This window comes from Tripterygium wilfordii, chromosome 15, assembly GCF_013401445.1.
Source record: "Tripterygium wilfordii isolate XIE 37 chromosome 15, ASM1340144v1, whole genome shotgun sequence".
Classification (NCBI taxonomy): domain Eukaryota; kingdom Viridiplantae; phylum Streptophyta; class Magnoliopsida; order Celastrales; family Celastraceae; genus Tripterygium; species Tripterygium wilfordii.
Window position 1 is genome coordinate 20,806 of NC_052246.1, and position 500,954 is coordinate 521,759.

The 500,954-nt window shown below is 37.9% G+C and overlaps 70 protein-coding genes, 4 long non-coding RNA genes, 6 other non-coding genes and 9 pseudogenes across 155 annotated transcripts; 40 read left to right on the forward strand and 49 right to left on the reverse strand.

Moving 5' to 3' along the window:
* Nucleotides 1–3,012: 3,012 nt before the first annotated feature.
* LOC120016226 (kinase-interacting family protein-like) lies at nucleotides 3,013–5,519 on the forward strand. Of its 2 annotated transcripts, none has more exons than XM_038868890.1 (2): nucleotides 3,013–3,139; nucleotides 4,432–5,519. In XM_038868890.1, exons 1-2 carry the CDS (start codon nucleotides 3,073–3,075, stop codon nucleotides 5,388–5,390), a joined length of 1,026 nt encoding a protein of 341 aa, XP_038724818.1. In that variant the 5' UTR covers nucleotides 3,013–3,072; the 3' UTR covers nucleotides 5,391–5,519. The 2 variants fall into 2 exon arrangements, with proteins under 2 accessions (XP_038724818.1, XP_038724819.1); XM_038868891.1 differs by lacking the exon at nucleotides 3,013–3,139 and adding an exon at nucleotides 4,040–4,254.
* A 135-nt stretch (nucleotides 5,520–5,654) lies between these two features.
* LOC120016227 (small glutamine-rich tetratricopeptide repeat-containing protein alpha) lies at nucleotides 5,655–9,042 on the reverse strand. 2 transcript variants are annotated; one of them, XM_038868892.1, is made up of 6 exons: nucleotides 8,492–9,041; nucleotides 8,328–8,377; nucleotides 8,046–8,133; nucleotides 7,585–7,701; nucleotides 7,197–7,322; nucleotides 5,655–5,976 (listed from the first exon to the last, which is right to left on the reverse strand). In XM_038868892.1, the coding sequence occupies exons 1-5, from the start codon at nucleotides 8,906–8,908 to the stop codon at nucleotides 7,257–7,259; spliced, it is 738 nt and encodes a 245-aa protein (XP_038724820.1). In that variant the 5' UTR covers nucleotides 8,909–9,041; the 3' UTR covers nucleotides 5,655–5,976; nucleotides 7,197–7,256. The 2 variants fall into 2 exon arrangements, with proteins under 2 accessions (XP_038724820.1, XP_038724822.1); XM_038868894.1 differs by lacking the exon at nucleotides 5,655–5,976 and adding an exon at nucleotides 6,377–6,492 and having other exon boundaries at nucleotides 8,492–9,042.
* A 2,882-nt stretch (nucleotides 9,043–11,924) lies between these two features.
* Nucleotides 11,925–14,668, reverse strand: LOC120016130 (nascent polypeptide-associated complex subunit beta-like). The gene is made up of 6 exons (XM_038868752.1): nucleotides 14,529–14,668; nucleotides 13,615–13,682; nucleotides 12,846–12,994; nucleotides 12,709–12,765; nucleotides 12,463–12,501; nucleotides 11,925–12,353 (listed from the first exon to the last, which is right to left on the reverse strand). Exons 2-6 carry the CDS (start codon nucleotides 13,680–13,682, stop codon nucleotides 12,178–12,180), a joined length of 489 nt encoding a protein of 162 aa, XP_038724680.1. The 5' UTR covers nucleotides 14,529–14,668; the 3' UTR covers nucleotides 11,925–12,177.
* A 3,444-nt stretch (nucleotides 14,669–18,112) lies between these two features.
* On the forward strand, nucleotides 18,113–25,827 carry LOC120016698. 23 transcript variants are annotated; one of them, XR_005472032.1, is made up of 14 exons: nucleotides 18,115–18,638; nucleotides 18,961–19,022; nucleotides 19,100–19,181; nucleotides 19,276–19,322; nucleotides 19,679–19,956; nucleotides 21,452–21,504; nucleotides 21,598–21,646; nucleotides 22,095–22,774; nucleotides 22,867–22,973; nucleotides 23,076–23,094; nucleotides 23,255–23,499; nucleotides 23,597–23,689; nucleotides 24,695–24,856; nucleotides 24,970–25,827. XR_005472032.1 is itself a non-coding variant. In XM_038869599.1 (8 exons), the coding sequence occupies exons 4-8, from the start codon at nucleotides 19,838–19,840 to the stop codon at nucleotides 21,604–21,606; spliced, it is 408 nt and encodes a 135-aa protein (XP_038725527.1). In that variant the 5' UTR covers nucleotides 18,113–18,638; nucleotides 18,961–19,022; nucleotides 19,276–19,322; nucleotides 19,679–19,837; the 3' UTR covers nucleotides 21,607–21,805. The 23 variants fall into 23 exon arrangements, 2 of the variants coding, with proteins under 2 accessions (XP_038725527.1, XP_038725528.1); XR_005472033.1 differs by having other exon boundaries at nucleotides 19,100–19,176; XR_005472036.1 differs by lacking the exon at nucleotides 19,100–19,181 and having other exon boundaries at nucleotides 18,116–18,638; nucleotides 19,679–19,743; nucleotides 19,853–19,956.
* A 279-nt stretch (nucleotides 25,828–26,106) lies between these two features.
* On the forward strand, nucleotides 26,107–29,739 carry LOC120016090. The gene is made up of 5 exons (XM_038868684.1): nucleotides 26,107–26,538; nucleotides 26,639–26,850; nucleotides 27,419–27,517; nucleotides 28,801–28,874; nucleotides 29,301–29,739. Exons 1-5 carry the CDS (start codon nucleotides 26,163–26,165, stop codon nucleotides 29,524–29,526), a joined length of 987 nt encoding a protein of 328 aa, XP_038724612.1. The 5' UTR covers nucleotides 26,107–26,162; the 3' UTR covers nucleotides 29,527–29,739.
* Nucleotides 29,740–31,081: 1,342 nt separating this feature from the next.
* On the forward strand, nucleotides 31,082–38,942 carry LOC120016104 (annotated as a pseudogene).
* Nucleotides 32,148–32,253, reverse strand: LOC119980168. The gene has a single exon (XR_005463806.1). It is a non-coding gene; the product is annotated as a small nucleolar RNA R71 (small nucleolar RNA).
* A 968-nt stretch (nucleotides 38,943–39,910) lies between the features above and the next one.
* LOC120016348 lies at nucleotides 39,911–40,444 on the reverse strand. The gene has a single exon (XM_038869085.1). It carries the CDS (start codon nucleotides 40,190–40,192, stop codon nucleotides 40,049–40,051), a length of 144 nt encoding a protein of 47 aa, XP_038725013.1. The 5' UTR covers nucleotides 40,193–40,444; the 3' UTR covers nucleotides 39,911–40,048.
* Nucleotides 40,445–52,231: 11,787 nt separating this feature from the next.
* LOC120016685 (cytochrome P450 CYP736A12-like) lies at nucleotides 52,232–52,837 on the reverse strand. Its single transcript, XM_038869589.1, has one exon. It carries the CDS (start codon nucleotides 52,835–52,837, stop codon nucleotides 52,232–52,234), a length of 606 nt encoding a protein of 201 aa, XP_038725517.1.
* A 4,280-nt stretch (nucleotides 52,838–57,117) lies between these two features.
* LOC119980061 (transcription factor BEE 3-like) lies at nucleotides 57,118–58,707 on the forward strand. The gene is given in 7 exon segments (XM_038822717.1): nucleotides 57,118–57,153; nucleotides 57,156–57,497; nucleotides 57,608–57,730; nucleotides 57,895–57,960; nucleotides 58,072–58,140; nucleotides 58,232–58,309; nucleotides 58,428–58,707. Coding segments are annotated over 7 exon segments (813 nt in total). The 3' UTR covers nucleotides 58,527–58,707.
* Nucleotides 58,708–69,965: 11,258 nt separating this feature from the next.
* Nucleotides 69,966–75,785, forward strand: LOC120016945 (CRM-domain containing factor CFM3, chloroplastic/mitochondrial-like). Its single transcript, XM_038869956.1, has 9 exons — nucleotides 69,966–70,916; nucleotides 71,148–71,622; nucleotides 71,702–71,832; nucleotides 72,564–72,986; nucleotides 73,261–73,417; nucleotides 73,495–73,787; nucleotides 73,879–73,938; nucleotides 75,037–75,126; nucleotides 75,305–75,785. Exons 1-9 carry the CDS (start codon nucleotides 70,116–70,118, stop codon nucleotides 75,440–75,442), a joined length of 2,568 nt encoding a protein of 855 aa, XP_038725884.1. The 5' UTR covers nucleotides 69,966–70,115; the 3' UTR covers nucleotides 75,443–75,785.
* Nucleotides 75,786–78,530: 2,745 nt separating this feature from the next.
* LOC120015941 (kinesin-like protein KIN-14P) lies at nucleotides 78,531–86,781 on the reverse strand. Of its 8 annotated transcripts, none has more exons than XM_038868459.1 (23): nucleotides 86,484–86,781; nucleotides 85,830–85,986; nucleotides 85,433–85,616; nucleotides 85,170–85,327; nucleotides 84,963–85,073; nucleotides 84,497–84,716; nucleotides 84,086–84,213; nucleotides 83,863–83,994; nucleotides 83,683–83,760; nucleotides 83,492–83,584; nucleotides 83,388–83,402; nucleotides 82,397–82,948; nucleotides 82,234–82,315; nucleotides 82,056–82,151; nucleotides 81,791–81,970; nucleotides 81,467–81,573; nucleotides 81,204–81,382; nucleotides 80,819–80,983; nucleotides 80,480–80,733; nucleotides 80,180–80,343; nucleotides 79,363–79,883; nucleotides 79,018–79,100; nucleotides 78,531–78,930 (listed from the first exon to the last, which is right to left on the reverse strand). In XM_038868459.1, the coding sequence occupies exons 3-23, from the start codon at nucleotides 85,476–85,478 to the stop codon at nucleotides 78,872–78,874; spliced, it is 3,423 nt and encodes a 1,140-aa protein (XP_038724387.1). In that variant the 5' UTR covers nucleotides 85,479–85,616; nucleotides 85,830–85,986; nucleotides 86,484–86,781; the 3' UTR covers nucleotides 78,531–78,871. The 8 variants fall into 8 exon arrangements, with proteins under 8 accessions (XP_038724387.1, XP_038724385.1, XP_038724388.1 ...); XM_038868457.1 differs by having other exon boundaries at nucleotides 85,823–85,986; XM_038868460.1 differs by lacking the exon at nucleotides 85,830–85,986 and having other exon boundaries at nucleotides 86,540–86,781.
* A 3,229-nt stretch (nucleotides 86,782–90,010) lies between these two features.
* Nucleotides 90,011–91,044, forward strand: LOC120016869 (LOB domain-containing protein 41-like). The gene is made up of 2 exons (XM_038869825.1): nucleotides 90,011–90,268; nucleotides 90,383–91,044. The coding sequence occupies exons 1-2, from the start codon at nucleotides 90,079–90,081 to the stop codon at nucleotides 90,883–90,885; spliced, it is 693 nt and encodes a 230-aa protein (XP_038725753.1). The 5' UTR covers nucleotides 90,011–90,078; the 3' UTR covers nucleotides 90,886–91,044.
* Nucleotides 91,045–91,175: 131 nt separating this feature from the next.
* On the forward strand, nucleotides 91,176–93,093 carry LOC120016870 (NADH dehydrogenase [ubiquinone] 1 beta subcomplex subunit 10-B-like). 2 transcript variants are annotated; one of them, XM_038869826.1, is made up of 3 exons: nucleotides 91,176–91,485; nucleotides 91,710–91,754; nucleotides 92,815–93,093. In XM_038869826.1, the coding sequence occupies exons 1-2, from the start codon at nucleotides 91,212–91,214 to the stop codon at nucleotides 91,730–91,732; spliced, it is 297 nt and encodes a 98-aa protein (XP_038725754.1). In that variant the 5' UTR covers nucleotides 91,176–91,211; the 3' UTR covers nucleotides 91,733–91,754; nucleotides 92,815–93,093. The 2 variants fall into 2 exon arrangements, with proteins under 2 accessions (XP_038725754.1, XP_038725755.1); XM_038869827.1 differs by lacking the exon at nucleotides 91,710–91,754.
* A 3,744-nt stretch (nucleotides 93,094–96,837) lies between these two features.
* Nucleotides 96,838–98,606, reverse strand: LOC119979976 (zinc finger protein CONSTANS-LIKE 6-like). The gene is made up of 2 exons (XM_038822607.1): nucleotides 97,547–98,606; nucleotides 96,838–97,220 (listed from the first exon to the last, which is right to left on the reverse strand). Exons 1-2 carry the CDS (start codon nucleotides 98,525–98,527, stop codon nucleotides 96,966–96,968), a joined length of 1,236 nt encoding a protein of 411 aa, XP_038678535.1. The 5' UTR covers nucleotides 98,528–98,606; the 3' UTR covers nucleotides 96,838–96,965.
* Nucleotides 98,607–101,812: 3,206 nt separating this feature from the next.
* Nucleotides 101,813–102,511, forward strand: LOC120016692. The gene has a single exon (XM_038869595.1). The coding sequence runs from the start codon at nucleotides 101,813–101,815 to the stop codon at nucleotides 102,509–102,511; it is 699 nt and encodes a 232-aa protein (XP_038725523.1).
* Nucleotides 102,512–107,377: 4,866 nt separating this feature from the next.
* Nucleotides 107,378–108,933, forward strand: LOC119979981 (F-box/kelch-repeat protein At3g06240-like). Of its 2 annotated transcripts, XM_038822613.1 has the most exons (2): nucleotides 107,378–107,568; nucleotides 107,854–108,933. In XM_038822613.1, exons 1-2 carry the CDS (start codon nucleotides 107,477–107,479, stop codon nucleotides 108,644–108,646), a joined length of 885 nt encoding a protein of 294 aa, XP_038678541.1. In that variant the 5' UTR covers nucleotides 107,378–107,476; the 3' UTR covers nucleotides 108,647–108,933. The 2 variants fall into 2 exon arrangements, with proteins under 2 accessions (XP_038678541.1, XP_038678540.1); XM_038822612.1 differs by having other exon boundaries at nucleotides 107,378–108,933.
* Nucleotides 108,934–117,919: 8,986 nt separating this feature from the next.
* Nucleotides 117,920–120,333, forward strand: LOC120016206 (40S ribosomal protein S7-like). Its single transcript, XM_038868866.1, has 6 exons — nucleotides 117,920–118,070; nucleotides 118,663–118,747; nucleotides 118,858–118,931; nucleotides 119,027–119,150; nucleotides 119,614–119,796; nucleotides 120,013–120,333. The coding sequence occupies exons 2-6, from the start codon at nucleotides 118,673–118,675 to the stop codon at nucleotides 120,133–120,135; spliced, it is 579 nt and encodes a 192-aa protein (XP_038724794.1). The 5' UTR covers nucleotides 117,920–118,070; nucleotides 118,663–118,672; the 3' UTR covers nucleotides 120,136–120,333.
* Nucleotides 120,334–123,905: 3,572 nt separating this feature from the next.
* Nucleotides 123,906–126,584, reverse strand: LOC120016271 (putative receptor-like protein kinase At4g00960). The gene is made up of 5 exons (XM_038868959.1): nucleotides 126,378–126,584; nucleotides 125,426–125,636; nucleotides 125,107–125,344; nucleotides 124,781–124,931; nucleotides 123,906–124,411 (listed from the first exon to the last, which is right to left on the reverse strand). The coding sequence occupies exons 1-5, from the start codon at nucleotides 126,582–126,584 to the stop codon at nucleotides 124,022–124,024; spliced, it is 1,197 nt and encodes a 398-aa protein (XP_038724887.1). The 3' UTR covers nucleotides 123,906–124,021.
* Nucleotides 126,585–127,314: 730 nt separating this feature from the next.
* On the reverse strand, nucleotides 127,315–136,755 carry LOC120016272 (zinc finger protein BRUTUS-like). Of its 2 annotated transcripts, XM_038868960.1 has the most exons (14): nucleotides 136,349–136,755; nucleotides 134,968–135,177; nucleotides 134,504–134,698; nucleotides 134,049–134,416; nucleotides 133,156–133,384; nucleotides 132,694–132,862; nucleotides 131,368–132,609; nucleotides 131,096–131,267; nucleotides 130,390–130,611; nucleotides 130,177–130,314; nucleotides 128,934–129,168; nucleotides 128,753–128,812; nucleotides 127,992–128,063; nucleotides 127,315–127,776 (listed from the first exon to the last, which is right to left on the reverse strand). In XM_038868960.1, exons 1-14 carry the CDS (start codon nucleotides 136,631–136,633, stop codon nucleotides 127,636–127,638), a joined length of 3,738 nt encoding a protein of 1,245 aa, XP_038724888.1. In that variant the 5' UTR covers nucleotides 136,634–136,755; the 3' UTR covers nucleotides 127,315–127,635. The 2 variants fall into 2 exon arrangements, with proteins under 2 accessions (XP_038724888.1, XP_038724889.1); XM_038868961.1 differs by lacking the exons at nucleotides 134,968–135,177; nucleotides 136,349–136,755 and having other exon boundaries at nucleotides 134,049–134,393; nucleotides 134,504–134,656.
* A 2,659-nt stretch (nucleotides 136,756–139,414) lies between these two features.
* LOC120016030 (glycosyltransferase BC10-like) lies at nucleotides 139,415–141,191 on the reverse strand. Its single transcript, XM_038868600.1, has 2 exons — nucleotides 140,709–141,191; nucleotides 139,415–140,056 (listed from the first exon to the last, which is right to left on the reverse strand). Exons 1-2 carry the CDS (start codon nucleotides 141,189–141,191, stop codon nucleotides 139,415–139,417), a joined length of 1,125 nt encoding a protein of 374 aa, XP_038724528.1.
* Nucleotides 141,192–142,832: 1,641 nt separating this feature from the next.
* On the forward strand, nucleotides 142,833–150,155 carry LOC120016504 (annotated as a pseudogene).
* Nucleotides 150,156–150,744: 589 nt separating this feature from the next.
* LOC120016102 (LEAF RUST 10 DISEASE-RESISTANCE LOCUS RECEPTOR-LIKE PROTEIN KINASE-like 2.1) lies at nucleotides 150,745–159,978 on the reverse strand. 2 transcript variants are annotated; one of them, XM_038868707.1, is made up of 4 exons: nucleotides 158,998–159,978; nucleotides 153,083–153,205; nucleotides 152,155–152,187; nucleotides 150,745–152,050 (listed from the first exon to the last, which is right to left on the reverse strand). In XM_038868707.1, exons 1-4 carry the CDS (start codon nucleotides 159,776–159,778, stop codon nucleotides 150,957–150,959), a joined length of 2,031 nt encoding a protein of 676 aa, XP_038724635.1. In that variant the 5' UTR covers nucleotides 159,779–159,978; the 3' UTR covers nucleotides 150,745–150,956. The 2 variants fall into 2 exon arrangements, with proteins under 2 accessions (XP_038724635.1, XP_038724636.1); XM_038868708.1 differs by lacking the exon at nucleotides 153,083–153,205.
* A 1,999-nt stretch (nucleotides 159,979–161,977) lies between these two features.
* Nucleotides 161,978–165,126, reverse strand: LOC120016096 (annotated as a pseudogene).
* Nucleotides 165,127–165,872: 746 nt separating this feature from the next.
* On the reverse strand, nucleotides 165,873–172,030 carry LOC120016095 (LEAF RUST 10 DISEASE-RESISTANCE LOCUS RECEPTOR-LIKE PROTEIN KINASE-like 1.2). The gene is made up of 4 exons (XM_038868692.1): nucleotides 171,031–172,030; nucleotides 167,474–167,506; nucleotides 167,110–167,373; nucleotides 165,873–167,023 (listed from the first exon to the last, which is right to left on the reverse strand). The coding sequence occupies exons 1-4, from the start codon at nucleotides 171,821–171,823 to the stop codon at nucleotides 166,134–166,136; spliced, it is 1,980 nt and encodes a 659-aa protein (XP_038724620.1). The 5' UTR covers nucleotides 171,824–172,030; the 3' UTR covers nucleotides 165,873–166,133.
* LOC120016097 (LEAF RUST 10 DISEASE-RESISTANCE LOCUS RECEPTOR-LIKE PROTEIN KINASE-like 2.7) lies at nucleotides 168,478–170,153 on the reverse strand. Its single transcript, XM_038868694.1, has one exon. It carries the CDS (start codon nucleotides 169,554–169,556, stop codon nucleotides 168,627–168,629), a length of 930 nt encoding a protein of 309 aa, XP_038724622.1. The 5' UTR covers nucleotides 169,557–170,153; the 3' UTR covers nucleotides 168,478–168,626.
* Nucleotides 172,031–174,459: 2,429 nt separating the features above from the next.
* Nucleotides 174,460–178,510, forward strand: LOC120017275. The gene is made up of 6 exons (XM_038870448.1): nucleotides 174,460–175,151; nucleotides 175,664–175,878; nucleotides 176,685–176,976; nucleotides 177,078–177,163; nucleotides 177,240–177,331; nucleotides 177,650–178,510. The coding sequence occupies exons 1-6, from the start codon at nucleotides 174,876–174,878 to the stop codon at nucleotides 177,892–177,894; spliced, it is 1,206 nt and encodes a 401-aa protein (XP_038726376.1). The 5' UTR covers nucleotides 174,460–174,875; the 3' UTR covers nucleotides 177,895–178,510.
* Nucleotides 178,511–179,004: 494 nt separating this feature from the next.
* Nucleotides 179,005–184,891, forward strand: LOC120015970 (kinesin-like protein NACK1). Of its 3 annotated transcripts, none has more exons than XM_038868503.1 (15): nucleotides 179,005–179,175; nucleotides 179,925–180,293; nucleotides 180,425–180,514; nucleotides 180,607–180,707; nucleotides 180,865–180,981; nucleotides 181,094–181,175; nucleotides 181,271–181,338; nucleotides 181,441–181,500; nucleotides 181,594–181,718; nucleotides 182,216–182,414; nucleotides 182,509–182,619; nucleotides 182,707–182,799; nucleotides 182,878–183,819; nucleotides 183,963–184,285; nucleotides 184,378–184,891. In XM_038868503.1, the coding sequence occupies exons 2-15, from the start codon at nucleotides 180,056–180,058 to the stop codon at nucleotides 184,703–184,705; spliced, it is 2,877 nt and encodes a 958-aa protein (XP_038724431.1). In that variant the 5' UTR covers nucleotides 179,005–179,175; nucleotides 179,925–180,055; the 3' UTR covers nucleotides 184,706–184,891. The 3 variants fall into 3 exon arrangements, with proteins under 3 accessions (XP_038724431.1, XP_038724432.1, XP_038724433.1); XM_038868504.1 differs by having other exon boundaries at nucleotides 179,990–180,293; XM_038868505.1 differs by having other exon boundaries at nucleotides 180,034–180,293.
* Nucleotides 184,892–185,995: 1,104 nt separating this feature from the next.
* On the forward strand, nucleotides 185,996–186,520 carry LOC120017231. The gene is made up of 2 exons (XR_005472110.1): nucleotides 185,996–186,055; nucleotides 186,185–186,520. It is a non-coding gene; the product is annotated as an uncharacterized LOC120017231 (long non-coding RNA).
* Nucleotides 186,521–186,861: 341 nt separating this feature from the next.
* Nucleotides 186,862–186,942, forward strand: TRNAL-CAG. Its single transcript has one exon. It is a non-coding gene; the product is annotated as a tRNA-Leu (tRNA).
* Nucleotides 186,943–187,210: 268 nt separating this feature from the next.
* Nucleotides 187,211–190,701, reverse strand: LOC119980118. 3 transcript variants are annotated; one of them, XR_005463792.1, is made up of 6 exons: nucleotides 190,347–190,701; nucleotides 189,707–190,105; nucleotides 188,847–189,261; nucleotides 188,118–188,358; nucleotides 187,537–188,033; nucleotides 187,211–187,429 (listed from the first exon to the last, which is right to left on the reverse strand). XR_005463792.1 is itself a non-coding variant. In XM_038822779.1 (5 exons), the coding sequence occupies exons 1-4, from the start codon at nucleotides 190,591–190,593 to the stop codon at nucleotides 188,157–188,159; spliced, it is 1,263 nt and encodes a 420-aa protein (XP_038678707.1). In that variant the 5' UTR covers nucleotides 190,594–190,701; the 3' UTR covers nucleotides 187,211–187,957; nucleotides 188,118–188,156. The 3 variants fall into 3 exon arrangements, 2 of the variants coding, with proteins under 2 accessions (XP_038678707.1, XP_038678706.1); XM_038822779.1 differs by having other exon boundaries at nucleotides 187,211–187,957; XM_038822778.1 differs by having other exon boundaries at nucleotides 187,211–188,033.
* Nucleotides 190,702–192,139: 1,438 nt separating this feature from the next.
* LOC120016858 (general transcriptional corepressor trfA-like) lies at nucleotides 192,140–196,720 on the forward strand. The gene is made up of 5 exons (XM_038869804.1): nucleotides 192,140–193,151; nucleotides 194,187–194,342; nucleotides 195,925–196,023; nucleotides 196,098–196,253; nucleotides 196,354–196,720. Exons 1-5 carry the CDS (start codon nucleotides 192,531–192,533, stop codon nucleotides 196,486–196,488), a joined length of 1,167 nt encoding a protein of 388 aa, XP_038725732.1. The 5' UTR covers nucleotides 192,140–192,530; the 3' UTR covers nucleotides 196,489–196,720.
* A 554-nt stretch (nucleotides 196,721–197,274) lies between these two features.
* On the reverse strand, nucleotides 197,275–200,123 carry LOC120016857 (UDP-N-acetylglucosamine--N-acetylmuramyl-(pentapeptide) pyrophosphoryl-undecaprenol N-acetylglucosamine transferase). The gene is made up of 5 exons (XM_038869803.1): nucleotides 199,927–200,123; nucleotides 198,961–199,821; nucleotides 198,652–198,760; nucleotides 197,977–198,112; nucleotides 197,275–197,698 (listed from the first exon to the last, which is right to left on the reverse strand). Exons 1-5 carry the CDS (start codon nucleotides 200,106–200,108, stop codon nucleotides 197,580–197,582), a joined length of 1,407 nt encoding a protein of 468 aa, XP_038725731.1. The 5' UTR covers nucleotides 200,109–200,123; the 3' UTR covers nucleotides 197,275–197,579.
* A 1,054-nt stretch (nucleotides 200,124–201,177) lies between these two features.
* On the forward strand, nucleotides 201,178–202,184 carry LOC120016693 (phospholipase A1-Igamma3, chloroplastic-like). The gene is made up of 4 exons (XM_038869596.1): nucleotides 201,178–201,193; nucleotides 201,348–201,460; nucleotides 201,710–201,802; nucleotides 201,852–202,184. The coding sequence occupies exons 1-4, from the start codon at nucleotides 201,178–201,180 to the stop codon at nucleotides 202,182–202,184; spliced, it is 555 nt and encodes a 184-aa protein (XP_038725524.1).
* A 5,639-nt stretch (nucleotides 202,185–207,823) lies between these two features.
* Nucleotides 207,824–210,024, reverse strand: LOC119979982 (flocculation protein FLO11). Its single transcript, XM_038822614.1, has 2 exons — nucleotides 208,930–210,024; nucleotides 207,824–208,840 (listed from the first exon to the last, which is right to left on the reverse strand). Exons 1-2 carry the CDS (start codon nucleotides 209,979–209,981, stop codon nucleotides 207,985–207,987), a joined length of 1,908 nt encoding a protein of 635 aa, XP_038678542.1. The 5' UTR covers nucleotides 209,982–210,024; the 3' UTR covers nucleotides 207,824–207,984.
* A 1,139-nt stretch (nucleotides 210,025–211,163) lies between these two features.
* LOC120015960 (lipid phosphate phosphatase 2-like) lies at nucleotides 211,164–214,112 on the forward strand. The gene is made up of 9 exons (XM_038868489.1): nucleotides 211,164–211,252; nucleotides 211,917–212,142; nucleotides 212,226–212,313; nucleotides 212,407–212,516; nucleotides 212,603–212,696; nucleotides 212,829–213,017; nucleotides 213,123–213,182; nucleotides 213,269–213,461; nucleotides 213,742–214,112. Exons 2-8 carry the CDS (start codon nucleotides 211,927–211,929, stop codon nucleotides 213,445–213,447), a joined length of 936 nt encoding a protein of 311 aa, XP_038724417.1. The 5' UTR covers nucleotides 211,164–211,252; nucleotides 211,917–211,926; the 3' UTR covers nucleotides 213,448–213,461; nucleotides 213,742–214,112.
* Nucleotides 214,113–214,283: 171 nt separating this feature from the next.
* Nucleotides 214,284–217,148, reverse strand: LOC120015961. The gene is made up of 2 exons (XM_038868490.1): nucleotides 216,816–217,148; nucleotides 214,284–215,088 (listed from the first exon to the last, which is right to left on the reverse strand). The coding sequence occupies exons 1-2, from the start codon at nucleotides 216,975–216,977 to the stop codon at nucleotides 214,525–214,527; spliced, it is 726 nt and encodes a 241-aa protein (XP_038724418.1). The 5' UTR covers nucleotides 216,978–217,148; the 3' UTR covers nucleotides 214,284–214,524.
* A 527-nt stretch (nucleotides 217,149–217,675) lies between these two features.
* On the reverse strand, nucleotides 217,676–224,690 carry LOC120016593 (nuclear poly(A) polymerase 1-like). 2 transcript variants are annotated; one of them, XM_038869432.1, is made up of 13 exons: nucleotides 224,566–224,690; nucleotides 223,834–224,410; nucleotides 223,641–223,718; nucleotides 223,320–223,427; nucleotides 222,452–222,514; nucleotides 222,192–222,353; nucleotides 221,009–221,122; nucleotides 220,761–220,823; nucleotides 220,350–220,679; nucleotides 219,674–219,838; nucleotides 218,742–219,587; nucleotides 218,126–218,199; nucleotides 217,676–217,916 (listed from the first exon to the last, which is right to left on the reverse strand). In XM_038869432.1, exons 2-13 carry the CDS (start codon nucleotides 223,936–223,938, stop codon nucleotides 217,868–217,870), a joined length of 2,157 nt encoding a protein of 718 aa, XP_038725360.1. In that variant the 5' UTR covers nucleotides 223,939–224,410; nucleotides 224,566–224,690; the 3' UTR covers nucleotides 217,676–217,867. The 2 variants fall into 2 exon arrangements, with proteins under 2 accessions (XP_038725360.1, XP_038725361.1); XM_038869433.1 differs by having other exon boundaries at nucleotides 223,834–224,664.
* Nucleotides 224,691–225,258: 568 nt separating this feature from the next.
* Nucleotides 225,259–230,660, reverse strand: LOC120016595 (2-oxoglutarate and iron-dependent oxygenase domain-containing protein CP2). Its single transcript, XM_038869435.1, has 9 exons — nucleotides 230,135–230,660; nucleotides 229,493–229,540; nucleotides 229,055–229,231; nucleotides 228,807–228,957; nucleotides 228,479–228,565; nucleotides 227,525–227,649; nucleotides 226,877–226,995; nucleotides 225,779–225,890; nucleotides 225,259–225,634 (listed from the first exon to the last, which is right to left on the reverse strand). Exons 1-9 carry the CDS (start codon nucleotides 230,441–230,443, stop codon nucleotides 225,599–225,601), a joined length of 1,164 nt encoding a protein of 387 aa, XP_038725363.1. The 5' UTR covers nucleotides 230,444–230,660; the 3' UTR covers nucleotides 225,259–225,598.
* A 1,304-nt stretch (nucleotides 230,661–231,964) lies between these two features.
* LOC120016594 (T-complex protein 1 subunit delta) lies at nucleotides 231,965–234,023 on the reverse strand. The gene has a single exon (XM_038869434.1). It carries the CDS (start codon nucleotides 233,861–233,863, stop codon nucleotides 232,253–232,255), a length of 1,611 nt encoding a protein of 536 aa, XP_038725362.1. The 5' UTR covers nucleotides 233,864–234,023; the 3' UTR covers nucleotides 231,965–232,252.
* A 269-nt stretch (nucleotides 234,024–234,292) lies between these two features.
* Nucleotides 234,293–245,221, reverse strand: LOC120016591 (DExH-box ATP-dependent RNA helicase DExH3-like). Of its 2 annotated transcripts, XM_038869431.1 has the most exons (20): nucleotides 244,639–245,221; nucleotides 244,455–244,486; nucleotides 244,021–244,175; nucleotides 243,859–243,946; nucleotides 243,320–243,565; nucleotides 242,719–242,814; nucleotides 242,003–242,191; nucleotides 241,694–241,853; nucleotides 241,493–241,623; nucleotides 240,544–240,717; nucleotides 240,204–240,476; nucleotides 239,756–239,950; nucleotides 238,898–239,101; nucleotides 238,684–238,753; nucleotides 238,416–238,564; nucleotides 237,145–237,450; nucleotides 236,719–236,778; nucleotides 235,860–236,012; nucleotides 235,657–235,767; nucleotides 234,293–235,477 (listed from the first exon to the last, which is right to left on the reverse strand). In XM_038869431.1, the coding sequence occupies exons 3-20, from the start codon at nucleotides 244,125–244,127 to the stop codon at nucleotides 234,971–234,973; spliced, it is 3,219 nt and encodes a 1,072-aa protein (XP_038725359.1). In that variant the 5' UTR covers nucleotides 244,128–244,175; nucleotides 244,455–244,486; nucleotides 244,639–245,221; the 3' UTR covers nucleotides 234,293–234,970. The 2 variants fall into 2 exon arrangements, with proteins under 2 accessions (XP_038725359.1, XP_038725358.1); XM_038869430.1 differs by lacking the exon at nucleotides 244,455–244,486.
* A 1,291-nt stretch (nucleotides 245,222–246,512) lies between these two features.
* On the forward strand, nucleotides 246,513–249,850 carry LOC120016596 (protein DETOXIFICATION 16-like). 3 transcript variants are annotated; one of them, XR_005472005.1, is made up of 10 exons: nucleotides 246,513–246,971; nucleotides 247,224–247,768; nucleotides 247,902–247,988; nucleotides 248,096–248,152; nucleotides 248,235–248,473; nucleotides 248,611–248,729; nucleotides 248,850–248,878; nucleotides 248,997–249,452; nucleotides 249,569–249,710; nucleotides 249,793–249,850. XR_005472005.1 is itself a non-coding variant. In XM_038869437.1 (8 exons), the coding sequence occupies exons 1-8, from the start codon at nucleotides 246,609–246,611 to the stop codon at nucleotides 249,051–249,053; spliced, it is 1,554 nt and encodes a 517-aa protein (XP_038725365.1). In that variant the 5' UTR covers nucleotides 246,515–246,608; the 3' UTR covers nucleotides 249,054–249,204. The 3 variants fall into 3 exon arrangements, 1 of the variants encoding a protein (XP_038725365.1); XR_005472004.1 differs by having other exon boundaries at nucleotides 248,997–249,710; XM_038869437.1 differs by lacking the exons at nucleotides 249,569–249,710; nucleotides 249,793–249,850 and having other exon boundaries at nucleotides 246,515–246,971; nucleotides 248,792–248,878; nucleotides 248,997–249,204.
* A 306-nt stretch (nucleotides 249,851–250,156) lies between these two features.
* LOC120016597 (protein DETOXIFICATION 16-like) lies at nucleotides 250,157–252,817 on the reverse strand. The gene is made up of 8 exons (XM_038869438.1): nucleotides 252,492–252,817; nucleotides 251,621–252,165; nucleotides 251,453–251,539; nucleotides 251,307–251,363; nucleotides 250,976–251,214; nucleotides 250,770–250,888; nucleotides 250,596–250,682; nucleotides 250,157–250,500 (listed from the first exon to the last, which is right to left on the reverse strand). Exons 1-8 carry the CDS (start codon nucleotides 252,789–252,791, stop codon nucleotides 250,444–250,446), a joined length of 1,491 nt encoding a protein of 496 aa, XP_038725366.1. The 5' UTR covers nucleotides 252,792–252,817; the 3' UTR covers nucleotides 250,157–250,443.
* An 864-nt stretch (nucleotides 252,818–253,681) lies between these two features.
* LOC120016598 (cyclin-dependent kinase D-3-like) lies at nucleotides 253,682–258,328 on the reverse strand. The gene is made up of 8 exons (XM_038869439.1): nucleotides 258,056–258,328; nucleotides 257,062–257,360; nucleotides 256,872–256,980; nucleotides 256,549–256,674; nucleotides 255,088–255,323; nucleotides 254,688–255,011; nucleotides 254,214–254,349; nucleotides 253,682–254,090 (listed from the first exon to the last, which is right to left on the reverse strand). Exons 1-7 carry the CDS (start codon nucleotides 258,158–258,160, stop codon nucleotides 254,292–254,294), a joined length of 1,257 nt encoding a protein of 418 aa, XP_038725367.1. The 5' UTR covers nucleotides 258,161–258,328; the 3' UTR covers nucleotides 253,682–254,090; nucleotides 254,214–254,291.
* Nucleotides 258,329–258,911: 583 nt separating this feature from the next.
* On the reverse strand, nucleotides 258,912–266,650 carry LOC120016599 (eukaryotic peptide chain release factor GTP-binding subunit ERF3A). 7 transcript variants are annotated; one of them, XM_038869442.1, is made up of 19 exons: nucleotides 266,502–266,650; nucleotides 265,965–266,006; nucleotides 265,753–265,827; nucleotides 264,935–264,997; nucleotides 264,741–264,845; nucleotides 263,667–263,778; nucleotides 263,237–263,282; nucleotides 263,025–263,096; nucleotides 262,199–262,261; nucleotides 261,943–262,097; nucleotides 261,785–261,849; nucleotides 261,100–261,250; nucleotides 260,913–261,018; nucleotides 260,694–260,829; nucleotides 260,299–260,363; nucleotides 260,023–260,187; nucleotides 259,740–259,812; nucleotides 259,581–259,650; nucleotides 258,912–259,240 (listed from the first exon to the last, which is right to left on the reverse strand). In XM_038869442.1, exons 1-18 carry the CDS (start codon nucleotides 266,503–266,505, stop codon nucleotides 259,598–259,600), a joined length of 1,551 nt encoding a protein of 516 aa, XP_038725370.1. In that variant the 5' UTR covers nucleotides 266,506–266,650; the 3' UTR covers nucleotides 258,912–259,240; nucleotides 259,581–259,597. The 7 variants fall into 7 exon arrangements, with proteins under 7 accessions (XP_038725370.1, XP_038725371.1, XP_038725368.1 ...); XM_038869443.1 differs by having other exon boundaries at nucleotides 264,935–264,994; nucleotides 265,753–265,830; XM_038869440.1 differs by having other exon boundaries at nucleotides 265,753–265,830.
* Nucleotides 266,651–267,832: 1,182 nt separating this feature from the next.
* Nucleotides 267,833–271,285, forward strand: LOC120016601. Of its 2 annotated transcripts, XR_005472007.1 has the most exons (3): nucleotides 267,841–268,035; nucleotides 269,085–269,480; nucleotides 271,043–271,285. It is a non-coding gene; the product is annotated as an uncharacterized LOC120016601 (long non-coding RNA). The 2 variants fall into 2 exon arrangements; XR_005472006.1 differs by having other exon boundaries at nucleotides 267,833–269,480.
* Nucleotides 271,286–274,178: 2,893 nt separating this feature from the next.
* LOC120016602 (pre-mRNA-splicing factor SPF27 homolog) lies at nucleotides 274,179–278,380 on the reverse strand. Of its 3 annotated transcripts, XR_005472008.1 has the most exons (8): nucleotides 278,068–278,380; nucleotides 276,824–276,999; nucleotides 276,426–276,509; nucleotides 275,553–275,622; nucleotides 275,326–275,459; nucleotides 275,179–275,237; nucleotides 274,439–274,537; nucleotides 274,179–274,345 (listed from the first exon to the last, which is right to left on the reverse strand). XR_005472008.1 is itself a non-coding variant. In XM_038869449.1 (7 exons), exons 1-6 carry the CDS (start codon nucleotides 278,308–278,310, stop codon nucleotides 275,186–275,188), a joined length of 759 nt encoding a protein of 252 aa, XP_038725377.1. In that variant the 5' UTR covers nucleotides 278,311–278,379; the 3' UTR covers nucleotides 274,179–274,345; nucleotides 275,179–275,185. The 3 variants fall into 3 exon arrangements, 2 of the variants coding, with proteins under 2 accessions (XP_038725377.1, XP_038725378.1); XM_038869449.1 differs by lacking the exon at nucleotides 274,439–274,537 and having other exon boundaries at nucleotides 278,068–278,379; XM_038869450.1 differs by lacking the exons at nucleotides 274,179–274,345; nucleotides 274,439–274,537 and adding an exon at nucleotides 274,561–274,791.
* A 251-nt stretch (nucleotides 278,381–278,631) lies between these two features.
* Nucleotides 278,632–280,888, forward strand: LOC120017073 (guanine nucleotide-binding protein subunit beta-like protein). The gene is made up of 2 exons (XM_038870134.1): nucleotides 278,632–279,593; nucleotides 280,437–280,888. The coding sequence occupies exons 1-2, from the start codon at nucleotides 278,712–278,714 to the stop codon at nucleotides 280,536–280,538; spliced, it is 984 nt and encodes a 327-aa protein (XP_038726062.1). The 5' UTR covers nucleotides 278,632–278,711; the 3' UTR covers nucleotides 280,539–280,888.
* A 673-nt stretch (nucleotides 280,889–281,561) lies between these two features.
* On the reverse strand, nucleotides 281,562–292,699 carry LOC120017044 (myb-like protein L). 3 transcript variants are annotated; one of them, XM_038870094.1, is made up of 9 exons: nucleotides 292,236–292,699; nucleotides 291,356–291,849; nucleotides 290,345–290,544; nucleotides 289,568–289,738; nucleotides 288,491–288,805; nucleotides 287,459–287,617; nucleotides 287,227–287,376; nucleotides 286,799–287,005; nucleotides 281,562–283,470 (listed from the first exon to the last, which is right to left on the reverse strand). In XM_038870094.1, the coding sequence occupies exons 1-9, from the start codon at nucleotides 292,645–292,647 to the stop codon at nucleotides 282,189–282,191; spliced, it is 3,390 nt and encodes a 1,129-aa protein (XP_038726022.1). In that variant the 5' UTR covers nucleotides 292,648–292,699; the 3' UTR covers nucleotides 281,562–282,188. The 3 variants fall into 3 exon arrangements, with proteins under 3 accessions (XP_038726022.1, XP_038726021.1, XP_038726023.1); XM_038870093.1 differs by having other exon boundaries at nucleotides 281,562–283,473; XM_038870095.1 differs by lacking the exon at nucleotides 292,236–292,699 and having other exon boundaries at nucleotides 281,562–283,473; nucleotides 291,356–291,542; nucleotides 291,625–291,766.
* A 4,738-nt stretch (nucleotides 292,700–297,437) lies between these two features.
* On the forward strand, nucleotides 297,438–300,459 carry LOC120016501 (alpha-dioxygenase 2-like). The gene is made up of 10 exons (XM_038869311.1): nucleotides 297,438–297,552; nucleotides 297,654–297,914; nucleotides 298,101–298,250; nucleotides 298,413–298,546; nucleotides 298,635–298,848; nucleotides 298,975–299,120; nucleotides 299,220–299,450; nucleotides 299,541–299,743; nucleotides 299,819–300,062; nucleotides 300,162–300,459. Exons 1-10 carry the CDS (start codon nucleotides 297,454–297,456, stop codon nucleotides 300,385–300,387), a joined length of 1,908 nt encoding a protein of 635 aa, XP_038725239.1. The 5' UTR covers nucleotides 297,438–297,453; the 3' UTR covers nucleotides 300,388–300,459.
* Nucleotides 300,460–301,514: 1,055 nt separating this feature from the next.
* On the reverse strand, nucleotides 301,515–303,521 carry LOC120016255 (uncharacterized GPI-anchored protein At4g28100-like). Its single transcript, XM_038868937.1, has 2 exons — nucleotides 302,785–303,521; nucleotides 301,515–302,147 (listed from the first exon to the last, which is right to left on the reverse strand). Exons 1-2 carry the CDS (start codon nucleotides 303,451–303,453, stop codon nucleotides 301,815–301,817), a joined length of 1,002 nt encoding a protein of 333 aa, XP_038724865.1. The 5' UTR covers nucleotides 303,454–303,521; the 3' UTR covers nucleotides 301,515–301,814.
* A 1,804-nt stretch (nucleotides 303,522–305,325) lies between these two features.
* Nucleotides 305,326–307,713, reverse strand: LOC120016103 (60S ribosomal protein L2, mitochondrial). The gene is made up of 2 exons (XM_038868709.1): nucleotides 307,565–307,713; nucleotides 305,326–306,020 (listed from the first exon to the last, which is right to left on the reverse strand). The coding sequence occupies exons 1-2, from the start codon at nucleotides 307,662–307,664 to the stop codon at nucleotides 305,494–305,496; spliced, it is 627 nt and encodes a 208-aa protein (XP_038724637.1). The 5' UTR covers nucleotides 307,665–307,713; the 3' UTR covers nucleotides 305,326–305,493.
* A 4,041-nt stretch (nucleotides 307,714–311,754) lies between these two features.
* LOC120016697 (double-stranded RNA-binding protein 4-like) lies at nucleotides 311,755–314,968 on the reverse strand. The gene is made up of 7 exons (XM_038869598.1): nucleotides 314,947–314,968; nucleotides 314,725–314,856; nucleotides 313,149–313,411; nucleotides 312,766–312,976; nucleotides 312,448–312,570; nucleotides 312,273–312,340; nucleotides 311,755–312,101 (listed from the first exon to the last, which is right to left on the reverse strand). The coding sequence occupies exons 1-7, from the start codon at nucleotides 314,966–314,968 to the stop codon at nucleotides 311,988–311,990; spliced, it is 933 nt and encodes a 310-aa protein (XP_038725526.1). The 3' UTR covers nucleotides 311,755–311,987.
* A 1,029-nt stretch (nucleotides 314,969–315,997) lies between these two features.
* Nucleotides 315,998–321,107, reverse strand: LOC119980017 (mitogen-activated protein kinase 9-like). 2 transcript variants are annotated; one of them, XM_038822658.1, is made up of 12 exons: nucleotides 320,971–321,106; nucleotides 320,525–320,891; nucleotides 319,327–319,735; nucleotides 319,125–319,252; nucleotides 318,904–318,963; nucleotides 318,430–318,579; nucleotides 318,045–318,200; nucleotides 317,788–317,925; nucleotides 317,622–317,695; nucleotides 317,402–317,503; nucleotides 317,048–317,294; nucleotides 315,998–316,449 (listed from the first exon to the last, which is right to left on the reverse strand). In XM_038822658.1, the coding sequence occupies exons 2-12, from the start codon at nucleotides 320,792–320,794 to the stop codon at nucleotides 316,375–316,377; spliced, it is 1,809 nt and encodes a 602-aa protein (XP_038678586.1). In that variant the 5' UTR covers nucleotides 320,795–320,891; nucleotides 320,971–321,106; the 3' UTR covers nucleotides 315,998–316,374. The 2 variants fall into 2 exon arrangements, with proteins under 2 accessions (XP_038678586.1, XP_038678587.1); XM_038822659.1 differs by lacking the exon at nucleotides 318,430–318,579 and having other exon boundaries at nucleotides 320,971–321,107.
* A 3,491-nt stretch (nucleotides 321,108–324,598) lies between these two features.
* On the forward strand, nucleotides 324,599–332,106 carry LOC120016618 (probable serine/threonine-protein kinase SIS8). Of its 5 annotated transcripts, XR_005472010.1 has the most exons (14): nucleotides 324,603–325,801; nucleotides 326,670–327,107; nucleotides 327,247–327,350; nucleotides 327,681–328,921; nucleotides 329,040–329,080; nucleotides 329,245–329,313; nucleotides 329,569–329,669; nucleotides 330,098–330,176; nucleotides 330,283–330,381; nucleotides 330,482–330,550; nucleotides 330,837–330,886; nucleotides 330,987–331,163; nucleotides 331,282–331,536; nucleotides 331,848–332,106. XR_005472010.1 is itself a non-coding variant. In XM_038869469.1 (13 exons), exons 1-13 carry the CDS (start codon nucleotides 325,313–325,315, stop codon nucleotides 331,436–331,438), a joined length of 3,096 nt encoding a protein of 1,031 aa, XP_038725397.1. In that variant the 5' UTR covers nucleotides 324,601–325,312; the 3' UTR covers nucleotides 331,439–331,790. The 5 variants fall into 5 exon arrangements, 4 of the variants coding, with proteins under 4 accessions (XP_038725399.1, XP_038725397.1, XP_038725396.1 ...); XM_038869469.1 differs by lacking the exon at nucleotides 331,848–332,106 and having other exon boundaries at nucleotides 324,601–325,801; nucleotides 327,681–328,903; nucleotides 331,282–331,790; XM_038869468.1 differs by lacking the exon at nucleotides 331,848–332,106 and having other exon boundaries at nucleotides 331,282–331,777.
* Nucleotides 332,107–332,138: 32 nt separating this feature from the next.
* LOC120016621 (peptidyl-prolyl cis-trans isomerase FKBP17-2, chloroplastic) lies at nucleotides 332,139–333,347 on the forward strand. The gene is made up of 3 exons (XM_038869478.1): nucleotides 332,139–332,608; nucleotides 332,731–332,775; nucleotides 332,872–333,347. Exons 1-3 carry the CDS (start codon nucleotides 332,220–332,222, stop codon nucleotides 333,227–333,229), a joined length of 792 nt encoding a protein of 263 aa, XP_038725406.1. The 5' UTR covers nucleotides 332,139–332,219; the 3' UTR covers nucleotides 333,230–333,347.
* Nucleotides 333,348–333,727: 380 nt separating this feature from the next.
* On the forward strand, nucleotides 333,728–337,794 carry LOC120016620. 2 transcript variants are annotated; one of them, XM_038869476.1, is made up of 10 exons: nucleotides 333,728–333,923; nucleotides 334,043–334,112; nucleotides 334,601–334,668; nucleotides 335,464–335,525; nucleotides 336,213–336,294; nucleotides 336,381–336,614; nucleotides 337,042–337,170; nucleotides 337,253–337,314; nucleotides 337,403–337,516; nucleotides 337,619–337,794. In XM_038869476.1, the coding sequence occupies exons 1-10, from the start codon at nucleotides 333,873–333,875 to the stop codon at nucleotides 337,662–337,664; spliced, it is 918 nt and encodes a 305-aa protein (XP_038725404.1). In that variant the 5' UTR covers nucleotides 333,728–333,872; the 3' UTR covers nucleotides 337,665–337,794. The 2 variants fall into 2 exon arrangements, with proteins under 2 accessions (XP_038725404.1, XP_038725405.1); XM_038869477.1 differs by having other exon boundaries at nucleotides 333,730–333,923; nucleotides 337,625–337,794.
* LOC120016619 (golgin candidate 2-like) lies at nucleotides 337,786–343,677 on the reverse strand. 3 transcript variants are annotated; one of them, XM_038869474.1, is made up of 10 exons: nucleotides 343,072–343,677; nucleotides 341,785–342,939; nucleotides 340,630–340,740; nucleotides 340,397–340,456; nucleotides 340,221–340,278; nucleotides 339,710–339,762; nucleotides 339,448–339,540; nucleotides 338,656–338,781; nucleotides 338,387–338,434; nucleotides 337,786–338,293 (listed from the first exon to the last, which is right to left on the reverse strand). In XM_038869474.1, the coding sequence occupies exons 1-10, from the start codon at nucleotides 343,123–343,125 to the stop codon at nucleotides 337,934–337,936; spliced, it is 2,118 nt and encodes a 705-aa protein (XP_038725402.1). In that variant the 5' UTR covers nucleotides 343,126–343,677; the 3' UTR covers nucleotides 337,786–337,933. The 3 variants fall into 3 exon arrangements, with proteins under 3 accessions (XP_038725402.1, XP_038725401.1, XP_038725403.1); XM_038869475.1 differs by having other exon boundaries at nucleotides 338,054–338,238; XM_038869473.1 differs by having other exon boundaries at nucleotides 337,786–338,434.
* A 120-nt stretch (nucleotides 343,678–343,797) lies between these two features.
* On the reverse strand, nucleotides 343,798–345,341 carry LOC120016622 (annotated as a pseudogene).
* A 1,520-nt stretch (nucleotides 345,342–346,861) lies between these two features.
* Nucleotides 346,862–348,226, reverse strand: LOC120016208 (thaumatin-like protein). Its single transcript, XM_038868867.1, has 2 exons — nucleotides 347,951–348,226; nucleotides 346,862–347,699 (listed from the first exon to the last, which is right to left on the reverse strand). The coding sequence occupies exons 1-2, from the start codon at nucleotides 348,015–348,017 to the stop codon at nucleotides 347,029–347,031; spliced, it is 738 nt and encodes a 245-aa protein (XP_038724795.1). The 5' UTR covers nucleotides 348,018–348,226; the 3' UTR covers nucleotides 346,862–347,028.
* Nucleotides 348,227–349,946: 1,720 nt separating this feature from the next.
* On the reverse strand, nucleotides 349,947–350,785 carry LOC120016209. Its single transcript, XR_005471918.1, has 3 exons — nucleotides 350,702–350,785; nucleotides 350,436–350,617; nucleotides 349,947–350,341 (listed from the first exon to the last, which is right to left on the reverse strand). It is a non-coding gene; the product is annotated as an uncharacterized LOC120016209 (long non-coding RNA).
* An 11-nt stretch (nucleotides 350,786–350,796) lies between these two features.
* On the reverse strand, nucleotides 350,797–355,366 carry LOC120016699. Its single transcript, XM_038869603.1, has 4 exons — nucleotides 355,338–355,366; nucleotides 352,039–352,217; nucleotides 351,055–351,923; nucleotides 350,797–350,886 (listed from the first exon to the last, which is right to left on the reverse strand). The coding sequence occupies exons 1-4, from the start codon at nucleotides 355,364–355,366 to the stop codon at nucleotides 350,797–350,799; spliced, it is 1,167 nt and encodes a 388-aa protein (XP_038725531.1).
* A 631-nt stretch (nucleotides 355,367–355,997) lies between these two features.
* LOC120016700 (WUSCHEL-related homeobox 1-like) lies at nucleotides 355,998–358,922 on the reverse strand. Its single transcript, XM_038869604.1, has 4 exons — nucleotides 358,351–358,922; nucleotides 357,933–358,250; nucleotides 357,667–357,743; nucleotides 355,998–356,558 (listed from the first exon to the last, which is right to left on the reverse strand). Exons 1-4 carry the CDS (start codon nucleotides 358,517–358,519, stop codon nucleotides 355,998–356,000), a joined length of 1,125 nt encoding a protein of 374 aa, XP_038725532.1. The 5' UTR covers nucleotides 358,520–358,922.
* Nucleotides 358,839–361,083, forward strand: LOC120016701 (annotated as a pseudogene).
* Nucleotides 361,084–361,760: 677 nt separating this feature from the next.
* Nucleotides 361,761–364,031, forward strand: LOC120016702 (subtilisin-like protease SBT1.5). Its single transcript, XM_038869605.1, has one exon. The coding sequence runs from the start codon at nucleotides 361,761–361,763 to the stop codon at nucleotides 364,029–364,031; it is 2,271 nt and encodes a 756-aa protein (XP_038725533.1).
* A 337-nt stretch (nucleotides 364,032–364,368) lies between these two features.
* LOC120016797 (protein C2-DOMAIN ABA-RELATED 4-like) lies at nucleotides 364,369–367,076 on the reverse strand. Its single transcript, XM_038869717.1, has 3 exons — nucleotides 366,836–367,076; nucleotides 365,809–365,904; nucleotides 364,369–364,975 (listed from the first exon to the last, which is right to left on the reverse strand). Exons 1-3 carry the CDS (start codon nucleotides 367,007–367,009, stop codon nucleotides 364,685–364,687), a joined length of 561 nt encoding a protein of 186 aa, XP_038725645.1. The 5' UTR covers nucleotides 367,010–367,076; the 3' UTR covers nucleotides 364,369–364,684.
* A 1,069-nt stretch (nucleotides 367,077–368,145) lies between these two features.
* Nucleotides 368,146–371,483, forward strand: LOC120016214 (homologous recombination OB-fold protein). Of its 5 annotated transcripts, XR_005471929.1 has the most exons (10): nucleotides 368,146–368,610; nucleotides 368,695–368,777; nucleotides 368,912–368,974; nucleotides 369,054–369,155; nucleotides 369,372–369,437; nucleotides 370,000–370,078; nucleotides 370,242–370,564; nucleotides 370,661–370,742; nucleotides 370,969–371,061; nucleotides 371,388–371,483. XR_005471929.1 is itself a non-coding variant. In XM_038868873.1 (9 exons), the coding sequence occupies exons 1-8, from the start codon at nucleotides 368,178–368,180 to the stop codon at nucleotides 370,736–370,738; spliced, it is 1,227 nt and encodes a 408-aa protein (XP_038724801.1). In that variant the 5' UTR covers nucleotides 368,146–368,177; the 3' UTR covers nucleotides 370,739–370,742; nucleotides 370,844–370,966. The 5 variants fall into 5 exon arrangements, 2 of the variants coding, with proteins under 2 accessions (XP_038724801.1, XP_038724800.1); XR_005471927.1 differs by having other exon boundaries at nucleotides 370,242–370,742; XR_005471928.1 differs by having other exon boundaries at nucleotides 370,245–370,742.
* A 5,148-nt stretch (nucleotides 371,484–376,631) lies between these two features.
* Nucleotides 376,632–384,024, reverse strand: LOC119979953 (outer envelope protein 64, chloroplastic-like). 2 transcript variants are annotated; one of them, XM_038822573.1, is made up of 13 exons: nucleotides 383,552–384,024; nucleotides 382,478–382,630; nucleotides 382,118–382,242; nucleotides 381,328–381,453; nucleotides 380,962–381,144; nucleotides 380,723–380,867; nucleotides 379,920–380,076; nucleotides 379,419–379,553; nucleotides 379,034–379,234; nucleotides 378,485–378,612; nucleotides 378,355–378,406; nucleotides 377,786–377,855; nucleotides 376,632–377,249 (listed from the first exon to the last, which is right to left on the reverse strand). In XM_038822573.1, the coding sequence occupies exons 1-13, from the start codon at nucleotides 383,752–383,754 to the stop codon at nucleotides 377,167–377,169; spliced, it is 1,761 nt and encodes a 586-aa protein (XP_038678501.1). In that variant the 5' UTR covers nucleotides 383,755–384,024; the 3' UTR covers nucleotides 376,632–377,166. The 2 variants fall into 2 exon arrangements, with proteins under 2 accessions (XP_038678501.1, XP_038678502.1); XM_038822574.1 differs by lacking the exons at nucleotides 378,355–378,406; nucleotides 378,485–378,612.
* A 516-nt stretch (nucleotides 384,025–384,540) lies between these two features.
* LOC120017204 (prostaglandin E synthase 2-like) lies at nucleotides 384,541–389,138 on the reverse strand. The gene is made up of 6 exons (XM_038870346.1): nucleotides 388,712–389,138; nucleotides 387,696–387,830; nucleotides 387,459–387,549; nucleotides 386,819–386,913; nucleotides 386,064–386,231; nucleotides 384,541–385,004 (listed from the first exon to the last, which is right to left on the reverse strand). Exons 1-6 carry the CDS (start codon nucleotides 389,055–389,057, stop codon nucleotides 384,844–384,846), a joined length of 996 nt encoding a protein of 331 aa, XP_038726274.1. The 5' UTR covers nucleotides 389,058–389,138; the 3' UTR covers nucleotides 384,541–384,843.
* A 61-nt stretch (nucleotides 389,139–389,199) lies between these two features.
* On the forward strand, nucleotides 389,200–393,570 carry LOC120017203 (zinc finger protein VAR3, chloroplastic). The gene is made up of 7 exons (XM_038870345.1): nucleotides 389,200–389,732; nucleotides 390,032–390,149; nucleotides 390,342–390,688; nucleotides 391,486–391,605; nucleotides 392,290–392,406; nucleotides 393,007–393,105; nucleotides 393,196–393,570. The coding sequence occupies exons 1-7, from the start codon at nucleotides 389,344–389,346 to the stop codon at nucleotides 393,320–393,322; spliced, it is 1,317 nt and encodes a 438-aa protein (XP_038726273.1). The 5' UTR covers nucleotides 389,200–389,343; the 3' UTR covers nucleotides 393,323–393,570.
* An 802-nt stretch (nucleotides 393,571–394,372) lies between these two features.
* Nucleotides 394,373–397,653, forward strand: LOC120016084. 2 transcript variants are annotated; one of them, XR_005471895.1, is made up of 4 exons: nucleotides 394,373–394,581; nucleotides 395,148–395,890; nucleotides 396,361–396,522; nucleotides 397,370–397,653. It is a non-coding gene; the product is annotated as an uncharacterized LOC120016084 (long non-coding RNA). The 2 variants fall into 2 exon arrangements; XR_005471894.1 differs by lacking the exon at nucleotides 396,361–396,522.
* Nucleotides 394,831–394,941, forward strand: LOC119980184. Its single transcript, XR_005463820.1, has one exon. It is a non-coding gene; the product is annotated as a small nucleolar RNA snoR113 (small nucleolar RNA).
* On the forward strand, nucleotides 395,460–395,569 carry LOC119980183. Its single transcript, XR_005463819.1, has one exon. It is a non-coding gene; the product is annotated as a small nucleolar RNA snoR113 (small nucleolar RNA).
* Nucleotides 396,046–396,156, forward strand: LOC119980182. The gene has a single exon (XR_005463818.1). It is a non-coding gene; the product is annotated as a small nucleolar RNA snoR113 (small nucleolar RNA).
* LOC119980181 lies at nucleotides 396,679–396,788 on the forward strand. Its single transcript, XR_005463817.1, has one exon. It is a non-coding gene; the product is annotated as a small nucleolar RNA snoR113 (small nucleolar RNA).
* Nucleotides 397,654–397,912: 259 nt separating the features above from the next.
* Nucleotides 397,913–404,004, reverse strand: LOC120016085 (ERAD-associated E3 ubiquitin-protein ligase component HRD3A-like). The gene is made up of 6 exons (XM_038868677.1): nucleotides 403,365–404,004; nucleotides 402,279–402,770; nucleotides 401,183–401,398; nucleotides 399,646–399,969; nucleotides 399,262–399,504; nucleotides 397,913–398,569 (listed from the first exon to the last, which is right to left on the reverse strand). Exons 1-6 carry the CDS (start codon nucleotides 403,935–403,937, stop codon nucleotides 398,354–398,356), a joined length of 2,064 nt encoding a protein of 687 aa, XP_038724605.1. The 5' UTR covers nucleotides 403,938–404,004; the 3' UTR covers nucleotides 397,913–398,353.
* Nucleotides 404,005–410,226: 6,222 nt separating this feature from the next.
* LOC120016695 lies at nucleotides 410,227–412,791 on the forward strand (annotated as a pseudogene).
* A 96-nt stretch (nucleotides 412,792–412,887) lies between these two features.
* LOC120016694 (galactose mutarotase) lies at nucleotides 412,888–415,211 on the reverse strand. The gene is made up of 5 exons (XM_038869597.1): nucleotides 415,026–415,211; nucleotides 414,849–414,898; nucleotides 414,383–414,509; nucleotides 413,744–413,848; nucleotides 412,888–413,654 (listed from the first exon to the last, which is right to left on the reverse strand). Exons 1-5 carry the CDS (start codon nucleotides 415,138–415,140, stop codon nucleotides 413,032–413,034), a joined length of 1,020 nt encoding a protein of 339 aa, XP_038725525.1. The 5' UTR covers nucleotides 415,141–415,211; the 3' UTR covers nucleotides 412,888–413,031.
* A 187-nt stretch (nucleotides 415,212–415,398) lies between these two features.
* Nucleotides 415,399–418,756, forward strand: LOC120016176 (putative nuclease HARBI1). Its single transcript, XM_038868818.1, has 5 exons — nucleotides 415,399–415,503; nucleotides 416,799–417,247; nucleotides 417,325–417,550; nucleotides 417,775–418,409; nucleotides 418,489–418,756. Exons 2-4 carry the CDS (start codon nucleotides 416,810–416,812, stop codon nucleotides 418,278–418,280), a joined length of 1,170 nt encoding a protein of 389 aa, XP_038724746.1. The 5' UTR covers nucleotides 415,399–415,503; nucleotides 416,799–416,809; the 3' UTR covers nucleotides 418,281–418,409; nucleotides 418,489–418,756.
* Nucleotides 418,757–419,646: 890 nt separating this feature from the next.
* Nucleotides 419,647–427,318, forward strand: LOC120016242. Of its 3 annotated transcripts, XM_038868923.1 has the most exons (12): nucleotides 419,647–419,851; nucleotides 420,094–420,570; nucleotides 421,088–421,345; nucleotides 421,942–422,184; nucleotides 422,355–422,504; nucleotides 422,708–424,155; nucleotides 424,412–424,485; nucleotides 424,579–424,660; nucleotides 424,737–424,862; nucleotides 425,008–425,114; nucleotides 425,814–425,971; nucleotides 426,831–427,318. In XM_038868923.1, the coding sequence occupies exons 2-12, from the start codon at nucleotides 420,124–420,126 to the stop codon at nucleotides 427,071–427,073; spliced, it is 3,336 nt and encodes a 1,111-aa protein (XP_038724851.1). In that variant the 5' UTR covers nucleotides 419,647–419,851; nucleotides 420,094–420,123; the 3' UTR covers nucleotides 427,074–427,318. The 3 variants fall into 3 exon arrangements, with proteins under 3 accessions (XP_038724851.1, XP_038724852.1, XP_038724853.1); XM_038868924.1 differs by lacking the exon at nucleotides 426,831–427,318 and having other exon boundaries at nucleotides 419,647–420,570; nucleotides 425,018–425,114; XM_038868925.1 differs by lacking the exons at nucleotides 419,647–419,851; nucleotides 420,094–420,570 and having other exon boundaries at nucleotides 421,299–421,430.
* Nucleotides 427,319–427,491: 173 nt separating this feature from the next.
* LOC120016243 (surfeit locus protein 1) lies at nucleotides 427,492–430,412 on the reverse strand. Its single transcript, XM_038868926.1, has 7 exons — nucleotides 430,320–430,412; nucleotides 430,161–430,289; nucleotides 429,958–430,058; nucleotides 429,340–429,578; nucleotides 428,629–428,794; nucleotides 428,261–428,544; nucleotides 427,492–428,005 (listed from the first exon to the last, which is right to left on the reverse strand). The coding sequence occupies exons 1-7, from the start codon at nucleotides 430,366–430,368 to the stop codon at nucleotides 427,936–427,938; spliced, it is 1,038 nt and encodes a 345-aa protein (XP_038724854.1). The 5' UTR covers nucleotides 430,369–430,412; the 3' UTR covers nucleotides 427,492–427,935.
* Nucleotides 430,413–431,632: 1,220 nt separating this feature from the next.
* On the reverse strand, nucleotides 431,633–434,916 carry LOC120016100 (50S ribosomal protein L20-like). Of its 3 annotated transcripts, none has more exons than XM_038868701.1 (3): nucleotides 434,787–434,916; nucleotides 434,360–434,592; nucleotides 431,633–432,077 (listed from the first exon to the last, which is right to left on the reverse strand). In XM_038868701.1, exons 2-3 carry the CDS (start codon nucleotides 434,543–434,545, stop codon nucleotides 431,880–431,882), a joined length of 384 nt encoding a protein of 127 aa, XP_038724629.1. In that variant the 5' UTR covers nucleotides 434,546–434,592; nucleotides 434,787–434,916; the 3' UTR covers nucleotides 431,633–431,879. The 3 variants fall into 3 exon arrangements, with proteins under 3 accessions (XP_038724629.1, XP_038724627.1, XP_038724630.1); XM_038868699.1 differs by having other exon boundaries at nucleotides 434,757–434,916; XM_038868702.1 differs by having other exon boundaries at nucleotides 431,661–432,071; nucleotides 434,757–434,916.
* Nucleotides 434,917–435,795: 879 nt separating this feature from the next.
* LOC120015925 (non-specific lipid transfer protein GPI-anchored 19-like) lies at nucleotides 435,796–436,934 on the reverse strand. Its single transcript, XM_038868429.1, has 3 exons — nucleotides 436,582–436,934; nucleotides 436,192–436,305; nucleotides 435,796–436,112 (listed from the first exon to the last, which is right to left on the reverse strand). Exons 1-3 carry the CDS (start codon nucleotides 436,928–436,930, stop codon nucleotides 435,988–435,990), a joined length of 588 nt encoding a protein of 195 aa, XP_038724357.1. The 5' UTR covers nucleotides 436,931–436,934; the 3' UTR covers nucleotides 435,796–435,987.
* A 1,370-nt stretch (nucleotides 436,935–438,304) lies between these two features.
* LOC120016509 lies at nucleotides 438,305–459,394 on the forward strand (annotated as a pseudogene).
* A 1,879-nt stretch (nucleotides 459,395–461,273) lies between these two features.
* On the forward strand, nucleotides 461,274–472,528 carry LOC120016568 (annotated as a pseudogene).
* Nucleotides 472,529–473,835: 1,307 nt separating this feature from the next.
* LOC120016076 (probable inactive receptor kinase At1g48480) lies at nucleotides 473,836–476,682 on the reverse strand. Its single transcript, XM_038868660.1, has 2 exons — nucleotides 475,146–476,682; nucleotides 473,836–474,793 (listed from the first exon to the last, which is right to left on the reverse strand). The coding sequence occupies exons 1-2, from the start codon at nucleotides 476,482–476,484 to the stop codon at nucleotides 474,177–474,179; spliced, it is 1,956 nt and encodes a 651-aa protein (XP_038724588.1). The 5' UTR covers nucleotides 476,485–476,682; the 3' UTR covers nucleotides 473,836–474,176.
* A 1,864-nt stretch (nucleotides 476,683–478,546) lies between these two features.
* On the reverse strand, nucleotides 478,547–484,417 carry LOC120016873 (chaperone protein DnaJ). 4 transcript variants are annotated; one of them, XM_038869834.1, is made up of 11 exons: nucleotides 483,815–484,417; nucleotides 483,192–483,260; nucleotides 482,894–482,989; nucleotides 482,566–482,690; nucleotides 482,110–482,302; nucleotides 481,081–481,256; nucleotides 480,787–480,916; nucleotides 480,485–480,645; nucleotides 479,718–479,803; nucleotides 479,497–479,614; nucleotides 478,547–479,356 (listed from the first exon to the last, which is right to left on the reverse strand). In XM_038869834.1, exons 1-11 carry the CDS (start codon nucleotides 484,133–484,135, stop codon nucleotides 479,137–479,139), a joined length of 1,695 nt encoding a protein of 564 aa, XP_038725762.1. In that variant the 5' UTR covers nucleotides 484,136–484,417; the 3' UTR covers nucleotides 478,547–479,136. The 4 variants fall into 4 exon arrangements, with proteins under 4 accessions (XP_038725762.1, XP_038725763.1, XP_038725765.1 ...); XM_038869835.1 differs by having other exon boundaries at nucleotides 479,497–479,611; nucleotides 483,815–484,415; XM_038869837.1 differs by lacking the exon at nucleotides 478,547–479,356 and having other exon boundaries at nucleotides 479,718–479,795.
* A 708-nt stretch (nucleotides 484,418–485,125) lies between these two features.
* LOC120016874 (nudix hydrolase 4-like) lies at nucleotides 485,126–486,887 on the reverse strand. The gene is made up of 5 exons (XM_038869838.1): nucleotides 486,571–486,887; nucleotides 486,180–486,300; nucleotides 486,015–486,098; nucleotides 485,776–485,904; nucleotides 485,126–485,663 (listed from the first exon to the last, which is right to left on the reverse strand). The coding sequence occupies exons 1-5, from the start codon at nucleotides 486,660–486,662 to the stop codon at nucleotides 485,553–485,555; spliced, it is 537 nt and encodes a 178-aa protein (XP_038725766.1). The 5' UTR covers nucleotides 486,663–486,887; the 3' UTR covers nucleotides 485,126–485,552.
* Nucleotides 486,888–496,516: 9,629 nt separating this feature from the next.
* On the reverse strand, nucleotides 496,517–499,929 carry LOC120016782 (annotated as a pseudogene).
* Between the last annotated feature and the right edge of the window lie 1,025 nt (nucleotides 499,930–500,954).

Here is a 500,954-nt window from a genome sequence, read left to right on the forward strand (position 1 = left end):
GAAGGTTCCACATCTCGAAACAACGATGAACCAGACGATTCTGTGGTTGAAATATCTGTAGTGTCTGAAGAATTGTATGAGGAAAACCCTTAAAACTCCATTGAAGGCTTAAAAGGACTTTTGGAGGAGGCCCAAAAAAATCTTCAAAATGAATACGAACGAAACCAATCTTATACAGACGTGCTTCGAGCAGTCAGAGATGCATTGAACAGAGTTCGTGATAACGCTTGGGGTCATTCACGAAATCAGAACGTTTATCGATTAGAATCCCTTTTAGACCTTGCAACCTATGTTGGGAATGCAATGAATATCATAAATGATGTTATTCATAGCTAGGCTCGTTAAAAGCTATATCATTGCATATCTATTTTCATGAATGAAGTATTTATGTTTTATCATGAAAGAGATATCTTTACTATTACTCTCATTGTTCTGAAATTGTAATTACAGAAGAACTTCAACAGTCGAAGATACAAAAATCGCAAACAGAAATGAAGAGACGAGGAACTCTAAAGAAGACGCAACCCCATACAAAATATTTTTAAGTTTAAATCAAACTTAAAAATAGGGGGAAAATGTAGGGGTCCAGTTCAACCTCAACAAATTACATGGGTCATGTTCAACCCAACCAATTATATTGGTCCTGTTCAACCCAATCTATTTACAATACAAACAGACCAAACATAAAAGCCCAACAGAGGCTAGGTCCACGAAGCCCAACAACAATTAGACCAAAACATAAAGTCTGAAAAGGACTTGGTCTTAAAAAGGCAATACAAAGCCGATACAAGTAAGGTCGAACCTAGAACAAAGGGACGAAGCCGAAGATAAGGCAGTTCCTAGTTAAATGGTAACAGTCAAAACTACTGCAAACTCCTCCAAACTGCTGTAAACTCCTCTAAACTGCTATGAACTTCTCCAACTGTCACAATTGCTGGTAACTGCTCAAGAAAAGCATAAAAGGAGTTCATTAAGCTTCTGGAAAAGAGGGGGCATCTGGTCGGAGACTTTGATTTCTTACTCACTCTGTAATCTCAAGTGATAATAAAAATTATCATATATGTAGGTGCCAAAAATGGTATGGCCCCACACGGTCATATAATGACAAATCCAGTTGAACTATTCCGATCCATGAACCTGGCCATCTCAGTTAGGCCCATCTCGAAGCCCATATTGAGGCTCATATACAATCCATGCATCATTACTAAAGTAACATAACAGCTGTCTGGTACCAAAACTGTCATGTTCTCTGACATCTGTCTGCGGGGATTATACAGTTTGTTCATACTATTATGTCTACAATGACTTTCCCTTAGTAAAGTGAAACCAAGTTTCAAGACATTTATGTGTTGACGACCATATGTTGACACCGATACTGTTATGGCGTTGGCTCGTACGAGCGCCACTTCATGAGCCGACGTGCTGTAAAGCAGTTCCTATCATATCTAATCTACCGCTGATATTTACGGTGTGACAGGCTAACATCCCTAGGTATAGCTTCTTTCATATAAATATCTATTCATTAAATACCACCTACAATTCTACACACACTATCATCGACACCTGTTTTGATCATTTCATGTTGCTACTTTATCCTTTTATCTATCTGTCAACCCTGACACATCCGGAATAATAGACCTTTCATGTATTTCCTTTTGTACATGTTGGTCCAATGAAACCAATGAAATGTAAACACAATTCTCGAGATTGATCTTCGTTTTTCTATAAAGACCCCCCTTCGTTCATTGGTGGGGGGATCGAGCATTTTTACCTAGAAGAAAGAACAAGAACATTTTGACGAACCCTTCACAAAAAACATACTTAGACAAAACACTAAAACCATAGTTGGTCTTCCATCTCCGGCAAGTACTAACTTGATCGTCGGAGCCTCCAAGACCAACACCCCCCAAACCAGTTGAGGAGCTTTCACGGCTTGCCTTGTTGTGAAATTTGTAGGATTTGAAGCTGTAAACGGACCCCACAAGAAGAGAAGTTGACCATTCAACGATTGTAGAAATTTACCTCTACAATATCATTCTGTATCGTGAACCTAGGCTCAACGCCGAACCACGTAAAATCTCTCTATTTTATCTTATATCTACCCAATCACCATCAAACAATTCAATTGTCAATAATTTATATCAACACCAGGCTAGAGCTTTCTTTCTACTCCGTGGTTTTTCTACCGCCGATGGGGGCCGTACACTTTCTGGTAATGAGATTCCCTCGGGCGCTCAGGTGAGTTTAACACGTGAAACTCGTTAATTCAAACAATCATTTCTCGATGTCTTAACGAGTACCCTTAATTAGCTTGCCGAAACTGGTTAGACTTGCGAGTTCTTCTTGATTTTTAATTGATTCTTTTAGTTCTCTCTAATTTTTTAGTTTTTAAGCAGAGATAAGTTCTAATACTGAAAAAATAAATAGAGTTATATCATCATGCCGTCCTTAAGCAGAGCGAGAGGAACGAGGATGGGATAGAAGGAACAAAATGGAAACGAAACGCAGTTGGGGATTTGAGTCCATTTTTCCTTCCTTCACACTTCACAGTGTTGCTCAGATCTTGCTTTTAATGCTCTCTCTGCCTCCTCAGAGTTCCGTCATTACTCCTCGAGATCTACGCTTATATATATATATATATATCAACTTATATACGCTTGTTGTGTTTCAATGCGCTGCAGCAGACTTGGACATTGGAATAGTTTAGGGGTATATATCAACCATAAATGCAATGAAATTGTACTCTGTTTCTTTTACTTAATCACGTTAAAGTAATGTGTGCATTATTTTCAAATTACACTATTCACTTGGCTTCAATTGGGTTTGATGAATTTTAAGCTCTAAATTCTTGCAGTTTAGTTTGAGGTTTTTGTACTACATGAAGAGTACGATTTGTAGTATGACATTGATACGTTGATGTATGAATTTCGTCCACAAATACAATGACAATGGAATGAATCAGTAACAATTGAATTTAATTAACAAACATCAATCACTAAATACTAACGGTTGTGACAATTTAATAGGGGGTGAGCCTTTTGCGTGGTCCGATAGTGAGCATCAGATCATCAGATGATGGAAAAGGCTGCATCTAATCAATCTCTTCCTTCGTCTTCCAAGCGTTCAGCTGCTCTTGCTGGTACCAGCTTTTACTTCCTTTGTTCTTTTTTTATTTTTTTTTATTTTTTTTTGGTTGTTCCTTTTTCAAAGACAACAAATACTGTTCGCTTGTTAGTTCAATAACTCCAATAAATAATTGCCTGCTCTGCTCTGCCGGTGTAATTAATTATATGAACCGAAATGTATGTGCTTTTTTCTTCTTCTTTCATCCTGTGCCATTAACGACACATCAGTTCAGATGTGAAGAGCAAAAGTTGTTTTTCTCTTCTACTTTTGTGGTTACACCTACACCTTCATTGATGAGGAAAAGATACCCATGCCACCCAATATTACACGTAGACCTCGACGACCACCATTTTATCAAATATCTCCTTTACCAAAAAGATGAACAGACAACTTGTTTTTTTCCTGATTCTGTGACACAAGGAAATAAATAATTGCAGATTAGGCTGTTGTTTTAATTTGGACCATTGGCTACTCCATTAAATATTTTGATTCCATTTTCGGTGTTTGTTTGTGTTTAAATTTTATAACTTTGCGAGAATTCCCTCCACCTCCTCATGAGTCGTCCCTTTCACACAACCAAGCCAACTAGCCAATGCCTTGTGGCAGTGCATAAATGATTCCCTTACACTTACAGCGACCTTTCTATAATTCTATTCCTCTCTATGCACGCAAACTTCTGTCCTCTTCCTCTCAATGATCGTCCTTTTTACCCTCCAGTGGACTTCAAATTTACCTTGCACTGTTTTTCGGAATTAAAGCACAATATATGAAGTATTTATTTTAATCTATCTATTTGCACCCGCCTATTAAAAGTTAAAACACTGAAATAAATCCATTTTGCGGTTTCAAAATTTGAAAACATATTTCGTTTGTTTCTTTTGTGACTATTAAAGCCATTTTTGTCACTTTACGTCTTTACTTGCTACCACAAATTCAAATTCATTGTCAATCATTTGGCCCGTACTAGTATTGGTCTATATCTATCTTCTTAAAAAAAAAAAGTATTGGTCTATATCTAGAACCATCGTCTATCTTGTGAACTCCCTTCCTATACACAACGAGTTTGAGGAGTTTCTTTCACTCTATTACTGGTTTTGATGGCTAGCTTCCCAACCTCAATGGGTGAAGGTCTTTTTCTTTCATTTGCACTCCTTTTGGCGTTTAATTTGATATATAAATTTAATCTATGAACCATCATGTAGTGAATGAAGCCATCACCTGAGTAAATAGTAATACTACCTTCTCCCGTCCTGTTTGTTTTCAATCTCTTCACGCTGTAAGTCACATTTAGGTGGTTCATGACAGATTTGGATGAGAGAATGAAAGCAATGCTTATCACTGCATTCGGAAAAGAGGACAATGCTGGTGATACCTTTGCTGAACGAGCGGAATGGTACTACAAGAAGCGTCCTCAGCTTCTTGCGCTCCTCAAGGACTTGTACAATGGATACATCACCTTGTTGAACAGTTGCAGCCGAACACAAAGCAAACACAGCAGGCATCCATCTCAAGTCCTGACGATTGATCACATATGCCGCTATCAACAAGAATATGATGATGCTGAGACCAGCCAAATTGACTCGGACGCTGAGAGCGCTCTCTCTTATCAACAGCCAATTTCTGCGCAAAATCACAGCATAGTCAACATTGAAGACATTGTTGCAGATCTTGTGATCAAGAACATGGAGAATGATTTGTTAAAAGACCAAGTAAGTGACATGGAGCAAGTAAGCCATGAGGCATCGAGGAAGATCGACCTGTTAAAGAAATTACTTGAGCTGTTAGAATCTGAGAGGATGGTATTACTGAATGAGAATGCAGGGTTAAGGTACAGGGTGACGGCTCTTTTGGAGGAGAATGAAGGGTTGTCGTCCGAGTCCATGTTTATGAAGAGAAAAACTGCAGAAATGGCTAGGTGTGTGCTAAAGATGAGGGAGGATCACAGAGTGTGTATGCTCAGTCAGAAGATTGAGAATCTGCAAGAGCAAATTTACGGGTTGGAAAAGAAGAACAAGGAGTATTATCAGCAACTGGTGAAAAAGGACGATACTGAGAAAGAAAGGAAAGACAGCAACTCGAAGGTGAATAGGAAGAGTATTGGAGTTACCGGGGCAGCTTCAGGGTCTGAGGGTTGTTTCCGTTTTGAGAAGCTTAAGGTCGAGAAGAGGACTGAAGATAATGGACAGAAAGCGGACAGTTGGTGGAAAAGGGTTAAGAACATGGATTTCTTAGTCTGTGGCCTGCACCAAAGGTGTACTTGTTAATGCCACTGATCTCCTAAACCTCCATCAAACAGGGTGCCATATATAGTATTAGTTTAACAGGTGCAAATTTTTGCCAGAGTCTTCTACGGAAATGAAGTTATCAACTCCAATGTGATATGTAGCCCTCTTGGTTTAATAGAATCTTTTGGGAAATATAAGACTTTGATAAAATAGAAAGATATATTTTATTTTTAAATACGTCGATGCAGCACTTAATTTGAAGTGATAATGCAGTGAGAGGTTGATGTAAAAGGTCCAACAATGTGTTTAAGCTTTTGAATGGAATTGTGAAATGAAAACAACACAAAAATGTTGTGGAAATGTAAATCAATTCTTCACAGACCCCCAAAGTAACATAACTTGAATGCACGTCCGTTGTCATCGACAACAAGCTCTTGACTCATCTTTGAATTTGCAGCAGGAATTTAAGAATAGAAGGAATTCCTTTTCAAGCTTACCAGCAACAAGTAACAAGTAACAAGCACTCTCTTCTTTCTCCTTGTTGCCTCCATCAATATGCTCAATGCAAGAGGAGTGACCCGCATTGTTGGATATGCAGTTGGGATCTCTTCACAGATTTCTCCAACTGGGCACATGGGAAAAAATTCCACGTTGGTGAGATACTAGGTAAGTACAAAAAATTCATACAAGAGTGCAAAAGATATGTAAGCAAAAATATGCAAATTTACGCCAAAAATGAAGAAAATAGTTTTTCCTTCTATTTTAAAAATATTTGAACATGGAATAACTATTATGCTCTGACTGTGTTTAACTATGAAAGAAGTTTGCATAATGTAATGCAAGTGAACTCAACTGCGTATGAAGATTGCTTAAAGGAGACACAAATTGGGCTACAAGTGGCAAAGATTCGCTGGTTTTATCAGAGGTTGGCCAAAACTGGTACATATGTGGAGAGTGAATTGGTCACTGTGAAAATGGGCAGAAATTGACAGTAAACGTGGTTTGTTAAATAACTAAAAATTTATGTGCCTTTGTTAATGAGTGAAATTCCCTGAATAAAACAAAGTCCTCTCTTCCAGATCATCAGTGTAATATGTAAAAAAGCACAATGGAAGATTGCTTTTCACTAAAGCATAAATTCCTGAAAGATGCAAAGTGCAAACCACATAAGACTAAACAAACTGACAAATATTTACATATGCAGCAAAACATATCTATACACTCTCTTATACATCATGTCATGCCTCTATCATCTAATCAATACCTAAATGTCTTCCATAAATTTATTAGTAACCAGCACTTTCGAATAGTTTCACAAATCAAAGATAATGGTGAAGTGTATAACTGATATTTTCAAGTGCGAGACCTTGGACTTAACTAAATCAACTTTTCAATTAGATGTGGTTCTTGTTAGATGTTTAGTCCTGCAAAATTTTGTAAACCAAAAAGAGTTATTGATTTTGCAAATGATCCCACCCATTTGGGTGGCAATTTGTAATATAAACATGCCTTGCTACACGACTAATCTTAATCCAAACAACATTTTTCATAGAACCATACAATTTGCTTTGAATGTACATTTGGTTCATCATCATCATCCGAGCCTTTATCCCAAAAGTTTGGAGTTGGCTACATGAGTTTATGAGAACATCACCGGGAATCCATCACATGTATTTATTTTCTCCGTTCATTTTTATCATGAATGTACATTTCACTATGGGATCAAAATATTCACCTCAACCTCAAAATGTGGAACAAAACAAAATTTTGGGTCGCTATTCAACCAAAAAAAAAAACAACAGGTAGGAATTTAAACTAGAAGGTGGAGGTAAAGGGGGTCAAAACCTGAAAGCAGCAGCAACATCTTGATTTAGTCCCCAGAATCCACAAAAACATCCATATTTGTTACATAGGATAATTTCCAGGTGAATTTACAGCAGTCAACTTTTCCTGAAGCTTTGCCATCCGTGCCTGAATAACAAGGATGAGTGATATAGTTAAACGATGGGAGGATAAGAGAGCGGTGCTTGAGAAACTGGGAATTGAAATTTGTTTCTGGAGCGGCATGGGGCGAAATGATGGAACAAAAAATTTGCAAATTAGCTCCACATACTAGCTAGCCAATGGAATACAAGGAACAATCCATATAGATTTGGCCTCAATGCTTTCAATATCCAAGGATGTTGAAAATACCAGTAATCGTTAAGAAGCTTGGAATTCAAATGCTACATACCTTGAAAGGTTTGGATCGACCAATAGAAGGATCTATCTGCAAACATGTTGAATATGACTTTTCTGCTGCATCAAATTGGTACATGGCCAAAAGGGCATCACCTTCGCATATGTAAGCCTGCAAAAGAGAGATTTACAAATATATCTCAGTGATAATTCAGTGTTCATTCTGGTATAGTTTATATACCTAAAGATTTTTTTTGTGTGTGTGTGTGTGTATAGATACACACCACAGTTTGGTTGAAACTGCTCAATATGCACTGCAGTTTAGTATTACATAGATAAACATATTGTTGACAAATTGCAATCATCAAACCACACTTGGTAACCTTGCTTATGGGAGTTGCTTAACCATTTAACACTTGGGATTTAGGATCAGCGGATCCATACTAACCATAAGCAAACATATATATGATTGTGTTGTTACCGATTTATAAAACTAAATACAAGAATTAGTCCCACCTCAGTATATTGATGAGCTAACGCCAAAGCCTGTCTTGCATCATCAAGTGCACCCGAATGATTTCCCATAGCTAGTCTTACAATGGACCTGTATGCAGAAGATACTCGCATAAATTCATTAATGACAACAGACCCAATAAGCAAACTATTGATTACATGCTTCCTACATGCGAGCTCCTTTTTGGGATGCATGAATTATTCAAGCAAATGCCTACTGAATCTTTAGCAAGCTCAAATACCCCTCACCACTCTACAATAAAAGGACAAGAAGGCTGAACAAACCTGTCCTTATAAATAATATGGAGGCCCCCCACTGGATTTAATTCTGTAGCCTGCAGCATTAACGAATTCACAAAAATTAAAAAAAAAATCTATTTTATGAAATAATGAATCTAATGAATATTCAATTAATTTACAATTTGACGAAGATGGAGAGCAAGTAGTACTTGACAGAGCAAGAGCTCGGCATCTGAGAAATCGCCATTCAAAATTTTACCCTCGGCTCTCTTTCTCAGTGAGAGCGCATCCAGGCTCTTCATCGCAGCATCTGCACCACCATCTCCATAGCAAAAACCTGCCATTATCTCAGCGGCCCGAGCAGCAGTTCCACAGTGCCCAATGGTAACTCCGTCGGGTAGAAGAGCGAGGTTCGGTCCGGCGCCGCAGCGGCCTAGGCATCCGGAGCGATTGACGGAAACATTTGGTGGTGCCAGGCCCGTTAGGGTTTCTAGGATCTGCATCGAGCCTTGCCTGCGGCAGGTGCGATTCGTACAGACTCGGATTTCGTCAATTTGGGAACATTGTGTGGAGGATAAATGATGAGAAGCGGCGACGATGATCGGGACAAAGGTTAAGGAAGCCATTTCTGAGTGTGTAGATAGACCAACTGTCTTTGTTACTAGTGTAATTCTTCGACGGTTATTACCGCCAACTATACGAACGAACGTTCCCGACTCCCGCCTCGTATTATCTTAACGGTACCACTAAACATCCCAAATTCCCAAGTATTCTCAGCCAAACACTTTTAAGTCCATTTGGCATGCTTACACAATAGTCTACATGGCAAAAATCAACATGTGACATGTAAAAAATGAATGACATCACACATGTTTATTTTTTCATAAATAAAATTCAAATTATTTTATCTCTTAAAATACATGTTAGATTTCGAGAAAAATTACATATTTGAAATTAGTGCGTAAAGCTCCTTTTAACAATTTCCATTATCGATAGTTTTTATCCGGTCTTTTTTAATTACATTGTTTTTGAATAATAATGTAATCTCAAAAAACAAAAAAATTTCATTGTGAATAAAGAAAACAATAAATTTCAAATCTATTGCTCAATTCCATTATTTTTATCAGGGATATATATTGACAAAATTGACCAGATTCGTTGTTTTGTGTACTTGGTACGTGAGATTATGTGGGTTTTAGTGTTTTACGCATTAATTATAAAATTGTGTTATTTTTGAAAACAACGTAATTACTATATATGCTATGTAAATTGTCTGTTTGAGTTCATTGTTTCAAACAATGAAATATATATTATAGGTTGTTTATTGTATTTTTTATTGAAATTACTTTGTTTCGAAAAACAATGTAATTCTTGTATAGACTGTATATAATTTGTTTGATGTGAAATTCCATTATAACATGATAGTAGAACAATATAATTATAATGTTTTAATAAATTAGGCCTGTGTTACACAAGAGCTAGGATTTTGTTAGGCGTCTCATTCAGAATCTTCTCGCACAAGTGCGACCCAATGAACCCCCCTAACCGATCATGCACTCTAGTCTAAATCGAACATCCCAGTCACTGCTCTCGTTGTTACTTTCTATTGTGGAATTGAAACAAAAAAAAAATGCGTAGTAAAAGCTCGTTTTATTTGTGCCACGTAGACTTAGGATAACGTTGGGATATTTATCATTTTTGCTTAATCAAGAATCCATTCCAAAATTAACGGATAGGAGGTTTTTCCTTTCGGAAAGTTATGGGTTCATGTGCTTGCCTAAGACAAGTTGTTTGTAAACTATTGTGTGAATCTATGGATTCATCTTGTGTACACTGTACACCCACAAAATAGTGACTAAACGTTTCAGGTAAAAAAAGAAGGGATTTTTATCCATAAGGTCAACTTATCAAAATACCCTCCCTCCTTCTTCTTCCTCCTTTCTTCTTATTTTTCTTTCTTATTCTTTGCGCCACCATATCGGAAATTGGTCGTCCGACCATCATTTTCGATGAACGAACTATCGAAATGAAACTTTTGGTCTGCCCAATCAAAGCCCAGTCATCACCAATAGTAGAAAATCACTTGAGTCGCCGAAAAAGTTTCGTGAAATCACGGTCACAATTTGAAAAAGAACTAGATTCGACCAATACGGCAAGCGTCGACGACCATCAACACCTCCAATCAACTCCACAGCCTAAGGCGCATCACCTTTGAGGTTTTATTGCTTTTTCGTACTTTTTTTTTTCCATCTGAAATCGGATATGAATATGTAGATATTATATATGTTTCGTATCTATCAATATTATATATATTTTGTATTTGTCAATATTCTTCTAAATTGAATATGAATATGCAGATATTATATCTGCTTTGGATCTGTTATGATATGATATCGATTTTGGTCCTTTCGAAACTTCAAACAAATAACATTTCATTAAGGACAAATAACATTTTAACAAAACAGATAACATTATGACAGATATCAAATTAATCGAAACAGATAACATATCATCTGCAATTTGTATATTTCACATCAGAACAAAAAATCATGAAAATCACCACAGAAACTGCCGAAAATAATGATGTGATGACAGATCGAAGGAAAACAACAAGATCTACAAGTCTCGTGGTGAGTATGAGTAGATCTAGTTCGAACACAACAAAAATCCGGTTGAAAAATCACTAAAAAAATGTCATAGAACTCTCAAATAAGCCACAAGGGGCATAAACAAATATTCTGGCAGCGTAGACAAAGCTTCTGACGGAGATCCAAGATGAATCATGTGTAGGATGCATGTGCCATGTTTGAGGATGCAGATAAGGGTATTTTAGATAATAAAACCATATATTTTGACTTTTTGTCTTTCTTGGAATATTAGTTCAAACTATACGAATTTTATGGAATAAGACTTTTAAGAGTGTTCTTATTGAAACAAAATTTTCCAATGAATGACTTATCCTTGATTTTCCAAAAAAAGAAAGGTAAATATAACACGACAGCCTTACTGAAACTACTTAACATCTAGCGCGGGAGGTACTTTCGAAAAGCAGTTTGTTTTACAACTCGAGTCTTGGCATACTTAACTACTAGTCTACTGGCAACAACCCCAACATTCCAATGGATTTTAGCACAGGGGCCCATGAGACCAAGCGGTTAAAGCAAAAGCAAAATGTCCAGAACCAGCCGCCAAGTGAGGAGTGACCAACAGTGAAAGTAAGGAAAAAAATCTCCCAACTTCACTCCCGATTTGGTTGTAATTTCTCAACTACTACAAAATACTCCCTATTTGCGGTGATTTCAGAAGTGAGTGACCAGGGTGGAATAAAATGTATTCGAGTAATTGAATGAAACTGCAAGGGAATGAGACTTTCAGTGTGAATTAGAATTTTGATCGGCAATCATTTGTTTGTGTTTATTAGTTTGAAACCATAGTACAGTTGTAATTAGTCCCACCTCAGTAAGAATGACAAGCGAACACATCGAAGTCTCCCCCTATCCGTTCTCACTTCATCAAATGCACAAAGACGTATAAAGGTCACGAATTTGAGCACAAAAAAACTTTAAAACCCAGTTACATCCTGTGGGGGGGGGGGGGGGGGGGGGTGTTGGGCGGGTTGGGGTTGCAAAAATGCCCAACTACTTTGCCATCCGCTACATCAGCCTGATTAAGTCGAAACAAGAAAATAATTCCTCACAGTTCAGAGGAAACCAACCAACAAATTGGAAGACTCAGTTGGAATTCCACCAAAACATCTATGGTAACAAAACCATCCAGGGTCACTAACAAGAAGATCAGAAGATAGGACATTGAATCTTGATCAAAAAAAGAAAAAGAAAGCAAAACATAATATGCCCAAAAAAACATAGAAGAGCACAAACCCCTCTAAAATTCTCTAAGATGCAGCAGCCTTCTGACCCTCCTCTGCTGCAGCTTCAAAAGTCTCCCCAGAAACAAGCTCAGGAATCACGTCGTCGTCTTCCTGTGCCATGTTTGCACCAGCACCTGCAGCAGGTGCCTGCTTCTGGAATTGCTCAGCCAGCTTCCTCAGATTGTCCAGGTTATCAGGACCTGCAACATTTCATACAGTAAAATAATACGAGAAATAAAAGGATTGAGCTTAAATCCATGAGTCCCATGTAATCATGAGCTCGTGATTCAGAGATGAGAATTTACATACCCAATTGGTTTATGATATTGGGAAGAATGTCCTGCAATTCTGGAAAGAGAGGTTAACATCATTAGAATGTCGGACAACATAAATATAAAAATTAAGAACACCTTATCGAGGAACCCAAATCATAAACTCTAAACATTTGACGTGCAGATACTGGACATGAAAGAAATAAGTGCAACTTTTGTGACATGTGACGGGTAATATATAAAATTAAAGGTTATGGAAGAAAAAGATTGAGAGACATCATACTCTTCATTTGAGGAGAACCACTAACAACCCATGTGTTTGCAGCAATGGAAGCTTGAACTGAAATGCAAAGCAAATATCTGGTCAGCAGACAAGGATCATGTAAAACATGAAAGATGTTACGGGATCCAAGGTTATACCTTTGGGGTTAACAAATTGGATGACTACATCATCCATGAATATGTTGACTTCCTCAATTGCTGGTATAGCATTCACGCCTATTCTCTTCAGGGTGCTCTGAAGCCTTTTGTCATCCGTGGTAGTTGTCTTGTGGACAGCCTTCTTCTTTCTATGGTGAAGATTACAGAATCAGATTAGAATTCACAGACTACTGCAAATAAAACTCAAATATGGGTAAGACAGAATATAAAGAAAAAGAGATGTTAGAGCAGTAGACACAAACTTCTCCATAACAACACAATCAAAGGCTGCTACTACTTTTCTGTGTTCTCACAATAATCCAAAAGGGAATGGGGTGCATCAACTACTAAAGGCAAAACTATATTTCTCTATTTTCTCTTGCAAGAATCATTATGATTCCAATAAAGGAAAACATCAGAATAGAGAAAACGCCATGGTTACAGAAGTACAGGGACATCCATGTTACACTAGGCACTCTGGGCCTTGAATCCACTAAAGCGTGCCAGATTACAACGAATGACAAAATGCTGACTAAAAAGTTTGTTCCAGTAAATTATGTAACAAAAATACCTGACCACAACAGCATAACCTCATTTAAATAATTCCCAGAAACAACTAATCATATCAATCCACTGAACAGTGGAACAATTTCCTTTCCAATAGAATACTATGATAAACCACATCTGAAATTTTCAGTCATCTTTACACACTAAGCATATAAAAAAACTTCAGTATCAAGTATAAATTTTTTATCAAATAATCCTTTACCTCCTCATGGTACCCTTCCCACCAGTGCGAACAGCACCAGCCATTCTCATAAGTTTTTCAGTATTCATCTGCTTAAAAGTTAGAAGATGGTCAATGACGAGAACTTCCTATAGCCATGACAGAGAATACTGAGGAAAATATTAACAAACAAGAAGAATCACTAAGCAATTTCACCAGAATTGAATGAGTACATATAGCTGACAAACCAAACGGTATATGCATCACACTGGATAACTAAAATCCCATGGAAGAAATGGAAGACAACATCTAAACTATGCAATTCATAACACCACCGACATACAAAAACCAAACTATATATGCATTACACACTGGATAACTAAAACCCCATGGAAGAAATGGAAGACAACATCTAAACCATGCCATTCATAACACCACTGAATACATATAAAAAGACAAATACGTTTAAACGGGATAAATATACTTAGGCAAGAGTGCTTCCTTTTTCTTTTTTTTTGGCGAAGCAACATAAATAGCTCAATATCAAAAAGAGTGCTTCTTATTGACCTTCAAGAGTTATCTTTATAGAGTCCCGTGATACAAACTGTCAAGTAAACATGCATCTGCCCTCCCAACTGCAAGATAGACTCTATAAAGATGCAAGTGCAACGACAGCTGCTAAGAACTAAGGATTAACTAGACATTTTGCTGAACAGTTGAATCCAACAGAAACATAAAAGTAGGCAGATAAAGGTTTTCAAATTATGGAAGACATTACGACAAAACGTACACGGATAGGCTTACAAAGAGCTAGATACAAAAAATGTCCCTAGATCGCCAAATATTAGCTAAACAAACAGCTCAAAACCGAGATCAGAAAAACATTCAAACCCTAAGATCAAGCTGTAAAACAAGTTCATACGTATAAACAAAACCGATGAGAATCTAAGAGATACCTTGTCTTAGGGTTTTGGGTGGCTATAGAGAAACGATTTGGCGTAGAAGATAAGAAAAAGAGAGAGGAGGGAGGGGATTGCTTCAGGCGGCGCCTTAGCACTGACAGAGAAGCCCTTAGCTCGCTAATAAGGTGTCAAGTGAACGATGGTGATATGTAGTAAGGGTCTAGATCTGACGGTCAAGAAACGGCATTTATTTTCCACGTGTCATGTTATGATTGTGTATGAAATTGACTGTGTTTATTTTTGTTGAAAGGCTACATTGATGGATGGGGTCCACTCATTGTGGGTAGGAGATCCAATGGAATTAACTAATTAAGCACCAGTGACCTTATTTCGAAATAAGATGAATTGGTATTTGCACACCAGTTTAGACTCACTTCACACATATTTTTTTAAAAAAATTTTAAGTTTATCAAATTATCTTAAAACATATTAATTTTTGCACATTATTTTTAATGCAATTAAGTTAAACTTTGGATGAAATTGCAACTGTCCCAACTCACGAATGCTTTTATTATATGTTTTAGCAAAGTTGGAGGCCATGATGGTGCTTGATGCCTTCCCCTCCTTGTCAAAGGTCGATCCCTATAATGGTTCTGCAAGAACATGAGCACATTAATTTGATATTCTCCCTTAAAATATCAAGCAAAAAATAAAAGTGTTTGATCAAATTTATAGGGTTCATGAGATTGCTGCTATTGTAAATAAAGGGAAATTTTATTTACACCACATAAACTACTAAGTTTACACAACTTTTTGATTTTTTTATTTACATATTATACTATAAACTTATAAGTTTACACACAAATTCTCTCAAGAAAGAGATATAATTCTATAGGCCAAAAACTTTTCAACGCAAGATTTATTGAAGAAGTGTTGAAGATGGAAGATAACGATTCACATAAAGATTATACGAATGACTATCAACTTCAACAACTTGAAAAGAACATTGTCGACTATACAAAGAATGGTGATGGCGTAAAGGTAAGTTTTTTAGGGTTTGTCTCATATACGAAACGATCAACATATACCCTCTGATTATTTGTCTAATCCAATTTTATGAATCTAAATCGATACAAGCTACCGATATATTTGAGAAAAAGATTTTGAGTTGGGTTTGAGTTTGAGTTATTGTGGTTTTTTGTTCATCTAGAACTCTGTTTGGGTTGTAGTTTCCTTGTTGATTAGGTTTCTTACTGGTTGTTTTCATCATTGGCAACAGCAGGGTTACGTGTTAGTGATAAATTTTTTTTAACATGGCTGCCTAGAACCTATCATACCCAATTGTCGAAATCCCTTTTTCTTCTTTCTTTGTCGTCAACCTCCAAAAAATCTCCCCTTATTGACCTGTAATGAGGTATTTATATATGTTTTAAACTCTTCCCAACCTCCTAGAGTTTCCTTCAATAATAATAAACATGTAAACCTCAAAGGAAACTTCTAAAACGATTCGAACTTCTAATTCTCGGATTTTATTCTGTCGAGCAGCTGTTGAGCGCTAGCTGCTGGTCAATATCCTGACATCTATGCTCGAGCATGGGTTGAGCAGCTGTGGAGCGTAAGAAGCTGAAAAAACAAAAAAAATATAATTTATGCAAAATCCGATCTTATTTCGATAAACAACACGTCGATTCAACCTAAAAACGATCATTGCCAAATACTTGACTGAAATACAGAATATAATTTTAATTCAATTGATGAGGTGTGTAAACTTAACACTTTGTTAATCATAATTTTATAAATTAAGGGTAGTTTAGGATATCCATTAAATATTTGGTGTAAACTTATCAAATATGGATGTAAACTTATAAGGTAAAAAAAATATGTAAACTTAGTAGTTTATGTGGTATAAATAAAATTTTCCGTAAATAAAATGGTTGCGTGAGAATGGGAGATAGTTTTGTTGGTCAGGTTGTCTGTCCAGGATTTTGAGATGACCCTCGGGCATGGCTTAGCATGTGTGTAGCTTGTGGGCCTTTCAAAAAAAAAAAATGGTTGCGATAAAGTATAACTTGGTGTATCGCATGTGTATAAATTATAACACTAACATTGACTTTACCTATGACAATTACAACTATACATTGAAAAATGAGAGATGAATGGCTAAATGATTGTCTAGTTACATACATTGGGAAAGAAATGTTTGATACTTCTAAAAGAGGATTTTTGCCGACTCTACCTTGATGTCGTTTCATAGACCTTTGTTTTTGAGGACTATATACTGAAGGATGCTAGAGGCAGCCCATATGACAACATCTTAATGAGTCTAATGCACTTGTGAAGCACCGCTGCAAATATTGATCCTCTAGTACGTCTTTTTGGTTGAGATGATACTCTGGTACTTATCAAACTAAAATAAAAAGAATAAGAGGAGTACATTTGCTTGTTCCCTTAATTTCTTTGCTTCTTTTGTAATTCCATACAAAATGATCTATAAAAAAAATGCCTGCTGTGTGCAGCCTTATTCACATTGGGGTTGTGTGTATACTATTGTTTGACTTGAGCATGCTCAAATCCCAACTAGGTATAAATCACAACATGCCAACATGGTGCTTACTTCAAAGATAACTGGCTAGTGTGGAGAGGAAAATAAAAATTAATAAATTATGACTATGATGGTAGAACCTAGTCAAGTATAATTAATCAATCAGCTGTGTTTCCTGCTCAAATCTGACATTCAATTTTCCCCATATATTGTTAGGGTCGAGTACATCTAATTGAACAATGGGTCAATGTTCAGGTATTGTCTTCTTTCGTATATGTTCAATCTCTATTTTAGTGCTGAGTGGTCATATGTTCAGCAACCATTAGTTGATAATTCCTTCTGATCCTGCTAGCACCCTGATTTTGTTGGCCATTACTTTCTCTTGTGCACTCACATTTCTCACTCAAAGTTCTTCTATATATCTATCTATCTATTAAGAATACTAAGAGCACTTGTAATGGTGTTATTTTGTCTGGGCCAACAAATATGTATGAGGTTTTGTGTTTTGCTGATGTGGTTGTATTGAGTTGTGTGTTTTGCTGATGTGGCTATATTGGGAGATGTGTTTTATATTGAAAGATTGTGTTTTGGTGTAGTTTTATTGGGGACAACATGGAGGGCATGGGAATTTGTTGGTCACCATGTTGGGTGGGAAGGAAAATGTATAGGAATTTATGTTTTGTTGATGTGGTTATATTGGAAGATGTGTTTTGTTGATGTGGTTGTATTGAGAGACGTGTTTACCTTGACTTTTTATGTAATAGAAGTGAGACCCAATATAGATTTTTGTTGGGCTAGCAAATTAAGACCACTGCAGTTGCTCTAATAGGAGAGGTAAGTCAGTACAATTGCGGGCGAGTTCCTTGGTTTTTCTATACTGTCGGGTGTGACTTTGGTTTTGTTTGTTTTTTGTGGGACCCGCGTCAGTTTTTGATTTGGTTTCGGTTTTGCATGTTTTCTATGGGTCCCATTTAATCACTCACCTGTATTTTGAGAAATATGAGTACGACACCTGCAGAGAAGATTTTGACACGTGTCTTTGAGAACTTCTTTCACGAAGCTTTTACGTTGGTCTCTGCAATCTTCGATGGAACCAAAAAATTTCCTCTATCTTCTCTACCTCGACCCTACTCTGGCCGGCTCTGCTTTCCCTGCCAGAAACGATATTCACTTTTGCTTCTGTCGAGCTCCTCTCCTCTCCGCCTCTGGCTGAGGGTAAACTTTAATCGAAAGAGAGTGAAGTATCGTCATGGGTGTTGTTTGTTTCTGTTTGCATGTTGAGGATCGTGGGGGAATACATGAATCTAAGTCGTTCAGTCAGTCTACGAGAACAGTATGTGTCTCAGATGTTTCCCTGCGATTTCTCTCCTCCACCTTTTCCTTTGTTTGTGTGTCTCATGCTGAGGAACAATTCAGTGCATTATCTTGGGTTCACGAGGTGATTATCTGTGGTGTTGTTGTTGTTCGCTGAAGGAGATGGGTGTTGATTTTGGGTGGAGTGACACGTGTTGGTCGATTTCTTCTGGGCTTCTTCGTTGCGAGACACATGGTTAGATGTGTTTCTTCATGCAGAGAGGGATTGTTGTTCGGGTAGTTTCCTTGCGTTCCCATGCACGATTTTGGTGAGGTTCCTCATGTTTTGCTTAGATGGTTTGGATGAGGATGATTATTGAGTTTCAAAGTCTCTGGCAACCATTTCATACGTTTCTCCGCTCAATTGTTATGCATGTTTGTTGTTGGGTTTTTTTTTTTAATAATAATTTTCTGCTTTGGAGCTTTGGAGATCTGTGGTGAGTTTGTTCCGTCTCTCTTTCCTGACTCTCTTTCATGCTCTTTCTCTATCATCCGCTCCTATTAACAGCGAGAGAATTTATGTTTCTTCTCTTTTTGTCATTTTGATTGACTTTGTTCTCATTGCTTCTATGTTCCTTGATGAAATTTCAGGGTGACTCTTGACTCATGACAGTGTTTGCGTGTCTTGCTACTGCTGCTGATCTATTTTTTAGGTATGATGCTTTTTATGTGCTTTTTTATTTGCTATTTTGATTAGTTTTTCTTCTTATTACTTCTACGTTTCTCACAGTAATTTGAGGGGTGACTCATGGTGTTTGTTTTAGCATCGAAATTCAACTTTTTACCCAGTACATGCAAATTCAGAGGGTCCAGTACATACAAATTCTTAACTATGCTTTACTTTAGTTGTTCTTTGCCTAAACCTTTAATGAGGAGTGAAATCTAATTTATTCTTTAATTTTGTAGGTAGCTTATGATGTTTTGGGTGCAACAGCTCCATGGATAATGCAGAGGTTGATTCCTATATTTCTTTGGCAGTTGCGATGTTGTTCACTTGATGGTTAACGTTTTTTTACACTTGAAATTTTCTATTTTCTGTTTTTTTTCCAAGATTTCAATATGCATGATATATTATCTACAATATTTATGTTTTATAACATTATAGTTATTATTTTTAGTTGAGAATAGCAGCTAATAAATTTAGATGGGGAGTTCAGAATAAAACTGATTTCTGTTGGACTAAATTGATTTCTTAGGCATCGTACTGTTTGAACAATTTTATGCATACCATTATTATTGCAGGAGAGGAAACTGATTTCTTAGGCATCGTACTGTTTGAACAATTTTATGCATACCATTATTATTGCAGGAGAGGAAGTGAAGCCGTGGCTTTACAAGTGGTGTTGCGGAAACTAAACTTCAGCTTCAATGAAGGTCTTCTCTCGGATTTAATATTATCTTTGCTTTTAAAATTTTGAACACATCTCTTCTCAGTCTGATAAAGTTTTCTTTCATCTTTTTATTTTTTATGCTTTTCCATGAGATTCACTTATGTCCTAGTGCGCGTGAGATGGATCTATTTGATCATAACAAAGACCATCATGTAAAGAGTTTAGTTGCAGAGTCAGCGAATGGTTTGAGCTCAGGGTGAGTCTCCTTTTGCGACAAATTAAATGATCCTAAATTACAGAATATTTAATTTTGATCCATCTGTTGCATCTTCATTCAATTTGTTTGTTCTATCGTGCTCTTTATTTGTTCAACTTTCAATACGTCCATGTCCAAACTCCTTTGTATTTATTTGTTATGCTATTTGATTTTGAGTCTTGATTTTGGTATATGCTCTATTTTCAAACATTCGTGGGTGGAAGGTGTATTGTCAAGGAACGGTTCTCGAAGAAATATACGCATCATAAGTCATGATGTAAAGATCATAATTTGCAGCAGCTTGATTTCCAAAATTGCGTCATAATTCATGATGTAACTCTTCCTTTGAGCCAAGGAGTACTGCTCTCTCTTTTGCAGCACCTGGCTTTTGACATGGAGACAAAAATACCCCAGAAACTGTGGTGGATGACATCCATGGAATACATATTTTTGCTGTGGGTTGTTGCTCTCTTAGTTGGTCAACAGAGGTTAGTTGGGTTACAAGCTAACAAAAACAATTCACAGTGCACATTTTTTCCATCTCACTTACTCTTAGTGCACAAAAATAGGGCATGTATTTATCTGAATACTAGCCACAAATTTTAGTACGAAATTAGTTTGTCAGTCTTCTTAAATAGCACCTTATACAAGTGGCGTGTTATTTAAGGAACGTCTGCTAGGTTTCTTTAATTAATAGCTTTTTTTAATATGAAAGAATATTCAAATAAGGCTTATGTTATTGCTATTCGCCTGTATTGTTATGGTGTGTATTTGTTACATTAGAGGTCTAATTATTACTGATTATCGTCGTGTCTCCAGCTGCGTCTTCTTTGATGGTTAAAAATGAAATTAGTTGGTCAAGCTTCTTAAATAACACCCTATATAAGTGAGGTCTTACCTAGGGCGAATAGCAATAACATAAAGAACCCATTATCTATAGATCCTTTTCTCTTCAGAATCTTGCTTCTTTTTTCGATGGCGTTAGACTACAAAAACTGTGGTGCAAAGCTGAGTTGGTAGTTGATGAATTTGGAGTGAAACTTTTATCAATGGGTAAGTTTAAAGGCTTCTCATAATGACCTTTTCCAAATGATGGAAACATAGTATCACAATGAGATGGGGCATTTTCTATGTGGTCTACTGTGTATTTGTGGCAGTCATTGTATTTAAATGAATTTTCTAGCAAAAGTATTGAATTGGGTTTTGTTGTTGTCATAAATTGATTCATTTGCTCTGAAACTTTGCGCTGCACGGTATCCCTTTCAATGGCGCCAAACCTGCTAGGATCCAAAGCCATCCCACAAAATCTAGAAAGGAGTAGCATGATAGTAGCTTAAATAAAATATTTTGGTTCTCTTCTAACTCAATTCATGTTTGTTATGAACTGTATGTCTTTCCCCTCTGCAACTACAACACCTTTTAATTGCTTAGTGCTTTGATCCTTGAAGTCCAACTGAGTTATCTGTTTCACTAAGTCAATATCCTAATTCTCCAGCCAGAAAGCGCGGGCATCTACCTAGATTAAGTGAGACGTCTCTCTCTTTCCAGGTGAGATATTTATGTTAGTAGCTTTAGTTTGTGTTTGTTTTAAGATTTGAAGTGAATTTAATTTATTTTTACTGGCTGCGGTGTACTCCCCAGGTTTCATAGGGGTCTCAAGAAGCAGCCCATGGCCTGCAAAAGTCTTTTGGTACTTACATCGACCCTTTTTTTTAAAAATAATTGCCATACTTGAGGAGAGTACTGATAATTGTTGTATATCATTAATGGAAACAACAGAAAAAAAAATTGATTGCATGGTTTTGATGATTGATGAGCATAGTAGTAATGAAGAATGAATATTCTTTTCTTTTTTTTTGGAAACCATTGAAAGAAATCAACACATGTTTGATGCTTGGTTAGTGTAGTAGTGAAAATTAATGTTTTTCTGGGAGACCATTACGGATGATGCTTTGTTTTAGATGATTTTATGGGATAGTTGTATCATTTTATGTTCTCTGCGATGCTGCTGTATTTTTGGTTCTCTCTTCTGTCTGTGGCATGAATTTATTGTAATTGCTCTCTATATACTGTGGGACTATATGAGTTGTTGAGATAATTATACGACCTCTTTTGTTGGATAGGTTGGTGACTGAAAGCGGTGGCGTCAAGACTAAACCAGCAATCCCACCACCGCCTCTTTGAAAATTCTTCGTTGGTAAGACCATCGCAGAGAGTTAAATTCAAAAAATAAATCAACAAAGCCTTAACGTTCCTAAGGTATGCGAAGTACCATTTGTCTCAAAAATGAATGAATCTTTTTTTCTTATATGTTTGTCTCTATTTCTTTAAGTACGTAAAGTGACATTTGTCTCTCAAAAAATGTGAAAAATGGATGTAAACCAATCTTATTGTGTTATGAGCTATATTGCTACTTTGGATGTTGCCATGGAATCTAATCAGATGTGAGGAGAGTGCTCTGAAGGTATGATTTAAATTTTCAACTTGAGCTATTATTTAGTGCTGTAATTCTCATTTTTGTTTACATGTTCTGCGGCATCGATCCAATGGTGAGGGGAGACTGTGAGGCTGACATTGTAGCGGAAAGGAATCTTGCTTGGTGATCTGGATACTAACTCTGATGGAGATTGTCGATTTTTTGAAAATCGATGCTATAACAAACACCATCAATGAAAAAAAAAAATATAATTATTACATGTTATTTTTGTGCAGGGATGTTTCTATAGCAAGATCTTTTATTTACCTTTTGTTTCTTGAACTGATGATGCAAAAGTCATTTCCTGATCTTTGTTAATGAACGTTTTGGAAATATATTTGTGTAAGTGGTGAACTCATTTAAACTAAACAAATGTATCCTATTTTGTGGGTATTTCTGAATCGGTTGTTTATTCTTGATGTTCATGTGTGTAGTTTCTTGGATCTCTGTTCGGCAGCTTTCGCTGGGTGATATGTAAATATGTCCTCAATGCAGTGATGCTATGAGGACACTGGATAGATACAAGAGGGCTGGACAGCAGGTAATTCCATTTTGGCCTAATTGTTTCGTGATTGGCTAAGTTCCTTTTAATGCAGAGAATTTACGTATAATGGGAAATTCATACGATATTTTCCACTTTCAGGTTGAATTATATTAAAAATGTAAGAGTCTTGATGTTGGAGTGCGGAAAGATTTATTAAGATTGAGCAGCTCCAATTTACTGCATATGTTGTCATTTGGACCAATTTTACATTCTTTCAAGTTTTTATGATCATTCTCTTTAATGTTCTCCTTGGCTAATATTTTTTTCCAATAATGTAGCCCCGTGCGTCATTCTTAAAAGCGATGGAAAAGAGTATTTGAGAGAAGCAACTCCATGGACGTGGTGATTGTGGTATGATCCTATGTTGAGTGAATTGTGGAGTACTCACGCTACTTGCCTTCCTGTGTCGACCAAGCACAATCATAACTTACTCTATGTAAACAAATGGATTAGCAAAACTTGGACGGCCTATGGATTATCATGTGGAATGATCTATTTCGGAAGGGACATGGTTCACTCGGAGGTGGCTTCATCCTCTTTATTTTCTTTTCTTTTATCTTCATATTGTTGTTCTGTTTTTTTCTTCATATTGACTTCTTTTCATTGTATGTATTTGGAAGATATTATGCTATAACATCAGTCATCCAGTGAGAGCAACTGAGAAAACTGAGGCTGCTCAGAGATATAGAATGCAAGTTGAGATGGCTGCTAAGGTATCTCAGGTTTTTTCTTCTCTTTTTTTCACCCTTTTTGCAATTTATATTGAGTTTATTTGAATATTTGATATATCATAGGTTGAAATATGCATCCTGATTTAAATTTTTTATGCTGAAACTATTGGAAAAATACTTGGGTAAGCTTCTTTATGGCTGCATCTTGACCCATTTCTGAGCTTAGAAACCAGTAATTGCTGTGTCATGTGTATAGTTGTTATTCCTTTCTAATTTTGTCATACCATTGCATGTGCAGCTCTGTTCTGACATTATTTTTTGTTTTCTTAGCTGATAAACACTGAATTAATTTCTTGCTGATATTTTTCTGGATTGGGCCTGCTCGTTGTGGTTATTTTCGACAAACATTCAAATGAACTACTGATTTGCTGGTGTTGAACCAACAATTATAATGTGTAAAGGAAAAAAGTTTATCATCCTTGGTGTGATAAAAGACCATGTATTGATTAAGCTCTTTTGATATCAAAAAGTTTTCCTTTCAATGAAATTTTGGAAGTATGTTTTACTTAGCGCCCTTAATTTTACCAACTTATCATGCTTTTCAACATCCATAGTCTAAAACAAATGTTTATGCCTTTTGTTGCTGCGGATCATGAGATTCAAAACCCTCTGAACCAAATAATTATCTTACCATAAATTGCTCTTGGATTACATCAATGAGCAATAGCCCCCAGCGCGAGGCGCGGGCACATCGCTAGTACTTTGTATTCTGAAAGATTTCATCTGGAATGGACTTGTTTCCTCATTATTTCTTAAGTGCAACTATTCATCTGGTATTTTCCAACACCATAGTACTAGAAGCTATAATTTACTCCATTTCATATCTTGCAATAAAAAGAAAACAAGTTTCTGTGTTTAGATCATGTTTCAGTTGCAATTTTCTTATGGAACTGAAGTCTGAAGCTTTTACTTATATGTCTACTGTTTTGAAGCTTTCTGAGGTTTGTGCGTGTTAACTAATGACCTAATTTTATTGTTCCCCTCCAGTTGGAAGGAGGCATTTCACATCTTCCATTGATTGATCCATCAAAAGAACACCACCTCTAGCTACATATGAATGGAGAAAAAAATTGGAAGAAGTTCATGAACTTGATGATACATCAAATTCCACATTTGACAAAAACTACGTTTCATTGGATGTGAGAAATGGTATGTGCTTTCTTAGTCTATGTTGCTGCTCCCTTGTATTTTCTCGTATGAAATTACATGTATTATCAGCTTTTTTTATTTATGCATTATTTTATTTAACATGGACCATATAGGAAATGAAGACTGAAAGGTTCTTGGATGATGCCATCAATGTTTTTGCTTATGTACTGAAGTGATCCCCATTGGGAAATTTCTGTGTAACATCAGGCACCAAAATCAAACCAAAGTCAATCATTTCGATCAATGTGAGCAACACCTCTAGGCAAGAGTAATTGGTCTGGTCGACAACACTGCAATCGCTAATGCTTGAGATGCTGCTTACAAGTTTTAACTTTTTATGGCTATGAAATCTAAGATTTTCCAATTTATATGGCGAGTAATCTTGTTTGACAGACAGCAGCAGGGTTTTCAAAATTTGTACACTTTGAAGGGAGGGGTTTCTCACCATCTTGAGAAAGAAGATCTTCGGAAGTGGACTGGGAATTGGTTTGTTTTTGACTCCTCCCGTCTTTCTCTTCCTCCTTCTGCCTATAAGAAAGAAGCAGTGAAGGAAGCAAGCAAGACTCGACCAACTTCTAAGAGCAATTTATTTGCCAACTGTTATAAAAAAATATGTGGCTCCCCAGTCTCAGAATTAAGGCTCGACCCATCTCCTTCCTGGATGGTTGTATCCACCTAAAAGCTTCAAGAAAGGAAAAAAGATTGTGGTAAATGGCTCATGAAGTTGCATTTTAGATGAGCTTGCGGTCATTTGAACTTTGGAGGGTTCCTTTTTTGTTTTTTTTGGGAGCTTTGGAGGGTTCAGAGTTTAGGTATATTTGTAACTGGGAATTGATGAATTCTCTGTACGCATTACGTGTCATGTTTATTGAGAAGAAGTTCTTGGGTTTATTGGTTTTGATACGGACAGAAGCAGAAAATCTCTAATTGAGTTTAACGTTGCCGATTTTAAGGTCATAATTTTTTTTTCATGAGTAATTAGGGTCATAGTTTAATTTGATGAAGCTTTAAAGGTCAATTTTTTGGGAAGAGGGCTGGAATTATTCTAGTAATTTTATCAGATTTACGTCATCTAATGTAACAATGTATTATTTGATAACACTACATTCAATACATTTAATGGTGTAATTCTGGTGAAATTGTTGGAATGATTCCAGCAAATCCTTTTCCCAATTTTTGGTGCTCAAATAATCAAATGTCAACTGTTAAGTTAAATTATTTTTTTTTAATCTATGCAAAAATAAGGTCCATCCATGAATAACAGAAAAGTCGTGATGAAAGAAAAAGACTTCCAATTACTCTTTTTATGCAACTCTCCGGTTCCATAGGTAGCTGCCATCGATCGAAAGAGATGCATCTGAAGAAGGCGTTGTGGAGCGAGGGGCTGTTGAATGAGGGCAGCGGCGGCGACGATGTGTCGATAAACACGGAGAAAGCATCAGAATCGTCAACATCATCGTCGTCGACGGCGGTGGAGGAGCTGGTGAAGTCGCTGAGCAAGGAGAGGGTATATAGTGAGGTGACTCTCGCACTCAGAAGCGGCCTCCGAGACGCCCGTGCCGAGTTCTCCTTCCTCCGCGTCCGTGGCCTTCGGTCCCTCCTAAAGTCCCTCCGATCCCTCGCCCACTGCGATTCCTCCATCCGCCTCTTCTCCCACTCCCAGTCCATCCCTGACCTTCAAGGTTACACAACTTCACATTCTCCATCTCCATGTCATACGAATCCAATTCGATCTTGAAATTTTCGAATGTGCCAAAGCTAACGTTGTCGTTCTATGGACAGTGGTTCCGGTTCTGTTTCAGCATTCACTGAAAGAGTCGTCCGAGAACGAAAGCCTTGTTGAGAGCTTGGATCACATATTCAGCGTCGACCCTATGAGGATAACCAGTCCTTCTACGGATGCCGAGGTCGCCCTGGCGCTTCGTGTTCTGGAAGGTTGCTGTCTTCTCCACCGTGAGAGCACGGTTTTAGCCCATCGGCACAAGGCAGTTCCGGTATTCATAGTTTTTGATAACAATTGAATGCTTCATTTTAAAGAAAAACCGAAACAATGTTTTCATTGACTTACATATGTATGATAGTTACAGATAAGAGTTCTTGTACATGTGAACTTCTATTCAAAAATTCTGACAAGAACGAGTAACAACTAAATTTGAACTTCAATATCCTTGGATGATTTTTTTTCCAAAAGGGCTCGAAGAAGAGTGAATGAGTGATACTTAATCTGCTGTGGATAATTCAATTGCACATCCAGGCCTAAACCTGTCGTTGGAGAGGGCTTAATAGGCTGACAAGCGTCAGAAGAAAGCTTTTATCCAATGAACATGTTTAGTGCTTAGCCAATTAATGACTTAATTTACTAACTCCTAATGTCTTAGACTCTTAGTAATAAAGTTTGTTTTTATTGTTGTGGACATTATGCAATAGATGCATGCATGTTATAAGATTATAACATATGCAACATAAGGTTGCTTATGATGTTGAGTAGACTAAACTTGCAGAGATTTAGCCACTTAGTGTATCAGCATTTTGATTCTAAATGGAAGATGTGACCATTTTCAGGTTTTGATGAATATATTATCAACCAGAGGAGTCCTTGAGCAAGGTGCTTGTTTAGATGCTCTGATCTCAATAATGCTGGACTCATCAGCCAATCAGATGGTATGTTTTTGCTTGTCTGAATGTTCGTTATTGGTCATTTGATGCTATTCTTACTCTATGTTACCATTCAATCAAAAATTTCTTCCTCTGTTTCAATCCCTCTGACCATTAACAGAGTTTCGTAGTGTAGGTACATTATTTCAACGTGCATCTTCTTGTTTTCTGATTAATAATCTGCTTGAATTGAGTATATTAAAATTTTAGATTATCTTTGGTCGAAAGTTTCAATTAGGTCTTTCATAAAGCACAGTTCTTTTGTCAGGCGTGAAAAAAATTGTCTAATGGTCTAATTTTGGCTATAGTGGATTTCTTGTCAAGAAAATGTTCACTTGTTAACTGCTTTAGGCTTGGGTGTTAGGATTGGGGGTTTTCCTTCAAGCCACTGATCATGCACTTTTATGACATCCTTATTGAAAAAGGATCAAAATGGTTTTTGTGGTTCGCTTTTGTTGCAAACTGGCTATATCATTCATGGATCACTTTTCTGATTGCAAGTGTTGCAGTTTAACACCTCATTGGAGCCTGGAGTTCAAGATGATTTTTGTTGGAATATGTACTTTTATCCGTGGAAATATTGTTCTGGATAGACAATAGAACGAGTTTCTCCTTTGTCTCTCTCTCTCTCTCTGTGAGATATAGGAATAGTTAACTTTTAAGTTTTAACTTCATTAAACATCTTGCATATACATATCTTCGAGAAGTTAGTGTTCATCTTATGCGATTCGACAATTTCGCACCCACTTCAATTGTGCCACTAAAGACCTCTCGCAAGGAAGTTCAGGTAGGAAGATTACTTCCCACACCTTGCAGCTGTGGAATCGGCTATATAGGACATACTTAGAGATATGATAAGTGTTCTTCCACCATATTTATGTCATTCTCTTCTTGTACTATACCCAAAAAAACTCTGCAAGCTATGCTTTATTCATAATTTTGATTCCTCATATCTCCCAGCAACCTCCTGACATAGGTCAGCAGTGACACAACACTCCCACCATTTTCGTATTAGATATCTCCATTTATCTAAACTATCGGAACCCTACTCTCACAAAATTCATCGTGTATGTCTTTGTAAAAGAGCTATACTTGATTTTTCTTGATGCTTGACCTTATGGTTATCACACTGCCAGTTGCAGACTGCAGATGGTTTCCTCCTGTGCTTGGCTGAAATTGTCCTTAATCCTGTAGCTTTAAAGTGTTTCATTTCATCCTTATAAATTTATTTTTTTTGGGTTATAAAAGTACCATATACCATCCATTTAACGTGGCTTTATATTTTCCAGGAATTTGAGCATTGTAATGGCATTGAGGAAGTTGCAGAGCTCATTACAGATAAGCAAGTGGATGAAAATCTTCGGTGCTGTAACTCTTTCTCTAATCGATGTTGTTCTTTTCTTTGACTTTATCATCCATGTTGTTATGGTTTATCGTAGATGTTGAGTTTCTGTTCATTTTCACATGCAATTTTTTAGTGTCATTGAAAGTATTCGTAGTGATAGCTTTTTATCTTACCTTTTCCAATTGACAGTGGCATGAATCATATCTTCTTCTCTTTTTTTTTTCCTGGAAAACTTCCATCTTTGTCACATCTAAGGACAAAGGTGGATTGAATAGACATTTAACACTTTCAGTTAAACCTGGGAGATAAAAGCAAGTAAGTTTATATGTTTTTATCCTCTCTTGTAATTGTAGCGCTTGATTCTCAAATGGGGTTTACTATTTTGCTTTCCTGCCCATTACCAGTATGGTCGACTGATAAAAAAAACACTATTCTGAACTGTAGATTGAAGTGTGGAGAGTTCTTGTTGTTACTCATTGGGCATATAAATGGGAGAGAACGGTCTACTATGGCATCAATAAACGAAGATATAAGGCGCCTTCTGGGTGAGAAGTCTGCCTCATTGATATGGGCCGCCAGTCAATTTGGATCAACCCTTGATCCTGAGCAAAGATTGACTGCTTTACACATCCAAGCTCGAAGGGTTCTCGAATCATTGGATCTGTACTGAGCCTTTAAGTTTGAATTGTTCTTGCTGGTGTTTGCTGAAAATTGTCACTTGTTCATGAATGGCAGGAGCTTTGTTTATGTTGGGGAGGAATGTTCCAAACATTGGGGCTGCAGATACAAATTAGTGGTCTCCTGCATTTTGCACTTCTGCGGTGCGGTTCTTTTCACATTGTCGGTTTTGTTTTTTCTTTTAACGAAGCAAAATTTTATTAAATTGAGCAAAGCCTGGGGCGGAACACCCCTACAACATCATCCCAAAGAGAAGGAATACAGAAGGGTAAGAGAAGAAATGCACATCCTGAGACATATCAAAGTTAGAGTTGACTAAGCTATTAGCGTAGAAATTAGTCTCACGATAAATATGATTAATTTAAAATATCCCATTGTCGTTTTTTGTGTGAAGGAGTGGGACTAAATAATGAGATACACTCTGGGACTAAATAATGAGATACTAAAACCAAAAATTGAGCTTGCGTAACTTGCTAACAATGATCTTTACAACTCTTTTGTAATTGAACAAATTGAAATATTTTGATTAATATGAAATGAGATTGGTGAATTTTTTCAGAAATCAAATACTCACCCTATGAAGTTTAATTTTGAGGTACAGAATTCCATTTTGACACTCCACCTAGCTCTAATTCCAATTACATTAATAGTGTATCTGTGAGAACATATGATACGAGTATACGACTGACGTGGCATTGACCAGGCGGTGCCGTCTACTTTGTGTAAAGTCTTACCGGAGCCGGAGGGTATGTTCCATTAATAAGTTAAGGTGCCGGTTTGGCAGGGCGACTCTGCAAGCAGAGCCAAGAGTGGCTCCGCTGTGTCAAACAGGACAAAAAGGCTAGAGGATCCGTTGTCTACTTATTTTTTTGGGCGACTCTGCAAGCGGAGCCAAGAGTGGCTCCGCTGTGTCAAACAGGACAAAAAGGCTAGAGGATCCGTTGTCTACTTATTTTTTTCCCTCTTTTTTGTGTGGGACCCACGTTCATCATGATGTGTTTGACTTTTTTACATAAATTAATGTGGATCCCACAACTTTAATAATATATATTTAATATATTATTTAGTTTTATAAATATTTTTGTCAATACATTTAATATTTATAATTAATATTATAAAAATTAATTTAATATTTATAAAATAAATAAAATACACATTAATAATCTTCATATAAAAAATTATTATTTTATTTATTTGACTAATTAAAATTTTCAGTTTGATATAAAAAAATTCTAATATACTTAAATTAATTTTAATAATAAATTATATTTATTAAATTAACTTTAATAACAAAATGTAAAAAAATGATTAAAAAATGATTATTAAATTCAAAATAATACTTTTAGTCTACAGTTTTTCCGGTAGCATCAGTTTTTAATTCACCAAACACCTCACAGCATATTACACAGCTTTAAGCTCATTTTTTTTTCAACAGCATTTCGATTAGCATTGAAAATCAAATTTTACACCCTATCAAAAGGAAGCAAAAAAATTTTTTAAAAAAAATATAGCAGATATAGGAGACTACGAGTGCGACATAAACCAATTTTGCTCCTTATATTAAAAAGAAACGGAAAAAAAAATAAGAAAGAGTTCGGGCAATCAAAAAGCAAGAAAATTCATATTTGATTCATACGCTAAATTTCCAATAACTTCAAGATGTTAAACCCACGGAAAGCTCTCAATTGGAACGTTTGCGGAGGATGTCAAAGGCTTGAACTTTAGCCGGATACTCCATTTTCTTTTCGACTGCTCTGATTTTCGGCAGTGACCCTTGTGCAATTGGGTATCCCTTTTTTTTGCTAGATCCGGATTGGTTCTTTGGATGCCGTTCTTGGGTTCTTGTTTTCAGGTAAACATCTTACGTAACCATATATAGATCTCTTCCTTTTCTGGAGAACGCTTTTTGTTTGGTTGCTGAGAAAACGGGGAAAAGCGAAAGAAAAATATGTTACTGATTGGTGTTTTCTCGTGTGCTGGTTTCTTTGTTAAGATATTCAAATGAAGTAAGAAAATAGCAACATAGCGCTCCAAAATTTTAGAATAATTCAGTTATTTGCTTATTTTCTTGCACATTTTCTCAGTAATCAATAAAAACTTTCTTTTTTGAACAGAAATCTCTAAAATGAATGTCTCTGGGCCTTCTTTGCTAGGTCTTGGACAGCTCACCGCAATTCCCGAGGAGTTGAGTGGAATAGTAGCTGAATATGCTATTGAATTTCCCTACAATGAAAGGACATGCCCATAGTTGGTTACAGTTTATGAGAAATGAGAATATCGTATTTTAATGGATGACTGAAGTTGTGGACTGTTCAAGAAATGAGTCGCTCCCCTTCATTCTCTGTCAAGCCAGAGCATATTTTAAAGCCTGACCCTGATTCGTTGCAGCGATGGGTTGTTGCATTTTGTGTCATTAGATTTGATCTTGAACAGGGTCAGCTCATTGAGGAGTGTTACCCACCTGGGTGTCTTACACATGGTGAGGAACTTACGGTTGCTTTTAGTTCGTTCCCAGATTAAGTTTCGCAACACCAAAATCGCTCAAGCATTCATGATTGTATCTTCTTTTTCCGGTTCCAAAGGCAGAATTCTTTCCTCTGAGCAAGGCGGTGCAAATTAGGGCGGATATCATATCCTTTGCCCAAAAGGATATTGAATCATTTTATGAGGCTTGGAAGCGCTTTAAAGGAATTATTCGAAGTTGCCCAAATCATGGTCTTCCGGAATGGGTGGTGTACCAAGCTTTCTATAAATGGGTTGTGCATGCATAATAAGGAGGCTATTGATGCGGCTGCGGGAGGTTCTTTTATGACCAAAAATCAAGAGGAGGCTCGGGAATTACTTGATAAAGTGACCAAGACCACTAACTCTTGGTCCTCAGTGAGGGGGAATCCAAAGCAAGGGAGAAGTTGTAGTGATGATGAAGTTATGTCTACCTTGGCTATTATGACAAAGAAGATTGAGGTATTGACGCTAAATCAAGCTCTAGGGGTACGTGCTATGCAAAACACACATTATCATATGTCTTGTGCTTATTGTTGTGGACATCATCCTACGGGGGAGTGTCTTATTGCTTCTTCCTCTAACTCTAGTGAACAAGTGAATGCCATTGGTGGAGACAACTTCAATCAACCCCGCAATGATCCTTATTCCAACTTCTACAATCCGGGATTTAGGAATCACCCCAACTTCTGTTGGAGCAATACTCAAAATGTGTAAAATCCTCAATATCTAGTGCAGCCCAAAGAGAAGAAGAGAGATATTGATGAGATGTTCTCAAAGCTAGCCGCGATACACTTACAACTCATACCTCTCAATTTATGACAAGGATGGAGCAATACATGAGCAAACCGATGCCACTCTACAAGCTCAAGCAACTTTGATGCAAAACTATGGAACTTCCATCCGGAATCTTGAGGTATAAATGGGGCAAATAGCTAACATTTTGTCATATAGAGAAAAAGGTACATTGCCAAGCCAATCGGACGTGAATCCAAAAGGGAAGGAGAAAGAGCAATGCATGGCAATCACTCTTCGGACTGGTAAGGTAGTTCGAAATACTACTGATCTTGATGCCGAAAAGGTGAAAATTTTGCAGGAAAAGGGGGAGTGCAGCAAAACAAGGGAAAAAGATGCTGAAAAGTGTCCAAGGGGCATTTCCGATCGATCGGACTCCATCCCGAGCGATCGGCCAATCCCAAAAAAAGCTGAAAAGTCAGAAGATGATCCAAATGTACAAACACGATATGCAGTTGAGTTGGATTGGCCTGATAGTTCTCTCCCCGCACCTCCAATCAAACCTTATGTGCCTCCAATTCCATTTCCTCAAAGATTGAAGAGCACTAAGAAGAATGATGATCAATTCTTTAAATTTTTGGAGGTATTCAAGAAGCTTCAAGTAAACATCCCCTTTGCCGAAACTTTAGAGCAAATTCCTTGCTATGCCAAATTTATGAAGGAGATCTTATCCAAAAAGCGGAGATTGAAGGAGCATGAAAAGATACAATTAACTGAAGAGTGTAATGCTATTGTGCAAAGGAAGCTCCCAATTAAGCAAGATGATCTGGGAAGTTTCACAATCCCGTGCACTATAGGTAACACCTTGATTGAGAGATCCTTGTGTGATCTTGGAGCTAGTATCAATTTGATGCCATTGTCGGTTGCAAAGCAAATTGGAGTAAAAGAGATTAGTCCAACCACGGTGTCTTTACAAATGACGGATAGATCAATCAAATACCCGCTTGGCACAGTGGATGATGTCTTAGTGAAGGTGGGTGATCTTATGTTCCCGGTGGATTTTCTTATCTTGGATATGGAGGCCAATCCTACTACTCCCATAATCTTGGGAATGTCATTCTTGAGCACCGGGAGAGCTTTGATAGATGTTGAAAAAGGGAAACTTACTTTGAGAGGTGCGGGAGGTGACCAAATCACTTTTAAGGCGCTTGGAAATAGAAGGCAAGAGGAGGTTTCTCAACAATGCCTCCAAGTGGAGCATATTGACATGGTCATTCCCGACGCTATTGAGAAGGAAGCTCATTATATTCCGATTGAAGTTCTCCTAGGCCTAGATTCAAAAGGTGAACATGAAGTTCTCAAGGCATCCTCCCAAGTTAAAATCGAAGTTCAAAAGCCTCAAGTTGAAGATCCCAATGAGAAGAAAAAGAAGAAGAGGAAGACCAAGAAAATAAAGAAAAATGTCTATCCTAAGGAAACGGTGGTAATGAAAGCTTATGCTCCTTACATGACACCTAATCAATCAAATGTCAATATCAAGAATTCATCAAGGGGGTCTACACCACAACCCTCAAGGATCACGGTTGAATTCACGAAGGGAAGTCGGGCTGAAGACTTTAAACCAAACGCTTTTGGGAGGCAACCCAGGTTTTATTGTTCTATCTCTATCTTTTTATTTCTATTTCACCTATTCCATGCATTGAGGACATTACATATTTTAAGTGTGGGGGTGAGAATTTAGGTTTCTAGTTTTTGTAAAAAAATAAAATTTTTGACTTCAAATGCCTTATGCCATGTCATTTTTGAGTGTATTTGGATGAATTTTGTGATATTTGAAGCATGGATGAATCTTTCTATGGACATTCTTTCCAATTGAGTCTTCCTATCTTGAAAATTGTTTTGTCCATTATGCTTTTGTGAATATGGAACACTTGATTGTAGGGTATGAAATATGACTTGACTTTGGTATTTGTGGTTGTTTGAGATCAATTTGATTCTAAGTAGCATTACTTGAGCAATGAAAAAAAAAATTAAAAAAAAAAAATATATATATATATAGAAAAAAAATATAGAAAAGAAAAAATTTGCCTAGTAAGCAATGAGTTTCGCGTAAAAAGGTAAGAAATGAATGTTAGAGAACCTTGATGACTAGTTTAACCTCGTAGACTTTTTGACTCGGGTAATTAGATCCGTTGGGGTGTCTTAACACTTAGTGCTCTAAGCCAACTGGATTGAGAGTCATTGGTCGAAAGCTCGTTACATGGGTCATTTAGAAAGCTTAAGGAGGTTGAACATTGCACAAGTCACATTTGAGAAGAAAAAGAAAGAAAAAAATGTGAATAAGAATGAAGTTTGAATAAATGCTCATTGTATTTGCTTTTTGATTCTTATTGTTCTTGGAAGATTTCATGGTCATTGTTTATGTCTCTTTGAAGCCAAATATCAAGTGAAATCTGTTATGTGCATCATTTCTTGAATTTATAAGCAAAGTAGATGAGATAGATTCTTGAAGGAATGTTTTTATTGGTTTGAATGCCCTAATGTTTGGTTTCGTAGTGTGGATAGGGTTGCAATTGTGAGTTCATTTTATACTCTTGTTGATGGCATGAATTTTGGCATTGAAGTTGTTTAATGTTCGTGGGTATCATTCTGGTAAACCCTCAGAAGACACAACTCCTTCTACTAGGGGTACCTAGGCTTGTGGCACATGCTAAGTGTCATCGTGAGCCCTACGAAAGTGGCATAGATTAGTTACTTATTTAGAGTAAATTTTAGTTGTTTTATTTTTCATTTGAGTATAACGGAAAATACTCTTTCCCTCCTTTATTCATTCTCAATTTACCACAAGAAAATGTGGCTCAATCTGAGATAACAGAAAGGGGTGATCGGGAACCATCTTTAAAGTCTACGGCACAGAAAGTTATTAAAAGGAGTGGATACAATGATGATGGTCGGGGTTATAAATATTTGTATGGCGATGTGTTTAATAGGCAGAGACATGACGAGAGGCTCAAGAGAGGAGGCGAACAAAAATCCTTAGTTATATTGTCTCATAGTCCTTACTCTAGTGTTTTTAGACCTTTGTTACAAATCATGGGTCCCTTATTTTTTGACATAGGAAAGAAAGCCCTAGATCATATTGCTGCCTGCGTTTCACTATGGCCTGCTCCAGTGCCAGGTAAACAAATGGAGCTTCCTATTGGGAATGCTACACTTAAAGCTAACTTGCCACCTGCTCATAGCTTGCCAGTGGAAGATGGAATTTCCTTCGAAGAGTCTGCTTCCTCTATGGCTCCTTTTCTTCCTAATAATCAGTCAATCCCGCAGGGTCTTTTTCATGATTCACATCTTTTTGGTACATTCCGAGGAATTTTGTTGCAGCTTTGGGTTTGTGGGAGCTATTGCTTATTGGTGAACCCATTCTTGTCATAGCTCCAACACCTCCACAGTGTTGTGAGGCTGTTGCTGGTTTAGTTAGCTTGGTAGCACCACTTCTTTGTAGCGTTGATTTTCGGCCATATTTCACTATCCATGATCCGGAGTTTGCACAATTAAACGCACTTCAAGAAAGGGACATTTTCCCCCCGATGGTATTGGGCGTGACAAACCTCTTTTTCCTTAAAGCCCTTCGTAATATTCCCCACATTGTATCGCTGGGAACTGCTGCTTCTAATTCAAACTGTGCCACCCTTTCAAGTAGGTCTTCAACTGGAAGAATTACTGGCAGACCAGAGGCATTTGGTTTTCAACAGCTTTCCTTGAAAAAATTTTCTCCATCAAATTTGTTGAATGCCGCGAAGTTAAGAAGAGATGGCCCTCTTTGCCTCATGACAGAACACAAGGAAGCAATTTGGAGCACTTACAATGCAACAACCAAACCAGATACTTCTATCCTTAATAGACTTATTGATGCTGGGATGTCCCCAAGGGTGGAGGAATCAATGTCAGTTGTTAACAATGAGATTTTGCGTAGGCACTTCTTGGAGCTCACAACAAACTTTTTGGCTCCTTTTGGCCCATATTTTAGGGTTACCACACCTTCTGAAGGATTTTCACCATTTGTTGATCCTCCTCCTCTTCCTCCGTTTAATGCTGATGAATTTCTTGCAAGCTTATTGTCAAGAGGTGTTGGGAAGTTCTTAGCAAAGCGGATGAGATCCAACTGGCTGGACTTGTACAGGTAATGAGCGTCTACTGTAATATGGACTGACCCAGATGTACACATACGTGCACTAACGCGTGCACACCCCCCATCTGCTAACACATACAGTACACACATGCTTCTATTTGCCTATGTTGCGTGAGTTTGCATGTGCTTGCTGATTCTCATCTTTTCTTCTAGTTGATTATATCTTGAACTGTTCTTAATTTTATTTTGTCATCTGTCACATTTCTGTTCAGGCGGTTTATAAAAGGACCTAATTTTTTGCCATGGTTTAGAAGAAGGAGGGCTGTTGCTGAACTAGAACAATATAGACTATGGAAGAAGGCAAGAATTAAGACTGACATACAACCATTTGTAGCTAAAATGTCTGAACTGGAAATAGTTGATTCCTTCAATGGTATTGAGAGACATCTGCTGGGAGAAATAGAGGTTTGTACCCTTTTCTTTTAATTTCCTCTGAAGATGATATGGTGCTTTCCATCTGTGTATCTCTTTCCCTTGCTGTATGTCTACCAAATCAAATTGAAGGTATTTTGACTTGCCGAATAGTAATTATAATTATATGATGCTTTACTGTATCCCATACTTGCCAAATAGAGGTACTTCCCATACCCTGCCACCACTAAAAGAGCTCTGAGTTCTCTCATCAAAGAGATGGAAATGATGATTATGATGGCAAAGGCAAACACATGCTGCCCTGCCCTCGTATTGCGTAGAGGAGGAAGTACTATTTGGTTTGCTATTGTGCTATAAGTACATGAGACTGACTTTAAGTTAGTTTAGGGTCTATCAGCCTTGAAGTTCTGAGCAAGTTAGTGTTCTGGATGTCCAGCTTTTGTAGTAAACATTTTAGAATCGATCAGCCTGGTAGCTACTTAGTATTTCACTATTTTGTTGTTTAAGGTTCTTTTTGTTTGCTTTTATTGCTGTTTTTGTTGCGTTTCGGCCTTGTACTGTCTTTCTCTTGCTAGGTTTGGTCCTTCTTGGTGAACCTTTAACACATAAATTTCTTTTGCATTAAAAAAAGGCAGTGCATATAGAGGCAGGTTATGTTTATTTTTCCATAGGCATTGTTCCATGACTGCTCTACCATTTATAAAGTTTTTACCTTGAATTCATGGTTTATTCATATGCCATGCCAAAAAATGCCATCTTCAGCTACAGCAATCTGGAAGGGCTGGGGAAGACAGTGTAGCAACTTGTGAGAAACTGAAGAGTGATTTGCAGGCAGTGTTCAATGTGCTTCCCATGGACATGCAGCTCTTCTGCAAGAAGTCAAGAAATGACACAACTTCCTGGGCTCTTTCTTGTACAAGGCTGCATTTGTGCATGATTGTTCCTTTTGGTGAGATTGTCCTTTGTAGCTCTACACCTCATGGTATATTACGAAAAACAAGAGAAATAACACTCATTTTTAACTCTGTTTCCAGATGTGTGAGAATAGAAGGACATTCCATTCTCTTGCCAAGAGCATTTCTTTTCTTTTGCAGATGTCAGTAGTCCAGACAAATTGGATCATTCACGAATATGGTCTTCAACTAAAATATGGGCAAGCTCTTGCTGAAAATCTTCATTATTGGGCTTTAGCTTCCGGGCCTGCTGGGCTTTATATCATTCGTAACCTAATCCCATATTAAACATTTTTGTGAACACATTTTAGTGAGCAGTAAGACTCTAGACTGTCTAGTAACCCATAAACCATTTTGTGAGTTGCAAGTTGGGATATATATATCAATCTTGACAAACCATGCATGCATGTCATTACTCATTAGGTTTGAAGATTCCACTTTGATTTTAATAAAGGTGAGTCTGTCTGTCAATTATTTCTGGGAAAGGGTAGGGTAGGTAGGACCCGCTGTTTGATTTTGGATAGATAGATGAGACAGGTATGGTAGGGTTGTGGATTAGATTGCCACGTGAGGACGGTGATGGTCAATCACATTCTGTTTCTTGTTTTGTCACCTTGACAGAAAAATACCACGCTGAACGCACAAGTCACCGAAGCAGGACCCTGTAAAGCAAAGCATTGCCACCATAAAATTTCAATGTACCAAAACTGCTCTCTCTGTTTTTGCCCTTTCAAGATCAGAATCAATGGACATCACCAGCATAAAATTAAAATGTACGTATCAAAACTGTTCTCTTTGTTTTTACCCTTTCAGGATCAGGATCAGGATCAGTGGACATATATCACCAGCACAAAATTAAAATGTACCAAAAATATTGTTGTCTTTGTTTTTGCCCTTTCAGGCTTTCAGTATCAAACTATCAATGGACATATCACCAGCATAAAATCTATTCCCTCACTTGTGTAGCTAGGTGGGTGGGTGGGTGTGTTTGAAGAATCATGACCTAACACAGCTAATCTTTTGGCCCATCGCATTATTGAGTCTATAATATAATCATACAACCAATACTGTTTGATTTTTGGTTGTATATCTCGCAACAGAAATACAAATTTATACAGCTTTTGTTTACTAGTACTAAATCTCAAGTTATCAAAGTGTTTGCTAAAAGAAGAACATTTACACGGAATCAAAGACACTGATTGTTTCAAGTAATCTAGCTCACAACTGACATGCAATGGGATCTCCTCTCCTCGATCTCCTAAGGGCTAAGACTGCCTTGCTTTAACAATCAATCAATAAATCAAAGAAATCTACAACTGTTTACTTTTCGAGGAATTCCCACTTCCAACCTTATCATCTCGTCTTCAATGAATATGGAATTTTCGATTGACCACAACTTACTTACACAATTAAACAATTAACCAACTGAAGCTTCTAGGAGTACCATTTTCCATTTAAAATGCAATTATTAGGAATCAGGATAACTCTAATCCTCAACCAACCATTTCAAATTTCATGTCTGTAGACATTCTGATTAATTTGCTGTCCAAAAAGAAGGGCTGGATCATCTGAAAGTATTTCTGATTCCAGATTTAGCAGATACACAAACAAAAATTGAACAACACTGAAGTAATTTCCTCATCTAATCTTTAATTCTTTATGATATAAGTTAAAGCCAAAAGACATATTAACATGCGTCAAAAATAGGAAAGAAAAATGGAAAAATCTAACTCAAACTTTTGCTATACATGGTAGCTAGGATCTTAATCATGCCAGCGGAGAAGCATAACAACACATCTCCTTATTATGTAGAGCCTACCTCTTCCTTCTCTGAGGAATTCACCAAGCCTGGCTTTACATGAAAACCTTCTTTTAGACCCTCCAATTGAACTACTTTTCGCCTTCATCGCTCTTTAATTTGGCTGCCTGACTTAACTGTTTCTTTTTCTTTTTGAGTATCTATCTCCAGATATATAGTTCTGGCTCTCACTGGGTACTGTGAGGTTCACCTTGCAGTGAGTTGCATGAAAAAAAAGGGCAACAAGGCAGGCTATTCTTATAGGGGAATCAAGGGTCTGGTCCAGTCAGTCATGGGGTCACCTGGGCCCAATAAAGAACAAAACCTGGCTCACCAGGCGCTGCACTATGGACCCCTACTAGTGGCAAGCAACACAAACAGTCATGAAAGATGGAAAGTGTTGGGAACTTCTCTATCTGTTTTTCTCTGAAGGGAAATTTCTTTCCTAGACCCTCTACGCACTGAAAGAAAACAAAATAAGTATTATTGAGTTGTCCTTAATTCACATATTATCTTGGGATGCTAATTGGTATGAATCAATCAATCAATCAGGGGAATTGGTTTCATATGTAAACTAGCTTGTTTCATATGACCAAAAATGCATCGAAAATGAAATTCAGGGACTGAGCTTATAGTGAACCTGCTGCTCTCTTGGCCTCTTCCCCGGCCATAGTGTCAAAATCAAATGCTCGGCTTTGTCATCAACTGAGGTCGGGGATACCTAGCTAGCTACTCGTAGGGGTAATATCCATCCTCTTCAATTTATCATGCAACATATATACGTACCAAATTAACCACTCGATTTTCCTAGCTTGTTTCTACAGTGAATGAATTAATGATAATATTAGGGAAGATGCATAGCTGTATGGCACGGCTAGCAACACTGGTCACGTGATTTCCACGAGACATACATGGTCCCTGTCTGTGACATGGAAGACAAACCTAGCTTGTTTATATACGGTGTGTTTATGTATGAGCAATGCACATTATTTTAGTCTGTCATGCCATCGCCTTCGCCTGATCTAGTTCTATCTTGTCTGTTCTGTTGGGGCTTTCTTTCTTTTTTCACGAATGATTATGAACTCCTTGCTTTTCCTAGCTATCTCTGGCAGTAGAAACTAATTCTACGAATATATATACATATATATATGATATGGCCCATGACCATGTTTGAATTTTCAAATTTGGCCAAGATGACCACGTACACTCTGACTCAAAAATGAATCATATATCACCAACTCATCATCATATAATTAAGATACTCTATATTTTCAGTCCACGGAGAAGATCCGGCTATGGACTGTAAGTAATCGACAATATATATATATAGATGAATTATCTTATAAATACACAAAATAAGGACCTAAAATAAGTACACATATTTTCACCATTGATTTAAAACATGTGAAACCCAAAACAGTGGATCCCACTAATCATTTCACTTAAATCAATGGTCAAAAAGTTATACTTATTTTAGGTCCTTATTTTGTGTATTTATAAGAGAATTCCTCTCTATATATATATATATATATTCTTAGATATTGATCAAAAATTAAATGTGAAAAGAAATGTGGGCCAAATGATGCTTAATTGCATGTGATGGAATGGTGGCTATTGGCTTTTGTCAAGAGTGGCAAAAGCCATGATTTTTGGAGTTTCTCTGGTTATCTCTAACGACACCCATGATTTTTGGAGTTTCCACGTAAATGTTTGTGTTGTGATTGTGTCTTTATTCTCCATTTCAAATTCTCTTTGGTTCGTTGATATTGCTACAAAGGAGGATCTTGGGGAATTTTCCCAATATATATATAACCTAATCAGCATGCAGCAGAAATCACCAAGTCCATGTTCATGTTCCTGCTCAGCTCTATAAAGGAGACCATGTGTTCAATGCTGAATAATTAATTAAGCAAGATTCGCCAAGCCGGACCCCTACGCACCCTACCTGAAAGTGACAAAACCACAATCTAAGATAAATAACATTAATCCAACAAAAGTACTCTCATTGTCATTGAGGACCAGGTCCGGCCCCTACTCAAAACACACATTAATACTTAAAAGGAAAATCTATCCACTGAGTTTTCAGCTCCAGAAATAAGTATTGCTCAATAAAACCCATGTATACTGCAACTGCACGTAGTGAACAGAAAAGGATTGGCCCATATGATGTCTAGCTTGCTGCTTGTGGAACCGACTGCTAAATCAGATCTCAGAAGTCAGTGAAGTCGTAAAAAAAAAGAGGACAGTTGAAAACTTTTAATGGATGAGAGGATACGTACACATGCATCATGGACTTTCCATATGTCCCCATCAACCTTGTATCCTTTGTTTCGATTCCGTAGGTTGAAGTAGAATGCTAGGTTGGAGGATGTGAAAATGTGTGTTGTTTGTAACCAACTCTGCACGCTTCAGAGGATGTTTTTGATAGTGTTTGTAGGTTAAAAAAAACAAATAACCCATCAAAGACACGGTCAATATGAATTACGCCTTACCTAATAAATTTCGTCCCACGCGTATCAGAAAATTGCAATGTCATCAGCTCGTGGGATGGGTAAAGAAATTTGTTGGATATGAGAATCCCTTGCGTTTGGTAAGAGTTGATCTTGATAACTTATCACCCATCTAACAACTTCTTTGATTTGAGTTTGATAGTGTTTGTAGTTGATTATGAGAAGCATATCTCGATCATAAATTTTCTTGCTCTGTCCATATGAAATGTTGTCCATAAAGAGCAAGAACAGCCCAGGCCATTACTACCAAGGCCCAACACAAATGAGTATCTCAGTAAATAAGCCCATTTAGTTTGAACTCTACTAGCTACCGTTGCCTCAACGGTCCATTATTGTCAGTGTCCTTCTCTGTACAAAACTACAGCTCTAGTCACTTTCACTTTAACACTACAGCTGTAGTCACTTTCACTTTAACGTCTCTTTATCTTTATAGATATATATTTAGGTTGTAATTCTATTGGCAGGTCAATAAAAATCATTTCCTCTAACATTATTATGGTATCGGAGCCTTTTCAAACTCCAACGAGTTAGTGTTTTTTTTTTTTTTTTTTTTTCTTCTCTTCTTCTATGGCCACTTCTCCTCCTCACACCGCCATTACCGTACCTGTTTTGGGACAGTCAACCACTGTCTCTGTTCATGCACTTTCAGTCCTTCCTCTCAAACTTACATCCACTAACTTTCCGTCATGGCGTTTTCAATTTATGTCTCTTCTCAAAGCATATGGGCTAATGGGTTATGTGGATGGTAAAACTCCCTCTCCTCCTCTACCAACTGATGATGAAATCGATAAAGATAAAATCACAAAATACCATCACTGGCAGAGTCAAGATCAGTTTATTCTGCTTGCTATTGCTGGTTCTATTGACGGTGCTGTACTTCCCCTTGTGGGTGAAGTCTCTTCAAGTGCGGCTGCCTGGAACAGAGTACACCATCTCTTTGCAAATACTTCTCGTTCCAGATTAATCCAACTCAAGTCGCAACTTTCTCGATGCCACAAAGGATCAAAAACCATGGCTGATTTCCTGCAGGAAGTTAAAGCCCTTGCAGATGAACTTGCCATTGCTGGGCAACCTGTACCTTCTGATGACCTTACACTCTACATTCTTGATGGACTTAGTGAAGAATATCTCGGTATTGTGGGCTCTATACGCACACGTGAGACACCTTTTTCGTTTGAAGAACTAAAAGACATTCTACTGGCTCAAGAGGCATTCATTACTCGTCTCACTACACCTCCTGTGATCCAACCTGTTACTGCTCAGTATCACCAGAAGCAATCAGTCCCACACACTCAAGGAAGAGGATATCAGAATCAATGGCAGAATTCCAGAAATTCAAATTGGACTAGTGATCGTTCATCTTATCAGTTTGGCGGTCGCGGGCGTGGCCGAGGCAGAGGACCACCACGAGTGGTGTGTCAGTTATGCGAGAAACCTGGTCATCCGGCCAACAAGTGCAGAAAACTCAAATATTTTGCACACAATGCACCACCACAAGTGAATTATGCCTCTTCCTCTGCTCCCAGCACAAATCCTCCTCATCTACAAAACTGGCTTTTGGACTCTGGGGCAAGTCATACAATGACTTCAGATCTAAATAATTTCACTCACCATTCTGAGTACTCTGGAACAGATGAAGTTACCATCGGAGATGGGACAGGTTTGCCAATCACACGTCAAGGCACTATTCAACTTCACACACAAACACGTCCACTTACACTTAATAATGTTTTATGTGTGCCGTTACTTCATAAAAATTTATTATCAGTACATGACTTTACAAAACAGAATAACACATATATTGAATTTTTTCCGTTTCACTGTGTTGTCAAGGATCAGGCTTCCGGCAAAACAATAACCATGGGTCGCTGCATTGATGGTCTCTATCACCTTGATCAAAAGCCTATCACATGTCTCACAGCCTCTTTACCTCATCCTGGAATCAAAACAAGTCTCACTGGGTGGCATCTCCGCTTGGGTCATCCATCTTCTAAATTGTTGTCCACTGTACTTCATTCAAATCACCTTCCATGTAACTCCAGTGGCACTACTTCTATTGCTCCATGTATCTCCTGCACTCTTAACAAAATGCATCAGTTACCTTTTGGATCTTCCTCTGTCACAAGCAACTCTCCTCTTGACATAATCTATAGTGATGTTTGGGGACCCTCCCCCACACCCTCCATCGATGGTTATCACTACTATGTAATTTTTGTCGATCATTACACTCGTTATACTTGGCTTTATCCACTAAAATTGAAATCTGATGTATACAATATTTTCATTCAGTTTCGAACCTTGATTGAAAAACAATTTCAGCTGCCTATTCGAAACCTTTACACTGATAACGGTGGTGAATTTCTCAAACTCAAACCTTATCTTCTCCATGAAGGCATTAGCTGGCTTACCTCTCCACCTCACACTCCACAACATGTTGCCTTAGCTGAACGAAAACACCGGCATCTCACTGAAACTGCGCGCTCTCTTCTTCATACTGCAAAACTTCCGTTTTCCTTCTGGTCTTTCGCTTTTCAAACTGCCGCATATCTAGTAAATCGTCTTCCCCTGACTTCAACATCCTCAAGTTCACCTTATCAACTTTTGTTTGCAACATCTCCAAATTATCATAAACTCCGTGTGTTTGGCTGCGCGTGTTTTCCATGGACACGGCCATACTCATCCCACAAACTTCAACCTCGCTCTACACTGTGTATCTTTGTCGGATACTCTACCTCTCAAAGTGCCTACAAATGTTTCAATCCCGTCACGAACAAACTTATTATTTCTAGACATGTTATTTTTCACGAATCGTCTTTTCCCTCTTATTCGCTAGAGTCCCAAAATCCCACTCCTACTCCTCCGCTACCCTCCCACCTACCAGCTTCTCTTGTAGTCCTTCATTCCCAGAATATCAATCCTACCTCTTCTTCCCTATCTTCACCAGCCCCCATTGTTAATTCCCCTATCTCTGACTTACCTCCTACCAACTCTTCTCCTACACCCATTTTACCTGCTCCTTCGACTATTCCTATCCCGGTCACTAACTCTCACTCGATGACAACACGCTCCAAGAATCATATTTTTAAACCTAAAAAATTGAACCTCACTACTCTTCATCCTACAACCCCATCCGCTGAACCGCGTTCTGTGTGCACTGCTCTTGCTGATCCTAAATGGCGTGCTGCCATGGAAGCCGAATTTAAGGCTCTTCAACAACATAAAACCTGGACCCTCGTGCCTGCCCATCCCACCATCAAGCCTATTGGGTCTAAGTGGATCTTCCGACTCAAACTTAACCCAGACGGGTCCATATGTCGCTACAAAGCCCGACTTGTAGCCCAAGGTTTTGCCCAACGGCCCGGTATTGATTACAAAAACACTTTCAGTCCTGTTATCAAACCTGAAACTATTCGCACAGTCCTCACAATTGCAGTGTCTCAAAATTGGCCCCTACACCATCTAGATGTCAACAATGCTTTTCTCAATGGCCATCTTACTGAAACTGTCTACATGAGGCAACCTAAGGGTTTTGAAGATTCTAAGCACCCAACTCATTTTTGCAAACTACACAAGTCCATATATGGCCTCAAACAAGCTCCAAGAGCTTGGTATACTGCTTTAAGTAAATGTCTTTTACGTATTGGTTTTAAAAATTCCATTGCAGATGCTTCCCTTTTTATTCTTCAAGAGCAAGAGCATATTATGTATGTTTTAATATATGTTGATGATTTAATCCTCACCAGTTCTAATGTCTCCTTGCTCTCCAGGGTTACGAAGGCTCTGTCAACAACCTTCTCTCTAAAAGATCTTGGTCCTTTATCTTATTTCTTAGGTATTGAAGTAATACCTGTTTCTAATGGTCTATTTTTATCTCAGCAGAAATACATACGCGACTTGCTTGACAAAACAGAAATGGATGGTGCTAAGGCAGTTAACACTCCACTACCGGCTAATTTCAATACTAAAAGTACAGATGGCGTTCATCTTCCTGACCCTACTCCTTTTAGACAAATTGTTGGAAGTCTTCAGTATCTTAATCTCACTCGTCCGGATATCACATTTGCCGTCAACCGTCTTGCCCAGTTCATGAATCAACCTTCTGATGTTCACTGGTCCCTGCTCAAAAGAACTCTTCGCTATCTTAAAGGCACGGTCACTACTGGCATCACCATAGTAAAATCTCCACATCTTCGTCTTACTGCGTACTCTGACTCTGATTGGGGTGGCCATCCCGATGATCGTTCTTCAACTACAGCCTACCTTGTCTTCCTTGGTAGAACTCCTATATCCTGGAAATCTCGGAAGCAAAGAGCTATTGCGACGTCGTCTACCGAAGCTGAGTATCGTGCCTTAGCTGCCACAACTTCAGAGGTTATCTGGATTCAACATCTTCTCTGTGAACTTCGCTGCAAAATTCCACTTCCTCCTACATTATATTGTGATAACCAAGGTGCTGCTAATCTTAGCCTCAATCCTGTCCAACACTCTCGGATGAAGCACATTCAACTTGATCTACATTTCGTGAGACGTTTTGTCAATCAAGGCCTTATTACTGTTCAAAAAATTCACACCTCAGTTCAACTGGCGGACATTCTTACCAAGTCTCTTCTTAAAACTCGTTTTTCATGGCTCTGTAACAAGATTGGAGTCACAAAAGCGCCTCCACTCTTGCGGGAGGGTAAAGAGCAAGAACAGCCCAGGCCATTACTACCAAGGCCCAACACAAATGAGTATCTCAGTAAATAAGCCCATTTAGTTTGAACTCTACTAGCTACCGTTGCCTCAACGGTCCATTATTGTCAGTGTCCTTCTCTGTACAAAACTACAGCTCTAGTCACTTTCACTTTAACACTACAGCTGTAGTCACTTTCACTTTAACGTCTCTTTATCTTTATAGATATATATTTAGGTTGTAATTCTATTGGCAGGTCAATAAAAATCATTTCCTCTAACATTATTAGTCCAATCGTCCTTTTTATGATTCAGGAAGTCAGTTCAACCATGGCGTCTTCAGCAATCACCATTGTGAATTACTAAATAAAATGCTAATATCAATTGAACCCTCCTTTCCTTTTTCGATTATTTTCCTTCTGCTGCGTAAAAATTTTAGAAGGATCCATAGATTTTATTTTTATTTTTATTTTTTAAAAATAAGTCTAGCACTAATATATTCCTGTTCTAGGTTTATATGGGAGTAGTCGAAACGGTGCGCTCGGGTCATATCGATATATATAATGAAAGATGAAAACGGGGGACAGGGCACATGATATTCGGATTCCGTGAGGGAGGTACAGAGAGGAGGCAAAATGGCGGTCTGGGACAACGTTCGCATCATCGCGGGAACCATTCTTGGGGGCGTTTTCGGCTTCTACGTCATGCACCGCGCCGAAATCAGCTACAAGGTTTTCTAACTTTTGTCTTATTCTCCCTCATCAGTTTCTGTTTGCTTCATGAGCTTGAAATTTTGTGCGGTGATTGATCTTTCCTTTTTGTTGAACAGGAAAAGATGAATGAGAGACTGAGACAGTACCAGATTGAATTGGAAAAGAAAGAGAAGTTGACTCAACACGAGGAATCCCTCTAGCTCCCAAGGTTTAACAAACCGATTTTGATTCCCGTTTTCTTTCCAATACGTCTAAATTTTGAGTCTTGTATTGCATGTTCTGATTCACCAAGGAAAAGAAAAATTCGACCTTCGTGGAGAAATCAAGTATGTGAATCATTTTGCAGGAAATTTCGTGATTCAGTTGCTTGACTTCTTTTCATTTTTTGGGCAGCCAAATGGGAGAGTGAAAATACTTATCTTAGCAATCCCATGAGAGTGGAAATGAGAAAGTAAAATGAATGATCTGCTTGTGATATGTTATACAGGGTCATTATATATTTATTAGACTAAATGTTATAGTGGGTTTCTTGAATTGAGCTTTCTGTTTGGTTTCTGGAAAAACTGGGAGATTAAGAGAACATATAACTTGGAGTTGTGCTTTGATTCGGAGTAAAGGAAACCTTCAAATTATTGGATATTAAGTGTGTGAATGAGAGAAATTGAAGGAAAAAAAAAATCAACGAGTCATCAATTTGACTACTTAATGCATTTTCTAGGCAGCTTGAGCCTTGAAGGGATCGACTGGGTTGCATTCAAGCAATGAATCTTTTGCTAAGTGCTGCTATGAGTGAGTATTGATTTTGCCTGAGATAGGTTTCGAATGGTCATTTGTATAATTTATTAGCTTCAAAGTTGCACTGGGCTTAATTTCTGTGCAGAGCCCTCTCCACCTTGCCATTGTTTTGACAACTAGTTGGTCTTCTATTTTTTTTTTCTTTTGCATTATATTGTTGGCAAGTGATGGTGAAATTTAGTAATAGGTTGATGCATGTCTCACAGAAGGATTTTGGAAAGTCAGTGATATCCTAATTTATACTTTCAAAATGTCTGTGACTCAGACTGCTTTTTGGTGGACAGCATACTTACTACTCCACCGGGTATTGTCTCTTGCTGTGTACATTTTGAGATAGGTAGACGAAGTTAAATTTGTTCTACGTATCCGGGCACCCAATATAAGAATTTTCTATTGTTAAAACTTGCGGATAAACATTCTTTCTATGGTTGGTAGAAAACCTGCAGTTTGAACGGCTTCCATATATTGTATCTCAGACTTCATTGGTAGTATCCCCACCTTTGATCCGAAGTAGAATTCACTAGAATTATGTAGGGGGTTTATGTGTTGTGTGTTGAGACTGTTGTAGATATTCTTCATGGCTTTGGCTTGGAACTCAGTATGCAAATAGGATTTTGATGTCATTTTTATCCATGTAGGATAAAGTCGTAAACATACTACATTTGAGGGTGATCTCCATGGTGTCATAAAGTTTTCTTGCTTGTGGTGAGTTTTTGAAGATTGAACAGTAGGCAGCTGGAATAACATTGATTTGCAATAGTGTGCTGAAATAAAAAAACAAACTGACTGGTTTATCCCATTTCCATGGAGTACAATAAACAATTCAAGTTTGTTGCTAAATGGAGTAGAGTTAAGAACCAACTAACATATATAGGCTGCAGGTAAGTATTAGATGCCTGATTACTCTAAACGGAGAGTGTGCTGATTTTTCTGAGGATCATATATGCAGGTGAATTCTTCCGATATAGTTGGTGAGTTCCACTATAATTCATTTGGTACTGGATTGCAAAACAGAGCAAGAAGCTACATAGAAATATGGATTGTGCACCTTTTTTAACCTCCTAAATTAAGATAAATGTTTTGAGATGACAGGAGTTATATGATCCTCAGAAAATGAAAAGGAGGTTAAGAGCTTGGATAAAATCACTGATGCGCTCTGGACCAGATGTGTTTGAGAAGTTGAAAAAATGCCTGTTCAAATGTGCAAAAAAGCAGCACTTCCAATCTTGGAAGAATTTGGACTTTGGCTAATGAATTATGAGATGCGGCTCAAAATATTTGGATGCGTTAGTTTTATATGTGGAGACAGACAACACAAGGAATTTTCCCTTCTGCTTGGCTAAGGCTGATTTAAATGGTTATCCTTTCGAAGGTCCAGTTTTAAATGGATCGTAAGAGAGAGTTGATTTCACTGCCAAAGACTTGCATTAAGGTCACGAGCCAATGATGAGAGGTTGAGTACTTATCTTAGTACTGGGTAGAGCTTCTGCTACTAAGCATTAACGTCTATTCAGACTTTTCTAAAGTGTCTGCCTGAGATAAATTTTGTATAGTCACTGTCAAAGATATCAACAAAATCTTTGATATCTTTGACAAATGAACAAAATCTTTGAATTTGTCAAAGATATCTACAAAATATCAATGATATCTTTGACAAATCAACAAAATCTTTGAATTTGTCAAAGATATCAACAACATCTTTGATTTACTTTATTGACATTATTTTTCTTACTTTTCCTTTCTAACGCCTATATAAAAGGCATGTTGTACACAATCAACAGATAGTGAAAAATATAGATCCTTTCACTTCTCTAACATGGTATCGGAGCCACTCCTGTTGAGGCACTCCAGAGTAGTGTACGTACTACCATTGATACAGCACATATTATTACAGCCTTGGTCCAACACTCCTTAGGTGGGATCTTGGTTTTGGGTCCGTCCCAAGTCGGTTGCGGTCTCCTTTGAGATGTTCTTCTCTTTTCTTGAGTTTTGGTGTCCTCCGTGGCGGTGCTCCTTCCGCCGTTAGTCGTGCTCTTCCAGGGGTACTCCTTTGCTCGGACCCCTAGCTAGACCCGATTGCTTCTTCTGCCTTTTCATCAGTTTGAGCATGGTTCCTCGCAGTTCGTTCCTTTGGCCTCCTGCTGCCGTATGGTGGTGTCCATGTTTCTGGCTGCTTTTCCCTGCTGTTTCTACCATCGCTCTTGGTGCTAAGATCTCGGTCCTCTCTTGGAGTCCTTTTACTGCGTTTTTAAGGCTTCTCTAGAGATGGGTCCCTTCTCGGAGTTTTGCTGCTGTTAATCTTACTATTTGCCCTCTTTGGTCCCATTCCGGATTTCTGCGTGCAGTCTTGGTGTTCCTTTGTCTGCTCTCTTGGGTTCCCATGTGGATTTTTTCTTGCTTTTTGGTAGCCTCGATTCTCAGAGCTGGATCCCCATCCTTTTGTGTTTGGGTTTTGGTGCGTGTCACCGGACTACTCCTTTTTTTGGCTTCTCGGTTTGTTGGTTTCTTTCTATTCAATTCTGTCAAAGATATCAACAAAATCTTTGATATCTTTGAAATTTATCTTTGACAATATCCACTCTTGACCAACCTGCTGATCTCTTCACCAAGCCACTCCTACCAGGTCGTTTCAGAAACTTAGTTTCCAAACTCAAGCTTACTTATACTGCACCAACTTGAGTTTGAGGGGGGATGTCAAAGATATCAACAAAATCTTTGATATCTTTGACAAATGAACAAAATCTTTGAATTTGTCAAAGATATCTACAAAATATCAATGATATCTTTGACAAATCAACAAAATCTTTGAATTTGTCAAAGATATCAACAACATCTTTGATTTACTTTATTGACATTATTTTTCTTACTTTTCCTTTCTAACGCCTATATAAAAGGCATGTTGTACACAATCAACAGATAGTGAAAAATATAGATCCTTTCACTTCTCTAACAGTCACAATGTCTGCATCACAGGCGGACACTCAGTAGTATAGTTGTAAGAGTGTAACTTAAAGGTAACAACTTAATTTTTAATCTTTTCACATATTATGTGGGGTATTTTACATCTCGTCATCTCCCGATCCTGTCCACTATGGGAGCTTTGTACAAAGCCTTTGTTTACCTTTACAATGTTGTGCTTCACAATTCTGATATTAGGTGTATAGAAAAGGCGTCATTGTAAGATGTCGACTAGAGTTCGAGAAAACTCATGATAACCGACAACTATTTAAACCAAATTTTTAAAAAAAATATTAATTTGACAACTTCATATTGAAAGGAAGCCACGCTAGAAAACAGCAAAGATAAGAACTCATCATCACTTATTGTATATGGATATCAATGTGACTATTTGTCTGAAAAGATGTTAATTAGTCACACATAATGCGAGAGGAGGTAGGCACAGCATCGACGCGAGCCACTCTAGGAAAAGAGAGGCGACATTCTTCACTCAAGTCCAAGTCAGTTGGTGACATCCCTTTTGGTCGCTCCTACTCGAAGCAATGCACAAGTTGTCCCACAACAAGTCAGTCTGGTGATGGTTAACCCTAGATTTATTGCAGGGCAGCCTCTTCGTCCTGAACCAACTGCGAGAAGCCGAAAATCACGTCCTCTGGCATCCACATTGTCATCCATGAACCTTTCTGGCAAGAACTCCGCATTATTCGACCATACACTTACATCTCTTCCAATTGCCCAAATATTCAGTACGATCCGCGATTTCTTGGGTATGTAGTACTTGTTGATCTTGATGTCTTCCATTGCTTCGCGTGGAGATAACATGGGCGCAGATGGATGGAGTCTAAAGCTTTCATTTAGCACCATATCAAGATAACTCAATTTTGATAAATCCGTCTCCTCCACCATTCTTTTTGTTCCAACCACATTTTGGAGTTGTTGTTGAAGACGGTTCTTCGCATTTGGCTGCATGAACAGTTCTGCGATTGCCCATACAATTGAAGTTGTTGTACTGTCATATCCTCCAATAAACATGTCTATAATGATAGCCTTAATACTATTTCGATCAACAATATATCCGTCTTGCTTATGATCATTTGGTTTGTTCATTGAGGAGGAAATTAGCAAAACATCAATAAAGCTCCCATCTTGATTTTGGTGTATATGATTCATGGTCGTTTATAATCGTCTCGAGGAATTCGTCCATCGCTTTTCTAAATGCCCCCATACGTTTTCTCATCCCCTAAACACAAATGCTAATTTCGGGGTTAATTAGAATTTAGTTTTAGTACAAAATCGAAATAACCAAATTTAGTAGAATTGGGAATTTAGGTACGTAGAAACTACAAACAAGTAGAGGGAGAGGGAGAGGGAGAGGGAGAGGTTAACATTAATTATATATGTATAAATAAATATACCTGCAGGTCAAGTGCACCTAAGTAAGGCATGAAATCTGATATGTCGAAAGCTCCTGCGAAGAATGAGGCCTCCTCGATGAGCATCTTGACATCAAACTTGTGGTAATTAATTTTGTACCCAAATAGCATCCTAAAAATCACCTTCTCTGTCATTTCCCTCACCTTCTCAGTCAAGTCCACCACCTCTTGTGCCATTACGGATTTTCTAACATAACCCACTAACATTTCAAGCTCTTCTCTCCTTATTTGTGTAAAGGATTCGACTTTCGATGCGCAAAGAAGGTATGTGTGACACAATTTCCTAACGTTACGCCAATTTGAGCCATATGGGGTCAAGGCCATGCCCATGCCACCATAGGGTTAGTAGATAGCAGATTCGGCTTCCGGGATGGATGCGAAAACGGTGTCGTGGGTTTTAAGAAATAACTCAGCATATTGAGGTGGTGATGTAACAAGGGCTGTGACAGAGCCTAGCTTTATGGACATCAAGGGTCCGTATTATTGTGCTAATTTTGCTAGGGTCAAGTGTGGTAGGTTCCCCGGCCAACATGTGGAGGCTGCCTAGGAACGGCAGAGCTGGAGGACCGGGCGGCAGTTTGCGGTGATCATCATGTTTGGAGTTGTAATATATATATGAGCATAGACATCCTAGGACGACCAACATGAGAATGGCTGCTAACAATATTGAGAGACATATCGGCAGATGCATATGCAAGAGGGAGAGGACAATGCAAGGCTTGTATATATGCGTGAATAAATAATTATAGAGTAACCTGGCTACCTTAATTATATTCATGAGTAGAATACAAGATTCACGTACAGCTATACATATCCAAATATTAATTGGGTTTGTTAATCTTCATATATAGTTAATCGGTGTCACATGTTTCGGCTGTTGTGTTGGTATTCTGCATGCATTAGCTGTTCTGTAAAATCAGACGATGACAAGACGCTTTAAAAAAGGAAATGAAATCTTGAGGATGTGATTTTAATTAAATTAATTACCATATATGCTAATAACCTCATTGATGAGTATCAATAACCACTACTTTAATTTGTCCTTAATTAGTTCCACGCCAACAAACTGTACGTTCGGTTTAATATATACTACTTATGTGTTTGGTGAGGTGTGTATGCAAGCTTAAAAGTTAACGGTATCGTCAACGGTACAAACTTTACCAAGCATGATAAATAAGCTGATGGTATCGTTATACTACCGTTAACATTACCGTCCCATGAAAAAAGCTCCAAGAAGGAGCTTCTTGGTGAGCGGTTCAAGGCTTATCTGATTTCTTTATTATTTTTTTTTAAAAAAAGTGACGGGTCCCACGTTTTAGTCATTGCAAATTTTATGAATTATTTATTTTATTTTTTTATAAAAATAAGGTGGGATCCACTTTTGTAGCTTATAATATATGGTATTTTAAAAAAAAAAAAAAAAGGGATGGTCCGACCTTTGAATTTTTATTTTATTTTTTATTAATTTTATTTTACTTTAAGTCATTTTTGTATTAATTATAATATTAGTTCTAGTATTATAATTTATAAACTAATTAAATAAAATAATTAATAATAAATTGTCCCAAAATTATATTTAAGTCATTTTTGTGTTAATTATAATATTAGTTCTACTATTATAATTTATAAACTAATGACATAAAATAATTAATAATAAATTATTCCAAAAATATATTTATAATCATAAATATTTATAATTAAATAAATTTAATATTCATATTAATAATTATAATAGTTTATATTATATTGAAATAAAATAATTAAAATTTTAAAAATACAAACAAAATATATTTTAGACAATTTAACAGCTAACAATAGTTAATAACTCTATCAAACACCTCACAACTTATTTCACAACTTTAAACTCAGTTTTTTTTCACAGTTTAAAAGTTAGCGTTGAAAATCAAGTCAATCGCTCTACCAACGGAGCCATAATCTTACATGGTTTGGTTTGCAATTATTAACACAAGGGGAGTGTGGACATAAGCTTCAAAGTGGATTTCTTCCTCTCTTTTTCTCCTTGGTTTCAACTCAAGTTTGAAGGACCCTTCTTTTTCTTTCTTAACAGAAGCTTGTCTTTATTTGATTTGTTTTCGATGGTGAGATGGGTTGGCGTGGAATTTTGACTTCCCAATCATATACTACATCGACGGCACGGCACCCTTTTAACCTTGGGCTCCATAACCCTTCTTTATATCTTTATTAATGGACACATTTCATGTTTGGGCTTTGAATGGGCCTGGACCATTTTTTTTTGTTTGTCTGCTTTTAATTAAGCAATTATTAATCAAGCATATCCTTCGCCAATATATACTTCATGAAGAAAGAGAAAGGATTAGTTTGACCCTTTTTGATGTTCTCACCAAGTATTAACTTTTAAAGCATATATAGGCTTGGCTTCTTCACCATAAAACAACAAGATATATCATGCACCATGAGTTAGGTCTCGTGCTGATTGTCAAACCCTACTTAGGGTTAGTTAATTACTTGCTTATTTGTAGATAGAAGATATCAATTTGAACAAGAGTTTTCCTGGTTATGGTGAAGGATTAACGATCAAATGAGGACTCCAAATCTTCCCAAATTTGTAAAAATGTCAAACCAAATCTAAGAGATCGAGTTAGGGCTTCAATTCAATGTATGAAGGAAATCTTTTAGTTATTTTACACAAATCCATCTTCCTTATACTCTCGTGACCCTTCATACATAAACTATATAAACGCTCATGCTAAATTAAATGCATTTACATATGCCAAACACACATTGCACATGCACAGTAATGAAATACTTAGCAACACCACTCTCTTCTCTTCCTATCAACAACTGAATTTCTACTTTATTTGGTACAAACTTTTTAGAGATATTATTTATGCACACAAACCCTATTCACTCTCCTATGTCTAGCTATCTCAAACTGGAATTTTGAACCCAAGACCTTGGTATTTTCCTAATTATCTAACAACATGTGAAAAATAGGGAAGAGAATTGATCAAAAGTCGTCGTGTGAGTTTAACGTTAAAATTGATCGGTGTTCAATAGTTAAACCACCCAACTCAAGCACCCCAAATCCCTAGCTAGTTAGCTCATGAATTTTGTGTCTACATATGGTTGAATTGAAATGTGACTTCCCTAGCTACTTTGAGTTTTCAAATTGTAACTGTAGCAAGTGTAGGTGATTAATCCACAATAGAAGAGAGATAAATAATTAGTGCGGCGACTTATAAAGCTAGGATGGAGTTTGTGAGATACAGATCGATTGATAAATTTGGTCCAATTCAGCTTAAACTAAGTACTAGCTCCTATACTAAATGAAAATGATTCAGATGGTGGACAGGCACATTTTATGTCCAAATGCATACATTGCAGCAATATTATCTTTAACATGTTTTTGTTGTATGGTATCTATCTGACAAGATTTTGTGGTGCTAGCTCATGATGATGAATATCAATTTATTGCCTTTATATAAGTATATATGGACCCCAAAGTTCCTTAATCCACAATAGATCATTAATTGCTTAATTGCATGATCATGAATCATATATGAACCCAATAATTAAACCCACATCACTACTTCATTGATTCTTGTATTATAAGAAGAATATAAGGTTTCAGTCGAACCTTATGATCAGAAAAAAAAAAAAGAAAAAAAAAAGAAGAACATCCAGACAAATCAGACAAGGTTTTAGTTTTACACAGATGAAATCACCCGTGTGGGTTGCCACCATTACCTTATTATGGGCCCAATTTTATTATTGGCTGCATCCCCTGAAGTTGGGTCCCACTAGGGAACATGGTCAAGGAATCTCAAGCTGCCACGTGTCCTCCAAACTCACTTTTCATTCTACACTATATATAAATGATCACATACAGAAGAAGACAGACCAGAACGACCCCCTCTCTCAATATCCACAAAGCCAATTCCATAATTGTGTCTGATCATCAACAACTCTCCCATGGCTGATTTCAATGCAGATATCAGAGCTTCAAACCCTCTTTTCCTTTCTTGGATCAAATTGATCCAAACATTGAACCAATAAACCAATTTCAGAGTTTCATTGACAATTCCCACTTTGGTTACATGCCTAATTTCACAAACGACAACTTCTTAGGCCACCAACAACAACCTGATTTTCCAGGAAACTTGGAGAAAAATTTCCCCTGTATTTTCCGTCAAAACAATCAGAATTCCGTGATCCCCATGTCGCAGACCGGTCCAAATGATCAGTATTGCTTATTACATGAAGGCAAGAAGAGAAAAGCAATTGATGTATCAAAAAGCAGCACTTGCAACTCTTCTCCTCCAGTTTCTCATAGTGGGATTATCAGGAAAAATGTAGGCATATATAATCCCTCAATATATATACGCGTCTTGTTTTATATCTATAGTTTTGATTTTATTGAAATATATATATATATGTGTGTGTGTGTGTGTGTGAAATACAGAGTTCAAGAAGAGGAAAGAGAGTGAAAAGCAACGATGATGAAGAGGAAGAGAAAGCAAAAGAAGTGGTTCATGTTAGAGCCAGAAGAGGCCAAGCCACTGATAGCCACAGTTTAGCAGAAAGGGTAATATATAAAATCATGTGTTATTATCGTCATTATTATTGAAGTACTTTTGTGCTATTGGTTCATTCAATTATGTTCATTTGATTGGACATTAAAAAGAAACATATTAGTGATCTTAATTCAATAGGGGTTGTTGATGAATAGCAGAATTGATGTATTATCAGGTTAGAAGAGGAAAAATCAATGAAAGATTAAGATGCTTGCAGAACATAGTCCCAGGATGCTATAAGGTAAAAGTTCTTCCTTTTCTTTTTCAATCAAATTATTTAAAAAATATATAAAATTATAGCATGGAAATATTTTTGGTGATAAAAATTAATATGTCTTTTGATTGTATGCAGACCATGGGAATGGCAGTAATGTTGGATGAGATAATCAATTATGTTCAGTCCTTGCAAAATCAAGTTGAGGTAATTAATTAGTTGAAACCACTAGAAATTCAAATTCATCAAATTTGTAGTCTAACATGATTTTTTGGGGGGATTTTGTTGATGGATCCAGTTTCTTTCAATGAAGCTTACAGCAGCAAGCACATTCTATGACTTCAATTCAGAAACAGATGCAATCGAGACAATGCAGGTGCTTTATATATATATATATAAGTCCTCTATTTCTTTGGTTATTAATTTGTTTATTTTATTATTATTAGTAGATGGTTAGTTATTGATGTTGGAGTACTTGTTATACATTGTGGCAGAGAGCAAAAGCATATGAAGCAAAACAAATGCAAAGATTGATGAGAGAAGGAAATTCAGGAGTTGGGAGCTTCCACACAACAACAACAAAGCCCCATTGACTTCAATTTTGGATTCTACTACTAATTAATGCCACACAACACATGAATATGTTCTGTTTAATTTTCCTTTTTTAAAATTTTTAATATATCAAACATGTTATATATATATATACAGCACAAGTGGAAATGTATAACTTGCATAACCAGAAGAAAAACCAATTCAAATATGGACAAAAATGATATGAATTTAGAGACATGAATAATGAATTCAAGTAGTTTATTATATATTGTGATGGTCAAGTTTTGTTTGTGGGTGTTGATTAAATTGAGATTGATTTCCATGGTGATTTATGAGCAGCAAGACTAATTGGATACATTAAACAGAATATCCCATTATGATCAAATATACATAAAGCTAATTTACCATTAATAGATATTTCATAAACAAACCTTTAATTATTAACAGTAGTTCTGATGTAGATAGCATATCATGAGACATAAAACTGCAGCTGTAATGGATAAGAACTTAAGAATACCAATCTACTTTTATTATTGATCATCAACTGGTAGTTCCATGTCTTGTCGGCCCAATAACAAATAAATAATTTGAAGCAACTTGTAGAGAAATCTTATTTGTCTATGAAATCCAAGATGTGTCCCATGAAACCAAAGTGTCTTCATATTACTGTAGATTCAAGGAGCAACAAAAAATTAATTTTCAATGACAAAGTCACTTCTCAATTCCACAGGCACAAAACTCTATATGATGTGTAGGGAATTGTTATATATAGAGGAGTCATATTTGGGTTTCTTTTTTATCTTTAAAGATTAATTTTTCGTACAATATGATTGTGAATTTTAGAAGCAACAAAATTTTCAATGACAAGTCACTTTGTGAAATCCACATGGACAAAAGTGTATGGATCCCACATAATAGGTTTATACAAGAAATCTAATGGATGCTGCCAATTCATGACTTGAATGATTGGAGTAGAAAGGTTTTTGGATTTTAATTTTTTTTATTTGGTTTTTGGGATTGCATTAAAGGGATGAAGGCAGATGTATTGCATCCAACAAAATGTGAGAAGAGAAGAAGACAGCTTAAATGGGCCATGACATGCCCAAAAGAGGGATGGGCAGTGTGCTTGTCTCCTACATCACAAAATGATAACAACTTTTGAACCTCTTAAAACTCTTCTTCTTTTTTTTTTTCCCTTCTTCCCTTTGACTCCCTTTAGACCAAAGCCCTTTGATTGTCTCTTGAATCATGCATGAACAAAGGAGATGAAGCAAAACCAAATTGGGTCCCATTTTTAATCAAATGGGTTTTGTCATATCTTCCCAATTTAGATTGAGGGTCACATATTAGGTGAAAGTTGGGGAGACAAAAAAGTGACTAACATGGGCAAGGTCAAGGATCCCAAGTGAAAGAGTGGATTCACCATCAAGCTTTGCAAAGTGGAGGAAGGTGGTCAATAATCATTTTTTTGGTTGCACCATTATGTCTCTAGCTCCTATGCATGCATGTATACACGTCATATTATTAAGGTCTTGCTACATTAATGAACTCTAAAAGGCAATCATGTAGCATGTAGAATCATCCACTCTCACTTGATTAGGTGGCAAAAAAATGGTTTTAATAAAACTATCTTAATTAAGTTATAGGTTGAGCCAAAAGGCATCTTCAATGGTATCCATGAGCCAAGGCAGCTCACGTAGGGTCCCGTACTTGGAATTTAACCAGGGAATGGGAGCTGCCAAATCTTCGGGGGATAGCTTTCTTTTCCTTTTTTGGGTTGGGCCCACTGGTGTCCATTACTTAACAAGTTTCCTACTTACTGGGCCATTTCATTACAACCTCAACCCATATTATCTTCTTCCTTGTTTGACTCGTCCAAATTATTTTCTCAAATGACCAACGCTAAGCTCTTTAGAGAGAATGGAAATCTGAAATGAAATGTTTGTAATGGGTTCAGGGCCGTATCCAGCAACAGGTAATCTGTAGCCAGCCCATGAGGCTTTCGCAGGCCCATTAAAAGGGTTAAAATTACTGTAAAGTAAGGAAAGATATCATTAGGCCCACGAAAAAAGGAAGCATTACACATCCATAAAATAAATATCCATAAATTTACATAAACATGTGGCATGTCTATGTGACTTTTTTAATAAAGTTTGTTTTTTTTTTTAATCTATGTGGCATGTTTTTTTTATTTGTCACCTAGATTATGTAAGTTTATGAATGGAAAAATTATGGACATATATCATTTTGAAAATCAATACTATGTGATGTGGAATGAATTTGTTATTGTAATTTTGCAATGAAAAAGAACACACTCAAAAAAGAGCGTCGCAAAAGAAAAAAGAGTACTGCTTTTCTTTTGGGCCTCAACAAATCCAACCTGGCTGCATATGTTGCTAATGGCTCTGTCTTGGGTCTTTATCAGTGGAAAACCCATAACTTGATGTTTAGTCGAAGGTAAACTTTAGTCACACCCCTAAATTTATTAAAGACACCCCGACTTAATGACCATGGGTTGTTTTAGGAACCCGCTCATAACACCACATACCCAAAAGCTTTTGTCACGCCCCATCATAGGAACGTGACTTACTAGCAATACGTGTGTGCACCCACGTGTCACCACCTAAAACAGGGACTCAAATCCACTAACTCACAATTTTTATCCAGCAAATATATATATATATATATATATATATATATATATATATATATATATATATATATATACCAAAAATCCGACAGCACCTCCCTGTATATCGAAGAATGCCCCCTGTAATAAATATATCAATAAAACCAACTAATCCCCATACAACAAAGCCAATCAATCAGGGCCTCAGGCCATATCCATCATCAAACCAATACGCAAGTATATACTAAGGCCTCCGGCCAAACCATCCAAAATCATCGTTCATCCATAACAATAAGTGCTCGTATGTATCCCAATACACAACTAAGCCAAAGACTAATCAAACACCACAACATAAACCCTACACAAAAATAATAAAAACAAACCAACACTAGTCCAGGCCATCCACATCACGCGCCTCCCTGTTGATCAATAGTCGGAGCACTAGCGCTAGTACCTATATCACCTGAGGAGGGGAAAAATAAAACAATGAGTAGGAGGCCCAGTGGGGATATCGAATAGGAGTCTAAAATAAGGAATAAGGCCGGAATATTATAAAGAACTAATGCAATGCAACAATATGTCATGTCGTCAAACAAATGCAATCCATACATCTAACCGAGCCATGTCGCTAGAGCCAATTAACCGGAATCATTAGTGCATGTTCATACAAGTACCATAAACCGTGTCACTAGAGCCAAAGAATCGGAACCACTAATACACGTTGACATACATACCAAAATCCAATCCACTACTTCCACCATGCAACAAATGCAAATTCACACATTAATGTTATGCAACTAAATTTATTGCACGCAAATTCATTAAAACATATGATCAAGAGCATCGACTACTCGATAGATGATCGAGTGTCCAAGGGTAATGCATCCAACATCAAACACACCATATATTAAATTGAGTTCACAATAGCACACAAACCAAGGTTTGTTTCCCCTTGAACAAAGAGGCGGAAACGTATGAATTTAACACGATTCGGTAGCCAGTAGTGTTTTGAGATTGAAGGTTAAGAAAATCCCTACATCGTTTGAGCAAAACCTCACCACAACTCTAGAACCAATCCTCCAAGTTCAAATAACCTAATTCATAACATTTACAACTCATTTCCCTTCCAACAATATCAATTTCAACACACGAATTCACAATAAGGCACTAACCTTAGCCAATTCGTCAAACCCTTGCTTAATCACTTCTTAGCCAACATCCAATCTCAAACCAAACTCAAATCTAACAACAATATGTATAAACTTTGGTTAATCAACAAGCTTTTACCCCAAAAACCTCCAATTTCACGAAATCAAACCAAACCCATAAACCCTAGTTTCAAAACCCATGAAAATCTTACCTCAATCTTGTGTAGACCTTGCAATCCAAGCTTTAGAAAGTCCTAAGGCTTCAATTCAAGCTCCTTTCTCCTTGATTCACACCAAAATCCTTCTTCTCTCTCTGGTTCTCTCTCTCTCGGCTATCTCTCTGTCAAATGAGGGAGAAATGAACCTAGAAATTGTTAAACGTGTTTTTAAAACCCAATTTTCCGATAAGTGTTCGGACGGCTCTAAAGGGTGTTCGGACACTTTGTGAAGAAAATGAGACAAAGTGTAAAACTGCTCAAAAATTGCTCGAGGTGTCCGGACAACTCAAGGAGTGTTCGGACACTTTGTGAACAAACTGAGACAGATTGCACATAGCTGCTCTAGGTGTGTAAATCTGTTCGAAGTGTCTGGACACTTCAACCATTTTTCCAATTTTTTTCAGTTTTTTTGAAGTATTCTCTTTATACAATTGGTTGGGTTTTCACAGCTTTGGTTTGTCGATCTATAGCTCCTACCTGTGCGTCCGAGTTGAGTAGTCCCTCTCCGTGACGTTTGGAGCACCAAGAGGTACCGTGAGGCCTTGGATTACTACTCATCCATCTTTCATGATTTGATCTTCGAGTTATGTCATCCTCACACTCCTCGTTTATCTAATCATCGGAATCTTCTACCAGTACATGAAGGACCGCCGCGTGTGAGTCAAACTCCTCGCGATTGCCTCCAATAAGTTGTCCTCGGTGGATGCGTACCAGATCAAAGTTCCGTTGCTTAGATCCAGTGTTCTCGGTGGGTGATGCAGATTGAGATTGTGATAGTTCTCTTAAATATTTTATTTTGGTATTTTAGGAAATCAATTGTTTGTAAATCAATTAGTATTATTTTTCTAGGAGTTTAATATCTTTTTAAGTATTTGTTTCCTATTAGAAGTGTCTAGAGTTTGGTTTAGTTTACTATTTAAGGTTGTAACCCTATTGAGGAATTTCAGTTTTGAGTTTTTGATTGAATAAAATTAAGAGACGGCTAGTCTTTTCCAATTCTTTGGTATTCACTAGAATAAACAAAGTTTTGAAGCCTTAAATCTGGTATTCATGTGTTGAATCAACAGATTTAAGTAGACTTGTTCCTGGCATTCGTGTGTCGAATCAACAGGTCCAAGTACGTGTTCTTTTCACCACACCGCGCTGCATCAGTTGGTATCGGAGCTTTGCACGTTCCTAGTCATGCCGCCAAGGAGAAAAGTTGCCGCAAATCAAGCAACTTTGGAGAAGGTGTATGCAAGGGATGATGCATATTTAGTTCAACGAGTCGAACAGTTGGAAGGTCGATTTATGAGAAAGTTGGAGTTATTTGCGCAACGGTTAGAGGCTGCGTTGCATCTACACCAACAAACTCATCACCGAATCTGCAGAAGGCAGACGAGGCCGAATCTGACGAAGTCTTCTCTAACCCTTTTTGGGGACGATGGTGCAAGAGAAAGGAGACAAATCAAAAATCATGATCCAAGACGGTGGGATATAGGATTACCAGTCTATGATAATTATTTGGAGCTTGAGGAAGGATTGGATGCACCATCAACGCCAATCTTTAATGAAGAGGAACAAGAAGTGATAAGTTTATCCAAGCCCTTTTTGGAGTTCGTGGATGAACAAGGTGAGCCAATTTTTGACGTTTATCCAGATGAATCAGATTTTTTGGTACAAGAAGATATTAAAGAAGAATTAATAGAGGATAAATTGGACATCATTCAAGTATTAAATCCCGATAATCTTTTGGTGCCTGTTGAATTCGTTGATTTTGTTATTCCAGAAATAATTGTAAAACCACATGGAGAGAACTTGTTGTTGATGTTGTTTCCAAACTTATTCCAGAGTTCAAAGTGGTTTCGTATATTGGGTACAAGGATGGTGATCAAGAAATCAAACGATTTTCTATTACGAGTCTTCAAAACTCGAGGTCGAGTTTTCTCCAACAAAGGGAGAATGATGCAGATGGAAATATTTCTGATAAATATTTTATTTTGGTATTTTAGGAAATCAATTGTTTGTAAATCAATTAGTATTATTTTTTAGGAGTCTAGTATCTTTTTAAGTATTTGTTTCCTGTTAGAATTGTTTAGGGTTTGATTAGGATTTCGTTTAGTTTACTATTTAAGGTTGTAACACTTATTGAGGAAGGGGGTTTTTTGAGATGAATAAAAATTAAGAGACAATGGTCTTTTTCCAATTCTTTGGTATTCATTCGAATCAACAAAGTATTGAAGCCTTAAATCTGGTATTCGTGTGTCGAATCAACAGATTTAAGTAGACTTGTTCCTGGTATTCGTGTGTCGAATCAACAGGTCCAAGTAAGCGTTCTTTCCACCACGCCGCGCTGCATCAGTGGGTGCGTTACAGATCAATGTTCCGTGGCTTGTGCTTGTGCTTAGAAGGTATTTATTAGGCTTAATTATCTTTGTTTGGATGTTTGGTTTTGTTGTTGTTCTTGTTGTAGAATTCACAGGTGTTGTTGCTCAATGAGGTGTCAAATATTGATAACATGTTGAATACTTGTATATTCACTTATTCTTGGATGATTTTGATGTATAGAGTTGTTAATTGTAAATCCCTTATGTGTTTTGACAAGTTCAATTTGAATTGAGATGTTTGATTTTCCCTTTACCCCGTGTTTTCTTTTGCGGTGTATTTTGAAAATGTTATAGATTTGCTGTACTTTCGATGTGTTTATAATAATTTAGAATTTTATGAAATTCACTTAATAAGGGGTGCCTTTAATAAATGTAGGGGTGTGACTAAAGTTTACCTTAACCGAATTGGATGATTTGGATGGGCTGGGCCTGAAAAGCCTGTCAACTATCATAACTTTTGTCAAGTGCACCATAATGCCGCAGAACCTAACCCAAATCCAAATCCAAATCCAAATCCAAATCCAAATCAACTGGCGATGCTGAAGAGATCCAAAGCTTGTTCAGGTCAGGACTCGAGTGATGTCTCTCTCTCGTATCCAATCCAAGGAAGGAGGAGCCGCCGATGCTGTCTCTTGCCTTAACTTTTCGTTAAACCACAAATCACGACAGAATCTTGGGCTTCTGCTGCTTCTTAAGACAATTATCTTCTCTGCCTTTGCAGTTCACGAAAGCTCCTGAATTTCGCAATATAGTGAAATGGGTTTTGTCATGGAATCTTAATCTGACGATTTTATATGGTGGGTTTCTTAAAATGTTGGAGAAAGATAAGATTTTGGTGGCCATGCGTACAATTTAAGCACATCAGGTCAGTTTTTCTTCCCCCACATTGAAGGTTACAGATTGAAGGATTTGATACTTGGGCGTTGGTAGCAAGATTTCCTTGAACCAAAGGGCAAGCTTGTATGGTGTAAATTTCAATAATTTTTTGTCAAAAGTGAAGGTTGATACCTGATATGATCTGATCCATCTGGTATTTTAACAAACCGGATGTCTTCAAGCCTTAATTTCGACAATGTCTCTCTTTATGAACATACAACATAGTATGTGAATATGAGAATATGAATGTTCAGTAACATTGGAGTAATTGAAAATGACAATGGCTTGGCCCCGTTGAGAGTCGGCCAATAGAGGAAATCAAGGAAAAACAGAGAAGCTTTTATTGCTGATAAGGGGATACTGAAATTCTGAAATCAAATCATCTTTGAAGCCAAAAAACGTTGACTAATTTGTAAGGAACAAACTGATGACGTTTTGTGAAATCATCAAAAGAAGCAGCTGGATTTTCAGTGTTTAGTTATCAATTAACTACTCTTAAAATTTGTGTGAATCATTTCATCAGATTCGAAATGAGATCGAGATGATAATCATTAATTATCAACTTCTATCCTTAATATCACAACTCCCGATCCTTATGTATCTCTTTCAGTTACACCAACATTAGCTTTCCAGGAAAATAACAAGAAAAGGGATCTCTAATTGGGCTAAAATAATTTTATTGGCATCAAGACTAGACCAAACAGAAACAAGAAAAGCTTTGGAATATTATTTATATATGGAATAAACATACACAAGAATTAAATCCCTCAAAAGAGGAATAAAAATGATTCCTTTTATTGGCATCAAAACTTGATCAAAAAACGAATCTAATGAACAAAACAAAAAAGAGTAATCAGAAATAGTGAATGAAAAAAAGAAGACGAAGATATATGTCTAATATTCGTTGAACTCATCAATACCTTCCAAGCTTGCATTGGAGGTCCTGGTCCTCATATTAGAATTGGGACTACCAAAAAACAATGAATCCGTGAAGCTATAAAATGATCCACCCTGCTGATTATTCCCACACAAGAAATCCGTTGAAGAAGAATTGGATGCAAACAATGGAATATTCATGTAATTAGAATTCGAACCATCAAAAATCATTGGCGGAGGCCGAGGCGGAGGAACGAAACAAGAAGAGGAGTTTCCATGATCTGATGATCCACCGCATATATTATTCTCATCATCTTATAACCGAAGACGACTCATTATCATTATTATTATTGTTATTATTTGTGGAGCAAATTACTACACTCCGTATATATGTCAGTACGGTTACATGATATTGGCAGCTCCCAGACAAAAGAGCTTTATCCTGAAGCAGTTCCAAAACAGATCAGTTATCCGACGGTTACAATTAGACAAGAGCAGTTACAACAAGAGAATAACCAAAGGAGGTTTAAATTGTCTTAGGAACTGACATAACTGCATCAATTGACAAACCCTCAAGGCCTATAAATACATATCGTTCCCACATTTGTAAGCGGTTATTGGACACTCTACTCTAATAAAAGATCAGACTCCGTGGACATATGCAAGTTGTCGAACCACGTAAATTTTGTGTCTTCATTTTCTTAAAGCTTTCTACTTTATACGTATTTTATACTTCGGTGCAAATCTAGAATCGACATTATTATTCTTGGGCTGCTCCGCCTTTGGAGGAGGTGTGGCAGCATTGTCGTCTTCGTGGAGAGAGAGGCCGGTTAGTTTTTGGACTAGCGCCATGAAGTCTTTAGGGTGAGTGTGGATCACTTTCGGAGAATGTGTGTAGATGATCACCGGGTGGAGCTGCGGCGGCTTTGAGGCGGAGCCAGAAGGAGACGAGGCGGCGGAGGAGGAGGATAAAGAGGTCGGATGGAGATGTTTTCTTCACCATGTGGGAGTCTTTGTGGATTTTCAACGGCGGACACAAACCACCACCATTTGTATGTCTCTGATCTTTGCACGCAACTCCTGTAAATGTGAAGGTCTCATTTTATATATTTATGTATGTATGTATTTCAATTTTGGTTTTTATGATAAAAATAATTATAATAACCTAAAAAAAATAATTATTGTTGGGTGGGGATTGTAGGGGCAAATTGTTACTATCGTTGAAAAGTCAACTTTTACTTCTGTGGGGTCCGTCTGCAACTTTGAATCCTGCAGATGTCACAACAAGAACAATCGTGCAAGCTCCTTAACCGAACAAGAACAATCGTGCAAGCTCCTTAACCGGTTTGGGTGGTGCCGATCGTGGAGGCTCCGACGATCAAGTTAGTGTTTATCGAAGATGGAAGACCAACTATGGTTTAAGTGTTTTGTCTGAGTGTATCTTATGAAGGGTTGGTAGATACTGTTTTTGTATTCTCTGAGTTGAAAAATGCTCGATCCCCCGCATATGGAAGGAAGGGGGTATTTATAGAAGAATGAATATCAACCTCGGGAATTGTGCGTACATTCCACTTGTCTTATTGGACCAATTTGTATGAAGGAGATGTATGAAAAGTTTATTATCTTGGTTGTGTCAGGGTTGATAAGTAGAATAATAAAGTAACAATATGAAATGATGAAAACAGGTGTTGATAGTAGTATGAGTAGAATTGTAGGTGCTAATTAATGAATATATATTTATATGAAAGAATGTCATACCTAAGGATATGAGCCTGTCACATCCATAAATATCGACCGTAAACTAGATTGACAAAAACTGCTCTACGGGAAAAGTAGTTCATGAAGCGGCGCTCGTACGAGCCAGCACCATTACTATGTTGGCGCCTCAACACGGTCGCCAATACAGTAGAGATGTCTTGAAACATAGTTCTATTTTGTTAAGGGAAAGTTACTGTAAACATAGTAAAGTAAACAGACCATAAGACTCCTGCAACAAGTGTCAGATGTTATCTCACATAATGTCAGAGGACTGCTACAGTACTTAACAGTGATGTAAAAGTTATATATGGGCCTCGAGGTGGGCTTTAGGTCGGGCTTAACTGTGATGGTTAAATTCATGGTGCCAGATAGCCCAACCAAATTTGTCGTTATATGACCCTGTAGGGCCACACCATTTTTGGCACCTACAGGGATGATCGGGTTTTAAATTGAAATGAAAGAAAGAGCTAGGGATTATTTGTGTCTTATATATATGGAGGAAGGTGGATAAATTCAGGACCAAACAGAACCATGCAAGTTTACACACCACCAATGATCAAGCGCCACGTAGCCAATGTTGGTCATTTGACTGAGGAGGAAAAGTGTGATTTGTGGTGACGTGTCAAGTGTGGAGTAGGAATCAGAACGCCTGGTTCTACGTGGGAATTTTCGACTAGGCAGCGGCGGCGCGTTAAGGGGTAAATAAGGGGTCTGTTTGGGAGTGCTTTGCATTTTAGTGCTGTGAGGTGAGGTGCTGTGAGATAAAAAATTGTGGTGCTGTGAGGTGAGTTATATTGACAAAAAGCGTTTGGCTTGTCACAAAAAAAAACTGTGGTGAGGTGAGTTGATGTGCAGTTTAACGTTTGGATGAATAAAACTAAACTGTGGTGAGGTGAGTTGATGTGCAGTTTAACGTTTGGATGAATAAAACTACGGTGAGGTGAAGTGAGATAATAAATTATGAAATTTGTTTAATTTTAATTATATATTATAATAAATGATTTTGTGAACCTAATTTATGAAAATTAATATTTGTTATATGATGATTTATTTTCTTAAAAATAAATTATTAATTTAGTTTATAACACTAATATATATTTTATATTAATATTGTTCAACTATTATTTAATTAAATATTGTTAAACTTTTAAAAAATTAATGCCACGGTTACAATTAAAAAAATTAAAATTTTAATTATTGTAATACTACCACCGAAGATCGAGACTCCATGTAAAAAGGGATAAGGTTAGTACTGAAAGGGGTAAAAAAATGTAATTATGAAAACTTTATTAGGACAAACTAGTAAAAAACCAAAGAAATTTGACGCCGAACTCCGTGTTTCTTTAAATGAAATCGCGTTCCGTGGTTCGCGTTTTTGGAGAAAGCAGCTCCGTGCTGCTTCGCCCAAAAAAGCCTTTTTGTGTGGTGCCGTCCCAACGTACCACATGACCAAATGATAATTTACAATTGAAACTGTGGTTCATCTCATCGGATTGCGTTTTTTTTGTTCTAAACGCAGTGCCAAACGGGCACAAGGTGAGGATTGAGGATAGGCCCACGATCCAGATAAATGAAAGAAAGCCCAACTCCAAATATCCAAACATCTTTTTAGTTTCAGAGGAGAGGAGAGGAAAGAGGATCATCTTTCTTATCCCCCTCGACCTTGTTCACCAACTGAAAACTCCCCGCTCCAAAACCTCTCAAAAGATGAGGGAGAGACTACTCTAACTTGTTGAAGCTGGAGCAGGAGAACAAGAAAATGTCCTTCGCCTCCGCCAGATTATCAGAATATCCACTACGTCACTACTCACTCTCACTCTTTTCCTCCTCCACCACCACCACCCCCCCAAATCCGTCTTTTCACCACTTCCTCCGGAAACCCGAATTCATTTGCACTTGCTTTCTCATTACCAACGCTAATTCTCACCCCAAATCTCGCTCCCCCTCTGCTCCATGGCTCGCAACGGCTTCCCGTCCTGAATTCAAATGCCACGACCGAAAGCCCCCCACCGCCGCTGCCCCCACTACTGCGCACAAGAACGGTAAGAGCCAAAATGCAATCGAGAGAATTGTGCTCCGGTTAAGAAATCTAGGGTTAGGATCGGACGACGAAGAAGGAGATGAAGGAGAAGGGGGATTGGAGGGTGCCGGCGGAGATTTTACTGGAGAAGAGCGATTAGGAGATTTGTTAAGGCGCGACTGGGTCCGACCGGATTTTATTCTTGAAGAGAAGAAGAGGGATGAGGAGTTGGGCTCGTTGCCGTGGGAGAGGAAAGAGAGTGGCAGGGAAACTGTAAGGGAGGAGGAAGGAGGGAGCGGTGTGAGGCGGAGGGCAGTAAAGGCCCCGACTTTGGCGGAACTTACTCTCGAGGATGAGGAGCTGAGACGGCTGAGGCGGGTGGGGATGTTCATCAGGGAAAGGATCAATATCCCCAAAGCTGGGCTAACGCTCCCCATTTTGCAGAAGATTCACGATAAGTGGAGGAAGGAGGAGGTCGTGGGGCTCAAATTTCATGAGGTTCTTGCTGTCAACATGAGACTCGCCCATGAACTCGTCGAGGTAGATTCTGAATTTGATTATTCTATTTCAATATTGCAATGCTTAATGGTGAATCCTATTGTTGCTCTATTGTTTTAATTTTTAAATTTTGATATCCTAGTAATGTCAGTTATTTCAACTATTGAATCAAGTTTCTTAGACTTGGTTGTAAAACATGATTTGAGAAAAGGAATGAACGAATGCCTTATTTAGAATTTGGAGGGTTAATTAACCACTTATAGTGATGGTCAGCGTCGAACAGGAGGCTTGGTTATATGGAAGTCTGGAAGTGTGATGATGGTTTATCGTGGCAGTAATTATGAAGGGCCATACTCAAAATCTAAGCCCCGAGAAGCTAATAAAGAAGGAGATAAGCTCTTTGTGCCAGATGTTTCTTCAATTGGTAGCGGAAAAAACGCATGTGAGGATGGGGAAACTTCGACTCCTGAAAAGATGGAACTGGTTGTGGATAATGCAGATAAGGTTAAGATCGTGACTGAAGAGGAAGCTGAGTATAACAGCTTACTTGATAGTTTAGGTCCTCGTTTCAATGACTGGTGGGGTACTGGAGCAATTCCGATTGATGCTGATTTACTTCCACAAAAGGTTCCTGGTTACAAGACACCTTTGAGGCTTGTGCCTACCGGAATGAGATCACGGCTGACAAATGCGGAGATGACTAATTTTCGGAAACTTGCTAAATCACTTCCTTGTCACTTTGCCCTTGGTATTGTTCCTCTTCCATTTGCTTCCTTTACGTTCCATTGTATGTTTATGACATTAATTTTTGCCATTGTCCTCTGTAGGGAGAAATAGAAACCATCAGGGTTTGGCAGCTGCAATACTTAAGCTCTGGGAGAAGAGTTCAATTGTAAAGATAGCTGTGAAACGTGGTATTCAGAATACAAATAACAAATTAATGGCTGATGAACTGAAGGTTGGTGCTCTGTTTTTCACATGGAGGCATGAGTTCATTGTTCTGTGGTGGGTTATCAGTTGCTTGATTAGCTAGGAATAAAATGCAAGAGGTAAGATGTCAGCCAGAAGTCATCAGTCACTAACAAAGCCTAAGAGAGCACCTTATTTCATAGATAAGAAAAATTCATGTTCAAGAGAAAGTAATCACTGACATTTAACTGCCGACTGATAAATAGAATTATAGTTTGTTTGTCGTCATCCAGTAGATTTCCTGCCTTATTTGCCATTTTTAAATTTTTTCTTAAGATTACAAAAAGTAAAATCATACATTTATTCTGCAACAGTACAGTATATGAAGCACAGTATGAGTGTGAAACAAGCTGAAACTCATCTTGTTACTAGGAACTTGAAAATGAGAGTTTGGAGGCTTAAATGAATATCAAATGCAGTTTGCATTGGAATATGACTCTTGTTTCTTTCTTGTTCTTATTTGAATTTATTCCCCAAGTTCCCTCTTTCAGAAAAACACAAGGAAAAAGGAGAAAGAGTGTTTGAACCATGTGTGCTAATGAAATGTTGCTTTCATTCAGTTTGTGTGAGGATGTCAACCTTTTTTTTTTCCTTTCAAATTGCTTTTCAAAATACTTTTTTTTTTTCTAGATTCCTTGTAACCAAGGGAAACCAGAAGAATGCATTATTCATGGAAACTAACAAACAATGCAGTGGTAACAAGTTTCATCTATTTTACAGAATTTAACTGGAGGTGTTTTACTACTTAGAAACAAGTATTTCATTGTTATGCACCGTGGAAAGGATTTCCTCCCAACGAGTGTCGCAGCTGTTTTGTCAGAAAGAGAGCAATTGACCAAACAGATTCAGAATGTTGAGGAGAAAGTGCGGAGCAGAGTGGAGGCAGCTGCTTCAGCTGAAAGAGAGGAGTCGACAAAGCAGATTTGTGATTTTGAGGAAGAAGTGCAGAATAGAGGAGTCGAAGCTGCTTCTACTCATGAAAATGTAGGAAACGCTTCTGCAGGTACTTTGGCTGAGTTTTATGAGGCTCAGGCCCGATGGGGAAGAGATGTATCTGTTGAAGAACGTGAGAAGATGATTGAAGAAGCTTCTAAAGCTAAGAACGCCAGAATTATCAAACGAATTGAACATAAATTGGCTGTCGTAAGTATTATTGTTGCCATGCTGATAATTGGATGGCTGGAAGTTTTTACTGATACTGCGACCAAAACATATTATGCAGAAAGAACTGTGTTTTTGAAAAAGCTGGATGGATTTGTTGTAGTTTCTGTGTAATGAAAACCATCCAGGTTATCATTGTTGCAAAAATTTGTGACTATTCTTGTTTTTCTTTATCTTTTATAGTGGATGGTTATGAATTTATTTTTATTTTTTTTACGAAACTAAAGTTGAATTGAATGACTCAATGCTTGAACAGGCACAAGCCAAAAAGCTTAGAGCAGAGAGGCTATTAGCTAAAATAGAAGCTGCTATGATTCCTGCTGGTCCTGACTATGACCAAGAAACAGTCACGGATGAGGAACGGGTTATGTTTCGCAAGGTTGGTTTAAGAATGAAGCCGTACTTGCCTCTTGGTGAGTAGATTTCCATTATTGAGAAATTATATGAATCTAGTACTGAAAAGCTGACGATTCTTCTCATGATGTAACAGGTATTCGTGGTGTTTTTGATGGTGTCATTGAGAATATGCATTTGCACTGGAAGCACAGAGAGGTTGTGAAGCTAATAACAGGACAGAAGAACCTCGCCTTTGTTGAGGATACGGCAAGGTTGTTGGAATACGAGAGTGGAGGGATACTGGTGACAATAGAAAGAGTTCCCAAAGGATATGCTATTATTTATTATCGTGGGAAGAATTATAGGCGGCCTATTAGTATAAGGCCAAGAAACCTTCTAACGAAGGCAAAGGCATTAAAACGTTCAGTGGCTATGCAACGACATGAGGTTGTACATTATTTCCTGATTTTGCTTTTATATTGAAGTTACTTCAGCGTGCTCCTTTTTTGAAATGCCTTTGCTTTCATGTATGTTGCAGGCTTTGAGTCACCATATATTGGAGTTGGAGAAAACAATAGAGCAGACGAAAAAAGAGATAGTAAGTAGTAGTTTTTCCTGTTTTCTTCCGTTATTTAAAGAATCAAACCATTATACTTTAAAGCATATGCCTTTTCCCAGTCTGAAGGTTGTGAGATAGTTCTTTGTATGGTCCTATCCACCTGCACTTGCCTTTTATTTCTCTCTCTTTTTTCCCTCTCTGCTGTCTTAGACCTGAGAATTGAAATTTTGTCCAACACAATTTACCTTTTTTTTACAATTTTCCTATTGTAAATGCTAAAAAAGGTCAACAGCACCAATGCACAAGGCTCTTGCAAGAGTGGGGTCATGACAAAAAAGACGTATGTAGATCTTACTCTCACCTAATATATGGAGAGGCTGTTTCTAGGCATTGAACTTGTAACCTCTAGGTTGCATTCCTGCAACTTTACCATTGAGCTACATGTTCGCCTGTTCTTGTTGTAATTGCTATTAGTTTTTATTCCCTCATCCCCCTCTATTGTAGCTACAAGCCATGAGCTTATGAGATGAAATGGGATGGGTTATGAGAAAGGAGATGTGAGATGCATTGAGAGACGGGTATGAGATGAGTTTCAATGAGATATTAGATGTATAAGAGATGATTTGCCGTAAGATATATGAGATAAATGATATGATATATGAGACATGAGATGTCTATGAGGTATGGGATAACATGAGATATGATTAGGTGATTTGAGATTTATGTGATATGTAAATATCAAATGAGGGATAAAAGATGCGAACGATGAGACGAGATGAAAGAAATGGATTGCATGTGAGAACTGGTAGTTTCTCTTGGTAACATCTTACATCGAATGAGGGATAAAAGATGTGAACGATGAGATGAGATGAAAGAAATGGATTGCATTTGATGAATATGACTGTTAAGAAATGGTTTGGTTAAAACTTCTGTCTTCCCCCCCCCCCCCCCCCCTTCTTTCTTTCCCCCTTCTGCTATTACCCACAATCGTTGATTTCCTGTGATTTTTTACACTAACTGATTTAGTGGTTGATTTATAATTTTAATTCTTCATAACGGATAATAGTTAGTGTCATCATATTGCCCTAATAAAAAAAATTATGAGTAGTTTCGCTTTGGGCTTGTTGATCATTTCAGGGCACTTCTCATGATTCGGATGATGAAAATAACTTGAACTCAGAGGATAACCATCGGTTGGCTGATCTATCTCTATCTGATACAGCCCATGTAAGTTTATCCACTGCATGCTATTTACCAAAGTAATCAGTTCCATTTTTATTGTAGTGAATACATCCCACTATGAAGGCTAACGTGGGATTTTGCGGATCAATTAAATCATTGGCAATAGAAAAATTCACTTTGTCTTGGCAATTAATATGATCAATTACTGTGGCTTTGTATGCAGAGCAAAGTTGAAGCTCCATGTCCGTGGATGGGATTTGATGAAGATGATGATGATGAAGTCTTTCACTGGGACACTGATGAAGATATTGAATTTTCAAATTTGGAGAACCGTAATTTTGATTCCAGCAGAAACAGATAATGATTTTTGATTGCAGTTTTTACTTGACTGGAAGACAATACTCTTGTTCATATCCAACAAAGGTAATGACCTTATTTCAAGCCTAAAACATTTTTCTTTGTTTTCTCTTGTTTTTGAATCTTTGTCAATCCAAGAAATTGTTTCTAAGATATGTTTGTTTTCGTAGTAAATTTCTGTATTGGATTTTCACGATTGGCCTATATGGCAATTAGGGCGAAATGCAGATTTCACATTGTTGATACTGGGCCTGTGTCCTGTCCAAAAGGGGATGTGCTTTACGTGTATAAAACACATGTTAAATCTAGTTGATGGTTTATTGATGCAAAGTTGGCCATCTTGTGTTGCCTGTTTATGTAAACCGCAATTATTATTTTTTTCGTCCTTGGTATTAAGTAAACCTGGTCTGAAGACTACTCTGTGCATGTAAGTTCATAGCACATTAGCACACAACAAATATCCTTCATGGGAGAATGGGAGATAGCCTGGTTGGTCATGTTGTCTATTCAAGATCTTGAGGTCCAGGGTTTTATTCTCATCAGGGGGTGTTTGGGATTTGGGTAGTTTTCCATCTGTTGTGGTGGCTTTCATGCGCCTTAGGCGCATGGCTTAACGTGTGTGTGACCTATGGGCCTTTCAAAAAAAAAAAACCCTTCATGGAGATTTATTTTCCTTTAATCAATAATATTGATTTTAATTATAATTCCGGGCTAGCTGGACTGAGAAAGATTCATCTTTCCCAAGCCTGGCCCAAATATGGGATCGGGCTTGAATTCATGTCCAGACCCATAGGTCCCTTGGGCCGGGTTGAATGCTCTCTAAAGCCCTTTATCAGCTATGACTATATCTGTAACATAATTGGCTAAATGATTTTGATTGGTCTGCAGCCTGTATTGACGTGATTTAGGTCACCTCTCAACCGCCCAAAGCTCCACTACAAATATTGGGACAATGTTAGAGACCCTTAAAATATTACCCTTAAAAGTCCTCAAATCTATGTGGTATTAAAATACCCATTGATTAAAAACACATATGTAGGTCTCACTTCACATCCAACACTCCACATTAAATGGGGGTCTTTTGGGGGTCATTTTTTGAGGGTCTCAAGCATTATTCCTGCAAATATTCCCTCCTTTCGTCGTAGAAAGGCATGATCAATTTCACTCACCAAACGCCCTACACACTCTCAACCCTCTTGCCTCACCTTAGACCAAGCTCTCTACATTTTATCTTGCAGCTTGCATCTTACATGCACATTTATCTTGCTTGATTTAATTAATTGACTTGATAGTCAGAGTTTCTTTGGTAGGCATCTTATCGGTGTCTAAAACTTCTCTACCTTCAATCCTTGTTTGTTCTCGAGATTGTAGGTGGCCCACGACAAATTCTATTGACTTTTGCAACGATTATAGATTCGGGCATCTACAATTTTGATGTGGAATCGTTGCTTTGTGTCCAACAATAATCTCTGGATGCATTTGGCAGATGTTGTTGAACAAGAGATCCCAAAAAGATATGCAAATATGTTCACAAGACTAATAAGACAAAGATCTATGACTCATGCCAAGTGCAAATACAACTAAACAAAATGAAGAGAAACAAAACTAAGAAACCCCAGACATACCAGATGATTCCCTTTCAATATTATAGGATTAGTTTCACTCCTACTTTTGGACAAAATTAGTATATTCTATCACAAAATTTAAAATCATACATATATTTACTTTCTTTGCTTTTTATGAAGGAAGGGTCTTCATTCCGACACTTTTTTATGTTAGACTACTAATTTTTTTTAAAATATCATTGAGAAATTTATTTTTCATTAGAATCGAAATTTGGGTTTCAAAAATAATGTTTTGAGAATACAAATCCAATAAAGCTCATTCTTTTCGTGCTAAGGTCGATAACTTTCCTTTCTGCTATCTGTTTGAGTGGCTGAAATTACTGTCTTTGATGAATCCATTAACCATGTGGCGTTATTGCCTCCGGCCTTCATTTGCGGATCGCCACCGAGTAGAGCATCAAACCCTGTGATCCAAGATGCTCAATTTGGCAGTGAAAAGGTAACTCCATCGTCTATATCATCAGCACCATCATCGCCTTCCTCTCTATGCACCCGAATGAAATATGGGCATAAACCGGCTGCAGTGAGTGTTGAAGGGTTCGATTGTCTCAGCAGAGATCAGAGAAATTGCAGTAGCATCTCTGCTGTTGCTTAGGCAATCAAATCAAAAGAACCAGAAAACAATCAACTTCAAATTTTGACCAGGAGAGAAGACATTGACAGCTATGGTTTTCAAGTTTTCGTGTTATTCAACTGTTGTTGTATTGTATATACATGGGCGTTTTTCATGTTGAGTCCTCTAATGTTTTGTGTAAATTTAACGAAGAAGTTGATTGATGGAAGGAGAAACAGAGAGAGAGAGAGACGGTCTGGTCAAGAGTTGTTGAGACTTTGTGGGAGGGTTTCATGGAGGAAGTTTCTTTTTTAGTGTCGTCAATCTAATCCTCCTCTTTGTAATTGTAAATTGGAGCAAGAAATGAGGATTACTGTCTGATTCTGCAAGATATGTAACAAGATTTGATTAAAGTCAATACTTGGAAAAATATTTCTGCCTACTTAAGCTCAATTACAGTCTTGATTGATGGTGTTGAAATTTTTGTGGATGGCAAGACAACTCTACAAGGTGGGCATGATTTGTGTTGATGAAGGACAGAAATGGCTGAAAAGGCTTTTAAAGGGATCTGGTTATTGATTGCACAAGCAAATAAGCAATGTGATGTGGTTGGTTTTGAGTTAGTGGTTGAAAAGTCAATATGCAGTTTCTTTTAGGAATGCAGTTGTGTGGTCAAGGTCACACCAGCATCTGCATAAGTGCATATGCTTATGCTTAAGTTGGGTGTTTTTGCTGATAAAAAAAAAAAGAAAAGAAAAAAAAAAAGGTTGGGTGTTTTTGGGTTTGGTATCCTTCATCATTTCATCTCATGTATTTTAATCTGTCAACTGTCAACTGTCAACTGTCAAGGACTTTTGTGGTAAGATTGGTTCAATGAGGATGATGATATCAGAAAATCATAACAGGTTCTCACATAAAAAAACGAAATTCTGTATAACACTATCCAAAAATGCATGTAAAGTATTTACATTCTGAATTCAGGAGAAATGTGATTCCTCCATGAAATTCTATTGTTTTACTTCAATTTACAGAGCTGAAGGAAAAACAATGACTTATCGAGGCAACAAAACTTAGTGGATTTACACATAATTACTTACAGATTCACTTGGTCGTGTAAATAAAAAATATGCAAAACTTAAATGTCATATATAAATATATATATATATATATATATATATATATATATATATATATATATATATATGTATATATGTGGGTGAAAAATTATACCCAGAAAAAGTAAGAACTGGCAGATTTACGTCCATCTTCTGGGTGGTTTAAGTAAGGTAGAGCTACTACCACTTCTTCTAATACCTGAAGAGATCAATTACTAACGATATTACCGAGTTATGTAGAATAATTAATAGTAGCAACAATCTAGAAAACTCTGGGTTTTCTCACTTGTTGACGCCTTCAAATGGTCTTTTGAAGCAGTCTGCCCTGCTCTTTGTAGGGGTCTTTGTACCTTAGATGCTGGCCTTGGCCTGCGCCAAACATTTTGAATCAGAAATGATAAATGGTGTCCGTATCAAAATTCTTCTCTTAATGTGACATATAAAACTAGATACTGCAACATAGTAATTCGACCAAATCGAATATAAACATTTGGTCATAATGATGCTTTTGATACATAAATTTTATTAATAGGAATAACTAGAATGGTATGAACTATGAAGTGAAAAAAAAAATCTAATTTGGTCATAAAGAAAGTTAGCCATGTATGTAAAAATAGCACACAACACTCACCTTTGTACTTGATTTGATGATTTTCTGCCATCGGTGGAATTAGTATCCTCAACTGAGCCGTCAGGGTCTGTTCCCACAGAAAGACAGCCATCAGACTTGTCACTTAATCTCTCATCATCGTCTGCATCCCCAAATCCTAAAATCGCACCATCTGCTTGAAAATGAAAATTACGGTTTCCAGCAACTTTTGATTGCTGTGACAATTCATTTTGGTGTTTAAAGTCATCCATGGACTTCTGGGAATCAGCTTCGGAATACTTATCACTGTACTCTGAACAGTTGTCATGATCAGAAGTTGCTTTCTCGCCACGTCCAAAGCCCTTTCCAGCCGATGACTTTTGGTTACACTCAGGAGAATCACCTACAGAATCTCTGCCTGGAGAAGAAGACTCATACCTCATTGAACTTGGCCCATTCTTTTCCCCATTGATCCCTGAATACACGTTTTTTAGATCTTTTAGTAATTGCAGCCGCTCTATCTCATCATCCTTCTTGGCAATTGTGTTTTTCAGAGATGCCACCTACACAATGGATGGAAAAAAGGAATTAGAAAGCAATAATATGCATTTGCCTTTTACATATACGACATAGTTACGACCATCATTAAGGTGGCAACGGGCAAGAAACTCTACGGATGATGTGTCTATGAGACCAAAATCTGCCAGTCATAATTGTGATATAATTTTGGTAAAATCTCATATATACAATAGTTGCTACTGTCTCTATATGAACCAATGCAGTTTAATTTCATTTCATTCAAAAACTCGCATCATTTCCATGAATGAACATAATATGAGAAAGGCAAAAGTAAGGGAACCTGCTCCATTAATTCCCTAACATCCCTGCCCTCTTTGCTACTTCGTGCAGCACCTAACTCAACCCCAGAAACTCTCTCCGCAAATTTCAAAGTGCTCATACTTTCCAAAAATGAAGATGCATCAGGATTGAGCTGCACAAACATAAGAATCTTTGCTTCACCTCCTGTAAAATGTATCAGAGAAAACATTAGGTAGGATCTTTTACTAGTAATTATAAGCTACCAAGACAGTTGACATTACATCAAAAACCAGAAAGCAAGTAATAGGGGGGAAGTTTGCAGCTAAAAATAACAAAATACCGAGAGAACTCTGAAGGACTTGAGTGAGTTTGCTGTTCCTGTAAGGTACATGAGAACTCTTTTGTGAAAGTGCAAAAATGACGTCTCCAAGAGCAGACAAGGACTTGTTAATATGTTGCGCTTCCTTGAGCCTATCTCCAGTTACCTCAGAGCGGTCAACTCTTTCACTTCCTGCAAGGTCTACCAAATGAAGATTTCCATGCAGTGGAACACCAGTCTTCGAATCCTTCCCGTGAACATGGATGGTCAGAACACTGTGTGTAAAGATTGCGTTTAAAAATCAAGATGTCTATGAAAATACATACCTCAGTATAAAAGAACTAAAATAAATTCGAGAACCTGTGAGAGCGACTGCTTCTCTCATTCAATGCAGTGGCACCAGAAGCTCTATTTTTCATTCCAACATTCATTAGGTCTAGAACATCTGAAGTTGAGTTGACAGGATGCATACTAGCATCAGGTACAGCTAGTCCAGTGGTTTGAGTGGTAGACATTATCCCGAGTGTGTGCAAATTAAGGGAAACAAAGGGAAAATACAAAGTCCTAACAAATTTTTTTTGAAAATCATGCAGTTAAAGCAAGGTGCATTAGATGAAAGATAGTTTGAATAGGAAAACTGTCATTTGATTGGAAAAGTAATTTTACAGTCAGATGACAAGAGAAAGGGAGAAATAGTTCACATTATATATTGACTAGGTATATTAATCTAAAACAGAAAGGATATTTCTTTTGGGAACCGTCACTTGATAGTAAATCCCGCACTTGTTCATTATATATTTCAACCATTTGGACCCCAACTTGATATTTGATGGAATTGTTTCTATGTTGGGAGATATTGAAAAGATCATTCAGAGATCGGTAGTTAACTCCCATTTGCTCGTTAGACGCTCCATTAGGACCAGTCTGGAAAGAAAATTGTAAGTAAATGAGAATTCCATAAAAGTTTTCCAAATATCTCAAAATTTTAAACGTGAAAATTTTCAATACCATTGTGTAGGTTTTTCCGGAACCAGTTTGTCCATAAGCAAATATACACACGTTATATCCATCAAGTACAGATTGTATCAAAGGCTGGATGTCTGAAAATACATCCACTGCAAATAACAAACGAATTGTAAGTTAGATATTGCACAGACGTCAAAATATGATGAAGAAGTCCACGTTAAGAAAACTTAAGTAACTTCTATCAAAAAACAGAAAGCAAACTCTACTAACAATCATATAGTATATAAACATTATCTGACTATCATGTCATTCAATCAAGCAACAATACTCATTCAACAAATAAACTTAAAAGAAATAGATAAGAACCTTGGGTAGCATCAGGACCAAAGATCTTATTAAACTTGAACAATCGATTGCCATCTTTCCCTGGTTTAGAGGGATTTGCAATGACTAACTCCCCATTTTCACCAATATATTCTATAGTTGAACGTTTTGCAGGCTGCCCAGGCATAAATGGCCTTATCCGACAACATACTCTAATGTTTCCTGTTGAAAAAGAAAATAATGAGCTTTGAGCTGAATAAGAAGCCCCACATGCAACCTAAAAGAGTGAAAGAAGTGTGAACTGCACCTTTCAAATCCTGAATCTCATTAAAGAGCCTCCGGTTTTCAGCAAGTACTTCATGATAGTTCTCTGCTGCATCTGCTAATGCTTTAAGCTTCTCTCCTGAAGGGAATCAATTTTCAACTCGTGAGAGGTAATCATCCGCAACGTATAATAATTGTGAAACTTCTAAAGAGCAACCCACCAAGGTGATTGAATTCATCCGAATAGATCTTTTGCGTCTTCAAAATTTCTTGCTTGATGAACCCAGAAGATAATCTCAATTCCTGGATATAGTTTTCCTATTTTTAGTAAATTACTGATGTTAAACGAGTTATATAAGGAAGAGAAATGTATAGTAAGCATACCCGCAAAGAACAAAATTGAAAATCCATAAAGCTCTTGTAGCTATTCTGTTTCTTGCTCCCCTTTTGATATTTTGACTCTGAATATAACTCAAGCTCTTTCACTTTATTCCTTGACGCTGCCAGGAGGTTCTCAAGCTCTTTTATCCTCTTATCTAGGTCTGATTTAGCTGATTTAGATTCTTTTTCTACTCGAGAGCAATGCAGTTCATATGCCTCAAGCTCTTTCAGCCTATTCCTCGACTCTGCCAGGAGGTTCTCAAGCTCGTTAACCCTATTCCTTGACTCTTCCAGGAGGTTCTCAAGCTCTTTCACCCTATTACTTGGCTCTGCCAAAAGGCATTCAAGCTCTTTTATCCTCTTCTCTAGGTTCGATTTAGAAGAATTAGATTCTGTTTCTACTTGCAAGCAACAAAGTTCGTAAGTCTTTTTCGCCACTTCTAATTCTTGCTTCAATGTTGAAATTTCAAGATTGCTTTTATCCTTCTCTTTCATCAATTTAACCACGTACTCCTCCTCAAGTTTCTTTCTTTCTTCCATTTTGAACTTCTCAATCTGCACCAAGAGGCAAATAAAACAAAGTGTTGTGATAGGCACCCATGCAATAAAAGACTGTCTTTGTTTCCATCGAGCATCCACAACTAGCTAAGACGTCTAGAATAAAACAATGAAACCAAGGGAACTAATTCTTTGTGATATTATGAAGTTAAGGCAGCTGGTTATGTTGTGAACAAGAAAAAGCAGCAGATAACTGATTGTTAGTAATATTTCCATAGCCTTCATATGAGAGTGTTACGATAATTGATAGTCATTCAAACTTGCTGGACATTATTTTGCAATAGTATATGGAACACTGTTCAAGCAACCAAGAAAATGAAATACCAATGAGGAAACAGTACATGATAATACCTCTAATATCAAAAATTTTAAGCAAACCTAGGTTAAGAATAACTAATGGGGGAAGACAAGCTTTCTTGCCTCTGAATATATATACCTTCATTTGCTGAAGCTGGTAACAAGGAAATTCAATTAGTAATGAAGGAATAGGAACTAAAGTATATAATTAGATATATTTCTCTTCATTTCTATTTTCCATACCCCAGTCTCTTCACCAGGCCCAGATGCAAGGGCTTCGAGTACTTTGATTCTTGACTGGTATTTCTTGTCACGGGCCTTAAACAGATTGTTTTGCTGGAGACACAAAAACAAAGCAAAAATTATTAATATTAGGATACAGAGGAAAGACAAAATAACTACTTCTGTATATTCAAAGTTCAAACATGTTATACTGTTCTTAAGTGATCTGCTTGAGTCGATATACGCCGTTCAATCTCCTGCACGACTTTTCTCAACAAGCAGGCCACTCGCTGAGCAACAGAGAGATAATGTTAGAGCATATTTTCAAGGCCACACATGCAAAAATATGTATGTATGAATGCAATGACTTGCATGCTTGCATACACACATACGTATTTCTTAGTCAAAATCTCCCCACCCTTATGTCCCAGAGTGCATACATGAGGTATTTCGCCATTCTTTCTTTCGACACTTTCATCCAGAATTCCATTCACGACACTCAAAAGTGACTGAGTTGGTGCATTCTGCATGAAAGAAACGCTGGAAAGGCATCAAAGGAGGCACCACATTGAAAAAAAATTCAACTTCGGATACAAAGAGAAGACCAGCAGTTACATCTAAACTGTTTGATTTCATCATCTCTGTGATCGTCGCGGGTGGAAGGTCTGCGTAGCTCCCGTTCTTGTTCTCAAACACCTCGTGGATATTGTGTCGAACTTGATGTGCTAGGGAAGCTGATGGCGCTGAATAGAAGTAAAATGAATAAAACATGAACGACTAAAATGACAAAAGCTGAAAATAAAACTTAGTCCAGTGAACAAAACGAGAACTTCATCTGATTTCTAGTTTTATAGAACATTAAGTTACCACAATGCTGTTAAACCTTTCATCATATGAAATTCTGATGACATACAAAATGTTAATCAAAATCATTTTCAGTGAGATGCTGACTTGAAATGGTTTAGCTGTCACATTTGAAAACTCTATTATCATCGAGTACTTATGATATGGCATTTTTCACCATACCTGACATAATAGGGCTACGCAAAGCACGTTGAAATCTTGATTCTGACATAACCTTCTGCCTTTCATCTCCAGATAATGGAGAGAGGACACCCCGGGCAGATGCATCTCCATTCGGATTACTGGATTTTGTAATGGTGCTTGAGACAGAAAAATTATCTCCCACAAGCGAAAATTGTGCTCTAAGTTTTAGAAGACAGTCAATAACAGTTTTCATAGATCCCTAAAAGATATAATACACAAGTACAGTGAGGAAACATGAGTAGAGGAGGCATAAAAAATATACTTATATAAAAATTCTGAGTTGCATAAGCCCACAAGTGACAGAAGCACCAATTCTAAAAGATATATACAAACGCAAGCTTGAGTTTGTAGATCAAAAATCATGACTGAAGCACCAATTCTAAAAGTATTCAAAAATACTTATATGAGTAATTCAGATTGACTAGTTCATGTAAACAATACATACCTTTTCCAAGTCTAATATTTCAAACTTGGGCACACCCAATACATCCATTGTTGCCAGAAACCTTTTAATGTTTTCCAAGCGTGAAGCAGGTGAATAATCAGAATCACTTCCCTAGATTTAAAAATGCATGAAGTATCAAGAAACAAAAGTTTAGCCAATGCATGCTGTAATTAGGTGAGGAATGCTAAAAAAAACATGTATCAACACCTCATTGAAAGAACCAGGTCTAAGCCTTCTCAAAATCCGACATAGAACAGTGCCGTCGATTAAGCAAGCTCTCAGTTCCTCTACAGAAGCCCTAACTGGCAAGCTTAAATTAGGAAGAATGCTATGCAACCACTCAACCAATATTTCTTGCTGCTTGGCTGGAGATTAAAGAACAATCAGATGATTAAAATATAAAAGAGAACTCTGATCATTTAACAAATTGTGCAAATAAGCTTAATACAAAGAAAAGCACCGACCCCTACCTTCAGATTCATCAGTGTGATTTGCCATTGGTTTGTAAACATCCATATTATTGATTTGATTTCAGGTATTGGGTCATCTGTATACGTTCACAAGCTGATTTGGACTCTGACGAAGTGTTCTTACTTTGGAGAGTAGTTATGAAACAAGGTAAGAATTAACTAGCCATGGCTTATTCAAAAAGCCCTGCAAAGTGATCGAGTACAATTAGCCATTTTGTAGTACACTGTATCAGACAAAACCCATGGCAATGAGATGACAACAGGGAGCCATAACAAATTCCAGGTGTCATGCATAAGGATGAGACGAAGCAGAAACATGGAATCAATATGTAAAAAGTCCCACATCTAAAGATGTGGGCACTCATGCCTTGTTTATAAGGCTAAGCCCACCTCTTACCACCAACAAGGTCTTTTCCTAGGCTTGAGTTGGGCCTAGCTCACCTCCTTGAGCCTAAGGAGAAACAAAGCCGTGCGGGCCCGATGTATCCGGACAACCCAAAGCGGACAATATTGTTGGTGTGTATCATTGATCTCTTGTCTTGACCTCTAAAGAGCTAAAGCAAATAAAACCCAAATTCAGGCATCTAGGCGACTTATGATACAATGAATCAATCAGAATTTCAATGCTAATCTAAAATAGTCAAGTGTTGACACAGATGATGAGCATCAAATGCCATAATTTCACAGGTAGCAGAAAGATTCTACTTTCTAGCCTAAATAAGACCCAAAATGTGATCCTCGTTTCACACCAATTTACACAAACATTGGCAATTATGCAGATTGTTTCAGATTTTCACGGAATTGCACAAATAGCAGGAGCAATGCATTAATGCAGATTGTTGTCAGGAACCCATTTGATCATTATGCACAAAAAACAAAAGAAGGAAGGAAAAAAAAACCATATCAAAAGAACAAGTGAAAAACTTCGATAATCAGCATTGATATCCCCAAGAAAATGAAAACGCGCCTCAATTAAAGCAAAGATTGGTATAAGACAACAAATTAAAAAGACGATGAATTATGGGAACGAAAAGGTTGAAAGCTTTCAAACCTGGAAGAGAGACAAGAGTTGGAGAGACATTAAGCAATGCACGTCTTTTTTGTTACCTTGTTTGGATTTGGTCATTGGTGTTTCTTAGGAGACAGATTGATAAAGAGATGGCTCGTGGAAATAGGAGCGAAACTCTCAGGTTAAAGTGGGTCGTTGTCGCGTGTTCAATAACCGACACTCTGACGGTTCTTCTTCTGTGCTACCTATGGCTAATGGCTATGGTGGTCAGTGAAATTTGGAAACCAGAAAAAAAAAAAAAAAATTTGTTATAAAAAGAGAGGATTAGATACAGAACATATGATAAGGCCCCAAAATGATTGGGAGTTGGTGGCCTACTATCGAATACTTATGGTAAAAAATGTCTCACAATATTATCATATGTATTAGGGAAGCTTCTAAGTAGTTACATGGTTAGGAAATTATGTATAAAAAAGTATAGACGCCTTCATTGTTAAGTAAACATTAGCTCATGATGGAATTTTGTGCATATTATACAGAAGCAAATAATACACTTACTAACTCTGTAGCTCAAACACCAACGAGAGATGACTCGCTTGGTAATGGATTGGGTTAGGTATTTGTGTGTTCAATGTTCGATTATAATGACAAGCATATTTTTATCATATTTCAAAAAAAAAATGCCTTGGCTCAAACGCAAGTCAATATGTAGTTAGTTACATTGTGATTTGTTGATAATTATTGACTTAATCAACTTATTAACCATTCTCCTTACCTTTCTCATTCTATGTTTGTGGCATAGTTTTTAAACTCAGACCGGCCCGTCGATCGGATCATGAAACCCGCGAATCAATGGCTTCCTTGGTTTCTTATTGGAAAAAGACCGTTTTATGCATTAACTCCTATCAAATCGTGGGTTAACCCAGAAAATCCGACAACCCGTGACCCGACGGGTTAGAATAAAATCCGCATATGCGGTAAAATGACTTAAAAACAAAGAATATTTTATTTTTGTTAATGAATTGTGAGGCTAAATATGTAATTTACCTTCAATGGACACAAAAAATTTTATTTTTGTTAATGAATTTGGATTTTGTGTTTGGTTTATGAATTGTTTATTTGATTTGATTATTGCTATAGAATTTAGTAAATTTTTACAAAAAAATTAAGGTTGAATTATACAGATATGCTCCTCTAATTTGCTATTTAATATATAGTTATATAGTATATAACTATTAAATTATAAATATTTATTATTTATTAAAAACCACGATTCAACCTTTAATCTTAACGATTGAATCTCAAAATCCTTGACGCTTCAGTTTTGATGGTTCGATTCGTGGGTCAAGTTTAAAGACTATGTTACGTGGCACCCGTTAATTACATGACAATTTTATGCGCAAATGTAGATATAGGCCCAAGTAGTCCACGTTCATTGCAAAAACGCTAGCCATAATGATTTTTCAGCTTTCACGGAAGGTTACCCACCATCAATATCTTGGTTCTAATAATCGCGTGTTTTATCTAATCTTATATTAAAAAAAAAAAAAAAAACTCACGTGGTTTAAATCGCTAAGAGTTCACTGAAACAAGAAAGAAGCTTTGTTATTCCATGTTTGTTGGATCAGCCCTTAGTTAGTCCAAAACCAGAGGCAGTACTCTCCGACTCTCCAGGGGCGCCCACAGCTACCAATTCCACAAAACCAGGAACACGGGTACCAAACAAAACAGTGAAAACTGGCGGCTGTTTGGTCTTTGGTTACAAAGTCAACGAGGCTTTACACTTGGCCCACGTGATTGGGTAACAGCGCGTACGTGGAGAGGAAATGCCGTATGTGACAAAGCGTCAGCGCCGACGAAGGGATGATGCGCAGTTTCCTCCACGTGCCTTCTGCATCGAAGTTTAAATGACTATTTTGCCACAATATTTTAAAATGTTTATTTAAGAAAACACTTGCAAATTGTCTATTTGGCAAATAATTTTAACAATAACATATTATGGCCTAATTTGGTAAAGCTTTTTGAAAATAGCAGATATACTAATAGAAATGGTGATAGCAGAAATACTGGACAATTTTAATAGCAGATATGCTGCCTGAATGCTGGATAGGTGTTTGGTTGAACTTTTGCTGTTAGCATTTGGGTTATGTAGCATATTGCGACAAATTACGTGCATGGGTATTTTGTATATTAGTTGTATATGTTGTATCCAAACATACAAATTAATATAATGAATTTAATTAAATTCAAGATAATATTAAATTATTAATAAATAAATAAATTATTAATTTAAATAAATTGAATTTATTTATTTAATGGAGTAGATGTCCCGGCGCAGCTTCCCCTTTCAATACGAGCAAGACGGTGATAGAGGTGAGAAACTCGAGTCTCGGAACTTTAGGGCAAGTCAGGATATATTTGGCATATCAGTAATTGATTGGGGATAAAATAAGAAAAAACGGGTTAAAATTTGTGAAATTGTACAAAGGCCTAGCATTTTATAACTAGTAGAAATGCTCCCAAAAAACCTATTGGAAATCTGAGCCATGAAATTGTTGTTTGGATGACATGCAACATTTATACTAGCAAGAAGTATAAATGCTGCCAAAAATTGTCATCCAAACTGGGCCTATATATATGCTGGTAAAAAAATATAATAAATACGGTGATTGAAATGTTGATAGTGTTTGATTCAATTTTTGCTAGTAGCATATATGATATTAAAATTATTGTGAAAAATTACCTGTAAAGGTATTATACATTAAATGGTAACAAATTAAAATAAATAGAAAAAATTTATAATGATAATAAAATTTAATTCAATTTAATAAAATCAAAATAAAAGTTATGCATTTCGATGGGTTGCAGTGGACTTATGCTTAGGTTCAGATGGATGTATCCCTTGTTTTACTAGATATGAGTTTGAATTGTATCCCTCGTTATCATCATGAGTTTGAAAAGTCCATTTAAAATCAATGACATGATTGACAAATGGTGCTCAAATGATTTAAGAATTGTCCAAATTGGGACCATTTCATAATTGTTGTATATATTATTGTGAATAAATTATCTTGGAATTTGGGTCCCGAAATAATCATTTAGTTGAGCTTAATAATATATGATTCAGGAACAATAAATTATTGTGTGAAATTGTCAACCACATGAGAAGGGAGAACAAACCCTAAACCTAATGTATAGGAGTGCGAATGCATTACCAGCTAAGTTGGAGTTACTCCAAGTGGATAACAACATCGTTATCTCCAGTTCTACACGTTGAATCAAAATTCAAAATAGTTTAATCCTTTTCTTTTTCTTTTTCTGATTTGAACTCGATGAGTTCTCAATAGAGTCACTTTAGGAAGCAAATTTAGACTAACCATAACTAAGCTAAAATTATCCACGACAAGAGGGGCAAAACAGTACATATATATATGTTAGTACATCCAAACCAGATAAACCTTGGCGGCACCAGTTTCCTTGGAAACCACTGCGCCCCCCACTTTGTAGCAAAAACCCACGTTCTTCCTTCTCACCTACTCTTTCACATATATATTTACTCCTACACCTCTTCACACAGTTACTCATAAATCACAACTTTGTAGTTTGTCGCATTTTTTTCTTGCGTCCCAAACAAGCCATGCGGATTAGCTGCAATGGATGTCGGGTCCTTCGAAAGGGCTGCACCAACAACTGCTCCATTCGACCTTGCCTCGATTGGATTACCTCCCCTGAATCCCAATCCAACGCCATCCTCTTCCTCACCAAGTTCTACGGCCGCGCCGGCCTCATCAACCTCATCAATGCCGGCCCCGACCACCTACGTCCAGGTAAAGTCACTGCCTTTTTGGCGGGAGAATAGAAAATACTTGATATTTTTTTTTCCAATTGTAATTATTGGTTTGGGTTGTTATTGAATTTGGTTTTTATTTGGAATTTTTCAGGGATATTCAAATCTTTGCTCTACGAAGCATGCGGTCGGGTGATGAACCCGGTATACGGAGCTGCCGGGTTGATGTGTACTGGTAGGTGGATTGAATGTGAGGCAGCTGTTAAGGCCGTGATGGAAGGGAAGCCAATCAAGCCAGTCTCGTCGGACGCGGCTCTGACAGGGTGCGATATTCGACATGTGTCGAAAGAAGTGAGCTCTGCTACTTCTGATCGGCTTCGCGAAGTTAGCAAGTGTAAGGGCAGGTTCAAGAAATTAGCTCCTAAAGCAAAGAGGATACCAGAAGGATGTGCGTTACTTGGATTCGTCACCGATTCGTCGGGTTTCAATGGCTCAGTGAGTGGGGGACCGAGTTCGGGGGTAGAAAGCGGAGAAGGCGATAGCAGCGTTTCTGTAGAGACTCTGGAGGTTTTTCTGGGGATGGGCAAGACAATTGAACGGGCCGGACGTGGAGAGTTGGATTTAGAACTGACTTTGGGCTTTGGCCCTCCTGTTTAAACTTGTTTCATTGGCCATTTGGCCTAGCTTAGTGAGATTAGGTGGTGTAAATTGTAGAGAGAGGGAGGGATTATAGGAAGAGTAGCGAATGCTAACTCTGTAATTTTACTTGCCAATCCGCATTCTAGAAATAATTAAAGCTTCAATCAATTAACACTATTGATAAACTTGAGTTGTATTAAGGTTCCTCGCATCTTGTTTGGGACAATAATTAGGTTAAACAAATCTATTTAATTTCAAGCGGTTGAGTTGTCAAGATAAACCATTGTCAAAAACAACGAGTTATGAGTTTAACTCTCCTTTAAGCTTCAAGTACTGTCGAGAGAATGAGGAAGAAGGGAGTGCCGGAGTTCGAGGAATCGCCGCCGGATGACTTCGATCCCCAGGACCCGTACGCGGTGTGGGAGATGAGGGAGCACCTCATGAGGGAGAAGTGGATCGATATTGAGAAAGCTAAGATCATAAGGGAGAAGCTCAAGTGGTGCTATCGCGTCGAGGGCATCAACCACCTCCAGAAGTGCCGTCACCTCGTCCACAAGTATCTGGACGCCACCCGCGGAATCGGATGGGGGAAGGACCAGCGCCCTCACTGGATCCACGGTCTCTTCTTTTCTCTTTCTCTTTCCTTACTTTATTTATTTCTCTTGGAATTTCTGATTTTCTCAATAGAACAAGGATCAGTGATTGCTAGAGAATTTCGGCTCCGATTTTTCTAGGAAACATTGGATTGTCTACTGTATGAAATTTTCTTCATTTTTCTCGGAGATTGAATAGATGAATTTTTTTTATTTTTTATTTTTTTTTGTTTTGACTGTGTGGATTAGGTCCCAAGGTCGAGGCAGAGTAATGCATGATCTGTTTTGTTCAAGGTAATTTTTCTTCCCATTTTTTGGTTGAAGAGAATTTGGAAGAGGCTCAAAATTATGAGTACCTTCCCTGAAGTGAATGTTTTTATTCAATAAAGTGATCTTCTTTAGCCTTAATGAAGTGTAAAAGAAAAGAGGATTGCAAGATGGTTTGTATACTAGGAAAGAACAAGTAGTATAGTGTTTCTTTTGTTGTCTCTGTTTGTTGTCATAGCATCAAGACTCAGGCTAATCCAATTAATGTTAGAATTCTAGTGTTTGTAAATTGGATCGAACTTGGGTTATTAATAGTGATAGAAAAATAAAGAGACATGCTTTTCCCGGCCTTTTGTGGCTGCAGAAGTCGGTAATACGTGGTACTGGTGTCATCTTATTTTTAAGGTTTGGGTTCATAACTGTTTTATCTAGAAGAGGGTTGCCTTGCCGTTGCTGTTATTTAATTGGGAACTGGTTTACTGGCTCATCTAGTTTCTTTATGCAATCTGATTTCTCTATTGGTCATAGTTTTATGTTTTGTAGCATAGACGAGGAAGGTTCCTAAATGTATATTTTGGAAGTTCAAGTGGTTTGAATCATGATATTTATCCAAATTTATGTGCCCATGCATTATGAGTTAGTGTACGTGTGTGATAACAAATTAAAAATTGGTTGGGGTTGGCGTTGGGGGTGGGTGGAAGGTGGGGAAGCTATTGAATGGCTTTAGGGAGAGCTAAATGGAAATGGGATGTTTTTGGATGCCTAAAAAGAGAATATTTGGACCTGTGTGATATTTCTGACACTTGAACTCTCTCTGTGTGTGCGCACATGGTTGCCTTTGTATCTATAGATATAGGATGCTGCTGTGGCCACTCGGTTTGGTTTTGCAAGCCGCTAGAAGTGTTAATTTTCTGAGTGCAAGGGCCAAATAAAACATTTAATTCTTTCTTATTGCCCATGAATGTGGATTATAAAGACCGAACCTATTGATCTAGTTAGATTGGTGCGTATGAAGAAATATATATATGTATATTATATTGTTCCGGGTATAGAGGGAAGGATATAAACTTCTGATTTCCTCTTGTAGATAAAGGGAACTGGTGAACTGATTAATTCTGAACGTGGAGGAGAGCTGTGGCGTTCCTAAATAAAGGCCTTGTTGCTTTCTTGTTAGTCCCTTTTGCTTTAGTTGAAGCCTGTGACTTCACAACTTTTCTCTTTTGTTTCATATTTCATGTGTAGATGCCAGACATCGTTGGCATTGCTTGCATATTACCTAATTTTCCTTATTGGCATCCAAATACTGTGAGTGGAACATAAGTGCATCAGATGCAATCAGGAAATAAGAAATAAGCTTCTTGTCGTTGCTCGCTTGCGTTGAATGCCATAGATAATGAATTGCGTTGTCAAGCGCCTAATTTGAACGTTCTTCAACATTCCCTGTCATATCTTTAATTGGATCTTAAGTTTATTACATTTCTGTGTCATTTCTGGATATGAAGTTCATGGGTGACTGTGAGGTGGAGCCATGGCTATCTGGCTGTAAATATTTTGTACTTTTTGGTGTTTGTTAAAATAACCTTACGTCGTGGTATGTTCTAAAGTGATGGACTGATATCTTTGGTGGATGTATTTTGTCCTTTGGTGCTGTTTCCCTGCTACAAGAAGTGAGGGTTTGGGTTACAATTGTGGATAGAGTTTAGCTATGTATTGGTGCATTGAAAGCTTAACTCTCTTCGAGGTTAAGTTCTAAATAGTTTGGGTAGTTACTGCGTTGATATGAGTTCATGTAACCTTTTGTTATTATATGGAGTACCAACTTTAGACTCATGGGAGGATGTGATATAGCAGAGACAGTGATAAGTAAATTGGGTGCTATGCAGTCTAGGTTTTCATTGGTGGCATAGCATGGACTTATTTGATTTTGGGGTTAGGATTTGTAATGCTCACGTAAAATCATATTCATCACTAGTTATGTTTGGCAGAAATTGATTCTCTCTCTTACTCTGTTCGTGCTCTCAAATTTGTTTGGTAACTATAAGCTTTCGAAGCTTGTTGAATAACAACATTATGAATATGACTTGAGATATTTACTTATGAACTATTTTCACATGAAGATAGATGCTCTTTCAAAGCCATAAAATTGTAAGAGAATCCAGTTACTATGATTCCATTGAAGATTCTGAAAGCAGTAATGAAGACCTGTTGCTTCTGCAGCATCCCTCCACCTGCAGCTCTTTGTATCCTCACTTCTATCCAGAATGAGGAAATGCTAGGTGAAAAAGCTTTCCTGCAAAACAAACAAAATCTTGTGTTGGGGGGGAGGGGGGGGGGGGGGGGGGGGGTGGCAGTTGCATGGTTGAGAACACAATTAGACATACCAAAACAAAGATAAGTAAATATTAGTAGGTTAGCTGCTTCTAGAGAGAGTGTCTGGCATGGAGAAATGCTTGCACACACGCACACACATATATATGCAGGTGTGTGTGTGTGATGAGAAAAAGAGGAGCTCCCTTCAGTCCAATGGGTGGGCAAAGCTTGCGGAAGGAGTTGCTCCCGCACCATGCACCTGGCCATACTTAACATTTCTTTACCAAACCAATCTCTGATGGCCTTCATCTTCAACAATCTCCCATTGCCATCATCTTCAGAAAAAACATTTAGGTATAGCCCTGGTGCATGAGATGACAGCTCTAGCCGCGTCTAAGCCCTCCGTATTGGACTAAAAGGAGCTCCTTCTCCTTCTCTCTCAAGATAAAAGAGAGTGAGAACACAAAGGATCTCTCTCCCTTGCTTGCCTTAAATACTAGTCTCTTTCTCACTGTTAAGATGATATATATGTTTTTAAGATATCCATGTCAAGCCTTCAACATGATTGAAGATTCTCTTCAATCCTCTCCTTTCCCCTGTTATGGTATTTAAGGGAGCTTTTTGTCCTCATTCAATTAGCTTTGACATCATTCCTGATGCAAACACACTCTTTTTTTTTCTTTCTTTTCTATATTTTTAAATAATCTGGTCCTGTTTCTTATTTATCAGGGACATGGTTAAATCATATTCCCTACTCATTTTTCATGCCAGCCATCTGATGTACTGAACATTAGAACTACAACACTAAGAAAATGGTAATTTTCAAAGATTACCCAAGGGCAGAGCATCACCCATAACAGGACCTTTGAAACTCTTTTTTTTTTTTTTTTTTTTGTGAGTCCTTTGAAACTTTCATTGCTAGGTGACTTTGAAGTAACTTTTTGATTCTTAAAATTTTGATTTTATACCACATTTGGCACAGGAAATATTTCTAGAGATTCATCCGTACCAATATTATTCCTATTTAGATGAGAGACCAAAGAAAGAAAAGAAAAAAGCCTTCTGCTTTACTCTTTACAATCTGTCAACAACCAAAGAGACATCTTAGCCCTTAGACTTGCCCCTCCAGGCCTCCATCATCAAAACAATATGGACGGTCATGATTGGTCTCTCTCCCAGACTGCTAGTATGTCTGATGATCAGATTTGGGAAAGAAAAATCTATGATTTCTCTCCATAAAGTGGATAACATGCATATATATAGTCGATGAATTCTACAAGAGGCCTAGCTAGCTATGTACAGCAGCAACAAGTAGGGGTGTGTTATAGTATTTGTCCTGCTCCAAACACTGCTGATTCTCCCATATGCCCAAGGCTGCTGATTTCATGTCTCATGTCTGTCTTTCTTCTCTTTCTTTTGGAAAAAATTAAAAATTTTAAAAAATGAAAGTTTGTTGAATGTTGGCTGTTTTACTTCTTCTTCTGAACTTTGAGCAAAACATGCTATGATTCTTTCGGGCGTAATTGGTTAGCTTCTTGATGGGGTGAGTGCCTAACAAATATAGTGAAATAGTTATATAACACCAACACAACACAACACAACACAAACGCAGACGAAAATAAATAAAATAAATCATTTTATTGACACCGCCCTGGAATTCCAAGCCTTACAATGGGAATAAAGTAATGAAGATAAACCTTTTAAAGATAAGATTTTAGTGAAAGAATGTTTAGGCCTTGGCCCAAAATTTGGGTTTTTATATAAGTGGTCTGTTTTGGGTGATGTCCTCCTCCCTTATCAATTGTCTAATGTCATTTTCTAGTAATTAATTATACTTGGAATGTTAAAACAATCCATCTGACCGTTGGTTGAAACTACAGTGTGGGTTGCCGTAAAAATTTTATAGTAGACCCCGGACACTCACCTTCTTTTGGGTGATTGTCTAATAGAAGTAATTAATTTATGAACTATGATGAATAAAATTATGATCAAAGTTAGTTTTATCTATATATGTTATAGACTCTAAATGCAATTACCATATAAATTACATAGATTTTATTTTTTTATATTTTACTAAAAATGTCTTATTGGCTAAGGCCACATGACGATACATGTAAGCTCTCAACGGTTCAATTATTTAAGTATCGTGTATATATATATTGCAAGAAAACATCAATAATAATTTACAAAAGAAAATAAAGCAACATGACATGGCCTGATAATGACCTATTAATTTAGTGCATAATTAGTGGGAGGACCTCATCAGATAGATAGTTTGTTCCATTATTAATGGAAAGCTAGCCTAATGTATGAAATGTCAATTATTTCATTATAATGTTTAAAAGATATAATCATTGTCTATACCTTCTTTTTAGTCTCGATCAAATCTGGAGAATGTCAGAAAGGACACCTTGCAAGTTAAAATTAAGAATATCCAAACACATAAGGGTTTAAAGTAAGAGTATAAAATAAGGTTTTATGTTTACACAATTGATATGAAATACGTGGGATCCACTGTCATCTCACTCATCCACACCTTTAAACATAAACCCTTATTTTAGACCCTTATGTGAGAATTACTTACATATATATATATATATATCAAGATCATTAATTCGTACCATCATTCTATATATAACATCGATCACAGTACGTCCAACATTTACCATACCTGGTTTGATCTTTAAAAAATAGCATTGAAAAGTCAAACTCAAGCATACATATTACAGTTTTAGTTAGATTACATATACATATCATTTTACATATATATATATATCATGAGATGTTGAAAGAGTGAAGATAGATAATAAGCAATCTTCCTTCCATTTATTTACTAAGGTGGCCATATCTTAAGCTAGCAGCCAAACTCAGATTTGCCAATTAAAAACAGAGGCAATCTTAATTGGCAGTTTATTGACCGTTAATTAGTTACTTGTTGGTGAGGAAATTAGTACCAGCAAAGGATAAGCATGTTGTTGTTGTTCTCTTGACAAAACGACCTTTCAATCTAGGCCTCTTCTCTGCATTAAGTTTCCTCACCTCGTACCTTATCTTTTTCGAAAACAATCTTGTCCTTCTCTTCTCTCTGTACCTTGACACCCTTGCTTCTCTACCCCTATCATCAGTACTGCAACCCATTTGGCCCCTCACTCCTCCATATTGCTCACAATGCATATTTGTTCCCTAAAAAACACATCAAGAAATTAAGACACAACTATATATATATATATATTTCCCCACTCATAAATTGTGTGCTAAATGTCTAATTTATGCGAGTACTAAAGAGCAGGCCGCCATCACAAGACTACAGCAAGAACATTTCAGATATATTGTATCCATTAATCTAGCTAATTATATATATGCTTTGAAGTCTTGACACACAAAATTAGTCTCTCATATTGCTATATAGATGAATGTAAAAGAAATAACTTTTAAAATTATTAATTTTAATTGAGTAAATTATCAGCTAGGGCTAGGGCTAGGGCAAGCGAGAGAGAGAGAGAGTATACCATGCAATGCAACCAATAGTCCTTAGGGTTGAGCAGTACTGATGGTCTGCTTCCTGTTGTCCATGGAGATCCTTGGGTAGCCCAAGCAGCCATTACTGCTTCATGATTTAGCCTCAAAGACATGTTCCTCCTCTCTTGTTGAGTTTCATTACTGATCATCATCAAATTCCCTGAAGTATTAATCACGGAATCATGAGACGCCTCCACCACTGGTTTCTTCTCCTCTTCCTCCTTGTCCTCCTCGATCACTGGTAAGTCGTAATCAAAATCCCAACCCATCAACGATTCTTCAAAATCAGGACTGAAATAACAATTTGCAATACCTAATTCCTCTTCTTCTGCTTCTTCATCCTTAATTTTCACAGGATTTTGATGATCAGCATGACCTTCTTCAGCAGCTAGTAAGCTCTCAACATCAGCAGCAAACTCTACAAAGTCGTAATTTGCATCTGGATCATGAAGAAACCCAGTAATTATATTCCCATCAGTGTTGATGTCACATAGGTCGAAAACGGGGACACTACACTGCAACTCATGCTCCTCTTCTTCTTCTTCTTCTTCATTGTTATTATTATTATTTCCTTCTTCTTCCATCAGAGGAACAAGAAGCTGTCGAGGAAGAGGAGGATTCATCATCAACACTTTCTTGTCTTCTTTAACAAACTTGCTGCTGTTGTTGTTGTTGGTGGCTCTCGGCGTCCTCGCTTTCCGAGTGAACCCTTGGTGCCATGCTGGTGTTGCTAAACATTGGGCATCAGCAATAGTACTGGTTGTGGAAACTATTGATGATGAGTCATAATTATTTATTCGAACCCTTAAGTGTCTGCTCGCTAACTGATTCGCTGAGTGGACGGATGAATCGCAACCTCGACATAGAAAAGCATCATCAGCTGCGCAAAACCACTGCGCTCTCCTCTTCAAACAACTATCGCAGGCTCTTGCTGTCTTACCTCTCATGGCAGCAGAGTTTGCTGGATTCATTTTTTATTCTTTTTTTGGGAACTGGAAATGAAGCTACAATTAATGGCACGTTATTTAATATTGGAGGAGGAGGAGGAGGAGGAGAATTATTGCCTTGTGTGTCTGTCTCCATAAATATACATATACATATACATATACATATATATGCACTATATTGGGATTTTTTTTTTGATTGACCTTTTGGGACCCACTTTTTAAGCTATCTCAGTGTTGATTGGCTAAGATATTGAAGTCAATCCTAATTGAGGACTTGTGATTGGGTATGTATCCAGTGGAAGGGATTTCTTGCGAGTCTTGTTTCTTCCCCACATCACATGCAGTAGTGTACTCTCTCGATCTCTTTCTTTATTTTTTTTTGTCAGGGAGAATTTTGAGGAAGACATTTTTGTTGTTGCATTGCTTTGGGTGGGTCCTATTTTGTTGCTTTCAACTCTCATGTGTGGTTCGCCTTTTCATTTTCACTTGACTCTCTAGAGCATTCTTTGGCTAGCTAGTTGTTATATGGCAGATGGCAGATGGCAGTGCTGAAATATGAGAGACTGTGGACTTCAAATGCATTTCAGCCAAGAATATTGCCTTGAGAGGGTCCCAACAACAAAATGAACAAATTGGACCACCCATACAAATACAATTACATTGCCTCTTCATTAGCAGAAGATGTAAACATTTAAGATTCCTTTAAGAAACATCACAATCAAATTAATAATATAAAATTAAAATTACTTTTTCTTTTTCTCGCAGTACTTGTTCCTAAATATATATCACTTAATTGGGTACATAAAAATTGATGTACCTAGTCCTGATCATTATATATATCTTACTATTGATATTGCAATATCGATCCCTAGCTTCAGGGCTCTGGCCCATCAACAGTCTTTCGATTCGAACTAACCAAGCCACGACCAATGGGCTCTGGCCCTTTACACCTTTTATACCCCAAGGCCCAAGCCTCCTGCTTCGAATCGATTCGCCTCTCCATTGGCTCTTCGTCTCGATCGCCTAACAACCTAATTAAGCAGAAGAAATTCAGACGGTTATCGCAAGTGGACCTTCGCTTCTCACGATTTCTCTGTCTTTAAAAGGTATAGAATTTGGTTATCATACTCTAATGCCTACCGTAAAAGTGCAAGGGTTTTGCAGATAAAGTTATGGTCGTTTCATATAACATACTTGGTGCTGAGATTTGAGAATGCATCAAACCATCTAGATTTGTATTTTAAAGCGCCACGAAAATTCTTGGGGTGGGACTGGCGGAAAGAGCTGATATGCTTCTATACTGAATTGTCCTGTATTTATTTCAATTGCCTTTTGCAGCAAATACTTTTTATCACTGAAGACAGGAAAGACTAGACTCTTTCTGGAGAGCCAAATGTTGAGATTGTTTTCTTCTAACCAAAAAAAAACCCAAAGATTTTGAAATGCTGTATGATATCAATAATGGGATCATGTAGTACGTTGTTTGTTCATGCAGTTGAGTTGCCTCTTAAATAATCATGCATGGAACAATATCAACTCCTGTACATGCACGTCACTTCTTTTAACTGTCTGGCGTGTTTCGTTTACAGTACTTGGATGTCTATCTCAAGACCATTGACGTCTACTTGGAGTGATGAAGAAATAAAGCTTGCTGCGGGCAGCAGAGGAGTCGCTCATCTTAGGCACCAACCAATTGTATCTCTGCAGTGCATATCTCATGTAGATCTTCTTTTATCATGTTAGCACTTAGCAGCTAATTAGTGTCATGAATTTGATGGAAATTATTTTTGTCAGGAATCAGAGATAATAACCTCTGATCCTATAATTTCTTTGGAAATGTAACTTCAATTCCATGATGCGATGGACGTGCATCTCATCTGATTTTAGACCACAGGCAATATTACTATCATTTTTCTTGTCGGACTTGTTTCTCTCGGGCTATCTAGCTACTTAGATTAGTATCATGCTCATGTAATATATCAAGGTTATTTAGGTGAGCGTGGGATGAAACTATTGTGAGAATATTGCTTTCACTACTCGGCATCTATTTTTTAGTGCGATACATTAGACTAGCTAAGATCAGTGTCAGGCTTTTCATTCAATATGCTTATGTTAATTCTTCAGGGGACCTGTATGACAGGAGATAATTAAGGAGAGCCCTTGGCAACATCATACCATTCCAAGTTCATGGGAACTATTGATTATTCCAAGTGAGGTAGGCTCTAGTTCTTGTAATCGCATGCTTGATCATCATATTGTACGTGTAAACTCATTTGAAGATCTTTCTAGTATGCTTTACTTTGCATGATATGTACATTTGTTATTTGACTCCGAACTTTGAGGCCGTTCCAGAGAAATTCCTCAATTGTTGTAATTTCCACGTGAATGCTAGAAAAGTAGCTTCTACAAATTCGCAGTGTTATAATCAGCACTTGGATGCATTTCTGCATGATATGGGAACTTTACTTAATGTATTAATATATGTGGTAGGCGCTCATGATGCTCTCTACCTACCTCCATTTAAAATTGTCGTTTCATCTTTATGAAGCCTTTTTTTAATGTATGTTGTTTCTTGCAGAGATGGGGATGGAAGTGATCATCTGGCGCTTGTATGTGAATTGGCGTTTGCAGATGATGGTAAATTAATTGGAACTGGCTGCAAGAATTATACTTCCTTGGTGCACTGCCTAATACAAGGTCAGCTTTTCTTGAAGGTCTGTTACTGTGACGACGAGTATTTATCGTCACCATCCATTTGATGGGTGAAAATCTCATTCTGCTGGACTGTTGGCACAAGTGTTGGTTTGTGATTTGCTCTTGTTTCCTGGATTTGCTGGTGAAAGCCACTTCTGAGGTCGACTTGTTAAAATTAAAGCTGCATTTTCTTATGATGGAGTGGGTGATCAGCTAACAACACTAATTAAATCTAGTTTTAGTGTACTAGTCAACCTTGTCTTGCAGAATTAAAGCCCTTTGGGAGGCAAGAATATTCATCAGGTTATTTTTCAGTGGGTGAAAAGTGTTGATTGATTGCCTTCGTCAGTGTCTTATTTCATATTGTCCTTTTTAGTCATTTTGTCCTAAGGTTAGTCTTTTACCTTTTGGCCTATTTAGGTCTAAGTAGTTGGTTTGGTTTAGTATTGAAAACTGTCTGAAATTGAAAAACGAAAAACCTAGCCGCCTTCTCTGTATTGGTGGCTGTTGAATGAAGAACTGATATCGTCTGAATCAATGTGCTTTATCAATCTCAGAGTTAACAGTGGTATCAGAGCAGGTCGTTTAGGAACCTGAAGAAAATTTGTCGCAATTATGCCTTTGTCCTCCAACGATAGACTGTCGTCGTTTATTACTGTTTTCAACGGACAAGATTATCCTGCATGGAAGGTGAAAATGAAAACTTATCTTATGTCTGAGGGATTATGGAGCATAGTTGCCAACGGGTACAAAGAAACTGAAGATGAAACAGGTTTGGATGCAACAACCAAGAGAGATCTGGAAATCACTCGTATGAGTAATGCGAAGGCTCTGTCCAAGTTACAAAATGGAGATGGACCAACGATTTTCCCACTCATCATTCGTTCTTCATATGCGAAGGAAGCTTGGGATATTATAGCCAAAGAGTTCGAAGGAGATGGCAAGACAGTGGTCATCAAACTACAAAACCTAAGACGCGAATTTGAGAACCTGAGAATGTTGGAAACAGAGTGTGCGCAAGACTTTTACACCAGGGCAATAGATATGGTGAATCAAATGAGAACTCTTGGAGAAGATGTTGGAGATCAGAAGGTGGTACAGAAGTTACTCATCAGTCTGCCTGAGAGATACAATGTAGTTGTAGCAGCAATTGAAGAATCAAAAGATCTGTCAATCCTGAAACCTGAAGAATTAATGGGGTCACTTGAAGCTCATGAACATAGGCGTCTGAGGAGAGGAGATCAGAATCAGTCCTTGGAGTCAACATTCCAAGCAAAAATGACACTCACAAATGACACAAGGAAAGGGAAATAGACAGGCTGGAGAAGTCCCGATAAAGGTATGAATTCAGAATCTAGCTCTAGAGCCCCATGTAGTATCTGCAAAAGACTTAGCCATAATGCCTTTGATTGTTGGTTCAAAGGAAAACCACAGTGTCATCACTGTAAACGATTTGGACATATAGCCAAAAATTGCAAACTTAAAACTGATAATGTTGCCAATTTTGTTTAACATAGTGAAGAGCCTGAAGAAACCATGTTTTATACCAGCCATATTGACATGAAAAATAGGTCATCTGTGTGGTACCTAGAAAGTGGCTGCAGTAACCACATGTCTGGGAACCGTGACTTATTCGAATTTATCGATCATAAAGTGACCTCCAGAATTAAATTGGGTGATGGGTCAGTGGTGGAAGCCAATGGAAAAGGAAGGGTTAAGGCGTATACCAATGAAGGTGTGAAATCTATATGTGATGTGCTATATGTACCAGCATTGAGGCATAATCTCCTAAGTGTAGGGCAGATGATGGAGAAGGGGTATAGACTTGTATTTGAGGATGAAGGGTGTAGGATATTTGACAAGGAAAAGGAGTTGATGTTTGTAAAAATGAAAAACTACAGAAACTTCCAAGTAGATTTTCAATATGAAGAAAAGGCTTTATTTGCTACTAGCAATAAAAACACAAATGCTCACATATGGCATTTGAGACTGGGTCATTTGAATCTCAATAGCCTTAAACTCACGCAGCAAAAGGAAATGGTAGTAGGGTTGCCTCAGATCAGTGACGATGTTGAAGTATGTGAAAGTTGTATGCTTGGGAAACAACATAGATCACCTTTTCCCAAACAAAGCTCCTGGAGAGCAAGAGAGATACTTGAATTGATTCACACTGACCTGTGTGGACCAATGAGAGTTCCATCATTCAGTCAATGCAGATTTTTTATGACCTTCATTGATGACCTTTCTAGGATGACATGGGTTTACTTCTTAAAGGAGAAATCTCAGGCTCTAGACATTTTCAAACAGTTTAAGGCCCTTGTTGAGAAACAAAGTGGGCATCAGATCAAGCAGTTAAGGAGTGACAGAGGAGGTGAGTACACATCCCTCAAGTTTGAGAAATTCTGTGAAGAGACAAGCATTCATAAGCAACTTACTGCTGGTTTCAGTCCCCAGCAAAATGGAGTGGTGGAGAGAAAGAACAGGACTATAATGGAAATGGCTAGATCAATGATGGCTGAGAAGAAGGTTCCTACAAAGTTCTAGGCAGAAGCAGTTCACACTGCAGTACAAGTATTAAATTTGTGTCCTACCAAAGCTCTCAGCAACTTGAATCCAGTGGAGGCATGGAGTGGTTCCAAACACTCTGTCGAACACTTAAGAGTGTTTGGAAGTGTGTGTTATGTTCATGTTCCCACTGAAAAGAGGACAAAGCTAGATGACAAGAGCAAGAAGTGCTTATTTGTAGGCTATAGTACACAGTCCAAGGCGTATAGAGTTTTTGACATGGAGAATAACAAACTATTAGTGAGCAGGGATGTTCTAGTTGATGAAAATACTACATGGAAGTGGGATAATGAAGAAGAAAAGGAGAATAATGTTATGAGATTGCTTGAAGAAGATGGTATCCTTCCTGTACAAGCTGAAGATGACATCATAGTTGAAGCTGGTACTGAAACTGCTACTGCAGCTGCAGAAAATTATGTTCCTGCCATTCAACACGAAGAGACAGAGGTAGGAGAAACCAGTGACACAGAGTATTTTGGTTCTGACTCTCCTCCCAGGAGGTTAAAAGGTGTAGCTGAGGTATATGCATCCTGTAATCTTGCCACAAAGGAACCTGAAAATTTTGAAGAAGCTCGAAGCGATCCTGTATAGATGAAAGCTATGACAGAAGAGATTGCTATGATAGAAAAGAACAACACTTGGGAGCTTGTAGACAAACCACCTGGCAGGGATGTAATAGGAGTTAAGTGGATTTATAAAACGAAGCTAAAACCTGATGGGAATGTCCAAAAACACAAAGCAAGGCTTGTTGCAAAAGGGTTCACACAGAAACCAGGCATTGACTTTCATGAAACATTTGCCCCAGTGGCCAGGCTTGAAACAATCAGAATTATACTGTCTGTGGCAACTCAATTGAAGTGGAGAGTACACCAACTGGATGTGAAGTCAGCCTTTCTAAATGGGAAGTTAGAAGAGGAAGTGTTTGTAGCTCAGCCTGAGGGGTTTCTGATTCCAGGTGAGGAGAACAAGGTTTAAAGGCTTAGGAAAGCCTTATATGGTTTAAGACAATCACCAAGGGCTTGGTATTCTGAAGTGGATAACTTTTTCAAACAGAGAGGTCTACAAAAAAGCAAAAGTGAGGGTACTCTATACTATCTAAAGGAGGAGAATTCTGTTCTCATCATGTCAATTTATGTTGATGACATTGTGATAACTGGGAATAATGAACAATTGATCCAAGATTTCAAAAGGGGGATGGCTGAAACCGATGAGATGAGTGACCTAGGTCTGTTGAAGTATTTTTTGGGCATTGAAGTGGAGCAAACTGATCATGGGATTTTTATATCCCAAGCTGCCTACATCAAAACTATACTACTGAAGCATAATATGGAAGAGTGCAATCCTGTTGTTGTTGCTCTAATATCCACTGAGAAACTTCACAAAGAAGATGGAGCTCAGAAGGCAGACGGTGGTGTCTACAGGAGCTTAGTAGGAAGTCTCCTCTACTTGACCACAACTAGACCAGACATTGTGTTTGCTACCAATATTTTGTCAAGGTTCATGCAGGACCCTTCACAAAATCACAAGGGAGCTCCTAAAAGACTTCTAAGGTATCTACAAGGTACTCTTGAATATGGTTTAATGTTTGAATCTGGAAGTGCGGTGAAACTGGCAGGGTACTATGATAGTGATTGGGGTGGGAGTTTATATGATATGAGGAGCACTTCAGGCTTTGTTTTCAACTTGGGAACTGGTGCTTGTAGTTGGATATCTAAGAAACAGAAGAAGGTGGCTACCTCTACAGCTGAAGCAGAATATGCGGCAGCAGCCCAAGTGATCTTGATCAGAAGAATTTTACATGACATTGGGTTCACTCAATCAGGTGCTACAGAAGTTCTCCGTGACAGCAAGTCAGCCATTGCAATTGCCTACAATCCTGTTGAGCATAACCTGACTAAACACATTGTAATCAAGTACCAGTTCATCAGAGAAGTCATTGAGGACAAGACCATGAAGCTTGAAAACTGCAGAACAGGTGAACAACTTGCTGACATTTTCACCAAGGCCCTGCCCAAAGAGAAGTTTTGTTACTTGAGGAAGAAGCTAGGCGTGATACCAAGAACCAAGAATGCAATCAAGGGGGAGTGTTGATTGATTGCCTTCTTCAGTGTCTTATTTCATATTGTCCTTTTTAGTCATTTTGTCCTAAGGTTGTTTTAGTCTTTTATCTTTTGGCCTATTTAGGTCTAAGTGGTTGGTTTGGTTTAGTATTGAAAACTGTCTGAAATTGAAAAACGAAAAACCCTAGCCGCCTTCTTTGTATTGGTGGCTGTTGAATGAAGAACTGATATTGTCTGAATCAGTGTGCTTTATCAATCTCAGAGTTAACAAAAAGAAATGAAGAGGTGGGGGATGAACATGAAAAACAGCAGCTAATATTAGTTAGGTAAAAGAGTGTTGTAAAAATTTATGAGCTTGGAAAAGACCTTAAGCATTGTTGAAGCTTGAAATTACTACGTTGTCCAGTTGTTTAAATTTGGGATGTTGTCTTATGTTCTGTGGTTTAATTTTACACTATTCATGGAAGAAAGAAGAGGAGGGCAATTGTGTGATGATGAAAGCAAATATGATTTGACCGTCTTGAGAAGGTAAGCATAAAAAGTCGTTGAACAGTAATCACGTTTAGTTGACCCAGTACAGTTTCCATGTCTCAACCAGAATTCTACATTTGTGTAGTGATCAAGATTTCACCTTTCAAAACAAAAAATGAAAACCCAAGAGAGGGCTTCAAAGTTGACATCAAAAGAAGTAGTAAACTTTGATACCAAGGATTACCTGTCTTTGGGAAATTCAAGATTCCGCGAATCGTCCCACAATTGCAAAACATCTGGAACCCACAAGTTTATGTCATCACTATATAGTGTTGCTATTGGCTGATCTTTCCAGACATCCAAAATTGACTGCTCTTCTTCAAAAATTGTTCCGGATTACATTTGACTCTAGCTTTCTTTTTATTTTTTATTTTTTCTGTAATGTGATCTTCCTCAGAGTCTTCCTTCATTGCATCTTCTGCTCCATGATGATTGATGATGGGGACGCATGAGTATATGACACGTGTAGTTGGATCAACCTTGTAGAGGCATTGTTGACTTGTTGTCATTTACTAGACTTTCTTTACTGTCAGTCAAACTTGAGTAAATTTCTACCATTTGCATTTTCTTTTCTTTTCTTTTCTTTTTTTTGTCTGGATTTCTACCATTGACTTATTTAGTAAATATGGACACTGATTAACTCCTAATATTTTAACTTTTCAATATAGACAATGGTGAACTATACACACAGCACGCAAAGGTAGGTTAGTATCATTTTGTTTTCCTTTGTTTGATAATGTGATTTTGTGGTTGCAATTGCAAAACAATGAACCACGTACTAATATTATGAAATATCATATCTATTACTAATTTACTAGTGCTCAAATCTAAAACATTATGGATTATTAGGTGGGCTAGATAGATCATAATCATAGGATGAGGATGTATAGATTATGCATACACTATTGGGCTTTAAATCTACATTGTATTGGGCTTTGGCCTTTCTACAACTGTTGTTGCGTCGATTTGTTTGTTTGTCGACAAAAAAGTTATCTTTGAAGATAAAATCACCATTACCATTCCATTGTGATCTGTGAGCCCATGCTTTGACTTAAAAAAGCGAGACCTTAGCCAGAGAGTGGGGAAGAAAGAACTAAGAAGTAAGACGATAGATCATTCTTATATGGCGGAGGATGTGGAGATGTTGAATATGCCAGAAGATGTTCTGATCGATATTCTCTCATGGCTTCCAGTTAAGTCACTGGTGCGATTCAGGTGTGTATGTAAAGCTTGGTTTGATCTTATCAGAAACCCTGTTTTTGTAGTGAAGCACCATCTCAAGCAAACAACTCTTAATAATATCACTCTGCTTGTGAGGCATGGTGAAGGAGACAATATTTTCTCCTTGATTTCTTCTCTTGCCAAAGATGAAGATGACGCTGAACAAATGATTGCTGTCACAGAAACTATTAATATTCCATTTACCAATTCCTTCTCTGAGTATGCACAAGTATTGGGTCCTTGTAATGGCTTGATCTGTTTATCTGATCCAAATAGCAGTAAGATTGCGATCTGGAATCCAAGTAGCAGAGAATTCAAGCCTCTCCCTTTGTCCCCAATTAAGCGTGCAAAACACAGCGCATTTGGGAGTTGCGGGTTCGGCTTTGATCGCAAAACGAATGACTACAAGGTGTTGAGGATTGTGACTCAATATCTCAATCAGAGAAGGTGCTGGGTCAATCAAGCTGAGATATACTCTCTAGATGCAGATTCTTGGAGAGAGATTCCTACACTTGAACATCTTCCTCAAGATATTGGCGATATTCCATGTTTTAACACGTATCATGATGGACATTATTACTGGCGGGCGTTTCGGGGGCGTGGTGGATTGATCTTGTCCTTTGACTTTGCAGATGAAGTGTTTGAGGTATTGCCATTACCGGATCCGGGTGAGGGCATTTCGTGGAACAATTACTCTTGGCATCTTGCAATCTTCAATGGATGTATTGCGGCTGTACTTTATGCATGGCAGGATCCAGAGAAATGCTTTGATTTATGGGTGATGACTGAACGTGGAGTCAAGGATTCTTGGGTGAAACAAGCGAGGATAGGACCTATCTCCGGAGTTGATAGGCCCTTGGAATTTTGGAGGAATGGGGGATTGTTTTTAAAAAATTCTAGGGGACAATTGGTCTTGTATGACCCAAGCACTCAACAGCTGAAAAATCTTCAACTCCCTGGTCCTCAAGGTAGATTACAGGTTGTAACCTATGTGGAAAGTCTTGTTCCAATCAATGGTAGACGAGAGGACGAGGATGATCTGTTTGTTCGTACAACAATTCAAAACTCGTAGGGAACAAGGACTTTCACCGCTAGGGGAAGAATGGCTTTTGTCATATGATGGTATGCCATTATACTCAAATGGTGTTTAATTATTTTGTTTATGGCTTGCAAAATATTAATGTTAGCCCTGTGCTGTAATAGATGATGGATGGTTTTCCTTACACTAGAATGTAAGAATTTAGCGTAATTAGTCTGTGCTGGTTGTAGTCTTGATTTCTTGCTTCTGATTCTATAGTTTCTTGTGCATTGGTGATTGGGTTTTGCTAATTCCTTATAATGCTATAATCCATTATTCAATTATTGTATCACATAGTTGGTTCCTGCGCATTACTCCTGAACACAGCCTATATTCAGTACTCAGTTTTTTCATGTTTGATTTGAATATTTCCATGCTGAAATTTACAAAGCATTATTTAAACTCATCTTTTACACAGTAGGGACTTGATATCTTATCTTTTGTTTCTGGGTGGTATAGCTTCTTGATTTCCTTTTTCGTTTGTGTGCGCATGGTTGTGGACTCAATACTTCTTTTGTACCATAGTTGAGAGTGTGGGATGGTACTTTTTACTTGTTGCAAGTTGTAACTGCAACATAGCAGCGTCTTTCCCAAGATTCTACTTGAACACTCCCACCTGAAAAACTCTGTGTAGTGTAGTCTGTTGTTTCTTTGCACTCTTCATTTAACATCCTAGTTCACTCTCATACCTCCCAGTGCCATGGGTCTTCCCATATTTTGCAGCCCACAAACTCTTTTCCATGCAAATTAAGCATTAATAATATTGATTATGCGATAACGACATTCATTCAAAGGATTGTTTTTCTTAAATGTGCATTTTGTACTGATGTTTACTAGGAGAATGCTGGCGCGATGCTGCCAGTATCTGATTTAAATATAGGGTGGGTTTTTTTTTTTTTTTTCTTTTCTTTTCTTTTCTTTTCGTATTAGGATTGTTAGAATTGTACTGAAGTCGCAGCTGATATTCAGTTGTGTTCAAGATTTATTGATATTTTTTTGTTGATCTATGATAAATCTCTAGGACATAAGTGAATGGTTAATACTAGTAAAAATATATAGGATAGTAGCACTACAAAGATAGTGATTGCTGAGTCCATAACTTAAAATAATAACTAAGATCTCATATTGCATTGATCGAGTTTGTGTTGGGACGAGGATGATTGTCTTGCTGGGGTAGAAATTAGGGCAAAAGTGATGGTCAACCGAATGTCTAGACTGACAAATTGGCCTAGCAAAAGCAAACCACCTCGATCAACCCTCTAAAAGCATTATAATCAGGGAAGAAAAGCATTATAATCAGAGAAGGCTTCCAAATCAAGAGAATTAACTTCATTCCACCCTCTAAATACCAACCAAATGCCCCATCAGATACTTGGGAGTTGGGAGAAAGTTGCGAGCGATTGCGTGGAGAGAACCGAGCAGTGAGAGACGGATGTGCCGCTGTGGAGTGACAGTGGAGACTCGAGAGCATAGTTGGGGTGGGGGGTGTTAGGTTGAGAAGAAGACAAATAGAAGAGGAGAAAGTGTTTTTGGTTAGATAGTGGGAGGGCAGGCATGAGGACAATTGGAGAAGCATGATGGTAAATGAGAAAAACAAAACAGAAATAGAATTAATAGTAGTTGAATGGTCAATACTAGTTGGTATGAAGATTTGGAAGAAGAGGAATATATTCTTCTCCTAGAATCAGACTTTCGAAATCGACTCTGGATTGATTCTTGAGCTATCTGATTCAAATACACAAAATAAGGCATTGCATTTGCATTGACCCAATAATACCAGTGGGAAGGGTTGGAAGGCAAAGGTGGATGCATGTGATTGGCATATGAATATGCTTTGTTTGACATTGACATATATATATATATATATAAACAAGTATTCCGCTTATCACTGACTTTGGGATTAGGACACTTTAGGAAATAAATAGATCATTGAGAAAATCCAAGGATGCCCAGAAATCATGCTTCTCACCCGTCATGGCCATGGGGAGCTCTCATCTGTGCTGTTTCTTAACATTCAGAATTAGAGCTCTGGATTCAATCTCCACCCTTGCTCAACACTCAAAACTCAAAACTCAACTGAACTGAACTGAACTGAACTGATTGGAAAATACCAGCTCTCTCTCTCTCTCTCTCTCTAAATTTATTTATTAGATGATCAAAGCAATTCAAAACCACTGCTAGTCTACTAGTGTAGTGTGTGTCAATAATCAAATTTATTATGCATAATTAAAAAAAAGACCATTACGAAAACCAAATTTTCATCTCAATTCTCACACACATCAACACGTCAAATCTTTAATAAATTAAGAAAATTATTAATAACGAGAGAAAAAAACAGCTAACCTGCCTGCAATATTCTAGCTTTCTCCGCTGACATCACCTTCGGGGACGGCGTTCAGGTCGATCTCCTCCGCCGCGTCCGCGTCCTCTACCGGCACTTTCATCTCCTGTTCCTCCTTCTCGGCAACAGCTACCGTAGCCGCAACCTCAGCCTCCACCGCTCTCCATCCCTCCCCATTATTATTGTTATGATTCCCTTTCTCTTTGGCAAAATACTTAACAGCGGCCTTCATCCGTCTTAGAATTGCGTAGAACTCCTCGACCTCTTCCTCCGTCGCCACATCCTCGTCCTCTTTGAGTTTCTTTCCTCTTCTGGCCTCTTGATCACAATTTCTGTCGCGTCCTTTCCTCTTGTTCTCCTTCTCCATGTCGATCCCAAATTCCGGGAAACAAAAATTGAGAGAGGAATTTCACTTTTCTTCAGTGCAGGGAAGAATCGAAGAAAAGCATACTTAACCACAGAATCGGAATCGAATCAATGTGTCTGTTGAATGGAAATTTGACGATTTTTTTTTTGTCTTAATAAAATAATTTGTAGTACTAGAAATAATCGGAAGTGTGATCTCTATTATGATATATTCGATGATATGTCTTTTTCTGAGAGACTGGTATTTGGTGGGAGATGCTGTGAAAGCGAGGACTTCCGATGACAAAAACCAAAAGAGTCGTTTTCGACCGTTGGATGGCGATGGGGATGGTGATGTAATGTGTATTTGGTAAGCTGACGTCAAGGCCAGTGCGACAGCTTCACGTGGACTGACGCGCGTTTCCCATGGAGTTTCGTTCAAAAAAGGCATGGCCGCATGGGTGATGGGTGTGAAACGAGAACGAAGAAGAAGACTGAAGGTTGTGGCGCGTGAGAAAGGCATTGTTTGGTGATGACGAAAGCCACTTTAGACGTTTCTGCCTCCGCGATGATGCTAATACAAGACTTCAGGGCGACCTGTCATGGTGGTGGTGGGTGGGTGGCTCCCACATTTTCTATAGAGAGAGAGAGAAAGGCCAACTGGCCAAAGGTGTTAATGTTATAATATGGACATTTTTTTTTTAGGTATAAAATAAAATAAAGGGAATATTAAAAATTAGTCTATTATTGAAGAGTTTTGTTCCAAAAATGACACTCTTAAAAGTCTTATTCCATAAACTCCATGTAGTTTGAACTAATATTTCAAAAAAGACAAAATGCTAAAATATATGGTTTTATTGTCTAAAATACTCTCATCTTCATCCTCAAACATGACACATGCCTCTTGTACATGATCATCTCTGACCTCCGTCACAAGCTTCGTCTCTACCACCAAAAGCTTCTTCTCCGCCCCTCATGGCTTATTCGAGAGTTTTATGAAATTTTTTAGTGATTTTTCATCTCATTTTTATTGTATTCGAACTAGATCTACTCATACTCACCACAGGACCTATAGATCTTGTTGTTTTCCTTCGATTTATCATCACATCATTATTTTCGGCTTTTTTGTAATGATTTTCGTGGTTTTTTGGGATCTACAGACTGCAGGTGATATGTTATCTGTTTCGATTAATTTGATATCTGTCATAATGTTATATGTCTTGTTAAATGTTATCTGTCTTGTTAAAATGTTATATGTATGTAATGAAATGTTATCTGTTTGAAGTTTCGAAACAGATAACATATCAGAACCAATCTGAAACAGATATAATATCTACATATTAAGATTTGATTTCAGAAGAAGAAAAAAAGAGTTCGAAAAAGCAATAAAACCTCATAGGTGATGCGTCTTGGTACGTGGAGTTGATTGGGGGCGTTGATAGTCGCTGACATTGGTCATAGTGGACGAATCTAGCTCTTTTTCAAATGGCGGATGTGATTTCATGAAGCTTTTCCAAAGACTCAAGAGATAATTGATCGTCTGTGATGGCTGGGCTTTGATTGGGCTGACCTAGAGCTTCATTTCGGTAGTTGGTTCGTCGAAAACGGTGGTCGGACGGTGAACTCCTGATATGGTGGAGTAAGGAAGAAAGAGGAAGAAGAAGAAGAAGAAGAAAGAAGGAAGAAAAAGGAGGAAGAAGAAGGAGTGAGGGTATTTTGGTAAGTTGATAGGTTTTGTACTTTTTTCTAAAGTCTTTTTTAGGTTATCCTTGTTGGAATGCAATTTTTAATTTTTGTCCTTATGAGTAAAAACTACTAAAATAAAAGGGATCAAAAAATGTGTTTTGAGCGAGCCCATCATGTACTCATGTCCTTAAAATGAAGTGGGTGGGAAAGCCAAGATTTTTGGGCTCCCTAGCCCGTACTCGTAATAAATTAGGCTGCATAACATAAGAGCAATTCCAATGATAATAGAAATATCAAGTACTTCAAAACCATTCTCTCTCTTCTCTTGGGTAGCATAATTTAATTGGGTGAGTGGGTCCCATAATATACACTATTCATCAACACTCCATACTTATTTTCTCTATTTTCTCTCTCTTTCTTTTGATCATCTCTCTTACTTTTCTGCACATTTCTATTCCTTTTCATCTTCTCTTTTCTTTTTCATCACCTCTCTCTTCCTTTTTATGATCTCTCTTTATCTATTAATTAACTATATATATACTCCATTTTTCAAGTGTCATTTTTCACAACAACTTATAAAACAAGTGTCATTATCAAGAAAGTATTACATCATGTGTTTTCAAGTGTTCATTTTCATCCATTGTAGAGCTCTAGCACTCTAAATTTTTCATAAAGTTCACTTTCAAGTGTTGGAGGTGCTCTAACAATATAACACATGAGAGTGAGAAAATGAATGCCTGATCCCCTATTCAAGTATTTGGATTCTCACACTTCCAAATTTGTCATTCAAGCTCAATCATGAAGCACCATCATGTATTCATGTGAGTCATGTCCTTATTTTGGTTATGAAACAAATACAACTCTCGCATCATCTCCAATACTACAAAATTCTCAAGGAACAACTTTAATTTGTAAAGGTTACTCATTCATTTCTATTTCTATTTCTATTTTTGGTTCATCCATGTGATCATCATGTATAATAAGAGTCATATATCAAAGCTCAAACTAAATCATACAATAGATTAAATATTAGCACGTATATACATTCCTTTTTAAGCGCAGGCATTTCATGTTTGCTGAGATTGTTCAGTTGATTCAATCGTAACATTAATTAACTGATGTTGTCTTGTTGATGAAAGAAAACATATAGTTAAATAACAAAATTAAATGGGCTTTTCAACTAACATGCACCCCAAGCTACACATGGGTTTCATTAATTAAATTCCCAGTACATATACTAGAGACATCAATAATGCATGATTGGACCCATCCAATTTAGTCAATTTCTTTTAAGCACACCAACAACACACGCATCATTAATCCATCCAAATATCCTTTGTTCAACACTCTCCATACTTCAAAAATTAATCAAAAACTTCTACATTAAGCAACGTTAATTACCCATAAGCTAATTAAGCTTTATCAGATTAGGCACCACATATATGTTGATAAATTACCTCGCGATCCTCTTTCGACAATATCAAGAACAAAAGACAAATTGAAATTTAGAATATCAACAAAATCACAACACAAACAATTTACAAGGAAAACTCTATACCTGAGGAAAAAAATCACGGCTATTATCAAAAGACAACTTGAGAAACTTCACTATATAAAAAATTTATACAATCATATTCTCATTGACCTTTCTACCTAAGAAACCCAATAATACTCAAGAGCCTAAAAGATTATCATAAGCCCTACACTCTCTACATCTTGGAATCTCTCACAATCCCATACGTCCAGAACTCAATTACACCATGAGATAAACCACAAAACTCCCCCACCTCTATCTCTCACTAGGTCTTGCTGTCTCTCAAACACATGTTTAAAGAAAACAAAACAATAGGAACTACTTTTATAACCCTAGAAAACACTTCTATTTATAATAAAAAAACTGTTGTCTCAACATCTGTCTGGATAGCAAGTCCTTCAGATGTGTTTTTTAGCATACATGTCCAAACGAAACGAATCTTAATCCTTCATCGATCCAAACATATCCAATAAGGCCCCTCTACCACGTCACTCACCTAACCCCTCTCAACTGTTAAACCCCCATCCCGATGACACTTCCAGAATCAGTATTCTAGTAACAGAGTCACAGACCTTGCCTCCACACACAATCTGAACCGATTCCAAATTTCTTGATGAAACCTAACAATATACACATACATATGTCAATGGTAGCGACCTTCCTTGGCCTCACTCAATAGAAAATCGCGGCACGCCATGTTAGTGTAGTTTTATTGAATAATCTGATGATTCAATATTCACTCCTTATTATCTAGGAAATAAGAATATTGTCACAATCAATTAATGTCGTCCTATATATATATACACACACACCTAGTTAATGGGTATTTGTTATTGCTTGCATAAGATGCCAATAATTAAGTATATTGATAGACTTTGGGAGTATGGATATATATATGATTGATGAGAGAATTTTATATATATATATATATTTTATTGATTCTTTTAATCAAAAGGTAAGAGCCAATGCATATATTTGTTGCAAAATTTGTGGTAGCTTCTCAATCTAAAATTCTTCATGCTCTATGAATATAGAATATTATATATGTAAGTATCTGATGAAAAAAATAGTCAAATATTCCTTATTATATCTAGCTAGGATCGACTCTAAATATGATTTAATTTCAAGTAATAGTGGGGACTTTTTTCAGAGAAAAAGCTAAAATAATTGAGTATATTAGCTGGAAAAGGCATGATTTGAATCAATAGGCCATATTTTTAACATGATTGACTAGGTTCTATACTATTGATTATTGAATATTGATACCCACAAACTTTCGTGGAAAGTTTAAAGCTGTTTGATTCTAATTTTTATCTCTTTTTTTTTTTCTATAATATATATTATTTCTTATTCTTTATTTGATTTACTTTACTTTTACTTCTACTTTTTTTTTTTCCTTTCTTTTTTCGGTGGTACTCTATGCTCTCTCCAGTATTCTATTCTTTCCAGCCAGATTAATGCTTCGTTGCTTGGTAACTTGTTTTTTTTTTTGTTTGGATTTGGTATCTTTATTTGTTAATAATGAATCTTCTCTCTCTCTCTCTCTCTCTCTTTCTCTCTCACAAACAGTAGTGAACACATGAGGAGGTTATTTTTCTTCCCCAACGCATCATGCTTATTATAAGATTCAAACCCTACATTTGCAAGTTATAAATGGAAAGCAAGAGACCAAATCAACAACATATGGAAATCTTGGTATGTTAACTTGTGTGTCTTCGATATCTTTGAACTGAAAAATATAATGTTTTATAAAAATATATATATAAATAATGGACAAGATGAAAATTTAGACTAATTAATATCCATGTTGACGTTTCTATCATGCACTTTCACATCATTTTTCCTTCCACCTAATTATCTTAATTGTCAATAGAAGGTATGTTGATATTCGCATTCTAAATTTCTATCTACTTCACTTGACACTAATTGTAGTAGCTTCAATGATTAAGAGCCTTGTCGTGTGAAAGTTGATGTAATTAATTCATTATTTTTTTGGGAAAGAAATTAATTAAAAAACTTAGGGTGGGGCCCTACCCTAAAGCTTGACAAAATCCAATGGATACCATTAATGGAATGGAATCCATGTGACTTGCAAGATTGCTTCTTTTTTTGCTGTTCAACTGGCCTGGAGGGAGATAAAAAAGAGACTCGGCGTTGCCGTTGAATGATGGATGGGCATGGCTTATATTCACTACTTGGTGTTGGTGGGTAGTATTTAATTGTGACGTTTTAATTTTATTGACAAATTATACGATGATAATAATAATAAAACTAGCTACAAGGCATAAGCTGTTCTATCCTAACTAAAATAATAAATAAAATATACCAACTAATGGTCTATCTTAATATCTTTCTCTAGGGGACCAGAGACTAGAGACTAGAGACAAAGCAAGCAGCAGCATTTGCTATATTTTATTATTTTTATTAGATTTGGTTGGACAAAATAAAACCAAAATTAAGGTATATCACATCATTTGCAACCCATCTTTATCTCTCTAAAGAATTTAAATATAATACTAGTAATTCACACAACACAACACAACACAACAAATATTTTATATTTTTATCTACCCTATTACAACTACTTTTTTTCCCCCATCCAAACGACCCTCAACTTTCTCTCTCCTTAATTTCCCTCTATAAGAAAAGACGACACCTCACCTGTTTTCTCCCTATAGGAATAGGAGGAGCTAGCTTACTCTTTGTTTTACTAAATTAACCTCTCATTAACACCACCACACGCCCACCTCATTTCATTTCATTAACGCAAAACGGGAAACGTCGTAATAATTAATGGACGATACCAAGAAGCGAACCCATAACAGCCATGATATCCTCTTAGACAACCCCACCAAGCACTCCGGCGGCTTCTTCCCCTTCGGCGTCATAGGTGGGGATGTTGAGATTTGATTTGTGTGCGTGTATCCCTACCCTTTTTGGTATTTGCTGATTTAGGTCTCTACGCAGAGAAAGATTTTCATTTGGAATCCAATTACCAATTTACCATAACAGCCATAAAAGCAAGCCAATCACCAGTAGGTCGGTCTGTAGGTGCCAATTAGACTTAATACAATCTCAAAACAAATTCCTACTTTCCTAACATTAATATCTACTTTTCTTATTGGAGTATTATATTTCCAAAATTAGACTAATAGCGGGCCCTCATTGGGCTGGGCTTACAGTCAAATGTACAAGTGGGTCTCGACCCTCAATTGGAATTATTACATAAGCCCATGTTGTAGCCACGCACACGCACACGCACACGCACACGCAGAGATGGCACATGGCAGTACATTATTGGTTTCTTATTAATTTCATAGTAACACAACCGTAGAGAACCACTGGAATGCGCGATCATCATCGTGGCCGTTGATATCATATTTATATATAACGCATTCCATCTTCCGAACTTCCAAACCCTAGGCTTGCTCTCTGATACGCACAACTTCGGGAAGCTTATTGGCCACCTCTTCTCTGCTTTCTTGAGACCTTCACTTCTCGTCTCTTATCTGGTAAAATGCTTGAAACCCTAGAAAAAGTCACCTTCTTTTTCTGTTTTCCCTTTTCTTTCTCGTTTCTAGTAGTGTAAAGACTTTTGTTTTGTGTTGATGTTTTTCTTTTTCCTATTTCAATGTTTTAGTTATGTAGCTATTTGGTTGACATGGACTAGGTTTCTGTCATTCGGGATTTGATAAATCTTAAGACTTAGTTTAATTTTAATGGGCTAACAGTTTTACGGGGTATTGTGTTATCGTCTCGATAGCCCGTCTAAATTAGATTGTTTTATATCCAAGTCTTCAATCTGCATTAAACTTTGTATTTACATCATTAGACCCATCTTTAGGAAGTAATGCATCATGTTTGCTTGACACTGTTTCGGTTTGAAAGGTGAAGGGAGTTGTCCCAATTTACTAACCCGTGAATGATGATAAAATATATCACATTAATTGAAGCACGTAAAGTTCAATTTTCTTTGTGTTTTTAATTCTCTTTTTGTAGTTTTGTTATTGTATGACTCAGTTCTCAACAATACGAGAATTCAAGCTGCTTTATATGTTTCCTAGTCTAAAGGACCGACCTATCTGTTCTCTCTCTGTTATGTAGGTCTCTGAAGATGTTTTCGGCACAGAACAAGATCCGTAAGGATAAGGATGCTGAACCTACTGAATTTGAGGAGTCAGTGGCACAGGTTCTAAGTTCTTCCTGTTGACACTGCTTCTCTAATTCACACAAATTTTATCAACCGTGTTCTGTCACTGCTATGTGTATCTTTACTTATTTCTTTGTCCCTTCACATAGGCACTTTTTGATTTGGAGAATACTAATCAGGAGCTGAAAAGTGATCTCAAGGATCTTTTCATAAATTCAGCGACGTAAGAATGCCTTGTACTTTTTATGGGCTCCATTTGGTCTAATTAATTAGCTGATTATCACTCACAATGTTTGTGGTGTTCAATGTATGCTGTAGTCAAGTCGATATCCCCAAAAACAAGAAGGCAGTTATTATCCATGTCCCTTACAGATTGAGGAAAGCCTACCGCAAGATTCATTCTAGGCTTGTGAGAGAGCTTGAGAAAAAGTTCAGTGGGAAGGTGATTGAGAATCGTTCTTTGTTTATTCTTTCTATTTAATTTCGATTGTTTAAATGAATGAGATCAAAGTGCTAATGAATGAGAATAAGTTATTGTAATTTGTTTATTAGCAAGTGAACACCTCTGGCTCCTGTTCATTTTACTTAATTGGGTGGTTATCAATGTTTTGTTTTTCCGGGTTAGTTATCAGTGTTGGTGGTTGGCATGTTTATAACACAACGATGCCCATTTTATTTGAACATAAACTAAATTAAAATCTATCAAGGAGCTTGGTGTATAAGATAGAAAGAAATAGTTGTTGCTTGGCTGAGCTCTGTTTAAGGTTCCCGACACTTGTATTGAAATTTTTTTATGGAATCTTTCTATTGGTCAATGGCCATTGCTCTCTGCTTTCAAGTACATTATTGTTACTGATCAAAAGTTTTAGGTTGTTGATGATGAGTTGTTGCTTTCGTACTTTCAGCAAGTAGTCCTGATTGCCACCCGGAGGATAGTGAGGCCTCCAAAGAAAGGTTCAGCTGTTCAACGACCACGCAGTCGTACACTAACTGCTGTGCACGAGGCAATACTGGAGGATGTTGTAATGCCTGCTGAGATTGTTGGGAAGCGTGTTAGATATCGAATTGACGGGTCCAAGATAATGAAGGTAATTAATCTATTGTAGGCAACAAATAGGAGGCTAATATAAGCGGCAGTAATTGCTTTGCAAATACTAAATAGCATGCTGTAATTGCTTACAACCCAGTAAATGATCATCGTGGTTTCTTTCTGTCATTTTGTTACTTTGTAATTTTTGTTGTCTCGCATACAACTTGATGCATGCTCATTTATTTTTCGCTGCTAATGGCTGTTGGTTTGGCAGGTTTTTCTGGATGAGAAAGAGAAAAACAACACAGACAATAGGCTGGGTACTTTCTCTGCAGTTTACAGGAAACTTACAGGCAAAGATGTCATGTTTGAGTTCCCCAAAAAAGAGGCGGCCTAGATGTCCATTGGCAATACCATCCCTTAGACATGGGGTTTCTTTGAACTCTTGAATGTGCACTTCATAAAATTTTGGCATTGATGAGTTTGTTTCTGATAGTAGGAAACTCTTTAAAGATGGATTTCATATTTTTCGATGTGATCTAATTTATGTTGTATGCTATTTCTAGTCAATACCCCCCTTTTTCTGGTTCAACTATTATATGCATGGTTAATCTGATTTATACTTTGAGTATCCCATTTGGTCTGGTGGTGGCAAGGCTTCTCGTCACCATGAAGGGGGGGGGGGGGGGGGGGGGGGGGGGGGGGGGGTTCATGGTTCAACACTTCAAGTAACCCTCCCCCAAAACATCTGTAAAGAAAAATGAAAAATCTGATTTTACCATATGAATGTTGGTCTTTCTCAGTCAAATTGCAACCGGATTTGAAAATTATTTCTAGGGTACATGTCTTGTTTCCTTGTAAGTTCATTTCTTTACTAGGTTGGGATGCGCCTCTGCATACAATTTGTTGGTATGTGCCTTTGTTTCTGATTTGTCTAGGGGTTGTGATTGCTCTGATTTGCATATATTGTGATTGTGCGACTTTAAGTAGTTGTCCGTGATAAATGAATAGTAAGTGATTCATTCTCTGCATCATCTTTAAAGTTTAAACCCATAAAACAACAATAACATAGTTACCTTAAAAGAAGAAACAAAAATCTCAGAAAGTAAATAGGTCCAATGAACATTGTTGCCTTTTGAATTGTAATTTGCAAACATCTGCTAAAGTATGGGACTGACGACAGATTTCATTGGTTGTCTGAGAATGTGAACACTTGGGCAATGGTGTCAGATCATTTCATCGCTGAGAAGTAACACAAAAATATTAACTTGGAAAAAGTGATTAGTCATGGGAGCAGAATTTACCTCATGACAGTATCACAAGACCAAGATACATGGCACCACATAGAAACAAGAACGATATCAATCCCCTGCAAGCCAATTTCACAGCATGGACAGTTAGACACAAACCAAATCAAACACGTGAAAAGAAAATCATGTATATACATCTGCAAGTTAGGCAAGATCATGCCCCATCCAACACCATTACATGGACAGACTTGTGCAAATTTCTCTGCATCGCTAGAATGAACTCTACGTGATATATATCTGCATCATTTGAAAAGGGGCAGGACATTTCAATATGACTGAGACTGACCAATTAATAGCCTAATTCGACCCGATTGTTCTGGGGACATACCATAAACAGAAAACAAGCTGTTCATCACACCTACAGCAAGGGAGGGGGGTAGCAGCGTCCCCATCAGATTAGAATTATCAACAAGAATGGGATTTTGAAATCACAACAACATAACTAAAGAAAAAGGATGCAGAATTGGAGTTACCGATGAATAGAATGACATATCGAAGTATACGCGCTTTAGTCGTTTCTTGCAGAACCCAAATCACACCAATGAAAATAATAAACCCTAATGGCTCCAGATGTGAATATCATTAAAATCCACATCAAATGCTTGTATGTCACAGAAAGTCAAATTCAAATTCATTTGGGTTGCAGAAGAATATGACAACCAAATCTAAGAATCACTGAGTACTTCATAACTTTAACTGATCCCCCTTATGCAACTCTTGATAATTGAAAGAGGCAATATCTATGCAGAACCAGTGATGTCAACACTAAGGAATCAAGTTTGACCTTTGTATGATTGGATAATTATGTTCTATCATTTAACTCCTCAAGCAATTGGAACCAGCATAAGCTAAAAAAAGGAGTACAATAATGCACAACAAGAAAGTCTGGAAATTCAACTGACAATTAACCGCATCAAGTTCTCAGTAGGTATAAAAAAACCTTTGTTTCATCACCTAATATAAAAAGGAATTCCATCATTGATGATGATGACACCAGTGAATTTATGAGTATTAAATGCAGTAAAACTAGCAACAAGTCTTTTCTCCTTTAAGAAAGTTGAGATGAAAGTTTCTCAAGCAAAAGGAAAACACAAATTTGAACCATTTTTTTTCCAATGAGTTGGACTACTACCTAGAGGCAAAAATCCTTCACTTTAATTGATCTTACTGATTGGTCATCCTACTGTATTTCTATCTGCTTAAATATTTAAGACATTGTTAAGACAGAGTATACTACATTGTCCCACACAGCCACCACATAGATTTTTTACTGTAATCTACATGTAAGAACACAAGTTCTGAGATCATTAATAACCTGCTTGCCCCCAGACAATATATTTACTAGAATATACAATAAAAATGTCGAATGAAAGGCTTTTGTGCAATATATTAGCACAAGCATAATGGATCTTTTAGCCAAAGCACGGAAGGAAGGGCTTCTTACATGGCCACATCTGAGTTTACAGGCAATAGCATGGCTTGCCTCGTGGAGAAATACAGTCAAAAGCTTGAATGGTGTCAGCAGTACCGTCCTCCATAGCTACAATTTTTTTAAAAAAGGAATTCTCCATACATATCATTAAAAGCATTGAAATTGACATACCAAAAAATACCTTTTTCTTTGAATGCTCAAAGAAATTAATTAAGATGGGCATCTAGGGGTGCTTGCCGCCCATGACCCATGTACGAATAGGATGGGAAGCTGCAAAAGTACTAAATTAGGGACAGAAAGCTACTGTTTATCATTACAAGGTTTCCCCATATTCCATTAACTAAGTGCGCCCTACCATTTTTTAACAAGATGTGTAATGGAGGTCACTCCTATTTCGCTCCTTCCAAATAAGCCATCAATCAATAAGCAGCATTGCCTCTTCCATTCCTTTCCCCTCTTGATTTGTTAAATTTCAGATATTGGAGTTCAAGAAGCTATTTCGTACTCGCACACGTCCCATCCAACGACTTTTAGAGAACATTGAACAAGCATGTAAACTACAAGACTACTGAAAAATCAAAGGCATATATATTGAACAAATTCACATGTACTTGACAAATTCATTCGTCCCAGAGATTCACAAAAATGGGAGCATTCCATCTTAGAACAGACAACCGTACGTAGATCACGCCAATGCTAATGCCAATCACAACAATACTCAAAGTGATGATCTTTCATTGTATTGAAGGGAACCCAATAATAGAAACTAAAGACTAAAAGCATAGGAGATGCATTACCGCTAGTATGACGACAGTGCAGACAGAGACTGCGATCAGGAACACCATCTGCTCGTGGTTGCAGCATTTCCTCAGCTCCCAATTGGGACTGATCCCTCTCTCCGTCGTTTATGGGTTTAAGAGTTAGAGCTCAAGAATCTCAGTTGACCTTTCGGTGGGATCTCCTAGCTTTGGAAGAGAGAGAGAGAGAGAGAGAGAGAGAGATTGTAAGTGAGGTTGGCGACCAGAAAGACTGTCTTAGGTGTGTGTAGTTCAGCCTCAGTCTCGTAATTATAAAGGACTCAAATAAAGATCTTGTATGAGAGTTTGACTATCGTCAACTCCTCTTTGATTTTAAAAATGAAAACACTTTACTATCATTTTTCTTCTACAGAATATTGTCAAAGGTTTCTTCTACAGTCTACAGATTGCTTTCCCTCTTTTCATCTAATATCGGAGTTGATAATAGTGTTCTCTGTTGTATGTAAACATCAACGTGACTTGATTTTTAGCAGTGACAAAAATAAGCAATACAAATTCACATGAAAATTTATAAACATAATAATATTATCTGTCCTACGGCTTTTATGCTACTGCATCCACTACTAATCATGTCCAGTAGTAGAGACCTCCCTACCATCACAAAGAATAATAAAAATGAATCATACTACACCAATATCATACCAAAAAAGAACAATTTCGTTTACACAAGCATAGTAGAGTAACAACCTCTCCTCATAAAATAATAATGGAGGTCATGATCAACTATCTACCCTCATCATTTGAAGAAACAGATATAGAATTCCTAGAATATTCATCTATGAAACTACCCCCTCCAGAAATCTTTGAAAGATCATTACTTGTTGTAGTAGCATTCGTGTTTGTATTCGTATCAGTGAAAGCAGTAGCAGAAGTAGAGGTTGTCGTCCAACGTCCTCCACGACCTTGAATTGCAGGTCTGCCTGGGTTGGGCAATGTAAAAGAGTCACTTGAGAGCATGAGATGGACGGAGTTCATGTCCGGTCTCTCTGCTACGATTTGCTGACAACATAACAAACCCATCTGAATGCACATAGCTGCCTCATCGCTATTGAACTTGGCAAGGGTATGGTCAACTAATTCCAATGACTTCCCCCTTTGATGAAGCATCCATGCCTGGGCAACAGAATCAGAGAGCTTGAGAAGGATTGAATTACTCGAAAGATCAAAAGAACTGTTACTGAAGATAGCAATTTAACATAAGAGAATGGAAAGTTTGCTATGAGTGTATACATTGACAGAACTACTTGATGTCCAAAATTTCCGTGTAAAATATAGGATGACAAGCCCTAGCTATTTGGTCAGTCTTCCAAGAATACTGCGTCTTTCAGTTATGGTTTGTAAGATGACAGCACCACAAGTTTCTGGCCATGGCCACTTGATGAGACTACACTTGCCAATCATCGAAGATGGGTTCATCTAAATTTAACTATCAGGAAGAACAATTTAAAATATCAAAATTCAGAACTCATAAAATCAACTTACATAGCTTAACAGGTCTGCCTTTACTGTACTGAGGCGGCTGTCATGGTTCTTTCTTCCGCTTACAATTTCTAATACCAATATTCCATAGCTGAAAACGTCTGTCTTCACTGACAAATATCCACGCATTGCATACTCAGGGGCCATGTAACCACTGCGATGAACAGAATGATTAATCTAATATGACTTTCCTCGTCTCCTTAAGAAAGTGTGAACACCATTAGCCCATGACTAATTTGACAAAACATCAGAATATAAAAAGGTATTATAAATTTCATCAGCATTTACAAAAAGAGCGGAATACAAAGAGAGCTAAAGACATCACTTACTGAGTACCAGAGATCCTGAATGTGTTCATATGTGTATCATCACCCGGAAAGAGCCTTGCCAGGCCAAAATCCGAGATTTTTGGATTCAACACCTCATCCAATAAAATGTTGCTTGCTTTGATGTCTCTATGAATGATCCTTTCAGGGGCCTCTTCGTGCAGGTAGAGAAGACCTCTTGCCACGCCCATGACTATCCGAAATCGTGTCATCCAGTCCAGTGCTGCAGACTTGCTTTTATCTGAAACATCTCAGAACTTGAAATGCTATTTTTGAAATCATCAAAACCAAGCTTCAAATAGCGATATAAGGTCATACTTACCAAAGAGAAAGTAATCAAGGCTCTTGTTAGGCAAATACTCATAAACAAGCATCTTCTCAGTACCTTCGGCACAACAACCCAACAGTGTGACCAAGTTTTTGTGCTGAATTTTCAATAGAAGTTTGACCTCATTAACAAATTCTCTGAGTCCTTGTCTCGAATCTAGTGCGAGCTTCTTCACAGCTACTTCTTGACCATTTGGCATCAGTCCCTACAGGATATAAGCTAATACCAATAAATGAATTGAGGGAGAAGCGCTGCCCCACATCCTGTGTGCTTTTCTTTACAGTATCTAAATTGATAATGAACTTGCCTAGTGGCTATTGCTTTGTAATAAGACAGATAATAACTTATTGCTTTGTAATAAGATAGGAGAATTGATTGAAATAGTCAGACAGGTGTACAACGAGAGAGTTTTCCTAACGTCCTTTTACACTATCTTTAACTTCCCCCCATCAAATCCTTGATCCTTCCATCTTTTACACTATTTGCAGTCACTTGTTTTTATTGTTTAGATTTTGATTTACTTGCCCTAGTTGCCTTTCATCAAAAAACATACAAAAGCAAGTTTTAACCCACTTATTTTGCCATAAAACGAGAGAAGAAAACAATTAAGCGAAGCTAATTTAATTTGTAATTTTTGGTAAATTTGTACTTGAATGACAATCTCATTTCATAGCTATTATGGAACAACCAAACATGCATACCTGGTTACTATATGGCTAAAGATATTTAACATAATTAATTCATTTTTCATCTTGTGCCAGCAATCTTATCTTATCCCCCACAAGTTGTCATTTTTAGACACAAAATGAAACATGAAATTCTAATTAGGTGAATTCAGACTCTCAGACTGCAGAGCAGAGAAGTAATTTGTAATTTTTGGGTCCGGCCAACCAGTACCGTCCCTGAGTCTGAGAGACATGAAATTAAGTAATTAACGATGACTTACCTTGAAAACAGGGCCGAAGCCGCCGTGACCGAGGAGGTTCAAGTCGGAGAAGAAGTTGGTAGCAATTTGAAGGGACCGGAGATCGAAGAAGAGGTCGAAAGTGTCACCGGCGGCGTCGCCTCCTGCTTCAGAGGCGTCCCCGGAGGCCTTTGGGAATTTTGTGAGCCTCTCCCCGAGGCAGTTGCAGAAGAGGGATAACAACCCCATAGAAGCATCGATCGGTGGGCTTAAGCTTGGCGAAGTAGACAAAACAGAGAAGCAGGTAATTAATCACGCGGTATTGTTATGAGACGAAAGCGATGGAATTTGTTGGTTCAAGAGTTTTGACTCGGCTTTAAAAGGTCATCTTGACTTTTTGGGGATTTTTCTTCACACTTACAGTCACAGGTAGGTGTTGAACTTGAATGTTCTGTTCGTTTGTATCTCTCCATCTCCGTCTCCATCTCCATCTCCATCTCTAATAAAAGAACATTCATTTCATTGGTAACAGATTGCAGATTACTTTTTTCTGGGTATTATTCAATATTCAACTCAACTCACAAAAACTAAAACTAAAAACTAGTCAATCCAAGCCGCCGTTTTAGTAAAGTAGAAACGTGTATCTGGCGTGACTTGACCAAAAACAAAAACAATTTTAATTAGAGACGTGTATCTGGACGTAACGGGACGCTGTTTCGGCTGATGAGGAAGGAAGTAGAAAGAGGAGGAAAGGTCACGCTGTAAAGACTAAAGAGATGAATAAAACCAATATCGCCGCCGATAATATTTTCACTCTTCCCACACAGGTCGGTCTTTTATCTGGGATGCTCTGAAATTGCTTAAACGAAGATAAAAAAAAAAGATTCTTTCATTGCTTTTCCAAGCTGCAACTCAACTTTGATGATTAGTCAAAAGTTTCAATTTCCTATGTTAATTACTTGTATTAACGTTTATCAGTAGTAACTATTTACAGGCTGACATATTTACAAAGTGAGAAGAATATCATTATCTACATGTCAATGCTTTTAGGGGGAGGCTTGGACAAAAGAAAGCAACAAAATAGGACCAACCACCCAATCTCAAGTGCTCTCTGTCTCTCATATGTAATGTAATGAAATGAAAATAATTTGCAAAACCTTCAAAGAAAGCTATGCCTGAATTCAATCATTGTGTAACACGTTTACAGTAACCTAGTTCGAGGGAAATTTGATTGCCCGACTATACAGTTATGCACATACAAAAAAAACTTCCTATAATTGCCGGAGAAAGAAATCTCTGCTTAATGTGATGTAGGGCAGTTTGGATTTGCTGCCTCTCTCTTTATCAATCGGGTGTTGTATGATCCACAGAATCCACACTTATGATATAACCAGTGGAAGCGTGAGACGCCCTTTCGATCACAATCATTGCAGAGTATGTCCTAGATTGTCATGTCAATATGAGCCAACGTTAAAAAAAAAAAAAAAAAGTCGTCAATATGAGAAACTCCACTGTTCAAAATATGTCAGCAAGCATGCAATTTGTACAAGCGACATAAAAACTAGTTGTGGCAATCCTATAATTTATATATCAATGCAATACGACAGTAACATGAGTATTGCAAAGTATTCTTATACAACCACATATTGCATGTACCTGACAACGATCCCTATATTCCTCAGGAAGCTCCTCCGCAGCCAACAAAGCATCAAGCATACCAAAATAAACCTGGAAGGTTTTACAATACAGGCAACAACAAATCACAGCATGCCACATGCAGCAAATTAGAAAGATGAGCCAACAAAAGTTCGAAACATAAACATAAAAAACCATTCCGCACACAAAGGCATCTCATAACGGGAAGCATCATCCGGCTTTTTATCTTTCGGAGGAACGATGTTTCAGTATGACCGAGTAAACACTAGAACGATCTTGAGTCCCTGACTGGAGACTACTTGGCCTTTTATCTTTTGGAGGAATGATGTTTCAGTATGACCGAGTAAACAATAGAACGATCTTGAGTCCCTGACTGGAGACTACTTGTTTAGTAGGTCCTTTTTTCCCTAATGCCAAAAAAGTGATTCTTGAGAAAATGACTTCAGGGCTACAGGCTTCGTTCCTACCTTTCTTCTTTTTTTTGTCATAGGTCATGTTCTTTTTATTGCTGTTATTAGTGTGAGAGTCTGAGAGAGTACTCAAACCTGGGACCCTATCCTGGTTCAAGTCCTAAGGAGCACCACTAGGCCAAGAGCTCCTCCTTCTCCACTGGGCCAAGAGATCCCTCCCATTAGAAACATAAATACTTTTTCCTACTACTTAATACCCAATATCCAGTACATTCATGTATTATTCCATTACTAATCAATAGGCTGGTTATAAAAAGAATAAATAAACACAACAAAAATATGATTTCTTACCGCCATATCCCCCATGGATTTGCTGCAAATTGGGCAGGTGTAGTGACTGCAAGCATATGCCTAGCAGAAGATAAGGTGTAATATTGATGTTAAACCAGTTCTCTGAAACCTATTTGGAGACAAAAAACAATTTGAATAAAGCAATAATGTCAGGAGGGGATATTGCAGTGAACATAAAAACCTGAAAGCAAGCTGAATGCATGTAATGTCCACAAGGCAGAGCTCTGACTGTTGCACTTGATGTGAACAAGAAATCGCAGCAGATAGGGCAGTTTGTTTCTAACCCTTTCTCCAAGCACTTGTGGTTCACCAACTTAATCCCCAAACAACAATTGCAGGTCATGCAATGAAAGTAATCAATGCCGAGACCACTCCCAACACGGCATAAATTGCAAAATGGGCAATGATATATGGTCCTAAACAAAGAAGAAAATAAAACAGATGATAAGATGCGTACAAGGATTCATAAATGTTAGGAATCACACATCAAAAAGATGAGAGGATCTAATATAGTTTATAAGGACAAGCCCTCCCCACTCTACCAACAAAGCCTTTTCTCTTGGCTCAAGTACACCATTAAGTGAGACGGCCCATAGAGGAACAAAGCCGTGCGGGCACGATGTATCCGCAGTAAAACGATAATCCCAAAGCGGACAATATTGTCGGTGTAAGTGGGCTAGGGATTTATGACATGATATCGAAGCAATTCAATCCAATTGAACATAGCCTCTACCCCACTTGTTGGATATGACATAACCCAGCCTACAAGTACGGGGAGTGTTAGGAATCTCACATCGAAAATATGCAAGGACCCCATAGTTTATAAGGATAAGCCCTCCCCACTCTACCAACAAGGTCTTTTCTCTGGGCTCAAGTACCATTACGTGAGATGTCCCAGAGAGAAAAGGCCGCGCGGGCCCGATGTATCCATAGTGAACCCGTAAACTCAAAGCAGTCAATATTGTTGTGGGCTAGGGTTTTAGGGATTAGGACCAAACTAAGAGGCTAAGAGCCTTAATATAGCTGCTCTTGAAATACTACAGAGCCCACAGGAGTTGCTGGTGCTATGTGAACCAACATTGTCAACTTGAACTTTCCAAGGAAGATAGAAACAATATATTAGTCTTTGACTACAACCACGTCGATCACAAAAACGCATCCTTCATGGGAACATTAAGACAACAAGTTTTCTATAACAACAAAAACACTCAACAAGAAAGACTAAAGATCCGCAGGTACAAGTTTGAATAGTTGAAGATATGCTTAGTTTGAAGTATCCATTGTTCCTTTGCTTGTTTTGTAATAAAGAAATAGAAAATAGCTGTGAAAAAGAACTGTACTGCACTCCACAGTCCACAGTCCACATTCATCAAATTTATTGACTTAAACGATTAACAACTCTCAATTTGCCAAATCACATGTACCTTTCATCATCAAAAAATCTGCATATGCTGCAATAGTACTTTGCCATTGAAAGTCCATTACAAGTTGGGGTCGTGCAGTGTGGCCCCACAGCCTGAATCTTCAGGCAGCGCATGCACATCATTTCTGATGTTGCTTTTCTGCAGTGGTTAAAAAGAAGGGAGAATATCATATAAGGACCAACTTGACATGCAAGCGATAATTTCGAATATTACCTGTCCATCGAGTGGTCGCTCACTTTGTCATGACAGAACCTGCAACTAAACAACTTGCCACAGCAAGCAGCACGAAGCTTGCAGTTCCTTTTGTAGTGCTCACACCCAAGTATCTGTTTCTCCAGATCACGAAATGATGGTGAGCACCCAAGAACATCTTCCCCAATGGATGTCCCCCCTGCTGACACCTGAGGTAACTTTTGCTGAGCAGCTATCCAACGACTGGAATAAAGTATTACCGATAATTATTTACTCGCGAACAGGGAGGAAATATTTTCATTTAACCATTTTTTCATGCAAAAGAAGAGCTTCATTGAATATAAGGACACCAAGTTGGTATCAGTAAGTCAGTAACAGCACTGAGTAGATAGCAATTGCACTAAGGGTTTTTTTTTTTTTTTTTTGAATAGAAAAAATTTATTCAAGCACCAAAGGGGCGCAACCCACAACTACACCAAGGACAAGCAGTTAATAAGATCAAAAACATTTCTAGGGAAAGACAGACTCCAGAATTTTAGGCAATCAAACCAGTTTACAATAAAAAAAGTCTAGGGAGGAATCCTTGTTTTCGAAAATTCTGCTGTTCCTTTCTTTCCAAATCAGCCACATAACTTTAGGCAATTGCACTAAGTTTTATTCAACGTGAAAAACACAGCTGTCATTAAGCATTCAAGATTAGACATAAAAAAATAATATTGAAACTGACCTGGTCATGAGATTTTGAATAAGATATGCTTTTCTTCTTGGATCTAGAGTTGAATCCCTATAAACTTTTCGGATCTCAGACTCGAGTTCATTTTGATTCATACGAAAAATGTCTTTCCATCCAGGTTTAAACATCTGATCACTTGGGTCCAAGCTTTCATGAACATCAGGATCTAGAAATTTAATAAAACAAGCGATCAATATTGTTTAGAAAAAAACATTCTGGACAACTCAAACATGGGTTTCTAGCAGATACTAAAGAATAGCACAAACCTTTCTGAGAAATGATAGCTTCAGGTGTTTCATGCTGCAAAGGTGGTCCAGGAGATTCTTTCCAGCATTCGTTAAGCCATTCGTTGAACATTGTGTTTTTAGTTGCCTGTTTCCATGTGTCCATCATTTTATTTTGCTCCTCCTGTGACAGAGCAGCTGTTACCCAAGGTAACATAGATTGAAGGACTTCAGCACCTGTAGTCCCGATAATGCAACCAACTAATTTGTCTTGCTCCTCTACAGAAAAATATCTACCAAATAAAGGCCAGAGCTCAAGTTCTTCCCTGAAAATATGTTGATCTAGAGTCACTCTAATAGACTTGCACATCCATTGAAGCTTACTAGCTAGCTCACTGTACTTTCCCATAGAATCCTGCTCAAGGACAGCAGAAGACACAGTGCTACTTCCTATCGAATCCTCAATCACATGGGGCCCATCTTGCAACCTTTCATGAAGGTGTGAAAGCTCAGAAAGCACAAACGAAATATCCTCGAATAATTTTTCCTCCTGCTTATGGTCCAAAGTGTACGAATGACTGACATTATGAAGTGTCTCCTTAGATTCTAATGCTGGAAAGACTATATCATCCTCGGCATTACTATGAGCTCTATATAAGCCCCATAACAAACGGAATCTTCCAATGAACTGCCGAAGAAATGTCTCATCACGGTCGCTAAGTTTTCCAGACTCGATATCTAGATACTCCAAGTCTTTGAGTATGGCTTTGTGAAATTTAAATATTGTATCAATAGGCCGTGCTGCACAACCCTTATCAGAAGAACTGATGTCTGCTTCCCAATTAAAAAGACTAGAGTTAAAAGCAGGAGCAGAAGAGCTGAAGGACAAGGAGCGCAAATACTTGGCTGTAGAAAGAGAAGTCAGACCCAGATTACTGCTATTTACACCTAAACCAGGGACACAACAAGAGCGATCACTTGAAGATAGTTTATAGGCGATTATAAACTCAGAGGGGTCAGGGGCATCTATGTTTCCAGGGGACAATGAGAGGTTTCGTCTGACTGGTCTTTTGATTTCATCTTTGTGACCTGGCATCAAGTTATCTTCAGTACATATCGCAGAAGCACATGAACAGCAGGATCCAGCTAAATCCTCTTCAATGTCAGTGAACCTTTTAAGAGGACAGCAGCCAATGGAACTTGAAGACAAACATAACCCTTGGTTACGACCCTTACAAGCCCAACCAGTAAAAAGTGTCACCAGAGCATTATCGGTTGCAGGAGCTGAACCAAAGAATTAAAGAAATTAATAAAGGTACATATAATTGTTCTCTTTCAAAAAGAAAATCAATTGGAATGAGTTAAAACCTGCCGATTGCATGTTTTTTAGAAAATTCCTAGCTTCCTCCTCTGTAAATGACCCCACCAGCCATGGTAAGACACGCTCAATTAATTTCAAAGGCATCACGCACAAGCTCTGGTACAGAAGCTCCTGCTGTCTTTCAAAGCCAAAGTGCTTCTGGGCTAGTGGAAGAACCTGGAGATTCAAGAAGCTAAGGGTTTATTTTTCAAAAAAAGAAGATAGTTGGAGCCTGACTTTCCCAGTTACACATCCATATTAAAATATGAAATGGCATGAACAAGGTTTATGGACAATTGTTATCCCTTAATTGTAATTCCAGGAAATGTTACCAATGCAGCCTTCCAACCACATATTTTCACCCCAACACGGACAGACCTTTAGATATGTACAAACATATAAAAAACTGGCTACATACACAACCACCAAATCTCTATCCAAAAGCAGTTACAACATCAAGGAAAACTTACCTGTACTTCCTCATTGTAAAAGTGCCTCTGTATGGTTTCCATTATCTGATCAGCGTGAGAACATAGTTTTGCATAAAATTCAGCCGCTGAATTAGAGTTTGCTCCAGCACTTCGAATGCTTTCAATCAAGCACCTAAATTCATTGAATTGACTTTCTTCTTCAGCATGCTCTTCAGAAAAAGAGAGCTCTCCATCTACCGCAGGGAATATGACATTGTCTTCAGCAATACTGCAACCAGCAATGATAGATACTCCACATGAAGACAGGAAACAAATATTTTATAATGATTGTTAAACGTTTGTCTGCTACAAATAACTATAACGGGTCATCTAGCATCATGCAGTCATCAAAACCAAAAAACAACAGTTCATACCAGTGAAGAGTCAGATTCAGAGTTCTTGCTTGTCTTGCCTATCATTCCTAATGCCTTTTATCTCCTTTAATGAGTCTCTTTATTTAATCGTTAACTTTTTTTTTTTTCTATTCTGGGAGCAGGTGGCCTGTTATAATTTTTCCTTAATCTTCCAAGTTGCAACTTAGAGGACGAAGTCTTACTTTGTATTTTACATTATAGAACCACAGCCGAGCATGGAAGCTCAAAGTGAGAATAATAGGCAAAACAAATGAACTACAATGGCAATCCTATCAAAATAGGACCTAAACACAACCTAAGTAATAAATACTTAAATATTATGACATCCCTTATACATTTTATATGCTTAGGATGACGAAGACAGAACAAGACATTCTCATATGCAGTAAGACCGACTATATCAACCAAGAAAAGATCAAGAAGCCCAAACAGTCAAACACAAATGTAGGAATTAATTTTCTGTCGACTCCAACATAAAACAGTAACGAGGTATGTATTCATAAAAAAAATAGGAGATACCTGTGAAATATGCAGACTTCTGCAATGAACTGCAACCGCTCATCAAAAGCTGACAAATTAGTAAAATTTCCAGAAATTTGAATCCTCCTAGCTTCTTCAGCTATCTCAGTCAACTCCCTTTTAATGGCATTATGCCAGAGCAGTATCTCATTTATTGGATGTGTACCCGGGGTATCATAAACTTCATCAGTTGGCTCTAAATACTTTCTTTTACCAGTTCTGGAAAACTCACATGCACACTTTACTCCATTAGTTTCCGGTGTTAATGAGCCTGCAGCAGAATTTTTTTCATATTGAACCTCAGAACCATCCACACAACTTCTCACTGCATTAACGCTGTTCGTCCTGTTCATCCACGTGAAAATAACCTTCAAATAACAAGACTTTAGATAAGTTCAACGAACTCAACAAAACCCAAGAAAGTCAAACCCTTAAAGACAAAATAAAAAACTTACCTGCTGAAGAAGCTTTTCATCCGGGACTATCTTACTCAAGAAAATTTTCATATTCTGATTTTCACCAGGTGATAAAGAGGATGAAAGCCATGGAAGAAAATCAGCCATCATATTTACAGGAATGCTGCACAAAAACTGCCAGATCAGAGAAGCCTGCTCTTCAGGGGAGAACTTCTTAATAAGCAAGGGGAAGACCTGAGATAACCAAAGAGATATTAATTATAACATTTCAATACAAGCTATTGCAAAGAGTAAAACGACTTTAATAGGGATGTAACTTAATCACAAAAGCAACAACAGGTGTCGTGCCGTAAGTAGCCTTCTCTAGCTCTCTTTTAATTCTATTATCTCCCTCAATGCCAAAACTACAAACCCACGATATTAACAGAGTCAGATGAGTAAAGGGCCTGGATACTTGATACTGCAAATGACATCAATTGAAATTTGAAAGTTTGAAACCCTACCTGCTCCTCTTCCTTCGCCATATGCTGATTAATAGTTGTCTGAAGAGCTCCTGTACAAGATGCTAACTCCCTCGGGAAATTTTCATCGTCTTGCACGTAAGCATTCAACAGCTCAAATAGATGATCAAAGAGACTGCTTTCGCCCTTGTGTTCCAGAGAGTACGTATGTGCCACGTTCTTCACACGTATATCAAGCTCACGGAAGATAACCTGAGGAGCCAAATTGGCAAGTGGTTACGGCTAATGGATGTGGAAGAATAGAAAAAACAAAAGACTAAGGGTCAAAATCAAACACGTGCTTTATTGGCCGATAAATTCCATGTCAAAAAAAGCATTAGCTACAGATCATTTGTAAATGATTTACTTCCTCACAATATGTGCTATGATCTTGCCTAGAATAATTTTCCATTCATCCTGCCTGCTTACATTAGTTCATGTTTAGCAAAAGGCTCTTCTTAAAATCAAAACTGGATATAGCTACGTGGCAAGCATACCTAAACAAAAGAAAAATATCAAGACAACTACAGCAAGTGAGTTAAAGAGAATAAAAACAATGCCAAATCACATAAATACGACACTAGCGGAGCGAGAAAAGGAATTGGCAATTCAAGCAGACAAAAAAAATCAAATGAAATAAGTAACCGCCTCTGCTTTTATAGGAAAAAACAGTTATAAGAAAACAAGCATGGACCTTCATACCTCATTTGGAGCAAAAGAAATGGTAAGCATTATTTGCCTAATCCTCTGAATTATCTCAAAACAACTTCAGCATAACAATCACTTCTATGTGCAGCCATCTATGAACTAAATTTGTGCGGTATAGTAGTCCCGGTATTGTAACAACATAATCCATCAGCATTTATTGTTCAAAACTCATTTTGTTTCGATTCTTTTGAAAGACTTAAGATGCTCGCGAACTAAATAAATAAGAGAGTAAAAAAAATCAAAGCAAATCAAAACAACCACATGAAATGAAAGCAGAAAAGGAAGGCAAATAAGAAAGAAAGAGAGAACAAAATAACAATGGTAAAGAAAAATAAAGTGACGCTATGAAAGTTCACAACTTTCTTCTCTCTCTGGTTCTATTTCTTCTCCCTCTAAAAATCCTTAACTCAACACTAAATAGGTAAACAACTTGGCTTGTAGTGGGCGGAATCGTCACTACAACTCACCAGGCCACATGTTCACCTGTGAGAAATCTAGAAACCACAACACTAAATATAACTAAAATAAAGAATTAGGTTAAACATAGAAATCAGCTCAACAGAAACCTAAGACTGCTAAACGCATTCACTACTGCATTAATCGCGGAGAGCAAAAACAAGATACGCATTTACATCCACATATATGAAACCAATATAGTGATTAGAAAATCGGATACCTCATCTTCAGCATTGGAGTGATGCTTGTAAATGGATCGCAAAATACGGTAGCGGTCGAAGAGAGGGCGAATATCAATGTGGTGACCGGTGGCGAAGTCCATGGCCAAGCGATGAAGCGCGTCGAGTTCGTTCCGAATCGCCTTATGGAAGAAGAGGAACATCAGAATCGGAGATTTCGCCACTTCTCCGTTGATTTCGAAACGCGACGCCTTGGTCGGCGCCGCAGAGTTGGTCGGCAGCATGACCCCATCCCCTCTCTGCAATTCCGGTAGCGGTGTGGCCATCTGTATCTACAAAGCCTGTTCTGTTTGTTTCTTCAGAAAACTGTATGTCTACCATACATAGCCAATCTCTCTCTCTCTGGAGCCGTCTCTTTGGTCACAGTTTTTTCTCTCTAAATCTGTTATCTTCTTTGTGTTTTGTCTGTGTTAATATATATATATATATATTAGTTGGCTCGGTACGACGTGGCAAGAAGTGGCCATGTGAGCACTGTGTGTCGTGTCGGGTCACGTGACGCGTACACGAGAGTCGAGGCGTAGCAAAAATAGAATTAGTGTATTTTTTTTTGTAATCATATCGCATTATGCACGAGTTTTAATCTAAAAGGTTCGTGTTTAGTGTCTAGTAATAATCTCATCTGGATAAAAAAATAAAAAGACGATCCAATTATGGACTTGTAAATGAAATTTGGAAAATTAGTTATTAAAAATAATACTAAGTTAAATTATCAAACTGATTCTTTTTCTTTTTCTTTTCCGTTTCCATTTCCAAATATATTTGATGAGCACTACAGTGCAAGGAGGCACACATGGAACGTGTGTGGAGCGTGGACTCAATTGATTGGGCACCCGACAGACCAAGGCCTTCACAGGTCTTAGGCCCACTCCCTGTACAAATCACACCGGTCTTCTCGTGGGCCCATTTAACTCCCATAAATAAATTTGGAAAAATTATTTTCATTTCTCTTTTGGCTAATTTTGAGTGAAAGTTGGGGAAAAAGGAGAGATTGGATATAAAAGGATAAAGAGCGGACACACATATATAGGATAGGATACTTATATATATATATTGGAGGATGATTTTGGGATGAATGTGTAAGCAATACCATATGTTGCTACCACTTGTATATCCCTTATTTTCCATTTGAATGTTAAATTAATATTATCTTCCACACATAACAACACTATATATGCAAGATACCTAGCTATAGGCCTGCTAATTTTCTGATATATATATATATATATATATACAATGAGTTTGGTTATTATCTATCTTTAATTTCTATAAACCTAATTGTCATTGAGATATATGCTAAATTGTTGATATTTATTCCTTCAATATTATTTTCTTCACTTTTAGTCTCGATCTTTCATATACAGCAGAAACAGATAGATACCAACAAATTAACAAACGACAATAATATTGGATTCTATCGATCTCTGCATGCATTCCAAATAATAAATAAAATAATTAAGCACCTTAATTATCTTGATATCTATATATACTTGAGTGACTACCAGTACATTTTGCCCTAACCATACAAAACAATTAATAATTCGGAAAATCATGACCCAAGTAATTAATGTTGATCCAACATCAACTTTTGACTTCAACTAATATAAGTGGAGTTATGTGACAATTCCACACTCTGACACTACTCACGCACATAGATATGCATGTACCTAGCTACTCCATTCAGACCACAAACTCGATCATGCATGCATAATTATATTGGTTCCTGACTCAATACTTAATTTATTCACATGCCCTAGCTCCTCCTAGCTTGTCCCATCGTGAGGATAAATAAATAAATTATATGTGCTATATAAATTGTGCATGCATAGAGAATTTGATATAATGAATATATTGTTCATGCTGTGTGTACGTCTACTCTACATATATAAATCCACTAGTAGTCTAGTTCTGTGCTTTATGTTCTTTGTCACCTTTGCATGCCCGGCCTTTATAGGACATGCATTTCAAGAACAATCTCCATTATATGATCAAACTAGTTGCCCCTAACCATCTCATATCTTCAACTTAATTTCTTTGTTACGAACTTAACTATTAGTATTAGTGGAATAATGTTAATGTTTAATCAACTCTCTTATTTTTAACTAGATTGTTTTCCTCGATCAATCGGGAGCACTTTTGAAAGAAAAAACATAGTGGGAGCACTTTTGAAAGAAAAACACAGTGGTGTTTAAAAGATAAACATGGAAGGAGGTGCTTCTTTTATTTTATGATCAGTAAAAGATAGGGTTAATTTCAACATAGTGCATCTTAGTGGATCCAATAAACTACACAAAGAGATTATTAATTAAATTCACAATGTACGTGTGCCATCCACATGCTCAACACGCACCTTATTCATTATTAAAACACACAAATTCTTCTTCTTTTTCTTTTTTCTTTTCCTTTTGTTTATGCCCAATAATCCAATAGAATTTTGTAAGATCGATCATGGCATTATCTATGAAGTTAGGAAAAGCAACACCCAAACTAAAGTTCCCATTTTATATATAAATCCAGCCCTTCTGTTTTTTTAGCACATGTGTGTATGAACTACACATTTGAGTTGTGTGTATGATTTTAATTTTATTTTTTTGATTGTGGTCAAACAACTTTTCTTATTACCAGTGACCAATTAGAAAGCATAGAGCTCCATATAGTTCTTACAAATTATGCAGTCAGTCCCTGTACCGGTCTGTGAGGGGTAGCCTCTTGTTTGCATGAGTGCCATTTGTTTCTGGCTTTTAGTATTCAAGAAAATATTCTGCATGTATATATATATATATTTGTTGCATGGCATATTGATGAAGTGAAAGACTTTATCTTGATACAATATGCATTGATTTGCTTCAAATGGTTTGTTTTTTTTATTTTTTTATTTTTTATAAGCAGCAAAGTATTAATTTATTTTCTCATAAAATGGGTAAAAAAGGAGGAAAAAACCATTGCTTATGAGTATATCAGCACGTAAAGTAATTAATTAATGAATGGTAAAAAAAAAAAACCCATCTATTGAAAATCAACAAATTAAATGAGTTAAAATTGAAAAATTAAAAGTTCATGAGTCTTGGGGCAAACCTGAGCAATCTATCCAAAGCATTTGGGGTGAACTTCCTTGCAAACAAGAAGCAAACATTGGTAGTATTCCCATTATACTCACATTGCCTACCAGCTGATCTTAATCTCTCCAAAAACCCAATGTTAACATCTGTTCTCTGGAACCTATTTGGGTGGGGTCCACCCTTTGACCAGTCAACCCAAGTCAAGGTTCTCTCCGAGTTCATTCTCCACCGTTTGATGTGAAGAAACGTTGGTAAGTAATGTTCATCCCCATAACATGATCCCCTGCAAAATTTCTTAAATGCAGAGTAGTAAATCTGGTCCGATATCACCTCGATAGCTAGTTCACGGTCCATTTCGAACCATTGAGAGCCTTTTCGCCATTCAGAGAGCCGAATCAGGGGTAACATTCCTCGGTTGTATCGGCCTCGCCCCACTGAGCCTGGCAAATCATACGACTCAACATACGTCTCGGTCGAGTTTATTAGGTAATTGTAGATTGTGGGGAAGTTGAAGAGTGGAATACAAGACTCCGAGAGGAGGACGAAGCGCTGGTTCGAGAAGTCCAGCAAGGCGTTGGCCAATAACCGCCGCTCCGCCTCCACCATGGTGAAGCTTCCCCATCGCACATCCTGCATGAAGCCACCATGAAGGAAGGAATCAACATTCAGTTTTGGTAGAGAGGCCCAGTTGACTGAGTAGGCCCAACACGTGACTTTCTGGATCAAGGCCCTTCACATGTTATTGGGCTCGATGAAAGAAAGAAAGGAATGTGGAAAAGTACTAAGCATGTGGAGGATATTTCTGTCTGCGTCTGGTTTATAAAGAAGTAGAATCCAAGCAATGCAAGAAACTCCCATAACCAGACAAAAAAAAAATCCCATAAAATATAGTAATAAAAATCATTTTAATAATAATAATAATAAAAGACGAATATTATAAGTAGTGACAGATATGCATGTGAGCTCCAATGAAATTGGGCCATAACGAATCCAACTTACTTCAAGGCCACTGTAAGAATGACACCTATCTATGACTTGTCTCAATATTCTAATTATTTCCATGATATAATTACTATTATCATCTAAACCACAAAATGCATGTTATAATACAATGTTAATTAATTAATTAATACAAATCCCCATCAACAATATTATTTTCGAATTTCCAATAATACTTTCCCCCTTAGACATATACTATAATTTTCTCATTTTTCATTGGCATATGTCATGCATGACACAAAAATGAATTAATTAGCTACCAAAATAGAGTTGTTTTACTAACCTTACTAGGAATCCTCCTTCCATAAAAGACAGAATTCTGTGGCACCTCTGTTTCATTGAAGGAAGGATTTGAATGGACATATATGGAATACAATCCTTCATGTCCTTGAAAGAATTTCTCCCACAAAGGAGCCAATGGAAGAGACCATCTAGTCAAAAACATAAAAGCAACCTTTGGTACTATCTTGAATGGATAGATACTTCTTTTTGGCACCATTGATGCCCTCCACAATAACTCCTCGTCTCCCATATCATGCATAACCTTGGAGGGCTTCAAGAACTCATTCAACCCAATATCACGAACCGCTGGCCGGGAAGGAGGAGGAGGTGGTGGTGGAGGAGGGGATGAATCGATTGGTTTTATGTTTGTTGAGAAGGTGGAGAATTGTTGGTTGAGTAAGAAAGTGAAGGACATGTCTTTGACGTATAAACCAAAGGTGATTCCAAGGACTACTCCAACGCCAAAGATGAGAAAATATGACATGATGTAGTGGAGTTGCATTTTGGGTTGATATTTTTGTTGTTCTTGCTGATGGGTTTTCATGGTTTGTGAGAGTTTTGAAGGATTTTTGGTGGGGAAGGGCAGGAGTAACGTTTGTTTGGAGGTTTTAATGGCCTTGTTTATGAAGAGAAAATGAAACCTATGTTATGAGTTTTAATGGGTTTTTATTGAGAGGGAGGGAGAGAGAAGAATAGAAAGAGAGGGAGGGAAAGGGAGGTTCTTGTCAAATCCAAAAGAGTTTTAGGTTTCCTTATTAAGAGATTTTAGGGATCCGAACCCACAATTGATACACTCAACTCAATAATCAATATATATTTTATATATATACACACACACACAATCACATATTAACTTGGCTGTATACTATATAAAAAATAACTTCTGATAAAAAAAATATATAAAAAATAACTTGGTTGAGACACCAAGAGATGTATATTAGCGATGATAGTCGCTTAATTATTTGAAAGATTGATTTTTTTTTTTGAATCTTAATCTGAGAATCTTGTCCCAAATCTCCTCCTTAAACACAATTAAGTGACTTCCATCTTCAGAGACAATTGGCTAACTGTCATTCCAAAATTCAAGCAAATTGATTCATTTTTAGTTACTGCCATGAACAAAGGAGGAATTCAAGGGTCTTGCCATATATTTATCACCAAGCTTCCATCAGCCAGCAAGCTTAAGTTAAGAATATGCTTCGTCTTCAAAAGCCCCCCTTCCGCATTTTGCTTCTCATACTTGTCACATTTCCGAGATATTTATTGTAGCAGCAGCGACGAAGCGTTTTCTTTTCAAAGTGCGTCAAGTCATTTTGGTGCGGGGGATTGAACCTGGATATCCATTATTGTAGCAGCAGAAACGTAGAGTTTTCATCGTTTTGTGGCCACCAAGGCTTCCAACTCAAGTGCTCAGCCAATGATTACCCCATCATTAAAAGTTGACATAAAACAGAATACGAGCACAATCAGAGTCACACTGTTTGATCTCAAGATAGAGCCGGCATTTTGTCAAACACTTCATCTGCAATGTTGAATCAGTATAACAGCCGCAACAGAATCAACAGTAGGTATCTCTCTCCAAGAATCATTTTTTATGGACTCATACAGTCACAACAAATCGTAGCACCTCTCAAAATTGATGAGATGATCAGGTGGACAAGCTTGGATATGCGTGCATTCTCTTTGTAGTTGAGTTCCAGATAGATGACAATCTTCACATTTTGTTTACGCGTACAAATTAAGTAAACCATTGCAGTGTCCCCCACACAACTGCGTTGACAAGTAAAAAATTCTTGATGAATCCCATGAAGTCGATTATTTTTTCCCGATGTAGGCTGCAAGTATGTTGTGAATTGACATTCTATTAAGGGGTGAGGTTGAGATAGATGTGAAACCATGAACTAGAATTCAGTTTCACGCAGTAGGAAGTCAACTCCTCTCTCACTATCCGTTCTTTTTTAATCTCCCCCTTGTCATTGTTTATTGTCTTAATGATTTAGATACTAATATAATAATGAAACAATCAAGGAAATCATTCAATTCAATTCAAAACAAATACTTCTTCAAGTTTTAAGAGGACTACAGATGTGCCTTCATCAACAAGAAACAGGACTTGAAAAAAAAAAAAAAAAAAAAAACACTGAATTCTAAGGACTGTGACTAGGTAAAATTTGGCGCAACTTGATAATGAACAACCAAGAAAAAAAGGATTAGAGAGAGAGAGCAATGTTGAGTCGGAGAGACACTTTCCTCTTATTGATCATATTTGCAGCAGCAATCCATAGTTTCAAAATGGGGTATTGTTCTCATGTGGAACCTCTGTTCTTCCAGTCCCGCTACTACACCAGTGTTGCTATCTTGATGTTTATGGCTTTTTCTTGGTCGTGCTGTTCCAGCAATCATCTGTCTAAACCCTGCGATCAGTACAAGTGCGGAGACATGTATTTTCAGTATCCTATGTGCGGTGGAAATCAATCTTCGTCCTGTGGCCGTAAAGAATTGGAGCTCAAGTGCATAGACAATCAGTATCCTTATCCTGTGATAGATATCAATTCACAGAGGTTCCGTGTTCTAAACCTCGAAGAAAGAAGCAACGTCACTGGGACAATAAGAGTTGCGCGAATGGATTTCTGGGATAGTATTTGTCCTGAGAGATTCGTGAACACTACCATGAACAACTCTTTCTTTAGCTACAGAAGTCATGTTCGCGAACTTGCTATGTTCTATGGCTGCCCTCAAGTGTCGTCCACACAAGTCCAAAATAATTACACTTGCTTCATCAAAGGTACCACAAGTGCAGCTTACTATGCAGATGAAGAACTCTTCATGCCAATTCTCACAGCTTGCCAGACACGAGTAATTGTTCCAGTACTTTCAACATCTCTTGATCAACTGAAGAATGGAAGTATGACCCTGCAAGAAACTCTCAAACAGGGGTTTGATATATGGTGGACGGACGTCCAAGAACCGGGAAACAATGACTTAATTTTGCAATCAAATTACTTTTATTGAAGTGGGAAACACCTATATATAGCTATTACATTGGTTTACAATTAATGATCTACGTAATTACAATCTCTATCAAAGTCACTATCAAAGTCAACAATTGAGGCATCAATTAGTCAACAATTGAGGCATCAATTATGAACTTAGACAAATCAATATTGATTGCCGAATCTTCAATTAAGGAAAGTCTTCAATCAATATTGAGTTTGTCAATAAAGTCTTCAATCAATAAAGTAAATCTTGGGTAAATCTTTGACTCTATTCAACACTCCCCCTCAAGGTGGTGCATAGACATCGTACATGCCCAGCTTGACAAGTGAATCAGCAAACACTGAATTTGACACTCCCTTGGTTAACACATCAGCCAACTGATCTTCGGTCTTCATATACGGAACTTCAATTATTTTTTCTTCTAGCTTTTCATACACGAAATTCCTATCAATTTCCACATGTTTAGTCCGATCATGTTGCACTGGGTTCTCAGCAATTTTAATTGCTGACTGATTATCACAATACAATTTCATTGGTCTTTTAATGGACAAACTCAGCTCCCCCATAAGCCGTTTGAGCCATAACAACTCACAAATACCTTTCACCATTGCTCTGTATTCGGCTTCTGCACTAGACAATGAGACAACTTTTTGCTTTTTACTTCTCCAAGTAACCAGATTTCCTCCAACAAAAGTTAAATACCCAGTGGTTGATCTTCTTCGGTCTCCTTTACCTGCCCAATCTGAGTCGGTATAGCCCCATACGTCTGCATGCCCATTCTTAAAAAAAAGTAAGCCTTTTCCCGGTGCAGATTTTAAATATCTCAGAATTCTAATAACTGCATCCATATGTTGTTTACCAGGATTGTGCATAAATCTACTCACAACACTGACCGCATATGCAATATCTGGCCTCGTATGAGACAAATAGATTAAACGCCCAACTAACCTTTGATATCGTAATTTGTCTATTGAAGTTTGATTCGAAGACTCTTCCAATCCATGATTTTGTTCCATAGGAGATCCAATTGGCTGACATCCAAGCATACCAGTTTCTGTTAATAAGTCAAGCACATACTTTCGTTGGGATAAAAATATTCCTTGCTCAGAACGAACAACTTCAATGCCCAAAAAATATTTTAATCCTCCCAAATCCTTCATATCAAATTCAGTTGACAAATAGTCTCTCAGTTTACGCATTTCTTCAGAATCATTGCCTGTCACTACCATGTCGTCAACATAAATAATGAGAGCCGTTAATTTATGACCAACTCTTTTCAAAAATAAAGTGTGATCTGCATTACTTTGCTTATAGCCGAATCTTCTCATAGCAAGTCGGAATCGACCAAACCAAGCTCGAGGAGATTGTTTCAACCCGTATAAGGCTTTCTTCAGTTTACACACGACACTTTGATCACCTGGAGCTTCATATCCTGGGGGCAGAGACATATAAACTTCTTCTTGTAGCTCACCATGTAAAAAAGCATTTTTTACATCATATTGTTGTAGAGGCCAATCAAAATTTGCAGCTAGGGATATTAGGACTCGAACCGTATTAATTTTTGCAACAGGAGCAAACGTTTCCTGATAATCAACCCCATACGTCTGGGTGAATCCTTTAGCCACAAGTCTAGCTTTATACCTATCAACCGAACCATCAGGCTTGCACTTGACGGTGTACACCCACCTACAACCAACAGCTTTTTTTCCTTTCGGCAACTCCACCAATTCCCAAGTTTGATTTTTCTCAAGTGCTGTCATCTCCTCAGTCATTGCAGTTGCCCATTTTGGATCCAACAACGCCTCTTGCACTTTAGTAGGAATATCTATGACAGTCATATTACTGACAAAGCTTCGGCATTCCTTTGACAGTCGGTGAGTGGATGCATACTGAGCAATAGGATATTTCACTTTTCGCACAACCTCTGGTGAAAATCTATCTGGTGGAACACCACGAGTACTTCTTGGTGGGAGTACGTATCTGTCAGTTTCAATCGAGACACAAGTATTATCACAAATATTGTTAGTATTAACATCAGACTCAATGCTTACCTCAGGAGGATCTGTACGAGGAGTATCGGGAGTGGGTACTAGCGAAGATGAGAGAGAGGGAGCTTCAGCAACAGTATCGGCAACACACAGTGGATCAGGAAACAACTCCATCCAATTTGGAGCTTCAACAACAGTATCACCACTCGGGCCCGGAAGCGTGGAATTGGGTGAAGAAAAAAACATTTCATGTTCAGAAAAGGTGACATCCATAGTAACATAGAACTTACTTGTAGGAGGATGAAAACAACGATAACCCTTTTGTGAAGGATGATAACCGACAAATACACACTTGAGGGCACAAGGATCAAGTTTCGTGCGGAGATGTTTCTGTAAATGTACAAACACAACACAACCAAACACCCGGGGAGGAAGTGTGAGGTGCGATGGCAGTGTTACATAGGATGCCAATTTATCAAGTGGTGTCTGAAATTGTAGAACACGAGTGGGTACCCTATTCAAAAGATATACAGCTGTGGTAACAGCTTCTTCCCAAAAACGTGGTGCCATGTGGGCTCCAATAAGGGCAGCACGTGTAATCTCCAAAATTTGTCTGTTTCGACGCTCAGCAACACCATTCTGTTGTGGTGTATAAGGACAAGTGGTTTCATGCAAAATTCCATGAGTCTGAAAATAAGCTTGTAACTCCTGATTTACAAATTCACCACCATTATCAGATCGAAGAACTTGTAAATTAGTAGAGAATTGTGTTTTGATCATGGTATGAAACGTGCGGAAGCAAGCAGCCACATCACTCTTATGACGCATAAGGTAAAGCCAAGTCATACGAGTGCAATCATCAATAAATAATACAAACCATCTAAAGCCAGTAGAAGTAGTAACAGGGGCAGGTCCCCAAACATCCGAATGAACCAACGCAAAAGGCACAACTCTTTTATTAGTACTATCAGAATAAGTAGCACGATGACTCTTGGCCAAAACACATGTATCACACTGAAAATTGGAAGGTTCACATGTAGAAAATAAAGTAGGAAATAAATATTTCAAGTACCCAAAGGAGACATGACCCAAACGATGATGCCATAACCGAATCTGATCTTCTGATGCCCTAGATGACCCTTTTGCTGATAGAGATCGTCCCATACTAACATCTTCCACATAATATAATCCCTCTCTCTTAGTACCACGCCCAATTATCTCCCCGCTGCAGAGATCCTGAAGGAAACAAAAAGTAGGATATATTAATACTAAACAATTTAGTTGTGTAGTAACTTGTGGCACAGATAAAAGATTATTGGAAAGAGCAGGAATCAATAAAGTGTGCTCCAAGGATAATGAAGGAGTTAAGTTAACCCTTCCAGCGCCCGTAACCGGATATGAAACACCATTGGCATTGGTGACAGTAGAGCAATTTGGTAAACAAGCATCATGTAATAAGGACGCATCAAAGGTCATATGATTAGTCGCACCAGAGTCAAGAATCCAACCGGGATCTTTTTCAGAATTTGTTGCAAGAAGGGCTAGACCAACACTACCTGACTGTTGGAGAAGAGTAGGATCTACCACAGAGTGAGTGATATCAACTGGAGTAGTGGAAGCCATGGTATCCATTGAAGAAGGAGTCGGTGCCATTGGGACTGTAGGTGAGGTGCATAGCGCAACTTTACCACCTTTTCGAGCTTGTAATCGCTCTTTGTGAGCCTGCCACCACTCGGGATATCCATGCTTTTTGAAGCAAGTATCTACAATATGTTTGGTGCTGCCGCAATGAGTACATTTACCACCAGTAGGTACTGACAGTGACAAAGAACTTGTTGGAGTTCCATATTTTCGAATTGCCATAGCCATCTGAGGAACTTCTGAAGACATCATTGTATTCCGGCGAAGTTCTTCACGTCTCACAGTTGAGAAAGCATTATCAGGACCAGGTAGAGGATTAGTACGAAGAATATCTCCCCGAACAGAATCATATATATCATCAAGCCCAGCCAAAAAAGAATAGACTCGATCTTCATCAATTTCAGCCATTCGAGTCTTAATCACATCTGGCTGAGTAAAGGTAATTGGACGACGATGATCAAGCTCCTGCCAAATAACCTTAAGATCGGAATAGTATGCAGCCACAGGTCGCCCTGCCTGCTTAGTTGCCATAGCTTTTCGAGACAGATCATACAAAATAGATTTATCAGCACCCTCAAAATATGTTTGAGACACAGCATCCCAAACATCATTCGCAGTGGGTAAACGAATAAAAAGATTCATTATATCGGCCTCCATAGAGCCAATAAGCCAGTCTTTTACAGTAGCATCCTCCATCATCCACTTGTTATATGTAGAGTCACTAACAGTAGGTTTCGAGGTCGTACCTTTGAGATATTCCATCTTTCCTCGTCCAGCAACGAACATAGTAACCACCTGAGACCAAAGAGTGAAATTTGAGCCATTCAGTTTGATCCCATAAGGAATAGAGGTTGGTTCTTGAGTTGGCGTCACCACAGGTGGAACTATAAGAGCACCGGATTCAGCCATGAGTTGTTTGTAATTTCTGGATGAGATTCTGGTTCAATGGTGCAATCGGCACCTGTTATGGACGAAGCAATCGGCTTCTGTCGGATGGTTGGAGCAGTCGGCCCCTAGTAGCTACGGTGATGGAGAGGTAGTATGTTAAGAGAACTTTGCTCCGATACCAACTTAATTTTGCAATCAAATTACTTTTATTGAAGTGGGAAACACCTATATATAGCTATTACATTGGTTTACAATTAATGATCTACGTAATTACAATCTCTATCAAAGTCACTATCAAAGTCAACAATTGAGGCATCAATTAGTCAACAATTGAGGCATCAATTATGAACTTAGACAAATCAATATTGATTGCCGAATCTTCAATTAAGGAAAGTCTTCAATCAATATTGAGTTTGTCAATAAAGTCTTCAATCAATAAAGTAAATCTTGGGTAAATCTTTGACTCTATTCAACACAATGGTCCTGGTGAGTCATCAGAAACTCTTACTATAAACTTCTTTGTACAAGGAATTAATAACAGATGACTGGCATTTCTTGTAGGATCTATTCAGATAGTGCTGATGATTGGTAAGACTCCCATAGTTCTTTTGACCTATGCTTTCTACAAACAACTAAAAACAAGGCAGATATTTATGAAATTATGGTTATACTCCCACTGCATCAAATTCCAATCTGTCTTGTTTTTCCTTCTCTTATAATTCATCTCTCTGTTGACAGCTGCTCCAGTGATGGGAACAGGGTTAATCTTTTGTATCGTTTTCTTCTGCTTTAAAAGAAAGATCCTGTCAATTACATTGACATGTTTTTGGCGGAAGTTCACAAAGAATGATCGAGACATTGAGGCAATCATCGGAGGCTATGGTCCTTTACCTCTAACAAGATATACTTTTTCATATGTTAAGCTTCTCACCAGTTGTTTCAAAGACAAAGTAGGAGAGGGAGGTTATGGGTGTGTGTACAAAGGAAAGCAACTTGATGGTCGCCTTGTCGCAGTGAAGGTCTTGGACACCACAAAAGGGAATGGAGAAGAGTTTATCAATGAAGTTTTGAGCATTAGCCGAACTTCCCATGTCAATATAGTCACCCTTTTGGGATTTTGTTTGGAAAGAAACCATAGAGCTCTCATCTATGAATTCATGCCTAATGGGTCTCTTGAAAAATTTATATATGACAAAGTTAGTTCAACTACCGATCAACAGTACTTGGGATGGGAAAAACTGTACCAGGTTGCAATCGGTATAGCACAAGGGCTTGAGTACTTGCACCATGGCTGCAACACCAGAATTCTGCATTTTGACATAAAGCCTCATAACATTCTTCTGGATGAAGACTTCCATCCAAAAATATCGGATTTCGGGTTGGCAAAACTCTGCACCAGGAAAGAAAGTTTTGTGTTAGTACTTGAGACTAGAGGCACCATAGGGTACATCGCTCCGGAAATGTTTAGCAGAAACTTCGGAGAAATTTCACACAAGTCTGATGTGTATAGCTATTGTATGATGATTCTCAACATGGTAGGAGGCAGAAATAATGCAGACATCAAAGCGGAAAACAGCAGTGACGCATAGTTCCCGCATCGGATCTATAAGCAACTCGTGAGGCAAAATGATTTAGGAATGAATATTGTCATGACTGAACAGGAAAATGGAACTGCAAAGAAGATGATTTTAGTGGGTTTGTGGTGCATACAGACGGATCCCTCGCGGAGGCCTTCCATGAAGAAGGTGTTAGATATGCTGGAAGGAAGTATAGACAATTTGCAGATTCCCCCTAAGCCCTTTCTGTCTTCTCCTCCTTCAAGATCACCATCAGAGTCTCTCACCTCATCAATGTTATGAAAAAAATATTTAGTCTCAAGAAAATGTGCTATACAAATAAATTTTTTTCAATGTAACTGTGTCAAAGTCAAATCTTACTTTATCTCATTCAGGTTTGTTCCAAATCTTATAGATCTGCAAAATCTGTTTTCTTGAACAAACAAAAAGGTTCGTCAACACTAGATCAACACAAGAGTAGCTGCCCTCTCTAATCTTCCAAAAACACAAAGAAACAACCTTTAAAGATCATCTATTTCAACTTGATGGATGCGGGACTCATGTATTATTCATCAATATATACGTAACATCCATCAACAGATCTAGTCTTGCAATCAAAATACTACACAAAGGTTTCATGCCTGATGGGAACAACAAGAAAAGGAGAGGCTTGAATTTCCTCGTAGACAGAGTCCAAAGGGGCATTAGATCTTATTATCTCTTGCCCTTGGAATCCGGCTACCAGAGAATTCAAGTCTACTGACAAAGCAGCCAAAACCAGACCCCATTGTATTTTGGTTCTCTCCTTACGAGTATGACATAATTCACTCTCTTCTCTTCATTTATATCTGACATTGTATGTGTATATTCTCTTGAATCTTGATTCAAATATTTTTTAAGGCTCTAGAAAACTATATCACTGCCATCTGAGATCGAGCGACTTATGTGAGGATACTATTCTGAAAACGCACAAGAAAATGTATAGACTTGTCATTTAACTTGAATATTTTCGAGGAACTCACAATTGATTCTCCCTTCCTCAAAAAATCAATGACAACCTCATGATCGATTTATCCAAAACAAAAATAAAGAAATAAATCTTTTTTACATGGATGATCCACCTTTGTTGTTACAAAACTGCATCCCTCTCTGTTCAACCGATGGGGCATACATTTATTGTCACAAAACTGAAGAGCTGAAAGACTCTAACAGCAGTGATCTTGAAGGAGAAGCTACAAAAGGTCGTGGCGGGACTTGCAAATTTTCTACACTTCCTTTCAACATATCCAAGACCTTACTAATGTTAGGCCTCTGCGATGGATCGGTTTGTATGCACCACAGACCCACCAAGACCATCTTCCTTGCAGCTTCATTTTCCAATTCAGTCATATCACCACCATTCCATCCGAAATCATTTTCTTCTTCAAGTCGTTTATAGATCCAATGTGGAAAATACTTCTCACTGCTATTTTCTCCGTTGATGTTCGTGTTTTTTCTCGCTCCAACCATCTCAAGGATCATCATTCCATAGCTATACACATCAGACTTGTGTGAAACTCCTCCAAAGTTTCTGCTAAACAATTCTGGAGCAATGTATCCGATGGTGCCTCTAGCCTCAGGGACTGACACAATACTTTCTTTCTTAATGCAGAGTTTTGCTAACCCAAAATCAGAGATCTTTGGACAAAAATCTTCGTCTAAAAGGATGTTGTGAGGCTTTATGTCGAAATGTAGAATCCTGGTCTTGCAGCCTCGGTGCAAGTATTCAAGCCCTTGAGCAATCTCGACTGCAATTCGAAACATATTTTCCCATCCCAAGAAATGGTGATTGGCATTTGTGTTACTCTTGTCATATAGAAACTTTTCGAGAGACCCATTAGACATGAATTCATATATGAGGGCTCTTTTGTTTCCTTCTAAACAGAATCCCAAAAGAGTGACAATGTTGACATGGGAAGTTCTGCTAATGCTCAAAACCTCATTGACAAAATCTTGTCCATTCCCTTTTGTAGTGTTTAGGACCTTCACTGCAACAAGACAACCGTCAAGTAGTTTTCCCTTGTAGACACACCCATAACCCCCTTGTCCTAATTTTTCTTCGAAAGAGCATGTGATCTTCTTTATATCTGAGAAACTATATCTTTTCAGAGGTAAAGGACCGTAATCATGAATAATTGCCTCAAGTTCTTGATCATCCTTATATGATAGAATCTTTCGTTTGACGTAGAAAACAATTAGTATCATGGTGCACATAATGGCTACGCTCCCAAATCCTGTTTAAAGAAGATTAAGAATTTTAAGCAGTCCCTCCTGATTCATATTGAATTGGAGAAAGCAAAGAAAATCAAACTTTATGGAGCATGAGTGCATGGCTTACCTATACCAACCTTCAGCTTCCATCTCGATTGATCTACAACAAAATCGAAAATGAGCCGTTACTAGGGTATTTAAGACATCAAGAAAACGAGTGAGAGAAAAGAAATCACATCTATCCTTAACCTAATCATATCATCATAAATTACATTTGATGGTTAATACAAGAAAATGTCCATTATGGCTTGTTCGCCACATTGTTTCATCATTTAGCTTGACAAGAATGTTGTGACACGATCACAAAAAGTTGAGTCCTCAAAACGAAAGAATGAAAGCCCAAGTAAACTCCGACAGTTGAGAATATATATTTATTTTATCTTATGCAACAGATCGAAGACAAGACGTAGATAACTGATAGCTCCCAGAACTTGAGCTTCTAGCTAGCTAGGTCTGAGACAACTCCACAAAACAACACAGAGATGCTAAACCTGGAGAACACATAACACAGCTGCAAGATCGATCTTCACAGAGACTAATAGATCAACAACCAACTACACCAATTCTTGATACCAAAAAAGAAGAGTACACCACAGAACAAGTAACACTTAACTCCCAAGTAAAGACAAGGTCTAGATTTTATCTTCTAGAACTTGTTAGTGCAGCACCATACAAAAGGCAAGATAAAAATATATATAATAAAGCCAAATGACATGGCAGTCCACATAAGCAATCATAAACACTTGCTCAACAAGAGCTAAGTCAACACGGTTAAAATAAGAACCAAACTAAGCTCCAGGACTCATCTCTTCAACAATAACTATGACGTTTAATTAACATTAGTACGGAATTGATGAAGTTGTGGCTTGGTTCAGAAAATGCAGAGCAGCAAGTAAAACAAGCATGGAAATAGTGAGATTAGAATGATTGCGAGTTCAGACTAGTCTTAGGAACTATTAATTCAACCATACTGATCGAAAGAGTAATGCACTTGCCTCTTCCTTCATTTGCAATGCGACATTGAATTTCTCCTTTGCTGTTTGTCTGACATGCACCTCCTCTACGGTGACATGCAACGCAAGCAGGTGGATGAGTCTGGTTTCTACCACCATCGTCAGCTAGAAAGAGCATCAGACAAGAGAGTGCAAGGAAGATGAACAATACACACTTTGGCTTGATAAAGAAAGGTTAATAGAAAAGTGAAATGATATGTTTGATCTACCTTGGCAAGATCTTTAGTTTTCTCATTCAAATATGTTAGTTGTGTTGAATAGAGTCAAAGATTTACCCAAGATTTACTTTATTGATTGAAGACTTTATTGACAAACTCAATATTGATTGAAGACTTTCCTTAATTGAAGATTCGGCAATCAATATTGATTTGTCTAAGTTCATAATTGATGCCTCAATTGTTGACTAATTGATGCCTCAATTGTTGACTTTGATAAAGATTGTAATTACGTAGATCATTAATTGTAAACCAATGTAATAGCTATATATAGGTGTTTCCCACTTCAATAAAAGTAATTGATTGCAAAATTAAGTTGGTATCGGAGCAGGTTCTCTTAACATACTACCTCTCCATCACCGTAGCTACTAGGGGCCGACTGCTCCAACCATCCGACAGAAGCCGATTGCTTCGTCCATAACAGGTGCCGATTGCACCATTGAACCAGAATCTCATCCAGAAATTACAAACAACTCATGGCTGAATCCGGTGCTCTTATAGTTCCACCTGTGGTGACGCCAACTCAAGAACCAACCTCTATTCCTTATGGGATCAAACTGAATGGCTCAAATTTCACTCTTTGGTCTCAGGTGGTTACTATGTTCGTTGCTGGACGAGGAAAGATGGAATATCTCAAAGGTACGACCTCGAAACCTACTGTTAGTGACTCTACATATAACAAGTGGATGATGGAGGATGCTACTGTAAAAGGCTGGCTTATTGGCTCTATGGAGGCCGATATAATGAATCTTTTTATTCGTTTACCCACTGCGAATGATGTTTGGGATGCTGTGTCTCAAACATATTTTGAGGGTGCTGATAAATCTATTTTGTATGATCTGTCTCGAAAAGCTATGACAACTAAGCAGGCAGGGCGACCTGTGGCTGCATACTATTCCGATCTTAAGGTTATTTGGCAGGAGCTTGATCATCGTCGTCCAATTACCTTTACTCAGCCAGATGTGATTAAGACTCGAATGGCTGAAATTGATGAAGATCGAGTCTATTCTTTTTTGGCTGGGCTTGATGATATATATGATTCTGTTCGGGGAGATATTCTTCGTACTAATCCTCTACCTGGACCTGATAATGCTTTCTCAACTGTGAGACGTGAAGAACTTCGCCGGAATACAATGATGTCTTCAGAAGTTCCTCAGATGGCTATGGCAGTTCGAAAATATGGAACTCCAACAAGTTCTTTGTCACTGTCAGTACCTACTGGTGGTAAATGTACTCATTGCGGCAGCACCAAACATATTGTAGATACTTGCTTCAAAAAGCATGGATATCCCGAGTGGTGGCAGGCTCACAAAGAGCGATTACAAGCTCGAAAAGGTGGTAAAGTTGCGCTATGCACCTCACCTACAGTCCCAATGGCACCGACTCCTTCTTCAATGGATACCATGGCTTCCACTACTCCAGTTGATATCACTCACTCTGTGGTAGATCCTACTCTTCTCCAACAGTCAGGTAGTGTTGGTCTAGCCCTTCTTGCAACAAATTCTGAAAAAGATCCCGGTTGGATTCTTGACTCTGGTGCGACTAATCGTATGACCTTTGATGCGTCCTTATTACATGATGCTTGTTTACCAAATTGCTCTACTGTCACCAATGCCAATGGTGTTTCATATCCGGTTACGGGCGCTGGAAGGGTTAACTTAACTCCTTCATTATCCTTGGAGCACACTTTATTGATTCCTGCTCTTTCCAATAATCTTTTATCTGTGCCACAAGTTACTACACAACTAAATTGTTTAGTATTAATATATCCTACTTTTTGTTTCCTTCAGGATCTCTGCAGCGGGGAGATAATTGGGCGTGGTACTAAGAGAGAGGGATTATATTATGTGGAAGATGTTAGTATGGGACGATCTCTATCAGCAAAAGGGTCATCTAGGGCATCAGAAGATCAGATTCGGTTATGGCATCATCGTTTGGGTCATGTCTCCTTTGGGTACTTGAAATATTTATTTCCTACTTTATTTTCTACATGTGAACCTTCCAATTTTCAGTGTGATACATGTGTTTTGGCCAAGAGTCATCGTGCTACTTATTCTGATAGTACTAATAAAAGAGTTGTGCCTTTTGCGTTGGTTCATTCGGATGTTTGGGGACCTGCCCCTATTACTACTTCTACTGGCTTTAGATGGTTTGTATTATTTATTGATGATTGCACTCGTATGACTTGGCTTTACCTTATGCGTCATAAGAGTGATGTGGCTGCTTGCTTCCGCACGTTTCATACCATGATCAAAACACAATTCTATACTAATTTACAAGTTCTTCGATCTGATAATGGTGGTGAATTTGTAAATCAGGAGTTACAAGCTTATTTTCAGACTCATGGAATTTTGCATGAAACCACTTGTCCTTATACACCACAACAGAATGGTGTTGCTGAGCGCCGAAACAGACAAATTTTGGAGATTACACGTGCTGCCCTTATTGGAGCCCACATGGCACCACGTTTTTGGGAAGAAGCTGTTACCACAGCTGTATATCTTTTGAATAGGGTACCCACTCGTGTTCTACAATTTCAGACACCACTTGATAAATTGGCATCCTATGTAACACTGCCATCGCACCTCACACTTCCTCCCCGGGTGTTTGGTTGTGTTGTGTTTGTACATTTACAGAAACATCTCCGCACGAAACTTGATCCTTGTGCCCTCAAGTGTGTATTTGTCGGTTATCATCCTTCACAAAAGGGTTATCGTTGTTTTCATCCTCCTACAAGTAAGTTCTATGTTACTATGGATGTCACCTTTTCTGAACATGAAATGTTTTTTTCTTCACCCAATTCCACGCTTCCGGGCCCGAGTGGTGATACTGTTGTTGAAGCTCCAAATTGGATGGAGTTGTTTCCTGATCCACTGTGTGTTGCCGATACTGTTGCTGAAGCTCCCTCTCTCTCATCTTCGCTAGTACCCACTCCCGATACTCCTCGTACAGATCCTCCTGAGGTAAGCATTGAGTCTGATGTTAATACTAACAATATTTGTGATAATACTTGTGTCTCGATTGAAACTGACAGATACGTACTCCTACCAAGAAGTACTCGTGGTGTTCCACCAGATAGATTTTCACCAGAGGTTGTGCGAAAAGTGAAATATCCTATTGCTCAGTATGCATCCACTCACCGACTGTCAAAGGAATGCCGAAGCTTTGTCAGTAATATGACTGTCATAGATATTCCTACTAAAGTGCAAGAGGCGTTGTTGGATCCAAAATGGGCAACTGCAATGACTGAGGAGATGACAGCACTTGAGAAAAATCAAACTTGGGAATTGGTGGAGTTGCCGAAAGGAAAAAAAGCTGTTGGTTGTAGGTGGGTGTACACCGTCAAGTGCAAGCCTGATGGTTCGGTTGATAGGTATAAAGCTAGACTTGTGGCTAAAGGATTCACCCAGACGTATGGGGTTGATTATCAGGAAACGTTTGCTCCTGTTGCAAAAATTAATACGGTTCGAGTCCTAATATCCCTAGCTGCAAATTTTGATTGGCCTCTACAACAATATGATGTAAAAAATGCTTTTTTACATGGTGAGCTACAAGAAGAAGTTTATATGTCTCTGCCCCCAGGATATGAAGCTCCAGGTGATCAAAGTGTCGTGTGTAAACTGAAGAAAGCCTTATACGGGTTGAAACAATCTCCTCGAGCTTGGTTTGGTCGATTCCGACTTGCTATGAGAAGATTCGGCTATAAGCAAAGTAATGCAGATCACACTTTATTTTTGAAAAGAGTTGGTCATAAATTAACGGCTCTCATTATTTATGTTGACGACATGGTAGTGACAGGCAATGATTCTGAAGAAATGCGTAAACTGAGAGACTATTTGTCAACTGAATTTGATATGAAGGATTTGGGAGGATTAAAATATTTTTTGGGCATTGAAGTTGTTCGTTCTGAGCAAGAAATATTTTTATCCCAACGAAAGTATGTGCTTGACTTATTAACAGAAACTGGTATGCTTGGATGTCAGCCAATTGGATCTCCTATGGAACAAAATCATGGATTGGAAGAGTATTCGAATCAAACTTCAATAGACAAATTACGATATCAAAGGTTAGTTGGGCGTTTAATCTATTTGTCTCATACGAGGCCAGATATTGCATATGCGGTCAGTGTTGTGAGTAGATTTATGCACAATCCTGGTAAACAACATATGGATGCAGTTATTAGAATTCTAAGATATTTAAAATCTGCACCGGGAAAAGGCTTACTTTTTTCTAAGAATGGGCATGCAGAAGTATGGGGCTATACCGACTCAGATTGGGCAGGTAAAGGAGACCGAAGAAGATCAACCACTGGGTATTTAACTTTTGTTGGAGGAAATCTGGTTACTTGGAGAAGTAAAAAGCAAAAAGTTGTCTCATTGTCTAGTGCAGAAGCCGAATACAGAGCAATGGTGAAAGGTATTTGTGAGTTGTTATGGCTCAAACGGCTTATGGGGGAGCTGAGTTTGTCCATTAAAAGACCAATGAAATTGTATTGTGATAATCAGTCAGCAATTAAAATTGCTGAGAACCCAGTGCAACATGATCGGACTAAACATGTGGAAATTGATAGGAATTTCGTGTATGAAAAGCTAGAAGAAAAAATAATTGAAGTTCCGTATATGAAGACCGAAGATCAGTTGGCTGATGTGTTAACCAAGGGAGTGTCAAATTCAGTGTTTGCTGATTCACTTGTCAAGCTGGGCATGTACGATGTCTATGCACCACCTTGAGGGGGAGTGTTGAATAGAGTCAAAGATTTACCCAAGATTTACTTTATTGATTGAAGACTTTATTGACAAACTCAATATTGATTGAAGACTTTCCTTAATTGAAGATTCGGCAATCAATATTGATTTGTCTAAGTTCATAATTGATGCCTCAATTGTTGACTAATTGATGCCTCAATTGTTGACTTTGATAAAGATTGTAATTACGTAGATCATTAATTGTAAACCAATGTAATAGCTATATATAGGTGTTTCCCACTTCAATAAAAGTAATTGATTGCAAAATTAAGTAGTTGACTTGGAAATTCAGGTTTTAACTGAGGAAACCATATATAATAGACTCCACCTAAACAAAACATCACTTAAAAGACTCGACTTCCTAGACTTTTCAATAATTTGAAAAGTCAGAATGATAGTTTTGGTTGGAGTTATTTTCTGCTTCTTAAGAAGATGCATAATGGTAATGCAATTACCAGTCTTTCTCATAATGAAAGAAGAAACTCTGGCAAAAGCTCCAAAATTTTTGAAGAATTTGTTCATTATTATTTTGGTTGCTGGTTGATTTACCTCATATACAGCTTGTTGATGGAAACTCTCTATACTAACGAAATTTGAATCACTGACGAGATACCAGAAACGGTGAACCTCCTAATGAAAGAAACATAACATGAAAGCGCAAGGCATAGGGTTAACAATCGATCTAAAACTCAGATACTTGGATTGTCGCGCTCTTCCTAACTACTTGATAAGTCTCATGGGTATTGATATGAAGTTTTGAAATTTAGATCCCCGCTGAGAATATTCATCTCAGCCAACTACAACTCCTAACCTCGTGATTAGGAAGCTTAGAAATGATTAGGAAGCTTTGAAGGGGTTGTGGGTATCGGAAATTTAGGTGAACACAAACCAAGATTTTTCGAAAATAACAACAATGTGAAGAAAATTTCATGCGTACCTGTAATGTGATCATCACAAGTTAAAGGATGAGGTCTGTCTCGACAGAAGCAGATGAACTCCGGTGAATCCTGCGAAGCTGCAGTCAAATTGGTTCCACAATTCCCTCCGGATTTCTCACAAGCATCACAGAGAATACTATAGTTAGTGTAGTCGTAACTTACAAGAAAAGGCTTTCCCAAAGCCTCTCCTAGTCCAACTGATGTGTTCCCAGCAATAAGTTGAGTAAGAATATTTGTTTCGACAGGAACTTTAACTTGGATAGCACATGCGTACACACCAGAGCTCTCGTTGGGGTCTTTTGCGTAGAAACCAGAGGTCTGGATGGGGAAACATGTGAAACTACCGCTGAAAGGTGAGGAAGAAATTTTTGTTGTGGAAGAATTTGGGATTATGCAGTTGTAAAGCAGGGTTAAGTTTTGTAAAGGGGAAGGGTAATAAAATGGATGGACTAAAGATGCGTTATTTGAGGGTGAAGAACATATCTCATTGGAGGGTTCGGATCGTTTTACTTGTATATCAGTTGTATGAGAATAAGTATTTATGCCGACTACCTGATACTCATGTTGGTTGATGAGTATTGTGGATGCATTGTTTCCACATGTGAGCTCAAGCTGTTGGAGACCACACTTTCGAGGTCGGATATTGCCCCAGAAAGGATATGTAATGTTCACGAGTTCTCCACACGCGTAAGGAACACTGCAGTCGGAGAAGCTTTGATCATCAGCACGGGCAAGTACGAAGAAGACGAAGAAGAAGAAGAAATAATAAGTGTGATTCATTGTGGGTGATGAAACAGAGAAAGAAGAGAGATTGCAAAAATATTTGGTATCAGTTGTTGACCAAAAGAGTCATGTAAGGTGAATTCCGCAATCACTAAAAAAAATTCATGGAAGCTCTTGTTGTATCATTTTCGAGGAGACCGGAGGAGCTGGGTATGTTGTTTTTGGTCTAATTGTTGAAATTTTGATCAAAAAATTGGGTGGTGTTAGTTTGAAGAATGTCCGGACATGCTATGCTGCTCAAGTCTCCCATAAATTGGAAGGAAAATTATGTGGGGTCCACAAGAAAGCAAAAGACAAAAAGAAAAAGAGGAAGCATAATTTAATACGTGAATTGAATTTGTGAATGAAACAAATTCATGGGAGACCCGGTTGCTGTTGAAGTAAATAATGGAAATAAAAGGCGTGTTGAATTGTCTTTTGTTCTCTTGTTTCTTCGGTGTACACACGGCTTCTTTTTCTATATATTGAGGGAGCAGAGAGGAGTTGGTACAAATTTAATGTGTAATTGTACAAATTTTCAGGTTTTGTTGGGGTTTTTCAGTTAGAGAAAATTAAATGTATAAATTTTCTACATAATGAATTTTCTCTCTTTTTTGACAACACCCGTGATTTCCCTTCAGTTTTGAAGTTTTACACGTAAATTCTTGTGTTAAGATTGTTGCATTTTTCTATTTCGATTTCCCTTTTGTTTGTGTGATATTTCTGTCGAGGAGAATGTTGGAAAAATTTCCCGACACTAATTGACATCAAAAGACCAAATGCAGAACAGCTAACCAGAAGATGGAGGCCCACGCAACAGCTGTTCTGTTTATTCAATCCGAAATCATTTTCTTCGTCAAGTATTTTTATTTTATAGATCCAATGTGGAAAATATGTCTCACTGCTATTTTCCCCCTTTGATGTTTGTGTTGTTTCTTGCTCCAACCATCTCAAGGATCATCATTCCATGGCTATAAACATGAGACTTATGTGAAACTCCTCCAAAGTTTCTGTTAAAATCTCTAGTTTTCTCAGTCATTCAAATACGTTACTTGACTTGGAAATTCAGACTCCACCTAATTAAACAAAACAACACTTAAAAAAGGACTTGGACTTGTTAACCTGGCTGTACGTCAAAGACTTGAAAAAGTCACAATGGTATTTTTGGTTGGAATTATTTTCTGCTTCTTAAGATGTCCCCAATAGGACCCGACCAGTAGAAGACACATCAAAGCTAAAGCTCCTGCATTATATATATGTACACAACCTGTTATAAATTGAGTGAAATTATAAAGGACAATTTAAGCCCTCATATTAGGTGTCATTGATTCAACAACCCAATTCATACAGAATCCGGAGAAGACACCAATTGAACATCAGCGGTCTTCAACAAAACAACATCATCCATTCACATGACCTGCCAATTTGGAAGTTTGAAGGAAACATGTGTGATTTTTAGTCATTTGGAAAGACTCACCAGAGCCAGAGCCAGAGCCAGAGCCAGAGCCAGAGCCAGAGCGATGACAACCAAACAAGAGCTTCTGTCATTCACAAATGAAAGCTTATTGTTACGTTGGGTGAGAATGTTGCAGATATGAAGTACAAGATAGATTCTCGATTATGTTAAGGCATTGCATGTGAAGATTATAGCTCCCCAAATACTTCCATCTTTTTGTGATTTTTCATTTGTAATTTTGACTGATCACTCTGTAAAAGCATGGAGATGCCCGGGAAGGTGCCTGCAACTCGCATGCTAGTTTCTACTAAAAGCTCAAACTGATAAATAATATTTGCTTAGCAAAAAGCTTAGTTAATTTGAGCTGAGTGTTGACCATCATCAGCGCCAGCGGGTTGAGTTTGGATCTTAGAACGAAAACAAAGTAACATATTCATATATGGGTTTTATACTAAAAAGATTTTGATCACCCAACAGACACCAAAAATTACGAACCTCCTCGATCATTATAGAAACATAACATGAAAGCGCATGCATGCAATATAATTCATCTGAAAAAATTAAACCTGTTCAATCTTCCACACATATATAGCTATATATATATATATATATTATATGATGCAATGATCTATCTAGCTAGTAAGAATTCGTTTCTCTCGACGGCTTCTGTAGAACAAATATATAATGGATGCAGAATTTTTCCGCTATATATCTAAAACCTTATCAGCTCCGAGAAGAATGAAAACAATAAAGAAGATATCTGAAAACAATAAAGAAGATATCAACACTACAGAATACTATAAACTCAAGCTCATGACACTAAGGGTGAATCTTAATCTTTTATATGCAAACTGGGATGTTCCACATTAACAGTATCAGATCCCAACAATACTTATAAAACAATATTTCATGATGATAAGAGGAAAAGATTTCATGCATACCCTCCTAGTTATCGTCACACCTTAAATGATTAGGTCTATCATGACAGAAGCCGATGAACTGCGATGAAGGAGTGATGTTGTTTCGACAATTCCCGCCATCAGGTTGTCCAACTCCATTTTCAATAAGTTCAGCAAGAGTATCTTCTTCAACACAGGAACTTCAACTTGTATTCAACCGACGGGGCACACATTTGTTGTCACAAAACTGATGAGCTGAAAGACTCAAATAGCAGTGATCTTGCAGGAGAAGCTGCGAAAGGTCGTGGTGGGATTTGCAACTTGTCTATGCTTCCCTTTAACATATCTAAGACCTCACTAATGTTAGGCCTCTGCGAAGGATCGGTTTGTATGCACCACAGACCCACCAAGACCATCTTCCTTGCAGCTTCATTTTCCAATTCAGTCATGACATCATCATTCAATCCGAAATCATTTTCTTCCTCGAGTCTTTTATAGATCCAATGTGGAAAATATGTCTCACTGCTATTTTCCCCTTTGATGTTTGTGTTGTTTCTCGCTCCAACCATCTCAAGGATCATCATTCCATAGCTATAAACATCTGACTTGTGTGAAACTCCTCCAAAGTTTCTGCTAAACAATTCTGGAGGCAATGTATCCGATGGTGCCTCTAGCCTCGAGGACTGACACAATACTTTCTTTCTTAATGCAGAGTTTTGCTAACCCAAAATCAGAGATCTTCGGACAAAAGTCTTCGTCTAAAAGAATGTTGTGAGGCTTTATGTCGAAATGCAGAATCCTGGTCTTGCAGCCTCTGTGCAAGTACTCGAGCCCTTGAGCAATCTCGATTGCAATTCGGAACATATTTTCCCATCCCAAAAAATGGTGATTGGTATTTGTGTTACTCTTGTTATATATAAACTTTTCGAGAGACCCATTGGACACAAATTCGTATATGAGGGCTCTCTTGCTTCCTTCTAAACAGAATCCCAAAAGAGTGACAATGTTGACATGGGAAGTTCTGCCAATACTCAAAACCTCATTCACAAAGTCTTGTCCAGTCCCTTTTGTAGTGTTCAAAACCTTCACTGCAACAAGACAACCGTCGAGTAGTTTTCCTTTGTAGACGCAGCCATAACCCCCCTGTCCTAGTTTTTCTTTCAAAGAGCAGGTGATCTTCTTTATATCTGAGAAACTATATCTCTTCAGAGGTGAAGGACCACAATCGTTAATAATTGCCTCAAGTTCTTGATCATCTTTATTTGATAGGATCTTTCGTTTAATGTTGCGGCAAATAAGTATCATGCTGCAAATAATGGCTAGGCTTCCAAAAGTGGCACCAATTCCTGTTTAAAGAAGATTTAAGAATTTGAAGCAGTCCCTCCTGATTCATATTCTAATTGAATTGGAGGAAGGAAAGAAACTTAAAACTTTGTGAGGCATGAGTACATGACTCACCTATACCAAGCTGCAGCTTCCATCTCGATCGATCTATGTATGAAAAAATCGAATAAAAAAAATCAAGGAAAAAGAGTTGGAAAAGAAATCACATCCCTAACCTAATCATATTATAATCACATTTTAACCCTCAAACAAATATGAAATTCATCAATAAAAACGAATATTTATTTGGCACATATAATATATCAACTAAACTAATGACAGGATCTAGCTAGTAAAGACAATAACAATTTCTATCAAACTGTTTTTGCAACTAAACGCTCATCTGTCAAGAAGGAAATGAATTAATATACTGACTGAAGAAGAAGATCTGGGAACACTATAACGTCAGTACTATCGGTAGATTGTACTTTGAAAATTGGAATGAATGCTTATGGTGGAACAGATCCCGAAAATGATCTGAGAAATAAGATTTTTCATACGTACGTACCTGTGTCATCATCACACCTTAAACCATGATGTCCATCATGACAGAAGCATATGAACTGCGATGCAGGATATGAAGCACTCAAGTTGGTTCCACATTTCCCACCAGATCCCACGCAAGTATTACACAGTATCTCAGTAAAGTAGTTCACACCAAAAGGTTCTTTCAAAGCCTCATCAAGTTGTCCGACTCCATTTTGAATAACTTCATCAACAATCTCTTTTTCAACAGCAACTTTAACTTGAATATTACAAGCACTGCTATCATTGAATCCAGCTCCACCAAGCAATATATCGTGACCGTAGAACGCATCCCTCTCTCTTCCACCGACGGGGCATGAGAAATTATTGCTTGAAAGAGAGGAATAAGGGGTGGTGGTGCAGTTGTAAAACAGGGTTAAGTTCTGTACAGTGGAAGAGTAATTAAATGGATAAGCCAGAGGTTCGCCCCCGAATGTTGAAGGACATCTCTCTCTGGATCTGGATATTTTGATTGAATGAGAAAAATTATTTATATCGACCACCTGGTATTCATGTTGATTGACGAATATAGTGGTGGTTCCATTGCCAAGACATTTGAGCTCAAACAGTTGGTGACCACACTTTTGAGGTCGACCATTGCCCCAGAAAGGATAACTAATGTTCACCAATTCTCCACAATTGAAATCATGAACATTGCAGTCTAAGAAGTCTTCATCTCCCTCAGCACAAGCAAGGATGAAGATGAAGAAGAAGAAGAAGATGATGATGATGGTGAAAGAATAAGATTGGTTCATTGTTGGTGGGGAGAGAGAGAGAACAGAGATGGTAATAAGTGTTTGAGATTGTTGTATCATTCTCAAGGAAATGTAAGAGATAGGAAGGTCTGCTTTTGGTTCCTCAAAGTCAAATAATAATGTAAACAGAGAATAGTTCCATCTTTTGTCTTGGCTGAGAAAATTCGGCTACCAATGAGAGATGCAGAAAATTCTACACCAAGGCCAATGCACGTAGTCACCAAACAAGACTAATAAGAGTTCAGTTCTTTCACCCTCTATTTATCGCTTGAAAGGATTAGCTGAAGTTACAGCGAAGTGATAGTCTTGGTCCACGAAGTTTATTAGATCGTCATCAGCACAAGCAAGTCCGAAGATGAAGATGGAGAAGGGGAAAAAAAAAAAAAAAAAAAGACTGGTTCATTGCTGTTGATGAAACAGAGATACTCCAGATTTATGGGTCAGATTTTTCAAGGACATGAAGGAGATGAGGAGGTGAGTTTTGGTTTGACAGGAAAATTCGACTTCAAATAATTTTTAGATTTAGAAAATCCTTCAGAAGAGTGTTGAATTTAATGATCAAACATGAAGTTAGGTGTTGAATATTGGTGCCCAAAGGCCCAGCTTTGGTTGCTTTGGGCTAGGGCTGGCCCAAGGGCTACATATACACATTTGATTTGACACCCCACACAACCCAAAATGGAGGCACTAGGTAAAAAATGGAGGAACTATTTAGAATACCATATGCTAGAATATCTATCATCCGAAGAGAAAGTAGCAGAACCTAGTTGTAAATTAGAGAAACATCAAGAATTCTACCTCTCTCAATCTAATAATCGTGAGAAACTGTTAATCTAGATTACCTACCTAAAAAAAAAAAAAGAGTAGGGAAAATCTTGTTCTAAAACTGCTCAAGGATCAATCTGAAAATGGTTAATTCAAAAATGATGCAGTCATGGCTGGTCCTGAGATTAGGCCAAACCATGACACAACCAAATGACGCATCATTGTCAAATACTCATTGTGAGTGTAAAGATAAAGAATCTGTGGTTACTTCTGCTGCAGAATTAGAGAGATATCTACCAGTAAAGGAGAGGGATATTCTGAGAAAACTATACCAATAAAACAATCATTTTTTAATCTATTAATTGATAGAAAGATTAAAAAAAAAAATCAATTGAATGAACTTAGAATGCCCCCAATACCACCAGTAGAAGACACATCAAAGCTAAAGCTCCTAGGTTATATACACATCCTATTATAAAACAGGAACTCTCAAACACTCAATTCAGGTTTTAGCACTTGTTGCAATTGAGTGAAAAGAGAAAGGAAAATTCAAGCATTCATATCAGGTGTCGTTCATTCACTAACCCAATTCATACAGAATCTGGAGAAGATGTCAATTGAACACCAGCAGTCTTCAACAAAACAACATCATCTGCTGGAATATCCATTTCCTCTGCCTTCTTAGCACTGTAGACATCACTTTGTATATTTTGTAGACTCTCGGACACTTCTACCATGGAGGGTCTCATTTCCTTACAACTTTGAAGGCACTGATATGCCAACTCTGCCACTGCCGTTATCATTTTCCTTACTGACGGATCTGTTTCAAACCCCAGAGAAGAATCTACAAGTTCGTGCAATGCTCGGTTTTGAATCTTGTCAATAGCCATATTTGACAGATTAATCTCGTGACGGTGTCTGGTAATATCAACAGCGGGCATTGATGATATCAGCTCAATCAAGACCACTCCAAAGCTAAACACGTCACTCTTACTAGTCAGCTGATAGCACTGATGATACTCTGGATCCACATAACCAGGAGTCCCTTGAGGAGCAGTCGAAACATGGGTGACATCTGTTGGGAAAAGTCGTGAGAGTCCGAAATCTGCAACCTTGACATCGAAATTGTTGTCAAGAAGAATGTTGTTTGTTTTTACGTCGCGATGGATTACATCAGTGGCATGGAGATATCTCAATGCACTTGCAGTCTCAATAGCAATCTTCAATCGAATAGGCCAATGAAGTTCGGTGGGTTTAGCACGTTCTCCATGAAGATGATCAGCAACAGTGCCATTTGGAACATATTCATACACGAGGAGGAGTTCACGACAACGACGAGAGGTGCACCCATAAAGTGAAACAAGATGATGGTGGCGCAAATGAGCTAAGATTTCAACTTCATTCAAGAATTGTTCAACTCTCTTGTAATTGTTTTCATATAAGCGCTTTACTGCAACAACACGACCATCTCTGAGTTTGCCTGTACAAGTTGACAGAGAACATCCTCAAAAATTGATTCGGAATGAGTAGAAGGTCAAGCTAGTAAGGCTGTTCTATGTTTCATACCTTTATAGACTGTGCCAAAGCCTCCATCCCCAAGTTCCTTGGCTTCATCAAAATTGTTGGTGGCCTCTTCAAGTTCAGAATAGCTGAATGTATGGACTCCTAAGAATTTATCTCCCTTATCATGATCTTTCACTGATAAGGGATAGGAAGAGATGTTTCGAGAGAGCAAATATAAAGAAGGAGAATTTTGTTTTCTGATGTGGCGTAGATAGAAGTAGAATATGGTGCACATAATGGCTACGCTGCCAAAAGAGGCACCAACTCCTGTTTAAAGAAGATTAAGAATTTTAAGCAGTCCTGATCCATACTGAATTGGAGAAAGCAGAGAAAATCAAACTTTATGAAGCATGAGTGCATGACTTACCTATGCCAACCTTCAGCTTCCATCTCGATTGATCTACGACAAAATCAATTAAAAATGAGCCATTACTAGAGCATTCAAGACATCAAGAAAAAGAGTGGGAAACGAAATCACATCCCTAACCTAATCATATAAACACAAATCAAATTCAATAATACAAGAAAATGTATGTGATGGCTTGTACAAGCCAGCCACATTGTTTCATTATTTAGCTCGACAAAGAATATTGTGATGCGATCACAATTAAGTACTAATTTACAGAAAGTCATCCTTTGAATGCTATTCTTCACCTTTCCTGTCTCCATATTGATCTTCCATTGCTTCAATATCTGAAGTTTGTTGTGATTTGGATATTTATTGGAGTTTGAGAAGAAGAGGAGATTAACAACAATGATTTATGCTAATCAGGGATAACTTATGCTCCTTCAATAAATATTCAATGCCATGACGATATAATTGCTTATGCTAAATCCTTGAAGCCTTTGATAAGGCAACCTAAAGAAAAATAAAAAAATGAAAATGCCTCATGAAGACTTTATGGGTCATGGTTATACCTAATCATGACATTAGAAATATCGTGCAGACAATACAATTCTAAACTTTAACCAAACTAACGAGATATTATGCAGAAAAAAGAAAATCCTATCTTAAATACAACATTCATGTCCACCAGTTACTCTAGTTAAACCCAATTGCTAGTATAGAATTTTATGAAAGTCTGTTAATTTGCTACGGAAAATTGATATGGTGTATTCTGGGTTTAATAAGAGACAAAAGCTACCTACTTCTCTTGGTCAAGGGTTGACTGGGAACCATCAACAGTCCAATACAGACAATTCATAATCATCAACTCTTCCCTGGTGGACCATTGACTTGTTCAAAACGAACATTGGACGGCCAAAGCCTAAAGAATAAATATGCCAACCACATCTTGTGGGGACTCACAAAGTCAGTTTCTTTAATCCTTCATATACAAATTTGATGGAAATATTGATCAAACAAATAAATTCATCAATAAAAGTTGTTTCATCTCAAACAAATATCACAAATATTTGGCACATATAATATAGCTACTAATGACAGCATCTAGCTAGCAAGACCTTCAGTCTCACAACACAATTTTAAGAAACTGTTTTTGCAACTAAAAGCTCATCTGTCAAGAAAGAAATGAATATAATGAAGAAGATAGGGACACTACAACGTTAGCAGGTAGATTGTACTTTGAATAGGAATGAATGGTGAAATAGATGGATTCTAACCATATTAGATGCGAAAATGATTTGAGAAATAAGATTTTGAGGGAACCATGATGAGTGAAAAAGATTTCATGCATACCCTTGTCATCATCACACCTTAAACGATGATGCCCGTCGTGACAGAAGCATATGAACTGCGATACAGGCGATGAAGAACTCAAGTTGGTTCCACAATTCCCACCAGATCCCACACAAGAATCACATAGTACATAAGTAAAGTAGTTCACACCAAAAGGTTCCTTCAAAGCCTCGTCAAGTTGTCCAACTCCATTTTGAATAAGTTCATCAAGAATCTCTTCTTCAACAGGAACTTTAACTTGAATATTACAAGCAGTATCATTGAATCCAGCACCGCCAAACAATATATCATGACCGTAGAATGCATCCCTCTCTGTTCCACCGACGGGGCATAAGAAATTATTGCTTGAAAGAGAGGAATAAGGGGTGGTGGTGCAGTTGTAAAACAGGGTTAAGTTCTGTACAGTGTTAGAGTAATTAAATGTATAGGCCACAGTTTCACCCCCGAATGTTGAAGGACATCTCTCTCTGGGTCTGGATATTTTGATTGAATGAGAAAAGTTATTTATACCGACCACCTGGTATTCATGTTGATTGATGAATATAGTGGTAGTTCCATTGCTAAGACATTTGAGCTCAAACAGTCGGTGACCACACTTTTGAGGTCGACCATTGCCCCAGAAAGGATAACTAATGTTCACCAATTCTCCACAATTGAAATCATGAAAACTGCAGTCTAAGAAGTCTTGATCTTCCTCAGCACAAGCAAGGATGAAGAAGAAAAGGATGGTGAAAGAACAACATTGGTTCATTGTTGGTGGTGAAACAGAGAGAAGACAGAGACGGTCAAGATTTAAGTTTTAACAAGTGTTTTGGTATATATTTTAACAAGTGTTTGAGATTGTTGAATCATTTTCAAGTAAATGTAGGAGGTAGGAAGGTCTGCTTTTGGTTTCTCAAATAATAGTGTAAAGAAAGAGTAGTGCTATCTTCTTTTTTTGACTAGAAAATTCGGCTACCAATGAGAGATCCAGAAAATTGAAAATTCTACACGAAGGCCATTTGACTTGTACTTTAAATGACAAAACATGAGAAATTATATGGCCATGGCGGCCAATACACATAATCACCAAACATGACTAATAATAGTCCTTTCATCCTCTATTTATAAATTAAAAGGACTTGCTGAAGTTACAGCGAAGTAACATATTCAAGCACAACATGATGCAGACCACTGAGGCATTTTAACAAACACCTTTAACGCGGTGCTAGTACACAAGATTTTTAAGACGAACAAAGTAAAATTTAACCTAAATGGTCACAAACTCCACAAGACGTAAAATTTCAACACAACAAGCATCGTCATTAGAATAGCAATACAATATCTAAATCGGTAAAATACTGCGCTGTCAATACGAAGTACTAAAAACTCCAACTAGAAAAATGACACTTGGCCAAGAGAGAGCCTTACCCATTTCCCATTTAGTAGTTTTATGTATGGTATGTATGTACGAATGAACGAATGATAATTTTGGAATAGAATAATATACAATGTAATATATTTCTCGGTGCTCTGTTTCTAGTCTTTTGGATAGGGATTGTTTCCATGTTCAATGAAAGGTTACGACTTGGCTTCGGGTGTTGTTTCTTGAAGATGGTTTTTTTAGTGCTAAAATATGGTTGTGCGGAGAGAGACCTCTGACTCTGAGGGATTATTTGGTAACTATACCAAATAAAAATGGTATTGGTCTTGTTATTTCACTCTTGCTGCCAGTAGTTTTACGAATCCCAATATTTTTTCTTTTTTTTTTTTTATCCCAACTATGACGCACATTTATATAGATCATGTGAGGCATGTGAAGCCCACGATTTCACATGATGTGCGTCATTTCAGCATTTTAAATAGTTGAGACAAAAAACATGAAATCCTGGTATTTTTACTATTACCAGTGACCCACTTGCGCAAAGTATAGCGTCCCTCAAAATCTAAAAACATACCCATACCTAAACCCAAGGGAAAACCCTACCCCAACTCTCTCAGTGGGATTTGAAGTCCTAGCCTCCTAGGAAATGTCCAGATTTAACCCACAGTGTGTACATATAATACAATCAAAACTCTTAATACTCATATGAACTCCAAACTTACGTTTTTAAGATATGGTTCCATCCATATATACAAATCATTCACTAACATCATACTCTTTCTTTCTTTTTTCCCTTGTGTATTGTAAAATTTCTCAATTTCATAGGAGTTGATGAAAGATGGTTAAGAAGATGCAAACATACCTTTCACAATTGCGATTGTAGGTTCATTTGCAGGACTTTCAGGCTCTAGTGGGCTTGGGCAGGCCTCTGAATAAGCTTGGTCAGGACAAAAGCAACTGAACTCTTCAGTTGTAGAGTTATATCCACATCTCCCACCAGACTTAACACACTCTGAACACTTGTCTTGATCTATAATCCAGCTCACCTCAAATCCTTCATTGATAATTTGACTAACACTCAGGGCATATGCAACAAACCTTTTCACAGCATTCATCAAAACTGGAACAACAACACTCACATTGCACCTCCCCTCTTCGCTTCCATTCCCTTGAATCTCCAAGGTCGTGAAGTACGCTTCTCGAGAAGGACATTGAAATTCATTCTCTGAATGAGATTGTGATGGTTCACAATTGTACAACAGCGTGGCGATCTCATCGTTGGATGTGTAAATGAATAGGGAATCATTTAAGGTGGTGTTAACGTAGCGATTCGGACAAATGCTGTCTAGGAAATCTGTCCTTGCCAGTTTCAAGACTTTTGAAGGTAGATCCAACCCCATGACTTTGTACTTGAAAGACATGATATCTATCAGGACGGTACTATTTTCCTTGTGCTGATCATCACAATCAATCTTGAATCCTGGATGCCCGCAATACTCTGGCTGGTCATTCCCCCAAAAAGGGTAGCTGATTGTGACATTTCCACAGTCAAATGGCGTGCACTTGTCGTAGCGTTCGTCGACACCATAAACGAAAGCTGGAGTGGACACAGAGAAGATGAGTGCAACAAAGATGGGAAATTTTGAGAATCTCATCAGCAACAGCAATGGATGTTTGGCTGATGAGAAAGTTTGAAGCACTCCATGTATCCGATAAAACAGTTGATATGTAGAGGTTGATTAATTTAAAAACAAGTGATTGGAATAGAATCTTGAGAGATTGAAAAGTTGACTAATAAAATATGAAGACAAATGAGATTTTTTTTGATACAGATTGCTAGAGCTTCCTATCCCCTATCCTATTAAAAAGTCCAGCTCTGTTAAGCTTGACTTGATGCTTAGATTAGATAGATATTCAGTAGTCACCTTCCCTGAGTACTAATTGAACCACAAATTCTTTTAGTATAATCTAATTGTGGGTTTCAAAGAGTATTGGGTCTTGCTTTCTTTTCAATTTCAATAACTGGAGTCAAATAATCTTTTGCCTAATTTTTTACAACTTGGCTTATCAACTTGTTCATTGACTTGGAAGCCAAGGGCTTTTGAGGTTTTTTAATTTTTTTTTTCAGTGCATTGTTGAAATGATATGGATAAATTGTTGGTTTTTCATTAAAGAATACTGGAGGTGACTTGCAATTGTAAAAGAAAAAAGAATCTCTCATGGGGAAATTTGATACCTTTAAATACTACTACTTCTTCTTCTTCTTCTTTTTCCTCTTCATAATATTATACGTCACTAATCTCATAAAACCTTTTTTTAAATTGAGAACGAAACCATACAAACTTGTCATTTGGATGTACGATATGGGTCTAAACTCGCATGGAAAATTCCCACTTGATGACGAGGTGAATTGGATCAAAACTCAACGTGTGGTCACAAGGACATTGCTCTCTGTTGGAATTGAACTCAAGATTTTTTGAGTATATACGGTTTGATTGATTTTATCGTCGACAATAGGTAAAAAATGAGATGCTAAGGAGACAAATTGAATTCTAAATCTTAAACGGAAAGATTTTATTCATTTTCATACAACTCAACCACCAAAGGGACAAGTTGAAATTCTATGCTTGAGCTAGTTTTAATTTATGAGTTACGATTCCATACATAGTTGATGAACATGGTTGTGGACTTCTTTACTTTATAGAGATTCTTTTACGGAATATGCTACTCGAATGAGAATGATGCTTCGTAGATGATTTGGCTATCTTTCAATGGAGCTCAAAAGACTCTCCATGAGTCAACATCATGTGTGAAGATTATTTCTTCATTTCTCTAAATCTAACTCACTAACGAACTTTCTTTTGATATCTCATCTTTGTTCATGGACCTAAGCTCTCAAAATAATAATCGAGTTTAACATGAAATTAATGACTAAAATAGTTTGTTTTTTTTTTTTTTAGCTCCTACAAAGAAAACATTCCAAGTTGTTCATAAAAAAACATACGAGTCATCCAATAATTATTAGGTGAGGATGTGACAAGTATTTTTGAATATTTAAGGTAGATAAAATGAAACATTTGAATTTAATTTCTTCTAAATCCGTGAATACAAGGTAGTTAATTTATTGAATTGGATAAGTATCCCACTAATTTATATTAGGTTTAAATCCAAACTAGGTAACAAATTATATATTAAGAATATATAATTTCCTTTACATATTGGACTAATTAAACCTAGTAATATATATCCAAAAAAAAAATCAGTACTAAAAAATTGAACATCTTAATTAAATCTCTACAAATCATGAACATATGGAAGTTCATTCATTACCAATTTACCATATTGGATAGGCATTGAACAAATTATCTCTTACATGTTTCTCCAATAATCTTATTAATCTTCCTAAAAAAGTACACAATTTTATGCTATATATATATGAAGGTGAAATGAAATAAATCTCAATTTGAAAACAATAATGAGCATATATGATTTGACCAAAATATTCCAAACTCTTTTGAGCTTGTTTTGCACTCCCACCTACTACTCTTTGCACGTGTGGAATTTACCTTGCCTAACAACATCCACTTCAAAAGCAATTCAACCAATCGAAAATTAGCACTTGACCTAATCCCTAGTTACCCTTCCTTCTCAAAACTAAAACCATAAATAAAATAACCATGGGTGTTTGGCAGTGCGTTTACACTGCGTTCAGTTGCAACACACCTCACAGCACCACAGTTTTTTATGACACGCCAAATAGTTTTTGCGTTCCAACTCACCTCACAGCACCACAGCTTTTTACCTCACAACACCTCACCACACCTCACAGCACTCCCAAACGCTTACAATGTATATTGAATTGTCATACGTAATCAAATTAGGTCAATTATTTTATTTTAGATTAATGTACAATATAAACATTAAGTGATTTTATATTAATATTATTAGTCATCTAATATAATCGTAATTTAGATACGCCAAAACGCACCTCACAGCACCACACCACACCGCACCACAGTTTTAAAAGTGATGCGCCAAACAGCTTTTTGGGTTCCAACTTACCTCACAGCACCACAGTTTTATAATTCACAGCACCACAGTTTTATAACTCACAACACCACACCACACCTCACAGCACCTCACAGCATTCCCAAGCAAGCTCTCATATTTCTATTAAATGGAACCAAAAAACAAATACTAATAAAAATTATCCCCAATTAATGATTAATTCTGGATAATTAAAAATTATCTCATTCATGTAATTTTTAGATATAAATGCTCTGCTTCACACTCCTTCACTCCTCTCCTTCACGCTTCTAATTTCTTCAATCACACAAGTTCCATTCTTCCTTCCCTTCGAATCTCTCTGTCTCTCTCTCAATTTTCCGAAAATCAATCTTCTTCTCTAATTAACAGTCAACTCAAATATATATACACAAATACAATTTTATATGTATGAATTTGGGTCTTTGTCTTTTATCCATTGCAAGTTTGGACATTGCAGTTAATGTGAAATAGGGATTTTCAGAATCCTGTTTGGGTACTGAGAACATCCGGAAAAGATTTGATCTTCCGGGAAAAAAAAGTTTTTAGTTTGGCAGCTTTCTTGTGATTGGAGCTAATTTGAGGTTCTGAGTTTGGGCTTAGTGTCTTCGAATTTTACTTTTCCTTCGCTTTCTCGGAAAACAAACGGGGGATTTGGGGAGAATGTCGGGAGCAGGATTGCAGCTTGGGCGTGCTCGCGGAGAGGATCGCTTTTACATACCTGTGAAAGCGAGGAGAAATCGAGGCCACCAGAAGCAACAAAAGCAGCTAGAAGAGAACAAAGGTAACGGCAGAGCTAGGAGTGATAAGAGGGAACGCTCATCTTTGAAGAGCAAGGTTGCTGAAGATTCTGTGCCGCCATCGGTGGTCTCTCGTAGCAACCTTGATAGGTTCCTCGAATCCACCACACCTACCGTCCCCGCTCAATATTTCTCTAAGGTTCAATCTACGTTTTGTTATCTGCTTTTCATTAACTTGTTTGATTTATTTGGTTGCTGACAAGAGTGAGGAAACAGCAGAAAAATTTGGGTTTCTGAATTTGGGTATGTTATGTTTCATTATTGTTAGGCTCGCAAGTTACAGCTGTATAAGACAACAATTTTGGCTCATTAATTTTTCTTTTCTGTGTTGTATATGAATAAGAGAAAGTACATCAATTTAAAAATTCAGTTTCAGGGTTACTAATTTAGTCCTAGCGTGCATTTTGGAGAAAGCATTTCAAAAATCATGATTTTAGTGGCTGTTGAAAATATATAGTTAGGAGCAAGAGAGGCTTCGTAATGCGCTTGTCATTTTTTAGTTAGGACTTGAATATCTAATAAATCTGTTTAATAACCGTTCTATGATAACTTGTGATCCTTAAGTTGGGTTTTCCGTTGGCAATAGAGATACACATATGCTTTTGAATGGTTTTTGTGGCATTCCTTAATTTTATTTTGGCCATTATGTAGACGACAATGAGGGGATGGAGAACTTGTGATGTGGAGTTTCAAGCTTATTTCACACTGGCAGATTTGTGGGAGTCCTTTAAGGAATGGAGTGCATATGGGGCAGGAGTGCCATTGGTACTTGATGGAAGTGATTATGTTATTCAATATTACGTTCCTTACTTATCTGGTATCCAATTATATGGTGAATCTTCCATTAGATCAAATATCAATTCAAGGTATCAGTATTGTTTACATGTATTTGCACACTTTTTATTGTAGTTTTTGTGAGGGCAACTGGAAGTTCTATTTGTATGCACACCTTTCTTTCAAATTTCAAATTGGTTACTCTATTTTTAGACTATTTTCCAATGTTTCTGCGTGATAATTTTTTCTGTTGGTGTCCCTCCATGATTCTAGTTACTTTAGTTCCGTACTTCCGCTATCACTTCGTTTTTGAATCTTTTACATCTGATTAGTGTTCTTATTTCTAGAAAACTTATTTACCTTTTCGTTATTTGTTTATCGCAAACTTTCTCTTTACTAATTGTTATTGAATTCTGCCCTAGCTAAGTAATTGGATACTCACTCAGTGATGTGAGTCAAGTAAGATGTCATTTATTTCATGAAGGGTCATACTAGAAAATTACTGTCTTTTACATTTGAATCCCTGACTTTGGTGGGAACTTTATTTTAGTGCATTCTCTTATAGAGCAAAAGAGTAGTTGTAGTCATAACAGCTTTAGTGGTGAAAGTTGTGGCTTATGTGGGAACCTTAATTGAAGGATTTGATTGGTTTCTACTTTCATATGCGTTCTTTCCCAAGGAGGCTAAGTGGCTGGTACTCATACTTTTTAATACTTGGGTTTAACTTGGTTGTTGTTTCCTTTGCATAGCCGAAGCATAATATCATTTATGAAGGCGTACTAAGATGTCCAGAAATTGAAGGGTTTGGTTACATTTAACATTAATTTCTTGTGCAAACTTATACAGATTCAATTTACTTTGCCAGTACTTCACTTGCTTGATTTTCTATTATATGTAGGCACACTGGAGAGGATAGCGATGGTGACTACTATAGAGATTCAAGTAGCAATGGTAGTAGTGAAAATGAATTTGAGAAAGCCTTAAAATACACAAGGGAGCAGCGAGGCCATCACTTTTTAACAAGTGAGATTTCTTCCAAGTTGGATGGTGTGTCTTTAAGTGATGAAAATAGTACCCTACAAGAAGGCTTTTCAAGTGATGATGGTGAATCTGGAAATTCTCGAGGTTGCCTGCTGTTTGAGTTTCTTGAGCAGGATACTCCTTACAGCCGTGAACCATTAGCTAACAAGGCTAGTTACTTTCCTACTATTATTGATTTCTTTAAGTTACTGGTCTGCACTCTGTACTCCACATTAGCTAACTAGTGTCATTTTTTGTGTTCTATTAACAGATTTTTGATCTTGCTTGCTGCTTTCCTGGTCTGAAGACATTAAGAAGTTGTGATTTACTGTCGCCCAGCTGGATATCCGTGGCATGGTACGACAATTTGGTCAAAAGTATAGTATTGCTTTATATCATGCCAGTATTCAGTTGCTTGTGTGTACTTTTGTAGGTATCCTATCTACCGAATACCCACAGGTCCCACCTTGAAGGATTTGGATGCGTGTTTTCTAACTTACCATTCCCTTTCCACACCCATGGGAGGTAACCACTGAATTTTCTCTTATGATAAATATCACTTTTGAGCTACTATCTATTTTCATCAGGAGAACCATTATTATAACTGTAGCTGGCTTTTCCATTGCTGCTTCTCTTGCAATTGTCCCTTTTTTTTTCCCCCCTCGTAGAGCTAAAGAAGAAATGAGTTTTTAACTGAACCTACTCCTATTCTCTTACATTTGATGTTCAACACAGACAGTCAGAAAGAAGAATAGCTTTATCCCATTTTATGCGTCCTCTGAGATATTTCTCATTTTTTAGTTTCTAGTAAATAGTCCAACCATGGCCTGAATCATTTTGCAGGCAATGGAAGTGCCCAGGGTCCAGTAGTGGTCTATCCTAGTGAGATGGACGGCATCCCAAAGATAAACTTACCTTCTTTTGGAATGGCTTCTTATAAATTCAAAGGATCATCGTGGAAAGAGAATGGAGCAAATGAACTTCAGCTTGCCAATTCCCTCTTACAGGCAGCTGAAAACTGGCTGAAGCTGCTTCAAGTCAATCACCCAGATTTTCAGTTCTTTGCTTCAAATGGGTATCACAGGTGAATGTAAAAGAAAGAGATTAATCATCATTATAGCTCAGCTCTTCAATAAAACAAAAAAAAAAGGGGCAAAAGAACCATGCTTCTGCATTGTTCAGTTTAGGCAAAATGCCTTTGAAGTTGCGGGCATATCAGAACGTTCTGACTGAGGGAGTGTTTCTCGACTGAATGAAAACAGAAGGTATTAGAAGATCTGGAATGATCAATAAGGGTTAAGGAAAGAAGAAAGGAAGAGAAACAAAATCTATGCCCCTACGCAGATCCAAAAGGCCCAAGATTTGGGAGAAGATAGCAAATAAGAAGAGCACGGAAATGTATCACAGTTGAGCTACAGAAAAATTGAAAGACGCATCTAAAAGGGCCATTAGGCTTTGGTTTAATGTGATACTTGTGTTTTGTTTGTGGAATTTTAAACCATCCATGTTAACAAGGCAAATTTCCGGCTGTCCTTTCTGTGGCTTGGCATTCTTGTGTTGATTTTTACCTCTCAGAGAGGAAAATAGAACAAAAGAATTTGTCATGTCGAAACTTGAAACTATTGGGATGTTTCAAAACCCTGTGTATGTGATTGCAATGCAGTTTGTGGTTGCCTGATAAAATGAGTGCTTTTTCTTCATGAATTCTTTTGCCCCACTCTCTGATGATGATGGTAAGCTTTTGGTTTGGACTCTGGAACGCCAGGTGATGTTCATGGTGTTTGGATTCCTAATTAGGATTCTGAAAGAATATTTTTGATTGAGCAAGCTCAACTGTGATTGAGTTGAATGAAGTTTGAAGTTGTGACTGGGTAAATGTAAAACAACAATTGTGGTTGGTTTAGCTTTGTATGAAGATTTGGAAGAAATGTAAGTCTCTCTGTATTTGGTGTACGATACTCAGACTGGGTAAAACAATGGAACAGCAAATTTGTGTTTTTCATTGCTGCAGTGCAAAATCAATAGTTGCATTTGTGGCCTTGTTTTTAAATGAAATTAAAAAAAAAAAAAATTACCCGTTAAAAAGGCTGTGAATGCGGGTCCCACATTAAGTCGCGATAAGGAAAGATTATCGGCGAGAAAATTAAACTAGCCGTTAACCCCTCAATTCAAATCTAATTGGTCTTCCTCTCTTACACGCACAGAGGGGCAGTAGCTTTTACAAATCCCTAAATCAAGTCCATTCCTCTCTCTCTAAACGCTCCCGTCTCTGCATTTCTCTCTCTAGATTCTCTCTATCTCGCTGAAGATCTCTCATTATTGGAGTTTCCTGGTGGAGTTGCCACTTTTGGCTTCGATTTGGGTATTCTGTAAGATTACTTTCCCCTTGTTTTTTCATATATTTGTTAATATTTTGGTGGGGGAAATGGAAAGACTATTAATGAAACTCTTTATTTGTGGGATTTTCCTTGTTTGGATTATCCAGAATTGTGAATATAAATGGAATCTTTTGAACTTTGGCGATTTCTACGCATAAATTATGGGTTTTTTGGGCTCAACTTGAAGAATAAACTCAACGGTTCTTTGAGATTTTAGACGTATTTATTATGATGGGTTTTGGGTGACTTTGCTGTCCCTATGGTGCCGAGAATCTGTGAAAAGAATAAAAGAATTTCTGTGGCTGGATCAGAGATCCAATTAGGTTATGTTGCTATAAAAATTTGATGAATCCAGTATAGATTCAGAATATAAAGAAAAATAGAAAGTTGTTCCTTATTTTTTCCTCTTCCAGACTAGTACTTATCTAGTAGAATTGATCATGAAGGGTGTAAAAGGCGACTTTATTTTTTCTTGAGAAAGAATGTTAAACAAATGAAAGCAGCAGCAAATTTTCAATCTAAGAAAACAACATGAACCTAATTTCTTCTTCTTCTTTTTTTCTTTCATTTTTTTGTGATTCTTAAGTAGAGTATTTATGCTGTAGTGCTTAAAAAGGCATTGTTTTTTCATAAGAAGAAATAGGCCAGAATGGTTTGCAAGTATGTTCCAATCACTTTTGAAGAACCATCGTTGGTACTTCGAACTATCATGACTGAACCATGGTTGATTTCCTTGTCAGTTACTGAGATTCTAGTCGCTTCTGTTACAAAGGGTATCTTTCAATTAGCCTTTTGCTTGGGCAAGGACCATACTTCAACTTGGTCTTCTGGTTAATTGCACCCACAAAGACGAGTAAAGTTTCACTAAAAGATGACAGTCAGAACACCAGGAACACCAGCTTCAAAGATAGATAGGACACCAGTTTCTACTCCTGGAGGTCTCAAATCAAGAGAAGAGAAGATTGTTGTCACGGTTCGATTAAGGCCTTTGAACAGGAAGGAGCAGTTGGCCAAAGACCAAGTAGCATGGGAGTGTATTGATAGTCACGCAATTGTTTATAAACCGCCATCGCAGGAACGTGCAGCTCAGCCAGCCTCTTTCACATTTGGTAACTTTATGCCATATGTCAAGTCTTTTTTGACCTTGTTTTTCTTCAAGGGTTTCAATTTAGAGCACTTGCAGTTATTTTTGCTTTTTTCATTTTAACGAAGCTTAAGTTGCTTGGGTTTGCCTGTTCAGATAAGGTATTTGGTCCGGGTTGTGTTACTGAAATGGTATATGAGGACGGGGTTAAGAATGTTGCTTTGTCCACTTTGATGGGAATTAATGGTAATCTATTTCCTTCATTTCTTTTTTGTGCTTCTACCAAAAATTTTATTTTTGTCATTTCTATAGACTATTAATATGCGTTTTTATTGCAGCAACCATTTTTGCATATGGGCAGACTAGCAGTGGGAAGACATACACCATGAGGGGCATAACAGAGAAAGCTGTTAACGATATCTACATGCATATAATAAATGTGAGCTTTATTGAAATCTTATGTCATTCAAGTCTTACAAATGGGTTCACAGATTGGGCTATGGGTTATTATGAAATTAGAATACTGTGAGTTTTGAAGATTGTGGTGAGAATTGATGGTAATCTACTATTTTTATTTTATTTTGGTATGATTACAGACTCCGGAGAGAGACTTCAAAATTAAAATTTCTGGATTGGAAATCTATAATGAGAATGTCAGGGACCTGTTAAACTCTGAATCTGGTCGTAGCCTTAAGCTTTTAGACGATCCAGAGGTATTTTCATGTGCAGATTGCTTTAAATTTTTTTTAGAGCGAAGTGCTTATGGTTTTTTCTGCATGCTTCCTTTTCTTTTATTACTGGATTTCTTATAATCTTGTGTTGCAGAAAGGTACAGTTGTGGAGAAGTTGGTGGAAGAGACGGCAAAAAATGATCAGCATTTAAGACACCTTATCAGTATTTGTGAAGGTAATTTTGTGAGGCCCTTTATTTGATCTTTCTTAGCTTGTCTTCTCCTAAGTTAAATTATCTGGTTGTACATGTTTTGTGTGTCATTGCTACAGCTCAAAGGCAAGTTGGTGAAACTGCCCTAAATGATAATAGCTCACGGTCACACCAAATAATCAAGCTGGTAATGTTCAAAGATCATGATCTCAATTGATGTTTATGGAATGAACTACATAATTCCTATGTGAAAAAGTAACATTTGAATGTACGTTGTTTCAAAATGCAGACAATAGAAAGTACCCTCCGTGAGAATTCAGACTGTGTGAGATCTTTTGTTGCAAGTCTGGTAGGATCTGGAATTTTCTTTACCTTTTTATGCTTATACATATTGTAAGACTGGTAATTTCGTGATAGTAACTTTGGGTTCTATTGCCTGCAGAACTTTGTAGACCTAGCTGGAAGTGAAAGAGCTTCTCAGACTCATGCAGATGGTGCTAGGCTCAGGGAAGGTTGCCATATCAACCTTAGTTTGATGACACTGACAACTGTAATCAGGAAGCTCAGGTCAGAATTTATTTTAGGTTACAGTGGCCATGGAGATAGTACAGTCTTCATAAAGGCTGCTTTTATCTTCAACCTCCACACATATATAGTTCTGCTAATAAGATCACTAGATACTCTTTCTTCATATTTATACTTACATGGCGTCATACAAATTGGCAGAAAAAGAAATAAAAATTTTGTGAAACATATACTGTCTGTCTCTCAATGACACAAATTTTCAAAATGTGAATAAGCGTTCAGTCTTGTCATATTGTTGAAAATTGCATGAAATCAAATGGACAACCAGTTATGTTATCAATTTATCATAAACCGTATAGAACTAGCAAAGCAGTCTAGTTTTGGTTCTATATTTTACTTCCTCTAGGAACTCTTGCCCCCAATAGGCATTGGTGGAATAGGATATCTCTGCGGACTTTCATTCAAGCCATTTGCAATACGTTTCTAGGAGAAACAAAACACTAATTTTTTATTCTGTTGGTAAATTGTTTGAATTACAGTGTTGGAAAGAGAAGTGGTCATATACCATATCGAGATTCAAAACTTACTCGCATATTGCAGCATTCCCTTGGTGGGAATGCACGCACTGCAATCATATGTACATTAAGTCCAGCTTTGAGTCATGTTGAACAATCTCGAAATACTCTCTTTTTTGCCACTCGCGCAAAGGAAGTGACCAACAATGCCCAAGTCAACATGGTACTGATTCTCCACCGCTTACTTTGCTTTGCCATCTCCACTGATTCCTGGTGAAAATACAAATTCTAGTTGTTTGATTCTTGACATATATCAGGTCGTTTCGGACAAGCAGCTAGTAAAACATTTGCAGAAAGAAGTAGCAAGGCTGGAAGCAGAGCTGCGAACTCCTGATCCATCTAAGGAAAAGGACTTACAAATACAGCAGGTAAATAACAGTATGAGTTTGGCTTCATCTAAATGCATTTGAGAAAGGAATGAATCCAAAAATTTATGGTAATTATCTTACTTGCAGATGGAGATGGAAATTGAAGAGCTAAGACGCCAACGAGATCTTGCACAATCTCAGGCAGAGGAACTACGAAGAAAACTTCAAGAGGACCAAGAGGTTTCACACTGCCTCCCTCTCTCTCTCTCTCTCTCTCTCACTTTTAACTCATCTTTCATTTTATTTTTTGTGTGTCAGAGTTCAAACCTTCTTGAATCACCTCGTCCATCTGTTAAGAAGTGTCTCTCATATTCTTGCAAGCTTGAAGGGAAGGAACTAGGGTGCAATGACAAGACGAGAAGAACGATCTTGAGGCAGTCTACAAGGCAATCATCAGCTGCCCCTTTCACGCTTATGCATGAAATCCGCAAACTTGAGCATTTACAGGAGCAGCTTGGAGAAGAGGCAAATCGAGCTCTTGAAGTACTACAGAAGGAGGTGGCTTGTCATAGACTAGGCAACCAAGATGCTGCTGAGACAATCGCTAAGTTGCAAGCAGAAATAAGGAAAATGTGTTCTGTTCCATCAGTTTCACAAGAAATTGAAGTTGGAAGTGTGGTTGCTCCTAACAGAAGTGTCAGTGCTAACCTGAAGGAAGAGATAACAAGACTTCATTCCCAGGGCAGCACCATTGCAAATCTTGAGGAACAACTGGAGAATGTTCAGAAGTCTATAGACAAGCTGGTAATGTCTCTTCCAAGCAATATTCAACAAGCTAACATTGAAGCAACGCCCAAGACCAAGAATCATTCAAAGAAGAAAAAGATGCTTCCTTTGGCTTCAAGTAATGGTGCTAACCGGCAAAATTTTATAAGATCCCCTTGCTCTCCTTTATCAACTTCTAGACAAGTTTTGGAGTCTGACATTGAAAATAGAGATCCAGAGAATGATGACATTGTATCCACAGAGACTCATCCTGAGTATGAGAAAGAGACTCCTACAAAGAGTGAGGGTGGGGATATGTCATCAAAGGAAAGTAATCCAGGCTATCGACGTTCAAGTTCTGTTAATATGAAGAAAATGCAGAAGATGTTCCAAAATGCAGCTGAAGAAAATGTAAGAAGTATAAGAGCATATGTTACAGAACTTAAAGAACGTGTGGCGAAATTGCAATACCAAAAGCAATTACTTGTGTGCCAGGTATAATACTTTCTTTTACTCTACACCAAAGTGTCTTACAATTATGGTCAGTACACTAGCATTTGCATCATTTCTACATTTCTGTCTTCAAATCTGTTAATCAGTGAGGTACTTTATTTCATTCTCACCTGTTATACAACTAGGTGCTTGAGCTAGAAGCAAATGAAGCAGCTGGATACAATATAGAAGATGAGGAAAACATAAATGACCCCGAAGAGCCCCAAATTTCTTGGCAAATAACTTTCAAAGGGCAAAGACAGCAGATCATTGAGTTATGGGATGCCTGCTATGTTTCCATCATACACAGGACACAGTTCTATTTGTTATTCAAGGGAGATCCTGCTGATCAAATATACATGGAAGTCGAGTTGAGGCGCTTGACTTGGTTGGAGCAGCATTTGGCAGAGCTTGGGAATGCAAGCCCAGCTCATGTGGGAGATGAACCCACAATCTCCTTGTCCTCAAGGTTTATCTTGCTCACTTTCTGCTCTATCAAGTGTGTCTCATGTTGTCTTTAAATAATTGAAAACTAACATATTCACTTGCTCTGAATTGCAGCATTAGAGCACTGAAACGAGAAAGGGAGTTTCTTGCAAAGAGGTTGACCTCGCGTTTGACAACTGAAGAGAGAGAGTATTTGTACATCAAATGGGATGTACCTCTTGAGGGGAAACAGAGGAAGGTGCAGTTTGTAAGCAAGCTGTGGATGGATCCTCATGACCCCAAGCATATACAGGAGAGTGCTGAAATAGTAGCAAAGCTTGTAGGATTTTGTGAAGGTGGGAATACGTCAAAGGAGATGTTTGAGCTCAATTTTGCAGTTCCAGCTGACAAGAGGTCATGGATTATGGGTTGGAACCCGATTTCAAATATTCTCAACTTGTGAGAACTGACATTTTGTTTATAACGACTTTCCATTCTGTAAATGTAAATTTATATCGGAATATTCTCCAAGTTGGTATTAAGTTATATGGAGCAACTGGTTGAGTGCCCCAATGCATGGTTACAATTTGAACATCAATCATATCTTTTGTGCTTTCCATAATTTCAATAAAAGAATTTAATTTTTTCAGCTTCCATCTCTTGTTTGTTTTTTTTATTCCGTTTCTGAATCCAAATAGCCAAGATCTGACTCGGGTTTTGGTTTAAACCTTCACTTTCCATTTTTCATTTGTTGAGTTTGCAGGCCATACAAGAGGAAAGAAAGTCAGATAAATGTGGTGGTTGCAGAATTGGAAATTTGTTCTGTTTCTTGTCAGATGTTCAATACTTGTAAATGCTAAAGACTTTGTGAATTTATGCTTGGAACTGTAAAAAGTTGAAAGAAAGTAAATTTCTTGTTCTATTTGAAATAAGACTATCAAAGCCAATTATCATTATATGACCCCAACCCCATCCCACATTGAGGGGCCAAATTTAGGAGCTTTTTCTTAGGGTTAACATTACAAAATGAGCAAGTGAATTCTGATATGGCTGGGCCCTGCCCTCCACAAAAACTCTCCTTTGATATCATAGTTTTCTGTCCACGTTATTATTACATGTGATTGTGATTCACATTGGACATTTGGAATTCTTCAATTATTATTATAGGACAAAATCTCCTTCCTTATTGGCCACCACAAGCTCTTTTTTTTTTTTTTTTTAATTCATTTCTGGTTATGAAAGGAGTCCCACTTAGAGAGATAAATAAATAATTGCAATTTTTTTTTACGAACCCATTTACAGACTTCTATTATGGATAAGATTGGACTAGTTGAAGCCTCCCTTCCAAGTCAATATCAAAGAAAGGCAAACCCCAAGTTGAGGATTGAAAAAAAAGAACATTGCATGACAACACCATTTTCACAAGAATGGATGGTCCTGATTTGGCTGTCATTGAATCATATTGGCAATCAACTGTGATTCTATCTTGCTTGGACAGAAAGGAGTGGGAATCTATATTGGCCCACTATCTTTCATGTCAAAATTCTCATGGTGTTTTGCCTGCCAATGCTAGTACACACAAGGAAGAATCACAGAAAGTAGTGAAGCTGAGAAAGAGATCTCACTTATTAGTATTATTGGAATGCTTTTGGCCCACTCTTGTTTATCTACTTTTTTAGGGTTGACACATTGACCTTATAGAAATTCCATATAAGAAGGTATTTTGTAGACATAACATGCTCACAGAGAGAGAGAGAGAGAGAGAGAATGGTGAGACAATGGAGAGAAAGGGTCATTGGAGGAGGAGAAGTTGGTAATGCTTGTTTGGTGTTTTGGGTGTTTTTGCTAAGTCTTGGTGTATTCTCAATCATAATATTCTCCTGTGCACAAGGTGGGACCAAAGATAAATCTTCTGCAGCTGATTCTGATGTTTATGGTGCAGGATGTGCTGCTGGTTGTGCTGCTGGTTGTGGTGGCTGAGTACGTACTCAGTAACAAACCCTACCTTGTTCTCCAAACAACCACTAAAAGAAAACTCTATAATTCCATCCAAGTAGCCATAACATTGGTTTGGAGAGTGGATCTCGAATCAGTTTGAAGATTGCTCCCTTCTCAAAATCTGAGTGTCAAAAGTTCAAATCAAGAGAATAAAAGCATAGGAGTTTCCTGCATATTTCTGTTTGATGTTTTAGGGTAGATTATGTTTGATATATTATTGTTACTTGAATAGGTTAATTAGTTCAAGTTTTAACTGATGAAAGCCTTCATCCTTCACTCACAACATGTAATTAATACAAACCCTATCCTCAGTGCTTTGTATCTCATAACAGAATGTGCTAGCCTAGCCTAACCTTTGTTTCACAATTTTCAGTTTTTTATTTTTTAAGTACCATTGAGAAATATACTTATAATTGGAATCGGACCTTGGGTACTTATAATTGGAATCGAACCTTGGCATTTTACGATTGTTTCTGCCAACAAATCATGTCACCAAGAATGACATTTGTGGCTTAAAAAATAAAAATCCTTTTTGACATACAAAATATGAATACATGGGACTAGAGACATTTCACTTTATATATAAAGTATATAACTAAAACTTAAGACTTAACCAATGACGTCAAGATGGCCGAGTTGGTCTAAGGCGCCAGTTTCAGGTACTGGTCCGAAAGGGCATGGGTTCGAATCCCATTCTTGACAAAGCAAATATTTATCTTATGTTCTGTTTCATTCCCTGCCCCACTCCTTAATAACACCACTTAAACAAAGTTTTATGTTTATAATATTCCTTGTTCTGTATCTTTCGCTGCCCCCCCCCCCCCCCCCCCCCCCCCCCCATGGAGAAATTGATTGAGGAAAAGCACACTATCTATGGTCTAAATCCATGATCGCTCCATCAATATGGAACAACTCTATTGCTAGACAAAGATCAACACTCAAATTCCTTCAATATGTGAAGCTAAAACCGTCTGTCAACCATGACTATGAGTGATTTGATTAACAGGATCAACAGGTCTCCAGTGATGCAAGCTTTAAATCTGAAGATATTTTTGAGAATCGTCACACTTTATTTGTTAACAAGACTATCATTCAGAATCAACATCAGAGAATGACGAAGAATACGCTGCATATATCTTCTCTTGTCATCTGCAACAAGTCCAAATGCTTCGCAACTCACCAACCGATCCTGCAAGGCAGTTTGATGCAACACCAGATGATATGGAGTGGGCAAGAAACACAGAATAAACAAGCACTGACTGCATACTCCAAGGCTAGCCAAAAATGAACCAATACCTGATAGTAAGATAACTACAGTTATTGAACATAGTTGCATGTCATAGCCAAAAATCAATAATCTAACTGTCAAGTCTGATTCAGACCCGCTACCATCAGCCACGGAAAACTATTTATGCAAAATTATCATACATCCAGAAACTGAAACCACCAGTATCAGCTGTTTGATGCATACTAAAGGGCGAACTAATAGGTTAATCCATTATTATTTCCCTGTCACAAAGCAACAAGTGAAATGCATCAAGTTCCCTAGCTGAGCGAACACGATCAACGAAACTCTGGACAACCTAAAACTCCAGCCTGAACTTAGAAGTGGGGATCCTGAAAGAGAAGTTGAGAATTGCTATTCCATAGCACTGCAGATGAAATTCCCATACACCGCCAATTTTACCGAGAATTTGCAAGAGCAGGCAACCGCAAACTAGAAAGAAAAAAAAGCAGCAAATAAGGACATGTTGAAACCCGTGTACAAGGTGACAAATGCTTTGGTCAGATTCCTATAAGAATGAGCGTTTCAAAATAAGTATCCTGGCATGTTATAAATTAAATCAGATGAATATCAAATCACAGTTTTTTTGTACCTGAAAGTTATTTGCAAGCCTTCTCTTGCTCACGACATTTTATGCCAAGACTTTATTAGATTCTCGCAATCTCAGAGATTTTTCATGCAACCTCTTCATGAACTTTGGATTGGCTCTGAGTCTGTCTTTGACATATGAGGCTCTAGCATCCTCTGCCAGTTTGTTAGCTTTCCCAGCCTCCTCAATGAGTGAGAAAAGAGTCCTGAGACAATCCTTTCTGTTTTCCTCACGATGTTCAAACCTAATTGAAATTAAAAGAAAAAAAAAAGTGATTAAGCAAATTATCATCCAACAGAATAGAGTATTGATAGCGCATGACTGAAGACTGACACAGACAATTAAGTAAGTCGAACTCTAGGTTTCAAATTATTCATAATATATGAAAAAAAATAAAAAATAAATAGGAGCTCAATAGCATGGATAGTATATATGACTTTACAGAAGAAATAGAAATTCACAAACATTTTATATCTGACTGCCCTCAGAAACACGAAGAAATGATTATCAAAGACTGCAACAAAAGCGACAAAAACTTCCAAATAATCCTCAAGAACAGATGGCGGCAGAAGAAAAACAAATTAAGTGAAGGGCTTCAGCTTTCTATTTTATTTTCTTATATTTTTGTCATGGTTCAAGAAAGTTCCAAGAGGAAGATTTGTTGTAGAAAGCACTAATATCACCGAGTTGATAGATATACGGAAAAAATATTATAAGGGCTAAGTAACTGACCTCTCACTAGTGATTGTAAGCTCATCCTTCCCAGGGTGGTACCTTTTTCCAACCAGTTCCCTCAGCCGACGAAACTGATGTTTTGAAAGCCCAAGTTCTTTCACAGTAACAGACAATTTCACCTTTCTGTTCTTGGGATGCCATGCATCACCACCTGGTGCAAACACCACCCGAGTTTGCCATCTGAGGATTGGCCCCTCGCCTGGTGGATCATCCAAGTCTTTTTTATTGTCTGGCACACCAGTCTCATCATACTGCAGCGGCCCCTCAGCCTCCACCCTTTTTTTATACTCTATAACCATGTCATCCTCAAATTCCTTAAATAGCTCATAAGCTTGTTCAGGTTCAAGTTCCCCACGTTCACACATATCCCCTAGCTCGTTAAACTTCTCTTCCACCTTTTTCTTGAAATCATCTTATGAAAAGTGTAACAAAGAAATCAGATAAAAGAAACCAGAAGATCTAAATTAAAATTAAAAAAAAAAACGCAAGAAGAAAATCCTTGCATTTGATGTAGTCTGTTTTCACAAGCAATGAAGCTAATAATTGATAAGAAAATATAGAGCATCAGTTGTTACTAACTAATCAAAGTAAAGGTGCAATGTTTTCAGCAGTAATTGGAAAAAGGGATTTCACGAGAAGTTGAAGCAGTCTATAAGCAATCTCTTATGTGATGCAAAAACCATGGGGTCAATTTTCTTCAAATCTATTTAGGATCCACAATTTCAAGCCACAAACCACAGAAAAGAACATGCAGCCTTGAGCATATGATTAATGATAATTAAGCACCAAATCATAATATTTTCAAAATAAATGGATAAGACAAAGCAACAAAATGAGCAAGAAAGAGAAAGGTATACCAGGAAGAAGTTTGTCCCAGCGAAGCATATCCTCAAGAATCTCTTCGCATTCCTTTGTGTCCTTTAAGTAGCCTTGCTCAGTTGCCTCCTTTATCATGTCATCCCACTTCCGGTCATCCATATTGAAGTACTCATCCTTTACCATTTTCTGCATAACATAATCTCTTGCATTATACAAGTCATCGATTTCCTCATCAGTCTCATGCAACTCCTCAAAATCTGATTCGAATTCTTTGTCTTGGACATCATCCACTGGCTTCATACTGAGTTCTTCCGTTAACTCATCGTCGGTCTCCTCATGCTTGCCTACCAATTTCCTCTGTAAAATCGACTCAAGTATCAATGGGAGCTCCTTCTCGTCACCACCTTTGAAGTACTTCTCTAGCTGCGCCTTCAGCTCTGTGACCAAACATCAAGCAGATCAAACAACTGCAACCCTAAACTCCCAGTAAAAAAAAAAAACTGATGGAGGAAGCCATTAATTTCGTTTTTCTATTTAAATTTGTTATTTCCACACTAAAAATTGAAAAATCTTAATCTATCCGGCATAATACCCTTGATCGAGAAAACCAAGTAGAAAATATCTATATTGAGAGACAATAAATTACTCCAGTTAATTCTTTTTTACAGTGCTTGTTACCTTTGTTACTCACATCCTTCACGTCAACAGAGACATCCTTCTTCTGCTCCTGATCAGGAGCGGATTCAGCTACAACATTAGGGGTTTCGCCGGAGGAGTCCGATTCGGACGAGAAGAGCCTAAAACGTGGACGAGTGGTACCGTCGAACGGGGCGAGTGAGGGACGGGGACCTCGATTGACAGTGGAGGGAGAATGGAGAAGATTGCGACTGTAGAGAGATACATTTCTCAGGAAAGAGCGTCTCATGACTGATGATGAATCAGTAAAGGTGGCTAGGGATTGCCTTCTTCTTGGGAACACTAACAGAGGGAAGCAGATTGCGAGCTTGGACTGAATTGGGGCGATAAGGGTTTAAGGGAGGAATTACCGCAACACATCATACTATCATAGGCCTCTGCTGGATGGCCTGAAGGCCCAAGCCCACAGACAACTATTGCGCCTCTTTCAATTAAAAGAACCCATTGGGCCTTTTGAGAAAGATCTAAGATGAGGTGGGAAAGGAATGTGTATGTGGGGATGAGTCGAAGGAAAGAAAGGGAAGTCAAAAGGTGGTAATAAAAAATCAGCCTTTTCACCAATCAAGAAAAGAAGATGAATCACCTTCTTCTCCTTTTCTTAGTACAACATTCTCCATGCCATGGGAGAGGGAGACCCCATGTATGGTCATTTTCAACACAACATTTCAATTTTGACTTGGTCCTTTAATCCTTCACCCAATGCTGTGACAAAACATTTCATCATCCTCTTTGAAATTTCAAAACCTTATCCTCCACCTTATTCACAAGGTTTATTAAACTTAGAATGAATTATATTCACTATAAATATATATTATCATAGCCTTCCATTTTGTATCATTATTTGGGAGTTCTTAATTTGAAAAGATAATCCATTTCTGTTCATCAGAATGAGAGAGACTTTGTCATTTTGTCTTATGGTTTTGATGTCATCAGCTTCAAACAGTCCAAGAACATCAGCCACCCACACCTTTCTGCTTTTGACAAACTACAACAATAAGAGGTCCAGTGGAGTGGACTTCACAAAATGTGGCACTATATGCATTCTTTGAAATTTTGTTCAAAGCATTTTTGTTTTGTTTTTTTAAAATTTTTTTTAATGAGGCACGTTTTTAAGGATTGCCTTGCTAACAAAAAGGATTGTGTGCATAAATATACTCCTATCCTTTTTAGTTGTCGAATTTGCTTAACTATTATTTCCTCTACCAACAAGAGTTGATTTAGGTTGATAATCGATTGGATTAGACATATGTATGTCAAATGTTCGATTCCAATCTCAAACAGTAATTCTCTATGATATTTGAAAAAAAAAAAAACTATTATTTCCTTTTTTTTTTTTTTTTTTTGCAATTTGGGTTAGTAATTTGACCTTGGAGACCAATAAATATTGAGTACACATTCCATGATGCAATTAATTAATGATGATACTGATTTCAAGGTTATTTTAAATGCTGCTTAAACAAGTAACCTACCATCGGATGCTTTCCATACAAGACATCCCTCGAGAGACGCATAGTGTTTACAGACCTTGATGACTTCCTTCTCTTTTGCATGATTGCAGTATTACTTACTAGAAATTATTTTTTATGGATTCCATATCCCAACAAAACCTAACAAAAATAATATTAGTTCTCCAATTCTGTATCTGTATCTGTATCCTGGTTAAAAAACAAATCCGACATTTTTGACACAAAAACAGAGAAAGTGAAAGTGAGCAAAAGACTTGGGCTTCTAATCAATGACAAGTGAGCATCGAGTAATAAGCATAAAAAGAGGAAATAAAGAAAAGCAGAAAAGAGTCATTCAATGGAATCCAGAACCCAGGAGGATTGCTTTTGTTTGATAGCAGCTGAGACTAAGAGCCACAATCCCAACAAGAAGACAAACCACAACCCCACCTAAACAAGAACCCAAAATTTTAACCAATTGAAAGTTTTAATCTTTTTTAAGAAATAAAGAAAACCCATTAAAATAAAATCATAAAAGTTATAAACTTCATCACAAATTGTAGAGAATCAGAACCAAAATGGATCCTCTCCACTAGCTCAGAAATCAGTGCCTCTCCTCCTCCTCCTCCTCACCTTCTCTATTGTGCTTGAGCTTAACCACTGTTCACATTATCATTTCTCTCATTCATTCTATCAAATTCACTTTGTTTCTCTATTAATCATGCCAGTTTTTACAGAGAGCAGCAGCTCAGCAGGAGTAGCAGAGCAGAAGAGGCTGAGAAGACTCAACACCAGAATCCAAGTCAGCCTTCGAGATGCCATTTCAACAGAATCAACAACAACCGCAGATCCAGAACCACAAATCTCTTCAATTATCCAATCCGCTCGTTGCAAATCCACCATTTTCTCTCTCTTCCTCTCCTCCTCCAGCCCTCCCAAGAAGAAGAGCAGCACTTTCAGGGGACTTGGGTGCACTGCGGGGGCATCCCAGCAAGTGTCGGTGCCGGCAGCGATACGGAAGTCGGCGGTTTGGGAGGAGAAGAAGGTCAAGAAAAAGAAGAAGAAGAAGAGCCCTCCCGAACAGAAGCAGAAGAAGAATATCAATAATGAAGAAAGTAAAGCTTTGAACTTCGAGAGAGACAGAGAGAGCTGTGTGGTTTTTCCAGATGTGTGGTGTGGACCGGGAATTGGATTCTCTGCAGACGCTGTTGGGTCTGTGGATTGTGTTGTTGCTAGAAGAAATAATGTCTCCGGGAGAGGAAAGATTGATAATCAGAGGGAGAGGGAGAGGGAGAGGGAGAGGGCGAGGGAGAGAGATAGAGATAGAGATAGAGAGAGGGAGGTACCTCTCCTTTTCCTTATTTTTCCTGCTTTCTTTTTATTATTTTGATTCTTAAATTGTTTCTATGTGAGCTTTTATTTTTTCTTCAATTTTTTTTGGGGTTTTGATAAAATTACATGATCATGCAAGCGATGGATTTTGGTGTTTGTCCCAAATTCTTGTCTCCATGTGTGTCTGCTTGATTCTTCAACTCAACTAGAGTCCTTTTACGATCTAGAGTCGTTTGGATTGATTTTTATTGCTGTTTTGGTTTCTATTTCTTCCTTCTAAATATATTCAAAAATTTTACTTTGACTTCTGATTGTGTAAATAAATGCAAGGTAGCTTAAAAAATGTTTCCTTTTTTGATAATGCGGATCAAAGTCTCTATGTTTAATGAATCTGTTGTTGGACTAAGAAGAAGAATTAACGAAATCTAAACAAGTCATTATTCATTAGAGAGATAGACACTAGTCATCTCTCACACTGAACTGAACGTGATCTACTCTGTCATATCTGTATATGGTCTCTCTGTCAGATTGTGCTTGAATATTGAAGGTCCATAAGCCAACAGTCTATGTTTTTAGGCACTTTCTCCACTTCATGAGCAATTGAGTAACGTTATTTGATGTCTTCCTTTAAATAATAATAATAAAAAAAAGAGTTAAGATATGCGTGTACGTTTGGATTTACATGTTTAGTGACAAAAAACATCTTGATTAATTGTGGACCCAGGTAGAATTTGTAGCAAACTCTACGGAGTTTGTGATGGATACCTTTTAAGCATTTGCATTAAAAAAGAACTCATTCTTCATTTATTTCTAATAAACTGATGATTCTTTTCTTTTGTTTAACTTTAGTGCAATGAACAAAGACTCCATTCAGTTCGTTTCGCTGTATGATGCAGTTAGCTCTTTAGCTAAAAAGAACCTCGCTTAATTATACTTTTTTTGTGGGAGTGGTAAATATGTAATCAACTTGTCGCTTGTTCACTGTACCTGTTTTTCTCTTTGGCTTTGTTTCATGATGACATACTGTGTTTCATAATATTGGCAGCGTCCTCCTTTCTTTGCAAGAAGAACTGTGAACCCTGATACCCTTCCTTTTCTGGATTCTGATACTTCGTTTGTGACATCTCATCCTGAGCCTGAAGTATTTGGAAGTAGGTACTATCCACATGTTCAGCATCCGTCCCCAGATGCTATTGCAGAGGTGTGCTTTGCTTACTATCCCTCCCTCTCTCCCAAGTAAGCTTAGTTTGATTAATACAGTTCTAGGCTGCATGATTTTGGCAGTGGAGTTCCAGTCATATTAGTATAGTCTGCTAAAATGTATAGATGATCTGCCTTAATGGGTTTAATCAAGTGGATTGACATGATTTTTGGTCAATCCTTAAAAGAAGAATACTATGTGTTTTGCCCCCCTATGCCTTGTATTGCTTATGGCTCAACCGGAAGAACAAGACTACATATATATTTTGGAGATTTTCGATACTGCGATTGTTAGACATATGACAAGCTATTAGTTTTTTTAGGAGATGGTTAGATTTATGTAGACTTGACCCTTGTTAGGTAAACATAAAAAAAATGACAAGATTTAGTGTCTCCACTGGAAGAGACTCCATTTGCCCCCAAATTAAAGACTGAAACAGAATAATTTCCCTACTATGGACTTGGTATGCATTTTGAGTATATTATACCTTAAAGTCTTTGTGGGCTCATTCTAAAAGTGGTCAAGTTGCATTCTAGATGTTAGTATGATCGTATCAGATTATCTTCTTCCAAGTATTTCAAACCAGGTTATGTGCTAAAAAAATCTTGAAATGAATTAGTGGTTATGTATGGTTTAGCCATGGTAATGTTAGCTTATATGGTGCTGCAGCGTGCAAGGTAATATCACATATGTATGGTCAAGAATTTGAGATGTAGTTATGTCAACGATTGTAATTGTTGAAAATCAGTTGCCATGCAGACTTCAGTAGCCATAAAATAGAAGTTGTGAGGTGCAACATAATATTGGATAAGGGTGTCCTTCTCGATTCCCAAAAAAAGAAGAAGGAGATATAGAATAAGGGTGAAGGAAGCTGTTCTTTTTAAGAATGGGAATATAAAGCGACTCTAGAGGATCATTTTCGAATAGTTGGGGATCAATCGTACTAGGAAGTATAGATTATTTGATATCAGGTCATGAACAAAATCAGTCTTGCCAGTTGGTATACTGTCAAAAAAAAACTTATGGCTTTTTTTTTTTGAAAATGGAATTAGGAATCTTTTTATGAAGACTGCTACTGCAAGGGCATTGCCTTTGGCCTTCATCAATTTAAGGTTTTTCGCAGCTGTAAAAGCAGACTCTCAAAAGCTTTTTGTGAAGATGCTGTGTTGTACGGGTTATTGGTTTACTGCCATTACCGTGTTATGTGCAATGCACTCTCTCTCTCTCTGGCTGGCTGTGGTTACTTTTATTTTCCCTTTCTTCTATGTATTTTTTAAGTTCCAAAATAAACTTGTAGGGCAGTTCCATGTTATTATTCTATCTAAATCTTATTAATTTACCACTATCTTTCAGAACTGCAATGAATGTTCAGCTATTTAATTTCTGCTCTAGATTTGGGAGCGAGGCTCGCTGTTGTTTTCTTTTTTAGCGATTGTCATGGGTGGATTAGCCATGTAATATTTGTGTAAACCAGCAATATTGTTTTTTCGTTTAATTACGTAAAATATAATTGTTTTTTGTCAAGGAATATTATGGACAGAACTGGTAGTTCGAGTTATTCCTAAATTTGTCCGTGCTGCAGATTATGATGCTTCAAAACAGTTTGCTGATGGGGGGGAGAATAGATCAACATGATCGATTTAGAGACTGGAGACTCGATGTTGATGACATGTCCTACGAGGTGTGCTACTTTTGAAGAGCACATTACTTTCAACAAATAATGTGTCGCCCGTCTTACCATGTTTTGGGTAACAGGAACTGCTCGAGCTTGGTGAGAGGATTGGCTATGTGAGTACTGGATTGAAAGCCAATGAGATAGGCCGTTGTCTCATGAAGATCAAACAGCCGATTTCTTCTGACCTATCATTGCATTTAACTGCAGTAGTAGAGAAGAAGTGCAGCATTTGTCAAGTCAGTTTTTGGTTTCCACACTCTCCTTCCCATGAATTTCTCTTTTCCCTTTTCTTTTCTTTTTTCCTAACTTGACTTCCACATGCACATCTGTTTCCAGGAGGAATATGAAGCAAGTGATGAGCTGGGGAAGCTGCATTGTGGACATACTTTTCACATAGAATGTATAAGGCAGTGGCTTGGGCAAAAAAATGCTTGCCCCGTATGCAAAACTGCAGCAGTGACTCGAGGCTAGACCAGCGCAGTGCAGGTGGTTCCCGCTCATTACTTGGTGTATGGATTTCAAAACCAATACTATAAGCAGGAAAGGAAAGGTAATCATTCTTTTGTGTGAAGTTAATTTCAACACAATGGGCTGTTTTAGTTATTCTGAAGTTGAAAGTTATGATTGTGAAACTGGTCAAAAATCACAACAGAAATTTGTTATTTTTCTTGAATGTAACCTCCCTCTCCCTCTCCCTCTCCCTCTCCCTCTCCCTAATCCTAATGAGCAGCTTCAGAATTGAACAGAAAGTTCGTGAATGTTTAGATAACATGCAAAACCATAACAATTAATGAACAAACGCATAGATCCTTACATATACCCTATACCTTATGTTGAAGCCGAACTTGTATAATAATCTAACGTTCATCTTTATCGAAACATATATTCCTTGTGTTATATACAACAGGCAACATGAAGTACTCGTGGTTGATGTGTGGTTTAGCCCTAACAATATGCTTGAACATGTTGACGCTCGTAAATATCACACGCCCCTCCCCATTCTGGAAACCCGTGGCTGCAGCTGCGGAAAAATCTTCCGATGTAGAGGAGGCGGCGGCAGTTTTTATGCTGAATATAGCTTGTGAAATGTTCTAATGTTTCTTCGAGAAACAAAAAAAAAAAAAAAAAAAAACTCCAAAACAACATACCAATCAATTATTACCAAATAGACACCCGAGCGAGCATCGTGTGATAAAGCTTCTCTATTGCCGTAAGACCTGTTTTTGTCTACCTTTGACAATTAGTCAATTAGACCACGACTGAATACGACAAGGGGTTCAATATGATACAGATACAGATACAGATACGGATACAGTCTTAATGGATTCTTATTTTAATCAACACATTCGCGTATCAGGAAAAGGGAGTGACTTCAATGTTTTTGCTCCAACCTCTTCATGTTCCAACTAATGGCCAGTCTTTATAAGCTCAAGTATGAAAACAAGCCCCTGTGATACAACTGTTGGACCTCAAACTCCAACGGAAGATCCAAAGTGTTTGAAAACCGTCATAGCTATGGGCGACCAAGAATGCCCAGCATCAGATAAGTAGTTTTCAATTTTCTACTTGTTCTTTGGTAACTTAACCAGCGAAAGAATGTGCCGCACAATTTCTGCAGCAGCTTCTGGTTTTGCAGCTTTGAGTGCCCTCTCACTCATTTCTGCCACTACAGCCTCGTCTCCTGTCAAATTTGTGTTAAAATTAGGTTCCACATGAGGGTTCATAGAACCAACATCGCCTTTATAATCAAAGCATCATCGATATATACAAGTCTACAAAAGAAGATATTCAAAGGGAAACAGAGAAGTGGTTGTGACAAATGTACTTAACATCACAATGCAAATGTTAAATGAAAATTGATGCACAGATATTTCACATATACTATCAGGCTTCTTTTTGAAGAAAGAAAGGTACATTCTGAAAACAAAAGGCTATCAAATGGTAGAGGATTTAGCATACTTAATATCTCTTCAATAGCAGTTCCAAGAGTAGTTGAATCAAGTTCATCCTCAAAAATAACCCTTGAACCTGCCACATCTGCCATCAGGGTTGCATTTCTTACTTGATGGCCTTCAGCAACATCTGCTGATGGTATCTACAAAAACGAGAAAAAGAAACACTTCATTCTCAAGCATAGAAGATAGAACAATTGAAGTTACTGACCACCGTTTCATCATCGTCATCATCATCAATGTAATAATTAATATTTGATCATTCTAATGCAAACCAATTCCTCCTCCTCCTCACCAATGTAATAATCAATATTGACAATGCTAATGCAAACTAACTCCTCCTCGACATCAATGCCTTTGTTCCAAAGAGTTTGGGGTCAGCGACATGAATCAATAAAAGAGATCATTATTTTAAACATATGTGTGATCTTAGATAGGAATTAATATTTTAACAAAGGACACATGTTGGTTGCCTGAGGATGTAATGCCTTCTGGGTGGTAAATTTTAAGACTAAGGCTCTCTCTCTAAAATTTAAAATATGAAATTTTTTGTTTCACATGATATATTGTGGCAAAATGTCAAACCTTATACATTCTATGTGACTTGACTGCAACACCATCCGAAGCAATAATAAGTTCATGCTCTCAGTAAAATATATGAAAAGAAATTTACTTAGTTTACCAGTATAGCAGGTTTCCCAGTTGCCAAGATCTCGGAACAAGTCATTGCACCAGCTCTCGAGACAATAAGATCTGCTGCTGCATATGCCGAATCCATAGAATGAAAGAACCTTCATATTTTAGAATAATCTCAGATTCAAAGGAAGTGAATGAACCATAAACGCAATATCTGACTGTCATGTTAAAGCTTCATCAATTAACAAACGTGACATTGGAAAGCAATAAGCTCGTAGTTTGTAATCAACATTTTAAAATCATAATAGTGATGTGGAAACTGCAATATGAAATCACTTATTGTTATTCAACTTACGGCTTTAAAAGCAAGCGTGGCCGAATCTTGACAAGGCTTTCCATTTCATCATAAGCCTGGACCCCTGTTTGCCATATAATAAACCAGTTCTGGTGATCCAACAGCATCTGATAATACAAGTTCAACAGAGCTATATTTACTGCATTGGCCCCCAGAGACCCTCCAAGAACCAAAATCACTTTAGCCTCCTCGTCCCTTACTGAATTCGGAAAGAACTTCAACCGTGCCACCGCCTTTGAAATGTACTTTCTCAACGAAAGCCTCACTGGATTCCCACACACCACGCACTTATGCCTCCCCCAGAAAGAATCGACCGTAGAATTGAAGGCCACAAATACCATATCAGCGAAGAATGAGAGAACCCAATTGGCGATTCCCGGAACCGAGTTCTGTTCCTGGATCACAACCTTGGCACCCTTGATAGCGGCGGCGAGGCAGATGGAGAACGAGACGTACCCTCCTGTGCCTACCACGATATGGGGATCGAAGTCCTGCAATTCACGGTAACACTGGAGGGTGGAGACGATCAAATTGTAGGGGAGAAGTAGATTCCGAGGAGAGAAGAATGGGCGGAACAGCTTAACGGCAGGAACAGGGAGGAAATTGTACCCGGCAGAGGGGACAGCGGCGCTCTCCATGCTATTCCGGGTACCCATGAAGAGGATTTGCGTCGTGGGTTCAATGAATTTGAGCTCATCTGCAATGGCCACTGCCGGAGAGATGTGGCCTCCAGTTCCTCCCGCGGCAAAAACGACGCGAAGACTGTTGCTTTCACTGTCGCCGCCATTTATGCTGGTAGGTTTAGTGGTGATTTTGTGATTCGATTGCTCCAATGATAAGCAACAAAAGATCTCCACTGACCTGAAAAAGAAACGAGAGGGAAGAATTTTATAGAGTAAAAAATGCAATCTTTGCTTATATTGTGTTTGTGTTTTTGTCTGTGAGAGTTCTGAGTGAGAGAGTTACCTGGGTTTGTTGGAGAATGAGCGAAAAGATGAAGGGCAGTATTTCAAAGAATAACTTATGGTGAAGCCCATCGAAGGTGAAGATGAAGGTGAACAACAGCTGAATGTTTGGTCGAGAGAGTTGACGAGAATAGAAGACAGACTGAATACCAAATTTGTATGTGCACCCAACACATATGGCATTGACTATAATACCACAAGACGGATAAGGAAAGAAAAAACTTCTTTGAAATGTAAAGTAGAGTTGGTAGAAAGAAAATAAAAGGGTAATGCAAGGTAGATCTGATGAGGACATTTCATGGTCCATGTTGCTAGATTCCACGAGGTCATGATTTTTCCAAATTAAAATATCCAGAGACAATATATGTTTGATAACAGAATTGGTCATGTGCAAAATTAACCTCTTTGAGAGAGAGAGAGAGAGAGAGAGAGAGAGAGAGAGAGAGAGGAACTGGGTTTAAATTATTACAGTATATGACTTTATGACTGGCATCCATGAAGTCTTCCCTAACGCATACACATTTTGTTTTGTTTCCTTGAAACAATAATTTTAATTTCGAAGGTAATCGTTCTTACATTTAATGTCCTGATTTTCCCATATTGATACAGTCTCACTGTCCTTAAGTGGGATATCTTTGCCTTATTTAAGACCTTTGACCTGTGACGTTCATCCACCTTTTAGCTTCTTAATTTCCTTCAAACCAGCCACACTAGCAATCTGATCTCTTGTTAGTTGTTTTCACAAGCACATTGGAAACAATATTGTACTATATAAATAGAAGACGTCTACTCTTTTCAGTCTTCTCTTTCCAAACACAATTACACAATCATTCTTCAGAGAGTCAAAAAAAAAAAAAATATATATATATATATATATATATATATATTTCAGAGTTTTGCCATTGTGCATTGGTTTTGCTAAATTCTAGTTGGTTTTGCTATTGTGCTCAAATATGGGTTTGAAAGGTATAGTTTTGAAGATTGAAATCCATAATTCTATTTACGATTGATTACCCTTTTATGTAACTTTATGTTGATTAATCTTTAACTTGCATGCATATCATGTATATCAAGTATAGAGTTGCATTCCATTGTATATATACGTATAAGCACTTTCAATATATAATATCACATCAACTTCAACTCTCTTTCAAGTACATATGATTCCACACTTGAACTAATTCATTAACGTAGCCATTATCTTTGTTTCTTAGAATCCAAACTAGCTCCGAATAGAAAAAAGACTCCTTTCATGGCCGCTCTGGACAGTATTTATCAGTGTTTTTCTTCCAAGATTTACTTTTACTCTCGGAACACTAACCAGCAACATCATCTTTGGTCCTTGAGAAGATACAACATGTGTAAAAGCAAACCCTCTTCACATGTGAAAATAAGAACATGCAAATCTGTTTCAAGTTTAAGTACTAGCTAGTACTCCACAAGTAGCAGCAGCAGAGGAAACTCTAATTTCAACTGAAGAAGATGACAGACCCCTCCATGTTAAAGTCCTCAGAGTGATCAATGTTCACGATAAAGTATGTGCTCTTACTACTTCTTCAAACTGTTTACAAAGAGTAAAAGATTTTATTTTTTTTTATTTTTCTTTCCAATTTGGGTGATAGCCTAATTCTCTCTAGGGTCAAACCATATTCAATTCCTTTACCATGTCGTCTCCTCATATGGGCAGCTTTTGTCCAAAGGAAGGGCAAGTTTATACAGTGTCGTTCTTGGTTTCAAAAAAAAAAAATAATGTTTTTAACAAAATTATATTCTTGTTCAAGCAGGTACCAAAAATTCCTGGGATGATTGCGAATGAGAAGTCACGATTCCAGAAATACATGGAAAACATGTCATTTCCACGGAGTTATGCACATGCAGTAGTGGAGCTTGCTTGCATTGGATCACACACAGAGTCCATTTTTTAAGCCCAACACCTATTTCAGATCGGCCCATAATCTCGAAGCCCATCTACACCTTGTCGATGGTTACCACGGTAAAGGAGGGCGCTTCTGTTTGGTGAGTAAGAGGGACATTGCACTCATCAATAAAATTTGTGACTTCTTGAAGGAGGATTATGGTGTGCCGCCGTATTGGCGGCAGGAGGCAAATAAAGGAATGGTTAAGAACGGTGGGTGTTGCTGGACCGGTCGAGGGCAGAGGCTCATCCACCGGATATTGCCTACCACCTTGAACAAGTGTTCCACGATACTGCTAAGTCAAGTTAATCTTGATATAGGAGATGATTTTGAGTTGTTTTAAAGTTGATTTGGGTTAATTTGGAGCTGATTTGTGACATGCAGAAAGTTGGAGTTAATTATCATTTTTACCAGTTAGTAGAAATCATTTTGAGGGTGTGGCTGCAGAACTGGAAAATTTGCAAACGTTGTCCGTTTTAGATGAAATTTGACCAACTGAAACGAAACAACGTTTTGAACCAAACCAGGACTATGCCTCTGGCCCCACCCTAGTTTTGCAAAATTTCATCATTTAGGGCCTTAAATCAAGTGTTTTCTGTTTCAGGGGTGTTTTTGCAACTTTTTATATTTTGGTGTTTTACTTCATATTAGGTATGTAGCCGGCCCTAGAAGTCCTTATCTCTTATTCTATCAAATATATGAAAACCCTAGAGAGTTTCTCCCAATTTCTGGTGGATTTCAGTGTGTTCTTGCATCAAACGTTGGTTTGATTTACGATTTCATTTTCCTTTGTTGATCTGCCTGCTTTAGTTGGTATCGGAGCTGAGGAGTTTGCCGTGGATCTATGGCTAACAATGAAGGAAGAGGTCAGAACCAAGCTGCTGGGGAGCGTGGGATCGATGCTGTTTGGGCGACGATTAAGGTTCAACGAAAACAGATGGAGGAGTTGCGCGATATGCTTCACAGATTCATGATTCAGGTCCAACCCGCACATCCTGTGAAACCTGGACATGATGATCGTGATGTCCCTGCGGAGGAGGAGCCTATAGTAGAACCAATGGTTAGACCTGCCCGTGGTGGTAGAGGACGTGGTGGTGGACGCGGTGGTAGAGGACGTGGTAGTCGCGCCCCAGTTCAACAGTATCAACAGCCCTTACCAGATGAGTCAGATTCGGAAGATGGTGAAGATTTTGGGGGTTATGTTGGTTACCAAGCTGCTAGACAACAAAGACCTTTTGAGTAATATAGGCTTAAGGCAGATATTCCTACTTTCAATGGAAATCTACAGATTGAGGAGTTTCTGGACTGGATCTCTGAAGTGGAGAGGTTCTTTGATATGATGGAGGTTCCTGAGGAACGAATGGTGAAATTGGTAGCGTTTCGATTGAAGGGAAGTGCAGCTGTTTGGTGGGATCAATTGCAGATTAATGGGAGGAGGCAAGGAAAGGCTATGGTAGGGTTTGGAGGAAGATGAAGCAGTTGATGATGGCCAGGTTCTTACCACCAGATTATGAACAATACTTGTTTCAACTCTACCAGAATTGCTATCAAGGTAACATACCTATTTTTGAATATAATGTTGAATTTAACAGATTGTCTGCGCGCAACAACTTGGCTGAATCTGAGATGTAGAGGGTAGCTAGGTATTTAAATGGGTTAAGACCATCTTTGAGAGAGAAGATTGGGTTGCAAGTTATATGGACTGTTGATAAGGCTTTCAATCTAGCCTTGAAGGCTGAGTTGATGGAGAATACCATGGGGAATATGAACCAGAGGCGCAGTATTTCAGAATCCTCTTACTCTTCCTACAAGGGAAAAAGCTCACAAGCACCAGCGACTAGTCCAACGTCGGTGACTGAACGTAATACAATGCCTACAACACAGAGAACTCAGAGCGGAGAAGGAGGAAGTAGCAGGGTTCAGGGTGGAGCTAGAAATACCAATCCTAATCCAAACCCCTATGCGAAGGCAGCCCCAATTAAGTGCTATTGGTGTAACAAACCAGGGCATAAGTCAAATGAGTGTCCTGATAGAAGGCCAGTTAATGTAGCAGAGTATGAAGAAGATGAGGATGAGCAAGGGGCTGGTGAGGATGAAGAGTATGAGGGTGCTGAGGAGGAAGGTGAGCGAGTAAATTGTGTGGTGTAGAGGATTCTGTTATCTCCCAAGCAGGAGGATACCTCCAGTGTCATAGTATTTTCATATTGCATTGCACTATTAACCAGAAGGTGTGTGACCTCATTATTGATAGTGGCAGTTGTGAGAATTTTGTGTCCAGGAAGCTAGTGGAGCATCTGAAATTGCCTACAAGGAAGCATCCCCATGCTTATGCTATTAGGTGGATTCAGAAGGGTCCTACAGTGAAGGTAGAAGAGGTGTGTCACATTCCTCTTTCTATTGGCAAACAGTATCATGATAAGGTTTTGTGTGATGTTATAGACATGGATGCTAGTCATGTGCTGTTAGGTAGGCCTTGGCAGTTTGATGTGGATATGACTTATAAAGGAAGGGATAATATTTGTCTGTTTAAATGGGGTGATCATAAGGTGGCGATAGTTCCTTCCAATGAGCGTTCTATTCCATTACCTAAGGCTGCTAAGGTGGAAGGAAGTTCCTTTCTTACTATTGCTTGTTCTGAATATGACATTGCTGCAGAGTACAAAAGTGTGGGAGAAATGCATGCCTTAGTGGTGAAGGCATTGGTGGTGAGTCAGTCGGAGAATGAAGAGGAGTATATAGGATGTCCAAAGGCAATCCAGCCACTGTTAGCTGAGTTTGGTGATTTTTTTTCAGATGATTTACCAGATAGCCTCCCACCCATGAGGGAAATTTAACACCAGATTGATTTTCTTCCTCGGGCTAATCTGCCTCACTACAGATTGAGTCCTAAGGAGAATGATATTCTAAGGGAGAAGGTTGAGGACTTATTACGGAAGGGGTTTATAAGGGAAAGCATGAGTCCTTGTGCTGTTCCAGCGTTATTGGTGCCTAAGAAAGATGGAAGTTGGAGGATGTGTGTGGATAGTCGTGCTATTAATCGGATCACGGTTAAGTACAGTTTTCCTATCCCACGGTTGGATGATATGCTTGATCAATTATGGGGTTCAAAGGTGTTTTCGAAAATTGATCTTCGTAGTGGCTACCACCAGATTCGTATTCGTAAGGGAGATGAGTAGAAAACAGCTTTCAAAACTTGGGATGGTTTGTACGAGTGGATGGTTATGCCATTTGGTCTTTCCAATGCTCCTAGCACATTCATGCGTATTATGAATCAGACAGAGGAGGAGCACTTGCTACATTTGCGGGCTGTCTTGACTGTATTGCAGGAGAACAAGCTGTTTGTGAACTTGAAGAAGTGTAGTTTTATGACAAATAAGTTAATCTTTCTTGGATTTGTGATCAGTTCAGAAGGTGTTCATGTGGATGAAGACAAGGTCAAGGCAATTAGAGAGTGGCTAGCTCCTAAAAATGTTAGCAAGGTCCGCAGTTTTCACGAACTTGCCACATTTTATAGGAGGTTTATCCGAAATTTCAGCACTATTACTAGCCCTATTACGGAGTGCTTGAAGAAGGGCAAGTTTAATTGGGGAAATGAGGCTGAAAAGGCTTTTGCCTTGATCAAGGAGAAATTGTGTAATGCACCAGTGTTAGCCTTGCCTAACTTTGAGAAGCCATTTGAGGTGGAGTGTGATGCTAGTGGTACAGGAGTTAGAGCTGTTCTTTCTCAGAGTGGTAGACCAATTGCTTTCTTTAGTGAGAAGTTGAGTGAAGGCAGGATGAAATGGAGCGCCTACGACCAGGAGTTCTATTCTGTGGTGCGGGCATTGAAGCATTGGGAGCCTTATCTGATACAGGCTGAGTTTGTTTTGTATACGGACCATCAAGCTTTGAAGTTCATTAATAGTCAGAAGCAGGTGGAGAGTAGACATGCAAGATGGACTGTGTTTTTGCAGAAATTTTCATTTGTCATCAAGCATAAATCTGGAGCTCTTAATCGTGTAGCTGATGCATTGAGTCGACGAGCAGCATTGTTGGTTTCAGTTAGCCATGAAGTGGTTGGGTTTGAGTTGCTAAAGGAGTTATATGCAGAGGACGATGATTTTAAGGGGATTTGGGAGAGATGTCAAATGCGGCAGAATTCCATGGGGGATTTTTACATTCATGATGGTTATCTATTCTTTGTCAATAGACTTTGTGTTCCCCGTACTTCTTTGCATGAAAAGCTAATCAAAGACTTGCATTGAGGCGGTCTTAGTGGCACTTGGGTAGAGATAAGACCATGGCTAGTGTGGAGGAGAGGTATATTGGCCACAGTTGAGGCGTGATGTGAGGAATTTTGTGCAGAAGTGTTTTTTTTGTCAGACTGCCAAAGGACAATCTCAGAATACTAGCTTGTACATGCCGCTGCCTGTTCCTAATGGCATTTGGGAGGATCTTTCTATGGATTTTGTACTTGGATTACCACGAACTCAGCGTGGTGTTGACTTTGTTTTTGTAGTGGTTGACAGGTTTTCAAAGATGGTTCATTTTCTGCCATGTCGGAAGACTTCCGATGCGTCCCATATCACACGGTTGTTTTTTAGGGAGATTGTGTACCTACATGGAGTTCCTTTGACTATTACATCCGATCGTGACTCAAAGTTCCTTAGCCATTTTTGGCTCACTTTGTGGAAACGGTTTGATACATCTTTGAATTTCAGTAGCACTGCTCATTCTCAGACTGATAGGCAAACTGAGGTGGTGAATAGGACACTTGGCAATCTGATTCGTAGTATTTGTGGTGATAGACCAAAGCAGTGGGATCATGCACTTGCTCAGGCCGAGTTTGCTTACAATAGTGTTGTCCATAGTGCTACTGGTAAGTCTTCTTTTGCGCTGGTTTACACACAGGTTCCTAGGCATGCAGTGGACTTGGTGAGGCTGCCAATTACCCCTGGGGTTAGTGCTGCTGCAGGCAGTTTTGTTGAAGAATCTCAGTCGATCCAAGCTGAAGTCAAGAAAAGGCTTGAGGCTACTAATGCAAAATATAAAGCTGCCGCGGATAAGCATAGCCGTGTGAAGCTTTTTAAGGAGGGTGAGCTGGTTATGGTTTTCTTGCGTAAGGAACATACCTACAACAAATTGAAGCCTAAGAAATATGGTCCTTTCAAGGTTTTGAAGAAGATTAATGACAATGCTTATGTGGTGGATCTTCCAGCTCATATGGGGATGTCCAACACTTTCAATGTGGCTGATTTGTATGCATTTCATTCCGACGAGGGAGCTTTGCTTTGAAGTTCGCTCGGGTCGAGCTTTTTTGAGGTGGAAGGGACTGATATAGGAGATGATTTTGAGTTGTTTTGAAGTTGATTTGGGTTAATTTGGAGCTGATTTGTGACAAACAGAAAGTTGGAGTTAATTACCATTTTTACTAGCTAGTAGAAATCATTTTGAGGGTGTGGCTGCAGAATTAAAAAATTTGCAAACGTTGTCCGTTTTAGATGAAATTTGACCGGTTGAAGCGAAACGGCGTTTTGAACAGAACCAGGGGCTTTCCCCCCTGGCCCCACCCTAGTTTTGCAAAATTTCATCATTTAGGGCCTCAAATCAAGTGTTAGAGAGTTTCTTTCAATTTCTGGTGGATTCCAGTGTGTTCTTGCATCAAACGTTGGTTTGATTTACGATTTCTTTTTCCTTTGTTGATCTGCCTGCATTAAATCTGAATTAGAAACAGTTTAATTACACGTGTGTGTATATATATATATATATATCGATAAGTACTCTCGACTCGTCTAGTGAAGGGGCGGACAATTTGTACATAATTATATTTATGAATTGAACATAAGTTATTTTTCTTACTAATGTATTGTGGTCCTATTTTATGGTACTGCGGATGCAAATATGATTATATGAACATGATTGTGAGCTTTACTAGCTAGTGGCACTCTTCTACATGGACAGGCTTGCCCACTAATGGAGACGTGAATACAGGGGCACTAGCTAGTAGCTGGTAAACTCTTTATTCAAGATCGCGGAATTTGAAGATACTGTCAAAATTTAACAATACCCATTTACTTATTTCTCTCTCTGTTGCCAATATAATGACAATCTAAATCTATAACCATAGATGAAGCAGCAGAGATTCAGTACAAAACCACCAGGACTCAAAGTGGTTGTGAGCTAGTAATGTTCTGCTGCCTGGAAGTGGAAGTATCTGTAGGAAGCTGGTTTGAAGCATCTGCCAAGGCTATTGCTGCGGCAGTTGGAGTCATGGTTTGGAACTGAGAAGGCAATGGAGTAGAAGAAGCTTGATGATGATGAGAGTAGTACATCTGGTGATCAGGTACTGCAGTGTTGTAGTATTGATCATATCCATAACATGCAGTACTAGCAGCAATGGACTGAGCTGGATGTTGTTGCATTTGTGCATAACCCACATATTGTTGCTGATACTGATTTGATGGAATCTGAGCTGGAGGAGGGTTTGATGTCATTGCAGTTCTGTATACATCTCCACCCATTTCAGGCATAGGGGCAGCTGCAGTACCTGTCTTTGTGGGGTAAACGGGTGGAATATTGGCATCCTTGTAAGCCATAGAGGGGGTAATCATGGTTGGAAAAGGAGGCGTTACTGGCCTGCCTGAGGCCGCGACTGTGGTGTCAGCAGTGGACATGTAAGGTAGGGTTTGCGTGACCGGCATAAAATAGACTGGCGAAGGGTACTGCTGATGATGATCAGCTGGCTGATGCTGTGATTGAGGAGCATACATTTGGTAGTAAGATGTAATTGGCACCGGAGTCGCGGCCTGGTGTGGGATGAATTGTGTGCTGGCATGTACATATTGTAGCTGTTGTTGCTGCTGATTAGGATCAAATTGTGGAGGCGATGAGTACTCCGAATCTGGAATTTGGATTTGGGGAGTTGGGAGAGAGGCATTGCCTTTGGTGTTGGGGCTAGTTGGAGCTTGATGATAGATGTGCTGCTTCGAGAGAGAATTTGCAGATGCAATGCTGCTATCACTGCAATATAAAACATATCAATCAAAGTAACCCTTTCAAAGATTCACGTCTAGAAAGAACTATAACCAATAATTTGCTCTAACAAGTACCTTGCAACTGAGTCAGGGGAGGGCAGATTGTAGCTTGAACAAGCCTTCTGTTGCACAGGCTGCAATGGTAATGGCAATGGAGGTTTTCTGAACCCAATTGGAGCACCCTGATCGGATCTGTCATTATCGGATAAAATCCGATTCATGTGTTGGGAAACTGCTGGTTGTGGTACAACAGCAGACATAATCCCAAACCCCTCTTCTTGCTTCTGCACAACTTGCACTGAAGCCATTTGTGAAAATTGCTCTTCCAACCCAACTTTCTGATCCTCAATCCGAACCCGAATTGGTGGCAAATTCGCCATGGAAGGCAAAGAAGATGACGAGGAACTGTTCTCCACAAATGGAGAATCCGGCATCACTGGCATAACAGAGCTACTCTGCTCCACCTGCTTGTTCTTCTCTCCTTGATCCTTCTTTTCTTCAATTTCTTCACCATCATCAAAATTCAATAAGCAATCAACAGTAGCAGAATCAGATAAATTCCTTGACATCAAACCTGAACCATTCAAAGCATCAACAAACCAAGTCTCCGACTTTGCATCATCTAACAAAGCCCCCATTGAAGCTACAGTCTCAGGCTTATTAAAGAACAAGAATAAACGAATCCGACAAGAAGACGACGATGAATTTGATGCTGATGTTATTCTCTCATACTCTTCAATCATGTTATCAAGATCTTCATCAGTAGTTACAGAGACTAGAGAATCAAGATCTTCATTGGGTAGTTGGTACTTGAGAGTAAATGCACGACCATTAAGGAGGCTACGGGAGAGTCTGGTGGCGAGGGAAGACAGTGTGGAGTGGCTGTCCACGACAACCATTCTTGTGTCGCCGCCCACATAGCAGAGGACTTTGTCATGGGGGCGAGGCATAATGTGGCCGCCGTAGCTGCACATGAGCCGGAGTTTGGCTCCGGGGACTGGTGGGAGATGGTCGTGGATGGTTTCTGTTGTGAGAGAGCGTGGAGAGAACTCCACGGAGTCAGGGTAGTCTGAGTGCATACTGGTAGGTATGGTGGTGGGTTGGGGTGGAAGTGGAGGAGGATCCATGGAAATTAGAGGTTGAAGCTGTTGGTTTGTAGATTTGGGGGAAAAGGAAGGAAAGTTGATGCCTTTTACACTTCTTAGAATTACTCTGTTCGACTTCAAATACAAAGGAATGAAAGAAAATGCGCTGTAACCAATTTGGCAATAGGAAGTGATTTATTATATATTTATTTATTTATTGTGTTGTTTGACCTTTAAGTATTTGCTTAGATAGCTTCAAAATTAATGTTTTTTAGTAGCTTTATTACAAACTTCTTTTATGATTTTGCCAATCTAGTGATAAATTTTTTTAATCCAAATCGTATGGACTCGTAAAGTATTAATTCAATTCCAAATTCACACAACATTCTTATGATCAAACGTTGGATTTTGACCAAACGTACTTAATCGTCATGTATGTAGAAAATTCATGTGACAGTTCCACCAGTTTAAGCTCACAATGATTGTTAAGAAGTGAAGCATGTGTGCACAGCTAATGTCTAATGATGAACTATACTTTCATGAAAGTGAAGCATGTGTGCACAGCTAATGGTGAAGTATACAATGAACGAACTTTGACATGGGTAGTAGTAATGTCAGTATGAGTCATTGAATAATGAGAAGTCACTCTGTGATCACATGGAGAGATCTATAGGAACTTGAGCTTCCAAGGCCTTTTCACTTGGCTTCCCCTTGGATACGAGGAAGTTGTAATAAATTAAAAAAAAAAAACACAACCCAAGAGAGCAATTCTAATTTCTAGGCATACAATGGAGTATTTTATACTATTATAGTTGGAATTCTCTCTATTGAGTACCTCATCTTCTATCTTAATGGAGTTGCTAATAGAAAATTGATATTTGATAAGAGCTGGAGAGATATTCAGAGAGAGAGAGAGAGAGAGTGAGTGAGATGACCAATATATTTAAATACAGTACTTACGAGGTGTCAAAAGAATGGCATTATCATGATTTTGTGTGTATTGAAGCTTGAAAGAGAGTTCTTCAACTAATAAAGAAAAAAAATATCAAATTTAATTTATTGAAGTTCTCAATTTTTTTTAATAAATTTATAAAAAAAAAAATGGAAACAAATTCAGGTAAAACAAAGAGGCTATTCTGGCACTTCTCTGTCCAACAAACCCCCAAGACAGACAAAAAAGTTCGTCCCCAAAACGTGCCAAGGTCATGCAACACCATAACAATGGAGTTTCTGGCCCAATCTTTTACCTGAGGAACCTGTGGATTCATCAATTATTCTCTCTTTCTTTCATATTGTCGGCATTAGCCAAAAAGGTTCGGCTTTCCCTTCTCTGCTTTTGTAAATGATGAAATTTCATATCAAGTTATGATATTTGATCTTTTGATGAAATTTCTTATCAAGTTCACAAACTAGGTTTTGTGAAATTTGAGAAACAGAGGATTACTGGGTTTTATTGTTGTTTTTTACAATCTCATTTTTGTTGGGAAGATTAAATGTATCGTTGTATTTCAGAATTTGCGGAAAAGTCATGTTCTTCAGTCATTTTTGAGATACTGCAACCAATTTTTCTTATTTTCTTGTTCAAATTGTGTATATTTGATTATATGATTGGGCTTCATACCAAGAAACTAGCATTTTCTTGGGTTAATTTTGAGAGGAGGTCAATAAATATCAAGCATGATATTGTCAATTTATGGGTTGAATTTGTTCTGTCGTTCGTCTTGATATATGTTGTAGACTGTGTTTTATCAATTATGAAATTTCTTACAATGATTGTGCACAACAATGTAACTAAATAGTTATAAGTATATCTGTAAGTGGGTGTTCGCTCTTATCACCTATAGAGCAAAATATATGCTGCCAAAGTAGATTGAGTAGTTCATCAAAGATCATTTGGTTGTTTCTCTTTATACAATCGATACCCTACAATGATATGTTAACACTTGGTTCTTACCACTGTCTTTCTTTGGTGGATAGTGTTATATAAATGGCAGACGTTTTGCTGGGAGGTCATACTGTAAAGTCCCATGGAGTCAAGGTAGCAAGGATACATATGCATGACTGGCTACTTCTTCTACTTCTTTTGGCAATAGTGGGCATCTTGAATTTCATAGAACCTTTTCACCGTTTTGTTGGTGAAGAAATGATGACAGACTTGAAATACCCTTTCAAGCATGATACTATCCCTTTTTGGAGCGTTCCTGTGAGATTCTGAAATCTAAGATTTATCGTTCTTATTTTGAGGTTCTTGTATATAAAATCCTAACTATGCATCGTATTTGATAGATTTTTGCCATAATGTTGCCGATTGCTGTATTTTTTCTGTATTACTGCTACAGACAGGATGTTTATGATCTGCACCACGCTTTACTGGGTATGGCATTCTATTACACCTTTTAGCTTTTGGTTGATTTGAATTTTACGCTTATGGTAACTTACTGAATTTGTTATACTCATCCAAGCTTAGGTATTCTATATTCTGTACTAATTACCGGAGTTATTACTGATGCAATCAAAGATGCTGTGGGTCGACCACGGCCAAACTTTTTTTGGAGGTGTTTTCCTGATGGAAATGGGGTGCGTTTTCGTCTTCACGAGTGAAGGATTGTCGTCGTGTTATTTTCATCTTGTTTGACATCTGATGTGTTTGTGGTCATCTCCAGGTGTTCGATGAAATTTCTGGGAATGTAGCATGTTATGGAGACCCGGCAATTATAAAGGAGGGATACAAAAGTTTTCCGAGTGGGCATACTTCATGTAAGTTCTAAAAGAAAATGTAGGAAAAGTAATTTCGGATGACTATTTATCAAAGAACTGCAATATAGATAGATCTTGATTTGATTTTGCTGATGCATATGCTCATTGTGAAAGAGATTTACATAAATGCAGGGTCTTTTGCCGGTCTGACTTTCCTGGCATGGTATATAGCTGGGAAAATTAAAGCATTTGATAGAAGGGGGCATGTTGCCAAGCTCTGCATAGTATTGCTTCCAATACTTGCTGCTGTACTTGTGGGTGTTTCTCGTGTTGATGACTACTGGCATCATTGGACTGATGTTTTTGCCGGAGCTCTTATAGGTTCGTATTTTCCACAGGTGAACTTAAGGGATTAAAAATCTCTAATGCAAATGAAATTTCTGTGAATCAAAATAGCAAATATCATACATTTTTGCTTCAATGCAGGAACAATGGTAGCTGCATTGTGTTATTTGCAATTCTTTCCCTTCCCAAATCATGTCAATGGTATGTTCGATCCTGACCATTTCCTTTGAAGTCTTGATGTTAATACAAAAGCTACACTTTTGAGTCTCCTAATTTTGAGGATGCAGGTTGGGCACCTCATGCATATTTTGAGATGTTGGCAGAGAGGAGTGTCCAGTCTGGAACTGCGAGAATCAACTCTCTGCACGTGAGAAGACCAGATGCGACCTCTGACACTGCATATATAGCTTGTGAGATTGACAGAGGAACTCCAAAGTTCATCTCACGAGATACAAGCCCAGTCTAGCATGGAATGAAAAGGTAATGCAAGTGACTGATTTCGTAACATGAAATTAGTAGCCGAGTAACTACATATGCTTGTACAAAAATGAGGGAGGGTCACAAGAAGTTTATGATAAATCAGTGTCGGTAACCCTAAACTGTGACCAGAGATTAAGTCTTTGATCGAGCTTTCGAGATGCTTACGAATTGTGTATATAGAAAAAAAATCATATTTCTCTGCATATATACATGAAATTTTGTTTAGGGAATCAAAGCAAGAAAACATGTAACATGAAGTGTGTGTTTTCACTTTTTACAGGCGCAAGGATGAGAAAACTGGGACTGGGAGATAGTAAATCGATGCCAAGCCCCACGTCCTCCTCCCAAGAAGAGTACATCAAAATATCAAATCACCCTGGATAATGTTACAGGCTGCTTTCTGAAATTATTATGTAATTTGTGTATTCATCGTAGTGCTATGTATTTATTTTATTTTTTTTTATCATTCATTTGAAGAAACAATGTAGTAAACAAATAGTGATTTTAGTTGAAAGTGAAATAATATAGTAGTGAAATTTGTGAAGTATTGAAGAGGTCAAATATCGCAAAACCTGAATGTCCCAGGCCAAAAATATTGGCAATGTCTGCATGTCATCATCACAGATATGCAAGTTTACCCAGACTTGACCATATATATATAAGGTTTAATTACTTGCATTGTTGTTCCCTTGGACCCAAAACCACACTTACTATAGAATTCGCAAGCAGCAGCAATTCAACCAGCAACTCACACAAAAGAAACTGAACCAATTTGACAAAGTATAGATGGTCAGTTCCCAACTTCAGACAAAGGCAGAGGTATACAGTTCAAACAAACATATAAAGATACAAATTCGCACAAGTTTACAGCATAGATAATTGATTTTATCAAACAAATAGGACAAATAGGGAGTCGAAGGGATTTTTTTTTTTTTTTTTTACAGTTGTGAATAGGAAATACCAATGAATTTGTTATATTAAGACTTGCTCATATAAACAAAAATAGCTGCTCAAAATCAAGGTAGCCAACTACAGGTGTAAGATTTGCACTAGTTAACAGCACTTACGGAGATTGACCAACCGATTCCACATTGTCGCGTTTTACTTCCTCTCTGAAGGAGAGGGTGTGAAGTTGTCGCGTGAAACTCGTAGTGGTGTCCAAGAAATAGAGAACAAATGACATAATGAAGCAACACACAAACATTGGTATAGGCCCAAAAGTCCACAGGAAGAGAGGGAATGAAAAATAGAAAGCTCGCAATCCAAGTGACCAAAACAAACTTCCTCGATTCAAGTTTCTTGCGACATACTGGATGGAATCGTTGTTCCCCTTTGAGCTAGGCACGGTAACCAAGAAGCTGACATGGGCGTAGTATCTAATAGACTGTACATTGCAAAGAAACGCAACAAGGAAGCAGAGCAATATCGTGAAGTACTTGATTGAAGAGATAATACCAGTCTTATTTCCGTACACCAGTGCCGATGTTGTGTTACTGGAATTTGATGTGCCACTCACAAAAACACTGATAATTGAGCTAAGAGTGATTGCTGTTGTCGCCAAAAGTGTAGAAGCCATTATATTGTTCCTTATTGTTTGAACTGCTAAAACACCATTCTTCAGAGGATCCTGAACAGGAAAAAGGCCACTGTCATTTGACATATATATTACCATTACAGGACCTCACAAAAGTGGGAATAGATGATAGTGTCTACTACTTGAAAATTTTGTAGACACCAATAGCCGTCCACTGAAACAGTTAAATTAATTTGCCATGGCGCAGTTATTATCATCAAAAGTACAAAAAATGAAAACCATATATTCTGATGTCAATGAATCTTCAGCCGGAAAATAGTCGCTAAAGTAACTGCATACGATTTGATGCAAACATAGGATAAGCACAATTAACAAAGTGGTAATAGTAGCTGAAAAATCATTACATAACAGAAAATAAAGGAAACAAAGATTAAATTCCATGATCCACATGCACAAACTACTTTCCGAAGTTAAACATTGAAGCCATGCATTTCTATGAAAGGAGGCAAGGGTGCTGAAAAGCCATGTTTTTGTAGCAAACACTTCTCAAATGGTCTAAGAGCTTAGCAGCTGCAGAATAAGTACTCTTATTTCTGTTTTCTCTTGCCACCAACAATTACATCCGCACGCAATTGATGTTGACATAGGAAACAACTATTCACAACGAGAACTAAAAAATTTAGTTTCACGAGTGAGCCTAAGTCACAAATTCACTAGCTATCCTAAAGTCACTGGCCGCCGGAGAATGGAAATCACGACCAAACACAGTCATGCACCATCCATAAGTCCAAAAGTGCCCATTCCGAGAGGTAACTAATTAAAGACCAACATACCACTACGGTGATGATAAGAGCTAATAGCCTAATATACAACTAGGGGATAATTGGACAGTGCCACAACAAGACCATCAGTCATGTATGCCATGGTACTACCATAAGCATTATTCATCATTTTTTTCAGAACTCAGAATATTGACAACCAGAAGTCTGTAAGTTTTATAGGAAATAAGCATACAGCTTACTGACTCTGTGTGCAACTATCAAGTTAAAAAAAAATCGCGATCAGCATTCTGTCAAAATCAGGGGTCTCATTCAGAACTTGGGTAGAAAGACTTCATAGTTTAAGACAAGCAAATTAAGCGAACATGTATTTGATATGGATAACTAAATGACGGCTTAGATCCCCTTTGTCGGCTTTTAACAGAGAAGTTAAACCAACAAAACATCTTATCTGACACACTTCAAGAGGAAAATATATACATAAACAACTATCATGTACTCGGTCAAGAATTTATCATAAAAATTCTTAGTTATATGTGGACCAGTCTAACTAGAAAAAGTGGTGAAATAAATTAATGACCAGCCACCAGATTATGGTCCCTCTCACTAAATTCAATATATAAAAATAAAAAGAGCAAGCGTCCATGCATGGTATCCAATTACACGCTAAAATCCAACAAACCCTTGTTCTACATTTCCGCAATGATCTGGATAACTCCTTCGTTCAGAATATAGAAGTAGAAGTGAAAAACATGTAATTTCTTAAACATATAGAACAACCCTCAAAAAGTTCCACCACATCAAGCAGACATATTCATAAAATTTCAGGAACAGCTAACCCATAAGCAGATAAAGGCTATACATTTGAAATCCCAAGTGCTTAGAGAAGATAATTCCTAGCTGATTACAAAATAAAGTAAAAAAAAACTACCTGAAAGGCAATAATGATAAAAGAATCAGCCCGAATATATATAAGACTACAATCATAGGCAGATATAGTAAAATAGAAATTAAAGGGTGTGAACGACGGGGGAGACTAACAGCCATCATGAAGAAAACCCATTGTTTCCGAGACTCTGCGTTGACGCCAATGACAGTGCGTTTCGGATGGCCAAGTATGGTAAAGAGGAGCCAACAATGGTATAAACCCAAAACCAACAGACCCATTGGAACCAGTATATAATCTAATTGATCCTCCTCCATCCTCCCTTTCCCCTCTCGCTCTCTCTGTAGCAGTGATCGCAGCACAAGAGACAACAATCTAATAAAGGTGATTACTTTGTGGTTTGCACACGCAACAAAACACAACAAAAAGGGCAAAAGCGTTTGTTTATCATCCCCAGATCATTATTCACGGAAATAAAAATGGTTATGGTGGAAAACAGAGCTGGATATTAATGTCAGCAGTTGTCAAGATCCGAGCTCTGCCTAGGGCAGACGGCTTTACGTCGGGCTGGGCTAAAGATCATAACCTTAGTGGGCCGATGCTACCCAACATAAATAAATTGGTGAGTGGCCCGGCCCATCTTGGTCATGAAGTGATCATCTATTTCATGAGTGATGAGCAAGCTAACCCAACACTAGGAGGAGGAAAGCCACTTGGTCTAAGTAACAAAGCCTGGTGATACGAAAAAGGTCATGGTTCAAGTCTACAATCTTCCTTCGCCTACCTTAGGTGGGGCCACAAAAAATACATATATACATACATATGGATTGTCAACGTATGTATATGTATATCCAACGAAAGTATTGTTGCTTCCTCCACTTGAACCCATCACATCTTAAAGTATCAAGTGATATATATATATATATATATATATGTTGTTTGGGTTTTCATCTAGAAAATTTTCAAGGACCGACAATTTAAACCTTCATACCCCAAATGTAAATAAAGCCCAGTGACCACCATGTATTGTGCCATGCTCATTCAAGTAATCAACAACATAAATATTAACAAGAAGAAGGATCTAAGCAAAGTTTGCAGGATTTTTTATTATCATTACACAAGTAGAAGAAATAAATACACTTTCTTAAAAAAGTTGAAGACTCTCAACAACTCTCTAAAATTGGCATCGGTTCCACGGCGCAGCATTTCATGTGGTTTTGTTGGTGGCAGCTTTGCCTAGAGAAGAAAAGTTTAACCTGCAAGCACAATAAGAAATAAACAGCTATCTTAATGTCACTAATAAAAAAAATTTTAAAAAAAAGAGTCAATTATTTTCCAACTATCATAACAATATATATGATGAACTGACTACTCAGACCACGTATTGATCAAAAAGTCGTCGTAATTTGTTGCCTCCCAGAGAAGCCATATAATTATTCGTGACAAAATTTCAAACGACAAATACCTGATAAGAGGCTTTTGTTGGGTTGGTGGTGCAGAAGTAATCACATTAGGGAATGGTGCCATGAGTTCCTCCAGCTTAACAAAAGTAGACACAAAACAATAAAAAAAAAAAAAACAAACAAGCAACACATTAGTCAGTATTGCCAAGTGAAAGAACCAAATTATACTACTCCATAGCCTATAGGGAGTACAGTATGAGCAAGTTATGCGAACGCAGCTAGAACAAGATAAAAGACAACATTTTAAGAAATTGAGAGGATCAAGTGTCAAGAATTTGAAGCTGTGACCAAGCTCAATTCAATGTTCAATTATTCCACTTTTTCTTCCTCCATAGTAAAAAAACAATCTTCATATGCATTCAAAGGTTTAAATAAGTTTAATCATGAAATCTGCCAAGCTATCCACTTGTTAATCCACATCAGGATGCACTTTGAGCATTTCAAATGAGGAACATCTGAAGAATAGTTTTCCAAAAGTCAAACTACTTGTGATCATTCTATGTTTATCATAGCATATTCTATTTATTCAAAAAGGTTCGAGGGAAAAAGGAAAAGAAAAAAGGAGTAGCTAAAAGAAGGAGATTGCAGAAGAAAAGTCACAGAGTTAGCTGGTAAGACCTCAAGCTCTTCGGAGCTCCAGTTCGCCTTCAAACCAGAGGGAGGATGACTGCTGGATGTTGTTGGCACTGCCACTGCTGCATTCTCTGTTGAACCCTCAATAGTGAAGCCTTTTGTGTTTCCCCCAGAATTCTTGGCTTGATTTCCCCCATATTCAAAGGCATCATCAAGCTCTTCAAGTTTTTGGTGGGAGACGTATGGATCAGACATAATTTTCTCAATTGCTAGTTTCTCGGCCTCTTTAGAACTTGATGTATCAGCAGTGGAAGATGGAGCTTTACTAACAGGATTGCATCCACCAACTAATACGTCAACTATGCCATTCTTCGAAGGAGTATCTGTAAGATTAGTTGAATTTCTAGAGCTATCAATTACGCTGTTTTCAGCTTCTCCTCCTATGCTGTTGCTGTTTGTGTGATTAAAATTTCCATTGCCCGAGTTATTATCTGCATCATCATCAATCCGCTTTCTCTTCCTTCCATAATTATCAGAATTTTCTGCTCCACAACTAGAAACCTTGGCTTCCAAGGCCTGCTTACCATCCCAAGTCACTTTAGATGGACGCAGGGGACGAACCCCTCCAGGAAACACAAAGGTAGGAACATTCTTCCTTTTTACATGGGTCACACAAATCCCCATACCAGGCTTATATAACGTGTACACATTAACAGAATGCTTAAATTCTTCAACCGTTAACCTTATATCAAACTCTTCTGATCCATTTACAGTGATCCCTTGTTTCCGTAGCAGACCCATGAAATAAGAGCAGTGAAAAGGTCTGGACTTGTCTTGAAAATCACCAGGGTGTGGGTGGCACTGAAGCATATTGCCTGTGTGCTTCTCAATCTAGATTTGCCAAAACAACAGTTTAAATCCCAGTACGGTAATACTAAAACTAATAAAAATTATAATTTAAACATTAGGTATTTCACCTTTAGTGTGAGCTGACGAAGTCGAGACTCAACCCAACCTTTCCACTTTCTTAAATCATCAGCATTTTCCGCACAGATGTCTATCTGCAGATAATTTCTATATGCTTCAAAAAAGGGATAAGGTTCAAAAAGTGTATCCCAATCAGCCTTGTTTGCCTCCATAGACTGCAAGACTAGCAACAATTAGATCATGCATAACAACAACAAGAAGAACAACAAGCAGCAAGTGAAATGCTCGAAAGGACAAGCACTCCAACAGCCGATAACTGACAAGAAAAAGTAAAGCGGTTAGATCTCATATCAGTATAACACAACTCCAATTTCAAGTTTCAAACGGAAGCATAAATGCTCAAGTAGCCACATTAAAGAATCTCAATTGAGAAGAGAATTTGAAAGACGCGAAAAGATAATTACATAAGGATGAAAAGTTTTTGTTTCTTTTTGGTATGTAGGAGGGGCCATTACTCAATAATTTCATTGCCACATCAATGTTTTGACATACAACAAACAACAAAAGTTTTTAAAGACATAGTAAAAGTATTATGTTCAACCTTAGATACCATTAGCAACTGATGACCGAAGGAAAAAAATGACAGGCAGACTGGGTACTTGAAATCTTCTCAACAACATTCAAACTGCTATGGAAACTAAGACATGATAAACCAGAGAATCATACCTCGCAAATTTCATACCCCCTCCGAAACTCTTCTTTCATAATACGTAAAGTATTTGATGAAACATTGTAACTGGAGTTCATGCAGGGATATGCAGGAGTGATTATGGGCATTAAATGAAACCTGTCCCTTGGATTTCTTCTAGGGTCCCAAATTTGAAGACCAAGGGAACGTTCTTCAATTGGACACAGCATGACTGGATTAGGCCACCGCCACTGATCATATACTCTAAAAAACCGAGAGACTAACATATTAGGAACCGCATTGGGGTATAACTGGCAAATGCGAGCAACAAGCAACGCCCAGTTTATTCCACCAAGAAAACCTGCAACCTGCATGTGAGAGGGATGAAGGCAATTTAATAATAATAATTAAAAAAACGAGGTGCTTGTAAATTGTAAAGCCCTCCATACATTCGAGTAAACACCACGAAGCTTTGCCCATAACCTCATGCACCTTAGTGTTGTGCGAAAATTCTGCATTAATTTTAAGGACAGAAAATGCAAATAAGAGTTAAGACCCAAAAAAAAGAAGAAAAAGAACATAACAAAATTGAAAATCCACACACGCAGAGGCAGAGACAATGGTGCTGGATAAAGAATTGAAAAAAAAAAAAAAGAACACTGCAAGCATAAAAATTACAGAAAACACGTCGCACCACCTGGATATTTGGTACCAAACGCAGAATTTGGTCAGTCACTCTGCAGCCATTAAGACTACGAACAGTCTGTTCATCTGTACTTTGTAGTATGGAGTCTTGTGAAATATCCAAGTCCTGTACCAAAACATGCATCGTCAAGAAGCTTAAGCTCTACAGAACCTTTCTCATAACAAGTACTAGAAAGAAAGTTTTTTTTCCCCTGCAAGTCTTTGTTACAGGAAAAAGGATGGTTGGGGGACTTGAACCTTTGACTTGCAACAAAGCATATATTCTCCTTACTACCATAATAGCTAGTCAGGGGCATACTAGAAAGAAAATTAAAATGACTATATGCATGGTCTAGGAAGGAGCTAAACTCAGTACAGGACTAAGAGATATATTCAACCTTCAAAAACGAACTATCTCATTAAATAATTTATTGAGAAATCAAGCCATTCTCCATGAATCATTAGGTCCATCTTACATTTTTCAAGAATCATAGACGCATGCTGCCTCAAGCATTAAAATTAGAGTTTGATTAAATTTATCCATAATCTATTACCATCATGTCAACATGTTGCACTATCATCCCTGCCTTGTTCATAACAGAAGGTATGTTAAAACTGATATGAAGAAACTAATACTAGCCAAAGATAAATGTCCTTTTGGCATGTTTTTATTTAAGTAACACCATGACACTCCCAAAAGAACTTGGCCCATCGGATTGTCGAGTGGTTCAGATAAATAACATTAGTTTATTGATATCCATCCAAGAGCAAAATAGCAAGATGTTACTGCCAGCCAAACAGTCTCTTTGTCTTATAGGATCTAATCCAGATTAGCTACTCAACAATCAGGTGCACAGTTTGCACCTAAATTTATAATTTTCTCACTCATGAAATAAATCTAAAGCTTGGATTATATGCTAAAAATCACACACAAGGTTTCCACAAAGGAGGGAAGATCAGGCAAGGGCAAGATGTATGCTACCTTACCCCTGAATATGCTATTTCCAAGATTTGAACTTGTGACCCCAAGGTTGTTCCAGGATATATGCATTAAAGAAAGGGCTACAGTTCACAAGAAAAATGAAAACAGCACAAATATGTACACATCAATGAAACATAAATGATACACAGGGCTAGGACAACATATCTTAAACAAATCAACGTCAGTATTTTCAGGGAAAATGGCCAGAACTTACTTCCGGAACAACCCATAGTGACAGTTTTGCGTACAAAAGATCTATTGAAATCCCATTAAATTTGAATTTCATCACTGGGACATGAGCATCAGGAATAGGGTGCAACTCTGTCACTTCAGGCATCTCTGATAGCATTCTATGCAGCTCACCAAAAAAATCTTCCTGCAACCAATTTATGGAAGAACTGTTAGTTTCATTAAGCAACAGAAACGAAACTAGGAGTGAAACTTGCATCATAAATAGGTGAGAGCTGATCGCACATCTCGTGTCGCATGTGTAGGTCCCACACAAAGAGTGTCAATATCCGCACCAGGGCCATGCACCTGAAAATAAAAGATAAAGACATAATGGACTTTCATTTAACAAAACATAGCAATGAAAATAGAAGTATAAACATCAAAAAAATATATGAACACAATGTCATGATGATTTTGGAAGCTTATTGACCAGAATAAGGAAGACATCTACAGATCTACAGTGCATTACATCCGTCTATTCATCAGAAGAAAGAGATAATGATTGGAGAACAATCTTCCTTTACTTCTTCTGCATGACATTTTTTTTTTATGAATGTTCAACATTTATTGAAAAAACACCAATGGGCGCAACCCAAAGATTACGAGGAGGATATATGGGTGCCTAGAGAACATTGTTAGAGTGTAGAGAAGCCCCAAACTAGAGACTAATAAACCAATTAGCAGTAGAACTATCAAAGGTGGCCTCTGTTGAGTTGAAGATTCTTCTGTTTCTTTCCATCCAGATCAGCCACATAATAGACAGAGGTATTAACTTAATAACCTTTTGCTTGGCCTTATCCTTTGAGATAGAAGCTAAAGCAATCATCTCTGTCCATAGATAGACTACAAACCGAGGGTATCCCCAACAAGTTCAAAGCAGCATTCCAGACATTTCTATTCCAGCGGCAGTGCACGAGAAGGTGACTGTAACAAGCATTTGGCAACATTGTGACATGCTATGACTAATATGACCAGAAATTTTAACCACTTGGAAGTTGGAACAGCTCACAAAATTTCTGTTTTCCTTTTCTTTTATAGTTATAATCGAAAACTTGATTTTGAGCTAAGCAATCCCTTCCTTCAACCATAAAATGTAAGAACACTAACATACCCCCAAACGATAAGAACCAAATGTGAATATCTTAGCATTTGCTTCTTGCACCAATTGCTCATTCAATCCTTTGGCACGACTTATCACTTTGACCCAATTCTTCACAACCTGTTTTCAACACAACATCACAATCAGCAAATGCGAATTCAGGGCTTTTCCATCAATCAAACCCAAGTAACAGTAATTAACACTAAACTAGGACAACGCATTTTATTGCTCAAGAGACACATAGCATACAATATAAAATTCAGCATTTTCTCTCCTGGTTTATACTTGTAAAAACCAAAATCAGGAAACCAACACAACTGTATAAAAGTAAACCTGGTCTAGTCTTCCAAGCACTTCCTCTCTACTCACAGCCTCCTCCCTGCTCTCATACAATCCTGCATCTTGCAGATACTGTAACACACACATACTCAAATTCAGCACAATGTTGGAAACTAGGTATTCCTTCCTTTCCATTATAGTAAACAAAAAATCACAATAAACTAGCAAGAGAAAAAGTAGTGAAGACCTTATCAAGTTGGCGGGTTTTGATCAGATCGTACTCGGTAGGTCCACCCAATGAAATGGGATCTGTAATGCCTAACCTCTGCTGCTGCTGACCATTATATCCCATTTATATCACAAATATTATTATTCTCAAATTTTCTCTTCGTTTGTTCTTCTTTTCTTTTCTTTTTTATTTTTCTTTCTGTTTTCTTTCTTTTGAAATGGCGCTTTTTTTGTGGACTCCAAAAGTTTTTCACTGATTCTTCGTTAAAACTCAAAATAACGAGCAAATAAATACAGAAAAGAAACCAAAATTGAATAATCCTCGATTGTTTCCAATATTTGCTTGAAGCTACAGATAATCAGAACGAACCACTACAAGAGATAGCCCTAAAGAAAGTAAACATGAGAAAATTATGGAGAAGCTAATCCTTCTTTCACTTTCTCTGTGATAGCAAGATGAAAACATGATACATGACAATTTAGTTGGGCTCCAGCGAGATTAAAACCCTAACCCTAATTCTCGATTACTATGGGTTCTGATCAAAGCAAGGAAAAGCCGAAAGCCCAGAGATCAATCCTCCACCTTTTTAGGGTTCCTGCAAAGAAAAATTCAGATTCTTAAGGATCAGGATTCGATTGAACGATTAGACAGTCAAGAAGATGTAGACTCAAAACTCGAAGATTTGCAATCAAGGAATCAGAACGAAAGAAGACGAGGGAGAGAGTGATGGAATGAGAGGGTTGTTCTTACACAGAGAGGCAGAGAGTACGACATAGAGAATATGAGGTGGTTTGACGATCGTCGATTGATAGAGTTCTGTCTTTATGTCCCTTTGTGTGCAGGTGGCGGTAAACATAAGGGCAACCTACCTGTGGGGGAACACAATCAATCTGCTCAAAAATTTGATTATTTTATTAACATTTCTATTTTTTTTTTCCTTCTTTTTTATCATTACAAAATTTAAACGGTAAGATGGGCAATTTTATGTATTTTGCATATTTATTGTATTGGGAGTTATTTTTTGGGGGAGCTCTAAAGGATAGACTTGGATTTACACGCTGGTGCTCAACTTTATTGATTAATCATTCATGTATTTTTGCTTAGGAGACATAGTTTGAATGTTTAAATATTTGTGAGTGCGTGTGAGTTGTATGTGGTATAAAAAAATAAATACAAAATACAACTCTAATAAATCAATCTACCTCGTTTTATTTTTATTTTACAAGTAACTAGCTAGCTAGCTGGTTCTTATTCTTGTATTTCTACCTTGTGGATAGCATTTGTGTGTGGTCCACGTGTGTTTCTATTGCCAAATAAAAAATAAATAAAAAAAATAAATCTACCTCGCAGTTAGAGTTAGGTCAGGCCAGTTACCAAATCAATATGCATTACATATAAACTTTTGCTTTTAAAGCCCTAGCAGAAATTGTGCAGCCAAAATCAAAGGACATAATCCTTTCATCATATCACGTAACGGTAAATTACATTATTACTGACAATGACACTGGTTTTTGAATACATGTTTCCACAAAATACAGTGTGTCCTGTTAATCAACAAGCACAAATCACACTGGAAAAGTTATCTTACATGAGTCCTCTACTCTGCAGTGTTTCTACAAGTAATAAGATTATTCACTTCACTGCACACAATTTTTACACACATTGTATGTCAAGATGAAGTAAAAACTTCTTCAAGGTGGGATACCATCACCAGTGCTGGGTTTTCCAAGTTACAACTAAAGCTACTGTCATAGTCAACACCATGAATTTCACACAAGATGGCTCATGTTGCGGATTCCCCCTCCGTCCTAAGCAACTCCTGCAGAAAATGAACAGTGGTAAATACTCAATGTTCAGCTTAATGAAGGATCTCCTCGAGTTAAGCAAAATCCATGCAAGTGTGCATCTAGTTTGTAGGGTTAAAACAAAAAATTAATTTTCGCTTCGAAGAAAAGACATTTACCGTTTTGGTAGCAGCAATTGATGAACGTTGCCGCTCTTTCTTCTCTCGAAAGCACTCTCCACACCAGTTTGAAAAATCCTTTTGATATTTCTTCATCTCTCTAAAGACAGAACTGAATAGAAACAAAAGGCTGAGTGATTTGATAAAGGAGCCATAATTACAAAATAACAAAAAGTTAAATGAAAGAAATTGAGAAAAAGATGATTACGATCACAATGAAAAGAAATAATATACAAAGCGTATGACCATCAGATTAAAGCATCTCCAATTCCCCTTCAACAAAAGATATTACAGCCCATCCAGTTACTTTGTCTCGATAAACAATGCACTTGATTTCAGTCTCCTAGGTGTAGATTTCATCCCAATTTTTAGCTTGCAAAGAAGTTTAAAAGGGCACTATCATCAGAGCATACATGTAACAACCCTGTGCAATACTTGTGGGAAATTATCCACATTGTCCCATTAAACCTCCTGGTTTTGCTGTCAAAGGGAGCCTCACAAAGTTAAGATGTTTGCCACACTACCAATGTAGGACTTTGGGGTCTCATAATACACTCCACTCAACTCCATGATGGTCTTGTCAGGTACTAACTGAACCCGTTACAAGCCCTCTCCGCAAGCCAAGGATCAAAAGTTTGGCCCCTAGTTAGCGTGGGGCTGTTGCCTGATACCACTTGTAACAACACAACCCAACACTTCTGAGGAATTGCCGGCTTTGACCCATTGGATCTCATGAATCCAAATGTGAGACTTTGAGGGCCTCATATATGTTGTTATGCACACTAACCATTCATCACATCATCTGAGCCTGGTCCCAAACTATGCACACTAACCATTGCCTTGAACAAAGGCCTTTGCCTTCTAAACTTGTCTGGAAAGATACAAAACCCCATTTTGAAGCTTTTGTAACCATTCACATACTCCACATTTAACTCAGAATTCCCTGCTATTTTTTTAGAAATAAACTCCGAATAAACAGCAATCTTAATGACTGATTATTTTAAATCTGATTCAAAATGGATGAACTTCTGAAGTCAAGATGAAAGAAATGCACTAGGACATGCTTCTTGAGAAACATGCACAGGAAACAGCAAGTACCTTCTACACCAAAGCAGTAGATTGATCCTATGACCAGATGTAGTCGCTCTGGCACCGTGCCGATGACGACCACGATGAAGCACTGCTCGACCAGGTACATGAGAGTAATCGAAGATCTCCTGCATATACATAAAATGCTCCTGAATGCTAATATCATTCATATTACATGAAAACATGTTCTCTCTGGTTGAATATATTCCATATATAAACCATAAAAATTGACCAATACTTCCATTCAACATTTTCATGGCTGCATGTCGTTTGTAGAAAAAATAATAATTAAAAAAATCAATGTGTACTAGCCAGAACTGAAATCCCATAAAATTCTATAGTTTCTGAGATACAATGCTCATGCTATAAGCAAAAGGGTTTAGATTGGTTGACATGTTTGCACAAACGAGTTGTTCAAAACTTCTAATGGATAGTTAATCAGAGCCTTAGTTTCTGAGATACAATGCTCATGTTATAAGCAAAAGGGTTTAGAGCAGTTGACATTTTTGTGCATAATTAATTGTTCTAATGGATAGTTAATCGTTACCTTAAAAGCTTCGTCATAAAATGATAAATACACACACATATACTTAGAAAATAGCAATGCTTGCATATTTTCAGGACTTGAACAATATTCCGCCTTATATACTAACATACCTCTGACTGACTTCCCGTATTTACATGCTTATCACATCGCGTGCCCCGAAAAAACAATTCTCCACCAGAAAATTGCTTACCCAAACAAACATTCAAAGTTACTTCCGAGTCATCGACATGAAAGCCTACAAATGTAAGATCATTTGTATTTAGACCCCACAGATTTACATAAGGTAAAACATAGTGATTTATCTAAGCTGTTCATCAGATCACTTGGCGTTGGTACCATGGTCAAAGAATCTTTGCAAATTTTAACAAAGATCATATGCATCCAAACCTAATCTCTGCATTGTGGGAAAGCATAAATAAATAATATAATTGTAATCAATCAAGTATAATCCCACAACAATATGTGCACTGCAGGCATCATACACACTAAACTGATTTCCTACTACACTTGACTCAGTCAGCATAAAAAAAAACCCTGTAACAACATAACTATCAGAAAAATAAACAGAAAATGTTTAAGATACAAGTGTGAGAACAGGCGCTTCACAATCAAACACGATATGCAAGGAGTTCGAACATTGTCTAGAAACAAGGCAAACACAGGCTTCAACCAAAAGAAGTCTAGCACAAAAGTCCAGATGTATCCAGAAGCCACTATCAGAACAGCAGGTCCTTACAGCGTTGTTTTAAGGCCAAAATGTGGCAGAAATGATACAGCACGAGGCACATAAATCAATTGCACAGACGGATCATAGTTATGAGAATTTAAGGAATAACTGCAGACACAGCACATTTGGGCCGCAGAATTTCAGAAACCTGTAATAGCATATTAAATAACTACCAAATACCAAAAAGTTACCAACACATCCTATCATGAAGTTTATCTAAGGTCTGCGTGTCCTAACTTGCTCCATACCTATAAGGTATAAGCCGGGTGAGGACGAATAAACTGGAAATAAAATCTATAAAGATCGGTTTTAAATGAAAAGCATAAAGAATACCTACCCAACTCAACATCCCTATCGATACCATATTCAACAACAAAACCATGATGAGAATCCAGAGTAGATCCACCAACTTCAGGAAAGAAAACTGCACAAGAACAAAAAAAATAAAAACAATCAAAAGAATAAAGAGTTCGCACACTCGTTTGCTACATCTTAGTAAATTAGTGAAAGGAAGTATTTAGCACCTTTAGACATTGGGCGAATAAAACCCTCCATAAATTTATCAAGCATGATTTCAAGGCCAAAATCATCAAGAACAAGAATAAAAGAGTTCGCACATTCATTTGCTACATCTTAGTAAATTAGCGAAAGAAAGTCTTTAGCACCTTTAGACATTGGCCGAATAAAACCCTCCATAAGTTTATCAAGCATGGTTTCAAGGCCAAAATCATCAAGAACAGCACCGTAATTATTCATCGTATTTGGTCGCATGATTCTGAATTTTGTTTCCTTTACCCACTTCTCAAAATTTTCAACCTAGGTAACATATGCAACATAAGATAACCTGTGTACGGAAAGAGATGAAGACATCTTTGACATTCAATGATGGATGTGCAACAGAGATAGATAATACCTCTTCCAGCAATAATTCACAGAAGTGTGGCTGCAGCATCTCAAATGTAAACACACCTGGTGAGGGCTCTGACACTAACCTTCTAAAGCTTTCCTCTGTATTATCACTAATAGCTTTGATAAATGAAGGGACAAAGAAGGTTGCAGGCTGCATAGCATATAACTCTCTATGCAAAGGCTGCAAGAAAATCACACAAGACCCCATAAATCACCATTCATTAGACCTTCTGCATTCAGCGAAGGGGAAATTGGAAATCTCAAGAAGATCATTGTGGCCCTAAAATTGTACACATCTTCAAGTGATGAAGCATTCCTACAAGTTTTCCTCTCCAAAAACTTTTCTTGTTCTCAACATATGTAGAGGCAGTTAAGTTTGATCAATTACATTAGATCCCTGATAAGCTAAAATCTCTAATAACAGAAACAGGTAAAGAGATACCTGATAATTTGATATTATCTTCTGCCTGTATTCTCTATGCCTCTGAGCCTGACACATGACATTGCCAAAGAATGATCATGAATTTCCACATTTTTTTTGATAGTATGATGTCAGGAAGTGATTTTTCTGCCTCATCTTTTTATATTTAGAAGGAAAAAAAAAGGCAATAATGCAAGTAAAATAAATTGCAATGCCTCAATTGATCCAATTGAATCTGTATATTTGCTCAACAATTTGTAAAACAACTTCAATTGAATGCATAATTATTTAGAAGCAGAAGATAAAACCCATACTTGGTTTAATGCTTCAGGTGCTCTCCATTTTTCACCTTCAATTATTTTACTTTTTTATTTCAAAAGTAAAAAAGGAAAACCTTCAAGCTGCTAAGTAAGCATAAACAATGCCGCGCGAATAGCGTAGGAAACTTAATTAGGTAAATACCGAAAATTTAAACAAACCACTGATACAGGCCACAATGAAAAAATGAACTGGAAGGGCCTTTTCGTCATTTCAGTATGAAAACAATTTTGCCCGTTAGAAACAAAAGGTATAACCAAAGGGAAACCCTAACGACGCAATTAACCGATCATGAAAGTTGAAACACATAGAAAACAAAAAAAAATAAGGTCGCGATTAACATACTCTGATTCGCTCTCCGTGCGGCAAGTATTTGCAGAGAATTTCCCTCATGAACTTGACTTTATCGTCCCGACTCACGCAAAGCATGTTCGGCGGCAAGTAACGCTCGAGTGAGCTGAAAACTGAGGGACTGTAATCCAGTTGCAGATCCTCGTAGCTCTCCGGCTTGTGGTCCTTGCTGGGGTTCAGCCTCAGCCTCTGGCTCGGCAACGTGGACGCCAAAGCCTGCGTCGACTTGTTGGTATCTCCAGAAGACACCACACCGTTCCCGCCGAAGGAACCCGAAGTCGCCTCTCGGCGATCGCCGGTCATTGTGACCGTCAAGATGCAGACTTTAGGGTAGAATTCAGGGTTTTCTAAAGCATTACTGCCTGATTTGGAGCTGCGACAGTCATTAAGTGAGGAGTTTAGGGTTAGGGTTTTCCTGTGGTTGCGTTGCTATGGATGTTTGATGATGATGCTGTGGACGTGAAATGTATGGCTTGTCTTTGTTGCAGTTTAGGGTTTGTCAAAATTTTAGTAGCTTATTTCTTGCAAACGAAAAATAAATAAATAAAATTGTTTTGTGTAATGAGACGAAGATGTGCGCAATTTGGATCGCGTGTAATGAACTCGCTCATGCCAATAAGACATTACTGTCGCTTGTCTCGTGGTAAGGGGTGGTATGGTAAATCCAACTATCAAGCAACATGGTAATTTACCATTTTACCTACCTGCACACCCGGCCCCGCAAGGAAGCGAGCAGTAGTCACCTAAACCTTCTTCCCCCGGATCCTGTTGTCTATGACTTGTGTGATGGATGCTTCAAAAGCAAGAAAATTGAGTTGTGATTCTAATGACAGTTGCTTGTCTCCGACTCCGTGCCAGCCTTCGAATAGCTTCTTCGCTTCTCTCATCGCACCCCCCCCCCCCCCCCCCAGAAAATCAGTTGCATCCTTAATGTCGACAAGTAAAGGCAGGCAGAATGTCGACAAACAGGAACTTGACCTTTGGATTGGAAATTTGGCTTCATGAATTTCAAGTCAAACTACCCTACTTATTACTTCCTTGTACATTTCAATATCTTTTATACTTAATTCTGTTTCATCTTGAAAGGACTCACATTGTCATGTCTATGATGTGGTTCATCAATCCCACTCATAGGGTGTCAACCTATCGTAAGAAGATGCATAACCAGAAGGAAAAAAAACACATTCATTCACCTCGAAATTCACAAGTAATTCACTGGAATGACTCCAATTGTCTTCGGAAACTTCAAAAGAATCCATCAGGAAACCCAGTAACACATCATCTACAATATTCAAACATCATCAGCATTCTCACACATGGAAAAGCATCCCACCTTATGAAAACCAGGGCAACAAGGCTGAGGAAGCAGATTGCATTAACATATCATCTACAATATTCAAACATCATCAACATATTCTCACACATGGAAAAGCATCCCACCCTAAGAAAACTAGGGCAACAAGACTGAGGAAGCAGATTGCATTCAATAAAATCCCGCAATTTGAACAAGAACCAATCTGATGAATCCCCACTAAATACTAGCTCATTCCCTACTAAGTACTAACCAATACCTAAATCATGCACGGCTTGCCTGGATGCCGTCCAATAGTTGAGTATGAAAGAAAACTTGACAGATTGTAAGTCCTCACCCAAGTACAAAACGTTGAAATTAACATGCTAACATCTAAAGATTTAAACTTATTGAAAGTAGGCTGGCTAATCAATACAAAATGGTCTTGCTTGATGTCACTGCCTGTTGTTGGGGGAAAAAAAAAAGTCGGGCTACTAAAGGATAGATCTTGCCAATTTGCACAGAGCACAGCCTAATGAGAGCTTCTCACATGCCCAACTAGTGTTGCTAATACAGTGTATTTAACACAGAAGACAGCTGCATAACTGGATACTTCCAGGAAACGTATATAAATAAGTCAACATTAATAGAGCTCTAAACACCATGCAATACTCAAATTCAAAGTAAAAACTTGTCAACAGATGCAGCAGCAACAAAATTCCTTAACCAAGCCTAACCACATAGACCACTATCCCATGTAGTACAAACAGAGACAGAAGATAACTGAAACACAACATAGGTTTCACGCTTCAATTTCAAAGCTACCTCACGGTAACGATGTCATCGATCTTCAAAATCATCCGCACACACTCTGTTGCCAGTGTAATAGCACTTGTGCTCACAAGCAAGGGCTGCACAACGTTCTCCTCCAAGATGTTTGTGATCTGACCCTTCCTCACATTGATACCAGCATTGATCTCTCCTTGTGCATGCCGGTTCCTCAGCTCAGTAACAATGGCTATGGGGTTCAAACCAGCATTTTCAGCCAGAGTATAGGGAATAACCTCAAGCGCCTCTGCAAATGATCTAACACAGTACCCCTCCATTCCGTGCAACACCTTTGCCCATGCACCAAGCTGCCTCGACAGCTCAATCTCTGGGGCACCACCACCTGCAATCAAAAACCTTTTGTTCACCAAACACCTAACTACACACAAAGCATCATGCAAGCTCCGTTCTGCCTCATCAAGAACCAACTGGTTTGACCCACGGACAAGCACTGTAGTAGTCCTTCCCATATCCTTAATCCCAGTTATCTTCACAATCTTCCCATCTCCCAGAGAAACCTCCTCAACAAGATCAGCATGCCCAAGCTTCTCAGCACGGAAATGCTCAATATTGGCAATAGGTAAGCAGTTCAAAGTTTTAGTAATAAACTCAATCTCATCACGCTCCACATCCTTAACGACCAAGATCTTTGCTTTAGCCAAATAATGTAGCGACAAATCAGTCACTGCATCCCTCAAAATACTCTTCTGAATCAACAAGACATTACATCCGGTTGTCTTAATCTTCTTAATCATCCCCAAAATGTAATTCCTTTCCTCCTTCAATATCCTATCCATCTGGGTATAATCAGAAACAATTATGCTCTGTTCAATATCGGTCTTGGGGGGAGAAATCTGGAACTGAATCACAGCAATCTTGGCATTCTCCATGCGGGTCGGCCCACCAGCAGCATGACTAGCCTTCTTATCAAAAACCAGCCCTTTAACTAGCTCGGTATCGTCCACAGTGCCACCCAGCTTCTTCACGATTTTGATGTCCCGCAGATCCACCAAATCAGGCTTTTCAGGGTCCACCACAGATAGAACAGCGTCCACAGCAAGCGGAGCCAGAAGCGTAGAGTACTGACTAACTACCTTGCTGTTCAACGAAGTGCTAGCAGACTTAACCAACGATTCACGATCGGAGAGCTCAACGGGTACAGCCATTGCAGTAAGCACATCCACGGCCTTCGTAGCCGCCTTGTGGAGCGAATCTGAGATGACAGTGGGGTGAATTCCGTGGGAAAGGAGAGTGAAGCACTCTTTAAGGAAGGCACCGGCAATGACAACTACGGTGGTGGTACCATCGCCAGCAGTGGCGTCCTGAGATTTAGATAGCTCGACGAGCATCTTCGCAGCGGGCTGAAGAACCTCCATCTTGTTGAGGATGGTGGCACCGTCGTTGGTGATGATGACCTCGCCGTTGGAAGTGGAGATCATCTTGTCCATACCCTTGGGCCCAAGACTAGTCCGCACCGCGTCGGCCACCGCACGCGCTGCCAAGATGTTGGCTTGACGAATGTCCTCCTTTCGCTTGTTGTCGATATAGGATTCAGTCTTGGAGGAGGCGCTGGGCTGAGCGACCATCGCAGGTGCTGCCGCCATTGAATTGTAGTGACCCGAAGAAAAGAAAAACCCTAACTTAACAGAACAGACGCAAGAAGAAAGGAACTTGGACGACGAATCTAGAAATTAGAAAGTGAGAAACTGAGTGTGAGGGTTTTGTACGGAAACCCTAGTAGACATGTCATATGTATACAAGTGACGCGGGGAAGGCCTATAATATATTTATGGAAGAGGGTTCTGAAACTTATGTTTTATCAAATAAAATAGTATAAAACCTTTTTATTTATTTAGTACCATAAAATATCTTCTTTTCTCTCTTTTTTTTTAAAACCTTTTTTCTATTTAGAGGTAGTAACATTTGCAGATGATTTTTGAACCCTTTCTTCTCTATCCCAGTATCCCCTGTAATTTTCTGAAATGAGTTTGGAAAAAAAAATGATAATAATTAGTATTTAAAAAAAAAAAAAATAGAGACTGAAGAGCACCTTCTTATAATTTAATTTGGCAAGTGTATGTAATACATAAAAGCATGTCATGGTTACTAATCGCACTATACAACTAGTCTCCCAAAACACAAGGTCTTCAAATCTGCTATACAAAATTTCCCACTAACCTGGCCCCAGTAGATGTGAGTTCTGACCACAGGTGGAGGAGGAAGAGCCTTGCTTCCTTGAATAATCTACAGGAGAAATGTGATTGGATTCATAAACCTAAAGCTATCTTACTCTACCTTTACGTATATAAATTTTCATCTTTATGATTCTTCTTTTCTGGTAGAATGAATGGTAATTCTGATTCTATTCCACCAACAGATATAGAATCCCCCACAAGCAGATTAGGCCTTCGACAGACAATTGGTATTTCTGCACTGAATTGCAGCATCCATGTCAAAAAAGAGGAACTGCTCTCTAGTTCTTCAGTTGGTTGAAACCCTGGCTTGTGCCTCCAAAGTATGAGCTTGCTTGCCCCTTCCCAATAACAAGGGTTCCCAATAGATTTAGAGCTGCACTTTAGTTTCTGGGCTCTAGCAGTAACTCCCATACTGAAAATCCTGAGCCCCTAGTACCTCGGACCATGGACCATAAGCTCTCTTCCTGATGGAGATTAAACTATATATCATCACCTCTTCGTCCTTTGTGGTCACTTTTAATCCCACTTAGCACCACTAAGTGAAGTTTTCTTTTGACTTTTGCTCTTGCCCTTGCTCTTGCTCTTCTTTAAAAGCATTGAAACATGATCAAGATCTCTGGGAGATGACCGTCTGTCGCCCTTCAACCACACCAGAGCCTGCCCAGCTGCATCCCTCTCTGCTGATTTCTTACTGCTGCAAGGCTGCCCCTCAAAGTTCAACCCATTGAAGATCACAGTAGCACAGAACTGGTTGTTTTTAAGTTGTTTTGTCTTATAGGTGGGAGCTTCATGTCGTGCCCGAGCAAGCAATGTTTGTAGCTTATTCTTGAAATTAGCACCCTCAATTTCAGTCTCACCTCGTAAAGGTGACCTTGGTAATGTCGCTTTTGATGCCTTCTTTGAGGGTGCTATAGCCTGGTGACCAAAAACAAATCTACCTTCACATCGATCTTCAGAGACCAGCAATCTTACTGCAGATAGGAGCTCATCATGGAATTGCATGCCCAACGTAGGAGTCAGAAGCTGCGGCAACAAGAAAATGAAGATACGTCGTTAGGCCATTTACTTGTTGGGTGGGTGGGTCGGAGAGGGAGGGGGGGGGGGACAGAGACAGCAAAGTGAAATCAGAAAACATAGACTAAGGTCACCTGGCAATCCTAAAGCATTAAATTTAACAGCACTAATAAATGGTTAGTACTTACTTTCTTCTGAATTAATTCGTCAAGTTCTCTCTTTATGTTCAAGTAAGTTTCTGCTAATGTGGGTTTCATGAAGAATTCCAAGTACCCTCCTAACATTTTTAGGTGTCCATCCTGTCAAAACCAGGGTAACAAATAAAGCAGAAGTTATGGCACAGCAAACAAAGTAAAAATGATGATCAACATAAGCAAAAAAAAAGACTTACTAGTCCACCCTGAGAAAGGTTCCCTCCAAATAAAAGCAGCACAGAATCAGATATACCAGTTGAATCTCTGAGGAATACTGCATTCACTTTCACCTTTTCATTGAAAACTAGCCATGGGTATGGAATCTTGGGTTCAACAGCATTCACAGAATTCTAAAATATGCAGCAAAAGTCAAAATCCAAGGGCATAAATCAGGATTTACATCTCACATGATCAACACAACGGATTTGCATTCATTATGGTCTTCAATTCAAATAAATTAAGGCTACATTTGCTCATTGTTAAAAAGAAAGGTGGAGAACCAGTAGCATATAAACTGAAGTTCTACTTGCATCAAGTATATATGAAAAAAATATGTTCCTTTTGAGCAGTAGATATCAGTAGATAACAGGCGGAAAAAACTGTTGCTGGTTTTTCTACAATACAACCTGGAACAGTGGAAAATCTGACAAAAAGTTAAATACTTCACCACTAGGATTGTTTCACATTAGATGGAAAATCAATCGCATATTCACATGTAAAAAGAAATTTTAAAATTACTTAAAATTTCCACTAAAATAGTTGTAGTTTAACTCTCCATAATATGATCCAAAATAAAGGAAAATTTCTGGTCCCTGAATTGCAGTTAATGCATCACCCTAAAGTTTAGGACCCATTCCCATACTTTCAGTGTAAAACCAAACACCACAAAGTTGTCCATCTAAATAATTTCACCTACAATGTCTTTGATTTTGCAAGGAAAACAAAGAGAGGCTAGAACAAATCTGGGATTCCCAACCATTATTCTCCCATTCGATTTACCACAACATGTCAACAATGCCCTTACATGACAAAGTAGCTGAATCAAATAAAACTTACCGAGTGGAGAAGAACCTGGCCATCCTCCATTGTTTTCAATGCTATAGACTTCTCTTTGTTCTGTTATAAATAACTAATCAGTACAAACTTTAAATTGCATCAACAAGAAACAGACAGACTATCAGTAATTTAACAGAAGGTCAACTTCAAGGAATTCCCTGGACAAGTAAATTAGTTCTCTCAACCATAAAAAAACCCAAACTAAAGTCCCAGTTCTTAAAAAAGCTTCCAATAAATATTTGATCTAACAAAGTTTCTTGAGACTAATACAGCAAGCAATTTCAGTCAATCGGAATTTACAAAATAAAATGGCATTCAAAGTTGCAGCAACAATAAAATGAACAAAATGTCTTATCTGAATGCCTAAAAACTTCAAATGAGAACAAAAAGGCATACAAACATAGAAGAGAAAAGGAAGCCACTAACCATAACAGAACATATCCCAGGGAACAGGCCTGAACAGATGACTGCTCGAACAAGATGCTCATCATTACTCCACCTATTGCAGTTTTCCACATTGTCAACCAAAGCAGCATCCTTCAGTAGACAGAAAAACTGCTTTTTTAGAGAGTCAATTGCTCTCAGAGTTTGTGCAGAAAGAAAATTTCTCCAACAATACTCATAACCAGATTGCTGCCTTTCAGCATCTTTCCACCCCTCATATGCTCGGACAAGTGCAAGATGGTCACTATAGTCGCGAGCAGAGAATTGGGCTTTTGCAGATTCAGCAAGCTGCAAAACAGGCACAAAAAGAGTCTAAAGAAGTTCCTCTTGTTAAGAAAAATATGACGAACCAGAAATTCGGTAATAGCAGCAGCTGTTCTTTTGAAAGGGAAAGATAATGAAAAAAAGAAAAGATAGTTAATATCATGGTAACTATATTCTACATTTGCACATTTTACTAATGATCCAATCAAAGATACATTCACTGTATTTGGACATCCTGCTAATACCTTTAGATGTAACAAATTTCCTCAGAAGTGGGAGATGAAATAAACCTTCTTAATTGGGAAACCAAAACTACATGATTAACTGACAACAAACACTCTGTCCAAGTAAACTGTTTAAATCCATCTTCCAAGCAGTTCATTCATAAGCAAAGAAAAATGATAGGTTGTTTCATGATTAAGGGGGAAGGGGACTTGTATGAGAAAATTGAACTTTTAGCCACATTTGAAAAGGGAAGTACAGCATAAATGAAGCGAGAAAAGGTTGAAGATTGATAACAGACAGTCGAAGTTACCACCTAAAATATATTTTATTAAATAATTTTACAATGAAGAAAAAATGATTTCGCAAGATTCTTCTAACGACTAGGAAAATGGTATTCCTTCTCAAGGGAATAGGACAAAAATATACAGAAATGTTTAAATGGTTCAAGCTACCCAACAGCAGTAGGAACAGTTGTCAGGTGTTGCAAAGGCTTGCAGTTTTGAGAATCAAGTCCTGAAAGAAACTCTTGATACAAATGAGGACATCATGAAAAGTTTGCAATCACAAAGCCAATTATGAAACATTTGAATTGCCACTCGTTCTTGGTTTTCTAGGTGTCAACTCCAAAATACAAATCCAGATAAGCTTATGGATTTTATATAATTAACTATTTGAATATATTGCAGGTATGCATCACATGTCTTGGTAAAGCTGATGCCTGTTGAGAATCTATATTTCCGGAAATAAAGTGCAAGCGTACTTACATCTTTCTTGTCAAAGGGCATTAAGAATGGATCCCTGACACTAAGACCAGCAACAACAGTCATTACCGGATCAAGGCAATTGAAAATAGCTCCTAATATCAGCATTTTCCCAAGTTTTGGTTCAACTGGAAGAATCGATAAGTTGCGTCCTGAAAAATAAGGAGAAGTTGTTTCTTCTAAAAAACAGTACCTACCTTCAAAGGCTCAACAATTTAAGTAGGGAGCAGAAGTCGTCATTTAGAAAGTGGAGTGGGGAGACAGCCTGTACCTAAGACTGTCAAATTTTCATTCTCATTTAAAGCCCCAATTATCTTCAAGTATTCAACAGCATTTTGAACCTGCAGAACAAACATTGATCAAGATAAAAATTATGCAGTCTTTCACTTTTTCATAACTGATGCAGAAAAGTGGAAAACGAAAGTAGAAGAGTATGGCTGCCTTAATCTCAAACATGTGATGCTAGACAGGAAAACAATTTTTACTGAGAGCGGCTCAGGGGGCTGTAAGGCCCTAGACAGGAAATCTGAAATGCTTCCAAGTTGCAAACTTTTGATTTGCAAGCATAAAGACTGCAATGGCGTCCTTAAGAGTTCAGGCATTTGGTAATCAGCAAATGCATCATGTACACATCTAGGATAGAGATGGTAACATTCGCCAGGTTGAACACGCCCAGCTCTCCCTCTTCTCTGCAGAAATGAAGAGGCAAAATTAGCATGCAATTTCATTCAGCATTTGAATCAATTGGCGTTATAAACTCTTACCACACAAGCAATGGCATTGGACTGCAATGAACTATACGTTCTGTAATGGGATATTTAAAATCTAAAGTTCAGATAAATTACTAAAAATTTAGACCAAAAAGCAACAATAAAGTGAGAGATGAAAAATCTAACACAAAATTAACCAATAGAAAATAATTTTCATCAATTTCCTTAGGACCTAAGCAGGACTGAATATTTAGGTGCGAGTCGTGTGACACTAATTATGGCATAAACTCAATTAGTTAGGGTTCAGGGTAAAGATTTTAGGATATGGGATTTATGGTCTAATTTTCATCCATTTCCCAACATAAGACCAAGGTGTGACTGAATATTGTGCAGCAAGATTACTGGAAATGTCAAATCATTGTGACATAAACTAGTTCAGAAAAGATAGCATAGCTTGCATCACTAATTGAGTAAGAGCCTGAGCCTCCAATTCAACACAATCCTGCAAGTTATATGCTTCATTTACAATTATGAAGTCTGCAACTGAGCAAGCTTACAAACACTTCGCAAAAAGTAAAACAAGTAGTGATGCAATATTTTCCTGAACTAACAAGGTTATCAAAATAGACTTACTTGCCGCGCAGCTGCCTTTGAGATCCATGATGGAAGCAAACAAGGAGTGTTATTTAGTGCATCATATGATGTCTCTTTTGCTTTTCCACAATCAACCACGAAAACCACATCATTGATGGTGATGCTAGTCTCAGCCATGTTAGTAGCTAGAACTATCTTCCTCACCCCTTCCTCAGGCTTATCAAATATTAACCTCTGCAAGTAAACAACGAAAACAGCCATTAGAAGAATAATAGCCTTCTAAATCTAAACATGCAAAAACACAAACTAAATGTGATTAAAGGTGCCAAATTCAAACTAAACAAATTTCTAATAACTGTACAGAAAAACAATTTTTTATCAAATTTATAAAAATTCCATATCTAGGAAAGCAATTTGCAGAAACAACATATCATTCTAAGATGCATAGAATCTGCAACAGAAAAGTAAAGTGCAATGTGAAGTTCACCTGCTCAGAGCTTGCCATGGAACCATGGCAAGCAAGCAATACAACTCTACTAGGATCACCCAACAGGGGGTGGGCTCGGAGTTGCTCCTTTAAAGCATTTATGTCATCCCAACCAGTCATGAAAACCAAAACAGCACCAGGTCTTTCATTCTTGACTATGTGGCAAAGCACATGCTCTATTAGGTTAAAGCCAATTGAGTCAGGATTCCAGCACGACAAGGACTCACGAGTACGTGGACTATACCCCTTAAAATCAGCATATTCGAGCGCATCCTGAATGCAAACAGAAACTTTAGAATATGAAACTATAAGCATGCAACACATACATAAAAAACCTAACCTCAACAGCAGAAGCAATTTGACTATTTCTCTTTCTGAAAGCTTGTGCTTGTTTCTGCATTTTCCAAACCTTTTCCTGACCATAGTCGTCGATTTGATTATATGAATTCAACCCATATCCAGTCGTTTCAAGAATGTTCTCCAAAAAATGTTCTCGAACCGGATAAGTAAAACCCTGATTACATATATGATAAACCATAGACATGAAGTGTATAAGAATGAAAACCATACGCAAGGTCACAAGGGGGAAAACACAGAAGTGTACAAATGTTAACTTCAAAATTTTGGGCTTATGCGACAAGAGGTCTCCATCCTGAGAAATACGTGGGGGTGGGGTGGGGGGTGGCAAAGCATTACCTATTCAATTTTAAACAGCAGACATCCAATAACTGCTCTGAACAACCACATTGCACAATAAAAGAGGATCTCATCCTCTCTTTGTGCATAAACAAAAAAAAAATTATGGAAGGATTAGCTTTATGTCAACTCTTTGCTTTACAGTAAAACTGATTTTCCCCACTCTATACAGGCTTGGAAAGTGAAACTCAAAATGTCAACTAAGATTTCTGTGGAAGCAGCTGGTAGCACCACAATCACATTTCTCTACAAGTGTGCTATTTCGAGGGGACATCCTAGCCACCAGAAATTCTAATATGATGCACCTTGGGATTAGAATAAAGACAACCTTTGGTTGAGATACCCTAGAACAGCTAGAACAAAGATCGAAACATTTTTCGACAGCATACATGTCAACTATGGTTATTTTACTTAGCATCTGATGGTGAATAGCAAGGCCTTCAATTACTTAGAGCAAATCATGCCATCTAAGTGGAAATAGCAATACCCACCTAATCGGTGAAACAATCTATCCTTTTAGTAACAAGCAGTTTCTCATTGTTTGGGAATAAAAATTTTAGGTACACCATGACAATTAACATCAACAAACTTACAGGAATATGAATTGTTGGGGCACCACCGAAGTAAGAAGAGAAAAGCTCTGCATTTAGAGTTGCACTCATCAGAATCAACTTTAATTCTGGTCGACGAGGAAGGAGATCCTTCAAGACGATAAGAAGAAAATCTGACACATAAAAGTTTGGTTAGCATCAGCTTGAAGTGGATGGCAAAATGCTATGTCTTTCTGAAATAACCTTCATTCATTCCACGTTCATGAATCTCATCAATGATAACATGAGTAACACCCCTCAGATTTCTGTCAACCAGTAATCTCCTCAATAGCATGCCAGTCGTGCAAAAAAGAAGGCGAGTGTCCCTACTTTTCATGCCTTCTAGCCGAACTTTATAACCAACCTTTCAAAAGTGATCGAAAAAACAGACGAAGTAGAATACTTAATTCAAATTTCCAAAACAATTATCAAATTAGATAAGTGTGAGTTTGTAACAAGCTTTTTTGTTTGTAAGTTTAAACAAGCACCATAGCATAAGATTCAGAAACTAACAGATTCACCAAGCTGCTCTCCTCGCTCTGCAGCGACTCTTTCAGAAACAGACATAGCAGATATTCTTCTAGGTTGAGTGCATATGATACTACAGGCAGCTCCACGAGCAGCTTCAATTTCGGATTCTAGTATAAATTGAGGAAGTTGTGTGGTCTTCCCACAACCAGTTTCCCCTGAAATGACAACCACCTGCAAAATCATCACAGAACTTAATCCTCCAAAAGTCTCTTTCTCGACCACCTCTGCTCCTAAATAGATTAATTTTAGTGCCAAAAACACTTCCATAATTAGAGCTATATCAAAATTCAAACACATTGCATAATACTCCCACTGCTTACGGCTGATTTAAACCCATTAATTAGAGCTATACTTCTACCTTCTAGAGCCCTACATTGCCAAAACAAAAAAGTTTTTCCTATGATTTGAACCCATAACTATCAACCCATAAATAGTTGAAACCATAGTCCAAACAAATTTTCTAGCATGGTTAATCTAATCTTATTTTTTGCCGAATGATATATGATATCAAGGGAGTCTCACGGCATTCTCAGTGTCATGTAGCTCCACTTGCAAAGATACAACAAAAATAAATAAATAAGATTGAGATTGTAATATACTCTGACTGGACCAAGAAATAAAAATATGCTTGGTTATGATAACAATAAGGTAGTGGGAGAACCATAACCAATTATCACAACAGAGCAGTCATAATTCACCTGATTTTCTGAAATAACTTTTAATGAAGAATCCCTCTCTTTGTATGCAGGCAGACTTCTACGAAATTCAAGCATCTTTTGCCCATTGGGAGAATCCTGCAAAATAATCATCATCTGTAAAACAACTTGGAATAATGATACGAAAATGGAACACTCTTGAACATAAATGATAAATATTGGGAAGAACAAAGAAACAACACAGCGTAAATATACATCCCATACCACAAATTTAATGAAAAATGTAATTGAATACTACAATCTAACTTCCAAATAGAATAAAGGAAAACTTACACCCACAAACATTTAGCAAGCACCTTCACTGCATAAATTATGGCTTAGTTTAAATAATACTTTTCTATCAGGATTTAAAGGATTAAAAAAATTCCTGAAATTGAAAGCACGTCTTCCATAATAAGAACCATGGTAAAGCAGACAGCAATCAAACCAGAGCTGAATCTAAATATGATTACAGACCAGAACTAAAGGTGCACCACTACATCGCAAACTATACCAACCTCAAATGGTAAAAACAAACACAGCAAAGTAGGGTAACGATGGCAAGGGGAAAATTATATCCAATATAAAGAAAGTTGAAATCAACCTGCCAATCTTGTTGCTTATTACGCAATTGCAAACTTTTACGTCGAAGGATTCTCTCCATGATAACACTATTTTGCATCACGGGCTCCTGCCGTTCATAAAGCCCATCATCTGTGGTTATACTTCCATCAGTGTTTGATCTTGAAAAGGTATTATCTGAAAACCTTGCCCTATCCATGGACTTCAGGGATAGGTAAGCTTGAAGATGAGCATCTACTTCCATTTGAAGTCCAAAAGGTAAGGTCACCTATCATTGCTTTAGAACATTAGCAGGTATAGGAACTAAGTAATATAAGAAAGTTACAATCAAAAGTAATATAAGAAAGTTAATACCACTCAAAGGTACACAATTTAAATAACAAAATATTACCCAAATAATATAAACAAATTACAGACTCTCCAGAAGACAGAAGAAACTAGGAAGTGCTTCACAGCAAGCATTGATACGGTGCTTAAAAAGAATTGTTTCATTTCTATTTCCAACCACCAACTGAATTCATACAACAAGATAAATGAAAAGGCAAGGATGCAAGAAAATACTTCTCTTTGTGGACGCTTATCATCAAGATCAGATCTGTAATTTGGCAGAGGCTCTTTACTGAAGACAACTACTTTTGCGTATTGACGGCTGAATGTACGGGAAAGAATATCAACTCAAAGCAAACACTTAGATAATGGAGATAACAATAAAATTTTAGATACCAATGTACACCCATTCTGCTTGCCAGTGCTGAAAGTTGCTCAAAATCACGTCTGTCCTTTTTCTCTTTCGACACAACTTCTTGATTGTCTTTGTTGCGCAGAAGCATGGTTAGCTTCCATCTCCACTCATCAATGTTATCAACCGTTGAAGCACCCTAAAAGAAGCAAATGAGCCATATGTATTCTTTAAAGTTGCCTGGTCTTACATGAAATAACAAAGAAGGCATCAGCAGGTTAGGGAAAAAAACGATCATAAGACACCAACAATTCATGGGAGGAAGCTACAGCTCTCAACAACAGGCTAACGAATGAAGTGATTTTAAATTTATGTAGCGCAAGTAAAGAATGTAGAATGTCAATAATAATACAACCCCCACCAACTCAAAACCAACACAGAAAGATAGTACGGATTAACTAAGCGCCACATGTATTACCTTCAAGGAGACGAGGGTGTGCTTTTCTCCCCCTAAAGCTCCGGATATGATTCAATTATCAATTCAAAAGCAACCAAAAAAAAAATTCCAGAACGTCAATAAAAGAGTACTTCAAGCTCATTCAATACCAAAACTCAATTTTCAACTTAACAAGCTCAAAAAAACTAGGATATTCAGAACCAACCGTTTGCTGCTGTGGCGAACCTAATTCGTAATCAGAATCATCGCTGGACTCATCCCGGTACGCGTACCGGCCATAATTTGAGTTCTGCTGCCGCAGATACGGCAAGGCCACGCTCCTGAAATCCAACCCAGAGCTCCTGGAAGAAGCAGATGCGCTCAAACACGTAATCCCAGAACCAGAGGACCTTACCACCTTGGGCCTCAAGTAACGGGGAACATAATACACAGTCTTTTGAGGCAAGGTCTGGGCCCTCATTGAAACAGACGGGAAGAAAAGTGAGGGCTTTAGGGTTTTAGGGGTTTTGTGGAAATTGAGAGAAGTGGGTCGTACGGACATGGTGGTCGTGGTTCTGATACAACCTTGTAAAATACTAGCAGAATAGTTCATAATGTTGTAGCGCGTATATGTTGATTTCAGGTTTTTCGCATTTGCAGCAAATTAAGGTCTTGGGACTGGTTAGGGGATAGAGGACTGGTGGTGTCGCTTCGTACAGCAACACTGGCCGCCCCTGACGGTCAGACCTACTCGATTGAGGGGTTTTATCCGGCGAATGCGAACTGTTTCCACTTTTCCGGTGGTTTATACTGTAATTTCATTTATTTATTTTTGGAGAAATTAGGGGAAAGGATAATTGGTAGTTATATATTCAAGTATATTTTTGGAGAAATTAGGGGAAAGGATAATTGGTAGTTATATATTCAAGCAATGACAAAATAGAAAAACATTAGACAAAAATATATTTGTATTGTGTTGATAAAAATACCCCTAAAGATATCTTTAAAATCCATCTAGAGTCACACGTGTGATGTCATTTTTCTTCCTTTTTTTTCTCTCTCTTCTTCTTTCTTCATGTCGATCACCGGAAATTGAGCATACGGTCATCGTTTTCAACGAACAAACTATCGAAATAAAGCTCTAGGTTAGCTCGATCAAAGTCCAATCATCATTGGCCATCGATTATCACTTGATTCGTCAAAAAAATTCTTGAAATTGCAGTCACCATTTGAAAAAGAGCTAGATCCGGCCAACTTCGATGACCATCAACATCACCAATCAACTCTACTCCACGGACAAGGCACATTACCTTTGAGGTTTTATTGCTTTTTTGATTATTTTTTTTTGGAAATTGGATCTGAATCTGCAGATAATATATCTGTTTCAGATATGTTTTTATATATGTTATCTGTTTTGGAACTTCAAACATATAACATTTATTTAAAGACAGATAACATTATGATAGATATCAAATTAATCGAAACAAATAAATATCACTTGTAGTTTGTAAAAAAAAAACGAAAAATCACCACAGAAACTTTCAAAAATAATGATTGATGATAGATCGAAGGAAAACTTCAAGTCCCGTAGTGAATATGATCAGATCTAGAAATTCAAACACCGAAAATATCCAAAATCAACAGGATCGCAAGGTGAATCATTATATAAATTCAAAATTGATGCAAGATTCATATTAGAAAATCAATTTCACGAAGAAAATTGGAAAGAAAAATATTCCCGACAGCTATAGTTGAGAAAGAGGAGCCTTCGTAAGTGAGAGAAGAATTTCTGTAAACTTTATGATTAATTTTTAAAATTTAAATAATTAAATTGAGGTTATTTTAGTCATTTAAAAAAATTAGGATAAAAAATTATCATTTTTTGGAATATTAATCTAAAGTACATGGGAATGAGAATTTTTAGAATATCTCTATTCGAACAAAACTTTTCCATAAAAGACTTATATTTAATTTTCCCTTTATTTTTTAAGGTTTAGGGTTATAGAAAAAGTAGTACTTAATAAGTTATTTTCTTTTTTTTTTCCCCTTGTTTTAACACACCAACACCATCTACAATTTATTCTTCCTATCAGTTTGCTTCAAGAGGTTTTTTTTTATAACTTTATCTTCCCCAAAGTTGGTCCCATAAAATACCAGAGCAACAGTTGGCAAATATTTGTCGTCTTGTCTGATGTGATGAATGGTGAGTTCAGGCATCCAACAAATATTACTCTAATCCACCACTTAGATGACCATGATTGCCCAAGTCCTCTTCTCTGTTTTTGGGTAGAGAAAATGGAAGGGGAAGAGCAAGATGAGTCTCTGTGTTCACCACTGGCTCAATATTCTACAAAAGATTATAAGACTACAAAGAGAAGGTTGATTCTTGAGGAACTGAAGAAGCAGCTATGGCTAGCAGCGCCTCTATTATCTGTTCATGTGTTACAGGGTTTAGCACAAGTGGTATCTACAATGTTTGTGGGTCATCTTGGTAAGTTAAGTCTCTCTAGTGCATCCATGGCCACTTCTTTTGTGAGCATCACCGGTCAAACCCTGCTGGTAAGTCTCTGAACACAGATTTACTTCCATTACTGCCTCTGAACTTGTGATTAGAATCTCAAATTAAGGTTCAAATGGGGTTTTATCAGAATCAACGCTTACAATCTATTAAGTCAATGCTAATTTTTGCAGCATGAATTTTTTTTTTCCTTTTTAATATTTTCCTTCAGTTTTCATCAGTGTCTTTGAATCAATTTATACTTGATGCTGTGAAATAATTTTTGTTCTTTATTGCTTCTGTTGTTTGAGTAGAGAGGGTTGTCAAGTGCATTAGATACCTTTTGTGGGCAGTCTTATGGAGCAAGAAGGTATCACATGATGAGCATTCACTTGCAGAGAGGCATGATTGTTCTTTTGCTTGTAACCATACCCCTAGCTATCATCGGTGCAAATACAGAACCCATTCTGATTGCTCTAGGACAAGATGAAAACATATCAAAAGAAGCAGGAACATACGCTCAACTTTTGATCCCCGGCCTTTTTGCATATGCGCTTGTTCAGTGTTTGATTAGATTCTTGCAAATGCAAAACATCGTCTTTCCAGTGGTGGTCATTTTTGGGATTACATGTTTGCTTAACATAGTTATGTGTTGGATTCTGGTGTTCAAAACTGGCCTCGGAAGTAGAGGAGGTGCCATTGCCATTTCTATCTCTAATTGGATCAATGTGTTGTCGTTGGCACTTTATGTCAAGTTCTCCCCTTCATGCGCAGAAGCTTGGACTGGTTTTTCAAAGGAGGGTCTGTATAACATCCTCAGCTTTCTAAGGCTTGCTATTCCTTCTGCATTTATGGAGTGGTATTTTCTATTTCTTCAAGATATATGTTATTAGGTATATGGAATAAACAATCTTGATATGATACAGTTTTTCTTTGATCAGCTTATTCCATGATCGAAATTTAGCTCACTCTTACTTTTGATGTTTGAACAGCTTGGAAAATTGGTCTTTCGAATTGGTAGTTCTTGTATGTGGTCTTCTTCCTAATCCACAGTTAGAGACCTCAGTGCTTTCTATATGGTTAGTCTTGAACTTCAATACGTAATTCTATTTCATGGAAGTTTTTATTGATTCTCTTTTAGGCATTTTCCGAGGTTAATTCTAACTTTCCATTATGTATTTCTTAGTCTTAACACAGAACGAATGTTTTTCATGGTTGCACTTGGCCTCGGTGGTTCTGTGAGGTGAGTAAAAGAAATTGTGCTCTATGGTATATTTACAGTATATGTACTATTTAAGTGTACTTTTGACGTTCATAATTTACAGCATTCGGGTTTCAAATGAATTGGGAGCAGGTCGTCCTGAAGCAGCACGTTTAGCAGTATATGTTTCCCTAGCCACAGCCATTTCTGTGGGTACTTTGTTGGGGGCAGTCTTCACATTGATGCACAACATCTGGGGCTATGCATATAGCTATGAAACTGAAGTGGTTAAATATGTAGCAGCAATGGTTCCATTTGTTGCCGTAATTATCCTTTTGGATGGTCTGCAAAGTATTCTTTCAGGTTTTCTCATACTTCATCACTTACAAAGAACACTCCACAACCTTTTTCCTCTTAGTGTTCTTCTTTTTCCATACTTACAAATTACTGACAAAATATGAAGATACTAACTGGCAGCGTTTCTCTATGCAAACGTTTAGGTATTGTGAGAGGTTGTGGTCGGCAGAAGATTGGTGCATATGTCAATCTTGGATCTTATTATTTAGTAGGAATTCCATTCGGGATCTTGTTAGCTTTTGTGTTTGACATTCGTGGAGAGGTAAGGATACCTTGTTCTTTCCTTTTGTACTCTTATTTCCAAGTCAAAATGATCTAATAAAGGGTCTTTGGCTTGGGGTCATATGCGCAACCGCTGTTCAAATTCTCTCTCTTTTGATAGTTACCATTCGCACAAACTGGGATCAAGAAGTAAGTTTCACTAAGCTTCTGCTCCATTTTGTTGCTGATTTTTCATTTTTTAAAGTTTTGCAGCAACTGTGTTTTTCAGTTATTACTGTTGTTATTGTAACTGTAAATATTTGTGTAGGCCAATAAAGCTACAGACAGAGTCCATGACTATATTCCTGTGGAGAGGGTGTCATGAAGCCACAATTTGGCAGACTTTTAGTAGGTACTCTGTAGTTTCTCCTCGTAACGGGGCGTGTTGGATTACTGGGGATGGTTTCCATAGAGAAGTATCAGAAGTAAATAATACTTGTAGGCAACTACTCGACAATGTAGCTGGTTTATTTGAATATATCATGTAACGTTGGTGAAACTGAAAATTTATTAACCAGTTCAGGTTGATCTTAAACACCATGTGCCCGCTACAATGCCTATTATCTACTCTTAGACGAGTAAAGTCCAACTGTTTAAGTTGCCTTACTAAGCAGTAAGCAGAAAATAGTTAGTTGTATGCAGTCTTCGAACTTGATCCCATAATGTGGAGCTTGCACCTTTCAGTCATCAGCATAGCTTGATCCTTTCTAACGAGAAGAAAGTGGTAAGAACAAACATAACTTCTTTGTCTTGTGAAAATCAACTAGAGATTGCAGCAATATATTGCAATTGTCGCAGAGAGCCAATAATAGCGCTAGCCTATGGTTGCCTGCAACACAGGTTTGTCTTCCACAAATGGTCCACCGAATTACCCTGTCAGTTGCAGCATCCTGTTCACCCAGAGCACTCCCTCACTCTCTCCACGCAAGATGCAATGTCTGCAGTGATCTTTGTCGAGGCCCTAAGTGACATGTTCCTCCAGGTTAGATGTGCAGTATTACCATCTCTGACTAAACATCGGTGGCACGAGCATCCTCTTACACTTACCTTTTCTATTGAAGCAGGCTATAGTGCAGATTCGGATGAGGAATTCTACTATGACGTTTACGAGGAACTAAGAGAGAAAAAAACTGGTACTACTATTATGCAGACTGCCACTGGCATCATCTGCAGCTAAACTTCTCAACAGAAATAGAGCCAGACTCAGATGAGTGCTACTGCGATGCTTGTGAAACCAAAAGGATCCAAGAAACTGGGTCTACAACTGTCTGCAGTGTGACTATGTTACCCACTTAGGTTGTTTGTCTGACTAACATAGAAGAAATTAATCTACAGTAATTAGAGTTTGTTTGCTGATTCTCAGTATTCTGCTATTGTACTGTACTACTGAAATGGAGGATACATATACTTTGGTTTGCTGTACTAGTGAAAACATTAAATTGACCTACTCTTGTATTTCTCAATAATCGACTCAGAATAGAATCTATGGTGCTTTGTTTCACATATCACCATATTTAAACATCAAAAGACAATTTGGGAACAAACAACGGAAGACAAAATTTTGTCAACCAAAACTATTAAGTGTAGCTAGACAAGAAGGTCGTGATCAACTACATTTATTCTTGACTTTCTGGTGCTACTTTGATGGAATCATCTCCAATATTAATAGGTTGATAGGCAGAGAGTTGTTGAATGAAGAAATGCAGAAATTTGTGTCACGGCACCATATCCACTGTAGCTTCTCCGTGAACTGTGTCTGTAGCTTTCCTGGCCTGGATCCAGAAAAGAAAAGAGTAAAAACAGTCGGTTCTTTTTTCTTTTGAAGGAAACACAACAAAATAAGGAGTAAGAGCTGAATGAAACTTACTTCTTGTTCCCAGTTAGTGCGAATCGTAACGATAAAAAGAGCCACACCTTGCACAACAATTGCACATATGATCCCAAGCCAAAGACCCTAAACCAGAACTTTCTTTCTTAGAGATTGTATTTCCAATAACTTGCTCACATTAGCGAATTTAAAGAGAAGAAACAATATTAATACCTTCCCGCCGAGGTTGAATCCAAAACCAAACAAGATTGCTGATGGAATACCCACTAAATAATAAGATCCAAGGTTGATATAGGCACCAATTTTCTGCCAACCACACCCTCTAGCAACCCCTAAATGTTTTCCAAAAAAAGAAAATCTTAAGTACCAACTCGAAATGTTTATTTGGCCTTGGTAAGTAATGAAGTTTTGAGAAAAACCTGAAAGAACACATTGGAGACCATCTAGGAAAATAGACATGGAAAGAAATGGAATCATTCTTGCCACATATTCAACTACTTCTATTTCATTGCTATATGTGTAACCCCAAATGTTGCGTAGCAGCATAAAGACGATAACACACAAAATTCCCTCGGATATTGCCATGGCCAAAACAACATATGCTGCCAATCGTGCAGCGTTAGCACGCCCCGCTCCCAATTCATTCGAGACTCGAGTGCTGTAAATTATGATCATCAAAACTCTTCAGTAGTTTGACCAAGAAGAAACTTTATCAGTTAACATAGTGGTTATCACATATAACTTACTTACCTCACAGCACCACTGAGGCCGTATGGGATCATAAAGAAAACTATTTCTGTGCTGAGGCTGAAAACATCGAATGGAGATGAGAGAATTAACAATGAAAAAGTACATAATTTAACCAGATTGTGGTGATTATTGAAGTTTGAACTAACCATGTAGAAAGTACAGAAGTTTGTAATTTTGGATTAGGAAGCAGACCAGATATGAGAACTACCATGTCGTACGACCACATTTCCAAGCTGTCCAATGAAGTAAAATAAGAATTTCATAGACAAAATACTTAATAGAAAATCTGAATATGAAGTTTTAGGAGACCATACCACACCATAACAGCAGAAGGAATTGCAAGCCTAAGAAAACTGTAGGTTCCATGTAGAGCCTCCTTTGAAAAGCCAGTCCAAGTTTTTGCACATGAAGAGGAGAACTTGACATAAAGTATCAACAACACCGCATTGATCCAATACGATATTGATGTAGCCATGGAAGCTCCTTTATTTCCAAAGCCAGTTTTAATCACCAGAATCCAACACAGGAGGATGTGAAACAGAGTTGAAATACCAGAAAAAATGAGCATTGGGAAGACAATGTTTTGCATCTGTAAGAATTTGACAAAGCACTGAATAAGAGCAAGTGCAGAGAAGCTTGGAATCATGAATTGTGCATATTGTCCGGCTTCATTGGATATCTCTACGTCCTGGCCCAAAGCAATCAAAATCGACGATGTGTTTGCTACGACAAAAGCTATTGGTATCGTCACAAGCAAAAGAACAACAATTGCTCTCTGCAAGTGAATCCCCATCATGTGATACTGCTTTGCTCCATATGCTTGTCCACAAAATGTATCCAATGCACTTGACATCCCTAACTATATTCATCGGAAAACAAGAACAGAAAAATCAATATAGTCTCCGCGTCAAATTCATCATTGAGAATTTCAAAAGATTTACAATGTAAGAACTCCTAAACCCCAAAATTTATCCAATAACTATTCAACAAAAAACAAGAAGAGCAAAATCAATATAATCATTTCAAAAGATTTACATTGTAATTAAGAAGTCCCAAACCCTAAAATTCATATCCAATGAACATGCCATCCCTAACTATTCAATCAGGAAAAATCAATATCGTCTACACAGCAAATTCATCTTGGAAAAAGATTTACATTGTAATTAGGTTTGAAGGGAAACTCACCAGCAAACTATAACCAGCGACAGTAATAAAAGAAGTTGCCAAGGAAGCACCAGCAAGACTTAACTCACCAAGATGGCCAACAAACATGATAGATATCAGTTGTGCTAAGTACTGTAACACACTAACGGTCACAATAGGTCCTGCCAGCCATAGCTGCTTCTTCAGTTCCTCAAAAAACAACTCTCTCTTGCTACCCTTTTGGCAGTTCATCTCTAATTTGTTGAATTGGATTTCATCTTCCTTAATCAATCGAAGAAAGGATGATTTCCAAGACAAATTGTTTTCTTCTCTAATCCCCATTTCTTTGCACAGAAAGAAAGAGACTTTTTTTTTTTTATTATTATTATTTTTGGTGGTTTGAAATGAACAATTGCATTTATGATTTTATGTTCATTTCTGGTTACTTAATTGCCTGCAAATGTTTGGTACACCAAGACCCGTCCATCGGTAATAAATAGTAAAATTTTCTCATTTTATTTATATACCATATTTGAATTTACCACAGATATGCATGAACTGTCTGTCACGTTGAATTTGAATTTACCATATTTCATTTTTTATGACATTTAAATTTTGATTTTCTCTGAAATCTTGTGCATTTTACCTTAACCGTAGTTGTTGGATTATTCACTTCAACTATTCCTTCTTCCTTACGGATGGATCCACAACGGTGCAAATTCTGTCAGTCCATCAAATCAATTACTTTTTGATATAAACATGTTTGAAGTGCTTTTCTTTGATATATATAGATGCATTTTGACATCTCTTCATCTGCGAAGAATGATCTATATAGGATAGAGCTCACTATAATTCCATCGTCGTTTTTGTTAGCTTTTGTTTTTCACTTTGGTGGAAAGGTAAAAACTCTAATTCTTCTGTTCTTGCATAACGTGCTGTTTCTCGGTATTGTTAACACTTTCAGTGACTGAAACTTTCTATATTGTTAAAATAGGGGCTTCGGCTGGGAATCATATGTGCACTTTTTCAATCACCACCATACGAACCCGGTGGGAGGAAGTGCTGTAATGTTCAAACTCAGTTCTACTTTTCTTTGTCCACAGCATGCATCTGCTGCTTTGTGCTCTAGGCTCGAGAGGCAACAGAGAGTGTTCCCTTCCACAGTACCAACGAATACCAAATAGCAGGAAGTACCAAGCAGTCTAATACAAAATCTGCTGACGCAGTTGCAGTAGTATGATAAAATAAGAAACCCAGAAATTATTTGCTCTGTTATCCATACAAGTTATTTTGTAATCTCTTTATAAAAGTAACAGCATAGAGTGCCACAACAAATTGCTTTTAACTAAGCAACTATTGCATGCTATTGTTGCTGTGAACTGTCTCCACTAAAATTTTTCCAATGCGACATCGATGCTTTTTGAGTCTTTCCATACAAAAACATAAGGTAGATTTCCACCAGAATTTATGCTATAACTAAATTATTATCTGAAACTATTCTCCAGCACAAATACCGTAAAAAGTGCCTCCAGAATTTAGCCTTCTAGGGCTACCGGGCTATTGTACAAACTCTCTCTTTAAACGTCAATAATGATCACCCTGCCCCCACCCCATTTTCCACAATTTCTTAGAGCCCCAAACCTACAATACATGAAGAATGATCTTGTTCAGCTACAACAATATTTGCTGCTTCTTCGTAAAAACAAAAAAGATAATAGCCAAAGGTCTTGCACAACCGAAAAGCATCAAAGAGCGTCTGCCTACCTTGGAAATGCATGCCCAGCAACTATATAACCCTTGTACAAATGCCAAATCAGGGAATGAATACAACTTGTATTGCACTTATTCCGGATGCTGGAATTCAAGATCCAATTTCCTTTTCAGATGAGATCTGTCAGCACTGCAGAAGCAGAAGACAAAGAAAAACTTGGCAATTTTGCTTATATAAGAAAAGAATCAACCTTGTCTATTATTAGAGTATGAAATAAGCCAATGCAAAAGGCAAAACATATTCTACCATGTTAAACGTCGCATAGAAGGTGAAACACCAGATTAAGAATGTCCAAAAAATTCCATATTCTTCTTCCCCACTATGAGAAGCAAGTAATTATAGGGTACCATTCACCAACCATATTTTCAACTATTATTTCTATACAAGTGAAGTGAGTCGACTACATGCATGTTTGACAAATTTACAAAAGGTCTAAAGCCATTACGAAGCAATTATGCCAATTTTACCTGTTAATTGTAGGTCTATTTGGAGGTTTTGAACCAAAGACGGAAAAATCAATTGACGAAGGCACATGATCATTCCTGCCTATATGTCCACCAGCTACCTGTCTGACTTCACCAGCATCCTCACCAATCCTACCACCTTGGTTTGCATTCCCACCAAACCCCTCACGTTCTGGCATCACTCTCCTCGACTTTCTTGGAGGAGATAAAACAGTAGGAGCCTCCTGAGGATTAAAATCCGAAGCCCTAGAATTGACAGATTCCCTCTTAGGGGCAGGTCTTGGGAGCTTAGCTGGATCTGTAGGAAGAGGTGCTGATGAAAAGTACCTAAACAAGGGAACCAACATGAGAGAAGGAAAACAACAAATGACAGTAGATTTTCAAATATTTATATTTTGTGGACCTGTGTTCTAATGCTTGCTGTGCCGAAATTCTAGCTTTGGGGTCGTAAGTAAACATCTTCGATAACAGATCTAAAGTATCATCACTAGCCATTGGGAACAATGAACGTAAAGGAGGCACAGGAACATATTGGTATTCCACATAATCAGGAAGAAATACTAAATCAGGCCATTGAGAAGATGTTGGAGTCCCAAAAGCTGCAAATATCTTTCCTAATTGATCAATGTCGCTTGACCCCTGTTAAGACATCAAAATATGGGTGTATCAGAGAGATCATGTCATACAATGAGAAAATTTGGATGTAAATCCAATTCAATAGTCAATTCTAGCTCCATGGGCAATCAGATGGATAAGACCTATTCCTAAATCACAAAACTAAAAGAAACCACGTTGTATCAGCAAACAAGGGGATGGTGATATTTGAAAATTGAATCAAGAGACAAATGAGGAAGGCCATGACAGTGTAAACTGCGAAAAAGCAGAGGTATAATGTCTGTCAAAACGCACTCAGCATCAGATCAGACTGAAGAAGACCAATTCAGTAGTCAATTCTGGCTCCATCGGCAATCACGATTGATACTAGACCTATTCCTAAATCATAAAATTATAGTAAAAACCTTTCGAGAAAAGAGACCAGGTTGACAGCAAACAAGGGGATGGTGACATTGAAAATGAATCAAGAGACAAACAAGAAATGCCATAGCAAACATGGAAGTGTAAACTGCCAACAAGCAGAGGTACAATGTCTGTTCAAACGCACTTTGCATCAGATCAGACTGAAGAAGGGCAAGTAGGTTAACCACCCATCAAAAAACCCTTTCCAGAAGGCGCTTGTCCAGCATCAAAAATCTCATCTCTAACTTTCTCGAGAAAGTATCAGATTTCGCATAACCCAACCCAAACCTACTTCTTTATTGTGTTGTAACAGAATACACTAAACTGATAAAAGTGACTTTCAACTTTTAGTTTTATGACTCAGTATGCATGCAATTGAACTTTTAACAGACAACATCAAATACTCCAGCTTAACGACATCAAAACATGTCAGGCACTCCACAGCAAAGCAGACAGGTGTGAAATTGTAAATCAAGAAATATGACTTCTTTTTTTGTGATCCAAAATCCAAAGCATGTTATACCGAATTAAACACAAAGAGCTATAATGGAAAATTTTAAATTAGCTAGAAACATATAAATGCATACATGAAAAAAAGAATAAAATGTGGAGAATCTAAATCCAATAGTGGGCCTCAACCCTATAATTTCCTTTTCCATTCAAATCCATATAGTTAGTAATGCATCTAAGCAGGTAAAGGGGGAAAAGTATTGAATATGTAGTTCTTCTTAAAATTCAGACGCAAATCCATATAATTAGTGAAATCATCAAAAACAGAATCAAGAATTTTTTAGCAGAACATAGTAGCAGTTCCACAAACTGGTCATCATGACAAATATAGAGTGACCTGTAGAAATGGTCGTCGCAGGAGAAGTTCAGCAAATATACATGCTGCAGCCCAGACATCAACTCCAGCACCGTACTGCTTGGTGCCAAACAACAGCTCTGGTGCTCTATACCATCGAGCAAAGACCTAAGCATAAATATGATAGGCTTGTAAGCCTTCAAGTAGAAATTATAAAACCATGAAGACAAATCATGTAAAATCAAGAAAGGGATGAAACAAGAACGAAACTCTATTGACTATCCCCAATAACAGAGTCCAAATAGATGCCAGTACACTAGCAATTTCAGACATAAAAGAAACACGTGATCATGCAAGAAGTATACCTGATGAGTAAACTTGCGATCTGGGCTACCAAAAATACGTGCTAAACCAAAATCAGCAAGCTTGAGCTGTCCATTGGATCCTATTAACAGGTTGTTTGGCTTCATATCCCTGTATGCACAGTATCACCACATCAATGACAAATCTGACAAGTAAACCTTTTAAAGTAGCTTCACAGCATGAGGGCAATACCTATGTAAAACCCATTTCTTGTGACAAAAAGCAAGCCCCTTCAATGTCATCTGAAGGTATGATTTTGTGTCAGCAGGAGAAAGAAATATATTCCGGTCACGAATAACAGCTTCAAGATCAGTCTCCATGAACTCAAACACTAGATGCAAGTTCCCCTTGTGAGGAAAGGCATCAGTCAATTCAATGATATTTGGATCTTTAAGCTCTTTAAGCAGTTTAATCTCTCTAAGGGCTGTAAAATTCACCCCTTCCTTTTGCTTCCCAAGACGAATTTTCTTGATGGCAACCGTCTGTCGAGTCTGTGCATGCCAAAAACTGATTTCTTAGAAAGAAGTCGGAGCAAATATTCTCTTCACCATTCCAAGTTCAAAGACAAAATGGGTATCAATCTCCAAATCCAGTCAATAAGACAGGAGACCAAAATTTTAAAAGAAAAGCTTCTTTCAAGTTACAAAAGGTGGGTATAAAATTTAGTCGACTACTAAACACAAGTAAGGGTACATATAAAAATTCAACCAGGCTCATTTACAAGTAGCAAAAGTCTCCAGCAGTAAAAATTAGGGCATTGCTTAAGATTAAAAAAAATAATAACAAAACTTTACCTCTACTCGATTTTGGACTCTTCATCTTCCTCAGATTGATGGGTGATTGGAACCATAAATACAATATGCTACCTTGAACTATTCCTCTTAACTGTTCCTTAGTTATATGCTACCTTGAACTATTTCTCTCAACTGTTCCTTAGTTCAATTCTGATGCCTACTTCAATAACACTGAATTAAACAAGATAGAGGAGTGAAATCACCAAAGATTTTGTCTTCTCCCAACCTTTTCTTCTTTCCTCCCAAATTTCTCGCGGCAACCAAACACAATTTACTTCAACTACTATCAATGTCATTATCCGTCTCTAAAATCAAATAACACATACATATATCTTCACAAAAAAAAAAGATTCTACAGAGAATTAATTAACCAGAAAAAAAATTATGGATACCTGAGTATCAATGGCTTTGTAGACAACTCCATAAGTACCTTCCCCGAGGACTTCACGCTTCAGGTATCTATCAGCGACTTTCTTTGCCGGATCGTTCTCTGACATTGCAGCTTCTGTTTATTAATATGATTTCACAATCAAATTTTGAATTATATATCTATCGAGAGTTTTCTCATGAAATTATTTTTCATACACAATCCGAGAAAATCAGGTTTTCATCGAGGGCATGCGTTCCCTAATTACATACAAGATAAAAAGAAAAAGGCCAGCGTGAAAGGAGAAGTGCGAATTAAAGCAGGCAACAATAACTGTCAATTTGACAAAAGATAAGGGGTATTTGGGTCATAGACGTAAAAGCTCGAACGGGTTTGACACTTTGACTTTTGAGAATTGAAAGTAAAACAAAAAAGAAGTGGGTCTAAAATGGGCTTTAACTTTTGAGAATTGACAAAATTCTTGCTTAAAAATATTTTTTTAAAAAAACAACAATCTAAAGATATTTTTTGCTTCAGAACCAAATTTCTATATTATATATTTTGGTCCCATAAATGTTAAGCACATTTACGCACGGTTGATGGGAAACATCAGCCACATACAGTCAAAGCCAAAGCAGTTGAGACATTGAATACTTGAATATAGCGTAAGCCATTGCAAGCAGAAACAAATTAGTTGTTAGTTGCAATGGGAGAAGTGAAAGTGACTGGAATTCCAATAAGCCCTTTCCGCTCAATAAATTTTGATGATTCCATCCATGCCGCTGATCTGATCATCAAATTTGCATTCTCCGCACTAGCCACTCATAACTCATTTGATTTAATACATACAATGCGAGTTTCGATACACCAAGTAAATGGAGTACTAAAACTGGATAGTAACACCAAGCATTAACCAAATGCGAAGGAAAGCCATCGGGTTCGATAAGATTATAATATATAATGCAAACATGAAACAAGTGACGCCCAATGTAGTATGATATCAGCACCAGATAGACAAAACCCAAAATCACTCCACCTTTAATATATTAACAATACAATATGAGAATTATGAAATAAATGCCGGTTAACAGTGTCATCCAAAGAAACACCATTTGCTCCGGTAACAAACATCCTCCATAAAACCCAATCTCTGTAATCAATGCTCCTCATGCAGTCACTTGACTAGGTTTGTGTCCTCACTCCGATTTATCTGCCAGATTAAATTGATTGGTGTCATCCACTGTTTTTGAAAGATTTTCATAGAAAAGGGGCATTCGAAAAAAAAAGAAAAGAAATAATTTTTAGTCCACTAGAACTAAGACTCAACTCCGCTGTGAAGATTTCATTGTAGCTCATGCAGAACATAGTAACAATGATCATAAACGCAATGGAATAACTTGAGCCTCTAATTGCTGTCTACTTGTTCAACAGAAAACCCAACTGACAATGTAAAAAGAGAAGACCATGGAACTTTGCAGTAAACTGTAAACACTAGATCTTACAGGGAAACAAAAGATGCCAACTCACTCAAAATACGAGGGAAACCCAACCTCAATGTCAAAATTGCTTAAGCACTTGGAAGTGAAAGATCGGTGACTTTCCCCACAGCAACTGTTTTACCTATAAGAGAGAAATTTGATTAACCCCTGGATAGAAACAAAATCACACACACCCCACAAAGAAAGGAAGAAAAAAAAATCATATATCACCTTCAGTACGGAGAGTGAACCTGCCAAGCTGTGGAAAATCTGCAAATTTTTCTATGCATATCGAACTGTTCACCTGATAAAGAGGTCAGGTTAGGATTATCAAAATTATATCAACTCTTGAAAGCTAAAAAGCTTACTGGTTATTCACACAGCATAGCCACGTAGCTGATATGTGATAGGCTAATTAGGTCACTTCAGTCAAAATTTTCCATTTACCATACAAGCTTACCGCATACAATAATTTATTCGACACATTCATAGAAGATAATGAAAGAAAGCAAACCTGGACACGACAAACAACAATAGCACCATTCTTCACAAACAGAAGTTTCTTTTTCATTGCTTTCTTCGTCTTTGGGTCAATTTGTTGTAGCAGCTCAACAATTTCACACTCCTCCACAATTGCATGGATGTGCAAGATAGCCTTGTAACCAGCAGTGAAAATTGCCTAAAACAGTAGCAACACACTCTAAGACACGAGTATCAATGGTCAAAGACAGAGAGATTCTAAATGAAAAAAGAGATGTCCAGAAGAGAAAATCAAAGCTGATGAGCATACATTGTCCAGTAACTCAAGGATCTGCAACTGAGCAACAAACTCCGTAACAGCAGCTATTGGCCTTGCTGCATGAACAAAATTGTGTTCATAACCCGAACAAAAATAAGAGTTTCAGAAATGATGTGAGATTCACCACCAAACAAGAAAGACAACGATAAAGCCAAGATGTTTTTAAAACCTTTATTCATATGAATCATATTCACGTTTTAAAGTGGACATTGACATTGACAAAACAACCAATGCTGTATCTCCAAGGGCATCTCCACCACTAAGTTACATTCTAAAACAACTTAAGTACCCATAGCACCACAAAATTCACAATACAAAGGAAAGGAATAGCAAATAAGCCAGCTGTTCCAAAGGATATACAATAAGGATGCAATTGAGAAACTCACCAACACTGGACAACACAAACCCTGAAGAGATATCATCCTCATCTACCCCAGATAATCTTAAACGTAAGTTTTCACCAGGTCCTGCATGCCTAACCTTGTCTTCGTCGCAGAATACAGCAAGAACTTTCACATGAGTCTGTAGATCAGCATTTAAGTTCTTCAAGCACAATGACAATAAAAACAGAGAAAAAAAAATACTACACTGGCTCAAAGAGAAACCTTATTTGGCATGACCAACAAGGAATCACCCTCACGCACGCTTCCAGATTCTACTTTTCCCATAACAACAGTTCCCATGTCTTTGAATTTGTCAATTATAGGCATCCTACAAAAAAATAAGATCGTCAATAGTTAAACCTTCAGAAAAAGGAAGACGTCAAAATTTCCACATTCAGTTACTTCATACCTAAATGGACCTTTAGGATCCCGCAGAGGAACTTCAATAGCATCAAGGGCTTCAAAAAGGCAGGGGCCACTCCACCACGTGCATACACTTTTATCTATTCTTGTGCTCATATTTGTACTAAGCAGAGCAGATATTGGTAGAAACTGAACATCTGCAAGTGGAAATAATGGTAATTTGTGACCTGATAGTACTTAGATATCAAATAGATTGTTCAAGCCTCTGAAGCCCTAAGCCCTAATGAATCAGAAAGATCAAAATCCCTGAAAAAAACTTTCATTCACTGAAACATATCGACGTATATTCATAAAATGTTCTGTTCTTGATAAATTCCCAATAATTGATTCTCTCTGTGTATGAAATATGACAAGTAAGAAATAAATAACTCTCCTGCATCACAACATATGCGAGCAGAGGTTAAATCCTATAACACAAAAAATAAAAAAATCTGCCACATTCAATTTGGCATAACCAAACTGCGATCCTCCAAGGGCAGCCTCAACAAATGGCAAACTAGGACAAAATTCCGGCTGCTTTCCAAACTACCCAATCACTACCACATAGATGAAGTTGTAAAATACATGCATGCAATCGCATCACCACAACTTATATTTCAAAGGTTATATTGCAAACTCATCTTGGGTTCTAAAAAAATCAGAAAATAATCTTGTACCAGTTTCCGAAATACCTTTCTTCACGTTATAGCCTGAAGACCTAAGGAATGGTATCATTTTCGACTCAATCTCATCATACCTGGGAAAAGAAAACAAGCATAAACATAACACAATAAACAAAAAGCAGCAGCATAAAAGTGTCCAATATGATCACACAAATCAAAGAAAGCACCTTTCTTTAGACCAGTTCACAGTTGGGTCATCCATTTTGTTTACAACAACAAGAAGCTTAGACACACCCAATGTTTTAGCAAGCTGAACATGTTCACGAGTCTGTCCACCTCTCTCATATCCAGTTTCGAATTCCCCTTTCCGAGCAGAAATCACCTGTGCATTGGTGACACGGAGAAGTTGTTACATTAAGAAAGCAAAATGCAAAATAAATGCATAATGGAAGAAAAGAACCAAATCATTTAACACCAGCTTACAAGTACACCAATATCAGCTTGGGATGCACCACTAATCATGTTAGGGACATAACTCTTGTGACCCTGAAAACAAATAGCAGCAAAGTACGTTGATACTTGAAATGAAGTAACATGGACCACAATGAACAAAGACTTAAACAGACCAAAAGCATTTGCCATAGGAACCTAGAAGTTTCTGGGCCCAACGGATTTAATAAATCAAACTATAAATTGTGTAGTCTAGTACCATTTCATTCTTAGGTTGATAATCTCAATAAAATCAAGATAAAAAATGCGTAGGCACTCCACTCTCCACCTAACAGTAGTGTCTCCATCGACCATTACCCTCCACTGATTTACATAGCATCGGGAAAAACAATGTGACTTCGAGAAGTATATATACAAGCAGCATACAAATACTACAACAAAAGCCAAATACGAGAATTTTATTTACAGGTGACCAAACAAGTAAGCTACTATAGCACAGAACGCCTGCCTGTCATAGATCATGTTCTATACAACATTGCAAGGGGATTTCCCCAAGAATTGCTGCTTACCTTTCCTCGTTTACACCTGCTCGGTACTTCTTAATAAAAAAATTTAGCTTTCAAAAAGGGGGAGAAAACAATAAGTAACAAACGATAGAAGCACATTATTAGCTCAAACAAAAAAACACATACTAGTTCAATTCTAAATTTTCATCTTAAAATCCAATCAAAGTTACAACGTTTAAACTATAGAGGTTACAGTCAAGCTTAAGCAATTTCGTTTCTAGCACATAAAAATTTACACAATAAAACTACTATAAAGAAATTGGAAATAATATCAAAGAGAGGTAGTTGCTTACAGGTGCATCTAAAATTGTGAATCTAGTTGTTTCCGTTTCAAAATGTGCTCTCCCAACTTCAACTGTTATACCCTAGAATCAGCAGTATGAACAGACTAAATTAAGGCATCGTATCAGGTACTCATGACACTTATGAAGAATAAAAGTACTCGCGTGAAATATCAATAGATAGACCCATTAGAAACAACCACTATAAGCGCATAAAACAATACCTTAACCCTCTCCTCTTCATTTGTGTCCATAATATAAGCCATATACCTAGCACGAGATAACAAATTGCAATCAATCACAAGCCAATTCAAATGTTGAATATCTGCCCCAAAAAAAACTTAAATTCAAAAAAAAAAAATAACAAACCATCATAGAAACCAACAATCATTATCATGAATCTCTCCGCTATAAAAAGAACACTAAACAGTCTTATAATTAAACTTTTATTATTTTGATCTAAGAACCCTCATCATTCATCTAAGCCCGGCCAAAGATCACATTGAGCCACTTTATTGCCAGGCCCAGCAGCCCGAGACTTTTGCTGGGCAGGTTGTGCCACGAGTCGTTTGATCACCTCTAGACAGATGGTAGAGCAATTTAAGTATAAGAAGAATTGAACTGACCAATTGAAAAAACTATACGAGCTCATACCAGCTTTCTCTACTTTTGTCCTTCGCTTCCTTCTCATACTTTTGAATCGTACGTTCATCGACATGGCCGCTAAGAAATAGAATCTGGCCTCCAGCCGTGGATTTACCAGCATCTGTAGTAGATAGAAATTATTTAAGTGTTCTTACGATACATTAACAGAAGATAATTGATCAAACGGATGCGACTCTTGATTCGCCATCCCTTGATTCCTCTAGCCCCTATTAGTAGGGCATTTCAATCTTTAGATTCACATCTTTCCGCGGGATGAGCCCCTGCAAGATACGACCAAAAAGCCTACTCGCGCAAGGCGCTCAAGATGCAACAATGGATTGTTACACAGCTCTATTTAGATTACATCAATCCAGCAAGTAACACATCAAAAGTTGTAACACAACAAGATGCAAAGACTCTAACTTGCCAAGACCTCCTTGGGAGCGTCATTGAAGCTCAAGGAATCATCACCAAAAGTAAAACTTGTTCCACTGTAAGAGAGGGAAAAAACCTTTAGACTTACACACACAAATGCATAGACATGATGTATAAAAGGTTCTTAACATTTAGAAGAAGGTAGTCAGCACGTCTTGGACTGCTATATATCCACAAAGTAACCATTTCGCGAACGTAAAAATAAAATAGAAGGAATCCCTCAGGAAATAACACTGTTTTAACAAAAATGAAGATGGAACACATGCTTAAAGAGCCATCAGGGGTAAATCACAAGATGGAAACAAAGGAAAATCACCAGAGATGATTGGTTGAACGATCAAACCAGTAAGACAACATAAAGACATTGGCAAAAGGGAAAAACCAAAATGAAGCCACAATCAGCGCTACAAGGCCAATCACACCAACCAACACCAACAGGAGTTGATAAAAAGCAACTGTACCATGCATCACAATAGTGAAAAGTGGCAACAACAGTTCAACACCAGCCCCAGTACCAACTTTAAATGAAGATAACATTGAAAGTCGATGCCACTGAATGGACCCTAATTACACCGATGAAAAAAGTAAAACTCAACTAATCATGGACTACACGTTAAACTTAGTTAGTACAAGCAGTACATAACCTACCAACGTGACCAATGAAAACCACATTCAAATGTCGCTTCCTAGCATTTTCTTCCATCTCATCTCGTTCTTCAATGGCCTCTGGGGGTAATACAACCTGCTCATTCACTACAAATTGCAAGAAAAAACATAAGCATAAAGAATATAATGCAAACATATATCAATGCTATAGAACTAATTGAGTACTTCCAGAGAACCTTCAGCATCAGTAAGGGCCGCCTGGGAGTTCACACCAGCATCAGCCTGGGATTCTAAGCCTACTTGAAAAACAAAATTTCAGATAAAGAGTTTATAATAAATTTGTACAACTATCAATTAGCAATTAACAGTTACATAACACTATTACAAAGTTTGTGTTTGTCTTATCCATCTACCTTCATTTAGGCGAAGAATACCTGTATCTCACTTTGGAACACCAGAGGGAAAAGCAATTAAGGCAGACACAAAATGCAGAACAAACATTTCAAATGGATACACACCCACAAGAACAAAAACAAGACAAAAAAAACCCTCCCAAAATTGAGGAAAAACAAAGCTGCCAAGTATTATTCCAAGACCGACTGGCTTTACTGTTTACAGTAGTCCCCTTAAGGAATAATTGAGGGTACAGCAAAATTCTTCTTTCATCATCAAATTATAATCCAGAAGAGCAGTGGGCAAAATTATTACAAAATGTCTCCCCAAATACAGAGTACATATACGTAATAGGCACACAGACAGAAGAAGAACATTCTTAGCAAACATTGTTACATACAGAACAACAGAATGCACCACCAAAGAAGGGGCAAAATGATGTTGACATAAACAAAAAAAAAGCAGCATGTCATCAATGCAATCATAAGCTTCTCATTTATAATAAAATAAGAGGTAATTAAAAAATGATTAAATTCCGAAATGCATTAAAAGTATCCACAGAATTAATAATCTTTAAAAAAAACCACCGTGGCCTCTCCAAATAGGTTACATTCCGAAAATATGAAAACAACCTCCAGACTTGAATTATTAATTTACTAACCTCCCACCGTGTTATCTAACATCTCAACTTCTTCAGGCTTTGCATTTTCTGGATTAACCACACCATCACTATCTTCTGCTAAGATTTAAAGGAATAATGCAAAATAAGATATGCATAACATATGAAGAAACCTATATGATCCCCTACATCATGAGGGGACAAAATATACAATTTTTTTAATAAAAAAACTATACAATTCCTCCTTATACTACCTGTTGAGTCAAGCTGTAATGAGCGAATCTCCTCCTCAATATCTAAAATGTCAAAAAAAAATCTAGTAAGTTAGTCCCAAAGGTTATCACAGACAAATTTCACAGCAGTAGGAGCACCGATTCATGGCTAAATTAGATGCCTATGGACCATAATCAAATCGCATAAAGCAAACACTGTCGTTAAACTTTGCCTATGGCAAACATGACGAGACGATTTCAAAGTATGATTTTAAAATCCAAAGCAACATCAATGACAATGAACAACACAAATATTCTAGAACTCACCTCAATTTTCCCAATAATCAAACTCCAAATAATGACCCGATATAAAATATTTACAATCAAATAACAATAAAAAAAAAAAAACGAAGAAAAGATAATATTCCACCTTTCCCAAGGAATTTAGATGAACTGAAAGAACTAACAGCAAGCCATTCGAGAATGTAAAATCATAAACCAAAATACATAGCAAAAATTGGAAAAACAAATTACAGTAAGAAAAACGGAGGGAGATTATCTAAGTAACCGGTGTCATACCCATCGCTACGGCAACCGCGAATTCTGTGCTGACACTAGGGTTTTCGCAGGAGAGAAGCAAAAGCGATTTGGTTCAGTATCTTGGAGGAAATAAAAACGCGTATAGAGGCTGTTGCTCGTGCCGGCTTTCCGAGCGAAACCGGGTTATTCCTTCATCGGCCCATAATAAGGCCCATTTATTCCTTTTTTTGGGAGCCCATTTATTCAATACATCAAGGGAACTGTCAAAGCCCAGAGGCCCCTGACCATATGCAACAAGGCCAACAATCAGACAAGCCCAATCATAAGCCTGGTCCAAAACTCTTCATATTCGGGCATCTCCTACGCGCTACGTGGCAGATAAAGCGGCCAAAAGCATAGCAACAAAGAGCTGTCCCTGCAGAAATCTGCAGTCAATCATGGGCTTGTTTGGGAATGTTGTGAGGTGTGGGGTGGTGCTGTGAGTTATAAAACTGTGGTGCTGTGAGGTGAGTTGGAACGCAAAAAGCTGTTTGGCGCATCACTTTTAAAACTGTGGTGTGGTGCGGTGTGGTGCTGTGAGGTGCTTTTGGCGTATCTAAATTACGGTTATATTAGATAACTAATAATATTAATATAAAATCACTTAATGTTTATATTGTACATTAATCTAAAATAAAATAATTGACCTAATTTGATTACGTATGACAATTCAATATACATTGTAAGCGTTTGGGAGTGCTGTGAGGTGTGGTGAGGTGCTGTGAGGTAAAAAGCTGTGGTGCTGTGAGGTGTGTTGCAGCTGAACGCAGTACAAACGCACTACCAAACACCCACCATGTCTATCGAGATCTAACGCTAGATTTCGTGGCACGTTTCTCTGCTTCTAATCTCATCAGACTACACAAAATAGGCTGACCCTCCTCGTCAGATCTAATCAAAGTTTTATTGGTTAACTTGAGACAATACAATAAAAACAAGTGTAGAGAATCGAAGCTTAAATTAGGACTGGCGCACATTGAGCGAACAGCTAATGGTCATGATAACGTGCACCATCAGTGCAGTATGCCTCATTATTTCTCTTGTTCGTGTAGTCACATCAACGTCGCTTTTGTCTAATCAAAAAAAGTCTTTATGAAACAACAACCATTCATTTACCTCTAACTTTTTTTTTCCCGAGCCTTCTTTCACCGTACACGTGTCGGTCACGTGAGTTTAAATTAGAGAGGTAATGCATGTGATTACAAAGAAGACAATTCACAGAGGTACTAGGAAATCTAAAAACAACCGGTTCCCAACAATTTCCCATGACGAGCAAACTAACAACTCTTGCTCCCACCCACACCAGTATAAATAATATTGTCTTGGTCCTTGGAATCCCCATCAACCTCATCTCTTCGTTAGTGGAAGAAACAAGTGGTGGGGTTTGCATAGATTCAATAAATAAGTTAATTTTTTGTATTAGGGTAGATTGGTAGTTCAAGCTAGGTATAGTCAATGTTGAGCAGCCTCACATCTGGATCCTCTCCTACTTTCTACAGATTATGGGATTAGGGTTTTCATAGTGAAAATGAAGGTTCTTGGCTAGTTGCTTTCATTGCTTCCTGTTTGTGGTTGTGAGGTTGTTAGATCTAGTGTATGTTGTAACAAGATGATGGTTCGCGTTAAAGAAGTGGAGCTCCTTCAAGTCCAATAGTGGGTCTTGCTGAGTTGGATTGAGCTGCTATGCTATGGATACCACAATCCTATCCTGTCCATATTGTCTTGGATATGTTTGTGGGATGCATAGCTCAGGAGCCTGGATCAACTATAGTTTGATCCTTGTTTGGATTGAAGGGAGCTCTACATCTCTATCTTCTTCTCTATGACTTGTCTGCAACTGAATCTGCCAAACTAATTTTCTTTTTCCTTATGTTTCTGTGAGTGGGTGTTGCAGGAACTCTAAGTATAGTAGAGTTATGATTTTTAGCCATTTTGGTTTGCGGATCCAACTCTCCTTGAAGTCATAGGGAAGATCAAGTTTCTAGATCAGAGGTCTGAGGGGTTTGGTACTATTCATGGGAACAGTGTGAGATTATTTTGCAAAGTCTTAATGGCTTTTGAGAGGAAATGAGTTCTATATGAGGAAATACTGCACCAATATAGCTCCTTTAGTCCCAGATCTATGTGATTCATACATCTCATGCATGGTATTAAGGTTTCTCATTGCATCTCAGCATCATATTAGGGTGATTGTCAACTGTAGTATGTTTTGTTTGTTATTACTGATTTGGTTTTGTATTTTCACCGTTCTGGTACACACGTATATGCATATATAGCTTGGGTAATTTGTATTCCGTAGTTCCATTTAAGTCAAACGTTTTGTAATATGTTAATAAAACGAATAATGTAGATTTGCTTAATGAGTTGCTTGGTCTGGTGAAGACTGCTCAAACCCTAAAATTGTTCCACACTTTTACTTTTGAGTGTAATTGAATATGTTGGGCCCCCATGCATTCTCATTTCTCGTGGTGATGAGTGTATGGTTTTCAGACTGTGTAATTGGAAGTGTTGAAGCTAAATGACTTCTTTGTTGATTCAACTTTTGTTTTGTAAGTTAATTTCTGACTCTTGGTACATGTTTAGGACACGGCAAAGAGGCATATACTAAACTAGGCGAGAAACAACTGTTGGCATGAGCTGTGTAAGAAACATCGAAGCTGCTAAATGACCCACTATTTTGGTCCCAACATTGCCCAAGTCGATGTGGCAAGTCCAGTCAGCATGCCAACAATGCAATTTTGAAATATTCAATTTGAAATTGAGCTCAATAATCGGGGAGAGCATTTAATGTCCACAACCACTCTCTTGCATTGGAAACGTAACCCCAAAACCTTATTTGATTTCTTCCATTGCTTTGTACGAAACTTTTGCTCCCGTTTTCTTTGTCGATTATGTTAATGGAGATGATCATATTGGTTTGCTTTGTATGAAGGTGGCGCTGCAGCTAAAAATCATTGTAAGAAAAAGAAATATTTCAAGGTAATGTGTTATGTTCAGTGATTACATCAATATTTTGGTCGTGATGCATCTTTGATAACATTGATGGGGATTAATGACCGGTTTTTCTTGCACGCAAGTGCGGTTTGAGCTCAAAAAAGGTGTAAGGAAGACAAAAATTTGAAGGTCATATGTTATACTCAGTCATTAAGTTAAAATTTTATTGGCTTGTTTACTTATTTTAACCATCGAATCCCACACAACCCTTGTTTTAGTCCATTGCTTTGTTTTATTCAGAAGCAGGTGTATTTTTTTTGTTTGGTTTGATGACAGATTTATGTGCCTCGCATGGTTTATTTGGGTAGGGTTAATTTATGGAACACATGCACATCTGTTTTGTGTTCATTACATTGCTTTGCTATTTCGACAGGGGATTTTTTAGGGAACACAAACCCATTTGAATTTGTCCAAAAAGTGTTGCATTGTTTTGTTAATGTTTATGGTCATATCAGCTTGTCCAACAAATTATGGTTAATTGCATTGTCCCCTTTATTGTCATTTGCATTGTTTTTTTAGGAGATTAGTTCTTTGATTCCACTGATATTAGTGTCATGTTTTGATTCCATAGGCAGAAAGTGCATTGCATTGTTCAGTGATTTGTTAGCTTGTGCTTGTGCAGTGATTTTTGTTGTCTTTTGTGCCATGCATTATTTATTTGGGTAGAGTCATTTTCAGAAATCCACACTGATGTGAGCCTATGCACCAATGTTTATGGAGATTTGATGACTCAATTCACACACAATTTTTGATTGCATTGTTCCCTGTATTACCATTTGCATTGTAAATTTGAGGAGGTTAGTTTACTGATTCCACATACATTTGTGCTTAGCTAGCCCCAATTTTGGTCCATTGCATTGCTTGTTTAGTACATTGAATTGTTTTCAATGTTATGCATTGCTGATGAGGATCAGGGGAGATTATTGAAGAATGCATACAATAGGGGCCGAAGACTGAAACTCAAAAAGAAGCAGGGACATGTAACAGCCATGCAAGCTAACTTGATCGTGGACAAGCCAGCTGGAGCATCGGCCACATCAGCAGAGGAAGCAGTGGAAGATACTATAAGTTCAATCAGAGAAGCAGAGATGTGCAGATCTTCTTAATTGAAGGAAGATATTGGAGTCAACTATTTATTTAATAAGCATAATATTACTACCAATAATGTAGCCTAATAATTAGGCTTGAATTAAAGTTTCCTGATTCTAGTTTCCTTAACAAGTATGGTTGATATGTAAACGTCTGGGGTATAAGAACCAGACTAGTATGAAGTATTAGGGGAGAAAAATTATATACAAAACTGAGAGTTATTCTCAAACCCTTTGTTTTCTTGTCTTCAAGTAAGTTCAAGAATTCATCAATTGCATTGAACATTTGTTTAGAGATTTGTGAGCTTGTGTAGTGACTTTTGTTGTCTTTTGTGCCGTGCATTATTTGTTTGAGTAGGGTTATTTTAAGGAATCCATATTGATCTGAGCTTGTCCACCAATTTTTAGTGCAACTTATAAATTATTTTAAACATATCCATGCTTTTTTTTTTTAAACAGTGTGGATTGTGGCATCATTGTCATGCTCATCATGGAGTGCATATTCACCAACAAACCAATCTCGAAGACTTTGAAAGAGGAAGATATTCGTTGGTTTAGGGCGCATGTTGTTTATTTGCTTCTCAATGACAAATGCCATGTATGAGGGTGATAGTGCCAAGAAGTTGGGTTAGGAAGCAAACAAAGTGTAAATGTTGTTTTTGATACTATGGTTGAAGTATTAATGCAATGATATTTTGCTAGGTTGCATTTATTTTCTATTTATTGTATGATTTCTCTGAAAGGCTCATACCCAACTCAAGTCAATTATGATCTATTAAATTGCTTTCTTTATTTGCTTGACAGTCTGACATAATTTTCAACTTAAAAAATATTGCAATGAACCAATGGACTAGACAAACTCAGTTGGATATGACTTCCCTCAAAAATCCCTACTCAAATAAACAACAATGGGACCTATTCTCAAATGAGTGTGCAATCATACCTTAAATCATTAACTAGTAAACAATGCCATGCACAAACTTATTCCTTCACATCTGGGTGTTACTTTCCACAAAAATTCCTAATCAATGAAGCAATGCAATGGATCAAATTGTTCTCTGAAAGGCTCATACCCAACTCAGGTCATTTATGATCTATTCAATTGCTTTGTTTATTTGCTTGACAATTTGGCTACCCAGTTGGGGTAAGACTCCATTAATTGTTATTTTGGTCCATTGCTTTGTTTTTTGGAAAAACAATTTTTTTTGTCTGTTCCATCACCTCATCACATAATGGAGGCATAGCAAAACTGGTTGTGGTTGAGGCCATAATTTCCAACTTTGAAAAACAATGCAATGGCCCAATACACTGTACAAACTCAACTGTAACAACTTTGTCCCTCAAAAATCCCTACTGAAAGAAACAACGCAATTTATCAACAATGGGAACTAATCTCAAATCAGTGTGCAAGCAGACCCTAAACCCTTAACTAGTCAACAATGCAATGCATGAAATTCAAATAAGTGTGCAATCATACAACAAACCATTCACTAGACAACAATTTAATACACCACATAGCGTAATCAGTATCTAAATAGTTTATGTCACAACAATGTAATTTATCTTTCAACAAGAAAATACATAAATAAACTGCAGCTGAATGTCAAATATTTCACCAACCTATCTTTGTTTTTATTTACAGTCATTTTGTTCACAGGAAATCTCCGTCATTGGCCATATCGCTTGTAATACTGAAACATTTGATTTTCATCTACAAAAAACATCCCAATCAACGGAAATTTAGATTCATAGAAAATTGAGTCTTGCACACCTTGAACACTCTCATATGAAATAGAGATATCATCGTTTATGAACATGTTCAATCATGTGTTTCCATTTCTTTAGCAAATCAAATTTCTTGCCCCTGCAATTAATTGGTCAAACAAACAATGAGATTTATATCAAATATGAACCAGAAAGTGCATCCATGACAAACAACGTAATAAACCAAAGAAGCAATGCAATAACATACAATTGGTTATGGAATCAGACACCAAAGCATAGCATACCCATACAAAACAGCACAATGAACTAAAGAAGGAATGCAATGGACCAAAAAAGGTGTGAAGCACAAATGTGTATCAAATCAGTTAACAAACCTCCCTAATTAAACAATGCAATGCACTAAAAATTGGTGGCCAATCTCAAAACTCACTGTAGGAGCTCAAAACTCCCAAAACCAAACAATGCAAGGATAACCTTTAAAAATAAACAATGCAAAGGACCAAAAAAAGGAGACATTCTCCAATTGGTTGAGAAATCACACACCAAAGCATAGCCTTACCATGAAAAACAAATGTGTGTGATATCAATCAACATACCTACCTCAATAAAAAATGCAATGCTATCAAAGTCACCAGCCAAGCTTAGATGGTTGAATGCCCTCAAAAATCCTAGGCAAAGAAACAATGCAATCAATAAAAGTCATTGGACAAGTTTAGCTTCGTGTGAAGCACCTCAAAAATCTCACGAATGCAAAACATATCCTACCCATGGAAACCAATGCAATGACCATAAACATTGAACACATACCGCATCGATGAAACCCAGCCACTCTGCAACTGTGACCCTCGAGCTGCAAACCATGTTCTATATCTGCGTCTTCTCATTTAGCTATGGAAAGAGACCAGATGTCTCTAGCTTACAGAGTATGAGAGAGAAACTGTGTTGGAGAAAGCATAAAAATCAAAAACATTGCTAAAAGGGAAGAAGCGGGAGCCGTACTTGATAAAAGCGGAAAAACAATTGAGGTAGACTCGTTTACCTAGGTAAATCCATGTTGGTGCAATGATTGGACCCTCCACCTCAGCGCCACATCAACTTGGGATTTGTTGGGTTGAAATAACTTGGGGCATTTAACATTTTCGAAGAAACATTGATGTCATTTCAATACTGTTTGATCAGACAACTGGGTTCGGTATCTCCGTTGGATCTGCATACACATGATGGACGTTGGTTGACGTATTGTTGGATTATGTCAAGTTCGTCGGTTGTAATAGATTGTTACGACATGTATGTGTGTATATACATACATATACATGCATTTATGTTTTTTTCTCTCTTTTTTCTCAAAAAGAAGAGTTTCTACTTTCCGTTAATTTTATGATAATTAGATTCCGTTGATGGTCAATAAAAGCCATTTTTCACTTTATCACTGACGTCCTTGTAAGTTTTTTTTTTTCTCACTTGGTCTCGAGAAAATGCTCCGCTGATCAATCAGACGATTAAAATTTCGGGCAGTTGATCTTCTTAGTCAGCTGTAAAATTCAACAGGCCGGTCAAACACCAAATTAGCCCCAACGGGCCGTGCCTTGTAGCAATTTCAGCCCTATTCTCCCATGTTTCATCATTTTGTATTCGTTGATTGGTTTCTTGATAGCGAGACAACCCTTCCCTCTAATGGGTTTGGGAACACTTAGTTTGGTTTCTTGTGTTCGCCCTTCGAGGCAACTCAGCTTCACAGGCATGATCAGTCATCACCAAGACTTTGCTTGGAAAATGGGTTCAGGTGAAATGGGAGGGCATTGGATCGGGAGGGGTTCACGGCCCTGAAGGGAGTGAACTCTTTAGTGTTGAAAGAAAACAGAAAAGAAAAGGAGGCAAAAATATAGTACACTGCTAGAATTTTGCAGTCATTAGAAGTACATAAAGAGTAAAAAACACCAACAGGTGCAAATCAATTACATGGGAAAACCTCGTCACAGAGAGTATAGTTGACCTCATCAGAAATGCAACAATGCCTGTATTGATGCATCTTCCATCCTAAACAAAATTTCGCAGTAAATAAGAAGTATTTTAATCGCCTCTCTTCCAACTTTTCCGAATCTTAAGATAATCAATAATCATGTCACTTAGTTAGCACTATAATTTCCAGAAGCATTTCAAGCAAAATCAAATGAAAACTGCGAACATTTTGTTGAAGTCATTTCGTAAGCCGAACATAGAAGCCATTCACTGTGTTCCAATTCAGTTCACATATTATTTTGAGTAAAAGAAAATAGAGAGCAAACATCACAAGCCAAACAGAATGTCCCATAAGCAGAAAACTGCTACCTAAAACTGAGTTAACCTATTCTTTCCTCCCAGAGTATTTCAAGTTCAATTATAATTAGTCTTTCACCCTTGAAAATTCACAATCAGCATTGATGCAATTCATGCACTGTCCAGGGCATCGATGCATGAGGAAAAAAAGGCCAGTGCCACTAACTCCACAATTTAATTCAAGGAAAAGATTTCTGAAACCTATTTAAAATGACATTTATGATAACTCCATTGTTGTGACAATAGCATTTACATAATTCGTTTTCTTATATTCTACAACCATTTGAATCTAGCCATAGAATAAGAATCTACAGCTGGCTCCTATGCCATACTTTGGTGTTTATGGGAGGAAAGGAGAAGGTAAACCTTCGGCAAAAACGAATCTTTTTTAGTTCTTATAATATTTTCTACTTTAGTTAAAGCTTTGGTGTGCTAATAGCAATCTTCAGGCTATCTGTCTTCCTTCCTTGTAACCTCTAGGGCGCCTCCTTGGAGCCTTATCAATACTTAAAGAAAAAAGAAATCTAAATATCTCGGCACTGAAAGGAACATACCTCATTGTCATGCGTGTAATTGAGTGCCATTCTCTAGATTAGAATCCAAGTTCCAACCTCTATACAGGTGAAATATAATTCATTAAGCTTACAGAAAGAACATATGTTAGTAAGATAATATACTGGATTTAAAAAAAAAAGGATCACCTCTCTGCAGCTTCTGTCTTAAGTTTCTCAACACGATTTTCAAGTTCAGTACATCCCGCTTGGATATCAATATTTTTCAGACAGAGCTCCTTCCATTGTGCTGACAAAGCGTTGAGCTCATACGCGGTTTGTTGCTGGTTATTCAAAGAAGGCACTACATTTACCTCACCAACATGAACGACAATATTTTATTACAAGACAAGTTGTGTCCAGAAATTTTAAACCACCTGATGGTATTTTCTTTCACGGTTGACAGCTTCAATCTTCTCATTTTGCTCCTGAGCTAATTTTTGCATTCTGAAAAGTTTTGGAAAAAACGAAAAATAAAAAGAACGTCAAAGGGTAAACTAATGAGTTAAATGTTAAATGAAAACCTAATATGACTTTCAAGAGATGCAGCCAAAGCACACACATAAGTACATAACAGTTTTAAAGAAAGAACTTAAACATTGCCTATGTAGGCATAGAACACTGCATTCTCAGAAACAAATATAACATTAGCATGCATTTTAAAGCAAACGCAAGGTACTACACCAATTTAGCTCATATATTAATAATTAATCTTGTCAGCAGCTAGCATAAAATTTTGCCAAAACTATGGCCATGAGTCGAGATGATGATGATTATGATAATGATTATTAATTTTGTTGACATTTCAAATTTTCCATACTGTCAATGGACTGGTGTACAAAAACTAAAACTTTCAACACTTGACATGACATTAACTGATTTCTACTTTGAAATCTCTATTTGTCAGCTGTCACCAATGCATGGTGATCAAGGGACTAGAACATCTTGTATAGCAAAAAAGAACTTATTTGATGCTATGCAGAATATAACAAGTGCACTCTTAGGGGATGTCCAATAAAAATGTCACGAAATCCCCCGCTCTTAAGGGATGTCCTCAGTGCACTCCATGACCAATAATTTGTGCCAAAGTTTCAAGCTAATATGAGATATTCATGAGTATGAAGGCATTAAATAGTGATGGAACAATTACATACTGCATCAAATGTGACACATAAAAAAAGAATTGATGTCACACCCAATAGGAACAGAAAAATGGAAATGACACTTCCAATGGAAATCTATTATCAGACCTGGATAAGAATGCTTCCAATCGTTTATTGTGCTGTATCCACACTTCAGGGCCACATTTTGACATTAGCTCCAGGTTTTCCACCCTGAAAAAGGGCACAATTCTTCATTGTATCCAGCTACATTATAAAGAACAGTTTACAACAAGATAAGCCTTGTTCATCAACTATAGATAGGAAACACAAATCAAAAGCCATTGCAAACTATCAAGAGTCATCAAAGGGTGTTGGACAAACAGCTTATGTCAGCAAGTTTTTTTACCCTTAATATATTTTCTCCCTAAGCAACTACTAGAACACATGGCACTGCAATTTGTACCAGCAACGATCTCATAGAGGCCCCTTCCCCACCAAAGAAAGGTCACAAAGGGAGCCGATAACCGTGGTACAGATATATTCACCTGATCATTTGATGCTGTGACAAGTATTGAGCTTTCTGAAGTGCTTGCTTCCATGCACTTTCGTCATTCATTTTATTCCCTGGTGGAATTTCTGGTTTAGCTTGTGAGTTATCAATAATAACTGGAGGCCTCCCAGCTCTTACTCGGTCATACTCTCTAGCAAGCATCGGGTGATCCTGATATACAAATTTCAACAATCAGATACAGGATAACATGTTCTAAAAGCAACATTTGCTTACATGACTAAGAGCCAATAAAGCATCATATCGATGGTCTACGAACATGCCCGTTCCTATAGAAAAGAATGACAGAGGAGAAACACAAGGGTTTCAACATCGAGATTTTATAATATCATGGGTATTATATGAAACGACATTGCACTGTTTAGTCTTCGAAAAAGGCATAGATAGTAGATGCAAACAATTATATTGTAACTTGCATCATCTACTATATGTGGTCCAGTTAGAACATCTCCATGTAACTTAGCCTAACAAGCACATCCTGTTTTGCCAGCTTAAAAACTCTGCCACTCTGTGAGACAAACTTAGCATGAAAATTTCTAGAAACTATAAGCTGCTACATTTCGCATCAAGGATGTAATAAAGAATTAAAGATCAATCCTTCACATCGATTAACAAAAGTACAAAACACACCAATCTTACCGCGAGGTAATGACTCAAAGCATTGATCTTTCTTTTTCTTGAACCCAAGAAACAAAAGATTCATAGTTATTTCGGAATCAAAACTAAGCACAGGTAAATCCAAATTTCCAATTAATGCAAAGGGCTTACATACAGGCAAAAAACCCAATTTGTCCATGTCCTTCACCTACCTTATCTCAGTAACCAACTACATACAAATCACAAAAGACTACAGATTTAGCTCAACCCACGACTAAATTCTACTATCTCTAGCATAGCTTACTCGGAAGCCAAACAAGCTGATAGGAATTGCACGTAAACAAAATAAAATCAAGTTATACCCTTCATTTTTTCAGTGATGAAAGCAAGACAGTATCTAAGAATGCACAAAAAAAGACACAAATGTGAAAATAACAAAAAAAAAATCAACATTTAGCTCTCCCAAAGATTTTCAAGGATCCAGACACCACTGAAAACCCTGGAAAACTTTCAAGTTTTAACTCTAAAACAAACGCCAAACTTGGATAAACAAAATCATAGCAACTGAATAGAAGCTCCCTAAAGAAACAACCCTAGAAGTCACAATCCCAAAATAACACGTACCTCGAAGTTCAACTTGGGGAGGGGAGGCAGGTCCCTAAGGAAGTCTGCGGGCTTCTTGGAGCTCCTGCGCATCTCCTCCCCAACCAAACGGTCGACCTCGGCCTTAACGGATGGGTTCCCATAGTCGTCGTCGATGTACGGCAACGCATCGATGACTTCGGCAATGGTGGAGCTCGACCATGGCCTAGAAGAATCCCATGCAGCCTCTAGCATTAGAATGTCTCCATTGTTGCCTGTCGCCATTGTTGTAAGTGCTGCAAGCAGCAGAGGTCTGTCTCTCCCAGTGCGAGTTTTCTCCGTTCAACGAACGTGAAGCCACTTCATGAAATTTAAGGGGCTTTAATGGGGCTCCATGTTGGGCTTATGTTGAGGCCCTAACTGAACTCCTGATTCCAATCAAATAACGGGGATGCTCAGAAAGTTAATGGACCTGTTTTAAGGCCCCAAGATCTGAGCCCAAAGGCCCATCTTGTGAGCTTTCAATAGTCATAAGAGTCCAGTCCACAACCAAGAAAAACCCTAGCGAACAGCTATCTGTGTTGTATATATAAATCTCTCTTCACTTTCGTTGTGCTCTCTAATCTGCCGGTCACACAAAACCCTAGCCTCCTTTTCTCCTTAGAGTACTTCTCTGCTCTTCCGCCATGTCACTGCAAGAGGCTCTCTATCTCCGCGGCACCATGCGTGCCCACACCGACATGGTGACGGCGATTGCCACTCCTATTGACAACTCTGATATGATTGTCACCGCCTCCCGTGACAAGTCCATCATTCTATGGAACCTCACCAAGGAAGAGAAGACCTATGGTGTTCCCAAACGTCGCCTCACAGGGCACTCACACTTCGTTCAGGATGTTGTTTTATCGTCCGACGGCCAATTCGCGCTGTCCGGTTCCTGGGACGGCGAGCTCCGCCTCTGGGACCTTGCTGCTGGAACCTCCGCCCGTCGATTCGTTGGCCACACCAAAGATGTCCTGTCCGTTGCTTTCTCGATCGATAACCGTCAGATCGTTTCGGCATCCAGGGACAAAACTATCAAGCTATGGAACACACTTGGTGAGTGCAAGTACACCATTCAGGACGGAGATGCTCACTCTGAGTGGGTCAGCTGTGTGAGGTTCAGCCCTAGTAACCTCCAGCCTACTATTGTATCGGCCTCGTGGGACCGGACCGTGAAGGTCTGGAACCTCAGCAATTGCAAGCTCAGGAACACCTTGAGTGGTCACTCTGGGTACGTGAACACTGTTGCCGTGTCCCCTGATGGATCTCTCTGCGCTAGTGGAGGAAAAGATATGACTATTCTTCTGTGGGATTTGGCGGAAGGTAAAAAGCTGTACTCACTTGATGCCGGTGCAGTGATCAACGCTCTCTGCTTCAGCCCCAACAGGTACTGGCTCTGTGCTGCAACTGAGCAGAGCATCAAGATCTGGGATCTGGAGAGCAAGAGTATTGTTGAGGACTTAAAGGTCGATCTCAAGACGGAAGCAGAGAAATCTGAAGATAACACCGCTACCTCCAACAAGAAGGTATTTTTCATTTCTTCATTACTTTCCCAACGTGTTGTATTTTTCAGGAGTTTGCTTTATCAGCTGGTTATGTGAATCTTTATATTTTGGTTGTGTTGTTCTCACGAGATGTAAATTCTTACAGTAGTTATTCAGCAGAGCAATTCTGTGTTTATATGTTGTGAATATTCATGGGTAATTATACTCAAAATTGTAATTTTATTTATTTGTAATGCAACTGTTCGGAATTAGTATATCGTATGGCCCTGTTAGGAGGCCTTTTAGTGAACGTATCGTGTGCAAGTAAAATATGTTGTTGGGGGATTTCACTGATGTACTTTGGTCTCCAAGTCGTTTTATCATGCTAGATGATTTAATGTAGCTGCTTGTTGTTTTGGGACCAGTGAATGGATATGCAATCCCAAATATTTGATTATTTTTCATGTATTTAAGCAAGCATATTCTCTAACAGGCATAAACAAGCATATCTAATGTTTGCATTGAGTATGAAACTGCACCTCTTGCTTACATGATGTTCACTATCAAATTATCATATTTGTCAGGTTTTGTTATTCCTCTTTGAGGGAGAGGTGGTTCCTGGAAACAAAATGTGATTGATTTGCTTGTGATGAATTTTCATGATGGGAATTTGTGTTTATTGATGAATAGATGAAAAAGCTGACAACTGTTGCTCTATAACATGTTTTCATTGTACTAGCTATAGTATGTTACAAATTATAACTTGGTTATGTTTCTTGATGATGATGGTAATGTTTATCTTGTCATTAATGCTTAGTTTCTCGGAAAATTGACCTATGATACGTTTCTTGTTGTCATCTTAATTTTTGCACTGGGGTTTTGCAGGTAATATACTGCACAAGCTTGAGCTGGAGTGCAGATGGAAGTACATTGTTTAGTGGTTATACTGATGGTGTAGTCAGGGTTTGGGGTGTTGGCCGCTACTAGAAATAAATATTGAGGAGTTACCAAAATCCGGTTCTTTTTGTTTTTACAAGAACAGTTGCTTTATTTCGTGGTAGTTTGGAAACGTATTTGATTTTGAATGTTGGAGCTTTGAATTCCAATTAAGTTGGATATTTAGATGGCTTTGAGGCCAGTGCTATCTTGTTTGGATATGTTATTTAGGTGTTTTGATTTGAAAATGCTATTGGATAATTTTTCTTTTTCGTTTTCCTGTTATGAATTTTATGTGTTACTACATTGATAGTAATATCATTTGTTGAGTCCAGTCATTACACGGTCTATGTCCTGTTCCATGTCAAATGCCAATGGAATATAATGTCTTAGTTGAGGCATCTCTCGCTTGCGTTGTTGAATGAAGACTGAAGAGTATGGTGTTGTGTTGTGGTAATATGGATCTTTGTGTATTTCCTCCGTTAAATAAGATCTTTGGTTGGAACTATACTGTGTTTGATTAATGCTAGCTTGTTTTTAGTTGTTCTTCAACGGCTCAGGCTCTCAGGCGCCCCTTTGATTCGTTTTGGCTACAGTTAATTTTAAATGCTACGTCAAATGATGTTTCCGAATCACCTAGTTTGTGAGCTTTATGATCGATTTTGCTGAGAGAAATTGATCTAGAACAGATGGATGGTAATAAACCTATAACTTTCCAGCGGCTTTTGATGTTGAGAAGCTCGTTAGTCATTGTTGCCAAGAGCGTACAAGAGTGGAAAGAAAGTAATGTCTTTCGCTGGTTTAGGGTGGAATGTTATGGTCCAAACGTTACTGAAATATGGGAGGCTGCTGTTGATTTGCTTGGTTCAACAGAATGTGCGCTGGTGTTGAGTTGCTCGATGTAAACAAAATTTACACCAGAGGGAATGGGTGTGCACAATTGGGGCACACGGTGAGGATTTAGAGAGTATAATAATTCGGGGTTTATCCCTTACATGTCCTTTCCCTCTGAAATCAAATAAACTTAATTGGCAAAAGAGAACAGGCACAGTCACACAGAACTACGTAGCTTCATTTGAGCAACTCAAAATCCCAAAAAATAAATATTTTAGAAGACACCAATTAGTGTTGCAAAGTCTTCCGAATCCATTTTCTTCGACAAATTAATGTTGTTAATAATGGTAATACCACGACGCTGAGAGATAATTTTTGGCAATGCCGTATACTGAAGAAGAGAACTCGTCACAAATATCGCACTGAGGGTAAGACTCATGAATAAGATAATGCGTACACCAGCCTGCGTTAAAGTATCCCAAGTAACTAAACTGCTACAAAACTCCTAGTTACTCAATGAGCATATACTATATACTCGTGCAAAAAATGGGCATCAAGCAACGAGAACTCCGACACCATAACTCCGCATAATTCTCTGTACTACACATTATGATGTTCACGCATAGACAAGCCTCTCAAATACCAGAGCACAGTCATATCCGAGCTCTTCACAAGCATAAAACACTGCTTGAAATTAGCGTAGACCACCTCTTCCACAGATCTTCAGGAACAGTTTGATTCCCTACAAAATCAACTTTTTTTGGGTTGCCTTTTACCACGGATACACTTGGTTTTATGCTGCTACAAGACAAAGTCTCCGATACTACCATTTCAAGAAGTCTTAGCTTGACAACTTGATTGTTCTACCTAATCCGCAGGCAGCTCCAACTTCTTTTTCTTAAGGCGCCGTTTCTTTGATGTACTCCGCAGGAAGCAAGCAAGAGTATCAACATCAGCAGCATGATTGCCTTCCTGCCCAGTGTTGCCATGTTCAAGGGGGGCAATGATCTTATCCATATCATTTTTCTTATGACTATTACGCAAAAAGCAAGCAAGAGTAATGTCATCGGTCTCACAGTCACAAGATTGATCAGTGCTCACAGGTTGACAAGGGTCAATGGCCCTGCAATCAACTGCATCTAGTCCATCGAGCTTCTCGCACGATTCCATGGTTGGGGAGCAAGACTGACAAGCACTTCTCGCAACTTGAGACTTTCTGTTCTTCAATTTATTATTGAGAAGAGCAGAAATTTTAATGTCATCATCATCTGGTGTTTGTAAAAGTTGCTTTGAAGAAGTTTCGGCTCTATATTTTGAAATTTTGGGGCCATCTCGCCGACCATGAACAATCTGAATTTCCTGGCATTCCTTGGCTAATTCAGGTCTTCTTTTCCTTTTGCGGAACTGCTTCAGAAAACCATCTCCCTTACTCGAAGTGATTGTATCGAAAACCAGGTTCCAACCTCCCTTGCAACCCGTATTTCTCAATTCCATACTTTGAAGGGGCTTCGCTAATCCATTGCAACGTTCATCCGAACTTATACATGCTTTCCTTCTTGTTCGCAGTTTAGGAGTCTTCTCCCCAGAAGCATTGTCCACATGAAGAATGCCAGGCTCTTCACCACTCGTCACCATCAATGATGTTGAATCCTGATGAACTGAAGGATCATTTATTAGTTCTGTACCATCAATAGTTCCGGATAATAAGGACATTCCAAAAGACCCCATACCACATTGTTCTTGACCTGATTTAACATGCAATCTTTTTCTAGCATGCTGTTTGCGGGATACCATTTTCTTATTTGAAGTAGCATTCCTCCCATCACAGGTCCTGATAATACCACCATCAGTTGTCCCTGATTCCAAACTTTCAGAGGGAAATACGAGGAGGCTTGTTCTCTCTCCATCTGGTTCCAAAGATCTACTACTTTCAGACTGACATTTGAGAAACCTTTTCTTCTCAACACTATCAACTACTTCACATCCACCAGTCATTAGTTGGGAATTACAGTTTGTCATCTTTTTATTTGGAGTGGCATCATGCCCATCAAAGATCTCAACTTCATTGTCATTGATGGTCCCTGGGACTTCTTCAGAACAAATTTGAGCTTCTTTTCTAAGCCTCTTGGATGTAATTTTCTTTGAAACACTGCTGCACTCGATCAAAAATAGACCATGAGGATAGAGACATAGTACAATATGTAATGCCCAAATTTATAGGTTACTGTGTTAAATAAAATTAAAAAAAAATAATGGTAGATTCTGTCTAGTCATGCCTGTAATGCAATAAAGAAATATACATGTACATATCTACATATAAAGCACAAAAATAAAATGATAATTAACTGCATTGAAAAATGACTTGATAAAATTTCCAACATCTTAATTGTAACTGTATATAAAGGTGATATTGTTATAAGATGACTCTACTCTAGTAATCAAGTAAATATCATCTCCAACTATGGCTTTTAAACCTTACATACATCATGCATTAGGCAGGAAAGCAATTGATCCATTTGGACAATCACATGACAGGGAAATGTTAGTAACTAAGCTTCCCCTCACATCACCTGGGACAGGAATGCAAAGACATTGGTTTTAACTTGTGTTCCATGCTGGGACATGTTTGTGGGGGGCAAAAGACATGGTTAAGCTTCAAAGATTAAAAGAACGAGTGTCGAACAAAATTAGGGGGTCAAAAAGATAATTTTAGAGGGATTAAAACTAAAAGATATCACAACTACAAGAGTAAAAGAAAAGCTTGAGGGGGGTTAGTTGACCCTGCTCAACTTTATATCATCTATTTTTGAAGCAGGAATTAAAGTACACTGTTTGGCTCCTCATAGTCATGGAGAGAGAATCAGGCTTTTTTTTGAGGGGGGGGGGGGACATACTAGCAAACGAAATAATCTTAACATGGAAATGAAAGAATCTGGACAATTAATGAGAAAAATACTGCAGAATCAAGTGGGTGAGCCTTAGACCCTAAACCCTACATGAACGAATCTGGCCGTGTGACATCAGGGGAAATGAAATAATCTTAACATGGAAATGAAAGAATCTGGACTGTAAATGAGAAAAATACTGCAGAATCAAAAGTGGGTGAGCCTTAGACCCTAAACCCTGATAGTATCATAGAAGATATAGCTGTTAGTTAGTCAGATATAGCTGCTGTTATAGCTGTATAGCTGTTAGTTAGTCAGATATAGCTGCTGTTAGTCATAGAAGATACAGCTGTTAGTCAGATATAACTGTATAGCTGTTAGTTAGTCAGATATAGCTGCTGTTAGTCATAGAAGATACAGCTGTTAGTCAGATATAGCTGTTAGTCATAATAATACGGCTGTTAGTCACAATATTAGGCTTGTATTATGAAACAATATGAGATGGAATGGAAGGAACTCGAACAAGGAAGGGGGACAGCAAGATTTACAGCAATATTGACAAAGATTTACAGCAATATTGACATGGTATCGGAGCAAGGTTTCTGAACTACTTTGCTCTCTGATTCTTTGGTTTTCTTGGTCTTTTCTTGTGTTTAGCCCTTGATATCTAGGTCTCTTGGATTTTGGCTTGTCTAGGCTTGCTGTTGGAACGATCCTTATCTTTCTGTTCAACAGCTCTTTGATTTTCAGATCTGCTGTGATTTGTTTTCTTGGTACTCTTGGCTCTTGGTTCTTTGGTTTTCTGGTTTTCTGGGTGCTGGCATAATTCCAAGCTTGCGTTATTCTTGTGTTGTCAAATCATTGTTTCATCATGTCTACAAGCAACAATGATTCGTTCAATATTCGATTCACTGGTAAGAACTATTCCTCCTGGGAATTTCAGTTTCAATTATTTGTCACAGGGAAGGACTTATGGGGTCTAATAGATGGAAGTGATCCAGCCCCTACAGATCCTACAAAGTTGGCTTCTTGGAATATCATCAGGACAATTCAGCTAGACGTTTTCAATTGGAGTATGAGATTGCTTGTTACTCTCATGGCAATCTCTCCATTCAAGATTTCTTCTCTGGTTTCCAGAATTTGTGGACAGAGTTTACTGACATTGTTTATGCTACAGTACCCACTGCATCTCTCTCTGATGTTCAAAAAGTTCATGAGCAAAGTAAGAGAGCTCAATTTCTAATGAAGTTGCGATCCGAATATGAGGCCATTCGCTCCAATTTGATGAATCGTGACCCACCTCCATCCTTAGATGTTTGCTTTGGAGAATTACTTCGTGAAGAGCAACGTCTTCTCACACAAGCCACTCTTGAGCAGGGGAGGTTGGGTACTAATGCTGTTACGGTTGCTTATGCGACTCAAGAGAAAGGCAAAAATAGAGATATGCGGAAAGTGCAGTGTTACAGCTGCAAATAAATCTTGCTTGAATTATTTGACTATTACACGACCTGATATCTCTTTTGCTGTTCAGCAAGTTAGCCAATTTATGCAGTCTCCACGACATCTACATTTGGCAGCAGTTCGTCGTATCATTCGATACCTGCAAGGTTCTTTGAGTCGTGGTTTGTTTTTTCCTGTTGATACTCCTATTCATCTTGATGCCTTTAGTGATGCTGATTGGGCAGGATGTCCTAATACTCGTCGTTCTGTTACGGGTTGGTGTATGTTTCTTGGAAAGTCCCTAATATCTTGGAAAAGTAAGAAGCAAGATCGTGTTTCCAAATCTTCGACTGAATCAGAGTATCGTGCTATGTCTGCAGCGTGTTCAGAGGTTGTTTGGCTTCGTGGGCTACTCGCTGAACTTGGCTTTCCTCAATCTGATCCCACTCCTCTCCATGCTGACAACACCAGTGCTATTCAAATTGCTACTAATCCAGTATATCATGAGCGTACTAAGCACATCGAGGTGGATTGTCACTATATCCGAGACGCTGTGGATACTCGTGTGATTTCTCTTCCGCATGTTTCCACCAACCTCCAGATTGCTGATGTGTTTACCAAGGCTATGACAAGGCAACGTCATCAGTTTTTGGTTGGCAAATTGCTGCTTCTTGATCGCCCAGCATCAATTTGAGGGGGGATGATAGTATCATAGAAGATATAGCTGTTAGTTAGTCAGATATAGCTGCTGTTATAGCTGTATAGCTGTTAGTTAGTCAGATATAGCTGCTGTTAGTCATAGAAGATACAGCTGTTAGTCAGATATAGCTGTATAGCTGTTAGTTAGTCAGATATAGCTGCTGTTAGTCATAGAAGATACAGTTGTTAGTCAGATATAGCTGTTAGTCATAATAATACGGCTGTTAGTCACAATATTAGGCTTGTATTATGAAACAATATGAGATGGAATGGAAGGAACTCGAACAAGGAAGGGGGACAGCAAGATTTACAGCAATATTGACAAAGATTTACAGCAATATTGACAAACCCTACATGAAAGAATCTGGCCATGTGATGTCAGGGGAAAGTGGGTATCACACAATATCTCTCTTTGCAACACAACGTTTAAATTAATAAGGCAGAAAAGAATACCTTAATTTCCTTTTACATTGCCTTGGCTGATTCACATTCTCAGATTCAGGAACTGCACAAATCATCGACAAGGGAATAAAATCATTAGGACCAAGTGCAGGACGCTCTGACTCCCGATCCACAAAGTTGCCAATAAGAGCAGCTTTTTGTATCCTTCTTGCTTGTTGGAGCCGAATAAATTCATCTGGAACTAACACCTTCCATCTCCTGGTCATGGAAGAATAAACAAAGAACAAAATTGATATAGTTTGAGACTGTATACACTCTCTGGAATAAAATTGATGTAGTTTGAACTGACACTTCATCTAGAAATAAAATTGCATTAGCATAAAAGTCTAAAAAAAAACAATGAATAAACAACAAAAGTGACTATAAAAGTTGATGTAATTAGAGATGTATATGATCTCTTAAATTCCAAAACTTCATACCTCCAACACTGGTTATCGGTCCGTGAAGGTAAACATGAAGCAACCTTAGACCAGCAATATCCATTTTCTGCGGCCGCTGCTTTCAACTTGGAATCCTCTTCTTCAGTCCATTTACTGCGATTTACAGAAGGGTCCAAAGAATTCACCCATCTGCCAAAAGAAAATGCAGTTAAATAGCTGTCACCTACCAGCATCGTAATGAAAAATAAGATCATTCTACATTTCTATTTACCTTTCTCTACATTGCACTTGAGTCCGACCGGACACAAACTTAGCAATTTTGTTCCAATTTTTTTGTCCAAAAATCATTGCAGCAACCGTCAAGCGCTTGTCTTCATCCAGCGCCCACCTCCCCACCTTTTGTCTGCCAGGGTGAAGGGACTTTTTCCATCTGCATACAACAATATTCCTTGCCAATATGAATCATTAACCAAATAATTAAATGCAGTCGTCTATTGAAACAACTATAATGCAGTCACAATAGAATACAGGAGTTGGAGGGCACTTAGGCTAGGCTGGTGAGAAGGGTTTGCAAGTGGTTGGGTAGGTGAGGGATGGGAGGGTTCCAAAAGAAAAATATTTCCCCAAGCTTAGCTTTAGAGTTTAGGGTTAAATATTTGATCACACCTTCACCTTCATATGAAATTCATGTTTTTTTTTTGAATGGAAAATTTTATTAAGGCACCAAAGAGGTATAGCCAACAGCATGCATATTAATCACAGCTTTGATTTATGACAACAGCCATCAACGACAGTCAAGGACTTATAGTTTAAACAAAGGTCAAGAAAAGGTTCTAGTCCATCTGGCTCTCTATTCTGCCTAACGCATTCTAAATCATGTAACCATACATATGATCAGGCAAGGACAACAAGAGCTCATAATGTTCATGATACCTTTAAAAAAACCAACTTAATAGGAGAAAAGCTAAATGGAAAATAACTAATTACAAAACACTAGTTTGAAAGATGAACATTAAAAGATAGTACGTATTGCAAGTTTCTTGCCAGGTAGAATTTTTCTCCAGCAAAATAACTTAGTAGTAACCCACTCATTTCCACTTACCAACAAAAAATGTATTACCAATAAGGTCAAAACTAAAATGAATGAAACAATGAGGAATTCATCCTCAATAGCCTCCTTCTCTAATGAAAAAAAGAACGAAGAAAAATATGAAAGAAAGATGTGATATATTTTGTAGTCAACTATACTTGGAAAACACAAAGATTGAAAATGATCCAGATAACCTTTGAGATAACTACTGACCTATTGGAGCATTGAGGACCAGTGCGACCTTCTAAAGTAGAAGCTAGGGACTGCCAATTACTCTCACCAAAAGCTTCTACGGCAGTTCGAAGTTGAGCATCCTCTTCCTTGGTCCACTCCTTCTTCAATATGCAAGCATTTAAACTTCTTTGGAAGCGGGCCAAGCACTGGTATGGGGTCCTGTTTGTCCCCAGTGATACTGCAATATCAAACCAGTTTGTGATCCCCTTCTCTTGGACAATATACAGAAGAAGCTTATCCTCTTTGGGGGTCCATTTTTCGCGATTGATTAAGGGATCTTCAAAGTTCAACCATCTACATGGATTAACAAATATACACAACGATAAGGTTCATGTTAGCATGGTAATTTTTGTTCAGAAGATCTGTGATAATACCATCACATACAATTCAAAACAACTGTTTCCAATTTTGTAGAAAGCACATTCCATTCATTGCTATCACTCGAAAAAGAAGTTAACCTTGCACTTTGATTCAAATTTTCACAATGAAAAGTGTTTGTAGCAGCAGTTATAAGGATCTGTAAAGCTTCTATACTGAAAGGGACATGCTTTGTCAAAAGAATAAACATAAAAACATGAGCAGAGTACCGCATCCTGAAGGCAAGAAACAATATGAATGAACCCAAAAGTCCAACAAAGTGCTAATAAGTGGAACGTAAGATACATAACCCAGTCACTGGTTTGAAAGGTGAACCATTCAACCGTTTGACAGACTGGCCAGATAGGGAAGGCAAATTTCAATTAGAAAGCATGCTTGAAGAACCTACAGATGCCAACAATACAAGTGGAGCTAGCATTTTCCATTCACTAACTGGATCCACAGCACTACTCAAATAAAACAGGGGAGGACAGCACACCAGAGTCAATCATAATGTCGCCACCCAGTAGCTTTGTTATTGAGTATTTAGCTTCTCCGACATATCTAATTTTGATAAATTTATAAGGATTCATTAATTTAAAGTTTGGTGGGAAAGTGAATGGCACTATTAAAACAACCTACATCTACAAGAAAGCACATAAAAGTTGAAGGAAATGGAAGGCTGCTGTAAGTATTTACCTTGCTTCACATTCAGCACCAGAACGACCCATGACGTACAAGGAAGCCAACTCATCCCAGTTAACTTTGGGAAGAAATTCCCTAATTTGTTCCGGTGTAATTTCGAAATCTCTAACAGATGCAAGTATGTCATCGAAACTACTTGCATTTCCAGAAGTTCCCTCTGAACCACTGTAGACAACAAGTCCATCAATAAATGAGTGCTTAAAAATCATTAAAACAAACAGACTAAAATAAAGCAGTCTCCATAATCAGGAGAATTAACTCTAGAATTAATTCCATACATTAAAAATTCCTGAAAAATTCCAGTGCATTCAGCCTTGAGATTTTAAAAACTTACCAGCTCAGAAATAAAGATGCAAAACTTTTAATTGGGGTAAGACACACCCATCTATTTCAGTTACATCGACTTTTAAGATAGAAGGGGAACAAACAAAGGAAAGCGGAAGCACTCCATGTGTAAATATCCCCTACTATATTCATCTAGCCTAATATACATAAGTTTGACGCCCCTCAATAAAACTCCTAAAGCTGCCAGTGAAGGCAAGTACTTTTCCAAGCATCAACGTCCACACTTCTTGTCTGCCATCTTCGTGTATACTACTCCATAGATGATTATGCCTTCATTCTTTCTTGTACCTTTTTTATTTAATACTTAAACAGGAAAAGAGAAAACAAGGGTTACTGCCTGGTAATATTGTTGCAGTAGCATCACTGTTCTTCAGCATGAATTCAAACAGATAATCCCCAATGACATGTAAAACTGTAAAAGCATACCTGAATAAATCTTCTGAAATTTGAAGCACCAATTTCTGAAACTGTTGTCTTATCCCCTTCACAAGATTCTCTTTCTCTGCCTCTGTCCATTTATTTCGGTGTAATACAATTGGAAAGTTCGTCAATGCGACTCTGTAGTTAGCAACATGATAATTCTCCACTGGGCCAAAGTGAGTAGCAGAGGCCTTTTTAGCATTAACCTGCAGCAATAAAATATGTCCTCGCTAAAGACAAATCCACTGAAAGTCTGAAATATTACTCTCTCCAATATATATTTTTATTCTGCACACAAACAAACACATTTATGTATATATATAAGGAAAGCTAACTTCACGCTGAAAGCTTTTTTTTCCTACTATGCGCCCTTTTCTTTTTAATGCTCAAAATTATTACTCATTGACCTTTCAGCAATAAATATTTTAATTTAAAATGTGTTGGGACACTTGGTCAGTCACCAAATTTCCCTTTAGAAAAGAAGAGGAGAGCCTGAGGAATGAAGAGAGAGGAACAACGCAGGCAGGCTGGGAAATGAAGAAGCTCATATAAAAGAAATAGGAGGACAGGCTTTTGAAAGGCAAGCAGAAAGAAACCCCTCAGCGGGAGAATATGGAGATAGTTTCTGGCTAATGCAGGTATCCCCCCTCTTGCAACTGCAGACAGAGGAAATGTACCAACAAAACAACTGAAGCATAAGACAAGTCTAAACCAGCTTACCATTAACTAATACAACATCATAGTTCCATGGCCTTCAATAACCTTGACCCTCAATTCCGCACGCCGCACTGAAATGTTTTACATCGATCAACCATTTACTTTTTCTTTCCCAAATTGTGTACAATGATTTGTTTGGCGGACTCAGAAAACAATGGTTGAGAAACTCAATTTAATTAATGAATTGCATAGGTATGTGTATAATGAGAAAATTCAGAACTGCTACACCTAAGAAATGAAAATCGGTGTTCATAACTAAGATGATGAAGAAAATGTAAACTATATATTATCAGTTATTACCTTTGAATCTCGTGCTGAAATCAGTTGGAAACGAGGATCCTTTCTCTGGGATAATGCTCGCCCTGTTACTTTTTTGCAAGCAGCTTGGAAGTCTTTCAGGATTTTAATGCGTTCCCTAAGTTTTTTGTTCTCCTCTAGTCTTGCTTCAATCTGAGTCATCTTAGCACGCACAAACTTCTGGAATGACCTGTTCTTCTTAATGGCATCAATAAACACCTGTGCAGACTTTGGGAAGCTAGAATTTCTCAATGGCAACATAGAAAACTTACAAGCATCTGATTGATGCTGGTCCCTCGAATCAAACAGCTGTATCTCCTTGCAATCACCAGATAATTGGGGGGCATCACCACCTTCCCCTAAATCTTTATTTTCTTCGCAAGCATGCCTTTCATTAACAATGGAATAATTCAAAGTTTCATTCTTGGAGGCTTTGCCTGATACATTGATATGCTCCTGGTTCTGTAAAAAATCTTCTTTTCCGTTCTCTAACGAACCTACATTAATATATTTGGAAAACTTTACAAGTAAGTAAATGGCATGATTGGAATGTAACACAGAGACTCAAAAATGACACCGAAAACCATAGAAATAATAGTTAGGAGACTCTTTCAGGCTCAATTAAAATTCCCCTGCAAAGGAGAAAAATTTCTAGAACTTTGAAACCACTAACAATGAGAAAGAAACAACTGACATTCATTCCTACTCTCAAACATAAATTTAAGCCGTTACTGAAATCCGCACATGGTTTAGCCATAAAATTCAATAGTGTGAACAAGAAACCAAAATTACTACTAAGATAAAATTGAGATTGAGATTACATGAAGCTGCTTGTTAAAAAACCGGAAAGAATAATAGAAGAACAGACTTCAAGAGAGCTTACCGGTATTGTAGGCCTCAAAACGCCTCTGAACAGCTCGTAGAGTCTCAAAATCGTCGTCTTCCAACTCCTCCCGATCCAGAAAGGGATGAATAGCAGATAAAGGCTTCAAGGAGAGCGGTTCGCACGAATCCGCCGTTAAAGAGAACCGATCCTGTATATTGCGCACCAGTTGAAAATCTTCGTCGCTGTCAGAGTCCGAAGCCACCAAAGAACCTCCTCCAATAGGTTTAATGGCCTCTACAGCGGCATAGGTAGACGGCGACGTGCTCTTACTGCCTTGAAAGTCACGGACATTGCCGGGAGTAGTGCCTGTGAGGATACAGGCTTGCCTTAGGGCTTCCAAGTCCTCGTCCAAAACGTCTTCATCGCTGTCACTGGAGTCCTCTTCGTTCTCCAGCAAGGTAGCCATCATACAATGAAGCGTTTCCTCTGCGTTTTTTGTTCGGACTGGGATTTTGAAGAAGAATGCGGTGGCCTTGAAAACCCGCTCTGCTACTGATTAAGTGATTATGCGGTTTCAAGTTTAATGGGCTGGACCTAGCCCAAAACTGCTAACACGCGTGTCTCTGGCCCATAATTAGCAAAAGCGGCCCAGTCCTCTTCAAAAAAAAAAAACTCAAAATCATACTTAAATTAGTAAGATTTCTGTGAATGAAAACCATTGCAGCCAGTTGAGGGGGGTCATTGGCATCGGCAGATCGCGCTGGTTTGATAGTAGATCTGGTTAAGGGGCTAGGTTAAAACAAAACCATAGTTGAGAGATGAGGTTAACTTAAGTTAAAATGGGATCCACATATTTTATCTATGTCATGAGCCACCTCAACACTGGGATTGCTGGAACAACTTTTGCTGGGACTAGTAGCATTTCTGCGTAAATTAATTTACGTAGGAAAAATTTGAAGCTGATTATATGATCAAACATTTTTCTTTATGATTCTGCTCCAATGTCGTCATTTTCGAACCTTTCCTTAAATTGATACTTGAATTACAACAAAAAGGCCATGAGGACATCTGGATCAAGGACTACTCTAGTATTTTGGAATAAAGAAATTTTATCTACACACCAACAATCTATTATCTTTACACCACTTTTTAAACATTATAAATTTACACCAAAAAATTCTAAATTTAAACACAAAAATGTGATGAATATACAAAAAAAAAAAAACCCTTGCTTTGTAAAATATTAGGAATTAGTTTGTTAAGTTTACACGCAAATTAACTACAGCTCAATATTGGCTGGAATCAATCAATCTATATATATATAACGGAGCATCCAAAAGGGTTCTCCTTCGTGTCACGTGGATGCCTTTAAAAAAAATCTACACAAAAAACAAAAAGTAATGGACAAAAGAAAAAGTTAAATATATTGAATAATTTTAAGACCCACAAGTACATACAGTAATAATATACGAATAATTTTAAAATCATATTTAATAATACAACAAATAGTCATATCAATTATCACCTATTAATTGCATAGAAAAACAAAAAGATAAAAGCTTAAATGAAACATATTCACAATATAGGTATAAAATAACACACAAAAACATACAATATCACAATAAAGTTCTAAGAGATATTACAAAAATGGGAAAAATGAACAATTTCAACAAAATTCCTAACGATATGACCCTACAAATCATGGAATTAATTGTCAAACAACAACCAGATTATACAATTCAATAAACTCTGATGATGAAAAAGATCCAGTTTAGGATGTATTCTTAAGAGATTTCATAGCAGATGATCACGTATAAGATAATCCCTTAGTGGATGATCGTACAAATGATAAATTTAATCAAATGTGAGATACAGAGTACAACAAATGATATATTATATATGTTTATTGACATAGTATGAAAAATTGTGGCTTGCTGACATAAGAAACAATAATAAATGAGATGTAAAAATTAGGAGACAAAGGAGGTGCGCTATATTTTCTATAGAATTTAGAATTTATGAGATGTTTTTTAGTTATTTTATAACTTTGTTCAAAAAACCAACGCAAACAATAATTGTTAAACTCTAAGCATATTTTTTTCCTTATACATCAAATTTTTCGCTCCCTCTTAGAAAATTATTTCTTAACATATTGAGAAAAAGGTATTGTAGTTATTTGTTCATCTCACAATTATCTTCATTTTCTATAATTCAGGCTCTGTTGTTCATCATGGTAAAAAAGTATAGAAAAATTATCAAAAATCTTTATTTTTTAAATTAATTATGTGTCGCGCGAAACGCGAGCATGCAACTAGTTAGTTGGAATTTTTAAATCTTATTCATTCATTTTATCTAATGATCCTCCAAGTGACATATATTTCTCTCCAGCACCATTAACAAACATGTCTCTCTCATGTTCTTTGACACACCATCAACAACACCCATTTTTCCTTTGATCTCGCTTCCGTGAAGATTTTTTATACGAATTTGGAGCAATCCCTTTTTGAGATTCAACATGATTAAATCATCTCCCAAATCACCAAGCTCCTTCTAGGTTTCTCTCTTACCCATTCACTCTCAAAATTAATTCTCCATCGGACAGTGTAAGCGACCGCCAGTCTCACTGGAGACGGCACAACAATCGCCAGTGGGAAGAGGACCGAGCCCAACATGGGATCCCAACTCTCAAAGTGTTTTTCTGGGTCAAATATCACTCTTTAAGGCATTTTTCAGATTTAGAGAGACAGTTATGTTTTTTCAAGCTTGTGCGAGAGTAGAGAGTACAACCACGATTTATGCGATCCGACATGGCAACCAGCTCTTCTCAGTTAAACAATGTTGGTTTGTGGTGAGGGGCTTATCACTCAGGTAACAAACCAACCTCATTAGAAAGAGCAAGAAGTTGGACATGAGAGTGGTCGTCATCCATGAGGAGAATCGCCCATAGCGGTCTCCTACCTTGTCTGGTCGAGAACTAATTTTGTGATAAGAGACTAAGAGAGCATAGAAAGAAACCTAGAACAGATTTAAGAGGTGATGAATTGATATTAAATCTTAACCATTAGATGAAATAGATGGCTGATATTTAATTAATTTCAGACACGGAGAAACTGAATGATTATTTAGATGAAATATGTAAAAATTATTTATTTTAAATTTTTAGTTTAAGGGTTAATATGTCATTGTACACAAATATATTTATGTAAACTATAAAAAAAATTAAAAAGTAGTGTAAAGATAGTGTTTTTGTGGTGTGTAAATAAAATTTATCTTTCGAATATTACTTGGTGGTTTTGCCAAACATTTTGGCTTGCCCACTCGAATCAAATATGACTAGGGCTCACGTGTCTGTAAATCGGATACTAACTTTGTCACGTGCATCAACCTTCGCCATTAATAATTAGTTTAAAAATGTTAAGGATCCCAATAAAAAACATCTCAGTTATCCCAGTAGTGAATGTTGTCCCTTGATTAATGTAATTGTAGGGACTCACGAAACGTGATGATTAAATCGGAGAATGACACATCCACTACTGAGATTTTTTTATTGGGATATTTATCACTTCTGTATTAGTTTTTCTTTGTAAAATATCTACAACTTGCAAGCCATGTGTTGATTGTTGCATGTGGAGTAGGGCGATATGTTCTAGTACAACTTTCGCATCTTCTATGTATGTCAAAAGAAACACCACTACTTATCATCTCTTAAATATGTGTCCCCCATGGGCATTGAGGGGGGAGCGGGTTCACTAGTCAACAAGTTATTAACATGTTCACTTTGTGAACCGTCAGATATTATCTGATCTCCCCTAAATCCACCTTTACATTAGTTAAATGTTTAGAGAATTATCTTCTCCGACCTCCTTTCTCTCCTCCGGTAGATCCTCACTCTTCACTCTGGCAAGACCAATTTTGCCTTTGAAATGACAATCAATCAAAGACTAGGAGAGAGAAAATGTACAATAGTGCTGCAATTCTCCATAAGTTCTTGTTCAATAGTGCTCACCCCCTAAATCACAGTCCATCTCGACCTTGAGTTCACTAGCGATGGAGCAGTACAATAGTGCTGTAATTCTCCATAAGCTCATTGACGAGGAGGAGCTTGCGCCGATGAGATGCGTAGCTTAGGAGAGAGAAAATGTAGGGAGAGTGAAGAGAAGAGGGACAAGTATGAGGTAGGGGATTACAAAGCCAAAAAGTAAAGTTAGAATAAAAGTGAATCTGGGGATTGAGAACTGTCAGATGAATCCGATGGTATACAAGTGAACAGGTTAATAACCAATTCACTTGTACACCGTTATTAACACCTATAAGGACAAACCATACGATTATATTCTCCTCTCAGTCAGCCACAACCAAATTGGGCCCAATTAATATGTGATACGTTGTCATAAATAACCACTTTAATGCCAATGTGTATGTATAAACTAGTGTATGTACGTATAGACTAAAATATATATGTGTGTGTGTGTTTCTTTTAACGAGTAACTCATTCAAGAAACACACACGAATATGTATGTATGTATGTATGTATATATATGTATGTATGTATGTATGTATTAACGATGACCATGAGAGTACTCATTGCTGTGCAATGTTCGGTTTGAACGATGATTACTGCTCTTAGGGGAACCCGTTACTCCAGCCCCAACAAAACACATGGTTGGAGAAGACAACACGCACAGTTGGAGAAGATTATTGTTTCACCATGACATCTAGTTCAGAAAGTTCAGCCCAGCCAACAACTTATTATGAATTATGCAGAGATCGCATCTCCGTGTACTTATAATATTGTTGAAAAAATGTACCATTGTTATTAGTACTCAAGAAGCCAACCCTCATTACTTATTGCTACTCTCAAAATTCTGGTGAAACACACATATGTAGTGTCGCTATGACGAACACTTGGATCTCCAAAACAAGCCCAAATCTACACAGCCCATAACCATTTAACCAAGAAGAGCCGTATAGAGAGATGCAACTAGTGTTTTTTTGACACATACGTATTCATGCATTTAATGGCCAAGATAAAAAAAAAATACATGCATTCAATGGAGGTAAGGGTAAGGGAGATAGCTATCAGTGTTCATCAAAATATAGAGTTTTATATGCTTGTATAATTGGCCGGTATATTGACAGGTTGCACAGATAAGTACACGTCTGTATATATATACCTGTATTGTACAAGACCAAACTCCCATCTTTGAATATAAATAGCCCTTCAACTAGTCAATCAAAGTCAGTACTGAGCCTTTTTAAAGCTTCAATAAAAACCATGGCATTCTCTTTATTTTCCACTACTTTCTTCTCCGTCCATCCCGAACTTAGGCATATTGTAGCCAAAATGACTCCGCTTGACACACTGTTGTTCTATGTAAGTACCCATTTCTTACTTCTTTAGGTGGATGGATCATCTATATGTAGTTTTACGGTTTTAGTTTTTTTTTTCTTCTTCTGAATGTTGTGTGTTATCAGGTTATACACATTGTAGACAAACTGGATTTGTGGCACAAGCTACCAGTATTACTGGGAGTTGCTTACTTGGGAATCAGAAGGCATTTGCACCAAAGATACAATCTTTTTCATGTGGGACAAATCAAGGGTCAAGATTATGATACAGAAGAGTATTCATATCGAACGGCTGATGGGACTTGTAATCATCCTAGTGATGACATAATCGGTAGCCAAGGAACCTTTTTTGGCCGCAATATGCCTCCTTCAACTTCTCAATATGGAGTAAGACACTTTTTATTAACAACATGAGGTTTCAGTTAATTATCCAAATCTGGGTATCAAAACGTGAATTGGGATATTTTTATGGATAGGAACAGATAGCAACTTCTGACATTCTTACTGAGAAACAGTTAATGTCTCTCTTTTGCTATTCTTTTCATTTAATTGATTGATTTTTTTTGTCTGCAGTTGTTGGACCCTCATCCTACAGTTGTGGCCACAAAGCTCTTTGCAAGAAGAGAGTTTATAGATAATGGGAAGCAGTTCAATATGATAGCTTGTTCATGGATACAGTTCATGATTCATGACTGGATTGATCATCTGGAGGACACCCAACAGGTATTTGTTGAAATGCCTCAAAAAAGATATCATTTTGTTTTGTTTTGCTAAAAGCAGAACCACTTGACTGAGGGAGACTATAGATTTTGGGTTTGGTTTGTAGTTTATTACACATATATACAGGGGATGTATGCAAGGAAACTTAATATTGTAGTTCGACAGGTCGAAATCAAAGCACCTGATGAAGTTGCGAATGGATGTCCATTGAAGTCATTCAAGTTTTATAGGACCAAGGGAGTTTCTACAGGTTCACCTCATGTAAAGACTGGATCTCTCAATACAAGAACTCCTTGGTGGTATGGCCCTTTTAGTTCTGAAAATCTTTAGCTTCAACTTTTGCAAACATGGTCAATTATGTGAAATGAATTAAAAAAATTTTGGCAGGGATGGGAGTGTAATCTATGGAAATAATGAGGACGGTATGAGAAGAGTGAGAACTTTCAAAGATGGGAAGTTGAAAATATCAGAAGATGGACTTCTTGAGCATGATGAGAAGGGAATTCCCATCTCAGGTGATGTTAGGAACTGCTGGGCAGGTTTTACTCTCCTACAAGCCTTGTTTGTCAAAGAACACAACGCTGTATGTGATATGCTGAAGGTGTGTTTCTCTTTTGCATTTCTTCATGTATTTAAGCTTGAAAAGTTTTAGAATCATCTAGTACACATTTCATGTTTTTGAGTGATGATTGTGGAATCTTGCCTATTACTCTTTATTTTTGGTCAGGAGCATTACCCTGATTTTGATGACGAGAAACTCTATCGGCATGCTAGATTGGTGACTTCAGCTGTCATTGCGAAAATTCACACTATCGATTGGACTGTAGAGCTCCTAAAGACTGATACTCTTCTGGCAGGGATGAGGATTAACTGGTAAGGCTATTCAAAGACCTGAGTAGGAGGAATACAAGTAAAAGTTTCTACTTGCAGATGATTCATGATAGTCTGTCTTATGAACTGTGTTTGGAGCAGGTACGGATTTCTGGGGAAGAAATTTAAGGATTTTTTCGGGCACATATTGGGACCGATACTAAGTGGATTGGTTGGTGTTAAGAAGCCAAGAGATCATGGGGTTCCTTATTCACTAACCGAAGAATTTGTAAGCGTCTACAGAATGCACACCCTTCTGCCAGATAAACTCATTTTAAGGAATATCAAATCAACAACTACTTCCGAAGACAAATGCCCTCCAATATCAGAAGAGTAATTTCCTGTCACTCATTTTTAGCTTAGCGTCAATAATGGCATAAACTCATGATTTTGATGGCAAGTGTGGCTGGCTTTTTTTTTTAGGGTGCCTATGATGGAGATGGCAGGGAAAAATGGTGAACGGAGATTGTCGAAAATTGGGGTGGAGCAGATGATGGTGTCAATGGGGCATCAAGCCTGTGGAGCTATCACATTATGGAACTATCCTTCATGGATGAGAAACCTTGTAGCTCATGATGTTAATGGAGAAGACAGACCAGACCCAGTTGATTTAGCCGCTATGGAAAGTAATTCACTCGCTCTTTTGTTGTATTCTGTTCTCATCCATAGTTGATCCTGATTCAAGTTTTTTGCTTAACTAGTTTATAGAGATAGGGAGAGAGGAGTTGCAAGATACAATGAGTTCAGAAGGAACTTACTAATGATTCCAATAACCAAGTGGGAAGATTTGACAGACGACGAAGATGTCATCGAAGTTCTCCTCGATGTGTATGGAAATGATGTGGAGAAGCTAGACCTGCAAGTCGGTCTACATGCCGAAAAGAAAATCAAAGGCTTTGCTATCAGTGAGACTGCTTTTTTTATCTTTCTACTAATTGCATCAAGGTATGCCCAATGTCCAATCTCTTCCTGGACAAGCACATTCAATCTAGCTTTGCACATGTTAGTTTCAATCAAGACTCATAGAAGGATTCATATGTGCAGGAGATTGGAAGCCGATCGCTTTTTCACAACCAACTTCAACTCCCAAACTTACACTGACAAAGGTCTTGAGAGGGTGAACAATACAGAAACCTTGAAGGATGTAATCGACCGACATTTCCCCGGTACGACAAAGAAATGGATGAGATGCTCAAGTGCATTCTCTGTTTGGGATTCACCACCTAATCCAAGGAACTGCATTCCCCTGTACTTGAGGTCTGCTACATGAGATGGTTTTGTGTTGATGAGTAAAGTAATGTCAATGTAACATAGGCTGATATATATATATATATATATATAGTTTTGTATGTCAATGTTACAAAGGCTGATATATATATATATATATATGAAAATTCTCAAGTGAGGGATCCCTCACTTTATTTAAAATGAGGGATCCATCTAACACCATTCATTATGTGTAAATGTGACCCCCACATGTGATGGGGCTCACCCGTGAATGGTGTTAGATGGATCCTGTATTTTAAATAAAGTGAGGGATCACTCACCTGAGAAGCCCTATATGTGTATATATATATATATGCGTTTTGTATATATAGATTTTTTTTTTAACGGAACTTCGATAGGCGAGAGTTTTTTTGTTTATTGAGGTTATGAAACAACAGAAATTTGGAATTAAATGGGCCAAGTATGAGGATCCGGTTCATGGGCTATAATAGTTAGGCCTGGCCTATTTGGGTTGACCGAGTATCGGGCCTTTCTATGAAGATAATGAATATCATGGACCAGGTATTGATTGGGCCCAACCCTCAGAAAGTGTAGAAGTCCATAGGCCGGATTGAAAAATGTTTTACATGCACGGATGCACCCGGCATCACATGAAAATGCAATATCTAACTGAGACCCGCAGGAAGATCGACTGATCGACGGGTTTTGGGTGGAGGGATGGTCTCATGGTCTGCCAACAATGGAACTGAGAGCACTAGATTACCACATAACGGCTATTGGGACCGAGACGGATTAACTTCGTAATTCAAAAGCCCAAAACAATGTTGTTCGAAGTTGGGCTTCAGAATGGGCTTGGGCTAGTCTCGGCTTCAGACTCTAACCTATCCAACGCAGTTGATTAGGAAACACTATCCAACCCAGTCAGTGAATTTGACAATAAACAATGCAAAGAATCTATTAATAAACAAAATGACATTATATGCAAACTCACATTCAATGTTCTTTCTGTCTTGATTAGCTTCAAATGTCATATATAGCCAGCTTCAAATGCCATAAAAGATAAAATAAAATGCCATAAAAGATATAAAGGCAAAGTTCAACTCCCACGTCCAACAAATTTTTTTTTCATGTAAGACCGAGATCCAATATGATCGTATCTTGAATGAGTTATTTGTTAAAAATAAAATAAAATTTTGTTTGTGAGATGTTCTCGTGATAACACAACTGTCATGGAGGCCTCTCCAACACACAATGCCACCCAACAAGCTAAACCAAAAACACCACAAACATTGTTTCTCCAAGACAAAGCATTACTCTGACTCTACGGCACATGCCATGCCATGGAGACCCACGTCATACACAATCCCAACACCTTCTCCACAAACCCTAATCAATCAAACAAACGATACAAAACAGGACTTGGACTTGGAGTTGTTACATTTGAAAGATTTTTTGGGTACTCTTTATCTCCTATAGGATGAAGCGCATATATGACAAGCATAGTGACACAATGGAGACCAAAACAGAGCTGTAAACCACGGTTCTTTTTGAAGATGAGCGATCAGAGAATTCTGAGGAATCGACGGCCAAGGGCATTCCATCGCTGTCCAGAGTGCAGGACCGAGGATTGGATCCATCGTTGCTCATCATAATCGCGCGTACAACTGTTGAAACAGTGTGAATGTAAGCTGTTCGATTCTTTGAGAGGAGCCAAGTGAGACCCATGAGTTGGCAATCTTTATTCTGCATTTTAGAGGTCCTGTCCTCCAATTTGCTTGAAGTTGAAGTCTTGTTGCTGTTAAGCTGCATCATGTTGTGTAATTGTCAATTAGAAAATCAACCCACCGAGTAAGGCAAATTGTCCTTTGAATGGACTACATGTTTGGTGCAACATCACATCAAAAATGTTGTTTCTAACCTGGTTTATCTAACAACATTAAGTAATCTAACCAATGAAGAAGTCAGATTCTAAGTTCATGCGAATAGTCTAACCAACAATTGTACCATTTAATACATAAAAATGGGTTCTTGGCTAGTATAAACTAACTATAAAGGAAGAAAAACTGCATAGATGAGGTATGAGATAAAGAAAAAGATCTCTCGACTCAATGAAACAAAATATGGTAAAATCAAAATGGATTTTGAGTTGATAAAACCTTTGCATTGCAGCCAAGTCTTTCACAATTTGGCACCACATATAATGGCCCTAATAAAATACTCCAAAAGAAGCATAATTAAAGCAGAAAAAAACACGACTTTCCCAAATTACCAAACATGTAGAAGAAAACAGAGAAGGAACCACAAATTCCTCCTCAATTTTCAATCTTGTTCCATACCCATCAAAGCATGAATCAGAAGAACCACAGAAAACCCATTTAATAGAAATAATTTCCAAGAGAATCAACCAAATCAATTAGTAAGAAAGAAGATACAATTTTACCTTGTAGAGGCTGTTCAAGCACTTAGAACAGCCACCAAGACCTGGCAATTCATCAACATTGGTGCTACTACTCAAGCAATCCCTCTCCAATCTCTTCACACTCTTATCCCCAACCAATTTCCCTCTCTGGTTCACAGAAAAAGCTTCAGGACAACTCAATGGGTGCAATCTGATTCCACAATAACAATACATCACATCACAAGTCTCATTAGGCCTAACCAAGTCAACACCTTTATCACTCAATGCCTTCCCCAAATTATCCACACACGTCTCAGAATCATCTGGAAGCAGAGGCATGTCATAAGATTGGGTGTGACCAGCAACTGCCGGGCCTACTCTACCCGCCCCGCCGAGTGCGGTGGCTGAGTAGGCGGAATACAGCCATGAAGCCAGAACTGGGCAGCACCGGTTGCGTTTGAGATGGGTTTTTCCGCCATTGGTGCCACACGCGCCTTTTATGGCGCGGAAGAGCTCGTCCGGGAGATCTAATGGGCATCCGGCTATGTTGGATTGCTCTGGGAATGCTGGGATTGTGGCGGGTGGTGATGAATTTAGTAGGAATGGCTGGATCGTCGCGGGGTCCGGGTGCGGGTCGGGTAGAGAAGAGAAAAGGGGAAAGAAGATGAGGGCAAGTGAGAGAAAAACAAGGAATGGATGATTTGGTGACATGGTTCAGTGAGTCTCTCTGAAGGAGGAAGAGTAGTGGATGAGTAAAGTTTGGTAAGGGAACAAAAGCAAGTTGTGGGGTTTTTTGGTAAATTTGTATGCTTTTGCTTTGCTCTGTTTTATTTACTAGTATTTATTGTATGGGTACTTGTAAAGCTGGTGGGTATTAGTAATAGAAGAGTGTATATATCATGAAATAATCAAAGCCAAATAAGACAATGGAGGTTGGAGGTGAAGATGGCTCTGCTTTTAATGGAAAAGCCCACAAGAAGAACCAAACCTGGCCTAGATGTCCCAATCTCTCTCTTTCTCAAATTACCAAACATTGAACTTAAACAGTCAAAACTATCAAATGTTGCTGTTACCCTGTTGTTCCTATTTGGGGTTTTGATCTTTTGTGGGTGTGGAGGATGGAAAGTCTACTTTGCCAACAATGTGAATGCTCAGTAGTTGAGGTCAGGTTATAAAATGGGAAGGCTTTGAAAGATCAATTTCTATGGCTCATTGAAGACATGCCACATTCAGAAAGGTGAGTAGCCCATGTGTCCACTTGTGAAGGTATTTATGGCTGAGGGCAACTCAACAATTATTAATGAGGAAGATAGAGCCGTTTAGTTAGTTGGTGATGCTAAATATACATATGTTATTAGGTTAGCTTCTCTTGATTTTGGTCATGTATACTCGCTCATGTTCTGAAGGGATGAGTAGTTTAGTAGTTTGTGTTGTGAACAAGTTTAGGGATTTTAAGTAAGATCTACTGAAGTTTCTTTATAGATTCTCTTCATCGTTTTGGGAGTGGAGTGGGATTGAAATATTTATCCTTTTAGAGAGGGAGGGAAAAAAAATGTTCAAGAGAGACTGTTGACTGCAAGGTACAGGCTCAAACCCATCAAGTTACACTTTTGGGAATCAGCAGTGAAAATTTGGTTGGGTGGAAGTTTTGTTAACTTGATTGTCTACTTCATTAGGAGAAACCCAAAAAGGCTAAGATAATGAACACCCACAAACTGTAAACACAGTTGTAAAAGTTGGAGCTAAGGCTGAGCTTGCACGCGTTCTAAGCTAAAGCCGGTTTCTTTTGCTTTAAAGGAGAAAAGCCTGTTTCTTTGCTACCGCCACGGCCACCTCCTTGTTCTTCATGTGTTTTTTACTCGTCTTTCTCATTTCAGTGTTGCTGACTATTTCCAACAGTTCGACCTTTAGGGTTAGAAACTAAAGAAAAAGAAAAAGAATCTGAATGATGATGGAAACTGCACTGAATTAATGTCCTCCTTTAATGCCTTTAAACACTAAGTTGATAAACAACAAAAAGGCGAAGCATCCAAGTATTTTTTTTGACCCAGCATTTTGTCTAAATGTTGAGATAAACACATGATCCATGTGAAATCGGGAGTCTCACATGACTCGCATAATCCATATGAAATCATATGCATCTATTTCAACATTTGAGATAGTCGAGACCAAACAATGAAATCCATAAGACTCCTCTATAAACAATGGTGTTTCACGTGAACTTCATTGCTCATCGTGTTAAATGCATACATGCTGCTCATCGAGACAATCCTGATGTAATTTATATCACAAATACAGTCATAACTCGCATCTCCATTCATTCCATAGCTTTACAGGTTTTTTCTTGCATATATATTGTACTAAACATATATAATTGCACATGAGAAAATAGGCCCACCAGAAAATGATCAGTCACAATCAAAGCATGATTAAAGTATTGATGCAAAGCTCCACCCTGAATCTACTCTTTTAATAGTTTAAACAAAAGCTAGACCAGGATTCTCATTTTTTCTTGAAACGCAATGCAACCAAAGCCACTACCTGCCACACAAACAATAGCATTGACATTGACCAAGGAAGAAATAAGCAAAAGTGACGGTAAACCATAGAATAGAAGTTAGAACCATGTCTCTCACCAACAAAATGATAGCTTAAAATGTATACAATAACCATGTCAAGTCTGAGAGCAGCTATGAGGGTGTAAACAAGAAAACATGTGCTCTAGATAAAGGATTTAAATGGAAATGTGAATCAAGCAGAACTTGTTTTGCGCTTGAGTCGTCCAGTTTTGTATCCACCCTTGCACGGCTTGCCCCAAGGTGTTTGGGACAACCTGCCATGATTACCACTACTTTTGCTCTTTCCCTCACCACCTCCATGAGGATGATCTACTGGATTCATGGCCACACCACGAACCACAGGCCTTCGACCCAACCACCGACTCTGCCCAGCCTTTCTAAGTTTCCGAGCCCCATGACTTGGGTTGGACACAGTGCCAATTGTGGCCCGGCACCGAGAATCAATCAACTTTTCATCACCAGAAGGCAATTTTATCAAACAGTATCTTGATCTGGGATCCTTTAGGATCTTAGCACAAGTTCCTGCAGCTCGAACCAGTTTTCCACCTTGACCAGGGTTCACCTCAATGTTATGAATAATTGTTCCAATGCGCATAGCGGCAAGTGGCATGCAACTGCCAATTTGTGAAGTGACATCGAGATGTAGCAACTCCCTTTTCATGTTATCAAGCAAGGTTTGATTATTTGCAGCAGCCACGTCTGTAATAGCCAAAAAGAAAAAAACACATACATTAAGATTCTGTTCAACAGCTCGGTGAGATTCTCCCGCCCACTTGCTGTAAATTCTTAAAGGAAATGAGATCGTTATAGACAGCTGATTTTGACTGAGTTGAGTAAAGTGAAACAAAATGTTGGCATAGAGCTGCATACTAATCAAGCCTACTGCTACCTTTTCGTGAAGTAGAATGAAACCCATTCCCCAGAGAGAAGAACAAAAGGTGGGCATAGCATATACTACTTATTAGAGTTCCTCGGGAAACAACTTCTAAAATCTCCAACTAAAACTTGAAATGAAAAGTACGCTGCATACTCAAAGCAATAAGAAGTTTTAGATCACCATTTTCTACTCGCTACTAAAAAGCAAAAAAAGAGTGATCCTCTTTAGTCAGCAAGATTCCTTACTTTGCTTTGATATGCTCTACTTTCGAGATATAAAACACAATGCTGTTTTTCTAGCTCTGCAGATCAATTTGAAGATTTCAAATTTAGTTTGTCCAAAAACCATTTTTGTAAATCATTTAAAACAACTAAAATGTAAGGCAAAATTTGTACTTCTCCAAATGCCTCAACTACAAAACAGGGGAAAAAAAGAGAGGAAGTTTTGAAATGTGAAATCATTGGAAAGTCACTAAACAGTGAAATTAGCTGGGCTAGGAAAAAATGAACCAAAGTTTCAAACATTGCATAGACTCCCAGAAGTTATTAAAAGCATAGAAGCTATGGAAACTGTAAGAAATAGTCGTAGGAACTTAATATATTTTGCCTCCATCAGGGCCACAGATCACTCATTCCGCTCGAAGGGCCTTCCAAGAAAAAAACACAAGGTTCTGCAAAAATGAAGATAAGCACCAACATGAATGTAGCAGTGATATGCTCATTCTGCTTAAACCATCTTAACCGCCATCATCAAGAAGATGATCTGTGATTCAATGGTATCATCAATTGTGCCAAAAATATAAGTGAGAAACTGTGTTGAAAGTTTGAAATTGCCTCATCTATCCACAAACTTCCTATTGTTACTAGAGTTTGTTTCTGAGTTAATTCAAATTCCAATCAAGAAAAAAATAAGTTAAACAAAATACTCCATTTTTCAATTTCGAGTAATTTTCTTTCTCTGATTTTGAGCACCAAAGCAAAGAATAAAAGGGAGCATGAGCAAGAAAACAGGGAAAATAGACAATTAAAGCCTGAAACTTTTGGAAATATAAAAAAAAAACCTGCACATAATTACCACCAGTACAGCGAATCCACAAAACCCTAAATGTTCATGAGGAACACATTTACTCCTTCTCAATTACCTAATAGTGATACGATAAAGACACAACAATCTTGTTACGTTTCAAAAGAAAACAAAACGAAAAAAATTTCCGCATCTGAATTTCTGCAGCTTCTATCCCTCTCTGAATTTGAAGCAAAACAGCGTTGCTTATCGCTTGTGGCAAAGCATAAGATATTCGATTTCTCAGCAACCAAACGAAAATCCACAATAAATGAGATAGATAGAGAGAAAGGGTGAAGAATACCGGTGGAGAAGCTGCGATAAACATTGTTGCCGTAAACGTCAGCGGAAGTTCGACGGAGAAGAGTGTTGAAGAGCCTCGAATAAACGGCGCGAGCTCCCATGGATCCCCGAGAATACACTTGCAGCTTCCGACGTTTGATTCACACAGCTCTGACCTCAAAAGTCAAAAGATTATTTACAGACAAATGTTGAGCCTTTTCAAATTGAGCCCTTATTAGGCCCACATCTTCCCCAATGAGAACCCAAGTCAGAACCGTCAGGTAATGAACTTGGGCTTATAACAGACAAAAGGCCCAATCCCAATGAGACCTAAGACTGTGAGCCCATACAAGGCTTACACATCCCCAATCGACCAAGGAAAACTTTCGTCACACCCCGATATTCACTAAACACACCCCGACTCCCGTTACTATGCGTTGACTTTGTGTTTTTTAGGTCTTGGCTCATAACTAGGGATGGCAACGGGCGGGGCGGGGGTGGATCATGGCTGCCTCGCCCCCGCCCCGCACCTGAATGGGAGCCCCTCGCCCCGCACATCGAGGGAACTCTTTCCCCCATCCCCGCCCCGTTATAATCCACGGGTCTCCGTCCCGATCAAGGGCCACACAAATCCGACCGAGCCCGACCCGATTTAACATATACATATAATAAAATAAACACTTAAAGTTCTTAATAAACATACAATCAAAGTTACTATAATCCAAACATCAAAAATAATCATCAAACTACTTCATCTAAGCATGATACGCCAAGTACAGTAGGGCATCTTGATGGATGGCCTATAAATAATTACAGGAAACAATAAAAAAGTAAGAAACAAACATAAAGTGCAAAGCTAGACTGAGAAGGCAGAAACAATCAAGCAAGATAAAGTGCAAAGCTAAACTGAATATGACATTGAACCTTTTATTTTCATAATGTAAATTGATAAAGACATTGAACCTTTTATTTTCGTAACGTAAATTGATCAACTGTTAGTTCCCTAACAGCAGGTCATAAGGCCATTGGTCATTGAATTTGATTTCCTTGGTGGTGGAGGAACCCAACCCTTTGCCCTTTCTTGCTTCAAATCTACATGAATGTCCCTTCTTCGTTGGAGGAGATCAACTAATACAAGTAGAGCAACTAAAACATAGCCAATCTTAATGGATACCCAAAGCCTCGAGGCTCACTCCCTATATTGAGAAAGACAACCAAAACCACCGCCAAAAAATTGATCCCCCTATCGGCAGAATCTGGTGTAATCCCCTATCAATCCTAAGCCGAAATAGAGAATCTCCTGATCAACAACCAAACAATCACGTAAACAATCACAAAAACCCATTTAGTCATATAAAAAATCAAAGAAATAATACATACATAGGAGGTGACAGCCGCTCGCAGGTGAGTGATGGACTGGAGTCGGAATACTGGCAGCCATAGGTGAGTGGACTTGATGAAGCAGCAGCGGGCCAGCGGCGCAGCGAGAGTGAGGGTTTGCCGGTTTGGGGACTTTGGGGTTGCTATTCATTTATTTGTTAAGGTCACCACTCACAATGTCTCTTACTCTTAGCCAATAGCCCCTTAGGTGTTAGCATGTTAGGTGAGCTGGCAATGAGTTAATTGAATTAATTCATAATTATATTTAAAATAATGACTTGATAAGTATTGTTTTTTAATTTTATATTACCACTTAGGTAAATGATGTTTTGATTTTAAATTTTAATAAATGAATTAATGACTTAGGGTTTAGGGATTATTTATATTGGATTAAAATAAGGGTTTAGGGTTTAATGCTTAGGTTTAGGGTTTATGGATTATTTAGTGCTTAGGGTTTAGGAATTATTTATACTGGATTAAAACTAGGGTTTACTGGTTTAGTGTTTAGGTTTAGGATTTAAGGCTTAGTACTTAGCTTTGGGGTTTAGAGTTTATAGATTTTTGAGTGCTTAGGTTTAGGGTTCATGGATTTTTTATATTGGATTAAAACTAGGGTTTAGGGTTTTTGGATTATTTAGTTCGTAGGGGTTAGGGATTATTTATATTGGATTAAAATCAGGGTTTAGGGTTTTAGGGATTATTTATATTGGATTAAAACTAAGCATTCAAATATCTATTTTAACAATATTAATTTATTACTATATTAGAATGTGTTCAAATCAAGTCAATTTAAGTTAGGTTAGGATTTAGGGATCTTAAATTATTTTTTATCAACATCAATTCAATTGCATTAGGAGTAAGATTTTTTTTAGAAGGAAAACTTCATTTAAAAAACAAGCACCATTACACAAACAAGTTTAGGGTATTTAATTTAAGATTTAGGATCTTATGTTTTTAACAACATTTATTCAATAATCAATCTAATTAAGAGGATATGAGTATTGTAATATTATGTTTAGGGTTTTAAGGTTTATGTACTTAGGTTTAAGACTTAACAAACTAGTATAGGGATTACTTTGATTTTACTAATAATATCAAATTAATATATGTTTAGATAAATAAATATTTATCTATATTATAAAAGAAATATAGTTATATATATATATATATATATATATTATGTACATAAACACGTATTGTGGGGTGGGGCGGATCGGGAGGCATACCCATCCCCGTACAGGTTGAAATTAGTTGCCCCCGTCCCCATCCCGCATAAGTCTCGGATCGGGGAAAATCCGTGCGGGTCGAACATGAATTGTCATCCCTACTCATAACACCCCACCCCCAATGTTTGGAAAAACAGAGGAAGATCTACGCATACCACAACTACCTCGATCGCGAGTGAGCGGCTCGCGAGGCGATGAAGAATTTGAAATCAGAGCTGCAAGGTGTCGTTCAATCGATTGAAGGCGCCTGCTCATGAGGCTATCAAGAAGCGGGACATGTGCTCGAGGCAGAAAGAGGAGGCTTCGAGATTGAATGAGAAGCGCTCGATGGAGTTGGTGAAAGCCAAGGAGTCTCTGCAATATGAAATTGAGAAATAAACCCATATGTTGGTGATTGGATTCGATAACATATTTGGTAAAGTAAGCAACTTCAAGAAAGGGAAATGTTGGAGGAGATTCATTCCGTGAGAATGAAGTTGTGGAGCTCATGGATTTAGTTCGCGACTATGATAATAAGTTGATAAATTTGGAGTCTAAGATGGAATCACATAGGCCTTTGTTGATTTTCCAGGACAAGGTATCACTTTCTTTGTTGACCTAGAATTGGGTTTATGCACTTTCTACCTTCAATGCAATTGTTGGGTCTTTATGTTCTTTCTGACAATAGCTTTCTGGCTATGGTAAGGACATTTCCATTTGGATGCAATATGGTGAAGCCAGATGCTCACTCTATAAGGGCATTTCGATTTCCATTTGATGATTTTGATGTATTTTAGAAGTGGAATTCCCTATTGTGTTTTGCAGGTTTTTTTCTCTGTTTTCCAGCTTGAGGTGCACTTCTAAAATGTCTCAATTTTTTAGTACTTTTGGTGTATTTATAAAAATGTAAGATTTTATAAGTTACGCTTAACAAGAGGTGTGTTTAGAAAACATTGAGGTATGATTAAAGTTTTCCATCGGCTAATAAAAAGTTCAGAACCCAAGTCAAGTAATGGACTTGGGCTCATAACTAAAGACCGAATCCCAAAGAGAACCAAAAACAGTAAGCCCATACTAGGCCCATGTTGTCAACAATGAGAACCCAAGTCAAGTAATGGACTTGGGCTTCTAACTAAAGTCCCAATCCCCAATCCATTTGACACCTACTTAACAGAGTCGCAGGTACACTCCCCTGAACCCAAAAGCACTGGCCTAGTGCAGGCACCTCGAGCAGTAAAATTAGACATGGAATAATTTGACACATACTATAGTTCATTAAAAACTACAAGAAATATCATGAGTTGCATATTATATAGACATGGGTAACCTAATAATACCCTCAAAAAAGTTTTGCTGATGACAACAAGATATGGGAGTCAAAAAACAACAGAAGCATACATGTCTGCATAGTTTGGTAATTTTTTTTTTACTGTTTCCTTGATAACTCCAGCAAGATTCAAGTATTTCAGTACAGAACATTGTGATAGTTACAATAAGCAAGACATGCAAATCATAATTTGATCTGCAGAAATGACAGCACTATCTATTCAACGCCACCTTTGAGACCTGCATATATATATGTTCCAGAATATATCTGAGGGAGATGAAAGGTTTGGGTAAGTCGAGGGAACTACAATATATTGTTTGCATTTGATAGAAGTGATTTAAACCACAATCCATTGCCTAGGCTGGAACGACCGAAAAAAAGTAATTCAAAGTATAAACTCTAATTACAGCTCTTTCTAATTGTAAATCTACACATTGTTAAAATTAGAAATTCCATATTTCCATGCTATGAATATAGTTAACATTTCTTTCAAAAATGAAAGAAGAACTTACTTAACAGATTTCTTACAAACTTCATTGCTTCTCATTTCGCATTATTTTCTTTCCATGGTTCCCCATCTCAAACTTCCGCTTGTTCTTCCAACTGGAATTAACCAGGGCTGTGTGCTTCAAGTTTGGAGTAGCAGGCTGTACCACAGTACCAGCAAACGGTTGTTGATTGTTAGGCTTTTTGATGATGGATATTAGCACTGAAAATATTGATATTAAAGAGTAGTGTATTTCTTAGAAGGCAGCCAACTTGTGACTAGTACGACAACATAATACGATCAGTTTTTAACACTACAAGCACCTGTTTACCTTAAGATTATATCCTTGTTTTGAAAATTTTGGCAAAGGATGACTCACTATGAGATTCTGTGTCTGTCCTGGATGCCCCACCAAACATCAAGCATTTTGCAAATAATTAGTCTCCTCCGCAACTGGAACTTCAACTTCTTTAGGCTGCTAACTAGCATAAATATGAACATCTTACCAAGTTGATGTGCAACCACTGCCAAGTTTTGTTGTTTGAGCCCCGAGTCACTCAGTTTTTGGGATGCTGCAACAGTTTGGGTCTTTGAATTGATTATTTGACGAAGAACTCCGGAACCAGATCCTGTAAAGTGCATGTTCAAACAAACTCCACTGTGACATTATACCATTTGCAATACACCCTCCCGCACACACAAATATAAAACGCATTTGCTGGACAAAAAATAAAAAAAATAAAATAAAATAAAACGCATTTACGCAGATATATTTAAAAGCTCATACATACACATACACATGAAAACAAGCCTTCACAACCCACCGAGAAGTGTTTCAATAGTGGCACTAGCTGCCAGCTGCTCTGCCTCTTTCTTGCTTCCGCTTTCGTCACTAGTGTAAGTTATGCCATCAAAAAGTAATGAGGAGATGAAGACCGGGTGCTTGTCATGTTTTTTAATAGTTGTGTACTTGGGATGTTCCCAGTTCATCTTCACAGAAAATTCATGCAGGATAGACTTGCAATGTTTGAGATCCTTCAAAATGGATGATGGATTACCACAGTTTCCATAACTTTTGCAACCAAACAGTCAATGAGAATTGAGAATGGAAATGAAAAACAACAACATTAGTCTAGACAAGTATTAACATTGCGCGCAGCATAAAATCTGTTAGTAGTATTGATTATGGCTCGAGAACATGACTTACCTTATAAATAGGAGCACAACCTTCATCCTTAGTCTTTACTTCCATGCTATCAATAGCAAGTTTTGCAACATCCTGCTCAGCTACTTTCCGAGTTGAAAATGTTAGCCTAGACTCAAAAAAATTGTCACCAACTGACACACTTGCCCTAAACTTTGGTGCATGGTCATATCCCTCATTCTTAATACAATATACTGGGAGTGGTAAGCGTGATTTTTGAGCATATTCTTGGAGGCGATTCTTATACATAGGCTGTTGTGGTAAACCTATACAAATACCAAGCATGAATGTGAGAGTCATCAACCAAAATGCGAAGATTAAGTGGACTAAGACCCTAATTTGCAATATAGAATTGACCTTGACTTTTACGTGACAAACATATTAAAGTGCAAGAAAATTTTTGAAAAATGAAAGTAAAGTAGTAAACTGAAATCGGAAGGAACTTTGAAACTCTATCCCTACTGAAAGCAGAAATATGGGTTCAAGAACTTGGACATAATCCCAATTCAGAAAAATCGAGAATAATCAGCCGATTCCATCATATTTACATCTGACTCCTTAAAACACTACAAAGTTATACTCTTTTAACATTTCTCGAAAATTGTAAGAAACTAATGCCCAATTACATGCAAGCTTCCATATAAGATTCCGAGCCAAGATACTCATAGGATCAAAAAGCACAACAAAGCATACATATCTTAGGAATAGGCAGATGACCATGTAAGAATACAATCCGATTGAATTCACCAAATTGGAAACTAAAAGACCAAATGTGTAACTATATTAAAGAAAATACACTTGCATTCATGTTAGCAATAACTAACGAATTGACAAATAGCGAAGCAAGTTAAAGCACCAGCTAGAAGGAAACTTCCCCATATTTTTCTTTTTTGCCCAAGAAAGTTCTTTCCTTTCTTAATTTCTTCCCTATGTTTTATACTATAATCTACCAGCAATCAAGAACCACGCAGCTCAAATACATTTATCAAGCACAGAATAACTAATTTGCATCAAGTATCTGAGATTCCATAAATACTGTATCAAGCAAATGGCCGCACTATTATGATGGAAAATAATTTATAGTAAATCTCCACGAGAGACCAACCAGTCTAGCACCATAAATCAAAGTGAGTTATCTTCCACATTATGCGTGATAGCACAATACTATTCGAAATACACCCAAATTTTTTTCATCCGAAAGTTTATCGCAGAAAGTTCATTGCATATGAAAAAAATAAACCAAATATCACATCTCCTTCATCTTTGAGAATAACAAGTCCATATACACAAACATCTATACCCAAAAGAGATATTCTGGAGACCCATTAGCAATAAATGATTTTTCTTTCTTATCCTTTCCAATGTCAGTCAGTCAGAAACAGAAACCCACAGCCACAGCCAGGTTGCGCACTATTGAATATTCCGACCAAAATAATTTATTCTGGGGTTTTTAAACATACATCAACCCAGCCCCACCATTCAGTGCAAAGCCCACAAAACGAACAGGAAAAAATAAATTACAATATTTTTAAAAAAACAGTCAGACCATGAAGAAGCAGAAGATCAAAATGTGACAAACCTTTGTTCATTTTGATCTTGGAATCCTTTCCAGTGAGCGCAAAGGTCTCGCCTTTGGAATGCAAAGCTCTCGCCTTTCGAATGTGAGTGTTGCCACATAAAAGAGAGAGGCGTGACTGTGAGAACCGAGAAGCTGATAGTCATATAAACTATAGAGTGATTGATTGGTCGTTCTGATTTTCTTGTCAAAGTATGCGAATACGACGGTCCTGATTGAAAATACGAATTTCATCGATGGCCGTCATCAATTTACTTCAAAGTCTACGGTTTTTTTTGGGTCTTCATCCCTCTATATTGTCTTTTTTTTTAAAAAAAAAAGTCCATAGGTCACACACGTCAAGTCATACTCGAAGGGGATGAAGGCCACCACAACGGATGAAAACTATCTAAATCTCAATCCCATCCCCGTGAAAATGGAACCTGGACCTCAATGTCCTGGACCAACAATTTGACCAACCAGGCTACCTCTCATTCTCTCCGTCTATATCGTCTTTATTTACAAACTTTCCGGTCGAACATTTGATATTAATTTTTAATTTGTTTTCTCTATAACATGCGAGAAAAATGACATGCTTTCAGGGTGATTTTTTTTGTGTGTGTAGTTTCTCCAGAGCAAGGAAATAACAACAAATGAATACATGATTATTTATATTTACATGGGTTGTCCGGAATTTAACAAATTCTTCTTTTTTAGTCTATCATTTGGATAACTAATGCAATTTCATTTACTCCATTTTCTTAAAAAATAATTAAAAGTTAATTTAGTATAGTTAGGATTCATCAGCATTAATTACATTAGCATCTCTCAAAAAGATGGGGTTTATGGGGACCGTTCCAGGTCCTCCTCCTCCCCATCCCGTCCCAACCCACATTATACCCCTTGCAGAGCCATAGATCTTAAGACTGATCAATGGGTGTTAAGACATCAAAACCCTTGTAAAGCACAAAGAGGGCAGATCCCATCATTTCTTCAAATTCCCGGGTTTATGGGAGTGTCATGAAATTCTCTATTTAAAATTAAATAGGCAATAATTTGTCAATTGATTCTGCTAATGAGATGGTTAAATTGCTCTGTCCCTTGGGAAGTCGATCAGTATTGGATTGGTGCCGTTGGTGGTCGCATGACTCACCTCTCTTATTTCAAAGGCCCATGGCCACTGTTACCTTAGAAAATGGCCTGTGAGAAGTAAGTCTTGTGGTCAAATCTTCCATTCTAAGGCCCATACATGCCTGAACTGCAAAGTTTTCCAAATGCGAACAAAATACACTGCTGATTTTCTTCAAAATATAAACACAGTAACAGCAGATTAACAAAAATACACTGTTTTTAAGGGCATTCTCATACTATATCATGCCCAAGTAAAGCTGCAAAATTTATCAAAATGCATACATAATACAGTGTTGTTTTTCGTGCAAATATACAATACAGTACATGAAAACATCTATTCTCTGTTCTGTAATTGTAGAACGCAATCTCAAGGGTAACTATGAGAATAAAGACCTACAGTTAGCTTCTACCTCAAAACCGGCAATAAAGACTGTAGATTCTCGCTTTTACAAGCCACTATGTGTCTGCATAATTAGGGGGGGAAAAAAAGGCAGGGTGCCAACTCAAAGCTCTGAGTGTTTGGACGAAATTACAAGTGCAGAATCAAGCATGGAGAGCTGCAACCTTTTGAGACGATCCATCAACTGCTTCATCGTTGGCCTCAATAATTGGTTCGTCCTGGCAATCAGAAAGTACACTCGTTATAAACAGCAGACGACTGCATAGCTATATTGCATAGAACCACAGTTTGTCTAACCAATATCAAACTCCGATCAAGAAAAATCCATAAAAGTTAAAACCAAACTTTCTTTGAAAAACATAAGCTTGCAACTATGCCATCTTTTTTGCTTTAAAGATGACCTTCTGTGCATAGACAAGCTGAAGAAACCCATGTAAACAAAACGAGATTTATTTGGTCTCCCACGAGATTTGAGGGCACAGACCCAAGATTGGCAGTGACTATTCCCCACTTATATTTAAATAGATATTGTCACTGAAATCTTTATCCCCTTAATTAAAGCACTACCCAATGAAATGGAAAAGGGACATTGATGCGAAAGCTGGTAAGTACTAACTACTAACAGACTATCCATCAAGAGACATAACGATAAGAGCGAGAACCAAACCCTCGTTAAGTCAAATCACCAATCTTAAACCTTTCGTACATAGCTTAAACAAATATCCCAACTTCTTTAACTTCATGAACTCTGCCACATTGATAGTGGATATCCTATATGGTAGAATAAGAGAATTTATGCGAACAAACATTAGTTACCTGTAAATCTTTCGTTGGCTGCACACCTACACACTTAGAGCCACTAATGCTAGCACTCTTCAGCAGGCTTCGGACACTGTAGTTTGGCTTGGCAACTCCATTTTGTGCCTCCATATTTGGAAGTCCTGAGCCATCAGACTGCTGGGACCCTGGGGGACTCTGAAGAGTTGTAGCTACAGAAGCTGCAGTTCGACCCAATTCGTCATTTTGGCTTGTGGTCTCATCCTTAGGTGCAGGAACCCGCTCCCTGAACAGAGATAATATGGTAAACTTTGCACCTTTACAAAATGCATCCTCAAATTAATTCATCTAGGTTCTTATATGAAACATCTCAATATCTACTTCAACACAAACCTAGGCAAAGAAGCATGCTGCCTTTGGAGTGGAGTGCTTCTTTCACCTTTACCATAATTGTCCTCAAGATGGGCAAATTGTCGCTTAAATCGATCAACACCACTACATTTTGACAAAAAAAAAAAGTAATCTTCAGTTACTAGATAAATAAATACCCACAATAATAATTTTGAGAAGAATTGAGACGCAAATGCAGCACAAAATATGATAATTTCATTACCTAGGGTACATGAAGCTAGTCTGTTCTCCACCGCGAAGGTACTCCTGCAGCATCTGAGGATGATACTCTAATATCTGTTTCGTTCGAATCATAACATTCATTATATATATAAATAAGCAAAAGTTACTATATATCACCGCAACAATAATAAGTGTTGGTGTCATACCTCTCGATAAATTAACTCTCTCACATCATCCTTTGCCAACTTCCTCCTCTCAAACTCAAACTCCAGTTTTGAAATGGGCTGAGTGGATGGTTCACGATCCACATTTGACAAACCATGAAAGTAGGGATCGGCTAGAGCCTGCAAGCATAAGTATAGTAAGATATAATCATGATCTCATAACTATTATTTATATTATACTTCTCTCTCTCTGTTGATCTTAATTAATCTCACTACTAGATCCACCGAATCTGACTCACCTCTTCAGCTGTTGGACGATCTTTAGGATCAAATGCAAGCAGGCGCTCCAATAGTCGAAGAGCCAATGGATCTACATTAGGGAACTTTTGCGCGAATGGAACTGGTTGTTTCTTTCTCATGCTACTCAGATACCTCCTTGCCTTTTCATTTCGAATCTGCCAATATCAAGATAACAGTTTACAAAGTCAAATTATAAACAAAAAGGGGTGGCATGAAGGCACAAAGCAATGTAAGGAGAAGGATAAGTACTCAAACCCAAGTAATATGCAAGAAAATTTTCAGTAAAATGGTACAAGAATTAAGAAAATAAGGTAAATCAGCTTACAGTTTAGATCAATTTTCTATTGAAAACACAGAACCAGGAACTAGATTGAGACAACAAACCCTTGAAATGGATTCAGCAGCAGGAGTGCCAAGTACATCAGTCATGAGATCCAACTGGTGAACCACATTTTTACCGGGAAACAGTGGTTTTCCTGTAAGCATTTCAGCAAATATGCATCCGATGCTCCATATATCAATTGCAGGGGTGTACTGCAAAATCGTAAAAGGGATTATAATTACATTGGGTTCTGTTTTCATTTTCTAATTTTAGTTTGCTTTTAAAAAATTGGTAGATGTAAATCATCGTTAAAGCCAAATATAACCAAATTAGATGAGCATGCCATCCCAACTCCCCCCCCCCCCCCCCCGGGCTCCACCAAAAAGAAAAACACCTAGTGGTGCTGCTAAGTTGACTAGATAGTCGAGAAAGGTCCAAAAGCAATTTGCCTAATTCATATGACCTTGCCTATCAACCAACACAACACGCAATACGCAAAAGACAACCTGATGTACTAATGATAAAGAAGTGCTTACTTTGGAGAAAAATGAGCCACAGAGTTCAGGAGCACGATACCATCTAGTTGCAACATAGTCCTGCATATGAATAAACAACGTCAATCACCAAATAGTACTTCTGAGGCTTGCTTTTCATCATTCGAATTGGATTACAACGAATTACGCATTTAAGTGACTTCTCTATCAAAGAAAGCAGAGGTTTTAGACGACACAAAGAAATCCATGTCTGATCAACATACTGTCCAAAAGATAGCTGATGGGGCATCATTAAAAGATACTCGAGCAAGACCGAAATCGCATATCTTCAATTTGCAATCAGCATTAGCAAGGATGTTTTTTGGCTTTAGATCTCGATGAAATACGTTTGCTGCAAGACAATCAGGGCAGTTAACAAATTATCTTAATAGCATAAAGTACAAACGACAACTAAGAGACACCAACCAGTATGTATAAATTTAAGACCACGAAGAAGTTGGTACAAGAAAAACTGATAATGCTCAGGGGTAAGATCATCGTTTGCCTTAATTACTTGGTGAAGATCAGACTCCATTAATTCAAACACAACGTAAATATCTCTGAATTCTCGGCGGGATGGAGGAAGCATTATATGTTTTATTTCAACAATATCTGGATGACGAAGCAACCGTAAGAGTTTAATTTCTCTCAGAATTCGTGTGGCATCAGAGACATGCTCAAAAACATCATTAATCTTCTTAATCGCAACCCTTTCTCCTGTATGTGTGTCAATTGCGGAACCAACGACGCCGTAACTTCCTTTCCCTACGACTTCTAGAACTTGGTAACGGCTTGCCTCTCCATACTCGGTGAAGAACTCTGCTTCTAGGGCACCCTGATTTTGAGAGAACGATTTTCAAGTGGTTTATAGATGAGAAAGATACAATGGAAAATACTGCGGTGGGTTAAAGGAATCAAAGAATACATAGATGACATAGATTAGCATTCACGGTCTCATAACAATTCAACCAAACAGGAGAAGGGAACAATAAGCACACTTTATAGCTTCAGAAAATCCCAAGGTTAATTTTATATGCAAAAAACCAGATTTTTTAAGAAATCGTAACGGGTATAGAAACAAGAACACGGTACCAAAAAAGGGTGAATATGATAATGGGATGACAAGGTCACGTCGTCACGATCATGCAAAACATGATAGGACAAACCAACAATCAGCTCAACAATGCCAATGACTCACAATTGTGATAAGAAGCTCGTACTATTTGTGTTAATAAATGAAGAGAAGTACAATTCTGGAACAAACGCAACAAACTAGACTAAGAAGAAGACGCAGGGTGATCCAGGTATGAAGAGCCCATCACTATCATGACATTTATACGGTTATACCAAAAAAAAAAACTTTTGTCTGACATTGATAGGACAATGAAGAACTCAACCAATTTAGATCACATTCACAAAGGAAAGATCTTTTCATATATATGTATACAACCCACCAGTAATATTTGATTTAATCTCCTGTTGGAGAAGAGTCCAAGAAACCAAACAGAGCATGCCAAAAATAAATAAGTTGAAGAGGTAAAACAAAAAACGAATCAAACAACAAACAGACAATCAAAGCAGGCGGATCTCCATTAGAGAAACTAAAAGAGGTTGAGAAAGAGACCTTCTTTTGCGAATCCATTATGAATGGTAAAGCAGTACGTTTGGGTACTTTGATTAGGTTTAACCCAGCGAGATCGAAATCTTCAATTACAGTGAGCTCCTCCTCTTGTTCTCCACTCGATTTCGACGATCGCACGGTTAAATCGGTGAGGACTCCATCGCCATTATTGTGACTATTGGTTGTATTATTAGAAGTAGAATTGTTGTTGTTGATGAAATGGTGGCGTTGAAACCAGCGACGAACACCGTCCACTAGAGTTCCACTCCCCATATAAACTCCACTCTCTCGATTCCCAGCCAAGCAATCTCAGCATTGCCCGCTCTTGACTCCCTCCCTCTCTCCGATTCGTGTTAATTTTCCTATTTTCCTGTTCTTTTAATTTAGAACTCTGTTTATCTGATATATTAATTAATTCGCATACGAAGTAGAGAGAGAGGGGCACATACCTGACCTGGACCTGTCCCCCAGTCACTCGGCCTTGTTGACTCGCCACTTGAGGTTGAGGCTCTCAAGTTCCCTAGACCTGATGCTCCTCCCGGTAACTCGAATCCAGTTCTCGACTCTTGTTCTACTTCTGGGGCCAAACGGAGCCGCCCTCCAAAGCCGAAGCCCATTGGGCCCCCAAATGGTCACACTGATACCCAGCTCACTGCTACTACAACCAATTGCAGCCTTACTGGGGTGGTGGGCCGGGAGTGGCGAGAGGTAGGCCACCAGGAAGTGGGCCCAATATGGCTCCTGGACGGTGCAGGAAACCGAAGTCAGTGACAGCTGTGCTGGGTCCTAAGAGGGGCCGCGGGGGTCCGCTTAAGACGGTGGTTGTTCCTTAGTCCAGTCCGTTGCCGAGTCCAGTGAAGGCGCGAGGGCGGCCGAAGAAGGTTGTGGAAGGAGGTGAAATCACTGAAATGTTGCCAAGTAGGCTGCTGAAGGAGGTGAAATGGAGCCGCGGAAGAGACCAGGCTGGCCCATGAAAATGAAGCCCATAAAGAGTACTGGAAAGCCCGTTGGGCGGCCCAAGAAGGTAACTTCTGCTGCTCTATGATTAAAGTTAAACTACCTCGTCTGTATTTTAGTTTTTGGGTGCGTACATCAGTGTTGTTTGTGGCAAAGAAAATTTCTGACAGCAATCAAAAGTGAGACGTTTGACTTGATAATTTAGTGTTCCAAATCCAATTAATTGGAAATTTACTACTATGATTGGTTGACTTTTGAATCACTAGTACTATAATATTGGAGAACTTGCAAGGTGCGATTGTCAAACATCAGCCTTCAATGGCCTTGAATGAAGGAGGATTTCACTGAAGAAACATCTTAATTTGTAGTGATTCTTGGTAAGTCATGGCCACCTTGTTTCCCTTTTCAAGGGTCTGAAGATCTTAATGAATCAGATTGAATATACTACTATAATATTCTCATCTGGGGGTTCGACTTCACTCGATAATTTATATTCGAGTGGAAAAAAAAAAAAAAAAGGGAAGAAAATGAGTCGGTTAACATAGTGGGCTAGTAAATAATAAAAAAAAGTAGAAAAAAAAAAAAGTGCAGAAGATAATGCGATTGCTGGGGTGGTCCCCACAGGTGCAATTGGAATTGTAGGCCACGCGCTTCATCACGGTCCAATCAAAATCGACGGCTATAACGTGCGACTTTTAAGCTTCTCTTTTTCGATTGGATAAAACTAGACCCCACACAGAGTGTCAGCAAATTTATGTCCACACCACCGTCCAGGCCAAATCCTTCAAGTGGACTTGATACGTCCACCACATAGTCATATACTATAATTATAATTATTTAAACCAACCTCACACACTTCAAGCGATATATAATTTTCTATATATATATACACACACACATACGTATACATTAAAAGCTTTGGAGAAACAAAGCCGCCCATTTTTATTGTTCTTGTCAATGAACTTTAGGACCTTGACTTTTGGAAAACAGAAGGTAAGTGGAGTCCACTACTCACTAAGTTAAGATTTAATCCGTTAAAAATGCAATTATATAATCCATCATAATTCATCTAAAATCCTTAAAGAAGATTCATTGTAAAAATGTACTACTAACAAATTGTGTATTATTGAGATAGATATTCTAATTTGAGAAAAAGCAAGTATATAGAAGTAGAATAAAGGTGTGAGAGTGGTTAAGATTTAAATATTGACGTGTAGATTCTTCAAATTATAATTGGGTATTGAAACATATACTATATCTTAATTACCCCTCGTATAATTTATTTCTTGGCCCTCGCATAATAGAGAGCCTACCACTTAACTACGGTAAATCTTAGCGCAAGTATGTGGAAGGTTGTTAATTTAAGTTTGATGGATGTTTCCATCATTCAATTTGTAAAATGAGTTAGTTTAAAGTGTGCAAATGTTACTATAAGTTAACTTTCTGTGCTAGGCCTTGATCCAAGGCTGGCTCAACTGGTTCATAAGGCTATAAATAAATATTACTTTTATTAGAGGCTAAGGAACGGCATGTACATATATGTATTGCCTACTCTTTAGGGCATCTCTCTTATAATGGGACAAAAGAAGAAAAGTATATGAAGGGGGGGGGGGGACTGATGTGCCTTTCTCAGCCAATCTTGGCTAAAATATGGAGTGCTAGTACATCGATCAAACTTACAATAATATGTACTCCACTAATTAGCTAGATTGATTTAAGGATTCGAGAAAATTACATAAATTTAAGCCTCCCAAGGGTAATCATTTTTGAAGTAAAATCTTTGAAAAGGGTGTGTATGTTATTTCATTTTCAATTATTTAATATAGGAAGACGAAGTGATTTTTCTATGGATATATAGATGCAAACAAGCCATGCCCAATAAAACCCCGAGTCAACTATGTATATATATATATATAATACATTTATTAATTTATTATTAGTTTGTATATATTAGTGCTTGCCAGTTATTTGCTTTTACTTCTTCCACCTAAACTCTTATCCCTCATTTTCATTTATTTTTAATTCAGAAATGAGATCATGTCATCATGACATTGATTTTTATTTTATTTTTTGTTAATTATGCTTATACCTTAATGTCCATTATTCAAAGTTAATCTATGTTATATTGAACAAATAACACAATCATATTATGATAATAACTAAGTCTAAGGGTTTGAGGCCGTCCTCTCTCACTTTAATACTAAATATAAAAAATACAAATTAATAATGCACGCAATAGTTTTACAGTCACATAACAATGGATTAAACCATGGTATCGTTCAAGATAAGGAAAACCAAGTCTAATCATGTGCACGTGACATTAACATGATAGTGAATATTTTATAAACTGGGACTTAAGGTTTAGGAGAATATAAAAGATTTATTTATTTGTCCTATAAATTCGAATTGTTAGGAGAATCGAAACGTTAATATTTTATATTCCAAAAGATTTAACACAAAATAGTTTCTTTAATATGGAACTCAATAATCCTTTCAACTTCGAGGATTAATCAAAGTCTTCCCTGGCTGAATAACGCACGTGCAACGAAGAATATACCTGGTCTGATAAAATCTCTCTCAAACTTTCTGCCAAATTTGCCTTTTTCAGGCAAAGATTAGCAAAGCTTGCTTGTTTTGGTGCAAAGGACAAGCACAATTTAATGTGAAAAGTAGATACCAGAAACCCCAGACATGTCAAAAATCAACCAAAAATTTATTAGGAAAAAAAAAAAAGAGAAATAATCAATCACAGCCGTGGATGAATGAAACGCATAGAACGCTAGGAAAAAAAGCAGTTTTTACAGTTGTGATTTGTTTTTAATGTTTTTTTTTTACAGTTATAAAACTTGTGTTTTTTTTGTCTTCTAGCTTTTCAGACAAAGTTATGCTAAACGACAAAAAACAAAATACCCACCACTGAAGCGGAAATTTGCTTTCAATTATTATATTATATTATATTATATATATATATATATATATATTCCATTCACCATGTACCAGTTCACCCACAAAGTGTGTCATACGACCACTGTTGGGGGAGTTTGGGGCTCCAAGAGTTTTAAACATGATTTTTTTTTTCTTTAATTTTGTAGATATGTAGTTTGTGGGGATTTGAGAGAGAGAGAGAGAGAGAGAGAGAGGGAGGGAGAGTTGAGTGTATTATGTTTGCCACCAAATTAGCCTTTCTCATGGGACAGCGAAAGAAATCCTTGGTGCCTCTCAAAGACTTCAAGTGGGTCATTCTTTGTTGTGGCCCTACTTCTCTCCCACTTGTTGATGATCTCTGCTGTCAGTCTCTTCCTCTGTTGTCATCTTCTCCTTTTACCCAAACCAACCCCCAAAACAAGTAAACAACAGTCCTTCTTTCCTTTCTGTGTGCTATTCTTCTCTGTACCCAAACAAAGACCTAGCTTTTCATATCCTAGAAACTGTGTTTGTTGGTATGAATCTGCTGGTCGGAGGTGATTGTAAATCTAGTTTGATTCTGGTATTACTTTGACTCATTGTTGTTGTGGAATTTGCGAATGGGTATTCGTTGTTCTGTGTAAAGAAGTGTGTTATTTTTCAGTTCAAGCATCTGGGTGTTCTTGAAATTGGAAAAGCTGTACTGGGAATTACCTGAAATGGTTGTTTTTGGATTTTTGATTTGATGGATTGATTTGGGGTTACTCATTAGGTGTAAAGCAGAAAGGGCTGTTTCAATTGGTTTAGATTTATTATTTTGTATATTGTTTAGTGATTGAGATTTCATGCTTGGTCCAAGACAATGGAGAGGTTTATGGCCAGATTTTTTCTTTTTTAGCATTGAACACTGTAGCAGCTCAGTGAAGTATTATGAAGAATCTTCTCAAAAAGTTCCATATGATGTCTAATCAAGCAGAGGATACGGAGGGTTCACCTTCTTCAAGAGGCAGTAAATCCAATGAGACACCACTCAGTGATAGATTTGTGCCTTCTAGGTCTCACCAGAACCCTGAGCAAAAACCCTTTTCGGGTCTTTCTAATTGGTTCACTTCAGTTACTCATAGGAAAAGTCCTAGCCCACCATCTTCTTCAAATGTTACAAGAGGAGAGAAAATGGAACCATCTGATTCAGTCAGCACTAGTGGTTTAGAGGTTGCTCCGGAGGCAGTGACGCAAGATTCGGGGTCTAGCAACTCCAGGGATCCTGATTTAGAGGAGGAGTTTCAGATACAAATGGCTCTGGAGTTGAGTGCAAGTGAGGATCCTGAGGCAGTTCAGATTGAGGCTGTTAAGCAAATTAGTTTAGGTTCTTGTGATCCTGAGAATACCCCGGCTGAAGTTATTGCCTACCGATACTGGGTAAGTTTGCTGCATACTTTGCTGGAATTTGCTAAGTCACGTAAATAAGTGCGGTTGCTGGAAAGAAATTGTGTTAACAAGAGAACACATCAGTTTTTTTTATTAGTCCTTAACATGTGTGGCATTTTCTATTGACGAGTTGGGATGGCTTTAATATTATGATTTACTTATATTAGAAACCTGATGTATGGTTGAAGAAAGGGAGGCACCGAATGGAATTGAAAAATTCACAGAGGTGTTGGTGTTATCTTTAAAACTCACATGATCCTCGGTTCATGACACTGACTATGTGTTGTTGAGTCCCCTGTTAGTGCTGGAGATTCAGTCTTAAACATCTAGTTTTAGAGATGCACTGCGAGAAAATAAGGTTGAGAGGACTTCCCGTCTTCCTTGAGAGTTGGTTCAGAAAATGGAAAAATTCAGTTATGGGAGAGTAGATGTCACTAGCAGCTTTATTGTCTTCAACTTTGGGTTCCAAGTCTATTGTTCTAACAACCAGTGTTATCTTGTGTTGTTCCAACTTTCTATATCATACTCTGAACACACTTACATACAGTTGCCCGGTGCTGGGGCAGGCGGTAAGCTATGGTTCATAGGTTCAGTTCTTGGAAATGGCCTCTCCGCAGTGTGGAGTTAAGGTTGCGCACATCTTGCCCTTCTTTGGACCTGCCTCCACCAGGGGTGTTCACTGAGAACAGTAGTCTGAAAGAGATTAAATTTTGATATTTAGTAGATTAATGATAGATATTCCCATTCAATAGAAAAAAAGACCCTTTCAATTATGCTGTTTATCTGCTTATTTATCACGTCTTGTGTGTTTATACCTTGCTAACCTGTCTCATATCGTAGATTTATCCATGCTTCACAGATTTACAATGCTCTTAATTATGATGACAAGATCTTGGATGGTTTCTATGACCTGTATGGTGTCTTGACTGAGTCCACTTCTGAAAGAATGCCTTCCCTTATTGATCTGCAAGGAACACCAGTATCCGGCAATGTCACATGGGAAGCAGTTTTGGTCAACAGGGCTGCCGATGCCAACTTGCTGAAACTTGAACAGAAGGCCTCTGAGATGGCAGTCAAGTCGAGGTTGGAATCTCTAGTTTCTGTGAGCAGTGATTTGGTGCGAAAACTTGCGGTTTTAGTTTCTGATTACATGGGTGGACCAGTTGGGGACCCTAGCAACATGTCAAGAGCATGGCGAAGTCTTAGCTACAGTTTAAAAGCAACCCTTGGTAGTATGGTTTTGCCACTTGGTTCCTTGACGATTGGATTGGCTCGTCATCGTGCCTTGTTGTTCAAGGTACTTCTTCATTATATCATCTATGGTTTCAAATTTTCAAATGTCACAAACAAGGTGTCTAGTATGCATACATGTGCATTAGTGATGTATTTACTCTTTATGTTTCTTCTCTGTCGCCTGTTTTCATGTGATCGTGCAGGTTTTAGCTGATAGCATTGTCATGCCATGCCGGCTGGTGAAGGGGCAGCAATTCACTGGTTCTGATGATGTGGCAATGAATTTTGTAAGGGTTGATGATGGAAGGTAATAGCTGTTTTAACTTCTTTTCAGTGTAATTTTCTGTGTGATGTACGAGTGGCTACCAGTGCATCCTGATCAAGAGTAATGTTTAATTGCCAACCGTGCATTGCTCTAAACATTTGAGATGGACAAGAAAACCCAACTAATTGCTCAAAATTTTCTTTCTTTCGGACGATTGACTTTATACTTGTTGCTGGTGTAATTTTTCCTGCTTCAGATAATCTTAGCGCAATAAATTGATTATATTCAAATAGAAATTGGTCCTGTATTTTGTATTAATTTGTCCAAATGATGGTGGAGCAGTTTATTAAGCTTGAATAGTTTGAATTTCAGGGAATACATTGTTGATCTAATGGCTGATCCTGGAACTCTTATTCCTTCTGATGCGGCTGGATCACATATAGTATTTGATGATCTTTTCTTTTCCACCAGTCCTTTGTCTAGAGACATTGACTCTTCTCGTGTAGCCTCTTCTAGCAGTGGGGTCGGGAGTTCATTTGAAGAACATTCAGAGCCTGGGACGTTGGAGAGGAGATTTAGGTCGAAGAATTTTTTCCCTGAAGGAAACCAATCTGAAGAAACCATTGAATTTCGTAACTTTGCAAATCTAACTAAGCCAAATAAAGGTGAGGAAGGATCTAAGACACCCTCAGATTTGAAACAGTTTTCCACTGCTGAGAAGATGTTGGTGCGAGAGCTTCCTAGCAGGCCCAATTATCCTCACGTGCATGCAAGGTCGCCCTCATGGACCGAAGGTGTTAGCTCACCCGCTGTGCTTAAAAAGAAAGCTAAAGATGTTTCACAATACATGATTGATGCTGCCAAGGAGAATCCGCAATTAGCTCAGAAGCTTCATGATGTGTTGGTAGAGAGTGGTGTTGTTGCTCCCCCAAACTTGTTTTCTGAAATTTACCCCGAGAAGTTAGATGCATTGACCTATGAGGGAAAGATTTCTTCTCAAGTTGCATATGGCTCTAAAGAGGGAACTGGAAATCAAGATACTAAGGATCAAGATGATTTTGGCCCACCACGTTTTGTGCCTCCGCTGCCTCATAGGGTGCGTTCTAAAACAAGTCCGTTTAGTAACCAAGCTGAGCAATATAAACCTGTTGAAGGCATAGGGGTCAACCTTGCTTTTGATATAAGAGAAGGGACTAGACAACCTGTTATATCACAACAGTCTGAAAACTATGTAAAAAATGTCCCCGTTGCTGCTGCTGCTGCAGCAGCTGTTGTTGCATCTTCAATGGTAATTGCTGTAGCAAAGGCAAACACCGACCCAAATCTTCCTGTAGCAGCTGCTGCCACTGCCACTGCTGCAGCTGTGGTGGCAACAACTGCCGCTGTCAATAAGCAGTATGAGCAGGGCATACGAAGTGATGGAGATGCTGATAGTACTGGTAATGAACCACATGGTAGCAGAGATCAGGAACGTGATGCATTGGCAGAACGCGAGAGAATAGCAGATAGATTTGCGGGTTCCGATAGCTCCAAATCTGATGTCACGCTTGATGATGTTGCCGAATGGGAGATTCTATGGGAGGATATCACCTTGGGTGAGCGTATTGGGCTTGGTACTGACCTGTACATTACCCTAGCTCTATCACTTGATCTCCTACAGAATCCTGTTTCAAGTTTTGAAGCTCTGAGATATTATTAAACTACTGATTTGGTGCTTACTTTCTGCTGCAGGTTCCTATGGAGAAGTATATCGTGGGGACTGGCATGGGACTGTAAGTATTCCTGAGCCAACCCTATAATTTGACCATGTTTCCCATGTCCGATGTTTTCTTATTGCTTTAAAAGTATTAGGGTTTCGAACATGCAATTCTATCTGGCCCAAAGCAACTAGTTTAGGATAGCATAAATTAACCTTATTGTGAATTTTGATTTGCAGGAAGTTGCTGTAAAAAGGTTCTTAGACCAAGATTTATATGGTCAAGCACTTGAAGAATTTAGAAGTGAGGTATAAGTTCCCTCCCTCTACTACGGCTTCTACTGTGCCCACTCATTTCATGCCACTCTAAAGAGGACATGACCTGGTATTTTTTTGGGGCTCGTCATTCATGATGCCTTGATGATGTTGGTCATATGTTCTTAGTGGGGCATATCAGCAAGGGCACCGGTGCCATGTTGTCCTGATTTATAGATGCATTGTTGTTAAATCAGATGCTACATCCTACAGTAAATCATCTTAGTCTTGCAACTTTCTGATTGCCAGGTCCGCATCATGAAAAGAGTCAGGCACCCCAATGTTGTCCTCTTCATGGGAGCAGTTACTCGTGCTCCAAATCTTTCAATTGTTGCAGAATTTCTTCCTAGGTATGTCTGCATATTTTATAAATACACTATATTTTCTGGTAATTTGAATATTGTTTTTTGGTTTACTGTTTTATGGATGGTTCTGATACTATCGTCTGCTAGGATATACTATGTGAGCTACTTTCTTAGGGTTTCCCCAAATGCTCCTGGAATGCTGGAGTACCTGTATAGGTGGAGCATATATATTGCTATCATATAAATAGCTTTCCAGGCTGCTTAGTCTTCTTAACAATTTATCTATCAATTAGCCTAATCATAGCGGGTTTCTGGTCATATCGTGTTTCCTTGCGATGCTTTATCAGTCATATCTATTAGAAAATCCCATATTCAAAGGGAGTTATCAGTCCGCCAATGTTTCAAAAGATTTTAGTTTCTTTATGCCTGATATAGTGAAAATTGAATATTGAACCACAACTTATTTTCTACAGAGGTAGCTTATACAGATTACTTCACCGGCCTAACAATCAATTAGACGAGCGGAGGCGTCTGAGGATGGCACTTGACGCTGTATGATTCTGTGTTACTCGACTTATTTTCGCGTTTCATTGAGCAAGGATTTCTACTTGGCCATTTCAGCAAAGATGACTTTTCTCTTCTACAATTGATTTTTCAGGCTCGGGGTATGAATTACTTGCACAATTGCACTCCAGTCATAGTACATCGTGATTTGAAGTCCCCAAATCTTTTGGTTGATAGAAATTGGGTTGTCAAGGTGGCATTTGATCTTTTTTATGTTTCTGAATGCATTTACAGTATTTTTCATTCCTGATCCACCTTAAGACTTGAGTGCATTGTTCCTCCTGTCGTTTTAGGTATGTGATTTTGGATTGTCACGGATGAAGCACAACACGTTTCTATCTTCAAGATCAACAGCAGGGACGGTAAGATGTTGTATATAATCTGTTTCTTTCTTCCACTGTTAACGATCAAACGCAATGCACAAGGGTCATACAATGGGAAATTGGTTCCATTTCCCTAAAGCGAAAAAATTGACGCTGTTGAAATAACTAATATAAATACTTAGGTATTGAGAAGAAACCGTATTTACTCTGAGGATAGAATAAGTTAAGAATATTGTTATTGTTGGCCATCCTGTTTACTCCATTGAAACTAGATATTTGGTTCCTCAACATGTAAGTAAAAATGTATTGGATAACTCCTCTTCAGGCTGAGTGGATGGCTCCTGAAGTGTTGAGAAATGAACCTTCAGATGAAAAGTAAGCCATTTTCATCCCAGCGCAAAGTTATTAACATTTCATTTATCTACTTCTGTGGTTAATTTAATTGATTGTATCATGTGTGTGGTTCTATATGCAGATGTGATGTTTACAGCTTCGGGGTCATATTATGGGAGCTCTGTACATTACAACAACCATGGGGAGGATTGAATCCAATGCAAGTTGTTGGTGCAGTAGGATTTCAACATCGCCGACTTGACATTCCAGAGTACATGGATCCTGCCGTTGCAGAAATCATTAGGCAGTGCTGGCAGACGTGAGTATTTTTTGACTTGTTTACTGCCAGATATTTTGTTTGATTACCTCAGATCATACATGGTGAAGGGCATAGATTTTTGGGAATGAATTTTAAGCAAAGCATTATAACATGACAGGGATCCAAAATTGAGGCCAACATTTGCTGAGATCATGGCTGCTCTGAAGCCGCTGCAGAAGCCGATAACAAGTTCACAATTGCATAGAACAAGTGCATCCGCGAGTGGACATGATAGAGGACAGCAGTCGGAAGCAGCAGAAGACCTTGCAAGCTGATATATCAAGCATAAAATATTCTAAATCTCGGATTATTTGTCAAAATCCAGTGGGGCAAATCGCCTTTACTGTTCGGATCAAGTGTGAGAAAGTGATTGGTACAAGTTCATGACCCAACGTATACTTCAAATTAGATGTTGTGATTCTTTTTTTTTCTTCACATTTTCCTTTCCCTTTTTCTGTTTGTAGCTATTCTCAAAGGTTGTATATTTGTCTGTAAAAATTTTCATTTCAAATTTCTCGGTTTCTTGGGTGCTTGTCGATTTTCGCCAAGAAATTTCATATGAGGATGTAACTGAAAGGGATAAATATAAATGGAAAATGGCAATTCTTGCTGTCTTGCAATGTTCAACAGCTTTATTTGATCTGAAATATGATATTGTGGCTTACAGAATATGATATATTGCAGGCACCTACTCTCTATAAATGTGCAGCAGTGGAAATGTAGCTCTAATGCTGATGAGCTTCAAGAGCCAAAGACACGGTGCAATGGAAACAGACTATATGCAACCTTGCGCTAAGAAACAGTGCAATAGAAACCGAATAACAGCAATGAAGCCACATCCACTTGTACAAGACAGTGATTCTTGTGGATTTCTCCTCCAGGCAAACAGTACCTAAAGAAAGTGAAGGAAAGAAAATACCCACCAATTAACTCCTATCAAAGAAGAAAGAGGATAAGGTGGGGGGGGGGGGGGGGGGGGGGCCGGCCCCCACCAACTTCCCTTTACATGTTAATTTCTTAACAAGATATTGTTATTCTTCCTGTTATTTCCTAAAAATGGCTGCCTTCTTTGGGTCTCCACCATTTCTTTCCCACCCACTACCAAGAAATCATCAGTACTTCTCTTCTTCAACATCACAAGCACCAACTCCAACTCCTCCACCAAACCACCCTCCTAATTCACAATCAAACTCTCCATCTCGATCTCCACAACTCAGCACAAGCTCAACTGAGGAGTCTCCAGCACCAAACTCAGTCAAAGTGCAGCAACAAAAGCCTGTCAAACCTGCCACCAAAGTTGAAACTACAGACTGGATTGCTTCCACCTTAACCAGAAGGTTTGGGCTTGGAGCTGGCCTTGCCTGGGCTGCATTTCTTGCTGTTGGAGTCATCTCTGAACAGATAAAAACCAGACTTGAAGTATCCCAACAAGAAGCTAATACAAGGTCTGTATATTAATCCAACATATAATCTGATATGCCTAATGTTGTAATTGCTGTTATATTCATTTTTCCTATTTAGTTTAAGGTTATTTGGACTCTGAAATCGATCAAATCATTCTGTTCAGAGATGTGGAGAAGGAAGAAGAGGTGGTGCTCCCTAATGGGATGAGGTAAATTTTTAATTTTCTCAAAGATTAAAACATTAATTCATGAATGCTCATTTTCACTACAGAGAATATATATTCTCTCTCATATGGTAAAAACAGGTATTATGAATTGAGAGTTGGAGGTGGAGCAACTCCAAGGCCAGGAGACTTGGTTGTGATTGATGTTAAAGGGAAGGTTGAAGGCAGTAGTGAGCAAGTGTTTGTGGATACCTTTGGTGCTGAGATGAAACCATTGGCTCTAGTGATGGGTTCAAGGCCATATAGTAAAGGAGTGTGTGAAGGGATTGAGTATGTATTGAGATCAATGAAGGCAGGGGGTAAGAGGAGAGTGATAGTTCCTCCCAATTTGGGGTTTGGAGAGAATGGTGCAGATTTAGGTGATGGTGTGCAGATTCCACCATCTGCAACTCTTGAATATATTGTTGAGGTTGAAAAGGTCTCAATAGCCCCAGCTTAATTTGATTGTGTAAGCTATGAACCAGATGATCATGACATTTTCATAATTAGATTCTCCATTTTTCCCAATTTATATTACGAAAAGAAAGATCATAAATAAAGTAAATCTGTCGCACTAACTATGTTTTAGCTTCCGCTCCTATTCAACTGTCCTCGTGTGAATTGGAACTAATCAAATTCAAGAGGTTGATTGAAATTTTGAAACTTAATAGTATATGTAAACACTGCAGATACCTAGTCACAACAAAACCCACTTTGCAAATTCAATCAAAGCTTGAGCATTTGTAATTGATGGCACTGGTATGATTGTATTGATGAAGGAATTCCAATTAAACTTTGCCTTAAAAAAGTCTTGGCACGTATTTCCTTGGTGGGGAGGGCAAAAGGGTGTTTGTATTCTCACCCACACATACACAGAATAAAGTACAGAAAAGTAACAGCCAAACACATCCTTATCCAAAGAAATTGGAAAAGATCCAATAAATATTAAATAGCAATATGAAGAAAGGTACAAACCCAAAGAACAGACACCAGCATCAAATGCTCCGGCTTTTATACCAGAAAGACCAGAGACCAATAGAGAGGCTCGCCAAGTACTCTGAATCTGTATAGCAGAGGGAGACCAATAGAGGGGTACCCATCAGATGGGAACCGTTATCGACTCTCATTTCTTAGCCCTCACTGCCATTGTTACGGTAAAATCTGTTCCTTTCTCTCTTTTGTCTGTGTGTTTATGTATATATGCAAGTGATATAGTGAATTGTTAGTTGGCTTTAGTTCTTTTCTGGGTTTAACTTTGTTTTTATATTTGCAGGTGGGATATCAATTGTCGTTCTTCGTAATCACTGCCCTTCTCAAGTTCGATAAAGTCACAGACTTTGCTGGTATATACTTGCAATCTTCTCATACAACTCCTTTCCCTTTCTCGTCGGGCATATTTATTTTTTTGGTCGAGGAATTAAGTTTGGTTGATTTCAGTTGAATTAGTTTGAGGAAAAAGTAGAAGGGAAGAGCCACATCATTTGACTTCGTTATTCTGCTTTAAGGGGAATTGTATTACTTTGCCCTACTGTTGTAAAATGAGTTTATTTTGATTGGTGACGAATTGGCGAATCATATTTCCTTGATTTCCATACTTATGTAAAATGGCAATGCCTCACATGGTAAGGACCAATTGTGAGTTGCCCATCTTTGGTCTGCAAATTGCTAATTTTCCTCTCTATTTATTATACCTTGTGATTTTGAAAATAACCTTGTCGCAATCTGCAACTGCTCTATCCGGTCTTGTTGGGGATTAATTGCAATTTATCCTTGTGATTTTTGTAGCCTATATGGTGATTTTGTGCTGATTAATCTTCATTATTTTCATCAGGAAGCACAAATTTTGTTATATTGGCTATATTGACTCTGGTTCTCAAAGGCGCTTGGCATTTTAGACAGGTAGTACTTCACCTTCCAGTAATATGCAAACAAACATCCATAACCATACATAATGTTATGGAAAAATTATTGATGCCAATGGAAATTCTTTGTTTCCCTTTTGTTTTATCATCAATATTCCTGCCTCGAAACTAATAGATTTAAGGTATAAGTACAACGGATCAAAGATATGTTACAAGAAAACCTTTCAAGATGATATGGGCATAAACAATGTAGAGAGTGTTGCTAGAGTGAGAAGAATTTGAGGATTCAAGTAGGAGATAATAAAAAAGAAGACGGGGATCAAGAAAGGCATGGATTGAAGTGAGAAGAAGGATGTGTATATCTATAGGACGAGTGGGTAGTACAGCTCTACATGGGAATGAATGGTGAAAGAGAATCCACCTAAACCCTAAACCTCCAAACTGTTCCTGCTTCTAGACTCTAGCTTTAATCTCTGATGATTTTATATCATTTTGTTTTCATCTTCAGTTTTTCTTCATGGGATTTTGTCAATTATAATTTGTATGTTTAGGTTTTACAATCTTAAATTTGTTCAATTGGATATCTGATCTTTGTGTAGACAGTTTCACATGTTGATTTTAATTTTCTTGTTAACTTTCAGAAGCAAGGAACTCCATTTACTTTTTTGGATTATTTTTATCTTAGTTTTTTTTATTTGTAGCAGAAATTTATTTGATGAACTAACCTGCAAATATAACTAATATCTGCCTCAGTAAATTTTAGGCCTAATCTGAATTGGCGGTGTATGAAACATATGCTTTCTAGACATAATATTCCTGCTCAATTTTTCAGATAGTCTTGACTTTGCTTGTCGTAATATGGGGTCTTCGTCTGGGATTATTTCTATTGATGAGGTATTGATGATATGAAATTGCTCTTAAGCTATTTCTTTGTTATTATTAGTATATAGTTTCTGATTGTTGAAGGATATCATGTGATATCGTGATACATCCATAGGCATTTTTTTTTCTTCTTTATGAAATGCTAGAAATTGCATTCTGGTAAATCTTGTATGCTTTGATGTTGGAAAACTTATAGTATCTTGGTCTTGATATTATTGGAGGAATTTCAAATTTGTGGATTGGATCCAATTTCTGGATGATACTTTCCCCAGTCACGGGATTTGTGTCTCGTATTGCATGAGCATAAAGATAAGAGGTTATTTATATTCCCTCAACAATGGGATTTCCTCTATATCTAGTGCACTGTGAATCAAAATGTTCTAAATCCAAATGCATGTAGCGTTCTCCATGTTCACATTTGCACGCATGCTGTTGAATATAAGTCATTTTTTGTGTCTCTGCATGTGAACTTATTGGTAATGTTACATGAATGGCCTATGTATGGTTTAGTGAGCAGCTGAACACTGATTTTCCAAGCATTTCAATCCTTGCCTCCTTTCTAAAACTTCCATTTGAGTTTAATTGATCTTGTACCACAGTCACCTAAGATGATATAAACGGGAAATTGTGCATGTGTTTGCAACATTTCCAAAAAATCAACTTCTTTGTGTATTAAAGATCAAAGAACATTCTGGACAGGATCCTGCAATGGGGAGAGGATCGACGTTTTGATGAAATGCGTGCTAATTTATTGAAGTTAGCGATTTTCTGGATATTTCAGGTTTCTTAGCACTCCCTTTTTTGTTTTGGTGCTTCTTTGACTTGTGGAATCTATTTCTTCTGAAAGTATATTCATCCTTGATGCAGGCTGTCTGGGTGTGGACTGTGAGTTTACCTGTAACAGTCGTCAATGCTAGTGACAGAGATCCTTCTGTTCAAGCTCAGGATATAATAGGATGGATTATGTGGTCCTTGGGTGTTTCAATTGAAGCCGCGGCTGATCAGCAAAAACTGGTGTTCAAGAATTCACCAGAAAATCGTGGGAAATGGTGCTCCATTGGAGTATGGAAATATTCTCGGCATCCAAACTACTTTGGTGAGGTACGTGCTGTCTTTTTTTTTTTTTTGTCCTCTTCTACTTCTGAAAAAGAGGGTCGTCTTTTTTATTCAACTGCTTTTGGCTTGGGTCCTGTGCTGCACCAAGCCTTTTTCAGTGAGCCAAAATCATGTGCTGTTGCTCATGTAACTTAAAATGACTATCTTCTTACCTTGATATTTTTTATGTCAATGATGTTTTCGAATGTTATTACTTGTGAACTGTATAAAATTTACATCAAATGCTGGAAAGAACGTCTCTGCAATGCGGAGATTGTACACATCTCCCCCTTCCCTGTGTCTCGGATTTGTTCTGCTATGCTTGCTTTGCGCATTCGCATACCCCTGAAGTATGCTTTTTTTGTAACCGGCTTTTGTAGAGGTATAAAATTGATGTCATGATAAGGAAAACCCTGTTGAGTTTTTTGTTCAGTTACTCCTTTGGTGGGGAATTTTCGTGGCTTCTACTCCTGTCTTGGAAGGGGCAGAGTGGCTTGTAATCTTTGGCCCGGTCTTCCTGACATTGTTGCTTCTTTTTGTCAGCGGCATTCCATTGCTTGAGGTTTGTGTCTCATTTAAAGATGAAATCTAAATATTCAATACTCTCTGTCGATATGCTGACGATGTGCATTACAAATGGACAGGAGTCAGCTGACAAGAAATTCGGCAACGTAGCTGGATATAGGATGTATAAAAGATCTACTAGGTTGAATTCAAAACTTTATTTCTGCCAATTCTTCTCTATCGAGTAGTAACTGCCAGAGGAAGTAACTTGTGTGTATATTCTGTTTCAGCCCTCTTATCCCGCTTCCCCCAGCATTGTATGGGAACTTGCCCTCGTGGTTCAAAACCATTCTCTTCGAATTTCCTCTGTACAATCGCAATTTTCCTCAAGAAGGCGCAACATGGTAAGGCTACTTTTTGCAGCAATTGTTAGTCGCTTATGTAATTAAGGTTATGAATTGGAAGCGGATACATTTTTCTCAAGGACTTGGTCTGTTTTGTGCAAGGAATAGAGCTGGAGAGAAATTAGATGATGGATTCAAGATGGGTTAGCCAGGAATAGATTCTTGAATCTGGCTTCCTTTTGTACTTATTGTAATTTGATATGCAAGTATAATCAGTTACCTTTAGCTGTGTAAAACGTGAGTGAGACAGTTGATTTATTGCCATCAGATTAAATCTATCTCAGTATCTCTATTAGTGATAATTAATCTGGTATCAGAAGCAAACTCCATTGCAATGTGAGATATAATACATTCTACACAAACCTCTTTAAAAGCTGAGGTAAAAATGGAACTAAAAAATACACCATTTACAGAAAATTATTGAAAACCTGCAGTGTTATTGATGTTCTGCAAAGAAATAACAGCTCCAGATTTTCCCTCATATGTTGCTTGTGAAGGTGACATAAGTATGTAAATTACCCAAAGGTGAAGGCAAACTAGGTAAATCATAGCCCATAACTTGGCCGTTGGATTCCTTCTCAGCAACGCAGAACCAGACAGGAAAATTGCATCCAACTGCTGAAGCAATGATCCCAAGTGCTTCCTGCCTGAACGAATTTTGTCTTCAAATAGTGGCCTCAGCTTTGATTCAGAGGATTCCCAATTTCCAGACTCCAAATACCCTGACGATGAGCTAGTAATCATTGATTTATTCTCATCTAGCATCCTTGAAACTGCCTGCGGAGCGTTATGTTTATGCCAAACCTTAATGACAAAAGCTTCTTTGCTCTTTCTTTGTATAATGAAAAGTTGAAAACAAGGGTGACATACCTCTATTCTGAATAAAAGAGTGGCCTTGTCTGAAGAGAGAGACTCAACCTGGTTCGACAAACCACGACACAAAATTATATTGAAGGATGATTTACATGCCTAGAGATCGCTGAACTATATGAACCACTAATCGAAACTGTTAAAACAAGAGATATAGAGGTCTGTTTGTTTCATGAAGAACACGCCTTTAGGATATCTTTTTTGTTATTATTTTGTGTTTTCTGAATTAAATGGCCAGGTTTAGGTCAGCAATATTGTAGAAGACAAACCTGGGCTTGTTTCTGAATTAGATGGTCAGTCAACTGACCAAGCCTTCGCTTGAGTTCGAGTTCAACTTCTGTTGGTTCCTCTATCTCCTTCCTTGTCATTTCATAATCTGATTCTAGCTTTTTAGCCTGAATGAACAAGCTTACCAAATTAATTTTTACATGAGATAATTCTCAATAGAATCGTGCAACAAAATATAAACATAAGGTAAAAGAGAACTATTAATTGACAAAGCCAAGTTTTCTCATCTGAGGAGCTATCCAAAGAATACGTGCAGACAAAGAGATATATATATATATATATATATATAGAAATTCTCCTACGTGGACTAAAAATGTGAACCAACTTTGTGGACTTGTTTTTCAACCATAGATGTGGTGTGTCCCCTAGTAAATGTGTAGCCCCTACTTATGTTGTGCTTTATTACAATCATTGGATTTTGGTTCACAAAGTTGGTACACACTTTTTGGTCCACATAGGAGAAATCCTATATATATATATATATATATTTACTAATTTTTGTAATACCTTGCAAAGATACAAAAGATCACACTGAATCCAAAATTTACTATTTGAAAAAGAAATGGTTTTTCACATTGTTAACAGGGGCCGCGCTCCAATAGATCACTTTGAAAACACCCCGTAGTAACTAATTTCTACTATTTGAAAGAGAATGAATTCAAATTCTTAACAAAATATCCAAAAAATCGCGGAATGCATTGAGATTTGAGAATTAACAGCAGAAAGATTTTATGCTACAAATACCACAATATAATAGGTAAGCAGAGGCGAACCTTATCCTGCAATTGTCGAATTTTATCAACAATGACCGAATACTCTGCTTCAAGTATCTTTTGTTCAAATTGAACTCCTTTCAAAGCCACCAACTACAAGATATAGCAATAAACAAAGGTGGTCATGAAATGGCCAACAAGAACATGTCAATGCAGGAAAGTAACTTAAAAGTGCAGCCAAACACATAGCATTGAGTGGCAAACTAAGCACATAGCGGAGCACTTATTGACTTATATGATTCAAGAAAATAATGAAACTCACTTGGTTTAGGTTAGTTCCACTCTCGTGAGACTTGAAGATCCTCCTCCTGAGATCTACAAGGTCAAAAATGGAGTTTCAAGGACTCAGGGTATATCAAGAAAGCAATAACCGGAGATTGATCTCATCAATGTTGAACAAATATTCCTTAGTCACCCATATCTAGTATCAGAATGCCTGTCACTGCTTCATGATGATTTGCAGTTCAGTAATCTAAAGTCCGGCAACTAATAGATTCAAACTGCAGCCTCTTTAAACATTCTTAAGCTATCATGGCTGGAACATCACATACTCAATACCAACTTTCACCTCATCATTGCACATTGAAAGACTTGAATACATTTTATTACCCTTCATAAAGAGGTTATGTTACTGCATTGTCATTAACATCAAACTGTACTCATTGTGTAACATCTTCATTTCCCATATGAAATGGTTTCCCCTTCAAAAACGTTGACAGGTTGTTCATTCCACATTCATCCAAAATCAAGATATAATTTCCAACAGGACATACCTTCACGAGCCACTTCTTTCAGCTCCAGTTGTTGCCGTATTTCTGCCACCTGATTAATCTGGACCATATGCGGTGTGTCCCACAACATAGCACATTTAGAGATTGGCAAAGATGAAAAGTTGACATGAAAAACCCTTAAAATAAGCTTGACAACTGGAATTGAAATATCACCATACCTCTACTTCAAGATTCTTCTGTGCAGAAGCAAGGGATCTTGCAAGTTCAGCATTTGCAGTCTGCAACCAACTATGACCTTTAGAAACAACAAACTAACACTGAATATTTGGAATGATAAAATGCTTTAAACTCGACAAAGGTCAAAGCATTTCCAAGCACACAAACCAGTCCTAAAAGAAACAATCATAAAGACTAAATAAATAAGCAGCCATATTGAAAAAGGTTGCTCTACCTCCAGTGTAGCTAATAGCACAAAGGCTTCCATTCTAGTATTGTTATGTTTTTGCTTCTCTCTCTCAAAAGCTTCCATTGATTCCATCATACTTGTTTGGAGCTCTGAAGCCTGAAAAAAGTACAAGATAATAGTTACTACACAACTAATGCTGGAGAATAAATCAAAAGGCTCAGAATCTATGACAAAAAACTAATGCAGGGGAAACTCGATGCATGCACAAAAGTAAAGTGCCTTCAGATGTAAGGCACTACCAAAAAGTGACACCACAGTATACTACTAACCTCTTTATAGAGTTTTACAAGCACCCCACTATTATTTCTCAACACCACTGCAGCTTATGCTTGTAATATCCAAAGATGCAACTCGGGTGTGTCACGTGTGTTGGAACAGTTTAAAGATCAACCCCAGGCAACTGAGATATTATCAATTACCAAAATCCTAGAGGAAAGTCTATTTCCGTGTCAAGAAAAATATGCTAGAGGTTTATTCCAAACCATGAAATGTTTAGTTCCAAGCCTATCTCGACTCCAGGGGTCGTTGATGCCAAAATATACGAGTAGAAGATGAGCTTTTAAAGGTGGCAGATGGACTAATCTACCTGACTACACATGAAGGCTGTTCAAGTCTATCTACCAACCCCGTAAAGAGGCAGTTAGGTGAATATCGAGGTTTATAAAAGGGACAACAGATTTTGGTCTTCTATAAAGACCGTCAAAAACATAGCATTTCATTTAAATTTTTTCATTTGTAAGTTATGGTCGAATTTGTCTTCTTTCTTCAAAACGAAAATGGTCTAGTTGGTCTTTAGTTTATAACTTGCGTAACTTGTTGTTTACACTAATCTAATGTGCGGGTAAGTATGTGAATGTCTCATAATAAAGACTTAAAGAGTTTTTTTTTCCCTTTATGCCTGTGCTTTAGAGGTCTACAGTTTTGTAAGCATCCCAAGGTGAACATAGCACATGGTGTCTCCAATTCTTCTTATTTCTTAACCAAAACAATGTAAAAATAATCGAAGTGTATCAGAATATTCATATTAAGAAGACATATTTTTGGTATTTTGTAGCCAGAACAAGAAATGATCTGAAACAAATTGAAAATCAGCAGCATCCGAAAATATAGATTATATAATTATTGGCCATAGATTATTACCTCTTGCGCTTGTTGCTTTGCTCGTTCTTCAAGTATTTTCACTAAGCTCTGCTTCTCACCCTCCAACCTAGCAACCATATTTTCCCGTTCTTTGATGGCCTGCACAGCCTTTGCTGCCGCTTTCTCAGTCAATATCTTCCTCCTCCTCCTCCTCCTTTGCTCCCTCTCACGTTCACTTTCTGAGTCGGACGTTGAACCTGAACCAGATTCTGTATCATAATCGGATCCCTCATCACTTACTGAAGAACCTCTTTTCTGATTATCAGAAATAGAACTTCTGGAACCATACTTAGCCTTAAGGCCCTTAACATTTCGCAACTCATCATAAACACCATCTACTTCCTTCTTCACCTCAAACACCCCATCAACTTCCCCTAATTTGGACATTGTTTCCAAAGGCTTATTCTTGTTCCCTGACTGCAAGGCATCCTCTATAGGAATTTCCCTAGAATCAAACAGCCTACCAATCCCTTCCTTTCCCTCATCAATCTGTTTCACCACAAGATTCCCACCTGTATCTTTACGATCCAATCCCTGTCCTTCTGAATTCTTGCCATCATTCTGCATTTCCACACTTGAAGGCCTGCCAGAAGAGCTACTAGACTCCTCTCCATCACTAGGCTTCCCACTGAATCTATTTCCCAACAATTTATCCACATTTGAAGCACTGTTAGTCACACCATTACCAGTCCTCTGATTCCTTTTCCCCTCTAAAACCGAACCTGGACTCCCCTGCCTTCTACCATCTCTCCTCAACCCACGAATCCCAGACACTCCATTGCTACGATTCACAGAAGTAGTGGGCTGATTGGATGTGCCAAGGAGCTCAGTCCAGTCACTATCAGTAAGAGTAGGCTTGGGAGGTTTAGGTGCTAGTTTTGGGGTACTCAAACTCTCTTTATCTTTATTTATATCACGATAAGTATTAGGCTCTCTGATATAACTACTCTCGTCACTGTTATTGAGCGGATTAACATTCAAATCACTGCGAAATTTGCCCTGATAATCACCCTCGTTTCTTTCTTGTGTTTTCTTCTTCAGCTGATCCTTCAATGGCACAGAGCCTCCCGCCTTCGCCGCGACATTGAGCGTTTGGTCATCAGATCGAGGCGGACTCTCGCCCTTCTTAAGTGATTCCGCTGCTTGCTGATCGATCTGGACCGTCCATCAAACAATCCCGATCCCAATTATGCCAATTACAGATCAGTTCACTAAAATTACTCACAAAAAAACCCTACGAAAAATGCTTGTACACATATACAAACAGTGCAGTGCGAAATTGCTTACCTGTTGAAGGAATGTTTCAGCGACTTTAAGTTTGTTCGAGATCCAATTAGCCATTCGATCGCTGTTAGGGTTTCCGGATTAATTTTGGACACACAAGGCGCATTGCAGAGAAGGGGAGGACGGAAGGGAGGATGGAGGGTGTGCTGCGGTGGCCAATCAACCATGGGTGTCTGTAAGATTAGTCATAACAGAGAGAGGCTATTAACCGTTGGATTTGAGTAAAACGTTATTATTATTAAGGAAACGTCGTCTGTGACGGAGAAAGAGTAACCGGCAGGATTTGGACTTCCGTTGTTTACGCCTGAGGGCTATTCCTACATAGCAGGACTCACCAACGGCCCATAATTCCTAAAAGCATGGATAGTCTCGTTTTGCTAAAATTGGGCCTTGGACTCACATTTGGTCTGTTTGAAGTAGACCTGAGTGAGCGACCCAAATGATTTGAAGTACATTAAGCATTTGGGCCAGATTATGTCAAGCAATTCGATCTCATTTACATTTAAGTATGCCATTCATCAACAAAATTTCTTCATTTTTTTTTGAAATCCAAACTCAATCGCATCAATAATATTAATCACTCTGGATGATCATGTACCGCACGGGTTTATTCTTCATGAACATCATTATTTGTTCTTAGATCCAGAAAATACATCATTGTGTAAGAAGTGCAAGTTGTTTACTTATATTACTCGGTTAAGTTATTTCAATTCGATGTGAGACATTGTTGTGATTAAAAATTAAAGCCCATAATAAAACCTAGATGAAAAATGAAAGGTTGCATAAAATGATACATCTTGTAGAACTCAAAAAATTGAAAAAAAAAAAGAAAAGAAAAGAAAAGGACCAAGCTCCAAAGCTTGATCATGTAATTAACTATAGCAACAATAACCTACTTGCTTAGTAGCACTAACTTCATCAATCAAATTAATTTCCTTTCCGCCGCGAAGATTAGTCGGCGTCCTGGTCGCGATCGTTGATGTTGTTGTTGTTGCTTCATTAGTCTTAGCATTTAAGCTCTTCTGGCTCACAATCTGATGAATCTTAGTAACCATTGCCAAGAAAACAGCCTCAACATGAATGTTCTCTAATGCTGAAGTCTCCATGAAACACAAACTCTCAAGCTCAGCAAGACTTCTCCCTTCTTCTTCACTAACTTCTCTTGAATGACCCAGATCAGATTTGTTGCCAACAAGAACAATAACCATGTCGGAACTACCAAATTCTCTTATCTCATATAACCATTTTGTCACGTTTTCAAAAGATGATCTCCTTGTTATGTCATAGACTAGTAGTGCACCAAGTGCTCCTCTGTAATATGAACTTGTAATTGCCCTAAATCTGCAAAAACAGAACACAAATGCTTTTCAGAAAACCAGTCCTTGTCCACATGTATATTTATGATTGGTTGAAAAGGACCATAATCATTGACATGTTCACGCTTCCTTTGTCAAAGAAAGACAAAAGTAGATGGGAGAAGTGAATTACTGAAGTCTTCATTACGAAGAAACCTCAAAAATAAGGCAAATCTGGGTCCCACTCTATTGGAATTTTCTTGCATCTTCTTCTATATACCTTATAAATTATAATCATGACCTCAACATCACGGATGAGCAGTAATACTACTTTTTTCCTTCTTTTTTTTTTTTTTTAATTGATGAAAATCAATTAAAATTATCAACAACCCAACCGAAAGTCTGAAATCAATACAAAGTTTCTATTTTAAGATTTTGCAAGTTTTAAATGGATTTGATCAAATAGGTTTAACTCTGCCTATCTATGTTTCAGACATATATTGTATGCAATGAAAAAACAAAGGCAGATGAACCCATAAAAGGTAGACAAATAATATACACAAGTACTTACAGACACAGAAATACCTTTCTTGGCCTGCAGTGTCCCAAATTTGAGACTTGATTAGCTTGTCACCAACTCTGATATTCCGGTATGCGAATTCAACACCAATTGTTGGTTTTGAATCCAATCTGAATTAGTCTTTGGAAAACCTTGATAGAAGATTTGATTTCCCTACTCCAGAGTCTCCAACCAGAACTGCTTTGAACAAGTAATCACACTCTTCTTCACATGATGAATCTCCCATATCTATCTATCTAGCTAGCTGCTACTACTACTATTCCACTTCTGTCTCTCTGACTCTCTCAAGAAGATCTATCTTATAAGTAGTTGAAAAGATAAACGAAACAGAACTACTAAGCCATAGTTGTTGTTGACATAAATATGTCCAAATAAAACACAAAGGTAATTCTTTTTGTGTTAACCGGATATTTTAAGAGAGAACTCTGTGTTAGTATCTGACAAGATAGCAAAATGTAATTAACCATTTGGGTGATAGTTAGTTGGTGAATTTCTAACGGATTAAACTGTATGAACTTGGGAGGCCTTGAGTGAAAACAATATTCTTGTAGTTATACACTACGTTTTGATCAAACTTACCATGTGATTAAGTAAAAACCGTAGGATCACGCTAACAATAATTACAATATAATACATATGTCCACATTTTGGAATTGGAGTTTGGAGGGTATTGGGTGGTAACATGTGAAGCCATTGATAAAGACATGATGGATGTCTGTGTGATGATATCAAGCCCCTGTGGCCCTGTTGGTGTCATTGACAAAGAAATTAAGAAAGCTAACAGGGTCTTAAAAAAGGTGCTCCAACAAATATAAGGAAATGGGCTTGATGAGTGTGTGGTTAAATGGCAGGTTCTTATTGGTCAGTGCTTCAGCCATTGGTCACCCACTGTGTGAACTTATCACGGATAAAACTAGTCAAAATTCCAATATTTCATTGGTTGCTTAAAAATAAATAAAAAGTATTTAAAAGTGTTAAGTTTAATCATTCCTTGTTTTATTTTAGTTGGAAACTAAAGATGACGTGACAATGGGCTGGTGATGATGTTCTTACTTAGTTACTCGTACCATTTGAATTTGATTATGAGAAGCTCTTACTTATCAAACAACAAGGAATGTTGTGGCCTATGGGCCTTTCCAAAAAAAAAAACAAGAAGAATGTTGAAAAGACCGAGATGGGCTTGGTTCAAAACAGAATGGATACATATTTGGGCCTAGGCCTAAAGGCCCACACTGGACACTACAACTTGCGCTGCTGGGCCTCCACCACGAACTGCATCGTTCGGATCCTATACTCGGAATTTACTATACAAAGATGACTCCCAACTCCTTAATAATTTGTAGCCTAACGGGCCGGAGGGAGTTTTCTTTTCCTCTTTAAAATCGTGGGTTCAATTATTACCTCTGCTCGGATATGGATTTACTAGCTCTACAGTGGAACAAATTTCAATTAAACGGTTTTGTTTGCTTTGTTTCAGCGATGGTGCTATTTTACAAAATTAGGTTCACATGACTGCCTTTCTTGCTCATGCCTACTTACAATAGGCAGAGATGCATACAGAAAGCGAATATATATAAACCAAGGCAGTGCCAGTCCATAACATGGAAAGCCGGCCCCGTATATGTCCACAAACATAAATCACAAGTGCCCTTCTCTATGTTAGGAGCAAAAATCTTGTCCTGACAAAATCCCTTACTCCCAAAATAAAATATGCACGTTAATGAGTAACAGAGGTGGCACACAAAAGTGAATCTATCTCGGGCCAACTAGATAGGATCGTCATGAGTTTAATTCCCGCCATAATTCCTTTGTGGTTACGCGTTGATTAAGTTTTGACAGGTAAAAACTTGTTCTTGGTGACTCAAGTATATATCTGAGTCTGCCATGATCCATTTTTAAAAAAATGGTATGCAATAGAGGAGTAACATAAGAAATAGGTCTAAAAATGTCATTTCTCAAGTCAGTGACAGTCCTATCCAGTGTGGCACACTTAACAGTACAACAAAAATAATACTACTACTAGTAGTACCTAAACCTAATTAAGATTACAATATAAATATTATATAAGTAACTAATTAGACTAAATTAGCGATAGTGAGGACAGAAAGTGATCAAGTAATTCCCTCTGGTGCAAGTAGCGATACTGGTTGGATCATCATAAGCATAAGAGTAGGCTTTGGGACAAGCAGTCTTGAAGATCTTCGAATAAGCAGTCGGTTTGCAAGTCTGAGGGTTCCCGAAGCTTCCCGTACAGCAATACCTCGGCGAATTGAAGGCGAAGCAAGCACTCTTACAGGCCACAACCCTCCGATTGTCTCTTGACCTAACTTGTAATCCGATCGGGCACATCAGATTCAGGTCACTCACGCAACCTGCGTAACTGCATTTGCCAGATCCCTTGAACGGCTTGATCGACATGGCCAGGTTGTAGCCGTCGACGAGGGAGACGTCATAGAAGTCCTGATCGTTTCCGAGAGTGATCTCCGCCAGTGTGGCGGGAGGGGCTCCGCCGATTCCGTCGCAGAAGAGAGATCCGCCGCAGTCTCCGGTGGCGCAACGGCCCTGGCCGTTGGCGTTGAAGGAGCAGCCGTGACGGCCCCAGAAACGGCCGGACCAGAGAGGAGGGACGTTGAGGGAGTAGGCTTTGTTTGGGAGGAGTTTGAATCCTCCACGCGCCAAGAGGGGCTTACCCGCGCCTGGTTGTATTCCTGGCCAAACTGGATGCGCGCACTTGTTGAACAGTGTGATTGTGGTAGCTGTTAACAACAAACCAAAATCAACCAAAACAGTTCAAATCTTTGTTTCACTGGGATTGGCTACAACACCTACATTGCTGAGATCTTCCTTATTATTTCAAGATTATTTGGTCAATAAAAACAAAATGAATGGGAACAATCTTAGAGCAAAAGTTTAAGCAGTCAAGTTTGGTAAATTTTACAAATCCAGAAAGGAAAAGACAAAAAAAGCTCACATTTCATGTGTCTAGGCAGCTAAGGAGGGGATTTACCTGAAATGTGGGAGAATAGGAGAGTGGACAGCAGTAGAGCAAGCAGAGGCTGAATCCTTACTGCCATTGTTGAAACTGAGCTTTGGTTTCTCCTCTTCAGTTCGTAACAAACTTGATGTATTGAGAAGGGTTTATATAGAGCAAGAATGAATTACGGGTAGAGATACATAAACAAAGATTTACTGGTTGATATTCAGCATAGAGTGTAAACGAAGTAGGTTGAATCATGAATGAATGTGGGGACAGTGAATGAAACTCGACCGTTTATCACTACTGTAAAGCGTGAAAGTAGAGTCATCAATCTGTCAAACACTCAAACTCAAACCTCTGGTTTTTTATTTATTTGTAAGGGTGAGTATTTTTGGGAGAGTTGTAAATGTACGATGACAAAGGACACAGCTTTCAAGAATGTCAGAAAAAGAGTTGTCTGTATCCCATAAAAAGAAAATGTATTCACACAATCACATGCATACTCAAGATACACGTATTAGAAATTCAACTTGTGAATTCTAGGTCAATTTTATCAGTCCTTCCCCTTCGCATGTCTAAACCCAAAAACAGATAAAGGGAGGATGTAAGCAAAACTCAAGATTGTTTTCACGTATTGAACTTGTGACATCTAAATTGTATCATTATTACTCTATAATCATACCACATGCTCTCTTATTTAAGACAAATAACTCACGTGGACAAAGATCTCATAGTGAGTTGGGTCGGGACATATAAAATGTAAGCAAATCTTACCCCACGTATAATATGTGGAGAGACGTTGTTTCCGGAGTTCTTGAGCAGATTGTGTGAAATATCTGCCAGTAGTTGCATAGACTCTCTCTAGTCGCTTCAGTCCCCCATATTTGATCGACGGTGTGGATTGGTTTCTGACAGAGTATACAGTACAGTCCTCTGTTTACGCTGCTGCAGCCTGCAGGGGCATGTTTAAGTAATTTTGAAGAGAGTGATAGATATTGATAAATGCATGATTTCTGTGGTGTCCCACAGACCCACAAATGGAAGAAAAAGTGTCATAGATTCTCTTGTAATTGTTGTCGTTTAGTGGTCTGTGCAGAGATCTAACTTCTAAGCCTCTGGAATTTGATTACACTAACGACGAAACCATAGATGCTCCATCCATGTTAAACCCAATAAATTAATAAGTCAATGACATGTGAACAAGAAAAGCTAACGGGGAGAGAGAGAGCCCATAAGTAGCACCATCATGGAATCGCTAAAGTTTTTTGGGCTCCAGGCATGGTGGGCTGCTTTTCCTGCATTGGTATCAAATCACATAGAATTTAATATTCATTCATTTGCGAGATTGTATAAAATATTCAAATCAAATGCTTTTTCAGAAAAAATTAAAATTTATGTTTAATATTATGAATCTCAATATTTTTTATTCTAACTATCTCAAATACTGAGATAAATATACAAAATTTTATAGGGATTATGCAGGGTTTACAATTTCACATGGATCATATAAGTTAATCTCAACATTTACATTTGGAATAATTGGTATAAAAAACATTGACATTATGGAGTTGCTTTTCTTGAATTTTCTTCAAAGCTATCATGAACCTCCTCATGTACACTTTTACGGGTACAAAAGTAAGGGAACATAATAGGATTGGTATGCACATGCCAGTCACTTCCTTTTCATTTCTACTTGGAGGAATCGTTTTCTTATTAAGGGTATCCTAGAAAAGGCCCATAACTAATTCACACAAACTTACTAAGGCCTTGCAAAGGAGCTAAATGGACGATGGACGGAGGCCCATTAACTTTTATAAAACCAAATCGAGAAAACATCAAGGTTTTTAAAACCGGACCGGTCATCGAACCGAAAAGTTGTTCGGTTCAAGGTTTAATGGTCCAACCGGGGTTTGAACCGGGTTCAAACCGGTTCAATAGTAATATTCATTAAATATATATTTATTTAATATAAATAATATTAGTTAAACAAATTATACATTTAATAACACTCAAAATAATATGAACATACATCAATAACATGCATTAATTGAAAAATTTACAATCATTCATAAGTCCTCTAGTCTTAAGTCTTAACTCTTAACATAACAAATAATAAGATCTTAAGTAGTACAAAACTACAAATCAAGTTCAAGTTCAAGTTCACCACAATAGTATAAATCCAAAAACAAGTTCAAGTTCAAAAAAGTAGTACAATCCAAAAACGAAGTAGTGCAATTCCACAACCAAAAGTAGTACAACAATTCACAATCTAGTGACCAACATCATATCCAAATCAAGTTGTAGCCCTAGCATCATCATTGTCACTTGTATCGCCAATATTGAGTTGCTCGTTTTCACCAACATCAAACGATGTAAAGTCAATGTCCTCATTTTCCTCACGATCAACAATGACATTGTCATCTAAAAAAATCATAGTAACAAATCACGCTCTCATAAATGTAATAACTAATAAATAATGAAGTAAAAATATAATTTTGATGTTTAATGCTCATACCACTTCGTAAATGTTGGTCGCTTGTATCAATTGTTAGATCTTCTATATTGTCATAAAGCATTCTCTCTAAATCATCATAGTCCATAAAAGTATTATCCTCCTCATCCTCAACAATCCAAAATTCAGTCTTATCAATGCATTCATAATCAACAGGATCATAAGACCTTTTTTTATATTTGTCCCTACAAACATGTATTCATTAAAGCAATAAATTAAAAATAAAATATAAGCATGAGTTTTTCAAAATTGCAACTTTGAAGTATTACCTGTTTTTTAGACGCAAATTATATTGCACATATACAAGATCATTAAGTCTTTGATGCTCCAGCCTATTCCTTCTTTTGTTGTGTTCCAATTTCGCTCACACCCCGAAGATGAAGTTGTCCAAGAATTCGAATAGCAAGCTTTTGCAGGTTTGGAGCACTATGACCAAAAGTCCTCCACCATTCATCTAAAACACATAAGAGAAAATATGAGAGAAATGATAATTAAGTAGTTGCAAACCACAATATTTATATTGTTTAATAGTACCTGGTTGTGTACTCTTACATGTAGTGTAAGCAAGTGCTCGCCCGAAACTCTCTAAACGATCACGAAACAATCTCGTTTCATCTACAACCTTTGACTGCATATTCTCTGGAAAATTGTTCTCTATAACATCAAGAAGACCTCGCATAACCTCAGGATTACTACAAAAGTTGTCACTATCATATTGGAAAGCTGGATTCAACCAGTAAGCAGCAGCATGAACATTTTTTCTCAACTGACAATCCCAACGTTCCCTGATAATATCTGTATAAGGCTTATGCAATCTTGTTTTCATCCTAAACATCTTCTGAATGCATATTTCTGCTCTATTAATCCCATCATAGATATACCCAATAGCAGGCCTTTCATCAGAATCAGCAATACGCAACAAGCGTATAATAGGATTAACAATTTGCACCACAACAAAAACATCATTCCAAAACTTATTATCAAGAATGGTGGCAACAACAACTTTTGCTTTCTTATCTTTTGCATATCTAGAATCAACAAAATCCTTGCTAGTCACTAATGCTTGTAGATCATGCAGATGCTCATGGAGACTATCCAATGCTATAAAGGTAGTAGCAAAGCGAGTCGCAGCTGGACGAATAATCTCTTTCCAACCCACTCTTTTCCTCAACCAAGATAACAAATATATATGATTGTATATAAACACAGTTATCTTCGATGCACGAGATGCAAGTTGACTCACAAACGCCATTTTATCAAAATCTTTCAAAATCAAATTTAAACAATGGCATGCACAAGGAGACCACTCAATATTGGTATATTTATCACTAATCATCTTCCCAGCTGCAACATAATTGGATCCATTGTCTGTAACCATATGAACAATATTTGTATGCCCAACCCATTCAACAACTTCATCAAATAACAAAAACAGAGCTTTGGCATCTTTAACAACATCAGAAGCATCAACAGTTTTTAGAAAAATTGTTCCTTTCGGACAATAAACAAGAAAATTAATCAATGTACGATGTCCTATAGACTCATAGGCCATTCAAAGTTAACCTGGATATTTATAGGAAATCAAATCCCGTGTTTCCTAACATACCTCTGGTATAGAGTATAGACAGACCGCAAACGATTAAACAAATCACGTGTTTGGCTGCTGGTGCTGTGCTCGCTGGCCTGACTGCTGGTGCGGCGGTGCTCGACTGGTTGCTGGTGGTGCTCCGGTGTGGAACCAAGGAGGTGGACGTCAACGGTGGACCTGCTGGTGATGGAGAGAGACTGAGAATTTGAGTCGACTTTGTGAGTGAATGAGTTTGTCGCTAGGGTTTTCATCAAAAGAAAACTAAAAACGACGTCTTTTTGAAGCTTAGAAGCAGTCTCTTAAGCAGTAAAACGACGTCATTTATGCTGATAAGAGAACCGGCCGGTTCATGTGAATCGACCGGGTCATACGGTTCAAACCGGAACCGGCCGGTTCTCTATAAAAACGCCGGTTCTAAAAATGCCCGGTTTTCATGAAGCAAACCGGACCGGACTAAGGTCCGGTCACCGGTCAGACCGGTTCGACCGGCCGGTCCGGTCCGGTTTTCAAAACCTTGGAAAACATGTCCATGTGGTTCGATATTGGGCCAATTAACTAAGGCAGTAAGTTACTCATAATAAGGCCTAGCATAGGAAATACCTTTCTAGTTCCCGGGAGGGAGGGATTGGGGTAGAAGAGCGGTCCTTCATTTCCTTTACTTTTTGATATTATTATTTTTTTAAAAAGTTCTTAAAATTTAATAAATGATAGGTGGCGATGATTTTAAATCTAATGATGTATTTTATATTGAATAAAAAAACCTAAATGGATGAAAGCAAAAATGCATGAAAAACTGGAATGGTTGTATACTGTTGGCCCCAATCTGTGAATAACATGACATGATGAGCTTATGATAAATATTATTGGGATAGTGAGATCACATGAATGGTGAGCATTAATTATAGATGTTTGTATTTATTTGGCATAAAAAATATATATATATATATATATATATATATATATATATATATATATATATATATATATGAGATAGAGAAGTTGCCTGTCCACACATGTCTAACACTCTTAGGTGTTGTCAACTTCTTGCAGAGCAGAGCAGAGCCTGCGCCCAGCTCGTTATGGCTCACTCAGTACTCGCTCATCAATTCTCTCTCTCTCTCTCTCTCTCTCTCTCACATTAATTCCTCATTCCGTTTGTTACATATATATCTTGTCTTATTCTTCAACTCTTATAATCTAAAGGGTCTTTGTATATACCTGTGTATACACACACACACACACAATGAAATTGATTGGAATAGCAGTAGTAAAGTTTTACGTCCATATATGATATATGCATGAGATGGGGGACCAATACGCGTATCGATATTGGTCAGGTTTGCGTACACACAATACCATAAAAATGGCATCTTGTTTTGTGCATATCGTCTCTCCAACATCTCAATCTTTTTGGTGTACTCACATATACATATATGATGCCAAAGCTTTGATACAGCAAGGACAGAGAAATTCTAGCCTGTTCCAGTGAAGATGGAAAATTCAAAGCAACTTTCAAATTGTCGGCAGAATTACTTTTGCATGGTAATGTGACGCCACACTATTTGAAAATCTGGCTTTTTTTTTTTTTTTTGCTTTCTTGATTGATTAAAATGTGCAATAATATTGACAAAAAAAAGAGTATTGTGGCCTTAATAAAATGTCCATGACTATTTTCACGATGATTTTACTTGAAATTTAATTTTTTTGATAATTAATAATCAATATTAATGTTTTCTCAAGGGCAAGTAAGAGTTGACAAGTTCAAATTCATTTATTGAATTTCAAATGTTCAAATTTGAGAATTAAGTTGAAAATTATTTCAATATGTACAATCCATCAGATTTTTGATTTTTTGAACAATAAACTCGTTGAAGAGGACATGTGTTGGATATGTAAGTTACATGTTAAACAAAAATACTAAAGATTTCAATATTTTTTGTCCTAACTATCCCAAATATTGAGATGAACACACATGGTCTATGTAAAATAATGCATGATTCATATGAAATTATGTTCGTCCATCTCCATTTATATATGTGATAGCTTAGATTTAAAAAAAAAACACTCTTATCTGTCAGATTGCTCTCACATAAATGTTGACCAAGTTATTAGTTTCTTTAAAAAATGTTAATTAGGTATAAGGGATAAGTATTGGCATAGCACTTGAACTTTTGTGAATGGATCATTTTGGCACTTGAACTTCATTTAGGATCAATTTGGCCCCTGAACTTTCAAAATTGTATTCCGTTACAATTTTCGTCTATTTAACTTATGTGACAACAAGTCTGAAACTCACGTGTCATATAAGTAACGGAAAACACCTGTCACATCAGTAAAAATTGATGGAGAATGAGTTCAGGGGCTAACAGACTACATTATTGAAAGTTAAGGGGCTAAATTGATCCAAAATAAAGTTAAAGGGCCAAAATGATCCTTTCATTAAAATACAGGGGTCATTTAAAAACTTCTCCTTAAATATAATAAAGATTCTGGTGTTGATTTGGTTAGAGAGAGGGAGAGGCTACGTATCATCCCAGTTTTCAAGGTATGACTATGACCGAAAAGGAAAAACATGCAATGCACGAAAGACGGAAAGAGAGACAAAATTAACACTTCTCTCTCTCTCTTCTCTGAGTATATAAATACATACATACATACATATATATATATATAATTATATATTGATCAGGGCCATCAGGCTTAGCTGGTGCAGGCGATATACACAGAAAAAGGAGAGGACGAGACACTAAATAAATACATAATACATTACTCTCTCTCTCTCTCTATGTATGAAGTATGAAGTGTGTATGGAGGAAATCCACGATACTTTGGTAATTGAACCTATCATATCATGAATGATGTGTTGTTAGATTAATTTGTATATATTATCTATAGCCAATAGCTATAGGTATCAGTACTATATATACATATAACATATATAGACACATCAACAACCCAAGCAGTCATATGCGACTTGGGGTTTTGGATTTGTAATTTGTCCCTGCTGGCCGCAGCAACCAACGTTTCTGTTAATAAAGTATTAGGGTTTTTACAAATTCAACGTACAACTTATATCATCTCACATTCTCACCTAGAAAAAAAAGTATAAACGATCCTCAAAATTCCATCTTTTTTTTTTCCTCTTATTGTTATAAACATACAAATTTTTATATATGAACGATAACAATCCAGTTTTGTGGATACATTTTTGTATTTAATGTATCGTCTGTTGAGTTATCTTTGTCGATATTCTTTTTTTTTAAATACCATTGAGAAATTTGCATCTCATTAGAATCGAACATTTGACACACATATACCTAATCCAATCAATCACCAAACGAACCATTGCCCGTTGTTCTTTGCAGGCATTCTTACCATCTCATCACAATTTTTTTTTATCTACAAGATTTTATGTTTCAGTGTTACTTCTTTGTCACACAACCAACGAGAAAAAACACTTCATCGGTTCCTACAATCAATTAAATTCTTAGAATATAGGACACAAACATACCATGTAACATTCTAAATATGTAAAACAGAATAAAATAAATCTGTAACCCAAATTTAGAGTAAGTTCAACATCAGCCTTTCACATCTCTCCCACTTTACCATCAAAATCTCTAATCTCTTCATCGGAAGAACCAAAACTCTCTTAAATCCATTACATATTCATATATATATATATATATGCATGTATACATACACACATCAAGATCAAGTTACTCAAACAAGACCTGTCCATATACATGTCCATGTCAAACAACATTAATAACCCCCCACTGTGACTGTATAGCATTCTATTTAATATAGTTTCTTCATTGAATATTCAACCAACATGGTCCAAATGCAATTTAGGGCAAACCCCCTTCCATGAAATGTTAACATCACCAGTCCCAATTTCCAACAAAATCTATAGCACATTTCCCATCATCCCTACATACATAGCAAACAAAAGTGACTTGACCCCAAGGTTTTCTCTAGTTCTTCAGTGGGAGAAACTCAAAAAACTGGTAAGATGTCAAATTTGCATTCATGGTTAGCTCCTCATGAGTTGACTCTTTCTCTTTACTAGTCATGCTGTCTCTGTTATTGCTGCTTTGAAGTGGAAACAATTCAAGGGTTTGGGACTCCCCAAATCCATTTTCATGATCTTCTTCATCGCAGGCGGTTCTTCTGCTGTTCAAGTCATAGTCAGCCTTAAAGATGTTTGATTTATCATGAGACTTAAACAAGCTATACTTTCGGTCCATTCTGCTTAATATTGCTGGAGCTATTACCGCTGACACGGCAGTGTTAGCACTAGCAGGAGGAGGAGTAGGGTTGGCAGTGCTACTAGCCTCTATGAGGTGATTAGTACTACAAGACAACTGCATCATCTGCCACGTGGCATTCCTCTCCATATTAATGAAGTTCCTCCTCTGCTGCTGTAATTGATCCTCACCGTCAAATGGGATCCAAACACCATGGCGATCTACAGCTATACATGATTCTGCTATTGTTGTCGTTGCTTTTGCTGCCCTTTGTATTGAAATGGACTGCTGAAATAATGAACAATACCATGCCAACACATGAACCAAAATAGTGCATGTAATTCAATCAACGTTGTACTAGCTAGGTATCACAATTGTTTGATGGTGCCCCTTCAGAAAAGAATAAAAATGCATGGGTGCTCAAATCAATGGCCTAACATTGTAGTATAGAATCTACCCAACAACTAATTGATAAATCTCAGATCACATGAAATATCCCACAAGCTCCATGGAACATTTGAGTCTTGGGCCAAGACCCAATTCAAGAGATAACGCAAAATGATATTAGTATACACTAAACTGAGAAAGAGTTCATCTCCCATATGGATTAGGGGGCTCCACAATCAGTTTCAAATTGTAGACTTTACAATTAAAATCCAATGGATTGAGAGATGTGCCACATCATACCACATTTTTATTTTTTCATTTTTAAAATTTGTATGATTTTTTCTTCACCATTGGATATGAATTGTAGACTCTAAGGAATTGCATAGCTCCCAAATCCCTCCCATATTATCAACCCGCTTATGCTAAGAGTTAGCATTGTCAATGGCTTAACGGATTTGGGGGCTCCGCAATTCCCTAGACTCTACAATTCATATCCAATAGTGAAGAAAAAATCATACAAATTTTAAAAATGAAAAAAACAAAAATATGGTGTGATATGACACATCTCTCAATCCATTGGATTTCAATTATAGACTCTACAATTTGAAACTAATTGCGGAGCTCCCTAATCCTCACCTAACATGCTAAATCACTGATATACACACACACATATAAAATAAGCTAGCACAAGACTCGAAGGACCCCCATCAAGTTTCATAACAGCAGCCCCGACAGAAAGGAAGGAATGCAGCTTTTAGACCCTTGATTTTCATTTCCCAACAAACATAGCTTTTGTTGATATCTTCCCAATAAAACTTTTTCATGATCTTCTTTTTCTCTTAATGAACCTTTTATTTTTTTTGTTATGATATGCATATTATAAGGCTTAATTTCTTTGTCATGGTCTTTTTAAGTTGAAAAAGGACATGAATGTGGAATTTTTTTTTTAAAATTTTTTTATAGAGAAATGTTAATAGAGAGAGAGATAGAGAGAGAGAGAAAAATGGACCTCTGGTAGTGTACTGCAGTCTGTAGAAGGTGTCCAGTTCTTGATCTGTTCAACTTCATGATTTGTCCTATTTCCCCCTTCAGACAAAAAGAAAAACAAAAATAATTCAACTTTTTCATCTAAAAAACACAGCACAAAAACAAAAAAATCAATAGAAAATAATAGAAAAGCAAACCCATCTCAAACAAAACAAAAAAAGAGTAAAATTAACAAAATGCATTTCATCAAACGCCTTCTAGACTATACATGTAGTGATGACTATTTACCAGAATATCTGGTTTCCAAGGCTTCAATGTCACGTTGTGCTTGTTCTCCAGGACTAGATTCTGTTTGACGGCGTCGCTTCTGTCTCTCTCTGGCTTTGTGATTCTGAAACCAATAGAACACATTCTTCCCTTCAATTTTCCCATACCTCCTAAGCTCTGCAGTGATGTGTTGGATTTGGTCCGCAGATGGAGTTCGAGTCCCTCGCCGATACAAATCCTCAAGAGTTCTCAACTGCTCTGGTGTTGGATTCCATCTTGAGCTCACAACAACTTGTTGTGCATTGAACTCTAGTCTCTTGCTTTGATCACCCATTGTTGCTACACCAAGAACAACACAACAAAACCCACGTTGTTAAATCTCAACATTACACAAATCTAATCATACAAAACAAATAAAAGAAGGAAAATAGATGCATACCCAGATGATGATTGTGTGCAAAATTAAAATCTGTGCCGTTGATATGGGTAGGGGAGTTGTTGTTTGTAGAGGGCATGACTGGCCTTGGAATAAGTGGCCTAAATTTTCTCCCATAAGAATCTGGTGTAATGAACTCATGAGCATTGTCGTTGTAACCCATCGTCCACATCTCTTGAAGCACTAATGTGCAATGGGTGTACGAAAGAAGAAGAAATGAAGAGGTGAAATTTTAAGAAAAGTTGAAAATCCCCCACCTTTTGTAACAAAGAGAGTAGCTATGGTTTATATATGGTATGTATTGATGCTAAAAGAAGTTGAAATTTTTTGTGGGTATTTGTTTAGGCTTTCAGAGAGAGAGAGAGAACAGTGAGGCTGACTAGGGCGAATAGGGTATTGAGAGAACAGAGAAGACAAAGGTAGAAAGATAAAGGAGGGAGAGAGAGAAGCGTGGAATTCTGGAGGGATTGGGGGATCATTGGGAGTAGACAATGAAAAACGACTTGACGATGATGAGTGTTATCATTCTCTCATTTATTGTGTCTCCTCCCTCAATTGACTTGTGCTTTTCATACTTATTCTATATCCGAACTGCCCCTCGATCTCCTCTTGCCTTTTTCTTTGTCTCCTCCCTCCCTCTGCGTACGGACTTTTCTTTTCTTCTTTCTTTCAGAATTCACAACCGCACCCATCTTGGTCTCATACGTTGTATGTATACATACAGTGATCCGAATGAATGCATTGGCTGTCGAATTTATTTGTTGTATATATATGTGTTTGATAGTAACGTTACCCTTTTTATGTGCTTACCCCAATTTACTGTCTGTCTAGTTTGGCATCTTCTTTTGCCTCTCTCTTTCAATCTCAAAATTTTCAGTGATAAATCAAAATTCCACTCTCATATCAATTGTGAATTTGAATAAGTAAACAGAAAATCGGCTAAGAGATACGGATACAAATACTCTCTTTTGTCGGCTTCGATCTTGTTCTCCCTACACATATTTTGACCTAATTTTATTTGTCATCAATGTGAAACGGATTAAATTGACAATCCAAATTTAGAACAAGCCCAAGTGACCTGTTGAGTTGAAAAATTATTGGTTAAAAAAAAAAAAGTAGTGTTGTTTGGTTCGAAGGCCTTATTTTTGTTATCTATTTTGGGTAAGAGACTAGTAGTAGTTTTCACTTTTCAAGGTCTATTTAAGTGCATAATTTAGTGATGATTATTGTGGTAAAACAAGATTGATATGTGGGATTGAGTGTGGGACCTATGAGTGGTATGGGCATAGATGCCTGCAAACACAATCATATCCTAAAAACACTTTTCATGAAAGTGAATATCTTTTCTATGATCAACTGTTCTACTCCAAGTTCCCAGGTCAATTCAGATTAGTTAGTATTTCTTTATATAATAAGTTCACACTCATATATATATATATATATATATAATTCACTCTCATGTTTATTAAAATGGTAAATTATAGTACATGTGACATATTAAGCGTTGGCCTAATAAAATAATTTCATGCTAATTAATAAATTCCTATAATATATTTTTTCCCCCTCATTTTATAATATTTATTAGTTTATTTCATTCCTCTCTTTTCTTTTTTAAGAGAATAATACCCATTTTTCTTTATCATATTATATGTTGTTTTATCATTTCATGTTGTTGTGAAGTTAAAATATTAATTATTTGATTGAAACAGTCAAAAATTAAGGATTTATTTTGAAAAAAGCTGACCTTAGTGCGTGCTTCTACACTGCACTAGACTATTCCCATTTTGCCCTTTCAATTAGACCAAAAATACGTGAGATTCTTCACATTCAAGGAGGTCAATGTGGGAATCAAATTGGATCAAAGTTATGCAACGTTGTTTGCGATGAACATGGAATCGATCCGACCGGCCGATACACCGGAATGACGGAACCTCAGATTTGCAACTGGAGAGAGTGAATGTCTACTACAATGAGGCCGATGGGGGCATATATGTGCCCCGGACCGTTCTCATGGACCTTGAGCCCGGTACCATGAACAGTATCCTGGCCGGCCCATATGGACAGATTTCCAGGCCCGATAACTTTATGTTTGGGCAATCTGGCTGGGCTGGAAACAATTGGGCCAAGGGCCAATATAGTGGGGGGTGCTTAGCTCATCGACTCTGTCCTTGATGTTGTGAGAAAAGAAGCTGAAAATTGTGACTGCTTGCAAGGTCTGAATTCCGACCTCCGGAAGCTCGCCGTGAATTTAATTCCTTTCCTTAGAGTCCACTTCTTCATGGTGGGCTTTGAAGGTCTCACATCTAGAGGTTCAGAGCAGTACAGAGCACTCACTGTCCTTGAACTGACACAACAAATGTGGGATGCTAAGAACATGATGTATGCTGCGGATCCTCGCCACGGCTGATATCTTACGGCATCAACTATGTTTAGAGGCAAAATGAGCACTAAAGAAGTGGATGATCAGATCATAAATGTTCAGAACAAGAACTCATAATACTTTGTTGAGTGGATTCCAAACAATTAATGTGAACTGTGAAGTCAAGTGTTTGTGACATTCCACCAAAAGGACTCTCCATGGCTTCAACGTTTATCGGGAATTCGACCTCCATACAAGACATGTTTAGGAGAGTGAGTGAGCAATTTACTGCCATGTTTAGAAGGAAAGCCTTCTTGCATCGGTATAGTGGTGAAGGGATGCATGAGATGGAGTTTATTGAAGCTGATGAAATTTAAGCTTTTCTAAGAATACACACAGTTGTATTCAAGAAGTACTCTTACATGACTCAACTTTCTAGTTTTGTTAAAGCTCTCTATCCCCAATAGCAATAGCGTATACGTATATTTAAGTTGTGGTTAAAAAATTCGTAATTGAATCTTGGGTTGGGTCGGGCGGTCCAGTCCGCCTTTTGATGGCCCACCTTTCCTCCCGTCCATTATGCCGGGATACGCTCCTGGTCTAACTTTTACCCAAAATTTGCTGACAAAAGTCTAACAGAAACCCATTGTGTGTCATCTGTCCATCAACTAGAAACCAACTCATTAAACGATGTTGCCACTTGCTAAAAAGTGAGAGAGAAAACTTACATATGTAAGCAAGTGCACTAATATGTCTGAAAAACGTACATATCCAACTCATTCTATAACAAATTCCACGGTATTATAGACTTGTCCGATATATATATACTTGCATGCCATCTCAATCAAAGCGGTTGTGGCGTCTTGCTCTAAATAGACCATATTAGCTAGCAAGCATGAAGTAGTCCATTTTTGCTAGCAAGCATGATGTAGTCATTTGACTCTAATTAATTACATCATATTAGCTAGCGCTTAGCAAGCATGGTGTAACATTCATTCTTCTACAAAAAGCCCTCAACATCAATCTTCTCATAAACAATTCTCTTCCTTCACCAATGTATTTCAAGTTGGGTCTAATTTGGCCAATTATTTGCGTTATTTTTCTCTCCAATTGCTTATCAGTCAGTGCCACTAACACCCAAACTTACATTGTCCATGTACAGAATGATTTGAAGCCAGAGGAGTTCTCTAGTGTTGGAGAATGGTACACTACCAGCCTCATCAAACAAGCTAAACCCACTGACTTTCTCTATGTTTACAAGTCAGTTTTCCATGGCTTTTCAGCAAGATTAACCCCACAACAAGTCCAGAAACTTGAACAAAGTCCAGAAGTTCTTGGAATCTTCCCTGACACCGTTTACCAACTTCACACAACACGATCGCCTCTGTTTCTTGGACTCACAACGACCACAGGTGCACCCAATATTCTTCTTCAAGCATCTGATTATGGATCAAATGTCATAATTGGAATGTTTGACAGTGGCATTTGGCCTGAAAGACCAAGTTTCAGTGATGAAGGTCTCGGGCCAATTCCTTCTCGATGGAGAGGAGTGTGTGAAGAAGGCGAGAGATTTCCTGTAAATTTGTGTAACAAAAAGCTGATTGGGGCGAGATACTTCACTTTCGGCTACTTCGCTAGCCTCCCCATGTTCAACAACACTATAAAATCAGCAAGGGATTTGGATTCTCATGGGACCCACACTTCTTCCATTGCCGCCGGACGGTCCATCAAGAACGCGTCGTTTCTCAGTTTCGCGAAGGGGGATGCGGCTGGGATGGCACCAAATGCGAGAATTGCCGTCTACAAAGTTTGTTGGCCCCACGGATGCTATAGCTCCGATGTTCTCGCAGGTTTCGATAAGGCGGTTGAGGACGGCGTCGACGTCATCTCGATGTCGTTTGGTTCTGATTCTGGTCCCGGTGATCAATACGCGGTTACCATAGGAGCATTTAGTGCTATGGAGAGAGGCATTGTGGTTTCCGCTTCCGCTGGAAATTCGGGTCCCGGACCCGAATCCGTGCAAAATGTAGCGCCATGGATCATCACCATTGGTGCTAGTACGATCGATAGAAGTTTTCCCAGTGACCTAGTGTTCGATGATGGTACTGTAGTCGCGGGATCTTCACTCTACGACGGCAACGTTTCGGTTACTAAATTGCCAGTGATTCATGCTCGAGATGCTACAAAGTCAGTGAGTAATTGCTTCGTGGATTCCTTAATCGAGGATCTCGTGCGCGGCAAAATTGTTGTGTGTAGCGGCGGCGGAAATTCTGTCGGCGAAAAGGAGATGGAGGTCAAGCGCGCCGGCGGCGCCGGAATCGTGGTTCTTGGAGGTTCACCGGATTATGCGTTCCTAACCCCTGGATTGTTCGTCACAAACACCCAAGCCCAGGAGGCTTTGCTACGCTACATGTACGAGAATTCTTCTCGTATTCTACGTGGGACCATGGTTTTTCGTGGGACCCAAATAGGTGTAAAGCCAGCGCCTATGGTTGCTGATTTTTCATCTCGTGGGCCCAGTTCTGTGTCAATGTACGTGATGAAGCCAGATGTCATAGCTCCAGGTGTCGAGATCTTAGGTGCTTGGCCTGATGAGATTTCACCGACAAAGTTGCCACTTGATCCTAGACGCACGGAATTTTCCATAGTATCTGGTACGTCAATGGCATGCCCACACGTGTCAGGTATTGCAGTATTACTCAAAGGGGCCCACCCGAATTGGTCTCCCGCTATGATCAAATCAGCTCTAATGACCACCGCTTACGGTCTTGATCAAGACGGACATCCTTTGGTTGACAATCTGAGCTACAAAGCTACCGATCCGCTGTCCACTGGAGCTGGACACGTGGACCCTGAAAGAGCCAATGATCCTGGTTTGGTGTACGATATTGCGGTGGATGACTACTTGGATTTTGTCTGTGCATCCAATTTATCTTCTATACAAATAACATCAATCACTCGAAGGCCAGTGAATTGTAGTCGGGCCCAGAATCTCAAACCATGGGACCTGAATTACCCTGCGGTTTCTGTTGTTTTTGGCGCACCAGGATCGTCAAGGACAGAGGTTTTTGTTAGAAGAACAGTGACGCATGTTTCTGATGGTCCAGCTGCTTATACAGCGACCATAAGAGACCCTGAGGCAGTCACGATCACCGTTGATCCTCCAAAGTTGGTGTTCAGCAAAATCTACGAGAGGCAAAGCTACGTGCTTCGAATTCTAGCAAGTGAAGCCGTGCCAGTTGGAGTCATTCGGACCGAGTTTGGTCAAGTTACATGGACAGATGGCAAACACCAAGTCACTTCACCTATATTACTGAATTGGTGACATATTAACAAGTAAAAGCCTTCCCGTGCATGTAAGCTCTTGGGGTATATCAGCCTGTTATGCCTAGAGTAAGTTTTATCGGTTGAGTGACAACCCTTTCACTCAGCATCGTCGGATCACGGAGATCGGAGGTTGACTTTTGTCCATGCTCAACGGGAGGGTCTTGCAGCCAAGTTGCCTTCTGCCTTTACATTCGAGGGCTAATCTCCATTTGGTCCGAGAAAGCCTTTACACGCATCCATTACTTTTTGGGAAAAATAGTAGCATGCGTGATAAACAAAAAATCACACACAAGTTTCCTTCTTCAACAATACAGAGGCACCACCGCAACTTATGATTCTCAATAATATTATACAAAGAAAAATGCACTTATTTCTTTATACAGTTCACCATGTTTTGTTCTGCTGATGTACTTTTAGACAGAAATATATGTTGTACATAGCAGAAACCTTCATGATTACAACGACATAGAAAAATCTCCAATCCTACATAATGAGCTACAAACCTCATCCAATAGGAAAATAGGGACAATCTTAAAGCAAACCTATAAACAAACAAACCCACCACAAAGTTCTCAGCACAAGGTGGTGGGCAACTGAAACCACCATGTTCACTATGGATAACAAAGCAGGTAAAATAAACCTTCATTTGCTTCATAAACCTTTGGAACCTGGAAGGTCAATCCATTGCAGTTCGACCTCCACTTCACCACATTCCACATTCCTTAGTCTAAGGCAAAGATCTTGGACAACCTTGCCATCGGAATATCTGATGCAGCTCTCTTCAGCCAGGCAGTTTTGTCTGCATGGTTGAACTCTGGCGAGTACGGTGCCACTTGGGAGGCATTTAGGATTTATCTTTAAGGCCTCTACATATGGTTTGATATCAATCTCTGCATCTCCCATTTTGTCATCTTTGCTAAATGTGTCATGGTCATACACAGTCTGGAAAAAGAGAATCAACCATAAACACACCAACACTAAGAAAACAATAAAAACAAATGAAATTCCTGTGTCTGTGTTTGCGTGTCGGATGTGAGAGAGAGGTATGGGAGGATGAGGATAGTCTCCTATTATTTAGAGAGTGAAATGTCACTTTGCCATACATGCCATTATATTGGAATCAGTTTCAAATGTTTAGGACATTTTCCTTGGAAAAGGATATTTCCTACATAAATTTTAAGTTCTTTTTCACAAGCATATCGTAGTACGTTGAAGCTATTGAATACCTTCAGTACTCTAAAATGTTACTTTTCACATGGTGAGATGGAACAGGGCATTCATTTTTCAACGGGAACAGATGAAACATCAAAATTGGCAAAAAAAAAAAAAGGTCATGCATGCATATCACCAAAAATTACAGGTTTCAACACAATTTTTGCAATAAGCTGACAAGAAAAAAAAAGAGCTTTAACAAGTGAACATAGATGAAAATTCAGATATGCTACAAGTCAAAACATCATGATATTTCCTTTCATAGGTCCACATATCCCTCGAGAAAACTGATAAAGAAGCTTGACAGACATTTCTCAAAATTTCCGGATGGGAGATAATCATAGAAGATCAGAAGTGGAGATATTGGGTCTGCAATTATGTTATGTTTACAAGGTAAATCCATTAAACCAATTTAACAAAACTTCAGGCAGCTTGAAAGTATAGAACCTTTTATGCTAGACTAATGCAAAAGCGATAGGCCATTTGCACGATCACCAGATATCTAGACATTCTTCATATAGTAGGATTTTGTATTTTCTTGTGGCAATAAACAAAATTCTTACCAGCTTGACTGGATGATTAGGGTCTGTAATAGAAAGAGTTAAATCTTCATTCCACTCCGGATTAACATCCTTCTTTATTACGCGAGTCTTCAGTTTCTGCACCAAACATTTGCATAAATGAAATAGGCCCAACATAAGTACTTATTACTACAGCGAATATATAGTAATCATAGGAAAAAAAGAAAGATTGAGAAACTATATTACAAGCAAATATGATATTATAACATGCGTTTTCTTCCTTTTAGGTGGTCAGATTGCAGTGCGACCAGAGGCTAGTGAGTATTGGCCCAGTAGTCAAAATTTTTATGCATTGACAGTTACCATCCTTGTTTCCACTTTCAATAGGCACCAGGAGTGGCATCATAAGCAGAAACAGAAGGTGTGGATTTGGGTTACTATTTATGGTATGAGCATAAATGTACAACTGTTACAAAACAATGAACATAACAAGAACTTAACCTTTGAAGATAAATAAATTAATGGAGTCCAGTTTCGTATTAATGAAGGGGCTTGATATTGGATTCCTACCAAATTGTGAAGATTCTATTCTTATGGTTTGGATCTTTGATGTTTACGCACAAGAGGCTCCTAGAATTTCAGAGTCATTTTACACAAATATGATTAATGAGCGGGTATACATTCATGTGTACAAATACTTACTTGTTTTCAAGCGAATAATCAATCATATGATTGTTGATCAATTGACCAATCACATATGAATTGATTGAGAACAAAGTGTTCGTTATAAGGGGTATCTAAGGAAACTATATGTGAAGTTTGCAACTCTACATCAATAAATCAACTCCATAGGAACCTAACTATTAGTCAATGTTCAACAAATTTATGATCAATGATTGTCGAAACTCAGAAAAAGGAGAAATTGCCTGAACAAAATCGCATAAATCTCAAACATAATAAATAAGCTACTAAGAAGCACAGACAATTCCAGGACAAACATGATTCAGGACCATCGAATACAGAGCGTATGGAAATGAGAAAGGAAAATCGAGGGGGAGAGAGAGAGGACCTGTTTGCCCATATGGACGACGATGTAAGGATCGCTACTACGGACGTCGCGAACGGCAAGATTAACGCCCCGTTGGACGCGGATTCGAAGCAGGCCAAGAAGGTTGTCCATCAGCGACGACGTTGAAGAAGCCGGCGACCGACCTCCTCCCGACGTTAACGGCGAGTCCACCATTTCTTGGCCCGCCTGCTTTGCTTTTATAGACTAACCACCCAACCCACCTTTCTCCCTCTACCAATTCTAAACAATTTTAAAAATAGTAAAATGAAACAGATGCTATCGGTATTCAGTACCAGGTAAAGCTAACTGCCCGGTCCCAGCCACCTAGATTATTTAGATTTCTCCAGAAAAGTAACAGAAAAAAAAAAAAAAAAAAAAGCGTTAGCAGGAGATTCATTGGCTTTTAACTTTTTAATTTATTTTTTGTGATTGTTTTTAAATTTTAGACGGAAAACGAGTGTGAAAGTGGTGGTGGTTGAAGTGTTACGTAAAGGAGCTGACCGGGAGATCGGGTTGTCAGTCGGAGGAGGAACTACTGGACGAGAATAGTTTGTGGTGGACGTGTGGATTGATTGTGGTGGTTTTACTTGCGTCATATACGGCGGCGTGAAAGACGCTTTCGCCTGAATTGTAAAAAGGCCAAATCACATAAAGGAGAGCCTAAAAGAGAACAAGTGGCTGGGGTCTGCTCTCTATGAGATTAAATGAGTCGAGAAGGAAACCTTTTGATTGGAGGATCTAAGTTTAGTTTTCACTAATTGAATTGAGTGTGAGCAAGGCACTAAAAGAAAACATCAATCCATTTTTACGTGGTTTTTTTAGCCAATAGATTAATAATGGGTATAATAAGAACAAGGGTTTGTAGAAAACGATGGACAAGTAAAGGGATGAGCCTTGAAAATAGACATATGTGGTTCAAAATTGTCGAGTCCTCAACGCTTGTCTTGTTTCTTCTTAGTCAAAGTTGATTGATGGACTATAATTGCTCTATTTGTTTGGCTAATAAAGGGAGCAGGAATCATGCAACACCACCTTTTCTTATTCTACAAACGTGGATCATCTCTTGCATAGTTATTTCATTATTATTTTTTTTAAAAAATCCTTTAAATCATTTTTAAAAACTAACATGAAAAAAATGGATCGGGTCGGCATTTTTTTTTGCACTTGCACTTCCAGAGTTCGAGTAACAGAGCTTGGGTTTACGGGCTTAATAGGATAACAGATTGGGCCCATAACATGCGATCAGGGAAACTTGACGCCCAGCCCGCCCTGTCAAAAATACATAAGATCACATTTCCCGCGCTTGAAACACAATTGGCCAATTCTGCGCAACAAATCAAGGATGGAGGAGCCTTCGCAAGAAGCCCTTGACCTCGACGACTCGGACCTCCCTTCCCTCCGTCGCGCCTCCTCCGCCAAATCCACCGTTCAATCCCTCGAAACCACCACTAACTCGACAGGTCTGCGACGCTGCTCTCTCCTCTCTCACTCCTCTCAGTCCATACCTTCTCAATCTCCTAATACTCTTCGTCAGTTCCATACTCAGCCGGCTCCGCCTCCCTTCCCAAGGGTCATCCCGGGCCCTGCAGGCGCTGTGCAATCAGCGATGCAGCGCAAGAGAATCCTAGAAGAAACTGAATCGTTGGATCTCTCGGAAGGGGAACCGATCCCGACTCAGGAGTATATTCGGAGAGCTGTTAAGGACGGCAGTGGCTACGATGAAGATTTCTCCCGCGATCCATGGCTTTGTACAGTGGATTTCATACGTCGCAAAGGTTTCTCGCATGTTTTTATTTAATCCGAGTTTTCAGTTTTCGATCTGTTGTATCGTGTTTCATTTCTTCGTTCTTGGTGATTAGGTATGGTGGATAGTGACGGCGTTGCGATTGGGATGCCTTTGAGTTCGATTAAGAACGGCTTGAACATGTATAAGGTTCCTCAGGTACTAATTGTCATGGATTTAAAAACCTAAATTCTCTCTAGAGCTGTTTGGTTACGGAGAAAGAGGGGAAACACTACAAGGTCCCATTCCACAGTTCTATGTACTGTTTTAAGTTATATATTGTGTGTGATCAGGTTGTTGCAATTGTCAAATCTTGTGCTCCCAATGGACTTGGTGATATGATGGCGACTCTAAAGGTGAATATAATTTAGATTGCAAATGAAGGGATTATGTGCATATGAAGTAAAAATTGAGTGCGTTCATGTTCAATTTTAGGATCCTACGGGCACAATTGATGCTAGCATTCATCGTCAAGTCCTCACTGAGGGAGAGTTCAGAAAGGACATTACTATTGGAGCAGTTTTGATATTACAAGAGGTTTTATCCACTGCACTTTATGTATTTGTACTTTTTCTGTTTGGAGAACCATGTATGTGTCTAAATTTTTGTTTAATCTGAACTATATTGTTGTTCCTTTGTCCCCCTAATAAACAGTTTCAAGTGGAAGCTTCACATGCTTGAAGAACTTAATGTATTTCTGAAATATACTTTCTGCTGTCGCTAAGGTATTCTGACTGAGGCTTTCTTTAACAGGTTGCAGTCTTCTCCCCTTCACGTTCTACATATTATCTCAATATAACACTTGCCAATCTGGTCAAGGTATGTGTTCCCTTGGTTTCTTATATTTACATTTTCCCACTATTAACCCTCCAAACATATCTCTCAGCATTTAGGGATCGAGCATGGTTTCATCTGATCTTTTTTGTTTTGTTTGATAGTTCTTTTGTGTGACAAATTAGAGAGAAGGTATGGGTCGTTGTAGTATTAGTATTTTCACATATTTCTGAAAGTTCAATGTGCAAGAAAAGTATTTTCAGAGGGAGGATTTTAAAACAAGGCTCATATTGCATTTTGCATGCGCTGAAATTAGAGGTCCTATCATTTCGCAAGCTGGTCTATAGCTTCATCCAATGACATTTATCTCGGCCATACTATTCTTTTAATTTGAGCAACAGACTATGGTATAGAAGGGAAAAAAAAAGGTCGTAAATATTTTGCAGAATTCATTGGACGCACATCGGGATTTAGTTTAGACTGAGCTATGGTGCACGAGACTGCTTTTACTATTCAAGCTCATAACTCATAAGTCTATACATATGAATGGCCCCTATTAAAACTCCTTTGTTGCCTGTGCTAGAATTCCTGATATGCTATGTTACAGGTTATCTCAAGAGACAGCCACAGTCCACTAATGCAAAATGATGCTGTACCAACAGACAAACATGTTGCTCATGGTGTTGGTAGGCAGCCAACTTTCTGTTTCGTGTTATCTTACCTTTTTCACTAGGCCCGAATTCTTTGGTTTGTGCTTCTGATTCAAGTGTTGGCATGTAATGTTTTTTCAATGGTAAATGTTTGACTAGACTTATCCAGTAGAATCTCTTAATCCCTTTTGTGTAACAGAAGGCACTCACCCGTTATTGATGCCACAGAAGCCTTTCTCTCAGTCAATTGGAGTAGCTGAACAAATTATGAATAGTTTAAGACAAAACACTGGTGTGAAAGGTAGTGCATGTAATGATGAACAAATCGAGGAAGGAATTGTTGCACCTGAAAGCAGCAGCTGCAGCAAAGGAAGTGGCAGAAACATAAATGTTGTTGTAGGGAAGGGGCCATTGCAGGTGAGGCGGAACATAGTGCATGAAACTGAATCAGCAGCTGGACAGGGCACCAATGGCAGCGACAGAAGTGTTTTGGAGGCTGAGCAGCCCGAGAATGTCCATCAGGTGAGCAAAGGCAATTTTTTTGATGGTGTTCAGAGAAGCACTGCCAATGAGGTTCACATTAATGAAGAAAATGAGAACATGAATGATGCAAAGCAGAGGCAGCCACTAAACTCGAGAAGTTCACTCCCACAATGGACAGATGAGCAGCTGGACGAGCTATTTGTATTTGATTGAGAAGGTAATGGACGTGCTTTTTCTTAATTTTGTTAGTCAGTTCAATTACTTGTACTTTTTCTTAGTTTTGTTAGTCTGTTTTGTGTGACAATTCTGATTTTAAAGATGCAGATCATGCGTTTTTAACCCTTAATTTTGACCTGTTCCTGCTTGACTAGTTATGTATATATGAGCTTCAATCCTTTTGTTTGTGATATTGTGCAAATATCTATTAATGGTTGCTTTTGAAGGCGCTTTTGAGAAGGAAATTGATGGTCCCAGAAAGCAGAACATCAACTTAAGGTCATTTTGAACTACCTATTCTAACAAAGAGAAATTTCATAGTAAGTTCTTTCTCTGCTTGATACTCTGTTATGAAACTCCCAAATTAGAATGAGTATGTGGTATCAATCGAGTTATTTTATTACCACACTCATGTTCTTTAGGACTTCTAGCCAGAAACTCTTAGATGTATCTAGCTGGCGAAAATTAACAAATATTACGATAAATAGTATTATATAGCTGACAATGCATCCTTGTTGAGAAATTGCTAGCATATGGCTGTTAGTAAGTGGAGAAGTAAACTTTATTGCCAGTGACAGACTATTACTACACTCCTAATCTCACTCCCCCATTTGCCAGAAACTTACCTACCCACTGGTGTTTTCAGGTTTTAATGCCTGTGTTGGATCAATGATGCACATGACATATGCATAAGTTTGGTAACGTATCAGTGATATAACATACGTACCCGGGTGTCTTCTGAAGCTGGTTTTCAGTATATGGCTGTTCGCATCCTCAAAATGTTTTATTTATGTATTTAAATGCCGTATACACATTTTCTTCTTTTTGTTTTTTATTTTCATTTTCATGCTTTGACAATTTGTTATGAGATTCGGCTTCAGGGATTTTTGGTTTTGTAGAAAATATCATTTGCTTTTAGAAAGACAATAAAAAGAAATTGCTAGGGCGTCAACACATAGGGAATATGATAAACAAAGATACTTTTAGGGGAAGACAATTAAATTCAGTAATTAGAACATGGAAGTTATATTAACTTGCCGCCAACCTTTGTTTAATTTCTGAATAATTTTCCCATCATGACTTGAGGTTGGTAGGTTGTGGCAAAGTCCAATTTGCATCATTAAATTTACTTAGTTGAGTAATTAATTGCATTTTACATGTCATTGTTTTCTGATTTATGTTTCCTTAGGACTATCTATTGTGTTTACTTGAGACGTTTCATTTTGCTTATTCTTTATTAGTTGAGCAATTTATTGTACTCTCACGGATTTCGCAATATTATAATTGAATCGACGGATCATAAAACAAGCACAAAATCCTAATTTTTCATTAGAAGGGCCTTTCTGAACGATCCAAAATTAGTAGGCCACACAAATAATTGGAATGGGCCTCTGTAAATTGTTAGAGGGTAGCAGGAAAAACTTTCGTATTGGGCCCACGTTACATTTTTTATCTAAACCCAATCACATGGGCCTGTTAAACAATATAGACGGCCTGGTCAAGTTTTTTGGGCCTTAAGTCCAATTGGGCCGATGTCTTTTGGGCCCAAGTGCTCAATATAACTAGTCAAAAGCCCTAATGTCGTTCAATCCAATTGGGCCCACGGACTCAATATACCTGCCCCAAAGGCCTAAAGTCAATGGGCCTTGAAACAATATAGCAGGCCTGTTCAAGTTTTTGGGCCTTAAGTTCAATTGGGCCGCTTCTTTTGGGCCCACGGACTCAATATACCTGGCCCAAAGGCCTAATGTCAATGGGCCTTGAATCTACGTAGCAGGCCTGTTCAAGTTTTTGGGCCTTCAGTCCAATTGGGCCGATGTCTTTTGGCCCACGGGATCAATATAACAGGCCCAATGCCCTAATGTCAATGGGCCTTAACCCAATTACATTGGCCTTGAAACAATATAGCAGGCCTGGCCAAAATTTTGGGCCTTTAGTCCAATTGGGCCAGTGTTTTTGGCGCACCAGCTGAATATAACAGGCCAAAAGGCCCTAATGTCAATGGGCTGAAATCCAATTACATGGGCCTTGAAACAATGTAGCAGGCCTGGTCAAGTTTTTAGGCGTAAAGTCCGATTGGGCCGATGTGTTTTGTGCCCATGGACAAAATATAATAGGCCAAAAGGCCCCTAAGTCAATGGGCCGAAACCCAATTACATGGGCCTATAACACAATATGGATGTCTTAGTCAAGTTTAGGGTTAATTGGACTTAAGTCTAATGGGGCCAAGTTGTCGCAAAAGCAGGCCCATTTCCACATTATACCGCTTTTAGACTTATTTTTGGCGTAGTAAGATGCGATCTATCTATAACTTGATCCACGAAGCACATGGCATGTGAGATTTCTAAGGATTCAAGCAATAATCAGAGTATGTCAAGGTCTCAAAGTTCTTTGTCTAAATCAGAAAGTATTAACACAAAAAAGACCGGACATCATGACCATCATATGGCATTTCCCACTTCATAAAATTGTGCAGATATTGCTTGATAAACAATTCATGTCTACAATGGGTAATTGAAACACAACCTATTTCAGCTTATAATCCAAAGGTATACGACCCCCCAAAAAGGAATTCTACATATATAATTATATATACATATCATGTGGAATTCCAAATGATTTACCCAATGATCATCTTTGTCCAAATCAGAAAGCATAAACATGAAAAGAAAGACATCGCGCCCATCATGTGGCACTCACCAGTTACTTCATGAAATTGATGAGTAGTTGTTTGACAAGCAATTTTTAAATTTACAATCGGCAATAGGTGTATACATACCACTTCTGCATATAACCCAACGGTCTAGAGTTCCAAAATGAAGTTCTTCTACACACACATTACCGAAAAGTAGTGAAGCATTATCCATGCAGAATGCAGGAATTTGCAACCATGATGAAATCATGTTTCGAACACACAATACTTGCAACAATGTAAATAATAGTGCAGAAATTTCAGAACCTAAGACAGAACCACCTGTGCTGAAAGAGGTGGGTAACTTCGGAGAAGGAAAATTACCAGTGAGATTTGAATTTGATAAAACACCATGATAATCCATCTCATATTGCTTGCTCCAGGCCTACCCTTGTGCACCTATGACAAAGAAATTAGGTTTCTACACATTCCATACAATGGAGAATCCCAAAAAAAAAAAAAAGGATGAAAGAGAGTCTGCAACAAAAATAACAAACCAAGGAGGCGGGGATTATAGTCACAGCTATTCTGGAACAAAGTGACGGCAGAACATAAAAGCAACTATGCTACAACAAAGAATCATAGTCAATGACAATCAATGGATGGGGTAATGCATCATCAGAATGGAAACTAAAGAAAAAGGTATACAGGTGTTATTCATCCACGCCTAAACATAGTGCACAAAAGGTAACTGGGAAAAAAAGAGAGAGAAGGGTTTCTGCCGAGGTCTCAGGAACAAACTAAACATTTTCCAAAAGTGGAGAGGGAAACACAAAGGTCAGAAGGCCTCATATGTAGTTTGCAATGTAATACTGACTCTAATAAGGTTGCTTACATCCTCACTTGCTGATAATATCCATGCAACATATGGACATACAATTCATCGTGAGGACAATGTATTCAGTTGTCTAAAGTGAACTTGCACAGAGAAAAGATAGCGTGGGGGAACAGACCAGTGGAAACTGGTATTTAACAGCCCTAGCAAGATTGTTGCATCACATCAGAGCATGTCTAAAGGTTGTGCTGCCTATTACATCAGATGTTTTGAAGATTTCATCTGTTTCACTAAATTCATATTAATGAAAAGGTAAGATCCACCAAGAATAAGAAATGCTGAACAACAACTTTTCCATAAATTGGCAGTTAGCAAATCACTAACTATGATTGATCTCAAAAGCAACAAAAGATTCTGAATATTCTAAACATCAACAAAAGATTCTGAATATGCTAAACATCAAATTATTTTTAGCAGCATACAAACTTCAGCTAAATTTCAATTATCTTGTAGTACTACCATTGGCTAAGGAATTGGTTATGACATTTTGCAAAGAAAGATGATCATCTAAAAGAGACAGTTTAAAATTTTTAAATATTAAGTGACTGAAGACATTAACTACTCTAAAAAAATTTCTCAGTTTGGCTGTCGGTGAGAAATTGAAAGAAAACTGATGTTATCTTGACCAATTGAAATATTTGGCACATGCACAATATGTAACATGAAATGCGAGAGAGTGAGATTGCGACAAGAAGATGTTGAGATAGGAAGAGGAAATGCCAATGTAATATTATCACGATTATACTTATCAACCAGAGTGAATTCTCTGATTGCGGATTCCAGTGATTGGTAAAACGCAATTTCAGTGACCGAAAGAAAAGCAACAATCTAAAAGAAAAGCACACCAGTGTAAGTCAAGCAATTGAATAGTCCAAGACGACTAAGGCTTACCTAGCGAGATCCAACAATGATGTCGTTGACAGGGATGGAGATCAGCTTCACGAAGAAATCGACGAATCTCATACCACGAACCCTATCGCTGTACGGGAAGCCAGCTTCATGATTTTACACCATCGGAATTCAAAAACGCACCGTGAGGCTCAAAATCCACACCAGATCAGCACATTAGAAGGCTAGAAGCAACCACAAACCGTTCAATCGGAAGAAATCAAAATCGAAAAGATCTCTTATACCTTCGAGATCGGGCTTGGCGCCTCTTTGCAAGACGGACGCTGTCTTTGGCGGACTCTCGGAGCGGATTGAATACTGAATCTATGGCGTCCATTCTCTGACTTCTCTTTCTTTTTCTGAAATTTTGAACCTATTTGGAGTTTGCCAGTACATCTATCTATGCCTTGGAATGGAAAGCAAAAAACGTAGATCTGAAAGTTTTTGCTCTGGAAGCCATGATAATTCTCATGAACCAGATGTTGGAGTTTTCTGAAAAAGTGCGGGAAAGTAACAAAAAAAAAAAACCTAAACTAAACAAATCAAATCAAATATTGGGAGAAAAAAAAAATTGCCTTTATGGGCCTCAATTTTAGAATTAAAAAAAAAGAAAAGAAAACAAATTTTCTCAAAATTTTTTTTATCAAGCACATACAGAACTAACCAAAAGAAGAAAAGAGACCAAAACAGTGGTCAGGAGGGTCATGTTTGGTATGTAATCATAACTGTAACCTCGGAAGATATGACTGGGAATGCTGCTGGAGAGATTTCTAGCCACAGCCCATCTAGCGAGACCATCCGCCCAAACATTTTGACGCTTGCTAACCTTTGACATACTCCAATGCGGAATCTCCTGCAAACTACACCCGATATCATCAACTAAATTTTCAATCGCCCAATGGGAAACCAATGGAGGCTTCACTATCGCATTTATCACAATCAAAGCATCACCCTCAAAATGAACATTTCGAAACTGAAACTTCAAACAGCCAAGAACACCCAACCGGAGAGCCAAACCTCCACAAACAAATTTTCTCAACTGTACATGTGCAGAAATCACCCCAGGCGCACACATACTGTAGCGCTTGCAAGCTCTCACATGATGAGCGCACTTTTCACTTAATTCACAGATACACAACGTACACTTCTATGTCGGTGGTCAAAACAAAGCCCAAAAGTAGTTTCTCATTAAGCATGCAATGAAAAGCAATACCATAAGAAGAAAAATGCAGTGCAAATTAGATAAGTCGGTTGCAAAGAAAGGATGTAGAGAGAGAGGAGAAGCATTGGAATAACATGCCTCAACGATTCTAGTTTCTAGAGCATTGGATGTAGTGTCGTAGTGCCAATTGTGTATGGAAGAGAGAGAGTCATCTCCCTCGATTTGATGTTTATAAAGTACTGAAAATTCAAGCAAAAAGTAACAAAAAAAATTTTTTGACGATTAATTCAGGAGGTTAAACAGCGCATATCCATTCTTCCAAGTACCTTCTCCAGATCATCTTCCAACTCTGAACAGAAATGTACATGAAAGGCAATCTCTTCATGCGTAAAACAACAAAAAAAATTGCTGTGGTAGGGCCTCTTATCGAAGCCCAACTTACAATTACGAGTAAGCATTATGGTAAAAATTAATTAAATGTTCATAGCTAATACTCTTATCAAGATACCTCAAACAATAAAATTACAGCCTAAATGTAGACCACTAAAATAAACAAAATTGGATTATACCTACATATTCAGGGCAATCACAAACAGCACTATCGCAAAAATGGTGCTCAGATCATGAAACAAATGCTTTTCACAGCTCTAAACCTTCACAGAAAGACTTGGCCTCTGATCAGCAGAGAACACCCAAGAGGATTTCAAGTTGGTCGAGCTACTGAGATTACAGTGAGCATCAATCTTCTGGTGGGGTCCCTCCAATGCAAAATAATGAACAAAGGGTTTAGAGGTTGAGAAAGGATTATGTGCCTTATCACCTCTTAGAACTTGTTTACACTTCAATCACTACTGAAACAAACTCCTTATTCTCTCAGCAGACAAGGATGCTCTTTTATTGGTTGGCTCAAGCACCAATGCAAAGCTAAAATCTGCAGAATAAGGGCATTAGTCCTGTGACTTCAGGCACTGAGCCTGGTTTTAATACAACAAATGAAAAAATTAGCCCCAATGCATCAAAAGGGCGTTAATGAAAAAAAAAAAAAAAAGAGTCAAATAATGGTAACACTATAGTACCAAGGAATCTAAGAACGAACATTTTCTGTCCACGCCTTTTTTTTTTTTTGGAAAATAGCGGCAATTTAATCCCAATCCCAATCTACCTATTGAATATAAACTACGGCCTAATTAACCTATCAATATTTGATGGAGTTTCATTTAAATTGGTCTTTGTCTTAGTCCATCATCATTAACTCAATCAAGGTTCTAGTACTTTTTTTTTAAACTTACGATTCATCTCAAGTAAGTTTGATTTTCCTTAATCTACACTTCTTTTTTTCCCTTTCTTTTGTTCCTCACTTGTCATAATTGCATATAAATGTCTCATCAGACTGCAATCTATAATTTACCCTATAATAGCATTACTAGTACATACAAAATACAGAGAAAACTTAGTTGCATAACTTACCTTCAATTGCCTCCTTATAATAGCCAAGCATCTCTCTCGCTGTGCCTCTCCTTAAATACGCTTTTACATTCTGAAATTCAATGCAGAACTTGCTTAGTAATTACTGCAGCATATACTTGCTTTCAAAATTGCTCTGCTAAGATTTTAAATAATCTGAAGGAATTATCCTCCTGATTCAGAATCAGCAGACATTTCAGACCACAAAGGCACCAAATAGCCCTTGAAATAATGCAACCTACATCATGAACCTACTAAAAATAGAAAGGTTTACAAAGCCATTCTCCAGTCTTGATAAGCAACCCAATCAATTTAGTAACCAGGTTATGCAGCATTCCCAACAGAACTGATCTAACCCAAATTTTTCAAAAAAACCATTAACCCCAGTTGAGCGTGCTTATAATAGATAGACTGAGTCCAGATTGAGGATTCCTGACCAGACAAACCAACCTTTTCATAGGCTCAGCCATAAGCCAAGTTTCAGCCAAAATGTCAATGACATAGATGAGCTAAAAATGGCTCAAAATACAAGCACTACTCAGTTACCAAATCCAATAACAAATTTGTTCAACCTTTCTATCAAGGCTGATGGCTTTAGTACAATCTGCCTCTGCTTGTAGGAAACTGCATTGACAGAGAAATTTGTTAGCCAAATAACACAATAAACTGATTCACAATTTCTTCTAAAGAACATGGCAATACCTTCCCAGTTCAAGGTATGCTGCAGCCCTGTTACTGTAATAGGTTGCACTTTTCCTGCTTAGTTTGATAGCCTCCGTATAATAATTGATGGCCTTCTGCCACTGCTTCTCTTTGAAAGCTTGGTTGCCCTAAAATAAAGATGCAAAAAATATTTTTTTGTTGAAATAAAGAGTACATAGGCGAATGTGTGGTCCAGTGGTAGAATTGCAGTAGTGCAACCTAGAGGTCACGAGTTCAATTCCTAGAAATAACGTCTCCAAATATTTTGTAGGGATAAAGTTTGCATACAGACCCCAAGCACCCATTGTAGGAGCCTTGCGTGACAAAGTTTTTTACCTTTTTTTTACAAGTACAAAGTACATTATCCGACAAAAAGTATAGAACAGTAATTAGCACCCATTGTAGGAGCCTTGCGTGACGAAGTTTTTTACCTTTTTTTTACAAGTACAAAGTACATTATCCGACAAAAAGTATAGAACAGTAATTAAACACTGATAAGTGCTAGACAATCTACAACTAAGAACACTTGAGAAGAAGATGATAATCTACCTTTTCTTTAGCAATTTCAGCAGATTGTTCCTGGCTGACAGTGTTGCTAGATAATTTAGAATTGGAAATGATATCAGCCTGCTCTTGAAGAGATGCATACAGGGTCTGCACGGTATCCAATAAGAAGCTATCACCCCCATGTCTGGCTACAAAGGACACTGAAACAGGGCACTTGTCATGATAACCTAGTGGTACAGTAACCTGAAAGACCAAACAACACAACTTCGTCATTCAATGAGACAACACACTACAATTACTTCACGTTCGATAAAAATGTCAAAAGAATTGTACCATGATATCTTACAAACTATATGCCCATAAACAGTGTGTGTGAGCCCTTGAGCACATATCAGAGGGGTGTAGGCAAGGGGAGAAAGCATCTTACCTGACAGCAGCCCGATAGACTAGCAATACTCAACAGACTGAATGCACAGTTTTGGTAATCATCGGATAAAATCTCCTTGGCACCAAGTTTAGGAGGAAGATAAGCTGTGGTAGGGATGACCAAGATCCCATCATCCTAAAGAAATATCAAGTATAAGAGGCATATTAGAGCAGTGTCAACAAACAAATAGAGACAAGATAATCAACAAGAAACACGCAGTAAGAAATGCATCTGTTAATTTGTTTGAAAAACAAACAGAATCACAATACATTAACCAGAGTTCAGAAGGGTACTGAAGCATACGTAAGCTAGGGAAAATTTTCCATTAAGAAATACCAAAGCCTTCTGAGAGATTTGATGTTTCAGGAAGTGGCAACCAAAAAATGGAGGACATATCAAGAAGACCTACTTGACACAGTCTCGCGGTTGGGGGGGGGGGCGGGCGGGCGGGGGAACCTTGTTTCATACACTACAGGTGCCAACAACCATTATGAATTTCACCTTCAAGAGAGTGTTGATAGCTGATCGCATTTCATTCCTAATTGATTTGACTATGACTGAAGCTTCAGGAACTTCATGAATCTGTGCTAAGATGGCAGGCTCGAGAACAGGCTTTTCCTCATTAATCCATTCCTCATGATTATGTTTGAATTCACGCCTGTAAACAGAAAACAATCCTTAGTTAACAGATTCCCACTAAACATCAAAGCATGGACCCTTGGTGAAAACAGGACAAGAGAGGTCAAAATCCTTTGTAGGGAAAGTCCAAACCAGATGATGCCTACAACACCATGCTACAGAAGGCAAGTAGCCAAAATAAACAGTGTAGCATTCTTTCCCATACACCCTTTTAGAGCAAGGAACTGGCAAATTTCAACATTTAACATATTTTGAACACCATAAAAATGTGGAGATGGGAACAATGGAACGACTCAATGTTCTGACATCTTCAAACAATAATTGCATGAGATCCAAATTTTTAAGAAGCACCAAAAAAACTACCAAAAAATAATGGCATGAATCTCCGACATATGACATCTGCACTGTTTGCATATAATATGTTTTATAGAAAATTGCCATTTGAGAAACAGCATGAGCAGAAGCAAATCATGTTACACTAAAATTAATTAAATTGCAAAACTAGATGATTCCATTAGAAGAAAAATTAATAACAATGAGCTTCATAACAATAATGCCTCAACAACAAGATCAAAATGTAGAATCATAGGGAACATTGAAAGACACACCGGTTACACCAGAAATACTTCAAATTGCATATCCATATCCTAAAGAAGCAAGCTTACATGTGAAGATACCGCAAAACATTCCCAAGCATTCTTATTGAAGAATTTTTTACTTCACCATTTGTCTCCATGCTTTGAAACTCTTTCAAGCTTGGAACCTTAGAAGTGAGATAGTTATTAAGATTTTCATGCCTCAGTACTTGTCCTGAAGAAAAAGGTGACCGGAAGTAAGTGAATAAAACCAAAGCATTGGAAAAAGAAGAAAGAACAAAGAGAAATTCATGGTCAAAAGAATGTACTTCCAAAAAGCTTCTCAGTTGATTTAATCACCACTTGAGCAATCCTATCAGCAGGAATTTTTAGAAGTGAAAAACAATCATCGGCCATTATGATTGGCTTCGGGCTACGTTGGGCTGCAAATGGAAGTTGCAGCAGGACATGGCCAACACGACATAGGATGTTCAGATCTCTGCAAAACCAACCTGAAAAAAGTGAATTCGAAGGTCAGACAGAAAACTGTTGATAGAGGTATCATACAGACAGACAAAACACAGGTAAACAATAACAGCACCAGGAAAAAAGGAATAATGTGTACCACAACCATAATCTTCAACCCTACAAATGTAAATTATAACTACTGCTACTAAAATTCAACTGATACCTACCAACAGTGTCAAGGCTTTCTGCAACAGGTAAAGTTCCGATATGAGAAACAACCCCACATGATGGTCGGAATCCTATAACACCACAAAATGCAGCAGGAACTCTCACACCACCGACAGTGTCTACACCTGGAAATAACTAATAGTGTTAGAATGAAATCCAGAAATATAATATTCAAATTATCTTTCCAAGGAGGAAAAAATATTCGAATTTTCTTATGATTGTAACATCAACTACTATTAAAAGAGCAAAGAACATGGCATTGCTTGTATTACTCCTAATGTTGCCCATCATTCTTCCCAAAATACCAACAGTCGAAACGTTACTACTTACTAGGTAGATTTTTTAACCATTTCAGAATTAATTGTCTTATACTAGGACATATATATATGTATATATACTTATAAACAGTAACGATACATTCAATGTGGCAATCTCTACAGATAGCTAATTATGAAAGGCATCCAACAAATTTTACCCTAACATACAGTTTGCTTTGAGAACAAACATTTGTGGATGGCAGATAGTGAAGCTGTATCTTGAGTGTTGAGGGAGAAAATGGAGGGCAAAAGAAACAGAAAAATAACCACATAAGAGAGCCAAATTACAAACCCCAATGAGTTTAATGAATTAAGTTACTGATCAAAACACATTTGTTCCCTCAAAAAACCTTGCACGTGAAACATTGGAGTTGCACGTGTCAAGGCTCATTAAGCAAGTGAAGTCAAAAGGAGGAGGATAAGAGGCCAAAAAGAAACTAAGGAAAGCCAAATAGAACTTAAGGAAACTCACCCAAGGAGAAGTCAACAAGATTAGCAGCTACAGCCACAGCAGCACCACTAGAGGATCCACCTGGGATTCTTGCAGGCACCGCAGGATTTGTGGGTGTGCCATAATGCTTATTTTCCCCATTGATACTGCAGGTAAAACACACATACAAACAAATAATCAATATATCCAAGTGGCACGGGAATTGAACTAAAAAAAAAAACCTAATGTGTGAGACCGAGAGGTAATTGAATACTACTGTTGGGGAGGTTGGCCAACATCCCATGCCCTATGCAATATCTAAAATTAGAAAGTCTATAATGATCCACAAATCAACAGGAACTCCCATCCTTGGGATGTAAGAACATCTGAATCAGTTCATACCTATAAGCCAGTTCATCCAATACAGTTTTCCCAATACAAGTGGCGCCACCTTCAACAAGAGCTGAAACCACAGGAGATGTCTTAGAAGCCGCATCGTGTGTTCTTGCCCAGTCTGGATGACCAAAAGCAGTTATGTATCCTTCAATATCAAATCTGAGAACACGATAGAGGATTTTTTAGTAAGTTGACAATTATTATCCCAATAATTTGATTTGAGAACTAAACAATGTCGGTAGGGCTGGAAAAACTCCACTAAACTCATTTTAATTAATTTGGCAACCAAGAAATGACAAAGGCAACCAAGAAATAACAGAGGATGGCAAACATAAATAAAATTGGAGTACAGTTTTCATAAGTTACTAGAGGTGAGATGTGAAATTGAGAAAATGTCCTTATAGCTAGAGCTCCATTCTTCTTTGTGTTTGACAATCCTTTTGACAGATATAAATAATCTATCCTCATCACTTAAAGCCCTAGAGTTACTGAACCAAAGACCTGCGACGGCACAAATACTCCAAATAACTCAAAACTGTGAGGAACATAGTTCATCCTACCAAGCACAATTTGGATTGATAAAAGCAATTTGAAAGCCCACCGAAATTCAAATTCATTTCACACAAGAATTCACCCAATAGAAACCGCATAGTTACACCATGTAATTTTTCAAACTCAAAAGGCAAGAGCATTAAATGTAGAATGTGAAATGCATCACTCCCTCAGCAACCAGAAAGCAAACACTAAACACCAATGCAACCGCACAATTCATTAAAGAACACTCAATCTCAAACTTTTTTGGTCCTCATAAGTAAACTCAAAACACAACCAGAGCAGGACCAAAAAAAACCAATGAAATTTTAAAGAATTTTTAAAAGAAACGAGGAGGGAGAAGTAGAACAATGCAAGTACAGCATTCTTCACTTTATCTCGTCTTAAAATCTCAATTCAAGTACTCATTAACACAATAACCATCACTGTCGCAATGAATAAAGTAACAAAAAGCCGACAATTCATCCCTTTCTCTCGAAACAAACAAAAGCAATTGAAAGAACAAAAACAGAGAAAGCGTTGCTTCACATGTCGGAGACGGCGAAGGTGAGGCCGGTGAGAGGGTGAGGCGCTTTAGGAGGTGCAGGCTGAGGAGGAGGTAGAAGCTGTAGCTTCTGTACGAAGGCGCCAAAGTCTTCTCTAATCGCCTTCTTGAACTTCTTCGTCATTAACAGAATCCCTGCTATCCCCAGCCCCAACAACACCCACAAATTAGCTGGATTAGACGCCATCCCTGCTCCTGATGCTGATATCGACGACTCTCCTTTGTCAACAAACCCTAGAACACAAGGAAATTATACAGAGAGGGAGTAGACTTTGAATAGATGATAGAGAGAGTGAGTAGGAAGCAAAGCAGCAGCGAAACCTAGACACATCAGTACACCACTGGATTTTCGTGGTGAGTTTGGTTTGAGTTTCTCAAGTGCGAGCAAAAATAGAGCGGCTATGGCTTGCAGTAGTAAATACCGGATAGCTCCTCCAAGTTTCCCGTAATTTCGATATTGCCGCGCCTGTTGTTTTTCGATACGTGTTTCTTAATTTCTTTCATGTACCATGCCACACCCACCACAATCGTCGGATTGGGTCGGGCAGCGAACAAGGCCCAAATCTGGCGTTGGGCCAATCCACCCTCTCAGTCTCTCACAATATGCCCGGCCCAAGTAATCCCGATACTTATTTCTTTTCATTTTTCATTATTATTTTCAAAAATAAAGTTACTTTTGAGAATACTGGAATACTTTTCTCATCAACCATCAGTCTATCACTGCAGTGAGAATGTATACAAAAGTAACATAATTCACATAAAATTGCATAATTTTTTTTAATAACCAAAAACAAAATCATAGAGAAAACAAAAAGGGAAAACAGAGTTCTCCCATCAGATGACAAAGGTCTTCCAAGTTCCGAGTAGTGTCCGCAATGATGATATTCTTTGCAAACAAAGCTTAGAAGTCTTGAAATAAATTTCGATCACAGAAGAGAGAGCTAAGTAATCATAGTTACATCCTACGCATAAATTCGAACAAGAAGGCCAAGCAAGGCAACAACCATTGTAAATCTCAGTAACTATACAGTGCACTTTTCGTTGAATGTTTCTGCTTTGTTATTGAATGATGCTACCGATAAAAACAATCATCGCCAAATAATGAATAGCCATATAGGATGATCCTGCCATCACTACCATTTATCTCATATAGCAATATTTTTTAAGTGGCCAAAAAAATTTTCTAGTAAAAAACTGTCCTTTGATCTATAAAATTTCTCTCTATTGCGGAGCCCGTAAACTCAAAGCAGCACAGTGAATGGCTGTGAATTCCAATCTAAGCCTTGATGCGCGAAGGCTCTCCCACTACCTCATCCATTCTTGTATACCAATCTCCTATTCGAGTATTCTCCACCATATCTTTACCAGACCTTAGATAACGGATTGGCCTTAGCACCCCATAAACAGCAAGGTCGGCTAAGTTGGGCTTGGTTCCTCCTGAAAGAAGATTGGTGAAGAAATCAATAATTCAGACACTAATACAACCCTAAGAAGAGTGCAACACCAACGACAGAGCCATGAAAGTCACTGCAAGACACACATCATAGATTCATGCATCAAAGTCCAGTCCCCATCCACAAGGACTTAGAACATGAAATTTTTTATTGAGTTCCAGAAAAACACAAACTGACCAGGGTACATTCTAGATTCAATTTTTTTTTTCCCTTTCCTTTTCCTCCTCTGTTTTTTCTTTTTCTTTTTCCAATCCAGAGCATAAACATGTTTTATTAAACATCTAAAGAATGCCTACAGCATAATCACCTTTGTAGAGTATGACGTCTATAATTTCATTATGGTTTACAATCAATACATAAATATCGGATTCTTAAAGTACAACTTAGTAACATAGAAACAGCACTGGTAATACAAGCTTCTGCAAAGCATATATTCCCAGATTCTTTTTGTAATTGCATATTTGCATCTATGCATCATTACTTGATTCCTAAAACTATTCTACAAAACAACATTAATTACAAGGGTTCCACAACTTAAATGAAAGAAACAAGAGCAATGAAAGTTTTTTTTTTTCATTTGTTCCAGTATCAATATCCTCTGCCTACTGTTTTCCAAAATCTTTTTAATTTCATGAAATTTATTTCAAACTTACGTAATCTAGATAATAATTTGCGTAAGAGACGCACATTTGAAACATACAATCAGGTTCCCACTTACTTTTTCTCTTACCTACTATACAATAACCACATACAAATTTCTCTGATTCTTTAAAACCATTATTTCTATCTATAAGGTTGAAAGCAGGTAACATTCACACCGGAGTCCATTATCTCGCTCACCTTACAAGTTAATTAAAAAGTTATGAAGAGCCTATTGGTGACTTAATTGAATTAATACAGGTTAATATGCGACAGCACCCAATAACTGATGCATTGAAATACATGCATTGAAATGGCTCCATGTCACAGACATCAATAAAGAAAAGAACGCGACAAACTATGTATGAATTTAAGAAATCAACATAGCATCTGAAGTGCATACCAAGAAACTCCCGACCATTTAGAGCATCAACCCATGTTTCTGCAGCTTCATATAAGGCAGCACGCTCATCAGTAATATTATATTTCTTCTTCAGATTCTTGGACACAAAGTACATAGCCGCAGCACCAGCATACTTCACAGAAACTTTTTCAAAGAAGCTAAAATTACCTGCAATTATCGGAGAGTATCGAATCAAGAAACTGCAGAATCAGGTCAATTATACTGCTACTTAAAAAAAGATAGGAACCTAAAACCAGAGTAGAACACATACATGTGGACACATATATAAAAGAAAAATAAAAAGAGTCACGGAGAAGTGGTAACATCATGGATTCAACCTATATCAACATAGAAACTATTGCTTCCTGAAAGATGAAGAACTCCGAAAGGCAGTCAACTGAAACAGAAAACTTATGGTCTTGATCTTGTAAATCCCATAAGACGTGACAATGACGTGTTCATGCATTGGCATGCATGAGCAGAAATACTAACCGGAGTGTGCCAGCAAAGAGCATTTACAAAAGTTTTATTTAAGAGAAAACACTCCCTTTTCTTTTGTTCTTTCTTATATGAAATATACATGGGCCCATTCATTTCAAGTATATTTGTAGTTTTGTGCATACATCACAATCACATTGAAATATAGGCGGTGATATAACCAAAGTAAAGAATGCACTGTCAGTTTTTAGATTAACACCAAATTTACATAAAGCAACACTTGAGTGTCAATATACCATATCCACAGCTTCTCTTACCATTGCTTGTAATATAGTCAAAGGACTCGAGAGCTTCTGAGGTATTGCGGTATATGTTTGGCGATAAGACATGCACCAAGTGATTATCAACCCACCTAAAAAGTGAATGTACTAATAACACATCAGAGGTAAAATAGAGAGTGTTTTTCATTTAGAGCAGACCAAATAGAGCTATTAACAAGCAATAAATTACATCCTAAAACTAGAATATATAGCAAGTACTTCAGCAAAAACTTATCATAGATCCTAACTGCACCAAGTGAGCAAGGCCAAAATCAAGTGCAGAAGAAATTCAAAAAATTGCAATAATCACTGAACACATAATGTGTACAAACATATGTACTGTGTACTGTTTCTATCAGCAATAACTTTGTTATCTAATCAAGTACAAACTTTAAGAGTAACAAGTGCTTGAGATTATGTGTGCATTCGAAACAATCATTCTAGTCTGCCACTTGAGAAAAAAAAGAAGATCCAGAAACTCGCCTTTTTCATGAAACTTACAAACTATGCTGCCTTAAAACATTAAAAAAAGTCAGTCCTTTTTAGTTATTTTTCAACTAGTTCCCTTTCAACCAAGCATATAAATCATAAGAAGAAGAAAATTAAAGGAAAAGTACCCAACAGATAAGCACCTTACCCTCGCCACTTTTTCTCTTCATTATCGTCATCTGAGGCAATATCACCTGTCTTATTAGGAAGTATCTTCTCACCCAACTGATCAATTATAGCTGCAAAACATCACTTACACATTTTTAAGGACAGTTGCCGTGAAAGAAGAAGTTAACTGACTTAAAAGTTCAGGAATATTATTATTAAAACTCAACCAAAAATCTAACAAAATTTATTAAACAGCCACAACGATGGTAAAAATAACCTGATGAATCAACCATTTGCTCGCCATCAACCATCAATATCGGCACCTTCTTGTAGTCAGACCATTTGATCTCTTTCTTACTTAGGGGGTTCACTTCCACTACTTTATAAGGAATATCATAGTAATCCAGGAATGCTGCCAGAAAAGCAACATAAATATATAAAAATATAGATCATAAGTGGCAAGCAATCTATGGAACAAGATCAATATGCAAGTTTCAACTAAATCTGCAGAGTTAAACACTTAAACAATTGTGACCACAGTACAAATAATTCACAAGAACAAACAAAACATAAAAATGAAACACACATGATAAATTTAATGACTAGTTTCATCTTGGAACTTGAGAAACCTTCCATCTATAGAGATTTGGTATGATTACATATGAGATTTCAGTACAGACGAACATGTGGCAGGGGTGCAACCTAGAGGTCACGGATTCAATTCTTGGAAACAACATCTCCGCATTATGTGGGGATAAGGTCTACGACACTATGGGAGGCCTTGTGCATGGGAGTTGTTGAATTTAGATGATGATGATGACATATGAGATTTCAGTCTCTCTTCTTTCAAAATTCAACAAGAAAAAATGCATCGACTCTTTTCTTGCAGCATAGATACCAAGTTAACATAAATAGTTTGCCACCCTAAGTGTGATCAAATCCCTGTTTTTTCACATTCCATTGCAAGTCAAAATTGGATTATTTATAAGTATCTTGATCTCATATCCCCACAATCTTTCCTTGATGATAAACAGGAAGTAGTCAAAATAAGCAGACTAAATAACTAAAAATACAGGCCAATCCTCCAAAAGTTTTAATCTAACAACTTGGATTAGGCAAAAATGTAACATTTAAAAACACTTCGCAGATGCACAAAACCAATTTCAGAGAAGTTTCGAGCACCACATCAAGCTACCGCGAATGCTCATCATGTAAGCAGAATATTCTACAAAATTCAGTGCCAAAATGAGATCAAAACCGACCACTAAAAGAACAAAAACTCCATGGGAATACCTTTAACCTTATTACAAAAAGGGCAGGCCTCGTACTGATAAAGAACAACTTCCTTGGGCATCAGCTCACGGGGAGGCGGTTCCTTCGCATAAACCTCTTGGGACATAGATGTAACAGTGGCGATCGAAGCAAGAGCCCCAGCAAAGCCTATTGACACAGCACGCCCCGAAAACGGAGAGGACCAACGCCCAGGAGGAGCATGGGAAGTGCCTCTGCTGCTGTTGCAATAGAGCGCCACCTGGATGAGCCGGTGCTCGACTGCGCTATTGGGGACAAAAGCGCCATTGGAAACAGTGGAGAGAGTTCGGGAGAGGATGGAGGAGGCGAGAGTGGAAGCTCTTCTCATGTTGCGAAGATTTTTAGGGAGAGAGGAGCTAGATCTATGCTGTTTAGGTTCTAAATCAAAGTTTCTAGAGAGGGTTTATGTGCGAGTTTGGAGATTATTGGAGTGATCGTGGCGCCACGCGCGCGTGTATTTTTTCTTTTTGCGCTAGCGTGGAAAAAACCCCCTATCCTGCTCTACTGGCCTAAAACCCTACAAAAACTCCTCTGGCGATGAAGCTCCTCTCCAGTCTCCCATGGCTGAATAACTACTGCTCTGCGTAAAACCCTCAAAATACGAAAAGCTGAAAATGGCAGCATCAAGATTTTCGCTATTGGGCTCTGCGGCACTCTTCCTCCGTTCCCGCAAACCCCTAATTTTGAAACCTCCTCTCTTGTCCAACAAGCCGTTCTCCCTCAAGCACCTACAGTTCCACCTTTACAGTTCTTCCACCGCACTCGACGCAGTTTCCAGTGATAACACTGAAACCTTAAGCTTTCACCATCCTTGGCCTGAATGGGTGACCTTCGTCGACCACTTGAAGACAAAGGGGTACCTTATGGAAGCTGCCTCCGTGAAAGCCGAGAGTGAGAGTGCCTCTTACGGTGACAGTGATGCTGATAATAGTGTTTACCAAGACATTAATTTGTTGAAAGATCCTTGCCTCAGCTTTGCCCGTGACCGATATGATATCTTCAAGTATGATTCTAATTTAACCCTTTTTTTGTTTGGTTGATGAGAAAACGGTGGAACTCGTATGTTAATCGTTTTTCATGCTTCGAGGGTTACTCAATATGTGTTTTATTTGCTCGGAAAACTCATAGTTACCTTAATTTTCTTCTCTTGAAATTTATGCATTGAAGCATTAATCACAAATGAAATCAACAGGTTGATTGGGTGGGACTTCACCTATATTGAAATAACTTTAATTGACCATGAGGCCATCAAGATACTTAAATAAGGTTTCCTTCTAACATTTCTTGTTTTCTCTAAATCAGATTATTGTCTATGCAAGATGTTCAGACAGTTGTAGAGGCTGGATGCCCTAACCTTTTCAGGAAAGCTGTTAATTCTGCGAAAAGGTTGAGAGCTCATGTGCGACTGGATGAAGGGGATGTATGTAATGTTGCTTTCTATCATATTCATGTATCGCATCTATCAATGAATCATGATGCATTTAGAAAGTGGGCAATGGAATTATTTAATGGTTTAATGTTCCAAAATACTAAACATTTTTAAGATATTAGGTGGCATTTCGATGGAATAGATCTTCAATTTGCTTCTGGTCTGACTAAACTTCTAATATAGGTTTGCAGTGCTTGCAATTTGAGAGGTTCCTGTGATAAAGCATATGTGATTGTAAAGGGATCTGAAGGAACTGCTCGAACTGTGGATATAGTGCGTATATTGTTGTTCTACGCACTTGATCCACTTGTCTTTTCTCAAAAGAAGCCTCCTGGTAGACAGCTTGTGGAAGAATCTGCGAGGAAATTAATCTCCGAGCTGATTGAATTGAGTGAGATATCCCCTAGTCCTCCATCACCAAAACCTGCTCCGGCCAAAGCTTCAAAACAAAAGGAAACAGCTATTGACATTGATGATGATGAACTGCCTCCAAATGTTGAGATGAAGAGAGGAGATTGGATGTGCCCCAAGTAAGTCATATAGGAATTGTCTATGATGCTATTGACTTTGCTAAGTTTTCCCCTTAAATTAATATCTGAAAATTTCTGGGTGATTTGCATGGAAAATATTTAATTTTGTGAAGTCCTCTACAGAAAGAAAGGGACTTCTGACAACCCTTTTTTTTAGAGGCAAAAATAAATATAAAATGTGAATATCAATCTTTCAGAAAGACCACTTTTAGTCACAAAGTTCCTTCTAGGTATCATCCTATGGGGAAGCCAAGATACCATACTGTATGATAGTTACAGATGAATAACGAATCACCCTGTTTAAAAGTTGTTGAAAAAGAGGAATTATTGAGAAGCACCAAGAAGTTGAAACAATATATATAGCATATATTATTTTGCAAAGATTGAGAAATATATTTGCATGGGAAAGACCCCATTTTTGCATGAAGTATGAATATGCATCAACACAATCACTCGGAGCCAAAAGAAAAGAGGGGAAAATAACTTTTCTCTTCTTTATTGATGTTTTTAGAATGGAAATTTTTTTTTGAATTGCATCTGTAGACTGGAAATAATCTCAAGGGTAATTTTGTTTATACATTATTTAGTTTTTCATTTGGGTGTCTGCAACCTGGATGTGAAGTAACGAATAGTGTCTCACATGCTTTAAGGCTTGAAATATTTTCTTGGATGTTCAGAAGATGTCAAAATCTGGTTTTCCATTTTCGTGTTTGTTATTGTGCTCCTTATCTGTTCTATGGGCCCTATAAGTTCGCTTTCTCTCACCTTCATTTGTGGAATTATTAATTCTGTTGCAGATGCAATTTCATGAATTTTTCAAGAAATGTACAATGTCGAGAATGCAAGGAAGATGGCCCCAAAAAAGTTGGTGGTGCTGCTGATATTGAGATGAAGAAAGGAGACTGGATCTGTCCTGAGTAAGTTTTGATCATTTTTATTTCCGGTTATCTTGTAAAATATCTCTGGTACTGTTAGGTTGAAGAAGCATCTCATCTGTGACACCATAGATTGATGAGATTATGTGTCATGCTTTTGGTGGTCTTGCAATTTGAGTGGCTTGGTAGTTACATGACAGATGTAGAACGGTCTAGAATAATCCAAGATGTTTTTGATAGGGAGAACATTTTTTTAATGCAAAAGGAAATTTCATTGAAGGGAACCAAGGGGTTGCAATGTAAGGAAAAGTTGCAGTTCATATAAAGAGAATATCATTCCTATGAAGAGAATATCGTTCCTATATTTCATATGAATCCACCTCTGTCTTCATCAAGGCGGATAATTTTTTCTTTATCAATTCGTAGAAGAAAAAAAGAAGGAAGGAAAATAAGACTTTGGCTGCTTGGTTATAGCACATATTCTTATGCTCATTTCCTTTTGTTGTTGAACTTTTTTCTTATACGATAGTTCCAGGGAGACGTCAGTTTCTTTTTTTCCAATTCTAGCATGATTATTCGTGTGACTTATATTTTGTAATACGATGATAATATACAAGAGTGTGCTGCCATTCATTTCATTAATATAATTTTATTAGCATTCTTTGCATTTTAAAAATGTGTTTTTCTTAGTAGCCCACTCACTGGTGCCCTGCATTTATGTTGCAGATGTAGTTTTATGAATTTTTCTCGAAATACTAGATGTCTAAAGTGTAAAACAGAAGGACCAAAGAGGCTTTCTACAGATGAAGTAGAGATGAAGAAAGGAGACTGGAACTGCCCAAAGTAAGTTTCCATTATTTTGATACGTGATAGCCTCATGAATCATTGAAAACGCATATTGGTAAATGATATATTCTCTCTTGGTGCAGAACTTTTTTCTGTAATGGTATTATATTTTACTCTTGGTTTGTTAGCATTGAGCAGTTGAGCAAAGAAAGTATTACGGGCTTGATAGTTCTCTTACATTGTTTCTGTGGGTGTTGAGCGAAGAGTGTTTCAGTGAGCTTTTGAATTTGAAACATTAAATTAGGATTATCAATATCCGTTAGTTAGAAATCGTCATTCACCTGAATGCGATATATGTGATGCTTCCTTAGCTATATGTCAATTAGCAACTTGTGTCATCAATGTGTATTGTCATTGTCATAGTTCAGTAAAATATAAAATTTTTAGAACTCAATGCTGACATGACTTCCTTACTGACGGCATGGATTTCATTCTAGCCTATAATTGGTTTGTACTGAGGTGATCCGATAACCAACAACATAGTCTAGCCTTTTGACTTATAGCTTTTAGCTTATTAACTTGATTTGATTTGGCTGTGTACCAATTTTGTTGTTTGTAGTTGTGGTTCCAATTTCATTTCTTACATTTTATCTGCAGATGCAACTTCATGAATTTTGCCAGTAACAAAAGATGCCTAAAGTGCCGGGAATCACGGCCCAAGAGACAGTTGAATCCTGGAGAATGGGAATGTCCCTCGTGAGTCTTTTTTTTTTCCCCCATGATAAAGGTTTACTAATTTCACATTTTTCCAATAAAATATACTAAGATGAGAATGGCTTGCTGTAGATGCGATTTCTTGAACTATCGGAAGAATATGGTCTGCCTCAAGTGCAATTGTGAGCGGCCCAAAGATACAAGAACCGATCATGAAGAACATTTGTGGAAGAGACCTAATGCCAGATCCAAGTATTAGATCCATTGACAAGGGCAGATGCAATCGCTTCATGCGTGGGAGATATTTAGAGGCTCTTAGTGTATGATCATTCCATCATATGCTACCTTTGGAAACTTATGTTCATGAAATGAACTTTGTTTGGGCGTCAGCAAATATGTTTTTTCTTTTCTTTTCTTTTCCTTATTTTTGTTTTGAACCGTAGTTATGATTATTGTCACAAATTTTTTAGTTTAAATATTAAATTTGACAATGATTCTGTAAGGAAATTGTTCTGTAAAAGGTCCCATTGATGTGTGTGAAATGTCCGCGGCATACATTCGCAATCGCTGGTAGGAGGGAGGGAATGCTTTTGGCTTTGCGAACTAGGCTGCCAACCCTGGTAGTAGTCCCCTGATGAATACCCGCGGGATTCTCATCATGTCCCCAACTCTTGTTGCGTATGATGTTCTGCTTCTTGCCTCTCTAGGCCTTCTTCCTGCCTCACTAGCCTTTTTTTTTTTTCCTTGCGATAATAATACCGTGGAATTTGAACTTATAACCTCTCACTTGTACTAAAAATTATCGCAGTCAAATTTATCATCTCAATCAATGACCTGTTATTCTTACATGGTAGACCCTAAATATGTGAATCCTCACGTCTCACACGCATCAAACAATTATAGAGCATTTGATACATAGGGTGACACCAAAAAAAATCGCTAACAAATAATTTATCTAGATCCAATCAACCTATCACATTGGACCACATCTTACATGGTAAATCCTAAATACGTGAATTCTCTCATCTCACACGCATCAAGCTTTTGATCCATTGGGTGACTCCAAAGAAATTCGCTAAACCTCGATAGATTCTACTTGTTTAACTGATTAGTAGAATATCTGAGAAAAGTCACAAAACTAAAGGTAGTAGTGCCGTATCTACAATTCTAATTTCTACATAAAGGGAACTATAAGTTGATTAGTTGAAGGACTAAAAGGCAAAATTGAATAGTACAGGGCTGTATCTGTAAAATAATGAAACCTCAAGGAGCAAAGCAAAATTAAGAAAAAGCACATGAACTGATTCTGTATGTTCAAAAACCGGGAAGCCCTAGAGAGTAGAGGGAGAACCCAAACAGAGAGAGAGGGAGAGAGGGAGAAGCGACCGATATGGGGGACAGAGACGACTACGAGTTTCTTGCCCTGAGACGCCATTTCTTCCGTCAACCGGAAAGTTAACCCGATTGGGATTTGGGGCGGTCATCGAGTTCGGTCTCCGAGGAAAAGCCGGGGCACTGGTAATTTTGAATGAAAGACAATACATAGTTATGGTAATTGAATTTGTGTTACATAACTTCAGATCCGGTCTAGCTTTCATCCTATTTTGGATATAAGCGTAGAGTTGTATTAGGTTATTATAATTACTGATTTATGATAATTAAATTTGTGTTCCATAACTTCAGATCCGGTTTAGCTTTCATCCTGTTTTGGATATACGCGTACAGTTGTATTAGGTTTGTTATAATTACTGATAAATATGTTTTGGCTGACCATGATGACAAAAAGGCCGGACTTACAGCTGCTACCATACCATCGCTTGAGTGGGTTGGTTGGTAGTAGATTGACGAAAGTCACAATGAAGGTGTTTGCTGAGCCAGTCGTCCCATCCTTTGTGTGTTTGTGAATGATATTGAGTTATAAGTTATTGACTTATGCTTCTTGTGTGATTTCCAAATAGGAGTTGATGTTTGTAAGTCAACCTTAATACTTGAAACCAAGTCATACCTTTGAGCTCTTTTTTTTTTTCTTTCCTAATGTATACTTAGCTTTTCTTCTAACATGTGGATCTTGAATGGTTAAAAAGGACCATTATGATGGGGCCATAAGGTAAGAGAGGCGACAGAGATGGGGGAAAGAGATAACTACAAGTTTCTTGCCCTAAGAGACGCCATTTCTTCCATCAACCAGAAAATTAACCTGATTGGGGTGGTCATGGGGTTCGATCTCCTGCGGAAAAGCAGAGGCGGTAATAAAATTTTGAACGAAAAACTACATCATTATGCTAATTGAGTTTTGTGTTCCATAACTTCAGATCCGGTTTAGCTTTCATTATGTTTTGGATATACACATAGATTTGTATTAGGTTTATTATAATTACTGATAGATATGTTTTGGCTGGCCATGATGACATAAAGGCCAGACTTATGGCTGCTACCGTACCATCGCTTGAGTGGTTGGTTGGTAGTAGATTGATGAAAGTCGCAATAAAGGTGTTTGCTGAGCCAGTTGTCCCATCCTTTGTGTGTTTGTGAATAACATTGACTTTGTTTCTTGTGTGAATTCCAAATAGGAGTTGCTGTTTGTCAGTCAACCTTATCACTTGAAACCAAGTCATATCTTTGAGCTTTTGTTTTAAATGTATACTTAGCCTTTTCTTTAGAAGGACCATTATGGTAGGGTGATGAGATAAGAGAGGCGACAGGGATGGGGGACAGAAACGACTACGAGTTTCTTGCCCTAAGGGAGGCCATTGCTTCCGTCACCAGAAAGTTAACCTGATTGGGGAGGTCATTGAGTTCGGTCTCCCAAGGAAAAGCAGAGGCACTGGTAACAAAATTTTGAATGAAAGACAATACATCTTTATGATAATTGAATTTGTGTTTATAACTTCAAATCCGATTTATCTTTCATTCCGTTTGGATATATGTGTAGAGTAGTATTAGGTTTATTATATTTATAATTACTGATGGATATGTTTTGGCTGGCCGTGATGATAAAAAGGCCGGACTTACGGCTGCTACCATACCATCGCTTGAGTGGGTTGGTTGGTAGTAGATTGACGAAAGTCACAATGAAGGTGTTTGCTGAGCCAGTCGTCCCATCCTTTGTGTGTTTGTGAATGATATTGAGTTATAAGTTATTGACTTATGCTTCTTGTGTGATTTCCAAATAGGGGTTGATGTTTGTAAGTCAACCTTAATACTTGAAACCAAGTCATATCTTTGAGCTCTTTTTTTTTTTTTTTAAATGTATACTTAGCTTTTCTTCTAACATGTGGATCTTGAATGGTTAAAAAGGACCATTATGATAGGGCCATAAGGTAAGAGAGGCGACAGAGATGGGGGACAGAGACAACTACAAGTTTCTTGCCCTAAGAGACGCCATTTCTTCCATCAACCAGAAAATTAACCTGATTGGGGTGGTCATGGAGTTCGATCTCCTGAGGAAAAGCAGAGGCGGTAATAAGATTTTGAACGAAAGACTACATCTTTATGCTAATTGAGTTTTGTGTTCCATAACTTCAGATCCGATTTATCTTTCATTCCGTTTTGGATATATGTGTAGAGTAGTATTAGGTTTATTATATTTATAATTACTGATAGATATGTTTTGGCTGGCCATGATGATAAAAAGGCCGGACTTACGGCTGCTACCATACCATCGCTTGAGTGGTTGGTTGGTAGTAGATTGACGGAAGTCTCAATGAAGGTGTTTGTTGAGCCAGTTGTCCGATCCTTTGTGTGTTTGTGAATGATATTGACTTCTGCTTCTTGTTTGAATTCCAAATAGGAGTTGATGTTTGTCAATTGTCAATCAACCTCAATACTTGAAACCAAGTTATATTTATCTTTTCAAAGATGTAGACGAAATAATTGGCCAAATATTACCTCGCTTATTTATCCTTGTATGCTTTATCTGGCTACTTAATGTTACTTTCTGCATCCTTTCTATTGTAGTCTTTGTTAGCTATTGCTTATGAATTATGCATCATGAAAGATGAATATTCACCGATGTGCATCTTACAATCCTAGCTTGTGCATGTGTTGGGCTGAGCATTTGATGAAAGTAACTTTTGGAGAATCCTGTGTTCCATTTGTCACATTGATATGATTTCTTATGTAGTTAATGGCTATAGAGTTGAGAATTATACCATTTTCCTAGAAGAAGCTGATCCATTATTGTTTGAATATTTATGACCCCATTTTTCGTCCAGTGGAGCGTTTATAGTTCAGTATTTATATTCAGTGTGTTACACATGAATATCCTCATACATTCCTTATGATGCTATTTCCTCATCTATGTTAGGAGGAATCGTTTGAAGGTTATCCCTCCGTGGATGTGTTAACAAAGAAGCGAAATAAGTTGTTTGGAGTAGCTGTCTGTCAACGAGCATGTCCAGGAAATTAAGAATGCTCCAAGGAATCTGCAGTGGATTCGCTGTTGCCTGGAATCTTATTGAAGAGTGATATTTGGGGAAGCAGGCACTATAGGATCTTTGGAACGAAGTTTGTGGGTTACGAGTTTGACAAACCATGGATGATGGAACTGAGAGCCAGCACTCAACATAAGGAATAAAAAAAATGTTACAAGACCCACCACCCGGTAGATTCTCTTGATCCGTTTTTCTAGATTAGACTCTTTTTTTTTGGGTATGGTTTTCTAGATTAGACTTACCTTTACTTACCTTCTGAAGATAGGTTCTACGAAAATATAATGAATGGCACATGAAGATTCATGGATGGAACAAATGAAAGTATACAGAAAACATTGCCTGATTCATGAACAATCACAGCATAAAATAACGAGGATATCAACAAGAAGCAGGAACTGGAAGAAAAGGTAACAATGTTGGAAAGTGCTCTGCTCTATCAACTTTGTGACTTTCAAGGAAAGGTATAAATATCGTTCGTTCGTGATACTTGTCGCATAATGTTAGACTTCAAAGATTATGAGATTCTTAGAGAGCGATGCCTCCGAGTCTCCGACATCATTAATTTTGAAATAACAGAACCGATCTAAGATTTCTGTTTCCAACGACTAAAATTGGAATGTGATAAACCTCTGTCTCAGGTATTTAGAGACAACCTCAGAGGGGAAACGAATGGAATTCCTTTTTTGTCCTCCCGTAACTCTCACTGTGGTACAAGGTGGTCAACAGTGTAGGACCTTTCATCTAAACGACATAGAACCATAACTATGTACACAATATTGCAAAAGGTGGCTCACCTTTTCATCGATTGAGAAGGCAAAAATAATCTTGTCAATTTGAGGACCATTAGCATGAGGCAACTAATTTGGTACATGAGCAACATGCTCATTAGGTGGCTGCTGGAAAGCAACGTCACCAACGGCAGCATGCCTCCGTTGCCTCTCACGAAGGAACAGGACTGTAAGGAGACACACAAAAAGCGTCAGAATTGTTGCATTTCCTTCCTCCATGATCACATTCTCCACCCATGCTCCCCCTTTTGGGAAGACTTCAGGTAAAGAATCAATCAGCCGGACCTGTGACACCATGGTAAATCCATCAATAAGTAGGCTTGGAAAGAAAGATTGGCACTTCGTACATTATTATGATAATAGGGGACACAGAAGTGCTTTGTTGTGGAAAATATAAATAAGAACGCACTAAAAAAAGTAGAAGCGAAAAAAAAAGAAAAAAGCATGCTATTCATAAAACTTGTACCAATTGAGATCATATCAGAAACATAATACTCCACTAGGAGTCGCAGAAAGCAGAACATGTAGTTATAATAATAAGATACATTCCCCTCAGCCACTTTTTCACTCAGAACTATACTTCAGGAAAAGCGTCTTCAACATCTAAAACCCAATTCAGTATCAAAATACCATAGTAAAAGGCTAGTGACAGCAAACTTGCCAATGACGGCAAAATTCTTTCATCAAACTCTTGCGCTAATTTTTCATATTCTTTCCCTGCCCCAATGCATCCATATAAGGTGTTCAAATTAAAAAATGTGAGCCCATGTAAGAACTTCAGCCTAAGTTATCAAACTGTATGCAAGATGGGAAACAAGTTTTCTAACAAAACTACTGGAGCACATAAAAGCCAGCAGAGTTCTACCATTATAGCACACTGCAGCATTTCCACACTGATGGCAAACAGGCCAATATGAGGAATGTGTGTTTAGCAACTATGCTTATTGAAAAAGCATTTCACCAGACAAAAGACTCACCATAAAACTGTCAGCATAATTCTTTCTTATCCATAAGCTAGCAAGCGCCAGGGCGACAGGTAACTTTGCTGCAGGGTCAATCTCTACAGCTTGATCATAATAACGCTTGGCAAGATGAAGATCAAGCGGAAGTCCCTGGCCATGCTCATGCATGTATCCAAGGTTGAACATGGCCTGTGCATTTGATTGGGATTTTGCATGCATGTAAGCTTCTGCTGCTCGTACATAATCCCTCTCTGTCCCCTGAGAAGGCAGGAAAACAAAAAACTAGGGAGTAAGAAAACATAATAATGAAAATGGTCAGAGAATGTTTAACCGAGAAAAAATGAATCCTCATTCACTTGCAGCGCACGTCTCCCTGTTAATTAAATATGAGACACATACCCGTCCATAATAATATGCATCCCCAATCAGCAAAGCAGCATGTTCGTTACCCTGCTCAGATGCTTGCCACCATAAAGAATGTGCGTGTTGATGCCTTTCTGCATCTGTACAAAACCCAGACTCTCCCATGCACATACTATGTTCTTCATATTTGTCAAGAATCCATGCAGCATTACTTTGCGCGACCTCATAGCCTAATTCAGCCATCCTTGAATACAAGAGGTATGCCTTACCCACATCACCTTTTAAATATGACTCCAGCGCCCATCTAGACAAGGAACTCCATGGTCCCCGTTCTGCTACTAGTTTGTATAATCCGCTAGCCTAAGATAGAGCAAGACTTTGTTGTTAACACAGATATTGGTGTAACAAGTACTTGATCATATTACAAGTTATAATACGTAAAAAATTTGCAGGGTTCATATAAAAAGTATTTAGGATCTACCCTTGCAGTCTACACAAGAGTGAAAGAGCGATGTCGTAATTCATTTGTTACTTAATAGATTACCACAAGAGAAGCGGAAAACTTATAAGCAAAAAAACATTACCTGAGACCAGAAGCAAAGATAGCATCTAAAAATTTCCCAATGCAGCTGAGGTAAAAAGAGTATTCAACTATTGATGGTAGAAAAGATGAACTCAAAGGAGCATTGGGTAATGTATGCTTCGTATGGGATAGTCAGCAAATGACAAGAAATGAGGAAAAACTAATCTGTCCAAATTCATCATCATCATCACTCAAGCCTTTCTCCAAGAAGTTTGGGGTCGGTTACATGAATCTATATGAAAATCAACGGGAATCCACTATGTGTATTCGAATTTTTATTTTCCAAATCATTAATTACTATTTTGTTTTAGTACTAACCTCTCCAAGATTGGGACTTGTTGGACCCACCTTGCAGAGCAGACAAGGGATACTAGCAACCACACACAGGCCACTAGTATAAAATATAAATCTAAATTGCACCAAGGGGGATTTGAACCTAAAATCTTTGATTTTGAGGGCTGATACTACAGTCCCCTTCAATAGCCACCCTTGTTTGGGTTAATCACCATCAGTGTTGTTAATAGTACAAAGCTATACTCTAAAAAACAAGCTACCAGCCAAAAGATTAAGCATTAACTTGCATAGTTGCATGCTTTCTTTGTATTTATATTATTTATATTTTTGTAAGTTTGCGCCTTGCCTCACTCCGGTGTGCGCTTTAAGTGCGCCTTGCACCTCAAGGCGTTTAGAGGTCTTTGCGCCTTTTGCCCTTAACAACACTGATCACCATCCTTTTTTTCTCCTCCTTCCCACTTCCCCTCACTAAACTTTGCTAAGCGAAAATTTTAACCCCATTAATTTCATATAATGTTGTATAAGATACACAGCACAGTTCAACATTTTGTCAACAACATAACATAACATCACTGAGCAAGCAAGAAACAAACGGTCAAACAAAGGTTGACAAGACAGGAGTTTTGACAGGAAAAAAGGGTGGTCCAAGAATATAGAACTCAAGAAATGGTATGAGCATGCAAGATAAAAGCATACCATATGGAGGTCTTTCTTAAGTCCCACACCGGTCTGGAACATCTTTGCCAACTGGTAAAATGCTTTTGGCTGACCTGCATTAGCAGCCACTATAAAATATTTGCATGCCAATTTTACATCCCTCTTTACACCGATGCCTTTCAGATAAAGTACTCCAAGATTATAGTGCCCACCAGGCTCATCATTATCAGCGGCTTTCTCAAAATACTCTTTTGCCTGCAAATTAGAGAATTAGTTTCTTAGACAAATTCTCATACACTGTAAACTCAACCTATAAATAGACAATGCAAAATTCTTTCACATGCAGCTGAAAATCTTAGTGTGTGCTTGCATGTTGTTTATTGCATGCATTGGCAAGAAGATTACACTTTGGCTGGTCCAGAAATCCAACTTATAGCAAAAGTCAGTTCATAATAGAAATGAAAAAAGAACAGCCAGAAAAGTAGGAGTTCGCACCTCGCCTAAACAAGCATGCCTGGGGAACACTTAAATAGCATTGAACGAAAGATTATAGTGGCTGAATTGTTTTATAAATTAAAAGAGAGAAGAAAATAAATGCACATTTTGAAAAAAGAGGATTCAAAACCAAACTTCATGACTTTTTATTGTATGAGCCCTTTTGTGGTAGAGTAGATCATTCAGTAAAATTAACTCAAGTCACTATTTTACCTAGCTCAAAGATCCAACCAGCCTTTAAATACCCTGGTGCAGCTATAGTGTGAGTGGATTAACACAATTCCACCAATAGCAATTCTGTCAATCCACTCATTGATTAAATGTGTGCTGTCAAGGTCATTGCACTATATCCGCTAGTCAGAATTTATAGATTAAATGTTTCTCCTCTCCAAATATCATTATTTACAGGGAAACGAAGGGCGTCCCTCATAAACATAAGACGGACACAATGTCGAAGGCAACCATATTTAGCCCAACCAAATTAAAAAGCAATATTTGAAGCAACAATAACATACACAACAAACATGCATGCATGCAACACTAAGACAACAAATTGCACGAGAGATACAATACAGTCCATGATCTATGAGATAAATATGCAAAGCTATGGAAAATGAATATGTCAACTGAACCAACATACTTTCGTGTAGTTCTTCTTCTCTACTCCATAACCCTTGACATATAAATATCCCATCCCATTATATGCCGAATATAATTGCTGCTTTGAGGCAAGTGTTAGCCATTCAAGTGCCTTAGTGTAATTTCTTTCCACTCCAGCCCCTCTTGCGTATATCTCACCAAGAAGTTCCATAGACCTTGGCTCCCCCTTATCTACAGCCTTCAAGAACCAAGACAATGCCTTGGTATGATCACGCCTTAGTCCTCTCAATCCAAAGTAGTAAAAGAGTCCGATTTTGTACATTGCTCCGGCATTCCCTTTCTGAGCCTGATATTCCAAAATCTGAAAGTCCTCATTCTCCTCCCCTCGTGACTTCCTCAAGGCCTCCTTGTTCTCCTCGGCTCCAGTGTGAATCCTAACTTGCTCAATCACAGGTGAATCTTTTGAGATAAAGAAACTGTTAACTGCTACCTCTGCTAATTCAGCATACAATTTAACTGCTGTTTCCTGCATCTGCAACGAAATAAAATAAGGCAGAGAATTAAACAGCACGAACGATGGCAGTAAGAGACAAAGCACTCGATTCAACCACAATTGGCATAAAACCATATTCAAGTAAGCAAACATTGAAGCCACGTCAAAACATATGAACTATTTTTTTGAACATTTATTTTTACTGCAGACAAATTTTAGCACACTGACAAATGTACACTCCTCAAATTACTGTCACTAATTAGATGATTAAAATCAGTGTTTATTTGGAGTAAATTAAAATACCCCAGCAATACTTAACTCATTTAAACTAATCTGGAATTTTCAATATCATCAAGCAGGGAATGAATGCATAAAATAGGTTTGATCGAGAGTGAGATAGAATTCATAAAGAGAATTAAAGTAATGGATTAGTGATAACTAGTTGTATAGATTCATGTACCCAAGCTCAAAGGCTTTGATAGTGATTCAACTGCTGCTAAGTCGTCCTTTACTTCCTCGCAAGTCTAATTTACCAAACACGCCAAAATGTGCGGTCTAATTTAACTAGGTTTTGCAATTCAAGTATAACAACAAATCCATAACATCCAGATGAAGAGTCGTCAAATCACTCACATCTTGCCGTAAGTATGTGTACGCGAGAGCCATCTTAGACTGCATGTTCCCTCCCTCTGAAGCAAAATGATGGTGCAAAAACGCCTTGGCCTTGTTCCTCTCCTTCATCTGCCCCATTCCATACATGAAACCAAGCACAGACTGCGCGTGCGGGTTCCCGGCCGCAGCGGCAGCCTCGATCTCTGTCGTAGCCTCCTCCATCAACCGAACCTCGCCCTCGCTCACCGCTTCCAGCATCTTCTGCACGCCAGAGTAGTAGTCAGCTACATCGGGCTCCACAGCACCTGACGCGGCGCCCGAATTTGAAACCAAGTCCGGCTCCAAGATCGAACGCCATGAGCCAGGGTCGAGATCCTCGTCGGACTTCGAGTCCGAATCATCGAACTCGTCCCAATCGCCGGTAGAGGTGGAGTCAGCGTCGGCGGGGTCTGACGATGCCGTGGGGCCATCTTTGAGGTCGTCCTGAGATAGGACCAAAACAAACGGTCGAGCGTGGAGAGTGAGCGGGTAGAGACAAAGAAGGAGAAGAAGGAGGATGGATTGCGTGCGTTTTCTGCGAATGGAGCGATGCATTCCCTTTGTTGTTACTACGGGTGTTGTTGCAGTGGAAAGAACAACGGTGATGGAGTAAATCTATATCTATATCTATATCTATCTATACTTATATATAAAGCAAAGGCTCAAACAACTATTGATATCTTTTTGACAAGTGTATCTCTAAAACTCTTCATTTATGCCTACGTGGACACTCTATTCTTTCTTATCTCTATTTTTCTCCACTCACGAATTTTCCAACAAAAACAATACCAGAGGTGGAAAAAAAAAAGTAAAAGCAGGATAAAAAAAAACGTAAAAGATTGTGAGTGAATGTCGCCTCCTCCACTTCATATCTATATCTATATCTATATCTATATCTATATCTATATCTATACTTATATATAAAGCAAAGGCTCAAACAACTATTGATATCTTTTTGACAAGTGTATCTCTAAAACTCTTCATTTATGCCTACGTGGACACTCTATTCTTTCTTATCTCTATTTTTCTCCACTCACGAATTTTCCAACAAAAACAATACCAGAGGTGGAAAAAAAAAAGTAAAAGCAGGATAAAAAAAAACGTAAAAGATTGTGAGTGAATGTCGCCTCCTCCACTTCATAAAAGAGACCTTTCTATCACTTCCACTCTCCCAGTCGATTTCTCTTTATATATAAAGCAAAGGCTCAAACAACTATTGATATCTTTTTGACAAGTGTATCTCTAAAACTCTTCATTTATGCCTACGTGGACACTCTATTCTTTCTTATCTCTATTTTTCTCCACTCACGAATTTTCCAACAAAAACAATACCAGAGGTGGAAAAAAAAAAGTAAAAGCAGGATAAAAAAAAACGTAAAAGATTGTGAGTGAATGTCGCCTCCTCCACTTCATAAAAGAGACCTTTCTATCACTTCCACTCTCCCAGTCGATTTCTCTGAACCGAAAGAGAAGAGGAAGTTTCAGAGACAGGGCGAGAGAAAGAAAAGAAGATAGGAAGAAAGACAGAGAGAGATTGATTCCTTTTTCGATATCTGTTTGTAGGGATTTTATTCTATCGATTCGAGATGACGACTAGACCGGTTGTTCCACAACAATCGAGAGGTATAGGAAGATTTTGTTTCTCTTCTTTCTTTCTTTGATTGTTAATCGTTATGAGGTGATTGTTGATGTTTTCTGTTAAATGGGTTTTTATCTAATATGATTATCTATTTATTCGCCAAGAAATTTTATGGGTTCCGTTTTCTCTTCGATTGAATTATGGGGTTCTCTTCGATTAATCTTGAATACAACTTTTTTTTTACTTGCTTTCAATTTCTTCGTCGATTCCTTGCACCCATTCAAAATGATAGACGAAGCCCAATTCAAAGACCGGAGCAAGACCGATCTGGTGGTTCAAAGCAAGAACGATCTGGTGGAGCAAAGCAATACCAATCTGGTGGTTCAAATCAAGCCTGATCTTGTGCTCTTTGGTTGGGGGTTTGTGTTTGGATGGCTGATTGAGAGAGTTTGTCAATTTCCTCATTGATTCCCTACACCTACAACAAAGAACATTCTTTCACTTAATTACTTTTTTGGCAGGAACAAATAGATAGATCTATTGCTTAGGGTCTATCTTCAATCCTATTGCTGATTTTCTTATATCAAATAGTTATTTGTGCATTATCACGGTTTGCCCTTTTTTTTTGGCTTTGATCAATAACGGGGTTTGGGTCTTAAAGTGGATTGTTTTAGTGTTTCAAGTATCAAGATTTGGAGGGACTGATATTGCTGTTGCAACTGGGTGTCTGCCATTGAAGAAGCACAATATTGGGTCCAATGAGTTTCAGTGTTTAACACAAAATAAAGAAAAATCATAGACGGTATGAATGAATGAATCTGCAATTAATTTCTTGCTTTGACGCTGGTGAGGGAATGCCTATGATTTTAATGTCTCAAAGTTGATGATATTGGTCCTGTTCTATGCATGATTGTAACAGTAAATTTATTGGTGTATATTGTTTCCTCTTATATGCAGCATGATTTGCATCCTGAGAGTGGCTACCTACATTCAAAAACTCACATGCCCTCTGTGTAAACTTCCATTTGAATTCCTAAACGTCCATCATGCAGTTGATGACAGGTATTGACGCTGGTGAGGGAATGCCTATGATTTTAATGTCTCAAAGTTGATGATATTGGTCCTGTTCTATGCATGATTGTAACAGTAAATTTATTGGTGTATATTGTTTTTATATGCAGCATGATTTGCATCCTGAGAGTGGCTACTTACATTCAAAAACTCACGTGCCCTTGGTGTAAACTTCCATTTGAATTCCTAAACGTCCATCGTACAATTGATGACAGGTATTGAGGCTGATTCCTGTTTCTATTTCTTTATGCAAACACAAAAGATCGAAATATTTTGCCTATCCAAGTTAAATATGCATTGTTATATATATAGTTATATACATTCTCATCGATAAACTCATAAACCATCAAAGAGTTTTTTTTTCATCTTAGTTTTTTGTTCCTCTGGAGAGGGGGTGATATTATTTTTTGCAACTGACTCTCAATTAATACAATTGGTTTATGTTTCTGAGTTGGTGTTGGTTGTCAAGGGGAAGTCAAAGGTGTAAACATGGTCCTCTATGGAGAAAAAAGGAGCCAAAGAGAGGAGGTTAAGGGGCCTGCGAGTCCCAGATTACAAATGGCCCAAGTCCTAGATAGATCTTTACTTAAGTGTTATGCGTTCTTTGGTTAATCACCAAGTATGCTTAACCTCTTCGTGGTGATACAAATTTCTATTTAGTCCATTTTATAAGCAATTATGACGGAAACACTCTGATACTTACATAAACCCATTTGTTTTCTTTTTGTTAAAAGGTTCCTTTTAATTTCCATATAGCTTTAAAAATGCGTTTGCGTGCATACAATTTGCGGGGCAATCAAACTCTATTGATGGAACATACCGATGACGGTTAACTTTGGTTGCTGGGATTGTAAAATTACAATAAATTTTTGGACGTGGTTATTGTAAAATTACTTTTAAAAAGCTGGAAGAATAGTTTTATTTTTTATTTTTAAAATTAACAATTAATTATTTTTTACAATACACTTCTAATGTGTTAACATCTTATATCTTATATTTTTGCTATTTAACTTTTTTACCACTGCACTTAACTGTTTTAAATAATTATAGTCTTTTTGATTTAATGTGGCCTTCAATTTTTGCCTATTGAAGGAGAGTTGATAGCGAATGAGTTTATTGAGAGAAGAGACAGCAACAAAAGAATATCATCATCATCAACCATATAGTGAGACTGCCAGTATATATTAAGTATCGTGTTTAATTAATTAGGCTTGAAATCTCTACGTATGTGCATGGGATTATATATGAGCTTCTCTTATTAATTAGTTTGAACTTTGAACACTTCTATCCCTTTTAGTTAATGACCTCTGCAGTCTTCTTTTATCTAAGTAATTGGAAGCTAGAATGGTGAGTTTTCTCGCCTTTGCATTCATTGCGTTTCCCATTAATGACGAGGTTCAAACTCCTCATGACATTGTAAGTTTGTTAGTATTGTGGTTTGGTTGATCAATTCTCAAACATGACATGCTAAGTTTTTTAATTCGTTTTATTGTGGGCTAATTTTGAACAGAACAAGCAGCATGGGAGGGCCAAGGAGAAAGAGGTAGACCTAAAATATTTATATTTTTGGCTTGGAAGGAAATAATATTTCCTGAAGGATTATTCTGTCCAAGATTTGAAAAAAAATGGTTTACTATGAATCCTAGATGTTTTTATATAGTTCATGGTTTTTGTATTAAGACATTATATAAGTTCCTGTTATCTCTCATAAATATTTAATATCGCAATTGTTACGTTTCTTTTGTCCATGTGTGTAAAAGTCAATTGCTTTGAAGGATAATTTTGTAATGTTCCCGGAAATGTTTGCAATGCTAATTCATAGTTGGTCCTCTTATTCATTGGATGATGCAGTTGTGGAAGCATCTCCAATATACATAATGTGTAGTTATGCGCAAGTTATATATACTATTATGTCTTTTGGTCCTAATTTAGTTTCACATTTTTAATTTTCTATTTTCATGTATTAAGTAGTATTTTTGTATATTTCAAGGCATAACCATGTATCGCTCCTGCTTCCACTTTAAAAATTTTATGAATGACATGGGACAGGGGCTTAGGATACATGCAATGCCATGAAATTGGATTTGGATCTCTGCATCAGTTGCTCACATAGTATATTTATATTTAATTATGTTATCAACATTCTTTAAGTTTTTCCAATATCATCTATTATTGATTTCTCTTTGTGACTTTATGCTTTTATTTATGAATATAGTGATATTTCTCATTTTGGTTTTACTTGGTTGTGACCACATATATCATTATGTTACGATTCCTGCTCTTAAAAACTTAAGGAAGCAGGGAAGACCCGTTCCATCGGCATTACTGGACTTTCACTGGATGTCTTTTCATATAGAACCGGTATTACTGCACTTTCATTGGATGTCTTTTCATATATAAACGAGGATGTGAGGATGTGACCTAGAATGTGATAATCCCGGTGGGATGCTAAAGTTTGTCGTGTTTTGTTCACGTCGTCAATCGATACTGTGTACATGAACCCCGCTAAGCTTTAATGTCATTGACGAGTACTACTGGAGTTATCTTGAGATAAGTTTAAAATAGATTGTAAATAGATCTGAATTAGTATAATACCTATTCTCATAAATAATTATTAACAATCAATTTGAAAGAAAAAATTATAACATCTATAAAATTGATAAAAAATTCTAAAAAAATAAAAAAATATACCCGCGCATCGCGCGGGTTTTTGACTAGTGAGTGAGTAATCGGGTTCGGTTGGTTTTGGTAGGTAAATTATATATGTTTGCCTGATTGGTATGACCGTCAAGCCGAATCGTGAAACCAATGAGATTATGCCATGTCAGCTCATTGCAATCGCAGTTAGGTTCCATTAACCATTTAACCTACTCGCCATCTAATGCTAAATACACGAATATAATTATAAAATACGAATAATTGCAATATTAATAGATAATTTTCATAAAGAGGACAAGCTTAATTTGTCTTTTTTAGGACATGATCCGATGAAATAAAAGGCAAAGCTTAATTTAAATGATCACACACAAATATGCTATATGATTGTACTTATGTGACATATTTGTAACTATCACCGGCATATATTAAATTTGGAATAATTTGACTATGAAAAGAGGGAAATAAACGAATCATTTATAAATGTTAATTATTAATAAATATTTGCAAGGATAGTGTTACACCTAAGGCCTGCGCTTTTTTGGGTGGGATTCAAATTGCTGGTTTTTCCAAATTTATCATGAAAGGTAATGCTTTGAAAATTGTTTCAGCCCTTGAGCAATTCATTTTCGAACACAAATTATTGTTTTGTCCTTTAATATATATATATATAACTTATTAAGGGGAGTTGATTGCATGATGGTTCATATAAATAAATTAACAAATGCACTCGCCTCTTTATGTATTGATAATGAATCAATTGTTGTTTTGATGGAGGAGGTTCCACGTAGAATCTATCATATTTACCTTGTTTAGTGTACTATACTCCCGATTGAGTTTTGAAATTTATATCATCCTCCAAAAATCAAAACACAATTATTATTCTATCTATTTCAATAAATTAATTATATGATTAATTTTCAATTATGTTAATGACATGTGTTAATTGTTAAAATCTGTAAAAGGAACGTTGTCAAAATAATGATGCATGTTAAGAAAATATCAATGTTTTTAAAGACATATTTTTAGAGAGGAAAGATTATTGATTAAGTCAGATTAACACAACTATTTCCTCTAGGATGGCGGTAAATTTGATATCCACTGAGACCGTACATTTATCCATTGCATGAGCCAATGAGCAATAGATTTATCCATTACACAGTTCACACTTGCAAAATAGTGATCTCGGATTCCCTTTAAAATGTGTTTCATCATAATTCATACTCCCTCCGTCTCAATTTATTTGTCATAATTTGAAAATCTAACTTTTTAAGGGAACATCATTTAATGTAAAAAAAAATATGTGCCAACTAATTTTTACGTTATTTCAATGAAGATTGAAAAGTGAAAATACATAAATGGTATCGGGCCAACCAATTGAGTTACACTGATATTGGGCTTAAAAAGGCCAGCACATAGTACAATGGGCCCAAGCCTGAAATTCTTACACCCGGCACCCACCGGCCTGTTGATTGATGTTTTTCCGAACCTGGATGGGCCCGATTCACTATTTATTCCTTGTCACGTTTTTTCTTCAGTGCGTGCCAGCACTCCAGCAGAGGTATGCATGTGCGATAGTTTAAACGTTCCACAACCCTAGCCATTCCCTCTCTCCAGACACTCCCAGCAGATCCATCCTTGCTGGAACATTGAATTTGTGAAGCTCGAAAGCCTACGAGAATGTCGATGTCTAAGAGCTCGAAGATGCTGCAGTTCATCAACTGCCGGATGCGTGTGTCCATACAGGACGGCCGTCAATTGGTCGGTAAATTCATGGCTTTCGATCGACATATGAATCTCGTTTTAGGCGACTGTGAGGAGTTCCGGAAGCTTCCGTCCGTCAAGGGCAAGAACAACAAATAGGAGCGCGAGGACCGACGTACTCTTGGCCTAGTCCTTCTCCGTGGTGAGGAGGTCGTATCCATGACCGTCGAGGGCCCACCGCCTCCCGAGGATTCGCGTGCAAAGGCCGTCTCTGCTAGTGCCGTAGCTGGCCCTGGAATTGGCCGCGCTGCTGGACGCGGCGTGCCTACTGCTCCGCTTGTGCAAGCCCAGCCCGGACTTGCTGGCCCCGTCCGTGGCGTTGGTGGGCCCGCTCCAGGAATGATGCAGCCCTCGCTGTCTCGCCCCCCAGTCCCTCAACTATCTGCACCGCCGATGACGTACCCATCCTCTGCACCGCCTCCAGGGTCAGGTGCTCCTCCGGTGATCCGACCGCCTGGGCAGATGCCGCCAGGCGCTGCTCCCTACCCAGGTCAGGGACCTCACATGGCTCGTGTCCCGCCTCCACAAATGCCACCGCCACAGTACGGAGTTAGGCCACTACAGCAAGGTTTCCAGATGCCCGCGCCACCACAGTACGGACAGAGACCCATGGGAGTCCCACCACCGCAGAATCATATGATGAGAGGACCTCCTGCTCCACCACGACCTGGAATGCCTGGCCCCCCTCCACCACGTCCTGGGATGCCACCTCCGCCTGGTGGTGTTCCTGTTTATGGTCCACCTCGTCCAGGTATGCCGCCTCCACCAAACCCTCAGCAGCAGCAGCAGCAAAATCAGCAACAGTGATAATATGGTTAGTTCCCTATTGGTATATTGTTTTATGGTTTTTTTTTTTTATAATGTTTATAAGTAATTAGATTATTGATGAGGAACTCATATAGTGTGTGTAGTCAAATAGTAGCGTTTACCCCATGGATTATATTTGTTTTCTGAAGGCAAGGAAGGTGATTTTGGAATCAGCTGCTGACAGTCGATGTAAAATGTTTTTAACAGCAGTTGTGGACCTGTGGTGTGTCAACCTATAGCTCAGCAAAACAAGGCGACTGTATACAATTGTCTAGAAGCACGCACATCCTCCAGCCAATGTTCGAGTAATCACAATTTAGCGTGTTTGGTTTGGCGATTTCTTGTTAAATCTAATGAAATTTAACTTGTAAAAGAAAACAGAATTTAATCAGCTTGGAATGTGTTTCACTTTTCTGTTGACTGGAGTTGCAAGTTTTCTGATCCTAAGTTTTTATCTTCAGACTTCAGGAATCAGCTACCAACTGCAGATGGTCATATCTTTGTATGATGTGAAGACATACCCATATTGGTAACCTAGAATGGAGAGTCGGACATTTGTTGTCATTCTATTTTTGAATAGGTGTATATTGTGCCAATCATTTTCTATATGTTTTAGTTTTAAATGAGTTCATTTGCTGCATGAATAAGATACCAAGATTCTTAGTGGGATGTTTTCAGTCATTTTCTGTCTTCGGTTCTTGTAGACCTCACGAACTATTCATTTTGGTCTGAAACGGTATCTTAAGTTTCTCCAAATAAGAACTTTGTATGCTAAGTCAGCCTGCTGCCATCAGAATTTCCCAACTAGTCAACTGTTAAACACAGATTGAACTCTACCTTATAACAAGCCCTTACCTTTGAGAAAATTCAGGGTGTTTTTCTTTCCGGACTTGTATTGTAGAACTCTATTAGGTGTATGGTAAGTTATGAAGAATCATGCAATTTGTTTATGCTGTTCAGAACTCATGGCATGTTCCCATCCATTATATTTGTTAGCTTTTATGTATCTTAATCTTGTTTTTGTCAAAATGTTTTGGAATGTTGTTGCTTTATGCTCTACAATGATTATTTGGGGGAAATCTGTTTATGTCTAATTGTGAAATGTGATGCAGAATTGACTTGAAAGTTTGTGGATAAACTCTCTCTTGACTAATTGCTTGTTTTGCTTTCTGAATTTTCTGTGGCACAGGGATGCTGAGGTGGCCTGTAAAGCTTTTTTGCATGGATTTTTCTCCTGTTGCGGCATGTAATCTGGACGAGTTTGAATCTTTCTACTGCCATAGTTTAGTACTTTCTCGATGCTATATTAGATGGTAATGTAATGTTAGCAGATTATGCTCTCGCCAAAAGATAGTTGTATCATCATAATATGACAAATTAGTTGGGCTCTGGTGGGCACAGAGCAACCTTTCCGGTAAATTCAAATGGGTACAGCCAAAAGATAGTTGCATGATATGCCCTTGGTATGTGGGAATATTATATCATGTATTGTTAGTTGCTTCTTTTGCGTAAAAAAATAACAAATATATATCATGACTGTGTTTTGTTGTAATTCAAACATTCACCTAGCATATGTCATGACTCTGTCTTCGTATTTCAGCTGGCTATGGAATCTCCTACCACTTGTATGCTGAAAGCTCACAATATACATAAAATAGGCCATAGTAATTATTTAAGGTCGCGAACGTCATCAAAGTTCTGCAATAGACTTGCATTACGAAAACATGAAGCAAAAGCCTTATTCTAATATGTATCCCTTAAAAGGCTACTACTTCATTCGACTGAAAATTCAAACAACATACTGTGCTTGTACTTCTCACCAGGTTTAACAACAACAGATGGGAAGTTTGGTTGGTTTATGGCATTTGGGAATCCTTGCGTCTCCAGACAGAGAGCCCAGTGCTTCCCGTAGACAGCTCCTCCTTTGCCAACAATCCCATTCAAATAGTTCCCGCTGTAGAACTGCATTCCAGGGGCATTGGTCCACAAGTTAAGCACCCTTGAGCTTGCAGGGTCTCTCACTTTCGCAGCATGTTTCAGCCCCGACTTCTCTTCCACACCGTCGAGTACATAGTTGTGGTCATAGCCTAGCCCTACCTCATGAATTGATTCACCAATTTTCTTCTCAGTTGTGAAATCAAATGGGGTGCCTTCTACTGGTTTGATTTCCCCAGTAGGGATCAAGTTCTCGTCCACTGGAGTAATATGAGATCCCCATATCTGAATATACTGGTCAAGTATGTTCCCGGAGTTGTGGCCAGCTAAGTTCCAGTAGGTATGCTGAGCTAAGTTGACAGGAGTTGTCTTGTTTTCTGGAGTTGCTTCCATGTCAAGTCTCATGGTGGTGCTTGAAGTGAGTGTGTAAGTTGCAGTAACAGAGAGAATCCCTGGATAACCTATTATATAACAGGAGAACACAGCAAAATGAGAGAGGGAGTGAGAGAGAGATGGAGGGAGAGAAGAAGAGAGACGGAGAGAGCTCTACCTTCCTCGCCATCATGACTGTGATATTTGAACGTAATGGATGGGTTTTCTCCTTTCTTATAATCTGTTACCTCCCAGATGACCTTATCAAAGCCCTTCAACCCACCTACGAAAACCAAAAAAAATAAATCAATAAGATGAAAATTTGTTATAATTGAGTTGCTTTCAATGATTAGAAAGCAAGTAATTACAAAGGCAATGCATATATGGTCAGATACTGTATTTTTCAAAGAAAACTACACGCGATATGCTAAACATATGATACTGAAGACATAACAAATTGTGCTTCAGTCTAATTTGATGTTTCATGAGTACGTCGCGTGATACCCAAAGAGTAATATATATAATAGAGGAACAGAAGCAATTGATTGGTCCTTATTGAAAGTTTTTAGTTTTCCCTATCTACTCAGCAAACAAATGTTATGCACACGAAGATGTTATCTTAACCTAGACATACATTATCAAAACCAAAGTGCAGAATGTTGTAAACTTCCTTCAAAAGTTCTCTCATCTGGCCTCTCAAACAGTGGAACCATTAATGAAATTTCACAAATCTTCCTTGGAAAAATGAATGATGAGAGGTAGCAGATGAGATTGGTCAACAATAGCACCAAAGCTCAATTTTTGACTTAGCACTCACCATGAAGACTGTTTGGAGGATTGTTGACATGCAAGGAGTATTCCGCCCCATCAAGAGTGAACTTCCCCTCTTTAATCCGATTCGCCACCCTCCCCACAATGGCTCCAAAGTATGGAGACAAACCATTCTGATCAGAGGCATATCAGCACAAAACAGATCAGATAGTAAAATACCAGTATTGCAGAAGGACCAGAAACCACAATGAAAATGGAAATTCATTACCTCCTCGTATCAAAATGCAGACATAATAACAGTTCATCAAACTTCAGGCCACATCAAATAAACAGACATAACGACATCAGAATACCCCACAAAAAACAAAACGGGTTTCAATGCTTTCCCCGCAAATGAGCCAATCCATTCAAAATTCAAATTCAAAAGCACCCAGAATAAAATCTTCAGTCTATCAGAACGAAATAATCCTAAATCAACTGGATTTAAATAAAAATTAGAGGAATTAATTTACCGCATATGGCTCAAATGTGTCGAATCCAAGCACAACATCAGCTAAATTCCCTTCAAAATAATTAAGAAAAAAAAAACAAAAATCAGGATCGGATCTTACAACAATGAAGAAGAAGCAAAAAAGATCGATTCCTAACAAAAACTGTGAGCAATCAAAAGCAGAAGCCACTTTACATACCATTTTTGTCAGGTACAGACAAGGAAGTGATGATGCCACCCAAGTTGGTTACATTCACTTTCATTGTCCCATTGTTGAGTTCGAAGAGCTCTGGTTTCTGGGTTTGATCGGCCATCGAATCTCCTTCACAGGAACAACTCTGTCGATAGCGAGAGATCTAATCTGAGAGGCTTAGCAGCAACAGCAATTATTGAACCCCGATTCCGTGGTTAATAGAGTTCCAGTGGGAGTGAGGCTGGGCCTCAACTACATTCGGAGCCCAGCTCATGATAAGTAAATCTACTAGGCTTCAATGTACACCTTCCAATAATGGGCCTGTCATATAAGCCATTTTAAAGAAAACTCATGGGCCCTAGCCCATATTAGTGAGTAGTTTGTCTTCTCAATTTCGTAAATCCATTCGTCATTCTCAACGAGTCTTCAGAGAATCTCTGTCACGCACTCTCAACTCTCAAGCACTGAGAACGTTGCGCTCCAGGTTTGAACTGTTCTTTCTTTCGATACTCTTCTTGTTTTCATTTTTTTTCTCCAATTACAAGTTTACTGTTTGTTTTGTTTGATTGATTTATGAGTTTTAGCTGGTTTGTTGATGACCAACTTTGAGACGGCCCTTTCGTTGATGAGAAGATGCAGGGAAATATACATTGAGTTTTGTTTTTCCTCGGAAAGGAACATGAAATTCTACTGATTGTGTTTCGTTTTCTTATTCTTTTAGTTGCCGGTTTATTTTGGTTGAAGGATTTCTGTTCGTATCACCAGTACCATGATAAGAAGTCTTGAATGGATTGTTTGATTAGTTTTTTTTTTTTTTTTGATTGACCATAAACTTTTTTTCCATTATTATTGGTCAATATGATGATGAATGTGGTGGTATTTTTCGACGAATTAGCTTTTTCTTGTTTTCTATATGTTCTCACTGTACATAGAATGTAATTGCGCTATGAAAATATATTCTGCTAGCTCAAGAGGTGGGGGTGCTTTTTATTCATTTGTGATGGAGGTGGAATTTTATTGCAATTGATGTTCCGCCACTCACTCAGACTTAGTACTCAAGGCTCACATATTATTGGCACGGTTTGAGAAGGTCAGATGTGCTCTGCCTTACACTTGCATTGTAGAGAGGCTAAATCCTTGGTTTGAGCTTATGACAACCAGGTTGTGATGAAGCAACCTTACCACTGCATAGGTTATGAATTTGCAATATTATTGATGGAAGCTCTCAGATGTTCTTGCTTTTTCTAGCATGGATGTACTGGTAAACAAGAATTTAGGACATAAATATATTTGCGCATCGTTGGGACTTTGTGGAGAACTGGAAGATGATACCCATGGTTTTACTTTTAGACGTGACCTCAACATTTTGGCTTATCTAAAAATTCCAACTGATACCTCATTGTGGAAAGTAAACTTCTTGAATTTGTTAAACTGCAGCTGGGTAATAGTTGGCTTTAAATTTTGGGGACAAAGATACACTGTTTTTTAAGATGACGTTTGTGAATATCCTTATCCTCTATTCTTCACAGAAATTGTGTTTTCGAATGACTTTTTTCCTGAATAATTGTGCTTAGACCTTCTGTTATGAGTTGTGACACTGTTTTCATCCCTTACATCAATAACATTTATTTGGATCATAACTTCTTGCATATATGTACTTTGTTTCCTCCATAATACTAGTTTTCTTAACTTGCATATAACATCATTTGGGAACCTGCAACTTTAAGTTGTTATCTTTCTCGTGTGCTGATATTTGTGCCTATATACCTGATCGTGCAGGTTGGTTTGTTATGGAGGGGTATGATGATGGAAAGGATCTAGGCTTCGGGAATAATATGCCTAAGGAACTAGGTCAAAGTTTAGCTAATGGTACAAAATTTGTGGATGAAGTACTAAATGGTCCAACTGACCGCTGTCTGGAAAATTTCCGCATGGATAAGCAGGCATTTTACAAGTTATGCGATATTTTGCACTTGAAAGGCTTATTACACCACACAAATCGAATTAAGATTGAGGAGCAGTTAGCCATCTTCCTGTTCATTATTGGGCACAATCTTCGGACTCGAGCTGTCCAAGAGTTATTCCGGTATTCAGGAGAGACCATCAGTCGCCATTTCAACAATGTTTTGAATGCTATTATGGCAATTTCATTAGACTTCTTTCAGCCTCCAAACTTTGATGTTCCACCAGAAATCTTGGAAGATCCTCGATTTTATCCATATTTCAAGGTAAATTCATGGCTATTAAGCTTGATCAGTCTCTTCTTCTGAGTGAATTGTATCTCATATTGGTTATTCGATCTCAGGATTGTGTGGGAACAATAGATGGCTTCCATATACCAGTGATGGTGGGCGTGGATGAGCAAGGCCCTTTCCGCAACAAGAATGGACAACTTTCACAACGTGTCTTGGTTGCTTGCTCATTTGATCTGAAGTTCCATTATGTTCTTGCTGGCTGGGAGGGTTCAGCATCAGATTTAAGACTTCTATATTCTGCACTCACAAGGCGCAATAGGTTGCAAATCCCTGAAGGTGATACATTATATTTTCTCTTTCCTAACTTTGCGTCAGAAGGTTTTTGTATTGCCAAAATTGGAGAAGTGCTGCCAAAGTCCCAGTACATCTGCTATTACATATACAAGTCACCTTATCATGTCAAGAAATGAAAGCTATATTATACTTGTGTTGTCTGTAAATCCCGAAACATATTCACTTCGGAATTTCCTATGTATATATAAAAATTTCAAATCATGCAGGTAAGTATTACCTTGTCGACAACAAATATGCTAATATGCCGGGCTTCATAACCCCATACAGTGGAGTTTCCTACCATTTAAATGAAGATCCCAGTGGTTACCATCCTCAGGATGCCAGAGAGCTATTCAATCAACGGCACTTATTGTTACAAAATGCCACTGATCGTATATTTGGTTCTCTGAAAGCACGCTTCCCTATACTGACGTCGGCTCCGCCATACCCGTTGCAAACGCAGGTGAAGTTGGTTGTTGTGGCCTGTGCGTTACACAATTTCATTCGCATGGAGAAGCCAGATGATTGGCTTTTCAAAATGTATGAACATGGTGCTGTACCGCAAGGCGAAGAGTCAATGCCGCCGCTTCAGGTAGAACCTTCAATGCATGTTGAAATGCTGACAGAGGACGTTCCTTTCGGAAAGGAAGAACTGGAGTTCACTTCACAGTTGCGGGACTCTATTGCGACTGAAATGTGGGATGACTACATCCATGATATATCAACCATGTAGAAAAGTTAAATGTGGGCGTAGTTCTTTTCAAGATCATAAACCATGCACAGGCATTTGAATTTCATCGTGACTGTAAATGTTACATTGGTTATACAATAACTGCGTGACTACGAGGACAAGGTCATGGAGGTAATTTCACTTTGATTTTCTTGTCTCTCTAGAGTTGTCTTGGCGTTGCACAAAAATTGGTGAAATTGTGGTTTTGCAGAAGCGGTAGGAGGGCTTGACAGAAGCAGAGTGGAAGAAGAGAAGAGACGCCTAGCAAGTGGTGAGCAGGTTAACTGAAGATCTTATTTAAGCTTTTGTTTCCCCAGAACAACATAAACAAAATAGAATGTAGTGTATATATGTATATGTGCACACAGTAGACTGATCAAACAGATGATTTGAAGTTCGATCCTCTTCCTTTTTTTTGTGTGTTACTAGAGAGTAAAGACAATAGAAAGACTATAATAGATCCATTTTATTATTACCAATCTCTAGAGTCAGAGATAAAGAGAATCCTAGTGAGCATACCAAGTTGCTTTTTTAATGGCCTTCTGAAACACACATCCTGGGACATGTCCACAACAATCCAAACATTGTCTGCTCTACAAATCAAGACTTTGCATACCAAAGTCTAGGACAGAATGATACTTGTGTTCGGGAAAGTGAAATAGTTTATTCTACCCAGCTTGGGTTTGAAGTCTCCATTTGAAATGTAGTATGGCTGGTTTGATCATATATTTACCTCTCAGGCCGAGTTTCGCACTGTTTAACATGAATCTGTTTTTTTTTCCTTCTCCTGTCATCAAAGTGTGAAGATGATTTAGTCGTCTTCTTCTATTAGGCTTTACACCGACTAATGATGTACTTTTTCCCCCTTGAATATTCAATTGTATTATTTTATAGGATACCAAATCATGATCTTGTAACACATAATTAGTTATAAGACTAGGGAGCTTATCGAATGAGTGATCTATGGTCTATGGTATCCAAACTTTCTAGTAGCCTCTTCTTTGGAAAACAATGTTGTTCTTCACAAGTACCTTCATCATGCCGTGCACAAAGGCTAGTACATATAATTAATTAGGATAATCTATGATGGTACTTTTCTCGAATGTCTTAAGGTTTTTTTTTCTTATTCAACATGATAATGTATAAAACACATTTCAAATAATTAAAATTAGTATTTTGTATAAGCAATGTGAATCACGAAGCTTGGTAATTGGGCTTTCTAGCCCAAATTTGAGCAGAGTTATCGGACTCCCACCATTTCCTATGGGCCTGCTTTTTTTAAAGGTTTGGCCCATCAAGTGTTGCAAAAATTGCCATTGATAACAGATAGCTACGTATAATTTAATTAGTTTTGGCCTAACCCAATCATTAGACCCCCCGATTGATAATTCACACATCCATCTAAAAAACGTCTCCTCTCGATATCGTCTCCTTCACTAACCTTCGCAACTTCCGATTTGTTAACGCGTAGATCAGCCATGGCAGTTTCTCCTTCCTCTTCAGTCCCTCCCAAGCCCCCCTTCTCTCTCTAAAACCATCCTTTCTTTCTCTCTATAATTTCCCTCGTGATCTCTGTAATTCCTCTCTTCGTGATCCTTTCCTTCGCTTTCTCTGTATTGTATATACACACATAGATATATGTCGTATATCATACTGTGACTTCGTTTCTTCCTGATATTACTCAATTCAAATAGTTTTTTCAATAGAATTTCGTATTGCTTTTTCTGTATATATACCCATGCGTCTGTGAGTATGTTTATATGTATGGACGAGGTGTCGGAATTTTAGTCATGAATTTTTCTTTTTCTTGGTATAGAAACCCTAACTGATTCGACGGGGTGACGGAATGGCTTCCATGATTGTCACCGGAGATCGGTATCTGGAAAAGCTTGTCAAATTTGTGGAACAAAACGCTGGTCCACTGATTGAAGGGTCGATGGTGCTGAAGCTCAACCCGGCGGGTCTCCACTATGTTCAGTTGAGGCTTGAGGCGCTACGGGAGTTGGAGCTTCTCCTGGCCGGTGCACCGGTGGATTACTTGCGCGCTTATGTCTCGGACCTCGGAGACCACCGCGCACTCGAGCAGCTTCGGCGCATCCTGCGCCTCCTCACCTCCCTCAAAGTGTTTTCTGTTCTGCCACCGCCTGGCCGTGACCCCACGCCACTGTCGCTACTGCCATTCGGGAGGTTGAGGGTGCTCGAGCTCAGAGGCTGCGATCTGTCCACCTCTGCTGCCAAGGGTTTACTTGAATTAAGGCACACATTGGAGAAGATCATTTGCCACAATTCTACTGTAAGCTCGCTCATTCCTTCTATTTCTATATATTCTTAAGTTTCTACTTTTGAAATGATTCCTCGTATTTGGGGTCAATCACTTTTGATTTTGTTTGAAGAGGGGTTATGGAAATGAAGGGGATATGAAAATTTGGGTTTGTGAAGTTAGTTATTCAGGGAATGTTGGTTCAATTGAATGATGTGGGTTTTCTTGGGACAATCGATGTTCTTATCTTGCTCCCAAATTTGTAAGCCACAACGTAGTAAAGTTGATTACTTACCTTTTTTTTTCGTTTTCCATTTGTCCTTTCACTTACCAGCTACCAACCAGTACATTAACTATGCTTGGATTATACTAGTGAAATCCTTTATGATTGGGAACTCGGGTCTCTCTCTCTCTGCCTCTGCGTACTGTTTGTTAGGAAATCCTTTCTTCTTTGGCAAGTCCATTCAGTATTGTTCAACTACTCTTTCAAGCCCTATGCTTATATGGTGGCTGCTAACTTTCTGGTATTATTTTTTTTTTCCTGAATTAGGATGCTCTAAGACATATCTTTGCCAGCAGAATTGCCGAGATAAAGGACTCTCCACAGTGGAACCGGTTATGGTTTGTTTCATGTGCTAGTAACCAGCTGGTGCTGATGGATGAATCTCTGCAACTTCTTCCTGCTGTTGAAACTCTTGATCTCAGTCGAAACAAGTTTGCAAAGGTGGACAATCTACGCAGGTGTACCAAATTAAAGCACCTAGACCTTGGGTTCAATCAGTTGAGAACTATAGCTCCATTTGATGAGGTATGAATAAGTGGGAAAAATGTCAACCTTTTGATTTGCTATGGCTAAGTTCAATCAGTTGAGAACTATAGCTCCATTTGATGAGGTATGAATAAGTGGGAAAAATGTCAACCTATTGATTTGCTGGTTTAGCCATATCGATGGTTTAAATGCTGCATGTGTTAGTTTAGTGGTACAATTTTAGCTCTTCATAAGTTTCTGTTTACAGTAGTCCTTTTCGAATCCCAGCCATATCATTTATTGTCTTGTTTACTTTGTCTGTATAATTTACTTCCTTTTGATTACAGTACAAAATTGTAAAGTTAAGAGAAGAGAGAGAGAAATACCCACTTCTGTTTATTTTTTGGGAACAAAAGGTGTTAAAATTTTGGATATTATGATTGAACTCATCCTGAGTATCAATGTTTTGGGGAAGGTTTTTTAATATGAAGTTATCTTTCTGTTTACTGTATGGTGGTTTAAAGAGTTTTATAGTTAGCAGTTTAGTGCAAGGTGGCTAATCTGATGTCTGAATTCTAAGTATTTTGTTTTTGCATTCAATTTTCAATTTAGGAATTAGCCATGGACCCATGCACTGGTGTTGTTCAACTATGCAGGTCTCTTGTCATATTGTTAAACTTGTTTTGAGGAACAATGCTCTTACTACATTGCGTGGGATTGAGAATTTGAGGGCAGTTGAAGCGCTTGATGTTTCCTACAATATTATATCGAATTTTTCAGAGTTGGAGTTCCTTGCAGGCCTCTCATCTTTGCATAGCTTGTGGTTAGAAGGAAATCCATTGTGTTGTGCACGATGGTATCGGGCACAAGTATTCAGCTATTTTATCCATCCTGCCAAGGTATATTATTATGTATACTATGCTTTTCTTGTTTCGAACTTGTTAGTATAAGTATATATATGTTAATTATATGCAATATACATCAAGTATGTGGTCAAAATCTCATGTTGTATGTCTTCTTGTACTGAACTTACCTTTTCTTTTACCCTTCCTTTTGGTCCCCTGAGTAGTTGAAGTTAGACGACAAGGAAATCAGCAACAGAGAGTTCTGGAAGATGCAAATATTAGTAGCCGGCAGGCATAAGCGCCCTTCCAGTTTCGGATACTATTCTCCGGTCAGAGATGAAGCTGACGGAGAAGGGAGTATCAACATAAAAAGGGTAGGCATTTTTATGATATCGATTAGAGACTTCATAACAACTCCTAGCTAGGGAAATGGAGGAACAATTCTGTTAGTCCTGCTGTCGAATTGTCAATTTGATTATTCTCTGCTTGTGGTAACATTAATTGGAAGGTTATTCTTTAGTTGTATACTTGTATTGGATCTAGATGGTGATAAAATTGTATAATGTCTTTTGTGCAGAGAAAGATCTCTCGGCTTGCTTCAATTGTGAGTGAAGAGGAGAGCATTTATTTTTGTTCTGACCAAGAATCTGCATCTTGTGATAATGAGATTCAAAGCAAAGAGGAGAATGTCGTCTCTGATAATGAGGCTGAAATAGTTGATTTGATGAACAAAGTGGAACTTATGAAGAAAGAACGTTCTGTATTCTGGCTACGAGAGTTTAAGGAGTGGATGGATCATTCTTCAGAGAATTTAGTGGATGACAGTGATAGATATGGTCTGGCTGCATTGCACACTGTGGAGCAAAATTGTATGACAAACAAGACAAGCCAGAAGAATCCTGGTGAAAGTTCAAGATATGCATCAGACACCTGTCAAGCTTCAGGAGATGAAAGTACAAACATTATAGAATCGGAGTCTTCTTTCGCAGATATCTCTTCTGGTCATGGTGGGGTTTCTCTTCCAGGCTTTGGTAGAGTTGATCTAGGGCTGGAGCATCACAGATACCAGTCACTTGAAGGGTTTGGCAGTATGTCCCTGCTAGCCAAGAGCTCCATTCACGATTCATTATCAATTCAGGGAGCTCATACAAATGTTGGCAGTGTCAGCATATCACCATTGTCTGCCATAAATGATGCAACAGAATCTCATTCATCCTATGCTGTTCCAGGATCTCCTCCACATTTTCAAGAGGACATTTTACATCGTCGCCACAACCTAGTTGAAGAGATTTTGCAGCTGTCTGCGGAGTCCTATTCAGTAGCATCATCTGATAGTTATACAAGTTGTAGTGAAGATGATTTGTGTGAATTTGAGCAGTCAACTTCTGAAGTCAATCGATCACTGGGTGAAGAATACCTTTATCCCAGCACGAGAGGCCAAATATCTTCATATCATCTAGAGAATAACCATCAGGACCAAAGGCCTGAAATTTATTTAGGAGAGGATAGCAAAATTTTATTTGGCGCACATGCTGAATGCTGGCCTTTTAATTCTGAACTTTTAAATTCCAAGGCCTGTGATTTTCCAGCTGCTTCTGGTGATGGTGAAATTGCTCATTTTGACATCAAGGATGCTGATTGCTTGGAGAAGAGGAAACACAGAAGGAAACCTAGAAAAAAACTTGTTTCTCTACTGGAGGAGGATATCATGGTTGACAAATCAGAAATGTCACGAGTATCAAATGGAAAGATGCATACTCCTGGAACTGATGTGCAAGGTGAACCAGAGAAGCAAACTCTTCTGGAAGATATCAATGCAAGATTGTCTTTGAAAAATGGAACTAGAACCTCAGTAAGTGATGATACTGGTAGAAGTTCTGTGGCTTACTGCTCATCTTCGGGGGCTGATGACTTTCTCGAGCAATATTTCAATGCAAATGTTGCAGATTCCAGGAATCATGAGATCTGTATGCAGTCCCTGCACTGTGATTGCATTTTGGGGCCCGAATTCTTGTACCGGGAAAGGTAATTGTCTGGTATATATTAATTTGGAACATGAATTGAAATAGCAGTGATGATTAGCGTTGTTGTGCTGTTCTTATCTCTGAATCTTCGTGAAATCTATCTCCTCTAGATAGGCCCTCACACCTAAAAAACAAATGTGTAATTAACTTTCTGATATGCAGTAGTTATGTCGAAGTTTAATTTCTACAGGTCAGGCAGGAGTGATATTATGTTTTGCATTCTCATTACATTATTCTCGTTGTTGTTCAACTTGCAGAGAAGTAGTTCTCTTACTAAGCAGTGAAAACAAGTTGTATGTGTTACTTCCTGCGGCTGCATTTGATCGGTCAGGTCAGATGATGAAGTTTATGGAAGAGACATGTATTGTTTTTATTGTATGTCTTGCTGCTGGTTGTTGACTTTTCCTTGGGTGGAATTTTGCAGCAAGTATTCCACGGTTATTGGGTTGCCACAAAATTGTAGATGTTAGAGTGGCTTTAGTCGGTGTTGGACTTCAGGTTGTAAGGTTAGTAATTTATTGTATTCATAACAGTTAAGAACCATTTCCTACTTATAACTTTCTTCGCATATTGTTGACTTAGGGTTTGCATTGAGAGTAGTGCAACATATCTGTTCATAACAAGAAGCATGGAGAAATCAAGACAATTACTTTGCATCTTGCAGATTCTTGACACTCATGCAACAAATGATAATTATTTGTTAAGAAGGTATTTTATATATGTCGTTCAGATTAGAAAGTCCAACATGGATCTATGTGCCATTGATTTCATGTCTATTTTGATAACTACCCTGCAATTATATATACATTCCTGTAGTTATAATGCTCTGGGGGTTTGGAAATTTATATGGCAGTTTGGAGCAGGTTCAGGTTGAGTTGTTTCAGAAACAAGTATGTGGAGGCTCAAAAATCAGCATTTTCCAATACTCTATGGTGAAGTTTTGGTGCTGTAATGCCGAAGGTATGTATCTACAAGGTGAATGTTGTAAATAATTTGCCATGTTTGTACTTTGATAGGACGCTGAGTCCTTGAGCATTAGTGGGTTGAATGATGATGCACATGGAATGCCAACAATTTAAGGGAAAACATTAAGTTTGGGATAATTTAATAACTAGGAAAATATATGCTGTGTTGATATAGCCATACTGAGTTTGAGTAATAATTTTCCAATGTTTCGTTTAATGTACACTGATAGATGTTTGATTAGGACGACTTTGTGCTCTAGTTAATGTGCATGTTAGAATACAATCAATACATCATAGCGGGAAAAACATGGACTGTTTGAAGGACAAAAAAATAATCGAAGTTGATGAAAGAATTTTGAGGTTTAGAAGTGCTTGTGCTTGCAGTGAAGTAACTTTATTGCTAGGGTAAGGGACCACTTTTCAGATACTTGAGGTTTAGAAGGGAACTTCAGAAAATATTGAATTTTTTTTGTCATGCATTTTATACCTTCATAAGTAATGGAGTGTACTGATTTAATAGGATGTGTTTGATAATCGTCTGAGTACACAGATGTAACAAGTTCTTGTAAGTTATATTTTTAACACGCAAATACATGTGGCTGTGGATGTATATATTGTTCTTCTTTTACCTTCTCATGCAATTATGGACGCTCAAATCTAATAGTGCCTAAACTTTCTTTTGAAAACTTTACAGAGGCATCATGGCTTTCAAGATCATTGTTTGTGACTGGAGGGTATGTGCTAGTGTGCATGGAAGACCTTTCACGTTTTGGCTTTCTATTGGCTGATGCATCTTCACCTCCATATTTTTCGCTGGACTCTTGTTGCTCCATTGCTGATGTATCTGAGATGGTAAATTTCATAATTTTTATCCTAAGGGTGAATCAGTCAGTTTTATTTAAGAAGGTCATCCTTTTCATAACAGGAGAAAAATAATCTGAGAAGCATTTCTCAGTTGACAAGACTCCTTTTCTTAATTTTTTGCTAAACTAGATATATTTTGGTATTTCTTTTGTTCTTCTCTTGATGTTTGATTTTATCCGCATGGAATACATTAAGTGACAAAATATATTGGTAGGTTGACAAGAGCTCCCCCATGAGAAAAGGGTAAGAATTGAAGTTTTGAAAGGTGCAGTTGAAGATATCACTTATTGGACAAGATTACTCTTGTTGTAATCTCTCAAACTGCAAGCAATCCATGCACCCACATAGACATAAGAAAGTAAACCAAGTCATAGCACTGAGAGTTAAGCCCTCTTATTCAAAGTTCTGGCCTTTTGCCTGGGCATAGAATGCGAATATCAAATAAACTTGCAATTGCTTGCTCTATCTTTCCTGCTTTGTGGAGGCAATTCCATTCCATGATATGTTCAAGCATTGAATTGGAAATTGTATTGTTGATGAAAATTTCTCTTCTGATGTAATTGAGTTAATCCCTAGACATAGCTCTTCCGTTGTATTTGGGTGGCACCCCTTTAGTGCATTATCAACATTCCTTTTTTTGCCGTTCGAAAAAATTGGTTGAAGGGTTCAGGGTTGCATCTGCATTGTCTCTTTAATTGAGGATGCTCCAAAATGTGGTTGTTGCATTTGATATGTTGTTTTATTGCCTTTTCTCACACACGACACATCATTAGATGATATCGTTTTGCCTATTGGTTCCCTTGCTGGTGGAGAAAATATCTTGGTTCTGATTTTAATTGTCTTTCAGGTCATCGAGACTGGGGAAGGTTACTGTGTGACTTTAACTCTTGAATGTGCTACAACAGAGTTTTGCCCCTCTCCAAAAGCTCTGGAGGCTGCAGCAATTGACAAGGATAAGGTAGCTTCAGGCTCTCTTACATGGAAGCTCGGGTGGTTCTCAGAAGAAAGCCTATTCAATTTTGTTTCGTTGATTAAAGCCATTCATGCAGGGATGACAACGTCTACTTTACCCATAAGATGTGTGTCATGAATCATTCCATTCTGCTTTTAATTGTTTAATATTCATTCAATTCTTTTGCTTAGGTTTTTGATCCCCCTTTTGTTTCCATTGAGTTTACTTCTTTGCTTTGCTTTGCCTTGCCGAATCAATAGCTTTCTTCCTATGTCTTTGATTTGTATTCTTTTGGCAGTTAAAATTCTCGGGTGTATGAAATGTACAGTTTAGGCATTTTAAGAAATCTATGTTGCCTCAGCTTGTCTTCCTTTCTTCTTCTAGATTTGGTTGATTTGCATTTGTTTAATAAGATTTGCAACTTTTATGGATCATATATTTTAGAATGTGCCAATATGGCATTGAGCTTTGAGAGTCGCTGCATCAGTTGATGGCAGCTATCGGGTTGTAAGAATATTTGAGAAGAGCAAGGCAATTCAAGTATCTGAGATTTGATAACACCATATCCTGTATAACTGCTAGCAATCAAGAAAAAACCCTCAGAAACACCAATCCGGTTTTATTAAGAATCCTCATGATACTAAGTGACACATAATGCATCCCTACTTTATTCCATAACGTCAATATGTTGCAAAATCTCTTTACCAATGCTGTTATTCCAGGAAGTTTTGGCTTCTTAAGTTCCACCTTGTAATGTTGCAACAAAATCCTGCAATCCCACTCCTTCAAGGACATGAAATTTTTTTTATGCTAACAAATATCAATTAATGAAGAGAAAGAAAAAGGAGCAGACTTGAGGTTGGCTCTAAATTTGCATGACATTGTAGCTCCACCTGCATGGGCACGGCATCTTTCTCGGCTGTGTTTACGTGAATTCTTGCATGTGATTCAGAATTAGAAACTGAGTTACAGTAGTACTTTCTCTTCCAGCAAAAACTCGTTACCTCCGGTTCCTTTTTGGCCTCAGTCTCTTGACAGCCATGAATGTAACTGCTGCCGACAAAGAATACCTGCTCAAATAAACATCAACATTACTGCCTTAAGAGGGTTTCAGACAATGCTTAATTAAACATTACTGCCTGTGGGCCAATAACAGGCGGAAAAATCATTCAATAGATGCTGAAAATGAAATATTTTTTCCTAGACCAATAGAATCATAGAGATTATTAATCAAGCCACAAAATTAACAAGTAGGTAGAAACATAAGAAAATACACTAATCAAGTGATTTCACATGCTGCACAATTATTAAAAGATACTACATACCATGTCAACATATAATTTAGATGGTCCTGTGGCATGACCGAACTGTGAATCAAGGCATTGGCCTCCTTTGGAAGAGGGTAAGGATTACTTGGATCCACATTTTCATTAATGTCTTCCACATACACAGTCCTTTCGGGGAGTCCACAAGCACGTGCAATTGCAGGAACATCCACATAGAACCACTGGGAGCCACTAGGATCATTTTCTGGAACAAACATGCTAGGCTTCTCACTCCCACGAACTACTCCAATAACTTCCACAGCAGTAACATTAGGGATTTGATCCTGCAAGTTGAAAGAATATAAGATTTGTATCTTCAGAATTCAGTGTTTGAATTAACCGAACAAGCAGGATTGGACAGGAACAACCTCAACTTTACGAGGTTTCTTGGACCAAAACCTCCACCAGGAGCTTCTTTCATCCTGTTGAAGAGGAGGAGATGATTTTATTTTACGATCTCTTGAAATTTCAAAAGACTTATCTCTCCAACTGCGGGGGACCCATCCTCTATTGACTAGAATTGGTGCCTTAATACTGAAGGAAAATCAGAACGCAAACACACAATAATTAATATTCGATTATGACTTTTGCTTTAAAACTTATTGTTGTATTTCCTTCTGAATAGTGAGAAGTTGAGGCATGCCAGATAAGATGCAACCAGTGGAAAAACTAACGGAAAATCATCATGGTATAGAGGTTAGCTTCAGGAACTACTCTAAGAAATATATCAGTTTTCTTTGTTAGGAAAGCTGCATGTTTGCCTTAAATCCAAATCAAAGAAGTTAAGCCTACACAATTCCTGATTCAACACAGTTTATCATCATCATCCAAGCCTTTAGTTTCCGTGTGACACATCACCTATCAAGCTTCCATTAATATGCAGCTGTTGATGTGTCTTTGCCAGCCACAAGGTATTAGATTAAATCAATGTTTTAACAACCTTGGAAAAGTACAAATGAATGGATCTGCTGATGACATAATGCATTTCAAGAGAATAACAACAAACTTATTTAAAACAATTCATGTATATAAGTGCTAATTATAGAGTTATCAGCGCAGAGGTTTCCCATTGCTCTTACCTCTCAGAATCATTGGGGATTGGCAAAAGGGGTGTGATAGCATAGTAACCGTTTTCTGTCACTCCAGAAATACTTCTAGACCTTGGACCCAAAAAGATAGTCCTTTCTTCATCAAAAACTCCTCTGCATGCCACCCTTCTAAACTCAAGAGTCTCCATTTTATTGCTAGAAGGGGGTAAGTCATTGAATTTAAGGGGTTCCAACTCCAACCTCTTCTGTCTAAACTTTAGTGTATCTATCTGCATTATTAAAAAAAAAAAATGATATTATCCATCATCCTTGTCATTTAACCAAAACCTATATACACAACAGCAAAAGACTGGTTCAATGAAGCGCATAATTGAATAAGAATGCCCTTAGGATAAAACTCAACACAATATGTCTACAAGTGCTCGGGAAAAGGAAAAAAAAATTCAACATATCGTGATACAGCAGCAATACTTAAAATTCACAAGATAATTATTTTATTTTTTTTAATCACTGAGGGGTTTGGAGAACACCAATACTTAAAATTCTCATCAGCATTCAAGGATTTAAGAGATTTAATGTAAAACGATAAAAAAAAAAAAGAGTCTATATTTTGATTCAATAATTCATCAAAAGAAGGAATAAGTTTACCTTGTCTTGCCTTCGGAAGATTTGCCAGGTCCCAAGGCCAAAAGTGATGGCTCCAGGTAAGAACAGAAACATTTTGGACCATATCGACCTTTTCTCCTTCTCTGTCAAAAACCCACATAAATTGAACAGGAAAAAAAAAACAGAATCTAAACAAATACACGCCTACTCATACGCAGAGATACTGATGCATATTGGGAGTCTACCTTGAGTTTGTGAAGAGGAGATGGATTTAGAGTCAGAGACTGCGGATGAGAGGGAAGGGGCAGAGGTGGAGAAGGCAGAGGACTGGATCCAAACATTTTGAAGATACGAGAGGGCCCCATTAACGCCACCTCCACCTCCACCGCCACCTCCACCGCCACCGCCACGGCAGAGTCGTGTCAGTGACTTAGAAATTGAGGCTGCCGCCATTTTTACACTCTCATTTGATCTCCGCAACTTGGTCCGATGCAGAGGGCTTATGGGGTTTTGCCGGAAAAAAAAATGGAAAAGGAAAACAAAAACTCTATATGGGCTTATAAAGCCCAATTAAGGCCCAAAATGTAAACAAACCGGCAGGCCTAACTAATGGGTTCCACAGAAAATCTAAAGCCCAAGTTCCAAGTTAGGGTTTGACAAACTCGAGTCTTGTGCTCTGTTTCTGCATATATAGGACCCTTCGAGACTCTGCTCTCCACACCTCCTCTGTTTCTCCTCTAGAGATGAGGCTGCTGCCTCTCTGCGTTTTGTCGGTAGGCCATTAATATCTGTAGGTATATATACGTGTATACATATTAAACACCTTAAGAGAAGGCAATTCGTTACTGATGCACTTGGCATTCATAGAGCAATCAGTCCTTTTAGTTGCCGAAATTCACTTTTCAGGCGAGCAGATATGCTTACAGTTGCCGTCTTTCTGTGCGGCTTCTGAATTCAGATGCTCGTAAATTTTACACTTTTTTTGCTTTCTCTTGCTGGTTTAAAGATTGTTTGGTTCTAATTTCATGAAATTGGTCTACTTTTCTTTGATCCGTAAACCTAATGAATCAGAGCGGGTCAACTTCCGGCTTCCGCTCAGCCGATGAAAGTTAGCTAAGCACAGCCCAATGGGCCTACTTTGTCATTTTTAGCCCAAAGTTTTATAGGCTGGGCTGCAATGCCCAATCTGTATAAGGCCACAACCCACAAAGCATTGCTTAATGCCTATGATCCAGAGTGAAAGCCCATTAAGGGGAATGAGGACGGCAGGACCTATCTTCCGCTCAAATGCTCAATGACGAAAGTTAGCTAGGCACAACAGCCCAATGGGCTCACCTAGTCAGATTTAGCCCAAAATTTATGGGCTGTACTGAAATGCCCAGTCTTTATAAGGCCACAACCCACAAAGCACTGCTTACTTCTTTTGTTGCCTATGAACTATGAAATATGAACAATATTGAACATTGAACCATGAAATTGAACATTGCTTACTTCTTTTGTTGCCTATAAACTTTAGAGCCTATCCAGACCCAAAGCCCATTTAGGGAAATAAGGACCTATTCAATCAATCAGACTCGATGGCCCATGAAGAGAACTCATTGTGGTCTCATCCATTAGCAGTTAAGACACAATTATCAGCAAATGACAAGAAGCACCAAGTCTCTTGTCCTGAAAGTTGAAACTGCCCCTGTTTGCTTCCCCGGTGGACATGGCCATCTAATAAAGCTATCCAGAATCTCTTTTTCTTCCATAAATACATGTCATAGAATGACCAGAAGCTCAGTTTCTAGATTATGATTCAGATGGTTGCAGGACATAAAAGATGGAAATTAAATAAGATTACAGGTTCCCAAAATTTTGAAATGAGCAAATTCCCTAAGGCAAAACAAAAAAAACGTTATTACTTCAAGGTTTATTCAGATGAGTTCGAAGGACAAGAAAACAACGATGAAAACCTCAGCGAATTATGCATTAATTGAATTCTCTGCCTTCCTCGAAGGAAAAACCACGTTCTTGTTTCCTGGGAAGGCGGTGCGAGATATGTCTACGAGGGCCTTGAAGCTATATGGTTCATGCATAGATATCTCGGACAAAACTTTCCGGTTCAGTTGGATGTTCTCCTTCATCAGCCCATGCATGAAGTTACCATAGTTAACCTGTAACTCGAAATTGTAATATAAATTATCGATCAAAACAAAAAAGGAATAATGAAGTCAGGGTTTCTGCAACCAAGCAAAGTCAGACATAAAGGTATAGGAAACTAAATTCAGGTAAATAGCACAGAGGTTTGTCCCACGCATTCTTTTGTTCTCTTCTTTTGAAGCCTTGAAAAGGAAACAGTCTTAGGTCAGGCAGAAATGGGCAGTCTTCTCAAGAAGTGAAAGCCTCGGGTTGAAGAAAGAAGGGATTGGAGTAGGAATTACTGGAATTGTAAACATCCGATTCAAAGAAAGCCAGCTTGCCTTGCGGCATGTCAAATTAAAACCAACACTCTGATAACAAACTCATTTAGAGAACATGTGACAAATAATATATATACTGATAAAAATTTACAGAATGATTTGCCACAAGTTCTCCAAGATAACAACCACCATAGATTTTGTAAAACAATATCAACTGTAGCAACCAAGGAATTCCTCAGCTTATGCCATTCTTATCAGCAAGAGATAAGTGGACTGCTGCGAAACATCTCCCACAGAAAACATAATAATATAAGATTCGGATACGCTGAATTGAGTTTTTTTTTCTTCTTATTTTCCGTCTGCTTCTCCGCTCAAAGCATTCTAGAATCAGTACATAAATCTAGTGGTTCATGTTAGTGGTTACGAATTAATTGGAAGTGTGTACCAACGATACTTGTTGATGGTCAACATAAAATGAAGCATTCCAGAAGCTAGGAATCAGATACCCAAAATTAGATCTTCGTCCCCAAACACTTCCTCCTCTCCTGATACAAAATCCTAAATTGCCAAAGGCCCAATGTCAAGTCTTGACCTCAAATTTATATTTCTCTTTGATCTTTATGTATGCTTTTCCCTATTGTTGCTAAACCAGAGATTTAGTATTACAGTGTAAACAAATTTTTTAGAAGTACTACACTTTTCTTACGGTCAATTCACTTAAGACTCTTATTTTATAAGACTACCATAGCTATACATGTTTAATGGTATGTACAACCTTAACTGCCTTTACCTCATGCTGAAGCCACCAGTAGTAACTGGCTTTAACAGGACCACAAAAGTTATACCAGATACCAGATGGCACAAACTTTTCCTCTCCCGCACACACAGAGGGAAAGAATGCAATATCAATTTAACTATAGAAAAACTAAATAATACCACTGGGGCTACAAACTCATGAGAATTGAAAATGTAAGACTCCCTCTAACTCAATTAGTAACTTAAATTTATGAACATTAATGTACCATGCTTATAAAAAAAAAAAAAACTTACCATCACTTTTATTTTCCAAGGCAAGCTAAAACCACAAATAAATAAATAACAACTTAGAGAAGAACGACATTTTTTGACAAATACCCCTGGCTAAGAGAGGATAAAAAAGACAAAATCATTTGGAAGTATATGTATCTATTTAGAAGCAAGAAACAATTAAGAGAAACCTAAGCAACCAGTTAGTTAAATCAAGAAATCACATAAACCACATTTGGCAAGAGCAAAAATGGTACAATCTAACAAAGAAACAAAGTGCCACAACAAAGTCAAGGAATGAAGCTCGTAAAAAATAATCACTGCAAAAATGATGGACTTAGATAGACAGATAGATTTCAAAAAACATTAACTGAGAAATGTGGCAAAATGATGGACTTACATAGATTTCAGAAAAGTGTTAACTGAGAAAACAAATAATCAAAAAAACAATAGATATTCAAATTTTTAATAGTACATGGGGCGTACTGAAATTGAGTAACGTAATTTGACAATTTAAGCGCCATATTTTGTGCCCTACAGGTGGATAGAAAAAAATATAAACTTAATCCAACATAGTCATCTTCATATAAGCCCTTATCCCAAATAATGTTGAAATTTTCCAGAAAGTTTATCCAACAATCATCTTTAAAAAAGTTGCAACGGCAGTGGGGATTTGAACCCCTGCCCTTTAGGACAGATGGGTATGGACCCAATCAGCAAGTATAATCATACCATTTCACATAGACAGCATCCCTTAACAGGCTACCTCCAGAGTGAAGATGAAATTTACATTGGATGCAAAGTCAAGTAATTTTGGTGGTCAGGGACTCAGCAACTAGCGTTTTTGCTAAACATATCTCATATTCCCACCAGACCAGTCAAACAAGCTTTGTCTCATGAACTTCTACGTGAACAAATAAGTGCAAACAGCAACTTGTGGGTACAAAAGAAAAGAAGAATAAAATAAACAAGAAGCAATCCAAAAGGCAATAATGAGATGGATAGGGTAAGCATACACCGTGTTGGCGGGAACCAGCATTGATGCGCTCGATCCACAGAGAGCGCATGTCACGCTTCTTGTTGCGACGGTCTCTGTACGAGTATTGCAATGCCTTCTCTACTCTCTCCCTCGCTATCCTGATGCAGTTCTTGGCCCTTCCACGGAATCCCTTAGCAAGCTTAAAAATCTCCTTCTTGTTCATCTTTTCTTTCACCTCTTCCCCACTCACCAACCAAAATCAACCCTCTCCTGCACATAAAAATGGAGAAACAAAAATAGGTCTAATATGTCTCAATCGCAACAACATCAACAAATTCCGAACACTCGGTTGAATTGCTCGTCAAATGAAAAATAACAATAAGAATAAAAAATAAAAGTTCTCTATTCAAAAAAAAAACACTAAAATTACTCACAATCGAGATAGCGAGCTAGAGATTGCTAACCAGTTAGCGTGCTCTCCTTCCTCTTCTTGCACCTGCAACCGTGAAAACTGAAAACTTGAGAGCTAGCAACGACGACGTTCACTGAGTGGGAGAGGCGAGGGCGCTTTGAAGGAGTAGGAAGATGTGGCCCAGGAATGCAGGAACCCTTGCCAGGCTGGGCTTTAGGGTTCGGTGTCTGCTGATTAGAAGAGGCCTGGGCTCCATTTTGGCCCAGAAAACACTGACGGGCTTGTACAAAGTGCAAGAGCCGAGAGTGGCATAAGGCATAAGCAATTAAGCATAACCGCATGACGGCATAAGTCACAACTAAGATGTGGGCCATATGGCCCAGGAAGGCAGGAACCCTACACTAATGGGCCTTGACAATGCAAGAGTGGCATAACCGCATAACTAATTCTGCGCGTGCAGCATAACTAACTAAACGAACTCGGCTTACTCTGTTTTCTCTATGGGGAAGAAGTGACGATATTTATGTAATTTTTTTGTTTTATTATATATTCACAAACAGAGTTTAAGAGCACTTGTGTCTTTGACATCGTTACTGGAGTTGATTGGGTCGAGTTGCAATAACAATTTCTTGATGGGTCGATTAGTTTATGCTCCAGTCACTACCAATACACTAATCTGTGTTAGGATTTAAGAAACAGAGGCTCGGAGATTACAGTCATTGCCTGCAGAATCAAATTGTCAAGGGGAATAATTTTAATAACCCATCATGTGGAATGCATGCAGATTTCAATTCAAGAAGGTAACATTCTGGACTAGACCACATTCGAGGACAGTAGTGATGATCGGGGGAAATTCTGCTTTGATTGGTAGTGACTAGAGGGTCTTTATATTTCCTTCTTGTGTTCATTGTTATTGTGTATTTAATCTCTTTTTGTGTCGGTAAAAGAAATTGAAATCGAAAAGAGGAGAAACACAAGAGATAGAGAGTAATCTGCTAGAGATCCAGCATGATAAGTACTAATTATTTGCTGACAACAAATTAATTAAAAATAATATTATTCTAATTTCAAACTCAAATTATGCTCATAGTTATAGCAACAGCTACATGAGCTCCAAAAATGAACGACCACACAAGTCCAAACAACTAGTCAATACTTCGAAATTTTTGACAGAACAATAAAATTAAATTAAATTAAAAACTAGACGGCTAGTCCTCACTGCGAAGAAGAATATGACAACTGATCATGAGAGCCTAGAGTGCTGAAAAAATTAAAGCCGCGAACAAGACCATGTAGACATGTCCCCAGATATTACGACTGATTGCATATCCTGCACTTGCTGCTTTGGGGCTGCTACTGCTCGAAGAAGAAGAAGAACCTGCGATCGTGACAGACAAAAATAAGCTTTTAGTATTCAGTTTACATTTATTGCAGGAAATAAAGAAACATGGACTCACTGTTATCAGAAGATTTAGGAGGAGCTGGAGAACCAGATGGTGGTGATGGAACTGCCGGAGAACTAGATGGTGGCGATGGAACTGCTGGAGAACCAGAAGGTGGTGATGATGCTCCTGTCATCAAATAACATTGAATTACAACACTGTTGAGTATCTAGGCATACATAAAACACCAAAACAGAGTGCTCTGTTTACATTCATAACACTAAAGCAGAGTGTTCTGTTTTCTAAAACAGAGTGATTTATACTACATAATCTTAACAACATAGATCAATCAAATCATTCTTTATTTGGAACCTAAAACGACCCAATAATGAATCAATTTTGATATGGATGGAATAAGAGGTAAATAATCTGAAAATAAAGCAAATATATATATATATATATTACCTTTCTTGCAAACAGAAATGTCAACAGGAGCACCACAAGCTTTGGGTAGTTGCAATGCAATCTCTTGAGTGATATTGAGAGACTTCAAGAAAGCAGCATTGTTGAAGACATCACACAAACACTGCTTCTCATCTTTCACCATCTCCTTCAACGGCACGCAACATGATGCCGGCGGAGTTGTTGGCTTTCCAAGGTATGGTTCACAAGGCATGAGTTTCTTGATACATGGCATTGAATCACTAGGAGGAGAACCATTGCTGTCTTGGACCAAATATGCTTGATTCATTGACTCACCAAGTGTTTGTGAAAAGTCCCCATAACACAAATTAGCCCCCATTGAGAAAAACATAGACAAAGCCACAAGCAACATTGCAAAACCCATGAAGCCTAATCTTGTTTTGGAATGATCTGGAGAGAAACAAAAAGAAGGGTTTGGTGGTTTCTTTAAAGAGAGATTGATTAAGATTAACTGTATATGCTATACATATATATAGAGAAAGAGTCTATTTATGATATTCAACTAAAAGTTTGTTCCTGGTATCACTCAATAAGATTCAGAAGATAAAAACCTACTTTATCTTCTTTTGCTGATATTTCTCTCTACAAAGATCTTCAATTTTTCTCAATTGAAAAAGATGTATAAAATTGAGCCTTGTTTTGCAAATCCAAACGTTTGAATATCTAAACAAACCCAAAAAAATTGGTCGGTTTTCTTTTGATATCTAAACAAACCCAAAAAAAAAATTAGTTTGGAAGTTCTTCCCAAGAAAAACAAAAGGGTTTTTTACACGTTTGTGCAAGTGAAAAATCTAATTGTAGCACAATCAGAACCTACTTTCCCAGAGAAGATCTCTCGAGAGAAGCTTCAATGGAAAATGAATAAGGAAGAGTTCCTAATGTGATATAACGTATTGATGTGCATTCCTTGAATATATGAGTATAAAACTTAATTAATACAGCATTAAGCCATCAAACAACAATAAACATAATAGGTACGGGTACGTGTCATGTCTGCAAGTAGAGGTGTCGATGGGCTAAGTTATCCGAGATCGGCCCAATAAGTGGGCCTGAGTTTGAATTCAAAGAGCTCGGCCTGTAGAACAGATGAGCTTGAACACAGATAAGCTTTAACTTGTTTGTTCATTTACCTTACTCATTTACGAGTTGTGAATTGAGTTGAGCCTACAGAAGGATTTGTATGTTCTTTCTAGACAGTAACAAAGGCACCAAAATGCTTGCATCACAAGTTACCATGATTACATACCGTTTACAGGATTTAACCTAACTCCCCAAAATTTGAATTTTGTCCATCCTGGAAACAACTCCTTAGGATGGCCTGTTTGACAACATTCTGTTCTGCCAGCTCTAAAAATCTTTGAATCTGAAAATATTACAACAATTGGGGAAAAGGACGAACAAGTTTATCAATAACAATAAAACAGAATTTTGTCGTCCTTGCAAATACAAACAAAATGTCAAAACTTGTCTGCAATAACAAAGCAAATCAACGACAAGCACAAAGAGAAAGGGCAAAAACAAACATTCTAACCATCTTTGCCGGCTTTTAACCTTCATTCAATTCCATAATTTCAGTTTAGCTGTCACTGGATTTTGTCGATAGTACTCCATATTCTGTTCTTCTCTGCTTTTATGATAACCATATTAATTTGCTCCAACTTCAGGTCTTAAATCTATCAGAAGAGCAGCTTTTTTGGCTAAAGCCGGAAAATAAGGCCAGAAAGTGCATATCAGATGGCACCAAAGCTGCTAAGCCGGAATGGCAAGACTAGGAGCCTTGAGAGTCTACTTGACATTGATAAATCGGCAGCTGCAAACAAAATTTCAGCTGCACCATCTCAACCAAGGGAGCTGATTAGTGGACAAGGCCTTGAGTTTTTTAACTTGTCATATAGTGTCATGAAGAAACAAAAGAAAGATGGTGTGTGGATCACCAAAGAAGCTTACCTTCTCAACGACATCTCTGGACAAGTGATGAAGTGTGAAGTGATGGCAATCATGGGGCCAAGTGGTGCGGGGAAGTCTACCTTTCTTGATGCCTTGGCCTGACGGATTGCACAAGGGAGTCTTGAAGGATCTGTCAGGATTGATGGAAAACCAGTCAGTATATATACATAATGTATATATATTTAGTATCAGTAATTCTATACTGGGTTGTTGATTTCAGGTAAAGATTGTGTATTTGGTTTTGTGCAGGTGACTACAAGCTACATGAAGATGATTTTGTCTTATGTTATGCAAGATGATCACCTGTTTCCGATGTTAACAGTTTTCGAGACTTTCATGTTTGCAGCAGAAGTCAGGCTCCCTCCTTCACTTACAAGAGAAGAGAAGAAAAGGAGAGTCCATGAGCTCATCGACCAACTGAGTTTACAGGTAATAATTAGATTGAAAATCTGGCAAATCTTGATCTATAAAAAACAATTGATGGAATATTGCAGACTGCAATACATACCTATATTGGAGATGAAGGAAGGAGAGGAGTATCAGGAGAAGAAAGGAGAAGGGTGTCTATAGGAATTGGCATTATTCACAAGCCATCACTGCTTTTCCTTGATGAACCCACTTCAGGTCTTGACTCTTCAAGTGCTTACAGCGTGGTTGAAAAGGTTATGGACATCGCTCAAGGCGGCAGCACTGTCCTTATGGCCATCCATCAGCCTTCTTTCAGGATTCAAATGCTCCTGGATCGTGTCACGGTCCTCGCAAGGTGAAAAGGCACAAAAACTGTTTGTTAATTCACTGGGTATCAACGTGTTAAATGTATACTGTGATTCTTGGTTGACAGGGGTAGAATGATATACATGGGAAGTCCACATGCCCTCCAGACTCACCTGTCCGGATTTGGAAGGCCAGTTCCTGATGGTGAAAACAGAATGGAGTATCTCCTAGATGTAATCAAGGAGTACGATGAGTCCACCGTCGGGCTGGAGCCCCTCGTCGTGTACCAAAGAGATGGTATCAAACCTGATCAAGCAGCCATGACTCCTGTCAGAAAACCACCAAAGACACCACAAACTCCTTACTTGAATTCCCGAGTATCCAAGCATGCTATCAGCCTTCATAGTCAAGGGTTCTCCGCTGCAACAACATCGTCTGAAGTGGATTCGGGACAGTTTAGTTACAAAGAGTAGGATGAAGACGAAGAATTCGACAACTCCCTTGAATGCAAAACCATCCACACACCAATGAACACAGTTAGTGGTACTTACCGCGCTTGGCTTCTCAATTTTACAAGGACTTTTCAGTTTGGCTCTACCATGGTGTAGTTGGAGAAACTCCTCGTCGTGACCCCTCATGGACACCAGCAAGGACAACCCCAGCAAGAAGCCAAGTATCAACCAGACACTCAACGCCTCAGCTTGCCCCTCATCATCCTAAATCCATAGTTTTTGATTGCCCATCACAAGACCATTTCTCCACTTCTTATGATGAAACCTTTGAAATTGAAGAAGTGCTTGATGAGCCAGAACACAGGCCTAAATTCACCAACCTCTGGCTCCGGGAGGTTGTGGTGCTCTCATGGAGGACAGCTCTCAATGTAGTCTGCACTCCAGAGCTGTTTCTGTCCCGCGAGATCGTACTGGCTGTAATGGCTTTCATTCTCTCTTCACTCTTCAAAGACCTTAGTCATCCAACATTCAGAAACATCAACAGACTCCTCAATTTCTATATATTCGCAGTCTGTCTGGTTTCTTTTCTTGCAATGATGCAGTCCCAACTTTTATCCAGGAATCATCTTCATCAGAGAGACTTCACACAACGCCTATCGCGCTTCTTCATATGTAATATCTTCCCTTATAGTCTATCTCCCACTTTTTGCCATACAAGGTGTCGCAACCGGGGTCACGACGCGGACCGGCGATGAAAGGATGAAAAATGTTTTAGAGTCGCCACCAATTGATTTAAGTGCAATTGGACACTAAAAAAAATGGTCTACGAACCAGAAAATGGGTAAGGGGGTCTATTGAGTGTGGGGAAGGTGTTAGGCACCCCACAACTCCCTAAAAGGTTACCTAGATTGATCTATGTGCTTTTCTTGAAAATTGTTTGTATGTCCCAATTTGAATGGTATTTTAATTTGAAAAGGTAACACAATTAAAGCAATAGACAGGAGTTGAATGTCATCAAGTCCTCCTTCTAATTAACTTCAATTCAGTTACCATTATTTTTACGAGTACAAATGATAGCTTAATTTGAAGAGATAACATAATTAAAGCCTAGGCAGGAGCTGAATGTCATCAAGTCCTCCTCCTAATGAACTTTAATCTAGGTATCTAGTAAATTAATTTATCATTGTGTTTAGAAATACAAATGACACTTTAATTTGAAAAGATAACATAATTAAAGCCTAGGCAGGAGCTGAATGTCATCAAGTCCTCCTCCTAATGAACTTTAATTTAGGTATCTAGTAAATTAAATTACCATTTACATTTGTTTAAATAAGGATAACACAATTAAAGTCTAGGCAGGAGCTGAATGTCATCAAGTCCTCCTCCTAATTGACTTTAATGTAGTATCCATTAATTTGTTTTTGTGAAAAGTTGGTAAAGACGTGGTTGTTGAATTGACGGATTTGCGGAAAATGATTTATGCATACAATTATAATATACATTCTAAACATGCATCCTAAACTAATAACCCCTAACATGCATACTAATCAATACGCATAAATATAAATTACACTACTCTACACTATTTTCATTATTTTTCCACTATCCTATTACATGGCTTACATTTACAAGGATATACATGCCAAATAAAAATAAGACAAAAAATATATACAAATAATAAAATATAAAGGTAAAAATACAAATATAAATATGGCCTATGGAGCCCATTAAATGCTCAAACCCGGTCCAATCTCCAAGTAAGCTTTTCGGCCCAAGTCCTCTAAATTACCTCTTGACCCATGTGATCCACTCAGTCCAAGCCCGACATCAAACGCAAAAATGGGTTAAAATTGTGCTCAAATGCCATAGAAACTCAAATCAAATCAAGTCCATATACATTATAAGCACACATATACAAACACATGTATTCAAATACACCTATACAAATATACAAAACGGGATGTATACATACAAACACAGATATAGAATATATATATATATATATATAGACACACATACACACTGTACATATATATATGCACGCACTATATATATATATATGCACACACCCACACACATATACACACACACAATGCACACATATACACACGCCCACTGCATATATATATACACACACACTGCACACCTATATATACATACGCTATACATATATATACACATCCATGTAAACACATATATATGCAGAGATCAATATATGCTTACACGGAATACAGGAGGCAAAATCCAAACATAGAGTCTCAAAATGGGAACCGAGGCATGGATCTAAGAATATGGGTCCAGAAAATGGATCTAAGAACAAATCGGAAAAAGAACAGAATCACAACAGCATGGAGCATCGAGTACGAATGTGAATCCAGAGAAATAGGAAACAGGGCATCAAAAACACATACATAAGATAGCACCAAATCTAAACAACAACAAATGCATCTTTTAGAAGATTAAAACCAGAGACAAAACTAGAACCCGCATCCTACTGCTCTGAAATTGAACCATAAGCTCACAACAAAAATGGAATCAAGAAAATGGTAGAGAAGTAAATCAAAGCATATGGCTACCTTTTCCGATTTTGCTCCTCTCTTCTCGATCCGACGGCGGGTCTTCTCTCTTTTTCCTCCCACCGTTTTCTCTCCACTTCCTTCCTCTGTCCTCCTTTCTTTTCTCCTTTTTTCTTCTCCTTTTTCTTCTCTTTTTTTTTCTCACGCTACCTTTCCTCTTTTTTTCCTCCGATTTCCTCTCCTTTTGTTTCTTTCTCCCTTTTCCTTTCTTTTGCCGGCTGCCCCTTTTTTCTCAATTGTGTTTTATTTTATTTTGCTTCACCAAAAGCCAAAAGCCCCCTTCTCCTCTCACGCCTCCTCTCTTTTATTCTTTTTCTTTATTTCGAAAAATCCCAAAATGCCCCCAAAAATCCTATTTACCTCTCCTTCTTTAAAACCCTCAAGACTTACATTTTTGTCTTTTCCTTATTTTTGTGAAACCCTAATAAAGGAACCACCTTTCTCTCTTAAGGATTTTCTTTTGTTTATTATTTATTTAAATGTCCTATTTTTTAGATATTTTCTAGGGTTTAGTTATATTGGGCTTGGGTTGGAATTTTTATGGGCTTATGGTCCAAGAAATAGGCTTTAGGATTTTTTGCATGCTTATGGGTCCAAGAAACAGGCTTTGAATTTTTTGTGAGATTACGGGCTCCAGAACGGGCTTTTGAATTATTATTATTATTATATTTTATTTTTTTCTATTTTTCTATATATTATTTTTTTTTGGGCCGGACGAAAACCGGGTACTACAGCTGCCCCCCTTTGTATGTCTTTTATGAAATAAAAGACAAACAAAGGTGTAGTCAACCGAGTTTCGTACGGGAACTGGAATGCGCGGGATCACTGTGGCCATTCCCGGCTTGGCCAACTGTTTGTGCAAGAAAATAAGGGGCACGGGATCACTGTGGCCATTCCCGGCTTGGCCAAATGTTTGTGCAAGAAAATAAAGGGCACGGGATCACAAGGCCATTCCCGGCTTGGCCAAATATTGGTGCAGAAAAATAAAGGGCACGGGATCACAAGGCCATTCCCGGCTTGGCCAAATGTTGGTGCAGAAAAATAAAGGGCACGGGATCACAAGGCCATTCCCGGCTTGGCCAAATGTTTGTGCAGAAAAATAAAGGGCACGGGATCACAAGGCCATTCCCGGCTTGGCCAAATGTTGGTGCAGAAAAATAAAGGGCACGGGATCACAAGGCCATTCCCGGCTTGGCCAAATGTTTGTGCAGAAAAATAAAGGGCACGGGATCACAAGGCCATTCCCGGCTTGGCCAAATGTTGGTGCAGAAAAATAAAGGGCACGGGATCACAAGGCCATTCCCGGCTTGGCCAAATGTTTGTTTGAATTTATGCAAGAAAATATCCATGAGTGTATGAATGCATGAAGAAAATTGTATTTTCTTTTATTTTTCTCATTTTGAAAATTTGATTTTGGTTAATTGTCGTAAGCACCATCACCCCTATCATCCTACAATCATCCATCATGAGAAGGCTGCATCTTTTGATTCCACCCTATCTTCAATCTGCTATGTTACGCTTATTCTTGTATCTTTCATTCTCTTTTTGTCTGGTATTTCCATCGATTTACTGCTTCCACCTTATTTTCATCAAATCCGACATACCTTTAACGCCAAACAAAAGCTTTTCGGCTCCAAAATCTCTTGGGCCCCGCTGTGTCTTTTAACATAATATAATTTCTTTTAGCTCTCTTGGAATTAAGAACACCACAATCTCTTCGGCTCCACCATGCTTTTTAGCGCCATTTAATTTCTTTTAGCTCCTTTATAGTCAAGAACACCAAAATCTCTCAAGTTCCTGCTAAGAACAATGTCCTGATACACTTGTCATGATTCTTTTAATACTTTACTTAACTTCCAAATAAATTCAATAGTATGGCAATGCTTGTACTACATGAGATTTCTGAAGGCAAGATATATAAGCAATAAAAATCATGAAGAACACAAGCAATGAATAAGGAATTCAGAAATGAATTGAATGACCTCAGAGAATTTTATTTAGAATAAATAGATAACAGGAGAGACTGATCGAGTATATATATGATTCAAGAGGGTTAGAAATAAAGGAAATAGCAGAAATCTGTACAGGACATAAAATGAGATAACTTTGATTCCGCACAAAACTGCCCCAGTTTCGTGTGCCCCCATTTTGCAATTATTGAATCTGACTACTTCCATATGAAGCTTCTCCTTCATGGACTCATCATGCATACCCCTGAACATAACCAACTCACCTTTGTACATCCTCGCTATCTGTCATTCATTGTATTCATCTCGAATCATCGAAAGACCTCTGCCTCCTTCTCCTTAGCTGTTTTCATCACACCTTTCTGATCTCAATATTATTTGAAGCTTCCAGGAAGGGTTTTCATTTTAGTAGAGACTTTTCTTTTTCCCCTAATTTTTGCCTGAAGCGCCCACGAGGGGTTTTCACTCCAGCGGGATTTTTTTGGCTCTAATTTTTGCCTAGACCGCCCTTTCGGGTTTTCAATCTAGCGAGCTTTTAACTCTAATTTTTGCCTAGATCGCCCTTTCGGGTTTTCAATCTAGCGAGCTTTTTAACTCTAATTTTTGCCTAGATCGCCCTTTCGGGTTTTCAATCTAGCGAGTTTTTTTTTTTTTTTTTTTTGCTATGGGTAATACTTTTTGATGGCGTCTGCATTCACCGGATTAGACAATTCTTCTCCATCCATTCTTGTCAAAATTAATGCACCCCCTTCAAAAGCTTTTTTCACCACATATGGTCCCTCATAGTTCGGTGTCCACTTTCCTCGGTGATCCTTTTGAGGTGGCAAAATCATCTTCAACACTAACTCTCCCTCCCTGAAACTGCGAGGTCGAACTTTCTTATTATGTGCTTTCATCAATCTTCTTTGATACAATTGCCCTTTACAAATTGCTCTTAGTCTTCGTTCTTCAATCAAATTCAACTGCTCATAACGCATTCGAGTCCATTCTGATTCTTCCAATCCTGCCTCCAGAACTACTCGAAGGGATGGAATCTCCACTTCGATAGGCAAAACCGCTTCCATGCCGTACACCAAAGAGAAAGGAGTTTCCCCGGTAGATGTACGTATTGATGTCCGATAACCATATAGAGCAAAAGGGAGCTTTTCATGCCAATCTTTGTAATTCTCTGTCATCTTCCCAATGATCTTCTTGATATTCTTATTCGCCGCTTCGACAGCCCCATTCATCTTCGGACGGTAAGGAGTCGAATTATGGTGATAAATTTTGAATTGGTCACAAAAATCCTTCACCATTTTACTGTTGAAATTCGTGTCATTGTCAGTGATAATTCTTTCTGGGACTCCATATCGACAAACAATCTCTTTCCTCAAAAACCGAACAACCACGCTACTCGTCACATTAGAATATGAAGCAGCCTCCACCCACTTTGTAAAATAATCAATAGCAACCAAAATGAAACGATGCCCATTAGAAGCCTTTGGCTCAATTGGACCGATGACATCTAATCCCCACATCGAGAAAGGCCATGGTGACGTCAACACATGTAATGGATTAACCGAAACATGTGTCCTGTCTGCATAAATCTGGCACTTATGGCATCGGTTTGCATAACTTATGCAATCCCTCTCCATGGTTAACCAATAATACCCTGCACTATAATCTTCCGTGCCATTGCATATCCGCTGGAATGAGTCCCACATATTCCTTCATGAATTTCCTCCATAATTAGTTTAGCCTCCGCCATATCGACACAACGCAAGAAAACTACCCCATCATTCCTTTTATAAAGAACATTTCCATTCAAGAAGAAAGATCCCGCCAATCTCCTGATGGTGCGCTTATCATTCTCTGATGCCCCTGATGGATATTCTTTCTTTTCAATGTACTGTTGGATATCATGATACCATGGTTTACCATCAGGCTCTTCCTCTAAATTTGAACAGTAACCTCGAACTTCTCGTTTCTCAATTTTAATTAGCGGCACTTCCCCTTTTGGGTCTACATCAAACATTGCCGCCAAAGTCGCCAAAGCATCTGCTATTTGATTTTCTTCCCTGGGGATATGATCAAACTCAACCCACTCAAAAAACTTGACTAACTTTTTGATATGCTGGTAATACGGAATGAGCTTGTCATCTTTGGTTTCCCACTCATCATTCAATTGCCTAATCACCAACTGTGAGTCACCATAGACCTGTAGCCTCCTAATCCTCATATCGATAGCAGCTTGAATTCCCATCGTACATGCTTCATACTCAGCCACATTGTTAGTACATTCGAAATACAACTTAGCTGTAAACGGGATAATATTGTCATCAGGTGATATTAACACTGCACCAATTCCACATCCCATGATATTAGAAGCCCCATCGAACAACATAGTCCATTTTGCCAAATCCTTCTGATTCCCCTCTTCTATCGACACAGTCATGACATCAATATCTGGAAACTTCAAATCCATAGACTGAGTATCATCAATTGCTCCATCTGCCAAATAATATGCTATTGCACTCCCTTTGATCGCCTTCTGTGTAACATACAAAATATCATATTCTGATAACAACATCTGCCATTTTGCTATCCTCCCTGAAAGAGAAGGTTTCTCAAAAATGTATTTGATAGGGTCCATTCTGGAAATCAACCACGTCGTATGATAAAGCATGTATTGTCTAAGTCGATGTGCAGCCCAAACCAAAGAGCAACACGTTTTCTCCAACATCGAATAATTTGCTTCACAACTAGTAAACTTCTTGCTTAAGTAATAAATGGCATGCTCTATTCTTCCCGATGAATCATGCTGTCCAAGCACACATCCCATCGAACTATCTGAGACAGTCAAATAGAGAATAAGCGGCCTGCCAGCTACAGGAGGCATCAACACTGGAGGACTTTTCAAGTATTGCTTGATCTTTTCGAATGCAATCTGACAATCTTCGTTCCACTCAGTAGAGTTACTCTTACGCAATAATTTAAAGATAGGTTCACAAGTAGCTGTCAACTGTGAAATGAATCTGGCAATGTAATTTAACCTTCCCAAGAAACCCCTAACTTCCTTTTCTGTCCGAGGGGATGGCATCTCCAAGATCGCCTTCACTTTATCAGGATCTACCTCAATTCCTTTCCTGCTTACAATAAAACCTAATAACTTCCCCGAGGTCGCCCCAAATGTGCACTTAGCTGGATTCAACTTCAATTGATGCTTTCTTAATCGATCAAACAACTTCTGGAGATTCACAATATGATCTTCACCTTCTTTGGATTTTGCTATCATATCATCGACATATACTTCCACTTCTCTATGCATCATGTCATGAAACAAAGTGACCATGGCTCGTTGATAAGTAGCACCGGCATTCTTCAGACCAAACGGCATGACTTTATAGCAAAAGGTTCCCCATAGGGTAATAAAAGTCGTTTTCTCACGATCCTCTGGTGCCATCTTGATCTGATTGTAACCCGAAAATCCATCCATGAAAGAGAAAGTTGAATGTCTAGCTGTATTATCCACTAAAACATCAATATGGGGAAGCGGAAAATTATCCTTCGGGCTTGCACGATTGAGATCTCTATAATCTACACACATCCGCACTTTTCCATCCTTCTTGGGAACAGGTACAATATTTGCCACCCATTCAGGGTATCTAGCCACTGCTAAAAAACCAGCATCGAACTGCTTCTTCACTTCATCTCTTATCTTCAAAAGCATATCTGCTTTTAATCTCCTTAGCTTTTGTTTCACTGGAGTACATTCTGGAATCAATGGTAACTTGTGAACCACAATACCTGTATCAAGACCGGGCATGTCCTGATAAGACCATGCAAAGACATCCTGGTAACTATGCAACAAATCTATCAATCTCTTCTTATCCTCTCCTTCGAAGGCAGCTCCTACCTTAACCTCCTTTTTCTCCGTTTCAGTTCCCAAATTAACAACTTCAGTTATCTCTTGGTGCGGCTTTATTAGTTTCTCCTCCTGATTGACTTGTCTTAACATTTCCGGTAAAATCTCAATTTCTTCCTCTATTTCATAGTCAGATTCAACATTGCTAATGGGTGCATCAAAATCTGGTTCATTAAGTTCGTCATCTTTGTTATCATCATTTTCAATCCTGCGAAAGAAATGAATAAAAATGGTTTTGAGAATGGAGAACAAAACTTAAATGGAAATGGAGAAACATGAATATGGATGATTGTCAAAAGACATTCATTTCATGGAAAAGGGAATATGTACAAAGATTGAACATGCAATCGCCATACTATAAGATTTATTGAAAGCGAAGTAAAGCATGCTCATTACAAAAGACCCAAACGAAGGCCGTGAGCTGGGCCCACGATGGTAGTGCACTCGGGATTACTCTTGCAGGTTCTTGAGAGATACTGGGAGCTCCAGACTGGTCCAGTTGCCTAGTTTGAAATTTGAAGGACGCGAGATGACAAAGCAAGGTCTAGCAGCCGAACTCTGTTCCTCTTCCACCACAGCAACTTGGAACTCCTCAAACTGATCACATATATTTGTCAAAATTGCCCCAGTTACATTAGTCGAGTTTCCAACTGGCAGTTTTCCAAAAACTACCCCATTATCAGCCAAACTTATCTTGTTCTGCATCCCTCCATACACAAAACTGTCATAAAGCCAAGGAATCGATTTCTTTTCGACTTCTAGCTCCTTTCCTTCCAGACGAGCAAACCTCTTCGCCTGCTTTTCTGCTTGTGCACGGTTCTTGTCAGCTCTAGTTGGCTTATAACCCAAACCCCAACGTTCTGGATGTTTCACCATTTCTACTGGCTTCTTAATTCCTTGTTGATTCTTACCAAGTCCTTCTCCCGGGCGAAACCCCGTTTTCAACATAAATTTTGCTACATTCTTCGTAACCTTGGATACTTGTGGCTTTATGGGAGAAAGTCCTTCCTTCACATAGCTAGCACTAGCAATTTCAAAAGATGGGAATGAACTCTCAATCCCTTCTGTCGGAGCATCAATAGGAGAATTATTAGACAAACTAGCAACCATCCATTCTGACTGGCCCTTTACTATATAAACCCTTCCATCATGAACAAACTTGAGCATCTGATGCAATGATGAGGGAACGGCTCCTGCAGTGTGAATCCAAGGTCGTCCCAACAGGCAACTGTAGGTTGGTGAGATATCCATTACCACAAATGGTACATTGAAAGTTACGCTTGCAACCTGTAAAGGTATTTCAATTTCTCCCATAATCTCTCTACGTGTTCCGTCGAATGCCCTTACTACCATCGGCACTGGTCTTAAATAAGATCTGTCAATCGGTAACTTTTCAAAAGTCTCCTTTGGTAAAATATTGAGCGATGACCCATTATCCACCAAAATACTTGCTAATTCCTTTCCACGACACATGGCTGAAATATGCAAAGCTTTGTTGTGCCCCATCCCTTCAGGCGGAATATCATCCTCAGTAAAGGACAACAAATGGGACGCCAACACATTTCCCACAATGCCATTAAAAGAGTCTGTAGGAATCTTGTCTGATACATACGCCTGATTTAACATTCTCATCAAGACTTGTCGATGCGGTTCAGAACTCATTATCAACTCCAAGATCGAAATCTTTGCAGGGGTTTTCTTCAATTGATCCACTATCATGTACTCACTCTGCCGAATAATTTTCAGGAACTCCTGGACTTCCACATCAGTTACAACTTTCTTTTTCTCCTCTGGGCGTACAAAAAGACCTTCTTTTGGAATAGAACCTGATCCTTCAACTTCAGGTATTGCTTTCCCTTTTCTTTTGCGTTCAGCTTCAAGATCCACTACCGGATTCCCTTCTGGCTCATTTCTCGTGTAACATCTCCCACTCCGGGTAACTCCACTAACACCAGAAATATTATCTACCATTTCTCCTTGCTTTCCTCTAACTTCAGCCTCATAATTCTATGGCACAGCCTTGTCATTCTTGTACAAAGGATCTATCTTTGGTTTGAATGGCCCAACTGGTGGCGCATCTTCCACATAATACTGCAAGACAAATTGCGGAGCACGGTTCGGCCTAGGCCCTTGATAATATCCTCCTATAACACTGACTTCATTTGATTGGCCTTTCACCTCAAACTTTATTATCTTCAAATCCATCAACTCTTGTACCTTCTCCTGAAAGCCGCAACAATTCTCAATAGCATGTCCCCTTTCTCCTCTATGGAACTCACAAGTCTTCATGTCATCAAAAAGTCCACGTTGAATGGGCGTATCCATTGCCACTTCCTCAACCAATCCTTCTTTCCTCAACACCATAAACAACTGGCCCAACGGCATTGCGATCTCTGATACCCATCTTTTTGTAGCACAAAATTCTTCAATGGCATTCACCCCCTCCTTCTCATGATTAGGCAATGGATTGTTGTTGACATTTGGTTTATTGATTGCACTAAGATCCAGCCATTTCGCTTCAATCATCCCCTGGACTATCCTTTTGAATTGTAAACATCCTTCAGTTGAGTGCCCGGGTGTACCTCCATGATATAAGCATGTAGCATTAGGATCATACCAATGGGGATATGGAGGTTGGTGGACCCGTCCCGGAACAGGAGCCACTGCTCCTTGCGCTTGAAGTTTCGTGAAGCATTCAGCATAAGTTATGGGCAAAGGATCGAAATGCTCAATAGGCCTTTTGGGTCTTTGGTTTTGGAAATTTGGACGAGGGTTTTGGTAAGTGTTTGGGTTTTGAAAATTTTGGTAAGTGTTTGGGCTTTGGAAGTTTTGGTAAGTGTTTGGGTTTTGCGAGTATTGATTGGGTGATGGTGTATTGAATCGGGGTGGATAAGGATTTTGGGTGTGGGTATGATTATAGTAGGCTCCTGGGCTTGACATTCTCGGAGCATTGCTTCTAGGGCGATAATCTGAAGTAGGCACACCATAAACAGCTGGATTTGAATCAAAATTCACAGAATGCACTTCCGCCTTCTTGCCTTTACTTGCTTTAGCCGGGTCTGATTTATCAAGGGTGGGATAATACAGAGTACCTCTCTTCATGCACCGTTCGACTCGTTCACCTGCTTGTATCATATCAGCCAAGTTATTATGGCCACCTCCCGCCAAATTGGAAGTATAAGGCTCCTGGAGAGCATCAATGAAAGCGTTCAACAAATCCTTTTCTGAAAGGGGTGGAATTATCTGGGCTGCCAAATCCCTCCATCGATGGGCAAATTCCCTAAAGCTTTCCCCACTTTTCATTGTTGTGTTCTGTAGATCGTAAATGGTAGGGATCTTTTCTTCGTTATGTTTATACTGCTTCATAAATATTTCAGCCAAATCCTCCCACGAAGCTACTGATGAAGGATTAAGGGTATTGAACCACCTTTGAGCTGCCCCAGTCAGACTATCTTGGAAATAATGCATCAACACTTTCTCATCGCTTGCATATGGTTGCATGCGCCTACAATACATCGTTAAATGATCAAAAGGGACTCCAGTGCCATCAAACAAACTGAATTTTGGTAGTACAAAGTCATGTGGAACATTCAAATTCTTCACCAAGCACAAATTGGCTGGGTTCAGCATCCCTGCAGTATTGAAACCCTCCATGGCTCTTAATCTCTTCTCCAACTTCTTGATAGCATCCATTGAGCTACTTTCTTCATTCTGAACTCCCTCAGTTACTACCCCGCCAATAAAGGTTCCCGCGGTATCAGCACCGACTGGGAAGGGATTCTCATGCCCATGAGGATCAACTTGATGAATGTAAGCTGGGTTCTGAGTCGTTGCCTGTTGAGAAACATATTGATGCTGGTGCAAACCAGGCAAAGATTGGTTACGGACAGGAGTGAACCCGGGTGGGTAAATTGGTACTTCTTGGTGTAAATGATTCTCAGGAACCTCTGGTGTTTCAGAATTTTCAACTACTCCCTTTCCTTTCATCAGCAACGCCATATTCTTCATTAACAGAGCCATTTGCTCTTTCAGTTCAGCTATATCCTGATTCTGACTATGCTCACCCATTTCCTGCTCCATATTCTGAATAATTCTTGATTGTAGGCGAGTCTGATAGGGGTGTCGATGGTGCTTCTTGGACGCTATGATTATTTATGATTTTCTGTGCATTTTGAAAACAATGACATTAGTCCTCATTTATTTTATTTTAAGAACATGCATGCATGTGGTTATTATTTGTGCAAATCCTAAGAAATCTTTGCAATCCAAAAAAAAGATAATATTGGCAAAATATCATTCCATTCAAAATATTGTAGCTCGAATTGTTTACATCTTTACTCATCATCAATCTCAATAACATCAGAATTAGCTGACTGCGTTTGAAATATCTTCTCCCTAAGTACATACAAGTCTTTGTGTAAATCTGTCAAAAACAAGGAAACCCCAGCCAATTCCGGCGCCTTAAATGCCCGATTTACTTTCAGATCTTGTACCCGTTTTTCATAGTTGTGAGCCCATTCTGATAATTGCAATGCTCGACTCATAATTAACTTGATCTTGTCCTCTGTGCCTTGTTGCTTCTGTTGAAATTCATTCAATTCATCATGTAAGAAATCATTCTGTTGATTCAATTCTTCTACCTCCGCCTCTTTTTGCTGAATGAAATCTTCATCTGCCTCATACAACTTCTGGAATTTTTGACTTTCTGAAAAGGCATACTCCATTTGTTCTTTCAGAGAATTGATCTCCACCTTATTCCTCTTTAACTTATCAACTTTGTCAACTATCTCCCTCTTAGCATTGTAGCTTAACTCCTCCAATGTCACAATTGTTCCCTTCATTTGAGTAATTTCCTTTCGCGCCTTTTGAAGTTCTCCTTTCATACTGCTCACTTGCTCCTTCATCTTGGTATACTCTTCCTGAAGATTGCCCCTTTCTTTTTCCATTTGCAAATCTTCTTGCAGCTTCATTTTCTTGCTCTTGACAAACTCAGCTTTCATCCTTCTAAACTTTCCTTTATACTTTTTATATTTCTCAGTCATAGTTTGCAGCATTTTCCACATTATCTTCGCCTCTTTGTCAGGATATCCAGATGGTCCTCTAACCATTTCATCATCGCTTGATGTGTCCTCCATCTGTAAATCTCCATCCATTTCCCGAATTTCTTCTTCCACCATTACTTCTACACCTCTGTCTAGGACAAAATCTGGATAAGAAACCCTTCCATCTTCATCTTCTTCCTCAATGACCTCCTTGAGTATGGCTTCATTTTCCTGAGAATGCTTTTCTTCCCCATTATCTCTTCCACCTAACTTTCCTTTTCCTTTCCTTCTTCCCTCATCAGACATATCATAATCTGTATAAGATTTTCCTCTTTTTGCATGCCATGCCTTGTACTGAACAGTTCCATAAATATTTCGCGGACCTTTTCTTACTCCTTGAGGGGTACTCCAAGCCTCCACTATCTTTCGTACTAACGCCTTTGCTTTTTCCTCTTCAAGGGAGAATTCAAACTCCTTCAACTGAAAAGTGACTGGTCTACATGGATTCCCATCTATTTGTTGGAGAAACATGGCTGGTGCCTGACTTGTAATTCCCCAAGGGCCTATAAGTGGAACCCAATCGAAATCACCGCACCTATAAATCAATCCGTCTGTTTTATGCCATGGGGCTCTCATGTATATCTTCCTTTCATCCAAACTAGACAAAAAACAGCTCCACTTCTCCATTGAAGGCTTTAAAGGCTGCAATCTTGCCTTTTCGAAATCACTAATAGGATCTCTCAACTGACAATCCTCCTTTTGGAACTGCACAAAAGGAGCCCCAACTGTCTTGTCATACTTTAGGTGACTAATAAGCCAGATCCCAAGCAACTGAGCACACCCAATAAACCTCCCTTCTGTAGAAACACGACAGTGATTAAGGGACCGGAAAGTCTCACATAATATGGCAGGCACTGGAGTCGCTTGATGCTTAACATGATTAACCATCTTAATCACACCTCTATCTATATTTCCACCACCACATGGAAAAATCACGGTACCATATATGACAATTGCAAAAGCAAATCGTCCTTCTTCCTTGTGGAAATTCTCTTTAGCAAAATTCATCAATATTTCTTCTGGAAAAGTCCACCTCGCACCCGCACCCTTTGTACTTCCCATTTCTTTAATCTTCTTCACTGGTAAACCCAAAAGCTTAGAGATAACTGCTTCTGCAAAAGTTTTTTCTCCTGGGTTATAGATTTTATTAGCGTGCAAGGTGTACCCCAATAATTCGGCATATTCTTCCATCAATGGTGATAAATCTATTGACCCAAAAGTGAAGCAACGGTATGCTGGATCCCAATACTGCATAGCCGCCTTCAGGAGAGTTACTGCCGTCTGAATAGTCAACAGATGATCAATTCTCCCAAACATACTCCTAAACGCTTTCTTTGTATTCATATCCTGTTTCTGCCAAAACTCAGACAAAGCTTCCGGTGCTCGAGTCTGGAATGAAACCTTCTTCACTGGTCTCAACGACTGATCTTCTTTCAAACTATCTCCCAACTCTTCTTGTAGCTTTTCTAACTTGTCTCTGATTTCTACTGGATCACCCAACTCCACCGTACTTGTTCCTATGGGCTTGATCATTCTGCCAATATTATCTAGTTAGATTGCAAAGATGTGATCTAACGTGTATGCATGATCAATGATAAAGAAAGAAAAAGAAAAACAATCATGGATATTAACCTGCACAGACTAGGTTAGGATACAAGCAAAACAATATACGAGAGGGAATAAGTTACACCAAAAATAATGAGCATGATTAAGGCATATAACAAGAAATACGACATAGTATGGACATGCGAAATAAATAGTTAGGGATAGAGATGCCCCCTTTTGTTCCTAAAATGGGTAATACCGCCTAAAAATGTCTGGAGGTTTAGAACCATGACTACAGTTTATCTATGGTGCATATGGGTGGTTTAACTAACTAATCACGAGGTCTCTGGATCAGGTGGCTTTTGCTCCATTGGATCACAAAAGCCCATCCCTTAATGTCATAAGAGGACGTCAATCCAGGAAGGTGTCTTCCCCCACCCATACAGGGAAGTGAATCCCATGAAAGTGGTAGGTCAACCTTCACTAATCACTAAGTAACCCGGGTATAGGGTTATGTGTGTGCAATGATAAGTGAATGTGTGTGCGGGGGGCATACAAACCAATATCCCTAACATTTAAATTCCACAAAGCCCATATCTGATGAAGAAATCTACAACATTGAACAAATCCATTAAATTCTTCAAATTTAATATACAAATACAAATAGAAACTAACATAAAAAACTACACAAGAAAAGCACGAAAATCAATCACACAGGCTCAACCCCTTTGGTAAAAAAAACCAACATCCCCAGCAGAGTCGCCAGTTGTCGCAACCAGGGTCACGACGCGGACCGGCGATGAAAGGATGAAAAATGTTTTAGAGTCGCCACCAATTGATTTAAGTGCAATTGGACACTAAAAAAAATGGTCTACGAACCAGAAAATGGGTAAGGGGGTCTATTGAGTGTGGGGAAGGTGTTAGGCACCCCACAACTCCCTAAAAGGTTACCTAGATTGATCTATGTGCTTTTCTTGAAAATTGTTTGTATGTCCCAATTTGAATGGTATTTTAATTTGAAAAGGTAACACAATTAAAGCAATAGACAGGAGTTGAATGTCATCAAGTCCTCCTTCTAATTAACTTCAATTCAGTTACCATTATTTTTACGAGTACAAATGATAGCTTAATTTGAAGAGATAACATAATTAAAGCCTAGGCAGGAGCTGAATGTCATCAAGTCCTCCTCCTAATGAACTTTAATTTAGGTATCTAGTAAATTAAATTACCATTTACATTTGTTTAAATAAGGATAACACAATTAAAGTCTAGGCAGGAGCTGAATGTCATCAAGTCCTCCTCCTAATTGACTTTAATGTAGTATCCATTAATTTGTTTTTGTGAAAAGTTGGTAAAGACGTGGTTGTTGAATTGACGGATTTGCGGAAAATGATTTATGCATACAATTATAATATACATTCTAAACATGCATCCTAAACTAATAACCCCTAACATGCATACTAATCAATACGCATAAATATAAATTACACTACTCTACACTATTTTCATTATTTTTCCACTATCCTATTACATGGCTTACATTTACAAGGATATACATGCCAAATAAAAATAAGACAAAAAATATATACAAATAATAAAATATAAAGGTAAAAATACAAATATAAATATGGCCTATGGAGCCCATTAAATGCTCAAACCCGGTCCAATCTCCAAGTAAGCTTTTCGGCCCAAGTCCTCTAAATTACCTCTTGACCCATGTGATCCACTCAGTCCAAGCCCGACATCAAACGCAAAAATGGGTTAAAATTGTGCTCAAATGCCATAGAAACTCAAATCAAATCAAGTCCATATACATTATAAGCACACATATACAAACACATGTATTCAAATACACCTATACAAATATACAAAACGGGATGTATACATACAAACACAGATATAGAATATATATATATATATATATAGACACACATACACACTGTACATATATATATGCACGCACTATATATATATATATGCACACACCCACACACATATACACACACACAATGCACACATATACACACGCCCACTGCATATATATATACACACACACTGCACACCTATATATACATACGCTATACATATATATACACATCCATGTAAACACATATATATGCAGAGATCAATATATGCTTACACGGAATACAGGAGGCAAAATCCAAACATAGAGTCTCAAAATGGGAACCGAGGCATGGATCTAAGAATATGGGTCCAGAAAATGGATCTAAGAACAAATCGGAAAAAGAACAGAATCACAACAGCATGGAGCATCGAGTACGAATGTGAATCCAGAGAAATAGGAAACAGGGCATCAAAAACACATACATAAGATAGCACCAAATCTAAACAACAACAAATGCATCTTTTAGAAGATTAAAACCAGAGACAAAACTAGAACCCGCATCCTACTGCTCTGAAATTGAACCATAAGCTCACAACAAAAATGGAATCAAGAAAATGGTAGAGAAGTAAATCAAAGCATATGGCTACCTTTTCCGATTTTGCTCCTCTCTTCTCGATCCGACGGCGGGTCTTCTCTCTTTTTCCTCCCACCGTTTTCTCTCCACTTCCTTCCTCTATCCTCCTTTCTTTTCTCCTTTTTTCTTCTCCTTTTTCTTCTCTTTTTTTTTCTCACGCTACCTTTCCTCTTTTTTTCCTCCGATTTCCTCTCCTTTTGTTTCTTTCTCCCTTTTCCTTTCTTTTGCCGGCTGCCCCTTTTTTCTCAATTGTGTTTTATTTTATTTTGCTTCACCAAAAGCCAAAAGCCCCCTTCTCCTCTCACGCCTCCTCTCTTTTATTCTTTTTCTTTATTTCGAAAAATCCCAAAATGCCCCCAAAAATCCTATTTACCTCTCCTTCTTTAAAACCCTCAAGACTTACATTTTTGTCTTTTCCTTATTTTTGTGAAACCCTAATAAAGGAACCACCTTTCTCTCTTAAGGATTTTCTTTTGTTTATTATTTATTTAAATGTCCTATTTTTTAGATATTTTCTAGGGTTTAGTTATATTGGGCTTGGGTTGGAATTTTTATGGGCTTATGGTCCAAGAAATAGGCTTTAGGATTTTTTGCATGCTTATGGGTCCAAGAAACAGGCTTTGAATTTTTTGTGAGATTACGGGCTCCAAAACGGGCTTTTGAATTATTATTACTATTATATTTTATTTTTTTCTATTTTTCTATATATTATTTTTTTTTGGGCCGGACGAAAACCGGGTACTACACAAGGGATCACATTTACTGCCATAACAACAATTTTGCTTCATCTGAAGAGCAATCTCTTCAACTTCTGGATGATCCTCTATGCCTCTCTTATCACAACCAATACTTATGTGATGCTTGTTAGTTCTCTTGTTCCAAGTTACATAACAGGTTATGCTGTTGTGACTGTGACAACTGCTCTCTTCTTCTTGACTTGTGGGTTCTTCTTGAAGCGAGCACAGATTCCTATTTACTGGAGGTGGCTCCATTACATCTCTGCAATCAAATACCCATTTGAAGCAATGCTGACAAATGAGTTCAAAGGCTCAAAGTGCTACAATGGACCTCCTGAGGATCTGACGCCAGGACCGCTCGGAGAGATTAAGCCAAGTAAACTGCACCAAACATCTGCAAACTGCACATTAGTAGAAGAAGATGTTCTATCATGAATGGATATTCAATTGGAGAACATTTGGTATGATATTGCCATCTTACTGGCCTGTGGAGTTCTTTACAGGTTCTTCTTCCATGTGGTCCTCAGATTTTATTCCAAGAATGTGAGGAAATGAAGTTTCCTTTTGTCATAGCAGAATGTCAGCAAAATAAAGAAGCTTACAAGCTCACATAAAATTGGTTTTTCTACCTTTTTTCCTTTCCGAGAATGTCAAAATTATTTAATTTGTTTATTTTACATAGGGACTGATCCTGGCTTTTAATTTGAAGATGACAGACTCTTAGAACCTTGGGTGATTGAACGGGTAATTGGTCGATTGAGGGAATTAGGATCCCCTTCTGAGTTGTAGTGTTTGTGTTTCCCAATTGTGAAAGTTAAAACAAGCTGAATTGGTTTAATTCGAGGTAAACCACACCTCCATAAGACACAAGTGCCAAGCAATTTTCTGGTTTTCTCATTCCCCCACAATCACATAAATACAAGATAAGAGAAGTTGCAGCCACCAACTTCTGCGTAGCAATTAACTAACTCTTAGAACATGTTCACAACTACCCACTAAGCAATAACAATAAACTGACCACTAAAACATGAGACTAAACAATGACAATAAGAAAAAACTAACACTCCACCAATAAAACAAATCACTGTCCACACCCTGCTATCCATCACTTCCCATACCACTGTGCAGCTACGTGCTTCTAACACAGACTGACAGTAGACTGTTCATGTTAAAATGTTGAAGTTATATTATATTCACCTCGTTTCTACCATCAAAAGAATTGCAAATGTAAATGGAAAACTAAGCCAGTTTTGTTCACTTGCTATCAAACAAAACCAAGCCGAGTATACATATCGTCAAGCTGCTTCTTTTTTTGTCTTTTTGGTATAAACTATAAGGAGCAATGGAAACAATTGCGAAATACCTGGGACACAAAAAGTAAGCAGAGCTGACACAAACGAGCCTCTCAATGGTGCAATCTGTAGAAGTCTTTCAATACCCTGAATTTTTTGGTATTGCCTTGCAGAAAATCACCCCACTTTGCCAAAATTTGTTTGAATTGCAGTTTGCAGCAGTTGCTGAAGTGGTGATTATGAAACCAAATGTCATTTGGGTAGAGACTGAAACTGAACTTGTGCTGGGCCTGGTAAGGAAAGGGCACAAAGAGTCTACTCCTAAACTAGTTTTTTTTTTTGCTGAAAGGAAAACAGGAACATGAACACCAAAAGGCAATCTGAGTACAACAGAATCATTGCAGGCATTGAATATAGCTTCAAAAAGGAAAGATTGGGTCTTTTGGCATCAAAAATTTCCTTTGTGCCTCACCTTTCACATAAAGAGTAAGGGCATCTCCAGCAGGGACGCTAAATACATACGCGACTGTAATTTCTCAGTTTTTTGTGTATCATTTATCAAAAAAGTGGTATGCAGCAGATACGGTAAACGAAATGGTAAAACTACATATTACACAATAATACTGTAAATGCACAGGCTACTGTAGCAAACTGGAAATCCTTGAAATTGTTTTCAATTGGTGTGGGTCCCATTTCTTTAAGTATTATATTAGTTTTCTTTTGTTTTTTTATACTTTCTAAATTCTTTATGCTTTTAAAATTTCCAGCTTTTGTAGCGCACATAATTAATTTTTTATTTTACGTTTTCAACCAATTGCATATTAAATTCATTAATCATTAATAAATATCGATGAAGAGAAAAAAAAAAGAATTATTAATATCACAAATAAAAGAATTTGAGGAATAAAAGTATAATATATAAATGTAAAAGAAATATCAATTGATTTATTATTATGTCAATTGATTTAAATATAAAAGAAATTGAGTTTAAATAATAAAAATTGAAAGTATAAAATAATATTTAAATGATTTAGAGTATGGTTTAGAGTATCTGTTGAGTGGTGGTATTATTAGAGAAACTGTAAATCTGTGAAAAGTATACTTTTACTGTAAATTTAGAGTTTTTTGTTTAGAGTATCTGCTGTGAATGGTTTAAGAAAGGTGTAACTCTGCAGGTAGGATACGAAGAAGGCGAGAGATGCGCCCTGGAGAACTGAAGGGTTCGAACGGCACTGTTGAATGTAGTCCTTAAGCTCTGCTACTCTCGAAGAATCCACTTTTATTCGCTTTCTTTTCGCGGTGAATCTAAAAAGAAGAAGAAAATGCGTAGAGAATTTCCGACTGATCGCCGATTTTGTACGCTTGAGCTCTATTGTTCCTGATCATCCCCAGTAATAGTATGGCTTGCAAGTGCGGGCTCATGTCCAAAAGTAGGGCCTCATGCACTAGTCCAATAAAACATGACCCAACCCAAACCATTAGATCCTAATATCCTATAGTTTGTAAGATATCATAGCCCAAGCTCAAGAGAGAGGCCCATCTTAGCCCAAGCCCCATGTGTCTTAGTATCGCCTTGAAGCAGTATTCATTGGATCCGGGCTGGATCCAGCATCGACCCAGTGGGCTCTGTTGAATTAATCCATATTCTCATTAGTCATTTCTCATAAAGATGGATACCCAAAAACAATTGTAGTTTGGATTTTAAAACAATTTTAAATTATTTGCTTTGGATCAACCGTCACTATGTTTAAAGTTTAAACTAAATTTTTGTTAATTTTGTGATTAAATCTTTTGTTTTATTTAGGTGTTGTTTATGTCCATTTTAGTCATAAAAAATTCCAAAAAATGTCTGCACGGTCGCTTTGTTTCAACTCCGCTCTATTTTTTGAACAAAACATCAATCCAACGGCCATTAATTTGTTTGAATCAAATCTGGAGCTTTCATCGCCAATCAAATCAATGGCAGTGTTGTATGGACTTCCTTTAGGCTGCTACCTGCTGCACCAACGGTACTCCGCCTTTGAAACCCTTAAACAAGTAAACGAGATGGTTTTCAAGAACAAATTTCTGTTTTCGTCTAAGAAATCCGATTCCAGTTCTAGTCCCGATGGATCCAATAGCAGTCCCAGATCGTTTGGGTCCGGTTCGTCGATCAGAACGGATAAGAAGAAGGCGAAGTCGTCTTCTTCTTCTTCTAAGGAGGAGTCACCTAAGCAGACTCAATTTGCTAAAGATGTGACGCCCAAGAAGAAGGGGCTGTCACTGAGAGGGAAATACAAAGCAACGACAGTGCCGCAGAATCAACTTAACACTCCTGATAAACCTGGCCTCAACTCCAAGTCGAAGAATGCTGTTGAGGAAGCGGCGTCAGTTTCACCAATACTGGCTTCTTCGTTGGGGTTGAATCGGATAAAGACTCGATCGGGTCCTTTGCCGCAGGAGAGCTTCTTTGGGTTGAGAGGAGACAAGGGCAACTGTGCCGCAGTGGTCGAGGGAGGTAATTTATCGAGGCTGAGTGGCGGTGATGGTGGGTTGGGTTATGGGAAATCGGGGTCGGGGAGCGTAGGGATGAAGCGGAGCCCTATTGTGCTGCCGCCATCCCGATTGCACGATGGGGAATCATGTTCGGAAGCAGGTATGGATCAGTCCTTGCAGTTACTTGTCTTGCATTCGCTTCTTTTGGCATTTAGTAGTGCTTGCAGCTCGTATATGATAATACAGTATGGGAACTGGACATTTGTACATATATAGTGAAGTTCATCCATTAGAGTATAGTTTGGGGGCTACTATTTTGAAGTTTTGATTTTATTTGAAACCGCATATATTCTACATAGTGTGAATTTCATTTAGGTCCATAAGATTTCCCATTTCTGTTGTCTTTCAGGATAAGGACAATGGTGGATAGCGGAGGGAGTATTAATAATGAGGCCCTTTTAAGTTGCTATTATAAGGTAATTAACCCTGGATATATAAAGGAATGATGCTGGGTGCCCATTTAGCCTTATAATTTAGTCTGAATCAGATAGATAGTCCTTTCTCCTGAGATTTCTGCTATGCACACTCACACACACACACACACACACACACACACACACACACATATACACACATGCCTGTTTATATATACAAATATATGTAAACAAATGGTTACTGTGAATAATGGAGTTTTTATCTAAAGACGTCATGAAGATTTTCACAATTTCGGTCATCTTTTGTCAGCTTAGAATTTTTCGGGATTATGGATAAAGTAGATTTGAAAAAATTTGCATCATTCGCTTTTAGTTTACAAGGTAAAATTTCTTTGGAATGTGGACCTAAATATGCATATTCATACCATTTCATAGTATTTTACTGACATATGAAGTGATGTGCGAAAAAATTGCTAAACATTTGAGTAGCCTTTTGCATTTTACATAAAAGAAGTGGAGAATGCTTGGACTCAATGAAAGCCATAGTAGTAGATATGGTCAAGTAGGTTTTTAGATTATCTTGCGCTATGATTAGGTGGTTGCTGCATTGTGTGGCACTGTGGCTCTTCTTCATATCATCATTGGCCCTCCAGTAACTAATTTCTCCACTGAAAGTTTGGGGTAAGGTGTGGAACCTAATGGATGTGATAAGGGTTTCCTTTTCTTGGAAGGAGCGAAACTCCTGAATTTTCCATGATTTGGAGTGCTCGGTTGGGGTTTTCTTTGTAGACGGCTTTTTGTGCTTGAGTTCTAGTTGAGTGAAGCATGTTCTACTTTTTTCAATTGTAGTAAATTCTATCTTTGTTTCCGGTTTGTTCAAGGGTTGCTCCCTCCTTGGGGTTGTTAATAAACCTTTTCTATTTAAAAAAAGAAAGAAAGTTTTGTTAAATGAATTGGTTGCAAGTAGAGTATTTGTGGACAAAACTAATGGATTATAGCAGTGTCCACGACGAGTGTGAATTTGAAACAAACTATGATATATTGATGTGTTACTTCTTATTTAAGAACGAGTGTTTCTACAGCAGTTTCTTACTTAAAATAATAAGATGTATGATATACTTACTCGTATTAGGAATTTTAGAGTTTTGGGGTATCTTGGCGAGAATCACATCATATGGGAAACCGTGGGATGAAATATTAGTATCTTTACTAACTTAGCTCTCTTATGGCTGATGGAAGTTAGTTTATCTTAAATATTATATATGCATAACATTACGATACTTTGATTATCGTTAACTGCATTTTTCTTTTTATTCGGTGTTGATCTCTGGCTACAATGAAATAATCATTGTAATTTGTTTGTTTGCGGAGATCTTGTATCTGATAATTGTTCCAAATACTTTCATTTTTGCCATTCTATAAAAATTTGCGGAAGGATTTAACATGAAATGGTTTTTGTACTTGGATCCTGTGCACTTTTAGTTTTGCAAAGTTTGTTTGCTTCAGTGCTGCTGCTGCAAAACTCGTCTCTACTGTTTTTTCCTTCACTTTTTGTATCCTTTCTATCAAAAACTTGGTTGATTTTGGAAAAGGAACTATTGAGTATCATATTTACTACATTTACGCACCGTTTTGTGATATGTTTGTGAAAGTCCTTCAATACAATGAATCACCTTAGCAGGTCAGAATGAGTCATCATGGGGCCGATCTGGGGTCTTAAAAGGTTCAGATGTATGTACACCTGAGGTACTCACATGATCTCCTTATCTATGTGCTATCCAATTTGTGATTTATGTACTTATTTTTTGCTTTGTAGACTTCATACGATTGCGAAAACCCAAAGGAATCTGAATCTTCCCGTTTCCAAGCTATTCTCCGTGTCACAAGTAGTGCACCTAGGAAGAGATTCCCAGGTGACATCAAAAGTTTTTCGCATGAACTAAATTCAAAAGGCGTACGGCCTTTCCCTTTTCTTTGGAAGCCAAGAGGCTTAAATAAATTGGAGGTATGTTATGTTTCTGTATCATATTTCCTTTTCAGATAACTATGTATGCCATAGGAAGTCGTAATGATTCCTGGTCCTAATTACCATCTATCTTATGCAGGAGATCTTGGTTGTTATACGTGGAAAATTTGACAAAGCAAAGGAAGAAGTGAATGCTGATCTGGCCATTTTCACGGCAGATCTGGTTGGCATTCTTGAAAAGAACGCTGACAGTCATCCTGATTGGCAGGAAACTATTGAGGACTTGTTGGTTTTGGCCCGGAGCTGTGCTATGACGTCTCCTGGAGAGTTTTGGCTTCAGTGTGAAGGTATAGTTCAAGAGTTGGATGACAGGCGGCAAGAACTACCTCCAGGAATGCTGAAGCAGCTTCATACCCGAATGCTTTTCATTCTCACACGGTGCACCAGATTGTTGCAGTTCCACAAGGAAAGTGGGCTGGGTGAGGATGATCATATCTTTCAGCTTCGTCAATCTAGAGTCCTGCATTCTGCAGATAAAAGAATACCTCCAGGGAAAAGTTATGATGCTGCAAAGGCCTCGAAGGCAGCTTCAGCGTGGAAGTCCTATAGTCAAGAGCAGCATTGCTTGGATTGGAGGGGAGACCATATGGCATCACGCTCAGGAAATTTCGTCTCTCTTGCTGCTGATGTCACTCCTGATGATTTAGAGTCTCCAGTTGGAAGGGATCAGATGTCTTCTTGGAAGAAACTGCCATCTCCTGGAGTCAAAAGCACAAAGGAAGTTGCTCTACTGAATGAGCAGAATGATGTGAAGGTTGAACCTTTGAAGACGGCGGCTACCAGAAAAGAAGTTTCTGATGTTGATCTGACTGCTTCTAAGCCTTCAGAGCTTCCTCCTACTAAAGATTCGCATGAACATTCTTCTAAGCACCGATACAAAGTTTCTTGGGGTTATTGTGGTGATCAGCCGATTGTTTCAGATGGAAGTTCAATAATTTGTCGAATAAGCGAGGAGGAGGTTCCAACTTTACATGTGGAAGACCATTCAAGAATTTGTGCAATTGCAGATTGATGTGATCAGAAGGGTCTCAGTGTCAATGAACGTCTTGTCAGGATTTCAGAGAGTTTGGATAAGATGATGGAGAATTTTGCACAGAAGGAGATGGCACATGCAGTTGGAAGTCCAGATGTCGCAAAAGTATCAAATTCAAGTGTGACTGAAGAATATGATATGCTCTCCTCAAAACTCAGTGATTGGTCGCAGAGAGGTTCTGAGGATATGCTCGACTGTTTTCCTGATGCTGATAACTCAGTTTTTCAGGATGACCTGAAGGGTTTACCATCTATGTTATGTAAAACATGTTTTAGACCAAAGTCTGATCAAGGAATGACCACATCATCTGGTGGTAGCATGACTCCTAGGTCTTCATTATTGAGACCAACAAACAGCCATATTGACTTGCTGTTGGCTGGGAAGTGTGTTTTTCCTGAGCATGATGATGTTCTGCAGGTATCTGCGCACTTCTCTTTGCTACTTAGTTCCTTTGGAGATATTGAACCACTCACTTTCGTAGTATGACAGATGAGATAATTGACTCCAGTTTGCAATTCCAAAATTTATTCTTTTATATTTCACAATTGTCCATAAATTTAACTTTTTTAGATTCATTTGATGCAAGAAGGAAAATGTAGTTAAAGCTACGAGCCTCTCAGTGCTGGAAGAAGCTTCTTAGTGTCGTTATGCGCGACCCTGTTCTTAATCAAGTTTTATTGGTCATATAAGATGTATTTTCTTCACCTTTTCCCAATCCTTCAAATGTAGACTTGTTGTAAAGATGAAAGTTGCTTGTAAACTTATGTATTGTAATACCTCTGTTTGTCGTAACTGCTTTGGTTACATTAAAGGCAATTCTGAATCTCTGATTGGTAACAAAATGCAACTTGTAATTTGATTTTAATATGATAATTATGTATTTGATGGCAATTTGTTTTGGACTTCTCTTTAAAGAAAGTTAGTCAAAAGGGTATACATTGTAGTCTGTGTAAACTGAATCCAATCATGTCAAATTTGTTGAATCCAGATATATAGCACATCTAATGTAGCATATCTTAAGCATGTGCGATATCATTTACATATACTTTTTGGGGCTATATATGTGTTTCTTAATATATGTCGATGAGTTGGAGTATTTAGTGCTATCTGCTATGATTGATATCAAGCTCTCATTTCTCTATGATCCAGATGAATGAACTCGCTGATATTGCAACATGTGTAGCAAATACACCTTTAGATGATAACCGATCAATTTCCTACTTACTACCTTGTCTTGAAGACTTAAAGGTGGTCATTGACCGTCGCAAGTTTGATGCGCTTACTGTCAAAACTTTTTGGGGCACGCATTGAGAAGCTAATTCGGTGGGAAATTGCTACAACTAGTATCTTTTCACTGAAAGACTTACTTTTTTTTGTCTTGAAAGCTTTCTTTTCTTTATTATGCTGTTGTTTCTGCGTACAATATAATGAGTTGTGATTCTGTAGGGAGAAGTATTTGCAGCTTACTGAACTAGTGGAAGATGAAAAGGTTGAACTGACGAGTATGGTAATTGATGAAGATTCTCCTTTGGAAGATGATGTTGTGCGTAGCTTGAGAACAAGCCCCGTACATTCTTCTAAAGACCGTACTTCTATAGATGACTTTGAGATAATAAAGCCAATCAGTCGTGGGGCGTTTGGACGGGTCTTTTTGGCTAAGAGGACAACGGGGGATCTTTTTGCCATCAAGGTACCTGTATTTGATTGTTATTTCTTATGGAACTCTAATTTGTTTTTCTTATCTGTATTTATGCAAACACACAGGCACCATATCCACCTAAGGACATAATATATTCTTTGCTCCTTTTCAAGAAAATTTTCTTTTGTAGGTTTAGTGATTTTAATGCCGTGAGTACCCATCACTTACCAAAAAAAAAACTTAGTTACCCGTCTCTGTAGCTTTTCTGTTGTTTACATTAGTACCTATCAAGAAATGCGTTTGGTGCTTTCATTAGATTATGCTCCTTATCACCATATATTTTGAATTTCTTTCTGTTTAATCCTGGAGAAAGAGTTGTGACAGCTCCATATCGCCATATATTTTATATTTTTCCCTAATGTTCCTCTTTTCATTGTCGTTCTTTCCTCAAAGACTCGCAGCGTGTTTTCATTCTAAGAAGAAATGAAGTCTAAAGTTCAGATACTACAAAATAACAATAATAATGGCGATGCAAAATGTTCAGATACAAAAACAAAATGTTTGAACAGTCAATTTCCAGTTCTATGACTCCCTGTTGATTCAGAAAAGAATCGTATTCTCTCGCTTATTTTGGATTTGCTGATCGACAGTATGGAACCCTGTTCTACTCGTTCTTGTCTTCATCTTGTCATTGGGCTTTTGGATAGATTCCGGTCATCTTTTAATGTTTATCTTTGGACTTGCTGCAGGTTCTTAAAAAGGCAGATATGATTCGAAAGAATGCTGTTGAAAGTATATTAGCTGAAAGAGACATTTTAATTTCGGTCCGCAACCGTTTTGTGGTGAGCGGGTCTAGCTTGCAATTAATTTTTCATGCCGTGGTAGTGTTTTATTTCATTTTAACTCAAATATGAACTTTTCAGGTACGTTTCTTTTATTCATTCACATGTCGTGAGAATTTGTATCTTGTGATGGAGTATTTAAATGGGGGAGATTTGTATTCACTATTGAGAAATTTGGGCTGCTTAGATGAACATGTTGCTCGAGTATACATGGCAGAAGTTGTAAGTGTTTGTTCATGTTTGCAATTCTTTAATAGATGGTTTCTGGTACAAGTCTGCAAACTGAGTGCAATTAATTTCCAGGTGCTTGCTTTGGGATATTTACACTCACTTCGTGTGGTCCATCGTGACTTGAAGGCTGATAACTTGTTGATTGCCCATGATGGCCATATAAAGGTAACTTCTTATTCGCTTTCCTTTCTATCTTCTTTTTCATGGTGCTGGTGCTTTGACAGTGAAGCTTATGCGTCACTATGTTCTATGTGTTGAAAAGCAGAAGTGGTTGCTGTTTCAAATTTCATGTTTCTTCAGCCGTTTACCTTTTCTCTTTTCCCTTGTTTTTTGGCACCGCATCTAATAAGTCATTGTGCAAACTCTTTCTTGGATCAGGACAGGTGAAATGTTAAATAAGCTTCTCTTCCAAATTGCTATTCTACTTCTGATATATTCAATTTCGAAGCAATAACTATAACAGTGATGTATCTCAAAATCCTGTTTTTGTGTTCTAGCTCTGTTCAGTCATCAGGTGATAAAAGAAAGGAGGTAGGGCAGCAATGCCTTCTTAAATACTAGAAGAGAGAAATGAGTTTCCTCGTCTCTGACTCTCAGTTGAATGCTTGGAGAAAAAGGCAAATGAGCTAATCTACAAATGAAACGGAAATATCTGTTAGCTTGATTGGTTTAAACCCTTTTAGATATATTTCTGCCTCCAAATGATCTTTTGAGGACTATGATGTCCACGTGAAACTTATAAAACTTCTTTTCTTGCACTCAAACAGTTGACTGATTTTGGGCTTTCGAAGGTTGGTCTCATCAATAGTACCGATGATTTGTCTGGTCCAGCAGTTAGTGGGACATCCCTGCTTGGGGATGATGAACCCGAACTATCTGCTTCTGAGCATCAGCAAGAAAGGAGGAAGAAGCGTTCTGCAGTGGGTACTCCAGACTATTTGGCACCAGAGATACTCTTGGGGACAGGACATGGTTTGTATAATCTTTTTATCTTTCTAGCACTGAAATTAACAGCAGTCCGCAAGAATGGACCTGCACATATGTTTTAACAGTCCAAAAAGTCACAAGGCTCTAGCAGTGATTGCAGAGGCTAACTTTTGTATTTTCAAATTAATTTGTCACAAATTTTGATGGAATGATGGAACTGGGAGTTAAATTGTACTCCTCCTACCAGTTGTGTTAAATTTTTTAGCAGTTGCTCACGTATAAATGTCAAGAAATTAACTATTATAAGCCATGTTCCTCAGGCACAACGGCAGATTGGTGGTCTGTGGGTGTCATCTTATTTGAACTGATTGTGGGCATTCCACCTTTCAATGCAGAACATCCACAGGTTATTTATTACCTTGCTTGTGGATGTATTTGAATTTATAAATGGTGGTGGTTCTGCTTCCATTGACGTGGATGATTTTTCCTTTGTTATATTTCGTCCAATTTGTTTTTGAATTTGTGATGTTGGCTTTTATTGTTCTGATGATTCTACCAAGAAATAGAACAATCAGGTTTATTCTTTGGCATTTGAGCTAGAGACGTTGCTGCCAGGGTTGGCGCCCCTTGGTGTTTTTATCTTTAAAATTATTTTTCTTACTCATAAAGGAAAAAAGAAGAAGATTTATCTTATCTCCTTTTATCCTATAACTTTTTTGTTACCTTTTTCCATTCGTATATCCTGCTCTGATTTCATAGGTTTGGACCTTCTGCCTAGTTCATAAAATGCCAGCCAGAAGCAACGGAAGGGAGATCTTTACCTGCTTGTAATGTTGACTAAGACTAATGTCAGGCTCTTCCTTTGTTACGAGCTGGCATTTTATGAACAAGGCGTAAAGTCACAAACCTATGAAATCAGATCATGTGTTTCTTGTAAAATTGTTGCAATTTGAAATTGTGCTCTTCAATAAGAAAGTGGACTTACTTAATGGTTGTTGAGTTTAATTGTTCTGTGATATAACGTGATAGTCCTTTCTCATGAAATGTATACAAGTCTCATGTGTGATGCGTACCTTGCTTGTTTTCACATGTTTATTAATTTCTTTTGTGCTTGATTCTGATCTTAGTTTTCCATTTTTTGCGTTCTCATTAGTTTTCTTTGTCTTTTAGCAAATATTTGATAATATTCTCAACTGTAAAGTACCTTGGCCCCTGGTGCCTAAAGAAATGAGTCGGGAAGCACAAGATCTCATTGATCGGTAAGAAAACTTTTCATTGTTATTGTACTGGATATTGTTCTTAAAGAGAAAATGTTTCTGAAAACTAATGTCACCGTAGATTAGTATTTTGTCTAGTACAATTACTTGAAGGCCCTGATTATTTGATATATATTTTGTGATTACTTATGGGCTTGGAGCCAAGTAGCATTTCGTCTTCCATAAAGTGGGGTTGAGCGTCAGGCACCAATTTGATAGCATTCTAGTATGGATATATTTTACCTTCGATGGAAGATGGGTAGAAATAGATTGTGTCAACATATATTCTTTACCACATAATAGTATTTGATAATTGAGATACAATGCGACTGCTGTTGAATTTATAACTATTTCTTAGCAAATTACTGATACATTTAATATCCAGACTATTGACCGAAGATCCTCATCAGAGACTTGGGGCCGGAGGAGCATCGGAGGTAAACTTGATTATTTGGTTCAAGTTTTGATATTGGATCTCTTTCCATATTTAGGGGTGTTTCCCTAATTTTACTTAGATGTCAGGATAACACAATCAAAGCTTTTATGATTCAGGTGAAGGGGCATGTATTCTTCAAAGATATCAATTGGGACACCCTTGCCAGGCAGAAGGTGTAAATGTATTTTATGTATGTTACAGGTTGTAATCTGCATTTTACTATACATTTTTCTCACCTTGGAATCCTGTTCCAATTTGGCACTTTTCCCAGGCTGCATTTGTTCCCAGTTCAGATAGTGCACTTGATACTAGTTATTTTACTAGTCGTCATTCATGAATACTTCGGATGAGCGTGTATATCAAGCCAGTGATCTTGAAGATTCCAGAGATTCTGACAGCTTAAGTGGCAGCAGTAGTTGCCTGAGCAATTGCCAGGATGAAGTGGTATTGTAGCTTCCCACAATTTAATTTTTTTCAAATCAATCGTATTTACTAAATCTATTCTAATTATAGTCTGTTATGGATTCACCATTGAGAAACATGATGAACAGGGTGTTGAGTGTGGAGGTCTTGCGGATTTAGATTCCAGCTCATCTCTTAATTATTCCTTCAGTAATTTTTCATTCAAGGTACTTTCTTCCACTAGTCTGCGTGACTTTCAATCTACATGGTCACTCTTGTGTTGCTTTTTTTTCCCCCTTTCTGGTGGATCCTCTGGTGGTTGATAGCAATCTAGCTTTGGGGAAGAAATATTGTCATGCTATGAACTCTTGACAAAAGATAGTTGTGAATCCATGATCGGCGTTCATTTTTGGCCAATCCGTACCAAATAATAGTTGTGAATCCGTGATCTGCGTTTATTTTGGCAAAGCTATAGCTCTTTTATACAGATAGCAGTGTTGCAGTAGCCCCATATTAGTGTACCTTCTCTATAAAATATAATCTACTGTGTTCTATAATTTGATATGTTTCGAGCAAATACTAAAAGCAGCCTCCTTAACTTTTACGTTTGCATTTTGTTTCCAGAACCTCTCTCAGCTAGGCATCAATCATCTATGATCTTCTCACAAAGGATTGGAGGGACGATCCTTCAACTAATCATAACTCATAGCCACCATGTCTTCCCTGTCAAGGGCTGGAGATGGTTTCTTCATGAACTGATAGAGTTAATTGTATCTACTGTGCCCTTCTCAACATTTGTTGTTTGTATACCCTGAAGGGCCTGTACACGTATGGTTTTCATACCCACTGATTCCTCCAAAGGAAAACTTCCATATATTGCCATCTCTTTGGTCATTTTCACTGATTTCGTGTTCTTCACTTGCAGATATAAAAGAAAATACCCAAGACTGAAACTGCTCTGGGATGTGGTCTTTCCTCCACCGGGTGTTGCTGAATGAATCATCAGATATGAAGTTTACAATGGAATGGTGATCTGGGCTTAGGATTTCATGCATCCTGATTTACATACAGGCAGTTGGCCGACGAGGAACTGCTTATGATTGCTTCTCTCCTTCAATATCAATGAGATCACATCCCCATAATCTTCACTTCAGATTCACATCTTGAGTTGCGACACTTGGATTGAATTGAAAAGTATATGAGCAACTATGATGTTTCATGCATGCTTTAACTGGCAACTGATGCAATTGGACTTGCTGGCCTGATAACAAGATGAGTGTTCAAAGTTCATGACCATTTTTTTTAGGTTTTTGTCTGCCAAGCAGAAGAAAGAGTATGAATTGTGGGCTCTAAGAAACCATTGTATTAATATGTTAAGTTTAGAGGGGTAAAGTTGGCAGGCCCGGGCAGCAGTCAGGCCCGGAGGTTTAGTGGTTGGGGTTTTGGGGGGTGTTTGAGACCTCATTGTATAAAACCTATGCATATTATAACCATTACACAACAACTTGTCAACTCCCTATGTAACTATTAAAATACCTTAAAAAAAACGACATGGGCCAGACTGTCTAGGCTGCAATGGGTTGGGCCGGGCCATGTGGGTTGGAAATCCCAGCCCAACCTGTGAAGAGGTACTAGGCTGGGCCGACAAGCGTTTGACACGTCGAAATGAGTTAAAGAGAGAAGCGCTTGGACAGTAATAGGACAGCTAAAATCAATGGGTAGCTTTAGTCACGTTCCGGTTTTTTCTAAAGACATCCCATCAAATGATTTTTATAAGGGGTGGTCAACTTAAATTGAGGTGTCTCTAGAAAAAACGGGGGTGTAACTAAAGTTACCCAAAACCAATACACAAACAAAGCCCATGGAAGGGCCTATGAGGAAGAATTCAACAAAACGAGCAGCTTTAGACGGTGGAAGGGATGCCAACAAAAACTATATATTACAGAAGGACCACAATAATATATCAGATTGACTGTCATCTCCCCTCAGTTTCTAGTTTTTACAGGGTGAACATCACTCCATTCATGTGCAAAGTGAAAGTGCAAACACTCTGGTCCACCAAATAAAGCTTTCATCATCATCTCCATTTCTTTTGCAGCTCTGATTTCTTAGTTTTTCTTTTCTACTTAAATATCATAAACGAACGACCAGAAATCTCAAAATTCAAAATCTGTGGATGTTGTCTGTAAGTGGAGATAGCTAAAGAGAGAATTACAAATCAAATCTATTTAATAGTCCACGTACAACCAAAAAAGAAAAGCTTTTTGAATAACATGGACTTGAATGAAACCAATCAACCATCCTACTCAGAGTCACTGTACCCCATCAAAACTTTAAACCTTTTTTTTTCTTTATTTTACAATGAGACCTTCCATACTCTCTCTCGCATTTCCCAAGATCAATCAAATGTATAAAAAGTAAACAGCACAATCTTTCCGCAATGGGCGGAATTGGAGATAAGTAGTCGGTAGTATGTATGCCACATAATATATTGAGAAATTGTCTTCAAAAATTGAATCATGTGACACTTAAGTTGCACTCCTACAAATATACCACTGACACATGTCCATTTATAAAAAATAAACAAATTCAAAGCACAAGGTTTTTTTAGTGGATGGGGTTAGATAATATGTACGCTGATTATACGTGAGAAAATTATTTTTAAAAATTAAATTTGTGATTTTTAGATTGTACCCTTATAATTGTACCACTAAGCAACATGTTGAAGAGTAAACTTACTGTGCCTTTTCGTGACAAAAGATTGTAACCTCAAGACACATCATGACCAAACTCTATAAATCTAAAACAGATCAAAAGTTGTACCAAGAGCAGAAAAAATTAAAGTGAATGTGATAATTACAACCACCATATGGTCCACCCAACAAAGAACAAATGGGACAGACATGCACCCCACACTCACAGCACTGATAAAGAAAAAAAAATTAAAAAAAAAAAGGGAGGTACATTTGGGATGAGGAGAATAAAAAAGTAACCGACACAGTTGGCTCCTAATTTTTTTTAGAGAGAGAGAGAGAAAAAAGAAAAGAAAAGAAAAGAGAAGAGAAGAGAGAAGCTTTAAGGCCCAAATAGAACATACAACATAAACACATGATTAAACATTATAATTATGGGCATAACACAGCAAGGATGATCATTCTACTCATCGAGAAGAGTTGTCGACGACATCAGGCTGTAGATTGTGATCTTCTCGCTGGCTTAAACAACATAGCTCCTCAATCCGCCTCGCCACTTCAGGCATTGAAGGCCGGTTGTCCGGGTACTGAGCAGCACAATCTACTGCGAGCTGCAACAGCTGAACCATTTCTTCCTCTACGTTTTGGTACCTGAGTAGCTCAAGGTCGAACACCTCAGAAGTCCATTCCTCTCGAACTATGGACTGCACCCATCTGGGAAGGTCGATCCCCTCCTCGTTCAAGAGGGCATGAGTGGGTGCTTTCCCAGTCAGTAGCTCCAGTAGTAATACACCAAAGCTATAGACATCGGCCTTCTGAGATACCTTGCGAGGATCAGTTACCTCTGGAGCACGGTAGCCGGCAACTCTATTGGGAGTGGATGAAGGACCAACAAGGTGGGCAAGGCCAAAATCAGAGACTCTGGCTTCATTAGATTTAGTGAGCAGAATATTAGACGATTTTATGTTTCCGTGAGAGATGTTGGGACCTTGAGTGTGCAAGTACTCAATCCCCCGAGCAGCTCCAAGGGCAATGCTTGATCGAGTCTCCCAATTCAGGGGGGTTCTACCTGCTCCTTTATTCCCTGTGGTATAATCAAATAACGAAACGAATGTAAGAACAAAGCTAATGAGGCAAAACAATTCTACATATATCGTGTTTATTTGATTCAACATGAAATATCCTGCGTCAAGATTACTCTGAAACAATCTCTCCACACATTATGTTCGGTTAAGGTCTACAAATATGGTATCGATCACAACAGAGAGTAATAATAATAATAATAAACACATACATGCAAAGGACATTCATTTTTACCAGTTAAGAACAGAGTAATCATCTCTAAAAGGCAATACAACATCAACCAAAACAGCAATCATAACACAAAATCCAGAACACGAAGCAGAAAAGTAAGGTCAAGAGCAAGAAATCCTCACCATGCAAAAGTGCAGACAAGCTTCCCATGGCCATGTAATCATAGACAAGTAGCTTCTCATCCACGCTAAAATAGTAAGCCCTGAGTGGCACCAAATTCTCATGATCCATGGACCCTACCCCTTCAATCTTCTCTCTGAACTCCCTCTCAGAAATTGTCACATCCTTCAACCTCTTCACGGCCACCACAGTTCCCATTTCAAGCACCGCTTTATACGCAGTTCCGAAAGTCCCCTTCCCCAATACCTCCGCTGAGGCCCTCAACAATTCCTCCAAATCAAACACTCTCCCTCCATTCCCAAAGAACACTAGCTTTTTCACTCCACCATTCACAGCGGTAGCAGCTTCTCCCTTCCCATTCACAGTCATAGCAGCAGCCGCCGCGGCAGCCACTGAAAACCCATTTCCATACCCTCCATTTTCAGGCTCCCCAATCGGTTTCTCCCCCAGAATCTCCAGCTCTTGATGCTTGATTGAAGCAATGTCAATCGACCTGGACTTCTTGTTTCCCTTCTTTTGGCACAAGAAGAATAACATTAGAAGAATGAATATCAAACCCACTACAGATCCAGTCACAATACCAGCAATTGCTCCACCAGATAACTTATTCTTCTTTTCAGGCTTCACACTGCCTGTACTCGGCACACTTGCAATCTCACCAGCACAACCCTCAAGTGGTTCACCACACAATGAATTACCCGAAAAGGAGCTAGAATCGAACCTCTGAAACCTCTCAGGTATCGACCCATTTAACATATTATTTGAAACATTAAATTGAATAACTTTTGGGACTTTCAAAGCTGGAATCGACCCTGCTAACCTATTGTTCTCAAGGTACAGAGTCTTCAGTCGCGGTAACTTATCAAATCCCTTAGAGATCTCACCTGTAAAATTGTTACTGGCAAGATTGACACGCACAAGATCCTTCATTCCGAACAAAAACTCCGGGATTCCACCGGAAAAGAGGTTTCCGTGGAGGTACAAATTCCGAAGTCCACTACACAAAGCGAGGTCCGATGGAAGCTGTCCGGTGAGAGCGTTGAGTCGGAGACTGAGAGTACGGAGCTGGGTCAGGTTACTAAAAATGCCAGTGGGAAGTTCGCCTGAGAGGGCCACGCCCGGTAACCGGAGGGTAACAACCCGGCTCTGTTCGCAAGTGACACCAGCCCAATTACAAGGGCTGGTCGCAGTAGCATTCCAGAGGAGTGTCCGGCCACCAAGCGACTGCCGGAGAGTGAGAAGTGCCGCTCTGTCGGGCGAAAGATCGGATTTTGACACCGGAAATAAAAGGAGAGAAGCGAAAAGAAGGAGAATGTGAAAGAACAAATATTGGGTCTGCATTTTGGGGGGGGGGGGGGGGAACGCCACCACCACTGTTACCCAGTCTTGAAGCGAAAATGTGGGTCTGGATTTAATGGGTTTCAAGGGTATGCATTGTATAGGCTCCGTCTACTTTTTCTGGGTTGAGAGAGAGAGAGGAGAAGATTCGGTATTGAAGAAAGACTATGTATAGTAAAGAGAAACCCTAGATGTAAGGTTACACACTTCACTGAAGTGTGGTGTTCGTCAATCCAACATGCTTAATGGAGGTAAGAAATTGAGTAAGCATTTTTCTTTTTCGTTTTTTAGTTAAATTTAGAATCTAGTTTTACTCTTCTTCTTTTTTTCTTTTGTCTTTTCTACTTTTGTCTATCCTATCTAATATCTAATGTTTATATTGGAAGTTTGAGAGAAAACGGCCGTTTGGGTTTTGTTTGTTTTGGGTCTTTTTTTGGCTTTTGTGTTTTTTTTTTTTTGGGGTTTTCTCGCTTGTTTTATATTTCACAAGAAGAGATTGATGAATCTATTTGGGTGTTGGATTCTCATAATTGTACCCTTTGACAATTTTAAAAAGTAAGCAAATTTCAATTTGTAGTCACAATCAATAGGTAATACAAATATTTTTGGATTATGAATCAGTGAAGCTGAAAAGGTCAACAACTTCAACTCATGGGTTTTCGAAAACATGAAGTGCAAAAGGTCAACAACTTCTTTGAATATTTTGAAACCAAACATAAATATTCATTTTTTATGGCAAAATACGCTTGAATTACAAAAGATACAGATGTCATAGGTGATGGATTGCAAGTAGCTTTCATCACAGGGGGAAAATAAAATCTAGTTGAGCTGCATTTTAAAGTCTCTTTTTTTTTGTGTGTGAATGTTAAATTAATTAATTCTGGTAGTAAGCGGGTGATGACATAGATATGCCACAATATGTCCCAATCTAAACAATAATTAAAATTTTAAAAAATATAACGGCTATAAAATCGTTTATAATTATCTCCTCCCAACCGTTACAGCAGAGCTGCATCAGTGAGTTTATTAGTTTCTGTACTGAATATGTATGTATATATGTATGTATGTATCTGTGTGTGTATATATATTATTTTTTATGTCTCAGAAACTTTCATGCTCTTTATATTCCATTTGTTATCAAATAACATAATATAAAATGGATTATTATCATCGCACCAAACCAAATAAACATTGGAAATGGACACAATAATCCAAAGTACTATCATGAGTGAATCCAATCCAATATATACAACAAAAAAAAAGTGTCGGTGTGTGTACCACCAACCAATTACAGTATTATACAGGTTGGTCCATGAAAGAAGAACTAGTTGAATCAGGACGCAAAGCTTAGGTGATTTGACATCTCTTGGTTAACCACCTTTTCAGAACCAAAAGTAATATATATACAGAGAGGCGGAATGGGAAATGCAAGTGTTGATTCTGTCTTTGTATATGTAGAATACTTAAAAGTTGAAATATTTAGAGTTTATACGTCTCGCCACGTTACATGATAAAAATCTATGTAATTTGTATAGTAATTACATTTGAACTTATAAACATATAATATGAAATACTAACTTGATTATAATTCTATTACTATAATACCTGCATATATATGTTTCATTGATATACTATTGATATTTTAGGAGCATTGAGCGAGTTACCGACTAATTTTATTAATTAATGCAACTTTTGGGTGTGAGAGTAATAATTGGACCGACTAGTGTTTCTTTGTTTTGCTCCAACCATCACCCACGCTAACTCTTGCCCATTTGTCCCTTCTGGCTATGGTTGTCATTGTCCCAAGCTCACCTACTAATACCCTTCTTTTTTTTATCTGCCATTGTTAATCAGTCAACCAGAATGGAAACAACATAAATGAGAAAACCTCCAAACTTAAAGGATATTATAAGTTATATTTAAGCATTTATTCTATGCCTAAAACCGAGACAAAAGATGGCATGACAATGCTCCTATTTGCCCAAACCAGGTTCAAGGGTTATCCGACTTGTGTTTGGCAGACAACTGTGTCAAACTGACCCTACAAAATCAGCACTCGCACAAATAGGTTAACCCCACACCAGGCATGGCTCACATAATAAGCCCTTATACACAAAAACTCAAAAGCCTGTTATAAGTCGGATGGCCCAACCCATTAACATTTCCACCTATCAATCCCTTTTTCCCACTATATAAACCATAAATTGGCACAACAGCAATTTATAGGTAAATGCAAGGATAACAACAAACAGATTTTGTCAAAAAGAAATTGTACTGCTCAACAGTTAAGTTAATGATGTATTGTGCAGGGAATATCTTCGTCTGTTCACTAAAAAAATATAGGAGAGGCGTGAGCAGTCGTCGAATATGTCGTTACTAACCTCAGCTCTCCGGTTACCAGCTCCGGCCCCTTAAATAATGCCTCGGCTCCTTGCAGAAGCATGTTCACAGCTCTCCGAAAGGTGATGGTGGATACGATAATACTGAACTTTATTTGGCAAATTTGCCCCCCAACAAAACGCTTTGAAACTCTGCTGTTGTCTATGAGCGAGACTGCGAGAGACAAAGGATGAACTTCTACGGCGCATTCACCCCTCGTGTCTACAGCAGGTATGACTTTGTTAGAACCTTTTCATTGACCTCACCTGTACCGTTTCAATTATGGCCCTTCTTTTCAGTCCTTCGGGTAAGAGATAAATGGTGCCTCTCTCCCGATGATCCGTGGTAATCAGTCTTGGTAAGGATAAAAATGCAAGCAATGACGAAAACAGCAAAAGTTGAAGCCATAGATGAGGAATTTTGCTTGTTAGCCCTCCACAATGATGCTGATGTGTCCAAACTCACTGATGCAAATCCTTCTTGAGACCGCCTTCGACTGTGTGAATTGAGCATAGCCCGAGTCCAAAATTAATTTAACAGGGAAAATCAAAGATACACAAAGATTAATGCCTTGATAATAGTTTCTTGCTTGTCCTTCAAATTTATATTTAAAACAAGAACCATCAAAATATATACCTTAGAAAGGCTTTAACCGAACTCCATAAAGAGGCCTTTTTGTCTGTTCCTTGTTCTGGAGCACGGTATTTCTGATCTCTACTTCTTTGTTCATTGAATTTGCCTTTAAATGTCCCTGCTAAATGCACACTCATGCAAATCAAGGGGACCTTCGACCACACTTTATTATATATTATCTATTTTAATAAAATAGTTGTAATTGCGGAAGAAGAGAACGATACCGGTTCTGTCGTAAGAAAATTCTGACTGGTTCTTTCTAAATGCCTTCACTGAAGCTAATTCCTTCACAAGTCCACGTTCTGTTTCACTGATATTATTAAATATTAGGTTCCAGAGAAAAACAGAACAAGTGACAAGAATTATGATAATATAGTTAAGAGTTACAAACAAACTCTTATATATCCAGGAATAACATGTATTGTGAACGTATATATTCTAGTTAGCAAGCAACTTATTCAGATAAGAAAAAAGCAACTCCATATCTAACAGAGACACTTGGTCAATCTTTTACCTTGTTGATACTTGATAATGCGATTCTAAATCCAAAACAATTATAAAAATAAACTCTATATGCCAAAAGTTCCAATTTTACTAGTCTAGAAATAATTACATATATATTAATATATTTTCAATCAAAATTCATAAATTTTACTCCAAATGAAGTCTCAATTCTCTCAATCAGTCCGATCAATGGTTAAAATTTGTACAATTCGAACAAATTCGACTTTTCCTCAACTAAAAAGGAATAAACCTTTGCTTAAAGAATAATTACTAAAAGCCGGTTTTGATCTAAAGAAATGAGGTTTCTTTCCTTTTGTTTGGTCAATAAAATAACTACAAATTCTAACTTTTTTTACCACTTCATGACCAATAAATAACAGTAAAAGCTCAATTAAAGGGATAGCTTGACAGCAGAAATCATATCTGCACAGACAAAAGTTGGCATTAGCATCGAATTCGAAATGATAAAATGTTAAAGGACTCGGACCTTATATTTTTGGGGATCACAACGTTCACAATAAAGTGATGATCACCCCGAACAGACGGATTTTCAGTGTCTGGAACCCCCAAGTGCGACAATTTTACTGTATCTCCAGGTTGGATGCCAGGAGGAATTTGAAGATCTCTCAGGCCTTGGACTGTTTCTACCTGAAGTTAAAGATGTTATGTAAAAGTAGATTGCATTTCACAACATGCATGTCATTGGTTGTACTTCTGCAGGACAAGTGTGTTTACCACCATATCTTATATTCAAACTTATGTGTAAATTAGAACGCCGAGAGTAACTACCTTCATTATAGTTCCAAGTATTGCCTCAGTATAATCAACATTGATTTTTGAGTAAAGATTAATGCCATCCCTCAAAATTCCATCCTTCTCATCTACATGGAGGACTATATAGAGATCACCAGAAATTCCCCTACCAAAACAAAATAACGGAGCAGTTTAAAAATTAGATCCAGGTTTTTCATGCTATCATCGAACGTCTAAAACGTATATCAAGTAAAAAGAAAATGAGAAGACATTTAAGGGAAACAAATTCAACAGAAATATATATATATATATATATAGTAGGGCACAAACCTTTTCTTATCAAAATTACCCTCTCTTCGAAATTGCATAGTGGCTCCATCGTTAACTCCAGGTGGGATGACCACCTTCATGCTTCTTTTTACCCGCATTTTCCCATTTCCACAGCACATGCGGCAATGGTCTGTTATTATCTTGCCATCCCCGCTGCACTTTGGACAAGTAGATATCTAGAAACCACACAGGGTCAAGAATTTACGCCAAAACTAGGATTGAATTCCATGTTATCAATGAATTGTAGAAAAATTAAACTAGCAATTGAAAAAACATTCCTAAAGATTCTACTCCCATCGAACAAGAACATCCAAAATCCACTATGTCCAGATTAGAGTTGTGCGGCCATATCTCAACAAAAATATATTATCAAATATAAGTGTTTTGGACATCAAATAAACTATATCTTCTTATCCTGAGCGTAAGGCATACAAGTAATTCAGATCTCCCATTTCTCATGAATTTATATTATCGAACTGGTCAAAAAGTCTACATACGTGATTGTTCTTTGCTAGTAAAGGCAAGTTCAAATTATTATTTATGATGGTTCTCATTTACACCAATAGTCCATCATAATACTATTGACAACCATAGTGTACCTTTATTAAAGCCCCCTGTAGGAGGAAAATGCAATACAGCACATATTGGCATGTTTCAGCACATTTCTAGAAAATCGTAAGGATACTGCACATATACAACTCAATCAATCATGCACTTTTTTTGTGGACTACAAGCAGAACATGGGGAACTACCAATACAACACATACACAAATATTGCACTGCATTTCCAGAAAATCATGACACAAATTTCAATAAAAATATATGACATAGAAATAATACTCTCGTGCATGCATGCATAAAGACAGACATGCAGAGGACAACAATAATGCTTTCTTCACGGCTAATCAAAATTGTCCGTGCAAGAAAACTAAAGAAAATCTTAAAATCTTTTATCATTTTCATACAAGCACTGTTTATTTCTTGGAGCAGTTACCAAGCATTGTTTGTTGCACTATTAGACCAAAATACCTGTGACATTATTCCAAATGGTGTTTTCTGACTTTTCATCACCCCTCCCCTACCTCCACAATCAGTGCACGTTTTCAGGCTGCCATATTTAGCACCTGTTCCGCTGCAATCATCACATGACTCGAAACAAGAAACTTCAATTTCCCGTCGTACTCCAAAAATTGATTCTTCGAAGCTCAAGTAAATGTCATACCTACGATATACAGAAATTAAACTTAGAAAATGATGTTAAGTTACAAGTTAAAAATGATGACGATTTAACCACATGATATCTGTAGAACTATTATTGGGGAAAAGAAAGAGATACCAAAACACACACACACACAAATAATGAAGAGCCCTTATTGTAGTTGGCAATGAAGCTCAAGCTTTACAAATAAAATTAAGCTCATGCTTTTGAAATAAACTGTTTTTCACAACCTATAATTAGTTAAAAAAACCATGCTGGTAAGTTACTTTATGTCAAGATCCTCATTTCCCATGTTTCGAAAATTGAATTTAATGCCTCCCGGTTCACCATTTCCTCCGAAGAGCCCATCTGTGCCGCCAAAGAATGTATTATACACTTCAAAAGGATCCACCTGCAAAGAAATAAAAAAATTAAAGATAAAAATGATGAATATATGGTACTGATGCATTGCAAATAATTTGAAATAATATAACCTCGTCTGAGGATCCACATATAAACTTAATACAGAACATAGATCGAACGTTATATTTGCAAGAAAACAAGACATTCTGTACTAGGAAGCTGCAAATGCACTAGATTCAATTATAATCTTACCCCCTGAGGACCACCATCTGACCCATCATATTCTCCTTGCAAACCTGCCTCACCAAATCGATCATATAAAGATCTTTTCTCATCATCTGATAGGACCTACAAAGATACATTATTACCACTTGGAAAAGAACTTCGAGGGACAAAAAGGTTATCTGGATGCCATATAATTTATGTCTAACATATTAAATTCCGAATCCCTTAAATCACGAAAACCAGGCATCTTCACCTAGAGTAAAAAAGTTACAACCCCAAGGCAAAAGGCATGTGCTCAGAAGAACCATTTCGAGAGAGGAGTTACCTCATATGCAGCACTTATCTCTTTAAATTTATCTTCTGCCCCAGGGCCTTTGTTCATATCCGGATGATACTGTTCCAAAACATGCAGATATCAAAATGTTTTCAGTAAGATGTAACTTAATAAAATGTAAAAGTTTCATGCATTCGCAGTCCAGTGATTGAAACCACTTTCAAATAAACAATCCGCAGCTCAGACTTATGAGGTAATTCACACCAAATGTAACAAAAGGCAAGGATTGAAAACGTCATTTTCAAGTCATCAAACATCAATTATATCAGTTATAATTGCTAATTGATTAGCGTCATACCCATTTGCCTTAGATACTTCTGCAATTATGTATTTTACATTAATGTATCAAACTTAAAACTACAACTATTTGTATTGGATAGAATTATAACTGCAAAAGGTTATTCATGCTGCCTATTAAAAGGAAAACTTCAGCTCCTTCCAAGACTAAAAAATCTATATATAAATTCAAATTGCATATTAACGCTACGTCTACTTTCCTCTGCTATGACACTCAAAAACTTCAATTTCCTTAAATTTGCCGCCACTTTCTCCGCATCCAAACATGTAAAAAAATAATGAAGCTTTTATTCAATGGTTTAAAAAGACGAACGAACCTTGCGAGCTAGCTTTCTGTAAGAGCTCTTGATTTCCTGCAACGTCGCATTCCTGCTGACATTCAATTTCGAATAGTAATCGGTTCCAGCAGCTGCCCTAACCCTGCCTCCGCGGTAGCATCTAGTGCGGATTATTCGATAATTAGGGTTGAAGAAGTGATCAGTTCTGGGAAAGAATTCGGAGTAGCATAAACTCAAACCGAAGTAGCTCCTGGATTTATAGGTGTCAAACGGCTTGAAATTCTCAAATGGGAGTGACCTGGACCGAATTGACGAGGAAGGAATTGGAGAAAAGCTGCAGCAACTTTGAATTACAGCCATTCCTGAACATTACAGAACATAGAAAAGAAAAGGAGAAGAGAACCGATAAAGAGGTTTTTGTGAGGTTTAGCCGTTTAGGTAATGTTGCAATGTGACCCTCAAAGTTTGGTTTCGTTCCATAGACACCCTTGTAGAACGGCACAAAAGAAAAGAGCCCCTGTACCCAAAAAATGAACACTTGAACCCTTTCTGTGACACCTCTTAAATTCTCTATTATATAGATTTCTGAACTTTACACTCTTCCTTGAATAGTTTTTGGCGTCGAAATTAATAATATGAGAAGTTATTGGTCATTAAAAGAAAAGACATCTCAGAAAATGGGTCGTCCCGCTGAAGCCCAAGAAACTAAAATGCAATGGAGAATTCTCAAGCTCTTCCCTGGAGCCTTTGGAACCAAGAAACCAACTCTGAGACTCACGGCCCACATCAACGGCCCATCTCACGCGGCCATTTACGGTGCGTTTGGTTATACGAATCGCAACCGAAGGTTTGAGAGCAATTCAATAAAAAAAAAACAAAAGAAAAAAAAGAGTAAATTTCCGTTGACATGCTCTTCCAAGTTCCAACCTCTCCTCCCTAACGCCTGCCAACACCTTTGCTAAGCATTTCTGTTTTTTTGCATAATCAATTATATTATTATGTTTTGGAAAAAGTGAGCGACTCATCAATCTTCCATGACAGTATTTCCAATCAAATTGAACCTAACCATGCCGATTGCCGAAAGGAGTCCCTTAGATATTAAACAAAAGGACAAATGAAAGCATAATCAAGCAAATGGGTTGGAAATTGGAATGGAATGCTTTGTATGAGTGAATGGCCATGAAGGATCTTATCTTCTTGGCTTCTCAATCATTTATTTATGTGGAGGAAGACGCGGGTCTAATGGGGTTGGGGTGTTGAAATGTGAAGTGTGGTCATAATTTGCTGCTCCAGTGTTATTATATCTCAAACGACTTGAGATTATGATCATTGATCAAGTCAACCATCCCATCCAATAAGGCTTCGAGAATGAATGTTATTCCAAATCCATCACCATCACCTTCTCTGGAGCCCCTTCATCAATGCCCTCATTACAATCCAACCTAACACCTCAATCATTATCAACTTGTTACAGCACCATCAACACAACTTGGTCTCACTACTCGACAAAATAGATATCATCCTACAATGGTGTGACCCAAAACAAAAAGACTCTTGAACAAGAGAACGAGCAGAGAAACACAATGTTGAGAATCAAATCTCAAAATTCTCTCATTAACATGAAAGAAATCAATTGAATTCAATAGTTTTTTTACATGTACATGAGATGTCCCAAGTCCTAAACCTTCTTCAACTGATCCGTGGATCCATTTTCCAACCGATTTTGGTCCGAATCTCCCTGTTAGGTTTAGGGATGTTTGTCTCTCTAAGTGAGTTGTCATTCTTCACATCCTCTGCGTTTGAGTTGTGTTTGTCGCCGAACTAACTCTTCTAAAGCTTCCCTCATCCACAAATGTGGACATATTTCTCTGGCTTTACTGACCGAAACCTAAACAAAGTTACAGTGTCATATAATATCTATATATATATATATCATCAACTGAACTTCTCTGTTGAAGTTACAATGCTTGAAACTCACAATGAACATAATTTTCACTTACCCATCTTCGCTCCCTAAAATTCTTCTCGGGCCAAAACTCCAATTCGTCCTTGACAAGCAGAGGAAACATGTATCCTTTATGAATAATGCTGCGGCGCTTGCTCTTGTATATCCATTCACCTAATTCAGGCTGAAAAATCAATCCAAACACATCAAAATTAGTGTCAACACATGACATAAACATTATTAATTTTGGAACACAATAACAAGAATGTTTGTTTCAGTCTTTCAGATACTCACTTCTATGTCACCAATTACACCGGCTTCTTCTCGGGTTTCGCGCATTGCGGCCTTTTTTATGGGTTCATCAGTTTCCCAACCTCCCTGTAGATTAGATTAAACATAAATCATTGAGTTTTGGAAACCAAATAAACCAGTAAAGGTCACGAATTATTGTTGTCGTACCTTTGGGAATAACATTCCTTGGCCATTTTGTGCACTAATTACAAGGACTTCTAGTTGTCCACTTAGGGCTCCATTTGTAGGAGATGCTTCGTTTGTTTCTCTATATCTGTAAGGTATGCAACTGCAGAATTCCATCACAAATTAAAAACACATCAGGACTTAATTTCATGAAAAAACAGAGAAAACTGCAATCGTTTCTTCCCCAGAAACCAGAAAGATACCCACATAAGAAAACAAGAGGAAAACAGTGACCCAAACCCACTCCATAGATTAGAAACGAAAAAATTGTTCAACCCGACAAACAAAAAAAATCCAACTTTTTTAATCAACCTAGTCCGCATAAATTAAGGTAAAAAATACAGAGGAAATTATACAGGGGAACTTGACATACCCAACAACTTGACGAAATCCCTTATCGTATCGTTGTAAGTGTCGACCAGCACGAGAAACCAAAGTCACCGGGTCTTTAATTTGCGTAGGCATGATCTTAACAGGGATCTTTTCAAGAAAAGCGAATAGACCAGATATTCGCCACAATTAGGACTTTATCTTCCTTCTTTTTTTGTTTCTTGAAAGGTTTTTGGTTATAATCAGGATTCAAATTAGAGAGAAGGAAACAGGAGGACCAAGAGCTTGTGGCTGTTTTCCTGCACTCTTTGGAAATGGCAACACAATTACAAAGGGATAGGGAGGCAGAGGTAGACAACAGTCGGTCTGTTCTGCTCCTATTAATAAACAAATTGACAGAGAGGACCCACGAACTAAATAGAGAAACAGACGCGCACGCACGTCAGTTGAGACACACTACCGTTTATTTAAAAGGAATGGTATAGCATATGCTTGAATCTTCTTGATTCTATTTTGCATTGATATACAGCTTATTTAGTTAAGATGATTATCACCTACATTAACGATGTAAGCGAGAATGTGCTTGAATTGTTGTCAAAAGTATTTTTTTTTCTTGGCAAAATAGTAAAAAAAAATTATTTGGTTTGAAAATTATGACTTTAACGATTATTTATATGACTCTTAAAATATGACCTCTATTCTATCATTAAATCTATGTGACATTAAATGACCATTGATTATAACACACACGTATAATAATGGTGAACTAAAGTGTTTTTAGGTCTTTAGGATATGACGTATTTTTCTACCCTATTTAAGTGTATTGATGTGTGTGTATATATATATATGCACAATCTTAAATCATTTTGTTCACTTCTGTCCTCATTATCTTCTCTTAGAATTTATTTCTAAAAATGTATAAAATTAGTGGTTTTCACGTATATATTTTCCTTTTCTTTATTTGGAGGGAAATTAATGCGTGGAAGGGTAGATCATTTGCTGGAATACAAGAAGAATTGGATATTTGGATGATTGATTGAAATTTGTTTTTTGCTTGCAAGGTTTGGAATGAAAGGATTTGCCATATGAGAGCGTTGACTCCACGCGTGTGAAAAAGCGTAGGGTTAGGACTGGAATTGTATATGTATAACAACCGTACATGAACTCATCAAGTGTAGACTTGTCAATAGGAGCGTGTACGCGCACTGTGGTATTCGTAATAAGAGCGTATGCGTAACGCGTCAAAATAGAGAGAATTCTAAATTCTCCGCTCGCAGGCGGGCCCACAACCTCTTCCTCCAGACACGGTTTTGAAGCATCACGTCACTCTCCAGATATTTTAACAAAAAGAAGCAAAAACCTGCCACGTGGCCAAGAAAAAAAGCATAAAAAGAATTACCGGCTATATTAGACTTCAGAGGTGGGGTTGACGTTTTTTTATATTTACGGCTGTTGTCTTTTTATTTTTGTCGGTCAGACTTTTTATAGTTTGGGAAAATTCTATAATAGATTCCCTATTTTGTCAGAAGAAAGGAAGTCGTGAAGTATTTTATATGGGCCGTGAACATACTCATTTTTGAGTAGTATGATGTGTTTTAAAATTCCATCATATCGATGGAAGAAAAGGAACAATATTGTGTTAATGACTTGGGCCTGCATCTATGCCACAACCTCAAGGTTGGAGATGTCAGGCGGACTAAAGTCGACGATTTAAACTCATTTTATTGTTGAACATAGACTCAAGTATAAATATTAAATTTAAAATTTTAGTTAAAAGCAAGTTAGATTGGCAACATCAAAACACATTCTCATTAGTTTAGAAGTGTTCGCCAAATCCATGAGAACACCTTTGAGAATTTTCCAAGCATAAACTATTCAAGAACACCTCACATTTTAACCCATGAAAATATTCAAAAAGCTATGAAAACTAAACTCCCAAGTACAAAGAGAAACCATCTAATAATTCCTCTAGATGAATTTTTGTTGTAATCCTCAACACGTGTTTTCACGTTATAAAGTCCTTTGATAATTACATGTACATGTGTCACATGTTCCCTTTGGTTCTTCTATGGACTCTTTTCTTCTGAAAAAGAAGACGAAAATAAATTAAAATCATAGAGTTGACTTTTGAGATTTTTAAATCAAATGGAAGAATATAATCTATAAGTTTTTGTCGACATGAACATGCCAATTAGGCAATTACCTCACCTTCATTAATTACTTCCTATGAAATAAACTTTTTAAGAAATTTTATTTGATTGAGAAATGAATTCTAAATTTCATTTTTACATCTATATTTTTCATCACTCATTTTAAACTATATTTTACATCTACCATGCACACATAATAAATTACGAAGTAATTGCAAGGGCAACCAAAGGCAAGGGTGTAAACTTTATTAAAATACTTTTCCAACATGTTTATAAACAATTAAATAAAATAATTAGAAATATAAATCTTGTATGGTACCACTCAAACACTATCTTCTTAACATTCAATAAGAAGATACCCCTCACTCGCGCACCTTTGTGTTTTATTCTAATATACTACATACGAATTGGTCTCCTCTTTAATTAATTAGATAAGACTTTGGGACACCAAAAGATAATAATGTTTTTTTTTTTTGGTAGAGAAAAAGATAATAATGTTTTACACAAAAAAAGGATCAAATCTATATGAATTCTATGATATATATTTTGGGTTTTGGAGTATCCTCTCATGTGTTATTGTCTGTGGGAGAAAATTATTCTCAAATCCATTACCCCCCAATGCACATTAATAATTCCAAATATTGCGCCACTTAATTTCTTGATGGTATTTAAAATTGGATTTTGGAGAAAAATAATAATAAAAGGAATTACTTTATTGATAACCGATAATGATATCATATAAATTTGCCCTTTGAACAACCGATATAGACCTAAACGTATATAACTAGAGATGGCAACGGGTCGGGTACCCTTCCAATTAGTGAATACCAAAACCGTTTCCATTTAAGGTACCCAATACCAAAACCGTTCCAAAACCGTTTAAAGAACCATTTAAATTTCCAAAACCGGAACCGTTCCATAACCATTTACCATCGGGTACCCGTTTACCATTTAACTTTTAATTTTTTTTTTATTTTTCTATAAATGTATAATTCAATTTCTTAAAAAATAATATGACTTATCATATTGTTCAAGTTTGAATGTATAATCTATAATTTTATTATATTATTTTATTTAATATGCTTGATCATGTTAAATTTATCATCCTAATAATATATCTTTACATATATGATTTATAATGTTATTACTATAATTCACTTTTTTAATTAAACGGTTCGGGTACCCTAAACCCGGCATCAAAAACCAAACCCGACCCTAAACCGTAACGGGTTTGAAAATCAAAACCAAAACCGTTTCCAAACCCTATAGGATCGGTTTTCGGATTTTAAATGGACCGGGTATCCTATGGATAATGCTCGGATCGGTTTTTTTTGACATCCCTATATATAACTAAACACTCAAGGGTCCAACCAACAACTTTATTCTGTTTTACCTTATGTCATTTTCCACCATGAACAAAAGCAGATGTGCGGAGATATTTTTATCAACATTGCTTGAAGTTGACACAACATAACATTATTGCAATAATAGGCATCAATACCCATCTATGTTGAATAGGAATGGGTATTTATTAAAGAGATATGAAGAGAGAATCTTGTTAAGTTAATTACATAATTTGAATACAAAGCTAGCTTAATTATACTTTGCACATGATTTGTCTCTCCTTAATTTAGAAGGTGAGCAATGACCAAGACTATACCTACCTTGCACATGAGTGATTAGTTCTTTGTTGCCGCTCGTCATTATTGTCTTCTCAGAAAATGTAGTGATGTTATGTCACTAATTATTTTATGCTCTACTTAATATCCTAGCTATCTATTGTGAAGTGAATCAATCACCTAATACAAATTATAATTCAATTTATATGTATTTGTTAAGTTTTGGAGTTTAGTTGTTGTGTACTAGTAATTAGGAATCAACTCCTTATGATTGATTAAGAGAGAGTCTTCCCTCTTGCAAGTTCGATTCTTATTGAACTCGTAAATGAAATTATCATGTATTTGTCTGCCACACATTTATGGGTTATTGGTTCCCATGCGCGCATATTACTAAAAAAATCTCTAATACTAGCTAAATAGGTGGGTAGCATGAAGCATCCACTCCAACTTTGTTTGATTGCCATGCACTGAAGTACAATCAAAATGCTTGCTTGTCGGGCCCTTATATATTAGTTTCTTTGTGCTTTCCTTGCATTTTAATGGAGGACTATATCCTTACTAAAAAAGTAATGGTGATATATATATTAATTTGTTCCCTGGATTGGAGCATCTTGATGCAACTATAAATATAAATATGATTGACATAACTATAAATATGATTGAAACTCTACTCTCTTTGGTAACTACTTCCCATCACATCCCACAATCGTGGCTCCTGTATTGATGCCTTAATTACCTCCCTTAACACAGTCCTCAGTGGACCCTCCATGATTGCCATTAACTCCTCCTTGCTGATTGATTCCATCCTTGACCATTATACCTCTTTGCCGTGGATCTCTCCCCAATTTCCGTGAAGTCGTGCAACTGTTTGGACTTATTGAATATCCATATTGCATCATATCTTGTATAGTTTCGATCTATGCATGAAGTCCTCATATAATTCTCTCACACGAAACGAAAAAATGCAAAGGAACAAAACCCATTTTTAGATGTCTTAACAATCATGGAGTATAAATACAAAACTCTCCAAGAATGACTAACACTCTTCAGCGCAAATCCATGCATTTTGGATTCACGTTCAGCCCAACTAGTTTTTGGGTCCTTCTCATGTTGTTTTTATTGGGCCAAGGTACTTTGCAGGTCCAGTAATTGCATTCTCGGGCTCTATTGCCTTCAAATTCCTTTGTGGGTATTTGATTGCTTATTTGGGCTCAATCACTTTGATCCACTGGCACTTCAGAGGTTCGAAACCTAACCTTGATTATTATTCTTTTAAAATATAATGACTTAACTTAAAATATATGAGTTTGTTGACGAGCATAATTGATCAAACATCAGCAAAATCGAAATATATAATCCCTTTTTGAGATTTGTTAGGTAAGTTTCTGTTAAAGTTTGTTTGGCGCCTTACCCAATATATACTAATTATGTTCCATCTAATCCCATTCAATGAACACTTTGTAATTAATTAAACTCATAATTAACCCAATTGGTCAACTATCTAAACACATTTCATTAATTCTTATTTAATTACAAGTGACCAGATCATTTACCTGAATTAGATTGAAAAATGGGTGTGACAGATAGATAGTTTCATTCTAACTAAGCTTACTTTCCTAGCTAGATTAATACTATTAGTTGGTATATAATAAACTAAAATCTCATTTAAGTGTATGTGGGTTTTGGTGCATAACTTTGTTGAGTGTAATTATGATTGCCTGAATTGTACTTAATTTCAGTCACATTATTTTCTTTCCCTTCTTAGTGTTGGAAATTTTGATCACTTCCATGAAACGTGTACTCAATCAACAAAAATGATAATCATAATTAATACTATTATTATTGATCACTACATTAGTATGAATTATTATAAGATTGTGACTAGATGTGCCTTGAAAACTTTTGAATGTTTTGTTTTGAATTGTTTTTGATGTGTTTGGTCAACTTTCAAATATAATAAAATTTGAAATAATTTGGCACCGTTCAAAGTTGTAATTTCAACCTATATATACATCCTTAGAATTCTTACAAATGACGAAATTTCTTATATGTGAAGACTCGTCTCAATCTAGTAATATACGTCTAGACATAATTGAAACTAATCCCCTTAAATCATACTCTTGAAATTTTATCTTGTTGAATATTAATTACCTTTGATGTATTTGTAAATTTTTGTGCGAACGGGTCTGACAACCTGAGTTAAATCCATATTAGATGTCTAAATTTTAAAGAACAAATTTGTATGATGTCGTTCTCGATAAAAAATACATATATATTTGTAAATACTAATTAAATTGTTATTGGATCGGATATTTTGATCCATCTTCTTCATCAATTTCGTTTAGATAACAACATGCTATGATTGAGCAACAACAATTCCTTAATTTGGTTGCTTAAATTATCATGCAATTCAAATTAATTTTTTCATCACCACCAAATATCATTTATCAAGATTTCCATGTATTTTCCTCTTTGGGCCCACAGACACCGAACCTGGACGTGCCACGTGGCCGAAGACCTTCCATTCTGAATAATCTTTTTGCTATTCTAGACTGAATAGAGACGGACTAATACGCAAAAGTCAGAGTCGTATCGAAAAATATACGTGGGGCCCGCATTCGGGCGGCTTCTTCTTCGTATAGCGTTTGTTTATTAACTATGACGTGCCAAATTAACGAAGCTTCACGCCAACGACCACCGGCTTCTCACTAACAAACTTAACCGCCCGTGCATCCACTGTTCTGCCACGTGTAATGTCCTCCTCGTCATAAGTGATGTCATGATTATCGCCCTTGTTTTACTGTCGATTATTACGAGGAGCACCCCTCCCTCACGCATAATTGTATTCACACGCAGCCTTTGAATGTTGAATAAAAAACTATCAACAATGATTTGACCAACTTTTTTTTTCCTCTTAGTTAGATTGTTGAAATTGAACAAGTCTTTCTATTTTGGTGTGTTATTTTGATCAAACGTAGCAGCAATAAAGCCTTTGAATGGGTTAAAATGGATATGAGAACAATGACTTCCTACTTACTACAAGAAAGGAGGGGAAAAAAATCAGAGTGTCAATTGTCTTTCCTTTTTAAAAAAACATATGTATGAATATGATTATAAAATCGTCTGGACTCGTGAGATCATGAGTTTGATTCTCAGTGGAAGTAATACTCTTATGGCCAAGAGATGAGTTTTGTCCCAATTTATTACTTCGTCAAATGAAAATTTGTTGTGTGCGAGGGCTTGACATATTGAGTTTGGACTCATATCAAATGTGTAAAGAATAAAAACTTATATAATAATATTGTTATCGGTTAAAGAAAAAGAAAAATGTATACCCTATTGGCTATTAGAAGTTTGTGGGCTCAATTTCAACCTCAATGCATAAAATTTTCTGTGTGGGGGTTAAAAGTCGTGGTACATGTTATCTAAGGAGAGAGATTGTTATCCTAAAATTAGTAAATAAAATAAAATAAAATAAAATAAAATGTTTTGTTCAAACACGGTCCAAAAGAGTCGTCTAAAGATAATCCAAAAGGATCAACAAAACCATATATTTTACCACCAAACTCTTCAGCCTTCTTACGTCTCCACTCTGATCTATATATATCTACATACACAACACATGTACGTATAGTTCCCCTTGAGAAACGCATAAGATATAGCTTCACAGAGAGAGAATTTAGAGAGAGAGAGCAACAGAATTGAAGAAAAAGATAGTCTATATGGAGCAGAGGAGGAACAACAGCTATGAAAATCAGGAGAGTCTCCATCCTGTGCACAGCCAAGTGAGGAAGATAAAGCAAGAATCGGAGAAGAATAAGATTGTTGATTGGTTGCCAGGTCAGCCGGAGATGAGATCTGTTCTTCGAGAGATTACTTCTCGACAGATTTCGCGGTCGCCGCTGGGTTTTTCCGGCAGACCCATCTCCGTCGGCGACTCTTAGGAGGAAACAAAAAACAGGGGGTTTTGCTTTACATATATATGTGTGTGTATATATATATCATTTGATATATACCCCGTTTTATGTCGATTAGACTCTCTTTTTGTCCCCTCTTTTACTTTTTAGTAGTTAATGATCTGTAAATATATTTTTCTTGAATATATGATATCTATTCTAGGATAGTTTTTTGATACCCTGTAATCAGGTCTCTCTGTTTCGTTCCTCATGCGTTTGAATTGTTTGTCTCTGTTTTTCTGTTCATCACAAATTGATATGGGGTTTTCCACATAAAGGTTTGATTTTGTCAAGAGGACAGGAATGAATATGAGGATTAAAGACCAATTAGACATCACCAATCCCTTACAGTAGTTACTTCTCTGGGGCTGATCAAAATTTCTTGTTGTAATTGATAGAAGTTTAGAACAAGTTCTTCCCTTATTCAGATGATTCAAAAGTCCGGACAAAATTAAACCAATTAATAGTGTTATCATATCACCCCTACCAAATAACCCACAAAAAAAAAATTTAAACCTGCAGCCAATACGCTTTGGGTGGATGAGCACTGAGTAAATCCATCGAGGCAAGCCCATGATGGGAGAGTGTGATTAGCATGCATCTTACCACCAAGTCAACGCCATATTACAACATTAAACTCACTAATCAGATTTCAAAGTATCGAATTTCTGATGAAAGAGTACCTATAAAAATGTGAAGTGCCCTAACTTTAAGTGCACTATTGATTTACGTAATTGAAAGTAATCAATTGCCAATATTAACCCATTTCTTTTTACTACAGTCCTCTACTTGTTAAACAAAGACCAAAATGATGGAGTGTCGGTACAAGAGTGTCTATTGTGATGCCCATTGGATACCTTAACTGACAAACACATAATGGGTATAACTAAGTATGTATGATTAAAAAAAAATTGAAAGCAACAATTAATTAGTGGGTTTTTCTCATTTCTAGTAAAAGAAAATCAATCTTTCTATTTCTGCATTTATTGGGGTTTGTCCTTTCTTATGGTTTCAAACCAGCCATTATAGCATAGTTGTCTTCAAAGGATATGCTTTAATCATCTCGTGCCACACAAGGAAACAATAAAATATTAACTTCAACTTGTGAGGCCTAATAATCATTTCATGGTAAAGATTAAAGAAATAGAGACAAGGAGAGAGCCCTCTATTCCGCTTGCTTAGTTGTGCATGTGGGGGCTTTTGTTGAGAGATGTCAGTGATTGTGGATCGTTAAGCTTAGTGAGTTGAACTTTATTTCTCCTACTAAAAGATTGGTTTTTTGATTAATTTCTGGTCTACATCTTCATGTCATGAGCATTCAAACGTGTTTTCGGGGTTGTTTTTCATTTTTAGAGAAATAAAAAAACAAAAAATACATGGAAAACAAACATATCAAATACACACTAACTTTCTCTGAATATGAATCTAAAACGTACAAAAACAAAAACTGAGACGGGGCCATCAAAAACTCTATCCCAATTCCCAAACAGCTTTGCTTGCTCACTAACTTTACGTTTAAGTGGAATTTTTGCTGGTTGTCCACCTCTGGCCAACAAAGGAGACAGGCAGACAGCAATGCCAAGCCATGTATCATGTATGCTTATGTTTTGGCTTGCATGGTCAGGTGGGTATTGTTTTCTTTCCTTAATTTTATCCTCACAAAATTTTGTTGATGATGATGCAACTTCATCTATACCATAACACGATCACCCTGAAACCAACTCATCATGCACTATACATATTACTTGACTGATAGTTACAAGTTTCTGCTTCACCTGTCTCTATCTCTATCTATATCTCTATAAGAGCTGTTTCTCACCTCTGAAGAAATAGAGACTGTTTGTGACAGGGTTTAGCGTTGTCTTTTTCCTTCATTGGGTGGGATGCTGCCAGCCTCTGTAATACTCACATAGTTGTAATTTGCAGGAAAATAACAAACTGCTTTCTGGCACCATATGCAGAAATTAGTTGAAGATATCCATGATTCCTGACTGGGAACTCAGCCTTTTCAACCAGTGTCACATGGGTGGTTCACTTGCTTCGATGTGTATATCTGACTCGATTTGGTCAGTAGCTTTGTTTTCCTTCTCCACCCAAATGGGGTCATAACTTGTCGTGAGCCTTTGCATGTATATGCATATACTTACACTGCTGTTGATCTGCTTGTTTCTTAAGGCATCAGGCTTGCATCATAAGTAGAAGAAAAAAAAATCAGCGACTTCCATTACCGATCAACTAATTATTAAGTGAAACACATTTGTCCCTGATAATAATATGCCCTTCTCCTGCTACTCTTTGTTATTATCATGGAACTAGAAAGTAAAACAAAGAGAAGACTAAAAAGAGGGTACATGAGAAGACTTGCAGATTAAAATGAAGGGCACAAATAGTGGACGCTTTCTCCTACTGAAACAAATCAACTAGATTGGACAGGTTTTGCCTTGCCCTCTCATGGTTTCCAGAGGACGGTTGTTTCAGCGATCGTGGAAGAGACGACATATGGATCCATGTTTGAAGCAGGTCTCCTGTCTTCGAAATAACCTTTGCGATTCTGTTCGGTCTCTCTGCCAACTCTAACAGAGGCTCCACGGTTTGCCACACCCTGTAAATCAATCAAATCACATAGTTAACGTAACAAACCTTTCCGAATTACAGCCATGGTAACATCATGTTTTCATATTTGAATGCTAACATTGTTTCCATTGCCAGTGAAATTGAAGTAATCCTTAGGGCAAATGCAATGGTGAATTGGTATTGGGCCAACAAAGATGTTGTCTTTTACTGATGTGGCTGTATTGTAAAATGTGTTTTGCTTATGTGGCTGTATTGGGATAAGTGTTTTACTGATGTTGATGTACTGATATTTGATGTTTTGGTGTAGTTTTGTTGTGGATAATATGGAGGAATGAAATGTTGTTGGGTTGGGTGGAAAGAGAAAGTGTGTGGGAAGAAAAAGTGTATAGAAATTTGTGTTTTGCTGATGTGGTTATATTAGAATACGTGTTTGACTTGACTTTTTATGTAATAGAGATGGGACCAGGGCAACAAAAATGTTGGCCCAGTAAATTGTTTCTCATTGCATTTGCCCTTACCCATGAGAAGGTGTTGATGTCAGCAGTTTCATGTCGTCCAGTTAGGCGGCGCTCATTGCCTTCCCCATAAGCAGCAATGTGTTCCTTGTGCTTCAATTGAAGCTTTTCAATGGCCTTTTTAATGACCTCGAGTCCTCCATCACTCCTCATGGACTTGGTGCTAACATATCATAACAGCTTTATCAAAAAAAAAATAAAAAATCATCATGTCTTCCAAAATGGAAAAAGAGAGTAGGGAAGGCAGTAACATTGATTACATGGACAAAGTTTTGTGCTGTCACTAATATATTATGTTATTACCTGTAGTTTGTGTGGGCACCAGCACCATTCCAGTCACCCTGAAAGGCACTTACAACATTAACACAAGGCTAAAATATTGAAAATTTTCCATCTCATTTATTCTGCAACGAAAAAAAACAACCATCGGAGCTAGTGTGAAACACAGATAGAAAATCTGACCTGGATAGGTTTAGGGTCGAACGAAAGGACCACCCCAGCTATCTCAGTAATCCTCTGTTAATGCAGAAAACATACCATTTTGGTAATTAAGATGGGTTGCTAGTACAAGGATAAATAGTTTCCAGTTTAGTATTAGACAACAGAAGAACATATTAATATTTGCTGTTGTAAATGCAAAAGAAAAAAAAATTACAACTGCAAAATTCAGTTACCTCCATGAGGTACCGAGCGACCCACAATTCATCTCCAGCAGAGATGCCGACAGCAGGGCCCACCTGGAACTCCCAATGAACAAGGGAACGAAGATACAAAAAAAGTTCTTAGTAAGGTTTCTGAAAACATGGTCTGTCGATGGACTTGACTAGCTCTGAAAGAAAAGACGGTCCAGAAATAAACATTACCTGTCCAGGCATCACTTCACCATTTATGCCGCTGATGTTGATGCCGGCATAGAGGCATGCTTTTATAGTGAGAATTCACTATATCACGCCCCATGGCCTTATCAGCACCAACACCAACACCACAATAGTATGGCCCCTGTATTTGCAAAAGGGATTTAGACTTATTGTGTGGTATAAATAAAGGATAGAGAAAATGATAAAGAGGTGTAAATGCAACTAGAGAAACAAAACTGAATAATCAACATTCAGAGGAAATGAAGAAAACACAAATGGCAGGCCTCCCTTGTTTTGGATGAGTTTATTGATGGAACCTTTATTATCACATGTAAATATTGGCAATGCTGCTGCAGCATATTATAGAGGAGATATCACTAAAAGCTCCATTAATACAACCTTGTTTTTTTGGCTGCCACACAGCCAAAAAAACAGTATGCCCAGATTGCAAGTACAAATTTTTATGTCCAAACTTTAACACAAATTTTCATTCTATAAAATGTTAGAAAGCTCACAACAAGTAGCACTACTCCGAGGGAAAAATATCAAATAAGTGAAAAATACCAAGGTTCCTCTTTAGCGACATCAGGATGGCTGAATATTTTTGCAGCATTGTACCTCTTATTTGTTGGAATTGGTTCTCCGGCAGGAGTATAAGTATCACACATGACCTACAAATTCGTGGAATCGATAACAAATTCATCAAGTTTAATGGTCAATGAGACAAGTTTTCTTGCAAGTATTTAATCATAAGATCAATAGATCTGAATCCTCAACAACCAGGTAGGCTGTAGACAATCTGTTAAAGTCATTTAAAGTAATGGAAAAGTTTATTCTAATTGAAAAAAATTACCAAAATGTTGTTCCCCCTCCTCAATGGATCCTTGAATATTGCCTGGGGGCTGATTTAACGACACGAGACAGAAATCGTGAATCTTTTGATCAGAAAAAGGAAAGTGAACCAGAGAACAAGAAAAATATCAAATGGAGAGATAACATACTATAAGATCACTTCACTGTCTTCCCCGGGAGCTTGTTCAGTGCTTGATCCATCATAATTCCACTTTGGGAGCTTTGAAGGATCAGTCACTGGTCCAGATAGAGTCTGATACATTCAGATCATATATCAACAAACGTATTAACAATACATCACATAGAGAAGAAAAGAAAAGAAAAGAAAAGAAGTAAACACTTTCAAAATTAAAGAACAAGAAGATTGCAGATTACCCTGGCCTTGCTTCTAAGGTCCATTCCAGATCCACCAATCCTTCCCAGAAAATAATTAACACCCAAAATCAGTATATCAGACCCAGTAATAGTCAATCCAAAAATAAGAAAAGAAAAAAAACAAACCGAAATGCAAGTGAAGAGAGCATTCAAGACAGAACAGCACAAACCATCAAGAATGAAGAGAAACAGGTTACAACAATAAAGATCAACCAAAAAGAGAGAGAAAACCCCAGAAACATAAGAACAAAAACCAAGCAACCGCATAGTTAGAACATATTAGAATAGAAACAAAACTATCCACAAGAAACGGACCATATATACTCAGCGATGATCTTCTCAGTGTTGTCTGTGAGGTTCAAGTTGACGAGATCCGAAAGCAGAGACATTAGTGTTTTCAACAAAGAGAAGCTTCTGCTAGGTAGAGTATTCTCTCTGAATCAAATGTGTTTTGAGAGAAGTGGCAACACTCTATAGAGAGAAAGGTGAAGAAATGGAACCGAGTAGGGCATACCTTTATAATACGGTCTATGGCGTGGAAAATTATGAAACAAAATAAATAACATTTTTTTTATTTATAAATAATTACTATCAAAATTATTAAAAGTCGACATTACTGATTACACAATGAATTATTCAGTTTGTGATTAATATTTTCATAATCCCCACTTTTTTCGTCCCTCGAGTTTGATTAAACAAAAAGAGAATAGAGAAAGATTTAAGTGGTGTACATGAACATACAAACAAAGCGTGGCACACATACCCTAATCTCGTGTAGGGAATTTCCGAGGGTGCGGTACATAAATCCGGAAATTTACACAATCAAGTTGGATCCAATATTACTATGCACCTTGTTCAATGATATTTACAAATAGATCAACTATGTATATGTTTCTTCTGTTTTTCTCCCTCAAAATTATCCAATGAACATTGAGAACAATTGTCTTGTGTGGACAGTTTGTTGCTTTGTTGTTATGTTTGTGGAATAAACAGTGCATGTAGCACATTAGTAATTGGATCTTTTGATTAATTGGGCTTCAATTGGAGCTCCCAATAACTGCAAATTTTGACTGGCTTGGACAATGAGAAAGCCCATGGGCCAAGTCTAAGGATAGTCTCGGGTATGATACAACTTGGGCTAGGCTAGGGAATGTAGAAAATTAGTCAAGCCCAATGCATGATATATTTTATAACTTCTTTATTATATTTGTGTAATATCATTACATTCGAAGTTCTTTTTGAATGTCTCCACATCATATTCCATATTTGATAAGCTTCAACTTTATAAAATACATATTACATTCAAACTCGAATTTTCAGGTGTAGAGGTCTAACTTTAATTTTAGGTGAGTCTATTTGCACTCAAAAGTGAAACAGATAAGAACCCACTAACTTGGGTTTACGAGTTCACCAAAATAATAGACATAATATATAAAATTAGAATAGTGATAGAGATGTAGGAAAAAAATTAATATCTCAAATGTCTCAGATATAATATATCATATGATAAATAATTTATTTTATTTTCA

Bases quoted from the DNA above. Each gene is read 5' to 3' on its own strand.
- LOC120016226 (XM_038868890.1), top strand. From the start codon at position 3,073: ATGATGGAAAAGGCTGCATCTAATCAATCTCTTCCTTCGTCTTCCAAG. The intron at 3,140-4,431 runs GTACCAGCTTTT...GGTTCATGACAG, and splicing joins GCGTTCAGCTGCTCTTGCTG to ATTTGGATGAGAGAATGAAA.
- LOC120016227 (XM_038868892.1), bottom strand. From the start codon at position 8,908: ATGGCTTCCTTAACCTTTGTCCCGATCATCGTCGCCGCTTCTCATCAT. The intron at 8,134-8,327 runs GTTTGTTCAGCC...TTCTGCATACAG, and splicing joins CATATTATTTATAAGGACAG to GTCCATTGTAAGACTAGCTA. The intron at 7,702-8,045 runs GTGGGACTAATT...TCTCTTTTGCAG, and splicing joins TAGCTCATCAATATACTGAG to GCTTACATATGCGAAGGTGA.
- LOC120016130 (XM_038868752.1), bottom strand. From the start codon at position 13,682: ATGAATACTGAAAAACTTATGAGAATGGCTGGTGCTGTTCGCACTGGT. The intron at 12,502-12,708 runs GTATGATGTCTC...CTCTCTTTCCAG, and splicing joins TGGTTCTCCTCAAATGAAGA to AATTGCAGGACATTCTTCCC. The intron at 12,354-12,462 runs GTATGTAAATTC...GAAATGTTGCAG, and splicing joins CAATATCATAAACCAATTGG to GTCCTGATAACCTGGACAAT.
- LOC120016698 (XM_038869599.1), top strand. From the start codon at position 19,838: ATGCTTTTCCATGAGATTCACTTATGTCCTAGTGCGCGTGAGATGGAT. The intron at 19,957-20,163 runs GTGAGTCTCCTT...CTCTATTTTCAA, and splicing joins GCGAATGGTTTGAGCTCAGG to ACATTCGTGGGTGGAAGGTG. The intron at 20,234-20,334 runs GTAAAGATCATA...TCTCTTTTGCAG, and splicing joins TACGCATCATAAGTCATGAT to CACCTGGCTTTTGACATGGA.
- LOC120016090 (XM_038868684.1), top strand. From the start codon at position 26,163: ATGCAACTCTCCGGTTCCATAGGTAGCTGCCATCGATCGAAAGAGATG. The intron at 26,539-26,638 runs GTTACACAACTT...TTCTATGGACAG, and splicing joins GTCCATCCCTGACCTTCAAG to TGGTTCCGGTTCTGTTTCAG. The intron at 26,851-27,418 runs GTATTCATAGTT...GACCATTTTCAG, and splicing joins ATCGGCACAAGGCAGTTCCG to GTTTTGATGAATATATTATC.
- LOC120016348 (XM_038869085.1), bottom strand. From the start codon at position 40,192: ATGAAGGCGAAAAGTAGTTCAATTGGAGGGTCTAAAAGAAGGTTTTCA.
- LOC120016685 (XM_038869589.1), bottom strand. From the start codon at position 52,837: ATGAACAAACCAAATGATCATAAGCAAGACGGATATATTGTTGATCGA.
- LOC120016945 (XM_038869956.1), top strand. From the start codon at position 70,116: ATGTCCTTCGCCTCCGCCAGATTATCAGAATATCCACTACGTCACTAC. The intron at 72,987-73,260 runs GTAAGTATTATT...ATGCTTGAACAG, and splicing joins TTGAACATAAATTGGCTGTC to GCACAAGCCAAAAAGCTTAG. The intron at 73,418-73,494 runs GTGAGTAGATTT...ATGATGTAACAG, and splicing joins GAAGCCGTACTTGCCTCTTG to GTATTCGTGGTGTTTTTGAT.
- LOC120015941 (XM_038868460.1), bottom strand. From the start codon at position 85,478: ATGGATGTTTACAAACCAATGGCAAATCACACTGATGAATCTGAAG. The intron at 85,074-85,169 runs GTGTTGATACAT...TTTTAAATCTAG, and splicing joins GACCTGGTTCTTTCAATGAG to GGAAGTGATTCTGATTATTC. The intron at 84,717-84,962 runs GTATGTATTGTT...TATATCTTTTAG, and splicing joins AAATATTAGACTTGGAAAAG to GGATCTATGAAAACTGTTAT.
- LOC120016869 (XM_038869825.1), top strand. From the start codon at position 90,079: ATGCGGATTAGCTGCAATGGATGTCGGGTCCTTCGAAAGGGCTGCACC. The intron at 90,269-90,382 runs GTAAAGTCACTG...GGAATTTTTCAG, and splicing joins CCCCGACCACCTACGTCCAG to GGATATTCAAATCTTTGCTC.
- LOC120016870 (XM_038869826.1), top strand. From the start codon at position 91,212: ATGAGGAAGAAGGGAGTGCCGGAGTTCGAGGAATCGCCGCCGGATGAC. The intron at 91,486-91,709 runs GTCTCTTCTTTT...TGTGTGGATTAG, and splicing joins GCGCCCTCACTGGATCCACG to GTCCCAAGGTCGAGGCAGAG.
- LOC119979976 (XM_038822607.1), bottom strand. From the start codon at position 98,527: ATGAATCCAGCAAACTCTGCTGCCATGAGAGGTAAGACAGCAAGAGCC. The intron at 97,221-97,546 runs GTATACTCTCTC...TGTGTTTTTTAG, and splicing joins ACTATTGGTTGCATTGCATG to GGAACAAATATGCATTGTGA.
- LOC120016692 (XM_038869595.1), top strand. From the start codon at position 101,813: ATGCCTTTGTCCTCCAACGATAGACTGTCGTCGTTTATTACTGTTTTC.
- LOC119979981 (XM_038822612.1), top strand. From the start codon at position 107,477: ATGGCGGAGGATGTGGAGATGTTGAATATGCCAGAAGATGTTCTGATC.
- LOC120016206 (XM_038868866.1), top strand. From the start codon at position 118,673: ATGTTTTCGGCACAGAACAAGATCCGTAAGGATAAGGATGCTGAACCT. The intron at 118,748-118,857 runs GTTCTAAGTTCT...CCCTTCACATAG, and splicing joins TTGAGGAGTCAGTGGCACAG to GCACTTTTTGATTTGGAGAA. The intron at 119,151-119,613 runs GTGATTGAGAAT...TCGTACTTTCAG, and splicing joins AGAAAAAGTTCAGTGGGAAG to CAAGTAGTCCTGATTGCCAC.
- LOC120016271 (XM_038868959.1), bottom strand. From the start codon at position 126,584: ATGGGGTTGTTATCCCTCTTCTGCAACTGCCTCGGGGAGAGGCTCACA. The intron at 125,345-125,425 runs GTAAGTATGACC...GAGATGTTTCAG, and splicing joins CCTTGATTACTTTCTCTTTG to ATAAAAGCAAGTCTGCAGCA. The intron at 124,932-125,106 runs GTAAGTGATGTC...TGTTCATCGCAG, and splicing joins TTCAGGATCTCTGGTACTCA to TGGTTACATGGCCCCTGAGT.
- LOC120016272 (XM_038868960.1), bottom strand. From the start codon at position 136,633: ATGGCCACACCGCTACCGGAATTGCAGAGAGGGGATGGGGTCATGCTG. The intron at 134,417-134,503 runs GTAAGTTTTTTA...TGTTATTTGAAG, and splicing joins ATGAAAAGCTTCTTCAGCAG to GTTATTTTCACGTGGATGAA. The intron at 129,169-130,176 runs GTACATGTGATT...TTCTTTGTTTAG, and splicing joins AGATTTTTTGATGATGAAAG to GACCATATATCATTGCCCAT.
- LOC120016030 (XM_038868600.1), bottom strand. From the start codon at position 141,191: ATGTCATATTTTCTCATCTTTGGCGTTGGAGTAGTCCTTGGAATCACC. The intron at 140,057-140,708 runs GTTAGTAAAACA...GGCTTCATGCAG, and splicing joins GAAGGAGGATTCCTAGTAAG to GATGTGCGATGGGGAAGCTT.
- LOC120016102 (XM_038868707.1), bottom strand. From the start codon at position 159,778: ATGAATCACACTTATTATTTCTTCTTCTTCTTCGTCTTCTTCGTACTT. The intron at 152,188-153,082 runs GCAAGTGCATTA...ATTTTGTTGTAG, and splicing joins CATTGCAAATGAAGGAAGAG to ATCAATCGAGATGGAAGCTG. The intron at 152,051-152,154 runs GTAAGCCATGCA...TTCTTTAAACAG, and splicing joins GAAGCTGAAGGTTGGTATAG to GATTTGGGAGCGTAGCCATT.
- LOC120016097 (XM_038868694.1), bottom strand. From the start codon at position 169,556: ATGAACCAATGTTGTTCTTTCACCATCCTTTTCTTCTTCATCCTTGCT.
- LOC120016095 (XM_038868692.1), bottom strand. From the start codon at position 171,823: ATGAGATTCTCAAAATTTCCCATCTTTGTTGCACTCATCTTCTCTGTG. The intron at 167,507-171,030 runs GTATGTTTGCAT...ATTTTGTCGTAG, and splicing joins TACAATCGCAATTGTGAAAG to ATCAATCGAGATGGAAGCTG. The intron at 167,024-167,109 runs GTATGAAACATA...CAACTTGTACAG, and splicing joins CTTTGGCACAGTCTATAAAG to GCAAACTCAGAGATGGTCGT.
- LOC120017275 (XM_038870448.1), top strand. From the start codon at position 174,876: ATGTCGGGAGCAGGATTGCAGCTTGGGCGTGCTCGCGGAGAGGATCGC. The intron at 175,152-175,663 runs GTTCAATCTACG...GCCATTATGTAG, and splicing joins CCGCTCAATATTTCTCTAAG to ACGACAATGAGGGGATGGAG. The intron at 177,164-177,239 runs GTACGACAATTT...GTACTTTTGTAG, and splicing joins AGCTGGATATCCGTGGCATG to GTATCCTATCTACCGAATAC.
- LOC120015970 (XM_038868503.1), top strand. From the start codon at position 180,056: ATGACAGTCAGAACACCAGGAACACCAGCTTCAAAGATAGATAGGACA. The intron at 182,620-182,706 runs GTAAATAACAGT...TCTTACTTGCAG, and splicing joins AGGACTTACAAATACAGCAG to ATGGAGATGGAAATTGAAGA. The intron at 183,820-183,962 runs GTATAATACTTT...TTATACAACTAG, and splicing joins AGCAATTACTTGTGTGCCAG to GTGCTTGAGCTAGAAGCAAA.
- LOC119980118 (XM_038822779.1), bottom strand. From the start codon at position 190,593: ATGAGACGCTCTTTCCTGAGAAATGTATCTCTCTACAGTCGCAATCTT. The intron at 190,106-190,346 runs GTAACAAGCACT...GTTTGGTCACAG, and splicing joins GAAGGATGTGAGTAACAAAG to AGCTGAAGGCGCAGCTAGAG. The intron at 189,262-189,706 runs GTATACCTTTCT...ACTTTTCATAAG, and splicing joins CTGGGACAAACTTCTTCCTG to ATGATTTCAAGAAAAAGGTG.
- LOC120016858 (XM_038869804.1), top strand. From the start codon at position 192,531: ATGCCAGTTTTTACAGAGAGCAGCAGCTCAGCAGGAGTAGCAGAGCAG. The intron at 196,024-196,097 runs GTGTGCTACTTT...TTTGGGTAACAG, and splicing joins TTGATGACATGTCCTACGAG to GAACTGCTCGAGCTTGGTGA. The intron at 196,254-196,353 runs GTCAGTTTTTGG...ATCTGTTTCCAG, and splicing joins AGAAGTGCAGCATTTGTCAA to GAGGAATATGAAGCAAGTGA.
- LOC120016857 (XM_038869803.1), bottom strand. From the start codon at position 200,108: ATGCCATATGTGTTGGGTGCACATACAAATTTGGTATTCAGTCTGTCT. The intron at 198,761-198,960 runs GTAAGTTGAATA...TAAAATATGAAG, and splicing joins CCACGCTTGCTTTTAAAGCC to GTTCTTTCATTCTATGGATT. The intron at 198,113-198,651 runs GTAAACTAAGTA...TCGTTTTTGTAG, and splicing joins CTGGGAAACCTGCTATACTG to ATACCATCAGCAGATGTTGC.
- LOC120016693 (XM_038869596.1), top strand. The intron at 201,461-201,709 runs GTATGTGCTCTT...TTGTTCAAGCAG, and splicing joins TGATCAATGTTCACGATAAA to GTACCAAAAATTCCTGGGAT. The intron at 201,803-201,851 runs GTAGTGGAGCTT...CCATTTTTTAAG, and splicing joins CACGGAGTTATGCACATGCA to CCCAACACCTATTTCAGATC.
- LOC119979982 (XM_038822614.1), bottom strand. From the start codon at position 209,981: ATGGATCCTCCTCCACTTCCACCCCAACCCACCACCATACCTACCAGT. The intron at 208,841-208,929 runs GTACTTGTTAGA...TTTATATTGCAG, and splicing joins TCCCCTGACTCAGTTGCAAG to TGATAGCAGCATTGCATCTG.
- LOC120015960 (XM_038868489.1), top strand. From the start codon at position 211,927: ATGGCAGACGTTTTGCTGGGAGGTCATACTGTAAAGTCCCATGGAGTC. The intron at 212,517-212,602 runs GTGCGTTTTCGT...GGTCATCTCCAG, and splicing joins GTTTTCCTGATGGAAATGGG to GTGTTCGATGAAATTTCTGG. The intron at 212,697-212,828 runs GTAAGTTCTAAA...ACATAAATGCAG, and splicing joins TCCGAGTGGGCATACTTCAT to GGTCTTTTGCCGGTCTGACT.
- LOC120015961 (XM_038868490.1), bottom strand. From the start codon at position 216,977: ATGGAGGAGGATCAATTAGATTATATACTGGTTCCAATGGGTCTGTTG. The intron at 215,089-216,815 runs GTTAGTCTCCCC...TTTCCTGTTCAG, and splicing joins GGGTTTTCTTCATGATGGCT to GATCCTCTGAAGAATGGTGT.
- LOC120016593 (XM_038869432.1), bottom strand. From the start codon at position 223,938: ATGGGATATAATGGTCAGCAGCAGCAGAGGTTAGGCATTACAGATCCC. The intron at 220,680-220,760 runs GTATGGAGGGCT...TCTCACATGCAG, and splicing joins TTCGTGGTGTTTACTCGAAT to GTTGCAGGTTTTCTTGGTGG. The intron at 218,200-218,741 runs GTCTTACCAGCT...ACTTTTGTTAAG, and splicing joins GGAGCTCCGAAGAGCTTGAG to CTGGAGGAACTCATGGCACC.
- LOC120016595 (XM_038869435.1), bottom strand. From the start codon at position 230,443: ATGACCGGCGATCGCCGAGAGGCGACTTCGGGTTCCTTCGGCGGGAAC. The intron at 229,541-230,134 runs GTATGTTAATCG...GTCATGTGTCAG, and splicing joins CGCACGGAGAGCGAATCAGA to GCTCAGAGGCATAGAGAATA. The intron at 228,566-228,806 runs GTGCTAAAGACT...GTTCTTGTGCAG, and splicing joins TATTCGGCCAATGTCTAAAG to TTTTCTTTCCTGAAGTTGGT.
- LOC120016594 (XM_038869434.1), bottom strand. From the start codon at position 233,863: ATGGCGGCAGCACCTGCGATGGTCGCTCAGCCCAGCGCCTCCTCCAAG.
- LOC120016591 (XM_038869430.1), bottom strand. From the start codon at position 245,025: ATGAACTATTCTGCTAGTATTTTACAAGGTTGTATCAGAACCACGACC. The intron at 243,566-243,858 runs GTATTTTCTTGC...AAGCAATGATAG, and splicing joins ATAAGCGTCCACAAAGAGAA to GTGACCTTACCTTTTGGACT. The intron at 240,477-240,543 runs GTTAGGTTTTTT...GTTTGCATTCAG, and splicing joins AAATTGCTTCTGCTGTTGAG to GATGCGCTCGAATATGCTGA.
- LOC120016596 (XM_038869437.1), top strand. From the start codon at position 246,609: ATGAATGGTGAGTTCAGGCATCCAACAAATATTACTCTAATCCACCAC. The intron at 246,972-247,223 runs GTAAGTCTCTGA...TTGTTTGAGTAG, and splicing joins TCACCGGTCAAACCCTGCTG to AGAGGGTTGTCAAGTGCATT. The intron at 248,474-248,610 runs GTTTTCTCATAC...GCAAACGTTTAG, and splicing joins TCTGCAAAGTATTCTTTCAG to GTATTGTGAGAGGTTGTGGT.
- LOC120016597 (XM_038869438.1), bottom strand. From the start codon at position 252,791: ATGGGGATTAGAGAAGAAAACAATTTGTCTTGGAAATCATCCTTTCTT. The intron at 252,166-252,491 runs GTGAGTTTCCCT...CGATGAATATAG, and splicing joins TCGCTGGTTATAGTTTGCTG to TTAGGGATGTCAAGTGCATT. The intron at 251,364-251,452 runs GTTAGTTCAAAC...CGATGTTTTCAG, and splicing joins ACTTCTGTACTTTCTACATG to CCTCAGCACAGAAATAGTTT.
- LOC120016598 (XM_038869439.1), bottom strand. From the start codon at position 258,160: ATGTCAGAGAACGATCCGGCAAAGAAAGTCGCTGATAGATACCTGAAG. The intron at 257,361-258,055 runs GTATCCATAATT...TGGCATGCACAG, and splicing joins ACAAAGCCATTGATACTCAG to ACTCGACAGACGGTTGCCAT. The intron at 255,012-255,087 runs GTCCACAAAATA...TCCCTTGTTTAG, and splicing joins CAGCAAGCATTAGAACACAG to GTACTTTTCATCAGCACCTC.
- LOC120016599 (XM_038869440.1), bottom strand. The intron at 260,364-260,693 runs GTGAGTTTCTCA...TTGTTCATGCAG, and splicing joins GTTTGTGTTGTCCAGTGTTG to CAAGGCCAATAGCTGCTGTT. The intron at 259,813-260,022 runs GTTTGCTTTCTT...CCTCTTTATCAG, and splicing joins TTGTTGTTTGTCGTGTCCAG to GTGAACAGTTCGATATGCAT.
- LOC120016602 (XM_038869449.1), bottom strand. From the start codon at position 278,310: ATGGCGACAGGCAACAATGGAGACATTCTAATGCTAGAGGCTGCATGG. The intron at 277,000-278,067 runs GTACGTGTTATT...TTTGTATATCAG, and splicing joins TCCCCAAGTTGAACTTCGAG to GATCACCCGATGCTTGCTAG. The intron at 275,460-275,552 runs GTGGTTTAAAAT...TTGAATAACCAG, and splicing joins GTGAAAGAAAATACCATCAG to CAACAAACCGCGTATGAGCT.
- LOC120017073 (XM_038870134.1), top strand. From the start codon at position 278,712: ATGTCACTGCAAGAGGCTCTCTATCTCCGCGGCACCATGCGTGCCCAC. The intron at 279,594-280,436 runs GTATTTTTCATT...GGGGTTTTGCAG, and splicing joins CCGCTACCTCCAACAAGAAG to GTAATATACTGCACAAGCTT.
- LOC120017044 (XM_038870093.1), bottom strand. From the start codon at position 292,647: ATGATGGCTACCTTGCTGGAGAACGAAGAGGACTCCAGTGACAGCGAT. The intron at 287,618-288,490 runs GTCAGTAGTTAT...TGTTGTATGCAG, and splicing joins GGTCCTCAATGCTCCAATAG to ATGGAAAAAGTCCCTTCACC. The intron at 283,474-286,798 runs GTATTCTTTTCT...GATCGAGTGCAG, and splicing joins CAATGTAAAAGGAAATTAAG to CAGTGTTTCAAAGAAAATTA.
- LOC120016501 (XM_038869311.1), top strand. From the start codon at position 297,454: ATGGCATTCTCTTTATTTTCCACTACTTTCTTCTCCGTCCATCCCGAA. The intron at 299,451-299,540 runs GTAATTTCCTGT...TTTTTTTTTTAG, and splicing joins TGCCCTCCAATATCAGAAGA to GGTGCCTATGATGGAGATGG. The intron at 300,063-300,161 runs GTATGCCCAATG...TCATATGTGCAG, and splicing joins TTTCTACTAATTGCATCAAG to GAGATTGGAAGCCGATCGCT.
- LOC120016255 (XM_038868937.1), bottom strand. From the start codon at position 303,453: ATGTCACCAAATCATCCATTCCTTGTTTTTCTCTCACTTGCCCTCATC. The intron at 302,148-302,784 runs GTAAAATTGTAT...AACATGATGCAG, and splicing joins GCTTGAACAGCCTCTACAAG to CTTAACAGCAACAAGACTTC.
- LOC120016103 (XM_038868709.1), bottom strand. From the start codon at position 307,664: ATGGGAGCTCGCGCCGTTTATTCGAGGCTCTTCAACACTCTTCTCCGT. The intron at 306,021-307,564 runs GTATTCTTCACC...TGGCTATTACAG, and splicing joins TTATCGCAGCTTCTCCACCG to ACGTGGCTGCTGCAAATAAT.
- LOC120016697 (XM_038869598.1), bottom strand. From the start codon at position 314,968: ATGACGGCCATCGATGAAATTC. The intron at 313,412-314,724 runs GTTTGTCACATT...GTATTTGTATAG, and splicing joins CAAGATCAAAATGAACAAAG to GTTTACCACAACAGCCTATG. The intron at 312,571-312,765 runs GTGGGTTGTGAA...TGCACTTTACAG, and splicing joins CACTATTGAAACACTTCTCG to GATCTGGTTCCGGAGTTCTT.
- LOC119980017 (XM_038822658.1), bottom strand. From the start codon at position 320,794: ATGGGGAGTGGAACTCTAGTGGACGGTGTTCGTCGCTGGTTTCAACGC. The intron at 319,736-320,524 runs GTCTCTTTCTCA...TCTCAAAATCAG, and splicing joins TAATGGATTCGCAAAAGAAG to GGTGCCCTAGAAGCAGAGTT. The intron at 317,504-317,621 runs GTAATGAAATTA...GTCAAAATGTAG, and splicing joins ACTAGCTTCATGTACCCTAG to TGGTGTTGATCGATTTAAGC.
- LOC120016618 (XM_038869468.1), top strand. From the start codon at position 325,313: ATGAAGAATCTTCTCAAAAAGTTCCATATGATGTCTAATCAAGCAGAG. The intron at 330,551-330,836 runs GTAAGATGTTGT...ACTCCTCTTCAG, and splicing joins CAAGATCAACAGCAGGGACG to GCTGAGTGGATGGCTCCTGA. The intron at 330,887-330,986 runs GTAAGCCATTTT...TTCTATATGCAG, and splicing joins AATGAACCTTCAGATGAAAA to ATGTGATGTTTACAGCTTCG.
- LOC120016621 (XM_038869478.1), top strand. From the start codon at position 332,220: ATGGCTGCCTTCTTTGGGTCTCCACCATTTCTTTCCCACCCACTACCA. The intron at 332,609-332,730 runs GTCTGTATATTA...CATTCTGTTCAG, and splicing joins CAACAAGAAGCTAATACAAG to AGATGTGGAGAAGGAAGAAG. The intron at 332,776-332,871 runs GTAAATTTTTAA...TGGTAAAAACAG, and splicing joins GTGCTCCCTAATGGGATGAG to GTATTATGAATTGAGAGTTG.
- LOC120016620 (XM_038869476.1), top strand. From the start codon at position 333,873: ATGGGAACCGTTATCGACTCTCATTTCTTAGCCCTCACTGCCATTGTT. The intron at 334,113-334,600 runs GTATATACTTGC...TATTTTCATCAG, and splicing joins TAAAGTCACAGACTTTGCTG to GAAGCACAAATTTTGTTATA. The intron at 334,669-335,463 runs GTAGTACTTCAC...TCAATTTTTCAG, and splicing joins GCGCTTGGCATTTTAGACAG to ATAGTCTTGACTTTGCTTGT.
- LOC120016619 (XM_038869473.1), bottom strand. From the start codon at position 343,125: ATGGCTAATTGGATCTCGAACAAACTTAAAGTCGCTGAAACATTCCTT. The intron at 340,741-341,784 runs GTAATAATCTAT...TACTTTTTTCAG, and splicing joins CAAAGCAACAAGCGCAAGAG to GCTTCAGAGCTCCAAACAAG. The intron at 338,435-338,655 runs GTTTGTCTTCTA...TTGTCGAACCAG, and splicing joins TAATTCAGAAACAAGCCCAG to GTTGAGTCTCTCTCTTCAGA.
- LOC120016208 (XM_038868867.1), bottom strand. From the start codon at position 348,017: ATGGCAGTAAGGATTCAGCCTCTGCTTGCTCTACTGCTGTCCACTCTC. The intron at 347,700-347,950 runs GTAAATCCCCTC...TGTTGTTAACAG, and splicing joins CCTATTCTCCCACATTTCAG to CTACCACAATCACACTGTTC.
- LOC120016699 (XM_038869603.1), bottom strand. From the start codon at position 355,366: ATGGTTCGTTTGGTGATTGATTGGATTAG. The intron at 352,218-355,337 runs GTATATGTGTGT...TCAAATTCTCAG, and splicing joins TTGGTGATTGATTGGATTAG to TCTCTCTCCATCACCAGCAG. The intron at 351,924-352,038 runs GTATGTTAGGAA...ATTGTCCGAAAG, and splicing joins GTCTATACTCTATACCAGAG to GAACAATTTTTCTAAAAACT.
- LOC120016700 (XM_038869604.1), bottom strand. From the start codon at position 358,519: ATGTGGACGATGGGTTACAACGACAATGCTCATGAGTTCATTACACCA. The intron at 358,251-358,350 runs GTATGCATCTAT...TTCTTGGTGTAG, and splicing joins TGCACACAATCATCATCTGG to CAACAATGGGTGATCAAAGC. The intron at 356,559-357,666 runs GTCCATTTTTCT...TCATTATTTCAG, and splicing joins ACTGCAGTACACTACCAGAG to CAGTCCATTTCAATACAAAG.
- LOC120016702 (XM_038869605.1), top strand. From the start codon at position 361,761: ATGTATTTCAAGTTGGGTCTAATTTGGCCAATTATTTGCGTTATTTTT.
- LOC120016797 (XM_038869717.1), bottom strand. From the start codon at position 367,009: ATGGTGGACTCGCCGTTAACGTCGGGAGGAGGTCGGTCGCCGGCTTCT. The intron at 365,905-366,835 runs GTCCTCTCTCTC...TGTTTGGTGCAG, and splicing joins TCGTCCATATGGGCAAACAG to AAACTGAAGACTCGCGTAAT. The intron at 364,976-365,808 runs GTAAGAATTTTG...CTCTTTTTCCAG, and splicing joins CTAATCATCCAGTCAAGCTG to ACTGTGTATGACCATGACAC.
- LOC120016214 (XM_038868872.1), top strand. From the start codon at position 368,178: ATGGAGGAGCCTTCGCAAGAAGCCCTTGACCTCGACGACTCGGACCTC. The intron at 368,611-368,694 runs GTTTCTCGCATG...CTTGGTGATTAG, and splicing joins GGATTTCATACGTCGCAAAG to GTATGGTGGATAGTGACGGC. The intron at 369,438-369,999 runs GTATGTGTTCCC...GCTATGTTACAG, and splicing joins CACTTGCCAATCTGGTCAAG to GTTATCTCAAGAGACAGCCA.
- LOC119979953 (XM_038822573.1), bottom strand. From the start codon at position 383,754: ATGGCGTCTAATCCAGCTAATTTGTGGGTGTTGTTGGGGCTGGGGATA. The intron at 381,145-381,327 runs GTAGGTATCAGT...CACTTTTTTCAG, and splicing joins AGAAAGCCTTGACACTGTTG to GTTGGTTTTGCAGAGATCTG. The intron at 380,868-380,961 runs GTACATTCTTTT...CTTTTTCTTCAG, and splicing joins AACTGAGAAGCTTTTTGGAA to GACAAGTACTGAGGCATGAA.
- LOC120017204 (XM_038870346.1), bottom strand. From the start codon at position 389,057: ATGAGAAGAGCTTCCACTCTCGCCTCCTCCATCCTCTCCCGAACTCTC. The intron at 386,914-387,458 runs GTAAGGTGCTTA...TTCACTTTTTAG, and splicing joins GAAGAGAAAAAGTGGCGAGG to GTGGGTTGATAATCACTTGG. The intron at 386,232-386,818 runs GTAAGAGAAGCT...CGATAATTGCAG, and splicing joins TGACTATATTACAAGCAATG to GTAATTTTAGCTTCTTTGAA.
- LOC120017203 (XM_038870345.1), top strand. From the start codon at position 389,344: ATGGCAGCATCAAGATTTTCGCTATTGGGCTCTGCGGCACTCTTCCTC. The intron at 390,689-391,485 runs GTAAGTCATATA...ATTCTGTTGCAG, and splicing joins GGAGATTGGATGTGCCCCAA to ATGCAATTTCATGAATTTTT. The intron at 392,407-393,006 runs GTAAGTTTCCAT...TTTTATCTGCAG, and splicing joins GGAGACTGGAACTGCCCAAA to ATGCAACTTCATGAATTTTG.
- LOC120016085 (XM_038868677.1), bottom strand. From the start codon at position 403,937: ATGCATCGCTCCATTCGCAGAAAACGCACGCAATCCATCCTCCTTCTT. The intron at 402,771-403,364 runs GTGAGTGATTTG...ATTTCGTTGCAG, and splicing joins ACACATACTTACGGCAAGAT to ATGCAGGAAACAGCAGTTAA. The intron at 401,399-402,278 runs GTATGTTGGTTC...TCTAATTTGCAG, and splicing joins AGAAGAAGAACTACACGAAA to GCAAAAGAGTATTTTGAGAA.
- LOC120016694 (XM_038869597.1), bottom strand. From the start codon at position 415,140: ATGGCCGATCAAACCCAGAAACCAGAGCTCTTCGAACTCAACAATGGG. The intron at 414,510-414,848 runs GTAAATTAATTC...GCCTCTGATCAG, and splicing joins ACACATTTGAGCCATATGCG to AATGGTTTGTCTCCATACTT. The intron at 413,655-413,743 runs GTAGAGCTCTCT...GTTATATAATAG, and splicing joins CAGTCATGATGGCGAGGAAG to GTTATCCAGGGATTCTCTCT.
- LOC120016176 (XM_038868818.1), top strand. From the start codon at position 416,810: ATGGAGGGGTATGATGATGGAAAGGATCTAGGCTTCGGGAATAATATG. The intron at 417,248-417,324 runs GTAAATTCATGG...ATTCGATCTCAG, and splicing joins GATTTTATCCATATTTCAAG to GATTGTGTGGGAACAATAGA. The intron at 417,551-417,774 runs GTGATACATTAT...CAAATCATGCAG, and splicing joins TAGGTTGCAAATCCCTGAAG to GTAAGTATTACCTTGTCGAC.
- LOC120016242 (XM_038868923.1), top strand. From the start codon at position 420,124: ATGGCTTCCATGATTGTCACCGGAGATCGGTATCTGGAAAAGCTTGTC. The intron at 422,185-422,354 runs GTATATTATTAT...TCCCCTGAGTAG, and splicing joins ATTTTATCCATCCTGCCAAG to TTGAAGTTAGACGACAAGGA. The intron at 424,486-424,578 runs GTCAGATGATGA...GGAATTTTGCAG, and splicing joins GGCTGCATTTGATCGGTCAG to CAAGTATTCCACGGTTATTG.
- LOC120016243 (XM_038868926.1), bottom strand. From the start codon at position 430,368: ATGGCGGCAGCCTCAATTTCTAAGTCACTGACACGACTCTGCCGTGGC. The intron at 430,290-430,319 runs GTGGCGGTGGAG...GTGGAGGTGGAG, and splicing joins GACACGACTCTGCCGTGGCG to GTGGCGTTAATGGGGCCCTC. The intron at 428,006-428,260 runs GTATGTAGTATC...TTATTTGAGCAG, and splicing joins CTAAATTATATGTTGACATG to GTATTCTTTGTCGGCAGCAG.
- LOC120016100 (XM_038868701.1), bottom strand. From the start codon at position 434,545: ATGAACAAGAAGGAGATTTTTAAGCTTGCTAAGGGATTCCGTGGAAGG. The intron at 432,078-434,359 runs GTATGCTTACCC...TACAATTTCGAG, and splicing joins CTGGTTCCCGCCAACACGGT to TTACAGGTTAACTATGGTAA.
- LOC120015925 (XM_038868429.1), bottom strand. From the start codon at position 436,930: ATGTTTTTCTCAATGGGGGCTAATTTGTGTTATGGGGACTTTTCACAA. The intron at 436,306-436,581 runs GTAATATATATA...ATTTGATGACAG, and splicing joins CATTTCTGTTTGCAAGAAAG to GAGCATCATCACCACCTTCT. The intron at 436,113-436,191 runs GTGAGTCCATGT...TCACGATCGCAG, and splicing joins TCCTAAATCTTCTGATAACA to GTTCTTCTTCTTCTTCGAGC.
- LOC120016076 (XM_038868660.1), bottom strand. From the start codon at position 476,484: ATGCAGACCCAATATTTGTTCTTTCACATTCTCCTTCTTTTCGCTTCT. The intron at 474,794-475,145 runs GTGAGGATTTCT...ATTATACCACAG, and splicing joins CTTGTCTGCACTTTTGCATG to GGAATAAAGGAGCAGGTAGA.
- LOC120016873 (XM_038869834.1), bottom strand. From the start codon at position 484,135: ATGGCTGTAATTCAAAGTTGCTGCAGCTTTTCTCCAATTCCTTCCTCG. The intron at 482,303-482,565 runs GTAACTTACCAG...TGTATATCGTAG, and splicing joins AATGAGGATCTTGACATAAA to GTATGACATTTACTTGAGCT. The intron at 480,917-481,080 runs GTTTGTGCCCTA...TTGTTTTGGTAG, and splicing joins GGTAATTTTGATAAGAAAAG to GGGAATTTCTGGTGATCTCT.
- LOC120016874 (XM_038869838.1), bottom strand. From the start codon at position 486,662: ATGCCTACGCAAATTAAAGACCCGGTGACTTTGGTTTCTCGTGCTGGT. The intron at 486,301-486,570 runs GTATGTCAAGTT...GGAATTCTGCAG, and splicing joins GGATTTCGTCAAGTTGTTGG to TTGCATACCTTACAGATATA. The intron at 485,664-485,775 runs GTAAGTGAAAAT...AACTTTGTTTAG, and splicing joins ATTTTAGGGAGCGAAGATGG to GTTTCGGTCAGTAAAGCCAG.